Source organism: Lissotriton vulgaris, chromosome 9 (assembly GCF_964263255.1).
Source record: "Lissotriton vulgaris chromosome 9, aLisVul1.2, whole genome shotgun sequence".
NCBI lineage: Eukaryota > Metazoa > Chordata > Amphibia > Caudata > Salamandridae > Lissotriton > Lissotriton vulgaris.
The window spans coordinates 688,873,155-689,449,870 of NC_141697.1; the positions used below are offsets into that span (position 1 = coordinate 688,873,155).

General features: G+C 46.4%; 1 protein-coding gene across 7 annotated transcripts; it reads right to left on the reverse strand.

Moving 5' to 3' along the window:
• Positions 1-60,205: 60,205 nt before the first annotated feature.
• Positions 60,206-449,105, reverse strand: HIF3A (hypoxia inducible factor 3 subunit alpha). 7 transcript variants are annotated; one of them, XM_086938413.1, is made up of 16 exons: positions 449,037-449,105; positions 262,843-262,904; positions 91,352-91,542; positions 89,084-89,229; positions 88,814-88,895; positions 86,098-86,207; positions 85,188-85,399; positions 84,293-84,399; positions 83,987-84,134; positions 82,166-82,353; positions 81,104-81,348; positions 76,488-76,574; positions 75,895-76,286; positions 75,362-75,464; positions 75,136-75,232; positions 60,206-62,652 (listed from the first exon to the last, which is right to left on the reverse strand). In XM_086938413.1, exons 2-16 carry the CDS (start codon positions 262,857-262,859, stop codon positions 62,501-62,503), a joined length of 2,277 nt encoding a protein of 758 aa, XP_086794539.1. In that variant the 5' UTR covers positions 262,860-262,904; positions 449,037-449,105; the 3' UTR covers positions 60,206-62,500. The 7 variants fall into 7 exon arrangements, with proteins under 7 accessions (XP_086794539.1, XP_086794538.1, XP_086794536.1 ...); XM_086938412.1 differs by having other exon boundaries at positions 81,104-81,351; XM_086938410.1 differs by lacking the exons at positions 262,843-262,904; positions 449,037-449,105 and adding an exon at positions 110,307-110,466.
• Between the last annotated feature and the right edge of the window lie 127,611 nt (positions 449,106-576,716).

The window sequence follows — 576,716 nt, forward strand, 5'->3', positions numbered from 1 at the left end:
CATTGACAACAAAATTGCGAACAGAGTTCAGAATTTCATCACCATCACAGCACAATTCCCAGTCATTTTTAGAAATAGCCACTAACCGCTGGTCAAAATCCTCATGGATGACAGCAACTTCACTAGATTCAAAGGAATCATAAGGATCATCGCAACTTGGTAAGGGAGAACGACTTAAATAATCAGCAACTATGTTCTTTTTGCCGGGAATATACTCAACATCATACACATACCCTAAAAGCTTAAGGCTCATTCTTGCAAGTCTTGGAGTGGCTTTTAACATTCCTTCAGAGGTAAGGATTTTCAAAAGGGGTTTATGATCAGTACGTAATGTGAATCTGGTGCCCCAAATAAATTGTCTGAACTTTCCAATACCCCACACAACAGCAAGCATCTCCTTCTCAATGACTGAGAATTTCCCTTCAAGAGTGGTGATGGACCTAGATGCAAAAGCAATTGTGACTTCAAGGCCAATCTCGTTAGACTGTGAAAAGACGGCCCCCAACCCTTTACCACTAGCGTCGGTAGTAATGATGTTGTGTAGAGTGTGATCAAATGCCTGAAGAGGAAATGCATTAACAATCTCTTTCCTTATGTTGTGAAAGTCATTTTGCAGAATGTCGTTCCAAACAAATTCTGATCTCAATTTAAGTAATTGCCTGAGGTTAAATGTTTTGTCAGCAAAATTTTTAACAAATTTTGAATAAAATTCAACCATGCCCAGGAATGACCTAAGGTCGTCCTTACAACAGGGAACAGGAGCATTTTCAATTGCTTCAACCAGCTTCTTTTTTAGAAAAATACCATTTTCACCCACTTCATGTCCTAAATAGGTCAACGAGTTCATCCCAAATTTGCATTTTTTTGGTTCGGCTGTTAGACCATTACATTCAAGTGTTTTTAAAACTGAAAACAATCTATTATCATGGTCGCCTCTAGATTTGCCCATTACAAGTATGTCATCTTGGAAGTAGGTCACGTGTTCCATTCTTTTGAATATCTTATGCATAATTCGTTGAAAAACTGCAGCTGCTGAAGCTAGGCCAAATGGCATTCGTATGAATTGATAACATCCAAAGGGAGTTATGAATGCCGTAAGTTTTTTGCTAGACTCATGTAGGGGAATTTGGTGGTACACTGATACCAAGTCTATAGACGAGAACCACTTGACGCCGCAGCTTTGTGCTAAAAGTTCATCAATCCTGGGAAGAGGAAATTTATCGATTACAATGTTCTTATTTAGGTCTCTTGAATCTATGCATAAGCGGAGACGGCCATCAGGTTTCCTCGCGACGACCAATGGAGCCAACCATTCGGAGCTTTCTATCGGTTCAATGACTCCCTTCTGTTCTAATATATCTAAATCTTTCATGACATCACTCCTGATACTTAAGGGAATGTTCCTTGCTTTGTGGCACAGAGGTTTGGCATCATCTTTCAAAACAATCTTATGAGTAAAGCCAATTAATTTACCAATATCCCCTGAAAAAACTTTTGGAAATTGCAAAGTCAATTTGTCTAAAAACTCCTTGTTATCTTCATCAAGAACTAGGACTTGAACATCATTACTAGCATTTAGGATGATGCCAAGGGCACCTTGATCGATCCAGCCCAGAACGGAAGGACCCACTTCAGCAACATATAATTTGCCTAAACACTTCCGCCCTTGGAATTCAAAAATCTCCTCTACAAACCCAACCATAGGAATTTTTTCGCCAGTAAATGTAACTGGTTTGATGTCAGGTGGGAGTAAATCCTTTTTTAAAACCTGAGCAAATGACTTTTTCCAGATGTCACGTTTGACAATTGTATAAGGAGAGCCTGAGTTAGGTACAATGCTAATTAAAACACCTCCAATCAAGATGTTACAAGTAGGTTTCTTAAGTTTACCCTTAACGTTCAAAGCAGCATTGTCATCTTCTAAAAAGTCAAGAATACAAAAAATGCTATCATCACTAGATGCCTCATCATTTTCCATATCAGGTTCTAAAGAGTCATCAACACACTTTACAACCTTCTTGTCCTTGCCAGACTTGAATTTACACACTTTGGAGAAATGCCCAATTTTGTTACAGAAATTACACTTGGATTTTAGAGCTGGGCATTTTGGGTCATTTGCATAATGACCGTTAAAACCACATCTAAAACAATTTGGAATGCTTTCTTTCTTATGAGATGGACCAGGGTTAGTATTATTTTTATTTGTGAAGGAGGATTTAAAACTGTTCTTCTTTTTGTAACTATTAGTTACTCTACTTACTGTTGCGCTATTATCTTTATCATCATCCTTGAGGGCAACTTTAGCACACCTCTTGGACATTTCTGCCTTCCTAACCATAGCGAAGATTTCATTAAGCGGAGAGTCTCCACTGGTCCAGAGTTTCTCCTGAATAGATGTATTGTTGGAGTGCATGACCAATTGATCTCTAACAAAACTATCATGGAGAGTACCGAACTCACAATTAATGGCCAATTTTTTAAGGGAGGAAACATAATCTTCAACAGATTCTGACTTTCCTTGCTTCCTTTTAAAAAACTCGTACCGGCTTATCCCTACGCAAACTGGAGGGTGGTAATGTACATCCAAATCATCAAGAGCATCAGAAAATACATTATCCTCATTAGCCCTAACTTTTTTCTCCATCTGGTTAAAGATTCTATTACCTTCTGGCCCCAAGCTATGTAGGAGCATTTTCTTTTTCCTCTTTTGAGAAAAAACATCATCTTGTTCTTCTTCAAGGGCTTCTAGATAGTTTAAGAAATATACTTTCCAATCTGACCATTTAATAGAAGGTTCACCTGGTCGAGATAAAAATGGAATAGGAGTATTTAGCCCACCCTGTGATGCCATTGGAGAATTATCAATCAGAAACAACCTGCAAAAATTTTTTTAGTGTAACGTAGGAATATGAAGAATATACAATAAGGTACAATTAAAATAATAAACCAACTCTTAAGGTGTGCATGTCACCGAAATCTTCAATAGACATGCGAAATGGTGTGCATGTCACCGTTGTGGTAAAACACAAGAAATTGTAATATATTCGATGAGAAAAATAATACAAATCGTCGATTGAAAAAATGTCAAAAAAACGAAATTGTATCTTTTTTTTTTTTTAAAGAGTACGAGTACCTTTTCTTTTTTTTTTTTTTTTTTTTTGGCAGACCTTTATTGCACCTTATTCATATACACAGCGGAGTGCCTACAACCCACTGTTGGGGCCGGCCGCAATCGGTGTACCACAGTTATCATACAAGCTTGACATCAAACGCCAGAGGCACAATTGCAGGAGTCTAAAAGTCTCAGCTCACGTAGGCACTCACAGTTAATCCAGATGTATTATTTAAAGCGCACCCATAGATTGCGGTCGCACGCCCCCATGTGATCTCGGTCTAATTTTCAGTTTTTATAAAGAAAGGTAACATCAACAAATCCCACCCCCACCCCCCCCGTTCCATCCTGGTCTCAGAGAGTAGTCCAAGTTTAGGAAGCATGATGTGGCAGGGTGATTAAGACAACGCAAGGCTAACAGCACTACCCAGATAGGGAACATTCACCCTCCTCCCAGAGTCAACCAGATGCCATAGCGAGGATCAGCAACTGTGGACATCACGCCAGGCCCTGCATCCCACTACGTTCTCACTGCCATGATCACCGCCCAGGCATTCACCCCATATACAGGGCTAAACAGTCGTCCCGTCCCAAAAAAACCTCTCAAGCCGTTCCCTCTTCGCAGTCTGATAAAGCAGCAGTCACACTCTCGTCGCTATCAGTGTCTGTTAAAGAAAGCATATAGAGTGTAAACGGAGCCCAGACGTCTCTCGGGCGAGATGCCTCCGGTAATTCGTCATAATAACAGTTCAATTGGTCCCTGGAATAGGCCATATCTTTCAGCCACAGTTGCACCTCAGGCGCTCTCCTAGCCCCCCAGACCATAGCAACCCTCCTTCTGGCTAATTGAAGCGCCAACACCACAAGTCGCCGCGATGGCGCAGCCACCCCAGAGGCTATGCCCAACAGACACAGGCGTACATCCAGCTTTACCTCAGTTGAGGCCATGACAGCGAGCCTTTCAGTCACCTCCTTCCAATAGTCATAGACGCGTGGGCAACCCCAGGCCAGGTGTATAAAGTCAGCGTCCTCAGCTCCGCAGCGGACACATTGAGCAGTAGCCCTGAGCCCATATCGTACCAGTTGAGTCGGCGTATAATACCACTGTTGTAAAAATTTATAATGCAGAAGGCGAAAGTTGCCATTGATCACATACCCTCCGGTCATAGCACAGCATTCATTCCAGTCGTCATCACTCAGCGGTTCCGGGAGACTCCTATCCCATCTTGCTCTAGCTAGGGTCGCCCCTCCACCCTCATCTTCCTGTGCAGCCTTATATAATTTAGAAAGCAATTTAGTTCTGTCCTTGATCGTATAGAGCAACTGCAATGCTCCTAGGGCCAAAGGTTCCTCCGGATATGTTGGGTATAAGTCACGCACAGCAGCACGCAGTCTGACATACACAAAGGTGGACATAGTAGCATTCGTCGAGCGGGTGGTCATCTCCTGAGAGGAGAGGAACGACGCTCCCGGAAATAGGTCCCCCATAGTCTGTAGTCCAGCCTCCCGCAGAGTCTGCAGCCCTCCCGGCTCGCCCGAGACAGAAATATCCGAGTGGTAAAGTAGCGGCATGGCCGGGGCGTATAGTGGCAGTCTGCCAGCCCGTTTACCCAGGGTAGTCCATGCAGTCGCCGTGAGGCGCACGGTATCAATCTCCCCCTTCTCAAACACTGAGTGCTTATTTACTATCATAGCCCTTAGTGGATACGGCAGAACTGCACTCGCCTCCAACGCTACGTGCGGAGTGTACGGCGGAGAGTGTATCCAGTAACTTGCAAACTGTGCCTGTGCGCAAAGATAATAAAGTCTCATATCCGGCAGGGCAAACCCACCAAGAGCGTACGGCTTGGTCAGTACCTCCCAAGTCACTCGCGGCCTCTTGCCGGCCCAGGTGAGAGTTATCAGCAGGGATCGCAGTCTCGCAAAGAAGTGTGATCTTAGCGGGACCGGAATGTTGACAAATAGGTAAAGAAATTTCGGCAACACTACCATTTTAATCAAAGATACGCGATCCGCCAGAGTCAGTGGGAGACGTGTCCATCTCGCCACCTGATCTTCCAGGGTGGAAATGGCAACGCCGTAGTTGGCCCGTATAACTTCTTGGCTATTCCTGTGCACCCAAACGCCCAGGTATCTAATTGACTCCGTTGCCCACTCCAGCGGGAATTCCAATGGCACCTGGTGAGTGACGTCCGTGAGTGGCAGTACCACTGACTTGTCCCAATTTATGGACAGTCCTGAGTACCGGCCGAATTTAATGAACTCTCGAAGTATGCGCTCCAGGTGAATCGCCGGGTCCCTGACATATAGGACCATGTCGTCAGCGTACATTGATACGGCCAACGATCTGAGAGGGAACTTCAGCGCCGCCTCCGCATATCTCTGACGCAACACACAGGCCAACGGTTCCATCATGATGGCAAAAAGCAGGGGCGACAGAGGGCAGCCCTGCCTTGTCCCCCGCTGTATTGGAAAGGGGGCAGAGACGTGACCATTAATCCTAACTCTCGCCGTGGGTGCAGTATACAACAGGGCAATTAGTGACGTGAAGAAGAAAGGCACTCCCATCCGATGCAGAACGGCCAGCATATATTTCCAGGCCACTGAATCAAAAGCCTTGGCGGCGTCAAGCATGACTGCCACCGCGGCCAGGTCTGGCTTAAGGAGATGTAGCACGGCGAACAAGGTCCTCAGGTTGTGAGTGGTGGACCGGAGGGGGATAAACCCCGATTGATCGGGCAATACCATAACCGGGAGGAGGAGACGCAGTCTCGTGGCCAGCACTTTGGCTATTATTTTAACATCAGTGTTTATCAGTGAGAGGGGACGGTATGACTCGCACCTATTTAGAGGCTTTCCGGGTTTAGGGAGCACCACCAATAGTGCCTCCCTCATAGTTTCCGGAAGTCGTCCCCTTTCAAAAGCTTCCTCTAAGACCATGGCCAGCCGCGGAATAAGCAAATCTGCATATGTTTTATAAAATTCGGAAGGCAGGCCATCTGTGCCAGCCGCTTTCCCATTCGGCAGGGCTGCTATCGCGTCCCTGAATTCCGCCTCGGTAACATGATGCATGAGGAATTCCTGTTGACCCCTGGAGAGCCATACCAGCGCCACGTCCTCCAAATACCGCGATTTGTCTGCCTCTTCCGCCGTTTCTCTATGTTCATAGAGTTGCGCATAGTGCCTCGAGAAGCAGGCAAGTATGCCATCCGACGTAGTCACCACAGTCCCCTGATCCTCAATTTCCGATACAGTGCAGTGTCTAGCCCAAGGGTCTCGAATCCTATCAGCCAATCCCTTGCCCGGCCTACCCCCCTCTCCATAATATCTGGCTGTGGCGCGTTTGGATAGAAATTTCACCTCCTGGTCTGCCAAGTCATTATATTCCGTGACCTTTGACCGTACATCCGCCAGCAATGCGCTGTCGGCCCCTTCCTCGAGCCGGCGTTCTAAAGCCAACAATTCCCTTTCTAGCTTGGTCATAGAGTCTCTGATGGACGTGAGGACCCCGGACCGCAACCCGATACATGCACCCCGCACTGAGACCTTAAAGGCCTCCCACACCGTAATCATACTATCGACGGAGCCCACATTGTTCTCGAAGAATTCCTCAATTACCTGCCGCAGACGCTCGCTTAGCACTTGATCCGTTAACACTCCAGGGGAGAGTCGCCAGGTGAATGGGGCAGGAGCATGCGTCGGTATCCGCAGCTTCAGTGCGACAGGGGCATGGTCCGAAAGCGTTCGGGGCAGGTGTTCCGCATTCAGCACCCATCCACTCACATCCCGTGTCATTAACCAATAATCCAATCTCGACCACGTATCGTGCGCTGATGTGTAGCAAGTTCCCTCCCGCCTGCCAGGATTCTGTAAGCGCCAAACATCCAACAGTTGCAGCCCAGTCATACCCTCGCGCACCGCATCCGTCCCTCTCTTTCGGTCACAAGGCCGATCGTGTCTCCTATCTAACTCAGAATCCAATGTGACATTCCAGTCCCCCCCACAGAGGATTGCTGACGATGGCAGGCTATACAGTTTGTTCCAAAGTGCAATGAAAAAATCAGGGTCATCTATATTAGGACCGTAGACATTAAGAAGCGTGATCAACGTGCCACACAGTTTACCCTGCAAAACAATAAATCTACCATCCTGATCCACCTCCTCATGTAGCACCTCAAATGGAACATTTTTTTTGATCAGAATCATTACCCCACGAGCATAGGAAGAGTATGACGTGGCCCACCTCGCTCCCGCCCACTGTTTGCCCACCAATTCGGCCGCTGCCCCCTTGAGGTGCGTCTCCTGTAAAAATGCCACCTGCGCCCCATGTCTATTCAAAAAGGCAAGCATTTGTCTAGTTTTCTGCGGCTTGTTCAGCCCTCGCACATTCCATGTAACACACGTGATAATACCCCCCCTATCCATATCGCCTAAGGTGTAAGTATCCCAGCAGTGCGGTCATCCTCGGTTGCCCCTGCTCTCCAATCCCTCCCCTACCTCCTACCCTCCTAGATATAGCCCCATTGGTGCTTGGGAAGGCCCGGAGCCACCAAGTGCAGCCCCACTCATAGCTCAAAGATGACTCAGTCTCAATCCCCTTGACCAGGAAAAACATCAACAACCCAACTAGTTGCCACAACCCATCCCCCATCCGGCCGCCCACTTCAGCACTCCCAACTTGCCAAAGCCTCCCCGTGCCCCCCCCCCCCTTTGTAACCCCCAACAACGCAAACAGCAACATTTGGGGATCTCCCTAATCTGGAGGCGTAGTGGCACACCACCCTCGCCAGAACTGACGAGAGTGCAGACCATTGCCGTTGACAACAACCCCAACCCCTCCACCCGCCCCCGCGGTCAGAGCATCAGACCCGATGGTATTCACATAGCTGCACATTACACTGGGCGCCCCTGTAAGCGTTCACATTCCAAGAATATCGCCTAAGCCCCAGTGAGGTCCCCTCATCCAGCGCAGCAGCACATATTGCATAACAGACCACATTTAGCTGAGTTTCACTGAAAGAGAGTCCCCGCTACTGCGGGATGGCAGCCACAGCAAAGGCAGGATTCACCATAACGCTCCCCCTCGCGCAACATATATAGCAACAACGTACAGAGTACCAGGGGCTAAAATGCCCGAGCGGCACTTCAGCAATTACTGCAAACATCGCTATAGAGGGAACCCAATGCAATACTCCGCATTTCCCCCATCGACATAGTCAGCAGATCAATGCAGGTCAGTCCTGTTCATCCAGCCGCTCATCATCCCCTTCATGACGTCCAGGCGGTTCTTTAGCACGTTTTGTCAATTTTTTGGCATAGTCCAGAGCTGCCTTGGGCGAGGAGAAGATCTTGTTATCCGATGGAGGCCCAACCCGAAGACGCGCAGGGTACAGCATGGCATAAGCAATGTTCTCCGCCCTCAGCAATTGTTTCACCGACGTGAATTCCTTACGTGCCGTCTGCACTGCCATGGTGAAGTCGGGATAAAACTCCAGTCTGTTACCTTGATAGTCTATGGAGCCCTTCTCCCTGGCGAGCCGTAGAATAGTGTCTCGGTCCCTATAGTTCAGGATCCTTGCCACAATAGGCCTCGGCGGCGCTCCTGGCGGAGGCTTCTTAGCTAGGGACCGATGCGCACGCTCCACAATGAAGACACGGGACAGCTGGTCCGCCCCGAATATGTCGACGATCATGCGCTCCATGAAGTCTTCCATGCGCCCAACATTCGTGGATTCCGGCAGGCCTGTAACGCGAACGTTGTTCCGCCTGGACCTCCCTTCTAACTCCTCATTCTTCGCTTGTATGACCGCCAGCACTCTTTCCATACTGAAGACTTTGGACGAGACCGTGGCCAGACCATCCTCCGTGGCGGAAACTCGCTGTTCTACCTCTCCCATCCGCTTGTTCTGGCGGTCAAATTGTGTTGCCATCTGATCAAGACGATGATTTACAGACTCCATGGTGCCCTCAATAGACTGCAGAGTCTTCTGCATAGCTACCAGCGTGGATTCCAGGTTAGGTGTACCCCCAACAGCCCCACCCTGGTCGGTGTCCGCTGGCGCCTGGGAGGATGAATGCGCAGTCTTTTTTGCGTCAAAGGTAATTTTCGGCTGGTTTCTATCAGGCCTTCCCATGACTGCGACGTGGCTCAGCGCGGTCCGAAACTCAGCTGTGCAGGGCAGTTATCTTAGGTCAGTCTTTCAAAATATGAGCAATGCAGAGTGCAGCCACCGCACGCTGCGGACTATGTCCAGGCCCAGGCCGATGAGCACCCCCAGTCCAGGCCAAGCCGTGTCGTCGCCCCAGCAAGCAAGGCGTGCCAGGCAGTCCTCGAGTAGGCCCACAGTGCAGATATGGGCAGCAGAGCGCAGCGCCCAGGGCGACAGAGAGGCGGCACAGAAAGGCTCCAGGGTCCGTGACCCCTCTAGGACAATGCCAATATCAGGAGAGGCAGCGCTGTCGATGAGCTGATCGCCGGTGTGCTGCCAACAGGTGCCCGGTGGTAGGAGGCCCCAAGATGGCGGACGCCCTACAGGCCCGCCTCACCCAGCGCAGCAGGTCTCCCAGCGCCACATGTGCGGCAACGTAGATTGTCCCTGGCAGCCCATAGTGCAGCTTCGCCGAAGTTTTCGCCCCTCTCAGCCGCTCCGCTCCCCAGCCGACCCTCTCCCCGGCCCCCGCGCGGCACGGGCTTCCGCGGCCTAGCACCACCTCCGCAGCACCGGGCCAGCGTAGCGCCCACGCCCCACTCACCGGGACCAGCAGGGCCAAGTCCAGGCCGTCCAGAGAGCCGCAGCCCGTCCAGGGGTTCCCGTAGTCCGCTCCGCCTCTCCGCCTCCTCAGCCACAACGCGCCGTCACCAGGGCTCCGCTCCCGCAGGCTGGAACAGCAGCAAAGGTCTGGTTCGCAGCGGAGCCTCGGTCCGCGCCCGCCGGAGTCGCCGTCCTCCTCGTCCCGGCCTGGAACCTCTCAGCTCCGGGCGCCCGCAGGATAGCTGCAATCACTTCACAGCTCGCCCTAGTCAGTCACAGAGGGCAGCGGTTCGTGCTCCACCGGGGTGCAGGGCAAAAGCGCCGGGGTATCAGGATAAATGGGCGAATATTGTAAGGTCTAGACGGAGCCTCACGCGAGTGCGGCCATCTCGTCCGGCGCCCTCTAGCGCCCCAAAGAGTACGAGTACCTTGAATGTTTTTTTTTTTTTTTAAAAACGAGTGGAAAATGTTTGAACTGTAACAAGCGCCTTCAAATGCTTCCAACGAGGTGAAATTCCCGAAGCGACAAGTACTTCAAACGCGGTGAATCAACTGCAGCGTTGAACTTGCAACAAAATGGAGGCACGTTGCGTGACCCTGATCACGTAGTGACGAAGGACGTTGTTCACGGCATCCGGTTAGGAGACATTCTAGCTCAGGGAGATGAAGAATGCAGATGAGGTAGTGCAGTCAGCGATGTCACTCGTCTCCCGCTCTGGAATGTTTGATACGTTTAAAGGATGCACAGGTACGAACCGTTATTTAAGCGGGTTTGTTGCTTGGAATACGATGAATTTTAACAAATTTGGTGAAAGGACAACAAAAACCCAATTAGGAGTAATAACGTGAAAAATTTGAAACAGTGCTCCTATAAACATTCAGGAGAGTTAAAACTGGTAGAAGGTCCTTTAAATCGAAGGAAGGTAAAGAGTCAATTTTAAATGTCATAAAATTATGACAAAATTACTCACGTTGCGCGAATGTTCATCGGAGATCTTGAGCTCCGAATTCAGAAACTTTTCTGACGTTTAAAGTCCAAGAAAGGAGTAAGAGATGAAGATTGTCTTTTTTTAAAAAAAAAAATAAATAATAAAATATCGCGTAGGTTCTCAATCTCCCTGCTTGTCAATCATGAGTAGATCCCATCTTCTGTCGCCATATTGTAATGAACGAGGAATCCAAATAAAGTATTAAACATATAAGTTTAATAGAGGACAAGCAGGACAGTCCTTTCCAGTCAGGCCTCTTTCACCAACAGACAGTAACCTAACATTCTGGAGCGTGGATGTGGTGCATCACCTGGAACTATGGTAACAGAGGATGCACCACGAGCACAACGCCACAGGGAGTGAAGAAACATCACAGAACAGCTTGGCACGTACTGCGGGGAAATGAGCTGGTCTCCTTCTCATCCCTCTAGTAACAACGCAATGTGTCACTGCCTCTTTCTCTAAATGTCCCCTGTAGAGCGATTCCTTCCACGCCTGCTCCGTTTACCTGCTGCTGCCGAAGGCCTGTGCTGCAGGCCCAGAGCTGCTTCTGACACAAGGGCACAGGCTGAGCACACCCTAGCAGCGACTGGCGTATGTGTGATGGCTGCAAACGTGGCAGGATCCACGGCAGCCAACTGGACCAGTCCTGCGTTTTCAATTAACAAATTGGTGTATTCTGGGGGACGTAGTCTCGTTTCACTTGAGTCACATGCACATGCACGATTACAAAAACAGTTTATATGCTGAGAACCCCATTTGCTTTTTTACTGGTTTGGTTGAAAGTTAGTTACGAAGATGTGAATTATTTGAACAAATACATCCTTTCCAAAAGGCAGCATGCTAATATTTGCTTCGATGTAAAAAATAAAGTTACATCTTCATAAACACTTAAAAACAAAGATTAATGATTCGTCAGATAGCTATAAAGAAGTTTGTTGTTTTGAAAATAGGGTGTAATGTGTAATTAACTGGACGTCCACGTGTTTTTGAGCGCACAATGTGTGGGGCATGCCGTCGTATACCAATAATCGCAAAGGTCCCGAGTCTGGTGTGGGTGAGTTTCCTAACATGACTGCTCATCATGCATTTGAAGCCACAATGACAGCACCCGCTGAGTCACACACGAGCCGTCTGTGCAGACAATCAACAAAGCATCGACCTCTTGCACAATAAACAACCAGCGCCCCGCAAAGTTGCCCGAATATGCACTCTGCTAACTTTAGTCCAAAAACGTTTTACCCTCTTGTTTCTGCTCTTTGGCACATCACACGCCCACAATACGAATTTTGTTTCCACTGTAGTCTACAAAATTAACCATTTCCGATCTCAAGAACAAACTCACTGCAACATTTTTTTAAAGATATTTGGGTGTGCCCAATTAAAGCAGTGTGTGACCCAGCAGACTCTTTCTGCTCTCAGGGACCAATTGAGGAGTTAACACGTGTCCCACTGGAATGTGCAGGCGAAATGTATCCCGTCGCCGCCTCGTTTGTACCTTGAAAATGCAAAATAAAGTGATTTAAAAAAATGGAAGACTCTGGCCCCTCTTCATAATCTGAAGGGTGCTCCCACATTTTGCGTTGCCCCACTGCATAGGGATGCCATGTCTCTACAAAGTAAGTCAGCCCTACAGAGTGTGAGTTTTAAAACAGCTGTGCGTTCTTGTTTGTTTGTTTGCTTCATGCCAAACCAGACCAAAGGGCTATACAAACTCATTGCTTTTTTGTCATGCATCAAGCATGAAGCTTCCGATTTAAGAAACATGCTGCAGCGCCAGTTTCCGGGCTAGTGCGGATTGAGGAGATGCGGCGTAACGGCCAGAGCTGCCGATTTTGGAAGAGGATGTTTAGGTTCGGAACCCAGCGTCGGCTAAAAGTCCAGTGCTTCTGGAAAAATCACTTAATCGCCCATGCGCAAAAAAACATCTGCACCTGTATAATGTAACCTGGTGCTCAAATAAAGTGGTCTAATGCCTGCAGCCGAGTTCGCGCTACATAAAATGACATAAAATGTTTGCATATGCAAGCTGAAAGGTCTTTCAATTTGATAGGGAATTGCCCAGGATTAAGTGTGTGCATGAGTCCACTGTCCACGTCATTTTTGTGGTGCTGTTTCCCACTAAACCTGTTGGACACACTGTTAACATGAACATTACACTGGGCGGTTTCTTCCTTACTGTGCGGCTCTCGTGTTTACATAGATAACATTTTCACAAGCAAGCAGAGGTAATGATTCCAGTAGAAGTGGTTCTGGTGCATCTAACTAGGAACACGGTAGGGAGGTGTGTGAAGCTGTTTGCGCCTCAAAAACTAACTTACCTTACCGCCGGTCAGCGCCGCATCTTCTTCTGGGACCTTTCACTTTGGCGCCTTCACACTGGAGCGGAAACCCGTCCTCAGCCAGTCCAGCAGGATTGACACAGGGCATGGCTGCTTTCTGCCCGCCTGCCCATTAGGAGAGCGAGATTTCGCTCTTTTAATGGGCATGCGCCAGCCGAGCAGGCACAAGTGCGCTTGCGTAGGCAAGGCCGAAAAATGTGCCTCTGTTCCCACTCATGCGCACCTGTGTGCTGCTGGCTGCAGCCTGCCCCAGACAATGCCGTATGCCTGTCAGTCAACATGACACAGGACCGCCCACCCCCTTCAGACTCTGAAGGGGGTGGGCGGTCCTGTATCATGCTGACTGACAGGCATGATGCATTGTCCCTCCCCTGAGAGTTTACTTTAGATCAGTGCAGTACGCCGAGGGAGCTGCGGGTGCAGGCGGGGGGGCAACGCCCCAACGCCCCCAATGGACGGGCCGCCACTGAAGGGAACCAAGAACCCAAATTCAGGACAGATGTACACTACTCACCAATCAGAGCACCGGAATTTCGAAAGGCAGGCCAAACAACCAACCAAAAGCGCTGGGCATGTTTAAAGCCCATACAATGAATACAGTAGGACTTGCAGACTGCCCATGCGCTGCCTAGGCTCGACCTAAAAAACAGAATATGCTAAAGTCGTGTGTCACCTGAAAATCTTCAGTTTATGTGAAGCACCACTATAGTACTGTTCACTTAAGAGCGGAGGGCTTAAGTTGAAAGAGGCTGCAATTTCAGTTGTTCTAAGAGAGCTCGCAAAGTGGACCATGTCATGCTCGAGTGTCTCACTTAGATCTGTTAATTTCTTTACTTTCTCATTCATAAACAGGGGACTACAAGTACCAGAATGAAATGAGAGAACACCGGACAAAATGACCTTTTCCCCCTGAATCTGGACAATTTTAAAAACCTTAGTTAATATTGTATTTTGTTTGGCGATTTTCTGGGTAGGTTTCCGTTTAATACGTTTAGTTTTTCAGGCCAAACAGTCCATAAATTCCCCAGAGGGTTATCTGATCACTCCCCGGTCACGGTGACACTACTTCTACAATTTCAAAAGCCTTCCTTTAGGTGGCAAATGTCTCCATGGCACCATCGAGACCACGATTACCAAGAGTGTCTGGGCACGCAATCCAAGAGAATCTAGACATAAACGTCGGCTTGGTCTCGTCCAAAGAAACCCTTTTTGGAAGCCTTAAACCCCACAATCCGAGGGGGGCAGATATCAGCTACTGGGCAAATGAAAAACATAAGCGCTCCGCCCAGCGTGCTGAGATGGAGGCTCAGCATACATCTTTAGAGATACGATATATACATAATCCCACTCCCACCCTTCAGTGCAATCTGTCCCTCAAAGAGCAACAGCTGCAACACCTTATGGTTGAGGCGAAAATAATTTGGTTAGCGTCACAACATCGAATATATACCAATTGGGAGACAAATCAAGCAAACTGTTGCGTAGACTGTGCTAATCTGAGCGGTCCCCGGCCACCGCCCCAATCATTCAGGGTATGGATGGTGTCTTACGTACTTCTCCTGCAGAAGTTGTCACAGAATTCACACGTTGTTTCTCTACACTATATACTCAGACGGAACAGTTCTCAGAGGCCCTCATCTCAGTGTTCCTTCGGGATATCCCCCTCCCCCCCCCGCCCGAGATTAACAGACCAGATGAGAGACCAACTTGATGCTCCCATTATCATGGATGACTTAACTGCGGCATTGGCCGCAATGCGTCCGGGGCGGCCCCCGGCCCCAATGGGTTTCCCATGGAGTTCCTTTGCCCATATATGTCCACACTGGGCCAACACCTATTAGAGACAATAAATGATGCCCTCGAATGGCAAATATTAAACAAGACTCGCGGCAGGCAGAGATCATTCCTTTCTAAACGCCTGGTCGACCACCGGAGGACCCATCCTCATACCGTCCTATTTCTCTATTCAATTTTTAATCTAAACTATTGGGAAAAGCACTTGTTGATCACTTGCCGACCTGTTTCCAGGATTTGATCCATCTAGAACAATCTGGCTTTATGCCATGCCAAGCCACTCACCATAACATTCGCCGGGTCCATAATGCCATGCATTTGCCCCAGAGCTGGGCTGCCCCACAGCCATACTCCTCTCTGATATTGATAAGACCTTTGATTCTCTAAGTTGGGAGTATCTCTTCCAGCTTTTGGAGGTGGTTGATTTTGGCCCAAGATTTCTGGCATACATTTGGCTATTATACATGAAAGCAATGGCTTCAGTGCGTGTTGCTGGTCATCGCTCCCCCTTTTTTCTCGTCCGTCGCGGCACAAACCATGTCTTCACTCTTATTTGCCCTGGCGGTGGAGCCCCTGGCAGTATGGGCTCGCCGAGACCCAGTGCTTCAAGGCTTTGAATGGTCGAGGTCACAACCCGACCGCATTGCACTATATGCATCCGACGTCTTATTCTTCATGACCGGTCCATGGATCTCGGGTCCACCTATCCTACAGATCCTCAGAGTTTTCGGTCAGACCACTGAGCTCCATACCAACTCTTCCAAGTCTGTCCTGTTTCCAGTATGTGGTCCTCAGGGTAGAAATACGTGGGCAGATCAGTTAACGCACGCAAAAGAGGTATTCCGATACCTGGGTACATATATGTCTCCCTGTCCGAAGATCGCTTGGACGCGCAACATGAAACCACTTCTTGCCACCCCCCGGGATGAGACAACAATATGGTCATCCCTACCTCTTTCGCTGTATGGGCGATCGGCGATTTTTAAGATGGTATCTCTCCCCAGAGTGCTTTATTGGCTTCAAAAGTTCCCGTATCATATACCGTGCTCATGGTTCGTACAAATAAATGCTGTACATAATAAAAAAATTATAGGGTGGGGGAGCTATTAGAGTAGTGCTACAGACCAGTGTGCAATCTACCTCCTGCGGCAGCATTGCTGCGGCAGACGTGTATTCATACTATGTGGCTTCTCACCTTTTGGTCATTAACGAATGGTGGTACAATACACCTACAGACCCGGCATTTGCTCTAGAACATGCAGCAATGGAGGGTGCCCCCCTTCTCCGGTTACTATACAGTGCACAGAGCCTCGATTCTCTACCCCATGCTAGCAGAATGATGATTCAGCTCCGGTGGTACACTGTTCGGCGGATGGGGTGGCATGGGCGTCTGACTCCGGCAACACCCCTGTGGCATGGTACATACTTACGCCAGGTCGCAACATTAAAGGGTTTCCGCCAGTGGGACCCGATCGGCATATCCACTCTATGGGACGTCATATGGGGCACTACCCTAAAGTCCTTCCAACAGTTGCAGGAGGAATTCCAATGCCGTAAACCCAGTTCTACAAATACCTCCAATTGAGTCATGCTCTTACCCCCATGATTCTTGACTTGGACAGCCTTCCAGAGTTCCAACCCCTAGAGGGTCGCCCCCTCATGAACGATTTGGGTGCCCACAAAATTCAACAGATGTACCAAACAAACAAGTTACTTACCTTCGGTAACGCTTTTTCTGGTGAATACAGTATCTGCCTGTGGATTCCTCACCTTCTAAATATCCCCTCTGCGCCAGAATTCTGGAAATTTTTTGTAGCTCTCTGCGCCGACGAGGTCGTCACAGCGTTATGGTTCCGCACACAGCTCCGCATGACGTCACCGGAGCGTTAAGAAAACCACGTCGGCGTGATGACATCAGTTCCACCCATTTTTTCTGTGCCACCAAGGCAAAAAGGGCAGACCGACATAGAGACAACGTATACATAATATACAGAATGTACACAAATACTCTCAGTATATAAAGAAAGAAGAAAGCGTGCACTTCAACAAGACAATAGTAAATTAACAGAGGTAACAGTCTTGAGTACACATAATACGTCAAAAACTAAAACCTCAGATTTTATGGTATAGAAGGATGGACAACAGGAGGTGGGTCTGTGAGGAATCCACAGGCAGGTACTGTATTCACCGGAAAAAGCGTTACCAAAGGTAAGCATCTTGTTCTTCTGATGGACACATCTGCCTGTGGATTACTCACCTTATGAATAGAATCCCACAACAGTACCTCTCCCGGAGAAGGGTGTCCACCCTTCTAAACCAAAAATTCCTGAAAAACAGAACACGCAAAATGGCCATCCCTCCGCCCTTCGGAATCTAAGCAGTAATGCTTTGCAAAAGTGTGGAGGGGGGCCCAAGTTGCGGCCTTACAGATGTCCAAAACAGGAAGGGGATTGAGGCTTTAAGTGCCGCACCACAAGTCAGGTTCCCAACAGTTACTCAAAGCGAGGGTGCGAATGGTCTGGGATACAACCCCCTAGAACCCAATTTAGAACAAATAAATTTGTTCCATATATCTATTTTCACAAGTTGACCTCGCACACCAAAAGGCTGTATAGCAAACACAATGTTAGTATTCAATCAACATTCATTTTATGACCAGGGTAAAGTCAAACTGTTCTCCCAAGGAATTAGTACAAGTCAATTTTTCTTCGTTTTGTTCTCTTTATTAGTCGAAACACTCGCAGATAAAAAATAGCCAACGCGTTTCGTCCGAAACCGGACTTCTTCAGGGCTTTGCGCAGTGTGTTCCTATATTAATGGTCTCATCCGTCCTGGCCGGTGTACAAATAGTCAGATTTATGGTTAAAAAGTTGGCAGATTCAGTTATACATCCTTTCATATATGGATCCAGTAAGAATTAGCAAGAGATCAAAAGGTAAATGCCTTAAATTCGGCGAGTACGTCGTGTGCGCGTGTGGTCGTCTGGTCTCCCGGTTGTTGGACTATTTGTACACCGGCCAGGACGGATGAGACCATTAATATAGGAACACACTGCGCAAAGCCCTGAAGAAGTCCGGTTTCGGACGAAACGCGTTGGCTATTTTTTATCTGCGAGTGTTTCGACTAATAAAGAGAACAAAACGAAGAAAAATTGACTTGTACTAATTCCTTGGGAGAACAGTTTGACTTTACCCTGGTCATAAAATGAATGTTGATTGAATACTAACATTGTGTTTGCTATACAGCCTTTTGGTGTGCGAGGTCAACTTGTGAAAATAGATGTCCAAAACAGGAACACCTCTAGACAATGCAGAAGTAGACGATTTAGAAGTGGTGGAATGAGCACGAATGCCTACAAGAGGCTCCTTACCAGCCAGGGAGTAGCATATCTTGATGCACGATGATCCATCGTGATAAAGTGCGCTTGTGCACCGCCTTGTCCTTCATTCGACCAGCATATCCAACAAAGAACTGGTCATCCTGACGGAAGTCTCTTGTTCTGTCCAAATAGAAGCTAATCGCCCTCTTGGACCTAAACACAAGTTACTTACCTTTGGTAACGATATATCTCTAAGAAACAGTAGTTAGTATTAGATTCCTTACCTTAGAATATCCCCAGGCATCGTCTCTGGCTCCGCGTCCGTTGTCGGCGTCGTCTGTGCCGGAATGACGTCGTCGGACTACTTAGACGCCGCCCATGCACGCTGATGTCAGTTCTTAGACACAGCTTTTCCGCGCCAGATACGCAGAGCCATGCTAGAACCAACACTGGTGCCAAGAAACTATGGCCCTGAAAGGGGATGACCTTAACCCTAGGTATCAGTTCGCAGAACGGGGAGGATGGGTGGGGCGGTAAGGAATCTAATACTAACTACTGTTTCTTACAGATATATCGTTACCGAAGGTAAGTAACTTGTTCATCTGAAAGAAACAGGTTAGTATTAGATTCCTTACCTTAGAATAGATTCCCCAGCAATACCAACCCCGGTGGTGGGTCTGTGAACCAATGCTTACACCAGAAAGTCCTGGAGGACGGAACGGCCAAAGAAGCCATCCCTCCGGACTTGACTGTCCAGGCAGTAGTGCCTCGCAAAGGCCCACGTAGCCGCCTGGCAAATGCCTTGCAGGGGGACTCCCCGAACCAGTGCAGTAGTAGCCGTCGTGGCCCGAGTGGAATGGGCCCTCAGCCCAACTGGAGGCTCCTTTCTAGCCAAGGAGTAGCACGCCTTGATGCATAAGACGACCCACCGAGAGATGGTCCGCTTATGCACCGTCACTCCCTTCTTCGCACCCACGTAACCAACAAAGAGTTGGTCATCCACCCGGAACTGGCGTGTGCGATCCACATAGAATGAAAGCGCACATTTTGGGTCCAGACAATGGAGCCGCTCTTCATCCTTTGAAGGATGCGGAGGCGGGAAGAAGGAGGGCAAGGTGATGGACTGCCCGATGTGGAAAGCAGAGACTACCTTGGGCAGGAAAGATGATTTTGTACGCAACACCACTTTGTCCGGATGCACAGATAGGAAAGGGGGTTTGCAAGATAGAGTCTGGAGCTCACTCACTCTCCTGGCAGAGGTGATGGCAACCAGGAAGGCTGTCTTCAAGGTGAGAAGATGGAGAGGACAAGAATGAAGGGGCTCAAAGGGAGCGCACTTCAGGAAAGTAAGAACCAGGTTCAAGTCCCACTGAGGCATCACAAAGGGAACAGGTGGAAACGTGTGTGTGATGCCCTTCAGAAAACGAGTTACTATAGGGGACTTGAACAAAGAAGGTTGATCAGGCAGCCTTAGGAAGGCCGAAAGGGCAGAAAGGTAGCCCTTGATAGTGCCCAGAGCAGAGCCCTGCTGGGCAAGAGAAAGAAGGAAGAGAAGAACTTCAGAAAAGGGGGCAGAAAGGGGATCCACAGCCTTTGCTGTGCACCATGCCACAAATTGTTCCACCGGCAGGCGCATACCGACTTTGTGGAGGGACGCCTGGCTGCCAGAATAACATTACAGACTTCAGGAGGCAAGTCAAATGGCCTCAACTGCCACCGCTCAATCTCCAAGCATGGAGGTGGAGACTGGACAGGTTTGGGTCCCCTGCTGCTGCGACAGAAGGTCCTCCTGAAGAGGCAGACGGATTGGGGGACCGACTGACATATTGAGTAGCTTGGGATACCAGAACCTTCGAGCCCAGTCCGGAGCCACAAGGGTGACTTGGGCCCGGTCGCGCCTGATCTTCTTCAGCACTCTGGGCAGAAGTGGTATAGGCGGAAAGGCGTATAACAGACCTCAACTCCACTCGCGACGAAATGCGTCGCCGAGCGAGCGCCGCCTTGGAAATTCCAACGTGCAGAACTGATGACATTGCGCGTTCTCTTCGGTGGCGAATAGATCTAACCAAGGCTCTCCCCACAGCAGAAAGATGCCTTGCGCCACGTCCGAGTTCAGACGCCATTCGTGATCCATCGAGCACAGTCGGCTGGGTTCGTCCGCCCTGGCGTTCAGAGAACCTGCCAGGTGGTGAACCACCAGGGTCACGCCCTGATGTTCCAGCCACTGCCAGAGCTTCAGAGGCTCTTGACAGAGGGTCCAGGACCCCACACCGCCCTGTTTGTTGCAGTACCACATGGCGGTGGTGTTGTCCGTGAACACCTGCACTGCACTCCCTCGGACAGAGGGGAGGAATGCTTTCAGTGCCAGACGAATCGCCCGCAGCTCCAGAAGGTTGATATGGAGCTCGGACTCCCCCGGAGACCAGAGGCCTCTGATCTCCGCCTCTCCCATGTGGCCTCCCCAGCCCTGGAGGGACGCGTCCGTCACAACCACGTGCTCCGGTTGGGGAAGGGAGAGGGATCTGCCGTTGACCCAATCGCAGTCCGTGAGCCACCACTGCAGCTGTCTTGCAGTGCCCTCCGAGATCAGGACATGGTCGGACAGGTTGCCCTGATGCTGGGCCCACTGAAACTTCAGGTCCCACTGCAGAGCCCACATCCGCCACTGGGCGTGATGCACCAGAAGGATGCAGGAAGCCATCAGCCCCAGGAGCCGCAGCTTCAACCTGACCGAAACCCGGGATAAAAGCTGAAAGACCGGAATCAGAGCCTGAATATCCCAGACTCGCTGCTCGGGAGGATAAACCCGAAACTGCACTGAGTCCAGAACAGCTCCGATGAAGAGGAGCTTTTGGGAGTATCACAGGTGTGATTTCGGTTCGTTGATGGAAAATCCCAGCAGGTGCAGGAGATCTGCTGTAATCTGGAGGTGGTTGACGACTGCCTGGGGCGAGCCCGCCTTCAACAGCCAGTCGTCAAGGTAGGGGAAGACTGAAACCCCTAACCTGCGCAAATGAGCTGCGACCACCGCCATCACCTTCGTGAACACCCGTGGGGCGCTTGTAAGGCCAAAGGGGAGCACGGTGAACTCAAAGTGCTCGAGGCCTACCGTGAACCGTAGGTAACGCTGGTGGGCCGGCAGGACGGGGATGTGAAAGTAGGCGTCCTGCAAGTCCAACGCTACCATCCAGTCTTGCGGGTCTAGGGCAGCCAAGACCTGAGCCAAAGTCAACATTTTGAACTTCTCCTTCCAGAGGAAGCCGTTGACGTTCCGTAGGTCCAAGATAGGGCGTAGGCCCCCTTTGCCCTTCTTGGGTACCAGAAAGTAGTGGGAGTAGCAACCACACCCTACTTCTGGCCCAGGAATGCGCTCGATGGCCCCCTTGGCCAAGAGGGCTGTAACTTCCTCCTGTAGAAGTCGCAAGTGGTCCCCTGACACGCAGTGGTACTGCGGTGGCATGGCTGGAGGGGTCGCCTCGAAGGGGAGGGAGTAGCCCCTTTGGAAGATTTGCAGCACCCACCTGTCCGATGTGACGGTGCACCAGTGGAAGAGGTGATGCAGGACACTGCCCACCACTGGCGTCACATCGGCTGGAAAACTCGGGCTAGGAAGGTTTTGAGGCGGGTGCTGCGGGAGCGGTGCGGACTGGCCTCGCCGTTGTCCCCGACCGCCTCCCCGGCTGAAAATTCTGTTGAGGCGGCGTGTGGCTGGCGGCACGTGTGGGGGCGCCCCTTCCTTGGCCACGAAAGGAGCAAAAGGCACCCATTTGCTGACGCGGGCCGAGAGGCCCAAGGACATGGCCGTAGCCCTGGAGTCCTTAAAGCGCTCAAGCGCGTGGTCTGCCTGGTCGCCAAACAGGCGACGGCCATCAAACGGCATGTCCAGAAGAGAAGCCTGGACATCGGCCGAATAATTGGCGCACCGTAACCAGGCGTGGCGTCGAACCGCCACTGTCGTAGCCATCGCTCTGCCTAGTGTATCGGTGGTATCCAGTCCGCACCGGATAGAGTACCGTGCCGCATCTCGACCCTTCACCAGGGCTTGGTAGAGTTTAGCCCTGACCTCCTCAGGGCATTGTGGCAGCACGTCCGCAACCGTGTCCCGCAGGGTGTGGGTGTAGGGGCCCAAGAGGTATGCGGTATTGACTGACCGCAGTCCCAGACTAAGGGACGAGAACACTTTCTTCCCAAATTGTTCAAACCTCTTGGATTCCCTGTCGGGAGGAGCCAACGGGAATGCGGTCTGGGAGTTAGAGGCCTGGATAACCAGACTCTCGGGGTGGGGTGGGTCGACAGGAAGCTGGGGTCACCCGGAGCCGGGCGGTAGCGTCTGGCCACGTTCCTGTCCACAGGCTGTCCTGAGGCGGACTTGGACCAGGTGCCCAGCAGAACGTCACTTAAGGCCTCATTGAACGGCAGCAGAGGCTCGACCGAGCTTGACTGCGGTTTGAGGACCTCGGTGAGGAGATTAGTCCTCACGGCCGCTGAGGGGAGCGTAAGGTTTAAGGCCTTAGCCGCCCGCATCAGCACTAGGCTATAGGCTGCCCCCTCCTCCGTAGCCACGGTAGGAGGGGAGACAAAACCAGTGTCTGGAGAGAGGTCCAATCCACTGGCCTCCCCAAGCTCCTCTGTCCAGTCCGCTTGGTCTTGACACTCCCGGGTCAGAGGGTCCTCAGACCCCTCCCAGTCCTCTTCGTCACCCAATTCCTGGTAGCCAGGATCAACAATTGGGGCCCGTTCGTGGAACTGGATCGTACCTATAGCAGTCTCATACGGCGCCCAACGGGGCCGTGTCGACGGCTGAACGGGAGCGATAGAAGGATTGGGGCCGGAGTCGACCGAAGTCGGCGCCGGTGGTGACACCCTCGGGGGCGGCGCCGGTGAGGTCGCAAGGTCGACCGGCATCAACCCGGATCCGGTCGGGGCCTGCGGTGCCGGGACCTAAGTCGCCGGCGGCGCCAGGGCCAAAGCCACCAGCGGCGGCGGTGCCGGAGCACCCGACCCGCTAGACCCCGGAGCCGGGCCCACTGGGCCCGAAGGCGCCGTGGGGCCCGGTGGAGAAGAGAGCGACCTCATGGCCATGAGGTACTGCTCGATCTCCTCCCGCATTGCATCGTGCTCAGGGACCCGAAGGTGTGGGGCAGGATGCGGCGCCAGCGACTTCAGCGGAGCCGCGTGGGTGGTGCCACCCAAAACCCCGGCCGCGTCGTGCGAGCGTCGGGGGCGGTCGGAGGAGCGATGACGCAGCTCCGACCTCTCATACCTCTTACCTGAGGAAAAACCAGAAGACCGATGCAGACTTCCTGAACTGCGAGGGCTCCGACCCCGCGACCGGTCCCTCGACCTCCCGTGGGACCGGGACCTCGAATGGCGCGGGCCAACTGCCGGAGCTCGAACCGCTTGCAGGACCGCTCCCGCCTAGCCTTCGACGTCAGGGCTCGACAGTCGGAACAGGATTGGTCGTGGTGGTCGAGGCCTAGGCATTGCAGACACCGACGATGGGGGTCGGTATTCGACATCAGTCGACTACACTTCGAGCAGGGCTTGAACCCGGGCATCCCTACCGGCACCTGAAGAGTCGAGAACGACTTGAAGAGGATCAAAAATGATCAAAAAGTTTTAGTCAAAAAGTGACTAAGGGGTAGAGCTTCTCCGGATCTGCGCTAGCTGGCGCGGAAAAAAGAAGAACGGACGTCAGCGCGCATGGGCGGCGTCTAAGTACTCCGACAAGGTCATTCCGGCGCAGACGACGCGGACGACAGACGCAAATCCAGAGACGACGCCTAACGACGTGCAGGGGTATTGCTACGCAAATATTTCCGGATCCAGTCTGACGTCCGGGGTATTCTAAGGTAAGGAATCTAATACTAACTTGTTTCTTTCAGATCTATGAAGTCTCTTCTCCTCCTTGGAAGAGTGAGGGGGAGGATAGAAAGTAGGAAGGGTAATGGACTGACCTAGGTGGATCTATGACAGAATTTCGACAGACAGAATTTCGACCTACACAAATATCGGCGTAATTATATCGATAGCAAAAATATCGACGCCCTATGTACAACATGGTAAGTACCAAAATATCGAAAAAATAATATCGATGTTAAAAATATCGTTGTTAAATATATCGATTTTTTTTATTTAAAATAACATAAAAAATACTGTAAATAATACTTATTAATTACTTAAACATATTTAAATATATGTAATAATGGTAAAAAAAATTATAATACATATTTAATTTAAAAAATAATAATTAAAAATCATATATAATATATACTTACTTAACAATAATTACTATTCCCACTCCAGTGGGTGCAACAGTAGGGAAAACTGACCCTAAACCCTAAAAATACCCCTTTACCCAAAAACCTAAAACTGACCCTAAACCCTAAAAATACCCCTTTACCCAAAAACTGAAAAATGACCCTGAACCCAAAAAATACCCCTTTACCCAAAAACTGAAAACTGACCCTGAACCCTAAAAATACCCCTTTACCCAAAAACTAAAAACTGACCCTGAACCCTAAAAATACCCCTTTACCCAAAAACTGAAAACTGACCCTGAACCCAAAAAATACCCCTTTGCCCAAAAACTGAAAACTGACCCTGAACCCTAAAAATACCCCTTTACCCAAAAACTGAAAACTGACCCTGAACCCTAAAAATACCCCTTTATCCAAAAACTAAAAACTGACCCTGAACCCTAAAAATACCCCTTTACCCAAAAACTGAAAACGGACCCTGAACCCCAAAAATACCCCTTTACCCAAAAACTGAAAACTGACCCTGAACCCTAAAAATACCCCTTTACCCAAAAACTGAAAACTGACCCTTAACCCTAAAAATACCCCTTTACCCAAAAACTGAAAATGACCCTGAACACTAAAAATACCCCTTTACCCAAAAACTGAAAACTGACCCTGAATCCTAAAAATACCCCTTTACCCCAAAAACCAAAACTGACCCAGAACACAAAAAATACCCCTTTACCCAAAAACCCAAAACTGACCCTGAACACTAAAAATACTCCTTTACCCAAAATTAATTAATATTACAATTAAATTACTTCCCACCCTATTCCCCTATAAACCCACAACCCGCTCCAGTAGTAAAACATATAATTTAGTTAAAAATAAACATAAATTATCAATTAATTATTCTATTAATCAATTAAAATAATTCATTGCCAATTAGTATTTAATAGCAAAAAAATAAATCATTAAAAAATAATTATTTAATTACAAATAAATTACTTCCCACTCTATTCCCCTATAAACCCACAACCCGCTCCAGTAGTAAAACATATAATTTAATTAAAAAAATACATAAATTATCAATTAATTAATCAATTAATCAATTAAAATAATTCATTGCCAATTAATATTAAATTGAAAAATAAATTAATCATTGAAAAATAATTATTTAATTACAAATAAATTACTTCCCACCCTATTCCCCTACAAACCCACAACCCGCTCCAGTAGTAAAACATATAATTTACTTAAAAATATACATAAATTATCAATTAATTAATCAATTAATCAATTAAAATAATCCATTGCCAATTAATATTTAATTGCAAAATAAATTAATCATTAAAAATAATTATTTAATTACAAATAAATTACTTCCCACCCTATTCCCCTAAAAACCCACAACCTGCTCTGGTAGTAAATCATATTATTTACTTTATATATTTTTTATTTATAAAAACATATTAAACACATATTATAACAATTAATTTAAATACTTAACTAAAATTTCTAACACATATTAGTAAATCGAAATTACTTACATCGATATAAGTAATTTCGATATTACTTACCTTAGGGTCGATATTTTGGCCATCGATATTCTGGACATCGATATTCTGTCCCATCGATATTAGCAACTCGATATCAGTGTAAGTCGAAATTAAAAAATCGATATTTTGACTGTTTACCGACCTAGGTGGAAGGGTGTCACCACCTTAGGCAGAAAAGCGGCCCTGGTTGTAAGAACCATTCTTTCAGCATATATGGTCAGAAAAGGCAGATTTGAACTCAAAGCCTGAAGTTCACTCGCCCTCCTGGCTGAGGTGATAGCTACCAGGAAGACAGTTTTAAAAGTCAAAAGTCTTAAAGGACAACTATGCATCGATTCGAATGACGAACCCATTAAAAAAGTTAACACCAAATTCAAGTCCCACTGGGGCATAATAAAAGGAGTGGGAGGAAATATGTTTATCAGCCCCTTAATAAATCTTAAGACTATAAGAGACTTAAATAAAGAAGGCTGATCAGGTAAACTCAAAAATGCTGACAAAGCCGCCAAATACCCTTTAACAGTGGCCACAGCAAAACTCTGCTGGGCCAAATGAAGAGAAAAACAAAGAACATCAGATAGATGAGCTTTTAAGGGATCAATAGATTTATCTCCGCACCACTTAAAAAATGTAGACCACCAGTACGAATAGATAGACTTGGTGGAGTGTCCCCTGGCCGATAATAGAACGTCCACCACGTCAGGCAGCAGAGAAAAAGAATTCAAGTTGCCCCGTTTAATCTTCAGGCATGAAGGTGCAGGCTCTGGAGGTGGGGGTTTAGAACTTGCCCCTCCATTTGAGAGAGGAGGTCTGCCCTGAGAGTGAGGCGAGGGTGCGACGAGAGGTGAAGAAGATCAGTGTACCACACCCTTCTTGGGCAATCTGGGGCGATCAATGTAACTTGGGCCCGGTCTTGGCGAATCTTCCTCAGAACCCGAGGAATTAAGGGTATGGGAGGAAATGTGTAAAGCAGTTGTGAGCTCCAACCCAACTGAAACGCATCCCCCAACGATCCCTGCCTCGGAAACTAGAGACCGCAGAATGGCAGGCAGTGCGCTTTCTCGAGAGTGGCAAACAGATCCACCCGAGGAGTTACCCACTTCTGAAAGATGTGTTGATCTACCTCCGGATGAAGCCTCCAATCGTGGTCGGCGGAGAACTGCTGATTGAGACTGTCCGCACGAACCTTCAATACCCCGGCCAGATGATTTGCCATCAGGCAAATCAGATGATCCTGAACCCAGGACCAGAACCGCAATACCTCTCTGCAGAGACGGTACGACCCTACTCCTCCCTGCTTGTTGACGTACCACATCGCCGCAGTGTTGTCAGTCAGGACTTGAACCGACTGACTGCGAAGGGAAGGGAAAAAGGCCTTGAGTGCCAAACGTATCACCCGCAATTCCAAAAGGGTGATGCGAAACAACCTTTCTTCTGGAGACCAAAGACCCTTGATCTCCAGGTCCCCCAGATGTGCTTCCCACCCTAGGGTAGAGGCATCCATTATCACTGTGGCCACTGAAGGAAGAAGATGGAAGACAGATTGCCCTCCACGCTCCACCAAGACAGATCCGCTGCAGCTTCTCTGGAGATCCTCACAGACTGCCTGAGATCTCCGTTGTGCCGATACCACTGCCTGCGGAGACACCACTGGAGCGCCCTCATGTGCCAGCATGCATGGTTGACCAACAGGATGCAGGAAGCGAAAAGACCAAGCAGGCGAAGGACCTTCAGAACTGGAACAACGCTCCATTGTAAAACAAGGGAATCATTTCCTGTATGGCGAGAAATCCTTTGAGGTGAAGGGAATGCTCGGCACACAGTGGTATCCAATACCGCCCCTATGAACAGGTTGCGCTGTGAGCGCACCAGGTGAGACTTGGGTACATTTATTGAAAAACCCAATTTGTACAACAGCTGAATTTTTGTCTGCAGATGACGACAAACTATCTCTGGAGACTGCCTTCAGAAGCCAGTCATCCAGGTATGGGAAAACCGGAATCCCCCACCTTCTGAGATGAGCTGCCACCACTGCCATCACCTTGGTGAAGACTCGAGGTGCAGTAGTAAGACCAAACAGAAGGACCGCAAACTGGTAGTGTTGCGACCCAACTGTGAAACGGAGATACTTCCTGTGCGACTTCAGGATTGGAATGTGGAAATACACATTCTGTAAGTTGATGGACATCATCCAGTCCTCTTGTTGCAGCGCCTGAAGAACCTGCGCTAGGGTGAGCATCTTCAATCTCTCCGGTTTGAGAAACAGATTCTGGACCCAAAACCTGCAAAGATACACAGGAGGCTGGCCAGGATTGGGAGCACGCGGACCGGAAAAGACAGAGGAATAGAGGAAAAGGTGGTGGAGGCAGAGAGCGGCAGAGAGCGGGCCCACAGGACAGAGGTAAGTGGAAAAAAAAGCAAAATTATAATTGAGGGGTTGCAGCAAAGAGTTATTGCCAGAGGGGCTGTAGTGCACCTAGAAAGTGCGGGTAACCGAACAAGTGAAGAAAACTGCCCGGAAAGTCTCTGCTCCCTTGGAAGCAAGCAGAGAAGGAGAATTTAAAAATATGGAATTAGGAAAGAATAAACGTCGTAAAGTATCAAAGAACTCTAAAATTCCAGGAAATCCATGCCATGGAGTAGAGGACATAATAGAACTATACAACAACCTTGAAAGTGTAATAACGACACCTACCGGAAATAAAACATCTGTACTGGGGTCTAGTGCATCCTTAAGTACAATTAAACAGAAGGGGCCGATGACCGCTAAGGCTGCAGGTGTAAAATGCGGCTCTACAGTCTCAAAATCTATTAAAGACTTCTTTGATAAGCATTTTAAAGAAAAGGAGACACCAGAAAGAGAACCAAAGGCGGTGGAGTCCCCAGAAATGATAGAGATCCAGGTATCAGACGCCGATTCCCTGAACCAGACAAACTTCGACATTGCTAATATCCCGATAGTACCTCAGCTGTCTTCCTCCCCACGGCTGTTTCAATCAGTATTAAGCCAAGACTCAAAGGTAAAGGGGGAGGAAGAAAATGACAATCAAAGGGATTTACAACCAGAGAGAGAAGCTGCCGAGGAAGAATTTGGAATTAATGTAAAAGACAGTCTGGAAAATGTAAATAAGGCCCATACTGAGCTATAAGGTCTACCTGTGAATAGTTTGGAGGCGACGGGTACCTCAAGCTCATCAATGCTTGAGGTTATGCTGATGCTCCAGAAAACTTTGCAAGGAATCCTAGAGGTTTCAGGTATGAATAATAAAATTCTAAAAACCCAAAGTAATCAGTTTAATAACATAATTGGGGAATTGATGCAGATTAAAGTCCAAATGCCATCCCTTGTACGAACTGTAGAGAACAAAGCTGACGAGGCGGGAGAAATAACAAGGGCAACAATACCTAAAGAGGAGGAGCCCACTATATATATCTCCCGCTGTCCCATGATTATAAAGAGATAAGGTGAAAGGAGGCGTTGCCTGAAGAGGAGGAAAGGGGAAAAGGTCCAACGGGTCAAACAGGTAGTACAACAGGTGAACAGGAAACAGGTACTCCATGACCTAAGGCCCAGGGACAAGGCAGTGAGGGTAGAAATAGATAAGGTAACCTCTGTAGACACTGATGCAAGCACCCTTGGTCCCCAGGAAAAATCATGTTGGGACCAAGGTAAATGCTTGGCCAAGAATGCAAGGGCCCCTAAGAGGATGCCCAGGGGAAGAAAAGAGGGGTTAGAACCCATATGGGAAATGGAAACGTCCACTGATGCAGAGCCCAGTAACTTATCCCCGGTGAATAATTGTATGAAGGGTGGTAGAGTAGAAAGTAACTTGAAGAGAAGGGATAAAAGTCCAGAGGAAAGCCATAAGTCTTTGCCGGCATCCAGGATCGTGGACACCTGGCTATACTTAGAACCAATGGGTCAGGGAAATGGGAGGAAATGGGGTAAGAAATTAAAGCCCCTTAACCGCTCGCAGTTACTGTTCTCATTTGCTAAATGCCCCAGCTTAAAATATGTCAGTACAGATGACCTAAAAGGGGAAACAACCGTTACATCGCAACTTTTACAACGCACTATTACAACACAACTTTTACAACGCTGGATCCATTACATCGCATGCCTTTACAACGCATGACATTACATAGCGGATGCTATTACAACGCATGCCATTACAACGTAAGTATAGGTAAGTATATAATTTTTTTAAATTTTATATTATTTAATTAATTTAATTAATATTAGTTATAAATAAATATATTAATTTATGTTTTTTTATATTATAAATTAAATATATTAATTTAAGTAATTTTAAAAATAAGTATGAGTATAGGAGTATATGTTTTGGGGTACTGAGGTGTATGTTTTGGGGTGTTTGGGTATTTTTAAGTTACAGGGCAGGGTTTGGGTTTTGGGGTACAGGGGTATTTTTAGGTTTTAGGGCTGGGTTTGGGTTTTGGGGTACAGGGGTATTTTTAGGTTTCAGGGTTGGGTTTGGGTTTTGGGGTACAGGGGTATTTTTAGGTTTTAGGGCTGGGTTTGGGTTTTGGGGTACAGGGGTATTTTTAGGTTTTAGGGCTGGGTTTGGGTTTTGGGGTACAGGGGTATTTTTAGGTTTCAGGGCTGGGTTTGGGTTTTGGGGTACAGGGGTATTTTTAGGTTTCAGGGCTGGGTTTGGGTTTTGGGGTACAGGGGTATTTTTAGGTTTCAGGGTTGGGTTTGGGTTTTGGGGTACAGGGGTATTTTTAGGTTTTAGGGCTGGGTTTGGGTTTTGGGGTACAGGGGTATTTTAGGTTTCAGGGCTGGGTTTGGGTTTTGGGGTACAGGGGTCTTTTTAGGTTTCAGGGCTGGGTTTGGGTTTTGGGGTACAGGGGTATTTTTAGGTTTCAGGGCTGGGTTTGGGTTTTGGGGTACAGGGGTATTTTTAGGTTTTAGGGCTGGGTTTGGGTTTTGGGGTACAGGGGTATTTTTAGGTTTCAGGGCTGGGGTTGGGTTTTGGGGTACAGGTGTATTTTTAGGGTTCAGTTATTTTAAAAAAACGACTTTAAATAAATTAAATTAAATTAAATGATTTAAATTATATTATTTACAATTTTTAAATCAATTAAATTAAATTAATTAAATTAAATTAATTAAAATAAATTAATTACAATTTTAAAATTAATGAAATTAAATTAATGAAATTAAATTAATTAAATTAAATTAATTAAATTAAATTAAATTAATTACAATTTTAAAATTAATTAAATTAATTAAATTAATGAAATTAAATTAATTACAATTTTTTAATTAAATTAAATTAATAGAATTAAATTTATTAATTACAATTTTAAAATTAATGAAATTAAATTAATGAAATTAAATTAATTAAATTAAAGTAATTAAAATAAATTAATTACAATTTTAAAATTAATTAAATTAATTAAATTAAATTAATGAAATTAAATTAATTACAATTTTTTAATTAAATTAAATTAATAGAATTAAATTTATTTAATTAAATTAATTTCAATTTTAAAATTATTTAAATTAAATTAATTAAATGAAATAAATTAAATTAACTTAATTACATTTTTTTTAAAAAGATATACTTACCTATACTTACGTTGTAATGGCATGCGTTGTAATAGCATCTGCTATGTAATGACATGTGTTGTAAAGGCATGCATTGTAATGGATCCTGCGTTGTAAAAATCGCGTTGAAATGGTATGCGATGCAAAATTATGCGTTGTAACGCCATACATCCCCTAAAAGAAGTGGGGTTGTGGTTAATGCTAAAGGTGAAGAAATAACAAAGGTCCTTCTCAACTCAGCTTTGATAAAAGTCGCAATGTAATAAGCGGAAGCTGAGATGTTAAGGGAAGGCATCAGATTAGTAAATAGAGAGGATCTGAAAATGGATAATCAAGGGCACCAATTCCTTAGAAACCATGCAGGGTTGGGAGAACGGCAAATAAAAATGATCTCATCTGGACAAAGTAACAAGGAAGGCCTGGCATTTACAATTATTCCCAAAAAGTTAGGGTGGGGGGGACGAAGATGTCTTGGTCGGGAATAGGTACAGAGAGCTGGCTTACATAGACCAGGAGGAGGAGGGGAATCTGAGTAACATCGATTAGGATACTGGGTCGTCGCACAGCCTGCGCATCTTGTCTTGGAATATTAATGGCTACAAAAGAATACAGCCTCAAGAGACTTTCAAAAATCTCCTCGGGAAAACTGATATTATGTGCCTACAGGAGACATGGCTGTGCGACGAAAATCCCCGTTACGGAAGGTTTTGCTAGTCATATAAAACCTGCAAGAAAGAATCAAATGGGTACGGCATCAGGTGGACAGATGACGTTGGTCTCCACAAGGATAGTGAGAGATATTCTCCATCTCGACTTAACATGTACCTGGGCATTGGGGAGCAGAGTGCTGATCCTAAATAACAACACAAGGGGTGATGGTTTATGTATTATCAATGTGTACATACAGAAAGGGGAAAAACATGAGTATAAAGCAGAGTTGAATCGTTTAAAAAAGGATTGAGAACTTATATGAACTCTACCCAAGAGATGTGATTTTAATTTTAGGGGACTTTACTCATAGATTGAATCCCCTAAAAACTGATGCCTGGAATACCGACTTATTAAAAGCGTATAACAGAGTCTGCAATGTTCATCAGCACCGAGCTCTCAAATCAGGATGTGTAGCTTGGACGGCTGCTGGGGGCCATGGGTTTGGTTTGTGTTAATGGTAGGAAAGAAACCGATCGGCCCGCTAAGCGCACATTTAAAATAGGACAGCAAATGTGCCCGATAGACTAGGTCTTTATTCAGGCCTGGTGTTTCCACCTAACTCAACATTTCGAAATACTCCAGGTAGAGAGCAGCGATCATTTCCCACTATCGATAGAAATGTATGCAAATAAGGTTCCACCAAGACATAAGGTGTTATATGTAGAGGTTGAATATCCCAAGCGACTTACAACCCGGATAAGTGAAGAACACCTAAACAAACTGAAGGACCTTCAGATAGTAGTTGACTTAGGAAATTTAGTAAAGGGGGAGGAGATATCCTGAGGATATGATAAGACAACTTGTAGAATGCCTCAGAATAAACATTAAACGGGGGAAGCATAGCTTGGTAAGGAAACCTTCACTACATGCAATTAATAACCCATGGTTTGATGCAGAATGCAGTAAAGCAAAGGCCACTATTAGAAGGAGGGAAAGAAGCCTTAGGCGTAGCTATAATGAAGTAGCATTTCTAACCCTTAAGAAATTAAGGATAAAATATAAGGCATCAATTAGAGAAAAAAAAAGATCTTTTAAAGAAAACTGCTGGAAGAACGTACTAGTGGCAATTGAAGAAAAAAATGTCAAAGGCTTCTGGAAACTGATACAGGAATGTATGGGGAAAACGGCAGGGTCCATGCAATGTTCTGTCCCAGAGGATAAGTGGGTAATCTATCTTGAGGAGATCTACGGCAATTGGCCAAGGAGGGAGGCGATAGTACCATCTAGTTGGCCAGGAGTTAGGGAAGAAGTAATGGAGCAGTTCTCTCAAGGTCATATTAAAACCGTGATAGCCAACTTAAACTTAACACGAGCTGCTGGCCCAGACAATCTACCCGCCTTTATCGTAAAAACAAATGTAGATTGGTGGGTGGATTTGTTCTCAAAGACGTTCCTAAGAATACTAAAAACAGGAACGTTACCAGATAGCTGGAAAGGGGCCATTATTAGACCCATTCATAAAAAAGGTGATGTAAACTCCCCTAAAAATTATCGCCTGATAAATCTCTTGGATATCGGGGAAAAAGTTCTCTCTAAAATTATTTTGGGTTTGCTAAAAGAATGGGCTGAAGATAATTGTATAGTACCTCATGAACAGAGGGGATTTAAAGAAGGGCATTCAACAGTGGATCATTGCTTTGCCCTCTGGGCGGTAGTGCGGAAGTATATAGAGCAAAAGGGTAACCTGTTTTGTTGCTTCGTAGACTTCCGCAAGACAATCGATCTTGTAAGCAGGGAGCAGCTATGGTCTACCTTGAAAGGCTATAAGATACACACAGACCTGTTAGCCCATATCCATATATCCTGTCTGCTTTATGCAGACGATCTGGTGATCATGGACTAGACGGAGATAGCCCTGCAGAGAAAACTAGATATGTTCCATAAATACTGCTTAAATAAAAAAAACTGGTAGTAAATATGGAAAAGACCAAAATACTATGTTTCGGCAAAAGTAAGACCCGGTTCCCTTGGTATCTAGGTATGGAACTACTTGAGAAGGTAACCGAATATAGATATTTGGGAGTATGGTTCACGAGTAACTTGAATTGGACCACCCATCTGGAAGCATTAAAAATTAGGGCAACACACTGGGCCAGGTCATGTCCGGCGCTACCCTTAAATCGTTTGAGGAACTCCGCACAGAGTTCCAAATGCCTCAGTCCCAGTTCTTCCGTTACTTGCAGCTGCGCCATGCCCTCACCCCGAGCATTGCTAACCTGGACTCCCTACCAGAGTTCAGCCCGGTTGAGGCAAAAGTGTTTATGGGGGATCTGGGAGACAGAAAGGTTTCCCGGATATACCAGACGCTGGTCATTCATTGCTCCTCTACCCTACACTCTCTTCGGGCGGCATGGGAGGTGGACGTTGGCCCTCTCGATGAGGATGCTTGGAGGGAGGCGCTAGAATCCCCACGTGGAACCGCCATTGCTGTCCGGCTCCGACTCATCCAATTTAAATACTTGCATCGGGCCTACTATACTCGTGAACGACTGTGGCGAGCTGGGTTGATAGCATCCCCGGAATGCTTGCGCTGTGGGGCGGTGCCTGGGTCCCTGATACATACTGTGTGATTGTGTGGTCGGTTGTCTGGTTTCTGGAGGGGTGTGTGGAGTTGTCTGTCCGAGGTCCTGGGCTGGGATCTTCCCCGCACCCATCGGCTGGGATTATTGCACGTCATGGATGGTATTGGGGGGAACATATATAAGCGCCATCTGCTGCTCTTGGGGCTTGTTGTTGCCAAGCGGGACTTGGCCCGGGCATGGAGAGCGGTGAGGCCCCCCCCCTGTCTGCGTGGAAAGCTGGGCTGGACTATTTCATGGGCCTGGAAAGGCCGATCTTTGAGGCGAGGGGCTGCCCGCGCAAACACTACAAAATTTGGAAGCGATGGGCCAACTACTGGGGTCTGTCACTGGATCCCCCAGCGGAGCGAGAGGAGGACATTTGATGGCAGAGACATTGCTGGCCCGAAGCTGCGACGCTCCAGTTGCGCTGCACCTACACCTTTTATTGTATTGCTATATGTACACGTGTGGTTGGGGGGTTGGGGGGGGGGGAGTTTGGGGGTTGGGGGGGTCGGGGCTGGGGGGTAGGAGGGGGTTTCTTATACTGAGCCTATTCTTAAGACCTGCTTGAACATTTGCTACCTATGTGATTTATTGTACTGATATTGTCGTGGTGCTCTCCGGTCTTGGAGGTGCCACGTTTTTTTATTGCTCATTTGCTCAATAAAATTGGTTGTGAAAAAAAATTAGGGCAACAGCATCTATAAAGGGCTTAAAAAGATTTAATAGCTTTTATGGAGACTTGTCAGATGGGCCGGTTATAAAGGCCTACCTGGCAATGGTGCCTGCACAATTCCTATATGGATCAGAGGTTCTCCTCCTTAGTGGGAAAAAGATTGGGATAAAGAGGAGGGTATGATCCTGAAAAGCTTGTTCTCGTTGCCAAAATCAGCAATGGTACAAGCCGCAAGACTGGAGATGGGAGTCACTTCCTGGGCAGTTACAACTAGGATGGCACTAATACGGTTTCGGAAGCGTCTGGAGATAGGGGAGCCTCTCAGAAAAGATCACAGTGGTGTAGAGAGGAAATTGCCTCTAGTGAGTTATCTTGGGCAAAAGAAATAAGATTCTCAGTAAAGGAAGCTTATGGGAAGCTAGGAATAGAACTGGACACTCAGTTAGGACACGCCATTATAGGCAAAAAAGAACTACGGTTATTGGGAGCGGATGTGTCCCGCATATGCGATCAAGAGCATCTCCGGCAAAAAATATTGGTGTCCCATATGATCCAAGTATGGTTTTCAGAAGACCATTCCTACTCTTACTTGGACAGGTTGCCGAACCAGCATTTAAGAAGAGAGGTTTTAAAATTGAGAATGGGTATAGATCCCCGTTATGTAAATAGCAGGGTGAAAAATGTCATGATAATTAGTAATGGCAATTGCACCAGTACGTTAGGTTCCCCCTGTGATATTAATCATATTTTATTAGACTGTAGGATGATCCTTGATATACGTAAGGAGATTTTTAGGCCCGATATTCAAAAAATACAGGACTATGAATAGGAAGCAAGCTGCAGATCTCCTGGTGGGAATGATAAATCTGGATATAGCCTGCGCTTTGGGGAAATACATGAGTAGAGTTAGGGGGTTTCTCCAGAGTACAGAGTTATAGGCGTATGTAAATGAGATTCTACTTTAATGTATGTATTATGTTTGGAAGGCCTGGTTATATATGTTTACCCTTGTGATTTTAACAACCTGGGAGGATACTGTTCAATAACAAAGTTGTCTGGGTTATCCTCCGGGAAATGATTGAATTGCAATTTTACAAATTCTCCCTATTTTGTGTTTTTATAAAGTTTTATAAATGTATAGTGTATACTTTTATGGTTGTAACAATCCAAATAAAGTTTTAATGACTGACTGACTGAGAAACAGATTCAAGATTCTGAGGTCCAGGATGGGGCGAAACCTGCCATTCTTCTTGGGAATCAGGAAATACCGGGAGTAGCAACCCTGACCCCTTTCCTGCTCGGAACCACCTCTATCGCATCTTTTTGTAAAAGGGAAAGAACCTCCTTCTGAAGGAGAAGCAAATGAACCTGCGTGCAAAACACTTGGCAAGGAGGAGGGAATTCCCTGAAGGGAAGGGTGTACCCATTTTCCACAAGATCTAGAACCCAAAGGTCCGAAGTTATTAATTTCCAGTCTTGTAGAAAATGGGTAAGCTGGCCTCCCACAGGACCCACATGATCCAGGACGGCGGATCTAGGGCTGCCTTCCTGCATTACCAGAAGGGGGAGGGGAGGTAGAAGAGGAGGAAGAGGGATGTTGTCCAGCTCCATGTAGGCTTTCCAAAAAGCTTGAGCAGTCTGCCTTTACCTCTGTAGGATTTATACAGAGGGTTTTGCTGCTGTTGTTGTTGCTGAGGCTGACGGGAACGAAAGGAAGATTTCCCAAACCACGGTATCTTCTGTAACCATACCTTCTTGACTGAGACTGTAAACCCAGGGATTTTGCTGTGGCTTTACTGTCCTTAAACCTCTGCAACGCCAAGTCAACTTTAATCCCGAAGAGCTTAGAACCATCAAAGGGGAGATCCAAAAGAGCAGCTTGCACATCAGGTGAAAATCCTGAAGATCTTAAGCATGCATGCCTCCTAGTAGCAACAGACGAACCCTTCACCCTTGCCACCGAATCTGTAGTGTCCAGACCCGATTGGATTACTTGGCGAGCAGCCGCCTGAGAGTCCATCAAGACCTCACTAAAATTGTTCCGATCCTCTTCCGATAGCTTAGGGAGAATCTGCTTGGCAGAGTCCATAAGGGCGTGAATATATCTGCCCAACAAACAAGTTTGCGTCGGTGGATTTCAAAGCAATACTGGCTGATGAAAAAACTTTCCTTGCAGACTGCTCAAGCTTTGCCATGACGGCGCCATCAGCATATAAGGCTTAAAGGGGGCCGGAGAATAATGCTGAAGCGCACCCAGATTGAATGCCAAAGGGCCCATGGGACCCGAAGGTGCTCCAGAGGGGCATGTGGCTCTGGTAAAAATACCATACATTGCATTCATGAAGTGCGACGGATCCGAACCCGGCGCCAGGAACAAAGGATACTGCGCCGGATCGGCTTCCTTATGAGGAGTCTTCAGAGACGGATCCGCTGGAGTCATAGGTGGAGCCACAGGAGCAGCAGGAGCAGTAGGAGACTCTTCTTCCACTGGATTCGAAACTCCATCCGAAGCCGGAGAATCAGCCGGCGCTGGAGACTGCGCCGGAGAACCCACAACAGGAGACCGGACAGGCGACGCCTGTGGAGACTTAAAAGGCGAAGGAGATACAAAGTCTCTGACACGGCGTCGAGGAGCTGGAGAAGGCGACTTCAAAGCACGAGACTTGGACGAACGACGTCGAGACCCATGTCTCCTTCTCGTGCCTCCTCTTGGATCCATGCGAAGTAGGTGACCTCGACTTCGATCTTTTACGACCTCTTTTCTCCTTTCTCACCTTGGACATGGAGAGCTTAGCCTCTCTTTCCTTCAGTGCCTTAGGGTTCATCTTCATACAGGATGAACAACCTTTGACGTCGTGATCACTCGAAAGCCACCAAAGGCAGTCATCATGCGGGTCAGTAATAGACATCTGACCTCCGTATTCCTTGCAGGGCTTGAAACCCGACCTCCTAGGAACAGATATAATCGAAAACAGTAACAAGAAAAGTCTTGAAACAAAGTAGCAGTAGAAAGACACGAGAGTCCCAGAAAAACTGTTAGTTGTAGTGCGGAAAAAAGGAACGGACGTCATCACGCCGATGTTGTCTTCTTATGGCTCCGGTGACGTCATGCGGAGCCTCGTGCAGAGCCATGACACTGTGACGACCTCGTTGGCACAGAGAGCTACAAAAGATTCCGTAATGCAGGCGCAGAGGGGATATCCGCCTGGGACGACTCCTGGTGGCCCCCCGCCCTAGGCAGCGCACCCAAACCAACAGACCACGCACGCAACCTGGGCTTCATCCTGGACTCCTCCGTCTCCATGACCAGACAAGTCAACACCGTCTCCTCGTCGTGCTTCAACATCCTGTGCATGCTACGTAAGATCTTCCGGTGGATCCCCTCCGAGACCAGGAACACGGTCACCCAGGCCCTCGTCACCAGCCATCTGGACTACGGCAACTCCCTCTACGCCGGAACCACCGCCAAACTCCAGAAGAGACTCCAGCGGATCCAGAACGCCTCAGCACGACTCATCCTGGACATCCCCCGTTGCAGCCACATCTCCGGACACCTGAGACCTGCACTGGCTCCCGGTCAACAAGAGAATCACCTTCAGTCTCCTCACCCACACACACACAAAGTCCTACACAACCAAGGCCCAGGATACCTCAACAGCCGCCTCAACTTCTACGCTCCCAAACGCCAACTTCGATCGACCGGCCACGCCCTCGCCGCCGTCCCCCGCATCCGAAGAGCCACCACAGGGGGACGGTCCTTCTCCTACCTCGCCGCCAAGACATGGAACTCCCTCCCGACCCACCTCCGCCTGACCCAGGACCACCTCGCCTTCAGGAAGCAACTCAAGACCTGGCTGTTCGAGCAGTAGCGGACCCACCTCCCCTAGCGCCTTGAGACCCTCTGGGTGAGTAGTGCGCTATATAAATGCTTTGATTGATTGATTGATTGATTCATAAGGTGAGGAATCCACAGGCAGATGTATCCATCAGAAACTGACAACACATTCCACTACAACCCTACATTAAGACCAGAAAGGAGTGGCAAGACGATATCCCAGACCTGACAGACGATGACTGGGCTGAGGCTATAGCTAGTTCCCGGGGCGCTGCAGTCTCCTCTAGAAACCGTCTCATTCAATTTAAATATGTCCATCGAATTTATTGCAAGTGCCTCCATCTTTGGAAGATGGCGTTATTGCATCCACCCAGTGCCTACGTTGCGAAAGGGAGGAGGGGTCGTTTTTCCACTCAGTATGGAGCTGCACCGAAATACAGTCCTTAGGGCACAGAGTCTTGACCTGTCTAAAAGAAATGTTGTCCTGGGATCTCCCACACGACCATAGACTGTTCCTACTACATATCACTGACGACAAAGGGGGGAATCGATACAAACAACACAGCTCTTCCTTGCCCTCACTATTGCCAAGCGTGATAATGCTCAACTATGGAAGGGGACTTCCCCACCCCCAACAATAGGGAAATGGCTAAATAAATCAGACGAATGCATGGGTGCGGAGATAAAAGTTTTCCAGGTGCGGGGCTGCCCTCAGAAGCATAGATAAATGTGGTCTTGATGGGCTATGTACCGGGGTATAGACCTCCCCCCCCCCATCCACCCCCCCCTCACTCCTAAACCCCTTGACAAGCGGTCTTCATCGGATGTTCTGCGCCATAACACACTTTATATTGTATTCTTCCTTGTGGCATACACAGATACTTAAACATGCTCTTCAATGCAGGTGGTGTGGAAACGTCTGCGCAAAGGTCCTTTTTGTTGTTGCTACATATGCAAACTGTACACAATGATGTTTCTAAGCTTGGTACTTTGCCATTATCCTGTCTTAAATTGGTTTATGTCGCGCAACAGCCCAAGTGGTACCATAAAAACTCAATAAAATACGTTTTCAAAAAACAATCCATAAACTGTTATCTGTTTTTGGATAGTAAAATACAGAATGTTTTTCTTTTCCTGCATGCATAATCTGCGCTCTAGTCGTGGGGATGATTGCTCTCTTACCTTCCCGGTTTATGTCAGTCTGTCCATTTTGCTTCAAGGTGTTTTTTCCTAGCTTGGTAGTGATATGCTCAGCAAAAAGTGTAACATGCTTTCATAAGGACGGTTTAATTTCCTCATTTTTCAGGAGACAATTTGTCATCTGTGAACTGCATGCTTGTTACTTTCCTTACGTTTTAAGTTCATTTGTTTTTAGAAGCTTTTTTTCTGCAGTCCTTTTGAGGAATACCTTTAGTATTTTGTTACCCTCCGTTGTTTTTAACAGTGTATTTCCAGCCTAGCACTTTACGTGTCACTATGGTTCTCCCAGCAGGGCTTAGATTGTAAAGCATTTCTTACAAAGTGAATGGAGATGCCCATCTCTGAAAATAGGGTGCCAGCAGGCATATGCTAAATTATCTCTGTGGCGTCAATGTGGACAGGGAAACCAAGAGCAGTCCTTGTGGATCGCCATTTGGCCACCCTAAAAATATGGGGTGGCTATGTACACCAGTAAGTAGCGTCATTAATTACACTTTCATAACATTTTGGAGATTTGAGTCTGGAGGAGGTACTGCACAGCCAAATGTCGGTCTCTGAAGAATAAAAGGGTTACTAGCTATCAAAGTGTTGCAATTGATCCTTTCATCTACATAGGACTGTCACTGAAAAGATACCACTTAGGAAGAAAAGAGGTGACAAACTAACAATTTCAGGAGCGGAGCCCCAGATCGACAACAAAGGGCACAGAAGAAAAAGAACAGATGTCAGCATGCCGAGGTAGTGCCTATATATGGCTCCACACCAGGCAAGTGTGCTGTAGATACAGATGATTTGCATAGACAATATAGCAGTATTCTCCCAAAGGGGTGGCTAATCAGTAAATGTTGCAGTTGTCTGAAAAAGTGCCTTTAGCACTGCTTGCCCTACATTGGCTTGTTGGCGTGCTAGTACAGCTACACAATAGTGTTTTAGTAAATGTGGGTGGCGTAGACCATGTTGCTGCTTCACAAATGTCAACTATTGGATTATTACCTAAAAAAGCTATAGATGACCCTATTTTGCGAGTGGAATGCACTCAAGGGAGTATAAAGTTCTTTAAGCTTTTGTGTAGCAAGTATGAATGCACTTAACAATCCATCTTTGAAATGGTATATTTAGAGATAGGATTGTCTTTGTGAAGTGGTGCAAATGAAACAAACAGTTGCTTTGATTTACAAAAATCTTTTGTCCTTACAATGTAGCACAATAAAGCGCTTCTGACGTCAAGTGTATGAAGAGCCCGTTCGGCTATTGAATCAGGTTGAGGAAAGAAAACAAGTAACTCAACTGATTGGTTGATATGAAAAGCAGAAACTACTTTGGGAAGGAATCTGGGATTGGTGCAAAGAACTACCCTATCTCTATGTAGTTGAAAGAATGGTTCTTCTAAGGTTAAAGCCTGTGCTCACCAACTCTCCTTAATAAAGTGATTGCAATGAGGAAGGCAACCTTCCGTGAAAGAAACTGTAAAGTACAATTGTGTAGTGGTTCAAAGGGTGGGCCCATAAGTCTTGTAAGTACAGCATTGAGATTCCATACTGGTGCCGGAGGGATTCTTGGTGGTATTACTCTTTTAAGCCCTCCATGAAAGCTTATATGACAGGAACTTTAAATAAAGATAAATGCTGTCTTTTCTGCAAATATGTAGCTACTGCTACAAGATGCAAACAAATGGATGTGTAAGCTAGCCCACATTGCTGTAAGTGTAGAAGGTAACAGATAATGTTTCTGAACAGAAGCATTTAGGGGAATCATTTTGTTGCTGTTACAGTAGATGACAAATCGTTTTCACTTTGCTGCATAGCAAGCTCTGGTGGTAGGTTTTCTTGCTTCTCTCAGAATAGTCATAGTCTAGTGGCAAATTTAAATATCCAGACTCTATTACTTCAGGAGCCAAACCACTAAGTTGAGCTGTTTTGGGATTTGGATGCTTGATTTCTCCATGGTTCTGAGTGAGAAGACTGGAGGTGAGATGTAGCTTTTGATGTGGAACTACTGACAGCTCTAACAGGGTGGTTTACCATGATTGACGGTCCATGTGGGAGCTACCAAAATCAGTGTGAGTGATGTTTGCCTGAGTTTCCGCACCAGAAACGGAAGGAGTGGGAGAGGCGGAAAAGCGTAGGCAAATATCCCTGACCAATTCATTCACAGGGCATTGGATAGAGGGTGTGGGAACCTGGAGGCAAAGTTTGGGCATTGTGCTTTGTCTACTGTGGCAAACAGATCTATTTGTGGGTATTCCCACTGTTGAAAGAACGAAAGGAGAACTTGGGGAGGAAGTTGCCACAGTGTATTTTTGCTGCCTCGGTCTTCTGAGGAGGTCAGCAGGTGAATTTTGCCCATTTTCAAATTGTCTGAGACAGGCGTGAAAGTTGGAGAGAGTGTGTCCCTCCCTGCAATTGACCCAACCATCTGGGAAACCACCTTGGAGGAATTGAACGCAAAACTTGACCGGTACAACCAAGAACTGCAAGAAGGCAAGATAAGGAAATACGGCAGAGACACTATGGACTACAAATTAAATGAAGTCTACACCTGGGCAGAGATTTATGCTAAAAGACGCTTTACTCCATGGAAAACTATGACTTCGAGCGAAGAAAGTATCACCACTGACCAAGACATCTCTGCATCCAGACAACCGCTGGCTAAAACCGGTTTACCATGATTGACGGGCCATGTGGGAGCTACCAAAATCGTACCGAGTACCTTACGTTTCCGCAAACTTTTAAAGACCCACCTGTTCCCTGCCTAATGCCTCTGTCTTTTGTTATGGTGACTCTCTCTGGGAGAGCGCGGGGATGCCCAAAGGTAACCAGGCGCGATATAAAACTCAGTAATAATAATAATAAATAATTTATCATCTACATCAACCAGTGTGTCTGTCCCTGCTGTAACCACCTCTGCCACAAAAACGAGTGACAACCACCACAGGTTCCTCTTCTTTTTTATCTCAGGCCCTGACGGGAGGGCAACCTCCACCAACGACCGTAGCAGCGTCACAAGGATTAACAAGCGCCCCACAAGGAGAGGGAGAGGGAAAACGATTACGCAATGGGAAAAATCTACCCTCATCATAAACATATCTTTTGAATTATCCAAAAAGCAAATTATGACCTTGAATAAAGGCATGTCTTTTGTACCAACGAACGATACTACATCACTTGAAACAAACATAGCATTTTTCAAGTTTATGCGTAAACTCAGACTGTGCCATTATTTTAAGAATGTTATGGGATGTCAGGACGATTCAGATCAATCATTAGAAGAAGCAAAGTTCAAACCAAAAAGTAAATACATGGCTCCAACATCTCACAAGATTCTTGATTACTTTGAGGATACCGTCAAAAGAGACTTATCCAAAATCAGGTACAAGTCAATGAAGCAATAAAACTTCACGGTCCATGACTACCACACAGTACAATCCATAACTCAGAATGCTCGCATCACCCTCAAACCAGCAGACAAGGGAGGTGCCCTAATTATTATGGACACGGAATACTACAACAAGAAAGTTAATGAACATGTCCAAGATCAACACACCTACCAACTCCTTGACAGTGATGCTATCATCTTTCTACAAACGGCTTTAACCGAACTATTACAAGAAGCGTGTACAGCTGGCATCATCTGAGTCTCAAAAGATGTTTCTCACCACGTACAATCCAAGAAGACCTTCACTCTACATGATACCAAAGATACACAAACACCCTACAGATCCTCCATTCCGTCTAATCGTATCCGGGTGCAGTTCTATTTTTGACCCCATCGGGAAAGATCTAGATTACTTCTTATAAGATTTTGTGCAATCTTGGGGCACCTACATTAAGGACACTACCCATTTCCTGACCAAATTGGATCTCAGGGCGGGGGCAAGATGGCCGCTGACAGTCTGTAGGGAGAGGACGTGCTCCCGGTCGCTCCCCAGCTCCTAATCAGAGAACGACTTAATTGAATGGCGGAATCGGAAAAAAAAACATCGGTGTAACGGGCACATTTACATCGTATGGCGGCAACTGTTGCGGAGGATCTTTTAAGGAAAATAAGGAAAATAAGAACAAGGAGAGAGTCGGCCGATGTGGTTGTTTGTGCAGGCAGTGACGGAGGCACTAACCTTCCCGGCGGCGGACACAGTGCTGACGAGGGCATTGGATAGAGCTCGTCAGCTGATGGTGAAGGCGAGTTCCTGGAGACAGCGGTATCGACAGCTACGGCAGCAGCAGCATTTTCGGCAGCAGAGTTCGGCAGCGCTGTCTGTAACCTGGCGTGCAATGGCGCCAAAAATCTCAAAAGCTTTGCGGGAGGAGAAAGCTGCGTGGAGCGAGTCCGACGCACCGGCAGCTAACCTCCGCACAAAAAAAATGACACGGACCCAGGAGGAGATCGGCGACCCGCAGATTGTCGATTATGGAAGGAGCACAGCAAGAAGTAAGGAGGCTGGCAGCTCTGTGGGAGAGAAACTTAAGAAAAAAGAAAAAAGTAAGGCAATCATGACGAATAAAGGGAATAAGGGAAAGCCAACTGAACAAGGGAACTTGAGGCAGCCGTTGGTGTCAGAGACTTTTTTTCCTGTTTCTGTTAGTAACTCTATGGCGCCTGTTACCACTGTAGCCACAGCTCAAACAGAAACCTCTCAATCAGAAAGTTTACAACCTAAGATCTTAGAACAGGAACGTGAACCCGAACTTGAACCTGAACCTGAACCTGAAACTGTCCCAGATCATGGTGCTTCCACGAAAGGGGTAGACAGCAGCCTGCCGGTATCGTGTGCCTTAATTGAATCTGACAACACGAATACTTTGAATACTTTGAATGAGAAAGCGGCTGCTGTTGGTGACAAGGGCATTGGTAGCATGGAAGAGAGTAGTGCCATACACTACGCTGAGGAAAACATTTTACCTCCTAGAGTGGATGCAGACAATATTCTGAATTTAACAGAGGCACTAACTGAGGCGATAAGGGAGGGAGAAAGTAGCCTCAATATTCATAATTTGCCTGTTTGCAATCTACTCGAAAGTAGTCATTCTGATGTGGGGGGGGGCTGAAAAAGGTGGGAGTAATGGGGGTGGCGACGGCAATGGTGATAATGGTGATAAGGTTGAAAATAACACGAAGGATATGATTAGCAGGGACCCCAAGGCATTGACAACTATAACTGGCTCCCCTAGTGATGAATGTTTTTTCTCTGTTAATGAGGGTGAAGAGGAAGGAGAGGAGGTGGGGGCGGTCGGGGGGGGGTGAGACAGAGGACCCCTCTACTGTAGACTCGGGGAGTGATCAGACATTGTCAGGGTTAGAAACAGGATCTACCTCCACATCAGGCTCGGGAGAGCTCTCTATCCAAGATATAGCTGTAAAACGTAAATCAAAAGTCCTGACTAAAAAAAGGAGAAGAGCAAAAGGGTCTATAAGTCCAGCTGCTATAAACGTTGCAAAACGACTAGATTGGGATTATGCAGCCACATCTCAGTTGTATAAGGAGGGTACTGAAGCCCTAGACGAAACTATGGGCTCTTCACGGATGAATGAGGAGGGGATTAGGCAAGGGCAATCTGAAAATCAGACCCAGACTCATAATCAGTCACATCAACGAAGCCAAGACTCACCTAAGGGGCTTGAAATGATTTTTTCAATGCTTAAACAAATTCAAACTGAGGCGAGGGTAGAGAGTCAGAGAGCGAGACAGGAAAGTAAAAAAATACAAAGCTCCCTTCGGAAAGTAAGTAAGGCATGTACAGAATTGGCAGGGAGGCTCACGGAAGTTGAAGGTAGAACTGGGAATCTGGAAGACGAAATGAAAGGTTGGAAGGAATTTAGACAGGATCAAGAAAAAACTAATAGTGATGTGTTATGGAAGCTCGAAGATTTCGAGAATAGGCAGAGGAGGAATAATGTCAGACTCTTAGGTATTCCGGAAGGAAGAGAAGGAAAAGACGTTAGAGCCTATACAATAGAACTCCTTAAAGGGGCACTCCCAGATATAAAAGGCTGGGACTGGGAGTCAGAGATCCAACGTGCTCACAGATTCCCATTTATACAAAGGAAGGGGGATGGTTCAAGCAAACCTAGAGCAATCTTAATATATGTGGGCAACTATTTGCTGAGAGAAGAGATAATGGCTAAAGCAAGGCCACAGACAAAATGCAGATACCAGGAGGTAGAATTTTTCGCTAGACCAGACTTCTGCCACACAACGGTAGAACGTAGGTGGAGATTGCGGGAATTAATAGCCCCGTTTCAGAGAATTGGTTGTGAGGCATACCTAATGTTTCCTAGCAGGCTTAAGGTGGTAAGAGACGGCCAATTCAAAATCTTCCATTCAGAAGTCAGGGCGGCTGAATTTTTGGCATGGCTTAAAGAAAGGAATTCGCAGAACCATTCACAATCTCAAGCGCACGCCGATAGTGATCTGGTGGTAGATTTACTGGCAAAAGATAGTAGGATTTAGGGTATAGCTTCTGGAAGCAGAAGTAGAGCAGTATAAATATAAGTTTTTTTTGTTGTGCAGAATCTGTAGAAAGGTATCAATAAGTCGCACATGTTTTTTTTTTCTCCGCCAATGTACAGGAGACAACAGGTGCGGGGAGGGTGGGGGGCGCGGGATCCAGACAGACACAGCTGTCACACATAGGTCCTTTGGACCTATTTGCCTGTAGGGGGGTGGGCTAGCTGGGGTGGGGGTCAAGGGTGGGGGGCACAGGGGTGGCAGGGAACACAGAGGAATTCAGAAATGTGGTATGCAGGAAACAGTATGGAACAAGAAGGTTAACAAAATGGAAGAAATATTTGTGATGTATAAAGCCGTGGTAACAAAGTGTGTTAATTTCTTTTTTTTCAAAATGATTAACCCTATGGTTATATTTGTCAAAAACCCAGGATGAGTACTCGTATTATGACATGGAATGTATGTGGCCTTAATGACAGGGTAAAAAGGCAGAAGGCAGCAGCCTTGATTAAAAATCTAAAACTGGACTTTTTAATATTGCAGGAAACCCATATACAGGTATCTGAAATTAGGCTATTAGAGCAGTTAGGACTTACAGTTATAGCCCACTCTAGGCAGGGCACCAGGAATAGGGGGGTTGCTGTGATGGCAAGACAAAGAGACATATGTACTAGAAAAAAATGGGAGGATGTATGGGGCAGGTGGGCTCTAGTAGAGTGTATGGTTGGAGAAACATGGGTCACCTTGGGGTCTATTTATGGATCTACAGGGGACGATCCGGAGATTTTTGAAGAAATTGACATCGAGTTGGCAACTTGGGCACCCTTTATATTGATAGGTGGCGATTTTAACATTAATGGAGCAGGAGGCCTGGGGTGGGGGTTAGGACCCCCAGTTAAATACAAAGGGAGGAAGAAAAGAGTTTTTAAAGCGGTCTCTAATCTAGTTAGGAATAATGGATTACTTGATGTATGGGATACTCTTAACCCAGGACAGGATGGTTATACATACTACTCAGCACCTCATAGATTAAGCGTGAGATTAGATTATTTCTTAATTAGCAGCCAACGCATCGATGGGGCAGAGATTGATAGAATACCAAGACTTTTCTCGGACCATAACCCTCTTATTGTCACCTTGAAGGGTATGAAAGCTGTAAGGAAGGCTTCCGAGTGGACATATGAAAGGGCATTGCTTGTGGAGGATGCATACATCCAACATATGAAGAAATGGATAGTCGAGTTTTTGAATATAAATAGACATACAGCATCGGTTGGGATAGTGTGGGATTGTTTTAAGGCCGGAGTAAGGGGTTTTGCTTTGGGGCTAGAAAAAGGAAAGAGGAAAAAGAAAGAAATGATCGGATAAAGAGGGAGCTGCTGTTGGCAGAGGAGGAACTATCCAATAGAACAGACCAAACTGATAATGGAGATTCAACGGATCCCGCATATTTAAAGCTTGTAAAAATAAGAATGGCAGCAGAAGAAGAAATAGCAGAAAGGGCTGCTAAACAATACACAGTGAACAGAGAGAACTGCTATGAGCTGAGTGAAAGAGTTGGTAAAATGCTAGCGGCCAGAACTAGACAGAAGACATCTTTTGGTGAGATAAAAGCAATAAAAGATACCTCAGGTATGATGGTAACTAATGTGCAAGAAATAAGGGAAGTTTCCAGGAGTTTTTATACGAAGCTTTATTCTGAAAATCAAATAAAAAATCCTGTAGACATAATGGAGTATCTGAACCACTATGAGGGGGGACAGCTGGATGAAACAGAGAAGCAGAGGATAGACGCATTGTTAGAATTAGAGGAAGTAAAAGCAGCTATGAAGAGTTTACCATCAGGAAAGGCTGCCGGCCCAGATAAAATCCCGCTAGAGTTTTATAAGGTGTTCTGGGAGGAGTTAGCAGGAGATATGCTTTACACTCTTAAACAGGCACAGAAGGGATGTTCAATACCAAATACCTGGTCTGAGGCTGAAATTGTGGTCATTCTCAAAAAAGGGAAAACACCGACTGACCCGGGGTCATATAGGCCAATCACTCTCATGAACACGGACACAAAGATTTATTCAAAGGCACTGGCAATTAGATTTGCCAGTGTAATAACACCATTAGTTACTACCACTCAGCATGGTTTTATACCAGGTCGGGGAACTACGCACCATGTAAGGAAATTAATTACCCTTATGGATATGACAGAGGCTAAGGGAGACCCATTTGCGGTTTTACTACTGGACGCTGAAAAAGCTTTCGACTGTGTATCGTGGGTATACCTATGGAACGTTCTGGAAAAATTGGGATTTGGCAGTGGCTTTCTGACAGCGATAAAGACATTATATAGAGATCCGAGTGCAGCAATCAGAATTAATGCGGGGTTTACGGACAAAGTAAAAATTGATAGGGGTACAAGGCAGGGCTGCCCATGCTCCCCGTTGTTGTTTGCTATATATTTAGATCCGTTAATTAGAAAACTGGAGCAAAACAGGCATATCTCCCCAATTGTCACACTCAGGGGGGAGTGTAAGATCCTGGCATACGCTGATGACGTGGCGGTCATAACATCTTCACCCACAGAGGCTATAAGATACGTGGAACAGGAGGCAAAAGAATTTGGGAAAGTGTCTGGGTACTCCTTGAATACCGGAAAAACACAAATTATTAAAAATAATAAGGCTGTATGTCAAGATTCTAGGGTGGCGTTGACTGGAACGTATCTGGGAATAACTATAACTTCAGCTCTAGAAAAAATAGTAGAATTAAATATTGACCCTATTATACAGAAAGTAGGGGGAGAGCTAGACAGACTGAACAATCTCCATCTTACTTTGGTCGGAAGAGTAAATATTATAAAAATGTTAATTATGCCAAAATTTTTGTACCTTTTCCGAACAATTCCCCTATGGTTTGACAATGTCTGGTTTAAAAAGATTGAGAACATGATCAATAAGTTTATATGGTCCAAAGGTAAAACTAGAAGGGCGGCGAGATTCCTGGCACTCCCACGCGAAAGAGGAGGTTGGGCATTACCAGATGTCAGGCTTTATTATTGGGCCGCTGCTCTGCAGTATATGATGGGATTAATAGGGGGTGCCGAAGTAGAAGGAGAGGATCATCTGGGGTCATTAGCAATATACGGTATCTTAATGGGTGAAGAAACCAAAAATATTTTTCTGAAAAACTTTGACACGGCATACTTCAAGAGAACACGCTTTAAGACTATGATGGGAGCTCATAATTTATGGAAGGCTTTTATGAAAAAGTTTGGTTTGGGAAAATTCAACACATATACGAGGATATATGAGAATAAGGCATTTCCGGGAGATATATTTTCTGACTCAATATACAGAGAGTGGTATAGAAAAGGAGTAATAAAATTGGGGGATGTTATGGGGACACAAGGGATGAAACAATTTGGAATAATACAGAAAAAATTTCATTTGCCAAGTAACCATTTCTTTAAATACTTACAAGTAAGAAGTTTCCTACAAAATAAAAGAGGGGGGACGGGAGGATTTGAAAAAAACAATATTCTAGAAATAATAGAGAGTGGAGTAGATTGCACTATTAAAAGGTTTTACGCAGAGCTAAATGAACACAGATCAGATGACATGGCAAAATGGGGGGAAACCTGGTCAATAAAGTTGGGTATAGAACAAGAATGTTTTAAAAACTCATTAGACTTAGGGATAAATATTCTTTGTTCTGCATCACTACAGGCACAGCAATACAAGACTTTGTATTGGCTTTATTATACCCCGGCTAAATTAGCACAATGGGGAGCGACAACCGGTATACATTGCCCTAGGTGTATGAGTGTAAATGCAGATGCTATCCATATGTTTGCAACATGCCCAAGCTCAGTTATACTACTTAAGGAAATAGAAATGTTCCTACAAAGGGCATTAAAACTAGTTGCTAACTTAACACCTGTGACTATTTTACTAGGGGCAGATGATAGTAATGAAGATGAAGCAGGGAAATACTGTATTTTTATTTCTATGGCAGTGTACAGACTATGTATTGCATCTGCATGGCTAGATCAAACGGCACCATCATTTCAGCAATGGCTAGCCAGGTTGCTGGGTATTTATAATTTAGAAAGAGCAATCTACTCTAGAAGGGGGAAAAACTCGAGGAAACTAGGTTTGAAAATATGGGAGGCTATAACGAAATGGAAGGAAGAAGGATGATGTATATAGAACATGTATATAATCTGTACTTTTATATAAATTGTATCTAATTGATAGTAATACCTAGTGTATATATAATGTATATAAAGGATATCATTTTCAATATATAAGGTATAGGATATTGAGCCCATCCCAAAAGCGACTGTTGTATTGTTTTGCTTTGAAGAATAAGGTTTATTATAACTAACTCTTTTTTTCCTTTTTTTTTCTGTTTCTGTCTATGGTATATGGAGATGTATTGTATGATTATTTCATGGTTATGTAATACTGTTTACTTGTTCCACGCCCCCTCTGTGTTCCAGAGGGTGGAAAATATTCAAAATCTTTTAATAAAAAGAATTAAAAAAAAAAAAAGGAATCCATACAAGAGTATTGGAAAGAGGATTGGACATTATGTACTGTAGATGTGACAGCACTATATACATCCATCAACCACCAACAAGGGATGGAAGCCGTGGAATGGGCACTCTTGCAGATGAATCTACCTCAAGAAAAAAGTCTTTCTATTTTAAATCTGTTACATTTTTGTCTAAACAACAGTAATTTTAAGTGGCAAGACCAATTTTTTGGTCAGATGACCGGAACCAGCATGGGATTTTCGGGGGCTCCAGCCTATGCGAATATTTTCATGTCCTTTTTCGAGCATGAACACATTCTCATGAACCACCAATGGAATGAAGGAATAGTAATATTTGGCCGGTATATTGATGACATATTCCTGGTATGGTCCAAAGCTCAGGCAGAGCTGGAATCTCTACTTGTGGATCTCAAAATGAAGAATCCAAGAATCCAGTTTACCCACTCAATAAGTTTCAATTCAGTACATTATTTGGATGTTCTTGTCACCAATAACCGGATTCAGAAAAGACTCATGACTGATATCTACACAAAACCCACTGACAGGAATAATACCTTGATGTATACCAGCTTCCATCGGAAAAGCCTTATCACAAATTTACCCTATTCCCATTTTCTGAGAATCAAAAGAATTTGTGCATCACAAGAAATATATGACAACCAAATACTAGTCCATCGCAGGAGATTTGAAGAGCGTGGTTACCCTCCTGAAGTTTTGAATCAATGCATCGACAGACTTGCTATAGTTGAACGTCAGACACTGTTGACTCCAGTGAGTAAAGTATCAAAAAGTGCATTTACATTTGTCTCTAAATTTTCGACATCTGCTTGTCATATTAAATGCAGCATACTGAAAAGATGGGAAATACTTCAAAGTGAGTCTGACTTTAATGGCATTTTTCAAGAGAGACCAATATTTGCCTACACGAGAGGCCGGAATTTGATGGATATAGTCCGGTCACCCAAGATTATTCAAAATGATTTGGAGTTCAAAGGAACCATGAAATGCCAAAACTGTGTGCACTGCAACAACATAATTACAGGCAAAAACTTAACTCATCCGATGACAGGCAGAACTATCAAGCTCAAACACATATCGGACTGCAATAGTATCAATCTAGTTTACTGTCTCAAATGCCCGTGTGGTAAATTGTATGTGGTCGAGACCGAACGCAAACTTAAGATTAGGCTCACAGAACACAAAAGTAACATCAGGGCTAAGAAGAAAAGCACACCAATAGCCATCCACTGGGAAGAGAATCACCACACCATTGCCCAATTACGTGCACAAATCATTGAAATTGTACCCAAAAAGGAGGGTCAGGATAACTCAGCCAGACTTCTGCAGCGCAAAACATACTGGATAGACTTTTTATGTACAGGGGTCCCCAATGGGCTCAATGATCGAGTAGACTTGGGATGTTTTCTATAGAAGAGGGCTTACCCCACTCAACCATACTGAACACACTGTGACTCGCATATAGTTCCTCACAACACTCATTGTTCCACTCATTTACTCTCTCACATTGATACTCCATCAGTGCCTTCAATCCTTTCATATTCTTTCTCTTTAAACTTGGTTTATAGTCTCTGCATTTTTTGTCTAAAAAACTTTGCAGTAGATAACATGACATTGTACAAGATTTCACGATATGTATTCATGTTTCTAGCAGCAACTATGATGGCACAATGTAAATGACAAATATATCTATGTATAGAAAGTACAGATTTCATGTTTTTTAAATAGGTGAACTGAAAAAAATTCTTGTGCAGTATGATGTATAATATTGATGGATTGGCAGCATCATGTATTAATATTATAAAGAACGTCAGATTCCATTACACGACCACACTTCAGCAAATGTGTTGCACATGTTCGTAATACACGTTAATATACACGCAGTAAATAATCCAAGGTGAAAAAATACGTACAACTAATGTGGCATGTTTATAATTCTCCTTTTCGTATAACGATTTATCCACAGTTTGGTATACACAGTCTCAGCAGTCACCATCGAGCATTTTTTAGACATGCAGTTACGTCTTGGTACCATCTCATATGCCCGTACTGCTGATCATTTTTGTTCGTTATAGGGAGCAATCGAGGCTTGACGTAGTACATGGAATATCAGGTGTACTTGAAAATTAAAGCATCTGGATGGCTATTTTCGACGACATCATTACATTTCGCGTACATGACGCAATGGAAGGATTATTTGCATTCAGTTTCAATAGCATGGATCATGTTACACACATTGATTTTTCTTCGTATTTTTTTGAGCTGAGTTTCTTGTTGAACTTCAGTTCCCATCAGCACCACGACATACGTTCCCCTTAAGGAACTCTTTAAATTCCTGTATGGTATCCTTACGCGAACAGGTGATAGGACCCATCCGACCCACCGTAATCGTAGCATCGGCACCATCAGCCACGAAGGTAATTATTTAGTAGTAGCTATTGCCATGTTAACCGCTTATTGATCTGTTAAACTAGACGCCAATACGTCTTTTCTCTGAGTCTCCTGCACTTGATTATAAATTTTAAGCAATACTCGGTTTAAGACCTGTAGTGTGAGAAGTGTGGCTCAGGGGTTAGAGGCGGCAGACCCGGAAGCTGAGATCGGCCCTGGACCAGGGTTCAATTCCCCGCCTCGGCGGGTCTTGGGCTCAAAAATTCCACGGACTCGACAATTCTCGCTCCGGTGCCTACTCGACTCACGGGTTCACAATCTGCGACTCTGGGCAATAGCTTGCTTAATCTCCACAACGGCCCCTCGCGGTGGGATGCCTGGCTTTCACCTTGTGGATACCCTGCCGAGGTTATCTCACAGGGGAATACCAGGACGGGTTCCCTAAGCAAGCGCTTAGATACCGGGTCGGTGATTTGCGCTATATAAATACACGTACATTTACCTCACTGTTGTTCTTTCTAGAGAACAACCGCCTGTACATTTTCCAACGTTCCGAGCAGCACGGGGATCTCGAAAACTCCTAGACTTCCACGTCTTTGCTCCACATCAAGGAGGTATACCTTTTGCATGTTTTTTAGTAATTGGTATTATCACCGTACAGCTAAACAAGTATCTAAGACCAACTCCATACGTTTTTGTTCTCCCACTCCAGAGGTCCGTTGGGACCACCTATACTGGCGTTTAATCCCGTATTGACGGCTTTGTCCATCGCGCTATTATTGTAGATCCAGTCTGCTTTATCAGCAACATTGTTTCAGGTATGAGGCAACTTCAATCAGTTCATGACGCGAATGTCTTTTAGCAACAGTCAGTCTCTCCCCCCCTTTTCTCAACCACTTTATTCTCTGTCTCCCATAGTTTTCAACAGGCGGAAATATTCGGCACTGCAAGCAGGGTTTACGATTGAAAAGCCGCACACCAGGCAGTTCACCTCAGTCCATAGGTGCGCGATTATTTACGTAAATGTCTGAATACTAAGTTGTGAAATACAGTCCTGTGTATTTGGAATAGGTGAGCTCCCATCACCCATTCTTTTTATCCTGTCACAGTTGTTCATAGTTCACGTTTCCGGCATCGAAATACAGAATACACGTGGTCCAATAACTTCCAACCGCACACAGGTCTTCATTTACACGTCGTGCATTAAAACAGAGGTATGCGCTTTATGCATCTACTATTGTAGCTCGTGTGTATATCGACTAATATGAGGAAAAGGTCACCACAGTTATTACACCACCTCCAGGTTCAATGTTGATTATAATAGATAGGCAACCATACCATTTAAGGTTGGACATTAATGAATACGCTGTACATTTTGGGATGATCATTTCAACCATAACCAGTCAATGCATCCTTATCTCATGGATCATTAGGAATGGAATTGTAATGAGTGTTTCAACATCTGTGAATTAGTTGCATATATATGTGAGGAAGAGTGCTATGTGAGTCTATTTTGATATAAATATTCTATTACTGCATTACAAGAAGATGGTTACTATGATCTGTTTTTTCTTACCCCCCAGTGTCTTAAATAGTACTGCGCTACTTTATAACTTGATATATATGTATATAGTGTACCAATATTCAACGTATTGATCAGTTGTTTGTATATTTCTAGGATTTTTCCCCTGACGAAGGGTACCTTCAGGTCCCGAAATGCATTGGGCACCATGTTCTCAGAAAAATCAGCAGTTTGATTATTGAGCAACTATCAACTATGGTTTTCCATTTAATAAGAAATGTGTAAATAGAACAAGAGTGTCACAAACAACTCCAGTTTGAAAACATAATGATTATTGACTTTTAAGTTAAATATTTGTTATAGACTCACAATAATGTTGCTTGTGTCTCTATGAAATGTCAGATTATAATTTTTTCAGTAAGAATTAAATAATACAACGTGAAATCTTACATTGTTTAGTGTTTTGAACTATTGGTTTAATGACTAATACCATTTTGGAAAAGGGATTCTTTTCCTACAGGAACAGTGCACACTACAAGAAGGTTGTTTCCTTCTTAGTCAATCCTCCCTGTTTTTGTACATAGTGCATCTCTGTCATGTTGTCTTTGCCGACTAGGACAACTTTGCCTGTGAGATGAGACTGAAAAGCATTCAGCGCTAGAAATACTGCTAGAAGCTCTAGATAGTTGATGTAGAGACGCTGGTGTTTATCGTCCTAGAGACCCTGAATTGTGTAATGGATGGAGATGTGCACCCCAACCTGTAGAGAGATGTGTCTGCTGTTAGCACGATCTGAGGAACAGGGTCGATGAAAGGCCACCTTTTTGTGGCTTTCACCACTGTAGAGAGCGATGGGTTCGGCTGTCTACCAACACTAGATCTAATAATTGACTCTGTGATGGATTCCACGGACATGCTAAGCATTCTTGTAGTTGACACGTGTAGTCTTGCATGAGGCACTATTGCAATGCATGGCACCATCATTCCTAGTAGGCACATTAAAGTCCTGGCTGGCAAGGATTGGTCGATTTGGAACTGCAGCAATAGAGTCTGTAAATACTGTAAATTCTGGCTGCATTGGGAGAGGCTAGATCCATGTGAGTGGCTCCTAGATAAGATTGTATCTGTGAGGGATATAGGTGAGACTTTTGCAGGTTGACCGTGAAACCCAATTGGAAGGAATAGGTGTAGCGTGGTCTGTGTGTGTTCTAGAAACTTTTGGTGTGTGCTGGCTTTGATGAGCCAGTCGTCTAGGTACAGGAAGACGTGAATTTGTTGTCCTCCGAGATGAGCGGCCATTACTGCTAGACATTTGATAAACACTCTGGGAGCTGTAGTTACTCTGAATAGGAGTACTTTGAACTGGTAGTGTTAGCCTGCCATCACAAATCTGAGACATTTGCAAAGAGCTGGATGAATGGGACTTTGAAGATATGCATCTTTTAAGTCTAGCATAGACATCAAATCGCCTTGCTGTAGAAGTGAAAGTACTTGTTGAACCTTTACCATATGGTAGTGTTCTCACAGTATGTAGTAGTTTAATACTCTGAGATCCAAAATTGGTCTGAAAGAACCGTCTTTTTTAGGGATTAGAAAATAGAGAGTAATCCCCCCTGAACCTTGGTACTGTAAGTGAACTGGTTCTACAGCTCCTTTCTCTAAGAGAGATTACACCTCTTGTTTGAGTAACTATAAGTGGTCTGACAACAGTTTCTGAGTGCAAGGTGGGATGTTTGGAGAATTGGTGGTAAGCTCCAGGCAATAATCATGTTGGATAATTTCGATCACTTATTTGTCAGTTGTTATGGATTGCCAAATGGGAAGAAATTATAGAGGTCTTCCCCAGACAGGTGTAAAGTGATTGGGGGAAGTGTGGGCAAGTCACTGTTTGATAGGGTTATGCGGGGTGGTGCCTTTACTCCTACCCTTGAAATGGTTTCCTTTATACCCTGCTCTATAGAAACCTCTAGAGGGAGAGAGTTGATTTTGCTTTTGTAAGAGGAAGCATTTGGGTCTGAGGATGTTGTTTGTTTTAGACCCTGCTCTGTGAAAGGAGCGACAAAAGGAGCCTCTATTTGATGGGGACTGGAGCGCTCCTGTGGACTTTGCCACTTGGCTATCTTTTTTCATTTTTTCTAGGGATTGGTCGACTACAGGACCAAATAGGTGTTCTTTGTCAAAGGGGGTGTTTAAAATGAACTGTTGGACTCCAGCTTAAACACCGAAATACTAAGCCACTCATGCCTTCGAAGGAGAATGCTGGTATTGATCTCCTTAGTAGGGTGTCAGCTGCATCTCAAGAACAACTGATTGATGAGTTAGAGAATAGTTCTTCCTCTTCAACCAACTGTTGTGCCTTAGCTTTGTGTTCTTCTGGAAGGTATTGGAGCAGCTTTGGTTTTTGGGTCCCTCTCTTTTTTCTAGAGATATATTGGAGCAGCTGCTCCATTTCACCCTAGTGTGCCCTGTTGTACCTGGCTAGTAGACCCTGTGTGTGTGTGTGTATTGCACCAGTGGTTAGCAGCTTGAACACCCACTCATTTTTCTGATGAATCAATGAGCTTATGATTCTTTGTTTGGGGGAGGTGCGTCACCAGAGGTTTGCGAATTAGCTCTTTTACGAGCATTGGACACTACTAGGGAGTCAAGAGGCGATTGTCCATTGATAAACACAGGATCCGATAGTGAGGGTTTGTATTTTTTATCTACTCTTGGAGTTAAAATACTTGCCTGTAAAGATATCCTCTGCATGCCTCATCATGCCTTTAAGCATAGCGAGTGAATGACTGGACCTGTGTGTAGACTCGAGTGTTTCTAATAAAAAGTCTTCTTCTAAGGACTCTTTATGTAAGGCCACCCCATGATACTCTGCTGCCCTAGCAATGAGTTGTTGATATGTCATATTATCGTTTGGAGGTGATGGGTTTGCAGGATAAAGGTCTGAGTCATTATCTACTGGAGGGTCAATGTGTGATCATTCCATGGGTCTACAGGCAAATGAGTGTCCTCGTCAATATAATTCCCCTCTGGATCTGTATGTGGAGATCCCTGCGGTGTTATATGTAAGGGATCCTCAATTATTAGGTGTGGAGAAAATGGTGGAGGTGGAGAAGGTTGTAGGGCAGATTAAGCAGGGCTAGTAGCCATGTCCTTTTTCAGGGGAATCTTGTAGGCAGGGCCCTCTGAAGGAAGTTTGTGTTTTGATGGTGTTTTAGCAGAAATATGTCCTGTATCAAGATTAATATAAAAACAATTCTGCTTAGGATCTCATTTGGCCTTAAGAATGTCTATAATTGGTCTGGAGGCTCAGGGAGGCTGTCCCTGGATTTCGGCGTTGAAATGGACGTGTCCTTGGGAGTTGAAGGTTTTGACTTGTGTTTTTGTTTCAGAGAGGAGGTTTTCGGTTACAAAGGATGTTTTTGTTTCGAATCGGAAGATTTAGGCTCCGACCTAGATTTGTACTTGGATCCTGATTGTTTCGGATCGGAAGATGATTTTGTTCGACTCGGTCCCGAAACAATGTTTTGGTGCAGACCTTGGCCAGAAGGCAGAGGTGGTGCCGAAGCCTTATGTGCTTTGGAAGAGGTTTTATGGGGAAGGGGGTGTTCGGTACTCGCATCACCATGTCCCCGAGGCACAGCTTCAGACTCCAGATTGATCTCCAGCTCAGAAACCAAGAACGCCTCTTCTTCTTCTGCGGCGGACGCTTTTATCTCCTCTTGCCCTGATTCTTCCCTGAAGATATCCAGAGTATGATGAATGCTTTGACATTGCATTTCTCGTTTTCAAGCTTGACGATCGCTTAGTCTAATCTTGGACCAAAACAATTTACAAGCGTCACAGTCGTCCTCCTTGTGCTCCGGAGAGAGGCAAAAGTTACAAACTTGATGTTGGTCGGTGTGAGGATACTTGGCATGGCACCAAGGACAGAATTGGAATTGAGTCCGTTCCATCGGGAGAAGGCTGGCCCGACGGCCGCCCACAAGGTTTTCGATCGAAGATGGTGAAATTGTTGACCGATTTGAGATGTGTAGAACATGTAAACGCGTACGGAAACATACCGTCGAGGGTACAGTGGATTGTGCACAGAGGGGATCCTGAGGTGTGGTTTCGAACTGGAGAGCAGCAATACACGTCCATAAATCTGACAATGGAGTCGAGGCCCATGCGCACTACCACCAAAAGGAGGAGTCACCTTACCTTGTGACTGGAAAGACTTTTTTGAAGAAAAACAATTGCAAACATCTGGACCCAACACTACATGGCAGGAGTATGCAAAGCATGTATATCTACAGCACACATGCCTCGAACAGAAACGGACATCAGCACACAGGGGTGGTTTCTGAGTCACCTACGGAGTAGAATAAAGTAAATGCAGAGTCCCACGGAGCCACCAGTGTCTCACGGGAGCACTGCTATGAAAACGTCCAGATCTAGTCTGGCACCAGGAAGATATTCTAAAGGTGAGGGATCTAAAATTAGAAATGTTAATCAGAACCCTCCTTTCAGTTGTAAGGGTGTTTTCCAGTGGTTTGAAAGCAAGACCCAAAATACAAAGAACAATTCAAGAGCAGCAATATAGAGTTGTTGGTCTTCAGTCAGTTCATACACACATTTTCTTCTTTAAATAAAGGTTTTTTTATTGCATATTCCATCAGGAGTTCAAATTGGCTGGAACAGAAACTGCCAAACTCAGACAACTGTCAGAACAAACAATTCAGTACATAGATATAATTCACTGGTGGATTAAACACACATAGTGCTGGTTAACAGCATCCCCACTGATGTCTGGCAAAGTACTAGGGGTTGGCTCACCTGAATGGCACCACAATTAACTTTTTTACCTGCCTGAAATCCTGCAGAGCTGTTGAACCCACTGGGCACTGTAGAGTAGCTGTAGCCCAACTGACAGAGCAGAGGTAGAACATACTTCCCTGCAACCCCACAAGTACCCAGTGGTCTTAGTTAACATCTTATAGATGATATAGCTGCCTGGTACACTAGCAAAATACTATCCCACAAGACACACTGTACCCTCTTAGTAGACTACAAAATGTTAGACCCAACTAGCACACAACAGAAATTTAGGACGAGCATGCACCCGCAAAGAGAGCCTGCATGCATCCCCCTGTTACCAAACACATACAACTTGTTTGTCTGGCACTCCACGTGCACATTGGACTATACATTCACTCTAAGTAGACACAATCCTTCCTACCCTCCTACAGGGAATCTACACTTGCCTGGATACCATTAAGTAAAAGATTCTTGCCTGGCACTCTGCAGAGAAGCTACAGAAACTTACATTTCTACAGAGACCCGACAGCCAAATTGCATCCCGCATATATTTTCATACCAATTTACTATTCACATGAGCTGATTATTCTCCTTCACCTGGCATCTCTTAAATGTTTTTCCCCACGAACCTGCCAGCAGTGATGCTGTACACTACCTGGTATGTGACAAAGACATACCCACTATGTCCCAAATACCACACAAAGAAGGCATGGCCCATCTAGCACCCTTCAAATGCCTTGAACCTAAGTTAGTACTCCACAGATGCATTATAAACACCAGACAATCAGGTGTGCTTAATATAGCATGTGCATCTTACAAGTCTTGTACACATCTGGCTGCCCATAGAGATGCTGTACTGGCCTCACACTTTATGGATGTGTTGCATCTGTCTTGCGAAGTAAAGTAACTTGGCCTGGTACCTTACAGAGATGCAGTATCCCCCGTAGGCTCCCAAAGCGGTTTGCCCAGGGCTCCACATTCGTTCTCCATTCTGATGACATCACATGAAGATGCTGAACACATTTTTTCCAGAAAAGACAAATATCTTGGATAACCCAATTAAAGCTGCTGGACCCTGCCATTAAGGAGTTGCACAGCTGTTCTGGACCGCAATGGATTCTGGTTACCCCCATTTCAGTTGTGTGTGTTACGACATACGGCTTAAATAGCTGCCATTTTTTTCATTTGTATAAACAAAGAAAATATTTAGTATGAAAAAAGAAAAATATATATTTAAACTGTTATTTTAACACCAGCCAAGAACAAAGACAGCACTCCTGAACTTGATCCATGGCTCACAGTTTGGGATGTGTGATCAGAGGTAGGAAGGGGGGTTTGTCTTTATGTCAAAATCCTCCGCAGTCTGGAGTGGAGTGAATAGTTGGGGTAGTTAAATCCGTGAGTGAATATGTTTTGCATGCATTTTACAATCCAAGTTTCTGGCAGATTAATATTTTCAGACAAAAACACTCATTGCTTTTTCTCTTGGAAATAACAGTCCCGACACTACGCAATCAGTCTTTGCTTAATGCTGGACCCGGATTTATTGTCTGTGCAACACTGAGCGCAGAATGGCGCTGGAAGAAAGCTCGGTTTAGTGGCACTTGCACTCAATGGTGACAAGCATGATATTCAAGTGCTCAGGAGATGAGGATGCAGCAGACAAGGTGCTCAACTTTGACAAACAAGGCAGAAAGCAGCTGCTCTGGCAGCATGGATTTAGGGGAAAACAGAGGTCTTGCTTAGTCTCAGATTAGTAAAGAGTGCCACAGAGATGGTGATCTAGTCAGGCTTTCCCAATCTCCAGGAGGGAGAGGTAGCAGTAGGCCTGATGACATGGTTGCTAAGAGTACTCCTGCATGGGAGAATGATGCAACTTGTAGGACATATCTCCTTCTTGTAGGTGGAAGATAACAGTTATTGGGACAGATGCCCACCAGGGCTGGTGAGGACAGTCTCTGAAGTGGCCCTCCTGTGGGGTGAGGCTTCTGGCTCCACTGATGGAGTGCTGAGGTATTGCGTTGCAAGTGTCAATGCCTGGCTGCGAGCATTCACTTGGCAGCCTGTGGAGTGAGGTATTTCTTGTTGTGCATGGTGTCAGTGATGCTCATGTCAGGTGGCCTGTCCCAGGTCCCACATAAACTCGTCTTCAGACAGGAAGTGCGCCCCACTTGACTGCAGAGGCTCTTGCTCATCGTCGCTCTGTGCCAGCTCTGACAGTGCAGGATCCTCCGTCACAAACGGGTGAAGGCTGCCGAAAAGAACTGTAAAAGAAATGAAGAGTCTATTAGGTCCACTACGTCAACCAGAACAGTCTGCGCAACTCACGATCATGGCTACAACCCCTAAATGTGAATACGTGTGTGGTAGGTCGCATTTTAACATCCCATGCTTAGCTGTACCAAGTCCAACTTTAGCTGACCTGTAGTTGAGGACTTATGTATGTATTGCTGCAAACTATATATCTCCCTAAACGGTTATTGAAGGATTTCAATACTTGTGTTCCAGATACACCCAAAAGCTAACACACATATTCCGGGCCCACCACAACATTCAGTACCCCTCAAATCCAAACTCTCCTCATTCAGTAACCCACACTATACAAAGTGTCCCCATTACCTAATACACATTACTATGAACTCCCCATTCCGTGCCTACAGTTATGCACAGCCTCCTATTCATTTCGTGAACTAGTTATGCCAAGTCCCACTTTATCCCCCAACTTGGTGAATGTGGTATCCCCCTATCCTTGGTACAAGTTATACCACCCATAATCCCTTGTTTCAATGGTCACAGTCAAAACTTTCTCATTTTTTAGTAAGCTCCAGACAGCTACTGATCAAGTTTCACTCTTTCTTTAATATCCTGAAATAGTATACCAACCTTCCCTCATTCCTAAATCACAGTTATGCTGGAAACCCGATTATCTGTCACTAGTAACAAGAAAACCTAAATTCCTCTCTGAAGAGAATAATATATGGAGGACTGGCTGTATTAAATCATGCAAATATGCCATGAGAGATAGAGTTTGATTGCATTCTTCTAGCTCTCCCTTCCCTAGTGAGAGAGGCTGTATAAATCTGTTTATTCTGTTGCTATTCCTTGGCTTACGATGGAAGGACTTTAATAAAGAAGAAGTACCACCTCCTTCCTATGTGCCACCATATCGTCTAACAACAGTTGGGTTTTTTCAACTCATGGCCCCTCCCCACACTCTGCAGGGGTAATAAATTGCAATTTACACTCTGCACATCTGCATATATATAGCTCACCAATAAAAGCACCTATTGGCTGCCAGCAATTTTGCTATTGCAGGACGAGAGATCTGAATAGCTGGTCACAGCCCAGAAGCAAATGCTTCGCCCACCATTCCAGGAGTCAGAGAGGGACTCTGTTCCCTTGTCCTGAATTCGTTCCAACAAAGTAGTACAAGGAGACTGGGTAGGGACACCTTGACCCCTAGTCTTGGGGTGGGTCCCCTTCCTGAAGAGCCACAGCTGGGTCTCTACCCCCCCGAGCTAAAAACTGAAAGAAGTTCTTTGGGAGCCGCTGCTCCAGCTTGGCACCCATGGTGCCATGGTACAATACAAGCTTCTCGGAGAGTAACTTAACCAATAAATGTGGATTGGGGATCTGTGGCAGGTTGCACACAGAAGCCCTGCAGTCAACATCCCGCTGTACAAGGACAAAAGCTGGCAGAATGTCATAACAAAAAACACAGAAATTCACTGAAATAAACTAAGGTTGAAGTGGTGTTATAATTCGGAGTTGAAATAACACAAAAATACAAGTGAGATCATGAGCAGGGATGCAAGTGATAGCTGGGTCAGTAATCAGTAACTGGTGAATTTGGGTTTTATCGGTTTTAAACATTAGCTTTTATGGTATTTTAACCCCAAACTATATTGTCACTTTAACCTTTGTTTATTTTCCCTGTAAATTCGTGTTTTTGTGTATGCTAAGATCATATTACCATACCTAACTATAATGTCACTATTATACAATGAACTTCTGTTTTTTTTTTTAAATCCTATTCAGCCAATTTTTGGCCATGTGCAACAAGAGGGTGGGTTCAGCACTCAACCCACCATGGATCCCCGACCCAAATTGTATTTGCAAGGGTTTCTTGGATAAGTTGCATGGTGCAGTGATACCCAGGAAGTGAAGCCTAAACACAGGCTCCAAAAAGATCCAGCACTACCCTCTCATGAGGTACCGTGGTACAATAATAAAAAAAGTATAATTTTGTTTTTGTACACTTTTGGACCCTGGGGAGGGGGGCCTTTGGGTCCCACCCAGCCATCTACTCCTCCCCGCCAGAGCCAGGCAGTCAGAATGTCCCTACGCCCTTATACTACTTTATCTAAACAAATTTAGGACACAGGGAAAGAATAACAGCCCCAACATTTATCTCTGGGTTGCACCAGCCAATCAGCTCGCTCGTCCCACTGCAGTAAAATGGATCCCTTAGACCATCAGAGCACCCTATTTGTTTTTAATTTCAATACCATCTGACCAATCGTCCCCTTCCTGAGAAGGTCTTTAAATGCTAACTTTCAAAAACAGCTATAAGGATTTTCACCAAATCACCAAAGTCACACTTGGAGTGAAGTTCTAACTTTCTGTCAAATTTGGTGCAATTCAGATTAGCCGTTTTTTTTGTGGTCCTGCAAGACATTTGCTGGGGGAATTAACATAGCATATCAACATATTGGGACGCTCCCTTTTTTGGGCAACCATTTAATGGGTCACTCCAAAACGTTCCAGGAAGGAGCCGAGGTGCATGGCATCCTTTTGGGAAAGTTTTTAGCAGATTTGTCAAATGGCGACAAAGTTATAAGTACAACAAAAAACCGTCATGGTAACAGTTCAATGAAACATTGATTAGTAACCTTCGACTTCAAACATGAGTTTTGATATGAAACTTTGAACTTCTACAAGAGCACAGGGGCGTCACTAGGGGGGTGCAGACACCATCACATAGGGCGACACCGTGACGCCAGACTGCTAGCGCGCCCCGGCGCCGGCCTGTGACACTTGCTAGAGTTAATGATATTGTTCACTCACTGCTGCTGCCTACAATGTATCTTGATAGCCCTGCTGAAATTCCCGCCCGCAGCGGGAGTCACTCACTACAGCCAGGCCTGACGTCACCTGGCCGAGTGGCAGTCCTGTGCCCATTCAGATACCGTAACGGCAGGCGGGCCAGTCCTCAGCAGTGGTTGCGTACTGGCTGGGGCAGGGAATGTGACCTCACCTCCTGGTTGTGGAGGAAGGTGAGGTCGGATTGGTAGGAATTTAAGCGGGGACTCGACTGGAGATTGGCGTGCTGTGCGCCGGCGGGCAGACTGAGTCACTGTTCTGTCCGCGTCCTGGAGCATGAATTAACTCAGAGTGCAGTGCTGCGCATATTTTACCGGTGTTGGACACAGGCAGCATCACTGAGTCTCAGCAGCATGGCACCTGAGTGGCTTTGGGCGCTGTCAGGTAACCGCCACCCCGAATTGCAAATGGCAGAGTAGGAGCCAGGGGGTCCTGTCGGCATATGCTGGCTAAATGGCATCATGATCTAATTGTTGGTCCGCCGCCCCAGCAACACACATGTCAAATTAGTGCACGTGTCCGATTTTCAATGTCCTGCCTCAGCTTGTCCGGTGTAGTGAGCACGAGCATTGTGGCCCAAGTTGAAGGGAACTTTTGGGTGCCCGCCCTTCTAAGTGGCGCCATGAAGATTGTGCAGACTGTTGTGTAGTACACCAGGCTCACAGGAGGTGGTCCGTAGGACTGGATGATTTATTTTCGCTGCACAGGACGACAAAGAACGGCGCAAGATTTAACTTTAATGCGTCTCTCCTTGCCCGAAGAAATTATTTCAATATTACAGTAAGCTCTTTTATTTAGGGGGATCGGTGCTGTGGAGGTCTCTCTGGCTAGCACAGATGGCAGCCGGGTGAACAGGAGCACGCAAAAATGAAGTGCCACTACCGGCCAGTAAGAATAAAACACTTCTAAGCAAAAACAAGAGCTTCTTGGTAGGCTCCAGCGACGTCTGTTCAGGCACATTCTTTAACTGCTGACTGCTGAGCCCCCTTGGCCCCCATGCCCAATTAACCAAAGAGTCCAGGCCCAAGACGAAACAAAGCGGTGAAGCGCTCAGTATGGAGCATACACTTCCCAGCGCATATTTACCAGCAGCAGTCAGGTGAGTCATTCATGCATTCTGGGTCTACAGACTCTGTACTGTCAAGTTGATCTCTGCAGCATTTGAGTAATACTAAATCGCAACGCCAGTTAGTGCACACCATTCATTTCAGACTGAGCCTGGAAGTTTATTTCTTCACACACAGGACGAATTGTATTTATGTTGTTACTGCGAAAAATTTTCATGCAATTTCCAGCGCAGAATAGCTGTAACCAGAGAGGAACAGAAGTTTGTCCTTCTTGGCTCAGTAGTGGCTAGTTACTTTTATATTATAGGGCTATGAGGACTAGGTCGGTGGGGGGTAACACCATGAGTGAACGCACTGGGTGACACCAACCCTAGTGACGCCGCTGCAAGAGCGTGAACGAAGACGCCAAAAGGCACGAAAAATCACCAATAAACATTACAACTTTTGGTGATTTGATTTTGTAATTGTTTAAGCCACTAAGCAACTCATGGCCATTTGATCGTGCCCATTGGGACTACCACATGGTAGTGGAAGCAACTACACTCCTGTTTCATTGCGGTGTACCCAGACGAAGGGCAGGACAAAGAGGCACGTCTTGAATTGGTTTAAATTTATTAGCTTATTCAAGAGTATGTTTGGAGTGCAACTCGAAAACTTTCAATCAAATGTCTTCATATATGGTTTATGCTGTGCTGCTTTTTTTAATGTACACTACTTCTAAACAATGGTGTTTAACCATAACCAGGACACAAGGGGCTAAATCAGTGTAGTGAAATAAAACCATAGTAAACAGCCAGTGTGACTATGTCCCAGCTGTTTTCTTCTCTTAAGTGATCATATATGGGAATCAATAAGAAGAGACACTCAATGTGTTCAAGTCAGTTCCACTCGATTATGGTAATAGCTAATAATGGGCCACAGTTTATTTCAGTAGCAAAACAAATATATGTTTCCCAAGCTAGTTAAAAGAAATGTACCCCAACAGAACATGCTGGTTAGTTGTAGTAATAAACACACTTATAACATTATTTACTACAGCTCAAAGTTCAAATTTCATATTACCACATTACAGTCAAACTGACATGAGAAACTCACTGTTGACTGCTTCAATGCGATTTTACCTCACTGCATTATTGTAACTCCTTGCATCGCATTCTTAAACTTAATTTAAAAAAATCAAATATCCATGATAAAAACTGCCATGGCATTGGTGGTCGCTAAGCGCCTTCTCACCAAACGATGGAAGGCGCACTATCAGCCACACATATGTGCATGGCGATACTCGCTCTTAGCTTGGGCCAAAGCAGAAGAGCTGGCTATAATATGGGAGGAAACGTTGGGACTGAGGAGGGAGCCCATAGCTGCCCAGTGGGAGGGATTGCACCGGGCCCTGGGACAGACGAGGAGGAATAGCCAGGAGGGACAGTCCATGGAAGGCCGTTGTGAACATACAGCGAGGGTAGGGCAACCAAGCAACGATTAACCCCTTCGATGCTGATGACGAGCTCAGCTCGTCATCAGCCACGGGGGCGTGTGCGGATGATGAGCTGACCTCGTCATCTAACGCGGCTTTTAGAAAAAAGCCGCGTAGCGCGAAAATAACCGCCGCAGCGTTGCGGTTAATAGTAATACCAGGTGCCTGCATGTTTCCCACTTCACGCCCAGGTAGTGCATAGCCGCAGCTAATAAACGGGGGGCGTCTGTCAAGTTGAGGCCATGAGGTGGGATGTCGGGGAGGGGGGGGGGGGGGGGGGGGGGACATGTGAATGACATGGGAAGAGATGGTTGCACGGACATCGGTTAATGCTGCCAAGGTTCGTTTAGTTGTGAATGTTTGACCACAACATCTGTTCAATTGTATTTATTGTAAAATTGAAAAGAGCTCTGGAACACGCACTAACAGGACCATGCAATTTCTGGACTGCACCTTTTTAGGTCAAGCCTGGGAATACGCATCCGAAGGATGCGGTCCAGGTGGAGAACTATAGCTAGCTGACTCGGGGGAATGAAGGACAAGAAACTGCCACGCGCCTCTCTCCGGCTGGATTTCACTGCGTGCGCGCGTCGGCTCCGTCCACATTGGCAGCAAGTCAGCCTAACGCACGTACATGCACACACACACACACACCCACTTACACACACACACACACACACACATAGAGACCCGACCCCCCCCGCCTCGTTACTACTTTCGAAAAGGTAGCCCACCCGCGGCCTGCCCGAGTCATCCCCTGCCCCCGCCGCGTGTGTGAGTGGAAGCGGCGGGGCACAGAGACTAGAGACGGCGTGGGAAGGGGTGACCAGACCCGCAATCAAGAAGAATAACAAGGGGGAGGGAGCGGAGTAGCTAACTGCCTCCCGACCCCCCTCGCAACGTTTGTCTAAGGTCTACTGCAAGCGGAGCCCACCGGCGAGTGCAGCGACCCCCTGCCAGACAATCCGTAGTAAAAGCGGAGCCCACCCGCAACAAGACACGAAGACCCCAGCATCACCCCCCCCCCCGCCCGCACAAGTACTGCTAGACGCCGCCGCGGGCAGGGAGGACAGAGGGAGAAGTAACTGCCGCCCGCACCGCCTCGCGGTGCCCTGAATCGGGCATTGAACACCCTCCAACACACGGCTGAAGCGGAGCCCACCCGCTCAGCATGGAACACACAGCGACCCGGTGTACACACACACACACAAACCCCCCCCCCCGGCAGCGTGTGGACGAAGAAGCTGCTGCAGGGAGGGGGGGAGAATGCACGGAGGACGAACAATGCCTCAGCTGCAGCGCCGGCTCTCCCCCGCCTCGCGGAACGAGTGAAGTCTAGGGCTTCCGCGGGCGGGGAGAGCAACAGCCGACAGGACTGCCTCCAGCGATCTGAGTGACCCCCCCCCCCCCCCCCCGCAGCCCGTGAACATTTGGCCTGCTGCGAGGGGGAGGGAGAAGCCTGCATGCGGCCAGCGCCGCCTTACACACAATGTGCCCGAACAATGAGCCTGTGCCTATGCAACACTGGGAGCAATCGGGTGCCTGTGCCTCTCTGACCCAATAGAAAAATATGCAGAAGGAGAGTGACTCACCGGGTCACAGCAGCAGCTCCAGCCCCCTGTGTGCACTGAGGGACAGACAATAGAGTGCTCAACCAGGGAAGAAAGTATTAAGCAAGGCAGGCTGCTGCCAAAGTGAAGTCTACTGCCACCCAGTGGCCAAAAAATTAAAACCATCTCCCTCCCTCGCCAACCAAAAATAGCACCTTTAATGTCACGTAAATACAACACATATTGCATTACAAAGGCTATAAGTGTCACATTTGCGAAAGTTAAAACTATTGGCATTGTAAACGACAAAGCTATTAAGTTTGCTATTTTAAAAACCAACACATAAATAAAAAATGTGTCATTTACAATACCAATAGCTCAAACTTTCCTAATGCGAGACCTATTGCATTGCAAATGCTTCTTTCCTTTGTGAAGTGGACTGACTGGGAGGGCCAATCTCGACTCTGCACCTGTGAAGGTGTAGTAATGTGTATCCTGTTTAGCACTACAGTTGACTGATATTTATAACATGAATAGACTGAGTACTGTACAGATGGCTCTTAATGTGACACGTTGCCTCTTATGAAAATGTAATGCCAAGTAAAATGAAAATAAAAACAAATTTGAACAATAAAAACTGCCATGGCATAAAACATATTTGCTACTCGTTATCATTGTTTGAGGAAGGTGCATTATGACTCACTATTACTAAGCGTTTCACCTCTAGAGGGTAACTTTGCTTCCCCCACACTCACCAAAGTAGTAAAGAGCATAAAACATAAGTGTGAGTGTATTCACTAAAAAAAGCTAAAAACGGAGTTATGGTTCTAGCTCAAACATGCAAAACCCACCGTGAACAGCCAAAGGCCAGAAAGGCAGCCAACCCCTGCAATAAATAGTCTTTGGCTGTGCGCAGGGAGGTTTCTTTCTAAATTATTTTGCAATTTTTTTATATTTCTTTCATTTTCTGCACAAAACAGTAATTTTTGCGCTTGTCATAAAAGTCTGCTTTTAGATCACAATTTTCACTTAAATAATAATTTTGTATATTTCCACCACAGCATTCTCCTGGGTCAGGCACCTCTAACTGGGCCCACAATGACTGTGGATATTTTTTCTGGCATCACAAAATTAGCTTTCTATAAAATCACAAATTTCATACCGGTGGAAAAACGAAATCTCGATCAGCCAATCACATTTGATAAAATTCAAATGCAATGGACAACATTTGCGATTTTCTAGACCGTGATTTTAAATGGAACAGATGCAAAAGAACCTGTAATCCTCTCAAACTTGAGCTCCAGCTTTTTTAAATGCTCATATCTCCAAAACTACTGAGCAGATTTACACCAAAGCAAAAAAGCACAGAAGTAAACTTGCACTTTCATGCCAAATTTGATGTAAATATGATGAGCGGTTTGCGCTATAGTGAAAGCAAAATTTTCAATGAGACACCTTTGGGTATTTGTGCGCTTTATAAAATGCATAAATAACATAAATGGGAGCTAAAAAGAGGAGGCATACAAGTTCTCCTCCCAGTCCTTCAACAAATGTTCATGTAGGTCATCGAACGTGAGAAAAATTAGAATTCCAAGACCTCTAGGAATTCCTTTAAGTTCTAAATAATTCTGCAAAGTCACTCCGTCCCACCATTTGGAAAGTTCGGATTTTTTAAGTTTCTCTAGTTTCTGAAATTAGAGAAACTTAAAACGAAGACGAAGATTTGTATGTCTCCTCTTTTAACATGATAAATATTCTGATTAAAAATGCTAATAGGAAAGTGGATAAACTGAAGCAACAGATTGCAGACTTAGGAGCTGCTGTACAGTACAGCGATACAGATCGGCATTGATTCTACTTTTATACAGTTATTGTTCTTGGAGCCCCGATGATGTCCGTTGCCGGACGAAACGCATTGGCTGTATTGTGATCTGTATACTTTATGCTTTTGAATCAATATGGAACCTTTGATTTTGATGAAACGCTGTCGCCATCATTTGATTAACTTGACTTCAATAAAGAACTTAGGGAATCAACAATTTTGAACCCGCGAACATTTTTGAATAACACGACCCTTCTTCTGTTGTAATAGTGACTTTCTGGATTGTTTGTGGTCCTAACGGTAGATCCCTTTGGTTGAGCGTACGGACTTTGGGAATTGGTGGACAATTACTAATATATACATTTATTTCTCTGTGCTTATCCTTTCACCTATACCGTTTCTCTTATAATCCATTATACATATAACATACATGCAGATTCAAAGAGTGCAATATGCTATTTATCACCATGGTTGAGTGTGGGGAGGAGCAGTGACTCACAATACGCAATGCCTCGAGTGTGTAACGATGCCCTGCCCCTCCCTCAACAACGGTAGGTATTACATGCAATCTGTGAGGCAGTAAAACATGTTGTTCTCATGCCACTTTTGCTGGACTATGATAATAAACTCGAATTCTAATTTTTAACTCTAGTAATAAATGTGTTAAATAGTACAATTGCTCTAAATAGTATTTATGTTAACTACCATATCATACTACACACACTCACGTAGTTTTCATTTGCTGCTAATCAATATTACGCATCTTCGAGCCTACTGGAACTGTGAGCTTGGAAATTTAAAACCGAACTGTTAGACTAGCTCTCTCATTCTTCAGCTTTCTATTCTTTACTCTACAGGACAGGATGTTAATACATTTTCTTTTTTATCCCACTCTGTCGTGGGTGTTGCGTTATCTTTCCATATGATGCTGATTATATGTAAAGTGCTCTGATATAGGGAGTTATATGCCAATTATATTTTTTCTAACTACTGAACAAATAGAATCTCTTTACTTGCGGTCCTCAGTGAAAAATGACGATCAGAACCATCCTTACACAATCAAAACGGTAGAAAAAAATCTAAACCTAAGGGAGTCTGGTGTTCCTGTGATAATCTTCGTGCACTGATCTCAGACACTGTTGAAGCCAACGAGGTGATTTTACACTTTGGGAGCTTGCCCACAGCCAGCCACAAGATGGCGTAAGAAGGCAAGGAATGCGAGTCGCTCCAAGCTGAAAATGTTCATGGGGAAAAAGGTTTATCTCGCGTGTTTATTTTATTTTGGAGGGAATGTCCCTTGCCAGACTAAGATAAATATGTCACTAAAACACCTAATTTAAAAATAGGTCAGTTAGTATTCAAGCTTTAATGGCATTGAAGCCAGAAACTATAATTGTTTTATTAAGCTTGATTGATTTTGACTCAAATCTCGTACAGACCGCATAGTTAGATGTTTTGTTGCCAGGTTAACAACAGAAGACACAACTGAGGAACCTTTATTGCTATTACACTTTAATCTATAGAACTTATCGATTGAACTTGAAGTTTACATACCTCAGATTTTTTTATTTCAACGTATTCCTGCTTTTAATGGGACTATATCCGTCTCCCATTAATGCAAATTAGAAATAAATCAAAATTGATAAGTAGTATACAGCTTATGTGAGACACCATTACGCACACTACACGTAAAAAAGGATCCCTTCCTTTTGGAGTTTCACCGAAGGAAAAAACCTAGATTTGTAAAAACTTTTACCTAAACACTAATTAAGTGTAAATAAGAAAAATCTATTTGAAAAAGTCCAACACTTAGTAAAAAAATAAATAAATAAAAAAAACACGATATGGGGCATGTACAAAAACTTGACGTGAGACCCGAAAGGGTTTCAAATGAGCGAAAAAGACGGTATGTTGGAAACTTAATAATAGGTGAAAGTGTGCGAAATAGGTTTGTTGATGTCAACGCTGGGCAGGTCTTGAAGGGGTAGAAAGCACATATTTCTACAGGCCGTACTCTTTCCTCAAACCAGCTCTCAGTGCCCCACTATCACTGGCTGTATTTTGCAATAGGCTCAGCATCTCACAGGATGGAAGTGGGCACCCAGATCAGGGAAAGGAGCCCCGGGGACCTTGGGACTTTGCCTTCTCCAGCAGTAGCAGAGGTTGCCTGTTGGTTAAGCCCCTACATGGGACTTCAAAGTAAGATTTTTTGTTATCTCTGTGAGAGAGTTTTCTCCTAAAGACACTGATGGAACAAAACATTTCAGACTTTTTTCAGCGAAATGCACTATAGCATCCTCCCTTTAGATTATCACAGTATGTGAATGCACGTTCTGGAAAATCATGGTTATCTGCAGCTTCTACACTTTCAAACAACAAATTATTGAGTTCATGTTCAACCAGAGCATCGTTGTCTCACTTTTCTAATTCCGGAGTATAATTATTCCTAGCTTCCCCTTAAAGGAGAGTTAATACTGAACAAAACTACAAAATCTGTTCTTCTCCTGTACTAGCTGAAACAAAAGAGGACAAGCGTTCTTTCACCACATTTTTTATCCTGAAATGTCACTGCCTAATAATAATTAACATGGAAGGTGTCTGGGAGTAAAATTCTAGAAGTGAAGGAAGATGCCACCTCAGGTGAAAAATACAGCAATGGTCTCCGGGATATAAGAAAACAATTATGCTCGTCTGAAGAGGTGAGGGCGGAGGGTAACGCGAAGCAGACCCATTAGTTCTTGTGCTGTGAGTGAAGCAACCTACAAAAGACTTCGTCTCCACCCTTCTCAAATGCAGGATGCCGAGTTTGCTAAGGCCCGAGACATAAGCCAACTAGGGCCCACCAGACTCCAGCTCATCTGCATTCTGAATACTTCTGGGACGTGGGAGGACCTTGGGGTGCAAACTCATGTTCTAAATCTTGGCGTCCTTCAGTTTAGCAGGGGGAAGGCGCAATCTGGGTCATATACAGATCGTGTAGCTTCTGCTTAGGTTGCTACCTTCAATTCTCTTACCCTTCTTCCCTCGGCCCTGAAGTGGATTTACACTAGAAGGTTTCCCGGACTTAAATTGCACGACTACTGCTCATGTCACAAACGTCCATTCTCACAGATTTGGCATCATTTTACAGTCTGTGCCTTGCCATTTTTCCCTATGGATTTGCTGAGCCTTCTTTGATTACCCCTCTTTCTTGTTTTTTAGTAGCCATGCAATCCCCGAGCAGCCCATTGCCGTTTGGCTTGAATGGTGCTGTGCTGCTGCCTGTATGTTCGAGTCTCCCTCCCAACTCAACTACCCATAACACAGTTCATCCAGGTAAACCCTTGCCTCTTTCTCTGCTTCTAGCATAAGAGAAACCGCGAAGCCTAACACAGGACTGGTAGAGTACTACATAAACGCCATCTAATTACAATTAGATTTTGAACACCCATCTCTCACACCTCTTTCATCACTGTGCCCTACTACACAAGATAAGAGCACCTCTCCGGTCTTTCATGTTTGACACAAAAACGCTTGCCACATAGGATCACGAGAAATACAACACGCCAATCACACACTCCAGCATGGTGTATCATGCTACCCATCCAGAAATGCTCTTCAGTACCTCTCAACAGGGAATGAAGCGCTCATATAAATGATATAAAACAGTAAAACCACGGAGTGAAAGAAACTTCAGCTCGACAACCCTGGCACCCTCTGATCACTGGCCAGTGATCCTACACTTTACTCACCTAGAGGCTGATCCAGCATAGACAGCCTCCTCTGTGTGACAACCCCCCCTTGGTCGCGCCGTTCCGTGTTGCTTCGGTCAGCACTCTTCAGGGACCCCTGTAATAAAGTCCTGTTAAAAGAAAACTGCTACCTTCCAAACCCTCATCAATACATACACACTGCCACGTTCCACATTTAGCACAAACATCTCACGCTTGCTTTTGGGGTCCTTGATATGAAACTTACCATTCTCTGGACAGACGGGTCCAAGTGGCCACACTGTGACAGACACGGACGCTTAGGGACATCTGCCGCCTGAGATTCCTCTTCCTCGGACTGCTGAAATGCCCTGAGAAACAAAATCAAAGATGGATATTCAGGTTTGAAACCAAACTCACTGGATATAGGCCTGATCGGACTCGAGTAAAGTCACCTCCTGGAAAAGAAAACACTGCTGCCCCCCCCTTCTCCATCCTCCCTATTCGACTCAAGTTTATGATGCAGGAAAACACTAGTGGCGTATGTTACTGATTTACAGTTATATTGGTGACAGACAGATAGATGACCACCAAAATCAATGTGAGAGCCGAACAATTCTCATCAACTCCCACCCGCAAATCCTTTTCCTATCATATCAATTGTGTGACAAGGTTCCTTACATTTTGAAACACAAGGAGCCATAGATTAGTGTTCATACTTTGCTCCACTAAATTCACTCGTCTGACCAACCAGTGTTCGCTCACAAAATATCAAAAGCTGCCCAAAGATGCCATTCTTACCTCTTCCGGTTCTTAAGTTGTGTCCCAGTGTGGCTTCCTTCCCTCCTCTCTTCTGGCACTTCAGTCTCTGTTGAATCCAACACTGCACCTTCTCTGATGTCAAGTGGATACAAATGAACCTCTTCTGTAGACCGAGTTATTCCAGAGGGTACTAAACAAGTCTCACCCTCCCAACCAAAAACGTTCTTTCTAATCTGAAAGTGATTTTGGTTTTGCTGGGTACTGGTAGTAAGTACAACTAAAGAGGCAGATAAGGTGGACTTCTGAACACAGATATCTGGCACTCTGGCATCCTTTGTTTCCCAGAACAGTTGCCCTGCAGAGTTCAGCAGGAAATCTTCGTCCATTGAAATGTACGGGGCCAGCATCTCCAGGTCCAGTGGCTCCAATTCCTGAAACAAACCGGGTTGTCACTCAAAATGTCACCAGTTCAATAGAGAAACAAAGACCCTCACCTCTGACAAGAACTTTGACCTGAGACATCGACCAGACTAACAAAATCCATTGCAACCCAAGTGAAACCTTCAAGTTTTTACGGATATTGCAACTTTTCTTGGTCCTCTAACCAGAAACCGATACCGCCAGACACTCACCTGCAGCGTCTCCTCGCTTGTATCCTCTTTGCCAGAAGCGAAGAATTTCTGAATCTCTTCCATGCCCAGAAGGCGTTTCGTCTGTGGCTGTACATGTGGCAAGAGAGCATGCATTTAGATTTTAATGTCAACAGAGGCAACTTAATAATAATTTAAATAAGAACAAAAAAATCAAATCAGCAATCAGAAGGATCAAGCTTATGGTTTAAACTTGAATTTATATTTTACCCATAATGATAAAGTTTGAAACACCTGCCACACAAGCCTATTTTAGGTCACAGTTCTGTAAAAGTTTATCTCTGCTAACAATCTTTCCGTAGATACTCTAACTGCATAATCCTCACATTGAGAATATCCACAGGCGCCAGACTGGACTTAGAAAATTCAAAGCAGTGTTCCTACGCTCAGGCAGGTGAGGCCGTGCAACTCCGAAACTATGTCGTTCAGCTCCGATCTGAATCAACAAAGTTGCATATAAGTGCCACCCATGCCATACATGGAGCATATTCGTGAATTGAACAAACCAGCGTGCGGATTCCTAGATTGGGATCCTTTTAGATGCAAAAGATTGTACCAAAGAATGGGGAGGTGAGAGGGCTGAGAGGACTTTGTGGGTAGATAAGAGTATCCATTGAAAAGAGCATTACCAAAGGTATGGAACTTGTTCTTTCGATGGCTACTTCCAACTGCAGATTGCTCAGCCTATGAATAGATACCATATATATCAAAGTAGTACCTCCAAAGGTGATGGGTCTGTGGAATGGCTCAGACTATTAAGTCCTGCAGGACCAAAAAGGCAAAATGACCATCTCTACAGACCACACTGTCGAGGCAGCAGTGCTCCTTTTAAGAGTGCACAGATGCCCACATAGCTGTCTCACAGATATTGAGGACATGCACTTGGCGTGCCAACGCAATGATAGCAGCTTTGGCTCCGATGGAGTGAGCCCACAAGCCTTCTGGAGGCTGCTTCTTAGCCAATGCATAGCAGATCTCAATGCAAATGACTAGACATCAAGACGGTCCGTTTCTGCATTGCCTTGCCCTTCATTGCCCCAGAGAACCCCACAAAGATCTGGTAGTCAGTCCCCTCAATGTTCTTTTGCACAATTGATTTAAAAGCCGAGTGTTCTTGGGGTCCAAACAATGAGTCTCTCTTCCTCTTTCAAGATATGAGACAGAGCACAGAAGGTAGGGAGCGTGATGGCTTGTCTGACGTTAAAAGGGTCACCATATTTTGCCGAAATGCCGTTTGAGTTCTGGACACCGGTTTGTCTGGGAAAAGGTAGTATAAAGAGGGTGGACAGAGAGGGCCTCAAGTTCACTCACCTGGCATGCGGATGCTGTCGCAAACAGGAAGACAGTTTTGAAAACTGACAGACGCAACAAACAACTGTGCATTGGTTCGAAAGGGGTACACAGCAGTAAAGTTAGGACTAAATTCAAGTCCCACTGTGGATTACAATGTGTGGTGGTGGAAAACACAACACATTTATAAAAAGTTAGCAACATTTAACTGGTGATTTGAGCAAGGACAGCTGCTCTTGGAAAAAGGACGAAAGAGCTAACCTTTAACTCTGCACACAGCAAGGCCTTGCTTGGACAAAAAAAAAACCACACCTAACAGTTTTACAAGGGGTCTAACTGCTGGGTACCACACTACAAACTCGTACCAGTGCCCTGGTTTACAGATTTTGTTGAAAGGTGCCCAGCAGCTACAATGACAACAACAACCTCAGAGGTGAAATCAAAAGTACTCAACCCCTGACGCTCAGTCTTCACACATGGAGGTGCAGATTGCACAGGCTCGGGTGCAGTACCCAAACAAGCAGAAACAGTTGAATAGTTGAATAGCTTGTCCATTAAAAAAGCCTGGATACACCTAGAGAAGCTCGTGGACGTCATCTTTGTGTAACGTTGAACCACCGCAGTATTTTTAATAGACCTGCCTGGACAATCTGTTGTGTACAGGCACAATCGGATGACAAATTTGGCTGCATTTCAACCATCTTGAATGGTTTGGCCTATGGAAGCCCAAAAATATTATGTAATTGCAGGAAAGATTTCACCCACCATGATTCAAAGACCAGGAGTATAACGTCTAAGGAGTAGACTGGCTGAAGAACATATTCTGCTTCCCAAAGATACCTCCCTTGTTGAGTCCCAATCTTGTTGGAAAAGCATTACGGTTCACTCTACTGGTGGATGCTTGCACCACCAAACGTTTTGGGTTGGATTGGGTCACAAAATCTTGGTGGCCAGGGGCAAGTCCTTCAGAAAGATCTTCAGGAAGATCTGGCTCTGGAATGATTTAGGGAACGTGAGCTGGAACTGCAGTGGGCCTGCACTCTCTACTTGGATTTGGAGTAAGACCTGCAAGAAGCCATCTGGTCGATCGCCATGTAGAGCTGCGTCTCGCAATCTCCGATTGCTTTGAGTTCATCTGGGTGCAGTTGTAGCAGAGCCTTTGAGTCATACAACAAGCATAAGCACCAAAAGCAGACCTTACGGGGATACGCCACAGACAATTTTTTTAAACAGTCCTAACCAGACAAACTTTATGGGCAAGAGGGTCACATCCCTGCACACTGAAAATATTTTTTTAATGAAAAATCTTTTAAAAAATGAAGATAAAAGAGGGGCAGAGCTCTGTATCCAAAGCTGAAGGAGCAGAAAGAAAGGAACTGATGTCAGCAAGTATGGGTGGCGCTTAAATGCGGCTCCGTTCACCACTTCCAGAGCAGAAAAGTCCAAAGTGAACAGGAGTACTGCTTTGAATTTTTCAGATTCAGTATGGCATCTGGGTATATTCATAATGTGAGGAATCAGCTGTTAAAAGTGGCCATCAGAAAGAAGTATTACTCTGCTGACCTGATCTAATTTCTTGTCACGCAGCCCTACCATTATACGTAAAGGAGATAAGCACACATGTGGGAGAATTTCAAACAAAAATATTAACGCAGATTACCTGACAACGAGCAAGCTTGATTGTATTCATCAGGGTTTTCTTACTTTTACTGAATTTGCTACCATCATGTAATTAACATGTTCAACTACATCTAGTTGGGCGTGCTAAAAATATTTAAACACCGACTCTTTTTGTGTCACTGAGAACGCAGTTAATTTTCTACACAGGCTTTCGTACATTCAGCATACACACTAGTCATGCTTTACAATTATTCTTATTTTTTCATGGATGGGTTACCAATTCCTAGAAATGTAGAGCAGTACAGTTCATGTAACTTATACTAAGAGAACAGCAAAGCTGGTTTCTTCTTAGGAAGCCCTTGTTTGCTCAATTCAATTCGCTGAACATACTAGAATGCATCCATAAGTCCCCCTCAACAGCATTATGCTTTAGTAGTCACTCAGTATCATTACAAAGTAAACTTTCAACTATCCCTCATTTCCTCCATGAGGTTATAAAAACTAGAGGCAGGCGAAATTAGGAAAATGTCTCCAACAAAATACTCATATTCACTTAAATGTGCATATTACACTACATTACATCTCGCAACAAAAAAGCGGGTCATTCTTCACTACTTGAGTTTATCAGGACTGCATTTTCTCTTGGAGCCAGAAACCTGCCCACCTCAGTGTCCCATGAGTTCCAAGATCTGATTTAAAAGTGGGTGGCAATTGGTGCTAGTTTATGAGTCATTAAGGTGAATCCCCTTGTTGACTTGTGGTTGGCACAGAATCTGTGGCTGACTTCTCCAGAAAAGTAAAGCAAGAACTTCAAACGTATGTGAACACCCTTAATGCAAAAATACATATGGCTGAATGCACTGGCCTCCATTCAAGTAAATGAGCCATAGAAGGCATCCACAGTTCAAGGTTACGAATCCCAGGGCTTCAGATCAATTTTTGAAAGGACAGTGGGCAAGGTTAAACAGAAGGGGGAGTGGGAAATGAGAGACTGGGGAAAAGGGGGAAGGGGAGATGGAGAAGGACTAAGGAAGTAAAGAAGAGTCACCAAAACAGTATAACAACAAACAGGCAGAAAGATGTAGGGAAAGAGCACAAGGCAGGCAAGAGAGCTGGAGGTGGAGAGAGATGTGCCACTGGAATACAAAGAGAAAGGAGGGGTGGAGAAGTAGAAGCAATGTGTAGGAACAATATAAGGGGCGAGATGATATGGAAAGGGAAGAATAGGGAGGCTTTGGGTATGGAAGGAGAGAAGAGACAAAGGCAAAGGAAATGGTGACTGTGCTGAGTAAATGTGGAGGAGTGAGACAAACAAAGAATCAAAGTAAAAAAATGGAATAATAAAATAAGTACAGTTCAAAGTTTGGGATACGCAAGATTGATGGCAGACCAGGGTTATATCATGTGTGTGCCCAAAAACTCGAACTTAATTCTTCTACTGTTGGTGCTCCCTAATCAGACCTCCCACACGCTCCCTGAGCTTCATAGAACAATCCCCAACAAGCTACTTGCCTCAAGACCCTAATCCTGGCCCAGTCACTCCATCAGTAGTTTACTTCGAAAGCCATCCACTTCCTCACACACCAGTTCACACTTTTCATTCTAACAACCTGCACACCCGTAACTCCATCCCCTGCCCTTTCCCAGGTCCTAGCTGCTCCCTTCCCTCACCACAGACTGGCGTTTACCAGGGGCGTGCTGTCTGAGGTGTTTGCTGGCACAGGCGTTGAGGGCCCCAGGCCATTTGTGTGTTTGCAGGTTTCCTCAGTCAAAAGCTTCTGTGTCACCGAAGGTCCCTTTCTGGGCGGGTCAAAAATAGGCCCCAGGAGCTCCTGGAGGTCTGGGCTGGAGAACTGGCGTGGGTCAGATTCGATGTCCTCATCACTGAGATCCGTAGGGCGAAGGAAAACCAGGAGTTTGTTCTTGCTCAACCCTGCTTGGGAGACAGGCAAGTCTGAGTATAGAGGCCCTTGCTTAAAGTAATATGTTCCTCCTACCCTCTGTTCACCTGACATCTAGGCATATTTCTTTTAACTCTGATATCAACATCTTTTCTGGCTAGTGGCACATAATCTTTACTGGTCTTTAAAATTTGTGCACAAAGAAAGATTCTCATCATCTGATGTTTTATGCTTAGTGCACAGATGTATGACGTTACAACGCATGCTTTTACCACACATGCCTTTACAACGCGGTTTTTACAACGCATGCCTTTACAACGCATAGTGCTTTGGGGCGCTGGATAGTGAATAGTTTAATTTACTATTCCAACTCCAGTCCCCGTGGATTGTAGGGAAGGTGTTGGATAGTAAATTAAACCTATTCCCTATCCTAGAGCGCCCCCCAGCGCAATGCGTTGTAATGGTTTGAGTTGTAAAAGTTGCGTCGTAAAGGCACTGTGTGGTAAAAGTTGCGTTGTAAAGGATGTTTCCCTTGGTGCACCCTTTACACAGTAGTTCTTAACCATTGTACACTTTACTTCCTGTAGATACACATGCCATTATACAACTTTCCTTTCTGTACCATTCTGTAACCACTCTTGCTTTAGGGTCGGTGATACACACACTGCATGTTGATACATGTACCGCCATCTGTGACCCCTCTTTTCAGACTTTGCTTCCCACAGTGACTGATCTTGGAACCATATTTTCCTATTTCATACACTGTAACCACGTCTGAAATAAAAGCCAACTTGTCCACAGAAATGGCTCGACAAGTCAAATAAGGCTTTCACTTCTTTAGCAACTTACCTGACTTGCAGTTGGCCAGGGCCATGATGATCTCTGCACACAATGGCTCCACCTCTCCAGCCTGCCTAGGGTGTATTTCTGTCTCTGGAGTGACTTTGACAAGTTCGAGTGAGCTCACAGGGCTCGGCTGCGAGCGTTTGCCTTCAGTCTGCTCCAATGACAGGATGGTTTCCGCCCCTTGGATGGTGCTGTGGGAAGAAGAAAATATGTCTGTTTTAAAAAGTATAAAGAAAGGGCCCAATCTGGAGGACTATTTCTACAAAAAAAAAAAACGGCGAGGGTAAAAGACCAAAGAGAATACGCTGGATGTGCTATCGAATCAAAATGAGGAAAATGTACTCTGGGTGAGGGAGTCCTTGGAGTGGGGATTCAGAGAAAGAGGCCGAGAGAACGAGCTGGTGATAGTCACTGAGTGAATTCTAAGGAGAAGTCGTTCTCAGCAGTGCTGAAGCAATCAATCTGCAAAGGACTTACAGAGCTTCAAACTTTACCAACCCTCGGGCTCTATCAATAAGAAATAAGTTTTATTAGTACCAGTCTCCATTTCTATTTGTAGATGAACATCCTTAATGCACTTAAGTCCTTAATAAAGCCTCATCCTGCTGCTAACTTCCTTTACTTTTTCATTTTTTGAAAAAAATGTATTTCCCCAGACGGCAAGTGGAATGTGACACAATGGCTGGAGAGAAATGACTTTAGCTGCCTGATCCGTGAAAGGAGATGGGATGGGACAGGAGTAGCCAAGATAATTACACTGAAGGAAAAATAACGAGTGTATCCTGCTCCCATCATAATAACATAACAACAAAGCCGTTCACTATCAAGTTTCTTAAATATTCGACAGGCGCACCAAACGGGTATCAAGGGCCCTAAAATGTAACAGGTTGATGCGGAGTACAGGGGGTGCTAAGCAGCAAGAACTTTATCCCAAGCAAGGTGCTCCGAGCTGGAAGCAAGGGAATCTAAGTAGCAAGAACTTTATCCAAAGCAGGGTAATTTGGGCTGGAAGCCAGGGGATCCAAGCAGCAAGAACGTTATCCGAAGCAGGGTTCTCTGAGCTGGAAGAAAGGAACTCTAAGCAGCAATAACCTTATCCAAAGCAGGGTGCGCTGGGCTGGAAGCAAGGGGATCTAAGAAGCAAAGACTTTATCCCAAGCAGAGTGCTCGGAGCTTGAAGCTAGGGCAGCAAAGCAGCAAGAACATTATCCAAAGCAGGGTGCTCTGAGCTGGAAGCAAGAGGATCTAAGCAGCAAGACCTTTATCTGAAGCAGGTGCTCGGAGATGGAAGCAAGGGGATCTAAGAAGCAAGACCTTTATCTGAAGCAGGTGCTCGGAGATGGAAGCAAGGGGATCTAAGCAGCAAGCAGAGGGAGTCACAGACCAGACCGAAGGGGTGAGCAGCAGGCTCACTGGCAACATGATTCAGCACATATAAAAGCTATTGGGCCATAGCAAATATTTGAAGTACAGAGCACATGGAGCAGGCATACACCAGAATGTAATGTTTGGTTAGTGGCATTTGTTTAGCACTTATTCTGCCACGGGTAGGCCGCTCCCTTAGCTCAGACAGCAGTTTGGGTAGTTGCTCAACATGGTTATGCGATGTCCTTCAGAAACTTGTCGGATTCAGTTTATAATGGTACGGTGTTCCTACTCCTGATTTGAATATGTGGACATCAGGGACACAAAACATATATTAATATGTTATAGCAGTACAGGGCAACAATGCCAGCAACAGTTGGTGAGAAACCCAACAGGAGACCACTGCCTGCAACGTCCAAATGTGGCACCCACACAAGCCATTATCTGAGCCAGACTCACCTAAGCATGGAGTGGAGGCAGACCACGCCTTCGGGCAAGCCGCTCTTTCCAATTCCCACCGTCGTGGCTTGGGTTTGTGCCCAAAAATATCCCCCATTCTTGGCCAGAAATCGGTAGTACGCTGTAACTGCCTGACCTTTGCTCAGTACTGTGGGAAGAGTCCAGAAAAAAACATTAGCAAGGAAACACCTTGGAATGAGAATTCTAAAGTAGCAAAATAGAAAGGGGCAAGATACAGACTAAAAGAAGGAGGACATAAGAAAAGAAAACTGGGCTCCAGACTCACAAAGCAGGTGCCATACTCACAGCTGTGAATGCTTTTCCCAACAGAATCTGAATCCTGTGCGTGAACGTACTCGTAGAGTGTGCCGCCAATTAGATCCTCTGATGAGTATCCAGCAAGTTCTGATATCCTGGGGAGAGAAGTCAGATATCCATATGAGTAACTGCCCGGATCACCCTCTCTCTACCAAGAGTGCAACCAGCCCTGACAGCACGAATGGCCCAATCAGGTTCCAGTGCCTATTATGTCCCAACCAACAATTCCTTAGCCAGCCAACACTGCAACCAACCCGTACATCGTACAATAACCTAACCAGATATAGAGGCTGCAATAGCCCAACAGACTGCACCCACCATATAGCGGAAGCATGCAGTATGTTAACAAGCATCCAGATCATATATTTTTCGGTGAGTCGATAGTAGGAGGCAGTGTTCTGAAACATATCAAACTTAAAGCACTGGTGTCTTTAGTCTTGGAGACCCTGTAAACTGGTAAAACGTCATCATGCAGGACAAGTGCTTCTAAAAAACACACTATGAGCTCTTCACATTCTTACTATATCCCCCTTCAGCTGCGTAATATGAAACGGAACCAGGACTCTTTGAAGCAAGATCTACAACGCCATACCTGGGGTTAAACATGTATCCTGAACACCCTTCCATTCTCAGGCATATATGCCAATATTTTAAACCTGTTAAGTGGAAGATTTTGAAAACAAAATCGGAGGAATGCATTTTTCCCGTTGACTGATTGAAGCAGGGGCAATTTTAGGTGTGAGACAGCTAAAATAAAGCCATTTTTGGCTTCAAAAATCAGTAGTCTGCTGCCTGAATCGGGTCTGTTGGCATGGATGCTTCTGGCGAGATTGTTTTAAGCTTGCGGCGCTCACACACACCTTCACTGGGCCCCCCTGCTCACCTTTCATCGCAGTACGTGAACCTCATGTCGAGTGTGTGACGGCTCTGGAAGGTCCGGCTGTCCAGAGGATACTCTATATGAGACGGGTGTGGAATGGCTTCACACACCAGAACAAGGAACCTCTGTGGAGCCTCTTGTGGCCCTGGACCTGTCCCGGACGCCTCCTGGATGTGAAAACGACTGGTCTTCAAGTGCCCGGAGCACTGCAGGACCTAGGAGAAGGAAAGGGAGAGCGTCACTGGAGTGCAAAGTAACCTAAACCGTGAAAGACTGTAGACACTTACAGAGGACCTATCAAGACAGTGGAATTAGTTACACCTTAGACTTAAGCCCTGCAGCCCCCCCCTCTATGTACTGATTCTAATATGACACTGCTTCCACCCATTCTCTAGGTTAGGCTTAGATTTGCTCTTTGCTGTCACGTATCCTATCATGACTGCATCTATATCTCAGGTGAGACTTACATTTGACCTTTGCTGCACCAAGACCCTTACATAATTCTCCTCACCCGACCCTCAGTGCCTCATAGCCCCATACCATACATCACTTAGATTGCATTTATCTCTTATGGTGTCAAAACCTTACAATGACTCGCTCTTCCCATCATACATTTTCCTTAGCAGAAAAGCCCTGCTCCATTTTCAGGCCAGGATCTGTGTGTGCCAGTTCCCAGACATGATTCATTGCATCCATAACCCAGATTTGTAACTCAGACTTGGCTCTCAATGAGCCACACCCTAGGGTTCAGTCTGCACCAGTATCTGATGCTTAGTAAAAGCCTATTTCTTGCTGTGTGCTCACATGTACCTCACAGCTAGCTATTCCTGTTTATGCCAAAACCCTGTGGCTCTTTCCTCACCCACAACACAGGTTTGGCTTAGCCAGAGCTCTATCGTGACTCGGTCCTCACCTTCCAGCTAGCTGATTTAAGGTGAACTGTTCGGCCTTTACTGACCAACGTGCTCTTCATCCTGAGAGAGAAACAGCACTCAGCACCGAACATCTCCTTCTGCGACAGACCTGTGGTCAAATATAGGTGACATATGAATACAAGTCTCCAACAAGTCAAAAGTGAATTGCAGCACACACACAAAACAAATAAAAAGCATTGGGTAGCAAACATAGCTTTGCATTCAGCGCTGAACAGTCAATGGCAAAGGTGGAATTGTTAAATGGCTCTGTAATTAAGAGCTGAACGGAAGCGGTGACTTGAATCTCCTTCTCTACAAAGCGATGATCCCTCAGAGGTAGGCGAGGGCCTGAAAACCTAGTGCATATGCACATGAAAGAACTAGGAGAAACGGGACCCCTTGTAGGTTTTCTTTCCAAAGACAATAGGAGTGGACCTTGCAAAGAGAAACAATTATTGGATATATATATATTCAATCGCGCTTGCTCCTGCTGCAACTTCCTGCCGGATTCACAAAGAAGACAAGGCAGACCCAATTTGGTGCTTTGATTTTATTTTTCAAACACCACCAAAACCCTCACGACACGTTTCGGCAGATCCCTGCCTTGATCACATGACATATATATATATATATATATATATATTATATATACACACACACACACACACACACAACTACATAAATGTGTGTGTATGTATATATATGAATGTGATCAAGGGCTGCATAGCCCGAAACGAGTCGTCGTGAGGGGTGACAAATAAAGATTTCTTGCCTGAACAAACTTGCTGCAGAGGCCTGAGTTTCCTTCTTCGCCAGGGGCTCATCTGGAAGTGGTGGGAATCGTTTTGAATATATGTATGTGTGTATACATATATATGTGTGGTGTGCGTGCAGAGCATCTCCCAGGATGTACGCAAGATTAACAACTCGCATGGTTTCAGGAGTTGAATCCTAGAAACATTTAGGTCATGTCACTTTTCTTCCACAGGAATGAATTCGACTGAAGTGTCAAACCAGGCACTAATGCTGAGAGTATCAATCATGTGTCTCACTCCTTGACATCATTATAGAACAGGATACATGTGTTCGCATAAACCTCTCCTCGGATGAGTTTGCATGAGACGTGTAAAGCCTGGAGAAGCGGCTGTGCAGTGGCTTGACACCGGTGCCATCTTCATTGGAGAAATAGGCGGAAGCATACAAAGGGTAGGTTTGTTCTAGATGCTCTGAATACCCAAAGGAGACTATGTCAATCTTAAGAATACTCGAGGACTCATGACAGAGGAGTGAACTATCCAAGACCAAAAACCATGACTGATACCTTGGGCAAATTCTTGGGATATTGATCTGATCTTGACATCACTAACCACAAAAGATTAGGAAAGGGGCACTTATTTTTGAGCTGGGATAGATGAAAGGGTTGATAACTTATTCTGTGGAGGTATCCATCACATGGGATTTAAATGTGTCAAGTGGACTTCCTCCATCTTAGAAGGTGTCCATCCTGACTCATGATTGGAAAACACAAAAGGTGTACCTCAGCTCTAGATCCTCAAATAAAAACAATAGAAAAAAACATGTAATCTTCCATTGGCTCGTGCTCCAGTCTCGGCGCACAGATAACTTCCATCACCCAAAGCGCATGGGGGATGAATGCTTTCGCAGCCTGTTGTCTTAGTCTGACAGCAAGCATTGCATACACCCCTCATGACTGTCAAATCAACATGTTCCATAAGGAAAAACTACAGACCTTGAAAACTGTTTTTTTTTTTCAATAACTAACAGCCAAGGAGGAAATCTGTGAAGAAAGAGAAACAATTTGGGCCAGCCTAATTAAACTGGGAGTCTAAAAAGTGACATTTTTAAGTATACTTCTCAGCAAGTTTCCTCCTTTTATCAAGCGTTATTTTAACACACAGACAAATATGTCTTTACTAAAGTTTCAAGTTTCAAGTTGACTAAAGTTGACTTTGTTTTATCTTCAGGGAAGCTGTAAGCACATAATATCTGGCCTGTTTTGAGGTAAATTCAAATGCTATGTAATGTACTGTTCATAAAACTGATTTTGCCTGGTCACATATTGAAGTTAGCAGTCTCCAACTGCAACACAAGATTAAAGTTGTTCTGATTATTCTTGCTTATCTCTTCGGGGGTAACGCCTTTTTGAAAAAATGATATCACTTCCCTAGTCACCAAGTATTATAAGTGTAATACTAGATTACACACTCGATACCCCGTATATTTGTAGAAGCATTGGTTTGAACAACAGATAACATGTCCGTTTTCCTCGACAAACAAAATAATTTAGCATAGTGACAACGGGGCACACCTTTCGATTTTCCAGATTACCTGTACACTACTCAGAATTCAAAATAAGGTCATGGATAACTACCCCAGATAACACCCACCTATATTTACATTAAATGAAGCTAGATCTCAAAGGGGCTCAGGTTGCCTAGAGGTTTTTCAGGCCAAGAGCCATCTTAACAGCATGTGATAGGAGAAAGACAGAATGGGTGGCGACTACAGATGTTATGCCTCTGAAGAGGACAACTGTTGGGGTGCAAGAAAGGAAGTGTGCCAAACCCTCAATAGGGAAAACGCCTGCCAAGCAAAGCTTAAGTGGGTGCGACAGGTATACATCCAGCACGCCACTTTGAGACACATACAACACAGCGGACACACAATTAATGTATTGCTGGTAAAAGCACTCACCCCGCATGCTTAACAGGTCCTGTAGCTCATCTTGGTCACATGGATGGATGAAGTCATAGACACTCTGTCCAATCAGCTCCAGCTGTAGGAGAAACGAGGATGTAGGAGAGGGCATCAGAAATTAAACAATGTCAGGAGCAACCCATATCTGTATATTGCCCTCTGCTCTTTTATATCCTGTGCCCCCGATAACTCTGCTGTAGGATTCTGCAACATACCCCCTGCCCCCAGAGTGTTTTGTTATGCCCCTTACATGCCCTCTTTTCTTACTTGGCCCAGGCCCAGATGCTTGTCCACGTTATCCGAAAGGAAGATCATATCTCCATCCTCACTCAGGACCATAAGAAAACCATCCAAGGATCGCAGTGGACAGCCTTCCATTTGCATATCCATTTCTGTAGTATCGGTCCATTTCACTAGAAAGGGGAGATATGCTGATTAGTAAACACCGACATACACCCGTACCCAGATTTCCATACTCCCAAATTGTCATACTTTCCCAGTCATATTACTTCTCCACCCCAGTACAGCTTCACGTTGCATAAGTCTAACCTGCTGCACAGCAGTTTAAGCCACTTAGAGAGTTGAAGTTGTACCGTCTTATACTAACTAAGGCATAACACTTCACTCCCGTCAGACTATTCGATACATCCACACACACGGGACAAGGCAGTCTAGACTGCTGCAGCTGCAGAGGATAGCATATTCTTCTTTCTTGGACCTATAATCTTTCCACTTCCTCGTCATACTAGCTCCACAAATTAGAACAGGGAGGTCAAGGCTTGTGAAACATTATAAATGACAGCCTGCTTCAGGACCTCTTGTAATATGTCTTCTGGCACTTTCTGTGCAGTTCGTACTTCTTTCGGACTTCTACCTTGAAATGTGCACCATTTTAAGTACTATTCAATTATAAATGGTGCATCTGATATATCGTTTAAGGACTACAATGATCAGATTCCCATAATCACCCAGCAGCACCCGCTTTCGACTGCTAAAAGGCAAGTCGTCCTTGGATTTTAAAAGCAAATGATGCAACAGACGTACTTTCCTTCCAAATCAGGTTTGACAAGTACTCTAAACTCTCCATCCATATTTCAGGGACGGCATGTATTGAAACTTTTCAGCAAAAATCTTGAATTAATTGGAGGAAAACGGAAGGTCAAGTCGACAACTGGTTAAATAGGGATACAGCTTGCTCAAATAGAGGTACAAATCCATTAGCAACAACTGGCGCAGTCAATAAGTCTTGCCATATTAGCTCTGCAATGTTATCCTCCGATTCTGTGCAGCATCGTTAAAAGCTAAATGCTTTTTGCTGATGCTGTGTAGCATTGGCACAAAAAAGGGTGGATAAAAGTAGACGCAGTTGTGGCATTTCCTAGGGGCATGCATTTATGATGACATGTGAATGCATATGTGATGACTTATGCCTACGCAAGCATCACCACGCACCTGGCGAATTACATAGGGGCCATTTTTTTATATACAGATACAAGATGGTCCCACTTTGCTTGGTTAATTAAAAAATGTGATTTTAGTGCTGCAAAAAAGACTTTTCGCAGTGCGGAATGGCACACGTCAACAAAAATGTAAATAAAATGTAAAAAATGCACTGTGACTGTTTTGCGGAGTAATAAAGAAGCGGGTAGTGGGGAAACAATGGGGGTGGGCTGCAGGCGAAGGAGCTAAGTAGGCCCTTAAGGCTGGGTCCTGGGATGTTTCTAAAAAATATAAGTCAGAAAGAGCTGTGGAAAGCAATGGACGAGCTTGAGAAGAGGACTGAAAGAGCAGTACGGAGCGGGGGGGAGCAGTGTTTGGAAGGAAAGCAGTACAAGAGGGTCTCAGAGAGCTAGAAAACATATTTACTCAGAGAACTGAAATAAAATGAAAAAGTAGCTCCCTGAATGGGAACAGTGGAAGGATACAAGTCAGCCATAAAAGTATTGCAAAGAAGGTATAGAGCAGGAATAAACACAAGAGGGGGAAGGAAAACCATCGACTAAACAAGAAGCAAATTACTGACAAAGCCAACCAGTGGGCAGCTTCTAAGCCCACTAAGTTTTTCTTTGGTCCATAAGAGGCTTTTACCTACAGACCGCTAACAGCAGTCTGGGAGGCGAGAACAAAAAACGCTCATTACTTGTGGAAAAAGCTCCTTTCATGCAGCTCAACTCTAAACACGTTCTTTACTGATGTGGCTTGAAGCAGGACAAAGATCAGAAGCGTTAGGAAAAACTCAGCAAGAAGTTCAGCACTGAACAAGCATGGCAGGAGAACTACATAAGATGATTCATATGTTAGTGGTGGACGAGAACCCCAGCATGAGGATTTGAAAATGAACAGACAATGCCCTCAGCTAGAACCTAGATACGTTTGGTCAGGCTCTGGAGTTCACAAAGATATGTCTAATCTGGAGATAAAGATATGTTTAATCTGGAGATGAAGCTAAATCTAATCTGGAGAAGAAGCCCAAACCTTCAAAATACACTATACGGAGAATCAGGAACTTGAACCCAACAGTCTTCCAAAACCTACCTGCTGCAAGAAGCCGCTGCATTTTTAAATGGCTGAGAGCCAGTCTCATGATTGAAGCTTTGTCCAAGTTGGTTCTGATATTGTGGGCCACGGGCAAGGCATGAGCTAGGTCATAGAACACCTCCGTCTCCTGGCCACGGCGGCTTCGAGCAGCATTGCGTGACTTCTCTTTCCGGAGTTCCATTATGGACCTGCAAAGGTCATGGGAAACAATCTGTTAACCACAGAGAAAAAAACGTGCAACAGTTAGCAAACTCCATGTGAGAGGCCTCAGCTCGTTGTGAGCTTACTACTTATGGTAAATGCCCTGCTGCCAATTATACCTACACTACAGGTTTTTTCCTCCAAGCAGCTCCCAGGATAACTGCTCAGATGCATTAAAAACTCACAAACAACGTACTACATCTGCCTTTGTGTCCCCCGACAGGTAATCCACATATTCAGCCAGGTCTGCACCACCTACACTTCCTCAGGGTACAAGACCATCTCCCACAGAAACTGCGATTTCCTTGACAAATGAACTCTGAAACGGGGGAGAAATGTGAGGATCTACACAAATTCCACCCAGACCAAAGTATTTCAGCACAGCATTGGATAGGAGCAGGCAAGGGACGGGCCCTAGGTGGTTGAGAGTGGATTCCAATAGAAACTATTCTCGAGAAAGACTCCATATGGAAAGGGACCAGCTGATACTATCAAACCTTAGATATGACCCCCATCCCAACAGTTATATGGGAAAGTGGGAAGAAGAACTAGAATGGCGTCAGGCCAGAAGAATTGGGAAGGGAATTTATTTGAGGGCAGCAAAAATCTCTTAGTTCTACAAAGTACAAAGAGAACGCATATAAAGTCTCAACCAGGTCGTACTTGACGCCGACCACGCTTAGGGTCACTGACACACAGGAGTAAGCGTCAAATAGGGAGGGAGCGGGGATAATGGTGGTTGTGCTCTGGGGTCCAACCTTATTGGGCATCTCTGTTGCTTCTCGTAATACTTACCACTTGCTCCAATTATAAAATTGTAGGGCCACCCAGAGAGGATAGTAAATCCTATTGTACTATCGGTGGGTAAAACTGATTATGCACTTTGGTGCCCTGGAGGCTGGCCACAGCTCAATGCAACACACCCACCTCCACTGGGTATATGGTGGACTACAAATTTACATATTTATCAATGGAGAAGTTGACCACAATACTAGCAAACAGGAATCATTGGATGGAAAGGACATGTGCGTCATTCAAAACAAAGATTAAGAACCAATTAGGAAGGTGAGAAATGGGAAGGTATGCCCCCTGACATGCTAAGGAAGGGGCAGTTGCACAGGATGTTCGATCTTCCGAATAATTTGAAACAGAAGCTTAAGTGTTTTAGGGGTCTGGGTGGGCCTGTTATGGAGTCATGCAATATTTCCTTCTCTCAGAATGTCCGTACTTGCCCCTCAGCTCGACATAGAAAGTTTTAAGCAACTTTCAAAATGTAAAGACGAATACAGTCTATGTTAGTGATACACAGTATGGCCAGAGGGTCGCTTGCTGCCCTTCGGACCTTCACATGCGACCCCCTGCTAAGACAGCACTAGGCTGCTGCTTACTTGAGAGAGCACTAACATGCAGAAAGATGTTAAATGAACAGGCAAGTGTGCCAAGGTGCGGCAGAAGGATAGCAATTCAGAGACAGCATAACACAGTATTGGCAAATATATGACTGTTCTAGAGACTAGGGGCATAGTGGCTGATTACAATGGCAGCGAACCCGCCACCGGCATGCTGCCAGTGGTGGGTTCACCGCCATCCCAAGGCCAATTGCCGCCCGTCAGATTAGGATGGCCACAAGTCCGACAGAGTCAGCCACAAGTCCGACAGAGGCAATCATTACGATTGCCTGTAGGACCCAGCCCATCCACAGAATGGTGGCAGGGCCTATCAGGCACTATCCGCCACATCAGGATGCTGGATCCCAGCCAGCCTTTCCATGGCGGTGCTGGCGGGGTTGTGCTTTGGGGGTCTGTTACAGTCCCCCCCTTGGACAGGGGCAGTTGGTGTGTGCACTTGGGGGGCACCTATGACATTTCCCTGCACGAGGAAATGTAAACAGTGCTTTTTAACATTGCGGCAGGTGCTGCAGCCAGCAACACCCACTGCAATGTTAAACATGCTGTTTGCGGCTGCCGTGGTAGCGGTCGCATCTTAATTACATTTGCGGGACCCCGGCCTTATAGGCGGGCGGCCCCCATCCCCGGGACGATGGAGGATAGACTGAAGTCCATCCGCCTTCGTAATGACCCTCTTAATGAAGGGGACAGCATGGAATGAAACCCTCAAAATAACTCCATGACTCACAGTCCACGCCACTTACATGCTTTGCTTCCAATACGCCCACTTTAACACCAGTCTCTTAACCAGCCCCCTGCACCCACCTCACCGCAAAGCCCTACTACCACCCAGCTGGCTGCCACGTGGCCCTCAGGCACACTACAGATCATGCTTTGTTGCCCCCACAAAAATGTGAGTTACCATTGTCTAGTGTCAAACCCCTCAAACTTCCAGATTAAAGCCCCTCTTATTTCACTGCCTCTTTTTGAGTAGCACCTTGCTCCTCGGTTTTCAGTGCTTAGTGTTTTGTTTATGATGCTAAATTTAAAAAAAGTGTTAAAAAAAACCTTACAAACGAAACAAGATCAGAATACACTTAAACACAAAACACGTCATTACAGAGTCTTCAAAAACACAAGAGGCAAAGTTGTACGTGTGAACATGTGGGCATCTCCTATGGAACTTGACAGAGTCAGAAAACAACCAAACTTTGCATCCCTCTTCCATTTAAACCAAGGAAAACCTTAGCCTTTGTAATGTATACAGCCATTAAGATGTGGTGGGACAGGATCTAAAGAGGTCTAGACAATTTAAAAGACACCTAAATGGCCTACATTGGGCAATACTTAAAAGAATGGTCATTATGCTTGATAAGCTATGCATGGCAGTAACCACTTTACGTCCAAGTACATGGAGTTTTCTCTTGCTGAGGGTAAATGTAAATCGCGACATGGCGGCCTTGCTTCAGCTTTCTATAAATACCATAGGATTGTTTAACCTTGCTTGTTGCATCGTGTGCATGTGATTAAAACTAAAATAGAGATTCCAACCTACACGTGATCTTCATAACATCACGCTGTAAAAAAAACATGGTCAACCACCAACACAAGTGGTGCAGTCTTGCATAACCTCCATCTGGGTGATCATACCAGGAAATAAGATCTGAACACACAGAAATCCTAGAGTAAAGACCTACCACAGGTCTGGGAGCAGCCGGTTTGCCCTTCATCAATACTGTAGAGTACTGTGCATGGCAAGCATCTCTGCAGCACAAGTTTCTATCCACATTATAGTTATGCAGCAGACTTGGTGAGACCCAAGTGCTTTTGTCTTGTACAAGCAGTGTACACTTGTGTCCACTCACATTCTGATACACGAAAAATCTGCAGAACTGCAACCCCATCTGGAGACCAGCATAACTAGGACAGCTTCACAGCAGGAAGACCTATCTGAGCAGCATTTCACTGAGAGCCCAAGACCATCTCGTGACCACCCCCTACTACGTCACATTTGTAATGTGGGTGACAGGACGAGGGTCAGGCTGGGCCTAGATACCCCAATGTTTTGGATGCAATATTCTAGGCGATCTCTGACTCTGCAGTGTAACTTGAGTGGGGGAGGGGATTGTTTGAACATTAGATTAATATTTAAACAGATTACCTCTGGTCGTCCTGAGCGGTTTGGTGGGAAGTTATAATTCACCCAGCATGGCGCCAAAAGTCTTTGCTGATTGCTTACTCTTACTTTAAATGATTAACATGCCTACAGTTACAAAGTGTTCGAGGTGCGCAAACCAACTAATTAACAGGGCGAGCCAAGGGACTGGCTCAGATCTTCGAGCCTGTGCACCAGCAGAGTCCTGCAAATATAGGTTATGTAAATCATACAAGATCATCCAGTTTAAGCAAAGAAACTACAAATTATCTAGGTTTTTTGGTTTCACTCTGTACAAATCAACCAGTAAATGGGTATCTATTTGTATTTCCTTATGTTAAGGCTTTGGTTTTACCTCATACTGAATTCTTCTGCAGTTTTTAAAATATAGCGCAAACTCGACCGGAAGGTATTGGAGAGTGTTATATGAGCACCAGTTACATAATTTACGTGCACAGGGAGATTAAGACATTTGCCCATAATTACACAAGTGAGCCGACCCGAACTCGATGCGGTTCCCATGTTCCATAGTCGGCAGCTCTTGAACGCCACATCCGGGTAGGGGGATGCAGGAGGCTCATGAAATCTCCGCTTATTATGGGCTCAAGGTTCCAACAGGACCTCGAGTTGAGCCAGACATCAGGCTCAAGCTTTCCATGGCTCGGCCACCTCTAGAAACAATGTGCACTTGGTGTTGCGAGCTATTTCAGCTGTCTGGTCTGTCTTTGTCTAGGAGAGTCAGCTCCAGCTTTATTGCTGGTGACGCCCCGTGCGACAATCATTTTTGGTGCCCACACACCCCAAGACAGCCTCCTAGGATCCTCTCACTACCACCTGGAAAAAGTTCCCCTCACCTGTCCAATTATAAGTTATTACTAAACACAGCACCCCCGCCCCCTCCAGAGGTCAGCCCCCTCCACAGGTCAGCGCCTAGTCCGGTCGCACCATTTGCACTGCCCTAAAGCTGACACTGAGGAGAGTAAAAACCCCTTGAAAACGATGCTGGACGTCACAACGAGGTAACACTTTGCACATAGATCCCTCGAAGCTGCAGTATGTGCCAGATATCTCTTAAAAAGACATGCCGACTGGAGCACCAAGAAACCGAGTATTCAGTGGCAGCATTGGCAGAAACGATGAAACTTATCGGCACAATATAAAAGGCACTGCTTGAGCAGCGCACCGCCTCATTCCTAAGTCCCCACAAAACACCCACCTGGAACAGTGCACGTCACAAAGCAGGTCTTGTCTGGCAGGGCAGTGGTCCCTCCAACAACCATGCATTAATTACCACCACTGCCAGCGGCTGCACTTATGAAGTGCTGAAAGCCGTGTACCAGCAATGCCGAGCAGGCCCTAAGAAAGCAGAAATAAAATGCTGCAGCCCCTGTGGTGGGAGCACAGCTGCATGCAACATTCGAGAAGCACACTCTGGTTGCACTCCATGAAAACCATAACACCAGACCCCATTTATTGAATCTATAAGCTTGAAATAAATGAAACGCCCCTTGACAATATGGTACTTTATTTTCTTTGACCAAAACCCTTCGAGGATGTGTTTTAATTAAGAACCAATGCAGTGAACTTTTTAGGACTCTTCCCCCCTCCACCTCCCGTTTACCCATCTCAAACCTCCTCCTACTGCTATAAGCTCCAAAACAAACCACCACTTTCTAGACCCATCCCTCTTCTATCCCTCCACTATCCTTTTCAATCAAAACTAACAGACTAACAGGTCCACTGCTCAAATTAATTTCATATGTCCCTATATTAATTCCCCACTAATACGGTTTGGGTTCTGGTGTAGAGTGCTATCCGCCGAAAAGCACTTCAACGCCTTTTTCAGGAGTAGCAAGTGCTATATTAATTCAAACTCTTCCCTCTTCTATCCCTCCACTATCCTTTTCCAGGCCGAATAAACTTACATGTGCACCGCCCAAATTCAATATCTCCCTATACTAATTCACCACTAATTCTTATGGGTTCCGGAGTAGCTTGCTACTCGCCAAAAGAACGTCTCGACGCCTCATCAGGGGTAGTAAGCGCTACATAAATGCAATTACAATTACTTAGAGCTGCCAATCGCCCCAGTCACACGGGTAACTTCAAGACAGTAATTTTATATCCAGCAGCACTAACAATGTTGGGAACTGTAGGGCGATCCCTAAATAACAGATTTAACCACAAGTCCCAGCATGCTTAGTGTTGTTTGCTAAACATATAGGACTGTCTGAACATCACCTTCAAGACATGGGGACAATCGACCTCTTCCTCCCCATAGACTTTAATGTGTGACCAGGAAGAAATGGACCCGTGTGTGGCCTTCTGTGGTGAGCTATGCCAAGAAGTGGACCATCTCCTGTTCGGGATTGGAGCATTTTCCTTGCAGGCGGTTGCCTCTGAAATGGAGGTAAGGTTAGGGAAGAGTCAGCCAAATGCCGCTCCGCTGAATAAACCCCACTCATTCCCGGCTGGTACAGTCCGCTTATTCCTCAATACCAGAGCTGCTCGGCTGTGACTTCACCTCCCAGGTGAACAGGATTCCTGCGGTAAGAACATTCCGCTCCGGCCTCGAGGCTTCTCGGGAAGGGAATACCTGGAACTGGCAGTTCATGACGCAGGCAGGAGGCCGCGCCCACACGCCGCGCGGCTGACAGACGAGCCGCTCCTCAGATGTGCTTGCTCAATCACTCCACAGAGCTGCTAGCGCGCGGAGGTGGGGAGATCAAAACCTCTTCGTCCAAATGTCTTTCAAATGGATAGGGTGGGGGAGGCTGGCAGCGGACAGGGTAATGGTAAGGCAGTTAGAAAAGAGAGCAGGGGGACAAGGGTAGGGACAAAGACAGGGGGGGTTGCTAAATGCAAAGAAGAAAACTACATTAAGATACATTTACACAGAAAGGGGGTGGATGGGTTTAATAATTGTAAAAGTTTCACCCACAGGAAATCGCAGTCGGCCCCATTTCAGTCCATTGTTATACTCTCTGTGGAACTCCAAACAGGGAACAGCCTAAGGCAAGTCACACTTGGGATTGAAACAAAAGGAAGTGCCTGTTCTGAACTACCATGCCCGGAGGCCTTTGAACGGAGCACAGGAAACTGAGCCACAGGCCGGTTTCAGTGGTAAGTTGGAGGGCAAGTCCTGTGACATAGCCAGCAGGGACCCAGATCCGGGCATACTCGTCGCAGTTTGCAGAGCAAATCCAATATTCACCCCCAGTCAAGAGAACTGTGTTAAATCCATCCTTCTTTCGGGCACCCTTCCACCCCAGTTTAGACCCAGCCATATGTAGATCAGACGACCTGGTGTCTCATGGGAACAGTCCAGCCCGAAATGCCACACCAGGTCCTCCCTGGACCGGAAAAAAAGCATATTGGGACCGGTTTTGGAGTATCACCCTCATCAGCCAGACTAGCTTGAATCCAGTGACACAGTGATCCCAGAACCCTGTCCATCAATTATTCTTTTTGCATTTGTCACCCAGAGTGGGATGGGGATGCCCAGACATGAGTACAGTGCTTTCCATGCCACTGAAGTCAAGCTAGGCTGGCTGAAGAGGGGTGAAACACCAAAACCGGTCTAGGATGCTTGTTTTCGAGTCCAGGGAGAACCTGGCCTGGCAGTTCTGTGTCTTTGGTGGCCACCCTCCGCACCTGGACCACGGTGACCACCGAAGGCACAGCCCGCACGATGAACACCATCCACTCCGGCACTCCAACCGACCCCTGCCCCCACCACGTCTTCAACAAGGCCGACTCCGCCATCGCACCCCAACTCCGGGACGTCATCAACACCTCCTTCAACCCCGCCACCTTCCCGGAGAGCTGAAAGCATGCCGAGCTCAGCGCCCTACTGAAGAAACCAACAGCGGACCCCACCGACCTCAAAAACTTCCGATCCATCTCGCTCCTCCCTTTTCCCGCCAAAGTCATCGAGAAGATCGTCAACAAACAGCTTGCCGCCTTCCTCAAGTCGAACGGATCCCTCGACCCCTCGCAGTCCGGTTTCAGAGCCAACCACAGCACCGAGACCTCCCTCATCATAGCCACAGGCGACATCCGAGCCCGGCTTGACAACGGGGAAACAGCGGCACTCATCCTCCTGGACCTCTCCGTAGCATTCAACACTGTCTGCCACCGCACCCTAGTCCAACGCCTCAACAACACCGGCATCCAAGAGAAGGCACTGAAGTGGATCATCTCCTTCCTCGCCGGAAGAACACAAAGAGTCCGCCTCCCCCCGTTTTGTTCCAAGGCCACCAAAGTCATCTGTGGAGTCCAGCAAGGATCGTCACTCAGCCCCACCCTCTTCAACATCTACATGAGACCTCTAGCCGCCATCGCACGCCAACACAACCTCAACATCATCTTCTACGCCGACGACACCCAGCTGATCCTCTCCCTCACCAGAGACCCCAACACCGCGAGAACCAGCCTACACGAAGGGATGAAAGACGTCGCCGAGTGGATGAAGAACAGCTGCCTGAAACTGAACTCAGACAAGACGGAAGTCCTCATCCTGGGACCATCACCCTCCGCCTGGAACGACTCCTGGTGGCCCCCAGCCCTGGGCACCGCCCCCAAGCCAACCGACCACGCACGCAACCTGGGCTTCATCCTGGACTCCTCCCTCTCGATGACCAGACAAGTCAACGCCGTATCCTCATCATGCTCTCACACCCTTCACATGCTTCGCAAGATCTTCCGATGGATCCTGACCGAAACCAGGAAGACGGTCACCCAGGCCCTCGTCACCAGCCGACTGGACTACGGAAACACCCTCTACGCCGGAACCACAGCCAAATTACAGAAAAGACTTCAACGCATCCAGATTGCCTCCGCCCGATTCATTCTGGACATCCCCCGAGGCAGCCACATCTCCGGCCACCTGAGGGACCTGCACTGGCTCCCCGTTGACAAGAGGATCACGTTCAGGCTCCTCACCCATGCACACAAGTCTCTCCACGACCTGGGCCCCAAGTACCTCAACGACCGCCTGAGCTTCTACAAGCCCACCCGCCAGCTACTATCTACCAGCCTCGCCCTCGCAACCGTACCACGCATCCGAAGAGCCACCGCCGGAGGCAGATCCTTCTCCTACCTGGCGGCCAAGACATGGAACTTCCTCCCCATCCACCTCCGGCTGACCCAGGACCACCTCGCCTTCAGGAGGCAACTCAAGACCTGGCTGTTCGAGCAGTAGCGGACCCCTTCCCCCAAGCGCCTTGAGACCCTTCTGGGTGAGTAGCGCGCTATACAAATGCTGTGATTGATTGATTGACTGTTCCCATGGGAAAGAGTCAAGACTGATTTACATAAGGCTGGGTTTAAACTGAAATGGCATGGGGAGCAAAAGAACGATGGATTTAGGCCCAGATCTCTGTACTGGTGTGAATGTTTGACATTGTTCAACATTCTGTCCATCATTTGTTCTTTTTACATATGAAATCAACAAATGGCATCGGAATCAAAGCATTCCTTGGAACAGAAGCAACGTACCTTGTTCACGGCGCCATAGGTTCAGCCGGGAACTAAGTGCTCCTTCAGCAAACCCGATTCATACTGAATGCTAAACAAAACAACCCGAAACAAAAAGAAAACAAAACAAGTGTCTGATGCATATCAGCCTACACCTTGATTTTGGAGAGGACAACGACTCCCAAAGTTGGTCATTTTCGGCCGAGTGACACCATGGGTGTGCATGGATGCCGGGGTGTTATCCACAAACTAAGGGGCATATTACCAACGAGTAGCGCTATTTATCGCTAAACTAGGCTTAGCAACGATTTTTTTATCGCCAAGCATCGCTGGAAATTATCGCTGAGATAACGTGCTATTAGCAACGTTTATCTCCAAAGCGATAATTTTTCCGGCGATAGCGTGAATATCGCTGAGAATACAGCGATATTCAGGCATTAGCAACAAATTGCTCTTAGCCATGTTATCCACCTCCCATTGGATAACATGGCTAAGAACTGGTCTGAGCAGGCGTTCATTTTTGGCGATAGCGGGAATATTTATTTCCATCGCTACGCCCGCCTTGCTAATAGGCGATAGCGACTGCTTTCAGTCGCTAACAGGTTGGGTACGCCCACTTTGCATGTTATTAGCGATAAATATCGCTGACATGCAAAGCGGGCCCCAAACCGCTCGCTATCGCCTAAAAGCTGTCGCTAACATCAGTTAGCGACAGCTTGCTAATATAGAGATAGAATTATCGCCGCATAAGGGCCGAAAACGGCCGCTAAACCGACGATAATTGCCTATCGCACCCCTTGGTAATATGCCCCTAAGTGTGCCCGAGGTTCATGAGGTAGGCTTCAATTCTATCAGTGTCCTCTCCTGTGAAATAAAGGCAGAAGCAGAGGGTGGCGCCAAATCCAGGCCGGAGAGCCTGAACGAAAGGACAAATTCTTAGCAGATGCACGGACAGCAAGGGCTGGCAAAGACACTAACGGACGTGAAACTGACACGGAGAGATCACTCAACTGACGAAACCCATGCAAATAATAAAGCATCGCCGGCCAACTGCTACTGGAGAGGTCCCGCCCATTCGGTTCTAGGCCTCTGTGGGCGGAGTTCTTTATTATGAAGGAAAGTGCAGCACCTCAACAGAGGAGCGAGAAGCTCTCTACCCCGTGGCTCAAAATCTTCTTCAGGGCAGGATGATAAAGATTCTCTGTCCAGTCCCAATCTGAACCCAGACCGGTAGTAGACACTGCCTGTCCCTTCTTGGCCCCATAGGGGTTTTAGCACTGGGGAGGAGACGACTTGTATCCCAGCCAAATGAAAAGAACAGCCAGTGCTGGAAGGAAACGTTCGGTGAATTTGTGCCAGTTCCAAGGCACAAGCAGTCCCGGGCAAGTGATAAAGTTTTGTATCGCTTTGTCAATGCCAAAAGCAACAAAAAGTCCATTATGAAAAACTATGTTAAGCATCACGAAATATCACAAATTAGCCGTTACACAAACAGCAAGAGGCCAGATCAGATGAGGCTTTCAACTGTTTTTATTTTTTTATACCGAGGCGTTCATTCTCACATGAGGCTTCATCAAGGCCACCTATCCTTGCAAAACTTTCTGCTACAGACAAGCATTCAAGGCTCTGAAGCCATATTTGGAAACATGTAATATACCAAACAGCATGCAAAAAGCACTGGCAAAACCAATGGATCGTGCCTTTGTAATCTCGGAGTGGTATATAGGAAAAAAGCCACTTGTGCAAAAGCACATTTCTTAAAGCAGAATCAAGTAGGAGCTGCCGAGCCCTCAAAAAACACAACATTAAAAGAACTGGAAGCGGCTGTGGGGGGAGGGGGGGGGGGGGTTCAAGAAACCATGGGAAGTGGGCAGGGGAAGCATTGGGCGAGCTTTAGGCAGTGGGAGGGATTAACTAAAAGAAGTAACACTAGGGTGGAGGTAGGAGCAACACATAGCACATGGGGTGGGAGAATGAACAACAAATGGATAGGCATCAAATATGGTGTGCATGCAAGGGATGGAGCAGCACAAGGGGGAGAGAGCTAGAAAGCATGTGCACTCTCAAAATGTTGAGAAAAAAGTAGTTTCCTAAATGTGAGCAGGGGAAGGATACAAGTCATCCAATCAAAAGGATGGTAAACAGACTACGCTCCAGAGGAGGAACTATTACAAGAAGATGAAGGCAAGCCATTGAACAAGAAGCAAGCACATGCAAGAGATAATAAAGTCAACCAATGGTATGCAATGGGTGGGCTCTTAGCCCACTCTAAATTGTACATAAGGTCCATAAGTGGCTTTGGCTTACAAACAGCTTTGCTAGCCTAAAATGGTTAAAAAAAAACGAAGTGCAGGTACCCTGTACTAGAGTACTGGCTTGGTTCTGAGAAGTGCTGCTACTCTCCATTTAAAAGTATGACATTTCTCGTGAGAAGTGCTGGTACTCTCCCTCTCAGAATAAAAAAGTGATGGTACTACGTACAGGCCCATTTAAAGTATTACTGGCCAAGACCTAAAAATAAAGACTATATGTTTCACCACACCAAATCAAACAGAATCTACCCCTAAACTAATAAGCAGCAGCTGCCTGTTCAATTTCAGAACTTTCCAACTCTAGGAGTGATAGTCAATGTCTACAAAAAAAAAATCAAACCCAGACAGGCCATGGCTGGTTAGGTCTAGCCTAAAGACAGCATTACCCAACTTTCCAGCCTCATGTTCCCCCCCAAAAAAATCATGCTAAAACAGATTGATAATTACATAAGGGGCTTTCAATCAGCCCGCTCCATCCATCAGTCTTTCACATGTTGCTTCTGTCCACCACAGCAATCACCTAGGAGCAGAGGGGCATGCTCACTTCATTCATTGACTGCCTTGCTCTGTGTGTCGGCATTTGGCCTCATAACGCGCACTGCTGCAAGAAAAGGAGCGCATTTCAGGGCCACTGGACAGCTCCTATATTTTTACATGCTTACCATTTTATTTTTCACGTGTCTGCAAAAAAAGTAAAAACAATTACACACTTACCAAGGCCAGACTTACTTATGTTACTTGTTTTTGTGTATGGTACAATTGTGCCATTGTCATTGCCTCGCATTGTGTTGTTTGTCTTGGGAGTGTGACTAGTTGCTTGCAGAATCACCCATGCAACCATGCCAAGCTACCTTTGCATCAGTGCCAGGGCATGTCTCCAGAGCACTGAGTCCTCGTGTAGCCTTTCTTTGCATGCATTATACTGCCCCAGCATCTTCAAACACCTGTCTCTGGAGCCTATGTCACCAGGTCCTAGTACCTGTGCCCCCTCCCATTCCTCAAGTTGTGCATCCACACCTTGTGTGCTCAACGATGAGTAAAAGTCTGTGTTTTCCTGCAGGACCCCGAAAGCTTTAGAGGTATGGGGTTGTGTATCGACATGGGAATCGTCAAAGCTACAGACTCCTGAGAACAAGGGTCAAGTATAGCAGTGGGTATCCAGCTCCAGTGGGGCGAGATGCCATATGTGCTTGTGAGGTACCAAAAGTAATGCAACCCTAGCTCTGAGAGGTAATTTCTGTCTGCAACCTAAAGAGCATCCAACCTCAGGCGACCAGGCAAGTTTGCTATTCCAAGAGCCAATCCAGGCCATGTCTGCAAATTCGGAAGCCAGCTCAACCACCCTGCCCATCCCCCGGGTTCATCATCTCTGCATACACATAAGTCAACCAACTTTAGGAATGAAAATCCATGTCACAAATCCAAAACCAGTCCACCCTAAGAGGTGACTAGCCAGTCTTTACAAATCCAGGATACATCCATCCCAAGTGTGGCGGTACTCGCTGCTTGTGAGAACATAGGAGTTGTCCAGCTCTCAAACCACAGACACACACCAATTTTCTTAGCAATACCTGGTTTGAGAAGGAGGCACAAAAAAAGTCCAGATTCTATGGCTCTATGCTCAAACACCCAGGGCAGATTTATCAAACTTTCTACGCAGCGCAGCAAAGCAATCCACCTTGCTACACTGTGCTGCATGAAAGGGCAGGAATGTGCAGTATTTAACATTATACAGTGCTCTCATGTCCTTACCGTGCGCCAAAGCAGGCACCCTTGCGCCGTGATGCAAGGATGCCTGTGGTGTAGGCAGGATTGTTTTTGTGCACCAAAAACAAACATCAGAGGCCTTTTCCCCTTTTTAAGTTCTAACAACGAGGATAAATAAAGATATTCTTCCTTATTGTTACACCCCTGGGAAGGTGTAGCATTGTGACACATTCCCAGGTTTACCAATGTTTGTAAATCTGGAAATGTGCCAAAACCCATGTGTGAATGCATGGGAACACCCATGCTCTACCCATGGACCGCCGCCCTGGGACAAAGTAGCACAACACACAGATTTGCTCTCTGTTGCTCCAGATTTATCAAGCCATGCAGGTGGCCTTGTGCGGCTTGATAAATCTTACTTTAGTGTTGCGTCACCATTGTGTGGCGCGAGGGCATAGCAACACGTTGATAAATATGCCTCCCCCCGAGGGACGTCCACTCCGGCAGAAGCTGTCCAATAGCGATAGATGTTTGTAGGCTTTGTTTTGTTTTTGTTCAGAAAACGCAAATCAAATAAGTAGTAATGTGATCACGGGACGCAACTGCAAGTGAGCCATTGAGATGGTGGGATATAAAGGGTCCCCAGAATGTTGTATCAGTAATATGGCCAAAGTTATACTGTAAAACTTACTCCTGTATGACACTTCCTACGGGCAGCATTCCACGTGTTGGGAACTGCGCCAAGCTGTTATAGCCGGGCAACAATATATTGCACTGAAGCTTGAAATAGGATGTCTGTACATTGATCCGTACATGCATACTACCAATAAAAATATATTTTTAAAGAAATATATTCCTCCTCCAAAGTCTCTTACCTTGCTAGGTGGGCAGCCACGGAGCCAGGTGAGAGCAGAGCCTAAATTTGCCATCCTAAACCAAGCTGCTATATGCAACTGTGAGGTGGAGGAGGTAGTGGGGTTGGGGTGGAGGACACTAAAATATATTTGCAGATTTTGGGGGAAGTCTCACAAGGATTATAAGGTAACCAGAAAACAAGAGTGCAAAAGGGCCCGTCAAATATGTGAAAGAAAGAGGACAACTAGGACAGGCGCCTCCATGAGAGGCACAGAGTGAACACCTATAAAGCAGTAAGGGTTGCAGTCACTCACAAAAGAGCAGGCTTCTCAGACAGCCCCCACTGAGCATCAAGCCAACCCAAAAGGCGAGTCCAGACTTCATGCATCTTTACAAGGCACAAAAAGGAAAATGCATTAATGTCTTTGATGTTCAGTAACAGTAAGGAGACCTGGAATATGCCAAATGTCATTCTCGAGAATAACTGCATTCAGGAAAGGTGGAGTGTTTTTGCCGATATAGACAAACATGATGTTTTGCTGCTCTTTGCCATGTAAATATTGACACCCTTGAAATTCCTAGGTGAATCTGGTGGCACCTTTCTGCTGGCAGCTTCCTGTATTACATGAAGTGTGTGTCGGCCCTGGCTTAGGGTGACCAGAATTTTAAAGCCAAAAACCGGGACATTTCAAGGAAATAGAAGAAGGACTACAATTTTACTTCAAGCGAGTGGACAGAATGACAGCGTTCCTCAGCGGAGAACTACAGAACAGGCAGTTAGAACATAATAAAAAGAAATTTTTTAAACCCAGTAGCTTGCCTGATAATTAAATTGCTTTCTTGAAACAACTGATAACTTTCCATTCTTTGTAAAACATTAAAAAGCACCTCCTGCTGTTTTCAGTCGTCCCTCTCTAAAAACCGGGACAGAAGCTACATTTCCTGATATCGGCCGGGACAGCTGGTGAAAAAAATCAGGACACTCTGGGCAATTCCGGTTTGCCTGGTCGCCCTACCCTAGCTACACAGAACTACAAAGGAGAAAGCACCTGTTATGGAGATACCCTAACTAGGAAAGCACGCATGACACAGACGGACTCTCTGGAAATGACAGGACTGATTGTTTTACCTTTTCTATTGGTGTCTATCAGGAAAACATTGCCATTTTACTCTTCTGCCAATATCGTACCGTCTAGCCATCTACAGATTGGCTGTACTCCTATTTGGCTCACTTCCAATGTATATTGCTGTTTTGTAGTGTACATCCATCCATTCATTCATCCACCATCTCACACGTTAAAAGAACTGAAGATCAGAACACTAAGAACCTGGCAAGAGGGGCTGCCCTCCATGGTCTACCACTGTCCTCGGGGAAGTAAGTGCTTAATTTGAGCAGGTGCTTTCAGGTGCTCAGCACCGGTACTTCTTTCACAGGGTCAGGGCTACAATTTCTGATCCTGAAGGTGGTGGTCTCAATATTAATTGTTCAAATTTGAAATCAAAAGAACAACATACATTGCATGGTGACTGGCTGGTAAATTTTCATAGACAGGCCAGCATACGCCTGTCCACGTTAGTGATGACCCATTCAAGGAAACTCCCCTACCCTACTGTATATATTTCTTTGGGGATTACCCTTGTTTGTGACACCTTGTATATAGTTTTATTTTTTTAAATATTTTCACCTAGTCACTATAAGCACTTTGTCACATGTGTGAGCACCTGAAAAATATAATTGAAACAAAAAAACGTAAATAAAGTTTTTTATGTGTACGCTACCTTACAAAAAAACTTGCTCCCAGGATTGATTCTAAAATTATAAGTTATACTCTACTCTACTAGGACCTTTTGAGGCCACCCAAAACCATTGTTCTTTCTATAAACACGTTAGTGATGATGGCATCACGCCGATCACATATCGAAAGAAGTCATTGACAAACTATGGCTTCAATTCTATTCCCAGAGTCGGCTGCATCCTGCCAATGCCTGAGCATAAGCCTCCCATTGGATAATTATGGCTGGGGGCTGGCTTATGACGGAGTTGAGGCAAGGAAGCTGCAAGAGCGCATTTGGAACTTGGGAGTAAGGGCTCTTGAGGAAGAATAAATTAAAGTAAGTGTGGACTTTCCACTTGCTGCGTAGCTAGAGTAGCATATCCTGCAGCCTTGCATTGCTGTTCTCCTCAACGTGCTCTATGCGGCTGTGGACCAACACAGCTTTTGGGCGACATGACGTCATCTGTAGAATCGGTGCGCTGCACAGCAGCATGATAATTGCTGAGCGTTTGTGAGTCCAGTAGGCATCACAGCCATACTTATCGGCATTGGCAGCATTACGGCTGGGGACAATCCCTGTGCTGTAGCAGGCAGGGTCACAGCAAGCTGAGCAGTGGATGCCGATGCCGTCGCCATCCCTGGACCTACTAATTACAGGCAGCACTAGCAATGATATCACCTGCTGTGCGCGAGCTGCCGTCTGTTCCGTAATAAACCCAGTCATACCGCACTGATTGATACATGCAAAAAAAACATTTTCATTTGGTGTACATTTTGTTTATGCACTCTGTGTAGGTAAGAAAGTAAAACACGCCATATTCCACTTCTTTAGGAATGACAATAGGAAATCGCAGAGTTCAAAATTGCGGGGACATGTACAGGCTGACGACAGGGGTCACAGGCAGCAGCAGTGTTGTAGATGAGAGAGAGCGCAGGAGTAAAGAGAAGAAAGAAACAACAGGAGAGGAGGGAGATAAGATATAGCTAAGTAGAAGAAAAGGAGAGCAAATCAGATACGAAGAGAAAGCAGCCATGATGTGAAGAAGAGAACATTAAAAGAGAAGATAGAATGAAAGGATGTAGAGGACAGAGGAAAAATAGCAGACAAATTATAAAACTGAGACACAGCTAATCACTGCTAGAAGAGTGATAGTAAAGAGCCAAGATCGAGGGGAGAGAGAGCAGAGCATGGATAAAAGTGAAGAGGAAAAAGGGCAGGGCTAGAATGAATAGAGGGCAAATCAGAAATACAGGGAATATGGTATCACACCAGGTGTGACAAAGATGATAGAAAACAATTAGAGAGGTGAGAGGATAGACTCTTAGAACAAAGACTATGGGGACAGACAACAGATCAAGGTTAGAAGATAGAGACTGAGGCCGTGAGAGTGTTGAAAGTGGAGCTCACCGGAGGAAGAAGTGAGCTGGGGCCTTGTTGGCAAAATTTTCAGCACCTGCACTTCTTTTTTTTTTTTTCACAAATTAAGCACTGCCCGGTGTGCTAGAGAACAGGAGATCCAGAGGGAACTGAGGCACACACACAGGCAGCTCGGGTCAGAGACACACAGACCAGGCAAGAGGCCTCAGCAAGGATGTGGGAAGGTGAACCCCTGGCACGGAAGGAGTCAGGCTCACAGGAAGTAACGCAGTGGTAGCGGGCACCAGAACACAGCCCATGAAGAAGTACTGGTAATCGTTAAATAGGGAAAATAAAGTAATGCTACCAGCATGCGCTGCAGGCCCAACAACCCCTTTGGACTCTGGCATGTACAAAGCTCACATCAGTTACCTCCTCCCCTACCCCAGCGGCAGGTCCATCACCACCTCTTCGCCCTGCTACCCCACATCCTTACTTCCTAGCCTGCGTGCACCATCATTTCCAACCTACTTACCCTTAGAACTGCTACCCTGGCCTCTCTTTAGCCTGGTGACCCCAGGCTTCCTTCTCCTTCCCTCCTGCCACCTCTACTCACTACCCCATGTCTCCCGTCTCAGCGCCCCTCATTCACTGCGACACCCCAGACTGCACTTCAGTTTGCATCCCTAATCTGACCTCAAGCACTGCACCCCTCCCCCCAGAAGCTGCCCTCACACATCTCTACCCAGGGCTTTAAGTGGTATGAAAAACTGGAGGGTCTCTCAAAGGGGCGTGGCCGATGCAGTTAAGGGTGTGGCTTAAAGCGCATAAGCTAAACATCTGTGCTTAGCACAGTGTGCCACCTGACTGGCATTTTGCTGTTTCGGTATTGGAATCTAGATATACAATACAAAAAGTAAGATTACCTACAACAAGCTAGGGTGATTGGCTTTGTCAATGGCTGTTAGTTCAGTTGCAGGAGGATACATAAGCAACAACTATGGCTTTGTTGCATATAATATTGAAAATAGTTCCGTTCTGAAATGATGAGACTAAAAGAACTAAAACGAGTCTCTTTGAAGTTACCTCAAAGGCAGTGATGGGTGGTTCTGCTAGAGTTAAGATATTTTTTTCCCCCTGAGGGTGAGGGCAAAAATGGAGAGCCCGATAGAGACCAATTTCAGCACCTGCTTTTAGAAATGCTGGTGCTGAGCACCGGCAAGACCCGGCCCACTTAAAGCCCTGTCTCTACCACTGCTCGAGAGACTCCCTGACTTGCTTTGGGTTTCCAACGCCACTCTCCTACGACCACTGCCTTCAGTCTTCCCCTGCACCCGGGCCCCAAGGGCCACATTTGCCCATCCTTTTCTTGTTATGGCAGGCTACCCCTTTCCCTGTCCGTCTCTCAGGATCCCATCACTTCTAGTGTCCCCGCTATCACAGGCTCTCGCTGAATGCCTCTGCCCGGGCCCTTATACCAGGGTCCGCGCCCGTACACCTCTTCTTTGTACTTCCCCAATCACCCATAGCCCAGTCACTCCGGCTCCTCCCCTTTTCTGCTGCCAACTCCGGGGGCTTCAACTTTACTCCTACCTCCCACTCTCGCAGTCACTGTAATGTCGACCCCATGGGTCTCTTAACTACATGTCACTTCTCAAGTCTGTGGCATTCTCTTCGCCCCCGTGATATTCGAGCCTCCCTCCTCCTGCCCCCGTGGCTCTCACCTCCTCAGCCTCTTCGGCCTCTGACGCAGCCGCTGCCTCCTCATCAGTGACAGGTAGAGGGCCATGTCCGCCGTGGCACCGCACTTTCTCCAGAGTGGGGAAGCCTTGTTCTGTGCTCCCACTTCAGGCGCACTCCTTCCACTCCCACCCTTCCTCTGTCCCTCCCATCTCTTCGGCTCCTTCCTCTGGTAAGCCCCTCCCCCCTCCCTCTGTCCCACCCTTCCTACCGTCGCACCTCCTTTTTTGTGACTCGTCTCGCGGCCGCGCGGCTCCCCCTCCCGTCGGCTTCGTCCCTCCCCGTCACCGCACCTCCTGGTACATCCCGTCCTGTTCCTGTCCCTGGCCCCCGGCCTGCTGTACCTCTGCGGGCTCTGCCCAGAGGAACAGGCTGTTTTGCCAGTGGGAGTCGGGCTTCCAGAGACAGAGCGAGGCGGGCAGGAAAGGGAGTCCTGTCATAAGGAAGTGAGGCTCTGAGAAACAAAGCCTGTTTTTTTAGAGAAGACGTACTGAAAACACACAAAACTCGAGTTCTTCAATCAGGAGAGAAATGAGTCCTAGTTGAGTCACCCCCGGAGCTGAACATGCCGTACATGCGGCTTCCTCACTGCCCACTGCCCAGACCTTTCTTCTCAGTCTCGGCCTGACTCATGTCTGCTGGACATGCAGTACAGACGCCGGTACCAGTGGCGCAAGGACACCTTAACACCCCCACCCCCTCCGCGCAAGGGATGGTGGGGGTCTTCTGGCAATACCCATACACTCGAGCTGATAAGCTGAGCCCCCACTTAATGTATAGAAGTCTGTCCCCTTTTGCCCTCCCCACACCGCGGTGTCTGTTACACCCCTGAGGTTACCCCCACCGTAAGAGAAAGTGAATAACCAACCTACACTAAACAGGTCTCACAGCCCATTCGGCACAAACGAACGAAACACTAACTGGCTAGTACCAGGTAGACAGGACTGGAATAGCTAACCAGTGGACCTCAATCAGTCTTTCGTACACTAAACAATGTCTTATACTTTGCAACTAGGTTCTGTACAACATATCTAGGCATATTCCCACCTCATCATACCATAACCACGTGCAAGGCTTGCCACTAAAAGCTCGGCCATACACAGATGTGACCAGCGTTTGCACTTCTCCCACGAGGCCTCCCCAAAGCTGGATGGAGATCACCCCCTCGGCTGCACCTACCTAGCCGGTCATCTGACAGTTTTCTTCGTTTCCCCGTTGTGTTTCCTTCCCTCACCCTCCTCCTCCCTCTGTGATTCATTGATTTAATTGATGTAACTATGTAACCTGTAACTCGCTGATACTCATGTAAAGCGCTCTGATACTTCCGGGTCTAGCCATCGCTATATAAAACTTTACAAATAAAATAAAATAAATAAACAAAAATATGCCTCATACCAGGTTTTAATCCGAATTCCTTACCAACTTTTCCTCTCATAATGTACCTTATTATACCCCTCCCACCTCTTCTACCCCTCTAGCAAATCTCCATCACTCTTTCACCATTTTTGAGGTCTCGCCTAAACCGCGAATGTGGTGTGTTGTGAGGCATATTGTTTACAATTCAGTGGGCTTACAACCAGACCACAGCATATTATTAGTGGTTTTCATTTTCACTCTTATTTGCAATCTTTCGATACTCCTGTATGCTCTCCTTCCTTTCTTGTGTTAGCTCCTCACTGAAGCATGAGCAGAGTACATGTGGTCTTTCTCCTCTTTTTAAAACACACAATTTCTTTTTTCATTTTATAAGCGTTTTGGTATTATTCCTGGGAGTGCAATGTACTTTCCTATGTTTAACACAGGCATACAGCAACTTGATTATGCTTTTATCCTATTTCCTAGCTATATTAACACTTAACTTACATCCACAACTGCACTACTATACATCACCCAACCCACCCTTCCCCACAAAATGCTGCTCTACCTCACTCTATGCCAATCCCTTCTACACTACTATACACACCACTGCATACCCCGCTACACCACTCCATTCCACTTATTGCCACTCTACGCCGTTCCTCACAATGACTCTCTACAACCCTCTATGTCATTTCACTCTACACCCCTCTCTCTACTGTTCATCACTCTATGCCATTCCAACCTACACTACTCCCCCCTATGCCTTTCTAATCCAATTTCATCTGTGATACACTACTAAATGTTTAGCCATGCTTGTGTGCATCATAGCTAAAAGACAATGGAAAAGCCAATAGCTCTCCCACAGGTGAGACCTATTGGCTTTGCCAGTGCTAGTTACTGCATTATTTTTACAATTTTATACTGAATGGCCATGGTCTGAAGGCATAAGAATGCTTTACAAGAGAGCAGTTGCCAAACAATCAATCAATACTTTAGAATGATGCTGCATAATTTCTGCATCTCAGTCACTTTGCTCACTGCCCTTGACTCTGTCAACCACTGCACGCTTCAATACACCCTCAACAAGTGACATGGGCATTGATGGCATGGTCCTGAAATGGTTTGCTTTATTCCTCATGAGCAGGTCGCAGAGAGTTAAAATTAATGACCATCTCATCTCAGCGATTATGGTGGGCCAAGAGGTCCACCAAGGGTCCATGCTTGCCCGAATCCCATTCAACCTATACAATGAGCCACTCCGAGTCCTTCTCAAGAAGCCAAGGATCTTCTGCCACCAATATGCAGACAACTCACAGCGGTATCTAAAAGGTCTACTTACCAAGTGATATCTCGCTGCCCACCGCCATCCTAAACTCTGTTCCTGGTTGGATGACCTCTCATCACCTACAGCTAACTCCTTCCAAAACGGAATTGCTCTATATCTCCCCTTTAAAAATATCATCTCTGCTGCAATCCTGGATGGACTCACACAACAGCCTCAGCAATAAACACACCATAATTGGCAGTGCCAAGTCACTAGGAGTCATGCTAGACAAAAGACTCAACCTACATTCTCAAATAAGCACCATGACCAAAAACCCTCTCCTATCAACTACGTCTTCTGTAGGGAATATGCTGTTACATCCCAGAAAAAGTTCTTAAATCTACTGCTTATACACTGGTAATATCCAGAACAGACTACTGTAACTCTCTCCTGACTAGTCTACCCAAAATCAATCTCACCCCCTTGAAATCGATTCTACACTTGGCAGCACGGTTTGTTTAATGGGCCAAAAGAAATTACATCATCATCCTCCGCTGGCTGCCAACTGAAGCGAGGGCCAGCTACAAGACTGCCTGTATCACTCAAAAAGCTCCACATTTCACTCCCCGACACCTGGTGTGAGAAGCTGGCCTGGTATATGATGACCACTAATGCAAGTGGGCACCTTGCACCAGTCCAGACAACCCTTATGGTGATTTAAGAGGTCTTAGACAACCTTAGAAAGTTCTCTAAGTGGTACCTGTGAAGAGCAGCCTTCAGGCTTAGTCCAGGAGTGTAAAGCAGCTTGTTTTACCAGAATGCAATCTTTTTTTTTTGTAAAATTTTTATTTTGCAAGTAACAAAAAGGGAAAGAAAACACATTAAGCTGCACCGGGGCGTCACACATGTTCCCACACAGTGGGAAACGAAGCAATTTAAGACGGTGGTAATGCCACAACGCTAAGAGAGAGATCAGTCAATGAGTCCGAGCACCTATAGAAAAGAAAAACCATAAGAAATGCCATGTAGGAGTCTCGCGAAATCAAATTGTTCCTTCAAGCAGGTCTTCGAGCAATCCCAAGAGCACAAAAATGCACCATCCGCTGAAATTAGGTACCCCGGTTGCAACACTGAAAAAGAAATGAAAAAATACAACTCCCCAACCCCCCCTCCCCTCCCCCCGTGACGGCGACACAATCATACCACATTCATACACCAGGCACACTAAAGTTGGAAGAGATGTAAGGATCTCAATGACGCTGGGCAGACCGCTGAGGGTAGGCCAGTAGATAGGAAGGTTACCAAGGGGCCCCACACGTGCTTAAAGTTCTTGTAATTACCGAGGAAGATGTCCGCCATTCTTTCCAAGCTCAGAAGTCTCCACAGCCTCGCGTGCCAAAGGGAAATCGCCGGAGCCTCCTTCCGTTTCCAAGCCGCCGCCAGCGTAAGCTTGGCTGCTCCCAGGCACAGCCATAGGATTTTCTTATCCGCGCGCGTCTGGTGCTCAAGACCGGGGTCCCGTAGGCCCAGGAGCACAAAGGCTAAGGAGTTCTCAATAGGGTATCGCAGGATATCCTTGATATGGGAAAGAATTTCATCCCAGAACGGCCTGATTATTGGGCAATCCCACCAAATGTGGCGGAAGTCCCCCAGAAGGCCGCAGCCCCTCCAGCACTTGTCTGAGATAGCCGGGTAGATACGATGGAGCCGAGTCGGAACCATATACCACTGTGTGAGAGTTTTTAAGTGAGCCTCCCGTAAGTGGATCGAGTGATTGAATTGGTTCATATCTCTCCACAGCGCTGACCATTCGGTGTCGGCGATATCCCTCCCCACCATCTCCTCCCACTGCTCCATATAACGTGGCCTAGGTGACAACTCAGATTGAAGCAGCAGCTGATATAGGAAGGAGATGGCTCCCTTCATGGAGGACGTCCTTAGCAGAAAAGCCTCAAATTTCGAAGGAGGCCTCGTGGCTGCCTCCAGCACTCCCGGCGACGTGGCCCAATGTAGCAATTGGACATGCCTATATCTAGCAGTTTGCGGCACCTGATAGTCCCGCATGCAATTAGTAAAGGTCAACGGGTCAGACCCGTGAAACAAGTGAAGCAGCGCCTTGCATCCACCTTCCCTCCATGCGTCAAAGGGCCCCTCGGTAAGCGCCGGCGGGAAGGCCGGGTTGAAATGCAAAGGTGTGAACGGAGACGGAAAGGTCGTCCATCGCTCATCGCCAGCCAAGGTGTCCCAAACCTTCAGCGTAGTGCCCGTGGGGGTACTGATATAAGCATTCACGGGGCGATCTTTCTTTGGTTTCCAGGCTAAATCCCAGATGGACCGGCCCGCCACGCTCCGGTCCATATGCAGCCAGTGTTTGTCAGAGAACTGCTGCGACCACTCCACCATGACCCTCAGTTGGGCGGCCTTGTAATAGAGGCGCAGGTCCGGGAGACCCACCCCACCTTCCGACCGGGGTCGGCGTAGAACCGCGAAGGACAGCCGCGCTCGGCCCCCTTGCCAGACAAATTTCAAGACCAGCGTTCTGAGTTGCCGAAAGTAAGCGCTATCCAGCGGAATAGGCAAGGCCTGGAACAGATACAAATACTTGGGGAGAAGGACCATTTTAATCGCATGCACCCTACCCAACCAGGACAGGAATTTAGGTTTCCACCTCTCCAATTCCGCCCGGGTCTTCGCCAGGAGGGGCGGGAAGTTGGCCGCGAACAGCTTACCCACCGTCGGAGTCAGGTGGACTCCCAGATAGACCAGAATGCAACATTATAGTATAGATTAAGTGAAAAGACCCATACAAGGTATTTATAAAAATTTTCACGGGGCCCCTCCTGCTCGGTGGGGACTTCAATTCAGTAGTGGATGTGGAGACCGATCGTTCGCACCCGCCCCTCCCTGATTCCCCGGTCCGCCGTGTGGCCAAAGGCCGTAGGGACTGGCAGACACGGTGGGGTCTGACGGATATTTGGAGAGCACAACACCCCGACGCTAGAGATTACTCCTACTTTTCGGGCCTTCACGAGTTGCACGTTCGGCTGGACGGGTTTCTTGGCTCGACTGAACTGGCTTCAGCGGCCATCCATTCCGAATACTTGACTAGGACCATTTCGGACCATAACCCCCTCCTGCTAGCCCTTCGCTGGTTTCCGGGGGCGCCGGCGGTGCCCACCTGGAAGTTACGCCCTGAGATCCTCGAGGACACTGTATTCAGAGCGGACTTAGGCGATAAGATCGAGGAGTATTTCGCGTCCAACGGGGGCTCTGCGAGCTCGAGAGCACTGGAATGGGACGCTTTTAAGGTGGTGGTGAGGGGTTATTGCATCACCAAGAAGGTAGGTATGAGGCGGGTTATCCTCGATGACTTGGACGTGGCTGATCGGAGGCTTCGTGAGTTGGAACTCCGCCGCCCCGGGCACCCTGAACTCCAGGGACGCACGGCGGAGGCGAAGGAGGCCGTGGCGGCTGAGGTCGAGCGGCTGCGCTGCTTCGACTACAAGGCCTATACGGTTCGGTCCCTTGCAGAAGGGGATAGATCGAGCGCATTGCTGGCATGGCTGGCTAACCCTACGCGCCAGACTTCACTGACGACGTCCATGCGCATGGCGAACGGGACCATGGTGCACACTCAACCGGAGATTTTAGGCTGCTACCGGCACTACTATGACCAGTTATATCGCAGTCGTGCTGCCAAAGACCCTGACCTTCTCGAGGACTATCTAAGGCCCCTAGAACTCCCAGTGGTGGAGCCTGACGTGGCGAAAGCCCTGGGGTCCGATATTGAACTGGGGGAGATCCGCAGCGCCATTAAAAAGATGGCGCGGAATAAGACCCCAGGTCTAGACGGTCTTCCTGTCGAATTTTACGCGGCCTATGCCGACCTCCTGGCTCCGAGACTGGTGATTGTTTATAGAGAGGCGAAGAGGCTTGGCCGACTTCCTGGCTCGATGCGCGAGGCCCTGGTGGTTCCCCTCCTCAAGCCGGGGCGGGACTCAACCGATCCGGCGTCCTACCGGCCCTTATCGATGCTGACGGTCGATTATAAGATTCTGAGCAGCATCTTGGCCTCGAGACTGCTGGGTCACATGGCCTCCCTGGTGCATGTGGACCAGGCTGGGTTCATCCCCAAGCGCAACACGACAATGAACATCCGTAGGTTGTTCCGCTTGCTGGGTGAACCGCTAGTGGATGCTCCGTGCCCGGTGGTCCTCTCGGTGGACTTAGAGAAGGCGTTTGATAGCCTCGAATGGGACTACCTACACACTGTGTTGCGGCGGTTCGGCCTCGGCGAGGGCTTCATCAGGTGGACCGCGGTCTTATATACCTCCGTATCGGCCAGGGCACGGGCGGGTCCGTTAATTTCCTCGCAGTACCCGGTAGAAAGAGGCACGAGACAGGGCTGTTCGTTATTCCCACTTCTCTTCGCGCTGGCGGTGGAGCCCCTCGCATTGCTACTCCGATCGGGGGCGCATTACAATGGTTTCTGGACACCTTCGGGCCCGCACCACGTTTCGTTATATGCCGACGACCTGTTGCTCTTCCTTGAGGACCCAGTCGAGGCCCTACATGGAGCTGAGACGGCGCTCACGGCGTTTGGGGAGGTATCGGGCCTACGAGTGAATTGGGCCAAGACATGCCTTTTCCCGGTTCGCAGAGGCACCCCTAGTCCAGTCCTCAATAGAGAGCTTAGATGGGAACCTGACTGCTTCAGGTACCTGGGAGTGTACATCTATCATGATCCATCTGACCTCCTGGACGGAAACATTACCAGATGCATTCGAGCTCTACGGGGGAATATGGACTTCTGGGCTACGCTACCGCTTTCGTTGGCGGGGCGGGTCGCTCTTCTCAAAATGGTGGCTCTTCCCCGGCTGCTGTACTATTTCCGGGCGCTACCAGTTTGGATCCCGCCAGCCACATTTAGGCTCCTACGGTCGATGATAGTCGGATTCCTCTGGGGCTCGGGCCGCCGTAGAGTGGCCCTTAAGACCCTGATGAGGCCGAAAGCCGAGGGTGGACTCGCGGTGCCGGATTTTGAGAAATACTATCTGGCAGCGCAGCTCCAGACCCTCACCCAGGAGATTGCCAGGGAATTCCGAGGCCCGGAGGACAGGAGAGGTGTAGGGATGGCCAGGCATGTCCTATCCTTCATAGCTCTACGCCAACGTTTGACCTTGCAGGACCTGACGCTGGAGGAAAAGACCATTCGCCAGTGTTGGAACCGGGCTCACGCCCGGGGCCAATTGCGGATACCATATGCGCCTGAAATACCATTGGGGATGTTGACGGCCTTGCCCCATGGCGGTGATTGGTCACGATTGGCGGACTGGGAGGACACGGGTTTGCAGTTGGTGGGGGATCTTTATGAGGCTGGGGTACTCTTGCCCTTTCAGGAGCTCATTGACCGCTTCGAGATTCCCCGCGGAGACTTCCTGTTGCACTCGGCCCTGGTCCGTGCGATCCAGGCGCATTGGAAAGGCGGACAGGAGGAACCTCCTACGTCTCCGGTGTGACAATACGTCATGATGTCTGCGGGCACGGTGAAGGCGGTCACCTGCCTCTACGGTAGATTGATCGATGAAGGGCTGACCCCCCTTACGACCCTGAAGGCCCGCTGGGAGGCAGACATAGGCAAGGAAATCCCGGACGCGACCTGGTCTCAGCTCGTGCGGCGAGCCTGGAAGGGGACGCGCCACGCCCGTTTTCAGTTGGTCCACTATTACATACTCCATCGGGCATACCTGACCCCGGCGAAAATCCAACAGTACTTCGCCACGGGCTCGGCAACCTGCCCCAGATGCCCGGCGCCGGAGGCGGACCTCCTCCATATGTTGTGGGCCTGCCCGGGTTTGTCCTCCTACTGGGTGGAAGTGGAGAAGACCCTGACGGAGGTGACGGGGAGACCCCTATCGGTCGATGCGGCGGTGGGTCTTTTGCATTGGTTTCCACATACCCCCAAAAACAAAATTTCCAGCAAATTTATTGACTTAGGGCTTCTCTTGGCCAAACGAGAGGTGACCAGGAACTGGAAGGCACGAGCTGGTCCGACTGGGAGCAGGTGGCATAGCGAACTCTTGAAGTGGGCGGCGGGAGAAAGCACGCTGAGATACCAACTGGCTGGGAGACAGCGTAACGAAAAAGCACAGGAGGCAGCGCTAGAATGGGAGACACTAGTGCAGGCCCTCAGAGACTATTGCGCCCCCAGCGACTCTGATAGTGAGATTGCAGCGCGCCCTGAGTCCCGATAGGCGATTGCTTTTTCTGTTTCTGATACGCTCATCTTGGGTCCTCTCACGAATCCTATTGCGGCTGCTACCATACACTGATGGCGGGGTTGGGTGGGGGAGGGATTTCTTTGTAATTTAGTGTTTTGTGGGTGTGACTTTTTTCTTTGGGTTTTGGGGCTTGTTTAGAAAAGCAGATGACGGATAGTGGATCATCCGGACCAGCCTTGCTCTCCTGCTGAGCCCCCACTGGATTTTGTCGCCCGACCTTTGGACTGTGGGCTGAATGATTATGTATGAAAACGTGCTGCGGGGGGTGGGCAGGATGCAGTTACTTGATTTCAGTGGATTTCTGATGCTGGTCATATATGTAACAGTTTGCTGATTCCTGCAATAAAAATATATTTCACAAAAAAAAAAAGGTATTTATAAAAATATGCATTTATTATATAATACTCTCCAACGCGTCTAGATATCTCCTACCTGGAGATAAACACAATGCACACAATACTTTGCAAAGAAACACAGTAAATAGCACAGAATACACAGTGGGCCCCAGGGAGGGGACCAAACCATATACTAAGAAAGTGGAATAAGAACCATGACTCGGGTCAAGACAATGTTGAAAGGACGTAGAAGTGCTGGGGACCCAAGGAACCACCCAAGGTGAGCGACTAGGAACCCCACGGAGATAGTGTGCAGTGTGGGAACACGACTGCATGCTCCGTACAACTCTATGTGTAAGGCGCAGTTGGAATTTTAAGGGTGGACCCTGAAAAAACCCCATGGAAGATAGAACGTTGGAGATCCACCCCACCCGTGGTTACCCTAGTACCTATAGTACCTACACCAGGGAAGCCGGGTGCATAGGTGTGAAGTGGTGTCGGAAAACGTAATCGAACTCACATGGATGACTTCAGAAAAGTGCAGCTGCTGACGAAGAAGAAACTATCCGGCAAAATCTGAAGGTGGATTCTAGTTAAGAGGTATCTGCAAGCAGAGGGGACAGAGTCTATGTCACTCAGGAGTGACCAGGAGATCTGGAAGACAAATGCCCACCAATGTCGGAAGTTGCAGGAGAGTTGACGAGGACCTGGACTCTACAGCTGTGAAGACCAGGCGATGCCGAGGAAGACCAGCAGTCATGCACAAGCTACCCCACGTCGGATGTTGAGGGGTCGGTGTCCGGAGTGAGCATCAACAAGCCTTGGCAAATGCAACCAATGCAGAAATCAAAGAAGGTACAACATCGGGACCAGCAAGGTCCAGGGGACCCACCACAAGCAGGGGAGTCTGGGCAGGCTACGAGCAATCAGGGGAGCCCAAAAGAAACCTTCAAATGGACCCACAGGCCAGAGGCACTGGAGTTGCGAGAGGACCTCAAGCAGCTCACCAAAAGATGCAGGCCATGATGCACAATGATGTGGTGTGGCTGAAGATTCTGGTCAGTGGAGGTGCTCGAGGTTGGGGCTACTTTGAGCCCGAAGAGTTTCTTGGAAGGAAGCCAACAAGCTGTTGCAACTGCATGTTGACGCGGTTCACAGGGGTTCGGTTACTGCAATCCCCACGAGGGATACAGGCCTCAAACTTTGTGAGAGGACAGGGCAGGCCTGGGGAGCAGTGGAGAACCACCACCTATGTTGCAGAACCTTACGGAGTCCAGAGAAGCTCAGGATCAGCAGACTTGGCGACTTAGTTGCGGTGCCTGTGAATGCAGGGGAAGGACTCCTTCCCTCCAAGGGAGATTCCTTCAGGTGTCTGATGCCGAAAGGCCTTGGAAGAATCCTGTATGGTGCACAGGCACAGACGATGCAGCAGACTGAAAGGGGGACGAAGTCGAGGCCCAAACGAAGTCCAGAGTACCCAGACGGTAAGAAGAAGAAGTGGTGTCTGATCTGAATCTTATCTCACGATGAATCGAGGGACCCACCCGCAGGTAAGCCCTTAAGTTCCCTAAGGAAACGGTTGGGACGATTCAGGGGAGGGTCTGGCTAGGGGGTAAGTTACTCCTGTGTCCTTTGTCCAGTTTTGTGCCAGAGCATGAGCCAACGGCTCCCAGAGCTGGTTTGAACTGGACTATGCAAGGGGACACAAAATGTGCCCCTCATGCAGACTGAGTGGCGCTGGCAAGCACACCCACCCTGCACCAACATACTAAATCCTGTCTGGGAGGTGATAACACCTCCCTGTGATAGGATGCCTATTGTTCTACCTTTCCCTGCTCGAGCTTGGCTCAGCAGCAGGAGGGCAGAATCGTATCTCTGGTCAGCAGCAACCATTATGTGCTGTCCGGATCAAAAAGGCTGGTACCGGGAGCACGGAGAGCCTATCAGAAGGCTCTGCCAGTGCTTGGAATCATACCTCCCACACCGTTTAAGGTGTGGGGGTATGATTCCAACATGTTTGATACCAAACATGACAGGATTCATTGCAGCCAGTTTTGAGATTGTCATTGCGTAATTATGCGGTGCCCCTCTATATAGTATATGGCTGCTTCACTTACAACCTGGGAGAATGGACTCCGTAGGCTTTAGGGGTGTCCTGCTCATGCAGGGGCACCCTCACACTTAGAACCAAGCACCCTGCCCTCAGGATTGATAAGGCCTGCTATAGGGGTCACTTATAGGTTTTAAGTACAGTGACCCCAGATATAGGAAACCTATGCCCTGTAGGGGCTATCTCACAGGGAAAAGCCAGGACGGATTCCCAAGGCAAGCGCGGAGATACCCCTTCGGGGTCGATTCTGGCGCTATATAATAAACATAATAATAATAATAATAATATCTGTAGTAAGTGGTGCTAGTACCAGCTTACAAAGGCTGCAAGGGCAGGCCTGTAGTTCCATTTTGAATGGTCTCCCGTGGGTGGCATAGTGATGATTCAGCCCATGGGGGACCTCTGGGGTACATATGCCCTGGGTACCTTAGTACCATATACTAGGGACTGATGAGGGTACCCCAGTATCCAATCTGATTTGTACCTAAGTACTGAACATACCAATTTAAGGGAGATTAGCAGGCTCCCAGTCAGACTAGTCAGTAAAAGCTTAACACCAGGCAAAAAGTGGGGGTAACCATAAAAGCAGATCCTACTTTCCTACACCTGGCAAACAAACTCAAGCTTTCAGGTGGCTCCAGACCATCACTAAACGCCCAAGCAATGCTACTTGAACCCCCGTCCTTTAAAAGGAACGACTAATGGCACAATCCTACTTGGGAAGCGCAGCCGGAATCTGGAATTCACTACCTCCAAATCTGCATACAACTACCTCGCTGACAGCTTTCAAAGTGGACCTGAAAGCCTTCTCTTCCAAAGGGATTTTATCTCTAAAACACTGTAAACAATTCTTGGCACAGACCTTTATCCTACCTCAACAGTCTTTCCGATTGTCTACTACTTCCACCTTTTTATGTTTATATACACCTTTTGTACACTCTGCATACTACAACCTTTTTAGAGCCCGTTGACTCTCTTTTATGTAATGATCTACCTTGTATTTTCAACCTTTGTAATTCCTTGTCATCTATCTTAAGCCATCTGTAACTGCCGTGTAACCAAACACTGCTCCTTTAAAGTGCTCTAGCACCTTTGGGTAATTTCCATGTTATATAAATTAGCATAAATACATATCTTAATTCCTGGCCACCACTGTAAGCCATACTCTCTGTCTTCCGTCTACTCGTACCCCAATCTCGCCCTTTACCCCTCCCCAACACATCTGCATCTATTCTGCCTCTCTTCTCTCCTCCATCTGCCCAAAACACCCCCACCTCCCCGACCTCTCTCGGCTCTTGTTCACGGCTGATTCACTTTAAAGACGACGAGCGCATCATTGCGGTTTCGAAACGCGGTCGCAATGTTCTAGCATAATATGTTTCACAACTTCCACAAAATCATTGAAAAGAGAACAGCATTTCTTAGGAAGAGAGCGATCGTGAGCGAATGCTGACCCGCGCCCGCCCCGCCCCGCCCGGAGCAGCCCCCCTTCCCCCAGCGCTGGGCTCTTCAGCTGAAGCATTGTAACCGGCCATTCATCTCGGAAAGAACAACCTGTTCTGTTCAGGAAGCTCGAAGGGTTGCCTCCAGAGGGAACAGGAGCCATTAGCAGGGCTACGATGCAACTCCAATTGAGGCGAGGGGGCGACCTCCATTACATTTTGAGTTCAGATTTTGCAGATACAGGCTGTCAGCAGCGTGGGTCCGCCAGTGCATCGCCGAAGGACCCATGGCAGAAATAAGCTCATAAAGCAGGTTTTTTTTTTAAACCGAACGCTGCAGTGGACAGAAAAGCAATTAGCAAAAGAACAGAACAGAACGAACAATTCCAGGAATACCTGTCTTATCCGCCGGCTGTGCATTTATGGGACACTCCCCGCTGAAAGATTCTTAGAAAAGAGGGTCAAGAGAGCGAGAACAGCAGCGTCTGCACACTAGAAATTGGATTAATGAGACCATGATGGGGGCGGTGAAGAAAAAATAAAAGGCAAAGGAAACGTCAAAAGCTGGGGGAGGAAAGACAGGGAAGGGAGGAAAAGGCAGGCAGATGGAGGGGGTGAAAAAAGGGAAGAAGAGAAAAGCTGAAGGAGCGAATGAAAAGGAACAATGAAGGACGACAAGAGGGGCATAACCAGAATAGAAGGGACGAAGACACGAGAATAGAAAACAGGCATTGTCAAAGTCAAGTTGTCTCGCCTTTAAATGCATTATTCGACCTTTTGGCATTGCCAATGCCATTCAGCAATGACAAAACGAAAAGAAAGAAAAAACAGAAGAGGTGTTGTTGATGTTAAACCACGTAGGAAAAAAAGAAAATAGAGCAAATGACCGAATCAGTGTTGGAGAGTAGGGGGGACCTGCCGGATCCCGGTTCCGACAGCTGTTTCCCAGGGTAACATACTGAATTTGCCGTTGTGTCATTTTCCGACACTGGGACATAATTCGCAAGTGCCCCACGTTGTCCGAATTCTATTCGGAGCAGCAACCTGCAGGCAGCATATGGATATATCTCCAGCTGGGCCCATAACAAAGGCCTCATTTAAAGGGCAGTCAGCCCTTGTTTTGGTCAAGTGTCAACTTAGTTGGCAGCTATCTACAGCCTCCCTACCTCGAGACCATAGGTCCCGACCCCTACGCACATTTTCCAATGGGGTCTACCCAAACTAATATTAACAATTTTTCTCAATAATACCAAAAAATATATTTCACCTTTTTGAACATTTATTTTGACACCATAAATATTCACATTGTATTGTATTGTATTGTATTGTATTTATTATTTGTAACGCGCAACTGTCACCCTACGGGTATCCTGGCGCCCAAACAGGAAGTAGTCAGATGGTACTACAATACACTAGCTGTCAAGACATATAGAACAGCCACCGGATCTATTAGATAAAGTCACGGGGATTAGACTTTGGCGAATAGCCATGTTTTCATGCTCTTTCTGAAACCCAGTAGGGTGCCAATTTGTCTGATGTTCTGGGGAAGCTCGTTCCACAGCCTAGAGGCAGAGATGCAAAAGGCTCTGCCTCCCATCCTCGACCTCCTGATCCTGGTAGTTGCTACCAGGCTCTGGCTAGAGGAGCGCAGGGATCTGGAGGGACTAAACCAGGAGAGCTTTTCCTGTAGAGGGATAGGTCCAGTGTTGTGCAGCGCTCTGTACACAATACATAAGGATTTAAAAACAACTCTACTCCCGATTGGCAGCCAATGTAGATCTCTTAGCGCCAACATAGTGGAGGAACTGCGAGGTCTTTTAAGTGCCAGCTTGGCCGCTATAGACTGGACCCTCTGGAGCCCCTGTAGGATGTATAGGGGGGCCCCTAGATATAAAGAGTTACAATAGTCCAGTCTGGCCAGGATCACACTCCTAACTACTAGTGGCCTGGACTCATCAGGCAGAAGGGGCAAAATCTGTCTGAGTGCTTTCAACAATCCAAAGCAGACACTGATGGTTTTATTGGTCTGAGAGGTCATTTGGAGATCCGCATCAAACAGTACCCCTAGATTGCGCACGGTTTTAACTGGGATACAAGGTTCAGCTCCCGGTGCAAGCCTGATCTCGTAGGAAGGTTGTTGACTCAGTTTGGCTGACGAGCAATAGACAACCTCTGTCTTCCCCTCATTAAACTGAAGGGAGTTTATGGTCAGCCACCTGGAGACCCTGCTCATGCAGTTCTGAAATGTCTCCATGCTCACCGCCTGTCTTCCTTCTAAGGAGAACACCAGTTGTGTATCATCGGGATCAGGGGCTGCAGATAAAGATTAAAGAGAATAGGGCTAATCGAGGAGCCCTGAGGTACTCCTTGACTGACCAGGGACTTGGGAGATGAAAAGGGTGCTAAAGTCACCACCTGTTGTCTACCTGTCAGATAGGATTGTAACCACCTCAGGGCCTTGCCCTTCACGCCCAGTTTTTCCAGCCTACTTAGCAGCACTGCATGGCTAACCGTGTCGAATGCGGCCGACATGTCCAACAGCACCAAGACTGAAGAATTGCCATTGTCGGCTCGCATTCGAAGGGTGTCCAACATGGTTGCCAATGCAGTTTCTGTTCCGTGGCCTGGGCGGAAGCCGAATTGGCCCTTATCCAACAGGCAGTTGTCTTCCAGATATCCTGACAGGGACCTACTAACCACCTTTTCCACAATTTTTATGGGGTAGGGCAGGAGGGATATGGGCCTAAAATGCGCCGGAATCGTAGGGTCCAGCGAAGGCTTTTTAAGCAGGGGAGTAACCACTGCCTGCTTCCATGCATCCGGCACTGTGCCTTCCTCAAGAGATTGGCGACAAATCTGATGCATCCATGCATCTATGATCTTTAAATCATAAACTTTCATTTAAATGTAGTGAAAAACATGTTATAATCTTTTAAAAAAACACAAAAATATATGACAGTCTTCTTCTGTATTTCTTTTCAAGATGCTCTATGCATTTCGGGTCTCACAGGACCCTTCATCAGGAGCAAGTGCCATCTACAAAAATAATGCACAACAATGAGCTTTTTATCACAACTGGAGTAAACAGTATTGCAAATGAACAAACAGTAGAGTTAAAAAAACATGCATTCTGAATGTATTAAAAAAAGAGTGTGTGTAACCCAAATAACCACACCACCGTGATGCCTTAAAAAAAAAAAAAAACTTGCTTACTTGATACTTTCAAAACCACGCCCATGGTACATGAAAAATTCACAATAACCCTGCGTCAACACAACCTCATGCTTAATGGATCACATAGAGCATCTTGAAAAGAAATACAGAAGAAGACTGTCATATATTTTTGTGTTTTTTGAAAAGATTATAACATGTTTTTCACTACATTTAAATGAAAGTTTATGATTTAAAGATCATGTGAATATTTATGGTGTCAAAATAAATGTTCAAAAAGGTGAAATATATTTTTTGGTATTATTGAGAAAAATTGTTAATATTAGTTTGGGTAGACCCCATTGGAAAATGTGCGTAGGGGTCGGGACCTATGGTCTCGAGGTAGGGAGTTTATAGTTTTGACACGGTTCAGACAAACGTGTTACCCTTACAACACGCCAACCAAACAGAAAAAATTAAGTCTAATCAATTCTAACATATCAGCATTAAGCTCAACTGAAGGTAGTGCATCTCTAACTCCTCTATAAAGTTTCTGTTTTTTGTCTAAATACACGAGATAGCACCCAACCATGGCATTTGACGCCATCACCAGCATGACCGATAATAGAGCTAACACATTAGCATATACACTGGAACAAGCTTCAGATATTTATTCACTCATTGGAGAAGTTAAAACATCGAATGTACAAGGAAGCACGGTAATGCAGCAGTTAAAGCAACTGGAGTTCCTGGTCAAAAGAGAATTAAGTCAGAAACTACATGCGAGTACTTTGATCCAGTACCACAGAGCGAAAAGAATACCACGTTGTTTACGAATGGCGATTAAACCCATGTTATACAGATTTCATCTAAACAAAGACTTTATGGAGAAATGGTATTCCATTTTAAACAAGTGCTCTTTAGATCTGATTCTACTTCTGGAAGAAGAATTAGCAAGAGTAATAGAGGAATTAGCTCTTGAAATCAACAAGATTAAACAAAACCTTTCGGAAAGGATGGAACGTACAGACTTCGATAAGGAACTGGAAGAACTACAAATACGACTAGAAAAACATGCCAAAGAAGTTCAAGAAGGGAAACTCCGGAAATACAAAAGGGACACCTTGGACTATAAATTAAATGAGGTGTACACCTGGGCCGAGGTCTACGCTCACAGACGGTCTTATCAAAGAAAGAAGCCATCAGCAAATACTGCTACATCGGAAGAAAGTAGTGTTTCTGACTCTTAAGTTACAGAAACTAGACCAGCAGCAAGAACACAGATGGGAGATAAGACTGGTTCAAAAGAGTCTTCTTCGAAAAAAGGAGAAGGAACAGCCAAATCAAAGGATTTTTTACCCCAGGCTACGGATGCAAGCCAAACACCCAGTTCATCGAAAAACATAGAAAAACCAGAAGAAGTATCCGTAAAAGGACGGCTGAGAAGCCAAAGACCAACTTAGTGGTTAATATTTCCAACACTACACTCGCGGATCAACAAATTAACATTTTAAACAAAGGTCTAAGTTTTGTACCGACTTACGATACGAACAGTCTGGAGATTGAGGTAGCTTTCTATAAATTTATGAGGGTTCTTCGGCTTAAACATTTCTTTAACAATGTGTTTACAGAGCAAACACAAAGACCAGAATCTGAATTTTTAGAATTCAAACCTAAATCTAAGTTCCAAGCCCCAGTATCCCACAAGGTACTGGATGCGTTCGAGAAAACTGTTCTACATGACTTGCATCAATTAAATTTGAACAAAACAAAGAAAAAGAACATGTCATTTCATGAGAAAAGGACTCTACTCAACCTTCAAAATAATGACCAACTGATCATTCAAAAGGCCGACAAGGGTGGAGCCATTGTGGTTATGGAGACAACTTTCTAAATGGCTAAGGTAAATGAACATGTACAAGACACATCAACATATTTACTACTGGAGGAAGATCCCATCAAAGAACTCAAAGCCACCTTGAAAACGATTTTGGATAAAGCCTTTGAAGAAGGAAATATTTCAGCCTCTACACGTCAGTTCCTTACCACAGATCTACCGAGACAACCGAAGCTGTATATGCTTCCTAAGATTCACAAAGATCTTCGAAATCCGCCAATGAGGCCCATCGTCACTGGATGTGGTACCATTTTCGAACCATTAGGTCAATACATAGACACTTTTCTTCAACCGTTCGTCCAAAAATGGCACTCATATGTTAAAGACACGACTGATTTTCTGAACAAAATCGAAGAAATCACATACACTGAAAATCTGTTATGTACTGTAGATGTAAAATCTCTCTACACCTCTATTCCCCATTTGGCAGGAATAGAGGCAGTAGAATGGGCATTACTTCAGCAGAACAACATCAGAGCAGACAAGATCTTCGTATTGGAAATCCTACACTTTTGCTTGTTTCACAGTTATTTTCAGTGGAACAATCAGTTTTTTCTTCAGCAAAAAGGTACTTCGATGGGTTTTTCTGGAGCCCCGGCGTACGCCAACACCTACATGGCTAAATTTGAATTTGACAACATTTTCAATGACCAAGAATGGCAATCATCTACGAAATTATTCTGTAGGTTCATAGACGATATTTTCATAATTTGGACTGGAGAAAAGCCAACCCTAGTAAAGAAACTTCAGCAACTAAACACTTTTGACGACAACATTCAATTTACCTACGATATAAGTGACCGCCAAATATCTTTTCTGGATGTAATGTTAAAAGTAGAAAACAAAAAACTGATTACAACTCTGTACAGAAAAGACACGGATGTCAACAATGCCTTAAAATTTCAAAGCTTTCATCCTCCCAGCCTCAAGAAGAACCTTCCTTTCTCACAATTTATGAGACTTAAGAGAATATGTTCTAACAAAGAAGATTTCGAAAAACAGCTGAACATTCAAGCAAAAAAGTATGAGGAAAGAGGTTACCCAACCGAGATCATTGAACAAGCAAACAAGCGCATTCACGCAATGGAAAGGAAAAATCTACTAATCCAAAAACCTAAAGTCAAAAAAGAAAGGCATGTATTTGTCTCTAAGTTCAATACGAGCACCCAAAAAATCAAGAATATTATCAATCGCCATTGGTTTTTGCTAGAAAAGGAAGCTGATTTCCAAGGTTTATTTGATATCAAACCATTGTTTGCATACACAAGATCCAAGAACCTGAAAGAGATTTTGAAATTTTCTACACACAAAAAAGATCTGTCGATAAGCAGAGGCATGAAAAAATGTATGAATTGCGTTCACTGCAGTAATGTTATCCCTGGAAACACCATATTGCATCCACTATCAGGAAAGGAGATAAAATTACACCACAACTCAGACTGCAACTCTATGAACCTCATATACTACATCAAATGTCCCTGCGGGAAAGTTTATGTAGGAAAGACGGAGAGAAAACTAAAAGTGCGAGTTTCAGAACACAAAAGTACAATACGGAACAAAAATATGAAAAGTAACTTAGCATCTCATTGAACAAATGAGAGACACAATATAGCTCAATTGAGATTTGGAGTGCTTGAACAAGTAGTTCTCCCTGAAGGAGAGGATCGTACCAGATCCCTCCTGCAGAGAGAAGTGTTCTGGATAAAAAAATTGGGTACCCAAGAACCGAATGGTTTAAATGAACGGATAGATCTGTCATGTTTTTTATAAATTCTGCTCATGTCTGTGGTCAACTGCTGATAAGTACACATGCATAACATCTGTATATACTAATCATATGATGTGTTCAGTATTCTGAGTATGCTCACACATTTGTCACATTATTTTATTATTTTTTTGAACAAATTCTTGGGTTTCTTGATTGCTGTTTGGAACCGAGTGGCTATTTGATTAGTTGTTCTCGACAAGTTTAAATCTAGGTATTTGTTTACCACACGAATGGCGGCTGATTCATGGACGGGGGAGTCCTTTTTCATCAGTGTTGTGTTGTTGGTTTTGTTAGTCACAGTATCCTTTTAGAAGTCCTTTGTTAGTGTCTATGAGTAGTACCTGCTGGTCACTACGTCTCGCGAGAGCGGAGTTTGCGGAGTTGAAGGATACATAAATAGAGAGGTCCTAAGTTAGTGTTTATTGCGGAAATCGTAAACAACAGCGTTTGGTGATAGCTGAGTTTTTCGCGGAGTGGCAAAGATTGAAGGAGGTTCTAGCGGAGTTTTATATTGAGTTCCACAACTACACCGGTAAGATTTGGGAGGTTGTAACCATAGGAATCGTTAGTAGGTTGTTGTTTGTTAAGATCGCTTGAGAAAAGGTTGAACTTAGATACCATGTTCTTGTATTGTTGTCTCCAGGGGCTGTCACATGGTCGCGTTCTACGCTTCACAGTAAATTTTGAAACTAGGATCAGGATTGGATACATTTATAGTCGTCTTTTGGTAAGTTGACTTCGAAACGTAGGTTATGGTCACCAGTGATCCACTAAGCATGAGGTTGTGTTGACGCAGGGTTATTGTGAATTTTTCAGGTACCATGGGCGTGGTTTTGAAAGTATCAAGTAAGCAAGTTCGTTGTTTTTTTTGAAGGCATCACAGTGGTGTGGTTATTTGGGTTACACACACTCTTTTTTGAGTACATTCAGAATGCATGTTTTTTAACTCTACTGTTTGTTCATTTGCAATACTGTTTACTCCAGTTGTGATAAAAAGCTCATTGTTGTGCATTATTTTTGTAGATGGCACTTGCTCCTGATGAAGGGTCCTGTGAGACCCGAAATGCATAGAGCATCTTGAAAAGAAATACAGAAGAAGACTGTCATATATTTTTGTGTGTTTTTTGAAAAGATTATAACATATTTTTCACTACATTTAAATGAAAGTTTATGATTTAAAGATCATGTGAATATTTATGGTGTCAAAATAAATGTTCAAAAAGGTGAAATATATTTTTTGGTATTATTGAGAAAAATTGTTAATATTAGTTTGGGTAGACCCCATTGGAAAATGTGCGTAGGGGTCGGGACCTATGGTCTCGAGGTAGGGAGTTTATAGTTTTGACATGGTTCAGACAAACGTGTTACCCTTGCAGCACGCCAACCAAACAGAAAAAAATAAGTCTAATCAATTCTAACATATCAGCATTAAGCTCAACTAAAGGTAGTGCATCTCTAACTCCTCTATAAAGCTATCTACAGCCTAACACCTAGGCCAATGCAATGGAAGGAAACAAAGGCACCCTAGCTTGTTATCACTTCACAAGTAATTAAGAGGAGGTAGGTTTTTGGCTTTGCTCAGCTCCCTATATGAGAGATAGGCCTGCACTCCAAGAATGCAAGATTTATCTGTTTGTATGAGTATTTACACATATCGTGATATGCGTGGTCCCTAATACTTTTTTTAAATGTAATTCTTTTATAGCACTACACATCCCAGTGTGGGGCGTCAGAGCGCTTGATTTCACACATAGAGGAACAATAAATCATGCACATGTTAAATCAATGGACAGGAAATGTCACATAAGGCAATGAAAGTTATAAGGCGAAGGAATCACATATTATCCACACATGTAGTATTAGACCTGTCATCCTAAGGGTGGTCTCCCCCAAACCACTGGCGTAACGAAAATTGAGGGGGCCTCCCTGTAAGGTATGTAGAGGGGCCCCCTCCGGGCTCAATTAGGAGTGCAGTGCCGAGGGGGCCCCCTGGAGCTTCGGGCCCCCCCGCACAGCATGGGCTGCGGGGGCCTGTGTTACGCCCCTGCCCCAAACATTTTGCCTCCTTACCTCTGGTTTTTGCTCATTCTTTTTGGTAGCCTTAGAACTCTGAGCACTTTACCACTGTTGACCAGTGCTAAAGTGAGGGGGCTTCTCCCCTAAACATGATAACATTGGGTAATACACAATTGGCATATTTAGTTTACTTACAAGTCCCCTCCCTGTAAAGTGGTAAACTATAAACCCATGGCTTGTAAATGAAATGCTACTAGTGAGCCTGCAGCTTTGATTGTGCCGCCCACACCAGTAGCATTTAAAACCGGCCCCGGGCCTGCCACTGCAGAGCCTGTGTGTGCAGTTTTACTGACACTTCAACATGGCATTTAAAACCCTTTGCCAAGCCCTAACTCCCCTTTAATTACAGATAAGTCACCCCTGAGGTAGGCCCTAGATAGCCCAAAGTGCGATGTGCTGTGTAAGTAAAAGGTAGAGCATGCACTTTTAAGTTTTGCACGTCCTGGTAGTGAAAAACACATATGTTCATTTTTCACTAAAGTGAGACCTACTCCTCTCATAGATTAACACTGGGAATACCTTAATGCATTTTTAAGTTGCAATTCCTTATCAGAACTGAGTAGGTGGGTCATGTTGTATATCTTTGGAATGGTAATGATAAATCCTCTTTACTGGTAAGGTTGAATTTACCATGACTATTTTAGAAATTACACTTTTGAAAAGTGGACATTTCTCTGCTGTTACTGCTCTGTGTGCCTGCAGCCTATCCTCAATACATGTCTCAGGTGGGTGACAGCTACTCTTTGTTGCTGTCTAGAAGGAATGCACAAACACAGGAAGGTTTGGTGTGTCTGAGTACTCATCGGTATTCTGTGGTTCCACATGAATAGGTAGTGGCCTGACTCCACACAAAAGGCTGATTACCCACCACAGATAGTCTGGACCCAGGGCTGAGGAAGCATGTATACTTGTGCACTTCAAAGACCCTTCTTTGATGTCACCCCTACTTCAAAGGCACATTTGGGTATAAGTACTGGGTCTCTGACCCCACCAAATCAGACACTTCTAGACCTACAACTGTTCTCTGTCAGGAGAACTGCTGTGCTGTATCAAGGACCAACACTCTGCTGAACAGCTGACCTGGAAGGCTGGCTTTTCTGCTGGGCTGCCCTGCTGCCTGTTGTCCTCTAACCATGCTGAGGAGAGCTTGACTCCGCCATGCAACTGAAGTCATCTCCAAGGGCTTGTTGGCTTGCCTACTGTAGCTTGAGACTCGGGATATCAGAGTCTCTAACCCTGCTTCTGTGCCTGGTTCACTGGAGGTGGACCCAGGCACTTGGACCACAGAAACCAAAGCATTTCTAATCTGTGTGTAGCAGAACCGGTGCATTGTCCCTGTTGCAGGAGTAGAGCTGGGCACATCGCACATGAAACCGCTGCATCATGACCAGAACCACCATATCGCCGCCACTGCGTGGAGAAGATAGATGCATCGTCCCTCCAGCATGGATTATTCCGGTGCATTATCTTCAGAACCGTCACACTTGGAACTGGCGCTTCGCTCAATGGACTCTACACATCGCCGCCACTGCATAAAGAAAATCAACACATCATCTTGACTGGGGTCCCGACATTGACGTATCGCTTGTCTTCACCGTGCCTCGCTATGTTGTGACCAGGATCAAGGTACTGGGTTGACTGGCCTGCACTCTATCTCAGTCAGACTGAACTGTTGACTTGCTCCTTTCCAGCACGACCAGATAACTCTCAAAGGCGCTTATTGCTTCTAAGGGCTAGAACTCTTTATTCTTTAAAAATTGATAAGTAAACTTCTTATTAGATTTTTGTAATTGAGGTCTTGATTTAGCTATACAATTATGGCCTTTTTTTCCAAACCTGTGTGGAGTCGTTTTGTGGTATTTTCATTGTGTTACTGTCTGTTGCACAAACACTTTACACATTGCTTCTTTATATAATAAGCCGGACTACTCTGTGCCAATCCACCAGAGGGTGAGCAAAGGTGATCATTTAGTGTGTATGTGGCTTACCCTGATTAGAGTGGTAGTCCCTACTTGGACAGGGTGCATAGCTCTGCAATCAGAGATACAATTTTTAACACTGGTGATCAGCGATGAGGATAGGACTTGTGTTTGTGTAACACTATGTAGAAACTCATTGTACACTACAACTCTATAGTAAGACCAATTCAAGCCTTTTCAATACTCCCAAATTGGCCTTTTTGATTTTTCTGCTAAATTAAGTCTCAATCTAGAGAAAGTAGCACCTGCACCTGAAGCCATTGATTTGGAGCTGGCCCAGTCAGAGTCTTATGCTGTGGTCCAGCTGAAGAGCTTTTGCAAGGAGTTTCAGGTTTCCATGAGAGGCTTCACCCAGAAGGTGTAGTTGCAGAAGGCTTTGAGAGCATGGGCAGTGGCCCGTAATGCTGGTGCAGATGCCCCAGAGGAGGAGGAGTAGGAAATTCCAGATGAAGAGAATGACCCGATTCTGGAGTCTGAGGTGGCTCTGGAACTGCCTGTTGAGGGGGGGGGGCAACAACTTGCCAGGACCAGAAGCAGGTCCCAGAGCAGAGAGCAGAGTCTTTTGCAAGAACCTGTCCTCAGAGGAGCTGGCAGACAGGCAGGAGGAAAGAAAACTAAAGCTGGAGCTTGCCAAAATGAAATTGAAGAAGGAGCAAGCTCTGAAGGAAAGGAGGATGGCTATGGAGGAAATGTATCTAACCCATGAGCTCAAACTCACAGAGGTGGACATAACAGCCCTACAAGTGGGGCCCAGCAGCAGCAATGGTGGTAGCATACCTGCAGTGTCTTCTACAGAAGTAAGAGTCTGGATATCCAAGGATGTGTGCCCAGTTATGTGGTGGGGGATGACCTAGACAAGTGTTTTGTCGCCTATGAGGAGGCTCTAAGAATGCAAAAGGTCCCAGAGGAGTCCTGGAGTGGTAGTTTGTGGAGGTACATGCCTACAGTGGGGAGGGATACAGTTCTCACACTAGAGGTGGGGGACCAGACATTATACACTGCAATGAAGACAACAATAGTCAACAAGTTTGGGCTGACACCTAAGAAATGCCGACAGAGGTTCAGCGCCAGGCACAAGATTACATCACAGAGCTGGGTGGATTTCTTAGACTATGCTAGTAAGACACTGAAGGGCTGGGTAAGGAAGGGGCAGCCAAGAAGATGATTATTAAGGGTTGTACAACTTGATTCTGAAAGAGTACCTGCTTGATCTTTATTTTACAGAGCTGTACCAACACCTGGTTGATAGTAAGCTTTCTGACCTCAGGAAGCTTGCTGAAGAGGCGGACATCTGTGTCAAAGTCAAAGTCAAAGTCAATTTTATTGTATAAAATTATTAAAAATCATTACAAAAATGCATATTGACCATCATAAGACATAAAACACTTTTTAAATTTTTTTTGGGCAATTAAAACGGTTTGTCAAGTGGCAAAGTAAGTGTCAACATTTCAGTTTGGAGGTATAATTCCAAGGTCAGCTTGCTGTAAGAGATTCGGCTTTCATCATAAATTTGACCCCCCTGCAGGCCAACATAGGACATGATCCATCTAGCCATCGAATTAGGGCTTGCCTGCAAGTCCGAATGCTCAATTTGTTAAAAATGTTCTTTAAAAGACGTCTCCTCAGGTCCTTAAGTGCTGGACACACACATAGTAAGTGCGTTAGAGTTTCATTTCGGTATCCACATAGACGACAATGGGGGTCAGTATGACAATTTTTCCAGGCTGGTAGCAAGTCCTTTGAGAACTGTAGACCTAGTCGGTGTTTTATATATCTTTGTTTTAACAAACTGTTAAAGTGGCTTTCTAAGTAGGTCTGTGGTTTTATCCAGGAATATGAATTAATCACAGTCCACCCGTGTCGTCTTTTTGCGATATTCATCTGGTCTTCGAGGTAGGATTCCCATTTTACCGCATTGTTTACAATTTTATCAAAGGTGGATCTATCTGGCTTCATGTCCCAAGTTTCTTCAATTCCTATGCAATTTAGGGACTGAGACAGGTAACCTCCCCAACTGTTTGAAACTTGCTGTTTCTGCTGGGTTTCGATTTCTTTCCAGCACAGATTGTCCAATGAGTTGGCTTCCGACAAAAGTATTTTATGGCATAGTTTCACAAAGGTTCCCATACTGCGAAACTTCTGATTTAGAAGGGCAAATTCTAGGCGGACCTGCGCCCGAGCCGACGAATTTGGCAGGTTTAAGACTGCCTTGTATACTTTTGTTTGTAGGCTGTTTAGCAGCCCTGCTTCTTTGCCACACCAGGTGGTCAATGCGTATGACAAGGTTGGTAAGGTTTGAGCTTTTATTACTTTCAGCAGGTGTGTGTAATTTGGACAACTTAGTTTCTTTTGTAATTGCCGGTATGCATAGATCAAAGACTGTGTTATTGCTTTTAGCTCGGTTTTATGTTCTTTGTTCGTCGGACCTCGCCCCAGTTTCAAACCTAAGTATTTGTATGATGTTTCCTCCTTTATTGGAGAACTATTTGCATACCATTTGAATATTTGCTTTTTTGGATCCACAATGCGAACAACTTTAGTTTTATCTTTATTCAGTTCCAGGCTTTCGTGCTCCAAATAAGTTGTCAAGTTGTTGATCGATCTTTGCAACCCTATCGGTGTTTGGCTCAGAACAACAATATCATCTGCATACTGCAGGAAAGGGATAGGGATTTTTGACATGTGGGGTGGATGGCATTCCCCGATCTCCATGTGGTTGACTATATCTGCCATGTACAGGTTGAATAAACTTGGGGCCAGTACGCAGCCTTGTTTTAGGCCCTGTTGTGTTCTTATTTCGGCCGTTACGCTGCTACCGTCTCCCAGTTTTACTCGAGCCCAGGTGTTGCTGTGCAGGACTATAATAGCCTCCAATAACTTCTTCGGGATACCCCATGATCTTAATTTTTCCCATAGCCGGGCTCTGTTCACTTTGTCAAAGGCTGCTCGCAGGTCTATAAAGCAAGCATACAGTCTTGTTCCCCTTTTTGCAGCTTTTTCTTTCAAGAGCGCCAGGGTTGTCAAGTTTGTCAGAGTACCCGTCCTTGGCCGGAAACCAGTTTGGAACATTGGTATTATGTTCGTATCTTCCATCCAGTCCTGAAGGAGTGATAATAAGCATGATCCATATAGTTTTGCCTCGACATCCATTAGCGATATCAACCTGTAATTCCCTGGCTCGTTGTGGTCACCTTGTTTAAAAATGGGGTGAATTATGCTCCCGGTCCAGGATCTTGGTGGTTTGCTCTGATTGTAGATTGCATTAAAGAGTGGAGTTAAGTATTCTGCCCAAAATTCAGGTGAATATTTAAAGATAGCATTTGGAAGCCCGTTTGGACCCGCCGCACCCTCTTTTTTCAGGCGAATTATCTTATCTTTGAGCTGGGCTGTTGTTACTAGGGTGTCGGTCACGGCATTCGGTAGTTTTTCTGATTTGCTGAGCTGTGAGTGTTCAGGATTGTTCTCGTTTCCACTACCCATCGACTGCTTCAGCTTGTCTCCTAGTGCATTAACTCGTTTTCCTGTCAAGTTTTCTGCATGTTCGCTGTTTCTAATGCATACTTTGCACTCCAATTTACAGTATCTTTTCTTACCTCCCGACCTGTCGCTGAACATCTTTTCGACATGCTGGGTCCATATACTTTCTCCGATACCTGCCTCCTGTTTTAGGGTGTTCCCCCTTGTCAGTTTATTGATAATACCCCAAAATGTTCTGGCATTTTTGTGTTTGCTAGCGATTAGTAGGTTAGTCCACATTTCCTCTTGGTACAGTGTTTTTGCGCTACTCAGCATGATCTTATATTTCTTCCGCATAGCTTTCAATTCCGATTTGTTTGTTTTTTTACCGCTTTTTATCAATAGTGCCTGCTTGCGGACTTCTCGTGCAATTTTTCTTTTTTCTTCCCTCAGGGTAGTTGTGTACCAAGGCTTTTTGCCAGTTTTAAATCTTATTGAATTTTGATCTGTTCGTGGTGGGTTTCTTGTTACTGCTTCACATAGGTGTTCCCATGTTTTTACCAGGTTTTCTTTTACTTCCGGTGTTAAACTAAGCAGTTTATTTTTGAGTTTATCCATTGTTGGTTTTAAATCCTTTCCTCTCCATTTTAGTTTACGTAGGTTGAATTTTTCAGTGTGCTGGATGACGGTGTTTTGTTTTTCCGTCTTAGTAACCATCATTAACATTTTGGTAATTAGAGGGAAGTGGTCACTTTCCACACGTTGCTCCACTGAGAATGCACTCACCGTTGATAACAGGTTGTTACTCAGTAATGTGAAGTCTATTGATGACTTTCGGTTACCGCTTAAGAAGGTTATAGGTATACCACTATCCCCACTGACTTTCTTATTTAGGATAAAAAGGCCCAGTTCTTCAAGAGCTTGCATTGTTTTCTCCTCTTTTGTTAGATTGCTATTAAAATCACCTGATATAATCATGGAGTACGCCTCATGAGTGATTTGCAAAGCCCTGATCAAAGTTAGTAAAGTTATCAGTTTTTCATTTTTCTCCTTCTTTTCCGGATGAACATAAACATTAAGCAATAGAAGATTACAGGAACCTGAACCGGTGACCAACTTTCCCGTGAGTTTTATTACTTGTATCCAGTTTACCATAGAGTCTACTTTTTCCGTATGCCATCTGTGTTGTTGGGTGATGTACGTCGATAGGCCTCCTCTAGGGTGACCAAAGTTAGAAGGTTTTTCGGCGAGGACGTGAAATTCGATATATCCCGGGATGGAGATTTGGCGCAGGTTCCAGGTTTCTTGTAGCAGTATTAAGTCATGTTGATCCAAGAAGTTTGCAGTTTCGTGGTCGTGACACAAGCTGTTGAAACCGTGGACGTTCCAGGAACAGAGGCTGATCGTATGCGGTTTCGCTGCAATGGATTCCACTTGATTATCAACTATTATGTCCAAGAAGATGCCTGGGGGGCTCCAAAAATGGTGCTCAGGGTTCCCATGAAAAGAAAGAGGGGGGAATAAAAAGACAGAGTTCTCTAAAGGCCTCCAAAACAACTCACAGGGAAATAGTTCTTGTTCACATTCCCAATTGGACCACCGGAAGAAAAACGACCCTGACAAGAGTCAGCAGCCCAAGTCCAAAAAGTGATATAAATGCTTTGAGTATGGACACAAGGGGGTTCCTAAGTGCCCAAAAAGAGCACTGGCTGAAAAGTTGTTGGGGTGGCCAATTTAGTGCTGGGGTAGGAGTTTGTCCCAGTTAATGGGGGGTGAGGGGATCTTAGTCAGATTACCCTAGTGTCCCAGGGAGACAGTGAGGGAGTGAGATGGTTCCCAAGATCCACATGCCCTCTAATACTACAACATATAGGCAATGGGTCACCATCAATGAGCAAGGTGTTGAGGCTCTGAGGGATACATGTGCCTGCCTGACTATGGCAATGAGTCAGCTGTTGTCGCCACAGCAGGGAATTCCCAATGCATTCCACCAGGTTTTGGTGGCTGACAGTCACTACCCTGTGGTCCTTGTTCTATTTGGGAGGGTGTTCAGGTCTTCTGAAGGTTGCTGTGAGCCCTGACTTGCCTGTGAACTGTTAGCTTGGTAATAACCTTGAGCAAACTACCTGGAAGGAACTGGAGCTCAGGGTTCATGTGGAGATGTTGAGGTTACCTGACTGGATATGTGCTATGACAAAGCCCCTTGCTGCCCAGTATGGGAGTCAAAAAGTACTGGAGCCTGGAATAATGGCCCAGCCAGCTGCTAAGAAGGGGAAAGGCAGAGGGCATAAGAAACCAGCCCGGAGCGTCTATCCAGTGAGGTGCATGGGGAAACTGCTATGGCTGCTCGGAGCCCACTGAGGAGGGCATTCCGCCCCTTGGTGACCTACCAGAGCTTGCTGGATGGCATGTGGAAGGATGACCCACCAAGGAGGAGTTCTATAGGGCACAGAGGGAGTGCCCAACCCTAAAGAGCATGAGGCATCAGACTAAAGCTCAAGCAGCAGGTGATGCCTCTGGGAGTCATCACATTTACTAGGACAACCTCCTTTACAGTGAACCTAAGGCTCCTGAGCATGGGACAACATCATCCCTGGTGGTTCTCCTAATGCTACATGGTCTTCCTACTAGAGCTGGCTCACGAAAGTCACCTGGCAGGTCACCTGGGCCTAGACATTTGCAAGGTTTCTCCCCCACTTTTATTGGCAGAGGATCAAGACTACCTCAGATGCTTTCTGTAGGACTTGTGTAACCTGCCAAGCCAGTGGAAAGATAGTGTAGAGGCTCAAAGCCACCCTTAATCCCTTGCCTGCAGTTGGCACACCATTGGAGAGAGTGAGCATCAACATTGTTGGGCCTATGGATCCCCAGACTGCTTCAGACAACAGGTTTATCCTGGTTCTGGTGGCTCATGCCACTAGGTATCCAGAGACAATTCCTCTGAGGACAACCGCTTCACCTGCCGTGGCAAAGGCCCAGATGGGGATTTTTACCTGAGTGAGTTTCCCCAAGGAAGTGGTGTGTGACAGGGGCACCAACTTCATGTCTGCTCATATGCAGTCAATGTGGAAGGAGTGTGGGGTAACCTACACGTTCTCCACCCCGTTACCATGCGCAGATTGGCTTATTGACAGTTTCAACAAGACCCTGATGGGCAGGATTAAATGCTTGCTGAGGACCTGAGGAATAAGTGGGACATCCTCTTGCCATGCCTGGTGTTTGCCTACAAGGAGATTCCACAGAAGGGTGTGGGCTTCATGCCCTTTGGGCTTCTGTATGGGCATCCTGTCAGGGAACTGCTGAGTTTGGTGAAAGAGGGATGGGAGCAAGCTCCCAGGAAGATTCCCCAGGATGTACAGAGCTACATGTTGATCTTCAGACAACTTAGAAGTCAATCAGGATGTAATGAAACAATTGTATGACCACAGTGGACTTTCACCCTGGGCAGAAAGATTAGGTTATGGAACCTGTGTAGCCCAGGGCCCCCCAGGACTGTTAGACTGGGACCTTTGGTGAGGTTGAGAGTAAGGGTGTGGCCATCTACCTGGTAGACCTTAAGACCACCTAGGCACCCCCACGGTGTCCTCCTTGTCAATCGCCTCAAACTCCACGATGAGAGGCCAGAGATCACCATGATGTTGGTGACAGATGGAGAAAAGAAAGAGGAGAGTGAACCTCTCCCTGACCTCTTAGACTCCAAGGAGAAAGATGGATCTGTGGAGGAAGTAATCCTGTCCCCCGGTCTCACTCCTGACCAGCAGAGGGGGACTGCCATTGTGTGTTGGGTAGTACGCCTCTGTTTTCCCTCATACCCAGGACTACCCACCTATGTACCAATGATGTGGACACAAAAGACAACCTTCCTGTTAAGAACAAATCTTAAAGGTTGTCTGATAATATGAGGCCCAGCATTATGGAAGAAGTTTTCAAAATGCTGGAGATGGGGGTGACAGAACTCTCCAGTGGCCCCTGGTCCAGTCCTGTGGTTCTGGAACCAAAATCTGCCCCACCAGGCCTCTATAATCCACCTGAACTCAGGTTCTGTGTGGATTATAGAGGGCTAAGGTGAGTCACAAAGACAGATACTCATCCAATCCCTTGACCCGATGAGCTTAATGACAGATTACGATCTGTCCAATATTGAACTACCTTTGATCTTACATAAATACCCTAATCGAAGGAGCAAAGAAGAGATTAGACTTCTCCACTCTAGAGGGCCACTATCATTTTAGAGTGATACCCTATGGACTCAAGAATGACCCTGCCACCTTCCAGAGGTGGGTGAACCAGGTATGGAGGCCTTTAGTTCTGTCTATCTGGAAGACATAGCTGCCTTCAGTAGCCACTGGAAGGACCACCTTCTTCTCCTCCAGGAAGTGCTACAGGCAGGCCTATCAGGGCCAGTAAGTGCCAGAATGGGCAGGAGTCTGTGGTATACTTGGGACACCTGGTGGACAGGGGTAAGGCGCAGCCTCTTCAGGTCAAGATAGAGACTATCATGGCCTAGGAACCCCCAAAACCCAGACTGAGGTCAGAGCATTCTTGGGACTCATTAGATACAAGCAGGAGGTTCCTCAAGGGGTACGGCACCATAGTTGCCCCCTTGACAGAGGTAACTTCTAAGAAGCAGCTCAGAAATGTGATTTGGACAGAGGCATGCCAAACTGCATTTTACTCTTGTAAGCACACCATGTTCACAGCTTCTGTGCTCAAGGCCCATTACTTCCCCAAGGAGTTCATCGTTCAAACGCATGAATCCAACATGTCATAGAGGCAGGAATGTCACAGCCTAAAGAAGGTGGAGTAGACTGACAAGAGTTGGTTGGTGTACCGGCATGTCCAGCCTAGTGATTCTTCAATTTCCCCCACTGAGTTGGATGCCCGTTGAAGTTTTAACATGGCAGCAAGCAACCTACCAGGACTCTCCCTCCCGAAAGGCCCTTGCCACTACATACTTTCCTTAATAGCTGCACTCCCTGGCTGCTATTTGATTATATTCTTCAAATTTGGCCTGGATTTGCTTAAATAGTTGTGCATCTGTACTTTACTTTGTGCTAGGGCCTGCTCCATTGCTCCTCCAAGGTCTGACTCTAGTCTGGAGAGATCGGAACGAACAGCCTACAGGACCCCACTGAATTTAGCCACGCATTTGCCCGTATAGTGACATTGAATGCCTCCCATATAAAGAACTTGCAATCTATGTTCCCTATATTTAGTTCAAAATAATCGTCAATGTCTGCCCGGATTTCTGCTATGAAGGTAGAATCTAGCAGGGTTTTTGGGTGTAGTGTCTCTAGGCCAGGGGTCTTCAAACTGTGGGGCGCGACCCCCAGGGGGGCCGTGGAGCGATGCAAAGGGGGTCGCGCCTTCACAGTGACACTTCTGCCCTGGCCTCCAGGGCTTCAGCCCCCCTCCTCCCCCACCCTGTGTCTCAGCCCGGGCTGCTGCAGTGCAGCTCGCGCTCCTGGGGCCTCGGCTGGGCAGTGTCTGGAGTCTTATCTCCATCCCGAGTTTTTCACAGGTCTTTAAAGACCATTAGCATATTTACATGCCTTTGTTAACTGATTACCAAAGATTAGTTTTTATATGGTTCCAGGGCCCAGGGGGTACTGGAACCATAAAAAAACTAAGCTTTGGTAATCAGTTAACAAAGGCATGTAAATATGCTAATGGTCTTTAAAGACCTGCTGAAGCGTTTGAAGAGCAGTGCCTTTTTTTTTTTTTTAAACACAGAACAGCCACCTTACAAGCAGTGATGGGGAAGGCATAGCGAGGCGCCGAAGCTAAACACGCTCACATTAAACTATGCTTTAGGGGAGATGGAGTTAAATTGACCAGCAGGAAGTGGTGGTGAGGGGATGGCTAGGAGCAGACAAAGAAATGCGATTTCGGGGGATAGTTTTTTAAAGAAGAAATGACTGCATGTATTTCTGCATTCTAAATGAAGATCGAGTTTGGGGTGAAACAAAAGTGCACATGATCTAGGAGTGGAAACTCAGGAAGTGATATCACAGTCTGTTTATGTACCACTACTGCTTGTTGATTGAATCCTGCATTGGAGCCATCCACAGCCTGCATGCGTGGGGGCGAAGTGTTAATAAATGAGTGGCACACATTTACTCCAGCTGTGCGGCGACCGCTGTTATCTGAGAGCTGAAAAGTGCCTCACCTGCATTGGAAATTAAGTTATATCATGATCGCTTTTAAGACGGCAGACACTCATTAAATGTGATCCCCCTGGTCCCCCACTCTGCCTATTCCTTACATTTGTATTTTTACACTTACTGCTGTAGTGTGAGAATGCATTTAATGAAAAGAAATATAAAGTTGGGTTGCCAAAAGAAACATCCCTGCTATGTGTTGTTTAAAGATCCTGAAGAGACCTGCTCTTGACACTAAATTGAGTTATAAATAAAAAAGTATGTATTAATTAGTTATGTGACTTTTCTGTCTTTATTCTCTTTAATTATTAGTCATGGATCATTGAGGCATCCCTAGAACACAATTAAAAGTGCTTTCTATTTATATTTGCTGTTCTAAGTATTCACAGATAAGTGAAAAAAATACAGCTGTAGGTGACTGTTTACTTCTGGGCCATCAAAATAATGAGCTGGTAACCCTAATCATTAGACTGGAAGTTTGTTGCAGGATCAGCACATTCTTTATTTCCTCCACCCTCGAACCCTGATTAATGCCATTATAGCAATAGTTTAACTTAAATCTGAAACCCTACGCTTCAAGTTTCTGGGAATGCACCCTGCTTTTAGACTACTCACTTCCATTCTCGCCTTAACTTTCACGTTCACCCTGCACTCCCAGCGATCACAATACACTCACACTGATCACAATGCACTCACAATGATCGCCATGCACTCACATCATTCACTCGCTCACCCTGCACTCACACCAATCACCATGCACTCACACCAATCACCCGCTCACCCTGCTCTCACAGTGATCACTGCACTAAAAATTTGCTTGCATTGTTCACTCTGTACCTCACCCTGCAGTCACACGAGCACACTTCTTACCCTGCACTCATGTGACACTTCACTCACCTGTCCCCCCCTTACTGCTCAATCTGTAGCTAACTCAAACAAGGCCATCACTACCCATGCAATAATTTGTCCCACTCTGCACTTACCGCTGAACCCAAATTCATATGGTCACCTCACTCACCCTGCAGTCACTCCTTTTACCCTACTCTCACACTGTTGCATTGCTCACCGTGCAGTCACATGGGCACTCTTGTCACCCACACAGTGCAGAAGGTTAAAGTGCCTGGTACAAAGAAGATGTACCATGCACATCACAGAACTGAGTGCGAGTAAACTATGAGTAGCGCTATAAAAAAATGAAATGTTTGTCAGACAGGTGCTATAGAGAGATGAGGTGTATTGTTGGTGAGTGGTAGTGAGGGAATTCATGGAGAAGGTGGAAAGACTGTTGCACCGTATGCTAACAGTGCTTGGACAAGCCCTGGCTGGGAGTGTTAAGCCCCCACCCCCCCGAATTTCGGGTCTAGTGGATACCCTGCTTCTGCTTATTATTTACATTGTAGTGCGCTACTGTTACCAAAAGGTGTCCTGGGGCTAATAACCATCTGCCTGCAATGTGAGAGAGGGATCCGGGGCCGGGAGAGGAGAGAAGAGAGGGATGGAAGGAAGTGGAAGGAAGGGGGTGAGAGGAAAGGGGCATGGGTAAACTGCTTAACTCTGCACAAGACCGCCACGGTTTGAATGCACCCTTGCTGGTCCCGGCCATGGCCAGGTGAGCTTCTAATGTGGCAGCGCGTATTCCTGCGGATTGGGAGGCCCTTCACAGAGGTTGACTAGACATCTTTCTGATGTTAATTGCTGTATTTTGGTTATAAACTGGTACTGGTGGGGTGAAATCTTTCCTCAGTATTACTGTTTAAAAAAATTCTAAATAAAGCAATGCTACCCCAAAATATGCAGCATCACAGAACATTATTTACATTTTCTACTCACACAATTTAGTCAAGCCTGTCGCATAATTTGGTCCTCACCATCCTCATAACCTAGACGTTTAGAAATTTTTGTCAGGAGGGGGTCCTTACGCTTGAAAATGTTGACAGGGGGGTCTCGGCATCCAAAAGTTTGAAGACCTCTGCTCTAGGCTAACTAGTTACGCGACCCCCATCGTATCTTGTTTCATTAAAAAAAGAGAATATTTATAAATTCAGGGCTCGACAAATCCACTCGCCCGCTCGCATTTGCGAGGGAGAATGGATGAGGACGAGCTATTTTTAGGTCCTACTCGCCCTTTCTGGCGAGTAGGAAGTCAAACTAACTTTTGTCCTCTGTCTTTGAAAACAGAGCAAAAGTGACAAGTTAACACGATTTAAAGGCATTTTTATTGCTCACAAGGGGAAAGAGCAATAAAGATGCCTTTAAATCTTGTTATCTTGTCACTTTTGCTCCGTTTTCAGAGACGGAGGTCAAGTGGGTTGCAGTCAGGTCGAGGGGATTTTCCATGTTACTAGACCTGCAGGTCTAGTACCATTTTACGGATTTGTCGAGCCCTGAAATTGTGATGAAGATTTAATAAAAATTATAACGTTTACAATTAACTATTAACTGGTATTGATGAAGTCTTTGTCTATACACATGCTCTGCTCATACTAGATTCAGTCTTTTACATCAAAGAAATATAGGTCGTGAGGAAGCTTATTTGTTTATCATATTTATTGTTATTTCCCCTCTTCTCCCCGACCTCATGCTTTTCTCAGAGGGGGTTTCCTTTTTACATTAATCTAGGCAAAGCCCGACCAGAGCCGTCCAGGCAGGGTCAGGGACAACAGCACCGGTGTGTGGTCTGAAAGTGTATGGGTGAGGAGCATGACCTTCCTCACCCAGGCACTAGTGTCTTTAGATATCAGCTAATAGTTGAGGTGGGACCAACTACTATATACAGAGGAATAGTGTGTTCCCTCTGAAGTAGCTGAGTGTCTTATCCCTTTAAATATCCAATATATCATGAGCGGTAATTATCTCCTTCATATGAGTGCCTGACACTGAACTGCCGGGAAGGTGGGGGGACGTGTGTAATCAGTCCATGCCATCTTGTAGAGTGCAATTAAAGTCACTCCCCATTTAAGTGACTGTGGGTCGGAGGAAAGCATTGGTGGTCAAAGAAGGAGTAGTTTCCTACCTGTAACTCCAGTTCTGTAGTAGGGGTATCTCTGTTATAGTCATAATCTAGTGAATAGTCCCACTCATGTGCGGGGACCCCGGAGCAATCAAAAATAATCTCTTAAGCTGTCTTCTTTGCAGTCCCAATCAGAATCAGGACCAGCTTTTTTCAATTTCCGCATTAAAAATCATAAAAGCACACAAAATAATATAAAATGGCACGTTGTGATTAAAAACAAATATAAATAAATAAGTTAAAAAAACAGCTAAGAATTACAATATAATGGGATCTAGAACAAATAGCTGAATGTGTAGAGGTTCAGCTCAACAGAGCTAGATGACTCAGTGTGCCCAAGGATTACCTACACTGTATCACAGACCAAAAAAACTTGATAGATTAAGTCAGTAGTGATTGCAGAAACAGTAAAGCATGGCAACATTGTTTCAACTTTAACCACATCGCTGCGGCGGCTATTCCGCCGCAGCGCTAAAAGGGCGGGGCGGCCGCATGGCGGCCGCATGCTGGTGACAGAACCGCTCCGTCACCAGCCGCGGTTGGGCTGTGCTCGTGACGGTGTGGTTCCGTCATGGCCCCGCCCACCTAAAAAAAAGCGCTGCGCAGGCGCGAAATCAGCGCCGCGCAGGCGCGGCGGCCGGGCCATGACGGAACCGCTCCGTCATCAGCACAGCCCAACCGCAGCTGATGATGGAGCGGTTCCGTCATCAGCATCGAACCGGTTAAATCTCTTAAAATAGGTAATATGAAATGCTTCCTCAAATCCTTATAAAATATACAGAAGAACAGAATGTACAAAGTTCTTTATTTAGATAGATTATCAGAAGGATATTTAATTAAAGCTTCAGATCAGCCATTTTTTGAGAGAAATGTTATCAGACGGTGAAAAGTTTCAAGTCTGAAATGGGTCATAATAAACCTATGACGACAGTTATGTACAAAATTGAGAAAGGGTTTATATTGTAGGTAACCAAAATAATTTGATTCCTAAAAATTCTGGGTTTTGTAAGTTCTGTAGAGAGTCTATGATCCTTAAAGAAAACATGCCTTTTAAAGGTCCTTCCAACTATTATCCTGTAATGTAGCCAGACATTCAAAGTATTTGGGATGTCCCAGATCCAGACAGGTTTAATATGATGAGGAAAACCCATTAGGTATAATAACCCTCCGTGCAATATTAAATTCTGAATGGCACATAGTAAGTAATCTGTAAAATACATAAGGAACAAATTAGTGGGAGTAACCCCTGGGTTACATACAGACAGCCATCGACTTAACCTTCTCTGCAATGGCGTGGGAGGTTAAGGTAAGTCTGCATACAGGACTGATTGGCGTATGTTTAAATGGAGTGGGTCCCCCACAAACTTTAGCGTGCATGGATCATAGAGCATTATACAGTGATCTCTCATGTGAAGGCGAGATGAGAGAGATCCATGATAGGGCTCCACCAGTGAGGGAGAGCCCCATGCCACATAGACGAGCTACTGAGAATCACCACGGTGTAAGAGAGCAGTTAGATGTCCAGGAATCCCAACGGTACCCATCTCTCTAAGGAAGATTTTTCAGAAAATCCTCTGCTTGCCCTGGCGTCTGGAAGACCAGCTGAGTAACCCAATATGCGATTTGTAGATGTGCTGGATATACCATGGCATAATATAGGTTAGTTTTCAGGAGGTTTTGTTTTGCCTGACATTTCTGCCTGTCTTCCTGCACAGCCAACGTGATATCTGGGAAGAGAGAGATGTGTTTGCCGTCATATTACAGGTCGTGTTTATCTTGGGCTAATCGGAGTGCTGTGTACCGGTCTCTACAGTGGAGCAAATGCACTATGATAGGTCGGGCCGAAGTTCCAGGTAGGGGCCTGGTCATCAGTGATCTATGTGCTTTTTTTGACCATCAGCATTCTAGAGAATGATTCTTCCCCAAAGAGCGCTTGTAGCATACATTTAACATATTCTTCCATCTTTCTGGTGTTGGTAGACTCAGGGACTCCTAGTATTCTGATATTATTATGTCTGGAGCAGGCTTCAAGATCTTCATTTTTGGCTGCTATGATGATGACTTTTTCCATATTTTGTACAGTATCTCCTTTGGTGGCTAGTCAATCTTAAGCAGCAGAAATATTCGGTTCAACTTTAAACCAGCCTGTGATCATGATGCTCAAGTTTAGTTGTCATAGTATGCACATGAGCATTCATAGTGTCCATTTTTCCATCAATGGAGACCAAGCATTTATGCACTGACTGAAGGAGTGTCTTCAGGTCGTCGTCTGTGGCTGCAGTGTTTTGCAAAAGGTCTGGGGTGCTCCTAGTGTCTCCATCAGTCACAGATGACCTGGACCCCTTGCGTTATTCAAAATGCAGCTTTGACTGCTTGCCATAAGCCTTTCCCATAGTGACTGCACCACTGCCTTTACACCCACTGTTATGCATAGTTCTCCCAACTTTGGGGTGATCAAAAAGACCAGGCCCCACCGGCACGTGGTCCACTTCCTATATCCCCCTGCGCTCGGTCCCTTCTCACCTCTGCCACTCAAACCATGGAGGGCATGAGCAGACCGAGCTACAGAACTGACTGCACAAAGGCGATTCACTAGCAGGAGCTTGTCAGGGCACCACACGCGCAAATACCTGCATGAATTGTGGCCTAGTCACTGAAGCTGGGGCCGATGGGTGCAGTCCATAGCAGAAATCAATGCTATATTGGCCAGTTGCCAGCTCACAGAGCATCGGTTAGAAATGGGAGACAGCACAGCAGCTCTTCAATGTGCCGGGGCCTGAGGCGGCAGTCTCAGCTTCTCCTCCCCATTGCCCAATGGCATGTCTAGCATCCACTGGACTGTGCCGTCTGCCTGCCCTTACTCAGCCCAGGCAAGTACAACACACCAGGGATCAGAACGAACAAATTTCAGTGCAGGTGTTCGCATTACCACACTGAAATGCTAATATCACCCATAGTCTAGCCCCTAATGCAAAATGAGGCTCTACTGCAGCTCAGGGGCAGGGGGTGGGGGGCATGGGGGGGGAGAATAAACAAAAAAGTCAGCACACTAGCAGTGCACAGCAGCCTCAGGCTCTAATGTGCCGAGCACAGGTTGAGGTGACTGGTTGCTATGGTGAAGGCCTGCCTGAACCCGGCTAAGTTATTACTTTGTATCACATGTTACTCTTTCTAGAGCACCCAGCCCCATATCCATTGATTTCACAGTTTGATTTTAATTGACAACTTCTTGTTAGTTTTTCTGCCCACTAGTGTCTGTTCACAGCACACATGTTGTACGATCTCCGACCTGAAGCACACTTTAAAAGTGCCAGTAGCAGCCTGATGACTCGGAGAAAGAATCTGAGCATATTTGCAGGACAGAGAACGGTTGCAGTGCCTATCAGGTGCCATTCATGACAGGGTAGGTATCCACTTCAGGCTGCAATTATCAATACCTTCTCTTGTCCCTTCCGCACAGCCTGAAGACACCTTGGTTCAGAATGGCAGTCACTGGGGCAGCACTGTTTTCGTGGCACAGGTGAGTCTACAACTGCCCCTACATAAAACTTTGGAAATGTAATTTTTGACTAAAGCTTTAATTTAAAAAAAACATGGGGAAAAAAATTAACTGAACTTTGCATTTGCTACATTAAGAGGCTTGCTACTTGGCCCAATGGTTGGGTGGATGCTTCTTTAGGCCTTAGAGGTCTGTACTTGCTCTCTAGCCTGCTAAGACAGCTCGGCTTGGAAATGGTTGTCACAAGACAGCCGGCCAAACTGACATGCACACTTTGGAGTGTCTGGCCAGCCACTGTTGCAGTCCTCCATGCTGCCAACCAGCAGCAGAGAAAACGCCCCACATTTCTCTCGGCTCTGGTGCAGGCTGCAGTGCACAAATAAAAGTGGCATTGAAATAATTTCATTGCCAATTTATTTTTAAAAATTTCTGATTGGGTGGGTGGGAGAGGGGTGCGACGCTCCTCCGCCCTTATGTAGAAAAAGCTGCTGATTAAAAGCCATTTTCTAAAATGGGGCCTCGAGGAGCGAGTAAACCCCTGGTTAAAGCTGTATTACCTAATTAGCAGTTGGGTAAAGGTTTTCATTGCATGCACTGGGGGCCATGGCACCCTTGATACGACACTGCTAAGAAGAAGCTTTGAGCAGAAGAACTAAGGAAGGGCGATGATTCGATCTAACAATGGTGTCCATGACTACTCTGCCTGGGAGCTATTGGACCAATAGCCAATCAGCCGTGTGTCCCGGGAAGGCATGTGCCATGAGCTTGGTTCATCCTCTATGATTCGCAGTCAATAGTCCTATCTCCTTGATATACCTCAGTCAAAAAAATTGTCATACAGAGATTTAAATTTTTGAATTATGTTTTTGTATAATTAAAGAAGTAATCAGTTTAGGTATAAATTGCTATTCCCTGCCTAATTTTTCTGGGCCTTTTTTAAAATGGTGGATGTGTTGCAGTGATGATATAATATTTAAGGAACCATGAGACCTATTGACTTCATTTTGGTGTTAAAACATAGGTTTTGGGGGTCAGAATTCTTATACAGAGACAGAAAATAACTCCTCAGAGCAACCATTCCGACATTTTTCAAAATGGTGGCTCTATATTGATGAAAAAGCCTGGAAACAATTAGTAAAAAAATTGCAGAAACCAGTGACTCACAAGAATCCAAGTCGTCTGAGAAAGCAACAACAACCAAACTTAATGCCCATCTAATTAGAAGTCAAATGGCTACCCCCCATCTAGCTCCAACAACTGATCAGAAATCAGAGGATCTTCACTGTGTTATCTGTGGTTTAGCCAGAACAAGGGCCAAAGGAATTGACGAAAGAACAAAGTACACAGTATGTGAGTCTCAAAGGGCAAACATGTTTTTATTTGCAGTTAGTTTCTTTCAAGATCAAGATTCCAGGTGAGTAGCTGATCTAAACAGCAAGGTGAATATATTTGCAGAGGATTTGTATGCCCACCTGAACTGCATGTGGGCATACATTAAAAAATGTTTATACAAGGAGTTCCCAGTAGCAACGAAACCGCCAGTCTTCAGTTAAGTTTACACTATTTGAAAAAGCAAACAAAGTTTTAAAGCCACTCTTGAGTGCTGGCTACCGGTTCACACTCAGTGAGATCCGAGAAATAATGGTCAACAGTGATGAAACTGTACTGATCTGTGTGAAAAGCTGGCCTGGTATATGATGTCCATTACTGTAAGAGGGCATCTTGCACCAATCAAGACAACCCTTATAGTGATTTAAGAGGTCTTAGAAAACCTTAGAATCTCTGTAAGTTGTAGCTGTGGAGAACAGCCTTCAGGCTTAGTCCAGGAGTGTAAAGCAGCGTGTTCTACCAAAATGCAATCTTATAGTATAGATTAAGTGAAAAAGACCCACACAAGGTATTTACAAAAATATGTAATTATTATATAATACTCTCTAACAGGTTTAGATATCTCCTACCCGGAGATAATCACAATGCACACAATACTTTGCAAAGAAACACAGTAAATAGCACAGAATGCACAGTGGGCCCCAGGGAGGGGACCAAACAATATATTAAGAAAGTGGTATAAGAATCACCACTCGGGTCAAGACATAGTCGAGAGGACGTAGAAGTGTTGGGGACCCAAGGAACCATCCAAGGTGAGTAGATAGGGACTCACGGAGAGCGTGTGCAGTGTAGGAACATGACTGCGTGCTCTGTACAACTCTACGGGTAAGTTGCGGTTGGACTTTTAAAGATTAAAGACCCTTTGCAGTGGACCCTGAAGAAACCCTGTGAAAAAGAACCACACAAGGTATTTACAAAAATATGTAATTATTATATAATACTCTCCAACATGTTTAGATATCTCCTACCCAGAGATAATCACAATGCACACAATACTTTGCAAAGAAACACAGTAAATAGCACAGAATACACAGTGGGACCCAGGGAGGGGACCAAACCATATATTAAGGTGAGTAGATCGGGACTCACGGAGAGCGTGTGCAGTGTAGGAACACAACTGCGTGCTCTGTACAACTCTACGGGTAAGTTGCGGTTGGATTTTTAAAGATTAAAGACCCTTTGCAGTGGACCCTGAAGAAACCCTGAAGGAGACAGAAGGCTGGAAGAACCACGATGCGGTCAATATAGTGTCGAGAGGACGTAGAAGTGCTGGGGACCCAAGGAACCACCCAAGGTGAGTAGATAGGGACTCCACAGAGAACGTGTGCAGTGTGGGAACGCAACTGTGTGCTCCGTACAACTCTATGGGTAAGTCGCATTACGATTTTTAAAGATTACGGACCGTTCCCAGTGGACGATGAAGAAATCCAGTGGCAGACAGAAGGTTGGAGAGCCATCACCCCTATGGATACCCTAGTACCCACTTTACCTACACCACGGAAACCGGGTGCATAGGTATGATGTGGTGTCGGAAACCGCCATCAAACCCAATGGAGGACTTCAGGAAAATGCAGCTACAGAAGAAGGAGAAAGTGTCCGGTGGAATCCAAAGGTGGAGTCTAGATCAGAGGTACATGTAAGCAGAGGGGACAGAGTCTATGTCACTCAGGAGAGACCTGAAGACTTTGAAGACAAGTGCCCTCAGATGTCGGATGTTGCAGGATGGATGACGATGACCTTGACTCTGGAACTGTGAGGACCAGGTGACACTGAGGAAGACCAGGAGCCAAGCACAAGCTGTCCCATGTTGGATGTCGATTGCTGTGGGGTCAGTGTATGGCGGAAGCACCAACAATCCTTGGCAAATGAAGCACATGCAGAAGGATGTAGCCTTATGGCTAGAGCAGTCAACCTCGACGCTGGTGTACTGGTTTAGAGTCTCGGCAAAGACGCTCAAGTCAAATCCGTAATTTCTCCGTGCCTAACAAAAATGAATGTGTCCTTCTGTAACAAGTGGGCTCAACCACTCTCGTAAGCTGACGAATATTCCTACTGTTAGCCATCGGTCCCCAAAACGGCAGAAAACCCTTGAAGAAATCACCCAATTCTTGTCCTGCAGTGTCTTCTTGACTAAAGACACCTCTCGTAATTCTCATTTTGTGATAATCTGCAGCAGCTGTAAAAGTGGGGGGTAACAGAAAGGAAACAAAACATGTGCCCGAAAAGTCATGGGGCAATGATGTGTATGCTTTGTCGTAGCAAACAAAATAAGTACCCTTGGCAGCTAAGAACGCTGGGGAAGACTGAGACGGAAACACGTAAGTCTCAGTGCAAACGCTCTTCCCTAACTGAGCTTTCGGATTCTTACCGTTGCCCTGTAGACAATAGTAACCCTTGTGAGGCACTATCCAGATCGGTAGAGGACTTTTTGCACGCTGGTTAATACTCAGACTTACTCCATATCCACTTACGCTCCAACCACTATATGGTTGTCTCTCGTCTTGCGGAATAGTCTCTACTGCATTAGTCCCTTGAATCATATCGACTATGCCTCTAGCTATAGGACTATTCTTCGGATTATCTCTCGGTGAACGTAAGGGGTCAACACTGTGGGCATATATGAACATGGTTCTGTAAGCTCGGATCGAACCATTTAGACTAAAGGGCAAGACCAAATAAGGAATTCCTTTATCGGCTGTATGAGGCATTAAACCACAAATCCAGCAGTTCGTTGTATTAATCACTAATTGGTGCTGATGTAAAAGCTGTATAAAGGAATTATTAGCGAACTCCTTACGTCTAACTACCTCATATTCAGGCAAAGGGTGAAAAGAATGAGAGGAAATAGTAGGTGAAGGTGTAGATTGCACAGTGGAATTAGACGTCTCTTTAAAAACAAATGCTACATACCCAATTATAAGAATTACGATACTCAGTAGTAAAAGTATGCACGGTATCAAAAAACATTTCTTCAACATTATTTTACAAATACGTTCTCTAAAAGTCAGTGTCTGCACAGGTCTCTCCATCTCAAAGAAATCCATCCTAAACTTAAGTTGCTGCCCGCGGTGGTTGGTTGATTCTGCTTGAGAGGCCTCCGCTGAACCCAGGAAGACGGCCTCGGACTAACGGAACCCAAGACCTAGTGTCTCAGGCTTGCACTCCCAAGACTGGTAGCAACCGCGACCCTAGCAGCAAGAACCGGATGGCAGGTCAGAAAAACAAAAATACGTAGATCCTTGGTGGAGAGTTAACCTGCAAACATTAAAAAAAATCAACTTTATTCACTTTATTTGTCCTTAATTCTCGATCTCAAATTGTATCTGTCTCTTCCAGGTAGTTCTTGATCGGTAAACAACAGCCGAGGATCGGTAGTGTCCAACCGCTTCGCAGGAGGTATTGCTGCTTGCAAAAGCCGATCACTCTCCAGTTCTGAATTAGTACCAATCAGACGAGCATCACTGAACGTGACGAATTTCGGGTCAGTTTCTGTTTCTGAATCTGCAAGACCATCTTGAACCACTTATCATATGGTAAAGGTAGGGGTGCCTTCTTCGTGTGGCACCCATGTATCCAGTGTTTCTTTCCACGAACTCGCACCGCAGATCTCGTCGACAAGAGGACTTGATAAGGTCCAGTCCAGCGGGGCTGAGTATTCTTCGTTCTCTGGAATTTCCTAATGAACACCCAGGAACCGGGTTCAATCACGTGTCCTGGATCGTCTGTAACTTGTGGAAGAGAATCGTGAACCTGTTGGCGTAAAACACTCATTTCAGTTGTCATTTCACGCAAGTAATCAAGCAAAACAGGGTACTCAAGGTCGCTAAACTTCGTTGGTCTTGGTACGCCGCAAATATTCGCCGGGCGACCAAACACAACCTCATACGGACTCAAACCCATTCGCAAGTGCACAGTCATTCGGGTGGACAAAAGCTCTAAAGGCAAAGCATCTGGTCATTGTAAACCAGTGCTCTCTTGAATTTTGGCCAACTTTAGCTTCAGAGTGCCATTATAGCACTCAACTAAACCAGCTGATTGGGGATGATTTGCAGCATGAAATTTCTGCCTAATCCCAAGACCTTCACACACGCTCTTCATCACTCGTCCCACAAACTCACTTCCGTTATCACTCCAAATGATTCTCGGCAATCCAAACCTAGGGAAGAATTCCTTTATTAAAACTTTGGCAGTGGACAAGGCAGTATTGTCCTTAAGGAGGTAAGCTTCTACCCATCTAGAAAAAGAGCAAACAACCACCAACACATACTTTAAGTTGTTGCATCTTTCCATATGGATAAAATCTAGCTGCAATGCCTCAAACGGATACGTAGGAGGAACAAAATGACCAGCTGGTGTTGGAGTTCCCTTACCAGGATTATGCATCAAACACACCATGCAATTCTTAACCAAGTTCTCTGCACATTTGGGTATTCCTGCATTCTGCCAAACCGGAGCCAACAACTTGCAAATCCCTTTCACGCTAATATGCGCTAATCCATGTGCCATTGTAACAACTGGAAGCACATACGCATTCGGCAGCAACCATCTTCGATGTTCGGACAAATCAGTCCAACAACCACTCGCATCCAATCTACCCTTATTCTCTCTCCATTCATCCAACTCTTTCTCCGAAGCCTCACTCTGAATAATCTTCACACTCTCAATGGTGTCTTCGCACATGCCTTTCTCTGGAACCCATCTTGCTGGACCCACAACATACATTCGACTTGTTACATTTCTAGCAGTTTCTTTCGCAACCTCATCCGCAAACGCATTACCATGACCAACATCATCTGTAATTTTCTTATGGGCACTACACTTCACAATCGCTATTTGCAAAGGTAGCGTAAGAGATTCAAGAAGCTCATTCACCAGTTGCCCATGCTGGATTTTTGTCCCATGCGATGTCAAAAATCCACGTTCACGCCACAATCGTCCAAAACTATGGACCACTCCAAACACATACTGACTATCAGTATATACATTCACTCTTTTCCCTTTCGCTAACACACATGCTCTCGTAAGTGCTATTAACTCTGCTGCTTGAGCAGAATTATAAGGGATTCGAGCCGCCTCGACAACTGTATGTAAAGTCGTCACGGCATATGCTGCAGTAGTATCACCATTTGGTAATTTAAAACACGAGCCGTCAACCCACAAAGCATCATTGCAATCAGGGAGAGGAGTATCTTTCAGATCAATCCTCCCTTTCGTCTCTTCTTCAGTTCTCAAAAAACAATTGTGTTGCTCTTCACTATCGTCGTCTGTCTCAAGCGAAATTGGCAACAACGTAGCCGGATTAAGGGTATTGCACCTCTTGATGTGCACATGGCTTGCCAACAACGTAAGCTCACACCCTGACAACCGAGCACTAGTCAAGTGCTGTGTCTTCGTCCGATTCAACAAGGTATCCACTGCACGTGGAACCATAACCACTAGTGTATTATCCATAACCAAACCAGCAGATTGTCGAATCAAAACAGCCGCTGCTGCAGTTGCTCTCAAGCAACTTGGCAACGCTCTGGCTACAGGATCTAAAGTCGACGAAAAGTACGCACATGGGCGTTGCTTCTCGCCAAATTGTTGAGTCAAAACCGACAATGCACATTCCTCTCTCTCATGAACATACAATGTGAAAGGCTTGCTATAGTCGGGAGTACCCAACACAGGAGCCGAACACAATGCATCACGTAACTCAGAAAAGCTCTTTTGACATTCGTCAGTCCAAGGAATAGGATTTGGAGTATCCTTAACCATAAGGGCTATCAAAGGTTTCGCTAAAAGAGAAACATTTGGGATCCACTGTCTACAGTACGACGTGATACCAAAAAACGCACGTACTTCTCTCTGTGTCGTAGGGACACTCATTTTCGCAATGGTCTGAATTCTTTCTGGGGTCAGTTTCCTTCCCTCCTTCGATAAGAGGTGACATAGATAGGTAACTTCTTGGCGACAGAATTGTAGTTTGGAAAGAGAGACTTTGTGATGGCATTTAGACAAATGAGACAACAAGGACACAGTGGCATCCTTACATATGTCTTCAGTATCGGCAGCGACTAACAAATCATCTACATACTGGATAAGGGCCGCACCTTCAGGTAAGGCCAACAAGTCAAGTTGTGTCTTCAGGGCTTGACTATATATTGATGGACTCTCGCAATAACCTTGAGGAGCGCGCTTGAAGTGGAAACTTCGTCCTCCTAAAGAGAATCCAAAGATATCTCTACTCTCTATGGCAATCGGGATGCTGAAGAAAGCATTTTTCAAATCAATCACCGAAAACCAGGTAGCAGAAGCCGGAATCAATGTCAATAATGCAGTAATATCAGGTACAACAGGGAATTGCGGAACAACGATCTTATTCACTTCACGGAGATCGATAACAAACCTATATACAGGAGGCTGTGAAGAATCTGTTCTCTTTAGAACAGGCAAAACCGGACTATTACACACGTTACCTCGAGTCTCTTCTATGACACCTTCATCAATCAATTCATAAATGATCGCTAAAAGAGCTCGTTCACCCTCACTTGAAATACGATATTGCGGAATGCGTGGTAACTGAGCATTCGCCTTCAACGTCACAACATATGGAGGAATGTCTAACAGGCCCACATCATTCGGACCCGTAGCCCACAAGGAATCTGGTAGCAAGGACAATTCCGGTGGAAGACAACCTTTCGACACATATATTGGAGAAATCACATTCTCACCTAAAGTAAGTTGTACTCCAGACGGTAAACAATACAAAGTGGCATACAATCTCTTTAACAAGTCAAGGCCTAGCAAGTTCTCATTACAACCTGTTGTCAAAAGAAGGGGTGCTTCAAACCTACGAGGACCAACAGAAAGAGGCAATGGAACAGAAATCGGATTCATAACGGGGGCGCCAGAAAAACCTATAGAAACATTATTTAAGCCAGACAAAGGTGCGTCAGGGAGTTTCGATTGCATAATAGAACTCTTCGTAGCACCAGTGTCTAGCAGAAAAGGTTCTGACACACCTGATGCAATCACTTCCACGTAAGGTCCACTCTGATCTACCGGAACTGAAACAACTCCCCCTCTTTGTCCATGGCTGTCCTAATAATCATTACCTTGCTCACCATCGCCTTCGACATAGTAATCATCTACGTAGTACTGTGTAGATTTACCGGAAGAAGACTGTTGTTGATCAAAACTATTCATTGAATTCTGTGGAGGCAAAGGGGGCGCTTTTTGTCCGCGACCTCTACCACGAGGCACTTGTTGAGCACCTCGACCTCTAACGCCAGGAGCACTATTTGCGCGTTGCAACAAAACCGGACAACTATTCTTGTAATGACCCTCTTCTCTACAATACGCACACTGATTAGGACCATAGGGAATACGCTGTTGCTGAGGAGTCTCGTCTCTTTGCGAGTTCCTCGAAAACTGTTGAGGCTGCTGATAGTCGCGCTGATTATTAACACGAGGTGGATAAGCTTATTGGAGAAGAACTTTCGTCTTCAATTCCTTAGTCTTCTTATCAGCTCTCTCTAACTCATCCTTACGCCTATTCTCGTAGTATTGAGCCGTAGCAAGAATCTGCGCTGAAGTAGAAACGGGCCAGGAACTCTCAGAATCCTTCAACTTAGTACACAACTCGGGAAGAAGATAGTGCACGAACTTATCGACAAACAATCTCTGGCCACCTTCTGTAGCCATATCCTGACCACTATGATCAACGAATGTTTCCTCGAAACGCGAGAAAAAGTCTGAAACAGACTCTTCTTTCTTCTGCTTACAGGCTGACAAATCGTCCCAATTAACACGGACTTCAGGCATTAAAGTCTTCATGAAAGTAATAATCCTACCAGGAAGTTCAGTAATAGCATCTTCAGGCTTAGCACCTCCAACTTGTCTATCATTTGCTGCAGCGAGATTCGCCCACGAATCGCCCAATTCAAGATCATGCTCTGTATGACGAATGACGTTCCAAATGGACTGTGGAACAACGTTCCCAAAAAGCATATCTATATCCTCCAAATTTATGACACACAAACACAGTTTGCGCAAGTTCTTTATAATATCCCGCCGGATTCTTTCGTGGATCTGGTAATGTCTGTTTGAGCGCTAGAACTTCTGCATGTTTCCACGGCACATGTACCCACACACGTTGGAAATGTGCTTGAACCGGTGGAACGACATTCGCATCAGCAGGTCTCCATACTGGAGGAACCTCTTGCATCAGATATTGACGCGCTTGTCTCCTAACTGACGAATCTGGCTCAAACAACCGTTCAATAGGAACATCACTTCGTAGCAGCAGTAACACTGATACCGCTTTCTCAACATCGGATAGACTCACAATCGTTCCTTTTGCAAATTCCGAACGCAATCGGGATAATTCTACAGGAACCCTACCCACTTCATCCATCCATTGTTCATGGAGGAATGCACACAAGTTCAAAAACGTAACGCTGCTTTGGTGCTTCCCATTGTCGGAAGACATCCATAATACCTTCCAGATCATACTGGGACTTATACGTCACCCATCTATGTGTCATGTGGTCTAGAACCACTCGTTCATCTGTATCGGGCAGTTGACTACGCAATTGTCTACGCTCATTCATAGGAGACATACCCATTTGTCCCAAGATAGGAGTTAGGAAATTAGAAAAGGCAGCGGTCATCCGCTGTCTAGGAGAAGGAACAGTCGGAAGGACAAGAGGAGACGAAACAGTAGTAGTCGGATCCATAGTCGGAACAGGCATAGAAACAGCAGTAGTAGCAGAAGGCAAAGCAGGCAACCCTTGAGAAGGCTGCGCATTAGAAGGAACAACCAACGGAGGAGCTGGCTGTAAAGGAATAACAGGAGGCAAAGCAATAGGAGCTTGCACGGCCACAACAGGCTGTGGTGGAGCTGTAGCATTCTGCATATAGGGTGGTGGAGAATTTAGCAAATGCGACATCAAAGGGTCTTTCACAAGATCCTTTTCATCTTTCTGCTCTTTAGCTGGCAAAACTGGGTAACATCTGTCTACCGCTAACTTCCTCACTCTAAGCATCTGCTCACTATCTCTTTCTTCTTCATCATTTTTGTATGCAACGGCGGCTTGCACCATTGACATACCCTTCCTATTCTTCTTTGCTAACTTAATTTCTTTCTGTTTGGCTTCTTTGCGCCAAATGCGGAAAGAGTCGAACATCGCCGGCCGGGCTTTCTTCTTGAACAACTTCACTTCAAGATTCTAAGACTTCTGTCTCAAAACTACCATAACGGGGCCACTGTAGGACACCGTCATTCTTCGTGTGTTTTATCCAAACCTCATTATAACTAATAGGACCTACTCCATGTTTAACGTACAACTCGTATGTAGGAGTTCCGATCGGAGGAACCGGACACGAATCCTCTAACCGGGAATCCCTCATAGTACCACAACTAAACAAATTCCTAAGACTGCTAAAACCAGGCATCTTTCTCACTAGTCTAGCTTCAAACAACAAGGGTAATCTAAAATCGATAAGCTCGTGAATACACGAATCCCTTGGCTTTGGGGCCTGCACGTACCAAATCAAAGCTATCCACTAAAGGATACAAAACAAACTAAGGACTAAGAACTAGGAGACGCTCCCTTTATACTTAACTGAGTTGTCGATGGCGTCACCAGAAGACCCGTCAATCGTCTCGCTCTACAAACGTCTAAGGCTCCAAAACAGGGCGACAGTCAGGGCAGCAGTCCTTCGTAGCCGTCGGGACGCGGGAAGCCTTGCAGCAAAGACCTTCGGAACCACGTCGACATACAGGGGTCGCTGAAGTGGCTGGCCAACCTCTGGAATTTTCTCACAACGCTCCTCACGAACCTCTGGCTTGGACCGGTACCGCTGAAGTCGCCCCATACTAAGGACTAAGAGCTAGGAGACGCTCCCTTTATACTTAACTGAGTTGTTGATGGCGTTACCAGAAGACCCGTCAATCGTCTCGCTCTACAAACGTCTAAGTCTCCAAAACAGGGCGACAGTCAGGGCAGCAGTCCTTCGTAGCCGTCGGGACGCGGGAAGCCTTGCAGCAAAGACCTTCGGAACCACGTCGACATACAGGGGTCGCTGAAGTGGCTGGCCAACCTCTGGAATTTTCTCACGACGCTCCTCATGAACCTCTGGCTTGGACCGGTACCGCTGAAGTCGCCCCATACTAAGGACTAAGAACTAGGAGACGCTCCCTTTATACTTAACTGAGTTGTCGATGGCGTCACCAGAAGACCTGTCAATCGTCTTGCTCTACAAACGTCTAAGGCTCCAAAACAGGGCGACAGTCAGGGCAGCAGTCCTTCGTAGCCGTCGGGACGCGGGAAGCCTTGCAGCAAAGACCTTCGGAACCACTTCGACATACAGGGGTCGCTGAAGTGGCTGGCCAACCTCTGGAATTTTCTCACGACGCTCCTCACGAACCTCTGGCTTGGACCGGTACCGCTGAAGTCGCCCCTTGTTGGGCGCCAAATGAGTACTGGGTTTTCTCGGAACCAATACCAATACAAAAACCCAGCGGTGTCAGGGCAACACCCAAAGACCCCGGATTCCCCTGTCTTGGCAAACAGAGACACTGGATACTTCTCGATGATGTCAAAGACCAAAGTTTAATGGTTGCAACCAGGGACAGAGGTCTACGAAGTACACACGGGTAGTTCGAAAGAGACTGCACCATCTCAATGAACGAAAATCGGTCTTTTATGCCGAAAATTACGCTTCTGGCAACATCACAATTTACATTCAGTGCATACAAAACTAACCAATGAGCAAGTAGCATTTCAAAAAGTAGCGAATCACGACAGTCAAAGTTAATCCCACTTTCCGTTGTCCAGCCCACCACAATCGATCGTACATATACTATTTTCCTGTTCGATCAGGCCGGACAAACCCATCATAAAACCTTCAACCCAGATCGATGAACATGTCGTAAAGGAAAGGCAGAAACAGATGGATAGGAGATAGAGGCGTGGGAACGGTAGGCCATAAAATCAAGGCACGTCCTGCTCTTTGATTTTTATCAGTGCAGCTGCTAACCAAGGAACTGGCTCAGCAGGATTCGCCCCAGGCAAGGAGTCAGTTTGGCCAGGTCAACCAGAAGTCAGCTAAGGCGTACGTGTCAAGGACTCGTTCGGCCACAATCATAGGGCCTATGTTAGGGCAACAATACAAGATGGCTGCCGTTTTACAAAATGGAACCCGAGGGTTCAAACTAAATCCTCAAATGCAGAGTGTTCTCCTATATCGATTCATATGAAAACACTCAGACACGTTAGACTCGTCATTTGCGGTCTGCCAACATCAAGATCGTCTAGTTCCGACAATCTTTACAAATCGGGTTTCGGAACTATCGAACCCAATTCGGGACCACGGAACCACAAAGTCCAGTGAAGCCCAGAGTGCCATGACGGTAGAAGAAGTGGTGGTATCTGATCTGAATCTTGTCCCACAACGAATCTAGGGACCCACCCACAGGTAAGCTGTTAAGTACCCTCCGAAAAGGGTTGAGACAATTCTGGGGACCATCCCAGGGGATCGTCTGGACAGGGGGGAGGTTACTCCTATGTCCTTTGTCCAGTTTTGTGCCAGAGCAGGAACCAACGGCTCGCAGAGCTGGTTTGAACTGGACTATGCATGGGGAAACCAAATGTGCCCCACATGCAGACTGAGTGGTGCAGGCAAGCGCACCCACCCTGCCAAAATACACCAAATCCTGTCTGGGAGATGGTCCCACCTCCGAGTGATAGGATGCCTATTGTTCTGCCTTCCTCTGCTCAAGCTTGGCTCAGCAGCAGGAGGACAGAATCAGGTCTCTGGTTGGGAGCAACCATTTTGTGCTGTCTAGGTCAAGAAGGCTGGTACCTGGAACACTGAAAGACTAAAGGAGTGCTATTGAAGTGCTTGGAATCAACCTCCCACACCGTTTACGGTGTGGGGGTAAGTTTCAAGCATGTGTGATACCAAATATGATAGGATTAGTTGTAGCCAGTTTCGATGTAGCTTTATATAGTATATGGCTGCTTCACTTACAACCCGGGAGAATGGACTCTGTAGGCTGTAGGGATGTCCTGCTCATGTAGGGGCACCCTCACACTTACAACCAAGCACCCTGTCTTCAGGATTGATAAGGCCTGCTATAGGGGTGAAATACGTTTTAAGTGCAGTGACCCCAAATATAGGAAACCTATATCTGTAGTAAGTGGTGCTAGCACCAGCCTTCATTGACTGCAATGGCAGGCCTGTAGTTCCATTTTGAATGGTCTCCCATGGGTGGCATAATGCATGCTTCAGGCCATGGGGCACCTCTGGGGTACCTTAGTACCATATACTATGGACTGATAAGGGTACCCCAGTATCCAATCTTTAATGTACCCAAGCACTGAACATACCAATCGAAGGGAGAAAGCAGATAGACTAGTAAAAAACCAGCATTGCACCAAGCAAAAAGTGGGGGTAACCATGCAGAAGGATCCTACCTTCCTACAATCCATAATAATGAAATTAGGATTTTTCTGGTGACCATGTACAATTACAGAATTTGCTTTTGACAATCCAACAAAAAGAATGGTGTTCTCAGCTGACTAGTCTCCTGAAGTTTTTGCTGCCAAAGTAAGATCACAGGATGCAGAAAAATCAACAAGAACCCTTTTAAGAAAAGTCATGAAAGATTTAGATTTTTGACAAATTTTGTGATGCTCCGCAAATCATGGGAGTCAAAAAGGACACCACTGTTTAATATGAGCAAAGTAAAAGTGTTGCAAACATTGATGATGGCTTTGAAGATATAAGTGAAGAAGTGGAAGACAATCCCATTAACCGACGGGCTTATGCTGTGCAAATGTACTGTCTTTTCCAAATCATGTTTAAAGAATTACATTACAGCAAAAATAAAACTGCTACACATGATGGCTGCCCACTAAATATATGACAAGTACAAAAGTAGAGAACTAATCACTTCAATGAATAGGATTGGTGTACCAACAAGTTATAATGACATAGTACAGAGCAGGAACTTGTTTGCAGCTCATGCTGTAAAATCTTGTGAATCCGACAGCACACCACTTCCAAGACAATTTACCAGGAAAGGATGTACTATTGATAATTCTGATTTTGCAGACAGCTCTTCTTTGTCTGGAACATCCAGCACATATGATAGTATCATGGTGCTTTTCAAAACTACCCATGTAGTAGCTGCTGGAAAACAAGCTGTGTCAGCTGTAGGTATAAACACAGCTGCAAAATTTGAACCCAACTGCCTTGCCAACATGTGCAAAATTACTACAAGCCATCAACACCTCCCAGTCTTACAGAAAGTTTCAAAGTGGATGAGGACATGGATCTTTTTCTACCACATGCTGCAGTCCACAAAGCAGATTTAACTAAATTCATTATATTGCTTATTCGGTGCAGACTGAAGGATGAAGAAACGCCAGTTCCTCTGTGAGCTGGAATTCATGCTTTGATCTCCCTGAATACTGTCCCACTGAAAAAGGTTGGGTTTTGCCAGTAATATCATCTCCAGTCACAAACTACGCAACACTATACACAGCTCTAACTAATTTCCAAAATGTGCGTGCGCAGCTTGAAGACCAGCCTATCCAGCCTATCCTTCCAATTTTCAGCGATTAAGGTTTTTTCCATATTGTAGTTGACATTTTAATGAGCAATCTAGTAGAAATTGAGGATCTTTATCAAATTATGGGTGTTTCCCACATGACAACAGGTGGGTTGCGTAGTGCAGGTATTAACCTTGGTGGATGTGGCATCAGACGATGCACTTAATGAGGATGAAATCATTGGGACCAAAACTGTCCATTCAGCATTGTGTTGAAATGCGTTCTGGAACAAGAATGACACATTCGGTTTTGCATACCTTATCTCAGAAGTGAACAGGGCACCAAGTGCGCTTCATTCAAAAGACATAATGCAAAGCCAGGCAATGTTCAATACACTCAGTTCAAAATCAGAAAACCAAGTTTGTAGAGTTTGTCAAAGAATGTGAAGAAAAAACAGAACTTTGAAATTACTGGGGAAATGTTTTTACACATGACTGCTCTTGTGAAAAACGTGCCACATGCTGATCGGGAAGGTGATTGGGAGCTGCACATAAAGACTGTGGAGTCACTAATTACTGTGTTTCGCGAATCTGATTGCATATACTACCTGAAAAACCATACCTCTATAGAAAATTCATCCAAAGACATTTTGTGGTGAAAGAATGACGGGCAGGTTCAATCCTGTGGCTCCAGATACGTAACTGGACGATCCAGAGATAACAGAAAAGCTGAAAGGGAATTGTTGGTCAGACACATAAAAGTGAATAGGTTGCTCAATGGCAGCTAGCTTACCACAAAGTCCTTTCTATTTGCAATGTTTTCAGAGAGATGACATTCAAAATGAATGGACCATCATGAAACTGTTCCTCACCGCAAACTTGTAGCAAAGAGAGGGGAACGTTTTATTAAACATATTGAGAGCTTTCCTAATTTCATGCAGAAGCAAGGAACCCCTTTGAAATGTGCAACTACACAACTTCTTGACCAAACAATTTGTGGATAAGGAACCCCTTTGAAATGTGCAACTACACAACTTCTTGACCAAACAATTTGTGGATAATGATAAATACACGTCTACTAGATGTCCTGTAACATGGATTGAAAGTATACGCAGAACTAAAGCAGCAGAGATTTGTATTGAAAGAGAAAAAGCGGGTTGTCATAATCACTAAAGCTAAACTTCCATGCTTTAATTGCCATAGTAAGAGTTTTGTCCAACAAGCCACTACACAACAGGTTACAAAAAAACAACTTTCACAAGCACATATAGAGATGGATGCTGCAAAAGAAAGGGGTGTCACATGATCTTCTAACAAACACATTATTTGATGGAGATGCTGCAACCAAACCAGTAAAGCACAAACTTGTACAAGAGTTCGAAAAGAAACTTTCATCTGAAGAATTTCAACTAAAAAAGGTGTCATCATTGAAAACTGCTGCTATTGTGCACTATAATTCACAATTGCGAATGGCCAAGATTTCATCCATGCAAAACTTTGGAGACATCGTTCAGACTGTTCTACAAATATCAAAGTCAGTGAGCACCTCACAAGAACTGCACATTGTCTTTAACAGTTATCTTGAACTATGTTGTGACCGACCAGGGTGACCCAAAATTGGGCCACTTCCTTCAAATATCTGCCAAAGAATGTGTCCAAGAATGTGAGTGAATCAGACGAATGTCTACAATTGTAACAATTGACCTTGCCTACATCAAAATTAGACACCTATACTTCTGCAACTCGATAGATTCTGGCATCAACATCGAACAAGATGAACGTGGAGAAATTAACTCGCCAAAACATTGCTAATGCTTCAGTGAACACTGGACTTTCAATTATTTCAAGCGGAATGATTGCCAATGAGGTGCCTGCAGAGGTATATTCAAAACGTACAGGCCATATTGTTGAAGAACTTAAGAGAAAATTGGTGGAAGCTGACCTTCGTGTTGTGCCACATGTTGAGTGGGCTGTTCAAAATGGTTCCAATCGAGTCATTATACCATCAAATGACACAGATATTATTGTGCTACTTCGATTTGTTACAATGTTCATGAATCAAGAATTGTTAGAGTTATGGAACAGACGAGAAAAGCAATTAATCTGCATGACCCAGAGATTCCCAGTGTTCTTATCAAGGCACATATTATTACGGGTGATGACAGTATGAGCTGAATTGGAACACAGCTTGAAGCTTTAATTGCTGAACATGTGAAGTTAATATAAGGATTTTCTGAGACAGAAGAAGAATCTGACTTTAAAGATGTAGCAAAATACCTTGTGCAGGTGTGCTCCAATTTTGCTCATACTTTCATCGACCGTAATAATATGTGCCTTGATATGTGCTATACATAAAAGGATTAAAAACCATTATTATTTGTTTAATTTCTATAAATGTCTCTTCTTCCTCTATTATAGCTGCCTTTTTGGAAAATGGCAGAAGGGTTGCTCTGAGGAGTTATGCTCGCTCACTATAAGACTACTTGACCCACAAAACCTATGCTTTGACACCAAAATAATGTATATAGGTCTCATGGTTCCTGAAATATTGCATCATCACTACAACACATCCGCCATTTTTAAAAAATATCAGCAATGTCTACCCAAGCTACATTACTTCTCTACTGATCCAAAAACACACATCAAAAATTAAAATCTCTTGACACCAATTTCTTTTTTTCAGGGGGTCGTGATTACAAGACAACAGTTGCTGTACTCCTGCTTCAGGCTCCAGCTGGGCCAGGCATTTCCCTGGATACCCAGTTGGATAGTACACACAGGGTTACCAGTTTCCCCAGCTGCTCTCTAGGAAGCACTCTCATCCCTGGCTTCACCTGACTAACGGGCTTGTGCTGCCTGCCTTGTAAACTTTGCTTTTGTTAGGGACGCCTGCACTGCGGCTGCTGCCCTGCCATGCCTGTCCTGTGCTGCAATGCATGATAACATTTTTTTCAAGATATGAGAGTCAAATAGATTGTCTGGACCCATGTTTATTTTCTTTGTGAGTTGAGGGAACACTTTCTAGGCATGAATTAGGTTTTTCTGTGACCAGATACCTCAAAATGGACTATTAAAATCTGCTGTTTGCTTCCATTTAAAGAAAAACAAAGGACTTGTAGCCCATATAAAATGTGAAGAATGTGTAACTTGCTTTTAGCAATGTGAGCCTTTATCCCCTTATACTCAAAGTTCATTAAAGAGCCCATAAGGCAAGTATTGAAGAATGGAAGACAAGCCTCCAGGAGGGCTGGGGCAAGGTCACTCACATTCCTGACGGACGAGTAGGACCTGGACAAAAACTGTCAAATTCCAGACAGACCTATAAAAGGCTGGTGTGGCTGGAGTGGAGTTAAACATACCCGCATCTACTAATGACAAGTCAGTAGAGCTGATGTAATGCCTGCAACCCCTCTGAAAGGCCATTAGGTCTAGAACTGTCAGTCACATGACATAGACACCCCTCATAACAAGACATGAGTCCGACACCTGCATGGTGCGCATCCTACAGGCAGACAGGATTGAGAAAGAGTTTGTCGCACGTCAGTTGTATCTCTGGAAAGGCCAGTTACATGTCAGGTGGAAATTTGACAACTGAACAGAGCTCAGGCAACGCCATTAACAAGTCAGGCACACCACAGGCAGGTGCATGGGGAGACAGTCATAAGCCAGATGCATGTAGGGCTGCGGCAGAGACAGTTGCATGTCAACTGTCCTGCACACCACATGACTAACTGGCAATTATATTCTACAGGTTCTGCACTCTGGTCAGCTTGAGGAACTTCGGGACTCGTCAGATCTTTTACTGTAAGTATATGACATATTTCTTTCATGTTGCGCAGTCAATAAGACAAAAGTTGCAGGCGGAAACAAAACAATGTAGCAAACTTGCGACAATACATTCAGCTCTCTGTTTCAATCTCTAGCTTTGGGCGTTAGGCAAAATATTGGTGGGTTGAAGCCTCAGCAGCTAACTTTCCAGCCCAACAGTCAAAAGGTAGTAAAATGTCCCTGAATCCAAAAAACCACCACCCAAACAACAAGTGCCCCACCCAACGAGCCTAATGGTGTAGGCAAGGTCCTTTAAGAGTCTTAGAGTACAAGTCAACAGGAAACTTCAGTATGGTCAGCGAATCAGTTTAAGACAATTCAGTGTTTTTAAATAGAGGGCAGAGGTAACAGTCAATCAGAACTCTCCATGAACCTCCCTGGGCACATCAATCTTTGGGTGGGCCATATTTCTAGAAGTGCTAGCCGTGGTCAATATATGCAGGGGGCTGGGGCAACCAGCGTTCCAAAGCACCCACTAACCCCAAGCATTCACCAATTCCCTTTGGGAAGTACGCTCTGGGATTGGGAAGGGGAGGGGTGGGGTGGCATCAACCCATTACCTCAAACGACACCTACGAAAAAGTATACGCTTTAAAGACGTTCAAATATGTTTCTAATAAACAGAATTGGACCTTGTACTGGGATGTGAATGAAAGATGTCCTGTTCCATCTGGAACATAGGGAGAGGGTGATAAGGGGCACCCTAAAGGTACAGGAATGGCTAGGATGATGAAGGATCAAGATACATTTGTACACAATTTTTTTTATAGCTCCATGACTGGACGAGGCTTTGCCTTTGCTCCTCTAGGCCAGCAAGGTTGCAGAGATCTTGTTACTCGTAAAAAGTCTTGGTTCATAGGGGCATCCGGTCAGCTGGGCCTTGCATAGGTCTTTCCAGAATCTAGGCAGCTCCTCAGCAGTATCTTTTTTTCAGGGCAGGCCTGCTCCTCTCATCTCCACATGCAACTGCAGCAAGGCCTCTTCCATCAGTCTAGGCTGTGCCACATAACTTCAACCCAGTTGATAACTGATCATGTATTTGTGCTGGACTGATGCAGGCTCCTATGTTTGCATAAACAATGAAAATAATCCTGCTTCAAGGGCGCTCGTAATTATCCAGCTTTAGTGAGCAATAAATCATGGCCGAGCCAACCAAAATTCCTCCTTTCTCAGAAGTCACAGCCCAAAGTGATTCGTCAAGGTCAAACTACTTTAAACTCGTCAAGCTCTTTTTGTGGATTTTCCTCAGACAAAGTCCAGCATAATGCCCCCTCTAACAAGCAGGTGTGACGCTTTTCAGGGAGTAGCCCACCCCCCTCCCCGGAAGAACATGTAGTTGATCACTTGCAGATATGGAGAAGAACAAACCTGAAAGATAACCAAACATCTTGTGCAGCAGGAACACATCTCAAAAATTAAAAACACAATTTACGCTTGCCTTGTGACCACGTCCCTATGCACATGCCTCACATGAGGATTGGTGAAGGACCTCAATACAATTATTTTGGGACCAGATGGACCTTTATAGACTATGCACCCTGCCTCAGGAGCAGAGATAACAAGTATCTGAGCACCTGGCCTGCAATGAGAGAGCCCCCCCACAGTCAGTCTCTTCATAGACTGGGCCGAGGCAGCAAATGGACACCCTCACTTAGAGTACGTTCATTTTGGGTGAAACTCTCTCAGCAAAAGTAGGATCCAGTGTACTGGAATATCATCGAGTTCACTGGAGGGAAAATAGGACAGGTCAAAAGTAACGTCCAAGATGAAATAAAGAGAAGGAAGGCTTTTCTTGAAAGATGAAGTGTTTATTCCATTAAAACTCCATCCACTACATGGAGTGGCCTCTTAGTTCGGTGATTGAACGGCAACTGGCAGATGCCGTTCGAACCTCGACCAGCGACCAGGCCATGCGTGATCCACATTCAAAGAATTACAACAATGTGGTTCCAATGCATCTTGTGTTGTCCGCGAGATGCATTAAAACATTATTACCAACATTACAACACCTTCCCCCCTACAAAAATGAAACAAGAAAAAGTAATGTTACAAAAGCAAAATGTTAACTAAATCAAACATTTACTAAACAAACAAAATGATCGGAATAAACCCTGGACATAGAGGTCTTAATATCTAATGAAATCTGCAAACCTTTTTGGTGTCTTGATGACACACTCTTGGTTGAGCTACTAATACATGTGATAGGGTCAACCTGGAGTGGGGTATTAGTGTCAACCTGAGATGGAGAAGTTTCTTGAGGTGGGGCCGAACAAACCGAGAATCTCTCCGAATCTAACCAATGCCCCAAATCAAGATCGTCCTCAATCCTTTTTCTTCTATGATACATTATCTCAGCCTGTTTAGGTGACACTTTAACAAGTTGTCTTTTGTTCCACCACCCCTTATTTCCCACAAAAGCAGCTCCTTTACTGACCTTGCACACCTGTTCAGGCATCAAAAGTGTTGACTCTCCTTTCTTTACTTTTACTGGTTTCTTAATAAGAAGTCAGTCCCCAACCAACACGTCCTCACCATTCAAGCGACAGTTCTTGTTAAAATTTTCCTTCTTAAGGGTCTATTTAGAGACCACCCATCAGACACTTCCTTCAAGTTAATTTTGTCATCACCAGACATCTCTCTCAACCACATTGGGAAAAGAAGAGTATGTGCTTCCCTGCCCCTCAATAAAGTAAAACGAAATTCCGGTAGTACAGTGGGGAGACGTATTGTTATTCCACATTTATTGCTTGATAAACTCACTCACATCCAACCCAGATGCTAATGCTGTCTGAATCCCCTCTTTCACAACCTTATTTCCTCTCTCCACTAGACCAATTGATGTGGGAGAGTACCATGCCACTTTTAAATGTTTTATATCTAAATTTCTCATAAACTTACGAATCCTCTCTGAAACAAAGTGTGTGCTGTTATCTGTAACAATAACTTTTGGGGCCCCTTCCAATAAAAATATCTTATTCAAAAATGTGATGGTAGACTCGATATCACGTGATTCTACAAAACTGTAATACATCCATTTTGGAAAGTAATCGACGGCTAGAATGACATATTTCATATCATGATTGAGTACAGAATATGGTCCTGAAAAATCTAGTCCTACTTTTTCCCATGGAGCATTAGGAAACTCAGTTGGGTGTAAGGGTGTCTTCAATGTTCACCAATGTTTATCGGAAAGAAGACACTCAGGACAATTGTCGATTACCTTTTTAACTTGGGTATCCAGGGAGGGCCACCGGTAATGTTGCTTAATCTTCATCCCGGTCTTGGGAGATCCAAGATGCCCAAGATGCGCCTTGCTGATGATCGAACTGCGTAACCCAGCGGGAGGCACTTATCTGTCCCCCCCATTGTACAATACTGTTTTCAACAGATAATTTGTCAGACACCTGAGCAAAAATTCTCAAATCACCATTCAAACATCTAGGGTCAGGCCAGATGTGTGTCATATACTCAATTACCTTCTGTAAAACCAAATCACTCTCACAGGCTGTCTTCCGACCAGCCTCAGATAACACAGAATCATACTCCTGCACAGCGTCCACCACGGCTATGCATTCGATGTTTTCCACCAAAGAATCTTCCTCATCATCCTTGTGCATAAGCAAACTGGACAAACAGTCAGCGCGGAAATGTTTCCCGCGCTGCATATGATTAACAATAAAATTAAATTCTTGAAGTTTCGACACTAGTCTCATGAGCCTGGCAGATATGATGTTGTTGTTCATCTTATTGAAAATATAAACCAAAGGTTTATGATATTTCACTAATTCAAACGTTTGTCCCCAAATATACATTCTAAACTTATGAACAGCCCACACACACGCCAAAGCTTCTCGCTCTATCGTGCTCTATTGCTGTTCAAATTGTTTAAGAGATCTAGATGCAAACGCTACAGTGTGTTCACGGCCATCCACTCTTTGACTCAGTACTTCTCCAAGTCCATAAACACTGGCATCCACAGTTATAAGGGAAACACAGTCATCCCTAAAAGCATGTAATGCTTGAACAGAAACAATCAATTTTTTCACATTACCAAAAACTATATCCAATGAGTTTGTCCATTTAAAACTCTGACCCTTTCTAAGCAAAACTCGTAATGGTTCTACCGCTTGAGCGTAACAAGGTACAAATCTTGCATAATATTCGGCTAAACCGAAGAATGAATGTAATGCATCTTTGTCTGTGGGGGCTTTCCCCTGTAATTTCTTTGGACTTTAGAATACATAGTACAAGTTTTAAAATGGTGTTGTGTTCCTCGAAAGACTTAGCATAGTATGTCATCCAAGTACGCTTGAACTCCCTTAATATCATGAAAAAGCATGTCCATAAGTTTCTGAAACACAGTACCGGCTGATGCAAGGCCAAAAGGTATACGTATACGCCAGAAAGGAGTAACAAATATAGTCAAATCTTGTGACTTGATGGACAAAGCCACCTGGTGGTTGGCTGATCTTAAATCTACTAAAGAGAAGCACTTTGCACCACCTAGATTCGCCTATAACTCATGGATTCGAGGTAGTGGATGACAATCCCCGATTTCGTTTTTAGTAAGGGCGCGCAAGTCCGCACAAAGTCTGATCTCACCAGAGTTCTTGCGCTTGACAACAATGGGAGCCACCCACTGAGATGTTTCCGTAGCTTTGATGATGCCCTGATTACATAAACTTTGTAATGTATGTTTCAGTTCCTCCCTGACACTCAAGAGGACGGAACATACTTTATGTGCTACTGGATGAACATCAGGTACTAATCTAATATGGTGCTCCACTCCTTTAACCAGACCAACCTGTTCGCTAACTACAGGTTTAAATTCAGAAATTATGTCTTTCAATATGTCACCACCCACATTTGGTTTATTACACTCAACATGGCACACAGATAACTCCCCTACTTTGATTGGATTTTCATTGCCTGGAGCTAAATACAGTTTCCACCCGATGTTTTTCACTTTTTCAGCCACATAAATCTTGGTTTCCGTTTCCCTTCCTAAACCTTATACCACGCCTAAGAAATTACCAATCATGTTGATATCCTTCTCGCCGAAAGCTTTAGGGTTAATGTCGGATTGTAATAACTTAACCCTCTTTCCATAAATTATTAAATGTGGTAATGGTAATTGGCGAACCGGAGTCGGCCATAACTTGGAGAGGAACATGATCAATTAAAACGGAACACAAAGGACCCTTTATGGATCCTGAATCTTCCACAGTCTAGAGTTACAATCACATTCCTGAGGGGATTAGCACATGATTCTACATCCGTTTCAATACATTACTGGTTTCCTTGAGTTTCTACAAACCCCTTGAAATGGAGCAATTTTTTTTTACAAAGGACATAACATTTGTTGATAGCGGGACAACCTGGAAAATTCCCCGATATGATTCTTTGAGCCGCATCTGTAAAAAAAAATAGATTGCCTTCCCTGAGGAAATGTTCAGGTTTACTTTTAACATTAACAGCACAAAGAATTCTCTTGATCAACATCAGGAGAAGTCACTATATTGACCCCCGGTTTGGGGTCACCCTGCATGACTTTGCTAAAAATTGCAGAACGTTTAATACTCAAGGCGAATTTTCCGTGATGCGCAGTTGAACACAAAATAGTCTCTGATATAGTTGTCTGCTAAAGGGCCAAAGCCACATGTGGTTGCTAACACCCTGAGAGCCTAGATATATTCTTCTACTTTCTCATCCTCCATTTGTTTCCTTTTGTAAAAGTTATGTCTTTCTAGCATGTTATTGAGCTTGTCAGAAAATTGTTTCTTTAGTTGCGCAAAAGCCTCTAAGTAAACGTTCCATTGGCCAACGCCAGAATGAGATGGTAGATGAGAGATGGGTACAATACTGTCGAAAATCTTCTAGCCAGCTTGACCAAGGGATCCAAATAGTAAGGCAACTTTTCGTGCAGGGGTACAGCCAACAGCATCATAGCCACCAAGTGATTTTCGAAGAGTCTATACTAGTCTGACCAAATGATTGCCGGTCTGCCAGGTTTACTTAAAAAATGGAGGAGATTGTGTTAATTGTTGTGCATTAGCTATGACTGAAATTATATTTAGAAAGAACAGTACAAATCTATAGAACAGCAGAAAGTAGAACAAATTGTCACTGTAGTGCAACACACTAAAAAAGGTCTGTAATCGCTGTTACAACAAGGTGTGTGTGTGACACCGGAGTGTAACACGCTGAGAAAGATCTCTAATCACTATTTAATAAGTTGCAGGAGGTTGTGTACAGTAAATATACTTTAAAACAGCAAAACTTGTAAGATAATTGCCATGTGTGCCACCGAAATGCAAAGGAGTAACTCGCTGACTGGATTTGCAGAAATGCAACACACTGGTAAAATTAAGATAAGATGTAAATATGCTTGGTGATTGGCGTGCGTGTCGCCGAAATACAGAAATGCAACACGCTGTCAGGATTAGTATAAGATATAAATATGCTGGTAATTGGTGTGCGTGTTGCCGAAATGCAGAAATGCAACACGCTGGCAGAATCTGCATAATATATAACGGTTCTCCTGTTTGTGTGCCGAATTTAGCCCAATTCAAAATGGCTGCGCGTAGCGTGATGACGACAGCAGGGAAAAGGCCTGTTGTGTCGACGATGGGACGTGGAATGCGCTTGAAGCTCGAGACCAGGGAGGTCACGATGACGAAGAGCACGAGCGCGTAGGCTCCAGGAGAATGCAGATTTTCAACATTTAGAAATGAGTAGAAAATCATGATTTTAATAAAGGCACGGAGGCTAATATTATGCACTACCTTTTATTACTACTCAGGCAGCAGCAACAAAAAATTAGAATCAGAACACTCAAAACTTCTAGAATACTGAACATGCATATCCTCTTAGAACCTGCAGCCATCTTCCTCTTTTGGGTGTTGCAAACATTAGAAAACAAAAACCAAAGTCTCGGACCAAACAACTCCAAATCTTCTCTTCTTCCTTGACACCAACTCTTCATAACTCCAACTCCATAGAAACATTTCTTCTTTATCCTGAATAAGAAAAAATGTAAATCATTAAACATTGGGCGGGAAATGCGGAGGGATAATATTAGCCTCTGTGCCTTTATTAAAATCATGATTTTCTACTCATTTCTAAATGTTGAACACTAGCTAACACATTTTCCACTGGTTTAAAATAAAATCTCTTAAAAGTTGACTTACAACTCCAATCTGCAGCCTTCATAATCCCACTCAAGCTAAACCCTTTCATATATGCCTTGCTAGCCATAGCCACTCTCACAGAATGAGCTCAAAAAACACTTGTATCTATCCCAGCCTTCAACATCACCTCTTTCACCCATCTACCCAAGGTAGCAGAAGAAACACCCTTAAAAGGTTTCCTTAATGAGATCAGCAACTGAGAACATCCACTAGGTCTCAATCCAAAAGTTCCTTTCTCATATTCTTTCAAACAATAAATAACACATACATTCCTATTCTCTTCAAATTGAGGATAAAAATAGTCCTAGACATAGTCTTAGTCCTCAACTCAAAACAAACTCCTTCCAGCTGAAAAAAACTAGAATCCACCTCCAAAGCCCTAATATCGGATACCCTTCTACAAGACACCAAACGTAACACCATAGCTAATTTCCATGATAAAGAATTCATCTCCAAAGACACATTCTCACCCCAACTATCTATTTCTCTCAAAACCACAGACACGTCCCAAAGAACACCATATATCGACTTAGGAGGTAGAATCATCCTTACACTCTTAACCAATCTCCTTACCAGGACAAGCTGCCCAATCGGAAGACCTGCCACTAAAACATGTCCCGCAGAAATAGCTGACCTGATAACATTCACTGAGTTGTAAGCTAAACCTTTATGAAACAACTCAGACACGAAATTCACCACTTCTACCACAGAAGCTGATATGGGATCCAAATCCCTCTCAAGACACCAACCAGACCATCTTCTCCATGCTGATCTATACATTTTGGTTGTACCCTTAGACCACGATCCTGTGATAAGAGCCTCAGCTTCCTCCGATAATCCATGCACTTTCCAAATTCTCCTGAATTCAGCCATGCAACCAGCCTTAACTGGCCTGTTTCCACTAACTTGTGAACATTCCCCTGTGGATCCAGAATAATCTCTCTCAAATTCGGTAATTACACCGGGTCCTCCATCAAACAATTCCATCATGTCCGGAAACCACACCTGGCATTTCCAGAATGGAGTTATCATTACGATCTCCGCTTTCTCTCTCCTGACCTTCATCAAAGCTCTCTGAATCAAAGAGAACGGGGGAAAAGCATAATTCCTCCTTGCACTCCAATTCTGTAGAAAAGCATCTATTCCCTTCACCTCCGGATCTGGTCTCCAACTGTAAAAATCTTTCACCTGACAATTCAACCTGTCCGCAAACAAATCCACCTGAAAAGGACCCCATCTCAACTCCAAACTCCTGAAAACTTCCTTGTCCAACATCCAATTGCTCACATCCTTCATGTATCTTGAAAACCAGTCCGCTTCTACGTTGCTCAGACCCGGAATATACTGAGCTTGAACCACAATTTCCTTTACCAAGCAAAAATTCCCAAAATCCCTTGCTAGGTTGGCTAGACCTTTCGACCGTGGACCTCCTAACTTGTTTACATATCTTACTGCAGACAGATTGTCCATTTTCAAGAGCACACAACACTTTATCTGATCCTTCATGAAACTCTTCACCGCAAAAGACCCTGCCAGTAACTCCAGACAATTTATGTGCATCTGCGTCTCCTCCTTGGACCACTTCCCTCCTGTTGACACCATTCCGCACTTGGCACCCCAACCTTGAAGACTCTCATCCGAACCGATTTCTATCCCTGGCACTTCTCCAAAAATCGCCCTTCTGTTCCATGCTTCCAAATTCATCATCCACCACTTCAACTCTTCCCTTGAATCCTGATTCAACCATAACCTCTGAGAATATTTTGCTCCTTTCCTCAAGTGAAAACCCTTCAACCTCTGTAATGCTCTGTAATGAAGAGGTGCTGGAAAAATCGCCTGAATCGAGGCAGACAACAGACCCAACAACCGAGCTAACTGTCTCAATGTGATCCACTCCGAAACCATAGCCCTCTTCACCTCCTTCTTGATGGTCTTCACTTTCGTCATTGGCAACTTCAATACACAATCCAATGTCTGAATCTGAAAACCTAAAAACTGTATCTCCTGCTGAGGAACAACACATGATTTCTCCCTCTTCACTACAAACGCCAGATCCTCTATCACTCTGATCGCAAACTCGGTCTGTTCTCTCGCTAGATTCTTCTCCTCTGCCATGATCAAAAAATCGTCCAGGTACACAATCAAATGAATTCCCCGCGATCTCAACCAAGCTGCCACAGAACGCATCACCTTTGCGACACACCAAGGGGCTGATGTCAATCCGAAAGGGAGACTCTTGAATCTCCATAACTTCCCTTTTCACCTGAACTGGAGGAAATCTCTCTGCACATTGGAATTGTTAAATAAGCATCCTTCAAATCTAACCTTGTTAACCAATCTCCCTTTCTTAAGAGATCCCTCAACAAATGGATGCCTTCCATTTTGAAATGAGTGTATACAACCCAATTGTTCAAATCCTTTAAATTTATCACAGGACGCATCTTCTTTTCCTTCTTTTCCACTAAAAATATATTGCTTATGTAACTTCCTCTTACATACCTTGCTTCCTCTATTGCCCCCTCCTCTTCTAGAGCATCTATCTCTTCCATTACCATATCCTCCATCTCCTTTGAGAACCTCAAAATATTTAGAACTCTTTCCTGAACTGGAATCTCTACAAAATCTATCCTGTAACCAACAACAGCTTGCAAGACCCATGGATCTTGAGTAATCTCCTTCCATCTCGAAACAAATAGGGCTAGTCTGCCGCCCAACTTTATTCGGATAGAAGAATGGTCTTGTAAATTCCTTACCTGAGGCCCCTCTTGTTCTCCGCTCAGAGCGCATGCCTCTTCCTCTGCTTCTCTACCTTTGAGGGAAAAAATTCCCCTGTCCTCCTCTTGAACTGTAATAGTTTGATCCAAAACCTGAACCATAGGGCCTGTCTCTTCCGAAATTTCCTCGTGAAATTCCGTGCCCACGGCGGGGGAACCGGCCCCACATTCGCCCAGCCACTCCAAAAACACGCCTGATGTCTTTCTGCGCTTTCTCCAAGGAACTAAAGGTATTGACATACCGGAACATGTCCTTGACAAAGTCATCCCCAAATAACAAACCCTCTGAACGTTCTCCTGGTTCTTTGTCAGCCAGATCCACTAACTTAGGATCAATCTTGAACAAGATAGATTTCCTTCTCTCAATACACAATGCTGTATTCGCATTTCCCAAATGGCAAATTGCCCTCTGAACCCACTGGCGCATATCTGCACATCTATTCCAACATTGTTAGAATGTGCTTCCTCGCACATATCAAAGATTTTGGTTAGAGGACCCAGAATGTCTAAGAGCCTGTCCTGACACCCTTTAAGTCCTTTCTCCAGGCCCCTCCTAGGATCCTTCCCAGTTTTATTTATAAAATTTAGCATCCTTAGATCCAACTCTGGTGTATAAGCTAATTTGCTATCAAGGCTGGGCCTAGGGCACTCACTCCTGATTCTCGTTCTAACTTCCTTTGGTATTTCTCTCCTAATCCAGAAACGAACATAGCAACGTGCTCCACCGGAGCCCACTGTGGTGACAGAGGGTGCTGTATTAAAAGGGGATCAAACATTTCCTCGCCTTGAGTGTCAAAAATCTCGTTCTCCTCTAACTTAATATCCTTTTCCATTAATTTAGACTTTTTAAATGGAATCTCCTCTAAGTCTGAATCCTCCAGACTTGAACTACATGTAATTTTCACATCACCACTTGAACTTGTATCACATGCCACAGTGGTATGTTTGCTCGTACGCGCCTTTTTTGCGCCTCCTCTCGCCTTTATAGCGACCTCTTTGAGAACCTTATGTTCCCTCTCTATCCTTTTTGCATCCAAATGTTTCCTTTTTAGACTCTTTGTGGTACCATGGCTGGAAGTACCAGCAAGAGTATCCACCTCTTCTGTGGTCCAAAAACTCTCATCTTCATTAACCCTTTGTTTCTTTTGAATACTCTTTTCTAAAGTATTCTCAATCTTCTTATCAATGGATGCGGTCATTTCTCCAAACATTTTGTCCATATAGTACTTCATTCTTTCTTCAAAATTCCCCTCTGCACCCTCCATTTCAAATCTTTCACACTTTTTTAAATAATCAAAATTATTTAAATCAATCAATATCAATTTCCTGATAATCAAACTTCTCTAATCGCAAAAACCAAATAAACGACTCAATTACTAATACTTTCCCTCTCTATTCAACAAATGCGACTTCTCTCTGAACCTTTGACCGAAGTCTGACTGAAAAATCGCAAACTGTCTGTCTTGCTTCGTTCTCTTATTGCCCAAGACATGGATTCCAACTTTTCCTCAAGCACTTATTTGCTTATACCAACATGACAAAATGGCCGCCGCACGCTACGTGAGTACGGCGGCCTTTCAAGAGCACAAACCGAGCGTGAACCAGTTCCCGACACGAACGTCACACTGAGGATTTCTGCCTCGCGCCGTAACTACACCATTCCAACTTGCGCGCTTCCTCGCGCCACGAACCAAACATCCAACTGCCAACAGACGGTAATTTCACTCTCCCCATCATTTCTTTTCATTTTAAATGCTTCTTACTCTTTAACAATCCAAGTTACGATCAGAGTTACGACCCTAGCATCACCTGTACTTTTCGATAAACCTTCAATAATTAACTGTCAACTTGACCTTTGTAAAACTCACTCAGTTTGTCTTTCACTACTTCTTAAATCGTTTTTCCCCAGTTAAAACCATTCCTACTTATTCCTAATATTAAAACACATATATTAATTCAATTATTCCTAATAATTTTTTTTAAATTAATTTATGAACTAAATATATTTTCATCCTTTAAAATCGCATTGATTACACAATATTCATAGACATCATTTCTCAATAAACATTTCTACAATTTAACTTGCTTACTGAAGAAAACGACAGGAAAAAAAGTCACTTATCTGTAGCCTGAGCAGCAACAAAAGAGGAAGATGGCTGCAGGTTCGAGGATATGCATGTTCAGTATTCTAGAAGTTTTGAGTGTTCTGATTCTAATTTTTTGTTGCTGCTGCCTGAGTAGTTATAAAAGGTAGTGCATAATATTGGCCTCCGGGCCTTGATGTAAAATAAAGAAATAGGCACACATACCTCTTGGTGTGTTCTTATGTCCTGCAAAGAACACAAGGACCTTAAATTGCCGAAACTGACGGAGATAAAGGAAAGCTTCACGATGGTCGATCCGGAATCTGGATCAGCGAATTTCATGCACAACAACCGGGTAACAATGGCGTGGGTTAGTGGGTGGAGTTGCCAGATGAAATAATGAGCAGGAAGGCTTTTCTTGAAAGAGGAAGTGTTTATTCATTAATACTCCACCCACTACACGGAGCGGCCTCTTAGTCCGGTGATCGAACGGCAACTGGAGGACGCCATTCGTACCCCAACCAGCGACCACTCCATGCACGAGCCACATTCAAAGAATTACAACAATGTGGTTTGAATGCATCTCGCACTGCCCTCTAGATGCATTAAAACATTATTACCAACATTACAACACAGGGCATGGTTGCCCAGCTTCTACAAGCCATGTGTAGAATTTCAGACCAAAAATGAGGCTATGGGAGCAGGACCGTTGACACTGATATTTTAGTAGCTCAGGGTACAGCGCTTTTTATCTAGCATTCTTCAAAGAGGGGTGTACAATTATATAAAGCTGTTAAGTACCCAACTATTCGGGTCATTCGCATCCCTCTGATTGCGAGGTGGGTGTGCCTATTATACACAGTCACAGATTAACACGACTATTAGCTACATAAAGATGCAGGGTATGGGGCTTGTGCCTCAGAGACCCTGTATCTGTCTTTCTGCAGTAAAAGTTACATCTTGACTGGTCTGGTCTGCCCACCAAACGCACATAAGACTTTGGGAATAGCCAGCAGCACCATCCTGAAAGATATCTTGTTCGGGATATTGAATTTGCAGGCGCAAAAAACATGTCCTGTAATGCCCAATCGCATTTGTAGTGCAAAGACCTAGTGATAAGCCAGTGAAAATCCTCCCTGCTCCAGTGACTGCCCACGGACTAAACCTCAACTGCCAGCCATATAATAACCATGTGAAACTAGTATTTTGTAACCATTTTAGGTACTACAAAGAGGACAATGCACTATGAACGGGACTCCCTCGCTGTTCTTTTTGAGCAGGAGCCAAAGTTGCTGTGATCCGTCTGGAACACGAGAGTCTGGCCTGCCATGTAAGGAGGAGCTGTACTTGGCCATGAGACAAGAGGTAAGGCCTGGCTGAAATGCGACCTCTGCAAAGAACTGTGAGAAAGAGGCCGGTTGGGTAATGACACACGACAACCTCACGAAGTGGATCAGCAACTGCGCAGACGAACTCGCCCCACTGAGGACCCCGCCCAGCAGACCCGGCAGCAAGAAGGCCCCATGGTTCACCGACGAACTCAAGAGCTCCAAGAAGAACTGCCGAGCCCTTGAGAAAGCCTGGAGAAGGGAACCAACACCGGACAACATGACCACCCTCAAGCTTGCCACCCGGAAGCACCACCAACTGATCCGCGCCACCAAGAAAACTGCATTCAAGGACCGGCTGGACAACAACGCACACAACTGCAAGGAACTCTTCAACATCGTGAAAGAGCTCTCCAACCCCAACGCCGGAAACAACGACATCACCCCATCGCAAGACCTCTGCAACTCCCTCGCCTCCTACTTCCACAACAAGATCGCGGACATATACAACAGCTTCAGCACTCAACCGACGCACGCCACGACCGAACCACCGCCCCCCACCACCACCCTCCACGCCTGGACTCCGATCAGCACCGAAGACACCGTCCGCATGATGAACTCCATCCACTCCGGATCTCCAACCGACCCCTGCCCTCACCACGTCTTCAACAAGGCCGACGCTGTCATCGCACCCCACCTACGGGACATCATCCACACCTCCTTCGACACCGCCACCTTCCCGGAGAGCTGGAAGCACGCCGAACTCAGCGCCCTACTCAAGAAACCCACAGCGGACCCCACCGAACTCAAGAATTACCGCCCCATCTCGCTCCTCCCGTTTCCAGCCAAAGTCATTGAGAAGACCGTCAACAAACAGCTGGCCGCCTTCCTCGAGACGAATGGATCCATCGACCGCTCACAGTCTGGCTTCCGAGCCAACCACAGCACCGAGACCGCCCTCATCGCTGCCACCGATGACATCCGAGCCCTGATGGACAACGGAGAAACAGCGGCCCTCATCCTCCTAGACCTCTCCGCGGCATTCAACACTGTCTGCCACCGCACCCTAGTGCAGCTCCTCAGTAACGTCGGAATCCAGGAGAAGGCACTGGAATGGATCATCTCCTTCCTCGACGGAAGAACACAGAGAGTCCGTCTACCACCGTACAAGTCAGAGGCCACCGAAGTCATCTGCGGCGTCCCTCAAGGATCCTCGCTGAGCCCCACCCTCTTCAACATCTACATGAGCCCCCTCGCGGCCATCGCACGCCAACACAACCTCAACATCATCTCCTACGCTGACGACACCCAGCTGATCCTCTCCCTGACCAACGACCCCGCCGCCGCCAGAGCCGACCTTCACGAAGGGATGAAAAACGTAGCCGAGTGGATGACGACCAGCCGCCTGAAACTGAACTCAGACAAGACGGAAGTCCTCATCCTGGGCTCCTCGTCCTCCGCCTGGGACGACTCCTGGTGGCCCCCCGCCCTGGGCACCGCACCCAAACCGACAGACCACGCACGCAACCTGGGCTTCATCCTGGACTCCTCCCTCTCCATGACCAGACAAGTCAACGCCGTCTCCTCGTCGTGTTTCAACATCCTGCGCATGCTACGGAAGATCTTCCGGTGGATCCCCACCGAGACCAGGAAGACGGTCACCCAGGCCCTCGTCACCAGCCGACTGGACTACGGCAACACCCTCTACGCCGGAACCACCGCCAAGCTCCAGAAGAGACTCCAGCGGATCCAGAACTCCTCAGCCAGACTCATCCTCGACATCCCACGACACAGCCACATCTCCGGACATCTGAGAAACCTGCATTGACTCCCCGTCAACAAAAGAATCACCTTCCGTCTCCTCACCCACGCACACAAAGCCCTACACGATCAAGGCCCGAGCTACCTCAACAACCGCATCAACTTCTACGCTCCCAAACGCCATCTCCGATCAGCCAGTCACGCCCTCGCCGCCGTCCCCCGCATCCGAAGAACGACAACAGGAGGAAGGTCCTTCTCCTACCTGGCCGCCAAGACCTGGAACTCCCTCCCGACCGACCTGCGCCTGACCCAAGACCACCTCTCCTTCAGGAAGAAGCTCAAGACCTGGCTGTTCGAGCAGTAGCAGCCCCCCCCCCCAAGCGCCTTGAGACCCTCCGGGTAAGTAGTGCGCTCTACAAATGTCTTGATTGATTGATTGACGTCATGTCCACAGAGATAAGCAGGTTTCAATGAGGTTAACCTTTGGAACTTAGGCTAGGGCAAAGCCTCAAACCGGAGAGAAGGGGTGTGAATATAGTGTATAATACAAGCAGGAATACAACAAGACAGGAAGAAATAAAGAACCTAATGAATCCACAAGTTGAAGTAAACAATAAAAAGGTAATGAGATAATCACGACAGAAAGCAAGCACAAATTCACCTGATTTCAAACCACCTACAATGCAAAGTAAAACATTTTGCGAGTCTTTTCAAGGCAGGAATCCCACCTTTCACTTCCAAGGTCTGGTACATCATGTTTGGCCTGTGACCGAGCGTGTCAGGGGCAACACCACCATGTCAACCATGGTTTCAAGTGAACCACCTTTTACATTTAGCAATACCCATAGCAAACATTCCTGAGAAAGAGGTTAACACAACCACTGGTCACTCATGTCCCATGCCCATCAATCAACATGGCAATCCAGAGTTACTGGGAGTTGATATTTTTAGGTAACCACAACCAAGAAGCAGAATATGCCAATTTCCGCTTGGTGTCACTGACTCCACTTGGTGACACGAATTTCTGGGTAGCCATCAATTAAAAAAATCTTGAATTGGACTACCCATTTATTAGCTATATGCCCCTCAGGTCTTTCCAGAACCCAGCTATCAACTGTTGGTCTACCCTTCGCACATCACCCGTGGCACTTCGAACATGAAGTATGCTCAATTCTGATGCCCAGTTAATCTCCTTCAAGATTTAAAGAACTTTATGTGCCAGACACAAACAACTAGTCAATGAGGTTTAGTGCAAAAAAAAAAAACACTTTGATTTAATATGCAGGATCTTTGCCACCCAGAGAACCCACTTTTGAGAAGGGACCATTTCCAGTTGGTATTTGGGTTTCTGATGTGGGAATTTGAGTTTATAATTTTTAACACCACCAAGTCAGGGCAGAACTTGCGGAACCTTTTTTTGTTGCAATTCCTTACCAAGCGTGGAAACGGAAAAGGTCAGACAGACACAGTGTTGAAAAAGTCCTACCTGGCCTTGGTTTCACTGACTGAAATTTCCCTTCGACAGCACTGGGTATCCCTCAAGTTTTCCTAGCCATACATAACACTGCTCAGATACTTCAAAGTTAAAAGTTTGTAATGTCTTTGAAACTTACTGCAACGTATATAATTTAGGGACCTATCTGAAACACAACTAGTGTGAGAACCCTCATTTTAACTGCAGAACGCTTCCCTCTCATAAATAACTTTTATAAGATACAGCTTAGCCTCGACTTTGAACTTTATTGCAAGTGATTATGGTCTTGTACAGTATTAAGTCCAAAATGCATAACATCTCCATCGAGTAAACCTGGATTGTGGACGGTCACCCACGGTGAAACGAGTACACAAACAGAGGTATTGGCGAATCTTGTTGCAGTGCTGCTGTACATAACGGGCTTAAACACGAGTGGTAAATCTAGGGACTAATGACATTTACCGCCCAGTAACCTTCAGCTACCCTGAGACTTGGAGAAAAGACATGTGGTTGGCACTAGGACCCGGGGGACGTGACTCCTCTACCTAAGGATGGTAGAAAAGGAAAGCCATCAGAGGAAGGGGTCGCGGTGTCTCGAGGACCTGGGCAGCTATAAGAAAAGAGAATAGCGAATCTGAAATGGAAGAGGAATAAAGGGAATGAAACAGAACCTCGGCCTCCGCTCTTCTTTTATGAGGTTGTTATAATATTATTAAGCAGTCTCAGCCGGGCTGAAACTACTGTGACATGGAAATGTTCTAATGATATGGTTAACATTCTGCGTTTGAGCGGTTTGGTGTTTTCATTGACACTGTGTTGTAATTGAATGATAGTCTGGTCCACGAGGTATCTTCAAGTGGTTTATTAAGCAAGATGTACAAGGTACAGAAAGAAACTGGACTGTTCCCATGAGGCACAGGGTCAGACTGATTTGCATATGGCCATGTCTGAACTGGGGTGGTGGAGTGAGCTAAAGAATGATGATGGATTAAACCCAGATCAGTTGACTGGGGGTGAGTGCTTGCAATGTTTAACACTCCGTCTATCATCCCCTTTGGTTTTGCACATAAAAGGAACCCCACCAGGAGCTGCCTCCTTGCTGCTCAGCCCATACTCTCAACTGACACCCAACCAGGCATCCCAACACTCTATGACCACATCACACATACTAACATTCTGCAGCACACACATTGGCTGAGCAGCATGGCTGAGAAGCGTGCATAGCACTGAAGCCAGATATAACACATTGCTCCTGTCTGTGACAGTTAGGTGGTTCCTGTCTCTTATCAGTAAAGCTCAACGGAAGTAAGAGAAGTGAAGTGATGTCTCTTCTTTCGTTCACTGTGAGATGTGGTGACGTTTTTGTTATTGTTATGAGTGAGATGTGACGTTTCTTTTTCACAGTTCAGTGCTAGATGAGATGTGGTACAGTGCGAGATGTTTTGATGTCTCCTTGATGTTGATGTCTCTATTATGGTTCAGTGCAAGATGTGATGAAATGTTTCTTTTAATTATTCATTGTAGGTACGAGTGTGGTCTTTCATATACCTATTTATGCATAGTTTCTTATGTATTATTGAATTGCATATTGTTTTCTTTATCTTTAAGTACTTACACATGCATAGTTTCTTATATATTAATGTTTTGATATTTTGCATCACATTTCTTGGTGATATGCCATTGTTTTATTTGCCATATTGTCATGCTTTTTAATTGATTCATTTAATTTGTTTCACAGTGCATTTGCTCCCCGTAAAGAAGGGAGATGTGCTGTACCTGCTGCTCAGCCAGTATGAGTGTGGCGTGGAATGTTGGTGTGGATGGAATGTTGGATGTCTGTGAGTGTCAGTTGGGTATGGGCTGAGCAGAAGGGTGCCTGCTCCTGGTGGGGTTCCACTTTGTAACAACGTAATAAAGAATCTAACTTATCTACGCTTGGAGTCCGGACCTTCATTTGATTACAACGAGAAGCTTTTTGCTACTGTTCATTACAACATTCTTGGCGACGATTTACGGGGTAAGGTGCTGGGGTTGAGGCAGCAAACCATTGTGAAGAACCTATGGAGCGAAGCTGTCTCGGATAGACGGAGAAGCTGTGAAGGGAGGTGGTTAGCGGATGATTAAATAGAGGTCAGGGAACCATATTTCCTGTGAGGTATTGGCTGAATTAACTATGTGTTCGGCTAAGGTACAGGACATTAAATTCACTTAAGGGAGCATGGATGTGCACGTGGAACTAACAGAGAGGTGATAAACAGAATATGAAGGTGGATCCGAAGCAACCTTTTATGAGGTACTGAGTCTGGGTTATCGAGCGTTTTGGCTGGGTAATTCTGGACGTGAAATTAGCACAGAAAGCAGCTCGCGAGTGTGACCTCCTAATGGTGTGACAGAGCGTACCAGGCATGAGGTTGAACCAGCGCATGGTCTTAGTGCGCCCTCAGGAAGTGTGCGACTCAGCTTGAGTTTCCTGCGGGGTTGTGTAAGGCAGAGTTTCATGCTTGAGGATATGCATGTCAACATGGTGACGTGCTTACCTTGTTTCTTAAAGAACCAGTATGTCTACAGTAGCTGTGACACGCAGACTGATTAATTTTAAAAAGAGAAAGTTGGCGCGCTTGTACATGTGTCTTTGGGAGCAAATAAAGGAATATATTTTTGACACAGTATTGATTGGAGGCTGCATATTCATCGCTAGCACCTTAGACTTGTCCAAGCCAGTTTACTGTGATTACCACACTTGTATACACTGCTGATCCAGTAAACTTCTATACAGTGAATAATTAGCACACTGTCTGTGCTCATTTGTCACGTTATACACTTTATCTGGATCTTTGGTGTATTATCATAGCAGGGGCTCCACCCTTCGAATGGGAGGATTAGATGGACTGCTTTGAAAATTATTTGGTAGCGCAAGATGGCATCAGATTCCCAGCTCTGAGAAAAAAAAGCATTGTTGTTAGGGGCACTTGGAAAAGAGGGGCAACACACATTCAAATACCTTCAGGGAACAGGTGAGAAAGAGGAAGATGTGTACAAGGATGCTATCTTGAAGTTACATATTGCTATACGCAGGCATAAATTCTATACACAACCACAACGTGCAACATAAATAATAGATGAGTTTGAGTCCGGATTACGCAAACTGTCTGCAAAGTGTCAGTTCGGACCCAAGCAAGATGAAATGATAAGAGGGCAGTTAATTGTACAGTGCAGCAGCAAGAAAGCACAAGAAGGATTGTGGGCTGCATGCAAACGTACGTTAAAAGAAGCTATTGTCATAGCAATAGTGGTGGAGGAATCGGAGAAATGCATGAGGGAGATGAAGAGTCTCCAAAAAGAGAAAGGATTTGAAGTGGCAACTATGCAGTGTGACCTAGAGGGTGTTAATATAGTACGAAGCAAGACAAATACAGGTGGAGCCAATACCAGACGTGAGTCCCGTGCTCTCCACACCACAGGAGTCAAGCTATCCTGGCTGATGACGGCTGATAGCCAGAAACTGGTCCTAGGATGCTTGATTCCGGTCCAGGGAAGACATGGCTTGGCAGTTCGGGCTGGACTGTTCCCATGAGGCACTGGGTCAAGGCCGATTTGCATACGGCCATGTCTGAATTGGGGTGGTGTGGAGTGCAAAAAAACAATGGATTTAGGCCCAGATCTCTGTACTGGGGTGAATGTATGACATTGTTCTGCATTCTGTCCATCAACTGTTGTTTTTGCATTAATATTTTATGAAGCATGTTTCTTCACTTTAAATTCCTTCAATTGAAACAAATGGCTGTATTTTTCTTTTATAAATATGGCACTGTGTCTACAGGCCACTGGGTGCAAGAAACATACTGCCTGTAAATGTGACACTTTGAAACGGGAGAACATTTAAATGAGCTTTATGGAATCCATATAAACAAAGTTCTTCAATGTAAAGTGTCACATTCACACATAGCAGGTATCTTGCTCCCAGTGACTGGTTAACCCAGTGTCATATTTATATGAAAAATACAGCCATTTTTTTTAAGTGGGAGAAATGTAAAAAGAATTGCTGTATTTTTGTGTAATTCATGTAACGGTGCCACATATGGCAAGGTATGTCCCGTGTCACAAGTACATACAATACAGACTCTCTTTCACCCATACACAAACATATCCCATTCACATGAACACATGTTCACACATCCTCAAAGATCAGGCCAATGGAGTAGCCAGAAATTTAAATACCTCCCACTAACACAATTACAGCAGCCCTGCTTAACTGCAGATCTCTTCGTAAACACCGTCTAGAAATCTTCCATTTACTCGAAGATGATGATATTAACATACTGTTTCTTACGGAAACATGGCTGGATGAATATTCAGACCCCGATGTCATTCAGGCCCTTCCTCCTGGATACTCCCTCTCCAGATTGGACAGGAAGGACGGCAGAGGTGGTGGCATTGCTATTGCTGTTAAAGCCCCTCTAGTTTGTACCCTGTCCCCTATCTCGGTGGACCATAGCGAATCAGGCTCCTTTTCCATTAATACCAGCCCCAACCACTCTATCTCAGGTATTCTTGTTTACCGCCCTCCTGGCAGGTTATATGATTTTACTCCCACTCTCATGGAAGCCTTGACCCATCTAGCACTAAGGAAAAATCGTGTACTAGTGCTAGGAGACTTAAATGTCCATTTTGATGACCCTCATGATAAGGAAGCTATAGACATTACCTCTGAGCTTCTTTCCCTACAACTAGACTTAAAAAATAACGAGCCGTCACACCAACTAGGTCACTTATTGGACCCAGTTTTTGGGAATTGGGAGGGAGTTCAGACCCTACCCCCCCCAACCTATACCATGGTCTGATCATTTTATTGTCCCCATACTACTCCAATTAGCGAGGACCGAGCACCTAAAACAAAACTCTCAACGCTATAAACGAAGGAAATGGAAGAACTTCTCGGCAGATTCATTTAGTAAAATAGTTCAGAATGCAGGGCCTCCTAGAGGGACTGATTGTGAGACAGCATACAAACAACTTTGTCACTGTATCACAAAGGCTCTCGATATTACAGCCCCGATTCGTACCGTAACCAACACCACGAGAACCAAAAAAACCGCTCCCTGGTTTAGTAAGGAGCTTCAGATCCTTAAAACAGCATGTAAAAAGCTCGGAAGAGGATGGCGTCACAATTTCTGTCCTGAAATCAAAGACCAGTATAAAGCAGCGCAAAAAGAGTACAACAAAAAAGTACGCTTATCCAAGGCAGCTCATTATAACAACCGAATCTAGGAGGCGGAAAACTCCTCTAAGGAGCTCTATCAGATTTATAAAGAGATTTCAATAATTGACTCCAATTCCACCTCTCAGAATGATTCTGTGGAAACCTGTAATAAGATTGCTAAATATTTTTCAGGAAAAATTACTAACATCTATGCCAGCTTCTCCAATAACATAAAACCTGGCACCGAATTCATAGAGAGTGAAGACCTTATATGTACTCAAGTATGTCTATGTGCATTCACTGTTCCTCCCGTTGAAACTCTGGCTAAAATGTGCAAAAGCATTAAATCTGGCTCTCCACGAGATCCTGCACCACCTAAAATCATGGCAGAGACCATCTCCGTGTTAGAGCCCCATTTTAGACACATGCTTCAAGTCTCTTTCTCTACTGCCTGTCTACCTACTGATTGGAAACAAGCCATAGTGCTCCCAATTAAAAAAAAGCCTAGTATGAGCCAGGACATACTGGAGAACTTACGCCCAATCTCTTTGCTACCATATCTAGCAAAAGTAGCGGAGAAAGTTGCCAATGTCCAACTCATGGCCCATCTTGAAGCCCAGAATGCTTTCCATAATTCTCAGTCAGGCTTCAGATCGAGCTTCTCTACTGAGACAGCTCTTCTGAGAGCAACTGAAACCTTACGGGAAGGAGCAGATGAGGGCAAGACCATGGCTCTCATCATGCTGGACCTCAGTGCCGCGTTTGACACTGTAGCACATTCCATCCTGCTACAGTGTCTAAACAGAGCGGGGGTCACCAAAAAGGCACTGGGATGGCTGAAAGCCTTTCTGACGAATAGGAGCTTTCAGGTCCAAAGAGGGACTTTCCTCTCGGACAGTATGACGCTAGAACAGGGGGTACCTCAGGGCTCTGCCCTGAGTCCAACCCTGTTCAACTTGTACATGGCACCGCTGGCAGGAGTGGTACAATCGTTCGGCGTAGAGCTTGTCTCCTACGCCGACGATACTCAACTCTTAATCTCCCTGTCTCAAGCCCCCTCCTCCGAGGCTGAAAATTTCAAATCCTGCATGTGCAAGCTTGCTGCATGGATGACGGAACACTTTCTCAAATTAAACGGCACAAAAACGGAGGTTCTAATAATAGGTGGAAATGACACTAAATGGACGAAGGACTGGTGGCCTATCTGTCTAGGTCCCCTACCTACCCCCAATCAGGAAGCAAAAAATTTGGGTGTCTGGATAGACAACAAGCTCTCCTTTGACAGCCATGTCAAAAAAACAGTAGGCAAGTGCTTTGGAGTCATGAAAACCCTCAATCGTACCCTGGATTTGCTTCAGCTGAATTCCAGACGTACCATGACACAGGCACTTATCACTTCCCGAATAGATTATGGGAATGTGTTGCTGCTGGGCACATCAGAAAAAAACATTAAACGACTACAAGTCTTGCAAAACTCAGCAGCTCGCCTAGTACTAAGACTTCCGCGTAGAGCTCCCTCCAGACCTTCCCTGGCCACCCTTCACTGGCTGCCTTTTAGCAAGAGGATACATTTTGAAGCACTCCTCTGGTGCCATAGGATTATCCACCAAAAAGCCCCTTCCTATCTTGCCGATCTGGCAGTACCGTACGAGCCCAATAGATCTCTTAGATCTAAAGGAATGGGCTTGCTAAAAACGTCGCTCTCTAAAAAAGCTAGAATGGGAGGTAGATCCTTTCGCACTCTTGCTGCTAAGAAGTGGAATGCTCTCCCCACGAACATCAGGCAAGAAACAAATGAGTCAACTTTCAAAAAGTTATTGAAAACCCATCTATTTACTCTTTAGATGGAGGCTCTCTGTCTCTCCTCCTAAAAGTACTCTCTCTCCACAGCGCGGGGACACGCCGGGAGGCGTCACCAGGCGCTTTACAAACCCCTATAATAATAATAATAATTTGATCTTTACCTCGAATGCCATCAGGTGAGTGAAAAAATAAGCCGTGCCCAGCCTAGACGAGCTCCTTTCATCCCACCTTCCTTCCATCTCTCCATCTTTTAGGACTTTCATGCATCCATCCAACTACCTATCTTTTCATGTTTCCATCCAACCATCCTTTCACCATTCCATCCTTCATTTTCCATTCAGTCTATTCATGCTTTCATCATTACACTCTTCCATCAATCATTCCTTCCTCCAACTCCCACTTTCAGTCAATCAGCCATCCTCCCAGCCATGCATCCATTCTTCTATTCATCCATCATTTCACCCTCCTTTTATCAGTTCACCCATCCATCCACACTTCCATTTGTCCATCCACTCATAGTTCCAGCCTTTCGTAATTCCAGCCGTTCTTTCACCCACGTTTGCAAATATTGTTTTCAACTACCATTAGTCTTTTCATGCATCTTTTCATGTGTATTGGCCTTCCTTCTTTTTGTATATGCCATTCTTTTCACTCTTCCTTCCAGAGCTCTCACTCACAGTTTGAGTAGCATAGCCAGTAGGCCTTAGAGCAAGGGAAAAAAAATGCCCCGCAACTGGTATTTAATTGTTAAAATTCAGCAACATCAGCATTCAGTGGGCCTATTAAGCCTCTTGACCTCAGTGGGACTGCACCTATGAAAGCTATGGGTCTGCATATTCTTTTCCTCTCTTTCCCTCATCATTTCAACTTTTGGGCCTGTTTTTCTCTGATTGGATTTGCATCCTGCACCTCTGTTTCAGTTCCTTTTCCTTTACACTGTGTTTTTAAGAGCTTTTGTATGCAGAGGTGCTGACAGACAAGGCTCGTAGATAATTATTTGTGAACACCACCCCCGCTTAAGCTTACAGAACTAGTGTCCAAAAGTTGAGTGGCAGCATATGAGTGCAGCCCTGATGAAACTGCTTAGCGCATTATAGCAGTGAAACATGTTGGCACTGGCATTAGGTAATGGTATGCATGAATAGCTACCAGCTTTTTTAATTTAAACAGCACACTATCACCTCCCTATGAATAAAGTTGGTTAAGGGACTTGTGTGCTGTATTTTTAGGCACTCAGTTATATGTGTGTGTTTGTCACCAGCAGATTTTTCTGCTCTCCATTGTTTGTCACATTTTATGTTGTTTGTTTTGGACACCTCTTTTCTTTCTTCTTATTTCTTTTGAGAAGCAAGTGACTACCGATGATGAGACAGGGGCCTGTCTGGAAATTGCATACCAGTTACCCCGTTGGTGGTGTTTCCGTGAGGCGTCTCTTGCTTCTCGCACATTTTTTCTCTATTAAGAGCTTAGTCCAACATTAGGTGTGGACTTTTGCGACCAACTTTTGTTTTGGGTCACTACTTGTGTTGTTCTGTGTTGCTGTCCGGGAGAACAGGTGTGTTTTTTAACGTGGGCGGAGTACAGTGCATCACCTCCTTATAACGTGTATAAGAGAGTGTCTGGGAGCAGGATGTTTTGACCGCCCCTCTTTCTGAGTCACTGATATATCTTTACGCTATTGGATTGGGTCTGTAGTTGAATTACAGATTTAGAGTGGAGGGCGACCCTTTCCTTATTCCCTCTTAGCTCCGAGTTAATGTTTGAATTATTGGAATAGCCCCCAAGGCAAAGATTCTTTTGTGAACCGTACCTCATGGAGAGGCTCTGAAAATTGGCACCAGTTGGGCTCCGGTTCTATCTTCACGGAACAGTGGTACGGCTCTGTTAGTGATACAACTAGCTAATGTGCCCTCCAGTTGAGTTTCTGAAGGTAAGTTGTGCGGGTTTTAGTGCCTCATTAGCACAGGGTATCAAATGTGCCTCTGTAATCATTGGCTGGTTCTGCAATGCTGAAGGAGGATATATCACGAAGCATGTAAGAGGACTGATGGATGAAAGGAAGGGGAAAAAAAATCAGCCTTTAAAAGGAGGATGGAGCTAGTGACGAGACTTAATTGTCTCCTCTTTCCATCACTGAGAAAAGATTATCATCCTTCCTCATCCCCTTGCTTTAAAAACAGACCTGTAGCAGCATAGATTCACCTGTAGTCCAAGGGAAATCAGCTAGTGATAGCATACTAAGTTTAAGACCTCTCCAGTTTGACATGGAGTCTAGATCGCCAAATGAAGAACTAAGATCTGAAACCAACTGGCAACTAACAAGTTTCAATTTAATGCCATCAATGCTGAATGTGCTACTACCTATACAGGCAGTCTACGAGGTATGCTTGAAGCCTTAGTAAAAGTTCAAACAAATGCAGAATCCTAAGCCCGAAGTTCCTTTCCATTCAAATATGGATCGAAAATTACTGGCTCCAGCTAAAAAAAAAAATGATTAACTTATGAAATATTTTTGAGAAACTGCCACCAACACCACCTTTAAAACAACCACTATTTCTTTTTCAGAGATCGCCCACCTCCCACTTTTTACATTTGACAAGGCTGGTAAAAAACACCGAAATGTTTTGAAATTGAGAAGTCTTGTTGTGGAGTAAAATATGGTTATTCAACGACAAGTGAAAAATTTGCTCAAAAGTCCGACTTCCCATAAAGGCCAAGAGCCAGGCTCCTAGTTAACCCTCTTTAGATTAGAGAAGGATTCTGTATAACTGGGTGCTAACACAGCATGCGGGATACACAAGTTTGATAGGGTGTGCACTGGATTAGGGACTACTGTTTCATCATAATAAGAAGCATTTCATTTTTTTTTTTAAATCAGTAAACGCATTTGCTGAGCAACATTTCCTCCGAACTATGCCTGGTCAATACAACCAGTTTACTGACAGTGATGAGACCCGTGTTCATATCCACAGCACAAATGAGAACCCAACCAGCGGTTGCAAAGCGTTGCACTGCAAATAATCCCTTAGTTCCTTCTGCTCCCAACCTATGGTAGTTAAAAGGAGACGGCAAAGCAATGGTTATTTGTCAACTTTCAATTACTCTCTTTCCATTGTGGATGGAGCTGCATGTCTGAGACTACAACTTTAAATCCTAAATCATCTTATTTCAAAGCAAAAGTAAAAACAACGTGCCAGGAATGCAAATCAGGAAAACATCCCCAAGAGCAAATCGATTTCCAGGAAAATATAGCCACCAGGAGTTAAAGATCCGTTGGGTAAAATACCACTTAAAAACTGAAGATACAGATGGATATAAAGCTGAGAAAGATCACAATATTAATTTGTATATTAAAAGAAAAGTGAGGAAAGCACGGAAATTACACCCTTTGAATTGATCTAAAGTATGGCCATTGTTCAAGCAAATCCCACAACTAGATGAATTCGAATCAACAGATCTCAAACTGATTAGTTTTGAAAAAGTCTAGAAGGAAGGAAAGTTACTCCTCTCAGGTCAAATCAGCAGTTCTTAAAGCTTCAAATATTTCCTTAAGTCTGGTTTAAGCAATCATTCCCAGGAGAGATTTCATTAAGTGCAACCAAGTCCACAGAGTTTAAATCTGTCCTCTCAGCTCATAAACTTGGGCGATAGACCACATAATATTCAACACTACATGTAGTAAAAGAAACGCATTCAACAGAGTTTCCAATAACAATATCTTCAAGTTATAGTGAAAAACTGGATTTGACATTTCAAAATGGTTTATAACCAACTGTTTCAGTATAAGAATCAATATGCTGCCTGGTCATGTAATTATACTGATCCAGGTGAATATGTGCCTTTTATTGGTGGTTTATAATAAGGAGGCAGCACTCTTAACCCAAGCCTTGTTTTACTTGGAATAGCCACAGATTTGATCGAGGTGGGTGGGGGAGAGAGAGATTTTTGGGGGATTGGATTGTACAGCAAAATTACATCATGTTATACAGGAGACTTGGTTATGAGAGTGTCGTAACATGCAACGTTGTGTATCTGGTAATAAGCATTCTAAACCAATGTATTGAGGCCATCCATCAAGCGGCCTTCTTAGATTGATTTCAACCAAAGTTGTGAAAAATGTAGACCTAGCACTAACAGAATACCATTGGGTTTTGTGTAATTCATTTATCTTCAGTGAGGTAGTGTGGCTCACTGGTTAGAGGCGGCAGACCCGAGAGCAGAGGACGGCCCGGGACCAGGGTTCGATTCCCGGCGTGGCAGGTTTCTGGACCAGGGTCAGCGGACTCGATAATTCTCTCGCCTCGGTGCCCACTCTGATCAGCGATCACACTCGGCAACTCTGGGCATTAGCTTGCCTCATCTTCACTAACGGGACCGCCGGGGATGCCTGGTCTCACCCTGGAGATACCCATTAAGGGACCATCTCTCAGGGAAGCCAGGAAGGGTTTCGCAGCGGTCGAAGCGCGGAGATACTCCCCCGGGAGTGATTCTAGCGCTATATAAACACGCAAATTAAATTTAAATTTTCTTAGAGTTCAACATGTGTAGTATTGAATCTGATAAAGGTTTATATTCAAATTGCAGTTCATTATTCAGAAGGCATTCTTATGACAACTATGCGAAGGGAGATGGTTAATATTTTGTCAGTTTACCATATTACGGTTCTCATCAGAGCATTTTAATTTGAAGTGTTACCATCTGTCGTTCATCAATTAATGAGCAACATTTTAAAAATGTATATGCAGCTGTTCACTAATTTTTCTAATTGAAATTATTCAAAATTATCTGAACGGATATGCAAATTGAAGGCTAATAATGGAATGGTCCACCTTATTGGACATAGTAAATCAGACTCACTGGCAGGCCAGAGAATTCAGATTAAACATCAGCTGTGCCCAATATATTTGTCCCGTTTGTCCTTCTGGGTTTTTCACTAACTTTAAAATCTTAACATATCAAGGCAGTGACCCCTAGCCATGACAGATGAATCTTGGCATGAGATTTCAAATTACAGCTCAAAGGGTCCTACCAACCAAAGATGAATACCCTTGACGATTGTTCCACAAAACTCAATCAACATACTCTCTAGATATTGGCCTCCCTTCAAAACCTAATGGCTCAAAAAGTCGATTTTCCCTTCAGAGAGAACGAACATGGCTGGTACTCAATGATGAAAGTAGTTGTAACAGATTTACAAGCCTCTCCCAGGGAAAGTACAACACTGCCCAACACTAATTCCATATTCAAAATCAGTCAGTCAAAATGGTGTGATAAAATAGGTCCATCTTTAAAAAGCAAATTTTGTAAAATGCAATACCTGGCACAACGTTATCCTTAAAAGATATCCGCCACAAATTAAAAGTACTTAAGTGGCATTACAAATAGACAACCAGGAAGCAAATATTCTATTTGTGAAAAAAATCAAATGTGGTTTGGTGGACACTAAAATTAATGGTTTTTCAATAGGTGATTGAAACATGTCACTTGCCAATTTCATGGAATAGCACAACAGTAAAAACAATAATATTTAAGAAAGGAGATGCCAGCTGTTCCAGCAAACTACAGGCTAACAACAAACCAAGATATATTAAAGCTAAAGCATACTCATAAATTAAATTCCAGTATCAGGAAGAATGGACCTTCAATCATTATATATTACCTATTGAGCAAGATGGATATTGTGAGGATCATTCCACTGCTAACCACTGTTTTGCACAGGGACATTAGCTTAGACCTCAACTGAACTTAATGGTGATCTAAATCATTATTATTTTAAATCTACCTGCGAGCAGCCTTTGACCTAGTCGGCAGACACTGTCTATGGAGGAAACTGCATTCTTCCAGTTAGGTAGTCAATTGCAGGAGCACTTCAAGATTTGAACTGGTCAAGGTTTGAGAAAGAATTTAAGTCACCTCTAAAGCAGAATTTGTAATGATAATAGCCTACCCCAAAGATGTGCACTACCCTATTCTTATTTGGCTTATATCGGTCAGATTGTTCCTCACAATTAAGAAAATTAGATTCATGCGTGCCTAAAAGGAGTGGGGCACATGTACCTTTTCCAATAAAACTAGATGATCTAGTGTTAATGCACTACACTGTGATTGGGATGCAAAGTAAATTATAGGCACATCAAGACTATTGTAACCTAATCACCTATAAATAAATGTGGACAAATCAAAAATCTTGGCATTCGAGAACAAAACAGCCCAAGTTTTCATTGCACGTTGCTGGCAAAAGAGGAGAGAAGGTGAATCTGCAAATACACTGCTCGATCCTTCTCCAGGAATGTCACCAGGGCAGAACATCTTGATAACATGGAGTTCGAACCGTGACCTCATCTGGGGCAATCCCAAAATTTAATTAAGTATGCGGTGGTTACTATAGGACTCCACTATTGCAGGACTCTACAGGCAAAATACACCTGTTTGCTCTATATGGGGCAGAGCTACCAAACTGCGATCCGTAGTGTGTTTAAAATGCATTTTAAATTTGCTGTTTAATATGATGATCCAAGCGATCATGTGCGAATTAAACTTAATCTCATGGTCAGACTTCTCTGGGGTACGTTTAATTAAATGTGTTTAATGCCTATCTTGCAGGTAGAACCTGACAATTTCTCAATTTTTTTTAAAGAAAGTGGCTTAAGTAAGTGAAAAGAAGTTGGCAAGGCTATTTGTAAAGCAGATAACTCTATTTAAGAGATGCATGTCACACTTGGTAAATGGGTCATGGGATCCGATCCCTTTGAAACAGGTACTGTAGGAGTCTGCTTTACAGATCTTCATCGGAGATGATTTTGAGTATCTTAAAAATAAATATACAATTTCACTGGCATTATCACTAGGGAATGCACTAGAGAACATCAAGTTTTATTCCAGGCTGTCAACGCTGTTTCCCGAGACGTAAATAGGTTTCTGTTTCTCCATATGGCTACAAGAGCACCTTGAAGGAGTGGAAGATGCTCCTGGGAGCAGAAGCTTGGGAGCAGTAGCTGGCTGCTAGTCATCTCAGAGATAGTTCTGGGAAATTGTCAATCAACCACTGTTAAAGTCAACCTTGGAACCTGCTCTGCATCATGTTCCTAAGTATGGACAAATGGTCTGAGGTTTAAGTCTGCCGCCAAGGACCCTAAAACATTAATTTGCTATGACCTGCCAAGTATTTCTTAGATGTGGCGACTAGCTCAGAAAATCATACTCCCTTTTTTCATTTGTATTGTACTGGCTTGACATACTAATTTGCCTAAATACACATTACTTTAAATGAAACTGGTCAATGCCGTTACACAAGGGAGAGGGGGGGAGCAATGTCCAGGTGAGCCGAAGTGGGAACTAATGGGAATACCTTAAGGCTGGTTCTTTCCTTTTTTCCTTGAGGTGGATAAAAGTGAAGCAAGAATAAAATAGATACATCTCTAATACAAGTGACATCACAATATCCAATATTTCTGACACCACACAAAAGATTGAAAACTTGCCAAAATATATTATCTTTACAATTTCACCTAGGAAAGCTGGTACAAAACAGAGCAAGCCGAAACCAGTTACATTTCAAATAATTCCACCACATCTTAGCTTTAATGTGTTGCCTCATGACTTAGTCTTCCTTTCAGACTCTCTGGGCATTGAAGAACAGTAACAGAGCATGTCTGGTTTGGTAAAGAGAGCTGTGTTAAAAAGACAGCAAAGAGTTATTAATTTACATGTCAAGAAGAGAATAGGACCATGGAGAGGTAGGAGAAAGAGCATTGTTATGGGGCTGGCACGAAAGCATATGCCCAGCGGAAAGGCAACAGGAAGGACAAAGGCCTGGAAGAGAGAATGTGCAGCTTGTTGAGATGTTGGAGTGCGACAGTATGATGCTAGGCGTGGATTTTGAAAGAGGGTGAAGTGACAGGAAGGGGAGGGCAAGGAAAACAGACAAAGCAAAAAATAAGGAGTGAGTAGTGGAAGTGGAAAAGACAGAAAAGAGGGGTGAGAAAAAACACGACAGCAGGACGGATTGGGAGGAAACAGACAGGCCTGGGAAGGGTATTTGGTCATGGAAAAGAGGGTAGGGCATGGAGGACAGAAGGAAGGGGCAGGGATACAGAGATACTGAGAGAGTGGGCGGCTTGGGAATGAACAGCAGTATGCCAAAGAAATAGAGGAGATTGGGAATAATAAACTTAAAAGTGGGAGGCAAAATAAAAAGAATGGGACCAAGACTGGAAAAGCCAATCTAAAAGCAGGATGAAGAAAGTGGCCAAAACAATGTGCTGAAGGGGGTGGTGGAAATCGCCAAGAGAATGCAGGGGCCTCAGCAGAGCATAAAGAAAATGAAAGGGACTGGCAAGTGCTACAAGAGAATGAAAGAAATAGAATGAGAGGTTTCAGCAGAAAGGGCCAAGATGAGAAGGAAGCACGAAAGAAACAAGGAGACAGAGTGTAAGGGAGTGTGGATGACAGTGGAAGAGTGAGGGAATGGATGTGGAGGCAAAGACTAGTTGGAGTAATGCTATAGGAATGGAGACTTAAGAAGCTAAAATAAAGGATGGGAGCAGGTCGAGTAATAAGAAAACTATTGACAGGATTTAAAGGGAGGAGTGGAATGGTTGACACTAGATGAGGAGAGGGTGCTCCTGGGCCCATGAGTAGGCAGGTGCACTCCACTTCCCCTTAATACGATGAATAAGTAGATGCGCCCGAGTGAGAGAGGGTTAGCCTATGGTCCCAGAGATGTGAAAGAACCGGTTGGGCTTCAAGATGAGAAGAAGGTGGTGACCCAGATGAGATAATGAGAGTCAGGTAGCAGACAAAGATGATGAGGCTCCAGAAGTGGCGGCCTGCCGAAATGGGAGTGGAGGCTTCGCCCCATTAATGTTTTCCTCCAGGAAAAAAGCAGTTATAGTTTTCACAGACTTTTCCAAACTCAAAAGCAGTGATTCTCAAAATAAAATCAGACACGTTCACTGGCTGGGGAGTGCTGCGCTTACCAATGCTGCACTTGCTCCCTTGCCGGTGCATGCACATGCGCAAATGTGACTTCTGCCTGCAAATATCATCTGATGTGCTGACCATCTCAGCCTGGAGATCTGTGAGGTCATCAGTCTGGCAAAGCCATAGCCCTGTGGACTAACCCCCACGCCCAGAGACAGTGGATGCAAAGCTAGCCAGGGATGCTTCAGCCTCAAGACCTTCTGCGCGAGGGGCTTCACGTCAAACAGGGACTGGGATGACATGGTCCTCACTGGCCGTAGCTTTCCCCACCCTGGGTCAAGCTGGGAAATAGTTGGGCACAGGTTGTATGACATGTGAGCATAGATTATGGGTTTGCTTACGATAAAGTAATGCCAGTTGTACTAAAAAAAAAAAAAAAAAAATGTTGATCGTATCTATGGCAACCAAGGCCTGGGTGCTTCAGGGTATAAGACACCTAACCACCAAAGTGTCAGTTTGTCCTGGCATTCAGCCGAATCCAGGTCACATATGCAACAATATACTACCCAAGCTACACCAACATCCGTATTGTCATGTGGAGGGGCGCATGGATATCTTTACACACACATCACTTTTTTTCACAGCACCCTGTGTCCACATAATCCATAGAAAATCTCAATGAAACCAGAAATAGTCCAATTGGTGTAGCTTGGGTAGTATATTGTTGCACAGGTTGTATGACAGTACATCATCACAAAGTTGACGGCCTCCTGCACAGACTCTTGTTGTCTGCTTCCAACACTGCATTTTCTTTAGACACCAAGGGAAGTGTGCACTGCTGCAGCTGTAGACCAGAGCTCAGACATGCAACCTAGCATTCTGCACAGAGCCCCGTTTTGAATTGATTATGCCAGTCAAAGTCGAGCGACAAGCACAGCAGGCAATTAAAGATATTTAAAATGTCAGTAAACTACTCGAGGCAGTTACACTCCGAATCCTCTCTCCGGCTTGGCTTGAATTGCTGCCTGAATCCGAGTTGGGATCCGGCATATACAGGGCGGCATTTGGGCTGGGATATAGTTAGGAAGGTATGTTGGTTGATGTAGCAAATGAATGACTACTGCTTCCTGGTGAGAAATACATTTGCGAGAACACCTGCAAATTCCCTTTTTACCTGCATAAAGTACTACCAAAACCTTTGTGTTATTACAGTGACATCTTTTAAAGGTAAAGCTATTTTGCCATTGGTATTTACTGCATGTTTAGCCTGACTGCTCAAGTAAGTGTAGCCTTGTCTTCAGGTTGGCTTAGCCAAGGGAGAACATCAGGTTCAGTGAAGTCAGCTGTTCTACTGTACTCCACTGTATGCACCTCAACACCTGCTCGCCCTCTTCCCATGACAAGAGCAAGGCATCTTCTGCTCATTAGCATGTATGTGGAGTTTCAATCTGAACATATACTCCTGCCACTGCATTGAAGAACATGTATAAGAGCGGAGTAAAAACGTATAGAATTTAACATTATGTGCCCCAGTAGTTCGGACTGCAAATCACCGGTCAGTTGGTAGGAATATCACTTAGGATATTCTTGCTGCTCTATCTATCACTCCACTGACCTCATAAGTGTATCCTTGTTATGTCACATATGTGAGTGTAACTTTAAGACGCAACATACATCTCCCCAACGGGAGACACCTAAGTCCTCTGCTGCCAGAAGCGAGATGTGGCAGATGTATTTGATTCAACAAAGGGGGGTGCTGTACTGTTCCTAAAAGGAAGCGAAAGTTAGGTAAAGCTGACGTGACCGAAGGTGTGAGTAGTACACCTTTGGGCATCCATTTTGTTGGATGTATTTGCCTCACACACCCAAAAGGGTGTCATGCTTCATCATTGGCGGTTGCTCCTCGTCGGGGGGCGGTGCAATCCCCGACGATGTATTTGATTAACTGAAGGTCACTGCCAAGGCACAAATTAGATCTGTATGCTCTTCTCCATGAATGTCAGCTGGAGGCTCTGTTTTTGAGTAAAACTTGGCTTGGCCCATGCCAGAAGTAACTCAAGCTCTTCCAATGGGCTATGCTAAAGCTAGATGTGATCGGCTAAACAAAACAGGGGTTGGGGTCGCCAGAATTTATAAGGAAGCTTGCAGTGATGTGCTCATTCCTCTCAATATCCCAGGTTGGAGAGTGTTTACTTTTCTATAGACTTCTCCTAAACGTTTTATTTTTCAGGGGTACTGGCATACCTCCCTCCTGGCCCGATTACCCAGTTTCTACAAGGCTTACCTGATATTTGGGCCGAACAGGTCATACTGAAGGCTAATTTTGCATTCCTGGTTGATCTAAACTTGCACTTTGATGATATTAGTTGCGAGAGGGCAAGGAACCAACGTCAGGATTTATCTGCCATTCAACTTCATCAGTTGGTGAAAGACACAACAAGCATTGGCAATGCCAATAGGTCTCGCATTTGCGAGAGTTACAGCTATTGGCGTTGTAAAGGATAATGCGTTTTATTCTTGTGCTTTAGTTTGGAGTGAGGCTTGTAATGAGTGCCAGAGTGGGAGTGTATTGCAGTGAGTGGTTTAGTGAGTGCTGGAATGGCAGGGCATTGTAGTGAAAATTTTAGTGAGTGCGGGTATTGCAGTGAGGGTTGCAGTGAGTTCTGGAGTGGAAGTGTGTTTCCGTGAGGGCTAGTGAGTGCTGGAGTGGGAGGGTTGTAATGAGTACTTGAGTGGGAGTGTGTCGAAGTGCAGGGGTTAGTGAGTGCTGGAGTGGTATGGCGTTGCAGTGAGGCAGTAGTGGGTACTGGATGGTTAGTGAGTTGTGGTGAGGGCGCAGGTGCGGCCTGACTTGTCCAAAATCGGTTTCACTGGCACCTTGTCGCTCTCAGTAATGTGCACAACAGCTCATGTCAATGCGGCTGATTTGGGGGTGTACTGAACTTTTGCTCTATATTAGCAGTTGCTTTATCATGTTAGTTGCTAGTTAGGTGCATTCAACAAGCTGAAACAACTGAAGGTGAGGCGGTCACAAGGTGCCATACCAGAGATCGAGAAACACAATGGTGATAATGAAAGATAATTCTGTAGGTGTGAATGACTGGGAAATTGGATGTGATGGCGTAAATGAAATCAAGGGGGTGGCGACAAAAAAGGCAACAAGGGAGACAACCATGAGGTCCTGAATGAGCCAGATCGACTGATGGACAGAAGACAGACAGACAGACAGAGATTAGATAGAGAGATCGATACAGTGCTAGAAAGAGACCAGATAAGCAGAGTGAAGGGAAGATGGTATCTATCCCTTTGAAAACACAAAAAAGTTCATATGGCACAGACAGCCTAGACCAGGCATCCCGACCTGAACACTCTGCATTTAGCTGCTAGAAAGGCTCGGGCCAGCGCCCCCATTCCAGTCTGCACTCTATGGATAAGCAGAGGAGCTACGTTTCCACAGGGGGTTTTGTGATGAAGCACCACTGGTTTTCAGAGGGTGGCTACAATAAATTCCACCATTAATGCACACATCTTTATAGTTGTAAAAAAAATATTTCCCTACCGAATCTTGTTAAAACATCCAAAAAGGACTACAGCTTCAAAGATGACAAACAGCAGCAGCTTTACATAAATGTCTCAAAATAGAAAAAAATAAACCAAAATAAATGGGGGTAGGGTCCCTGCCCATAAAACCTTGGCCTACAGAGCAGATCTAAAGCTTGAACATGGCTTTGTGGCGTGTTGGCCTTGGAAACCCTCTAGGGGGAGCTACAGAGTGTAGTAAAGGACATCATTACCTGTAAGTGACAGGGGGCATGTCTACAGCATACAAAGGCGGAGTCTAGTGTGAATCAGTGACTCCTTAGCTGCAGGGAATTGGCAGAGTATGTCCAAGTGGTCTGGTGGTTGGTAGTGAGTCTCACTGAGAGGATGAACTGCTGCATGTGGCGAAAGTGTGGCAGAGTGATGTTCCTTCATGGGGATCTTGGCCCGTGAGGAGCCTCTTCAGGTGTATGGTTTTTGGACAAACTGTTAACCAGGTGCCCGAAGGGCTAGGTCACCGCTACAATACCTTCTCCTCTATCCAGGGGTGAGTGGCCACCTCTACAGATTATACCCCACCCTATTGGTTTGGGACAATATTGACCTTGTGTGCAGGACGGGACTGGTTACATCGCTCGCTAGTGGTTTTTAGGCATGTTCTAAAATGCAGTGACACGTTTTTGCTCACTGGAAGCCATTTGCAAACGTCAAATTGTTACTGAGCAAAAACGTGTCACTGCATTTTAGACCACTCACCCCTGGGGCAGAACCTATATAATTAGGAATTAGCTAGATTAACCCTCTCCTATATATTGGTGTTGCCAATGGCGGATGCCACCATACATGACAGACGCCGCAGTACAGAGGCTACTAGGTGTGGGGAACAAAGGAGTTACACCGGAAGCAATCCAAAATGCTGATTGTAGGGCTGTAAAACCAGGTGTACAGGTGACTCAAATGCACCCACCAAAGCGGGGAACGACGACTCAGCACCATTAACTGGTGTCATCCTGTAGCCAGGCAACAAGCTCCTCCCACCACATCACAGAGCACCTTCTTCTAGTCTGGCACAAATAGGGTGCCTCGAGGAGTGCCAACGTCATCATGTAGCCAGGCTACAGCATCCAAGGCCCTCCCTGTACCCTTCACGTCACACAGAACATCCTTGTTTACCAGTATGGCACAAGCAGTGTAAAACGAGGAGAGCCGCATCCCCTGCAGCTTCCAGGACACGGACACCATGCTGGTAACTCACCGAGGTGGGTGGCAATGGGTTATTTCCTGAAGCAGAAATGAACCCACAGCGCACCCCTGTGCCTTTCAAGCATTTGAAAATGAAGTGCAATGACACTCAACCTGATGCAAAATGTTCTTTGCAGGGATAGTAAAACGGATCACTTGACCTCTGGGGTAAACGGAGATAGATTAGAAAAATATCTACAGTGCCAATCATAGCACAGAGCACATCAGAGCTGCAGATTTCGAAATTTGTTAATCTGGTTCGAGTCCCTACGTGGGCTCAACATCTTGTGATTCTGGGCAAATCATTCAATCGTCTCGTGCCATAAAATATGTAAAATGTGTTTAAAGTAACTGGTGCTCAAGTAATGTACAGTGCTCCAATACCTCGGCCAACATGGCGACTTTATGGAAGGAGGCCCTTGCTGCTTAGTACCGCCCCATCTACCTGGCTGCAGTTACAGCAATGTTGTGTGAATGGCTAAAAACACGCCCTATTCCCCTTAAAAGGAAGTCCAAAACCAAACTAATGCTTTAACAAATGAAGCCAAACTGTTGGTTGACATCCAAAAGTGCAAAAAGGCAAAACAAAAAAAAATTATACAAGCAACAGTGCAGGAGGCACGTGGAATGAGGCCCCCACTGCTTAGTACCACCGCCATCTACCTGGCTGCAATTACAGCGATGGCACGTGAATTCGCGTTTGGTCACTGTAAAAAAAAGGGCTAAAAATCAGCCCAATCCCCCTTAAAAGGAAGCTTAAAACCATACTAATATCTTACCCGAATAAGCCCACTGAAGGCCAAAATCCAAAATTGCAAAAAGGTCTAAAAAAATACATACAGCAGAGTGGGAGTCACAGTGCAGGAGGCAGCACTAACACAACTGTGCCATTAAGAGGAGGTGGGAGTGAGGAATGCTATATTAAAATGTAAGCAGCGCTGGCGCTGAAGCTGAACACAAGCAAACAGTTACAGAGCAGTAAACCAAGAAAAAATAGTCCCCTAAAGAACAGATAAAGATCCATAGCATAATGAGAATGCACTCTCTGCTAAGTGGGAGGAACGGAAGAGAAAATGGTGGGACAAAGAGGCAGGAATGACCACAAGCAAGCAAGTATTTTCAAAGGACACTGACATAGACAACTGAAAAGCAATGACAAGCAATGGGCACAAAGCATATAAAACAGGTTGCTAAGGGACAGCACAAGTGCTGTCTAGGCTCGACCTAAAAAAGGAAATCTTCTTCACCCAATATTTACAAATCTATGAAATAGGAGTACATAACCCCCCTTCTGGTGTTATGATCATGTATATTGTAAATTTCTGCCTTGCTAGGGAAGGGAGGAAGAACTTTCCCTTCCAATCGCAGAGACTAGATCGCTTCTGGTCTAAATTGATCCCTACCAACTAGGAAAACACCTTCCTAAATTCTATCCAAGAATTGAAATAAAGGGTGAAATATCGGAGATAATTTCAATATTCAATGACTGGATCAAGGCCTCGTTAAAAAGGCTCATACCTATGAGGATTCACAAACTGGGCCGATAGGAGGGCGGGCCCCCTGGTTCAATATGCACCTATTAGAACTAAAAAAAAATGAATGTAAAAGGATCAAAAAGAAGCAGAGGGTAAATTTTGATGCAACTAGTAAACTAAATTATAATAAAGCAGTACAAATATATTACTACGCCATAAGGGAAGCGCCATCCACCTACTTTGCCCCTCAGATTGATAATGGCTCGCACTCAGCAAAAGAGCTATTTAAAATAGTTAATTGTTTCATAAATCCCTTTAAAATGCACACTACACCCTCTGACTCCCGCTGTTATAAGCTGACAAAGTATTTTCTAGAAATAGTTAATAACATCAATGTCACCTTAGCAGATAAAGTAGAGCACTGTAAGTCCTTTGATTGGACCCTTCATGCCAGTGTGTTAAATGATGATCTATTTGCCTTTACCCCTGTTGGGAAGTAAGATGAGAAAGGGTTGTTGAAGAGTGAAATCAGGTTCCCCGTTGGACCAGGCCTCTCTTGAAGTACTTATGCAAGGGTAAGTTGTAAACTACCCTGTTTTAGTAGATACTTTTATCTTGTCTCTTCAAAGCAACATGGTGCCGCCTTCTTGGAAAAACGCTTTTGTGAGACCTCTGTTAAAGAAACCTTCACTAGACCCGGCTAGTGGGTATGCTAGTGCCGTAGCATAAATCCATAGGCCAATACCCCTGCAACAGAGTATAAATAAAGAGTTGGAAAAATCTATTAACCAACAGTTGTCATCATTCTTCAAAAACATAGGTTACTTCATTTCACCCATGCAGGTTTCCATCCAGGATGTAGCATGGAGACAGCACTTTTAGCAGTAATGGAAGAGCTGAGAAATTCTTGACCAAGGTGAGTCGGCAGCTGGGATATTATTGGATCTCAGCACAGCTTTTGATACTGTATCACACCTAGTTTTATCACAGGCTAGAGCAGGCTGGAGTGACTAGCCTTGCCTTGAAATGGCTTGCCTTTTTTCTTATTGACAGAAGTTTCCAGCTCTACGAGGAACCTTTTTATTCAGAATCACACGCTCTAAAATGTGGAGTGTCCCAGGGCTCCTCATGAAGTCCTACTTTATTCAATTTGTATGTCCGTCTTCTGGCAGAGACTGTGTATTCACACAGGTTCTCGATTGTGCCATATGCAGATGACACTCAGATTGTCATCTTGCTTACGCCTGACACAGCAGCAGATTCTAACTGGCTGAACTCCTGCTTGAATGAGGTAGCAGAATAGGTGTCAGCCAGTTGTCTAAAGCTTAATGGAGATCAAACGGAGGTATTGGTAGTCTGAAATGACCCTACTTGTTGGTCCTCGTTGAATTGCTCAGACACTCTAGGAGACCATCCTACCCCCAAATCAGCTGTAAAACGTTTGGGACTGAAGGAGCCAAGCACGAGACCAAGATGGCCGCGTAAGACCTCGGTTCCGCCGTCCTCTCTCTCCAGCCCTAACATCCTGCTGGCAATCCTGCTTTGCAGCCCCACTCCCGGAACCAGCAATGGAAGCGACGAACCCGGCTGCTTTCCCGGGTCGTCTGCGATGCTTAAATCCGGAGCTATATCGTCCGGTACTCTGCGACCCCTACATAGTTGAAGCCAGGGGCTCGAGTACTGGGAGAGCCCGACGCCGAGTCGGTAAACATCGGGGTCGCAAACAGGCAGTCACCGGTGCAGCCCCGTAAAAGACCTGAAACTCCCCCGGGGCTGTGACAGGCCCCCCGGAGCTTGTATGGCAAGAAGGGGACGGCGGTGAGACGGGAGCGCCGAGCGACCTGCAGGGGCAGCCCCGTGGAGTGTGAGAGCGGGGCGGCCCGACATATTTAAAAGGCCCAGAGCAGTGGGGGGGGCAGCCTAAGAGTGAGGCGGTGGCCTGTGCATCAGCTGGGGGAACGGAGCATGTCCCTGAGAGTGGGTGATTGGTGGAGCTGGCCCCCTCGAGATCCCTGAGCCTGCCCTGCACCACAATTGTAGAACTGGCAGAGTGAGCAAGTGCTGGGGGGAGAATACCCATTGCCCACACGGTGCGAGGCGCAGCGGTAAAGACACAGACGCCCTGCATTGGAGGGGGGGGGTCCATGAGGAGTGGGCAAAGACCGGCCCCGAAGGCGCATTGAAAGACTGCATTTTGGCTGGCTGCGATAGGTGTGGGGTGCAGCGGGCATTCCTCTGGCGCCTGCGCATAGGTGCAGCCCTCGGCGGATCTCCTGTACTGACGGGGTCTGGTATGCGGAGGGCCCGTCAGATACCGGGACAGCGGATCACCTGAAGCAGAGTGGCCCAGCCACAGCTGGGATTTCTGTGTCTGGCAATGGATACATGAGTTCGGCTGCCAACGTCGTGTACAGAGGTGTGGACACTAAAAACTAGCACTCTGTCCCTTGGGCAATTGAATCACCTATGGCTGTGGGGGCCGCCCCGCCCGTGGGCTGGCTGAGGACCCGTCTATTCCCTTGCAGAAACTCCTGGGAACGCCGCGGTGCAGCGACAGGTGACGGGGTGCCTGTGATACGCGCGGGGAGCCTTGAGACCCCGGCCCCTGTGTGGGAACCTGCGACCAGAGACCGACAGTAAAGAAGAAACAGCCTTGGGATGGCGACAAAGCTGGAAACTGGCAAATCCCTTCCCAGATCTTCCAAGGGGTCCAGAAAGATCCAAACAAATAAACTAGTTCGCTATACCATGCCTAAAGGGTCTCCAGCGGAAATGAAGAGGGCTCCGTCGACGGGGGAAGACGGAACAGTCTCGCCCACTGAACCAACCCTGACAAATCTTATGGCAGCCATAAACTGGGTACAGGCGTCCCTAGGCCAGAAAATGGAAGCTTTGGATAACAAGCTGGACACGGTCACGATTGAGGTGGGATTGATACGAGCGGACCTAACTAAAGCAAGCGAGAAAGTTAAATCACTTGAAATCAAGACAGCCAGTCTAATCGATGATGTGGCGTTGCTGCAGCAGGAGGTAAGAGACCTGAAGACCTCAAGAACCCTCACAGATCGCAAGCTGGATGATTACGAGGGGAGGACCAGACGTAACAACATTCGCATTCTTGGGGTGCCCGAAAAATCAGAGGGCCAAACACCGGATCTGTTTGTCAAAGACATTGTCCTAAATCACCTCATGCCCAAGGGAGTGAGCAACTTCTTCACAGTCGAACGGGCGCACAGGGTGCCGGGGGGGGAGGCCCAGGCCCGGAGCCGCCCTCGCCCAATGATTGCAAGGATCCTGAATTACCAAGACAGAGATGTGATCTTACAGGCGGCGCGAGCAGGGACCCCATTGAGGTTTGAAAACGCAACCCTCTCCTTTTTCCCTGACTTTACTCATTTGGTGCAGAAACAACGACAGAACTTCCTGTCGGGGAAGAAGAAGCTTAGAGACAAGGGTCTTAAGTACGCTATGATGTTCCCAGCCTGCTTGTGGGTGGAACTCACAGGGAAGGCCTGGTTCTTCGATAACCCTGAGGTGGCATCGGACTGGTTGGAGGGTGTACACCCGAGCGAGCCGGAGGATTGAGACAGAGACGGGGCGGTCAAATGACTGGAATAATCATAAAGATGGCCGGGAGATTTAGAATGTCATATCGTGCGGGGGTGGGGGGCAACCATGGTCACTATCCTGCATAGCATCGCTTAATGGTAAAGTACGTTGGATCGCCATGGAATCAAAGAAAAGTCTAGAGAGGCTGGGGAGGGGTGGGCGAGGGGCTCCTGGTCCTCCTTCCCTTTTTCTACCTTTAGTTAGTTTGTAGATTAGTGTTTAGGCGACAGGCACACTGCTAGTTAGGGATGGGTGTCAGCCATACGCAGGGGTGCAGGGAGGGGGGTTGAGAGTGAGGGTTTTTTTTTAATTGGGATTGTATTGTGTGCAATTCTATTTGTTATTCGTCTTTATTTTTTTCACTGCATCTGGTGACGTCGCTAGGTCTGATCTGATTCCTCACCACTACAATGTCGGCTGCTAAACGGAGATCGGGGATAAGTGTGCTTAGTTGGAATGTGAATGGTCTAGGGGATAAAATTAAAAGGGGGATGGTAAGCCAATTGATTAGGAGACACTCCCCAGATGTGGTATTGCTGCAGGAGACACACCTAGCTGGTAATCGTTGCATGGCCCTGCACGAGGGGGTCATAAATTGGTGGCTCATGCCGGTTTCACCACAGGGTCCAGAGGGATGGGTATCTTGGTGAGAAACTCCTTTTTCCTGGCCATCCGGGCCACATGGGCTGATCAGCAAAGGAGGTATATCGGCATATCGGGGTTGTGCGAGGGGAGAACTATTATTTTTATGTCTGTTTATGTTCCACCAGGCCTGCAGACCGACACTTTTCGGGACTTGGGGGCGATTTTCCTAACCCTGCCCGTGGGCTTGCTGGTGATGGGCAGGGATTTCAATGTGGTGATAGATGGTGAGGTAGATAGACACCCAGCCCGAATGCTGAAGCCGTCCCAGAGGTGGCTTCCAGATTTCTTAGAAACGACAGGGCTTGCCGATGGTTGAAGGTTGAAAAACCCAAGTGGGGTACACCACACACACCATCTGCTGCACACCACACCTTATCCTGAATGGACTATGTACTAATACCTGCGGCTCAGACGGCGTCAGTCTGAGAGGTGCGGCACTTGGGTAGGGGGTCTCTGATCACTCGCCGGTTTGGCTCTGGATGGAGGTTGGCCAACCTGACGTAAGTAGAATAGCCCCTATAAATACATGGCACTTTAGAGATCCTGCCACCAAGAAGGAGGTTGTAATGAGCACTGAAAAGTATTTTCATGAAAACCTGGGATCTGTTGACTCAGCACTGACCCCATGGGAGGCTTATAAGACAGTTATTCGCAGGGAGGTTGTATCATTAATCGCGGGAAAAAAGAGGAAGAGTCGGGCCGAGGTGGACGGAGTGGAGGCGGAAGTGACCAAGATGGAGGTTGAGGTGTCGAGGGATGCGCTCCCCGAGAATACATACCAGGTTGAAACTCCTTCAGGATGAATACAGGGGACTGGCTAGGGACAGGGCTACAGCACGCAGACACCCAGAGTAGGATATATGAACAGGGCGACAAAGCCGGTAAACTGATTGCTTGGCTTGAGTGAGTGGAGTGGGTGTCGAGGCTAGTGCCAGAGTTGCAGACAAGCGACTCAGATAGGATAACAGACCCGCAAAGTATAGCAATTGAGTTAGCAGACTATTATCATTAAGTATATACGTCTGCTGGAGCCTATACAGAGACAGACAGCGAGGCCATGATACACGATATTCATAAGCCCACACTTTCGGAAGACGATCGGAACTACTTAGACTCCCCTCTTACAAATGATGAAGTGGCAATGGTCGTTAGAAGTGTACACTCCGGGAAGGCCACGGGCCCAGATGGGATCCCTATTGAGCTGTACAAATTAAGTGCTAACAAGCTTGCTCCGTTCCTTCGTGCCATGTTTGTAGAGAGTAATGATAGGGGGCAGCTTCCTTATGATCAGCAAGTAGCAAACATTGTTGTCATCCACAAAGCGGGAAAACCTAGGGTGCTCTGTTCCTCCTATAGGCCTATTTTGTTATTAAATGCTGAGCCTAAGATACTGGTGAAGCTTCTGGCAACAAGACTAGCTAAAGTCATCACCACTCTGATTCATCCGGACCAATCCGGCTTTATGCCGCCCCGGAATACGGCCCTCAACCTGCGAAGGCTGCACGAGATACTAGGCGGCGCCTCAAAGATACACGAGTTGGTATCATTGGATGCCACTATGGCATTTGATAGGGTGAGTGGCCCACCTATCCGCAGTTTTGGGGAAGATGGGCATTGGCCCGAAGTTTATCAATTGGGTCCGTCTCTTATATGCAGATCCCCTTGTCATGGTTGTAGTGAATAATCGTAAATCAGCGGATTTTTTCCTGGGTAGAGGCAGGAGGCAGGGAAGTCCCCTGGCCCCACTTCTTTTCGCCCTGGCTCTCGAGCTATTGGCGGCATGGGTCCGATGGAACCAATCGGTTAGAGGGCTTTGATGGACCCCGGACAGGGAAGACAAGATCATGCTATATGCGGGTGATATCCTGCTTTACCTCACTACTCCCAGGGAATCTCTGATCTGTTTTCTAGATGTGCTTGCTATATTCAGGAGGTATTCCAGATTTGCAATTAACTGGTCGAAGTCAGTCCTTTTGGTACTTAGTGGTGACCCTCCGGTGGTCCTAGTTCCTGCCCCCTACAAATTGAACCGGTAGGATTCCGATACCTCGGCATCTATGTGACGTTAGACACGAGGTTGAGATACGCCAATAACTTTGGCCCCCGCTGACCAGACTTAGAAACTATGTGTCAAGATGGAAGGCGCTACCGCTCTCCCTTCTGGGTAGGGCGGTGCTCTTCAAGATGATGGCACTTTCCCAATTCCTGTATGCGCTCCAGAATGCAATGGACCCGGTGCCTTTATCCAATTTTCAAGAAATTGAGTCCCTTCAACGGCAGCTTCAATGGGAGGGCAAGCCTCGTATTACCTTCACTAAACTTACTCTCGACTGGTATGATGGGGGATCGGTTTGCCTGATCTACGGAAATACTACTGGGCCTCCCAACTAGTGGCGGTAAACCACGCAGTTTACGGGTCTCCAAGAGACCCTGGATATGCGATGGATCGTGGACAGGTGCCTGGGGGAGACTTCACGAGGGCTTTGAATGCCAGGGCAGGATGATTTTCCCTCGTCGGACCGTCGGCTCACGTAGTGCAGGTGTGGCACGCTGCGACTAGACATCTTAAGTGGGGCGGAAGGCTCACCCTTGTGACCCCATTATGGAACTCGGAGAGACTGGGCAGCCTGTGGAAAACAAAGGGATTCGACAAGTGGGATCTCATCGGGATCTCCCAGATCAAGGATATATGGAGAAAGGACGCAGTTCTTACCTTCAGTGCCCTCCAAGAAAGGTACCATCTACAGGAAAGTGAGCTTTAGCAATACCTTCAAGTTAGGCACGCCCTGCTTGCGCATATTCCCAGAGGTACCGCACTCCTGGACACCTCCCCCCTGGAAGATCAAGTGTTAGATGGATACCTCCCGTAAAAAGACCATTTAGTTAATATGCAAAAAGCTTATTAACAAAATGGGAGACCCACTGGCAGCCATTAGGACACAGTGGGGCGTTGACGGCTTGGAATTAGACGATGAGGATTGGAGGGAGGCAGTCTCCTCCCCAAAGGTAGTGGCCATTCAAATGAGACTTAGGTTGGTCCAATTAAAGATCCTCCATAGGTCATATTTCACGGGCCCCGACTGGTACACATGGGTCGGGCGGAGACTGGGGAGTGCCGGAGGGGTTGCGGAGAGCTTGGAACTTTCATGCTTATTTTGTGGCATTGTGTGGATGTACAGGAATATTGGTTCAAAATTCATGGAAAGATGCGAGAAGTGTTGGGGAAGGAGATTGCACTGGAGGCTCGAAGGTGTGTCTTAAATGTCTGGGAGGCTACGGATTTTAGTGCATACAAGAAGCAGTGGGTGACCCTGGCGTGTAGGATTGCCAAGCGTAACATTGCTCCGTTGTGGGGCACCAGCCAGCCGCCCCAGATCGGGAGGTGGATGTAGGATCTGGACTGGTGTATGTTCAGGGAAAGATCGGTCTACGTCGCTAGGGGCTGTCCTGCGAAGTGGGGGAAGATCTGGGGAGCCTGGAATAGTTATCGAGGGGATATCTGTGCTCCTCCAGTTGTTCGGGACGAAGCAGTAAACATTAGTCCCCATGATCCCTAAAAGTGATTCTGTATGTATTATTTTGTAATACAGTGTTGTTTATATGACGAATGTAGAAGCGATATAGGTCACCTGATGCTTTTTCTTTTGTTGGTTTTGTTAATAAAAAGATTTAAAAAAAAAAAAAGTTTGGGACTATTGATTGATAATAAGCTTACCCTGGTGATACAAGCTAGGATGCTAGCCGCTAACTGCTTTGGTCTATTGAGGACACACAGAAAAACGCTGGTGGAATTGTTACCTTCTTCTCTCTGTGGAGAGTGGTGGTACAGTCATTGGTGTTATCGAGATTGGACTAAGGTAACTCGCTTTACCTTGGAAGCCCTCAGTATGTCGTAAAAAGACTTCAAGTTCTACAAATTGCAGTGGCTTGGATACTGCTGTAGTTACTTAAACAGAATTCTGTGTCTGCTGCATTAGCCTCTTTGTACTGGCTGCCAGTTTCCAAAAGGATACAGTTCGAGTCTCTATGCATGACCCACTGGGTTCTACATAGCAAGGGCCTACAGCTATAACAACCACTGGTTTGTCCCCGCTTCCTCAAGAGAACATAACATTCCCCTGCTTCATGTTTATTAACAGTTCCCAAGATTTAAAAAAATCAAGAAGTGGAGGAAGATCTTTTGCTTGCCTGGTTCCTAAATGATGGAACTACCTGCCTATGGAGTTGAGAAAGACTAAAGATGAGTTAAGCTACAGGAAACAGCTAAACACTTTGGCCCAGATGTAGGTAAATCACATTTACCGATTTTGAAATACCGAATTTTACCGATTCGGTATTTCAAAATCTGTAAATGGGATGTAGGTACCAACATCTGGATTTGTTACCGATTCCGTAAAAATTCGGTATTTACCGATTCGGTAAATACCGAATCGGTATTTGCTATTGAGTCCTATGGGCCTTGAAGCCCATAAGATTCAAATCAAATACCGATTCGGTATTTACCGAATCGGTAAATACCGAATTTGTCAAGGGTGCAGGGGGTGTCACTTTGACACCCTCTAGCACCCCCAAAACGGGCATGTGTGCAATGTGGCACACAGACATGCCCTAGGATGTGCATGTACACAGGAATCGGTATTTTACCATGGATTTATATTCCATGGTAAAATACCGATTCTGAAAGCCATGTGCCAATGGAAAATTGGCTACCCACATTGCATTTTCGGTAATTTTACCGAATCGGTAAATATTACCGAATCGGTAAATTTACCGATTCGGTAATAATAACGATTCGGTAAAATTACCGAATATGTGCCCCTACATCTCCATAGCACTTTACCGAACGGAAACAGCAGAAAATCGGTATTTTCGGCCGATTCCGATCGGTAAAGGGCTACCTACATCTGGCCCCAAGTTGTTTATTTAACTTTGTGAGGATAAGGGTACTGGTATGATAAGCGCTGGGAGGCCCTTCGAGTAGCCATGCTCTTTACAATTGCGAAGAATAGAATATAATGCTTGCCAGCCACTTTTACATTAAACATGTAAGACGGCTATGATATTTCCAAGCTTCTGTTTTCTTTAATAGAAGCTAGCGAAATGTGTGCTGGGAAAAGCCTTTACTCAAGACCAAAGGGGAGGAGCGCAGGACTGATCTCCACACAAGGACCCCAGGCACCAGATTTATGCAAGAGATTTCCTTCTGGAACTGGGGAGAAGCACAGCCTGGCACAGCACTGGACCTGGTGATATGGCTAGACAGTGTAAAAGCATGCTGCACTAAATTAAGGTGAAGTCTGACCATGTTTATTATGTGTTCCTTTGCTCTTTGAATATACTATTTTACAATGTTTCTGATGTGGCAAAAGTGCATAAACAAGTCTTCTGGGTAAGAGCCCATAGGATAATAGATTGGTTGAGAAGGGACGAATTGGAGGAGCCCTACAGCAAAGATGGTGTAGAGGGAACAGGCTCTAGAGAATGGTACGGAATGGGAAAGATTTGCAGAAGCGGCACATTTCAAAGCTCAGACCCTAGAAGGATGAATGTGAGTGAGAACATGGCACTCTGATCCATCTTTACTGGCCCCTTCACTAGCCCCTTTGGGCGCACAACCGAAGATCAGCCGCTTAAAAGGGTATGGTTGAATGGGAGTGCAGAATAATAATGTCCTCCCTTCCCCCATACGATAAGTTAGCTCATAATTACGGGACATCTTAACTTACGTTATGTTATGTTATGTTATGTTATTAAAAATTTATAAAGCGCACGTACGCCCGAGGGCTTCTTGGCGCTGGAAAAATAAAAAAACATAACAAAGGGTGAGTCTGCCGGAAGTGTTATTTCAAGTAAGCTTTTGTGAAGAGGTGAGTCTTGAATGCCTTTCTGAAGGCAAGGAGATCTCTACTCTGTCTGAGGGCTAGTGGCAGGGAATTCCATAAGGTAGCTGCTAAGAAATGGAAGCTGCTGCCGCCTTGTCGTTTTTTCTTAAAGCGAGGAACTTCAAGAAGGTCTTTGTGGGCAGATCTTAGGTTCCGTGAGGGAACATATCTTCCGATCAGCTGTCTGATGAATAGAGGTCCCTTGCAGAGCCTTAAAAATAATGCACCCGGCTTTGAATTCGGCTCTTTGAGCCACGGGTAGCCAGTGCAGGCTCTCTAGGCCTGGTTTAATTGATTCCCACTTGGGTACTTTGCAGATCAGCCTGGCGGCCTGATTCTGCAAGTACTGCAGTCTTCTGAGTTGTCCTACGGGTAGGCCTAGGTATAGGCTGTTTGAGAAGTCGATGTGGGAGAGGACTAAGGCCATGACCACCTGAATTAAGGCAGAGGGAGTGAGGAAGTGGGCGATTTTCCTAATTTTCCTCAGTTGGAAAAATCCAGACGAAACCACGGTTCCAATTTGGGATTTTAGCGAGAGGTCCTCATTGATGGTTATCCCCAGACTTTTTACAGTCAGAGATTTCTTAGGGGGGAGGCCCATATCAGACGGCCAGAAGGTAGGGCTCCAACTGATTTCGCTCTTGCCGGGCAGGATCAACTCAGTTTTCCCTGGGTTTAATTTAAGGTGATTTGAGGACATCCACCTCTGGATTAGAGTCATAGTGGCTTGGAAGTCCTCCACCGCATTTGGGGAGTTGAGAACAAAAACGAGCTGTAAGTCATCTGCATAGTTATATACAGTTACTTTATGCTTTCTCAGGGCAAAAAGAAGGGGCCGCATGTACAAGTTGAATAACAAGGGGGATAGTGAAGAGCCTTGGGGCACCCCACAGAAAGACTTGACTTTGGCGGCAGAAAAGGAGCCTAAGCAGACAGACTGGGTACGTTCGGAGATGAATGATTTCAACCAGGCTAGGGCAGAGTCTCTGAGACCCGCCTGTTCGACACGGTTGACCAGAATGGAATAGTCAACCGTGTCGAATGCAGCAGACAGGTCAAGAAGTACTAGGGCTTGATGAAAGTTGTTGTCAGCGTTGGACCTCAAGGTGTTCTGGACGGCCAATATTACTGCCTCAGTGGAGTGACCAGGCCGGAAACCTGCTTGGTTGGGTTGGAGATATTCCGTTTCCTCCACGAAATTAGAGAGGCAGTTGGTGACATGCGCCTCCAGCATTTTCGATAGGAAGGGCAGCAAGGATATGGGCCGATAGTTCGTGAGGTCCAGCGGGTCGATACCAGGTTTCTTGGTGAGGGGAATCAATAAGGCCTGTTTGAAGCTGCTAGGCACTGTCCCTGAAGTAAGAGAGTCGTGGAGTAAGGGTATCATGCTGTTGGGCATAGCTCGACCAATTTCTTTCATGATTTGGGGGGGGGGGCAGACATCCATAGGTGAGCCTGATTTGACTCTGGACAGTAGTGCCAAGAAAGTTTTCAAGTCGATAAGGGGAAAAGAATGTAAAGTTGAGGGGTTGAAATAGATGTCGTCCACTGGGGCGCAAGCTGGAAGTGTGGAGATGTTCTGCTTAATTGTTAAGATCTTATCGCGGAAAAAGTCATTCAGGGAGTTGCATAGCGCTTGTGTGGGAACTACCGGGGGGGAAGTTCTATCGTCATTGCAAAGATCGTTCACTATCCTGAAAATTTCTTTTGACTTGTTGGAGGAGTTTAGGATTTTGGATGAGTAATAGGTTGTTTTATGGTTTTGTAGAGTTTTTTGATATGTTTTCCTGGCTGAGCAGTATGTGGCCTTGGCCAGTGGGCAGTACTGGGAGCGCCAGGTTCTTTCCTTTTGCCTTACTTCCAGTTTCAGTTTTTTTAGATCAGGTGTAAACCATTTGTGTGCGTCCGGACTCCTAGTGCTTCTGAAATGTGTAGGAGGAGCATAGATGTTAATCGCTGTAGTAAGCCATTCATTGAGCCGGCCATCGGCCTCCTCCACATTAGTGCTGCCAAGGGGAAGGGAGTTACCCAAAAAGTTGAGAAAGGCTGGCATATCCATAGAGGACCATTTCCTAATGGTTTTGCTGGATTGTAGCTTGAAGTGGGTTGTCTTATCTAACTGGAAGGAGAAACTTATGCTGTGGTGATCAGACCAGCAGCAAGGTTTTATGTCTAATGCGGATAGTGACAAGTTCAGAGACCAGATTTGGTCAAGGCTATGGCCCTTCTGGTGAGTCTCAGTGTGGATGTGGTGTGTCAAGTTGAGATCGCAGAAAAGTTCACTCATCTCTGCAGCCTGGGGGTCCAATGATAAGTTGTCAAACCAGAAGTTTAAATCCCCAACCAGAAGTAGTTTAGGATGGTTAGTGACCAATGGTGCCAGTAGCTGAGCTAGAGTGGAAGGGAATGTGGCCATGGTTTGGGGGGGGCGATATAGTAGGACCAATACAAGTGAGCCATTGGGAGTATCTATTTTGGCAACTATGTTTTCAGTATTAGGTAGAGGCAGAGAGGGGAGCTGTCTAAGTTGGAATTTTTTATTGACGATTATAGCTGCTCCTCCCCCAGTTTTTCCGCCTGGGCGGAGTGCTGATAGAATGTAGTAATCTGCAGGTAGGGCAGCTAGAATGTCCGGTAGTGAATCCGGAGTGAGCCAGGTCTCTGTCAGTAGCAGCATGTCAGGCTGTTTGTCCATTAGTAGCAGAAAAATATCTGATTGGTGTTTAATCATGGAGCGGGTATTGAGATATATACACCTGAACGTGTAGGTAGAGCAGGGTGTGGTCGAGCGCATAGAGTACTCAGGAGCAGGGGCATTTGTGAGGATGGCGGGGTTGCCTATGCCTAAGTGAGATATACGTTTCGCCGCGTTATGGGGGACAGGTGGACACGTCGTGGCGGTTGGGCGCAGCGCTAGTAGTTCAGCAGAAGTATAAGTGTAGTAGCCCGCAGGGTCCTTGGCCCCTAGTCCCGGACGCTCGCGGACGAGCGCAGACGAGCTTGCCTTAAGCGCGCCTTCGGCGCGCATTCGTCGCGCCCGCTGCGCTCGTCCGCTGCGCTTCCTACCAAGGCACATAATTTATGCAGAATGATCAAGGCGTTGGAAGGGGCGTGTCCAACCGAGGGGGCGTGTCTGGTGACGCACCTCGCTCTCGGGAAATGGCGGTCAAGGGTAGTGGTGGTCGTTGCAGCGTGAGCCCGCTGTTCTAGGAAGTCTCAGGTAGGTTTTAAAAAGCACAGAATCACACAAATATTTACAAATGCTTAAAATACGCTCTCCCGGCTTTCCGCCTCAGGAGTCCTATGTTAGTGTCAAGCCTCCGAGTCAGCGCGCACTATATAGGCATATGGCGAGGGGGCGTGGCCAACCGAGGGGGCGTGTCTGGTGACGCACCTCGCTCTCGGGAAATGGCGGTCAAGGTTAGTGGTGGTCGTTGCAGCGTGAGCCCGCTGTTCTAGGAAGTCTCAGGTAGGTTTTAAAAAGCACAGAATCACACAAATATTTACAAATGCTTAAAATACGCTCTCCCGGCTTTCCGCCTCAGGAGTCCTATGTTAGTGTCAAGCCTCCGAGTCAGCGCGCACTATATAGGCATATGGCGAGGGGGCGTGGCCAACCGAGGGGGCGTGTCTGGTGACGCACCTCGCTCTCGGGAAATGGCGGTCAAGGGTAGTGGTGGTCGTTGCAGCGTGAGCCCGCTGTTCTAGGAAGTCTCAGGTAGGTTTTAAAAAGCACAGAATCACACAAATATTTACAAATGCTTAAAATACGCTCTCCCGGCTTTCGGCCTCAGGAGTCCTATGTTAGTGTCAAGCCTCCGAGTCAGCGCGCACTATATAGGCATATGGCGAGGGGGCGTGGCCAACCGAGGGGGCGTGTCTGGTGACGCACCTCGCTCTCGGGAAATGGCGGTCAAGGGTAGTGGTGGTCGTTGCAGCGTGAGCCCGCTGTTCTAGGAAGTCTCAGGTAGGTTTTAAAAAGCACAGAATCACACAAATATTTACAAATGCTTAAAATACGCTCTCCCGGCTTTCCGCCTCAGGAGTCCTATGTTAGTGTCAAACCTCCGAGTCAGCGCGCACTATATAGGCATATGGCGAGGGGGCGTGGCCAACCGAGGGGGCGTGTCTGGTGACGCACCTCGCTCTCGGGAAATGGCGGTCAAGGGTAGTGGTGGTCGTTGCAGCGTGAGCCCGCTGTTCTAGGAAGTCTCAGGTAGGTTTTAAAAAGCACAGAATCACACAAATATTTACAAATGCTTAAAATACGCTCCCCCGGCTTTCCGCCTCAGGAGTCCTATGTTAGTGTCAAGCCTCCGAGTCAGCGCGCACTATATAGGCATATGGCGAGGGGGCGTGGCCAACCGAGGGGGCGTGTCTGGTGACGCACCTCGCTCTCGGGAAATGGCGGTCAAGGGTAGTGGTGGTCGTTGCAGCGTGAGCCCGCTGTTCTAGGAAGTCTCAGGTAGGTTTTAAAAAGCACAGAATCACACAAATATTTACAAATGCTTAAAATAGGCTCTCCCGGCTTTCCGCCTCAGGAGTCCTATGTTAGTGTCAAGCCTCCGAGTCAGCGCGCACTATATAGGCATATGGCGAGGGGGCGTGGCCAACCGAGGGGGCGTGTCTGGTGACGCACCTCGCTCTCGGGAAATGGCGGTCAAGGGTAGTGGTGGTCGTTGCAGCGTGAGCCCGCTGTTCTAGGAAGTCTCAGGTAGGTTTTAAAAAGCACAGAATCATACAAATATTTACAAATGCTTAAAATACGCTCTCCCGGCTTTCCGCCTCAGGAGTCCTATGTTAGTGTCAAGCCTCCGAGTCAGCGCGCACTATATAGGCATATGGCGAGGGGGCGTGGCCAACCGAGGGGGCGTGTCTGGTGACGCACCTCGCTCTCGGGAAATGGCGGTCAAGGGTAGTGTTGGTCGTTGCAGCGTGAGCCCGCTGTTCTAGGAAGTCTCAGGTAGGTTTTAAAAAGCACAGAATCACACAAATATTTACAAATGCTTAAAATACGCTCTCCCGGCTTTCCGCCTCAGGAGTCCTATGTTAGTGTCAAGCCTCCGAGTCAGCGCGCACTATATAGGCATATGGCGAGGGGGCGTGGCCAACCGAGGGGGCGTGTCTGGTGACGCACCTCGCTCTCGGGAAATGGCGGTCAAGGGTAGTGGTGGTCGTTGCAGCGTGAGCCCGCTGTTCTAGGAAGTCTCAGGTAGGTTTTAAAAAGCACAGAATCACACAAATATTTACAAATGCTTAAAATACGCTCTCCCGGCTTTCCGCCTCAGGAGTCCTATGTTAGTGTCAAGCCTCCGAGTCAGCGCGCACTATATAGGCATATGGCGAGGGGGCGTGGCCAACCAAGGGGGCGTGTCTGGTGACGCACCTCGCTCTCGGGAAATGGCGGTCAAGGGTAGTGGTGGTCGTTGCAGCGTGAGCCCGCTGTTCTAGGAAGTCTCAGGTAGGTTTTAAAAAGCACAGAATCACACAAATATTTACAAATGCTTAAAATACGCTCTCCCGGCTTTCCGCCTCAGGAGTCCTATGTTAGTGTCAAGCCTCCGAGTCAGCGCGCACTATATAGGCATATGGCGAGGGGGCGTGGCCAACCGAGGGGGCGTGTCTGGTGACGCACCTCGCTCTCGGGAAATGGCGGTCAAGGGTAGTGGTGGTCGTTGCAGCGTGAGCCCGCTGTTCTAGGAAGTCTCAGGTAGGTTTTAAAAAGCACAGAATCACACAAATATTTACAAATGCTTAAAATACGCTCTCCCGGCTTTCCGCCTCAGGAGTCCTATGTTAGTGTCTTACTATCGATATTCTTTCCACCTTCCTACTTGGGATTAGCTGCAGCACGAGGCCGGCAGACACCTAATTGCTTTTTATGAATTAAATTAAATGAGGGCAGAAAATTTTGAATAAAGCAAACCTCTACCATAAGGGGCTCCTGGTCACGCCATGTACCACCAGCACAGTAAAGGCACTTTCACATTTTTAGGTCTCGACCTGGAATTCGCATCCGAAGGATGCGTCCAGGGTCAGAGACTTATAGTTATCGGACACGGGGGAATGAGGACAAGAAACTGTCACGTGCTTTTGAAGGCAGATTTGGGTGCGCGAACGCGCACCTTCCGTCCTGCGCCGTGCACTTCCCTCCCATACTCCCAGCAAGTCAGCCTAACGCGCATGCATGCACACACACGCGCACACGCACTTACACTTACACAGACACAGACACGCAGGCACCCAGACAGGCAACCCCCCCCCACAGTCACACACACGCATACACACAGACTCCAAGACACATACACACACACACGCACGCTCACACACATACACAGCCCGCCGCCGCGCGCGCGCACACACATGCACCCCGCCCTCGCAGCCCAGCAACAAGGCGAAGCCCTACTCACCGGCTTCCTTGGTGCAGCGGCTCTCACCGGCAGCAGGACTCTTCCTCCCTTCTTCGGCACCGGGGCGCAGGCTAGGCTCCTGCCTGCTCCGGTGCTCCAAACAATCGCGGCTCTTCCGTGGGAGGCGGGGTAGGCTCCCGCCCTCCTACTTCCTGTTTCCGGTTGTCCCGCCCGGCCTGCCTGACTTCCTGGTCGCAGGCCGGCGGCGGACTGCAGCACGCGCTTAAGTTCTGTCAACAATCACAGATCCTGCTGTCATGCTTGGCCCCGAGGTTAGTATCAGCCTCATATTTAAGGGCGTGTGGAGAAAATGTTGTGAATTATTAATAGAGGTTAAGAAATTTACATATTGATGCCCTCAGGTTGGTAGTTTAACCTATTGAAGCTTCTCCGGAGGCGCCCCAAAATGTGAGAGTTGGAAGAATCAATTGTTCGTATGCATGGACAGCCGAGACTCAGTTTGAGGATGTTTCTAGATGACTGTGGATTGTATCTTATTAAAGCGCTACGATATGCTTGTTTTAGAAGTCCACATGTTCTGCTTTTGAATTACCTACTTTTTGCTGTCATGTTTGAGCTTGAGTTCTCATCCTGCTACAGAAACGAGAGCTTAGACACTTAAGCAGTGTAAACAGAATGTGGCTGTAGGAGAGTAGGGTCTGCTATCCTATGGTCACCCCAATTTTTGCTTTTTGCTTCACTGGTTTTCGACTTACTGAGGCTGTGGGCCTGCTAATCAGACCCCCAGCCTGCTGTTCTCTCTCTAAATTCATAATACATGTGCTATAGGAACATACCACAATTGGAAATGGACTCCTTGTCAGCCCCTGTACCATGCACTATAGGTGCCCAGGGCATAGGTGCCACCAAGGCCTACCAGGGGCTGAAGCATAGCTTTTGCCACCCCTGGCTGGTTCTCAAATTGACACAACTGGCTGATCACTCAGCTGGGGCAAGTGGGTGTAATCACCCCTTGCTTAGATATAGTATACCTATATCTAAACCTATATCTGGACACATATATAGCCTGTAAGCCACTCCTATGGAAGGCCTCATCAATCCTGGAGGCAGAGTGCGTGGTTTTATGTGAGATGGTGCTCTGGCGTGAGCTGAGCCTGTCTGCAGCTGTCGGGAACAACTCCCTAAGCTGATCCGGGATAATGCCATACCATATACTCTTAAGCGCATTATAATCCTCGCGGTTATATAGCAACTTTGGTTTGGCTTTATCAAAACATGTCGTGTAAGGTGTCATACGAATTGGAATACTATCCCCTCGCCAGTTCTGGCGACGGGGATAGCATTCCACCCTTCTAGAGGGAGAAGACATGTTACTTTACTGAAACGCGGTTGATTTAAAATAAGCCTCAGATCCACAAAATGGATGCACCTGCCACAGACACGGGTCTGACCTCCTGCTGCTGACCGAAACCCGGCAGAGGAGGCCTGGACAAAGAGTTTCCTGTCACAGGGCGGTGTCAAACCACCCCAGACAGGAGATAGTGGATTGGAGTAGGGAGGTTTCAATGAAACCAGACACTGCCTGGGGAGCACAAGGCTGCCCCTTGCAGGATCCGGCCAAACCGGTTCTGGGGCCTCCCAGCCCCTGTCCCAGCGCGGCCAGGATCAAAGGAGAGGGGTGTAACCACCCCCTTCCTGGGTCCCACCCATAGGAGGGGACCTAGCAGGATGTCCAACCCCCTAGATTCGAATAAGAGGGGGAGCAGTCCCAACGGACCTCAGATCATCCTGAAGAAACATAAGAAACGAAATCTGGACCCTTCGACTTTCTACACGACGTGAGAAGACTGAAGAATCTCCCTTGTGGTCAAGGAGTGACCACCCTGTGCAAACAGGCACCATCCAGCCCTCGACCCTTGCTTTGTTGCAGTTCCCGCCGGAACTCGAGCGACAGAGATCGACGAGATCAAACTTGCCTGCCTTCTACCTGCCCGATCCACAGTCCCTGCAGAGCTGAGACCCGTGGAGGCGACCGGAAGCGTGGGGCACGCCATCTTGAAAAGGCCACGAGACGCTGACCGTGCGGCCCACGAGTGACCCTCGAAGCTGTACACCGGGGTTTGAGAAGCCCCAGCCCCGAGCTCCACTTGCACCAAAGCTCACCCCTCCACACTCGCTGAGTGCTGCGTGGGGCCCTTCTGCTTGTGTGCGCTCGACGCGTTGGCCCGGTCACTTGCCAGCTGGCTTGTGGCCCCTGTGCCGACGAACTTTGAAATCCGACTTGCTTTTCTGGTTGCTCCAGATCTGCACCAGCTCCTGTGAAAAGGAGCACCCACTCTGACCCTCCTGGTTCGAGTGATAAGCAATCTCCCGGTTCCGCGTGGATTGCTTTTGCCAAGTGCTGTTTGCTACAATCTTCAAGCCGACGGTGCTGACGGCGAGAGCCTACGTGGGACAGATCGTGACCTGCTCCTGGACGTCGCAGATGCCCCAGAGCCCACGTGACAGCGGAGAGAAGCCTATCGACAACCGCCTGATTGCGCCCGACATTGCCTGGTTCCGTCCTGGTTCCACCCTGGTCACTGCTGAGTGACCCAGACTCTGTCCCCTCTGCTTTCAGGTACTTTTCTACATCGATCCACCCTTGGATCGCACCGGACACTTCTGCTTCACAGCGCCTGCAGCTGCAACAGCTCCAAGCACCCAGAACCTGCGTGACAGAACCCGACGCCACTTCGACCCTGTGCACCCACGGCCTGTGGGTGAGGTAACTTTGCAACGCCGGTGTCTTTACACTGGTACACACCTCTAGGGTCTGTGTCTAAAGTTTTGTGTTCCTAGGTTCAGCGGAAGTATCTTTTTATTCACTTTAACTGACTTTTACGCACCATTGACAGTGCATTGGTGCGCGCCGCACTTTCCGTGCTGCACCCGTCTCCTGTGGGCTACTCCCGACTTCTTCATTGCTTGTCCTGACTGCTCCCAGCGAATCTCTAGGCCCTAGGCCTAACCATTGTTCGTAAAGTGTTACTTATACCACTTTTTTGATATATGGTCTGAGTGGCCACCCGCCCTCATCCATAAACGTGCAACTTTATATGTGTAACAGTGCTTTTGATTTAACGCTTGTGCCCCTTTCCTCATAAAGAGTACTGGGGAGTAATTTAGTAATAAATACATATATTTTTATAATATATACTTGTGTGGTGTCCTTTCATTTGATTACAGGATTGTATGTGGTAAAACAAGCTCGCTTAACACGACCTCTTAAGTTAAGCCTTTAAGGCTGCTTAGTCCATGCTACCACTAGGATAGCTTGTCTACAAGGTTGACTTACAACCTGACATCTTTGGGGTTTGTTTGGACTGATAACCAGTGGTTCCAGAATTGGAAACACTACCTATCAGGCCAACTTCTCACATTGGTGGCAGCGGTGGGATTTGAGCTTGCTGTTTGTTTTACCATTGCAATCTTTATCAAATTGAAAGATCACATCAAGTACCTCTAGGTACATATAAATCAAAGCTTAGCATATTAAGTTCTACTGAACTTAGTAGTTGTAGATTAAAGGGATTAGCACACCCTGACTACAACTCACTAGCAAGGTACAGTAGGAAACCACTTAGTGTAGGTAAGTGCACCACTTACACCTCACTAGCAGTCATGTCTGATACAGGTAGAGCCTCAGGCTCTGCTCCTGTAGAAGTTGATCCTATAGGGACAACATCCAGATATGACAACCTTAGCCACAAAGACCTGAGTGCCTTGTGCACAGCCAGGGGGCTAAAAAAGGGCAGAGGCCCTACCATTCCTTCCCTAATAGCTCTCCTAGAAAAGGATGATCTAGATAAGGTGAGTCAGGCTCCCTTAGATTCAGGTGAAGGGATAAACTCCCCTGAGAATGAGAATCTTCCAGAAGAAGAGGAGGAGGAAGAGGAAGAGGAAGGCTCTGATGTAGACGAGCCTGAAGATCAGGATCAGCAGGGAAACCAGGTACAGGTTGCCAGGCTTAACCAGGCCAACTTGGACCTACATGGGAATGGAGAGGGCCAGCACCACTCCAGATCTCATAACCAAATTCTCCCAGGTAATAGAAGGGAGAGATCTCTGTCAAGGGACTCTCACCTTTCTAGTGCCTCAAGAGAATCTCAAAGAGGAATGACTTCCTCCCAGAGAAAAGAGCATAGGGCCAGGATGAGGGCTGTCCAACTCCAGATAGAGAGGGAGGAGGTAGCTCTGGCTCAAGCTAAACTGACCTTAGCTCAAGCTAAACTTACCTTGGCTAGGGAACAGAAAATAAGTGGCTTAGATGCCACTGGTGGCAGCAAAGTTCCTAAAGAAAAAGACAGGGCCTATGACAATAGAAACCTGACAAAAATTGTGCCCCCCTACAAGGAAGGGGATGATATCCACAAATGGATGACTGCTCTTGAGAGGGCCTGCATGGTACAGCAGGTCCCTGAGGATCAGTGGGCAGCAATTTTATGGTACTCCTTTTCTGAGAAAGGGAGGGACAGGCTCCTCACTGTTAGACCTGAGGATGCCAAAAACTACTCTGTTCTGAAGAGTGCTCTTATTGAAGGGTTTGGCCTAACCACTGAGCAATACAGGTTGTTGTTCAGAGACACCCAAAAAGCACAGACTCAGGACTGGACTGATTTTGTAGATTGTGCCACTAAGGCTCTGGAGGGTTGGCTGCAGGGAAGTAAAGTTTCAGACTATACAGGATTGTACAATCTTATGATGAGAGAACAGATCCTTAATAACTGTCAGAACCAGCTGTTGCATCAATACCTTGTTGACTCTGATTTGACCTCTCCCCAAGAATTGGGAAAGAAGGCAGACAAATGGGTCAGAACAAGGATTAAGCAGAAAAACCAGAACCAAGGTGACCAGAAGAAAACAGACCAGAAGGGTGGGAATCAGAAAGATAAAGAAAAGGACCAGAAGTCTTCAGGCCCCCAAACTAGCAATAAGGAGGGGGGTTCCCAAAATGGAAACAAGAAAAAGAAGAATGATGGCCCAAAGAAACCTTGGTGTAATACCTGCAAATCAGTTTCACACTGGGGCAGTGAATGCACTAAGAAAAATCCAGTCCCCACCACTGCAGCTCCTAAAGCAACTGCACCCCCTAGTACAGTCAGCAGTGGTGGTACACAGCCAAAGGGTTTAGTAGGGTTGACCCTGGGTACTGAGGTGGAATCTGGCCTAGTCAGAATCCCCACACAGGCAGTTCTCCTATATGATGTGGACATATCTTTGCCCACTGCAGTAAGCCCCAGTAACCTGGGCAAATATAGGCAGACTCCCTTAATTAATGAGAAACTGGCTCAGGCCTACAGGGACACTTGTGCCAGTGTCACAATGGTGGCACCTGGCTTTGTGGACCCTGGACAAATTGTACTAGGTGAAAGTTACCTAGTGACCAATGCAAGCAACTCCACTACTTCCCATAGTGTGGCTGTTGTGAACTTCTCCTGGGGAGGGGTAGATGGCCTAAAGAAAGTTGTTGTGAGTGCAGACCTCCCAGTAGACTGTCTGTTAGGCAATGATCTTGAAAGCTCAGTTTGGTCAGAAGTGGAGTACAGGACTCATGCAGAAATGCTAGGGATTTCAGCTCATGTCCTTGCAGTGACAAGGTCTCAGGCTAAGAAGTGCCTTCCTGAACCAGTGGTGGATCTTGAAACAATAGACCAACCACAACCCAAGAGAAGGAGCAAGAGGGTTAAGGCTGTGCCTTCCCACTTGCCCCAGGTTGAGGATCAGGTTTCACAGGAAACTGATTCTGCAGTCCAAGAGGAGACTGTCTCTGAGGAGCTTGAACCTGATCAGGTTGAGTTTCTGGGGACAGGGGGACCCTCAAGGGCAGACCTGGGGCAGGCCCAATTAGATTGCCCTTCACTTGAACCCCTCAGACAGCAAGCTGCTGCTGAGGCTGCAGGGAATGCTCAAGGTACCCATAAAGTGTATTGGGATGAAGGACTCCTTTATTCAGAGGCTAGAGACCCCAAGCCTGGCACAACCAGGAGGTTGGTTATACCTTTGAAGTTTAGGGGCTTCCTTCTTACCTTGGCCCATGATATTCCCCTTGCAGGACACTTAGGCCAGAATAAGACTTGGGACAGGCTTGTTCCACACTTTCACTGGCCTCACATGTCAGAAAATGTCAAGGAGTTTTGTCGCTCCTGTGTCACTTGCCAAGCCAGTGGTAAGTCAGGTGGCACAACAAAGGCCCCCCTGATACCACTACCTGTGGTGGGGGTACCCTTTGAAAGAGTTGGAATAGACATTGTGGGTCCCATGGATCCTCAAACAGCATCTGGGCACAGATTTATACTGGTGGTAGTGGATCATGCCACCAGGTACCCAGAAGCAATTCCCCTGAGGACCACCACAGCTCCTGTGGTGGCAAAAGCCCTTATTGCAGTTTTCTCAAGAGTGGGCTTTCCAAAGGAGGTTCTTTCAGACAGAGGTACTAACTTCATGTCTGGATACTTAAAAGCAATGTGGAAAGAGTGTGGAGTAAACTATAAGTTTACCACACCCTACCATCCACAGTGCAATGGGCTTGTGGAAAGGTTCAACAAGACCCTAAAGGGAATGATAAAAGGGTTACCAGAGAAGCTTAGGCGGAAATGGGACATCCTTTTACCCTGCTTGCTCTTTGCTTACAGAGAGGTCCCACAGAAGGGGGTTGGCTACAGCCCTTTTGAACTTTTGTTTGGCCACCCTGTAAGAGGTCCATTGAGTTTGGTGAAGGAAGGATGGGAGTTACCTCTCAAAAAGCCTAAACTAGACATTGTGGATTATGTACTTGGTCTCCGCTCCAGGATGGCTGAATACATGGAGAGAGCATCCAAAAACCTTGAGGCCAGTCAGGAATTACAGAAAGCCTGGCATGACCAAAAGGCTGTTCTGGTTGAGTACCAGCCAGGGCAGAAGGTGTGGGTGTTGGACCCAGTGGGGCCAGCAGCTCTCCAGGACCAATGGACTGGACCCTACCCTATCATTGAAAAGAAGGGAGAAGTCACCTACCTGGTTGACTTTGGCACCCCTAGGAGCCCCCACAGGGTGCTCCATGTCAATCGTTTGAAAGCATTTGTTGACAGGGAGGACATGAGTCTCCTCATGGCCACAGATGGGGAACAGGAGGAAGAGAGTGACCCTCTCCCAGACCTGCTTTCCCAGAACCCTGATGATGGTTCAGTTGATGGAGTAGCCTTGGCAGGCAGCCTCACTGAGCAGCAACAGGTGGACTGCAGACAGGTGTTGCAGGCCCACAGACAATTGTTTTCACTCACACCCAGTCAGACTAACTGGTGCACCCATGAGGTGGATACTGGTGACAATCTGCCTGTGAAGAATAAGATCTACAGGCAACCTGACCATGTCAGGGATTGTATAAAGGCTGAGGTGCAAAAGATGTTGGAGCTTGGAGTGATTGAGCCATCAGAGAGCCCATGGGCTAGCCCAGTGGTCCTTGTGCCAAAACCTCATACCAAAGATGGGAAGAGAGAAATGAGGTTTTGTGTGGACTACAGAGGTCTCAATGCTGTCACTAGGACAGATGCTCATCCCATTCCAAGAGCAGATGAGCTCATTGATAAATTGGCTTCTGCCAAGTTTCTGAGCACATTTGATTTGACAGCTGGCTACTGGCAAATCAGACTAGCTGAAGAGTCAAAAGCCAAAACAGCATTCTCTACCCCTAGTGGACATTATCAGTTTGTGGTAATGCCCTTTGGTTTGAAGAATGCACCTGCCACTTTCCAAAGGTTGGTGAACCAAGTCCTTGCTGGGTTGGATGACTTTTGCGCAGCATATCTAGATGATATTGCTGTCTTTAGCTCCACCTGGGAGGATCACCTGATCCACCTGAAGAAGGTTCTGGAGGCCCTGCAAAAGGCAGGCCTGACTATCAAGGCTACTAAGTGCCAGATAGGGCAGAGCAAGGTTGTGTACTTGGGCCACCTAGTAGGTGGGGGTCAAGTTCAACCACTGGAGAGCAAGATCCAGACCATACAGGACTGGACTCCTCCAACTACCCAGACACAAGTCAGAGCCTTCTTGGGCCTGACTGGGTATTACAGAAAATTTGTAAAGAACTATGGGTCCATTGTGACACCATTGAATGACTTGACATCCAAGAAGATGCCCAAAAAGGTTCAGTGGACAGTTAGCTGTCAAAAGGCATTTGATGACCTGAAGAAGGCCATGTGCTCTGCACCTATCCTGAAGAGTCCTGACTACTCCAAACAGTTCATTGTACAGACAGATGCTTCTGAGTTGGGGGTGGGAGCTGTGCTTTCACAACTTAATCAAGATGGTCAAGACCAGCCCATTGCTTTTATTAGCAGAAGGCTGACCCCCAGGGAGAAACGTTGGTCAGCTATTGAGAGGGAGGCCTTTGCTGTGGTTTGGGCCCTGAAGAAGTTGAGGCCATACTTGTTTGGTACTCACTTCCTAATTCAGACAGACCATAAGCCCCTCTTGTGGCTAAATCAGATGAAGGGTGAAAATCCCAAACTGCTCAGGTGGTCCATTTCCCTACAGGGGATGGACTTTACAGTGGAGCACCGCCCAGGGACTGACCATGGTAATGCAGATGGTCTCTCCAGGTACTTCCACTTAGAACATGAAGACTTATCTGGTCAAGGTTAAGTTTAATGTCCCTGCGTTTGGGGGGGGGTTATGTAGGAGAGTAGGGTCTGCTATCCTATGGTCACCCCAATTTTTGCTTTTTGCTTCACTGGTTTTCGACTTACTGAGGCTGTGGGCCTGCTAATCAGACCCCCAGCCTGCTGTTCTCTCTCTAAATTCATAATACATGTGCTATAGGAACATACCACAATTGGAAATGGACTCCTTGTCAGCCCCTGTACCATGCACTATAGGTGCCCAGGGCATAGGTGCCACCAAGGCCTACCAGGGGCTGAAGCATAGCTTTTGCCACCCCTGGCTGGTTCTCAAATTGACACAACTGGCTGATCACTCAGCTGGGGCAAGTGGGTGTAATCACCCCTTGCTTAGATATAGTATACCTATATCTAAACCTATATCTGGACACATATATAGCCTGTAAGCCACTCCTATGGAAGGCCTCATCAATCCTGGAGGCAGAGTGCGTGGTTTTATGTGAGATGGTGCTCTGGCGTGAGCTGAGCCTGTCTGCAGCTGTCGGGAACAACTCCCTAAGCTGATCCGGGATAATGCCATACCATATACTCTTAAGCGCATTATAATCCTCGCGGTTATATAGCAACTTTGGTTTGGCTTTATCAAAACATGTCGTGTAAGGTGTCATACGAATTGGAATACTATCCCCTCGCCAGTTCTGGCGACGGGGATAGCATTCCACCCTTCTAGAGGGAGAAGACATGTTACTTTACTGAAACGCGGTTGATTTAAAATAAGCCTCAGATCCACAAAATGGATGCCCCTGCCACAGACACGGGTCTGACCTCCTGCTGCTGACCGAAACCCGGCAGAGGAGGCCTGGACAAAGAGTTTCCTGTCACAGGGCGGTGTCAAACCACCCCAGACAGGAGATAGTGGATTGGAGTAGGGAGGTTTCAATGAAACCAGACACTGCCTGGGGAGCACAAGGCTGCCCCTTGCAGGATCCGGCCAAACCGGTTCTGGGGCCTCCCAGCCCCTGTCCCAGCGCGGCCAGGATCAAAGGAGAGGGGTGTAACCACCCCCTTCCTGGGTCCCACCCATAGGAGGGGACCTAGCAGGATGTCCAACCCCCTAGATTCGAATAAGAGGGGGAGCAGTCCCAACGGACCTCAGATCATCCTGAAGAAACATAAGAAACGAAATCTGGACCCTTCGACTTTCTACACGACGTGAGAAGACTGAAGAATCTCCCTTGTGGTCAAGGAGTGACCACCCTGTGCAAACAGGCACCATCCAGCCCTCGACCCTTGCTTTGTTGCAGTTCCCGCCGGAACTCGAGCGACAGAGATCGACGAGATCAAACTTGCCTGCCTTCTACCTGCCCGATCCACAGTCCCTGCAGAGCTGAGACCCGTGGAGGCGACCGGAAGCGTGGGGCACGCCATCTTGAAAAGGCCACGAGACGCTGACCGTGCGGCCCACGAGTGACCCTCGAAGCTGTACACCGGGGTTTGAGAAGCCCCAGCCCCGAGCTCCACTTGCACCAAAGCTCACCCCTCCACACTCGCTGAGTGCTGCGTGGGGCCCTTCTGCTTGTGTGCGCTCGACGCGTTGGCCCGGTCACTTGCCAGCTGGCTTGTGGCCCCTGTGCCGACGAACTTTGAAATCCGACTTGCTTTTCTGGTTGCTCCAGATCTGCACCAGCTCCTGTGAAAAGGAGCACCCACTCTGACCCTCCTGGTTCGAGTGATAAGCAATCTCCCGGTTCCGCGTGGATTGCTTTTGCCAAGTGCTGTTTGCTACAATCTTCAAGCCGACGGTGCTGACGGCGAGAGCCTACGTGGGACAGATCGTGACCTGCTCCTGGACGTCGCAGATGCCCCAGAGCCCACGTGACAGCGGAGAGAAGCCTATCGACAACCGCCTGATTGCGCCCGACATTGCCTGGTTCCGTCCTGGTTCCACCCTGGTCACTGCTGAGTGACCCAGACTCTGTCCCCTCTGCTTTCAGGTACTTTTCTACATCGATCCACCCTTGGATCGCACCGGACACTTCTGCTTCACAGCGCCTGCAGCTGCAACAGCTCCAAGCACCCAGAACCTGCGTGACAGAACCCGACGCCACTTCGACCCTGTGCACCCACGGCCTGTGGGTGAGGTAACTTTGCAACGCCGGTGTCTTTACACTGGTACACACCTCTAGGGTCTGTGTCTAAAGTTTTGTGTTCCTAGGTTCAGCGGAAGTATCTTTTTATTCACTTTAACTGACTTTTACGCACCATTGACAGTGCATTGGTGCGCGCCGCACTTTCCGTGCTGCACCCGTCTCCTGTGGGCTACTCCCGACTTCTTCATTGCTTGTCCTGACTGCTCCCAGCGAATCTCTAGGCCCTAGGCCTAACCATTGTTCGTAAAGTGTTACTTATACCACTTTTTTGATATATGGTCTGAGTGGCCACCCGCCCTCATCCATAAACGTGCAACTTTATATGTGTAACAGTGCTTTTGATTTAACGCTTGTGCCCCTTTCCTCATAAAGAGTACTGGGGAGTAATTTAGTAATAAATACATATATTTTTATAATATATACTTGTGTGGTGTCCTTTCATTTGATTACAGGATTGTATGTGGTAAAACAAGCTCGCTTAACACGACCTCTTAAGTTAAGCCTTTAAGGCTGCTTAGTCCATGCTACCACTAGGATAGCTTGTCTACAAGGTTGACTTACAACCTGACATCTTTGGGGTTTGTTTGGACTGATAACCAGTGGTTCCAGAATTGGAAACACTACCTATCAGGCCAACTTCTCACAGTGGCTATGTTGTATATTATGTATAAACAAATGCAGTTGTAATAACCACTTGGAGGGAATCTCCAAGCTCTGACAACTGTGAGTGATGTTGCAACCCCAAGTTATGTCATTACTTTTATGTAAAATGCTGGGGCACCCCAGAAGGGGTCCCAGTGAAGAGCTAGATTGTCAAAGCTTTAAAAAAGGACAAGACCTCCCAAATTCTTCTCAGCAAAAAGACTGAGGGTTGGCCCAGGCACAGTAAAAGAGCACCCCCGTTCCCACCCTCAGATTAAATCTAAATGTAAGGTTTCTGTGGGAATAGGACATGGTGTGAGAGGACGAATACCTGGTACTAGCCCAGGCTTGTTGCTGGTTGTCCTCAACTGGTTAGAGCTCCCCACACTGAGACCCCCCTCACACATTTGTGGATGGAGTCACAGAGAGCCTGGGCGGTATCCATCTTGGCAGCAGGTGTGTTCAGGATCTCACACTGATCTCGTATTATTGCGTTCTCTGATACACTGAACATAATTTCACAAAAGTTCTTTAGAAAAGTTTAAGCTATTGCCATTATAAATTACAATAACTTTTATTTAAGTATTAGTTATTTTAAAAAATTAAACGCCATTGTTATTTGTAATATCAATACATCTAAGTCATGTAAATGTAGGAGAGTAGGGTCTGCAATCCTATGATCACACAGATTTTTTTGCTTTTGTTTCACTGGTTTACGACTTTCTCTGGCTGTGGGCCTGCCAATCAGACCCACAGCCCGGCTGTTCTCTTTCTAAATTACGAGATGTACCCTAGGTGCATTTACCAATTGGTACTGGGCCACCTTATCAGACCCTGTAACTCAGGGCATAGGTGTACCCAGGGCCACCAGGGGCTGCAGCATGTATTATGCCACCCCTGGCTGGCCGCCTAAATTTGACACAACTGGCTGCATGACAGCTGGGGCGAAGTCGTGTAATCACCCTTTGCTTTAGGTATAGTAGTTCTATATCTAACCCTACAATGGACACCCGAGTTCCTATCAGTCACTCCTATGGCAGGCCTTGACAATCCTGAAGGCAGAGTGCATGGGCTCGTGTGAACTGTGTTCTGGCACGAGCCGAGCCGGTTGCAGCTTGCGGAGAAAAGACCCAATGGCTGTTCCATGACAACGCGTACCACATCGGTAACTTCGGTGTCGCGTTATCAAGACATGTCGAGTAAGGTGTCATACGAATCGGGGTGCTGCCCTCTCACCAACCCTGGCGACGAGGTTAGCATTCCGCCCTTCTAGAGGGACACGACATGTACGTAACTGTGAACCCCGGTTAAAGTTAACAAAAGCCTCAGCTCCACAAAATGGATGCTGCCACCACAGACACGAGTCTGACCTCCTGCCGCTGGGAGTCCTTCCAGCGAGGAGCGCTTGGACAAAGGGTTTCCTGTCGAGGGCGGTGTTCGCACCGTCCCAGACAGGGTTTGTGTATTCTGGGTAGGTAGGGCTTTTGCGAGAAGGTGACTGCGGAGTGGCACCCCGGTGCTCACTACGCATCTGCCGGTTAGAACCAGTTCCAGGGGCGACAGCCCTGGCCTGGGGAAAGTCCGGCAGGGGAGAGGGGTGTAACTACCCCCCTTCCTGGTCCCACCCTTAGGGCAGGACCTAGTCATGTACCCACCCCTTTCTTTAGGATAAAGGCCGGAGCGGGGACCCTTCCAAATTAGATCATCTTTGAATCAAGAATACTTTCTACGAAAGGACTTCAAGACTCTTCTCAAGATTTCTCCCTTGTGGCTAAGGAGTAGTCACCCTGCATCAGCGGGCACCATCTAAGAACTCTGCGGTTTACTGTAAGTCCTTCCTCAAGGAATCCGACGGCCCAGCTCGACGAGAACCGGCTTCCCTGGCACCTCTGACCTCTACCCACGTCATCAGCCCAGCTGTGATCTGTGGGTGCGACGAGACCTCGAGGGACCGGCCATCATCAGAACCTGCACGCTCTTAAAAACCAGCACGACCATCGAGGTAACTCTCTGGTGAGTGCTCTGGGGTCCGAGAAGCCCCGACCCTGAGCCGCTCCAGCACCGAAGTGCAGTCTCCCAGCATCTCCACGATCTGCGTGGGGCCCTTCTGCTCGCTGCTCAGCACGTTGTCTGGTCACTAGCCGCTGGCTTGTGCCCTTCTGTGACGACATCCGAGAATCATCACTGCCGGTCTGGTTGCTCCAGACTGGCCCTTGCTTCCACCTTTTCGAGAAGCACCCCGGACCCTCCTGGTCCACCCGAGACGCCGACAGCGCCATCCTTCGTGGGACAGCTCGCACCTCCACCGTGGTCGCCGACAACGCCTCCTGGTCCGTGAGACTGCAGAGCCTAGCGTCGCCCACTCACCTGGTCGAGGTGACGGCCAACCGGTGCCTTCCTGGTACCCTCTGACTACTGGCTAGTAGTACGAACTTGGTCCCCTCTGCTTTCAGGTTTCATCAAACTCCGATCCAGGCTTGGATCTCTACGAACTATTCATCACTGGTCGCCGGCCAGCAACTCCTTTTCTTCCGGCTCCTGGCTCGTCAGCGAAGACCCCGACGCCTGTAAGACTTGTGCAGCCGCAGCCCTCGTGGCTAGGTAACTCGGCATTTCGGTGCCTGCATAGCCTCCTTACTCTAGGGTCCCGAGTCCCTCGCTTCCGACTTGCCTTAACCTCTCCGTGTCTTCGGACACTTGTTTAAACATGCACTTGAAGTATTTGCCTAAGAGATTTGGTTTGTGCTTAGTACCCTGTCCTCATAAAGAGTACAGGGCTGTTGTGATTCTTAATAAATATACTGTTTATTTTCATAACACTTGTGTGGTGTCCTTTCACTGGGTGTTCAAGGGGTACATGTGTGGTAAACAGCTAGCTTAACGCGCCCTCTCGAGTCTTTAGCCTTAGACTGCTCGTATCCACGCTACTAGGATAGCTGGTCTATAGGTTGACTTACAACCAAACACCATAAGGGTCGTTGGAACGATACATAGCGGTCGCTAGAATAGCGAACGTTGCATATCGGGCCAACTTCTCACATTGGTGAGCAGCGGTTGGGATTTGAGCTTGCTGTTGTTTTACCACACGTATCCTAAGAATATCTTGTTGAAAGATCGCACAAGTACTGTTAGTACATATAACTAAAGCTTAGAATACTCTGAGTTCTACTGAACCAGCTGTTGTAGCTCCTCAAGGCTTAGCACACCTTGGCTACAACTCTTAGCAAGGGAACAGTAGGAAAACACATAGTGTAGGTAGGTGCATCACTTACACCACACTAGAAACAGTATGTCGGGCCAAGGAGGAAACTCTGAGTCTCCCCTTGTGTCAGTTGACCCTCCACAGGTCATCCCTTCAGGATATACTGTGCTGAGCTTCAAGGAGTTAAGACGACTGTGTCACTCCCGGAAGATTCAGCAGGGGTCTAACCCCACAACGTCCTTTCTGATTGGTCTCTTGGAGACTTATGATGCCAGGAGAGCTGAGAAACTTCGTAGCTCTTCTAATCCAGAAGGAGACATGCCTCCCCTCGAGGGAACCCGGGACGATCCTGACCTCATACACCTCGCAACTGAGAACGAAGATGGCGAGGAGGACGAGGATGAGGATCTCTCAGGGGACGAGGCAGATAAGGGACAGGTAGAAGTCGTCAGACTAACACGGTCCAACTTAAGCAAACACGATAGTGGTACTGGGGAAACCCCGGCGCTACTGTCGGGTCCGCTTAACATGGGGAATGGACGAGCCAGATCTCTGTCAAGAGGCTCTGGCAGATCCCTTCATACCAACGGCTCTCACAACTCTTCTCAAAGAGGGATGACGTCCCCTCAGAGGAGAGTGTACGAAGCGAAGGAAAGAGCAGCTAATCTGAGGATCGAAAGGGAAGAACTTGCCCTGGCCAAGGAAAAGCTTGCTTTTGCTAGAGAGCAACAGTTAAGTGGGGCAGTCCCCACTGGTGGCAGCAAGGTACCTAGTAATAGGGAAAAGAGTTTCGATACGAAGCACCTTGGGAAGATAGTGCCCCCCTTTAAACAAGGGGACGACATCCACAAATGGATTACTGCTTTGGAGAGGGCCTGCACTGTGCAAGGTGTTCCCCAGAGTCAGTGGGCGGCTATCTTGTGGCTCTCCTTTGAAGGTAAAGGAAGAGACAAGCTCCTCACCACAAGGGTGGAGGACGCTAACAATTACCAAGTCTTGAAGAATACACTCGTTGAAGGGTTCGGCCTAACCACTGAGCAGTACAGGGTGCTGTTCAGGGATACCCAGAAAACGCAGTCTCAAGATTGGTCTGATTTTGTCGATTGTGCCACTAAGGCTTTTGAGGGCTGGTTGCTGGGCAGTAAGGTTACTGATTACAAAGGATTGTATAATTTGATGATGAGAGAACAAATTTTAAACAATTGTCAGAACCAGTTGTTGCATCAGCATCTTGTCGACTCGGATCTGACCTCTCCCCAAGAATTGGGACAGAAGGCAGACAAATGGGTTCGTACGAGAGTTAAACAGAACCAGGGCCAGAATCAAGGTGGTCAGAAGAAAGCAGACCAGAAGGGTAAAGATTATAAGGGGGAACAAAATGACCAGAAGTCTTCGACAGGTCCCCAACAACCCAAAGAGGGTGGGGGTCAGGCTCCCCAAAAGAAGAAAGAAGGCCAATCCAAAAGATGGTGCCAGTACTGTAAAAGTAAATCTCACTGGTTTAGTGAGTGCACCAAGAAAGGAGGAGGGCAGACTCCTGCCACTGCAGCCCCTAAGGCACCTGTGCCCCCTAGTACAGTCAGCAGTGGTAGTGCGCCTCCCAAGGGTTTAGTAGGGTTAACCCTGGGTTCTGAGGGGCGTGACAACTTAGTTGGCACACTCACTCAGGCTGTCCTTGTCAGTACAGGGGACGCGGACGTATCCCCTGACGTAAGCCCCAATACTTTGGGCAAATACCGACAGACGCCTTTCATAAATGGAAAGATGGCTCAGGCCTATAGGGACACTTGTGCCAGCGTCACCATGGTGACGCCTAACTTTGTGGACCCTGGACAGATCATGCCAGGTACAGAATTCCTGGTGACCAATGCAAGCAATGTCACTACCAATCACAGTATGGCAATTGTAGCTTTCTCCTGGGGAGGGGTAACTGGCCAAAAGAAGGTTGTAGTTAGTCCAGACCTCCCAGTGGATTGTTTGTTGGGCAATGATTTGGAGTCGTCACAATGGTCAGAAGTGGAGCACCGGACTCACATGGAAATGTTAGGTTTGCCAGCACATGTGTTCGCTGTGACTAGGTCGCAGGTCAGGAAATGCCCCACTGAACAGGTGCTGGATCCTGGAACAACGGACCAGACACCTCCCAAGAAAAAGAGCAGTAGGGTTAAGGCTGCGCCTTCCCCCTTGCCCCAGGTCGAGGATCAAGTCTCAGAGGAGGCTGACCTACAGGAATTGAGGGAAACTGAGCCTAGGGAGTTCGAACTTGATCAAGTTGAATTCTTGGGCTCAGGGGGACCCTCAAGGGAGGACCTGGGGAAGGACCAGTTAGACTGCCCTTCTCTTGAACCCCTCAGACAGCAGGCTGCTGCTGAGGCTGCTGGGAACGCCACAGGTACCCACAAGGTATACTGGGAAGATGGACTCCTGTACACTGAGTCAAGAGACCCCAAGCCTGGCATGACCAGGAGGCTGGTCGTACCCTTGTCTCAGCGTGGTTTCCTACTTACCTTGGCCCACGAGATTCCCTTAGCAGGTCACTTAGGCCAGACGAAAACGTGGGACAGGCTTGTCTCGCACTTTCACTGGCCTCACATGAACGAAGATACCAAGGAGTTTTGCCGCTCCTGTGTCACTTGCCAAGCCAGTGGTAAGTCAGGTGGCACGACAAAGGCCCCCCTTATACCAATGCCTGTGGTGGGGGTGCCCTTTGAACGGGTGGAGATCGACATCGTCGGTCCCATGGAACCACCTACAGCATCAGGGCACAAGTTTATACTGGTGGTAGTGGATCATGCCACCAGGTATCCTGAAGCTATTCCCCTTAGGACCACTACAGCACCTGTTGTGGCAAGAGCCCTAGTTGGAGTGTTCTCCAGAGTGGGCTTCCCTAAGGAGGTCGTCTCCGACAGAGGTGCAAACTTCATGTCGAGCTACTTAACTGCTATGTGGAAGGAATGTGGTGTTAACTACAAGTTCACTACACCCTATCATCCACAATGCAATGGGCTTGTTGAGAGATTCAACAGGACCCTAAAAGGGATGATTCATGGACTACCGGAAAAGCTTCGGCGTAGATGGGACGTCCTGATCCCCTGCCTCTTGTTCGCCTACAGAGAAGTCCCACAGAAGGGGGTTGGCTACAGCCCTTTTGAACTTCTGTACGGGCATCCTGTAAGGGGACCCCTGTGTTTGGTGAAGGAAGGATGGGAGAGACCTCTCAAAAAGCCTGCAGCCAACATAGTGGACTATGTGCTTGGCCTCCGCTCGCGGATGGCTGAGTACATGGAAAAGGCATCTGAAAACCTTAAGGCCAGCCAAGAACTCCAAAAAGCTTGGCATGACCAAAAGGCTGTCTTGACTGTTTACCAGCCCGGACAGAAGGTGTGGGTGTTGGAGCCAGTGGCCCCCGCAGCACTCAAGGACAAATGGTCCGGGCCCTACACCATCCTGGAGAAAAAGGGAGAGGTCACCTACCTGGTCGACCTGGGAACTCCCCGGAGCCCCCACAGGGTGCTTCATGTCAACAGGCTAAAAGCATATGTCGACAGGAAGGACATGAGTTTGCTCATGGCCCTAGATGAGGGACAGGAAGAGGAGAGTGACCCTCTCCCCGACCTGCTCACTCAGAATCCTGACGATGGCTCGGTAGATGGTGTTGTCTTTTGTGGCAGCCTCTCCGAACATCAGCAGAGCGACTGTAAACAGGTTCTTCAGTCGTTCAGGCATATGTTTTCTCTGACACCCAGTCAGACCGATTGGTGCACCCATGAGGTCGACACTGGTGACAGCTTGCCCGTAAAGAGTAAAATCTACAGGCAGCCTGATCACGTTAGAGACTGCATCAAAAGTGAAGTGCAGAAAATGTTGGAGCTGGGAGTCATTGAACCCTCGGATAGCCCTTGGGCTAGTCCCGTAGTTCTAGTGCCGAAACCTCACACCCAGGGTGGTAAGAGAGAGATGAGGTTTTGCGTAGACTACAGGGGTCTCAATGCAGTCACTAAGACTGACGCCCACCCAATACCAAGGGCAGACGAGCTTATCGATAGATTGGCTTCGGCCAACTACCTAAGTACGTTTGACCTGACAGCTGGGTATTGGCAAATCAGATTAGCTGAGGACGCCAAGCCTAAAACCGCATTTTCAACCCCTGGTGGGCATTATCAGTTCGTGGTGATGCCCTTTGGTCTGAAAAATGCACCTGCCACCTTCCAACGGTTGGTGAATCACGTCCTTACTGGGCTGGATGACTTCTGTGCGGCGTATCTTGACGATATCGCTGTCTTTAGCTCCACCTGGGAGGATCACCTGGTCCATCTGCGGAAGACGTTAGAGGCACTGCAAGCAGCAGGTCTCACTATCAAGGCCACCAAGTGCCAGATAGGGCAGACACAGGTTGTATACCTGGGCCACCTTGTAGGTGGAGGCCAGGTTCAGCCACTGGAGAGCAAGATACAGTCAATCAGGGACTGGGCTCCTCCAACCACCCAGACTCAGGTTCGAGCTTTCTTGGGCCTGACTGGTTACTACAGGAAGTTTGTCAGGAACTATGGTTCCATCGTGACACCATTAAATGAACTGACAAGTAAGAAAATGCCAAAAAAGGTTCAGTGGACAGCGAGCTGTCAAAAAGCATTCGATGACCTAAAGCAGGCCATGTGCACGGCGCCTATCCTCAAGAGTCCGGACTACTCCAAACCATTCATTGTCCAAACAGATGCTTCTGAGTTGGGTGTGGGAGCTGTTCTTTCTCAACTGAATTTTGATGGTCAAGACCAGCCCATTGCTTTTATAAGCAGAAGGCTGACCCCTAGAGAGAAGAATTGGTCAGCTATTGAGAGGGAGGCCTTTGCTGTGGTTTGGGCCCTGAAGAAGCTGAGGCCATACTTGTTTGGCACTCACTTCAAGATTCAGACCGACCATAAGCCCCTCTTGTGGCTAAATCAGATGAAGGGTGAAAACCCCAAACTGCTTAGGTGGTCCATTTCCCTACAGGGGATGGACTTCACAGTGGAACATAGACCTGGTACTGATCATGGCAATGCCGATGGGCTCTCCAGATATTTCCACTTAGAACAAGAAGACTCACCTGGTCAAGGTTAGCTAGTTGTTCCGACGTTTGGGGGGGGGGGGGTCATGTAGGAGAGTAGGGTCTGCAATCCTATGATCACCCAGATTTTTTTGCTTTTGTTTCACTGGTTTACGACTTTCTCTGGCTGTGGGCCTGCCAATCAGACCCACAGCCCGGCTGTTCTCTTTCTAAATTACGAGATGTACCCTAGGTGCATTTACCAATTGGTACTGGGCCACCTTATCAGACCCTGTAACTCAGGGCATAGGTGTACCCAGGGCCACCAGGGGCTGCAGCATGTATTATGCCACCCCTGGCTGGCCGCCTAAATTTGACACAACTGGCTGCATGACAGCTGGGGCGAAGTCGTGTAATCACCCTTTGCTTTAGGTATAGTAGTTCTATATCTAACCCTACAATGGACACCCGAGTTCCTATCAGTCACTCCTATGGCAGGCCTTGACAATCCTGAAGGCAGAGTGCATGGGCTCGTGTGAACTGTGTTCTGGCACGAGCCGAGCCGGTTGCAGCTTGCGGAGAAAAGACCCAATGGCTGTTCCATGACAACGCGTACCACATCGGTAACTTCGGTGTCGCGTTATCAAGACATGTCGAGTAAGGTGTCATATGAATCGGGGTGCTGCCCTCTCACCAACCCTGGCGACGAGGTTAGCATTCCGCCCTTCTAGAGGGACACGACATGTACGTAACTGTGAACCCCGGTTAAAGTTAACAAAAGCCTCAGCTCCACAAAATGGATGCTGCCACCACAGACACGAGTCTGACCTCCTGCCGCTGGGAGTCCTTCCAGCGAGGAGCGCTTGGACAAAGGGTTTCCTGTCGAGGGCGGTGTTCGCACCGTCCCAGACAGGGTTTGTGTATTCTGGGTAGGTAGGGCTTTTGCGAGAAGGTGACTGCGGAGTGGCACCCCGGTGCTCACTACGCATCTGCCGGTTAGAACCAGTTCCAGGGGCGACAGCCCTGGCCTGGGGAAAGTCCGGCAGGGGAGAGGGGTGTAACTACCCCCCTTCCTGGTCCCACCCTTAGGGCAGGACCTAGTCATGTACCCACCCCTTTCTTTAGGATAAAGGCCGGAGCGGGGACCCTTCCAAATTAGATCATCTTTGAATCAAGAATACTTTCTACGAAAGGACTTCAAGACTCTTCTCAAGATTTCTCCCTTGTGGCTAAGGAGTAGTCACCCTGCATCAGCGGGCACCATCTAAGAACTCTGCGGTTTACTGTAAGTCCTTCCTCAAGGAATCCGACGGCCCAGCTCGACGAGAACCGGCTTCCCTGGCACCTCTGACCTCTACCCACGTCATCAGCCCAGCTGTGATCTGTGGGTGCGACGAGACCTCGAGGGACCGGCCATCATCAGAACCTGCACGCTCTTAAAAACCAGCACGACCATCGAGGTAACTCTCTGGTGAGTGCTCTGGGGTCCGAGAAGCCCCGACCCTGAGCCGCTCCAGCACCGAAGTGCAGTCTCCCAGCATCTCCACGATCTGCGTGGGGCCCTTCTGCTCGCTGCTCAGCACGTTGTCTGGTCACTAGCCGCTGGCTTGTGCCCTTCTGTGACGACATCCGAGAATCATCACTGCCGGTCTGGTTGCTCCAGACTGGCCCTTGCTTCCACCTTTTCGAGAAGCACCCCGGACCCTCCTGGTCCACCCGAGACGCCGACAGCGCCATCCTTCGTGGGACAGCTCGCACCTCCACCGTGGTCGCCGACAACGCCTCCTGGTCCGTGAGACTGCAGAGCCTAGCGTCGCCCACTCACCTGGTCGAGGTGACGGCCAACCGGTGCCTTCCTGGTACCCTCTGACTACTGGCTAGTAGTACGAACTTGGTCCCCTCTGCTTTCAGGTTTCATCAAACTCCGATCCAGGCTTGGATCTCTACGAACTATTCATCACTGGTCGCCGGCCAGCAACTCCTTTTCTTCCGGCTCCTGGCTCGTCAGCGAAGACCCCGACGCCTGTAAGACTTGTGCAGCCGCAGCCCTCGTGGCTAGGTAACTCGGCATTTCGGTGCCTGCATAGCCTCCTTACTCTAGGGTCCCGAGTCCCTCGCTTCCGACTTGCCTTAACCTCTCCGTGTCTTCGGACACTTGTTTAAACGTGCACTTGAAGTATTTGCCTAAGAGATTTGGTTTGTGCTTAGTACCCTGTCCTCATAAAGAGTACAGGGCTGTTGTGATTCTTAATAAATATACTGTTTATTTTCATAACACTTGTGTGGTGTCCTTTCACTGGGTGTTCAAGGGGTACATGTGTGGTAAACAGCTAGCTTAACGCGCCCTCTCGAGTCTTTAGCCTTAGACTGCTCGTATCCACGCTACTAGGATAGCTGGTCTATAGGTTGACTTACAACCAAACACCATAAGGGTCGTTGGAACGATACATAGCGGTCGCTAGAATAGCGAACGCTGCATATCGGGCCAACTTCTCACAGTAAATACAAAACATATTGCATTACAAATGCTATAGGTATCACATTTGCGAAAGTTATAACTATTGGCATTGTAAATGACAAAGCTATTAATTGAGGTATTTAAAAAAAAACATAAATAAAAACTTTGCCATTTACAATACCAATAGCTCAAACTTTCCTAATGCGAGACCTATTGCATTGCAAATGCTTGTTAAAACAGTCAGTGGGACTCACCATTAAGGATGGGAAGAAAACCTTTCTTGATAACAGGACCTTTGACCTAGATTGTTTGAATAATTTGAAATAGAAATTGAAGGTTCATAAAAATAAGGTAGATGCTGAACAATTGCCTGCATTTATGAATTGGTATAAGGAAGCAAACAAACGCAAATTTGAATACCAAATCTGTGGAGTCTGGAACACTAAATAGGCCACTTTAAAGATAGTTCTGGTGTGTACTCCTACTGCCTTGGCATCTCTCCATCTATTTCCAGAGATAACTGAACTACGAGATAAAACAAGCATTTACAATGCAATGGTCTCGTCCTTGTTAAAGTTAGAGCTATTGGCATTCCTCATGACATTATTTTAGTTTTTAAAAGATATAAATACATGGCATTGTCATTTACAATGCCAATAGCTTTAGCATTTGCACCCCCACACACACACACACACGCACACACACACAGATATACACACACACACACAGTCACACACACACACAGTCACACACACACAGACAGACCTACACACACACACACAGAGCCACACACACACACACAGAGCCACACACACAGAGCCACACACAGAGCCCATCACAAACACAGAGCCCAACACACACACAGAGCCCAACACACACACACACAGAGCCCAACACGCACATACACACAGAGCCCAACACACACACACACAGCCCAACACACACACACACACACACACAAAGAGCCCAACACGCATACACACAGAGACCAACACACACACAGAGCCACACACACACACACACACACAGAGCACAACACACACACACAGCCCAACACACACACACACACAGAGCCCAACACGCACATACACACAGAGACCAACACACACACACACAGAGCCACACACACACACACACAGTCACACACACACAGACAGACCTACACACACACAGAGCCACACACACACACAGAGCCACACACACAGAGCCACACACACAGAGCCACACACACAGAGCCACACACACACACAGAGCCACACACACACACAGAGCCACACACACACAGAGCCCAACATACACACAGAGCCCAACACAAACACAGAGCCCAACACACACAGAGCCCAACACACACACACACACAGAGCCCAACACGCACATACACACAGAGACCAACACACACACACACAGCCCAACACACACACACACAGACCCCAACACACAGCCACACAGAGCCTAACACACAGCCACACAGAGCTCAACACACACACCCAGACAGAGCCCAACACAAACACACACACACTGCATTGCAAGCCTGCAATACATGTGGTCAAGGAGCTTGTTTCCCCCAGTATCTAAGCAACAAATAGAAGGTCATGCAGTTAGGTAACAGGTTTTCTTTCCAAAAAGTGTGGATGGAAACAACACTAATGGTAGTGTCTTCTGAAGTGCTACATGACGCCACTAATCATTCTCTTGAAATATAGGCAATTAAAATTTAGAGCACGTACAGTCCATAGCTTTCTTTACAAAGCGGAAAAAAAACACTATATTGTTTGACTGTATACAAAGGAAATGTAGATTACTGTTGGGCAACTTGCTTGCAGATAGAGTATAAATCCACAAGATTGTTGCTACGTCTGGCATGTTAAGTTAACCCTGTATTCAAAGTAATGTTATTTCAAAGACATTCAACAAAATAAAATAAACACACACACACACACACATACAGAGCCCAACACACACACACAGAGCCCAACGCACACACACACACACACACACAGAGCCCAACACACACACACACACAGAGCCCAACACACACACACACACACAGAGCCCAACACACATACACACACAGAGCCCAACACACACAGAGCGCAACACACACACACACACAAAGGCGTGCAATTCACTTTAGACACAATAAACCGCACCGGCTTCTTCGTATTGGGGGGCGTGTTTTGGAGGGATGACGTCACGGAGAGAAAAGACAGCAACAAACACACCCCTCAATCCGAAAAAGCCGGTGCTCGTACAGACCTTCGACCCCAAAGTCCATTTCAACTATAAACCTCTGAAAGCTGTACAGGCAGAGCTGAAAACCGAAGCCGTGGGGCAGAGGAGCCCGTTTTCAACATGTGCGCACAGGAGACATCGTTACAGCCCAATCTGTCCCTTATCGGTGGACAGTTGTGTCCATCCTACGCAGCACCTGAACACAGAGCGCGGCTAATCCTCATCAGTACACAACCACTCACAGGCAGTACTTTAAGTGGGCCGGTACGGAGTACCGTTGCTTTTTTTATGTTGAGAAGGAGAGTACCTGCACTTCTCACAGGGATCGTAATGCTTTTAATTAGAGAGTACTCGCACTTTTTAAATTTCAAGCACTACTCACAGCTCCATAAATGCACCTGTCCCACAGGTGACGCAGCGACATTAGCTGCGCCGCTCTTCAGGCTGTGTTCACTCACGTAGGGCACTCTTGGGAGACTTGCCCTTCGAGTATTCATCTGGGCAAATAAACGACTCCATACAGCGCAGTCAGCCCCGTGAAGTGGCTGGGACGCACACGCAAAATGCAACCGAAATGGCCCTACTTAGACTTGTCCAATGAAACGGCGAGCTGCCCAATTCAGATTAACAAAATGGTCTACTGCGTTCTACCGGCCTATTCTCGTTGGAACAGTCTCATTTGAGGGTACCAAGAGATGACGATGCTTTAATGTACCCTAATACGTTTGGCAAATAAAAGGCGTGCAATTCACTGTAGACACAATAAACAACCCCAGCTTTTTTGGATTGGGGGCGTGTTTTGGAGGGATGATGTCACGGAGAGAAAAGACAGCAACAAACACGCCCCCAATCCGGAAAAGCCGAGGCTTAAATTGACTGAAAAAACTCTTCTCCAATGGCTGGCCTCTGTTTAGGAAGCCAGCCAATGGAGAAGAGGGGCGGGTTCAAGCCCCCTTCTCTAAGACAGAAGATCTCGCCGGCGAGACTACGTAAGCGCAGCCTACTCAGGCCGAGACCTGAAATTAAGAGGGGAGAGAGAGAGAACCAAGGGAAGTGGGTTTCCCTGTATGTTTTCCAAGTGCCGGCTGGCTATGCTGGGAGTGCACTAACGGGGCAGTGCCAGTAGCACCAATGGCGGGAGGAGTTTCAGGAGGTAATATACAAGTGAGAACTGCGATGTAAGCACCTGATAGTATAACACTAGAAGACTGCGCACGACTTGTGAGACAGGATGCAGACTCCTTTTTGTGGAGCAGTCAAGACCGAGAGCAGGCAGGCAGCGGAGCGTCGCCCCACTGCTTTCTCGCAGTGAGAGAAGCAGAAACATAAAATGGTATTATAAATACCATTTTATGTTTCAGCTTCTCGCACTGCAAAGAAAGCAGAAGGGTTGGTTTAGGGCGGGCAGTCTGCTCTAGGTCAGGGGAGGAGTGTCTTGCCCATTGCTGAGGGTGCTGACTGTTGGGTCGGCCCTCTGAGGGCCGACCAAACTTAGAGGAGTGGAGAGAGGCTGCCTGCTTCCTGTTCAGGAGAGGAGCAGAGACGACGTGGGACCGGGCCAGGTAAGTTAACTTTTTATCTTTTTAATTTTAAATGAAACCTTCCCCTGCGTGACCCCCACCCATGAGTCATGCCGGCCACGACTGACCGAGAGTGCACTCCTTCCCAGCTGGACAGAGGGATCTTCGTGAGCAAAGTCTCACTATTACTAGGGAGAGTTTAAGACAGACCCCTGAACAACTAGCAACAAACAGGATTAATAGAGAGCAAGGGCAGAGGGTTTCCCTTCCTCTAGTGAGGCTGATGATGGACCTTACCTGCCCTAGATAGCCACTTTCCCTTAAGAGACTACTCCGGTCATGAAGTAGAATCACTTAATATTTCCCTGGACCCCATCTTATTTAATGAATATTGAAAAACAGTTCCAACTTTAGAGTGAATACAGATTGAACCCTAAACACAGTGAAGGATGCCTTGTTGAATACAGTTGTGAGTGTGTCCCCAGTGAAGAAGGGTTAGATTAAAATATCAAACTGTATGCAAAATAAAGAAGAATTGTCAGCAGAATATCTAGAAAGGCTGCAAGATGTGTTTGATAGGTATTTGGGCATTCACTCATCTGACAGAAATGGCTCAGGAAGCTGCAGGTGCTGCTTCTGTACAGCGATTGTCACCAAATGAGCAAAATCAACTGACTATTGTATGGGTGGCAAACTAAAACATTGGCTGAATGAATAACTGTTGCAAACCATTATGTTGCGTCACACAAACAAAAGAAAGAATCAGTAGAATCGAATCTGATGACTTTGAAATTACAAAATATGCAACGGAATGTGAAAGGAAGGGGACAGGGAGCCCATTCAAAAGGGGGTTCAAGTACAGAGGCAATGTGGAGGGCAAGCTGGCAGAGGAAACCGAAGAGGCAGGGAGAATCCTTATGAGCGGGATGGTCATGTTTTGCCTGTGGGCAGTTGGGGCTTTGGAAGAGGGAGCATCCTAATGTGGTATCAAATGCACTTCATATTAATGACCCATCCAAATGTAACAATGTTACACAGAATGCATATTATCAATACTAGGAAAGCCAGCGAGAAGCCATCTGTACCCAGCATACCCTGATTCACAAAGATGAGAAAGGTTCCTGTGTCGATTGCAAGATAAACAAAAAAACACCAATTGCATTCTCAATACTGGCACAAGTCACTCTGCTTTGCAAACCTCTGAATTACCTTCACTACCTCTCTTGGCCTTGCCAGTAGACACAATCAGTATTTCAAATCAATGAGTTCCACGCCACATGTCTGATCTCATTGCTATAACTTGTTCACATCACGGACAAACATGCTTTCTTTTAAGGCCGATCTCACCATCTAACCCTTTGGCTTGTGATATTTTGTAGAAGTAAAATTGTATTGTTTTAAGCATGCAAAGTCGCTGGGTAGTTATGTGAAACAATTTGTTAACCTGTTGCTAATACCCCTTAAACATCTAAAGACTTTTCAAAATTGCATTCTAAGGTGTCCATCACATCCACGGTATCCCATGTTTCAATTTATGCCGAGTCACCTCTTGAGCACAAGAGGAACACACTACATTTCACCAGTAGTACAGATTAGCGATGCTTTAGGGACCAATCAACACATTTTTATTATACCCATCACTCCGAATCAGCAGGGAAGAGAGTATTCTTATGAACAAGATAGCAAAAAATGTTCCAACCCCAGGTGAAATGGGTAGACAGCTTGCCTTTACCTTTTTGTTATTCAGGGTCATTTCAAATCAAAGAACTAAGCTGCGTCCCTAAGAAATAGTTATGGGACACCCTATCAGGTTGCCATCAAAAAACACCTGTACCAGCTTCAAAGTTAGACTTTTAACTAAACAGCGATGCAGTTCTCTAGTACTGCACAAAAAGTATTCACTGTCTCTGCAGTTTCAGTTCCCAGGTTAAAGCTTCCTTTACATATTATTGAACTAGGGTCTGACACACCCATCAGCCAGGTGATAGGGCATACGTGAAGTTGCACCAAAAGCAATCCAACCTGCTACTCTGCTGGGGAGGATGGTACCTTGTGGAAGAGGTGTGGCGCAGCGGCCAGGGTGCCCGACTTCGTAACAGAGGGGTTCGATCCCCGGTGCCTGCGGCAGGTTAGCCCAGCACCATGTGACTCTCGGCTACCTAGCTAGCTTAATCTTCCCGACAGTCCCCAGCGCCGGGACACCTCTCCGGAGGTAGCTGTGCGCTTTACAAATGCTGATATTTATCCCCAACCCAGCTGTGAAGTAAGACGTATTATCAATGTGGATCCACTCCTCCCAGAGCAAGCATACTGCATCTGCACAAGCATACTGCCCACCAGTGCCAATCTACAGATCAGCATCGAGGCCTGGGTCCAGTGGCAGACTTGTCCATGCTTCTTCTGCTCATGCAACTGGACTCAATGCAGAAGTAAGCAGCCATAAATTTTCTTCTGCATCCACACGAAGATGCGCCCATCACCTTTCAACGTTACCACCTCTGTTCAAGGTGACTCGCTGTCTTCCATATACTGGATCCCTTTTGGGTCTGGTTTGCTCTTTTTGCTAACTCCTTCACCATCTGGCTTCTTGTGGGATATCTCAAGTCTGTGAAACGAGGAGTTCTTGGAAGGTCAAACTGTATGGCATCTGTCTTAGAAATGAGCCGACGTTCAGTGTAGTGCAACGGGGTGTGCATTTGACTAAGGTACCTCTAAAAAATAAAAATCCCTGACCTGTTCAACCATGGGCTCTGTCTGTCTCAGTGTGCAGGGACCTCTTCAGAATCTACGTACGATCTACATGATTTTTACAATCCCACCACTTACTTCTTGGCCGACTCTACAAAACTTGCATATTCAGAAAGTAGGCAGTTTTGGGAATGTCGAGATTAAAATAACTGGTGTATTTTTGTGAGCTAAACTGAGTGTAATACTGTGGTAGAATTTATACTTCACAATAACACCCACGTTGAACACCATTTCCTTACTGGCATGTTGTTTAATTAATCCAATTAGCAAAAGAAAGAAACCCATTTAATGTGATGAGAAAGCATAACCTCAGATGACCAGAGAATGGGCCGGAGTCCGTAAGGCTGGATTCATGGTTCCTGACATCAGACAGTTGGCAGAACCTCCATTTTAACAATGTTAGAGATGCCCTAGGGACTCTGGCACAAACAGATCTTCTATATTTTGTTTACCAACTATGGTGACTGGCAGGCTACCTAAAAAACATTTTTTTTAAAGAAACACTGTGCCAAAAAAACAGGAGAACCCGAAAATGCCACAGACATCTCTTTAGGCCAGACGTCCAAAAAACCATGCTCTTGCAGAATTGACTGGCCATGGACTATATCTTTTTTAGTAAAAGGGGTGGGGAAGTGTGCGCCAAAGTTGCAGCCGAATGTTGCACACACATTAACTCAGCATCCATGAGCAGATAGATCACATCAAGAATAGTGTTAAGGAATTACACCAAATTAAAAGTAGCTTAAAATGAATAGGAGTGTCATCTGGGCATGGATATCTCCGTTATTTGAAAAATGGAGAATGAAAATTTATGAAACAGTATTAGGAGTAATTGTTGCTGTATTAACCATCTATTTTAAAAAAAAAATTACTGAGCCTTGGCATCATCCATTGTGCTTGCAGAAATAAAGGTGTTGCCCATGGTTATCCACATATTGCTGAAGATTATGTAAATTATGAAGGAAAGAAATATATAACAAAGGTACAATTTCATGCTGAAATGATCATACGGTAGGCAACTGAATTGTGAGTGTTCACCTCAAGTTAAGCAGGGAGAGCTGAAAACATATTTTCACATTTGTGATTGAAATAACATGAAATTGTTCTCTTAACTCCTTAAAGCGGTTGTATGATGGAACGCATTCGTTGCAGCCATACAATTACCACGTATGCGTTACAACAGGAATGCCTGTACCACGCATAACCTTTGACATGCATGTCTGTTAAAGGCCTATGCATGATAAACGTTTTTCTTGACCTTTGCCCTCAGTCTTCAAGCAGGTTCTTGGCGCTCCCCCACCCCAACCCTTTTTAAAATCACCCAACCCCTGTCCGAATACCTAAAAATAGACTACAGCGCAATCCACTCCTGGCCCCCAGTCCTTCAGTGAATACACGGCCACTGCCCTGAACCCTAAATCTGTACCCCGTCGTGACCCCAGTTGCTTTAAAAAATAAAAATAAACAATAAAACGCCACTCCCAGTCTAAAGCCCACAATCCAACCTAAAAACAATCCCCTTACTTTAACAAGACGACGAGGCAACTCTTGTAAGGCGCGGCACAGGTCAAGAGGAAGCGGTAGGATCTCTTCACTCCTCTAACGACGCTGATAGCCTTGACCCTGCAGGTGCCTTTGCCACAGTTACCAGCAAAGGCACTCATCACATACGTTGATGAGAAATGCATGGTGAAGGCTATGCATGGTAACAGTGCATGCGATTTATCGCATGCGTGGTAAAGGCTCTGTGTAGAAACAGCCACATTGTGAAGGCTGTTTCCCCAAAAAGCACTATCAAAGTGTTCCATCAGTGCACACTGACAGGCATTTTAAACAAGCAGCCTTTTTGTATTTTAGTGTTAAACAATGCACATTTAGCCTAACTCTTCGAGTAAGTGTATAGCCTCGTTTTGAAGTTGCATAGCCAACTAAGAACTGCAGATTTGGTTAAATCTGCTTTTCTGCTGTACCCTATTCTACCCACTTCAAGGCCTTTTCACATTCTTCCCATAAGAAGAGCTAGACACCTACTCATAAAGGTGCACTTTAGAAAATGTAAAAAAAAAAGTAGAGTTCAAATATATAGAATTTAGCATAATGTGCTCCAATGGTTCAGACTGTGAAGGGCTGGGCCACTGACATTGTGAATCACGCCCAGAATATTTTTGAATCTTGCTATCTTGTATTAAACATGTGTTCGACATCCATGAGCGTTCCCGAGTGTCCGTTTTATTTCACATTGGGTTGAGGGAGATTTTAGCAGTGAGGCACTAAAAGGCATCAAAGAAGGTGATAAGTAGGGCCTCAAAAGTAATTTGCTTGACAAGCAAGAAGAATGCGGAAAAGAGGTCTGCTCTTAGGTTGGGCTATTTTATTTATAAAGCCTTACAACCTGAGAAATATGTGTGACTTTCTCACAGATTGTCACTAATGTGGACTGCGTTCAACTAGAAGCAAAACAACTTCCAACAGATTTACCCTTCGGACCTAGAAAGCTGGTTTACAATCTACATTTCATGACCACTGCCGTGAGAATTTGTACCTTTTAACAATTTCCTTTTGAAAAGCTCCATCTAAATAAACTCTACCTATTTAGGCCACACTTGATAGCATGTCTAAGCAGCTTGGCCTCTCTCATGTATCTCTACATTTTGTATCATAGGTTACCATTTTGTACTTGTTTTCTTTAGTACAAGACCTTTTGATTTTACTAAAATTGTATGTATAATATATTAGCTTATATGGGCTTTCTCACAGCTTAATTATCCATTGGTCTGTTTTTGTTCATTCACATCTTCTTCTACTCACCACACCCTTGAGCATGGGGCAGTGAGTCTGTCCACTTCAGCCATTGGCTAACTTCACAGTAACAACATTCTGCAGTTTCACAAGAAGCTCATCCACACCATCCACACTTTAAGTGCCAGGGACTACTATCGCAAAGCATGCTTTTTGGGACCCAAAAATATTTTTGCTTTTAGCCCCCGTCTTTTTTTTTTTTTTTAGATTGAGAAGGGCACGAGGGCCTAGAGGATCCCCAACAATAACGGTTTGATAAAAATAACATGACAAAGTAAAGCTAAAGCCCTAACACATCGAAAAACCTGGCAGCCAGTGCCAGACTGTTTGGCTTTGCCATTGTTTGTTTAATTCATACAATCAAATTAACTTTGTAAATTATGTGTTGTGCCTTATCTTTTCCACCATAAAATGTTGCACTTCGCGAGTTCCTCGCTATAGCAATGTGGTAAATAGGTTAAATTCTGCAGCATCTGTCTAGCGCCCAAGTACCACTACTGCGACACCATTGAGTTCAGAAATTGATGAGGTTAAATAAAAAATCCACCTGCCAAGATTTGCCTGTATTTTGAAATCCTAAATTAAGCTGAAGTAAATGTTGGCCCAGAATAGTCACTAGCTAAATCCATGACTGGGCAGTGGGCCTGCATGCCATGTACACTGGATAACTAGGGATTGATTTACGGTCTGTACTGAAGTTGTGTAAACGCTGAGGTTCCAAATGTTAGAGTAGAAGGGGTGTGAACTTATTTAAATACCTGGAAAGAGGCTTTTGTTGAAAGAAGAGGGCAGTGTCCTTGGAACAAAAGCATGAACGAGGCAGAATGTCATAGTAAGACACTTCTGCACCCCATACACTTTTAGTTGGTGTAAAATGCATCAGGTCGTCACCTTCAGAATTGGTTATCTTCCGTCGCACTCTCTTCTTTCTTCCTCTCCTCCACCCTTTTTAGGTCTCATCTGGCGATAGCAGCACATGCGCTGTCTCGCCATGCGAGTACCTTCTGCAATCAATTCTCTCAAAGGCATACATGCACGCGTCGGCATTGACAAAGATGGCTGCTCTCACCATTTGTCCAAAGCAAACCATGCCATCTTGTGCTAAGCTTTCCATTGTCATAGCAACTCTTTGCGTATGATGGCCACACATGTGCGCATGGCGGCGTGCTTTTGCTTTCACGCGTACAGAGGGACGAAGATGGCGTCGGGATATCCACATGCGCGTGCATAGTCCGCGCTGCTCCTTCAGCGAAGCAGCTTCCTTTCCGGCGGCGCTCTCCTGTCCTGGGCGCACTCTGATCTTCTTTGCGGGCGTAGGGAAGCCCCGGTCATTAGAAGATACCGGGCGCTTCCTCAGGATGAGCCTCCCTGTTGCCAGGCAACCCACGACGCTGGGGCCAATCCCAGCGCGGCTTTACCCGTGACGTATGCGGGTGAAGGGAAACAATGCTTCCAGGCCGGCAGCGGTGATTAGGATACACTGACTGATACAAACATCATGTAATCAACCAGCACCTTATATGTGCTTACACATGTAGTCTTTGGAGCCACACATCAATCTTCTAGTTTCTGAGACTTTGGGGAACCAAGTCCAGTGCAGCCCATCTGAAATTCCACTTTAGTTTGCATTCACTAACACAGTAACATATGCAACCAAACAACAACGAATATGCACAGATGAATCTGGTCATTGGGGCTACCCATTGAAAGGGAACTTAAGTGGTGCCACATTTGCACGTTTCATTGACGACAGAGATGGTTGCTTGGAGGTACATCTTGCCATCTAGCGGAATTATACCGCACCAGGGTACAACAACCTCCACCTTCTGCACTTGCCTTGGGGTAAATGGTGGCCATCTACACTGGCTCTCATTTCTATTGAGATGGTCCCAGTTCATTCAAATGGACAGCTCTTTGTCCATCTTCTGTACAGTTGGGTACCCCCACACCCCTGTGATTTTTAATTTACATATGGAACAGCTAGACACGAATATGCAGGTCATATCAAAGTGTCTCCACTCATGATAACAATATCAAACTAAAATCCAACCCACACGAAACACCTCCTCTGGCTGTGTCTGTAAGTTTTAAACTAGACTCCTATCTACCCAAACTAAAACATTCTTCTCCCTGAAGATTTCCTTCTAGCCATCATAGATCTGGGACTTCATCCCTCCTGCGTTTAGATTTGCGCCCACAATACTATCATTCCAACATTGGCTAAAAACATTCCTGATCACGTGTAGTTTCACTGCTCTCCAAATATCTTGGGTGCCTCTCACAAGAGTGTGAAGGACAGTAGTGGGGCATACTTCCCTTCAGAGTGTGGGTAGGCAAGATTGATTTGGATACAGCTATGACTAAATGAGAGACTTTGGCTTGCCTCTTTGATTTGTGGGGATAAGAGACTTCTGGCTAAGTGTGAGTAAGTGTGATGGAAGAGGTGGTACATTCTAACAAAGAAAATGCATGAGAGAGGATAGCTCGTCTTATCTCACGAGTGTGGACAGAAGATGATGCACTGGTGATGATTACAGTCTAGAAGAAAGATTTGGGTCAAAGCAATGAAAATAGTTTAGAGGGGCGAAGACAGCTTGACTGAAGTTGAGAGTATTGATAAGAGAAGTGGAACACAGAGAACGTGTAAGAGAACTTCTCGACTGACAGTGGGATTGTGATGAGAGATGTGGAAATTACTCATGGTGAAAGTGGATGACATTAAGTGGCATTGACAAGTTAGACGTGAGCAAATGAAAGTCAAGAGGAAAGAGGAAAGGTAGATGGGGATCAGCGAGGAGGATTAAAAGAGATATTGTTGATATGTGTATGAAACTCTTTATAGATTTAAGATTTCTGATTTCTAGCGGACTTTTTTTTTGGAAGCCTAGGCTGCCCACACATGAGTGATAGGATTATGCACAATTAGCCCGGCAGCAGCCACTGGACATCGGAGGCTGTACTAGAGAAGCGGTCATTTAGCACAAAAGGAATGTGCACTCAGTTGTCTTCTAGGGAACTTTCTTAATACATAAAGAGTTGCAACAACTTGTGCTTCTCTGCTGTAATATGGTTTCCACATGTGCATGTTTTCCACCTGTTGATCCAAATGAGTGTTCTCTCATTTTCCTGGGGGCATGACCCAAATCAAACGAGGGAACACTTTTGCCCCCACACCTAATCATTTTTACAGACATGGGTGCAGGTGCAAGAGACTGTCGGGAAGTGCCTTAATTATCCACCACAGTATAAACAAGCATTAAAAATGCACTAGGGGGGGAGGAGCTACTCTACAATCCAAGATGGCCGCATAAGCTCCCGGCTCCGCCGACCTCCACCGGTAGCTCGTATATCCTGCCCTTCATCCTTCAAGCACGCCGGACTCCCACACGTATGAAGTGCTCCTGACTCCTGCGGTGCAAACCCGGACCCTCCAACTTACCGGGTGACAAAGTTACGTCGAATTTACTTCTCGGCCTATTCCAGAGCTTCCGCCGGGACCTCGATTTTTGGCCCATCCGGGTTGGATGTGATCAACATCGGCTGTGGGACCAGGGTTGCATCCGGTCTCCCGACCTCGGCCCAATCCTTCTAATTCCAGTTGGCAACTGAGCAATAGGCTTTATTCAAGGACACGGCACAGTGACGCATGTGATATCGGTGACCACGGTCGGGGGTCCTATGCCCGGTGACCCCCTGGGGAGCCCGGGTTGTCGGGCTGGCCCCCGCGAGTGGCGAAATACCGACCCGGCCTGTTATGTGAGCGCTCGCTGTTGTCATCAGCCCCGTGTGTGCCTGGTTCCTGGACGGTGTTTCAGGGATCCAAATCCTGCCTCGTCTCATGCCGGAGGAGATGGGGGAGACTGACGCTACACCATCGCTGAGGTCCGTAATGGCCGCCATTGGGGCGCTCCGCTCTCACTTTGCCGTCCTGTGCCAACGGCTGTCTGTAAAGCTGGAAAACGCACACTTGGAACCAGAAGCGGATAATCCGACAAGTTGTCAGCATGCCTTGGACCCGGTGGATTATTCTCCGCACCATTTAGAGACCCCCGGACGGAGGCCTGTTTTAGCCTATTTTGATGACTCTGGCCTTATGGAAAGTGGACCTGTGATCGTCGTTGGCTTTCCCTGCTCCATTCCTGTTCGACGGAACATTGTTGCTAAAGGTTTTTACCGCCAAGGACAGTTCTTCAGTGACTTTCGGAGAGGTTTGTCTTCCTTCTTCATCATCTATTGTCGAATTTTCGGATGCTGCCATTTTGTCTCCTCTCCTCGATCCGTCGCCATTGTTTTGAACTGTCTTGGACGCTTCGCTTTCTTCGTGATTGCTGTGGCTTGGATGACATGGGCTTTCGTGAAGAACCGAACTGGTCAGGGTTGACTTTGACATCCGGGGTTAGCTTTTCTATCTGTTTTATGCCGGATATGCACTGTGTATACTACTGGGAGGTTTTTATTGGAGCTCTCCCCATGTACGTGTTCAATACTTGCTTTAATAGTCGACATGGAATTTGGGGAGGCTGCTGCTGGTGGAGTGTAATGAGGACCGGGAGTGTGTCTATTGCTCTTCTCCTCCGCTTTCTTTCTTTTCTTTAGGGCAGTTCTGGGGCGACAGGCACGCTGTTAGTGGGGTTGGCCGTAGCCATTACAGGGGTGCAGGGTTGTGGGTGTTGGGGGGGGGGTTTATTATTTTAGTTTGTTTTGTTCTATGGTCTCTTTCTTTTCTCTTTCTCTTAGGTGGGGCTTCCCTTCCTCTTCAGTAGGTTGGCTGTCTCTCTCTATCTCACTTCTTTCTCTATTTGGCGTCTAACTTGCCTATGCCTTACTATCTCTGGAGGGTGGGTTTTCGGGATGATGCTCTAGCTGAATCGCTCGCTATTATACTGATTTTTGCTCCTTGTCTGCCTTAGCGGGCTTAGTATGTTTAAGGCTGTAATGTTCATCACCTGGTTCTGATTACACTGCAGGGTGCGTCCCCCCCCCCCCATCTCTTCTTAATTCTATTCTATGGTGTGACGCCATCGATAGTGCAGCCACTACTGCTTCTTCATAACCAAAAAAATGAAACCTTTGATATCCTTCGCTTCATGGCACATGCAATCATAAGCTATGCTTGTCTTGTTGATATTACGCGGTCGTATACATTTGCATGCCACCTGAATCTATATCCTGAGTTTGCGGCCGGCCCCTGTGGTTGTAGGCCTGCGCTTGTCATGCTTTGATGATTCAATAAAGGTTTTAAAAAAATGCACTAGGTCTCGCCTTTTATTAAGTTAAAGCCATTTGCTTTGCTATACAATACCATTAGAAAAGCAAATGGCTTTAACTTAATAAAAGGCGATACCTATTGCATTTTCAATACTTGTTTAGGTATTGCCTGCCAACGGCACATGTGCTGCCCACAGGGAGGTGTATTGTTTACAATTAAGGTCTATCAGTCCACCTATTGAATGCCATTAATTGGCATAAGTGTTGCTCTTCTTTGCCTCCTCATATTCACTCTGTAGCGCACAGACTAGGCTCAGATTGAGCCAGTTTAATTAGTGCCCATCCGCTACTCGTGCTCTGTTTGGGCTTCTATTTCTTCTTTTTTTGCATTTTTATTATCACTCAACTCGAACCAACTTGAAAGTATTGGAGCCCTTTACATGGGCACCTTTTACATCAAACTTTCAGTTTTTAGACACAGGGAGGTTACGTGATCTGCCTAGAATCACAGGATGTTCAGCCAACTCAGAGACTTGAACCTGGATCCCCAGTTCCGAAGATGGCAGCTCTGGTCATAGAGCCACATCCATCTCCTTCCTCCCTCCCACCCACTACTTCTACATTAGGACTGCTTGCTTCAGGTTAGAAAAAATCAGACTAGTCTAAGAATCATATTTCTGCTGTGTCTTTTCTAATGGACTTTTGCCAGTATCTTGCGCTATGCAGGTGTACAGTGCAGAGTAGTCCACAGTGAGGGATAAAGCACTCAATGAGGATTACGAGATCGTGGATGTATTGCAGTAGGTCTCCTGCGTCTACATCAGGGTACTTATCAAGGGCAGAGATTCCTTTTGGGATTCCCAGGGGATTCAAGTTCTAACAAACTCTCTGAACAGATTCTAGCAATAGCAACACTGAAGCCCATGTTGGCAGCCTCCTGTCGCCTCCACACACCACTCTTGGCAGTTCTCTTTTTTTTCCCTCCATGTCTCTGCTTGGTCTATTAGTTCTTCCTCCACACCTTTCCTTCCTTCCTCCTATTACAAGACAACACAATAGAATCCTTCTCCCACCTCCTCTCTAAACCTCACTGAAGACTGTGTGAGCTTTATGTTTGAATCCTATGGTGATGCACCCGTATTGTGGTGGCAACTGACAAGGTTCTTCAACACGAAGAGGGCCATAGGAGATTTTATGACCTGAAGGGCTTAACTTCCCCAATTAGACAATACTGACCACAAAAAAAGGACCGCTGGGTCTACAATAAATAAAAACCAAAAGAGGAGAAAGACCTAGTACTAATGGAGCGTCCATTTTTAAGGATGGACTCCCTCAGCCTTAAAAAAAATGGCTTTCTTCATCATAGGGTAACCTCCTCACACTGTGGAAACCTAGTCACGGTGTGGACAACCACCCTTTCTCTGAGAGAGAGAGGAGCTCAGGTATGCTTTAGGAGGAGGTGTACTAATTACCTCATATGAGCTGAAGTGCTGTGAGGAAAGCAGAGCAAAAAACTAGCTCCAGGGCCCGCAAAAAACGTTATTAGTGCGTCTTTGGGCCAGGATTAAAAACCAAGCTAGAAGGAATTCAACCTGCCTCTAGGTGAAGTATCAATGGTAAGTCGGCATGTTTCAGCCTAATACCCTCAACCGAGGTGTAGCGGCTTTCTTCAGGACCTATTATTGAAGCTTCTGTATGGTAATGTGCTCCTATAAAGGAAAAATTATAAATGGAAAACACAGGGTGATACAAAACCAGTAGTCTTTGTGGCAGGCAACGCAATTGGAGATCCACTGACAAATTTAACTGAAAAACAATATTCACAACCTCTTCATCGAGTTCACCAAACAATTAAACTTAAGACTACTAGGTCATAAATAAGTTTTAATTTCCCTGACACCACTGTGAGGTCTAGAGATTACGGGGTTTCAGATACCTAGTGACAGCCCTTATATATGTGCTAGGTGCCCACTCACTCCCAAGTATAACATCTTCCTCATATTCCTTCAGAACAATAATGCATGCATTAACAAAAAGGAGGCAATGGCTTACCCGCTGTCGTTGGGCATGTTGCCTCTTTTACCCTGGTGTGGTGCTCAAGGAGTCATCTCATCCTATATTAAGTGGAAGGATAGAAAAAACAAGAATGTTGATTGAGAAGGAGACTCTGGGTATTCCAAAACAAATTCAAAACATTAGGATTGCCAATATGTGCTGATATGCAATATGGTTATCTCTATGCTGGCAGTAAGAAAGGAGAATTGGAAGAGAATATAGATGAATGGTGTCCAAAACTTGGAAGATACCACAGCCGGAGGGCTGAGCTTATTACACATATTGTAAGGAAAACGGGACTTGTATCACAATTTGTCAATCTGAACTGATGAAATTTGCTGATGAAAAAGCATTGGCATGCTGTGTATTGAGGGACCCCGCCTTTAAATGCTAAATCCGTATCATGTGTCTGTTTATTAAAAAGGGAAGAGGAAATCTGAGACGAAGAGAGGCCCTGTGTGCTCTTCTATTGAGCAATAACAAAATATGCAGAGGGTCATAACTAGGCTGAGTAGTAGGAGACTTGCCTGCCTTCCTCATTCTTAGTCCTCTAGACAGTGCTGCAGCTGCTTCTCTGTTCCTAGGGGTAATTCCTCACTCTAAATCCTATAAGCAGTGCGGCAGCTGTGTCTCTACATACATCCAGTGCACTCCAAACCAAAACACATAGATAAAATACACTGTCATTTACAATGCCAATATCTCTGACTCTGACAAATGCGAGACCTATTGCATTGCAAATGCTGGTTTATTTGTGCAGTTTTACATAGAGCAAAACCAGACTAAAGGCATCAGAGTGCTTTACATGAGCACCAGATTACATTACACAAAATCAGATCTTTTTTAGGCATGGGGAGATTAGGGGTTTGCCCAGGATCAAAGGATGTTGAGCTGACACTGGGATTCCGACCTTGTACCCAAGTTCCTAAATTGGCAGCTCAGGCTTTTAGGTTGCATCTAGTCAGTTAGTTTTGGAATCAGTGGCTGCTAGTGATCTTTGAAAGCTGTGAGACATAATACTGCCCAGGAGTTTAACCCATTTCTTTTTTACAAAAACCTGTTTTGCACTGGAAAATTGCCTGAAAGTAAGGCAAAGCAGAGCAAAGCGCTGCTTTGTGTTACTTTAGTTCAAAGGAGCTTTCCATGGGTAGTGTCTGTGAATTACCATGCAATCACCTATGTTTTGTTAAACGTAAAACCTTATCTACTAACAATAGCAGACAGTGTTTTGCATCAAAAAATAAAAACCACTCGAAATCCGATGTTAAAAAAAGAGAAAAGCTTTTATTTCTCCTACCTTTTCCCACTTTGCTTAAGTACTGCACTGAGCAGCACAAATCCAAAGTAGGAAAAGTTTTTAAGTTAGTCAGAGCATAGTATTTTGTATTGGAAGGGCACTCTTCCAGTACAAAACCTATGCTAGACTCACGCAAACCAAGCAACGTCACAAACTAAAATGATGGACGGAGTGTTAAAACTTTTCAAACAATCACCCCCAGTCACACATCTGGGTTTAATCCATTGTTATTTTGCTCGCCACGTCACCCCAGTTATTTGCAGGTCAGTCTTGACCCTGCTCCCCATGGGAACAGTCCAGCCCAAAAGCCTAAACCGCCAAGCCAGGACCTCCTTGGACCAGAAACAAGATTACTGGGACTGGTTTTGAGGTATCACCCCTCATCAGCCAGGCTAACTTGAATCCATTGATGTTGCAGACTCGTGCAAACACCTTCGCACTATGGCATGAAGGTGTGTCCGTGCCGCTCAGCTGCCTAATTGTGTGCCAGCGCTAGGGAGAGAGAGCAGGATAGTGCCATGTCTATTGTGAATATGGTGCTTTCCTGCTCTCTCCCTCACATGCAACGCAGCAATTTTGGCTGCTGCGCTGCGTTTTGTGAAAGGTTTGATAGTCTGGACTTTAATCTCTCTCCCCTCACTCACCCTAATTCACATTTGCTCACTTGAACATTCTTGCTTCCACCCACTGTTACTCACACACAAACATACTTATACTGACTGATTCTCATTATCACTTAGTAACACACCTGCCCACTCTCACTAACTCTGGGTTCTAGTGCAACTGCACCTACTGCACCATTGATAGCTACACCCACAATGTGCTTCCACTCTCTCTCACAACCTCCACTCAATAAGATGTTCTAGCACGCTCATACTCCTTTACTCACTCCCTCGTGCTCACTTTCAATTATTCATGGACACTCCCAAACTCCTGATTCTCACTTTCCCTCTCACTGACACTCTCAAACACTCACTCTTTCCCTTAATCCCCATTCATTCTCAAGCACCCACAAACACATACACAAACGATTAGAGAAATAACAATGTTGTTTTACTTACCTGGCTTACCTAGCTGGCAACTCAGAGCCTCTATGGCAGCAGCAATGCAGGAATCTAGTGCCGGACATGGCAACCAGCAAACCAGGATTCCCAATGAGGAGCCAGTAGGGCAGCAAGGGCAGGATTGTAAAGGGGAATACCCATCTTAATACCTCTCCCAATGTCTTCATTGAAATTATGCGTCAGGCGAGGCCCAAATTATGTGGCAGGGTGGACTAAATTATGAGGCATGAAAAGGCAAATTATGCAGCGTAACGTGGCACATGTGATAGTATCATTTCATTGTTTTGTCATTTTTACACTTAACACTTTCTGGGGAAGTGGTTGCTCCTCAATTGTACCAATTTAACACCTAAATATAGCAATAAGCAGCAGAAAGGTGGCCAGTCAAGCTTTGCAAAAGGCCTTCCTTTATGCAGCAACAGGTCTCTGCGTTTTTAGTGATATTTCTTTTTTTATATATTAAAATCTGGAGATTATGCAGTAGATGATGGACTGATTATGTGGCAAATGCAGCAAAACTAGAATTATGCAGAAAAACGCAGCAGCCTAGAAATCCCATATTTCCAGTGGCCCTGTTGATAGGTCTGGAAGCACAAGCTGGTAAGAAGGTGGGATAGTACTAGGGTTCCTGTCCTAGCTGCACTTTGTGGCTTTTAATAGGCTTCAGGGAAGCACTGATGTGTGTACAACAAAATGGTGTACAGAGTTCCCCCGGGAGAGCTTAAGAAATTTGGCTCAACCTGTAATTCTCTCTCATAATACCTAGACAAAGGATGAAGAAAGGGTCTCAAGTGTGCAGTGTCGACCCATATTCCAGAATGAAAAGGTACCTCACACAGGCTATCAACAGGACCACAACTGTAGCCCCAGTCGATAGTTGTTCAGCCTCATCATCGGTGCCTTGCTCCTTCGGCGGGCTGGCGGTGCAATGCCCGTCGGGCAGCGATGAAAGCTGCACTTTTAGTGGAGATCTTTAATTCTGGGCCAGCGGGTGTGTGCGTGTGAGGGGCCAGTGGGAGTGTAATAGTGAGCGTGGTGGTGAGTTTAAAAGAAGTCAGGGAAGTCCTGTTGGTGGACAATTTATTGGTCAGGCTTCCTGCTTCAGTAAAATGAAAAAGGGGTACTAGGGGGTGGCAAGTAATGGGACCAACCCGTATTCAACCCTTTGTGTGCAAGTAGTGGTCAACATGTTTCACGCCCTAAGGGCGATTCATCAGGACCTGGGTGCTCATAAATTACTTGGTTCCTTAAAAATTAATTAGGACACCAGTATACGACCTGAATTAGTGTCGTATCGTAATGGTTCCACAGAGGGGACTTTCTGGAACTGAAAAAGAAAAGAGAAACAACAGTATAAACACATGTCATGCCTCCTTGGCAGTCAATTGCTAGTGACTTATTTACTGTGTTTATTTGTGTGCATGCTATCCAAAGCATGCGTGCCCAGTGAATGGCTATGTCTAGATAGTAAAAGCAGCAGGTTATTTCTGCGACGGTAAGAGAAAAGATCAGAGTTCACTTAATTCTGATAAGTGCCTGGACGGTGCTCGCACTAAATAGTGGTTGCGTGCTACTTTTGCAGAAAACCATGACATAAAAATAAATGATAACGCCTACATTAGTTGCCCAGGCGTATGTACAATCAGAACCCCCAGAGGCGATACGGTGGTGAGTAACAATGGTCAGCCACCCGTAGGGGGTTCGAATCATTACGCTCTAAATGAGCGAGCCACATAGTGAGAACCGAGGAAAAACGTGGTTTGACACTCTGTAAAGAAAAGTTGAATTGTACGCCAATCAGCGCACTCACCCTTAGTGTTTCTTCCTAGAAACCTCACGGGCCATCCAAGTGGGGTCAACAGCGAGATGAGGGAGCCCTATGGAGGAAGAAGACAGCAAGGCAAGTGCCCAGCGGGGAAGGATATAAAAGCCGATCGAGGTATTGGCTGCAATGCTGCGCGGTCAGTAAACCGTCAAGGAAACCAGCCTCTAACCAGCCCGCCCAGCTCCTTACCTCTAGCGTCGCTGCAGACAAGCTGCTCTGCACCTACCCCTCCCACAGGACAACAAGGTCTGGACAGCCGGCGTGGTTGAACAGACCGCTTCCGGGATTAAGAGAGGGAGGTAGCGCGCGCACATTCAGGGTGTGTCCGTCACGTTGCTAGGCAACGGAAAGCCAAGCTGACAAGGCAGACGGTACGGAAGAAGGACTACACAGCTCGGGCGCATTAGTATGAGCGCCATCTTGGACTGGAGTTGTGTGTGTAACAGTCAAGGGTGCACAGCTCAGGCGCATTTAGTATGAGCGCCATCTTGGACTGGAGTGGAGTGTGTAACAGTCAAGGGTGCAAAGCTTATGGAAATAACAATGGACAAAGGGTCCAGTAATCATGACTATCTGGCGAGAGTCGACCAGGGCACCCCGTCATTTAAACCCAGTGATGTGTGCCCAAACAATCCAATTTTAGCAGATATACTGTGGTGCCCGAGGTAGGTGTAGTATGTCGGCTAAATAAAATGGATTGTGCCTGCATTAGACTGTCATAGTTGAACAACGCCCCTCAGACATCTCACAGTCCACCTCCCAGAAGGTCCTTGGTGCCCCTTGCCCTTTTTTGTTTGGTGGACAGATATATAATATACTGAAGAGGCATATCAGAATGACCCTGTGGATCGACAACACCTGGCACTTCTCTCACCAAAGCTAAGTGCCATAGCAGCATGGTATTACTCTCAGACTGTTCTGCCCTAGCGTGTTCTACCTCATGATCATCCTTACTGTCTCTGCAAGTGGCAGTTGGTGGTTTGAAAACCTTGAGTGAAATGGAAAAGGGTGCCTGCTCCTGATCCAATGTATTGCACAGCATGGGAGCCCCAATGTTTGAACCTGGGGTAGTCAATAGTATTGGAAGGTGATAATAGTTCATATAAGGACAAAAGAGGTCCTATAACAGAGAGAGCTGTTGAATTAAGAAAGAGTTACTCACTTAGCTTATAGTTTATGGCATATAGTATTGAATAAATGCCAGGAGAAGCAACAAAAGACAGATTCTAAATGTACGGAGGGACACAGATGGGCACTGACAGTAAAATATGTATTTCATAAATAATATATCAAATCTTTTTGGAAATAATGCTCATGTGCTTACCAAAAAGTGAAAAAAGCGTGATGGGAGGAGTGAAGGTGACATTTAAAATATACATCGCATTGAAAACATAAACAGAATTTCCTGATGATTAATTTAAATATTAAAGGAGTTTTTGTTGTACAAAAAGGTAGACGGCGTTTTGATCTCAAGGAATTGAGATCATCATCAGGACCAGAATGTGAGCATGTGGAATTGGGTGACCCGCAGTAAGCCGGTAATTGAATTGAAACCAGAAATTTGGTAGGAGTGGCTCATGGAGGGTCACAGGAAGGAATCCAGACCCGAAAGCGCATCTGTGCAATAATTGCCAGGGACCTCCTGGAGCCAATTAATGAAGCTGTATGGGGAGGTAGCGGGAGCTAAAGCAAAATGCTTACTCAGCCGCGGAGGTGGTATCCATAATCACTTAAGTGGTCGGCCGAGACATACCGCGTTGTCGATGTAAAAGCAAATATTAAATTTGGTCCACCGCATTAGTCGGTCGGAGTCGAGAGACATGGTCCACCCGACTCCCCTCTTTCAGAGTCTACCTGTTTTAAAGCTCAAACTTGGTGCTCAGAGATAGTTCATGTGAGAAGTTGGCCTGGTACATGCTGTCCACTAGTTATAGTGCGATACAAAAGGGGGTGGTGATGGACGGAGCATCTGAACCAATCAAACACTCACACCCAGTCAACAGATCTGGGTTTAATCCATCACCGTTCTTTAGCCCACTCTGCCACCCCAGTTCAGACATGGCCATATGCAAATCAGTCTGACCTTGTGCCTCGTGGGAACAGTCCAGTCCGAACTGCCAAGCCATGCCTTCCCTGGACAGGATTCAAGCTTCCTAGGACCGGTTTCTGGCATTACAGCAGTGTTCAGCCAGGCTTGCTTGAATCCAGTGACAAAGTGAGCAAGGGACTCACGTCTTAGCATACCCTGTCAACTTATGGCCAACAAAGCAGTACAAAAAGGGGTGGTGATGGATGGAGCATCTGAACCAATCAAACACTCACACCCAGTGAACAGATTTGGGTTTAATCCATCACCATTCTTTTGCCCACTCTGCCACCCTAGTTCAGACATGGCCATATGCAAATCAGTCTGACCCTGTGCCTCATGAGAACAGTCCATCCTGAACTGCCAAGCCATGCCTTCCCTAGGCCGGATTCAAGCTTCCTAGGACCGGTTTCTGGCATTACAGCCGTCTTCAGCCAGGCTTGCTTGAATCCAGTGGCAAAGTGAGCAAGGGACTCACGTCTGTGCATACCCTGCCAACTTATGGCAAACAAAGCGGTACAAAAGGGGGTGGTGATGGACGGAGCATCTGAACCAATCAAACACTCACACCCAGTCAACAGATCTGGGTTTAATCCATCACCGTTCTTTAGCCCACTCTGCCACCCCAGCTCAGACATGGCCATATGCAAATCAGTCTGACCTTGTGCCTCGTGGGAACAGTCCAGCCCGAACTGCCAAGCCATGCCTTCCCTGGACCGGATTCAAGCTTCCTAGGACCGGTTTCTGGCATTACAGCAGTCTTCAGCCAGGCTTGCTTGAATCCAGTGGAAAAGTGAGCAAGGGACTTACGTCTGAGCATACTCTGCCAACTTATGGCCAACAAAGCGGTACAAAAGGGGGTGGTGATGGACGGAGCATCTGAACCAATCAAACACTCACACCCATTCAACATATCTGGGTTTATTTAGTTATAGTGGGCACCTTGTACTAGTCCAAACAACCCTTATTGATGATTTGATTAAAGGTAACTTTTATTGAAAGCTATCCTAGTGGTAGCTATGGAGAGCAGCCTTCAGGCGAAGTCCCGAAGGAATGTAAAGTAGCTTGGTTAACCAGATTATAACCTCTTGAATGACCAAATGAAAGGAAAACCACACAAGGTATTTATAACATATATGTATTTATTACTAAACACGCTCTACAGACCTCTTTATGAGATTAGAGAGCAAGGCACGCAATATCAAAGCAATAGAACGACAGTAAATAGCACTTTATACAGCGGGCTCCGGGGGGGGGGGGTGAGGGGGGACCAAACCATATATTAAGAAAGTGGTATAACAACCCTGACTTGACTAGACACAGAGCCTAGAGCTCGTACAATCGTTGGGACCCCAAGGAACCACTCAAGGTAGTGACACAGGGGACCCACAGGGGGACACGTGCAGTGTGAGAACACAGCCACAAGCTCCGTACAATCCTATGGGAAAGTTGCGGATGGAATTTTAAAGATTAAGGACACTTAGGAGAGGACTTTGAGCAAACCCTTTTAAACTTCAAATGTTCTAAGGCCAGCACCCATGTGAGCACCGGAGTACTCGTGTTACCTAACCCAGGGAAGCAGGGTGCATAGGTGTCAAATGGTGTCGGGAATATTCGCCGTTTTCAATGGCGTGATGCTGCAAAGTGCTGCTGCTTTGAAGGAGGAAAGTGTCCGGTGTGATCCAAGCCTGGATCGGAGCCGAGAAGAACCTGAAAGCAGAGGAGACAAAGTCTGGGTCACTTGCAAGTGACCAGGGGCTCGGTACACGAATGCCCACCGATGTCGGGTGCCTCAGGTGCGAAGAGGTGAAGCTTGACCTTACAGCCACAGGGACCAGGAGATGTCGACGATGACCAAAGTCCACAGACGAGCTGTCCCATGAAGGATGTTGAGTTCTGGGGGGTCGATGTCTGGATTGGAGACCAACAAGCCTTGGCAACAGCAACCCACACGGTTGTCTGATGTCTGAGTGGGTGATCCAGTGGTTGTATGGATTAAGAAGTGCATCTGCAAAGGGCTGTATGGGTGAGTTAGTGTGTCTATGGGGTTTTGGTGAGTGGATAAATGTCTCAGTGGTATATCTGTGAGTAACCACATATGTTTTAAGGCAGTAGATGTGAGTGTGGGTGTATATTAATGACTATACATGAGAGTAAGTTATTTTAAGAGTGGGTGTATAAATAAGTATATGCTTCTATCAGTGATTGTATAAGACAGTAAATATGTGATAGTATCTGTATATATAAGTGATGTGGTGTGTCTAAAAATAACGAAGTTGGTGTGTATAACTGTATACATGACTAAATAGATATATGATTGATTCTTTGCATGACTGACTAGGTGTGCGAGTAACTCCATGAATCAGTGGCGGAGTGTGACTGGATGTATAGATGTATGAGTGCATATTATAGTCCTGTATTGATGAGTAACTACAAGTATAAGTGACTGGAATTGTGTGCGTAGACCTAAGAAATAGTGAGGGCTATGTAGTGTATGGCATTCTTCTGTGTATGATTTCAAAAATAGTAGTCAGCATTTTAGAATGGGCGTATCAAAGGTTTACATTAGAGCATCAGAATGTCACGTGCATGATGTCATGAGTGATGTCATTTGAGAGGTCATCAGTGATGTCACTGACCATGTCTTGAGCGATGTAATATGTGACATCATCAGCAGTGCATTGTGGGCGCGCAAGTTATAGTTAGCTCAACTAACTAGAACAGGCGAATTTCTCTGGTTTTATATGAGTCAAATGTTCAACTAACTATAACTTCCCTGAAACCCATGTTTTTTTAGTGAATTTCTAAGGTTTTTTAAATGCCAACTCCTAACTAGAACATGCCTAAAACCTATGGTTTTTTATATATATATATTATATATACATCCAACAAAGAGTTTGCCTGTGGAAGAGAGGACCACACTCTGATGAGTATCAGTAAAGCTTCATTTAATTGACCGGAGGCAAATCACAACAGAATAGTGCATCGCCTGGAAATCAAATGTCCACCCAACACGTTTCGTGCCTTGTAAGCTCTTCTTCATGGGGTAATGGGCGGACGCTTAGTGAAGGCAGCAGCCGTTTTACAACACTTGTTTTCAAGTGAAAGTGTTCGGCCCCCATGGGCGTGGCCACCCGCGTGGCCCGATGGTATTCGTTGTGTTGTTCTCTTCCTCAAGTGAGCTGATGCTTAATACCACTGCAAAAAATTTAATCCCAAGTGGGTTAGCGTTAACAGTTCTGCCACGGGAATGCCGCTTACTCCAGTCCATCGCTCTCTACCTTTGCTATGCTAAAGCATCCTGTGGCGCTTCAGCAGGACTGCGCTTGGCGCAAAGGGGTACCTCTCGCGGCTCAGGCGGGGCCGCCATGTATCCAAAAAAGAGTTTGCCTGTGGAAGAGAGGACCACACTTGGGTGAGTATCAGTAAAGCTTCATTTAATTGACCAGGGGCAAATCACAACAGCATAGTGCATCGCCTGGAAATCAAAAACGTCCTCCCAACGCGTTTCGTGCCTTGTAAGCACTTCTTCATGGGGTAATGGGCTGACGATTTGTGAAGGAACAGCCGTTTCACAACACTCGTTTACTAGTGAAAGTGTTCCGCCCCCATGGGCGCGGCCACCCGCGTGGCCCGATGGTATTTGTAGTGTTGTTCTCTTCCTCAAGTTAGTTGCTGCTTAATACCACTGCAAAAAATGAAATCCCAAGTGGGTTAGCGATAACAGTTCTGCCACAGGAATGTAGCTTACTCCAGTCTATCGCTCTCTCCCTTCCCTATACTAAAGCATTGTGTGGCGCTTCAGCGAGACTGCGCATGGCGCAGCGGGGTCTCTCACGGCTCAGGCGGGCCGCCATGTATCCAACAAAGAGTTTGCCTGTGGAAGTTTGTCACGTGCATGATGTCATGTGTGATGTCATTTGAGAGGTCATCAGTGATGTCACTGACCGTGTCATGAGTGATGTAATATGTGCCATCCTCAGCAGTGCATTGCGGGCGCGCAAGTTATAATTAGCTCAACTAACTAGAACAGGCGAATTTCTCTGGTTTTATATGAGTCAAATGTTCAACTAACTATAACATCCCTCAAAACCCATGTTTTTTTTGTGAATTTCTAAGGTTTTTTAAATGCTAATTCCTAACTATAACGTGCCTAAAACCTGTTTTATATATGATCAAGGCAGGGATCTGCCGAAACGCGTCGTGAGGACTGGTGAAAATAAACTAAAACTGCACCGAGATGGGTCTGCCTCGTTTTCTTTTCTAACCCTGCTGGAGTTGGTGGCTGGAGCGAGCAACATTGGAGAGAGAGATATATATATATATATATATATATATATATATATATATATATATATATATATATATATATATATTAATATATATTACAGTCTTTTCATCCGTGAATCCACTCACACAGGAAAGATGAAGTGCGGATCCAAAGTTCTTCGTGCCAGGTATTTTTTATTTTTCAATCACCCTGCATTGCCGCCATATATATATATATACATATATATTTACGCAACTCTTCAAGTCAACAGCATCCAAAGACAAGAAGGCAGACCCAGGTATGGTGCAGATAACGGGTTTATTCAGAGAACGCCCGCACCACCGCGATAACGCGTTTCAGCCTCCTCCGAGGCCTTGATCACATGACTAGTTTCAGAAGCAGTTTTTCAATTTTAAAGTGACAGTGCAATTAGCATACGTGGAAAGTGCATAATAGACATAGAAGTTACACAATGAGCTTGTATAATGAACCCAATGCTGTTCAGCCTGTATATAATAATACATAAGTGCAAAAATCCGAAATGAATATTAATGTATCATAAATATTTAAAATATTCAAAATATTTAAAATATTTAAAATGTGTAAAATATTTAAAATCAGCATGGCAACCTAAATGAATACATGTTTAAAGAAGTTTTGTTATTGTAGACAATCTAAAAAAGTCTCAGTATAAAATTGTTATTAAATGAATCATACAACAATATATACTTGATCTTCTTGTTAATTAGCGGACAATATCTATCCTACTAAAGAATCTGTCATAAAACCACATAGATGACCCAATGGTACATCTGATCATGCTGACTCCATTTCTACCTGAAAAGCTGGATTGCACACTGGCTATGACAATACTATCTCATAGGTTCAAGAAAGATCCTGCCCAAGTGGGCCAATAATCATGTGTAACATTTAAAAGTGCAAAGTGCTAGTGCATAATAAAAATTGTGCTCTAACCATTTTTGAATTACAGCCGTAAATCCAAAACATAAAATCAGAAGAAAAATAAATGTTCTTTACATTTAAATTCAATAGATTCGCGGCTGATGCCAGCTAAAAGGTACTGGGTGAGGGAACAGTATAGTAGGTGAAAAAATCCTCACTGATGTTGAGACCATGTGGTGTTTTACAATTGAGCTCCAAGATGTATTTGGTTTCCAGTTTTCTAAGGAGGTACTCATGATTGCCATCCCTTTTAAGAGGCAAGACGGTATCCACAGCAAAGTATTTCAAATGTTTTAAGTTGCTGTTGTGGTGTTCCTGGAAATGTCTTGCCACTGGATAAGTGGCATCCTTGTTAGTGAATGCCCTCATGTGCTGGAGTACCCGTTTGTGGACCTGCAGCTTAGTGCTCCCCACATAGAGCAGGCCACACGGGCACTCCAGTACATATACTGCAAACTCTGTTTTGCAGTTTAGGGCCTTGGTAATTGCAACAGGTCTAGGTTTGAAGTGAGTGGTGTATGTTTTTGTATTCACTCCCCGTTTGCAGGCTTTGCAAGTCACACACTTGTAAAAGCCTGTCCTGCTGCTGAGCCAATTTTTAGTCACTGTCTTCTCGGGGCTAATCTTTACCAAATCAATGATCATAGAGCGTGCTTTCCTCTAGGAAATGCTTGGAGTTGCTGTCAAACACCTTCCTAATACAGGATCATTAAGTACCAATGGCCAGTTTTTATTGACACTTTTGCAGAGGGTTTTATGTTGACGATTAAATGTTAACACTAGTCTGGTTGGTTCTGCTGTCGATTCATTATTTGGATTTACATTAGGTGTTTTGGACATTGGGTGTCGCTGAGCGCCGTAACCTGTTCGCCTTCTCAATTGCTGTCTGAACTACACCTTCCAGATACCCCCTCACCAGGAACCTCTCCCTGCTCTCCCTCTGGGCTGGACTACAGTCCAGGTCCATACTACAGATGTATAAACAGCACCACAACAATAATGCTAAGGCAAACTTTATATTGATTGAACAGAACTGTGTGTTGTAAGCTTTCTGAAAACCTATGGGAAAAAAATTGTCTGATGTTAGACCAGTTGGTGAGAATCAATTGTTAATATCCTTTGTGAAACCATATAAAGCAATAACTAAAGCCACTATCTCTAGATGGGTAAGAACAATTATGTTAGAAGCTGGAGTAATTTATGTTTACAACAAGGGGTGGTGAGGGACAGAGTCTCTGAATTAAGCAGAAAGCTCTCACCCAGTCAAGAGATCAGGGCTAGATCAAACACCGTTTTTTAGCTCACTGCACCATCCCAGTTTCAGAACCTGGCTGTATGCAAATTAGTCTGTTCCTGTCCCAGTGCATGAAGGGAACAGGGCAAACCAAACTACAAAAGCCAATTCTTACACTGGGAAGGAAACAAGCTACCGGGGACCGGTTTCTGGCATTTCAGCCGTCTTCGGCCCGGTTTGCTTGAATCCTGATGGTGCAATGAGCAAGGGTCTCACATCTGAGAATACCCTTCCACGCTTAGGGTGGACAAAAATATTTACAACATGGGGTGGTGAGGGACAGAGTCTCTGAATTAAGCAGAAAGCTCTCACCCAGTCAAGAGATCAGGGCTAGATCCAACACCGTTTTTTAGCTCACTGCACCATCCCAGTTTGGACGAAACGCGTTGGCTACTTTGTGAAGATTGAAAATAAAGAAAGAAAAGAATACATAATGGCTTACTGATATATTTTTTGACCTCTCTGATATTGCTCAATGAACATTTTATGGTGTGCCGAACTATTTCTTTGAATTGTGTACAGTGCCTCGGCACTGATTCTGGAGGCCTAGGGGTATATGGCTTCAGGTTCTTGGCACCCCCAGATATAACGTGACCAAGATTCATTAGATTGAGTGCAGTTAAGTGTCTCACCCTATACCCTGTTCTAGTGTTATAAAATCCCAGTTTCAGAACCTGGCTGTATGCAAATTAGTCTGTTCCTGTCCCAGTGCCTTTTCGGAGTAATTTATGTGGCACTCTGTCCGGCAATAGTTTCATCCGTTGTAGCTGGAAACAACAATGTTGGTGAAATCTGCATATTTTGGATAGTATGTGGCAAATGTAGTAAATCCATAATTATGCTGTAAACTCTGCAGCCACAGAGCAACAAATCCAATGACCTAGCCATTGTCTACTGTTTTATCAAGAATGTATTTGTGACAAGTAAACAAACCCTCAAAGTTTTAATTCAATGCCCATTGTTAGCTGCACTTTGAATAAAACAGTTTGTAATATAAAAATAGATTGCTATCTCAGACTTCCGATATCTACAAGGCAGTAGATATCACCAGAACCCCCCAATGGTAATATTGGACCAGATTACAGTTACCCATTAGGCATGTTTTGTATGTACTTACCTTTAAAACACTGTGTATTTGCTGATAGATAAACTTCCACCCTAAACAAAGACAACTATTTTAGATGCTACCTATGTATAAAACAATTATCAAATCATTTTCATTCAGTCCACTCACTAGACAGCATGAGGAATGCAGCCTTATGGCTATGTTAAAACATCAAAATTGTTGTGAGACCCTCAACAGTGTTGTTCCACCTAAGCCAAGTCTCCCGTTGGCGTACTTGGCCACTGATCATTACATCATAGGGTCTTTTCGACCACCAGGGAGGATAGTCCTTGAATCGGAGACCATATGTTATCCACCATGTGAGGAAAAAAGTTTAAAAAAATACCTCCTACCTTTAGAAAGGACACATTTTATTACGAAGATCAAAGGTAGTGGTATGATTAAAAAATTAAAAAGTAAAATTTAATCATTTTAAATGGGACACTTTCCTTTGAACTATTGACATTTTTTTCTTCTTTTTTGTCACATGGGACTCTGTCCAGTCCTTAGTTTCTGTTTTTGAAGGTCTTCATAGGTCTGGGCAAAGGTGTGTCCTTTGTGTTGCCCTCCTGTCTCAATACAACGTTTCTACTCCTTTTGATTTTACATATTCATTTAAGGGAAGTTGAGTGGAACTTTAACTTCTCCCTCCTTCTTTTGATTCTTAAGATGTGTTAAAAGAACATGAGCTTTCACACAGAGTGGTGAAACCGAAAGTTTTTTATAAAAATTAAGTTCTAGTACATCAACTAAGGAAGGAGATGTGGTCTAGTGGCTAAGCTATCGCTCTGAGAATCTTGATTTGAACCCAGTTTGGCACGGACTGAAAATTATGCAGTTCTGGGAAATCATTTAATCACGATGTGCCTAAAATTTCAATGTGTGATACACTAATTTAAGTAACAGAAAGCTAGAAGCTACCACTTGATGAATACAATCATGCATCATTTTGTATCACCGCCCAAAAGGGGCAACACTCTATTGCTCTCAGACTAAGTTCATGCTACTGAAATAGCAACACATGCAAGCTTTTACATTGTAAACAGGCACCTAGATTATTATTCTCTGTGAATACCACTTCCTTTAGAGCAGTTGGTGAGCCCATCTCAATTTGTGACAGTAATATAGAAGGTCCCACAACTTTATCCTGAATGATTACTCAGACGTAAAGTCTACTTCTCAGTGTCTGTGGGAGCACTTTATTGGGCACACTGGAAGATTCATACGCCAAAATCTTCTTGTTCCCTGGAAGCATGTTATCATTATGCAGTTCATACTATTTTTAATCAGAAAATACATTTTTCCAGTAAGTCTTCAGTGCTTTCTTTTCTGACATGCACAGGACTCGCTTGGTATCAACCATCTTGCAGACATCCGATGCTCGCAGGTCTGGTGGACACTAAACTCCAGCAGTGCTTGTTGTCTGAGGTGAATGCATTGGCAAAGACAAAAGATCAGGATTTAATGTGCCACTACAGGAAAGAACAGGCATGGACATATGCCTTTCCATGCATTAGCACGTTCAAGCCAGACCTATTGGCCTTCCAAATGTGTATTTAAATACTGTGTCGGACCCCAGTGTGTGAAATGATCGCTCCACCAACAATGTTTAGTACTAGCCCCCTCGAAGTTCAAGCCTAGTTGCCATACAATGCCTCTCCACTCCACCAAAGCTAATAGAGCTGACCTAGGCGAGACCTGTTAGCCTGGCCAATGCTTGATTTTTCGCTCTCTATGCCAAAGCAAGACATGCTCTCAGGTAAAAATAAATTGTCTTTCTCTTCATCTCCGTCAGTTAGTCACACTCAGAGCTGGTCCCAGACATAACTTCTCACACTAAATACAAAACTTCAGTGGGTAATTAAATGTAAAAGTATTTTCAAATTCAGCCCCTTCAGAAAATATTTACATTCCAGATACAATTTCTTGCCTGGAGTGAAATGTTTGTGCATTTTGACTCATAGCTGTACTATATAATGTTTAATAAAGCATTCTAAACTTAAAAAACATACAATTTCTGTAATATCTATCTAGAGACATAAAAAGAAGGCACTTTTTCTTGCTGTGTAATTACCATTCTGCAAGAGCCTTTAGGTCAGGGTAATCTAAACTTTCCCATGAGTCAGTGTGATGTCTCTATATGAAGGAAAGTAATTGGGGTGATTTCTGCCATTTCAGTTGAGAACTAACAGAACTCATACCTTTTGTGTTGCAGTAAAGTTCTCAAATATTTTGAGAATTCTTGTAGAAAGGCTGGAAAATGCACTGTTTTGCACCATTTATTAAAACAATTTCAAGAATGAAAAACACGTCACCACACCATTTTCTAACTTTTACCAATAGTCAATGGATCCTGTCAAGGAGGTGTTAGTGGGTAAGCAAGAGGGAAAGGGGTATGCAGCAAAGCTTCCTGGGTCCATGCGTTAATAACTTAGAAATCCCAATTTTGTTCCCATTGCATGCAATTACCTGTTGCTTTTAAATCATAAGCGAACATAGGCGGGAATAAAAGTATCAGAATTAAATGAAAAAACTGAACTTGGTGATTAACTCACTCAGGGAGCCGAAATATTTAAGAACATTGGGAGGGGAAGGGTCCAGGTGAGAAAAGAAGGCCCAGATGACGAGTGTTATCAACAAGTATACAGGTGGGCTAGCCGCTGAGGGCTTGAGCCCAGCTCAACCATGAAGCTTGGCTCTGGCTCAGCTCGAGGTCTTATTAAAACCTCGAGCTTATATTGAGCTGAGCTTTCATGTGGCTTCTGTCTGTCACCCTCACTGTACCCATGATGTGATGTTCCAACTTTGGAACTGGGTAACAAGGTTGTATGTAGTCTCTGCGTCAGCTTAACATCCTATGATTCTGAGCCAATCACTTATTCTCTTTGTGCATATAAAAATAAATCATGTGGCCTTGTGTAATGTAACTAGTGCTCATGTAAAGTGCCCTAATACCTTCACGGTCAAGTTCGCCCTATGTAAAAATTGCAGAAAAATGCACAAAGAGTTAAGAACAAAACACATACATAAGGATAGACTAATAGATACCCATTGAGTGACCGATTTGTACAAATTGAAACCAGAAAACATTAATAAATCACAGCTTTCCCACTTAAATTGCGTGGTTTTATTTCACAAAACTTTTTTTTCGTTATTGCATATAAAAGCACTGTCAAATATTTGAGTTCAGAATACCAGTTGTACAAAGCCATTAGTGCTTGCTTTAATAGACTAGAATGTCGGTCTATAATAATCTGGGCCAAGTACAGGGTTTACATGACTGTCTTGTACCGAGGCCGCGCCCTACTGACGGAAGGTGCGGCTGTTACCCGGACGTGCCGACGGGCAGGTGTGGTGAGTGTGAGGTGGGCGGAGACTGGCTGAGGCCGTGCAGCTGGGCTGCTGCGAGCTGTGCGGTCAGGGAGCAGGGAGCCGGGAGCCGGGAGCCGATTGAGGTCCGGATCGGGGGCTCCAGCAGAGCGGCGGTGGTGTGCCGGTAAGTCGGCTAATTGCGTGTGGGAGGGAGTAAGGGTGTGGAGAGGCGCCCCGCCACTGCTGTGGTAGGGCTGGGCTGGATAACCGGCAGTAGGAGCTGCTAACAAACGCGATACAAGCCCTCCCCCTCTGCCCTGAACCGCACGCACGTCGCATAGAGCCACTGCTGCCTGCTGCTGAGAGATCCCCAACCCTGTACATCCTGTACAGCCACCCAGGTACCTCCCAGGTCTCTCTTGTGTTGCTCCTGAGTTACTCCAGAAGGCCGCCCGGCGAGCAAGCTTCCCCTGTGGCGCCCTGTGTCGGTTTTCCCGCGCAACCTCACCTACTGGCCTGGCTGTCGGCCGTGTGAGGTATCTGGCCGCCCTTTTCAGCTCTGGGGCTGCTCCCCACGCCGTCCTTCCCCCCCCCCCCCCCCCGAGCCTGCCCAGTGACAGCCAGCCAAGCTGCGAGCCCAGCAAGCTCAGGACACTAACAAGCCGAGTCGGCCTGACACACACCAACTTCCCATCTGTGTTCAGACTCCGAGCCCAGTCTTGAGCCCAGTCTTGAGGTGTGCGGCTTGGCGGGCGGCCGTGGGTTAGGCGGAAGGGGCTGGTTAGGGAGCAAAGGGCGTGGGGGTGCCACATCCAAAGGTACCTTAAGCGCAGACAAAGCACCTGAGCGCGCCCAGTGAAGGGCCACAGTGCCACTTAAATAGCTACCCATCATCTAGCTGGGCAGCCACCGAAGATCAGATCAATCAAAACGGAAGATAGTGGAGAACAGATGCGGAGAACATAAAGGAACAAAAAGGAAGGGAGCAAAAAGGAAAGGAATACTGCACTACCAAGCATAGCGGACCCAGACGGAGAGATCTGTACCGGTTGAACTGGCAGTACCCTCAGACTGAACACATTGACCAGACCCGCCAGAGCTCCAAGGCTATTAAATCCCTTCCAACTCCTCAACAGCAGAGCCATTGCATAGCTATCGGAGACTTAAGGCTATAGCAACCCCCTTTTATGGACTATTTTGGACTACTTTTAGGCTCTTATCAGCCTTGGTAGCTTACCCTACCTCCATTTAATTGAGGCAATGAGATCGGGGAAGGTAAGAAGGACCACAGCGGCACCCAAACGGAGGATTACAAAACAACCGGCACCCAAAGAGAAACCCCATCCGGGTAGCCATTCAACCCTCCTGGGTCCCGAGGAAATAGTGACAGCGGTAAAAGCTTCTCCAACCAGCTGCTGCCACTCAAGTCAGAAAGGCAAGAGCTCGGACATGCCAAAAACCAGGAAGCACTCAAACCTGTTGTCCTACTTTAAGAAAACACCACCCACGTTGGATACGCATCCACAGTCCCAGCCCCAGGACGCAGCAAGGCTTGATGCTCCGGACCAACCGGCCGAAATAAGCGTGCCTCCTCCACAACTGTTATCCCCATTACAGTGGTCAATGAAATCCAAAAAGTCTGTCCAACCCCCGGGAGTGTATATCTTTGGATCAACTTTCAACGATTCTATCTCGGCTTGGCCAGGGGATGTAAGCCCTAAACAAAACCCCGCAGTCATTTTTCAACCACAGTTGCAATTAGGACAGCAACTTTTATCCGCTGGAACAGACAAGCAAGGAGTATGCCCGCTCCAGTCCTCCCCGGTGGACCTGCAACCTAACCCAAGTTCCTTTTCAGATCACAAACCGAGATCAGAGTCCCCTGCACTTACCTCTCAACAAGAGCACGCCCCGTCAAATGAACCTACAATGGTCCCCCACTGCCAATCAACTCTTGCACAAATTCATGTGCAAAATCCACATGTGCGCAATATCACTCTCCAAACGTCCCATTCACCCCAAGTCATAAACACATTAAATCAGCTCCCGGTCACGCTAAGTCCCCAGCGCATAGACAACGTCGTGTCAAGTCCTCAGCACTCTGTATTCTCACCACCAGCAGCAAAAATATCATCCCCTCGAGAAACAGCCAAGAAAACCGATCCGAACAACCAGCTCTTAGAGGATCTGTCATTCTTTTTCAAAAACACCCAAAACTCCCCCAATCATACGCCAAATATTAACTCTAACAAAGAAGACCTAACAGTAACCGGAGTCTGGCCACAACTCCTCCTAACGTTTCAACAAACAGTTAATGCACTAAATTATCATTCGGACAAACTGGACGTGCAGGTCGACCTTTTGAATACTCTAGCCCTGTTCACGGCAGGGATAGATAACAAACTCGACAAATTGAACAACTTAATATTAGGAGCACAAGCCTCGACCAAGCTCGTACAGTCTGTCTGCTGTTGCTCCCCAATCATTGACTCACTTTCTTCGCTTCCAGACTTTCTATCCAGTGTCATAAAGGAAGTTAAGTCGTTGAAGGGGGGTAACTCATCCACAAATTCTGGTCTGCAACAGCAAAGACCATCGGTAACGGACCAAGCCTCTACTAACCCATGGTCCATTACTAATAAAGGCTTAAAGCCAAGTGGTGGCACAGAACCAAGCACAAACCAGCTAAACGATCAGCCAAAAAGCGGACACCTCCAACCAGCAACAACGGGTTCTGACCGAACTGAAGTGACGAGTGAAAACGCCGGGGCTTCCACCGGACACACAACCTGCATGGATAACCCTGTGACCAGGTTAATGGCCAGCCCAGTGGCCTTGGTACCCTCCAAATCAGAAGCATTGTCAGCCCCCCCGCCACCATGCAGCAAGAGAGAGCGCAAACGACAGCGCAAACATAGAAACAAAACAAGAGCCAAAGCAAATGCCGCACACCAGGACTTCTTTCCCCTCTTTGCGAAGGCAATTGATAAGAAAGCCATAAGTGAGACGGATGTCCCACCAACTTTAACAAGTCCCAGTGCCCCCAAATTAAAAGGGGATTCACCAGCAAGCGCCACCCAGCCATCCTTGGGGGGTATCCAAGATCTTACCGAACCAGCTAGGGGAGCAGCAACCGAAGAATCAAGCATAGCTGTGGAAAATCTAATGACCAAAACTGTTGAGCCAAGCCCAATAGGGCCCACAGTTACTTTAATAAAATCTAACCCAATGTCAGTCACAACCCCTCCACGCTTGGACACTGTAAAAACAAGAATGAATCTCACAAAAACAATTTACATCCAAAAAACAACTGTGCACAAAACCAGTCATCCTTCATTGAAGGTTCCTAATTGCCCAATGCAACAGGTGCAGAAAACAGACGCAGGCCTGTCTACTAATAAAATCAACAAGTCGGCCCCAAGCATACCCAAAGAAGAGAATAAAAATGATTCCTCACTCTTTCACATCCTACTGGCACCAGAATATAAATCAAGGGGTCGACAAGATATCCTCAACAGATCTAACATAATAAAACTCGTGGAAGGCATCCCAGGGTTCGCAGGCCTGGCATCGGAGGACATAGAATCTATCGAATTTCTCCCACCAAGAGGCACCCAACCGTCCGAGGTAACGCTAGTGTCACTCAAGTCGGCCAGCTGGGCAGGAGTCTTTTTGAACCACAAGACCACCCTTCGGGACTGGGGCATCAGAGTGTATCCATATTCCACTCCAGGTTACCCCACCTCCCTACTAATCCAGCCGACACCTACTCGAAATGCTGGTACTACCAGACCAGCGCCCTATCTCAGACCGTATTCGATCTTAAAAAACGCGGCAGGATCCGAGGAACTATATAATATTCCCCCAACGGTGGTCTCCAACGTCGACACAAGTCTAGGCTGGGAATGGCTTCCAGCAATCCTGTCAACCAAAAGCTCAGATTGACCCTCTGAAGTAGAGCTTTCTGCCGATAACTACAAACCCCAAGCAATGCCAATTCCACCAGTAGTTCCATCTACAACCGCTCCAATTCCAGAAGCTGATCCAATTTTTCTTATATGTTCTTGGAACATTAGCGGCCTCCACCAGAAAATTACGCACCCTGACACTTTTTCTTTCCTATGCGAACATGCCGTAATAGCCCTACAGGAAACCTGGGCTACAGAAGGATTTCCTGTCATTGGCTATATTGAATTATGGAAACCCGCACTCAGGGACAGCCGCTACGGCCATGCCAAAGGTGGCCTTTCAATATACATATCAAATAACCTAAAAGGCCCAATCTCACGACTAAGTATCAAGGAAGACTGGCTACTCGGGGTTAAAATTAACTTGTGGCGAAAACAGCGCCCACTTCTTCTTTTTAATGTATATATCAACCCCAATACACGTACAAAAAAAGATCACCTGGCACGCCTAACGGAAATAATGAGCGACATAGCTGCGGAACACCCCGACTCAGACTGCATTGTCACGGGGGATTTTAACACCAACTTATTCCAGGGGGACTTAGCAGACACCAACGGGCCCTTCTTATTCCCCATTACTGAGGCCTTGACACAAATCAAACCAACCAATCAAGCCTATTGCGGTCTGGGTGAGATCTGTGTGATGAAACTCTACAGCGCCGGCTACCTGGTAATGAATGGCAGGTCTTCGGGGGATATCCCCCCGAATTGGTCCTGGTCTAACGGTAGCAAACACTCTTATCTGGATTACACCATCTGTAACGCGGACCTGCTTCATTGTCTGACCAGCTTCTGTATCCTTCCATGTTCTGAAAGTGACCACAGACCCCAGGTCATATCCCTTAACACAAACACAGTGAAGCACAAACCCGCACCCTCAGCGTGTCTGGGAACATATACGGAAAATCTTTAAGCGCCTTAAGTGGAGCGATGATATCAGCCCAATTATCCTACAGGTATGCATGGAACGTATAAAAGGTGGAAACGATCAAGACATCTCCCCTATCGTAATATGGACAACGCTGTGCTCCCATCTGACCAACTGTTTTCCAGTAATACAGCAGGCCCGAAGGACAACTCAGCCTCACAATTTCAAACTTTCATTACAGTCAAAGATACTTAAGAAAGCCAGGAATAAGGCCCTGCGGTCACTTGCAAAAAATCCTGGGAACAGCGAATGTTTAAATCTCTATCAAGCTGCCCAAAAGTCATTTAGGTTGGCGACCTTCAAAGACAAACAGAACCACGAAAATCAATTTTGGTGCAAACTGGTGTGGGAGAGTAAGAGCAAAAACCCAAGAAAGTTCTGGGCCCTAATAAACCACACCAATCCGAGCACCACCAGCTTCGGATCAGCAAATATCCAAGAGTCTGAATGGGCATCATTCCTCACAGACCATTTCAGTTCCCCAGAACATCTAGGACCCATAGGATGTGGTCCGTTGAGAGAGACCGTGATCGGGGCCAGCACCCAGCGGAACACACCCATTGAGCCATCAAGCTCACTCAATATGGATCTTCAGGTGTCCCAAGACAGAGTAGCGACGGTTGTGACTAAAGCAAGATCAGATGGAGCACCGGGCCCAAATGGCCTGCCACAGAACCTTTTCAAATCTGATGTAGCTTTTTGGTCAGGAACTCTAACAAACCTTTTCAACTACGCCCTGAGAACCGCAACCATCCCAGACTCATGGCGGGGTGCAATAATACATCCAATTTATAAATCAGGATCTCGCGCTGCCCCTAACAACTACAGACTCATAGCTCTTTTGGACATTGAGGCTAAGCACTATGCAGGCCTCCTCTTGGAGGACCTGAAGCATTGGGCAACGGAACACAACCGGATTCCGATGAATCAAACGGGGTTCGTTGCCAACTCAGGGACTATGACCAATCTCCTAGCAGTGTCAACCATCGTCGACAAAGCACTCTTAACATCCAGGACAGTGCTATGCTGCTTTGTCGATTTCAAAGCAGCATTTGATAGGGTTCCTAGGGCGGCTCTATGGGAAAAGCTAAGGAAGTGGGGGATCCCTGACAAACTACTGGAGGCCATGATTCAACTTCACTCTCGTACCTGGGTACGAGTGAAGTTAGGGTCCGGCACGCATCTCTCCCGGAAAATTATGACAACGAGAGGTGTAAAACAGGGATGCGTGCTGGCCCCCCTTCTCTTTAATCTGTTTATAGCAGATCTGTCACAGACCCTGGAGGAAACTAATAGTCATCCTCCAAAGGTGGGCGGCACGGCACTCAGTAATCTGTTATATGCCGATGACCTAGTTCTTTTCAGCCTCACCAAGGTCGGGCTGCAAAGGCTCCTTGACACACTGCTTCGCTACACAATAGCGAATCAATTAGAAGTCAATCTAAAGAAAACCCAAGTAGTCCCCTTTGGGAAGAAACGACATGTCTGCGGTGGGTGGACTTTCAACAACATAAGCCTCGCGATTGGTCAATCGTATAAATATCTTGGTGTCCACCTGGATTCAAGGGGCAACCTTTTAAAACAGCGCCATGAGATTGCAGTTAAAGCCACGACTCTTGCAGTATCTTTAACCAAGCTTTCGAAAAACCTCTCAGGTCCAACCCTTTCGCCCCTCCTGGAAGTCCTGAGAGCGAAAATCGGCCCCACCCTATCATACGGGATAGAGTCATTCAAGGGTAAATTGAATACGGCCCTAAACCAACATACCACCAAAATCTATAAAAAGGTCCTCCAGTTGCCAACTTCTGCATCTGCTGCACAGATAAGACTGGAGATGGGGCTACCAAACTATGAGGTTTTCAATATTGGTGCATACCTAAACTTGTGTCACAAGCTGAGGCAGGCTAACCCAGGCTCACTAGAATCTCTAGTCTGGCTGGAAATCTCCCAGAAAAATCCAGGTGGAACGTTTGGTCGCCTTTTTAAGGACTACATTCAACAAATGTCAGCAGATGACCTATGGGCTCTTAACCCCAGTCAGACAGCGTTTAAAATCGCCATCAAAAAATGTGTAAGAATGAGATCACTCATCACAGACAAAGCACTCTTCTCAAAACGCAGCCATTCTTGGGCCCTTGTATATTCTTACAGTCGGCTACTCCCCGCCGCTTACTTTTCCTGCACATATCCACTGTATCTAAAACGCACCCTTATAGCCATTAGAATGGGTGATTGGCGTTTTCTGCAAGATTTACCTCCTTGGAGACGGACAGTGGAAGATCTAACCTGCAGAGGGTGCGGTAAAACAGCCGAAACATTGCTACACGTGGTTTGCCTTTGCCCAGCCTTTAACCTCCAACGCAGGTGCAAACTAAAAGCCGAATGGAATAGGTTGGGCGCCTAAACCTGCAGGCAAGCCATCATTGTGGCTCTGAACCCTGAAAACACTGACTTGAATATCAGACTTACAAAGTTCATCCAGCAAGCATATCGTAATTTTAACTTAAAGAGGTCCTGCTAAATCCTCCCTCTTATTTCCTTTTTCCTTTTTATTACTTAATGATCCTTACGATACATCCCAAATTTCTAGGGGGATGAAACGAAAAGAATATGAGTAGTACCCCTAGGAGAATTGGGTCGTTTTTTAGTTGTTTGATATCCAATTCAGTGAGAGTAAAGAAAATGGGGTGAAGTTCCCTGTATATTAGATTTTAACTTTTGTATTATTTTTTCTTCTGGTTTTTATCCTTTATAAAAAAAAAAAATAAAAAAAAAAAAAAAGTTTTTTTATGGACCTAGGAGGCTGAGGATGCGGAAGACCCCTATTTTTATCATGCCTGGCTAATTGACTGTCTTGTTGTTTTTATTTTTAATAAGTTGTATACAACGTGAACTATGTAATCCTCTTTTAAAGATATCTGTGTTATATCTAAATAAAGAATTTCTACCATCATGACTGTCTTGCCTCTTAGTTCACTCATGGTTAATGTTTAAAATCCATTGCTTTCAAAAAGTATTAATGTCAAAACTTTCATGTGTGAAAGAAATACACTTTTTTTAATTCTGAAGATACTTTATACCAAATCGGTAATGTTTGTTGCATGATTTACAGAGCAAAGATTTTCAGCGCTCGGCTCCTGCACGGGATCTAAGAGCCGAGCATACCTTTGGCTCGGCTCCACCCTTGGCTCGGCTCTCGCCTATTAAATTGTTGGCTCGCCTACCACTATAAAAACAATTAAAACAGGAGGTGGACCTTTTAAGTCAAAGACCAATGTTAGGAGGAAGCAAAGTCGGGGAGGAGGGAGCATGTCGGGCCAAAGAATCGATGGCGCAATCCTCAGGCAATGCAGTGAGAATCTGGATCACCACCACCTCTACCCAGACCTCCCAATTGACCTCAAATCCTCTTCCAAAGACACTTCCAGAACTAATACACGCCCTTTCAAGTCTTGCAAGGAAGTTCTTTCACTATTGTAAATGTTGTATTCTATGCCTGTACAAGTGTCATCCCAGTGTGTTTTTATTAAAGTGACGGTCATCTATTGCTGTTTTATACCTCTTGTATTTAATTTGCTTTTGTATCATGTACATTTATAACATTCTCCTCGTGTGACTGGTCCTATTGTGAAGAGCTCTGACACCTTTGGGTAAAGTCCGCGCTACATAAAAATGCATAAAGAAAGAAAGAAAGAACAGGGATGTGCTGTAAGCCAAGGCGAGAACTGGGGACAAGAGGCGATGTAGGTGGGCGAAGTAGAGAAAGGCAGGGAGACAGTAGGGGAAAAGGAGGAGAGCGGAACTCAAACCAAGGATCGGCACGTGGCCAAAGGGGCAGAAGGCAGCAATCCAGGTCCCAAAAACAGGAACGCGGGAGGGGTAATAAGAAGAGAAGATGCGCGAGGGAAAAGGAGGGCAGGAGCAGAAGCAAGAATGTGTAGGAAATTACAAAAAAATTAACATAAGGGTAAGAAATCCAGATCGTTGGGGCAAGAGTGGGCGAGAAGAGTAAAACGCGGCGGCTTTCAGGGAAGATTCGTGGAACAAATCGAGTGAAAGAAGAGAAATCGAGAAGGTACAAAGTAGGAACCGCAAAGACATGGGGGGTGGGGAGGGTGCGTTTGAGGAGTTGGAAGGATCAGGGAGACTGTAATTCGGTGGGTGTGGGGCGGTTAGAAATGGTGTTTAAAAGCTAGGCGCTCTGAATGCTGTTGGCGTTCATTGTTTCCACTCCCCCTGTACAGCGCGCGCGCACACACACACACACATTCGCTTTCTGTGTTCAGAGGAAGGGCCTCCGAGCTCAGAACATCCTGTTCTAACCACTTGTTTATCTGTCTGTGAGAACAGAGCGACTCCCTGCAGCGTGTGCCAGGCGCAGACAAAGAGCCGACTCGACACAGACAACACACGTGCACTGCCCCCACGGGGCCCTGCGCTGCCACGTGTGTGGGGGGACTGAGCTACCAGTGCCACTGTCCACTAACCAAGCAAGAAATCGCCCTTTCACCAAAGAGACTGAGTTGCCATAATGTGCTCCGCCCGTCAGACGTGCAGTTAGTTTCCCAGCTCCATTCCCCAGTAGCTCACACAGTCCATGTTTCCCATGTTTTTTTTCCCCTTTGATTTCTGAAATTGCATTTTTTTATGGAATAAACTTCACAACAAATCCTAGAATGCAAAGAAAATTGACTGGATGGGTTACTGATGCGTGGCTGTGAAACCTTGACAGCTCTTGATACTGCGTACTGCCTACTACTTCCCCCTCACCAAGATAAAGAGGTGCGCGCCCCCCTCCAACACACACACAACCACCCATCCCCCCACCCCCCCCCCGCAGAGGGACTGCTACGGTGGGGTGGATACATGTCCTGCCCAAAAGAGAACTGAACTATTCCAAGAGAGGCACATTTACTTTCCACGACAAGTACTGAGCATCAAAAGTAACTACCAGAGAGAGAAACAGAGCAAGTCCCTTTCGTGCACAATTAACCATGAGGACTCAGTAACATAATGGACCCCCCCCCCCCCTTCACTTGACCTTCAAGGATGGTGGTTATAGGACTGTGTCAAGCCCCTGCGTCTCTCTCCCCTCACAGGATACATAAATATTATGCCTTTGCTTATATCTTTATGCACCCTCATGTCCTGCGATGTTATGCAATCTTTCTTTTCCTTTGTGTATCTAAAGCGCTCTGGTATCTACAGGTCTAGCTGGCGCTACATAAATCTGTATAAATAAAATTAGTTAACCCCCCCACACACGGTGTACTGCCCAACATATGGGACGACCTCTCAAAGTAAACATCAGTACCCCTCACCAAAGAGACTGACCTGCCCCAGACACTGTAGCACTTCCTGCTGGGACTGAACTACCCTATTAAGAACGTATTTAGTTTTCACGCATACATTAAACCTGGTGTTTTGCCTGACAGGCGCATGCCCTGCCCATCTGAGGTTTGAGTGCATTATCTTCCTCGTGATGGACATATGGTCTTTCATTAGCGGGAGTGAAGCACAAGGGACTTAGCAAAGCCAGTAATGGCGCTTGTACTTTTCTCCACATGGATTGTGCCAGCCTCGACACAATGTGCAGAGGGTTTAAGAAACTTCAAGGAGGAGGCACAGTCTCCGGACCGCACGAGTACCTTAAGTGTCCCTCCCCAACACACACAAATAGTTCACTGCCCAAAAGAGTGTCCGAGCTACCATCTAAACTGCTCCTCAAAGGGGCTGAAATATGTCAATCAGATACTGCCCACGACTTGAGCGAAGACATCTCTCCTAGCCACATAATGCCTTGATTACTTACTGGTAATCTTAATTACTCCGAGTATAGTCTTCCTCGCCACATGACTAACAAAGTGAGCTTCAGCTCCACACCAGAACCCTCAAAAGCAAAAAGTTAGCCTCCCATGCCTCCCATCCCTTCCCAAGATGGCCGACCCATTACCACTTGACCCCTATAAGAGGCGGGCCGGCCCAACCCATCAGCCTGAAACTACCAAGCATAAACATTCAGCCGATAGCCAGACAGGGAGGGAGGGATGGGAACTCATGTGGCGAGGAAGACTATAATCGGAGTAATGAAGATTACCAGTAAGTAATCGGGGCATTACCTCCTCTTTAGTCTTCCTCGCCACATGACTAAGTGAGAACATACCAAAGCCAAGCGGCTTCATGGAAACTCACAAGAAACCAACGGAGCAGAATGGGACCCCCACGGAAAAGGACAAACCAAACAGGCCAGACGAGCGGCAGGACCACCCAAGAGAGGCAACCACGAGCCAGAAGAACCCGCCCGGGACTGGATGACAACGGAAGGGCCGAAAACCCGGACCCCCGAGGCACATAGTGCCGTCAGAAAAAGCGGCCCCAGGAAAGACCGAAGGAGGACAGGGAATGCACAGCACTAGACCGCAAAGAGCCAAAAGCAACAGCAACAGACCCAGAAGAGAAAGCAGCAACCCACCAAGACAGCCCAACGGACAGCCAAAAGTGAGAGGGGGGGCAAGAGCCCATGACAGAGAGGGCAACCCCAACACAGCGACCAACAAAAAAGCCACCGAAGCAAGAGAGACACAGTCTGACAAACACAACACTGCAAGGGAGGCCAACACAAAGGGACCCCCGGAAAGGATCGGGACTACGAGAGAACAGAGGCAGGCACAAGGTAAAAAAGACCCAGGAAGGAGCCGGAAACGACACCGAAGAGACCCAGCCACCAAGGGAACCCAACCAGCCAACTGAAAAAGGCGGAAGGCCCAGAGGCCCACCCACGGAGGCCGAAGGGCGAAGGGACCAGGGCAAGCCACCAGAAAGGAAGGGAACGGCCAGTAAAAGAAACCAGAGGTGCCTACCTCCGTACATGAGGAAAAATAACCATCGAACACCTGGAATCAAACACTCAACGCCGAGGAGAAGAGTAAAAGACCACAACCATTAGGCCACTAGGACTCACCCAGAGAACCCCAAGCAGAAGAAAAAACACAGAGCCCGAAGGAAGGGACACGCAGCGTGGCGGGCCGAGACCGCCGTCCCAGGAACGCCCCCACAGGATGGAAGCGAGTCGACAAAGCGAGCACCCAGGAGAAACAGGGCAAAACAAGCCCACGCCACGTCAACACTCCGAGAGAGCCACCGAGCCAACAGGCCCCGGAACCCCAAAACCAGGCCACAGTGACACAAACCCACACCCAGGACCGACCCAGACGAAAATGGTGATCCGACAGGAACCAGAGGGAACACAGGGGCAAGGCCACAGGCAGCAACCCACCAAAGGTGAGAAAGACAGAAAAAACGGGTGGAACAAGCCAGAGAAAGTCAACACCCCCAGGGATAAAACCCGAGCCGGAAGGACCCAGTACCTCCACGGGGTAAAAGAAGAACAGGATCCAAACAGCACAAGGAGCGTTGGGCCCGACCGGGGAAGAGAACTGGGAAAACCAGCAGCTTTGGACAATCACCAGCACAGCGTGAACCGAACGCCCAAGGGGTAATAAAACACAGAGGCAGGACACGAAACCCCAGAACCAAGGGGGCCAGAGTCCACAGAGGCCCAACACGGACCACTGAGGAAAACCCAGACCCAAGATCCGCAGGAGCAGAAAAAGGAAGAACCCAGGCGAGCCCCACCAACAGGACAAACAACCCGGCCAGGCCCACAAGCCCAGTCGCGAAGCAGGGAGCCCGGACAAGAAGGCAAGAAAAACCAGCACCGGGGATACAAACAGGAAGAGAGTGACCACGGCAAGCCCGCAAACCCACAGGGAACGAGGCAGAGCACAAACCGCCCAGGAGAGCAACAAGAAGCCCCCCCGAGGCAGGGCCAAAAACAAGCCAGGAAGCGGTCAACAGAAGGCAGACAAGGAACCGCCAACAGACCCAGCACAGACCTAAGCACGCCCCATAGGCGGAGAGGCCGCCAACACCCGGGAAGGGGAGCCAAAGAGCACCGGGACCAACCAGGCAGGGAGAACCCCCAACGGACAGACCAGGCAAGTACCGCCAGTCACCCAGGTACAAGGAGCCAAAAACCCACCCTACGGAAACCAGTGCGAACAACTCAGACAAGAATAGCAGGGGGCTACACAAAACCAGACGAAGGGGGACAGCCACCCAAGGCAGGAGATCAATCTCAAGAAGGGAGGAGACTGAAGAAAGGACCCCAGCTCGCCCATGCAGCCAACCGAGACCATGGCGACGAAGAAAACCACCATGAAGGTGAGGAAAGACGGATCCAACTACCGAAGAGGCCCAAAGGGAGGACCCCGTAGGACCAAGGGAAGATCCCAAGGAGGAGCCAGGCAGACAGCCCGAGGCCCCCGCAGAGAACCGCCCGCAGCAAGGGATCAGACCCATTCAGCCAGGAACACTGGGAACCAGTGTCAAGGAGAGCACAGAAGACGGATAGAAAGCAGAACAAGTCATGCACTCATCCCAGGACAAGAGAACTGGGTCTAAACCACCGTACACATATGCACTCCATGCCTATCCAGTGAGGAAGAGCAAAACACCACCAGGGAACACAATACGTGCACGGGAGCGTGTGGGGAATAACACATCGCACACCACAGGCAAACCGGCAACCCCAGAGCCCTCAGGAGGCAGCTGAATCGAACACGCCCCATCAGCACCCGCTGAGTACGTGAACCACACACGAGGAAAAGGGCGCAAGGGACGCCCGGGGAGCAACGGAGCAGGAGGAGGAGGAGAAACCACCGCCAAGGCCCATGGCAGAAAAGCTAGACTGCAACAACAGGAGCAGGAGCCAAGAGCCAAAAGCCAACCTGGAGACCACAGAAGCAGCCCGAGAAGAAAGAACCGGAGCAAACAGAGGACCGCCCACAGCAGGCATGCAAGCACCCACAGCCCCCGGAAACTTTTAAAGCACACGTTCACCCAGAAGGGTATCTTGGCGTTGAATAACATATGTTTATTGTTACCCAACTCAATGTTACTCATTTTATCAACCTCAGAAGGATCAAAGGTTGAGTGGACTCCCCAGGATCTGAACCTGTGACCACGAAGTTGAACACAGGCAGCTAGAGTGGATTCATTAGTCCACTAAGCCACCAGACCCAGCATCCAAGAAGGACCGACCAGGAACAATCGTGGAGGGCACATAAATGGCAAAAAACACAGCCCCACAAGAGGAACTGAGAACCACCATGTCGACAGCACCAGGCAATCCCAGGCGGAACCCCATCCAGGCACTAGCCTGACCATGCCAAACGGCTGAAAACAGATGAAAATAGGTGCACACAGCGAGAACGGACACCCAGAAGGAAACTGGGTACCGAAGAACACAGCAACCCAAAGACCCATCATCATCATCAACACCTAATCGGCAGGAACTGACCCCTGGCCTTTGAGGGCTGGACAGACCAAAGAAAAAAACGCTGAGTGGTGCCAAGAGAAAAACACCAGACTCCAAGAACACAAGCCTCCACAGCGGAGCACTGGGAGAAAACAAGAAGGGCACAGAGACACAGAACGTTGAGGGCTGGAACCGGGAATGGAAACCAGCCACCCAGCGACAAGGAAGCCCAACGCAGACAAAATAAAAAGAAGCGTAAATTATGCATCAGTTTAAGAAGTGTAAATATAGACTAGTTGTGAGTGTTTGATTGATTCAGATGCTCCGTCCATCACCACCCCCTTTTGTACCGCTTTTGGCCGCCGTAAGTGTGGCAAGGTATGCTCAGACGTGAGTCCCTTGCTCACTTTGCCACTGGATTCAAGCAAGCCGGGCTGAAGACGGCTGGAATGCCAGAAACCGGTCCTCAGACGCTTGTTTCCGGTCCAGGGAAGACATGGCTTGGCAGTTCGGGTTGGACTGTTCCCATGTAGCACAGGGTCAGACTGATTTGCATATAGCCATGTCTGAACTGGGGTGGCAGAGTGGGCTAAAGAACGGTGATGGATTAAACCCAGATCTTTTGACTGGGTGTGAGTGTTTGATTGATTCAGATGCTCCGTCCATCACCACCCCCTTTTGTACCGCCAAGAGAAAAACACCAGACTCCAAGAACACAGGCCTCCACTGCGGAGCACTGGGAGAAAAAAAGAAGGGCACAGAGACACAGAACGTTGAGGGCTGGAACCGGGAATGGAAACCAGCCACTCAGCGACAAGGAAGCCCAACGCAGACAAAATAAAAAGAAGCGTAAATTATGCATCAGTTCAAGAAGTGTAAATATAGAAATATACCACATCGTTTGAAAAATAACCACCCGGGGACACGGTCACAGCAGAGGCAAGACCCGAACCCAGGCCTGTGAGAGCTGGCACCATCAAAGGCAAAACATTTCCCGCTGAGCTATAGCTCCTTCAAATGAGTGAGGCACTGCCACTGTAAACGAGTGCCGGAACCGGGAATGGAAACCAGTCACTCAGCGACAAGAATGCCCAAAGCAGACATAATACAAAGAAAAGTAAAATATGCATCAATTCAATATGTGCAAATTTCGAAATAAACACACCGTATGAAAAATAACCACCCAGGGACACGGCACAGCATAGGCGGGACCCGAACCCTGGGCAGTGAGAGCTGGTGCCACCAAAGGCAAGACAATGCCCGTTGAGCCATAGCTCCTTCAAATGAGCGAGGCACTGCCACTGTAAACGAGTGCAGGAACCGTAACTGGAAACCAGTCACTCAGCGACCGGGACGCCCAACGAAGAGAATAAAAAAAGAAACGTAAACATGTATGAATAGAAAATGCGCAAATAATGCAACAAATACATTGTTCGAAAAATAACCACCCGGGGACGCGGTCACAGCATAGGCAGGACTTGCCACTGTAAACGAGTGTAGCGGACCACACCCGACCACCAGCCCCAACAGCGCGAACCAGACCCGAAGTAAACAAACCGCACCAGTGGGAAGGAAAGGAATTGAGGAAGGAACACAGAACACTCAACAAATTAAGTGATCCCGCTATTCAGCACAGGGCCACTACGACCCAAAAATAATGCAAACGTGGGGCCTCTGTACACCACCACAGCAGAAGCAGTAAAGAAGGCAATCCGGCTGCCAGAGCCTGAAGCCAGGGGGAGCTAGACCCCGCCCTCGGAGGACGACCAGTGAGGCCCGCAGCTAACGGCCGAACCCAGGAGGAGAAGCTAACAGCCCGACCCCATCTCACGGAGACATAGGGAAACTGCACCACACGTGCCGCATACCCCCGCGAAAACTCCTGAGCAGACCCCGGAGTGCCGAGGAATGCACCTGCCCCGGCACCCGAACGTAAGATGAGGAGACAGGGACAGGGGGGCGCGGCTGCAAAAATGAAGGAGCTCCGCCGCCAACAGGCGCATACAGGCAACCAAATGTCCGGCTGCTGGGTACCAAGCCGAGCAGGCAGCACCCCGGACCACCACACAGGTAATCGAGACAGGCCGAGGGGAACAATAGAAGCCAGGGAGACAGGAAATGCAGGGAAGGGTATCCACAAGGCCCAAGAGTCAACAAACGCCCACCCGGAGAAGACCGGAGATGAGCACACCCCGCCAGACATCTCCACTTGGAGCAGGACCCAAACAACAAAGCCCGCTCAAGCAGGGCAGAAAGCAAAAAAATGGAGGGGGCGCAGGGCAGAAATCCTAAAAGCCTGCAAACACTAGGAGCCCGCTAGAGCAGAGCCTTGAACCCAAAGGGATAGTGCGAGGGCCAGAAGGCGGGGGAACTAGAGAGTAAGCCCGCTGGAGCAGGGCCTCCCCCCCCCCCCCCCCCCCCCCCAAGGGCACCGGGACCTGCTGGAGCAGGACCTCAGCCCAACTTACCTGAACAGACGCTCTGGAGAATCTGCAGTGCAGAACTAAAAAAACAGGCTGATGGGTTGGGCCGGCCCACCTCTTATAGGGGTCAGGTGGTAATGGGTCGGCCATCTTGGGAAGGGATGGGAGGCATGGGAGGCTGACTTTTGGCTTTGAACGGTTCTGGTGTGGAGCTGAAGCTCACTTTGTTAGTCATGTGGCGAGGAAGACTAACGAGGAGGTAATACAATTTCTATCCGAGAGGACTGCCCTGTGTGGTCACTGAGCTCAGACAGGCATTGTACTGTGGACTTAACTATTCCAGAGTGGACACTTTACTTGTCCTCACGGTAACGGAGCTACTCTGAATGGCCTCACAAACGTTTTTCCAACTTTATACGGTCCTACACTGGCTAGGCCTGAAATCACTGTGAAATGTACGTCATAGACAATGAACCCGAACCTGTTAAAGGAACCCTACTTTTCACAGCTGCTTTTGTCTATGCCCGATCAAAAGTAACATCGAACAGATGTGACCGCTAAATGCACAACTTTTCTGAAGGGCTTCCTGTTCTGCATTTGACCCGCTTGGCCCTCCTGTAATTAGTCTGATGAACGCACCAACAGTCATTTTCGATATCCAATTACCACAGCATCATGCTTCCCGTGAAACTCCCCAGGGAAATGCATCTGTGCTCTGGGTGGACTGGTTCCTTCTGTTCTGTACGGCTCGGCCTGGACACCCACGCTAAGAAGCTTTCTTTGTTAACCCTAACTGCAGCAAGAATGAAATATGGACCCCACGGCACTTTCTTTTTATTATGATGCAAAATGGCGCTGACTCGCAGGGACGATTCATTTGACACAGGGGGGGGGGGGGGGGCAATATAGATGTACACAGACACAGAGCGTGGCCGAAGAGCACCCACTGGATCGCAACTAGGAAATTGGTGCCTCATTACATGTAGTGTTAGAAGGAAATGTCCACAGCTCATGCCCGCCCCCTCCTGAGAGATGGAGAATGGCAGATGCGTATCTGCAAGTTGCTATCAGTTTCCACTGATTCACAATCCTGGGTAATCGGTTCCGGCCCGATGTTTCTTCTTTCAGCCTCAGAAACATTATTTGGTCTTCACCGAGGTCCTTACAGCACTGGTGGGCCTAAGATGTGGGTGGATTCAGGTGGCATGCATCTAATTTAACTAGTGACAGTTGCACACCTCTGCAGGGAGCAGTCTCCAAGGGAGAACACCAGTACACAAGTTGCTGTAATAATATAATTTTCTAAAGAACTGGGAGAAATCACACCTGGCACCACCGTAGGGCTTTCAAAACAACAAAGCCATTTAGATTAGGCTTAGCTAGATTCAGTAGGCCTGCCTGCAAAGTGTGAGTTGAAGCAGCTAGGGATAGCATAGGCAAGTTGGGATATGGTTGGCACTTAAGCCGGACGTCACATTGTCTTTTCATTGAGCTGTGAGCCACAGTTCATAAAGGTAGCCTAGGCAGACAAGATCTGTTTTTCTCCAGTTGCTCATTTGATGCCAAATCCAGTACCTTGGTGCTCTTAGAGGTCAAACGTAACATTGGCCTGAGGTGGTTTCCATTCAGTATGTAAGAGGTGGTGCCTCTGATCCTTCTGGGCCTATTAGTCTTGATAAATGCCACCAGAATGGGTTGATGCTGAAACACTACAGTCATGGTTGGAACATTACTGCAAGAAAGTACAAAGAGTCCAAACGGAAGGAGCTAGGGGCTATTTTGAGAGAATTCTGGGAATTTGTAATTACCGGACATGTGTTCCTGGTACACACAACACCATGGCGAAGACGCAGAAAAATTATCTGTCTGGTACCCACTGCAGGGCACTTTAAAGTCTAGCAATAGAAATCAGACCCAGGGTAGAAGTAAAAGGGTTTTCTCTCTCTCCTCGCAATTATTTTACACAGTGTGGCAATTCGCTCATAGAATTTCTCATACCCGGACTTCAGATTACCCTCAAATATATATATTTTTTAACTCTGCATATGGTTCGGTGTGCTAAAACTCTTGGTTTGGAATGGAAGGTGGATGCCCTGCCTATCTAGAAAGCCTACTTTACACTTGTATTTCAATTTGGCTACTTCCATAGCTGTTTCAGAGGTTAAGAAGTGGCCGTCAAGGTCTTGTTGGATACATTGTTTTGGGCCTGTATGACTTACTTACCCTTCTCAGGAGAAAAAGGACTATGGAGTAATCGGTGCTAACAGAGTTTTCAAGTCAGTTGAAAATTATAATATGCTGATCAAAAACTGCTGGGCTAGTTTTGTTACCACAGCTCGAGAGGTTCTTACTTCTGCAGGTGTGTTTTGTCTACAGGAGATTTCAGCAGCAGGGCCGGCTTTAGTACAATGTTTGTTGGCGCCGCCCCCTCTCGACCACCTCGTCACGGATTCCCTCAATACCACCATTTGACAGTGCCCTCCCAAGTCTCCATAACCACTGTCTCTTAGATTAATTTGGTTTTATAGCACCCCTCATACCAGTTTAGGGTCTCAGAATAATTTACATCCCGCATATGTTGCACGGAGATAATCATGCTTGCGTAAATTATTGTATAGGAAATGTTACCCAAGACCGAGGACCACAATGTGTAGGAGTCACATGTCATTCATATTGGTAGGCAGTATCATTGAAAAGTCCTTGGTCTGGAAAAGTACAAATTAAGAATTTTTAATGTAACATCACTGTTAAGGGTTTTCTTTAACGATAAGAATTGATTTCTACCCAAAGGAAACCTTTTTTGCAATATTAGGATAAGGAAAGACTAGGCAAAAAACATGTAGCTGTAATATATTTCTTGCAGTTTGCATGAGCTCTTTGATGGAAGTTAATAGCTCACTGCTCTATATTAGTATTTTAACTTTTAAACTGCAAGCAACAAAGGGATCTTGCTGACAAAAGCGTTGACCTACCTGGCCTATTTGTAGTGTATGCAGAATGGACACGTTCTTTGCAGCAGGCATATTAGCCTTCTTCGCTATGATGAGTTAAAAGTTTCACCAGACAAAGCTCCAGTTTTTCTCCAGGAACAACATTAATCACCGTAGTTATCGTGACAATTGCTGGGACAAGGAACGTGGCATCTGGACCTCTTAAAACAATAAACATGGTGCCCCCACCGTCAGGGCCCGCTGCGGTGGCACCGATCGCACCGCCCTAGAGCCGGCCCTGTTCAGCAGCTCAGAAGTCTCACCATCGCCACTGGGCATTCTTCCCGAAAGGGGGTACTAGTAGAAATCTTAGTTCATGGAATGAATTGAGGAAGGACACAGCATTCAGCTCTTCAGGAGGGATTCAGAAGAGCCTGCAGTGTCCACTCCCTTACAGTGCAACAATATGCGCCTCAAACGCTGGTGAAGCCTGGAAGTTGTGTATCCTTTGCTCTTCGTCAAGTTGGCTTTGATCAAAGCTGTTATTAGCCGCTAAATGTTTGTGGGATCCCGACTCAAGTATTCCTCCCAGCATCAAGATTTCTCCACACTACTCCTTTTAGATCTGCTACAAACTCGGAACAAGAGCTAGAGGTAAATCCCCAAAGGAAGTGAAGATCAACTCCTTAGCTATGGGCATAGCCCTTGACATACCGGACTAGGGCAGCAGGATTTTAACACTGACAGTTCTATTTTAATAATGGATCTGCTTAGTCGGGTCTGTGTTGTTGGTCACTTAACTTTATCCTGAATAAGCTGTGATATGTGTAGTTATATTCCATCTACAGACGTTTAAAAAAATATATATATTTTTACAGAGTTTTATATAGCGCAAACTTGATTCGAATCGGGCATCAGAGCGCTTAACATAGCACCAGTTGCATTACATGAGGACACATTAATTTTTTTGTTAGGCACTGGGAGATTAAGTGATTTGCCCAGAATCACAGGATGTTCAGCGTCATTGCCGAGATTCGAACCCAGTTCCCCAGATTCGAGGTTAACGCCCTAGGTGTTAGACCAACTCCTCTTCCCCATGAACGTTCCTGAAGTAATGCATGAGAAGTCAACTCATGGGGTGCCCTTATCCTGAATGGAGGTTCGGGTGTTTCCAATGTGGCTATTTGTAGAGGTGCCTACTGGGAAGTTCCACCTGCCATCATCGTATATTACTGTATTAAGCCTTTGTTCATACCACACAAAACAAATGAACGAACAGAGACATCTTAATTATAATACAACACTAACACTTGCATTTAGTTAATAAAGCTACATTTTCTTTAAAAACAGCAAGCACAATAGCCACAGAATATTATTGTAGCAATAAATAGAATCTAATGTATTATGCCCAGCTCACTACTTGCTAGTGGAAGTAGATATGCAGCTGAATTCTCAGAGCAAGGTGTGGCCTGTTGTCCAGCAGAATTAAGTAGTTCATCTTTAATAAATCCATGTGTTACTACAACTTGGCTGTTAAAATAGATTTCTGGTCTGGGTGTTCCTGTCACAGCAAGTAAAGTTTGGGTATGTCCTCAATTACCAAATAAAGGTATGAAGAAGTGGTTGGTCCCATGAGGGAATGCTTTGATTACGTAAGTGTGACCTTCATTACTTTTAGGTTCATCTTTCTTTTAACATTGCAAGCATGGGTTCTAAGAGGAAATATTTCGGAACTAGATTTCAGAAGTAACTAAATTTGCTTCAGTACCCTTGAGCGCGATACAGAGGAATTTTAATTTGGTCTATGACTTCACAAGGAGGTAGCAGAGAGCTAGTTCCGTATGGTCAATTTTCCTGCGATTCATGCAAAGTATAGAGATGCATGAGTTTGTAGTATCTGCAATCTGGGCTTTTCAAGGGTAGCTTTTAAAACTACATTACAGTAGTCGTTATCCCATCACTAGGTTCCATTTCAGCTCAATAATTTGCATTAGCAGATTGTGTCTGACAATAGCAGGGCTTGTAGCATCAGGACTATGCTTTACACATTATTTTCATTCAATAAATGTCATATCTTAGAAATAATTCATGGTAGGCCCTTGAACAGCTAGGTCCAACATCGCAATGTCAAGTTACCCAACTCTCAAGCAGGGTACACATAAGTTACCTGATTTGGAAATTATAGCGCTGCTCCCGCATGAATCGCTGGTAAGTACACCAAATCTAAATATTATGTATCAAAAGTTATTTTTACAATTTTTCCTGGTAGTTCTGATTACCCATGTGTAACACCCCTTGATGTGCAGCACAATACTTCAGTGCCTTTTACAGTTCAAAAAGAAATGCATAAGATTGGAAGTTGAATAGATCGCGAACCAATAGAAAAGTGATCCAATTCTGGTTTTTCTTACTACTTTATAGTTCCACTACAATTGATGAACATAACAGTTCTTACACTTTTCACTTTGGAGTTGAAGCATTCACTTTTATGTTTTACAATTTCACTTGATACTAACTATTTGATAGCTTTCCGCCCCACTCCTGTTTGGGATGAGAAGAGTCTAAACGGCAATCATTAATACTCAAATAAATTTCTCTTCTTCCACGTAAAATGTGTAAAACAAGAAAAATAACTTTGAGCCCGCCGTCAGCATTGCAGAATGCCAGGCTGTCAGTTACCTGCACAGCTGGTCTTTATTAGAAGTCTAGCATCTCTTTTCCACCACCCACCACTTCTTGTCTCATTAGCTCACTCTTGTAGGTTCGTTTTCAACCTTAATTCTCCATTTGTCACCGTTTTGCCGTTTTTCTCACCTTCCATCTTTCTCAACTATTTTCTCTCAACCTCCACTGATTAAAAATATATCCAGTTTTGGCCAAATACAGGGGAATTGTCTTGGATCCAGTTTGCTCTGCCGATTCACTTCTTGAGGAGGAAATTCGGGGTTATAGAGATGCAACACAAGGGAATGATGTATGTGACTAACACTAAATCTGTTGAGGGCCATACATGATGTCATATGGTACCCGGGTGGGATTGACTGTGCAAGTTAATTTGTTTTTGTTTCTGGGTGTACTCTTTCCAACATCCTGTGGGTATTTCTCGGCCCGAGCAGCAATGCATCTTTGTTTTAACCCAATACAATATGTTCCTTTTGTTTCATTTTTCTTTAGGTGGAGGGAAGATTTGAGGTGTGGTAATGGAGGTTGGGAACATGAATTGTTTGAATTACAATGTCAAGACCCAAGTACTAAACAGATAATATTTAATCTCTATGAAGAAACCCTGGCATGTTCCTGTCCATAAACAAATGCACCTTTGGTCATATGTGTAAACCTAGTGAAGGCACAATACATCCCTAAAATCACTTGCAAACTCCCTCACACCCCAAAATACTATAAGCATTGGCAAAGTCAACATGTTTGGCTTTAATGTATCAACGCACATAAACACAGTGTTAGAAATGGGGTTTCTGGTTGGTTAGGGTACACACCTAAACCAGGCAGAACCCACTAATCTAGTCAGGGTAAGAAAGTTACACACCAAAGATAACCTGTGCTCACCCTCTTGCAGCTTGGCACAGAGCAATCAGGTATATCATCAGAGGCAATGAGTAAAGCATTTGCACAACACACTTACACCAATGACACAATTAATTCACCACAAAGGAAACTCCACACAGGATTATATAAAATATATTGTACATAACAGACCAAAACAACATGAATCAATAATTACCTTCCAAATTATACAATTTTCAAGTTATTACTGTATTACTGTAAATGCATAAGGGACACAACGATATACAAATCATGAATACTGTGCATATTATGCAAAGACGAAGATAGTACTTGTTATCCGGACAGCGTAAGAATCAAACCGACAAACAGAACATCAGGGCAAGAAATGCAGCAGGTAGGTTAGAGTCATGACACAGGCCTCAAAATATCACCAGTAATGCAGAAATTACATAATACCACCAGAAACATCTGCAACAAGCCCCTGTGGGCATGGAAACCCCTGTGCCCCCTTAACAGAAGTTACGGTAATCTTTGGGAGCCCTGGTGCAATGATTTTAGGTCGGCATACAACGTTGGCCACAGGAGCACCTGTGCGCCTACTACGAGTGCTATGGTAATTTCAGCAGGTTTCTAGATCCACAATACGGGGCTTCTGTTGAGGCTCCGCGCAGTATGAAGTATCACAGAACAAGGGCCCCACAGAGCAAGCGTCCTCAGGTATGGCCTACAAGTAAGGGGGGGGGAGGGGTGGAGATACTCCGATGTCAACAATAGAGTCTCCACGTCGTCTCAGCAATGCGCTGTTGTGAAACTACCCTCCTGAGTCAACACGCGCTGCTGGTGCTGCGCGATACATTAGAGGGACACGCCCGTCCCTAAAAACTGCAGCAGCACTTTGGTAACCTTTACGAACTGTGGGTTGGGATCAGGCAGAGACCCCACACTGACAGGACTGTGGTAGGCACCAACAGGAGAGATCCTCTCCCAGCATGGCGGCTACCTCATGGAAGGATGCCCAACTGGGTGGTTTACGACAGCTGGTTAGGATATCCTGAAGGGGATAGTTTGTGCTACTGAACGGCACTGCTCCCCACCAGCTTGTCCATCGCAGTCCCCTCAGCTGTGGGCCGTACTACAGACAGAGGCCCTGCTGGCAAAGTGCTCATCATGTGCTGGAGAAGCAAAACATGAAGCGCTCATCACACACTCGTTTTAGGCACAAAATGATATGAAAAATAAAGTGCTCACCACGTGCTGGTTTTGAGCAAGATGCAAACGAAAAGGGAGAATCTTTCTGGAGGCTCATAAAAGCCAGGCTTCCAAAGCAACGAGGGTGGGGGGAAGCAGCCAATCAGCCCTGGAGAACACTGGGAGCACTCGGGCAGTAGGCAGGCCAGCATATAGTCACTTTGCAGATTGGCACTCTCTTCAGCAGCTTAGCAGGCAGCAGGTTAGCACAACAGAGCAAGTAGCCCAAATGGTGGTTCCTCCTGGCAGCACAGCAGTCCTCTGGTGCAGTACATAGAGCCAGCAAGGTCTGGTTACAAGTCCGACGCAGTGTCTAAAATCATGGGGTCAGAGCCCCTGTACTTACACTTAAAATTGTCTGTGGTCAAGGGGTGACTTTACAGGAACCCTTTCAGGTGCACAATAATCCCCTTTAAACCCAGCCCTGGCTACAGACTTCAGTAGGGGGCAATTAAGCCATTTGTGTGAGGGCAAGACACAGCCTATACAAATGTAAACTGTGAACGTCCCTCTCTCGCCCAGCCCAGGAAGACCACCAGTATGCAGATGAATGCAGGTATATAACCCTGCCACACCCAACCCTTTCTGTTGATGACTGTCTGGAAAATATGCACAAAGTGTAGCTGTTACCCAGGCCCAGACATGGATTGTAATCAGGCTGCAAAGAACCAAGGGACAGATTTATCAAAGGGTTTTGCCCATTCTGTGTCTATGGGGAAATGTGTTGATACATATGGCCCCAAGAGTAATAAGCACAGAGAAATGCTCACTTTCTAAAAGTGTCATGTCTACAATAGTAATGTAAAATGCAACAATACCAGTAATCAGGATTTATCACCATCATTCTAAACATGGCAAAGCTGCTCCTTTCAGATCAGGAATTACCACAAACATTTATACGGTAATGCCCAATGCTAGACTATGAGAGGAGTGAGTCTCACAGTAGTGAGAAACTAAATAGGCTGTTTGTCAATACCAGAATATACCACCCATGTAATAAAGGCACATGTCCTTCCTTTTACTTACAAAGCACCCTGGTTATAGGGCTACATGGGGCCTACCTTAGGAGTGACATGTGTAATAAACGGGTAGTTTTACACTTGGCAATTACTTTTAATTGCCAAGTTAATGTAGCAGTAACTGCACATGCAGGCCCTGCAGTGGTAGGACTGAGAAAGGTTCCAAAAGTTACTTCTGGGGTTGGCATAAGCATTGCTGCAGGCCCACTAGTACCACTTAATTTGCAGACCCTACGTATATGGGATACCACTGTGCAAGGGACTTACATGTGAACAAAAATATGCCAAGCAGATGTAAACCAATCATACCATGTTTTAGAAGGAGAGCACATGCACTTTATTACTGGTTAGCAGTGATAACGTGCCCAGAGCCCTAAAGCCGACAAAAAGGTCAGAAAAATAGAAGGCAGAAAGCAACAAGTTTGTGGCTAACCCTGCAAAAAAGGTCGGGTCCAAAACACAGGCATTCATAAATGCAGTTTACATACATTGCATTCACAAATGCTGTTTATCACCTATGTGTCCTCATGCCGCAGGAAGGCAATACCTGTAATGTGTCTGTAGCCAGAAGCTGAATCAATACTGAAAACAAGAATCACTGAAGCAGGCCGTGAGAAAGGAAGCATACACACTTTGGCATGATGGCATGAACAGTTGACAAATAAAGCACACCACGTCACCCAGCCTGATTACTGGTCGGTGAGTCGCCTAAAGGAAGAAGATAGATAACTTCTTTCTGTGGAGAAAAGTACCCCAGCCCCTTTAAAATAAGGAAATGAGAAATCATTCCAAACAAGAAAGGAGTTTGAAGAATTTAAAAAATCTGGCAAAAAAGTCCCGATTACGTCAAGATACGAGTCCTGAGGAAGACCTTAAAAAAAATACAGTCCCTCTCTGCATGGTGAACATGTTTCTAAGTAGACATCTACTACTCAGGATCACATTTTTTTGCAGGGTTTTATATAGTGCAAATTGGAAATACGCTGAAAATTGAATAAGCTCTTTATAATTGTACTTTAGATCTCTTACACCAGTGGGTCATGGTTAGAGACAATGGGCTAGTAACTCAAACAAGCATTGGCAAAGCCAATAGGTCCAGCACTGTGGCTGCCAATGCAGATATGTTGGCTTTGCCGATGCTTCGCAGCATCAGCAGAAAAAGACCATTGAAAAGTATGATATTTACATGTGAATGCATCATCATCTATATGCACACATGCAACATGATGCTACTGCAGCCCAGTGTGAAGATGCATAGGGGTTTGCATGTAGGATGGTGCAGCCGTGATTTTTTTTAGTTACGTTTTCAAGATGGGCACACACTTTAGTGCTAAACTTCAGCCCAGCAGCAAAGTGCAGCTTTGGGACCACACAAAAATAACACATGCTGATGGATGGGGCAGGTGAGCAATGGAAGAGCAGGTGATGAAGAAATGAATGTGGGGTAGGAGACGCCTTGAGGGAGCAACAGGTTTAAAAAAAATCAAAATGCGCTAAGAAGGGTGGGTGACCAATGAAGAAGCATGTGGGGGAGCAAAGGAGGAATTTGAGGCGTGCTGAGAAGTAAGTACATAATAAAATAAAAATACATTTAAAAAAGAAGACAGAGGGAGATGTGGGGAAGCGTGGATGAGCTGGGGAGCAAGACAGAGCACAATGGAGAAGGGACTATTTGACGTACACAAAGAAGAAAACAATGAAATGCATGCACTCCCTTTGAGAGTAGGAGTCCCATGAATGTGAGCAATGGAAGGATACAAATCCTCCAATCAAAAGAAGCTATGTGGAGGACAAACACAAGAAGAGAAAGCAAAGCCATTGAATAAGAAGCAAGCAAATGACATTGAAATATAAGCCAACCAGTGGTAAGCAACAGACTGGCCTAAAGCTTACTAAGTATTGTTTTTGTACACAAAAGATCTCCCATAACAGACAGCTAAAAACTGCATATCCGCTTGCTACAGGCAAGACCTGAAAACAAAAGGATTTCCTGCTCAGAACTCTACAGTCTGCATGTATATGCACACTGGTAATGATAATGTGTAATAATTAACTGTATTATTTAAAAGAATTGTGGCTGTGTTGGGGTAGAGTACAGGTGGGCGAGCCACTGAATTCTCGAGCCTGGCTCGAGCCAGAAACTAGTACAGCATTCACGTGGCTTCTGCATGCCACCCGTGCTGTAACATCAAGCACCAAGAATTAAAAACAAAGCATTGCACTTTGATATCAAATGAGTGTGCGAAAGATAATCATTATGGGCCAGATGTATCAAAGGGTTTTACCCATTCTGTGTCTATGGGAAAATGTGTTCATACATATGGCCCCTAGTGGCTTAATTGCACAATGTAAAACAAGAAACCCTGGGATCAATCCTGGCTTACCTTCTTGGGCAAAGTGTGTTATCCTAGGCAAATATTTTATTTCACAGAGGCTACTTTTTTCTTCATAACAACAAATGAGAGCACCTTCAAATAGGTGCATTCTAGATGTGCACTGTACAAAAAACTCGTGTTTGACATACTAGACTATAATGTTTCTCCATCTATAATAAAAACGTAAGCCACATATAGGAGGACCACATTAAACTAGCGTGCCTCTTGGTTTACTAATGGCACTGAGGTCATGGCAAGGGAGCAGAAAAGTTCCTAAATGTATGCTTGAAGACTATAGCATTTAATACATACTTCAACACAGTGATATAATCTAATGTACTAAAAAGGTGAACTGCTTAAGCATGTTAGCGACATACACTTTTTGAATTTTGAAGGAACTATACATTTTTACATGCGGTTTGTAACACGATTTACATCCCAAACATTTTCATAGTTCAGCTCCTGCTCGGGGTCGTAGAGCCAAAACACACCCTTAGCTCGACTCTGGCTGGGTTCTCGCTGATAATCTGTTTATCTGTTGGCTCGCCCACCTCTACAGTAACATATTAAAACGGATTGAAAATAATAGCCTTCGACACCAGAGTCAAGTCCAGGTGATATGCTGTTAATAATTTAAAAAGACTTCACGACCAACTGAAGGCACTGCATTTCTCCTATCACATTAAAGCCTACCCTTTACCAGTGCTTTCAGTACAGAACGCATAAAGGAGATAAAGAATGTTTTGCCACAACAACGTGATGAACGAGTGCACTTTTCGAAGTAAAATAGTCCCTCGTGCATTTCAATGGAAGCTCTTCCTAGAAGGCTAAATGATACACTCAACAGCATTAGGTGGCATATTTGAAGTCATATAGATGAAGCCAAGGTGGTCTGTGTGTATTTTTAAAGCACTGATAACAATACACCAAAGACGGCTTCGCTGTCAGATAGATCTAAAAGTAAGGGTGGTGACCAGCCCTATATGTTCTTGCAAATCTGTTCTGTTGTGAAACGTTTCCAACTCCATAGCCCCCATGAGTAGCTTAGCAGCACCAGAGGCAAAGGTCTAGAAATTGTGCATGTGTCACAGCGCAAGCAATGATAACGCCCTCCAAGGTAATACAATGCAGCATCAATCAAGGGTCTATGAACCCCTGGGGCTGCTGGGCTCGTAGCCACAGCACCTGCTGCACCACTAGAAGCTACGCCCGACAGGAGGATGCCATGTTAGGAATGCATTTTTTTGTCTTTGTGAAAATGGAGACAAAACCAGTAGCGGACGATGTCTCGATAGAGTGTTTAGGCGGGGTGGGGTGAACGGACGAATGACGAGTCAAAGAAAAACAAAAAAACATACCTGCCGCATCACATTCCTCTCCACTGCAGGCACAGGCTCCAAGAGTCCAGTGCGACCAATCCTTATGCTGCTTTAATGCTACTGACAGCATGAGAGCAGCGTCAGGATTGGCCTGAGCGCCCTCGATTTGTGCTGCCAGTTAAGCTGGGAGCCTGTGCCTGCTCTCTCCAACCCGGCAACACAGCTCTGGTTGGAGAGAGCTTGGTTGGAGAGAGCTTCAGTGCGCAAGCCTGTTTGGCCATCCTGAGATGGGCAGCCAACTGTCATGCACACTGATAATAGTGCAAAACACTCCCCCTAGTGCTGGTCATCCCCTTGGCCCCTCCCCCAGTTTAGGCTCCCAGAGCAAAAATAAAACAATAATAAACAACGGTTTATCATCGTTTTTCATTTTTTGGGCTGCTGGTGGGGGCTGCGGGGGTCGAACCATAGCAGAAGAGCCGCCGCTGGTCAAAACGCCGTATTTCAACAATCATTCAAGTATCTGCGGAGTTAAATAGAAGTAATAAAATGCCTCCTTTCACAATCGTATTCTGGACACTAGCTGATCCTTTTAAAAACTACAAGAGTGAAGTCTATAAACAAGCATCGGCAAAGCCAATAGAGCACGCAAGAGCTATTGGCTTTTCCAATGTTTTTAGCCATGTTGTACACCAACGTGTGTGATGTTCAGCATGGCTAAAGGTTAGTGGCGTAGAGGAGAGTGTCGCACAGTGGAATAGCAAAGAGTGGAGTAGAGAGTCGTAGACTGGAGTGGCACGGAGCGTCGTGTATTGGAGTGGCGCACAGTGGAGTGGCATGACAGAGTGCATTGGCATAGAGTGTTACAGAGTAAAGTGGCATGGAGTGCAGCGGCGTAGAGTTCAGCGGCGTAAAATGCAGCATTGTAGAATTCAATGGCATAGATTATAGTGTTGCATAGGGGAGTGCAGTGGGGCAGAGTAGAGTGGCATAGAGTGCAGTGTAGAGTGGCATAGAGTAAATGCTACATAGTGCAGTGTGGCACAGTGGAGTGATGCAGAGTGCAGTGGCATAGAGCGCAGTATTGCAGAGTAGAGTGTCGTAGAGTGCAGTGGCACATAGTAGAGTTGTGTTGAGTAGAATGCATTGGCAGAGTGGCCTGGCGTTAAGGAGAGTGGACTGGTGTAGAGTGCATAGGCGTGGAGTGTTGCAGAGTAAAGTGGTGTAGAGTGCAGCAACATAGAATTCAGTAGTGTGCAATGCAGCATCGTAGAATGCAGTGGTGTAGATTAGAGTGGTCCATAGTAGAGTGCAGTGGCGTATAGTATGGTGGCGTATAGTATGGTGGTGTAGGGTACGTGGTGCAGAATAGAGAGCGTAGAGTGGAATGGCAGATAGCGCATTGGCATAGAGTGGTGCAGAGTGCCCTGGCATGAAGTCCAGTGGCATAGAATGGAAGGATGAAGAGTAGAGTGCTGTAGAGTGCATTGGCATAAAGTGCAGTATTGCAGAGTAGAGTGCCATAGAGTGCATTGGCGCAGAGTGCAGTGGCATCCAGTAGAGTCAAGTGGCATAGAGTAGAGTGGTGCAGAGTGGAGTGCATTAGCATACAGTGGCTTGGCGTACAGTAGAGCGAACTGATGTAGAGTGCATTAACGTAGAGTGTTGCAGAGTAAAGTGGCGTAGAGTGCAGCAGCATAGAATTCAGTAGTGTACAATGCAGCATTGTAGAATGCAGTGTCATACATTAAAGTGGGGTATAGTAGAGTGCAGTGGAGCAGAGTGCACGGTGCAGAGTAGAGTGGCATAGCATACAGTGGCATGGCGTACAGTAGAGCGAACTGATGTAGAGTGCATTAACGTAGAGTGTTGCAGAGTAAAGTGGCGTAGAGTGCAGCAGTATAGAATTCAGTAGTGTACAATGCAGCATTGTAGAATGCAGTGTCATACATTAAAGTGGGGTATAGTAGAGTGCAGTGGAGCAGAGTGCACAGTGCAGAGTAGAGTGGCATAGCATGAAGTGGCATGGAGTATGGTGGCACAGAGTATGGTGGTGCAGGTTAGAGAGCGTAGAGTGTAGTGGCAGATAGTGCATTGGCTTAGGGCCAGATGCATCAAAGGGTTTTGCCCATTCTGTGTCTATGGGAAAATGTGTTCATGCATATGGCCCATAGAGTGGTGCAGAATATAGTGGCATGGAGTGCAGTGGCATAGAGTGGATTGATACAGAGTAGAGTGGCGTAGAGTGCATTGGCATTGAATCCAGCAGTGCAGAGTAGAGTTTTGTAGAGTTAAGTGGCATAGAGTGCAGTGGCGCAGAGTGGCATGGAGAGCAGCGGCGTAGAGTTTAGTGGTGCAGAGTAGAGTGCTGTGGCGTAGAGTGCAGTGGAGAATAGTGGAGGAGAGTGCAGTGAGAGTGTAGTGGCACAGAGTAGATTGTTTCAGAGCAGAGTGGTGCAGGGTAGAGTGCATAGCGTAGCTGAGTGGCGTAGAGTGTAATGGCGTACAGTAAAGTGGTGTAGAGAGCAGTGGCATAGAGAGCATTGCCATTGAGTAGAGTGATGCAGAGTAGAGAGGCGTAGATTAGTGTAAAGTGGAATGGTGCAAAAGTACAGTGCAGTGGTGTGCAATGGTGCAGAGTACAATTGAGTGGTGTAAAATGGAGTATGTATGGTGTGGTAGCGCACTGCCATTACAGACAACACATTTTCAATTGAAATGACTATTACATTTGCACAGACATACAGATTTACTAATAAAACTATACAGTTCACAAATACTTGCATAGTTCATGTACTTGTGTGCTAGGAAAAAAAAACATTTCCTATCCCCAATATCCAGCAAGACTGTCACATAAATCCAAATGTGACAAGATCAGAATAAGATTTACAGCCCTGCTTACAGAAAGGAGAACTTGTAGAAGAATACAAGGAGAGGCAAAGTGAAAAGGCTTTAGTCCTTGGGAGGGACACAATGTACCATAACAGCCTAAAACAAATAAAGTTAGCAAATAAAAAGCCAGAAAATGTGAGCAACAAAGCCCATGGTAACAATGGGCCGAATGCATTCCCAGGGAAGCTTTCTGAATGTCCCCAAGACTGCTTTAGTAAAGGAGTCTGGTACGCTTCGCCCTAAAAACGGACCGAGCATGTCCGATGGTGCTTTCACTCATTGACATTGACCCTACACGGTTCTTAAAATGAGCCCAATGGGTAAACGCACCTACGCCAGGTATCTGCACACTCTTCGAAGGTCACATATTTACAACCAAGCGAGTCCTCTCGTGAACTCTGTAAAAGGAGCAGCATCGTCGGTTAATGACACAGGTGATCAACCGTGACAGGCAACCTGGTTACTACAGGGCACTCTATGTGTGTGTACCGATTATAATTATTGTGTTCTGAGCTTGATTAGCATAATGAGCACACGATGGTGAGATGCATTAAGGGACGCTGTATGGACGCCTTGTGCGTCACAGCGTGGCTTCTGTGTATGATGAAAGGTGCTGAAGGTTGTTTGTTCGGTATGTCCTACCTCTTGTTCCTGCGGACTAATTAATTCAAAATGACAACGGGGATAGACGGATTACAGGTGCCTCGGGTCCTGGGCGGTACCACGGCTAGACCTGTCATCGCATACGAAATACAAACAGTGCACTCCTGGCTCTGCACAAGCCGTGCAGGCATGGGTTAACTTTGACGACATTCAGCAACAGGTGACACATGCTTGTTAAATAGCACGCGCATGATCCTGGGGGCCCGAGGGGAAAGCATAATCCCAGCCACGGCGAATTCTTTGCCACAATTGCCCGGGCACCGGGACGCTGAGCTCCAGGCGGCGCCATTTCCAACAACACGAAGGGCCTGGGCATTCTGGGCCGCGCTGGTTTTGTATAAACAGACTCAACACCAAACAACCCTCCTCGCAAGTGACTCAGGGGACGAAATGTTCTCGGACATAAGGATGTGCTCTATTTTGGTGTCAGGGAGAATTTCTTCACGTGGTTTCATTTTCGTCGAGAACTCAACGATAGGAACAAACATTCTAAAAAAAGTTTCAAAAGGGGATATTGTGAAAACTATGCACCGTTTGAAAATGGATGGCGACAAAATGCGAACGGAGGAGTGTAGTAGTTACACTAAAGTTTCACTGCAGGGATGGCCTCACACAGGTGGCATAACTCTCCCACGGGAGCCCTGGGCAATTCAGAATTGCCCATGGTGCGTTCCAACATGCAGGATTCTCCCCTGCTAGGGCACACAACTGCCCGACAAAGACTTTGGGGCAGATTTATGCGCATCCCCAGGGATGCGCCAGTTAACGTGCGCCACAGCTCCGCCACCCATGGTGCGCCTCATTTATAATGCGGCGCACCATGGTGCAAAAACGGCACAGATGCGTGAAGCATCTGTGCCGGAAATGTGGCGCATTGCTGGAGTTGCGTCGCAAGCGCAACGCAGCTCCAGCAAGGCTCGGGGGTACACCATCTGCACAATGCTGCGTCAAGACCTACGCCTGCTTCAAGCAGGCGCAGGGTTTTGACGCAGCATTGCCCTGAAAGTGACTGAGTGAAATCTCATAGATTTCACTCAGCCACTTTCAGGAGGCGTTCCTGCGCAGGAACGCCCCCCCCCCTGCGCAGGAACGCCTCCTTATGGCGCAGTGCTTTACAACGTGACGTATCTCCTAGATGCGTCACGTTGTAAATAGGGAGCATTGTTTGCGCCGCAGTTGCGTCAAATAAATGGACGCAATTGCGGCGCAAAGAGGCGCAACGGCCTCATAAATCTGCCCCTTTGTGCATTAGGCTACAGAGAAAGTTTGTTCCATGGAGTACCCGAGTACCAGTAGGCGATACAACCCGTAAGGTGCCCCACGCTGTTGAATGCCAGTTGGACTACGGTGCCACTGAGGCCCAGGGCGTTCTATCTACAGCATGGGTACTCACAAACTTTCTCTCAGGGGCCAAATTTACAGTGTGGTTTGTGTCCGAGGGCCGCACCGGTGGGGGCGGGGTCAGTGGGGGAGGGGGTGGGGCTAGAGCAACAAAAAAAACTGTGACCATGAGGTTGATCACAGGTCCCTGCAGCGGACGCATTCGTCCACTGAGCCACCAGACCCGGTATACACACATCTCTCTCTCTCTCGTTCTTTCTCTGTCTCTCTCTCTCTCCGTCTCCCTCCCTCCCTCTCTCTCTCCCTCTCCCTCTCTCTCTACCTCTCTCTCCCTCTGTCTCACTCACTCGGACTGTCTCACTCTCTCTCTGTCGCCCTCTCCCTCTCTGTTTCCCTCTCCCTGTTTCCCTCTTCCTCTCTCTGTTTCCCTCTCCCTCTCTCTGTTTCCCTCTCCCTCACTCTGTTTACCTTTCCCTCACTCGGTTTACCTTTCCCTCACTCTCCTTCCCTCTCCCTCACTCTGAGGTCTCCCTCCCTAGCTCTGTCTCCCTCCTTTGCTCTCCCTCGCTCTCCCTCTGTCTGCCTCTATCTCCCTCCCTCCCTCGCTCCCCCTCTGTCTGCCTCTGTCTCCCTCCCTCGCTCTCCCTCTGTCTGCCTCTGTCTCCCTCCCTCCCTCGCTCTCCCTCGCTCTGCCTCTGTCTCCCTCCCTCGCTCTGCCTCGGTCTCCCTCCCTCGCTCTGCCTCGCTCTCCCTCGCTCGCTCTCCCTCGCTCCCCCTCTCTCTGCCTCTGTCCCCCTCCCTCGCTCTTCCTCGCTCTCCCTCCCTCACTCTCCCTCGCTCTGCCTCTGTCTCCCTTCCTCGCTCTCCCTCGCTCTGTCTCTGTCTCCCTCCCTCTCCCTCGCTCTGCCTCCCTCCCTCGCTCTCCCTCCTCCCTCTGTCTGCCTGTCTGCCTCTGTCTGCCTCCCTCGCTCTCCGTCTGTCTGACTCTGTCTCCCTCCCTTTCTTTCCCTCTACCTCCCTCCCTCTTACTCTGTCACCCTCTTCATTTTACCCTGCCTGTGTGTGCCCGGGCTGAGACAGCTTCCGGGCACACACACACACAGCTGCATCTCAGCACTTCACTTTAAAAGACCATTCACATTTTAAAAGACCATTCACATTTTAATGAGGCGTTGTTCACCTCTTAGCGCCCCTGCAGCCCCACTCTGACTATGGCAGGAATCGCCCGGCCCCCACAGAGCAGCAGAGTCTCTGAGTCGCGCTGCCGGGGTATTTGCTGACACTCTTCCCAAATTTTTTTTTAAAACACGGGTACGATGTATGCACGGTCCGCGGGCCTCCAGGGAAGGCTTGCCGGGCCACTGGAGGCCCGCAGGCTGTACTAGGAGTACCCGTGATCTACAGCATGGGTACTCGCAAAAATCTTTCCGGGGGCCAAAAAGTTAGGTCTTTGGAATGACGGAGGGCCTCAATGATGGTCAGGGGGAAAACGGGGGGTATAAAGTGGGTGTAAAGGAAGCCTAGCATGTCCAACTAGTGGCTGAACTGAATTTCACAATGAGGAACGAGAAGACCTGGGATGAATCCCCGCGCCGGCTTCCCCACTTGACCATATTGTGTGATCCTGGGCAACTACTTTATTTCAATTTCCCTCCTTTTTCTTCATTATTACACATAAGAGGACCTCCAAATACATGCCTTCAGGATGTGTGCAGTACAAAACTTTCTCCTGTATTTGGATTTAATCACTAATGGCATTCTTGTGGGGGGGAGGAGGGGGGAGGACGACAACCGTATCTAAATTCATGTTTGAAAATTATCACTTTAAAAAAATTACTCATGAATGCACTGCTAAAATCTGATTTACTAAGGTAAAACGGTTCTGCAAGTTAATTAAAAGCACTTTTTGAATTCTGAAGAGCCAATCATATTTCTACATGTTTGCGGTCTTTAAAAATGGAGGTGTTCCTAAAGTTATGAGGTGCAGTACACACTAGTTACTTCCTTTCTTTAACTGTAATTAACCTTTAAAAAAAATATTGCTTTTTATTTAACATTTTCGTACTATTTGTGTTGAGTCGAGTAAAAAGCAGTTCAGTGCTGCTGTTCCCCAGAGGGCCGCGTGTAAAGGTCAGGAGGGCTGCATGCGGCTCCTGGGCCGTCCCTGGAGTATCACTGATCTACAGCAACCCGAACACCTCTCGAACATATTCCAGGGAGCCCTATTCCCTCAGAAGTAGCAAGCCCAAACCTGTGCCCTGTTCAACACGTAGTATTGGTCAGTAATATTTTTGAATGGAAGGTATGTGGCCCAAGCCCTCGACATGGGCTACTGTCTAACGGTGGCACCAGAATACTCCCCTGTGCTGCAAAAGCCACATATTTCTCCCACATCGGTCCTGGGCCCTCAGGGGCTTTATTCGACCTGGGCTCAGCTACAATGATACAGCGTGCTAGGCAGTGCTTAGTTTCTAAAAGAATATATTATATTTTATATATATATATATATATATATATATATATATATATATATATATATATATACATACATATATATATATACACATATATCATATATTCACTGAAAAAAACATAGGTTTCAGCCACTTTATAGTTAGGAATTAGCATTTAAAAAACCTTGCAAATTCACTGAAAAAACCATAGGTTTCACATATGTTATAGTTAGCTGGAGATTTCACTCATACAAAACAATTGAAATTCCCCCGTTATAGTTAGTTCAGCTAACTATAACTCGCGCACCCGCAATGCACTGCTGATGACATCACATACTACATCACTCATGACATGGTCAGTGACATCACTCATGTCATCACTGATGACATCTTCTGGCCCTGGGGACCCCATCCCCTGGGGCCTGGCCTTCCTCGTTGGGGGACGTGGGGGGGTCCCCAAGCCCCCCACGGTCCCTGCCGGCTCCCCGCATCCTGTGGGAGCCGGAATTGCTTTTCTGCATGGGGAGCAGCTAACATGCTGCTCCCCATGCAGAAAAGCATTCGGCTTTGATTTATGTAAGAGAGAGCAGGCTTCCTGCTCTCTTTCAAAAATCAAAGAAGTTTGCTGTGGGCGCCCCGGGACACTGCAGGAGCCGGCCCTTGGGGGTGGTGGTCCCCAGGGCCATCGAGGGCTCCAGGAGGGGGTCCGCGCGGCCCCGCTCCCAACATCTCAAAGCCCTGGGGGGAGGGGTGGTCCCCGGGACTTGGGGTCCGTCACGGACCCCCCTTATTTTACATATTTAGGCCCCGGGGAGGTGGCGGTCCCCAAGGTGTGTGGGGGGGCTTGAGCCCCCCCACACAGTTTTATATACTTTTTTTATTTAAAAAAATGAAGCCCCGGGGTGCCTTAGAGGCCCCCCCATCATTGTCTTTGCCCCGGGGGGTGGCGGTCCCCGGGGCTGCGGGGGGCCGTGTGCCCCCCGCTAGCCTAATTACTTTGCCCGGGGGGTGGCGGTCCCCGGGGCAGTGTGGGAGGGCTCTCCCACACTTTTTAAAAAATATGCCCCCAGGATTTGGTCCCCCGGGGGCTAATTTAAAAAAAAGCAGACCGGGTTTATTTATTTTTTACACGTGGTACGCGTATGTACGCGTACCCCGCGATTGGGCCTTGGGGGTCCTTGTGGGACGCTCTGAGCAGGCCTAGGGTGTCAGGGTGCCTAGGGTGACAGACAGTTGACATCCAATCAGCATGCAGCTCGTGCTCGGGAAGGTACGCGTATTGTACAGAGTACAGTACAGAGTACGGTAAGCTCCTATAGATATACTTATGATTTTACTTCTGATTTTCTAAGGAACTACTGAACAGATTTACACCATTTAACAAAAAGCTTGACCTGCCAACCGAACTCTACCTTTTTGCCAGATTTGGTGTAATTCCGTTCAGCCGTTCAGGCTGTAGCCCTGGCTAAAGGTCCTATGAAAAATTGCATGGGGCAAACACGTTTTGGGGCCCCCTTTTTTCTCGGCCCCTGCTTCACAAATCACCCCCAAACTTTCAGGGAAGGAGCCGAGCGGGCCAGGCCATTTTCTTGGAAAAAAATTGCGTAGATTCGTGCACCGGCGCCAAAGTTATTCCAAATAGAATGTTGCGGATTTCCTATGGAAACTAGGTCCTAACTATAACTACCTACTGGCGACCGCCAGTAGGATATATATATATACATATATATATATATATATATATATACACATATACATATATACATATACATATATATATATACATATACATATATATATACATATACATATATATATACATATACATATACATATATATATATATATATATACATATATATATATATATATATATATATATATATATATATATATTACATCCTACTGGCGGTCGCCAGTAGGTAGTCATAGTTAGGACCTAGTTTCCATAGGAAATCCGCAACAATCTATTTGGAATAACTTTGGCGCCGGTGGACGAATCTACGCAAATTTCTCCAAGAAAATGGAGAAATTATATATATATATATATATATATATATATATATATATATATATATATATATATATTACCTACTGGCAGTCGCCAGTAGGTATATATAGTTAGGATTTTTTCCCTATGGCATTTTTGAAAATTCTATGTCTAATAACTTTGGCGTTTGTGGACGGAATCGGCTGAAATTTTCAGGAAAATGGCACATTTTGTTTCTGAGCAGCTCCTGGAAATTTGGGGGGGGGTCGTCAAGGGGGGGCCGAGAAAAAAGGGGGGTCCCAAAACTCGTTTTTCCCATGTTAATTTCCATAGGGCGGTTGGACTCACTTTTAGCCCGAACGGCTGAATGGATTTTCACGAAACTTGGCAAAATTGTAGGGACTGTTAGCCCGATGTGCCTTTGCTAGGTCTCAATATATGTGCTCCAGTAGTTTTTGAGAAATTAACGTTCAAAACAAGATATATATCTGTAACAGCGCTCCGGGCAGCGATCCGGTCCGCTTACTTTTCGCGAAACGGAACTTTGCGCGCAGAAAGCTGATCGGCTCTCCGGTGTCTGTCAACATTCTAAACAGTCCGGAGCGGCCGCCATCTTATCTCTCGGTAGGATCGAGAGAGAAGAAGAGGTGAAAAACGAAGGGGGAATTTATTGAAAGGGGGCAAGGTATACCCCTCTTGACCCCCTAGGAATGTTGTTGGGGTTATTAAAGGGTCCCGTGGGGAAAATTAAAAAAAAATGATTTTTCACGGTAGAAGCGCTTCACGGGCCGCGAACTGGGCCGCAAACTGGTGGCGAAACGGGAATTCGCCATTTTGTGCTTCGTTTTAATTGTTTAGAGACAAAAATTATCGCCGCACATCGGCCACAATGCATGAATATCGCTGAAAAGTCAGCGATATTCATGCATTATCCAGCAAATGCTCTTAGCCATGTTATCCACCTTCCATTGGATAACATGGCTAAAAACTGCTCTGTGCGTGAGCTTTTTTTTTTTTTTTTTGCTGCGTGACGTTTGTTAACGTTCGATTCGATGGAAATCAGGAAGTGTTGACCACCATTTTGTCACTGCGAGTAAATATTTTGTTATAAATGAATCCTTATTGATAAACATTGTCTGCGCCATCTTGCGTTTTTGTCCAATGCCACAATTTTGTCGTGCACAGCAGCCATTTTAGATGCCTTGACCAGGGCCACTCTCTGCACGCCGCCGATCCTCAGCATGGCTCCCCACCCTCGCAAGCATCTCCCCCACGCACTGGTCACCCCCGCTCTTTCTCTCATGCATGGGCCATATACTTCTTCCCATCTGCGCTGCTCTTCTCTGAGAATCACACCCTGTGCCCGCCCGACACCTCCCTTTCACCCTATTCACTACCGCACCCTCTGACACTCCTCTTCCTCTGTGTCCGATTGTCCAGGCCGGACCTAGGCTATCACCTAGCCCTGCGGATGTAGTTTATGGCCCCAGCTGTAGAGTATCCAGACATGCCAACCTTCCCGATTCAGGCGTGAGACTACTGATTTCAGTGCTAGTCTCCCGCCTCCCGATTCCTGCAAGCAAAAACCCGGGGGCATATTACCAACAACTAGCAATAATTTTTGTCTCTAACTTGTTTAGAGACAAAAATTATCGCCGCACATCGGCGAATTTTATCGCACATAAACCTCGCTATTAGCAAGGTTTATCGCAAATGCGATAAAAAACGGCCGCAATGCATGAATATCGTTGAAAAGTCAGCGATATTCATGCATTATCCAGCAAATGCTCTTAGCCATGTTATCCACTTCCCATTGGATAACATGGCTAAAACTGCTCAGGGCAGGTGTTAGGTTTTGGAGATATTCGCGCTTAGCGCGAATATCTCCAAAAGTTGGTAATAGGAGATAGCGATGGTTAGGGACTGTTTCCAGTCGCTAAAATCTTGGCACGCCCACTTTGCATGTCATTAGTGATAAATATCACTGATATGCAAAGCGGGGCCCAAGATGGTCGCTATCTCCTTTTAGCTGTCACTAACTGGTGTTAGCGACAGCTTGGTAATAGGGAGATAATTTTATCTCTTTTTTTTTGGCTTTTAAAGCCAAAAAAGCGGAAATAACCCCCCTTGATAATATGCCCCATGATTTCTCGGGGGTTTCAGCTGACAGGGCGTGGTATTGTGTTACGTGCTAATTCTTCCAGGAAACGTCAGAGTGTCGATGCAGGGGTTCTAGAAGGGGTGATAAACCATTTAAGCCTCATGAACAAGCGCATGGTCTTTTAAAGATTTATGAAGTACTCGGGGCGGCGGTGTGTGTGTGCCCTCTTTCAGGAGCGGGTGGGGGGGGGCACTGCCAGCAACTTGCCAGGCCAGGTAGTGTTCAACACGTGCATCACCCTTTCTCTGCCTGCTATTGCGCTCCATGCTTCGGAAAGGTAAGAAAAAGAACGTGCATTTGAGTTTGAAATGTCCGATCTTGTAGCAGTACACTTGCAAAGCCCACACATGACAATAATCCGATTCAAGGCCCCATTCACCCGATTTTTTAAACATATATAGCACTCCAACAAAGTTAGATTTTAAAACTTTATTAACATTTAACTATAATGAACGGAACAAAAACTGTAAAAACATTTAAACATTTTTCACCCAAAAAAGCAACAATGGTCAGAAGCTGTCTTTTGTGCGAATAGTCCCAAGGCAGCACAACGTGCAGAGTTCTGGACGGCACCCGGGTGATGTCGCCTGGGTGCCGCACTGGTTTTGGTATCCTACAATGCTGCTCCGAAAATTGGCGTGGGGCGTCCCGGGTGGTGCGGGGGGAGGCCTCGTCAGTAGCGGTCTGTTGTGCGAATAGTCCCAAGGCAGCAGAACGCGCTGAGATGTTGATGGCACCCAGGTGATGTCCAGTAAACGGCCGCACTGGTTTTGGTATCCTACAATGCTGCTCCGAAAATTTGCGTGCGGCGGCCCGGGGGGGGGGGGGGGCGCGTGGGGGAGGCGGCGTGAACGGGCCTCCCCAGGTGGCGGCCATCCAGCTGAGTTGCGCCCGCTCTTGCGGCTACAGCGTCTCGCTCACCATGTTGTTGAGTTGCTCCCACTCTTGCAGTGCAGCGATAGGCACCTGCCACATGACTCTTAAAATGGCGGACGGCTCTTCGGTTATGGGCCTGGTCCACTGAAATGGCCCTGGGACACCTTGGAACTCGGACGCTTGCCTGCTAGGGCTTGGGCTCCATTCTCGAAAAGCGTCCCCTCAGCCGTGAAGATTCTACAAAAGTCTTGGGGGCCCCCGACTCCCGCAGGCTTCCGGTGGGGAGCGGCTGCCATGATTGCTTGCGGAATGACCACGACGGAGCCACGAGATGGTGGTGCTCTCATGCTGACGCCAGCTTCAGTCTGAATGATCCAGAAACAAGGTGGGGCTTACATCGTTTGGGAAAAAAAAATGTTCTAAACCAATGAAAAGTGTTATTTTTAGGTCATATGACCAAGCCTTCCATCTTTAGGAAACCAAAAGTAAAATGATCCAATGAAAAGTTTTATAAACAAGTCACATGACCTGTTATGCGGCATAGGGCTACAAAAAGCGTAGAAAATCCGTTGGCACGTGAGGCGGCGTCAGTAGCGGACCGATGTGCGAATAGGCCGAAGGCAGCACAACGCGCTGAGATCCGGATGGCACCGAGGTGGTGTCAAGCAAATTGCCGCACTGGTGTGGCCATCCTACAATGCTGCGCCGAAAGACGGCGTGTCCAGCTGAGTTCCGGTCACTCTTGCGGTACAGTGAGTCGAACGTGCCGAGATCCGGATGGCACCGAGGTGGTGTCCAGCAAATTGTCGCACTGGTGTGGCCATCCTACAATGCTGCGCCGAAAGACGGCGTGTTCAGCTGAGTTCCGGTCACTCTTCTGGCACAGTGACTCGAACGCGCCGAGATCCGGATGGCACCGAGGTGGTGTCCAGCAAGTTGCCGCACTGGTGTGGCCATCCTACAATGCTGCGCCGAAAGTCGGCGTGGGGTGCCCCGTTGGCTTATGAGGTGATGTCAGTAGTGGACCGATGTGTGAATAGGTCGGAACCAGCACAAGGCGCCAAGATCCGAATGGCAAGTCCTGGATGTTGAGTGCCTCAGTTGAGATTTCTGAGCAGTGTTTGTAAGACTGTCTGAAGCTTATGTGCACCTGCTGCAGCTTCACTATTGCCCTGGTGTGGCCAAAGGTCGCACATGACATAGGCGGCCGGCTCCCGAGGTCCGGCGGAACTTTTTTCCTTTTCCTTTCTGCTTCTTTTCCTACAATCTGTTTCATCTGAAGACACGACCAGGTCCCTGAATGTGTGCAGGGGGACGCTATTGATTGAATGAAAATGGCGGCTTGACACAAAGCTGACTCAAGCGTTGCTGTTGATGCTATACAGACAAAAATTGGTTTTCAGTTTGTACATTCTTCAGGATTTTTTTTTCTATCCAAGTCTGATTGACAGTTTGTAGAAAAATGGCTTCAGATTTTCCACATACTACTCTTCAACATTCTTCCTAAATGTAACAATGTGAAACTCACTAGGAGAACGGCTGTTTCTGTTTCCTTTCAAAATGCTGCCAACAATATTTTCTGAATGGAAGACACCATCTTGTAGCATAAAGGGCCGAAAGGGGTTCTGGTCTGGCCGATGGTTGGTGGAGACATTTTGACTATATCTTGGACCTGCCCGGCCTCGCACAAAATGGCGCCGGTATAAATGGGACTCGTAACTCCTTGCCCGCAAATGTATATCTAGAAAATGTTATTGTAAGTGGCCCTGTCGTATTTTAATTACAAAATGTACGTCCACCGATTCCGCAACTGTTAGACACCTTTGTTCTTGCAACCTAATGGCCCGCTCGTTACGTTCCTCTACAGTGTAAATGTCTCCTCATCATATACGATTTCAGTTTGCTCCGTGGCCGGCCCACGTGGTTATAGGCTCGTATTTGTATACTGATATTTTCACAATAAAGGTTTTTAAAACAAAACACGGTAGTAGTATTTACATTGGTAAAGTTTTTACTTTTAGTCACTGTTTTCGAATCAGTAAAAGGCAAGTGAAATAAAGCAGTCCAATTACATGACGGATAAAAGGTATAATATGTAGGAACGCAGTAAAGATAAATGGTCAAGGGCAGTTGTGTTTTTCATTTCTGCAACATAAAGTGATCGATAAGAATCTGATAATCAGGCGTATCGGCGACTAAGACAGCAGGCCGAGTCTCTTTTACTCAACGGCTCCGTCATGGAACGAAGAAACGCCCTTTTTCTCGAAAAAGGAATATATTTTACTTGCAGGACAGTTGTAAATTTTCCGGGAAAGTACATTAGCCTGGAATATTAAAACATATATGTTTTACAAAAAATAATGTTCGAAAACAATAAAAAGCGTAATTTTTAGGTCATATGACCAAGCTTTTCATCATTAAAATAACAAAAGCAAAATGAACCAATGAAAAGTTTTATTAACAAGTCACATGACCTGTTATGCTTACGTTACGCGCTGCGCGCCGCGCCTCGGATCACTTCCGGGTGCGCTAACGCGGCGTGTCATATAACGCATTACGCGACAACGTAGGTCAAGAATATAGTCAAAATGTCTCCACCAACCAGCGTTCGGAACACAACCCCTTTCAGCAGTCCAAAAAGTTCTGTTAAATGACAACAGAGGGGACAGGCAAGAAGAACCATCAGTCAAAGAGGGGAGGGCAAGTTCTTCTCTTCCGGGTCATGTTGGGGCGCTACCGGAACTGATCGAATTGGTAGTCTAAAGTGTTTCTGGATGTTTCAGACTAAAGCTGGCGTCAGCATGAGAGCACTACCATCTCGTAGCTCCGTCGTGGCCATTCCACGAGCAATCATGGCAGCCGCTCCCCACCAGAAGCCTGCTGGAGTCGGAGGCCCCCAAGACTTTTGTAGAATCTTCACGGCTGAGGGGACGCTTTCGAGAATGGGACCCAAGCCCTATCAGGGAAGCGTCCGAGTTCAAAGGTGTCCCAGGGCCATTTTAGTGGACCAGGTCCAAAACCGAAGAGCCGGCCGCCATTTTGAGAGTCCTGTGGCAGCCGCCTATCGCTGCACCGCAAGAGCGGGAGCAACTCAACTACATGATGAGCGAGACGCTGTAGTCGCAAGAGCGGGCGGTAAACAGCAGAATGGCGGAAGAGGCACAGTGTAGCAAAAGCGGGCGGAATGGCAACTGAAACGGTAAAGGGGCGCCCCACTACAGCGTGTCTTCAGGTCAAACGGATTGTGGGACAAGGTCCAGAATTGAAGAGTCATCAAAAGGCAAAAAGTTCCGCCGGACCCCGGGAGCCGGCCGCTTATGTCGGGGGCGATCTCAGGCTACACCAGTGCTATAAGACTTGGGGAGGGTGTCGGAGCCAAGCGTCTTCTCCGAGTCCATGGCCATCACACCGCCCCTCAGGGGCCTCCGTCAAGCTGTTTAGGAAGGTAACATATCACATTGTTTTCTAATGCAGTCAGGTCCACAAACGACACTCACTTACTTTGAGAATAGTGAAGCTGCAGTAGGTGGAAATAAGCTTCAGACAGTGTTACAAGCACTGCTCAGAACTCTTAACTATGGCACCCAACATCCAGAACTTATGCCATTTGAGAATGGCAGTGATATTGAAGCAACTCAGGGACCAAAACCATTAACGAACTTTCACGTATGAAAAACTTACTTGGGGAGGGGGCAGGAGCGAAGCGCCCCCTCCCAGTCCGCGCCACCACACCGTATGTTGAAAATCTGAAGCCATCGTTCTACAAAGTCAACCAACCTTGGATTGAAAAATCTAGAAAAATGTACAAACTGAAAACCAGTTTTGGTCTGCATAGCATCAGTAGCAACGCTTGCTATCAGAGTGCATGAGTTTCATGCTCGATCGATTGAGCTAGCCGGATCGGGCAATAAAAAGTATAAAATAGTTATGTAAATAGTTATTTAATAAAATGTTTTACCCTGTTTCTTTGCTGGTGTGTTGTCTATATTTTTAATATTTGCATAGGGTTTGTCGTTATTTTGGGCGGGGTGGGTGAAGGAGTCGAGCTGTCTTGCAGCCCTCATGGTGTGGAGCTCAGTTCATCTCACTATTTTCGTATTTCTCATGAAGGGTTGTTCCTAATATTTCTATTTTAGCGAGGTCAAAAAGAGATCCAATTAGTGGCCTACTGATTTTGCTCGATTACTTTTTTACACGATTTTTCACTATCTGCAAAGACTAAACAGAGTATTGCGACTTTGTGCTTGTTTGTACATAGAGAATGATCCAAAGAGAACCAATTCTAAAACAGTAAATGCTTGGATAACAATCAATCAAATGGAGAGACAAGCAGGCACGACGGATTACAACGGGGGCAAAGGCCTGCGTTAACTACCGTTCACTATCTGCAAAGAGAGAGTACTACTAAGAGAAAAGAGGGGAGGGGGGCAGCGTTCAAAGCACATCAGCGTGCATAAATACGAAAATGTTTTTATCTATCACGTACTTGACATTTTAAAGCTTTTCATATTTGCTATTAAAAAACCAATGAAATTCACAGAAAAAACCATAGGTTATAGTGGATATATAGTTAGGAATTTGCATTTACAAAACCTTGAAAATTCAATGAAAAAACCATTGGTTTTAGGCCATATATAGTTAGGGATTTGCATTTACAAAACCTTTTTTTACTCGCATAAAACCATTGAAATTCCATATATAGTTATAAGCGCTAACTATATATCGCGCACCCGCAATCCACTGCTGATGATGTCACATATTACATCATTCATGACATGGTTAGTGACATCACTGATGACATCACTGATGACATCTCAAATGACTTCACTGATGACATCACTGAAAAAATCTCATTTGACATGACTGATAACATCACTGATGATATCATTCATGTGATAATACCATGAACCTCTTCAGACTCTAATATAACCTTAGATACAATCAGTGTAAACAGACAGTCACAGACTGTCACTCATCCATGGAGTTACTCACACACCTAGTCAGTTATGCCAAAAATCAATCACACCTCCATTTTCTCAACTATACAGTTATACACACCTTACTTATTCAAACATATACTAACACATATTTACTTTACTCTCTTATACAATCCCTGATACAAGTTCACAATGATCCATACAGCCACTCACACATTCACTGGCTCTTATGCACAGTTATTTATATATGTCAACTCTCACATGTACTGTGTTTTACATATGTACTTACTTTGACATGTAGCACTGAGATATCCATTCATTCACCAATACACTCATGCACACAGTCAACCGCCCATACAGCTGTTTCCACATGCACTTTTGAACCCATACATCTAGTGAATCAACTGCTCACACATCTATGCACAGAGTCATACACCTCCCAGCCACCCACACACACACTCAGTCTCCCATACAAATACTTGGGCAACCAATCAATAACCCATATAGTTACTCATATAGCTACTGATCAACACATGCAGCAGTTTACAGAACAACAGACATAATGATGCACAAATTAAGACAGTTTAGTCACTAACCCATGCACTCAGTGAGACACATTTAATCACTCACTCATACAGTCAGACATGCACCTACTAAATCCTTCATCCAGACACTTATACATCCACTCATTCTTCAATATGTAAGACATATTTTTACTTTACAGAAACATACAGTCACTGGATGTTGTCATCAGTGATGTCATCAGTGATGTCATTTGAGATGTCATCAGTGATGTCACTAACCATGTCATGAATGATGTAATATGTGACATCATCAGCAGTGGATTGCGGGTGCGCGATATATAGTTAGCGCTTATAACTATATATGGAATTTCAATGGTTTTATGCGAGTAAAAAAAGGTTTTGTAAATGCAAATCCCTAACTATATATGGCCTAAAACCAATGGTTTTTTCATTGAATTTTCAAGGTTTTGTAAATGCAAATTCCTAACTATATATCCACTATAACCTATGGTTTTTTCTGTGAATATATATATATATATATATATATATATATATATATATATATGATTATCCCAAGCACAACGCGTTACGAGAGTCAAGCTCCCTTGTTCATGATGTTTAACTACCATTTTTACACGGTTAAAATATACACTGCAGTGGTAATGGGAAGTGATGAAGGACACAAAAGTTAGGGTATTCCGTTTCACTCTGTCGAGGGTAGGGGCCTTTTTGGAACGTGTTAATTATAACAACATTCAATTATCTACATAAACCCAAGTCTTTTTGAAAACCATTTCAAAAGAATACATATGTAATTCTTTAACATTTCACAAAATGCAAGTGCATATAATTTAAAGTGTCAATTTCTCGTTTTTAAAAAAATTATACCCTACTACGAAATGACCCTATTAATTACTGGTCTCAGAAAGTTTCTAAAGTGCTAGTGCAAAAATAGAAATCTAAATCATGCAAACCTAATTAATTCATAATTGGCCGGGGGAAGGAATATTATATATATATATATATATATATATATATATATATCTATCTCCTACTGGCGATAGCCAGTAGGTATATATAGTTAGGACCTAGTTACCATAGGAAATGCAGAACATTCCATTGGGAATAACTTTGGCGCCGATTGAGGGATCTGCCTGTAATTTTCCTTAAACTTGCCTCGTTGCGCTCCGCTCCTTCCCTGAAAGTTTCGGCGGGAATTCGTCAAGCGGGGGCCGAGAAAAAAGGGGGGGGTCCCAAAACATGTTTTCCCCATGTTAATTTCCATAGGGACATTCTGACAAGGCTACAGCTCGAACGGCTGAACGGAATGACACCAGATTTGGCAAAATGGTAGGGACTGGTATGGAACAGTGCCTTTTGTATGTTTGGTGTAAATCCCTCCAGTAGTTTTTGAGAAAGTTGAATGTGAAATTGAGTCCAATGCAATTTTCCATACGACCTTTAGACACAGCTACAGCCCGAACAGCTGAATGGAATTACTGCAAACTTGGCAAAATGGTAGAGCCTGGTATGCAGAAGTTCCTTTTGTATAGTTGGTGAAAATCCCTCCAGTAATTGTTGAGAAAATCAAGTTTTTTCAAATTATATATCTATGGGCGGGACACGGTGCGCGCACGGGCATGCTCCGTCCTTGCACTGTTCTTGCACGTGCGCGGACCTTTAGCGTGCGCAGGCGGAATTCTGATTGGCTGTTGGACGTCTGTCAACATTCCAGTCAGTCGAAATGAGGAAGTGTTGTCCGCCATCTTGTTTTTGTGGCAGATGATAGTGGTTGTAAACAGAAGTGAAATAGTTGACAAGGAGGCAGGGTAGAGATTCCTGAGCCCCCTAGGTTTTGTCATGGGGTCTGTAAAGGACCCCGAAAGGTTGACATTTTTTTTTTTTTTAAATGGCGGGGTCCGCGCACCGTGCGCGGACCGCAGCTCAAAAAGACAAAAAAGAAATACATTAAAATAACAAGTTTCAGTGTTTAGATGTTGGTTGAGTGCAACATTGAGTGATGACTCTTTCACCTTTGGGTTTAGGTAGGTGTTTTGTGGAGAGTTTGTATGGTAATTGGTAGAGAGCATTGGGGGTAGGTTGAACATTATGTGAGTTAGAAAGTGTTGATACTTTGAACCAATTAAAATGTTACTTTGGTTTTGATTTTGTGTGTGATGAAATGTGATTGGCTTGGTATGTGAATATGTATGAGAAATGGGAGGGAAACTCAGTCATTTCGAGATTTTAGTGTTTGAGGTATACTTCTGTGGTGTGAGATTGAGACAGATTTTACTGTACAACAGTTTTCTAGAAGGTGAGTTGTTAATTTGTAAGGAGAACTCTGTTGTTCACTTTAAGTTAATAGGAAAAATGTTTTCTGTTAGTTATTTAATGCTTTTCTGTTATACTTATGGATTGAGTAGGGCAACATCAGATGCAATGCTTTATATTTCTAATTCTTGCTTGATACTATACACTGTCCAGGGAAACACGGCCATTTTGTGACTATAGTGTCTGAGGTACTTTTGTGTGGAATTTTTGGTGTTCACTTTCTGGTGTGTGTTTTACACAGTAGTTACTCTTCTTATAGAAGAATTTAATAGTTTTTCTCTGCCCTATCTCACTGTTACCCTGCAACATCTCCCTGTTTTTCTCTTTCTTTTAATAGTACACTAACTTCATTAATGGCTGAAAATGAAGAGTTACGTTACGTTAACGTTACGTTACGTTAAAAGCATTTTTACCGCGCACGTTCACCAAGCGGTTTCATGGCGCTCCTGACAAAACGGAAACTTGGGCGGAGGGTTTACTCAAATGCTGAGTGAAACAGAAGGGTTTTTAGCAGTCTGCGAAAGCAATCGTAGCTGGGGCAGAGACGAAGTGCTGTTGGGAGGGAGTTCCAAGTGGTGGGGGCCATGGCAGAGAAACTCAGACCTCCATGCTTTTTCCGTCTAGTTTTGGGAACAACAAGTAAATTAAGAGATGCTGAGCGGAGATCTCTGTGGGGAACATAACGTGTCAGGCAAGAGGAGATAAAGGCAGGGGCTCGATCTGATAAGGCTTTGAAGATGGTACATCCAAGCTTGAAAGTGCAGCGTTTGGTAACAGGGAGCCAATGGAGGCTACGCAGAAGGGGGGTGACGTGCTGATGTTTCGGCTGGTGGAAGATCAGGCGGGCTGCCTGGTTCTGCACCAGTTGTAGCCTGTGGAAATGGAATGCTGGAATCCCGACATACAGAGTGTTAGCATAGTCGAGTCTGGAGGTAATAAGAGCTAGGATGACTAGAATCAGGGCATCTCTGGTGAGGAACCTGCTGATTTTACGGATCCTCCTTAGATGGAAAAAACAGGATGAGGTGACTGCGTTGATTTGTGGCCTCATAGAGAGGTCATCAGAGATGACCACCCCCAGACTCTTCACAGTGCTAACAGGAGTAGGTTGCGCCCCTAGTGATGAAGGCCAGAAGGTGGAATTCCACGGATTAGTGGGACCCCCCACCAGTACAAGCTCTGTTTTAGTGGGGTTCAGTTTCAATTGGCTATGAAACATCCACTCTGCAATGTCAATACATGGTAGACTGAAAATTAGAACGGGAGGAGGGAAGAGAGTCAATGGGAAAGATTAACTGAAGATCGTCCGCATAGTTGAAAATAGTGACCGGGGTATTACGGAGGGAAGCTAAAAGGGGCTGTTAGTACAAATTAAACAGTAAGGGTGATAGCGCAGAGCCCTGAGGGACCCCGCAGGTTAAAGTCGAGTAGGGTGCAGAGAAAGTAGACAGGTGCACCGCCTGAGTCCGGTGGTCCAGGAAGGATCTGAGCCAATCGAGGGCCACCCCCTGGATGCCGGCATTGTTGACACGGTCGATCAAAATAGTGTGATCGACCGTGTCAAAGGCTGCCGACAGGTCCAGGAGGACAAGGGCCTGTGAGATGTTTTTATCGGCACCTTTCCTAAGGGCATCCATGACGGCCACTATGACCGCCTCGGTGGAATAGAGGGGTCTAAAGCCCGCTTGTTGGGCATCCAGGAGTCATTTGACATCGATATCACAGCAACGTTTATTCATCCTATAGATGAACCAAATCATGAAGAATATGAAGGAGATTTTTTGGATGAAACACTGGACATGAAATTAATGGAGTGTGTAGACATTGTTGAGTTGGATGAATCATTTAAAGACACTTTGATGGATGAAATTTCTGATGAAGAAATGCTCCAAGTTCTTTTAGATTTTGAAAATTCTGATAAATACATTTTAATTTATTAATGAAACATTTGTTTTAATTTTTATACTTATTTAAATGTAATTTATGAGGTAGTAGCAAAGTGATACAATTTTGTGTCCTTCGTGACCTGCATCCTTTCTTTCACTGACAGTCTCTGATTCACTAGTTTACAACATAAGTAAGTTTATAGAATAGCAAGTGTGTTTTAACAGAGTAGGAACTCATGACCTCCAACGCCAATTCTGACCACACATTGAGAAAGGAAGGAATCATGTGAACAAATCGGTTTCTGCTTTCCTGAAAGACTACAGTATAGATTCAATATACCATAATAACTTGCATTACAACCTTCAAGGTATCTACAGAGGAGACGGAGTCCATTTCCATTTAGTTTTATTTAAAAAAATAAAAAAAATTCCAATAGGTCCGCGCACCGTGAGTGCTCGGTGAATGCACAGTGCGCGAACCCTTTCGCCGCCATTTTGTGGTTTCAGAAGAGAGTGAAAAATATAACTTAAAAACATGGGAAGGGGTAGGGTAGAGTGTCCCTGACCCCTTAGTTCTTCTCAGGGGGTTCTTCAAGGACTCCTAAGGTTAAAAATAATGTTATTTTTTTAAAAATACAAGAAAACACGATAGGTCCACGCACGGGGAGTGCTCGGTGCGCGTACCTCAATAAAAATTAATAAATAAAATTAAGTTAAAAATCATATTTGAGTGTTTACATGTTAGTTGGCTCTAAAAAGAGCCGTTGTGTTCATTGTGTTTTTTTGGGCACCTACAAGTAAGTACCAATGCAGAGTCTGATGTTACAGAGAAAGACTTTGTTCCCTTCATTGGTGAAATGTACACCATCTGTCCTATAGATGCCTCGCATGTTGTAACGCAAGTTGTTGTGGTATATACAACCCATTCCATAGTCTCTCATGTATGCAGAAACAGATTTATTTACATGTTTCCTTGCTTTCTCAATCTGCGGACAAAATTGATTGGACCAATTCCATTTTTGCCTTTGGCTTATATTGGAATAGATAAAGGCAATTTGAGGAAAAAGTGACATCAATTGTCCAAAGATGTCCTTCAATATCATTTCCAGACCAACCCCAGTCAAAGTGCATAAGTCATTTCCACCACAGTGCACAATTATGAGGTCAGGATGTGGGAGATGCATGAAGGATTTCACCAATGGTATCAATTGGTGACATCTCAATCCTCTCTGGCCAATCCATAAAATATCCACATTTGGTAAATCAATTCCTCTGTTTATTGCATACCTTTTAGACCAGAATACAAAGCGGTGTCCTAAAAACCATACTGAAAGCATGTTCAAGGCAGATCTGGTTGTACTCAGATGAGGGCTGTAAATGAAATGGCAGTTGGAAAGCTTGCATTTTGAAAAAAAAAGAGGAGGTCATTCATTGCACTTGAAGCTTATGAAGTGATAGGTGCTTTCTGAAAATGCAAAAGAGCATATTAGGGTGCATAGTTTTGTTTTTTAAAAGAAGCAATTCTAATGGTTTAGAAAAGGTAATTGAAAGGAACATTTCACATGATTAGCTGTTATATTGAAAGCTCTAACAACCTTGATGGATTCATTTGCAACATAGTATGATGAACTTTTAAACTCTGTTCTTCCTTAGGTGGGAGTTACCATGGTAACAGGTTGAATGAGCAGTAGGGGGATGGGTGAATATTATGTGAGTTTGAAAGTGTGGAAATGTAGAACCAATTGAAATGTTAGTTTAGTTTTGAAATAGTGTGGGAAGACATTTCATTAGCTATGAGCTGAAATAAGTGAGAAGAATGAGTGGGAAACTGCCATTTCTGTTTCCAGTGTCTGAGCTGCAGTTCAGGGATTGTGCTTAAGAAAATTTGGTGTGTGTTTCACACTGTTCTACATTTTCAAAAGCGATTTTAAAGGTGAGTAATATAGAGAGAGTGCTGTTTGCAGTATTTGGAAGCATAACAAGCATATTGGGCTTCATTACTGTTGTATTCTGAAAATGAGTCAGGTTTCTGCTTTGTAGTGAAGTCCTCATTTAAATGGGTTGTGCTCTGTCTGTAAAATGATTTACCATGCTAAATGTTTTTTGATAAAATGTGTGGCTTAAAGATTTTTGACAAGGATCACAGTTAGTGTCTGTCTGAATTACGGAATTATATTTTCACTTTTTTCCATAATGTTAACTGAATGGTGAAAATGAGAAATGACATTTTGAAATGAGTTAGGTTTCAGCAATGTATTGTAGTGCATATTGAAATGGGCTGTGTTCTGTGTCTAAATCGATTTACCATGTTAAATGATTTTTGCTGAAATGTGTGGCTATAATATTTTTCACAAGGGTCACACTGTGTGTGTATGTGAAATAAGGAATTATATTTTCATATTTTTCCATAATGTTAGCTGTGTGTGCTAACAATTTGTATCTTTTAACTTACAGGGTAGACTTCTTTTTAAAGTGTTTATCACGCTTGAATTCAATGCTGGTATAGAGATAGTGTAATGGTTTCATTAGACTTGTAAATATGCTCCTTTTTTACAAGCGCCTTGCGCAACCTTTAACATGGGGGAAGCAGTGAATGTATGGAGAGGGATAGGAATAGCAGATAGAAAACCTTATGAAATGGTGTGGGAGATGCATAAAGGATTTCACTAATGGCATCAATTGAGATGGAATATAAGATTAAGAGGGCATATTTACAAGCCTTGCATCATTAAATTTTTCAGTTCTGGCTGAATGTTCACCACCATTGAAGATGGCATTGGTGGTACTCTGGTTCTTGCAGTAGATGTACTAGGAGAAGAGTCCAGCTCCTGACATCTTTGCACCACAGCTCTATTCCTATTGTTGGGTGTATATTTTTTACATGGCGTTCCATGCTGAGGGTTCAGAATGAATATTTCTTATTAGGATTTCCTCTAGATAACACTGTGTCACAGATCTTGCAGGTGACCAGTGGTGCATTAACTTTTTTCTGATGTTCTGGAAAGCTGAAAAACGTCCAGACTAGAAAAATTGTGTGGCTTCTCTGAAAGCCAAAGAAGAATGATGAACATGGGAGGGGTCTTTCAAGAATTAGAGTAAGAATTATTATAAACCAATAAAATCTTTTGTTATAAGGTCACATGGTTGGATGTAAGTTTACGGAGTGTTTACGGAGCGTTTACGGAGTGCTCACGTAAGCTTATGTTGCGTTTACGTTTTTTTACGGAGCGCTTACGTCATCTTATGATGTTCTTATGTGGTACGCACCCTCGTGACATTTATAATTGTTTACATAAAGTTATATATGTTGTTTAAAAGTTTAAAATAAACATGTTCTTTATTATCTCAGTTGATATGTTCCTTTATATTGGATAATGATTATGTGGATATAATGATTTAGCACCCTCGTGAGATTTATATTTGTTTTTAATAAAGTTATATATGTTGTTTTAAAGTTTAAAATAAACATGTTCTTTATTAGTCCGGGTAATATGTTCCTTTATATTGTGCAATGAATACGTAGATATAACGATTTAAAGTTTATAAAACTTTCAGAGGTAAATAATAAATTCCTGTGTACATGCACATCTGTGCATGTACATTTGTGCCATGTTGCACACATACATGTCGTAAGACCATGTATGTGTGTGACATGGCACACAAGTCAGAATCAGGGATGCAACAGGCTGTCAAAGTGACAACCTGTGTCCCTTGTCAATTCAGCAATTTTATTGATTCGGTATTTACTGATTCGGTAATTGCCATTGATTCCTATTGGCCTCAAGACTTATAGGAATCAATGGCTATTACCAAATCGGTAAATACCGATTCGGTAAAATGACTGAATTATACAGATTTTGTAATTTCAAAAGAGAAATTACCTACATCCAAATTACCTACTCTTAAATATTGAAGTGGTATGATTTGGTATTTATGAGTAGGTAAATCGAGATTACGTACATTTGGCCTATTGAGTTGTAACATTTATATATATGTTACATTTCAGTGCTTTGGAAGTAGTACAATATACTATAGGTAAACACCTTATAGGTTTATGCTGTACCACATCCTTATAGTTTTGCACTTTGACATTCAGTATGACAAACTTTTACATACAAACATACAAATGTAGTTCTTTTCTTAACCAATAGAGGTAGTTGTAAAAAGAACTGTTTGGTACGCACCCTTACAAGATTTGTAATTGCTTAAATAAAGTTATATATGTTTTTTAAAAGCTGCTTAAATAAAGTTATATATGTTGTTTAAAAGTTGCTTAAATAAAGTTATATATGTTGTTTAAAAATTAAAATAAACATGTTCTTTATTATCCCAGATAATGTGTACTTTTATATTGTACAATGAATATGTAGATATAACGATAAAACATTTGGGGGTAAAAAATGAATTGCTGTGTACATGCACATCTGTGCATGTACATTTGTGCCATGTGGCATACATACATGTCGTAAGACCATGTATGTGTGTGACATTGCACACAAGTCAGAATCAGGGATGCAACAGGCTGTCAAAGTGACAACCTGTCCCCTTTGACAATTCGGTAATTTTACCGAATCGGTATTTACTGATTCAGTAATTGTCATTGATTCCTATTGGCCTCAAGACCCATAGGAATCAATGGCAATTACCGAATTGGTAAATACCGATTTGGTAAAATGACGGAATTAAACAGATTCGGTAATGTTAAAAGACAAATTACCTACATCCCATTTACTTAGTCTTAAATATTGAAGTGGTATGATTTGGGACGCGATGTTTGTAGGCATTTACTGGCCGGTAACGGCTGAATTTGGCTGTTGCTGACCGGTAAATGCCTTTTCCTATGTAGGAGGCATTTATTTACAGATTTGGTATTTTTACCGACTCTGTATTTACCGAATCGGTAAATACAGACTCGGTAAAAATACCAAATCTGTCAATTCTAATGTAGGTAGTACTGTTGACAGTGCTAGAGGCGTCTAAGAATTCGTTATTTACCACCCAATACAATTGGGTGATAAATAAGGAATTCCTGTGTACATGCACATCTGTGCATGTACACCTGTGCCATGTGGCACACATACATGCCCTAAGGGCATGTATGTGTGTCACATTGCACACAAGCCAAAAACAGGGGTGCTACAGGGTGTCAAAGTGATACCCTGTTCCCCCTGGCAGGATTCGGTATTTACTGATTCGGTAATTACCGAATCGATATTTGCCATTGATTCCTACGGTCTTCAAAGTACATAGGAATCAATGGCAAATACAGATTCGGTAATTATCGAATAGGTAATTACCGAATTTTACCGAATCGGTAATTAATTTGGTAAAAATACCTACATCCCAATTGCCAGTTCTTAAATACCGAATTGGTATGATTCATTATTTAAGAAGTGGTAATCTGGGATTAGCTATATCGGGTCCTCGGTATTTATGAGTAGGTAAATCGAGATTACGTACATCTGGCCCATTGATTTGTAACATATTTATATACGTATGTTACATTTCAGTGCTTTGGAAGTAGTACAGTATACTATAGGTAAACACCTTATAGGCTTATGCTGTACCACATCCTTATAGTTTTGCACTTTGACATTCACTATGACAAACTTTTACATGCAAACATAGAAATTTAGTTCTTTCTTTAACCAGTAGAGGTAGTTCTGTACATGTACTAGGAGAAGAGTCCTCCTCCTGATATCTTTGCACCACAGCTCTACTCCAATTGTTGGGGTGTATATTTTTTACACGGCGTTCCATGCTGTGGGTTCCAAATGAATATTTCTTATTTGGATTTCCTCTTGATAACACTGTGTCACAGATCTTGCAGGTGACCAGAGGTGCATTTACCTACCTTTTGATGTTCTGGAAAGCTGACAAATTTCCAGACTATGGACTCCTTCTTCTTACTTGGGTGAGGGTCCTCATCAACAAATTCTTCATTAGAAGAATGGTCAGAGTCTGGATGTTCAGCCATTTGGAAGTATTTTTCTGTAGCTAGGAGCTGTAGAAAAAAGGTGTTGCTTCTCTGAAAGCCAAAGAAGAATGATGAATATGGGAGGGGTCTTTAACAATTGGAGTAGGAAGTATTATAAACCAATTAAATCTTTTGTTTTGAGGTCACATGGTTGGACGTAAGCTTACGGAGCGCTTACGTTGCGTTTACGGAGCGCTTACGTAAGCTTACGTTGCGTTTACGCTCTATTTACGGAGCGCTGACGTCATCTTACGATGCGTTTACATATTACGCACCGTCGCAAGATTTATAATTGCCTAAAGTTATATATGGTCTTTAAAATTTTAAACATGTTCTTTATCATCCCAGATAATGTGTACCTTTATATTGTGCAATAAATACGTAGATATAACGATTTAAAGTTTATAAAACTTTCGGGGGTAAGAGCTCGAAGCTTTCACGGTGCGCGGACGGAGCTCTTACGCGAGATTTGTTATTACTTTAAAAAGTAATATACTGTTGTTAAAAGTTTAAAAAAAACATTTTCTACATTAAAGCAGATATTGTCTACCTTTAAAATCTACGTTAAAAACGTAGATATGTTTTAGAAATTTTAAAAATTTGTCGGGGTAAGAGCTCAGAGCATTTACGGTGCGTGTGCCCTGTAATCATATTAAAAAAAAAACCTTGAAAATAATAATTATATATATATTATATTAAATATATATATTCACTGAATAAACCATAGGTTTCAAGCCTTACATATAGTTAGGTATTAGCATTTAAAAAACCTTGCAAATTCACAAAAAAAAACATCGGTTTCAGGTCATATATAGTTAGGTATTAGCATTTAAAAAACCTTGAAAATTCACTGAAAAAACCATAGGTTTCAGGTCATATATAGTTAGGAATTAGCATTTAAAAAACCATTGAAATTGCTCCTATATAGTTAGTTGTACTAACTGTATTTCGCGCACCCGCAATCCACTGCTGATGATGTCACATATTACATCATTCATGACATGGTCAGTGACATCACTGATGACATCACTGATGACATCTCAAATGACATCACTGATGCTGATCACTATGTCTGTGACCAACAATAGACACGTTTACAGTTAATGTTGCATGAAACAATCTCTAAAAATATCTAAAAATCCTACCAAGGAAATTCAACAACTCATAACTCAGGTTACTAATCATGGCCTTGCACTTGGGTTCCTCAGTCGCAATGAATATCAGTTCCTGAACAAAAAGAATCCTAGAATACCGGTAATTTACACCTTACCGAAAATCCATAAGGACACTACATGGCCCCCAGGATGGCCAATAGTATCTGGTTGTGGCTCGGTTTTAGAGCCCCTCGGTCTATTTGTTAACTACTTTATTAAGGACTTTGTGCCTGTCACTGAATGTTACATTCGTGACAGCATGCATATGATTAAAATAATTGAAGATCTTCCATATGACCCCACATCCGGAGTACTTTGTACTCTGGATGTGGAGTCATTGTATACCAACATTCCTCACATTGACTCTATTTTGGTCATTCAAGAAGTTCTTGACGGACGACCGAGGCCGCATCAAGTTCCCACCCTTTTTATTTTACAGTTACTTGAAATTTGTTTAACAACATTTTTTTTCTGCTTTGATGATCAATACTAAGGCCAGATTAAGGGCACTTCGATGGGCGCAATTTTCGCCCCAAATCTGGCGATTCTTTATATGGATCACCTTGAATGTGGCCGTATTTTGACTTCGACTAACCCCTTCCATAGTGGCATTGCCCTATGGAAGAGGTATATCGATGACATTTTTTTGATTTGGCAAGAATCAGAAATCCTCCTAGCACAATTTTTAAATTGGCTTAACAGCAACTGTAGTGGACTTACATACACCTTATCCACCAGCCATGTATCCATTCCCTTCTTGGACCTTAACATTCAGTACCATGAAGGTCGTCTTATTACAGGATTGTATCGCAAACCCATGGAGCGTAACACTCTACTAAGTTATCAGAGCCATCACCCCCGTGCCTTACATGACTCCCTTCCATATTCACAGTTCCTGCGGTTACGCAGGAACTGTTATATGAAAGAGGACTATTTTCGTGAGGCTAAACATCTTAGCTCGAAACTAAAAACTAGGAGCTATCTACACAGGCTCATTCGGAGCTCATTGAAAAGAGCTTGGTATTGCCCAAGGGATATCTTATTTGAGCCGAAAGCGAAGATCACTGAGAATCGACTTGTATGTGTGACCACCTTTTGCCCAGCATCGAATCTCATTACTAAAAGTGTTAAGAAACACTGGCCTGTTGTAAATGCTGGAGTACTTGCTGTAGACAGACCCTTGTTTGCCTTCAAAAAATCAAAAAATATTAAAGACCATCTAGTGAGGGCTGCTTTACCTTCCACCAAAAACATTGACACCTTGGACGATCTATGGGGCCTCCCTCGGGTAACTGGTCATGTTAAATGTGGGAATTGCTCTATGTGTAACACCACCATTGAGGGCAAAGAATTCAGCTATGAGGATGCAAAGTTTACACGTAGATACCTCACTAACTGTAACAGCGTGAATGTTATTTATGCTATTCTGTGTCCATGCTCTAAGATCTATATAGGTCAGACTACCCATAAAGTACGACTAAGGATGTGCCAACACAGAAGTCGCATACGCTGCAAGACACCCAACGCACCGCTGGTTGATCCTTTCGGTGCACTGGCTCACACAGAACTGGATTTTCAATGGACTGTGATTACTCAAATCAAGATACCTCCAAGAGGGGCCAATGTACAACAGCTTCTGAATAAAGAAGAGCTCCACTGGATACTTAAAACCAAGAGTATTCAGAATTGGCTCAACCGGGCCGAAGACTGGACCCCACTACTATGAACTGTGTAATGAACTCCTGATGTGGTTTGCAAGCTTATAATATGATTAAGTTGATAATGTTTGTTCTGTTCATGTGATTCTTCGTACTATTGCTCAAATGATTCATTGCACTAGGTTCCCTTACAATTATGTAATCCTTAATTATAGCCGTTTTGTTGCCTATTGTCCCCCATTCCTGCAGAACCAGATAGTCTGGGTTTATTGAACGAACCACACTGCTATGATTTTAATATGTGCAGCGATAATTCCCCTGCGAACAACCCTTGTGGCAAAAAGGTACTCGGGTTGTTGCCCATGTTGTTGTCATGGTTACTCTTCGTACAGTCAACTGCGAGTGCGGTTTCACTAGCCCTTGTAAATAATATTATTGTCTATCTACACAGTGTTTTTGAAAATTATGATAATTCGGCCCTCACATTCAGGGCATGTTATTGCTATAGATTCGAACAAATGATGCCGATTATTGTTTTCGAGCTACTTAATATGGCCCGCTTAAACTCATACGCGATTGGTGGCATTGGCTCACATGACTGGGTTACACACTTTCTGACTGTTCCAAGATGGTTGCTCCGTGGTGGTCTATGATTGGTCTAATTCGGACCACATGACCGCGCGAGAGCTACTTCCTGGTTTTGGGTAATTGTCCCTGTAGGGCGATTCCACCCTTAGACGCGGATCGTATTGTCGGCCCGTCCTTGTTGTATCCAGGTAAGAGCACACAATTCAGGTTCCTGAATAGTTCTCTATATGACCTTTTCCCATTAATTACCGCGTGTTGTGGAGGAGTAATATAGCGTTTTTCTTTACAGCCAATCTTCTCACTACAGAGGCTGTATTGTTGCCTAATTGGTAAGCTGGTTTAATTTAAATATCAGCTAGTGAGTGGTTCACTCCCTTTGCCCATGATTTTAATTTATTCACTTTCCGATTCAGGTAGTTCCTAAACACTCAGGCTAGTGACATCTGCGCCATCCTTGCAGGTATAATTAATCCCCTCTCGTTTGCGATGAGGTGAGGTGACGGGCTCTTAAACATCCTTCACTTTATGCACTTGATCCATAGCTATACTCCCCTATAACACCTTGCGCTTAATATGGGCCATACTCACGACGTTAGAGGTCTGCACATAAGGGGTACGCTATGGGTTATCAATGTCTATGTATCCTCATACTCACGACGATAGAGGTCTGCACGAAAGAGTTATGGTACATTTTATTAAATGCTTATGAATCCTCAATTACACTTGTATGGGTTTGTTTCTAACGGGGATAACCGTTGCAACACTTAAGAGGCTATATTTTATGTGTATGTACAGTTTTTCTTAAAAATGCCCTAATCTATGGAAATTGTTTGTCTTTTTCTCTCCCTTCTTAATCTCTTGTCTGTTATATGGTTTGGCAATTATTGTCCCAAGTAGGGGTTGAGAAAGTTAATTTTGACTTTTTTACAACTTTTCAAAAGTAGAAGGCATATATTTAATGTCCTAAGGATGAACCTGTATTAACCCATAGGTTCGAAACGTTGTTGACTGTGTCACACTATATGCAGATGAAATGTATTAATTGATGCCAGCAATAGTGTGCATGTACTATCGTCTGACTGTGAATTAACTAGACAGACTGTTGAGTTGCCTTGTCTGTCTTTTTCCCTAGTGTGTCAGTTGACATCGGCTGGTGTCCTGCTGTTAACACTTTTTACATTTCTGAAAATTGCTTACTAAAAATAAATCTGGCTGGCTGGACAAAGAATATAGTGTCTATCTAGCCTATATTTATTTACTTGATAACCTTCCTTTGTCTAGGGACCACTGTCCTGTTTATACATGAAAAATTACAACTTGGTAATCAAATAACCTGTTAGATATAATAATGCATGTACACAATACCTATTTCTGTAACAAGTCAATAGACAAGTTAATAGACCACCATGAAACAAGCGCCACACTATGTAATCGATTCCATGATATTTATTTTAGAACAAATCAAAAATTGCATTTGCAATGACCATAGGTTGCGCGCAAAAGGAGAGGTGAAAGGATAAGAGAATAGTGGTGTTGGGTAGTGAGAGTTTGAATCAAAGAGTAAAGAGTAGACAATTCAATATATTTATAAATACTGATAACAAAGACCAGTTACAGCAAGCCTGTCCATAAAGGATTTACAAGTAATCTGTAAATTTCAGTATGCATTTAATGCAGATTCCAAAGGTATAAGGTAAGTTGTAGGTACAGGTCTTGATCAATAGGAGAGCGTCGACATTTCGACTCGACTTGTGCAGTGAGGGATTCAAACCTTTGCTGCGAGCCTTCATCAGGACTAACTATGATGGAAATGTTGAGTTAGATGGAGGGCTTATATGTGTGTGGTCAAGTAAAATAGGTCAAGTAATGGAAGATCTACTGACCTAGAACTGGAGCCAAGCCTGGCTGCACAGGTATGATTTCATAAACGTGCCGAAATGCTCAAAGTCGCCAAGGTACGAATGTTCTGGTGTGCTGCAATTACATCACCAGGTATATATTTCTTCAAGGATCAGAGAAACTGCCCCTTTCTGAAAAGTACATAAAATCAGGGGATTCAGTTACCACCCAAACAATTCTATGTCACAAGGGGCTAGTGAACTGCTTGATGAAGAGTCATACATGGTAAAGTATATTAATTAAATGGATGTGTATAAACAATATTTACAATTGAGAGCAAAAAGGATTACCCTCCCCGGAATCTCAAATTGGAAGGAATTATGGCAAGGTATAGTCATTTAAAGGATTGTGTATAATATATAAACCAAGGGCCAAAAAGATTACCCTCCCTGGAATATAAAGGTAAATCAATTCACCCTACTAGGATGCGGTGCAATACAATTGTATATACACTATTTACACACGAGGCCGAAATGGCCCCGCTCCCCGGAGTCTCAAATCAGAAAATGATTCACCCTAAAGGGATGTGATAACCCGCTCGATTAATGTGGGCACTCAAGCGTCCCATCGCGTATAGATACATGGAAAACGCAAGGTACATGCGGAGCCCCGTTTCACAATACCTTAGTCAGGAGGCCTCTGCTGCTCACACGGGATGCTGGCAAGAACTGGAAGTCCTGTCGGCCCGGTAATTGAAGCCTGCAAAGACGCGTGCGTAACGTGCATGCTGCCGTCTGGCGGGGAAGTTAAGCCCGGAGGCTATGATCATTAATCAGACAAAAGAAAAGGAAAATCGGGGCGCGAACATTTCTTTACGTTGCCATGACACTGGAATAGTATGAATGTAGTGTGACATTTCCCTTACATGATTAAACAATGTATTAATTCAACAGCGCATCGTGTCAGTCTTTGGATGTAACAATAGGCAATGGAATCCCTATACATTTGAATGCTGTGTTAATACATAGATGAGCAAAAATACATATTTACATGTTAAAGAACAGCGTGAATCTACATACATATAGACACTGTGTCAATGCATCGGTAAGCAATACTACATAATTACATGTTGAGAAACAGGGTGAATCTATTTACATTTGCAAAAAACAGGTGGTAGTGTTCCCAAAGGGAAACGTCCGCACACACTCTACAAAACAGTCTTAATATTTCTATATTTGGTACACATCAGGTAGTCTATGTCTTATAAGGAAAGTAATCGTTAAGAGGGTGCTACAGAAACTCAGGGCACCTACCACCTAAAGGTGCCGTTAGTGCACACTAAAAAGTGTGACACATACATTCAAACAAAATTTTGAGAAACTATTGACAGCACTCCTGTAGGCAAATAATGCTAACAGTTAGGGCATAAATTATAAGCCCTCAGTATATCAAACTCTACTAGTTATAGAGTATTCAGAAAAGAAACAGATGACAAGGTTGTGTTCAATAGAAATTGTCGACACAAGGGGTTTCAAAATATAGTCCACTTATTTCGTTTTCTTCAATCTTTATTATTTCAATTTCCATAAAAACAGATATTCCCAGCAAAAAATAGAGATCACCAACACGTGTTTCGTCCTACACAAGGACTTTTTCAAGGCATAAGTATGGCGACCTGAAATTTGTGTGTAGCATCAAGTTTGAGCAGAACCAACCGTAGTTTAGAAATGAAGCTTAGTATCCAGGGTGTATAAGTTGCAGGGTGAAAGATGGAATCTATTTACATGTGCACTATTAAAAACACATTAACACAAAATTGTATTTACATAATTACATGTAGAGAACTGTGAATGTAAGGGGATTCACATTACACGTGCACTGTATTAAGTTCATTCTACTACCGACTAAGCAAGGATCACACATTAGCCAATCTGTGTCTTCTAGTATGCCTATTTTTCAAAGGTGCAGATTAGCAGCTTGGCGAGCAATTTAATCACATTCATTCAAACCTTTCAATATAGTGTTAAAGGTATGGATCCATTTACATTCTCGGTAGTTAAGGTTGTGGCTAGTACACCCTCCCGGGTGGTTGACGTGTACCTTTTCGATAACCCACCATCTCAAGCTTTCTGCAGTGTGGCCAAATTGCGTAAAATGCTCAACTAATGGAGCTCCCTGTGTTGTGCATCTGATTTTCTACAATGTTGCAAAGTTCGACACTTGACCTTTTGGGTTGTCTGGCCTATGTACAAAAAAAAATCGAAGGTTACTGGATGGTGTATATAACTCCAGAGGAGTTACAGTTAGTGTTTTCTTTGTGGGTATGGGTGTAGTCATTATGTGTAAATGATTGGATTTCGCTCGTTAATGGGCATGCCTTGCAGCTCCCACATTTGTAGTGGCCCACAATAGGAGGCATGTTCCACAAGCGGGTCTGGATATTCACTCTTCTTGAGGGGAGTAAAGATTTAACTAATGTGTTCCTAAGGCTTTTAGCTTTGCGGAACGCATGCATCGGTGGTTCCGGCATATTCAAGTCATCAGCAATCATATGCCAGTGTTTATTGATTGTATTTTTGATCTGATTACTTTTGGTGCAAAAAGTCGTGACAGACGTGGGTCTGTTCTTTGAAATGTTCTCCTTCTCTCTAGGAGTTTAAAGGGATTCCCTATGGTTGTACCATGCTCTTTTTTGTGCCTTTTTGAGTAGCCTGATCGGGAGATTGCAGCTAACCTGTGCCCAACGCGTAGACGCTGGGAAGCCATCGGGCAGAGCCGTGAGGTGAACGGCAGTAAAACCTTGCAGCGGGGAGCGCCGGGAGATTCCCGGGGACTACAGCTTCCAGCAGCCTCTGGGGCGGCGCGCCCGTGACGCGTGGAGAGCGCCCGGAGGCGCTTCAAAGGCAGACACCGGCCTCTCGCCCCGCGAGTCGCGCGCAGGAGAAGCCCGGGACAAGGGCGGGGCCGTCTGTGGCCGTCAGAGGCCGGAGCGGGCGCACCGCTCTAACATCACGAACTAAGGTACATTATTCACCCTTGACCCTCTCATTTTTGCTGATGAACTGTGGAACATTGATACTATTGTTTCGCATACGCGCTGGGAGCGCCTACATATTGACTTTACTGTATTGAGCTGCTTTTTCTCTGCATCGTGTGTGGCCCACTGCATCCTTGGCATCAACTATTCAACTACTTATTGATTCGCCAGAATAGAATTGCCATCTGACTGCATTCTGGGGTTGGGTTATTACACCAATATCTAACTTTAATATGTCTCCAAGGGGTAGCCGCAGTAGAACTGCAGCCAGGGGAGGCTCAGTGACTGGCCCTATAGACAACTTTATAATCAGGGCCAATGATGCCATAGACCAGGGTATTTTACTTTTGGAACGCAGGGTCTCACAAGACCTACTTCAAGCTAAACGTTCATCCCTTGGACTTATCGCATCTGCCGCCACACCCAACCAGGCCATGTCCAGCAACATCAGACCCCTAATTGATGTTCGCGCAGATATACATTCTATTCCAAATGAGGTAAATCTATCTGCCTCAATACCACTGATAGACTCCGATACAGATATAAGCATGGACCGGGAGAAAACGCCTGATCTGGAGAAAATGCCTTAATCCTACCCTAGAAGTAACATCAGTAGATAGCACAAGGCAATTAAGAGGTAGAAGGGAGGGTGCTATCCAGAAACAAAGATCACATGCATCAAAGTCCTGTATTCCCAAGGTTAGGAAACAAGGGTTGACCAAAAGAAAGACTAGGAAAGGTGCCAACTCTTGCCTAAGTACGAGAAGGACAAAGGAGACTATCGAGGAAGAAGATAGCGAGGAACACCAAGGGGGGATGCAAGATAAGGATGGCAAACTTGATGTCAATACTGCAAATGATCACATGCTAGAAAGACTGGGTGTGCTACTCAGCATTTATCTGTCCCCTATAGAAAGTAGGTTCACCCGCATAGAAAAGCTACCAGCCGAACTAAGTACTCCCATTAAGTACTTATCTAGAGAAGGCGCCCCTAATGGTACATCAATTAAATCAAGCTCTACCAAGCCTGCTGGCACCAAACCAAGCAATCCCCAAGCGCCAACTACTAACACAGTACATAGGCCGCCGCAGGTTCCAGTCAATGGGACTATTACTGATCAGCTAGCTCTGAACCCCAATATTACTAAAGTAGCCTCAGATCTAAGGAAGGATCAAAATACTAAACAGCCGAAGGGGATCCCTATGACTCAATCTCATAACCCTTCGATTAGTTTACCCATGGCCCAACCTCCCCAAAAAACTACAAGTCAGGTTCCCTCACGTATTAACTTACCACCAGAGTGTTGGGCATACGTATTGGTCCTAGTTAACGTTTCGAAATTAAGGAAGGATCAAGAAGAAACCCCTATATCGCTTAAAAACAAAACTCTACACTGGTTGATTGTAAATTGTAATTTTCCTATAGAAGAGGCAAGGGAGATCAACCACACTCAAAGAGTGGGCTGGATAGGCCCACTGAGGAAAAAGTTTGAGGGTGACTGTGTAACAATAAGTTTTAAAAATCCCCAATGGGCGGAGAAAACACTTGCTAGCGCCCCATTACCCTCACCATGGGAATTTAATACTACTCTCCTTCCACTAGGCTATTTTTATAGACATCTGATATCTCCCAAACAAAATATGGTAAATAATTTTACCATCCAACAGCAGGATTTGAACTTTGGAGCTAGGATTAAATCGCCGCTTTTTTCTCAAAACCAAGATTTTAATTACCCAAATGGACATCCATGGCAACATCAGGCCCCAATGCCAGTACCTCCTCAATATCCTATGCATTATCCGCAATTCCCAACAATGCCCCAGCACGATTATAGAGAAAGGCCCTACCCAGTTACTACCTCAAATTTTTTCAAACCAATAACTGATGCTAGGCCATTGTTTAACATCCCTACTCATAATCGGTTCGAATACTTCTCCAACTTAGATGAGCAGGACTGACTGGACAAAATGGCTAAAAGTAATACCATTACCCAAGTTACAAATAATAGCCATGTGGACCAGCCAGTATTAACTGAAGAACGCCCAGTCCTGAATACTATTGCAAACAACCCGACCACTAACAGTACATTATCTGTTGCTGTTAACACCATCAAGAATAAAACGGGGAGTATCGGGGGCAAGCCCAGTAAGTGTCAAAGTACCCATGGCTTATCAATTCTCAGCTGGAATGTGGCAGGACTGGAATCTAAGCTTCTGGACCCCGCATGGGCTGAGATAATTGACGACATGGATATTCTTATGTTCCAAGAAACATGGGCTGTAGGGAATTTATACATTGAGGGCTACCACTGCTTCAGCATAACATCACCCAAACCTAGTTTTGGTAGAGCAGTGGGTGGCTTGTTCATTGGGATTAAGATCCTGACAGGTGGATCAATTAAAGAACTGCCTAGCGATAATCCCAATATCCAAATCCTAGAATTCAAGCTAAAGTCAAAGACCACGATTTATTTAATTATTTTTTACAATAATGATTTTTATCATGTACCGAATAAGAACTTTTTGGCATTATCAAAAGTCTTAAATAAATTGGAATGTTTTTTATTATCAGATACAGAATCAGGAATTCTAATAGGGGGCAATTTCAATGCTAAAATAATAAAGAGATACGGGCCTGAGAACGGGACCTACCAAGATCAAGCAGAACGCAGGGGTACTGAATTGTCTAATATATTAATTGAATTAGACCTCGCTGACGCTATGAGAGTAGGGTACAGCCCTAGTTCCCCTTACGCCCCCACGTTTATAAGCAGGGTCAGTAGCTCCATCATTGATTATATATTTATGACACCTCTGCTAATAGACTGTATAGTAAAAACTTCTGTGGTGGGGACATCTTTCAGTGATCATAATCCATTAACTGTAATTTTGAATCTCGCACCGAGCCCTATTTTTATGAATTTAAATGGTGCAAGGTACATCACACCATCAATTGATGGTCTACGATTAAAATGGAGGGGAGTGGACTGTGGGGCAATTTTAGACAAAGTACAAACGACACATCCACAGCTGATTGAGTCTTGTCTATCCTCAAGTAGTAATTACGATAAGATAATCGCTGATTTCGAAGTACTATGCTCCACTATAAAAACGTTTTTGTCTGTCCCACTACCCAAGGAAGGCAAAGAGTCAAGGTGGTTTGACTCACCGTGTTCCTTGGCAAACAGGGAGTTAAGAAAGGCACTTTCTGCTAAACCTAGGTGCAAAGTGACCATTCAAGCAGCCAGGAAACATTATAAAGCTGAAATATCTGAAAGAAAGGCTAATCTGCTATCTGAACAGTGGCAATTACTGGTGACTAGTGCTAATTTGGGTGGCAGCGGCCCTTTTTGGGCCGCCGTTAGAAAAACGAGAGAAATGGGCAAGAAGCTTAACCAAATCAGTTGTAATATTACAAGCGATGTATGGGAGACTCATTTCTCAAACATTTATGCAGCACCACTAGAGGAACACTGTATTTCTAATTCAGGACGATTGTGTGGTTTACAGATCGAAGATGAAAACAGTCAAGCGAAACCGCTTGCCCTCTACGCACTGTTGCGATTCCAACATTGGAAGTTGCTTAATACATGAATCTAAATATGACACACATTTGCCATACTATGTATAAAGACACTTCAAACTTTTTTACTTTTCAAGTTTATATTTTTACAGACACATTATATGTATCAAGCATAATATGCATTTGGTATAGGTAAATACCGTAAATTCATGATTTTTTCGAAAGAAATATATAAAACATTAATGTTTACATCACATCATGATAAAGGTAATTATCAACCAAGTTTTCCCTGCCCATTGCATTTCGGGCCACCTGGCCCTTCGTCAGGGGCGGTACCTGAAAACACAAAGCAATAAGGTTCTGTCACTTAAATGCATTGGGTACTTCAACTGCAAAGTTCATAGAATGCCACAAAATACGTTTTTACTGACAACAAACTTTTTTTTTTTTTTCCTTGAAAATTCCTATTGAATCAAACAACCTCTTAATTAATCGGATTATGGATTTCTCGCACTCACTTGTATGAATGGGAAGGACAAATGATGTAAATGAACAACTGAATTGGACTGGGCCAGTGTAAAAAACTTGATCCGTCGCTCTGGGGAAGAGACGTACAACCTCAATCATATGGTCAACACAATTTAAATGGATGAGATACGAAAGCTAGGCGGCACTGACAAACACCACGACTTACTGGAAAGACGTCAACACTACTGCGTGATGCAATCCTTACGTGCGAGACGTAGCTAACCCTTAGCTGATGATCACAAACGCACTCTCGCCTCTATCGTCAATAACGGAGAACGCACCTGTAATAGTCCATCAAGAAAAAAAGAAACGAAACAGCTGACTTAGATGAGCCGTTATATCCAAGTACAGGGCTAATATAACGAGTCTCTAGCACACATGTTTACATGCTCCTAAGATCACACACAACAAAAAAAATGAATATAAACGTGGAGCACACCTCATCAATGTAGCGAAATGCAATGACGGTCGACGTGTTCACGAGGTAACTGTCCCAAACCGATGTGCCGAAAAAACTGTAAACAACCACAAAAACAGCAACATTAATCTATCTGAACATTGTCTTTCAAAAGACTACTGGGCCATATCTCAATTGTTAATACCTTGTGCTGCTCAAGGCGATAACTCCAATACTACGATCCTCCCTCTCTCTCTCCTCGTAATCACGAGTGTCCGGTACACGAGTAGATAAGAACGCCGAGCTAGGTGCGACGGCCTATTTCAATGACGTGGGAAGAAAAATAAAAAACGGACTTGTGACATGAAAAGGGTCGCGTAAAGGCAAAACGGAGGCGCCATGTTTGTGTGGTGAAATGTTGGAGTGAATTGCTAATGGATATGGATACAAGTTAACACTGACAGTGAAAATGAACAATAAAAAATTATAATACTTTGTCATACAGAGAAATCCATCATATCATATTGCGAACAAAGATAATAATGACAGCGGTCCACCAGCGTACTCGTCTGTGCAATTATCAGAGGAAGCAGATTAAATCAACTCGATCATTGATCCCTTTGGGATCTTGTGTCTCCAGTTTTCTTATCCAGTGTATTTCTCTCTGCAATAAAGTTTTGGTGAGGCTCTTTACGGGTGATGGGATGACCACTTCAAGTATCTGGAATTTTATTTGGGCAATTGTAGGTCTGTTTTTGTCCCAGTGTACTGCAAAACTGCTGTTGATGTTTTTGTTACGAATAGTACTTTTGTGTTCTGATATCCGTATTTTAATTTTTCTTTCTGTTTTGCCCACATACAACAATCCGCAAGGACATTTGATGGCATATATCACATTCATGGAGTTGCAGTCTGCGTTAATCCTGGTAGGAATGGTTTCTCCAGTATGTGGGTGTTTCACTGTATCAGATACTATCACGTTGTTGCAATGTACGCAGTTTTGGCACTTTTTCATTCCTTTGTAGTTCCCTAGAGTTTTCATAGGATTGGATTTCAGTAGTTCATTGATGTTGCGAGACCTTTTGTAAGCAAAGATGGGTTTGTTGATGAACAGTTCTTTGAAGTCAGTCTCATTGCTAAGCAGTTCCCAATGGCGATTGATACTCTTTTTTTATCTCTTGTGAACTGGTGGAATATTTTGAAACAAATACCTGGCGTTGTTGTTGTTGTTTAGTTTTTTTGAGGAACAAAGTTTCCCTGGCTAGTTTTTCAGTTTTTTCTTTAGCTGTTTCCAATACTGTAATTGGGTACTTTTTCGATACATACTTGGTGAAAATGGTGGTAAGATTGGTCTGTAGAGTCTCCTCCTGAGAGCAAATTCTTTTCGCTCTTAGCATCAAAGAATAAGGCAGATTGTCAATGAGGTTCTTTGAATGAAAACTGTTGTATGCAAGAGCTGTGTTCTTGTCTGTTGCCTTGTGGTATACCTCAGTGTCAAGAGTGTCATCTCTCAGTTTCACTAGTACATCCAAAAATGGAATGACTTTCTTGTTGATATTGTGCATGAATTGGATATTCTCATCATGTGAGTTCAACTCAGATATCTTTTGTTTCAACAACATTTTGGAATTTTGCCAGATTAGAAAGATGTCGTCTATATAACGGCAATTAAGAACTATGTTGTCAGTCCAATCACTGTCAGTTGTCAAGAATTGATCTTCAAACCTTGCCATATATGTATTAGCGTAGGCTGGGGCCCCAGAAAAGCCCATTGAGGTACCCTTATTCTGTAGATAGTAAACATTGTTCCATGTAAAATAGCTATGGTGAAGACTGAAATGCAAAAGTTCTAATAAGAAAACTTTGTTGACAGGTAAGTTCTCTTGTTTTAGCAGAGCCCTTTCCACTGCCTCTATTCCTGCGGAGTGCGGAATAGAGGTGTATAGGGCTTTGACATCCAAAGTACATAGCAACATTCCTGGTTTTACAGCAACTTTCATGAGTTTGTGTAGAAAGTGTGTTGTGTCTTTTGTATAAGAATACCATGACTGAACAAAAGGTTGCAAGAACTGATCAATAAATTGTCCCAGAGGCTCGAAGATGGTGCCACACCCGGTGACTATGGGGCGAAATGGTGGGTTGGAAAGATTTTTATGGACTTTAGGTAGCATGTAAAATCCTGGCTGCTTTGGAAATGGAACTGTGAGAAATTGTCGTGTTTTGGTGTTTATCCATTTCATATTTTCAGCTGCATCCAATATTTTGTCTAATGTTTCCTTTAATTCCTTAATAGGATCATGTTCCAATTTTAGATACGTGTAGACGTCAGATATATGCTCATTGACTTTGGACTCATAAAATGTCCGATCCATCACAACAATGGCGCCACCCTTGTCAGCTTGCTGAATATGTATCCTGGGATTTTCTGAAAGGTCTTTTAAATGTATCCCTCTCATATTTGGAAAGATTCCGGTGGCATTTTTTATTAGTGTTGATCTGTTTCAGGTCATTTAGTACAAGATTTTCAAATGCATCCAAAATCTTGTGAGATGTTGGTGCCTGGAAAGTGGATTTGGGTCTAAACTCCAAATACTCCAGTGGATCTAACTCTGTTCCTTGGTCTGGAAGATTGGAAAAAAAGTATCTCAAACGTAAAATTCTCATAAATTTGAAAAAGTCAATTTCGATCTCAAGCGGATTTGTTTGATAAGTTGGCACAAAGTTCAATCCTTTGTTGAGAACTTTTGTTTGTTGAATTGTCAAATTGTGTGTTGAGATGTTTATCACTAGGTTAGTCGGGTACTCCTCAGGTTGGGTTTTGTTACTTCCTTTACCTCTCCTAGTTTTCCTTTGGCTTTTCCAGGTGGTTGGGTGGTCTCCGCGTCCTGGGTGGAAAAAGACGTTTTAGAGGAGGCGGCTCCTTCAGTAATCGTTGTGTCTGATGCACCTGATGCTGTTGTAACCACCGTTGGAGGTGCCCTGTTAGCATTAGTATCACCCTCTGAAGCTACACTCTCTTGGGAGGACGTATTAGGGGTTCGTTTTATAAAGGTTCTCCTCTGGGCGTACACCTCCGCCCACGTGTACACTTCGTTCAGCTTGTAATCGAGTGTATCTCGCTTGTATTTCCTGAGTTTACCCTCCTGAATCTCTTTGGAGTGTTTCTCCATTCTAGCATTCATTTCCTCCAAAAATTTTGACCAATCTTCTGAGTCCATTCTAGTTTGTAAGTCTGATTCAATAAGTGCAATTTCATCAGTGATTTCCTTGATAACTACTGCAAGTTCCTCTAATAGTAATAGAATCCAGTCTAAGGAACATTTGTTAAGCACTGCATACCAGCGGTCCATAAAATCTTTCTTCATGTGAAAACGGAAAAGCATAGGTTTGATGGGCATTCTTAAGCCTCTTGGAATTCTCTTTGCGCGATGATATTGCAAAAGTGTGGACGCATGGAGGCGCTGGTTCAATTGTCTTTTTGTCAGGAACTCAAGTTGTTTAAGTTGTTGTGACAAGCTACTCCCCTGCACATTGAAGGACCTAACATCATGGATCAGGGAATAGATTTCTGAGGCTTGTTCATTGGTGTACGCTAAAATGTTAGCTCGATTGTCCGTAAGACTAGTTATGGCATCAAACGACATTATCGGAAGTGGCTGCTCAATCCCTGTGGACAGGGTACAAAACAACAATTAGTGATGGGAGAGGCACTCCTTTAGTATTCACAAATCAATACTCAATACAGATCGAAGCTCACAAAGTTAAAATAGCCATAAAAGAGAGTCTGGGAAATAAGGCGCCCGGTCCCGATGGCCTTCCAATAGACATTATCAAGCATAACGCTGACTTATGGACACCCATACTTCTTAATGTTTTTAACAGCCTTCCAACAGCAGCTATGCCGGCCACATGGGCAACTAGTATTATCGTCCCAATTTACAAAAAGGGAGATAGGTCAGAACCAGCTAATTATCGCCCAATCTCCCTTTTGGACAATACTTTAAAAATTTTGCGACGTATAATCTATAATAGACTACTTGAATGGGCGGAAGATACAGACTTCCTGGACCCTTGTCAGATGGGATTCCGGAGCGGGGTAGGAACAGTGGAGCAATGTTTGAACCTGAAATTAATAATTGATAAGTACAGCATTGCTAAATCATCCCCTACCTACCTCGCTTTTATGGATCTCTCATCTGCTTTTGACTTGGTGAATAGATCCAAACTCTGGTCAATTTTATCACACAATGGCCTTGATGACACCCTTGTGAGCTTCCTTGCCTACCTACATACCGACTTGAAAGCACGAGTACGAATCGGGACGGGCGGAGAAGTCTCAGGAGCCATTGGTATAGGTAGAGGGGTGAGACAGGGGTGCGTTCTAGCACCCCTGTTGTTCATCATCTATATCAATGGTTTATCTAACTGCCTGAAAAAAGCCACAACAGATATTTCAATAATTTCAGGGAAACCTTTACCAGTGCTTTGATATGCAGACGATGCAGTGATTATTGCCCGCACACCAAATGCTCTTCGTCTGCTTGTACATACTTTTGTTACTTTTATGGAGGGTCTGGATTTAAGGGTCAATTTAAAAAAATCTTTTATTATGTCCTGCGGTCCTGGCAAAAGGAAACTCAACACCATACAGATAGGCACAGATAAATTAGAATCTGTTCCTACATTTCCTTATTTAGGGTTGGTTCTCGCTGCGAACGGCTCGTGGAGTGGGCATTTAGCCCACGCCACGAGCAAGTTCTCGAAAGCCACCAATTCTGTTTTGAGTCTTCCGCGCCCAAAGAAAATCGGTGCCACTAAGGCTATTTTAAAGATCTTTAAATTACAGTGCTCACCTGTTGCCTCATATGGAGCTGAGGTCTGGGGGTCGGGAAGCAGTCATTGTATACAACTAGAGGAAAGTCGCTTTGTAGAAAAATGTTGGGCGTCTCGATCTCATCCTCTGATTTTATTTGCCATAGTGAATTGAACCTTCCGTATATAAGTGATTTTATCAGAGCCAGACCAGCACTTTTTTGGATCAGAGTCTGGAGGAATAATGCGGCCGTCCTCACACAAAACATCATAAAGGACTGTTTAAACTGTGATCATGGAATGGCTATTCCATGGCTCCTAGAAGTTTCTAAATCTCTTATTGCAGTGGATAGAGGTAATTTGTTTACTGATCCTATGTCAATTGAAACCAAGGATAAACTTGAAATCAAAAATGCACTGTATGCACTTTATAACACTGAAAGGATAGGAAGAGAATTGCAGAAATCAAGTGTTGCAAAATACGTAGGGTACGAACTGTGTAGACAACCCCTCCCGATTTATCTGTCCCTTCCTATGACTAGTTGGGAGAGATCACTTTTGATTCGCTTAAGGGCGGGTACAGTAAAATTTTTGTTGTCTTTCCCCTTGGGGTATCGCCACAGTGCCGACTTTGATCCATGCCCCTGTGGCGGTGTTAGCACACAAGATGATTTGTACTTCCTTTTCTTTTGTACATTTTATCTTAGATTTATCAAATGGCTCTTAACTCCGTATTTTAAGAAATACAGACCACCCTCACTTAAAGAATCGTATAGTATGTTAGTTTCCCTGGATACTGATGAATTAATTTTTCGCAGCAGCACTTTAAGACTGGCTATACGAGTGCGTAAAACGATGGAAAATCCCTGAAAATAGAAACCCGTTTCATTGGAGCTTATTGCACTTTACTGTAATTGTATGGAACTCTATATCTCTGCACTATTTTGTAATTGTATGAACCCTATATCATGAAATATTTTTATAATGCTTTTTTCTTTTTGCATGTTTGTATATTTTAATGAATTGCTGTTTTTATTGCGGTACTTTCATGAATTTTACGAAATTCGAATAAAGGTCTTTTGAACTTGAACTATATAGAACTTGAAATATATATATATATATATATATATATATATATATATATTCACTGAAAAAACCATAGGTTATAGACCATATATAGTTAGGAATTCGCATTTACAAAACCTTATTTTACTCACACAAAACCATTGAAATTCCATATATAGTTAGTTGCACTAACTATATATCGCGCACCCGCAATCCACTGCTGATGGTGTCACATATTACATCATTCATGACATGGTCAGTGACATCACTGATGACATCACTGATGACATCTCAAATGACATCACTGATGACATCACTGATGACAACATCCAGTGACTGTATGTTTCTGTAAAGTTAAAATATGTCTTACATATTGAAGAATGAGTGGATGTATAAGTGTCTGGATGAAGGATTTAGTAGGTGCATGACTGACTGTATGAGTGAGTGATTAAATGTGTCTCACTGAGTGCATGGGTTAGTGACTAAACTGTCTTAATTTGTGCATCATTATGTCTGTTGTCCTGTAAACTGTTGCATGTGTTGATAAGTAGCTATATGAGTAACTATATGGGTTATTGATTGGTTGCCCAAGTATTTGTATGGGAGACTGAGTGTGTGTGGGGGTGGCTGGGAGGTGTATGACTCTGTGCATAGATGTGTGAGCAGTTGATTCACTAGATGTATGGTTTCAAAAGTGCATGTGGAAACAGCTGTATGGGCGGTTGACTGTGTGCATGAGTGTATTGGTGAGGGAATGGATATCTCAGTGCTACATGTCAAAGTAAGTACATATGTAAAACACAGTACATGTGAGAGTTGACATATATAAATAACTGTGCATAAGAGCCAGTGAATGTGTGAGTGGCTGTATGGATCATTGTGAACTTGTATCAGGGATTGTACAAGAGAGTAAATATGTGTTAGTATATGTTTGAATAAGTAAAGTTTGTATAACTGTATAGTTGAGGAAATGGAGGTGTGATTGATTCTTTGCATGACTGACTAGGTGTGTGAGTAACTCCACGGATGAGTGACAGTCTGTGAGTGTCTGTTTACACTGATTGTATCTAAGGTTATATTAGAGTCTGAAGAGGTTCATCGTATTATCACATGAATGATATCATCAGTGATGTGATCAGTAATGTCATTTGAGATGTCATCAGTGATGTCATCAGTGATGTCACTGACCATGTCATGAATGATGTAATATGTGACATCATCAGCAGTGGATTGCGGGTGCGCGATATATAGTTAGTGCAACTAACTATATATGGAATTTCAATGGTTTTGTGTGAGTAAAATAAGGTTTTGTAAATGCGAATTCCTAACTGTATATGGTCTATAACCTATGGTTTTTTCAGTGAATTTTCAAGGTTTTGTAAATGCTAATTCCTAACTATATATGGTCTATAACCTATGGTTTTTTCAGTGAATTTTCAAGGTTTTGTAAATGCTAATTCCTAACTATATATGGTCTATAGCCTATGGTTTTTTCAGTGAATATATATATATACATACATATATAAACATATATCATCTGTATATCTATATAAATACAAACATAAATGCATGCATACATATACTTATATGCATACAGATGCATGTTATTTACATAAAAGATGAAAAAACACTAATAAAAGCAAAGCTAAAAAGCCACCTCATAACAAACAGAATGGCTTTAACTGAAACGAGGGCGAGATCTATTGCATTTTCAATGCTTGTTTACTTTGGTTCCATCAAGAAGGCATTCAGATGTGTCACACATTTGCCATAAATTCTGAATGTTAGCACTCTAGTTGCACATTAGTTCACTGTAGTAAAGCTACTGCTCACCAGGGACGTCTGCTGCTGGTATTCAAAGTGCATGTTTCAGTCTGCATGTCAGAATTTTTTTAATGAAATAGAAGAGGATTTGAGAAGTCACTCAAAATGATCCCTAATTTTTCTTTCTGAAGGACTAATCCTACTTTCTATGGCAAAATTAGCCCCCTCATGTTGTTCCTTTTTAAATTGAGTGTTTTCAGACTTACCACTTCATTCCAATCAAGATGGCTTCTGGTGTGCCATACTTTTGTCATAAGTAAGACTGTTAGCGCTCTAGTTGTTCTTTAGAACACTCTGGGACATTCTGTCATTGGGCTATACTTGGGGTACATCTGGGTGATATTTGGGCTACATTTAGGCTCTTTTGTCTCTGGTGGCCATCTTGGGAGACTGTATGTCAGAATTTTTTAATGAAATTGAAGAGGGTTTGAGAAGTCACTCAAAATGTGCCCTAATTTTTCTTTCTGCAGCACTAATCATAATTCATATGGCAAAATATACCCCCTCATTTTGTTCCTTTTTAAATTAAATGTTTTAAGAGTTACCACTTTATTCCAATCAAGATGGCTTCAGGTGTGCCATACCTTTGTAATAAGTAGGACTGTTAGCGCTCTAGTTGTTCTTTAGAACACCCTGGGACATTCTGTCATTGGGCTATACTTGGGCTACATCTGGGTGATATTTGGGCTACATTTGGGCTCTTTTGTCTCTGGTGGCCATTTTGGGAGACTGCATGTCAGAATGTTTTAATGAAATAGAAAAGGATTTGAGAAGTCACTCAAAATGTGCCCTAATTTTTCATTCTGCAGCACTAATCATACTTTCTATGGCAAAATATACCCTCTCATGTTGTATCTTTTTAAATTAAATGTTTTAAGAGTTACCACTTTATTCCAATCAAGATGGCTTTAGGTGTGCCATACCTTTGTAATAAGTAGGACTGTTAGCGCTCTAGTTGTTCTTTAGAACACTCTAGGAGGCTGCAGTAGAACACAAAGGAATCAACTGACAGTCTCTGTCCTTGTTGGATGTACATGTTTTACTGAGAATGTCAGACTTCATTTTCACATGACTGAGAAAAATAATGTGAATTTACAGAAAATATGCTTTCAGTTTAGCTTATAGATCCCCTTCCAAACCACTGTGGGAAAATCATGAGATATTAGTTTTCTTTCAAACAATATTCATGATATCACAGCAGAAGGTTTTTTCACATGGTAAAATCACCTTAGAACCCACCACAATTCCTAAAACGAGTATGGTACCATCAACACATGATTTATAATGTAACTAAAGTCCTAAAACCCTCTATTAACTACAATGCTTTTTAATGAGGTGCTATCATGTATATTGGTCCCAAGATGGCTGCCAACACTTCTTGGATGAAGTGCTGACAGCCAATCAGATCAGATGTGTGGTTAGGCTCCGCCCAGATATATATCTTTTTTTGAACCTAAATTACTCAAAATCCACTGGAGCACATATATTGAGACCTAGCAAAGGCACATCGGGCTAACAGTCCCTACAATTTTGCCAAGTTTCGTGCAAATCCATTCAGCCGTTCGAGCTAAAAGTGAGGCCAACCGCCCTATGGAAATTAACATGGGAAAAACGCGTTTTGGGACCCTCCTTTTTTCTCGGCCCCCCCTTGATGAAACCCCCCCAAATTGTCAGGGGCTGCTCAGAAACAAAATGTTCCATTTTCCTGAAAATTTCAGCCAATTCCGTCCACAAACGCCAAAGTTATTAGACATAGAATTTTCAAAAATCCCATAGAGAAAAAATCCTAACTATATATACCTACTGGCGACCGCCAGTAGGTAATATATATATATATATATATATATATATATATATATATATATATATATATATATATATATATATATATATATATATATATATCTATATCTCCAGGGCCTTTATTATGAGGCCACTGGTAGTCAAGTCAGAATGTACTGAGTTAGACTCAAGTTCAGTCAGTAAATGCCCAAAGTTCAACTGTGCTCATTTTCAAAATCTAACCGCTCGTTGGGGCTGGCAGGATTCAATGGGCAGTTGGCAAGTCTCTTTGTGTATGGCAGAGCCATACGTAGGTCATGTCCAGCAAAGTGCCGGCCCAGCCCTCTGTCACAATTTGCAGCACAGGTCTATGATCTGGTCAGCAAAGCTCTGATTGCGGCAGTTAATCTGTAGAGCTGCTTCCTCTAAACCAGTGGCGGTCAGTAATTTTGACAAGGAGAAGAGGCGGGCAGGCCACACATATACACTCTCTCACACCCATGCATTCAGAATGCACATGCACACACCCATTCACAACACTCACAACAAATGTATACATTTATACAAGCACACACGCACGCACCAAACATTCAAATAGAGAAGCGTGCTTGTTCTGCAGCTCTGGGAGAGGAAAGCTTCAGAGGTCCCAAGAAGTCAGTGACTGCTGCCTTCCTTTATAGGCTGACCCTAGGTCAGCCAATAAGGGGCAGCCGTCCCACACTCATCACAAAGTGGAATGGGTTCAGTGAGAGTTGCTGACCCCACCCCATTCTGTGACGAGGTGTCACTGACTGACACTCGGCCCGGGGCACTTCAGGGCTTAAAGCTGAAGCACCAAGGTCCGAGGCAATCATGGTGCTCCTCTTTGTCACAAGGGGAGGGCCTTGAGGCACTTTTGTCAGGCTGAGGAGGTCACGCCCACAGAGCTGTGAAATCCTCAGCCTAGCAAAGTTCAGCTCAAGCAGCCCGAAGCCTTCACATTTAGTGCATGTCTAGCTTCCGGCTGCCTGACTTCAACAAGAACAATGTCTGCCTGGTTGACCTTTGCTCAGTCTGACAGACACTGTTCCTCTCGGGAAAAAGGTGAGAGGCTGCCTTGCTCACATGGACAAGCTGCGGTTGCTTTGAACAGGTAATGCCCGCTTCCAGGTGGGCATCAGTAGTCAGTTGTTTGGGTGGGCATATGGTAATCAGGCACATGCATGCCAAGTGTAACCCCCTGGGAGGCAGGCCCAAGCAACCTATCACGTCACTATTAATCAGGTTGACTCCAGCCACTTTCACACCTCTGGAACTCTGGCAGATGCAACCAGATAGGGTCGACATGGAGCACAGTGGCGCGGTTTAGAACAGGAACTGAATAAGAGACTAAGAGAGCCTTTGACCACCAGCCTCCTTCGTAAATCGTTCTCAAGCACAACGCTTCTTCCCAGACATCATGCAGCCATCAGGGAAGTTCTGGGCCTCATCCGCCCTGGACAGTGCTCCTCCTGAAGGGGAAGGCAAACTCCTTACCTCAGCTGACATGCAGGCTCCTAGGCGCTTTAGGCAGGTTCACAGCTTTTCCAGCACAAGGTCTAAACTTCAGGTCCGCTCATCTTTGGGATACTGGATGTCAGGCAGACACTGGCCCTGGTTGAACTGCAGTCCTATGAGAACCGCTGAAAGCATTCCCTTTCTTGGTCATAAGGACTTGGAACTGGAACATAGAGAGGTGGTTTGGATCAATCTATTAAACGTAACTTCTAGACAGAGGTTATGAAGAAACTGTCTTAAACTGTAGAACTAGTTTGAGGTGGCTCTCTTTTCAATTGTCATCTTCAGGTTGTTTTCCAGACACAACATTTGATTAGGGTGAAGCTTTTTTTCAGCTGGAATGGAGGCGTCTTCAACCTGGAACAACCACAATAGAGGCACAAAGAGGTGTGAGTTGTCTTCATCTGGCTGACATCAGCAAAACTGAAGGAGTTATCATAAAAGGACAAAGGGGAAGGCTTCACTTGCAGAGTTTCTCATCTTACAAAGCACAGTCTGCAGTCCCACCCGCACAGCTATCATCAACAGAATGGTACCCTCATGGAGACTAATCATCAGCTCCTTGTTAACTAAAATATTCTTCTCTCGTTTTAGTGTACTAGTCTCCTCCCTCCAGATACAGGAATGCCAGCAATAAACTTCCATTGTCTGGGAACACAGTCCTCACCTTCCATCTTTTGCTAAGCCATGCCAGGATAATCCAAAATTGATGGTAATGACTTCAATTACTCTAGCTCACCCACACACCATACATGTGCTCCACTCACTACACATACAGGATGTCAGTTAAGTCCGAGGTACACATATAGGAGGTGGACTTCAATAGGCCTCAAACCAAGTGATCCAGATTACAAAAAAAAAAAAGGTCTGGTCTCCCTATAGAAGTCTCCTAACTGCAGCATGCTGGAACTACCCCTCTATGTGCTATACCCAAGACTGTGACACTAGTTCACTGTCAGTACTGAGAGCACACTTGGTGCGCCTCTCCAGATCAGAGTACAGTCCAGGACCTCTCATCTCCAAGGATAATCATAGGCCCCTGCACACATGCTGATTAGCAGGACGCCGGGGCCAAACTAGAAAGTCAGGACACCAGCTCTACACGCAGTTGAGAGCTTAGGGCTGGGGACCACACCTTTATGCCATGTGTGAAATATTGTTTGGGGATGAAGTCACCTTGGTTGTCGATGGTCCTTGGGGGCCAACAAGCCCTTCTGTTACCTCCACTAAGTCCAACACAGTGGGTTTGCTGAGTGGTCTTTGGCGGCCACACCCTATTTCTTCACCACTCTTCAAATGTGCCTCCTGGCGCACTACTGGTTGGGGGATGAAGTCCACTCTACTCCTGCGGGTCCTTGGCGGACAACTCCCTTTACCAAGAAGGTAAGCATTTTTTTTAAACAACATAATTATCATGTTATTAAAAAAAAGATTATTTTAGGGACAGGTAGTGAAAAAGTCTGGTAATTGACTTTAGGGTTCAGGGGTAAATAAAAGTGAAGGGAGGGGAGGGTGACGATGTTTGCAGGGTGGGTGTGAGGTGGAGAAAGGTGAGGAGGACAGTTCAGGGATAGGTAGAGGTAAAGGGAAGCAAGAATGACTTGAGGTTGCAGGGGTGGGTAGAGGTAAAGGGAGGTGAGGGTGACATGAGGGTTCAGGGGACGGGTAAAGGGACGTGAGGGAGGCTTGAAGTTTCAAGGGTGGGTAGAGGTGACTTAATTTGATGCCATGATATGGTAGAGCCTCTCATTGTACCTTATGGTATAACCTGTCATTTTATAGTATAGAATGGCCTGTTAGTGTTGGATATGGAATGGTTTGGTATGGTCTGTTCTTGTATAGTATGGTAGGATATAGTATACTGTCATTGTATTGTATGGTGTAGTATGGCATGGTATTGAATAGTAGGACATGTTATAGTTTATTATAGCATTTTATGGCATGTTATTGTACAGTATGGTATGTCATGGCCTAATATTGTATACTATATCATGATAGAAGTATGGCATGTTATTGAGGCGTACAACCTATGAACTGCTAACAGCACGCATGCATACATACATATGTATGTAGGCAAGCGCTAATATCAACAGCTGGGACAATTTAAAAAATATGCAATCTACATTGGCTTTCCCAAATTAAGAAGGAAGGCGAAATTACACAGAAGGCGACCAAAACAAGGAGGAGTCATAAAATAAGGTACCTTTAGTGAATGCTGCAACATGCAGCATTGTTCAAATTAAATAAATTGTGTTGTTATGCAGCTCAGGCAAGACTGGCTGGAAAAAAAGAAGCTTACTAGAAGGCAAAGTTTTGAAAACTCTGGAAAGCAAATAATGAGCGAGGGGAGCTACGAGGCAAAGACAAAAAAACAAAAAAACATGAAGGGCCATAAATACAGCTAAAAAACAAGATTGAGAGGCATAGGATAGTGTAAAAAAAAAAATACATACAAACAATACACACTCTGATTGGAAGAACTCTAATGAAAACAAGCATTGGCATAGCCAATAGGTCTCGCCTTTGGGTCCTTATAAGTGTTCAGTTGAGGCTGGAGGCCATGCGAGTGTCTCACAGCGCCCATCTGTGGATCATAAAGGGGTTAAGAATACATGCTCATCCACTCATTGACCTCTCTCCAGATCGCACACAAGAATGGTCATGTGGCCCAACTGGAATTGTGATACTATGCGAAAGAGGTACACAGCAGCTGAAAAACTGACACTGAAAAAATAGAATAAAATTAAGTGCGGACAGGTGAGTGAGCAGATGTGGTGTGTGGGGACGGTGAGGTGAAGGAGATAAAAGGAAGTACATGCAGGAGAGGGTGAAAAGAGGGGGCTGAAGAAGAAATAGAGGAGGTGTGAGCTATGCAAATGGAGCATTTCTCATAGATGTGGGGTGTAGACAGGGCTACAAGTGGCTCGGGTCCTTCTGTGTCTCTAACACAGTAGTGAATTAAAACGGGTCTCGGATCCTGTATTTATGTCCTTAACTGTCAATGCAAATTGGCGCTGCTCACAGATCTGGGTAGGAAGCGATTCTACTAGGAGGTCCCCAGTCCGGCAAGCTGAAAACCGGGTGTGGCTCTCACCATTGTGAAGCTAAACTGTCCTGATCCTAGTAAAATGGAGGCCCTTATGCCCCTCCTGCTCCGGACAAGCGGCATTGTATGCCCCAGTAACACCTTACCTGGATCATGTTGTTTGGGGTGTGAGTAGCAGTGCTTGAGTCGGGAGCCATCACTGGGCCTGTACTGAAGCGCTGCCCCGATCCCCCTTGAGAAGTACACACCAGCAGAGAGGACCACCACAGTCCATGGCAACGCGACTCTGTCTGACGAGGAAGCAGGTTCGATCCGCTTCCCCCAGCAACAGCGTGATATGCTGCAGTTTGGAATGCTGTTGTTGCCACGTTAAGTGGAGTCGTAAGGCAGCAGCCGTCAGCGGCCTTAAAGTAGCACCGATCTTGCGCTCAATGTTTCTGCGAAGAGGGGAACGTGTATGGCATTTGACAATTAAGATATTGGCAACAAAAAAAATACATAAAAAGCACTTAGTTGTTCCTTGGAGCTCAGATAGCGCTCTATCTATATGTATGTACGTGTGTGAAATATATCACAACCCTAGCTATAAATAGATAGATCGCTGTACAAGTGGTGGGGGGGGGCGTTAGGCTACAGAATAAAAGAGGCATGTTGGGGGAGGCAGGCAGTGTTGAGACTTACAGGCAGGATCGAGCAGCAAGAAAAGTGCGCAGAGCTAGGATGACCAGATTAAAAACGAGTGAGCATGGCAGCGCGGCGAACGCACTAATTAAAAACAGATGGTGACATGACCCGAACAGATGGCGCCCCTGCTCCTAACTGCAAGCCGTAAGCGGTGGGCGGATACATTTCTTTGGAAAGGTGGGACATGTACCCGCCTTTGCCCATTTGCATGCTGTCTTTTTAGAAAGACGCACGCAAAGCCCAATAGAAAAAATGCTAAAAAAAACAAAAAAGAAACACGCACAAGCGTGGGAAAAGTCTAGAGTGATTCCAAGAGGTCGTTTTCCTAGAGCAGCGCATGCGCGCTGCGCTAGGCTCCACCTAAAAATTAATAAGTACTGGGTTCATGCTGCAGGGAAGAAAACAATCATGAAGACAAAATGAAGCCAACACGCGCAGACATGAGCTCACCAATGAAGAGGAGGAAAATAAGAGGGGCCATAAAGCCAATCAATTGTAAGTAATAGGCGGGCTGAAATCCTCTTTAGAGTTTTTTTGTTTTTGTTTTAAGAAGCAATAGATTTTCATAAGCAAGAGTGCATGCTCGCTGTCTTAGGCGAGTCCTAAAAAGACATTACTGGTAGCCCATTACACAGTAGCTCATTTCCACTTTGTCGTTAAAAACACAGCACTGTGTACAGCATGTTGCTCTTCTTGGCCACTGCCTGAATGGAGCCCCCCCTTAGATTAATTCAGCCCCCCTGACCAGGTTGAAGACCTCTCATTTAGAACTTTCAATCCTAATCAGTTGGATCTTAGCTGCTAAAATAAACTCTGATCTTGTTGGAGATACTTGTATTTGACTTTCCAGGAACAGCTTATCAGCATTGCTGGCCACCACTGTTAGTTGATTTCTATAGTACCATGAAACAGTTTCTTCATAGTTAAAGGTACTCCAAGTTTCTGTAAACCTATTACTGTGGACGTCTTACACTTCAAATAAAAAAAATGTGGTACACTGTCTTTGGATATTTCAATTTGTTTATATGGCCCAGCTAGATTCCAGGAACATTTAATGCATGTAATTGCTCCAGTGATACTGCTATCCTCAAATATCCCAGGGACCAAGACTTATCTATTTAAAGAAGCAAACAAGCTCAGTAAAATCTCGAGCATGTTTTTTTTTTCTGAGATGAAGGCACGATTGAGCACTACTCTCTCAAAGAACAGTGTTCATTGGTGCCAGATTGCAATATTCTCTCCAGAGGTCCCGTTCAATTAGAGATTGTTATCCTATGGAAGGACCAGAGGCAATACGTATGCACATTCCTTTCTGTTTTAATGAACAGCAGCCAAAAATAAGTTAAAAGCACCAAATCAGTATTAAAAAAAACAAACGCCACAGCTTGGTGTAAAGGACAACATATCAAAAGGGTCAGTTCAGAACAATAACCAATCACATTACATTATTTCCAACAAGTGCCCATTTTCGGTACTCCCTCTTTATTGCTGCTCAGAACCCATAAATAATCATTACTAGTATTGTTACTCATGCTGTATGCTGAAATTATTTCACTTTTACAGCACACTGTCTACTAAGCAGTGCTGTGTGGACAGCTGTCTGTCCACAGCTTACCATTATCTTGACCCTGGCAACTGGGCTGTTCCTTATTGTGGGCTTCAGCATGTTTAGTGCGCTCTCAGGTCGGATCCACATCCAAATGTACAACTTTGTGTCGGCTCCAGGACTCCGAGCATTTTTCTTGGGACTCTGGCCCCAGTCTTGCCGCTGCCTTCCCTTTCAGCCCTATTGAGGGAGCTTAATTCTTGGTGCTATTGGTAGTTAGCAAGTAACCCTACGAATTCTCAGGGTGTAACTTTGGGAACTTGATGCTGATGTTAACTGAGATACTCCTTCATTTGAACATATCACATGCATGGAACCCCTATGATGGCTCCAGTAGACCCCATTCAGGAGATGGGCATGTACTGCATTTCTGGCCATAACAAGGTACTCTTGGATCAAGCAAATAACATAGGTACCAAAACAAAAAGAATCAAGCTTGACTTTACTATGCCGCTTGAGCCAAGACTAAGACGATCATTGTTACTTCCTTCTTTTCCCTCACTCCACTTCTCACTCTCTTCAGAAATCTCCTTTCCTTATGAATTGCTTTTTTGCAGGACAGATGCCACCTGGCCTCATAGGCATACAACCCTTCCATGGGGGGAGGGGGGGTTATTTAAAAAATCTAACCACACCAGTGGCTATGAAGAAGACCTGTCAATTGATCCTATGTTAAGCTTAAGACGAACTTTGAGGTGGACATGAATTTGGTCCTCTCAGATGAAGATCAAGCTAGAACTTGGCAGCTGGGATCCAAAACAAAAACAAGAGATGAGGAGTTCACAAGCGAGGAGGTAACATCATCTAGATAGCACTCCCCTTGTACCCTTTTAAGAAACACCTTTTACCTTGAGGAGAAGGTCATACCCAGTCTACGGATTAGATCCATTCGTTAAGATGGAAGTCTATGTGCAAGCACGGCTGTGCAATGTTTTCCCTAAAGAGGTGAGGGATCACCTGAGGGAAGAACTTCCCAGACTAACTCTTGAGGGCCAGCAGGAAGCAGACGCACCAGACATGAGGACATTTATAGATCAACAGATCTAGTCTCTTCCACAAAAGCACTCAATTCAGACAGGCTCCATTCATTCAAAGGGTATCCACAGCAATATGTTCCTGAATGTCAAAAAAGATGGTAATCAGCCAATAGAACCGGAATGCCTGGATTTTATAATGGGCATTTCAAAATGGAGGGCACATAAGAAGGGAGGCCATCTACCTCCTCGCGGACTTGCTAAGAATGGAGACTTCACAGTACATCTAGACCTGAAGGATGAGGATTCTTGATCCCTATTTTAAACCCTCTTTGCCAATTTCTCCAGTTCCAATAGAGGTCTTTCACTTACTAATTCTTTGCTTTACCTTTTGGCTACCATCAGGACTGATTAAACCAATGATAGAATTCTTAAGAGCAAGGGGGTCACGTCTGTCTATTTACTTAAACAACTTGCGTCTCATGGTCCAAGACACAACGATCTTACTTCAGCATCTGGTGATGAAAATGAACATCTTGGAAAATCTAGTTTTTTTCCATCAACCAGGAAAAGTCAAACACTGCCCCCTCCAAATACATGTAATTCTTGGGCTTCTTACGACACTCAAAATCTGCTATTTTCTCTTCCCAGATCAAAATATAAATACACCGAATTGGGGAATAGCATTATTCAGGGGAGAGACAGAGTCTCCCTTCGCTGGAAAGCTAGACCTGTCAGCCTATAAGATGCTTCTAGGCAATTTTTCCAGCCCCTATGGAAAATGAAAAGCGTTCACATTTGCATGGGCTTTCCTATGAGAGTTGATCCAGCTGAACTGGTAAATCTGTCAAGTACTTAAATGGTGCCTGTCACACATGAAAGCATGGAACCGCAGTCATTTTCGGTCTTATTCCCCACATGGTAATCAAGTTGATTGCCAGTCACAACGGTTAGAGAACAAGATGTGGAGAGGAGACCACAGAGGGCAGATGGTCTTGGAAAGTGTTTCATTTTCATATAAAATGTCTGGAGCTCTTGGCTGAATAATTTGGAATCCAGTCTCTGGCTCCTCAAACCTCCAATTTTTGCACTCTCCAGAGGATGGGCAACGTCCAGTTGCTCAATACATCAATTGCTTAGGAGGTACAAAAATCACAAATATTAGCTGAGATAGCCAAAGACTTTGGCACTTCTGCCTGTCTCATAAAAGTGCGGTGATGGCGCCTCATCAACGGGCAAGGAGAACAAGGTGGCAGATCAGAACTCACTGTACTTCAAGCATTCCAGGGACAGGAAGATGATCGTACTGTTTTTGGAACTAATGCAGGAGGGACTTATTTGTGGCTCACCTTACTTTTTAGCTCTCAATATATTTAGCTCGAGACTACATGGTTTGGCATTAACAACAGCTGCACCGTTATAGTAATGGATTGGATTGAAATATTAAATGCACAAAACGTGACAAGGGGTACACTTTCAAATAGTATAACCTCTTGCAATTACTCAGGGTATAAAAAAACAAACGGGGGAGTGAAAGAGAGTATTGGATTTGTTCTCCCTATCCGTATATGCATAAATAATAGGAATCCAACTGTGAAAAGAGAGTGTTCCCTACAGTGGTGGTGAGCACACAATGTGTGTAAAATACCCCTCACACACCAAAAGGACCCTTGGTGTCATGCTTCATCATTGGGGTCTTCGCACCCCTCTACGGGATGCGGCGTGCTGTGACCTACGGCCACGCGGGAGCACTTACTTTTGTATCTATGTGTGGTGCATGTGAGGGTTTAAAAAAAATGTATAATGTGCGTGAGTGGTGGAGTTAAGTGATTGATAGTGAAAATTAAAAAGGACCTGGCTCGTGGGGTAAACAAAAAAGAATTTTTAATGGGCCCCCGGGCTGGTACTACTAAAAACGTGAAGTTGGAGGTATTTATGCAATATAATGTGCATTACCTCCTGTGTGCTTCAACATGTTTTGGAGTGTGAACTCCTTCTCAGGACAGGGTGCACAAATCCCCCACCCTACTCGCGTATCTCTACAAAAAATGTTTTAAATCATATTTATAGAAAAGTGCAATGTACTGCAGGCTAAATGTACCTACAACATGAAAGTCGATGGTTTCTGCCACTTGCAAAACCTGGAAAGGAAAGAACAGTAGTCTGGTGATCCGATCCCCATAGTTTGGAAGGTACAGTGACCTGTAAAAAATATATAATATATAGTGTGGGCTGCTATCACTAGACACGTGGTGTCATACTATTCGTGAAGTGCCCTGTAAAAAAGTACCACATACAAGACATACATACAAAAAGCATAAAACACACGCTCTGTTTGTTAAAGATAATTCAGTTGCTGTGTCATAATTATATCTGAGGTTTTGATCTGATAATCTGGTTAGTTCATACCTATTTAGAGTATCTGGAACGCCTCATGAGCCTCTTAACGTAGGGGTTTACCGTGCCAAGCTGCTACCTGTAAAAAATATGCATTTTCAAAATCCCAATTACTCACATTGTTGCTGGTAGACCTCCTTGGTTTGTGCTGTTACCATACTCACGACCTGGAGGAGAGATTTGCTCCTTCTTGCCCCGTACGCGGCTCCGCTGTGAGTGCGGTGTCTGTACGTGGGCCTCTCCCTTTTATTTGTTGGTTAATTGGCAGGGTAAATTCCCGGAAATAAAAGCCAGCCCATATTTGGGTATTCCGGTTTTTGGCTGTGAAAGCGCTATATTTTTGGGCCCGCGCTGGAACGAGACGCTGCTCTCTTTCCGGCGCACGTGTCAGTGCGAGGTGCTACTTCCTAGCGCATGCGTTCACAGACCCGTTAGGATGCTGTTTGGATTGGAGAGGGCGCATGCGCAGTTAATACAATCACAGAACTTGCTTCTTGGTAAAGTAGGTCTTTCCGGTGCACGTGTCAGTGCGAAGCGCTTCTTATTAGCGTGTGCGTTTACCGACCCATTAGGATCTGTTTCGAATGCTGTTTTTGGTTGAAGAGTGCGCATGCCCAGTTAAAACAATCACAGAACTTGCTTCTTGGTAAAGCAGGTCTTGATGGGAAAGGAAATATAGAATATAATATAAAGAATGATTGTGTTCTCAAAAAGGAGTCTGGTCTACTAGCGTATGTGTAGATTAGATACAATAACTAATGCTCGTGTCTCAGAGAGCACTTGGCCATTTCACCAAGTCTTTGACTGTGAGTGATTTAATTATGCAAGAGGCGTATCAATTCAGTTGGCCCCAAGGGATATCATCGTTGAGGCCTATGAAATGTGTGCCAAGGCAGAACACCCAGCGCTGTTCTTTTTCGAGAAGGCCATTCTCGCTCTGCAGTTGTTCTGTCACCATCCAGTTTAGATCATTAACACAGTGTCCAGCCTCTAAAAAATGGATAGCCATTTTTGTGGTGCTTTTTTTGGCAACGTACGTTGCTTTTGTGTTTACTTAATCTGGTTTTTACTGCTCGTGTGGTCATGCCTATATATTCTAGGCCACATGGACAGGTGATCATGTAAACTACCTTTCTGCTGTTGCAATTAGTCAGTTTTCGTTGGTCCCACTTGGTTCCATTCCTGAATGTCAACTGCTTACTTTTTTTTGTCAGATGGCAACTACTGCAGTTGCCACATGGAAAGTGCCCTTGCATTCCATGTAGGGATGGTGGGGCTTGGTTATTTTTCTTGGGACGTGTGTGGACACTGATGTCCTTGAGATTACGCTCTCGCCCCTTCGAAGGCCTCAGCAGTAACAAACCTGGTCCCAGTGTGGAAGACTGGGACGAACGACCAAATCTAAGACGAACCCAAATCAAGGCAGCCCTGCACGGGTTATTAATGACAGAATACTGAAGGCATAAAATAGCCCCTCAAGGATTAATTGTAAAAAAATGAACCTTTCATCTTTCAGACAGATATGCAGTTTAAAAAAGAATAGTTACTGATCTTGTGGCACTGCACACATGACTGGTTAGTATTGATAGTCAAGACTGCCACCAGGATCGCTCAGGAATTAAAAGTGGATATACAAAAAATAGAAGTTCAACTGAAAACACATCAAACACCAGCCGCCCTGAAAAAAAAGATTAGAAGAATTAAATCAACAAATGACGGAATTTGAGCTAACTCCGAAACAAAGTAAATTCAATAAGCTCAAAAAAGATAAAGACCGCTTCACACCCGAGGGGGCATATCCCAACACAAAAGACGGGTATCTTGCGAAAAACAACATGAGCGACACTAATAGTGATGGCTCAGACTGTGGTTCCTCTGGATCTAACTCCAGTGGTTACCAAAGATACAAACAATCAAGGGGTGGTCAGAGACAACAAAGACAACAGTAACCAAGGCAGAGGGGTTGGAGGGGATACCAGGGACAACCCCAATATCAACAATTCATGGGACCACCCCCTTTTGCACAATACCCATATGGTCCATTACAAATGGGAAAGAATTACCCACAATGGGCCCCCGATTTTGATAGAGATTTTTACAATCCTCTGCCTTTTTTAGGGTCCCGCACAGGACCACGAAGAGGCAGGAACAGAAAAGGGAACACAGTGATGTGGCAGGACACGGATCAGCAAGACCCCAGAGTGAGCACCAGGAGCATGACGGGCACCCTTACCAACCAAGCATCAACCAGCAAGAGGGAGACCTAGTGGTTAATATTTCTCAATATGAACTCACGGAAATCCAGAGATCAGTGCTGAATAAGGGCCTGGGTTTTGTCCCGACAAATAAACTAGATACCTTTAAACTGCATGTTGAAATGCAGGACTTCCTGAGAAAAATCAAATTGCAGGTCTACTTTAAGGACATGTAAACAACAAAGGTACCAGAGGGTCTCAAGAAGTGTGCCCAGAGGAAGAGAGAAGCCAAATCATCCCTGACCTCTACAGAGATGCGTCACAGAGGGCTCTCAACAGGATGAGGAAAATACCCATCAGTCACCAAACGGATCCGCCCTTCATCATTTGGGATTTTATCCGTACCACCCGTCTGAGAAGATCGGTGCCACATTCAGAGGTCAACCCGGTGGTAAGGGGGTCCCTCAACAATTACCGGCAAAGTCATTGTGGTATACCTCTCGAGACGGCCAGGACGCCGGCCCTGGAGTACCGACGGAGAGAGCGGTGCTTCATCTTCCCCTGAGCCGCTGCCAGGTGGGGTGAGGTCAGCCTACCTTACAGATCTAGTGATCATCACAGATTGTAAGAGGCACCCGGAGCAATCAGGTGACCATATGCACTTGCTATTTGTTTTCCAGGTGTTAGTTTTCACTTCACTCATTCCACATGGTGCAGTAGTTGTACTCATATTCTTGGTCCTGATGAATGCAAGGACGCAGTAGTCCCTTATTTGCAGAAACTAGTCGACCACGCCCACCCTAGGCGGTCTACATAATTAGACAGCCCTAGGTAACCTTTTTTAATATTGGTCAGTTAGGCACACAGAGAATAAAGTTTGTTTTGTGCTCTTCCTGAACCAATTTTAATACACCCCTTTCTTGGTTTCTTCACTTCCACACACTTCCCAACACTGCACACCCCAGTCACATCTTTGGCCACTCACAACATCGAGAGGTATACCACAATGACTTTGCCGGTAATTGTTGAGGGACCCCCTTACCACCGGGTTGACCTCTGAATGTGGCACCGATCTTCTCAGACGGGTGGTACGGATAAAATCCCAAATGATGAAGGGCGGATCCGTTTGGTGACTGATGGGTATTTTCCTCATCCTGTTGAGAGCCCTCTGTGACGCATCTCTGTAGAGGTCAGGGATGGTTTGGCTTCTCTCTTCCTCTGGGCACACCTCTTGAGACCCTCTGGTACCTTTGTTGTTTACATGTTTCGGTGGGGAGAGTATCCAGAGCATGGTCTTTAAACTTCCCCTAGGTCCCCCCTACCATAGTTTTTTGCTTCTTTAAGGACAGACAAGTCACTGAGGCCACAGACACAGGACTTAGACCAAAGTCCACTTTCACCCCCCCTGATGCATTGCTACCAATAGAAATCCAAACGTTTGAAAAAGCAGTGATGAGTGAGCTTGGCAAGCTGAACCCATCTAACAAAGAAGTTTTTAATAACACTAGCCGGTTGGAACAAGAAGCGATCAAGACTCTGGCCGCAACCAAAAAGATCACAATAAAACCTGCTGATAAAGGGGGAGCAATTGTGGTCCAGGCAACAACGGCCTATGAGCAAGAATGCTCAAGATTACTGTCAGATTGAAGGAATTACACAATCCTACGAGAGGACCCCACTGAGTCCCTTCGCATCACTATTAGGGGAATGGTGGAGGAAGCACTAGCACATGACTGGCTAACAAAAAAAGAGGCAGAATTCCTAATCCAGAAAGCACCAAGGATCCCGTATTTTTATTGCATTCCAAAAATACACAAAAACCTAGAAAAAAACACCAGGGAGACCTATTGCCTCTGGTATGGGGTCCATTTTGGAACCTCTGTCATAATTTGCCGACGCTTTCCTCCGCCCTCTGGTACAAGCAACAGACACTTATCTGAAAGACACCAAGGCAGTTCTTCAACTGCTTAAGGACCTGCCTTTTGACCCAAGCTCCCAAATACTGCTCAGTCTCGACGTGGAGAGCTTATACACCAGCTTGCCCCACGGAGAGACCCTGGCCATAATGGAAGAAGTTTTATACACAACTCCCTGGAAATACCAAACACCAAAGGGAGTAGAGCTTGAATGCATATCTACAGCACTAACAAAAAACTTCTTTAAATATAATACCACGATCTACCTTTAAAGCCACGGGACCAGCATGGGCAGTACTTTTGCCCCAAGTCTAGCTGGGTTGTATGTCCATCACCTAGAGAACTAGTTTAGAAAGTTTATAGCTAGAGGAAGGATGTCAACCAAATCTATTAATGAGAATACCTCTCTATGTGATATATAAATCTATTCAAAGGGCACCCTATGCCAGCAATGTGTACACATGAAGATAAATAGTAAGAAAAATAGCGTGATATATTTAATTATTTATTTTTTGTATATAGTTCATATTTCATTTCTCATTACAAAAATTGAAGATGCATATATGATACAAATTGATCATTCCAAAGAATTAATTTCGACAGTCAGCATAAATATATACAAATCCACATGATAGACGAAGCGTTTATTCAGGAAGTGCGGCAGATGTTACAACGCGCGTTTCGGCATACACGCCTTCATCAGGTAGCCGTCTATTGCACAATATAGCTTATTCTGGATATCAATAATGATGTACTGTTGCTTCAAGTGTGTCTCCTACATGACTTTGGATATGCGCAGAAGTGCTCCAATTTAGATATGCGCAGAAGTGCTCGATGGTGAGAATATCTCAGAGAATGGAACCATCGGAATCACACTAGTGTTGGTGGACCGTACCATACGTGATCTATATATAGATAAAATTCTCCTCAGTCTGGGGATGCGGGTGAGCGATGACGTCTCAATACGGGATATATAGGAAAAGCAACTGTAATAAACCAGAACTAATTTCCTGGACGGATGTAATTGAAAGCCAAAATCGGCTCTCGGTCCCCACGAAGTACCACGTATGGGTAGGAAACGGATAGGAAAAATCCTCCAGCCCAGAATGAGACGAAAGAATTCTCCTGAAAATCGGAGAAACCGATGCAAAAATCCTCTCGCCAGGACGTCACAGGTTAAGGGTCAGCTCTGCTACTAACGGTCATCACCTAGAGAACACCAAGATTCTCAACGTGACCAACCCATATAGAGACCACATATGTACCTGGAAGAGGTACATAGATGGCGTTTTAGTCATCTGGCAAGGAGATCTACTGGCAGTAGGCAGCTTCATAAAATGGTTGAACACACAAAACACTACCTAAAATTCACCAGTTCGGTCTCCAAAGACGCTTTGGTTTTTCTAGATTTGAATATTTACCAGGAGGGTGGCACATTAAAAACAACTACACATTTCAAGACAACGGCTAGAAATTGCCTCCTGAGGTTTGATAGTTTCCACCCTCGACACCTCCGTGAAAATCTACCCTATGGCCAATTCCTGCGCCTACAGAGAAACTGTACAGATGTAGCAATGTTCAAATCACAGGCCACAGACTTGAAAACCAAGACTGGATTATCAATTTGGCGATGAAAAGAGCAAGAAACAATAACAGGGAGGCCCTCCTTGAGGAAAAGGTCCAAACCCAGACTGAACAAAGAAGACCCATCTGTGTGACCACATACAGCTCACACTCAAATGAGGTATCCAAAATTGTTAACAAGCACTGGCGCATACTGACATGCGGAGATCTGACCCTGGAGAAACCCATGTTTGTACATAGACGAAGGGCGTAATCTCAATGACATCCTTGTCCACACACGTCCCAAGAAAAATCACCAAGCCCCACCATCCCTACATGGAATACAAGGGCACTTTCCATGTGGCAACTGCAGTAGTTGCCATCCGACAAAAAAAGTAAGCAGTTGACATTCAGGAATGGAACCAAGTGGGACCAACGAAAACTGACTAATTGCAACAGCAGAAATGTAGTTTACATGATCACCTGTCCATGTGGCCTAGAATATACAGGCATGACCACACGAACAGTAAAAACACGATTAAGAGAACACAAAAGCAACGTACGCTGCGAAAAAAGCACCACAAAAATGCCTATCCATTTTTTAGAGGCTGGACACTGTGTTAATGATCTCAACTGGACGGTGATAGAACAACTGCAGAGCGAGAATGGCCTTCTCGAAAAAGAACAGCGCTGGGTGTTCCGCCTTGGCACACATGTCCTAGTCCTCAACGATGATATCCCATGGGGCCAACTGAATTGATACACCTCTTGCATAATTAAATCACACACAGACAAAGACCTGGTGAAATAGCCAAGTGCTCTCTGAGACACGAGCATTAGTTATTGTATCTAATCTACACATACGCTAGTAGACCAGACTCCTTTTTGAGAACACAATCATTCTTTATATTATATTCTATATTTCCTTTCCCATCAAGACCTGCTTTACCAAGAAGCAAGTTCTGTGATTGTTTTAACTGGGCATGCACACTCTTCAACCAAAAACAGCATTCGAAACAGATCCTAATGGGTCGGTAAACGCACACGCTAATAAGAAGCGCTTCGCACTGACACGTGCGCCGGAAAGACCTGCTTTACCAAGAAGCAAGTTCTGTGATTGTATTAACTGCGCATGCGCCCTCTCCAATCCAAACAGCATCCTAACGGGTCTGTGAACGCATGCGCTAGGAAGTAGCACCACGCACTGACACGTGCGCCGGAAAGAGAGCAGCGTCTCGTTCCAGCGCGGGCCCAAAAAGATAGCGCTTTCACAGCCAAAAACCGGAATACCCAAATATGGGCTGGCTTTTATTTCCGGGAATTTACCCTGCCAATTAACCAACAAATAAAAGGGAGAGGCCCAGGTACAGACACCGCACTCACAGCGCAGCCGCGTACGGGGCAAGAAGGAGCGAATCTCTCCTCCAGATCGTGAATATGGTAACAGCCCAAACCAAGGGGGTCTACCAGCAACGATGTGAGTAATTGGGATTCTGAAAATGCGTATTTCTTACAGGTAGCAGCTTGGCACAATAAACCCCTACGTTAAAAGGCTCATGAGGCATTCCAGATGGTCTAAATAAGTATGAACTAACCAGATTATCAGATCAAAACCCCTGATATAATGACACAGGAACTGAATTATCTTTAACAAATAGAGCGTGTGTTTTATGTTTTTTGTATGTACGTCTTGTATGTGGTACTTTTTTACAGGGCACTTAACGAATAAATAGTATGACACCACGTGTCTAGTGATAGCAGCCCACACTATATATTATTATATATTTTTTACAGGTCACTGTACCTTCAAAACTATGGGGATCGGATCACCAGACTACTGTCCTTTCCTTTCCAGGTTTTGCAAGTGGCAGAAACCATAGACTTTCATGTTGTAGGTACATTTAGCCTGCAGTACATTGCACTTTTCTATAAATATCATTTAAAAAATTTTTGGTAGAGATACGTGAGTAGGGTAGGGGATTTGTGCACCCCGTCCTGGGAAGGCGTTCACACTCCGGAACATGTCGACGCTCCCAGACGCACACAGGAGGTAATGCACATTATATTGCATAAATACCTCCAATTTCACGTTTTTAGTAGTACCAGCCCGGGAACCCATTAAAAATTCTTTTTTGTGTACCCCACGAGCCAGGTCCTTTTTAATTTTCACTATCACTACCTTAACTCCACCACTCACGCACATTATAAAAACATTTTTGTTTTTAAAAACCCTCACATGCACCACACATAGATACAAAAGTAAATGCTCCCACGTAGCCGTAGGTCGCAGCACGCCGCATCCCGTAGAGGGTTGCGAAGACCCCAACGATGAAGCATGACACCAAGGGTCCTTTTGGTGTGTGAGGGGTATTTTACACACACTGAGTGCTCCCCACCACTGTAGGGAACACTCTATTTTCACAGTTGGATTCCTATTGTTTATGCAATTACTCAGGGTAGTAATCTAAACTAGTGCTTAATTTGAGCCTGTGGTTGACGGTGCTCGGCACCAGCACGTAATTGTCAACACCTGCACTTATTAGTTCAATATACATTAAAAACAACGAATGCCTTTAACCCAAGCCATTTATATAGCCTTAGGGGCCCGAACAGTCTTAATTGTCACACTTGTTGCATTGTGATAGTTGGCAATTGAGTAGGTACTGTAAATAGCAGTGGTAATTGGTGGTGCTAGCAGCGATGGTTTCCTGGCCAGGTCCCAGGCACTTATTTTTGTACAAATCACTGAGTTAAACTATTTACAAATCAATCTATTATCACTTTGTGCGTGATTGGTTGGATTGAATTATGCCCCCCCCCACCCCCTTTTCCTTGATGCTATGGGGCACTTTTAAGGCCCGAAAGCAGTCAGCAGAGATGGTCTTAATGGCCCTCTGGAGGACTCAAGCATGGTTCCAGGTTCTTTGGGAGTTGACTTGTATGATGCAATGATATAGAACACCTAATTAATCAATGCACAGCTGTAGCACAGAATTGCATAATTTTGTTTCCATATAACTACAATGTAAGCAGAGGAAACATATTACTACATCACAATATCCCCCTACAGTTGATTAACATCTTGACATCTTGATAAGTCCACCACTAATTCCATATCTTGCGGTATTTGTATCTCAGAGGCATACTTGTTCCACCCCTTTGGCACAATAGTCCATGCCACACATCCATTCTACCGTGGAGGGTGCAGCTTCTGATCGCCAGTGGAAGGCAATAGCATGTTCGGCTATCAAAAAACCCAAAGCAATGAAAAGCCTTGTACATCTTGTTCCCCTACTCATCCATCAGACCCATTAGTGTCATTTTAGGGTAAGGAGTTATATGTATGGCAGTTACCTTTGATATTACCGTGTGCTCATCTTGCCAGTAGGTGTGTATCACGGTGTGAAAAAAGGTACAACAGCTGTGTCCACAGAGCAAACAGCAAGGATCCTCCCCTGCATCCATATTGTGCAATCTAGTAGGATGGTAGTCCACTCAACAGAAATATTGCAGTTGTATCAGTCTAGACTGCAAGGGCCCGGGAAGCCATCTTCGCCTCAGTCCAATCATCGTCTAACTGACCCACATCCTGCGTCTACTTATCTCTGAGTTTCTGGAGGATATCCGTGTATTAAGCATCAATGAACGGCAGAGTTGCAATATCTCTTTATGTTCCAATGTATCAAGTGTCAAGTGGGCCTCTAATGTGTTTTATTCCAGATTGCATCCCTTCCTTGTGTATGGACTTCCAATGTGTGACGCATTTGGAGGTATCTGTATAACTGCATCTGATAATTGTTGCAAGTTTCTACCATATGTCCCCTAATTTGGAGATTCCTATATTATCCCAGCAATGCAAATCACGAAGGGCTGCTGCATTTCGGAGCCACATTCCCCACCGAAGCGGGATCTTCCCTGTTGGGACCCCCTTCCCCCGCATCCCTTGAGTGCTCAATGCCAACAAGCAAGGGACGTTTGTTGTGTGTGGTAACTTTCAACGTCTATAGGTGCAATAAAATAAATCAAGGACCCCAAATGTTCAATACATTCCAGCTCTGATTCTACCAACAGATCGTCCTGGTCTGCAAATAGCCAGTCATTTATAGGTATAATTTAGCTAGCCAGATAGTACAATTGGACATCCACCAGGCCCAGCCCACCATCACGAGGCGACATGGCACACCTGCAAAAGGCAATATGGGCGTGACCACCATCCGCAATAGAAAGTAGTTCATGGAGGACTGCAGGGACTGAAACACAGCATCTGCTAACACCTGTGGGAAGTTGTGTAGCATGTAAAGTAGTTGAGAAAGTGAAATCATTTTGAAAAGTACACCCCTACAGGCCACAGTGAGTGGCAGATGTCTCCACTCTATATGTCTGTAGCACAAGTCATCAGAGGTTCCACGTTTAGTTCCCAAGCATTTTAGTGGGCGAAGGCGATTTGCATACCCAAATATTTAAAGTGCCTGTTTGCCTCCCACAGAGTGGAAACTTGTGTTATATCAGAATGGTCTCCTGTTAACGCCATACAAGGCGTTAACTCCCAGTAAACAAACAGTCCAGAGGTATCTCCATATATATCTAAGATACGCATCAGTCTGGGCAGTGAATGTTCAGGGCTTTGAAAGAACAGGAAAATGTTGTCTGCATATAGTGAGATTCTTCAAGTTGTGGTTGGAGGTCTGTACCCCTTAATCCTGATATGATTTCCGGAATAATAATTTCCAAGAGTTATGTCTCATTAGGCAGAGGTTGCCATTTTTTTATTATTTACTTTCAACATTGATAATATATGCAAAAAGCAACAACAGCTGACACGTGTTTTGCCCGGCAGCCGGTTGGCCGAGGTCTTTTTCAAGGCCGATATGTGCGAAACCCCCCAGAAATAAGTGGTAAATGGGAAAACAAACAAAAATATCAAATGGTTACAGAAGGGCATAATAAACCGAAAACAAGTGAACACAAATGTGGTGAATAAAATAAGTAAAAAGGATGTGAGGAAGACAGTGAAAATAGGAACAACAAGTGATGAGAAAAACAAGATAAACCGAAGAGGAGGGAAAGAAAGGAGGGAAAAAGAAGAAAAAAAAGTGAAAATATCAAATGTTAAAATGTGATCAGCAATCACACAAAAATGTAGCATAGTTAATTCCATATAAATGTCACATCGCGAATGCCATTATACCAAAGTAGCGTCATGAGTTACCTGGTATGCAATTTCTTTAAATCACAAGTTAAAGGAAAGAGACACATACAAATATATGAATATGCTGTACATCAACAGGCTGTTCTCCCAATAGCATGTGCAACGATAGTCATCGTGTGTATGTATTAAAAGTTGCCAAACAAATTTCAACGAAGATGAATAATGTACTACCCACACACGTGTATACATCTATGTACTGTATATGCTTGAAGGGAAAATTAAAAACGCTTACAGAGGTTTCAGATATATGGTCCTAAAGACTGAAAATAAGAAAAGCATAATGGAGATCAGTTTTAGATGAGAAGGGGAACATACAAATTAGTAGCGTAGATGAGCTAAACTGTGCCTCTGGACTGAAAGTGCCTCGATGGCATAACCAGGCAAATTTGAAAGCAATTTAAATAGAAAACGTGCGGTGTGCCAGAATAAGGTCTGTGGGGCGATGTATAAACTTGGAGGAAAGCAGAAAAGGGCTAGGCAAAAACAAAAAGTTGGAAAAGGCTCAGATGGTCAAAAAGGACTGTAATGATTACATAATTAGCTAGTGTCCCGAGGGTCATGTGCACGAGTGAGCTGATTAGGGTAGGCATCCAGGAATAGAGGATAGTGGAGGGCACTAAATAAACCTAACGAGTTAGATCTCCCATGATCATGTGTGTGCGCTGGGCTTTAAGTGGAGGGGGTCTGAGCTCCCCCAGTTTTTGGGGGGGGGCCTCGAAAGGGGGTTCTATTTTCGGGACTCAAAGGTCCAGGGTAGGGTGACCAGAGTCCCGGTTTTGGTTTGGTGTTACTAGTGTGGGTAACATTCCTTGATAGGGAAATACTGCCAATTTAGTTTCTCACTATTGAAAGGCTATCTTGCCCATAGGATAACATGGGGAATGCTGTGTTACATGTTTACCTGCATATCTTCCCATAACAGCAAGTTAGACATATGGAATCTGGTATCCCTGAATTCAGAATGTAATAATACATTCTTTAATGAAGATGCTACATGATATCTTGATTGCAGTATGTTCAGATGGAGCAGCAGTAATGTTTGGCAAAAAAGGAGTAGTAGCATTGCCGAAATCAGAATTTCAAAATCTTTTACTGACAGGGCATTGTTTGGCTCAAAGACTAGAACTTGCTGTCGCAGATACAGTTGATGAGGTTGCCGGGGTCAATCACTTCAAGATTTTCATGAACTCATTGTATGTCACATACAGCATGTCACCAAAAAAAACAGAGAGAGCTAAATCTGGACACCAGCGAGCTTTGTGTACAGCTTCAGAAGAGGGAAAATGCTTGATACTTGATGGGTAGCATCCAGTTACAGATCTGTGAAAGCTGTTTGGAACTGCTTGCCTGCCTTGTGCAAACATTTTGAGAATGCTTCTAAAGACCCATCCAGACCCATAAGAGACCGGAGTAAGTAATAAGGACTCTTGAAGAAGCTTACATCCTATTCTTTTATCAGAGATTTGGGGGTAATGTGTGATGCACTTCAAGAGCTCAAAGACTTATCACTCTCCTTACAGAAAAGGGACCTTACAATTGTTAATGCCCACAGACTTTTGGTTAGTCAAGTATGTATATTTAGAGCAATGAAGGACTCACCAGGGGAGTTTGCTTCTGCGGCTCAGAGAGCAGTTGACGAGGGTAAATCAAGAATGTTACTCTTTTCCATGGTAGAAGTAACTCTGTTGCCCTTAATCCAAATCAGTTTTACCAAAGTCTGTCTGTAAATATCAATAAAAGATGTACCCCGGATTCTGAGAAAGAACTTATAACTATCTTCAGTGTGCTAGAGCATACTGAAGCTAGCTATAAGTTATTTCTTCTGGTGATGAATGCATTTTTTTATGGTGAAACAGAGATTCAGAAACTGTGTTCTGAGTTTCAGCTGCCAGCAAGAGATACTATCCAAGCTCTTAGAATTGTCAAAGATTTTGGTGGAAAGAAAACCCATGAAGTATTAAAAAAGTTAGTAGTTTGCATGGAAACCCTGCCAGCAAGTAATGCGGATTGCGAGAGAGGTTTCAGAAAATGAACTTCATTGCTAGTCCAACAAGGGCCTCTCTTCTTGTAGAGACCATTTCTTCATGCTTATGGGTAAAACTCAATGGTCCTCCATTTGAAACATTTGACGCAAAGCTGTATGTAAAGAGTTGGCTGGCAAAAGGTAGAAGGTCTGCTGAAGAAAATTGTTGTGAGAAACCCCAACAAAATAGACACAGTGAATATCTTCAAGGGTTTTGGGAAATCCTACAAAAGATTTCTAAGTAATGTAAATAATGTTTACATGTTTTTTTAGAGTGTTTGGTGTTCTATGGCTCATACTTGGTATACTTTTTTGCCTATTTTATTATCTTTTGCTGGATGCGACTTCATGATTTTCTTAAGCACACCATGCTAGTTATCTTGATTTAGCCACGCCCCTACTCTGATAGGCCACACCCCTTAATGAAATTTACCACGCCCTTTTAGAACACCACCAGATTTTTTTACCCACTTAAAGCCCTGTGTGCACGATAGCTACTGCGGCTTCAGGTTAACAGACGGATATAAAGGTCACGTTCTGAAACAAACTAGGTTTAAAAAAAAAAATACAAGCGAGTGCTATGTGTAACTGAAAAAGGATCATTCAGGGCCTACAACTTACTTAATTGTGTGGTACATGCGACGTGGTCTCTGCGGTCCTGGGAATAAAATGAGTTCATGGGCGGTCCGCGCTGTAATTGATGAACTCGAACCGGATGCGAGAGACGTCTGGTGTCATCCGAGTAGAACCAGCCAAAGGGCCATGGAAGAGCTACTACATGTCAGGCCGGTAAGATAATGTAATAAAGGAAAATATTGAAGGAAATACTTTTTGGCATGTTTAGAGGAAACCCTCAAATTAAACAAAAGCAGTAAATAAAAAAATGAGAATTGTAATCAGAAGAATGAGCTCATCAACAAATAATGTCAAAAGGACATAGAAGAGTTACTGTATGTCAGACCAGTAAAATAATATGATGAAGAAAAATATATAGGCATGGTCAGAGAAAAACCTTTAAATTGGGCAAAACCTGAAAATAGAAAAACAGGAATTTTTTAACAGATGAGGGAACTCATCACATTAAATGTAATTGTTGAGTCATAATTAAGAAACATGGTGCTTTTACTCATCTGGTGGCAAAGTGTCCCTGATTCAAGAAGGGGGGGGGGAGCCTTCTTGGCAAACCTGAAAATAACCGAAGGAAAAGGACAGAAACCATATGTGATTGTCTTGAGGCCCTATGGAGTTGCCATATCAGAGATGTGATCAGAACAAGTGAAATGCTTAGCTCCCATACACTAGGAAGGGAAATATGGTTCATCCTCTATATTACCATTAAGGTCTGGTTAAAGTGTCACATGCTAGATCTCAATTATGAGTGACTTTCACAGAGTAACAAGGTGATAGGCTAATAAAGTATGTTACATGCACTAGTACAGGGGAAAAGATCCTTCAATAGAGCCAGTAATGCATTTGGGCGTCTTTGTTCAGTCCTTGTTCCACTGTGTTCATGCGTAAGATGTATTTGCTCTCTTTCTGTCTCAGGACAAGTTCGCATTTGTCACTACTTGATGAAGGTTTCACCTGTTCCAGTCCAAAGAATTTGAAGTTGATTTGATGTGGGTGGTATTCATGATAATGTTCTGTCAGTGGGGGCCCACTTCGGTTGTATTGATGTTCCAATAGTGTTCTAAGTTCCTGGTTTTGAGGGGTCGAATAGTACTACCTACATATGCTTTATTGCATGGGCAAGTTATGACAGATTACATAGGTGGGATTGCAATTGATCTAGTCTTTGATCTTGTAGACATTCAGTTGGTTGTACTTGAATTCCAATTGTTTGTTGATCCCCAGTTTGCGTGCTTTACAATCGTGGCAAGTGTAGAAGCCACAGGTTTAGTCAGGAAATAAGGTCTCTGCAGTTTCCACTTGTCCACAAATTCAGATCTACACAGGATTTGTTTCAGGTTTTTAGCTCTCCTAAAACCCGTTTGGGGAAAGTTTTCCATGTGGTCCATTAATGATGCATTATTCTTTAGGAGGTACCAATGTTTTCTTAAGATTTTCCAGATGTGATGGTGACCATTATGGAAATCAGTCAGAAATCTGATTTTGTTGGGCTTATCTGTCTTGGTAAAGTTTTTTGGTTGGAGTAGATTATTCAGAGAAAGGGTTCCACAGTCATTGGCAGTTTTCACCAGTAGATCTCTGGGGTACCCACGTTGTGTCAGTCTATCAGTTAGGTTTAGCAATTTCTCTCTGTAGGTGTTCAAATCACTGCAATTCCTTCTCATCCGTTTGAATTCACCTTTGGGGATGTTTTGTATAGTTTTCAGCGGATGACCGCTATCTGGTCTAAGGATGGAGTTGGCCAATATTGATTTGCGGAAGGCTTTGGTTTGTAGTTTTTTATCTTCCACGTAAATTGAAATCTCCAAAAAGTAAAATAAAATCTCCGATGTAGAGGTGTTGGATGTGGTCTGGATAGTCCACCTATTGACATAGATTTTTTGAAGAAATTCCTTGAGGGTTGTCTATGTGCTCTGCCAAATGCACAGAATATCGTCGATGTAACGTCCCCAGTATAGTATATGGAGACTATAGTCAGAGAAAGTATCATCCAACAGCCAATACTTTTCAACTAGCCCCATAACAATGCATGCGTATGGTGGAACAAATTTGGCTCACATTGCACTTCCCTGTAGCTGTAAGTCGTACTTGGAGTTAAAAGAAAATACATTTGTTTGTAAGACAAAAGTGCAGCATCTCCAAGATCATCTGGTTTGATTCCATGTAGTGAACAGGTTTGGTGGCCAGTGCTTTCTGAACAGCTTTCATTCCATCCTCATGGCGAATTGAGGTATAAAGGCTCACTACATCAATAGTAGTCACTAAGCAATCTTTATCCCATGGGATGGTGTTCAATTTGAGTAGGATGTCTTTTGTGTTCTGTATAGTGAGATTATATCTTCCCTGCGTGAGCCTTAAGAGAAGCCGCTGATCTACACATCCAGCCATATTTATTTAGCCAGAGGCACAATATGCAGTGCAAACAAAAGGGAGCAGACATGGTATCCATCTTGTGCCTCTCTGGATAGGTAAGGGGGTGTATTGATTGCAGTTAACCCTGACTACCGCCCATAGGTCCTTATATAAGACCCACAATTACCTTTGGAAGCATGAACCGAAATCCGTCAGGGTCAACAATCAAAATAGAAAAGATCACGTACGGAGTTAAATCTTTTCGAAATCAATCAGGACAACAGCCTTTCTCTAGGTAGAATTCTAGGGGTGATCCAATGCAATGATTAAATGCCGCAGGCAATGGCGTGTACTACAGCCCAGTATAAAGCAGTTTTGGTCCCGATGTATCAGTGTATGTATGATCTTGGCCAACCTGTTGGCCAGGACTTAAGCCAAAAGTTTAGCCTCTAAATTAATCAAAGAAATCGGACTGTGGGATAAACAGTGCGCTGGTAGTTGTCCCGCTTCAAGATAACAGAGATCATCGCACCCTATAGCTCAAAAGTCAAATTTCCTGCTTTGGAGGCCTCCTCAAAAAAATATAAATAAAAAGTGAGGGGCCAAGAGCGAAGCGTGTTTTTAAAGAATTCAAGACAGAAGCTGTTTGGACAAGGGCTCTTTCCAGAGGGCATAACGCTGATTGATTCAAGGATTTCCTCCCTTAGGAAGGGCTCATCCAGCTGCAGACTTTCCAAACAGGAGACACGCAAGATCTATAAATCCTTAATATGGTTCGGGGTTCCTGCTAGTGAGGGATTTGCCTGATACAGTGAATGGTAATAGTCAGCGAAACCCTAGACCGCCTGTTCGTCCTCAACCCATTTTGAGGGCACTATTCGTAGTTCTAAGTCTCTGTTCGCCAGCCAGTATAAGAGCTTCCATGCTTTATCTCCCGATTCATATATTCTATATTGCATGCCTACACAGCAGTAGCAAGTAGCTTTTGCTCTAGGGTAAGGCAGAGTAAGTCCAGCTGTCGTTGCACCAACATGTCAAACTTGTGTGTTTGTTGTCGATCTATGTCAACAATGGCTCCCTCCAGTGTGTAGATTTTTTTCCGAGCCTCGAACTGATAAGATATGGCTTGACTCAGGATAAAAGTTTTGAAGGCCTCCCAAAGTGTGACCATGGATTCAATCTATCCTCTCGTGAGCTTAAAGTAGTCTGCAATATGATAGTAAAGGTGTTCCAAGAACTGATTCTCCTAGAGATGCCATATGTTCAATTTCCATGTTCTACCACGTGGTCATCCCAGTCGGCTGACTGTTAACTGTACTGGAACATGGTCTGTGAGAACATGGGGTAAAATACATGCACGTGCCACTGTACCAATGTTGGCAGCAGGAAGTAATACATAAGGAGTTCTATGCGAGGACTGGTGTGGGACGGAGTAATATGTAAATTTACTCTCGGTTGGGATTAGTGTCTGCCAGACATTTCTTAAGCCTAGCAAATTAAACCACTTGGGAAGAGGGTACATTGGGCCGCTGGGCTTCTGGTGTCACTACCAGGGTGCATGACCATTAAAGTCACCCCCCGCCCCTTCAGTCAGCCCTACAGGGGTCTTCAACAGTACCTCAGAAAGTGCTGTTGATGTGGGATCCAGGAGTGTTGGTGGGACATAGACACCTGCAAACACCCAGTGGGAGTCCCCCATTGTGCATTCCACAAAAGCATATTGCTTCTTGTTGTCCGTGTGTACTTGTGCGGCCTGCCATGGAATGAGTTTGTGTATGAGGATTGCTGTGCCCCAGGAATGTCTTGTATAGCTTGAAAGGTAGACCAATGTGTAGCCAAGAATAGATATTTTGTGCCTAATAATTGGGTTTTCTGTAAGAGAACTACCTGTGAGGCATGTTGCTGGAGATGTTAATGAACTGCTCTCCCATTTATCTTTTCGTTAAGGACATTAATGTTCAGAGAAAGCAGCGATAAAGTATCCTTCAACATCACCATGTAATAGCCCCACCAGATAATATCAGTGTAGGGGTTGGTTGTGCGCTGCTGTGTATGTATAGATGTGTTGGGACGGAAAACTACCTTGCATGGTAAGAGACCTTTACCCTTGACCTGAGTGCCCAACTGTACTGTTATTTGGATCCCCAATGCAGATTGTCTGTCGTCGGCGAACAAGAATTATGCGTGTTGGGGGCGTGGCTTCGAGGGCGAAGATGGCGGACGCGGCTCTGTAGAGCTCCTGCCGGCCCGATCTTTATCCGCTAACTTATCCTGGCCCTACCTCCTCTTCCCCCATCTCATCTAGTGCAGTAGTTTGCTGGAGTCCGGCGGATCCCAGTGGTATGCTTCTTTGAGCTCCGGACGCCCGCTGGCGTGACCATCGAGGGCCGTCCATCCTGGGCCTACTTGCCGCGTGGCGAGCCGGGGCCTCGATTTCTTGCCTGCCCGCTGGGGCGCCCTGAGGCCGGCCGGGCATCATCCATCTTAGCCCGCGCCGTCGGGGCGGAGTTACTGGAGCTGAGGACTGGGGCTCGTGACCGTGCACTGTGGAGTGGGGTCATGGCACGTCGATGGTGTGGGCCAGAAGTGTACCCTGATCAACCCGCCCTGACTCGTGGGGCTGCGGCGTGTCCGGAGACGGAGGACGGGGTGGCGCCGGTCCAGCGATCCAGCGTTGAGCCCTCGCCTGGTGGTCCCGGCGCCTTGGTGGTAAAGGGGCCCCCCACTCCAGGGTCTGCACCATCTCCCGGCGAAGTGGGGCGAGCTACACCCGCGGTCATCCCGCCTGCTGCTTGCTTCTGTGAGGTGACCCATAGCGGATACTTTCCACCGGACTGCCCCACCGGCGGCCATGACGAGAGGCAGAGGCGGCCTAACCGCGGCCACAACGGGACCCATCGACAAGTTCACCGGCCCAGGGAATGGTGCTGGGGCGGCCGGAGGGAGTCAGACGACAGGCCCTGACAATGCAGCACTGCTCACGGCCATCACGCAATCCCGTGACATGTTGGACGCGAAGATCGGCGCGGTGGGCGCCGACGTGATGTTGCTGCGCCAAGACCTCCGCAATGCGGTAGCTCGCATCACAGAGACAGAATCCAGGGTCACGACGGTGGAGGGCGATGTAGATGCCCTGAAGAAGAGGGTCGCCGACCTGGAACAGACGCAGCGGGGCCTAGCGCACCGGGTGGAGGACGCTGAAGGGCAGGCACGGCGAAATAACCTACGCTTTGTGGGCTTTCCGGAGGGATGCGAGAAGGGGCCTATGGACGTGTTCCTTTCCCGGTGGCTGGAGAGCTGGCTGCCCCCAGACGTCCTGTCAAGCTGTTTTGTGGTGGAACGAGCCCACCGGGCCCTGACACAGAAGCCTCCGGCTGGGGAGCGGCCTCGCCCGATCATAGCCCGGATCCTGAACTACCACGATAGAGATGTCATCCTTCGGGAGGCGAGGCTCAAGGACACCCTACTGTTCGATAATTGCAAAATTATGATCTTCCCGGACTATACAAAGTTGGTTCAACAGCAGCGGCACTCCTTTCTGGCGGCCAAGGCTAGGCTCCGGGGCCTCAAACTCCAATACTCGTTGCTGTATCCGGCCCGCCTCCGTGTCATTTATAACTCGAGGACCCACTTCTTCGACACCCCGGAGGCTGTCTTTGCCTGGACTGACGAGGCGGTTCGGCTTCGCCCACATGTTCAGCTGGGGCTCCACTCCGGCTCTTCCCGCGGTTCATCTCAGGAGCGGGGCGATCAACGGGCCAAGGGGAAGCGGCACCGCAAGTCCCGATCGAGGTGGAGATCCCTGTCTCGGGACCCTCTTTTGGGGGACACACAGCCAGAGACGGATCATTCTGGCGGGGGGTCGTGACTCCTATCCATTGTCCCTTGACATCCACATCTCTGTTGGGGCCACCTGCTGCGACGGCGGATTGCTGCACGACGGTCCGGTCCGGGTCTGGTGCAGTATTACCTGGCCTTTACAGGCTTAGCTGGGACTCCTGTGGACAAATGCACTGTATTTTGCGATGTTATTGCTGATGCTTATTGATGGGGGGGAGGGTGGGGCACGTTTTGTGGGCTGCCTCCTCCTGTTGGGGTTGGGGAGGTTTTTGGGTGTGTGCTCGGTGGGTACTGAGGGGTTAAGTGGGATCCATTGGCATGCCTAGCTTCTGGTGCTCTGTTTTGTGCCTGAACTACCGTATGCCGCAACAGGTACTTCATTGTTTCTTGAGGTATTGGGGTGGGGATGGGGGGTCTGGGATGGTTTGGTGGCGTGTTGGGGGGGTTGGCATTGTGGGGGATAGGGGTATTGGGGTACTGTTTGTTGGGGTGCACGTGATCTTTCTGACCTATGCTACTGTGGGGTTTGGGGCCTGGGCCGGGGGCCGGGGAGTGTGGGGTTGGATGAATCGTGATGATGGCTGACGTCCCTCGCTTGGCGCCTACTGGCGCCTCTATGCATATTCTTAGCTGGAATGTCCGGGGTCTCTTGGATAAGATAAAACGGGGGGCTGTACTTCGCTGGGCCAAAAGGGATCTTGCTGATGTGCTCATGCTCCAGGAAACACACATGCTAGGTACGAAGGCCCCCAGTCTCCAGCGCTTTGGCTTCCACCAGGTGTTCCATGCCGGGTTTACCAGGGGTTCCAGGGGGGTGGCCATTCTTATCCATAGGCGCCTGGCGTACACTCACGACCGTCAATGGCTCGACCCCCAGGGGCGCTTTGTGTTTATCCAACGGAAAGTTGGTGCGCAGCCTGTGGTGTTTGGGTGTGTGTATGCCCCCCCCCCCCTCTCCTGCAATGGGCCTTGGCTGAGCGGTTATTTGCTTTATGGGCTGAACTCCCTGATTCCTTGGCGGTGATTGGCGGCGATTGGAACGATGTTGTGAATGTGGCTGTGGACCGGCAGCGGAGGCTTGGGGTGGCACCTGTCCCCCCTCCTACGCGGTTGGGCGCTATGTTGGATGTGCTGGGGTGGGCAGATGTATGGAGGCATCTACATGCAGAGCGCCGCGAGTACACATACGTCTCTGCGGTTCATGGCTCCCTTTCGCGCCTAGACTATGTCTTCGTCCCGAGGGCCTACCTTGCCAGAGTGAAGGGGGCGGCAATACGGCCTCGCGGGCTCTCCGACCATTCCCCGGTGGCGGTCCAGATAGACCTGCATAGACCGCGCCAGCCCTTCCGGTGGCGGATGTCCACGTGGCATCTGCAGCGACCTGACTATTCCCAGCATCTTCGTGGCGCTATTGCCCAGTACTGGCAGGATAATCTCGATGTGGGGGTGGACGCGGTGACTGTCTGGGAAGCCATGAAACCGACACTGCGGGGTATTGATCTGGCTTGGTGCGCGTCGGCTCGCCGGGCTCGGCTGGAGGGCATAGCCGCCGCGGCGGAGCGGGTGGAAGACCTGGAGGCTCGCCACAGAGATGCGGCGGATGACACCACCCTACGACAGCTCCTGCAGGCGCAGCAAACACACTCGTCGGTCTTGTTAAATGAAGCTCGTCAGGCGTGGCTGGCCACCCGTAGCCGGGTATATCAGTGGGGCGACAAATCATGTAAGATGCTCCATCGGCTCTGTCAACAAACCCTGCAGCCCCTTACGCTCCCAGGCCTCGTGGATGCTGCGGGCGTGGCTATTACGGACCCGGCCACCCTTGCTGCGAGCTTTGCGCACTATTATAGGTGTCAATATGCCTCCCGGGAAACTCTTGCCCCTGCTGCCATCGCAGACTATCTTACATCGGTCCCCCTGGCTGCTGTGTCTGATGAGGTGCGTGATGCTCTCGATCTCCCCCTGACAGCTGAGGAACTTGGAGACGCACTGGGTCAGTTGAATGTGGGCAAAGCACCTGGACCAAGCGGCTTCCCTAGTGAATTCTATAGAAAATTCCATCTGCAGCTCGGGCCGCATTACCTGCGCGCATTGGAGATGGCGCGCGAGCAGGACCGCCTCCCACCGGACTGGCGGCATGCCGAGATCGTTGTGTTCCAGAAGCCGGGAAGGCCCCCAGACCGTCATGACTCCTACCGGCCTATCTCCCTTATTAACTTTGAGGCCAAGCTTTTGGCCAAAGCGCTCGCGAATCGCCTGCTTCCCCACGTCACTGCTCTTGTTCATCCTGATCAGGCTGGCTTTATGCCACGCCGGGCGACGCGGCACAACATACGGCGGGCGCAGGCAGCGATTGATGCTATCGGTGCTTCAGAGGATCAGGCGGCGTTGTTGCTGGCCGACATTGACTGCGCCTTCGATTCAGTCAGCTGGACCTTCCTCTTCACCCTTCTGCCGCTGCTGAACCTCGGCCCGGTCTTCATCTCATACGTTCGCTTGCTCTACACGGAGGTTACTGCTTCGGTGCGGATCTCGGGGGCGGCCTCGGCACGATTCCCGGTGACCCGGGGCACACGTCAGGGGTGCCCGCTTTCCCCCTATCTGTTTGCGCTGGCCATGGAGCCGCTAGCTGCCAGGGTCCGCACTGATGCGCTGTATCGGGGCTTCGTCTGGAGCGTGGACCACATGGACCGCATCGCCTTATATGCGGACGATGTGCTGTTCTTTATGACAGACCTTCGAAATACGGGCCCTCGAGTTCTGGAGTTGATGCAGGGCTTTGGCCAAGCGTCGGGACTCTTTCTTAACCCGCGCAAGTCGACTCTTTGGGTGCTGGGAGGTGGTGCGGTGGACTTTCCATGGGCTGCGTCCCTTCGGATAGCAGTGGAGGGAGTGAAATACCTGGGAGTTTTCCTCTCTGCCTTGCCCACGGAGGCGTGGGGCCGGAACATTCAACCGGTATGGGACCGGGTCCAGCTGGACATCAAAACGTGGACGCGTATGCCTCTTAACATTTACGGTCGGTCGGCCATTTTCAAAATGGTGGCCTTACCCCGTCTCCTTTACCAGCTGCAGAATCACCCCTACCCGATTGATCCGCAGTGGTTTCGCAGTGTTGATTCGGTGCTGGGCAGGTTCTTGTGGGCTGGAGGTGCCTCCAGAGTGGCGCTCCGTACCTGCTTCCTCTCTACTTACTGCGGCGGCTTGGCTACCGCGGATATGCTGTCCTACTATCAGGCCTCCCATCTCCTGGTGCTCAATGAGTGGTGGTATGGGGACCGCTGTGACCCGGCCTATGCCCTAGAGCACTATCTGATGGGCGACGCCTCCCTTCACACACTGCTGTATTCGGCCAAGAGGAGACGGTTGCTCCCGCGTGTTACCCAGACAGTGTTTGCTGTCTGGCGGAGGGCCCTGCACCGCATGGGATGGTGGGGTAAACTTACGGCGGAGACTCCGCTGGCGTAATGGCCTGCTGCCGGCGCTGGCGTCGCTGCAGGGCTTCGACGGCTGGGACGCAATAGGGGTTTCGTCCTTGGGGCATGTCCTCTCCGGCACCACTCTTAAATCCTTTCAGGAACTCAGCACTGAGTTTGGCATGCCCAGGTCCCAGTTCTTTCGCTACCTCCAATTTCGCCACGCTCTTACTCCTAGCCTGGTAGGGCTGGAGCAGCTCCCGGACTTCAGTCCCATAGAGGCAAAGCTGTTTATGGGTGACTTGAGTGACAAAAAAGTCTCCCAGATCTACCGCTCCTTGGTTACACACTGCTCCTCCTCGCTCGCGACACTGAAGGCCTTATGGGAGGCCGATGTTGGCCCCTTGGACGAAGACGACTGGCGCGAGGCCCTTGAATCCCCCCGGGGGACTGCCATTGCAGTCCGCCTCCGCTTTATTCAATTCAAATATCTGCATCGTGCCTATTTCACGAGGGAGCGTCTGTGGCGGGCGGGTCTGATTGCATCCCCGGAATGCCTGAGGTGTGGTTCGGAGAGGAGCACCCTCCTTCATACTGTGTGGTCTTGTGAGCGGTTGACTCGGTTTTGGGCCGGGGTTTGGGATTGCCTGTACGAGGTGCTGGGGTGGGATCTGCCCCGTACGCCTAGGTTGGGCCTTCTGCACGTTTTAGAAAATATTGGGGGCAACATCTACAAGCGCCACCTGTTACTGCTGGGGCTGGTGGTGGCAAAGAGGGACCTGGCGCAGGCCTGGAAGAGCGAGCGAGCCCCTCCTCTCAGTGCCTGGAAGGCGGGCCTGGACTTCACCATGGGACTGGAACAGCCGGTTTTCGAGGCTCGGGGATGTCCCCGCAAGCATTTCAAAATATGGAAACGGTGGGCGGACTATAGGGGCTTGCCCCTCGACCCTCCTATGGACATGGACGATGCATTGCCTCAAGATGTGGACCCTGCACCCTAGGCCGTTGGCCGGCTCCACCTATGTACATCTTCTCTTATGGTTGACTTACGATCACGTGCACAGGGTTAGGGTGGGATAAGGGGTGGGCGGTAGATGGGATTGGGGGGAGTTTTTGGGGTAGTTGGGTGGGATTGTTTCCTTTGTTTCTTCTTTTTGGAATTTCGCTACATACGTGGGGGTTCGATGCTATGCCATTAATGTGCCTTTCATGCTCACTGTTGACAGTCTCCTCCTGATTGTGGAGGACTGTGCTTACACTTGATTGAACCTCTAATAAAAATGGTTTTAAAAAGAATTATGCGTGTTTGCCATGATATTGGCATGTCTCATGGATTGTGGTATTGTTTAACCAGGAGGGGTGCCCAAATCGCGGTCCTCATAGTTGTGGAACACTACATTCTTCACCAGGAGTAAGCCAGCACATGTGCTGTAGTGGCAGCATACTGTGTAGTGAGCCATAGTTGTGAACAGGACAGCCGTATTATATCACACTGGTAACCAAGGAGGAGATGCCGCCCTGGCCATACCTAAACTGAATGCCCCCTCAATTAAAAAACATGTTCTGCAGTGACCACACAAATGACGGTTTTGCACCATTGCACATAAGGTCCAGGTGTGCAATGGCAGGACAGACTCTGACCAGAATAGGGCTTTCAGGTTCACCAGGGGTCTAGTAAAAGCAGAATCAATAACATATTGTTATCCCTTGATCTATGGAATTTGTTGGTGGATTTCTGGGTTACTAATTGTTTCGAGCGCGATCACAACCCATTTCACCTCACCCTTAAAGAAGGGCTGTTTGAGATTTTGCACCAGAACTGGCTACCTGTAAATGTAAATGTAGGTGTATTTACATAGCGCAACCTGTCACCCAAAGGGCATGCTGGCGCTTGCTTAGGGAACCCGTCCTGGTATTCCCCTGGGAGAGGCCCCGGCAGGGTGTCCACAGGGTGAAAGCCAGGCATCCCGCCGCGAGGGGCCGTCGTGGAGATTAAGCAAGCTATTGCCCAGAGTTGCAGAGTGAGACCCCGTGAGTTGAGTAGGCACCGGAGCGAGAATTGTCGAGGCCGTGGAATTTTGAGCCCGAGACCCGCCGAGGCGGGGAATCGAACCCTGGTCCACGGTCGATCCCAGCTTCCGGGTCTGCAGCCTCTAACCACTGAGCCACACTTCTCCACCTGGGGATGTAAATGTTGGGAACTCCAGGAGGGCTCACAAGTGGCCAAAAATCTACTACTGCCCTACGCGGTTCTCACACATTTATAACCTTTTCATTACAGTTCTTTCTTCCTAAGGGGATGCAAACGTAATTGACATTTCCATCTCTACCTTTCTTGGCCATTCCTTGGCTCTTTAAGTCCGCCTCTTTCAAATAGAGGTGGGAACTGGCATACACAAGAGCTATCTCTGTGTTCGCACCCTGGTTTTTCAAGGGCTGTAAAAAGGCCAAAACACATTTGTTAACTGCCATTAAGACTTTAAGCCCTGTGTAGATTCGTGAGGGAAGGAGTGTGTGCCAAAAGGGGGTAGAGGCCAGCAAAACTGGTTGGATTTTCTAGAAGCTTCTAAAAGGAAGGAGGTTTCCTCCTTTTGGTATATAATGAATTGCTCATTATAGTGCCGAAGCCCGAACTACAACAGTCCATCTTATCCAACCACAGACCTGGGCCCAACACTTTGGAAATCTCTATTCTATGCCTCCCCTAGCTCAGCTGCCTTCTAGCACTGATTTGCACTTGCAGTGGAATGTTGATTCTGTGGGGTTGGATCCTAGCATCTTTTTTTAGATAACACCAAGGAAGAGATTCTGACCAAGAAAAGAAATCGGATTAGATCTTGTCCCTGGCGACTTGATGAAGATCTGAGCCTCGTACATTAATATCCTGTCTAAATCCATCATGAAAGGTGCTTCCCTTCCTAGATTCATTGAGAGGACAGGTGATCATCACAATTTTCCAAAAGGGTGTCAGATCAGACCCAAGTAATTATAGGCCTATTAGCTTGATTGACATCTTACAGAAGGAGTTTTGCCACCAGATTGTAGCCAAATTTCAAGTGTGTGCTACCAACTTTATTATATTCTCCCCATTCGAGGCACAGCTCAGATACGATTTGGGAACAGTGGATAAAATATTCAGATTCTTGTTGATACTCTGGAAGTATATCTAGATTCTGAAGGACAATCTCTATGATGCCGTCATTGACCCCAGAGCAGCCTCTGATCTGGTTCCTAAAACTGGTCTATGGGACTCCAAGGGTCAATGCGAATCCTACCAACCTTGGTAGGGATCGTAGTGAGGCTGCATGAGAACAACTATGCCCAAGTGCAATGGGGGAAGGACGGGGTGCTACCGCAGATGATTTTTACACGGAGGTGCAGCAAGGTTGCGTCCTTGCACCATCGATGTTCTACCTGAACATTAATGATGCGTTCAACTACATCATGATTCTATCAACAACTCCCCTAAACTTAGTGGTGTTTCCATACCCAGCCTGTTTGCAGATGATATGATTCTTCTCCCAAGAAACTCTTAGGATACAGAATCTCCTAAACAAATTTCAAGAATTCTGTAATCACATTGGGCTTGAGATTAAGGTAATTAAAATCAAATTTAGGACCTTAAGGCTGCACAGATCCTTCTGTAGAAACTTGACATTGGGGACTGCAGTACTTGAGTAAGTCAAGCACTTCGATTACCTTGGTATTTGGGATGGCAGCTCTGTGTAACGGTTTTCTCATATTGAAAAGTCCAGGGCAATCTTACTATATAAATCAGTCGCTACTGGAAGGATGCAAAAGGATTCCATCCAGAGGGCAGTATCCCCAGCAGTGGAGGTTTACAAAGTCGCTGTCCAGTCAGATGCACTTTATGGGGCAGAGGTTTGGGGTACAAGTCATCTGGACTCCCTCACTGAAAAACACTTTATTAAGGTCTCTACTATCCCTCCCCAATCTATGCCACTTGTCCCCTTGTACATCCACCTAGGTTTAAAGCGGATTGGTGACCTGGCCGTTCTGAGACCTTTGGAATACTGGGTTAGGATATGGCCATGCCCAGAGCTTGAACCATACAGGCAAGGCCTTTGTGAACTCATCCTATTGGATAGCAGTACTGACTTGTATTCCTTGGTTTGTGCAGCATTTGAAGTCCTATCCATGGTGCCAGGAAAGACCAGATGACGGTAGTTAATGGACACTATCAATTTTGTTTTCAAAACTGTCATCATTGGCTCGGCAGCTGGACTTAACAGGTGGTGGCTCACACGCTTCAATGTGTGGATAAGACGGTTGGCCTTTATGATAAGGTGCTTTAAGTGGGTGGCCTGTTTTGCCCTCTCCAAGAGCCAGACCCCAAGGTAGTTATAGGCTGTAGCAGTTCCAATTTGCAGGACTCCCAGTTGCATGTGAACTTGCCTTTTATGTGGACATTTTCAAAATACTACTACCTTGGTTTTGCTCTGATTGACCTGTAGGTAGTCCTCCTGGTGGTAACGATAAGAGTGAATCGAGGGCTTTCTGGAGGCCCACCCTGGTATAGTCTAATATTGCAGTGTCTTCGGCATATTCCAAGCTGGGGAGTCACACCCAACTAGCCTTGGAGCAACTAGGCTGGTGCCTTGTAGGGCGGCCTCCAAATCTGCAGTAGAGATTAAAAAGGAGGGGGGCCAAAACGTAGCCCTGTTTGAGCCCATGGTTTGTGGCGAGTCTTAAGGTTAATGGGCTAGGGCTTGTTTTGACCTGATCCCATGTCCACTGATATAAAGATGTAATTGCCTTCAGTAGTTCATGGGAGAGATTCCCTCATGTGGTCAATTTCCCTTGTAGTCTACCGCGGTCCACCCTATCAAAAGCGGTGCTGTAGTCTATAAAATAGTAGAACATGGGCGGGTGCTTCTTCTTGACCGCTTGTGTAGATAGATATGCCTAGGTTGTCCATGATTGAGCAGTGTGACCTAAATCCAGACTGGAAAAGCAGGAGGATTCCTTTTTCTTTTACCCAGGACTGTGGCTCCTCCAAGAGGACTATGGTGTAAGCCTTTGCTTTCTATATCAAGAAGAGCAACAAGCCTGTAGTTTGCTGGGTTGGACCGGTCGTCTTTTTTTGTGGATAGGTAAGAGTAAGTAGTCTCTCCAACAACTGCGTTGTTGCAGTGACAAAAGCGCGATTCAAAAAAGGGGTTAATATTGATGCTCAAAAAACCTGTGCTGATTTAAATCCTGGGGCGGAAATCTCGTTTTGTCCTGGTGCTCCATCTTTACTCATTTTATTGAAGATCTCTATTACTTTGCCGTCAGCGATTGAAGTGCCTTGGGAGGTGAAATAGACAGTTCCCAAGCGACTCATTGAGGTGGCCCCTTATCTGATGAACCGGTTGAATACAGATGTTTGACATACCTTCTCTAGGTGTGTTCGGCAACCCCGTTTTCCATAGTCATTCCTAGGTTCTCAAGCGGATTGAGGTGCCTCCACAGCATGGAGTGGTTCTTATACTTCATCAGAGAAAAAAAACTTTAAGCCATTCCGTTTCGATGTGCTCCCTTTTACTCTCCCATACTTTTTTGTTGTAGGCTGAGCTCAGAGCAGTAATAGATTGCCCGTCAATTAATTTGACACCACTTTTCTTGGCATCCAAGGCCCTGCAAAGAGCGCTTTTGCAGTTGATTAAGTCCTTAGGATGGCAGGGAACATGTGATGTCATTGGGAGGCTATTACTCTGGTTCTTATGTTGCTTGCCACTATAATACCAGAGCTTTGCACCTCAGCCAAATTGGCGGTGGCCGAAACCAGGAAGTAACTTGGCAACCGCCATCGTATTAGAGCACCCGGACTTAATTTGGCTGACCTGTGGCATTATGCAGGGCATGTATGTGTAGCTGATATGCGGGACACCATTGTTACTTCTCAGCACATGTGAAAGCTATGCGGTTATATTTTAGATATTTATGATTTTTTTTATTTTGTACACTAACAAAGTGCATTCATGAATTTTACTGGTATACTTTAAGGTTTTAATTGTTTACATAGTCTGTGATTTCAACCAAATACAATTATTACTATACTGCTATATGCATGAACTGTACCTCTAGACATGGCAGACCACTTTAGGTTTTTGTCTATCTATGGTCTGTGCTGTTGCATTCGCTGTACTGTTTTTTGCGAAGCTAATGTACTGTGTTTAATTTGTTTTATTCTGCTACTTTATTAGCCTATGACCAAAGTAAAGTATTTCTACTGATGACCAGGACCCTTATACCCCAAGTCTCTGGAGCGAGGCATACACGCTTACTTCCCTTTATAAATGCCCAGCTGTTATGTGCTTAATTCACCCCGGTACTACATTAGGTAGATGTGGAGGGGCGTATTGAATGGAAAGGTGCTGAGTGCACGTGTGTTCGCAGGAAGTACACTACACGAGCTATGAAGTGTGGTACACTGAGTATATGCTAAATGTGAGTATGCTGACAGTGTGCATTTTTAAAATAGCACACTCTGGTACAATACAGAAAGGCTACAGTGCTAAAAAGCGTGCACAGACTGAACGAGTTTGCTGCATATAATTATTCTAGTGATGGCATATTACAGGAGGAGAACAGAGCTTTGCATTAAGTGTGCTGTGGAGGTACACTGAGTGCAAGTGTGCACAGATAGGCCCGTAGCCAGTGTGAGAATTTATTCGAGGACCCCATGTGCCAGGAGGGGACACTATAGACTGAGATGAGGAGCAAGGGTTGTGTCGAGGGTGTCGAGGGTGCCAGGTCTACATGACCTCGTGGTGGGTTCTCCAGTGTGCCAGAATGGAGGCCACAGTGAACATTAACACCAGGTCAGCGTGACCGGACTTGTGAATGCCGTGGCAGCGACCCAAAATGTCAGGTGGGGCCACCGGAGACTCCAAGGCCAATGATTTGGGCCGTCAGCCAGGATCGTGAAACTGCTCCTGTAACCAAGGAGGGCTTGGCCAACATACAGTAAATTGCACTGAAGGAAGCCCGAGGAGGAGCAAAGAGACCAACTGCCTTTCGAAGGGAAGTGTGACTTATTGTGCGAACACTGAAGCGGGGGCAACCCCAATCGCTAGAAACAGCCAGTAGCGTGGCTCGAAGGAGAGAGCATGCGCCTGCCGTCTGATGCCATTTGTGACCATGCGCAGCTTGACTTTGCCAATCCAGCGCGGATCTTTGTTGCACTACTGAGAGCTTAGCTTCCATACTGCCAGAGCAGATCAGCTATGAACTGGGTCTTTGGGACCCAGGGGGGACATACTGCGATTGGTGCTGCGACCAAGAGACTCTTGTGACTCAACTTTCTTAATGAGTCAGGGGAGCACTCAAGTATGGATGAATTGTTTACATTCCCTGGATGTGGCCATCAGTGAATGGGGAATAACATCAAACCCGTTGCACCAAAGTTAGTGGGACAGGGAGTGACCTGACAACTACTACAGCCCAAACCTCAAGGGGGATTGTGGTATTCCTTTTAAATGTTGTTTACCTTCGCATGTGTGCAGTTAGAATTAAAATTGTCGGAACGGAAGACTTCTGCATATCTCTGGAAAGCATACTTCCCCTGCTTATGCTGAACTCCAAGCAAGTCACTTAGAAGTTACTGTATGGTTTCTAGATCCTTACCTCAGTGATCTCACCGACCTCCGCGCTTGCCTTAGCGGTCAGTTGTGGTCCCAGACCGGTCTACGATTATGAAAAGGAGACCCTACACATAGTCCATCAGAGAAAGCCATTTACTGCCTGTGGTTTAAAGACAACAGAAGCGGTTTGCTCACTGAGTCTCTGCACAACCCTGGATGGGGGTTAATTTGAGGACGTTTTCTCTGTGACGGATGGATTATGCTACAAAGTAGTTTGCCAGTTTAACAAGAAGCAGCAGCATCGGCCAGAGTACCAGCTGTTCTTGTGAGGCTTGTGGAATTGGCACTCTGTACAAGGGAATTGCAGACAGCTGCTCAAGATAAGGAAGCTTGCAGCACATCAACAGAGGCAGAGAGAGAGAGATGGGGAAGCTTGATCCCAGTCCTTGAAGGTTAGAGCAATTTGCCCAGACTCCTCTCCTGTGCTGTGTGAGCCAGTGTGGAACTTCAAATTACACTCTGTAGCTGGTAAATGGAGTCCAGTGGTACAGGCCTCCACTTTTCTTTTTGTGGCATCTGGGGGTATCAGGGTGTACTAGCACTCTAGTCAGCCACTACCCTTATACAGCTAGCCAGTGGCTACTGGACTAGTGGGACTCCCGTAAACTGTGCCATGACATCAGGTTCCTGTGATCAGATCCCTGATGCCACTAGACCGGTGTCCTCACTTAGGCTGGGAGGACACTTCTGTTGCTTTGGGTGGGGGGTTAAGGGATGATCAAGAACATTTGACTTCACATCAAAAGCTGAAACTACCTCATTTCAATACAAGGACTGGTATCATGGATCTAGCGAAGGAGAGCAACCCTGTGCAGCATGATCTGTAATATGAAATGCTAATTATGTATCTACATGTTAAATGTGGTTTTATATTGCTTACCGTCTAAGCTCTATAATACTGTTAGGGGTCAGAACTCTGGCCCAGAGGGTTGTAGAGACATCTGGTTTTCACTGTTTATCATAGTTTTATGTGCAGTTTTAAAAAAAATCTTTTTATTGAATTTTCGGAACACAAACATGGTATACTTGTAGCCGTACACAGGTCTCATTTGCCAACATCAATTAGTATATATGTCATTAGGCAGCTGTAGATATTTACAAGCTTTCACCAAAATAATCAGCGCTGTGTGGGAGTCTGTCCCCATACAAATATGAGGGGAGCCTTTCGGCACAACATAATCATTAAAATTCTAAGATGCACATACAATATCAAAGTGGACAGTGGGGTGGCCTAGACAAGGATGACAAGAACCAGAGACATATAAATTCGCAACCCACCATGCACTAGGGGTCAGCCTCCCATTTCCACAATCAGAGAGAAATATCACAACATGGATAACGCAAGTAAGCAATCACAATTTCTCATGCAGTGGACACAACGCCGTCACTCCCCCGGGGACCTGTTTGAGTATGAGAGAGCAAGTAGTAATGCAATGCGGCCCATATATCTCTAGGTCTGGAGGTTACAGGTAGCAACTCCTCAAAAGTCTCAAGCTGCTCTTGACAATAGATTAAGTCATCAATCCATACCTTGAATTTGGGTGCCTTTCCTCTGCCCCATCTACATGCCACCCTTCTCTTTGCCAGCAATAGTGCCAAAGCCACAAATTTGCGGTGTTACGCTTGTATCGGCTCGGTGTATCCCAGCAGTGCAAGTGTTAGTGACAGCTCTGTATGGGTATCTATCATTGTAGAGAGTGCAGTAAAAACGTGCCACCAGTACAACTGTACCACACCACATCCCCATGCAAGATGTAAAAAATCCGCCCCAGGTGCTCGGCAGCGATCACATGTGTCTGTATCCCTTAATTTGTACCTGTGCATACGAGCAGGAGTGTAGTACAGCCTGTGAAGGAACTTGCAGTGAATTAATCTAAGTCTGCTACTTGCCGATACCCGCTCTGTCTGCTGTGAACAGAATTCCCACTGCCTATCCGTCAGCTCTATACACAGCTCCTCGTTCCATTTTTTCCTAGCTGGTGCGACTACCTCATCTCCCTGTTCATGAATTGTCCTATAAATTACTGACACAAGACGTCTGGGTTTCGCGCCCTGGAGCACCAGCTGAAGCGGTGCGAGGATCTGGGGATCTGCAGGGAAGTTTGGGGTAATAGAGCAAAATCCCTGTCGGAGGCGAATATACAAAAAGGTGTCGAGTGGCGATTGCGGTATGCCCTGAGATATGTGTGCCAGTGTGCGAAACCTCCCCTCGTGGTACAAGTCCCCCCATGTCCTAATCTTCGTGCGTTCTAAAAATTTGTGAAAGAGAACCTCCTGTAAGAGGGGTAAGTTCAGATGGTACACCAGCGGCAAGAGTGGGGAGTAAAGCATGGGTACATCCGATCTTTTACTAAAGTGTGCCCAAGCAGCAACCGTGCAAGTCACCGTTGTTGGTGTCTCAGCTCTGCTAGGGAGTGGCGGGTACAGCGCACCGTCTATGGGAACCGGTAGTGCAAGCAGGTGTTCCGCAGCCACTTGCGGCAAATATCGTGGTTGGTGTACCCAAAAATAGGCATAATGCGCTTGCGCACTGTAATAATATAATTCAAAGTTGGGGATGCCAAACCCTCCTTGGGAGTACGGCCTAATGAGGACATTCCACTGGAGTCTCGAGCTCTTCCACCCCCCCCGCCCCCCCATACCAAACATATTAGTTCGGATCGCAGCTGTTTAAAAAAATAAGCCCCTGGATGATACGGGATAGTTAGAAATAGGTATAGTAGTTGAGGTAATATTATCATTTTAATCAGAGACGCACGTCCCGCCATGGATAGGGGAAGTGTGATCCAGCGTGAGACATTATCTGTGTTGCGGACCAACGTAGTCCCGTAATTAAGACGCATGAGTTTGTCCCTATTTCGTGTAATATGAATACCAAGGTATTTTAGTTCATCCTCACACCATGCCAGCGGATAATCCAGTGGAAATCGACCAGTCGCCTCAGTAAGAGGGAAAACGCAAGACTTACTCCAGTTTATTTCGACACCCAAGAGTCTACCAAAGACTATGAACTCCCGAAGGACTGGGTTCAGATTCTGCTGGGGATCCCGGATATAGAGCGTAATATCATCAGTGTAAAGAGATACCAATATCTGTCGCAGATTACACCGCAGTGCTCTGTCTTTGTAATGTTGTCGCAGTTTTTCCGCAAGCGGTTCAACTGCTATCGCGAAAAGTAAAGGCAACAGGGGGCAGCCTGCCTCGTGCCTCTCGTGACTGAGAAAGTCTGGGAGATCTTACCATTAATGGTCACCCTCGACACTGGCGAGCAGTATAACAGTTTAATCCAAGAAGATGAGACATTATTCAGGACCGTGAAAAAGGTTCTCAGGTTGTGGGACGTTGCTCTCCCTGGTACAAAGCTCGACTGGTCGGGTAGAATTAAGGTTTCCATAAGGAGATTGACTCGCGTGGCTATGAGTTTAGCGAGGATTTTTACATCGCAATTAAGTAGCGAGAGGGGTTGTAAGAATCAAAGTGCTGTGCCGGCTTTCCCGGTTTTAGGAGGGAAGTGATGAGGGCCTCTCTCATGGAGGGAGGGAGATGTCCCACGTCCAGCGCGTCCTCATATACTTCCCGCAAGATGGGGGCCATCAAGTCTATGTAAATTTTATAAAATTCTACCGGTATGCCATCCGTCCCGGTGGCCATACCGGACTGCATATGCATGATTGCCTCCAGCACTTCTTCTAATTCAAACGGGGTGCTCAAAAAACGCTGTTGTACATCGCTCAACCACCCCAAGGAAATATCTCCCAGGTACGTATCTAGGTACAGCGCGCCCGACCGTGTGGTTGTGTAGAATTTAGTATAGTGCGCTGTAAAGGCATTCAATATGTTAGCTGTGTCTATGTACACCAGCCCATCTAGGCCTGTCAATTCCAGTACCACGTTGGAACCTCGGTGTGTCTAATTGTTTCAGCCAGTGCCTTTCCCAGTCTCTCACCCTCTCCGCAGCGGCGGGCCTTCCAGTATTTCCCACGAAAGTGCAACTCTCTATGGGACACATCTGTGCAAACTGAGAACTTTTCCCAAATTTTAGACTGAATGGTCTGATCTGGCGCAAGAACCAGCGACATCTCAAAGGACTTGAACTCAGTTTCAAGTGTCTGCAAAGGGTGCATAATGTCCTTAAGAACACCAGCCCCTTTCGAAATACAATAGCCCCTCAAGGTGACCTTAAACACCTCCCAAATAGTTTCTACCTTGGCAACTGAATCCTTCTTTCGGGCAAAGAAATCTAAAATCTTGGAACACAGAGTCTAGTAATATGGTAGGCTGCAATCTCCAACCAGGCCGTGCTGGACCAAGATCTGCCTAAGATAGGGTAAGCTTTACAGGCATGTGGTCTGAATAGGTCCTGGCCAAATGTTGCACCTTAGATATCATAGGGCACAAGGTCGCTGACAGGAATATATAATCTAAGCGCGCCCAAGATGCCGTATGTGCAGTAAAGTGGGTACCTTCCAGATCAGAAGGATGCAAATGCCTCCAGGCATCTATCAGATTATACTCTGTAAGTGTGGTGTGCAACACATTACGCGCACTAGTGTAATGATGGGGGGAAGGGTGCGACCTATTAATGTTCGGGTTACATGCCACGTTGAAGTCACCGCCCCATATAATGTGTTTGGACCAAATGTCTACACTAGCAGCCCACAGGTCCGTGTAAAATTGGGGGTCATCTGTATTCGGTCCATAGCAGCATGCCAATGTGACCGAGTCATGTCCCAGTCGTCCCCCAGGCCAGACAATATCTCCCCTTTGTATCGCAGCGTGTACCAGCTAAAGTGAACGGAGTGCGCCTCTTGATAAGGATAGCAGTGCCTCTCGCATAGGACGAAAAGGAGGAGAATACCCTGTGTTCTGCCCATTTACAAGCAAATGTATTAGTATGCTATGGGCTGATGATGTGCTAGATTATACTCTGTAAGTGTGGTGTGCAACACATTACGCGCACTAGTGTAATGATGGGGGGAAGGGTGCGACCTATTAATGTTCGGGTTACATGCCACGTTGAAGTCACCGCCCCATATAATGTGTTTGGACCAAATGTCTACACTAGCAGCCCACAGGTCCGTGTAAAATTGGGGGTCATCTGTATTCGGTCCATAGCAGCATGCCAATGTGACCGAGTCATGTCCCAGTCGTCCCCCAGGCCAGACAATATCTCCCCTTTGTATCGCAGCGTGTACCAGCTAAAGTGAACGGAGTGCGCCTCTTGATAAGGATAGCAGTGCCTCTCGCATAGGACGAAAAGGAGGAGAATACCCTGTGTTCTGCCCATTTACAAGCAAATGTATTAGTATGCTATGGGCTGATGTGCGTTTCTTGCAGAAACGCCACATGGGCCTGATGCCTGTCCAGGTAGGCCAATACTTGACGCTTCTTGCGTGGGTCCCCCAACCCCCGAACATTCCACGTAACAATATTCAGGTCAGCCCCAGACTCAGAAGGCATAAATCACAAGGTTTACCATTCCCGTAATTTTCCAAGTGATAGCGACTGCCAGTCCTCAGATGTGCCTCATCTATAGCGTCAGTGACCTTACAATGTACGCGCCATCCCCACCACAATATGAATCCACAGCAACCCATAAAGATAAAACAATCATTTTGCATGACATCCACGTGTACGCTACATCCAACACCCAGAACCAAACTCCCAACATATGCTTGAATATTGAGATTCAGCGACATATCTGCCTACCCATGAATGCGACCAAATCTTGTATGGTCCCCTCACCCACCACCCCATCTCACCCTTCAACCGAAACAACCCACACCCAGTTCCCCCCGGCCACGCATCCTCCCACTGAAGCAACCCAATCTTGCCAGAATACTCTACCGTCCCTCCCTTCCAGCACACCAACAAAAACAGCACCACCATCCAGGTGGCATGATCCAGCACAGGGGAATACCCTTTGGGGGTAAACACCAGTCAGCTACACAGCCACCCCACCTCCATAGGCCCACCTTGGACATACCCTATGGGCACTTATCGGGGGGAGTGGGGAGTGGGGGAGTGGGACCAGGAATACATTACCACTGGGACAACCGGTACAGTCCTGGACATCATGCCAATTGATTGTCTGTGGATCTCCGCCGCACACGGAGTCTCCCGTGGTTGATAATAAGTGTCCGGCCATTTCCGGTGAGCGTAACATGCTACTGTTCCTCATCAACTTCCTGTACGTCATCGTGTTGCGCAGCCCTTCGTCCTCCACCATCGCGGTGAGTTCTCTTCACTGTTCGAAGAAAGTCTTCAACATGCTGAGGGTTTGTAAAGAAACGCTGCTTTCCCTGATGCTTTACCCTAAGTTTCGCAGGATACAGTAATGCATAGTCAATCTGTGCAGCACAGAGGTTTTTCTTCACTTCAATAAACTTGCGCCTCTCCTCCTGGACAATCGGAGTGAAGTCTGGATAAATCGAGAATGAGACTCCATCGTAAGACAGGTTCTGTTTCGTTCTTGCGGCGCGCAGGGCTACATATCGGTCGCGATAATTTAGTAATCTCGCGATAATGGGCCTTGGCTGGCTCGCAGGTGGCGGTCTCGGGCCGAGGGATCTGTGTGCTCGCTCCACAATAATTGCGTGGAGAAGGCGCCTGAGCCGATTGCAGTCAAAAGTAGTTTCTCCACGTATTCCTCCATTCGCCCAGTGTTCGTGGACTCCGGCACACCAGTTACGTGAATATTATTGCGTCGACTGCGGGCCTCTAAATCCTCATTCTTCGCTGCAATCACTCGTAGGAGCTTGTCCATCCTGGCTAGCTGCGTCGTGTGGCCAGCAGTGGTATCGTCATTCTCCGAGATGCGCCTCTCAGTGTCCTTAATGCGCTCTTCATGCACATCCAATTTGTGCGGTATGGAGTCCATCCTGGAAGACACCCGGTCTACCCTATCTACCAACCTAGCGAACCCTTGCCGCATCTCCTGGAGTATTTGCTGCATCTCCATATCCTTAAAGGGTGCACTGCCGCCTGGCATATCCGCCTTGCTCGCCTCGCCGTCTTCTAAATGAGGCCATGTCGATTTTTTTGCCGAGTCAAAATTGAGCTTGGGCTGCAGAATGTCCGGTTTGCCCATGATGCCGCCGACAGAGGGACCTTCGGGTACGCCGCCGATCCGCCCGTACAGGCCGTCCACAGGATCTGCAGTGCTGTGCCACCGTCTTGTACTGAACCAGTGTTAACAAGACTCTGACTCCGAGGAGCTTTCAAAACCGCCTGGCCTCCGAGTCCACGGGCTCACCCCTGTATCTTCTGCTGTCAAGATGCACTGTGCTAAGGCATCTGCCCAACAATAGCAGTATCTGGCGCCCAGTCTGATAACACCAGAATTAAAAGAAGTGACCGGGGAGGTTTCAATGCTCTTCACCGCTGCCGCGCCGTCCCAAACCTCTCAGGCGCTCTCATCAAAACACTTCTAGCCTCTACTGTGCAGCATGCGCACCAACAATGTCCAGTGCGGGGGCCCACCTCATTGCAAATCGCAGGGCAACTCAAGGGAGCTGCCTGTCGTAAGTACAGTGCCAGGCCTGTTCTGCCACAGTCAATTATTTCAGCAGATGGCGGAGGGGCGGAATTCCTAACTCATACCTTCCTCTTAGTGCCCCATCGTCTGGCCGTGCAGGAAATCACCGTCTTGCTACCGGTGCAGGTGGGACACAATACCGGTGCAGCCCCGCTCGGCCCTCCAACAGTGCGTGCCTCCTTGGGATCTGGTTCCCGCCCGTGCTGGAGTCACACACCGCACACCTCCAGTGAGACCGGGCTCCTCGCACCATGCAGCCCGGCAGCCGCAGTCCGGTCCACTTCAAACGCCCAGGGTTCCCGGGAATCGGCAGGTTCGCGCCCATCTCCTCTCCGCGGCCTAGGGCCTCGTGTTAAGCCGCGGTCTGTCCTGGTTACTCCTGCCGCGGGCACCACTCCTCCAGGCTACGGTGATATCGCCGGTCAGATCTTCTCCGAGGCAGCGCTGGCATGTGCAGGGCCCAATCGGCCCAGGAATTCCGCCGATGCTTGCAGGTAGTGTGACCTACACAGCGGCCCCCATTTAGCCACTTATTGCTCCGGTTTTTAAGGATAAGTTAAGGATTTTTTATCCGGGCAGCCGGAGCCTCACATGAGTGCGGCCATTCGGCTTGTGCGCCCTCTAGCACCCCCTACTTTTATGTGTAGTTTATTTCTCTTGCGTGTACTAAAGTACTTTTCTTTTATAAAAAAGTAAAGCACTGACTGGACATTGATTTTATCTGATTTTATCAGCTGGTAGTACGGTGTGCACTGTATTCTGAATGTCTAACCCCACCTCACCTACTTGAGTAAGGCTTGGACTGCTCAGTTACACTACCCTGAGAGAGTCAAGTGCTGGAGAGGAGTACTTGGTTAACCAGTTTTGGGTCCACTAGTACTGAGTCACCAGGACACCAGCCCCCACGCTCCTCGTGTCTCCTGAGCCTTCCTTACCTGCCTCCTGCTGCTGTGCCTGCCTGCCTGCTCGCCTACGCCGTCAGCCTCGACAACAAGCACCCCAGCCGTCGCAGGGCCGCCCGCCAAGCCCGCACTCGCTTTCCCGCCGCTGCAAGCCTGCGGCCCCGGCCCCCGCCAGCCGATTGGCTCACACTCTCCCGCCTCCCAGCGAACCCTCCCTCCCGGCTCCCTTCTTAAGGGGACCCCCGACTCCTTCTCGGGAGCGACCACTGCGCCTTCACCGGCCTGGTCGCCCCCACGCTCCTCGTGTCTCCTGAGCCTTCCTTACCTGCCTCTGTGCCTGCCTGCCTGCTCGCCTACGCCGTCAGCCTCGACAACAAGCACCCCAGCCGCCGCAGGGCCGCCCGCCAAGCCCGCACTCGCTTTCCCGCCACTGCAAGCCTGCGGCCCCGGCCCCCGCCAGCCGATTGGCTCACAGTCTCCCGCCTCCCAGCGAACCCTCCCTCCCGGCTCCCTTCTTCAGAGGACCCCCGACTCCTTCTCGGGAGCGACCACTGCGCCTTCACCGGCCTGGTCGCCCCCACACTCCTCGTGTCTCCTGAGCCTTCCTTACCTGCCTCCTGCTGCTGTGCCTGCCTGCCTGCTCGCCTACGCCGTCAGCCTCGACAACAAGCGCCCCAGCCGCCGCAGGGCCGCCCGCCAAGCCCGCACTCCCTTTCCCGCCGCTGCCGCCTGCGGCCCCGCCCCCCGCCAGCCGATTGGCTCACACGCTCCCGCCTCCCAGCGAACCCTCCCTCCCGGCTCCCTTCTTATGACGCCCCCAGAGCGACCACGCAGCGGACGCGCGCAGCGGGAGCACCGACTGAGTGCCGAAGGTGCGCCAAAGGTAAGCCCGTCTGCGCCTGGACCACGCCCAGTGCCAGGACCCCTGGCTCCTGCAGACACCAGCCCACCCGCCGGACCTACGACGCCACTGAACTCTACGCACTCAACGCCGGTAGAATCCCGGGCTGCCATCGAGCCACCCCGAGACGCACCCACGGACCCTTCTACTGCCACTCCTGCAAGTTCACCTGCATCCGGACCTGCACCACACCAGCACCGACCAAGCCAAACTCCAGCAGCAACCACCTCAAGTGCATCCTGATCAACACCCGCTCCATCCACAGACACGCCGTCGAGCTCTGGAACCTGCTCGACACCACAGCCCCAGACGTCGCCTTCCTCACGGAAACCTGGATGTACGCCTCCTCAGCGCCCGACATCGCCATCGCCATCCCGGACGGCTACAAGATCATCCGGAGGGACCACGTCAACCAAACAGGAGGAGGCATCGCCATCGTCCACAGGAACTCCATCCGCATCACGACCAACACCGACGACAACCACGCACCAGCCGAACACCTGCACTTCCAGATCCACATCAACCCCAAGACCACCCTCAGAGGCACCCTCATCTACAGACCCCCGGGACCATGCACACAACTCTGCGAAGACATCGCCGACTTCATCAGCCCGCACGCCCTCCCCTCCGCTGACTACATCCTCCTCGGGGACCTCAACTTCCACCTGGAGAACAACAACGACCGCAACACCACCACCCTGCTGGACAACCTCGCCAACCTCGGTCTCAAGCAGCTAGTGACCACCCCCACCCACTACGCCGGACACCCCCTCGACCCCGTGTTCTCATCCAGCGAGGACATCGGCTTCAGCTACACCACCGGACTCCACTGGACGGACCACAGCTGCGTCCACTTCAGCTTCAGAAGGACCACGATCCACCACCACCAGCAACAGGTTGCACGCAGAAGTTGGAACAAGATCACAGCCGACCAGCTTGCGACCTCCCTGAGCTTGAACCCTCCCACCAACGCAACGAACCCAAGCCAGGCGGCCACCAACCTCGCGAAGTGGGTCAGCAACTGCGCAGACGACCTCGCCCCTCTGAAGACACCGTCCAGCAGACCCGGCAGCAAAAAAGCCCCATGGGTCACCGACGAACTGAAGAGCTCTAATAAGAACTGCCGAGCCCTCGAGAAAGCCTGGCGCAAATACCCTACACCGAACAACATGACTGCCCTCAAGCTCGCCACCCGGAAACACCACCAACTGATCCACGCCACCAAGAAAACTGCATTTAAGGAACGATTGGACAACAACGCCCACAACAGCAAGGAACTCTTCAACATCGTCAAAGAGCTCTCCAACCCCAACGCCGGAAACAACGACATCACCCCTTCGCAAGACCTCTGCAACTCCCTCGCCTCCTACTTCCACAACAAGATCGCGGACATACACAACAGCTTCAGCTCTCAACCGACGCACGCCACGACTGAGCCACCGCCCCCCACCACCACCCTCCGCGCCTGGACCCCGATCAGCACCGAAGTCACCATCCACACGATGAACTCCATCCACTTCGGATCTCCGACCGACCCCTGCCCTCACCACATCTTCAACAAGGCCAACGCAGTCATCGCACCCCACCTGCGGGACATCATCAACACCTCCTTCGACACCGCTTCCTTCCCGGAGAGCTGGAAGCACGCCAAACTCAGCGCTCTACTAAAGAAGCAATCAGCCGACCCCACCGACCTCAAGAACTACCGCCCCATCTCGCTGCTCCAGTTTCCTGCAAAAGTCATCGAGAAGACCGTCAACAAGCAGCTGGTCACCTTCCTCGAGACGAACGGATCCCTCGACCCCTCGCAGTCTGGCTTCCGGGCCAACCACAGCACCGAGACCGCCCTGATCGCAGCTACCGATGACATCCGAGCCCTGCTCGACAACGGAGAAACAGCGGCCCTCATCCTCCTAGACCTCTCCGCGGCCTTCGACACTGTCTGCCACCGCACCCTAGTGCAGCGCCTCAGCAACGTCGGAATCCAGGAGAAGGCACTGGAATGGATCACCTCGTTCCTAGCCGGAAGGACACAGAGAGTCCACCTCCCCCCGTTCAGATCAGAAGCCACCAAAGTCATCTGCGGCGTTCCTCAAGGCTCCTCGCTCAGCCCAACCCTCTTCAACGCCTACATGAGCCCCCTCGCAGCCATCACATGCCAACACAACCTCAACATCATCTCCTACGCCGACGACACCCAGCTGATCCTCTCCCTCACCAACGACCCCGCCACCGCCAGAGCCAACCTACACGAAGGGATGACAGACGTAGCAAAGTGGATGATGAGCAGCCGCCTGAAACTGAACTCGGACAAGACGGAAGTCCTCATCCTGGGATCTTCACCCTCCGCCTGTGACGACTCCTGGTGGCCCCCCGCCCTGGGCAGCGCACCCAAACCGACAGACCACGCACGCAACCTGGGCTTCATCCTGGACTCCTCCCTCTCAATGACCAGACAAGTCAACGCCGTCTCCTCGTCATGCTTCAACATCCTGCGCATGCTACGTTAGATTTTCTGCTGGATCCCCACCGAGACCAGGGAGACGCTCACCCAGGCCCTCATCATCAGCCGTCTGGACTACGGCAACTCCCTCTACGCCGGAACCACCGCCAAACTCGAGAAGAGACTCCAGCGGATTCAGAAAGCCTCGGCACGACTCATCCTGGACATCCCCCGTCGCAGCCACATCTCCGGACACCTGAGAGATCTGCACTGGCTCCCGGTCAACAAGAGAATCACCTTCCGTCTCCTCACCCACGCACACAAGGTCCTACACAACCAAGGCCCAGGATACCTCAACAGCCGCCTCAACTTCTACGCTCCCACGCGCCAACTTCGATCGACCGGCCACGCCTTCGCTGCCGTCCCCCGCATCCGAAGAGCCACCACAGGAGGAAGGTCCTTCTCCTACCTGGCCGCCAAGACCTGGAACTCCCACCCGACCCACCTCCGCCTGACCCAGGACCACCTCGCCTTCAGGAAGCAGCTCAAGACCTGGCTGTTCGAGCAGTAGCGGACCCCCCCCCCCCTCCCCTCCCCCCTCCTCAGCACCTTGAGACCCTCCAGGTGAGTAGTGCGCTATATAAATGTTGTGATTGATTGATTGATTGATTGCCCAGCGGGGATCACTCCATTTGATGCAATTGGAGCGCAGTACCCCCCCCCCCCCTACCCTGAATGCCCTGAGAGCTGTGTCTAACAAAAATACTTCTTGTTACATAAAAACAAGTATCTGACAGGACATTACTTGATTGTTTGCACTGCTTGCGCGTTGAGTTATGAGTCGTGTTCACTGATCTGTATCAGCGATTCCTTATCAATGGAGTCTTGACTGCTCATCTGACACTATCTAACAGAGTCTGGTGCAGAAGAGGTGCTTGGCCCAGTTGAGCGGGATACATAGGAGGTCAGGCCCCAGGACATGGGAGCAAAAGGTCTCAGCCACTGGGGTTGGGCACAAAAATTCCTGCTTACCCATGGGCCATTAAAAGGGGTTCTGGCAATATGTTACTGAAACAAAACTAGAAAAAATACTAAAGATACCGCCCAACACACTACACTTCATAACATGAAATATCTGTCTTCCTTGCTCAACTCCTAAACCATGATCAATGAGAAAGATAGCCTGAAGAGGAAGCAGCCTGGCACACCTAGATGAAAAATACTATCAACAGCCGGCCTATCATTGGATAATGATCAAAATGTCATGTGCCCCGGGGATCCTGTACTGATCTCTCATCCCCATTTGCAGGTAACCACTCGCATGCAGCAAAGGATCTCCACACAGTCCAAAACAAGAATTGTATGTAAAAGGGAGGGGAGAGAGAGTTCAGGGAAGCCCTCAGTCATGGAACCCCTGCCACCATTGTCCCCTCTGACATTGTTCAGCAATTTTTCTCTGGAAGGTTCCATGTTCTTGGAGTCAGACCATAGGCCTCAAGGTCTCCTGCCGTCACCACCACCCGAGCATCCAGACCACAAGCCAGTCCCACACATCCTGCTAGTGTTAAAATAAATGCATTTTGTGTTCCTGAATTATTTTCAGCTTTCTTGGAAATAGAGGTGTGTATATAAATTGCATAGCTTCCTCTTTGAAGGTGAGGCAGGATCATCGTTGCTGCTGGACGGACCTGTGTCGTATAGTCCAGGTATATGTGAACCATCGCCACAGTGTGAAATAGGTTCAGTAGGAGTAGGGACTGGTATGGCATCTCGGTTGACATGGTTAATGGAGAGTGCTATCATTGGCCATGGGGGGGGGGCTGCTGAGTGGTGAGGGGTTTAGCCGTGGGAAGCTCTTAGGTGTGCAGCCCTCCACTCTCTCCACTATCCCCACAAAGCAGAGGTTGTTTTTGTGAGCAGCCCTCCGTGTCTTCTGCCCACCATTCCAGACACTCAGTCATCTCCTTTAGGTGGGTCAACTCAGCTTGCCTGTATCAAATAATTTGGGGCCCTGGTGGGGTCTCGAAAAGGGTGGAGAGGTCCACACTGAGGAGGTGGGAAGGGATACATCCTCCCTATGTATAACTGGTTTAACGAATAGATATCCCTCCTGGAACCAAGAAGGTTCCTAATAATAAAGAAGAAAGTAGGGGAAGAAACAATGATAAAGGAGGGGATTTTCTAAAGTGAAGAAGAACACCTGACAGAGTCTACACCTCGCTGATCAGCAAGGTGTAGACTCTGTCAGGTGTTCTTCTTCACTTTAGAACATCCCAATCTTTATCATTGATTGTTTCTTCCTCTACTCTCTCCTTTGTTACTAGGAACCTTCTTGGTTCCAGGAGGGATATCAACTCCGCTTGCATCATATGAATAGCATCTTCCACCATGGATAAACTATCTTCTGTCTCCCTGAACCTATTTGCCACCTTAAGTCTTGACACAGGAGGCCCACTTAGACCGCCACATCCTCTATCTGGCCTCACATAGTGGACGGATGTCGCAGATGGCCTGGAGGATCTTCTTGGGTATGATCGCCCCACGGATGTTCCAGGATTCTCTGGGTGCTGCAGGTCAGCTGTCGACATGGTATATTTATATATTTATCTATAACGTTGGTCCGTTGGGGCAAAGATGCGGCTTGTGTTATACCCATTGGTTCCAGTCCCAGCAAGAAATTTGCAGCATGCAGTTGCAGGGGTGCGGGGAGGAAGGTTATATTTAGAGTTTTGCCAACTGAGTCATGGGGAGGGGCGGGCTGGGATATTTGCAGTTAGTTATCCATTCTCATGCTCTCCCCTCAGGACCCCCAGAGAAAGCATGGTTCTTTTGAGCAGTCCTAGGTGGTGCCCTAGTTTCCAGTAATGGGTCTCCATGTGGGCTGCCGTCTTGTGTGGCCAACAGCCACATTGAGCTTTAGTTTGAGACAGTGAGCTGGGAAGCCAACCAGCAGTGGGGGGGGGGGTGGGGGGGGCGGAAGGGCAAAGACGAGGTCCATGAGGACCGCTGTCTGTATGGCAGCCCTATCACACTTTAGGCCATTGGCAGCACACAGTCTCCAACCGCAGGATCTTCGCGTCAGGGCAGTTGTGCCTGCTCACCCTGTCTTGGTGCTCCAACTCCCAGGGAGGGCATTCCAGTTGCAAGGTCAGCACAGCTTGTGGCTGACCACTCCCTTCGCAACCACCTCCGGCTATTATTTCGGGCCAGCAGGGAGCCCGGGTAGTGTCGAGAGACAGTTACTTGCTCTGGCTAGATGAAGCAGCACTGCGCCAGCAAGGATTATGAGGATGGCACTGTGTGGTCAAAGCTCCTTTAAGATGCATCTGGCTCTGCCCCCCTCCAGAGTTTGGTACTTGTAACTTTCTTATGGCCGTCGTTCAACACAAAGGTACAGGAAGGCATTATGAGAAGCATATTCCTTTCAGAGAGGCACTACAACTCATTTTATTTCAATGAACTCTTTATGACAATTCAGAATATCAGAATAGAATACCATACCTCAAGGCAAGAGAATGCAGGTGGGTTGATACATATTTTATGGAGCAGGGTGCATTTTATTTTATGCTGGGAGCTAGATAACTCAAATGGATCACACACACTGCTGGGTGCCACATAAATGAGAAGAGTGATATAGCAATACTAATTTGGAATGGTATTTATATAACGCTTACTATGCCTGACAAAATCCATCCAAAACAGATTAGTGGTGGATTCCTATTTTTAATCTGTAGTAACACATTTTAAAACCACTTAGTAAAGGCCGGAAAAGAGAGCCCTAAAATTCACGAGAAATCCCTGTCTTACAATATGCAGTTAATGGTCTTATTGCCAGAATAGCTAATGGCTTTCATTCCCTGTTAGATGCTTTTAATACTTTTATGGACAACGTAGGACTAAAAACGAATTGACCAAGTAATGAAATACGGCCCAAAATTGTCCGGGACCAGAAAGTCTTTACTAGGTGGTGAAGAAGTGGAAAGCACCCCTACTTCATGTACCTGGGTGTCTGCATGATATTGATTTTAACTAGAAGTTCTAATTTAATGTAAGAGTCTTGCAATTCCAAAGGGCAATTGACACAGTTTTTAGATTCGCAGTAAGGCTGGAACATAAACCCATAAGTGAACTGCCATGTATTTTCAAAAGTAAAAGTTTATCTGTTGTAACATTTGGGGGGGGGGGGGGGGATTTGGGACGCACAAACTGTAAATCTCTCCAGAATGTACAGAATACGTGTATAAGAAGACTTCTGGCTGCCCTCCACTCCAACATCATTTTGGAACGATGAGGTAGGGCTAAACTATCTGGAGGATAACATCAAATTATAATCCCTCTTATAGTGGCAGCGAATTTGAAAAAACTCAGAAGCCCAATTCTGTAGCTCAATGTTGCTAGATTGTATGAATCTGGATAATTTCCTAGATATCCCTTGGATCAAATTTGTCAAAAAAAGCTTTGAAAGTTCGTGCAGCCTAGTTTTTTGTAATCACAATCCAGCATCCCCTCAATGCATATAAAAGATATTTTTTATCAACCGGTGTAAAGGCACGGCCCAGGGATAGCTGTGAAGAGAGGGGACTCCTTTTATGGGCTCCACTCCCCCCCCCTTCCCCCAGCACTTTACTTACAGTTTATTGCAGATGAAAGACATAAGTTCTTACCCACAAGGGTCCGTATTAAAGCTATACACTTCTTGGTAACCTTTCCCACCAAAGGCACCTGGCAGGGCCGGCTCTAGGCATGTGCAAGCTGTGCACCTGCACAGGGCCACCAAACCCCAGGGGCCACCACGCCAATATATATCCTTAATATATTAATCCTCTGAGGATGGATACATATTTGCGTGGTGGCCCCTGGCAGGGATTTGGCGGCCTCTGGCTCTGTTCCACTTCCAAACTCCCTGACCCCCTCCCCTCTTTACTGGCCTGCGTGCTCCGCCCCGCCCGGACCCCCTCATCCGGGCCCCCTACCTACGCTCCCTGCCCAGGGCCACCATGAGCCTAGAGCCGGCCCTGCACCTGGTTTTCATATCTTCCTCACTTGTTATTGTGAAATCCCCACCGAACAAAGCACTCCACACTTTACTTTATTCTGCACATTTTTGTTACCCCAAAAAAGGCAGTTTCTGCGCCCCATATTGCGTGCTCTGGATTTTAGATCTGACACAGCTGCCTTTTCTTAACTCTAGTGTCTGGGATATGAAGCTGTCATTATTGCTTTCTTGCACTGCATCTTAAATTCTCTAAGATTACGATCTAAATACTGAAATTAATAGTGCATTTAGCTGCTACTACACTATTTAATGGATTTTTCTGATTTTATTGAAGGTTTTAGAACCTATTTGTATAATTTCTTTTTCTCGACCTTTTAATCATGTATCAATCATTGTGCATTTCTTTTATGATGGGACTTTAATGGCTCGGTAGAGTCGAATAAAGAATTTTGACGGACTAGTGGTGGATTAGCATAGGGAAATAAAAGTTGTTAATTTGAGTGGTGGACATGTTGGTCTGCTAGTTGGATTGAATAGGATAGAGAGGGAAGGGTCTAGAAAGCATTATTTGGGAGATCAAGTAGTAAAAGGAGATTTGGGATGAGTTAAATAAGGGATAGAGGATGTTGATATGAAGTGCACGATAAATGAATGTATGAGGTTACAACGCATACATTCACAACGCATACCATTACAACGAAACTTTTACAATGCAGTATCCATTACAACGCATGCCATTACAACGCATGCCATTACAGCGCAGATGCTATTACAACGCATGCCATTACAACGTAAGTATGGGTAAGTATTTTTTTTTATTTTAATTAGTGAGAATGTAATAGTAGTGTAAATAGTGGATAGTGTAGAGGTTAAAATTACTATTCAAACTCCAGGGGGGTGTAATAGTAGGGTAAGTGTTGGATAGTGTAGGGGTTAAAATTACTATTCTAACTCCAGTGGTGTAATAGTAGGGTAAGTGTTGGATAGTGTAGGGGTTAAAATTAAATTAAAAACTTACCCATACTTACGTTGTAATGGCATGCGTTGTAATAGCATCTGCGTTGTAATGGCATGCGTTGTAATGGATCCTGCGTTGTAATGGATCCTGCGTTGTAAAAGTTTTGTTGTAATGGTAGTGCGTTGTGAAAGTTGCTTTGTAATGGCTGTTTCCCCGAAAAATAGTTTAATATGTTGTAGGTAAAGCAAAGCTTTAAGTTCCTTTCTGAACTGTTGGAAGGAAAGTCCTAGATTTGTGAGGATGCTCTCCAAAATTGGATGCATAAACAGAGCCTTTTTTTTTTTGGTCTTGCCTGCACCAGTGCATGCGCTCTTATTTTCAAGACTTATTTGTGTGCAACATGGGGTTTGCAGCCTGCCCATTGCTTGCCATTTGTATGTATGCTTCTTTGTCCCTCTTATTTGCTGTTTTGTAATTGGGCAGTATGTACCGGCATCGCCTTCTCTTCTTCTTTAGCTGGAGAATGGGCCAAGTACCGATTGCTTCGCTAATCGTGGTACTATTTTTATTTATTCTTTGTGTGGCTTCATCCCCTCTCACCTCCCCCAGGCCAGTCCTTAAAAGCATAATGATGCAGCCAGTACTGGCTGCGTTGTATTTTTTAACAGTCCTGTTCCCTTCTACCTGTTGTTCGTGTTGCCCCTTCTCTCCCAACCCCAACAGGGAAACAAGCATTTACAATGCAATGGTCTCGGCATCATTAAAGGTATAGCTATTGGCATTGCTCATGACATTTCTCTTTTTTTTTTAAATCATAAATAAATGGCATTGTAATTTACAATGCCAACAGCTTACTCGTTAAATTAATGGCACTGTTGCTCACATATGCTGGTTTTGTTTTTACGTAGATCTCGAGCAGTGAAGGCGAACCAAGAACAGGTGGGTCGGTTAACCGTAATTCGAAGAATATTCCATATGCCATTCTAATACAAAAATTGGCATCTCTGCTAATCCATATTTTGCTTTAAATGGGTTGTTTACTACTTATATTTATAAAGCAGATACACGTGAAGGCGTCAGGGTCCCGTTAATTTAGAGCTGCATTTAATAAAATTTGGCAGTGTTCCATGCGTGCCTCTGGGGCAATATATGGTACGAATGCGTAATACAGATATTTGGTGTGTGTGCCCGCTCTGCGCACAAAGAAAGTCCGACACTTTACCACTGTACATGGCCTTGCAGTGTATCGAGGGCTCCAGTGGCATACATCCACAATAGATGAGAAATCCGAGCCCGAACGTGTTGTGAAGGACCACGGAGCAACTAAGCATCAAAGGGCAATAAGAAATCATCACGTGTGACAACTGACAACACCATTTTTAAGATTCTACTTGGCTGGAAATCTGCAGCTGATCAAAATGATGTCATGTTTGTGACTCACATCCATAATTCGCCGATATGACGTCATGGATGTAAATTGCAGGTTGCCAACCCACTGATGCTTGTGAAATAACACCGACCAATCAGGTGATAACAAGAATGTTGGTAACATATAAAGCCCACTGCCACCGGTTGAAAGAACTACGTTCCAACACGAACAGGGTTTAGGCTGGCGAGGCGAAAACACAGCACCTGGTCGCCTTCTCTGTCGTGAGCAGAACCCGACTCTGTTGCTGTCCACAGCCTCGCTCCCTGCTTGCTTCTTGGGTTCAGGGTAGGTGAGTCCCTGAAACACTTGGTTCCCAGCAGTAAGATACCCTGTCAGATGTAAACACCTGCAGCAGTCGGCCATCTTGGATCTTCGCCCTAATGTTCCACTCAGAAACATTCCTATGTGGTGCACGGCCCTGCTGTCATATTTATAGTTAAGATGAATACAGGTAAACACAAGCATTTGCAATGCAATAGCTCTCGCATTATTAAAGTTTGAGCTATTGGTGTTGCATTATTTAGCCATGCCAAAAGCTCATACTTAAATAATGCAAGGCCTATTGCATTACAAATGCTTGTTTTAAGGGTGGTAAAACTGCTTTTTTTTGGTTAGTAATGAACACTTCGTAGAAAATGCTAGAAAGATTAAAATCGTACGGTACATACACTTTGACATATGTACCTGACATTCTTAGAGAGCGTGCTCAGACTCACTCCCCATAAAGACCTACTTGAAAAAATTCATAAAAATTGCCTTCGCATCTCAAATGCCCACTCCCTATTCTGCTGAGAGAACAACTGAAACTGGCAGCCTGCTGCTAGGGTACAATTGTGGCCCTTTGACCTCCAACTGCCAGAAGACATCTTGAGTGGTTAATTGTCCTTTGTCAGGCATTGTGCCAAGCAAACGAGAAGGGAATACAGTAGCCCTGCCGCAGCCCCCTGCGGCCTGCTGTTCCACACTCTTAAGTGCGCTAGAGGCATGTGTCCCTGTGCTGGCAGACTGCAGTTGAGCAGTCAGGAGGTGTGCCAGCACCGGTATTGGACAAGGTTCTGGTTCGGTTATGGCTGCTAGAACCGGAATGCAGCTGCTTGGTTTCTACCCTATTCCAGTATTGCTTGTGAAGCTTTGTCTTCCTCCCACTTCGGTGTAGCTATATGCATGGTTCTGCAGCATGCTCTGTACGAAGGAAAAGCACACACTCTCACACACACACTCTGAATGTAGCTTGTGCATCCTGCAAGTGGAACAAGCCTCCTTTATTTTTTATTTTTAAAGAATATATGTCTATTGGCAGATGTAGTGAGCATCACCTGGAGGTGAAAACAGTAATACATATTGGCAACACCATTCACTGCATTAGTTTGTCAGTAGTCATGCAAAATCCAAGCAATGATCTACTAAATAGTGCTCTATACACAGGTTACAAAGTGTCCCAACGATAGTTACTGTGCGAGCTAAGCCGTCGTTTAAAACAAGATTCAAAGCAGTAAAAGCCTGTACAAAAAGAACGGTGGCATCGGATAGGTATGGAACTTTAAGGGTACAATAAACAACCAAACTAATACAGGGATCGCTCAATTCTATTAATTCAGGAAAAGTACAAATATCACAAGCACCTACCTCTCAGTGCCCTCACTGCGTTGCGAAACTTCTGGATGCCGGCCAGGAAGAGAGCAGTGACCGGTGTGCGGCGGGGACGCTGGCGCCGTGAGCGTGCGCGCGACTTAATCCGCGCCTGGCCAGCACTTGTCGCTCCCTCTCCCATTAGGATTGCTGGGCGCGTGCCCAGCTCTTGTCTCCTTTTGTCGGCTTTGGCTGCTGACATGATCACAATAGTTCTCTGCCGAGAACGCGCTTCGCGCGTCTCTAGGCCGAGACCTAATAAAAAAAATTGTAATTTACAATACCAATAGCTCAAACTTTCCTAATGCGAGACCTACTGCATTGCAAAAGCTTGTTAAAATGGTGACACTCCCCCGGTTTTTCTATGTCTTAGAAAACACCCCGTTTACCATTCCACCGACCTACTTCAAAGCAATAGCGGCTGAAGTCTCCAGTCTGCTATGGGGAATAAGCCAGCGTGCACTGCACAAGACCAGTTGGTGCAGAGCTGGTATGATGGAGGGATAGCCAATATACAATTATATTATTGGGCAGCCCACCTGAAAATAATCGATCAGTGGTACATGCCCCCAAGACAAACCCAGCGTTTCAAGCAGATAGGCAAGGGCTGGGAGAAGAAGGTATACGGTCGGCACTATATAACAAAAATAGACCCCCCCTCCTTGATTGGGCCAACAGCACATACGGTTAACATATGGTACCCTGCGCATGTCAGATTAAAATTGAAAGGGGTTATCACGCAGATGACACCACTCTGGAACACACAGCAACTTGGGCGTCTTAGAAATAGTAAGGGGTTCAGTAAATGGGACGCGATAGACATCTCCAGGTGATCTCTGGAAAAAGGGCGAGGTGGTCACATTTGAACACCTGAGGGCCCCAATATGAACTGGCACCGACGGAGGTGTTTAGGTACATGCAAATCAGACATGCACTACAGGCAGTTTTACCACCCGGCACTAACATACCAGAAACACTCCTCTGGAGGATAGGTTATTGTCTGAATATATGCACAAGCGGGCCAGCTCCTTCACCTATCGTAAATGAGTTAACAATTTGCCGGACCCAATGCTAACACTTAAACAAAAATGGTCCGTGGACTTGGACTTGGGAGACTTCGACGGTGTAGAATGGCAGGAGACATTGTCGTCCCCACGTGAAGTTGACATATCTTCACGGTTAAGACTAGTGCAACTCAAGGTACTTCATTGCATATATAACACAAGACTGACCCTCGTGCTATGCCCGGTGTGTGACCGCTATATGTTGTGTTTTTTCTTCGAAAATAAAAAGATTTCTTTTAAAATTTTAAAAAAGACTGACCCTCCACAAAATAGAGAAGGCTCCCCATCAGTTCTGCCTCAGAAATTGTGGAGAGGAGGGCACTTTCTATCACACCATATGGCAATACCCACAGGTTGCAGCTCATTGGGTTAAGATAATGAAAACCATATCCCAAACAGTAGAGATATCATTGGTACCAGACCCAAAACGATGTCTGCTAAATGTGTGAGAGCCGAATGATCTTACCCACCCAGCGCAGGATTGGGTGACGTTAGGAATGATATTTGCTAAAAGCAATATTGCTAAAATGTGGGGTTTTGGAGAGTCACCTACACTCCGGGACTGGGGCAAGACATGGATGAGGCCATGGTGGCGGAGAAGGCGGTCTTTATACACCGAGGAAGTCCACGAAAATGGGAAAAAGTGTGGGGAGCGTGGAACAAATTTAGAGGTAATATCTGTGACCCACCTACGCTGGAGACGGACGATGTATCCGAATAAGGGGAGGGGAGAACGGAGTGGAAATAACAGAATGTCAGCTGAGATGTTTATGTTGCAACAGGTATTGTTGATATATGCAATGTCGCCAAACTTTGAAGCTATGACTACTGCCTTATATGTATGTCATGTGATTATATTATGCCCTGAATTTAGTGATAATAAAAAAGTTTTTTTTTTAAATAATACAATAGTAAAAATATCAATCAATGGGTATAATCCAGTACCTAAATCACTAAAATGAATAAATTAAGACTCAATTACTTCCATAAATGTATAAAAGGTTGGAGCTTCGTATGTGCATCTTGCTGGACAAGTAAAGTGCAAATGCTTTATTAGTGCAAAAAATGCTTAGTACAGTACAAGTTTAGGAGTAAAGTGCAGATGCTGTGATAAAAACTCGATACATCTCAATACTTGTCAACAGACGCTACTCAAAGTTTTCTACTGTTTTTCATCAAATGTGGGTGGATATAAAATGCTAATGCAACGAAGTGCATATATAGATTAAAGCAAACAATATATAAAATATAGTGGTCTCTATTTTTCTTTTTAAATCCATGCCTTTTTTTTCCCCTCAGTAATTTGACAGCGAACAGATATCTACTAATGCTAAAAACGATTTTCTGCGATGTATCGCTTTTCAATATTCTAGTTGCGTCAGTACAAAAACGAACCCCCAAATTACAGCACAACGGTTTAATCCATACAGGAGTTTAAAAAAAAACACAAGGGAAGTACTAGATGACAGGACTTTGTATAAAATCAGATCCTTACAAAATGTTATATAACATAACCAGTTGCCACTATCCAGGAGTGCAAGCACAGGCAATACATTTTAAAATTATCCTTCTCTTAAAAGTTACAAAAGAATGGCCTAGTGCAACAATTAGGCCCTCAATTGGAACAATGGCTCGTCAAAAGGTAGCTATCGTGGCCAAACACAAAAGACTAACTTGCCAACATTGGTACCGCTCCAAACATGCACTAGCATCATTTGCGCAAACACATTTGGACTGCAAGATCCCGGCTGCCTGGAGATACCTGGCGACTGGGTATATCACCAGCTTGATGTGTCTGTTTGCAGAATCCTAGCAGCCACAAGGTAGCTCCTAACACACAGAGTCCTACACAGTGGCAGTAGCCATCTCTGACCCTGCAAAATGTATGCTGGGCAGAAGAATAAGAAATGGGGTCCCTTTCACGCCGGGCATTCATTACCCTAGTATTTCGCATTTGCCCACTTCGCACTGAAGGCCATAATAGGTAGGGACTTGTATCTAAATTACAGTAACACTTTCCTGGCTAAGTGGAGGAGTAATCTCATTGATCGTGCTCTCAGAACTAGAGCTGAACTGAAACACCAAGAAGTTAAGGGTCAAGGTATCCCACTGCTACCAATGGCTTCTCCATGTAAGCCCAGCCAATAATTACCATATTGGAACCGGGGGTGAGATCCTCTGGTACAGCCAAAAAACTTTCCAAACCCAGATTCCTGCATGTGGACCTGATGTACTTGAAGCAGGGTTTAGGCTGAATATCGGGTTGGGCTAATTGATCATTAAGGGGAATTCTACAGATTCCTAGTGCGGATGAGGTCCAAATCTTTGCAGCACTTAAGACTTTTGTGACCCCCACCTTCACGAGGTGCCCAGTATTTCCTGCACGCACTCTGTGTGCGCCTGCCTCTCCTGTATGTGCACCCTGCCTGCAACATTTACACAACCAGTATGTCTGGCTTGTAACTTAAAAGTGCAATTGGACATTCTATATATGCAGTCCCCACCCACCTTGAATAAATACAACAACCTTTTACGAGCAATGGGTTCCTTCACAACAGAAGGCATCTTGTGAAATAGACACGAAATACAAGGTTCTATCAAGCTCATGACTATTTCATTTTTTATGAAAATGCAGCATATCCGCATGCAAATATAAACAACTGCGCTTGAGAGCAAGTAAGACCCTACCCTCGCGCGCAAACAACAGTCACATGAGTCTTACATGGCAAGATGGATCACGATTGATGGAGTAATACGAGGGTCAAGAAAACTCATGGGAAATGGAGTTACGTTTGCTGTTTACGTTGATTGGCTGCTGTGCTTTATGAAGTAAAAGAAAGAGAAGCAATAATCCGAAGCCTCCGGTCCTGAATTAACATTTTTTTTTTTGGGAACCTTTATTAGTATTACAAGCATTTACAAGTATGGGCCTACAACCATCCCGGCCGGCCGCTAATCAGAGCAGGAGTACAGCAAGCCATATGGAAAGTTATAGCAGATCGAAAGCCGGGGTCATAGAAATACCAGGACATAACTTGTGATCAGACGTACAGGTTTGAAATCAGGATTTGAAAGGTTCATTTTCAAATAGGGAACTGAAAAAGAGTGCCGTACAGTCATACATGGTCCTACAATACTGCGCGCATATCAGGATATCCACAAATAGTACAGATACGAATGAAGTATCGGGGGTAAGATACACAAATCAGGAGAAATGCAGGCACAAACCCGGTACGTAGCAAGTCCAAACCCCACCCCTCAAAACAGAAGATACTGCAGGGATCATGAACGACGACGACACTTAAAAGAGAAAAATGACTAAAGGGCCATAGAAACAAATACCGAACAAACACCATCCCCCCTACCCCCCACCCTGCACTCCAGCAGAAGGCCATGGCCTACCCCCCCCCAGCAGCGTGCCTGTCGCCCTATTGGAGACCCGAAATATAGAAAGAGAGAGAGGAAGAAAAAAAAGTATAAGCGGAGGAGGGCCCTCGGACTCGCCGCCCGACCCCGCCCTTCACCCCTACACCCAGGAAAATCCCAGAAGCAAAGTAGAATATCAATGGAGAACATCAAGCCCCGGCCACAACAGCAATGGAATCCCGGTCAAACATGCCCAATGCACCTACAGTCAACAATAAGGCCACCAGACTCTGAACCATATCACCCCTGGCCTTGTCTAGCAATGGTACCGCCAGATGTCCACTTGTCAATTGGTATACAGAGCAGCCTGGAGGGTCCGAACGATCCGGGCGGGTCAGGCCAGAGCGTAGCCACAGAAAAGTACAGCAACCCAAACCCATCAGAGTATATACAGCGAAAATCCGGTAGTGTCGATGTTGACCCCGGGAGCTTCCCAAAGTCCATACACAGTAGTACCATCCAAGAAAGGAGAGTCACACAGTCCGGCAAGCACCACGACATTGCCGGGGTAGTCTAATAAGGAAAACAGTGTTGTTTCCCCAGCCGCCAATTGAACATGTGCCCTGAAGAGACACTCACGTGTACAACCATGTCGGCCAGAGCGGTCACAGGAACCGGGTCTTTCGGCGACTCCCGGTACCTAGGCGGAGCTGGGACTCTTCCCGTGGACATAGTTGCGGGCACGTCGGCACTCCCTTGGGATCGAACTAGGGACGGCGAGACAGCAATGGCGGCCATTCTTCTACCCAGGTCCCGAGCATTACAGATCAGGGTCTTGTGCAAAATCGTTAGGGCAGCCAATACGTCCTTGGATGTGGGCTCTTGTGTACGCCGCCAGCATCCCGACCCCATCCGTATGGCAGCCGTCCGACCTGGACATGGTCCGTAGAGGAGGACGCCAGCCGCCATCTTAGTCAGTTCGGCCTCGTCCCTCTTCACCTCGCCTCAGGGGCCAGTCCCCAATTCAGGGCGCTACGGGATGCACAACCGGGACTCAAAACTGTGAGGCGGGCTCCCCGGGGGAGAGTCACCAAAAGGCTAAACAAAATCCCTGCCGCTCCCCGGGAGCCGCCCGCCTATTTCGGGGGCAATCCTTGGTTATGCCCGGGCAGAGAGATTGGGGAGGGGGCCAGGAGTCATGCACCCCCTCCGACCCTGCTTCGCCACGCAGCCCCTCAAGGCTCACCGCTAAGTGGACCGGGCCGTCACTGCCATCGGCGGCCCTTCAAGTCAACGGCACCCTCCGACCGTCTCCTCACCGCCACCAGCGGCCGTTATTGTTGCAGTCGCGGCCGGCTGCACGTCTAAATCAACGCCCCGGTCTCAACACCACGGGGGCCGCAGAGCAGTCGGGGACAGTTCTCCGGGTCTGCCGCACGTAGGAGTCTCAGGAGCAGACGGTAAGTGATTGTTGGACAGGCCTCGTGAAGGGCTCGCTCCCTCCCTGCATGACAGAGCCTGGACACCGGCTCTCCCGGTGCCACCAGAAGAACAACCCCGACGACCCACAGAAGCAACCCGCAACCCGTCCCCTACGGGACGCCTGTTCCCGGACATCTCTGTATCACTGGCCCGGGCCACCGCCAGCACCATTGCCCGGCCCAGCCACCATCTTGGACACTGCACCACGAGGCCGCGTGGCCTCAGCTCGACCCCAACCCTGGGCCTGGCCAGGCCCCGACATCCCGGCACCACCATCCACCCAGGAGGTGAACGGACCACTTGGCAGGTCAATAGGAGAGAGGAGTGTCGATGGCTCTCCCCCGCCAGGTGCCGATCGCCCCCAGCCTCCCCGGGCGCTGGCTCCACCCCCCTGCTGGGTGTCTGGACTCCCTCATCCCGGACCTCCCGACCTCCAAGAGCGAGGGTCCGGACATCAAAGGGGGCCAGACCTATAACTGGGGCAGCTCCAGAGCAGGAAGGCAGTTGTATCCTGGAGTCGAGAGACACCTAGAAGAACTCATCCTTGACGGACTGCTGGCGCTGCCGCAGCCCTGCCTTGTAAACCATCGTCCTGCCTGCTGGCGCTGCCGCTGTATTCTGCAACCTTCCTCCTCGTCGGAGCCTGCTGGCGCTGCCGCGGCCCTCTGCAACCTACATCGTCCTCGGGACCTGCTGGCGCTGCCGCGGCCCTCTGCAACCTACATCGTCCTTGGGACCTGCTGGCGCTGCCGCGGCCCTCTGCAACCTACATCATCGTCGGGACCTGCTGGCGCTGCCGCGGCCCTCCTCAAGTGAGACTTGTCATCCGAGCCTGCTGGCGCTGCCGCGGCCCGACCTTCCAGAACTCCGAGCTCGAGGATTGTGAGCTATCCATCATACCACCTCAATACCAGATTGGTATCAAGACTGTCCCGCTACCCCCTTTCCCTTCCAGAGACTAGAATTGAGAGGACCCTCGTGTCCCGATCTCACTGTACCGTGATACTTTGCTTCAAGAACTGCATATAAAAAGCGTTAACCTTATCCTTGTGTGGTGTCCATCTGTGGGGGGGAAGTTACTGGTCTGTACGATCGCTGGAGACGGCCCTCCCCGGAGGCCTCTCCCCTTGTCCTCGGCCGACCCTCCATGTCCCCGTCTAACATTGGTGGCAGCGGTGGGATCCGAACCGACGCGTAATCGTACAGAGAGTAACTCACCCCACGACTCAACCACAATGACAACAAAGGAGAGCGGATCCGCAGAGAAATTCCAGATGGAGAAACTAGAAGAGTACAACCATCGAGAGCTAAAGCAATTTTGCATGGAACTAGGCATTGCTACCACCGGGCTGAGCACGAAAGAGGACTTCAAACACGCCCTAGAATCTTGGGCAGAAACGGGTGCGGCTGTACCCCGGAACCAAAACCGCGAGGCACCAGAAACAAACACCACTCCGACGGAAGAAAGGAGAGCGGGTCTCTCCCTGGAAGAGATCCAAGAACGAGAGAAAAGCAGACTCCATGAATTGGAGTTGGCACGGCTCCGGTTGGACGGAGAGCTGAAACTGGCGGAACAAAAGATAAACTTAGAACAATTACGGCTCCGAGAGGAGCGGGAAGAGAAACAAAGGCAGAGAGAACTCGAAGAGAAAAAACTGGCATACGAACACGAGCGCAAGCTAGCAGAAATAGAAATGCGGAAACAGAATAAAGATCTAGGGGTGCCCGAGCGCCCGCACACCCCGGGCACTACCGAACCAAAGGTCCACATCCCCAAGGATGTCGTCAGAGAATATTATCGGAACGACGACATACAGCAGTGGTTCAAGGCCTACGAGATCGCCATGACCTCCCACCGGATTGATCGAAGTGACTGGGGAGCCGGGCTATGGGGGAGGTTCGTCAATGAAGGCCACGATGCCCTGCTACAGCTCCCGGACCATCAGATGACCTCCTATGACCACATGAAGGCCGCCCTCCTCACTCGATACGGACTCACGCCCGAGATGTACCGCCAGAGATTCCGCGACTGCAAACGGATCCCGGGTACAACTTGGGTAGAGTATGTGAACAATTTCAGCCGAGCCTTCGAGGGGTGGATCAAGGGCAGCCACGTAACCACCTACGAGCAACTCTTTAACCTCATGGTGTGGGAGCACCTCTCCAACAATTGCTTCGTCGAGCTCAGGCAGCACCTTCTCGACAGTAAATTGACTGAACCTCGGCAGCTCGCCGCTGAAGCTGACCGATGGGAAAGCACTCGAGTGGCCCGGAGTGGGCCAAGTGAACAAAACAGAAACAACCGAGGTCTCCATCGCCCCCGAGGAGGAGGAGGAGGCCAGGGCCGGGGCAGAGATGCCGTCCCGGCAGCTCCCGCCAGCAACACCCCGCCCCCGGCCGGTCGGGGAAACCCCCCGATGCGCCCAGGGTTCCGAGCCAACGTTACTTGCCACCGGTGCCAGCGAATCGGACACTATGCCAGCGACCCGAGCTGCCCGAAGAACCAGACTCCCGTTCCCCGCCAGGTCGCTGCCGCCGCGCTAGGAGAGGAGCAAACCTCCGAAGAGTATGAATAGTACGAGCAGGAACAGCCCGAGTGGGAACCTGCCGCCATGATCCTGGCCTGCCTGGGGGAAAGAGACATGATCCCGCGGGCTCCCCTACCCGCCAACACCAGAAAATACAGCCAGTGGGTGAACATAAATGGGCGCAAGGCCGAAGCCCTGCGCGACACCGGGGCCAGTGTGACGGCGGTCCGCTGTCACCTGGTGACCCCGTAACAAATCCTGCCAAACGTTCTTTGCCCCGTCCGATCAGCCGACAATTCAGAGAGCTTGTGTCGGATGGCCTGCGTCCCCTTCGAATGGGGAGGAGTGTCCGGTATGCTAAAAGTGACTGTCCGCGATGATGCCCCAGTGGACTGCCTCCTGGGAAACGACCTCGGGAGTTCCCCGTGGGCGGCCGTTGAGAGAAGAGAGCACCTGGGGATGTTGGGCCTCCCGGACTGGGCGTGCGTAACAACCCGGTCCATGGCCGCCCGTGCCATCCCCAGACCCGAAGAACCCGAATGGCCAGCACCTCCTCCCCCGATCACCCCAGAGGAAGACACCCTCAGTACTGATCCCCCAGAGCAAACCCAAGAAGGGCCCACTCCGCTCCAAGATCTTCCAGAAATGGCTCAGTGGCGTCAAGAGGGTGGACCCACCCAGGAACAATTCCGGCAGGAGCAGAAGACCTGTCCCTCCCTCGAGGGACTCCGACAGCAAGCACTCGCCCAGAGCGCGGGAGACACCGCAGGGGCCCACTGGATCTATTGGGACAATGACCTACTATACAGCGAGCAAAGAATTGCAGAATTGGGGGCCAGTCGGGTGCTGGTGGTGCCCCTCCGCTTCAGAGACTTCCTTTTGAACTTGGCACACGATGTACCCCTTGCTGGGCACTTGGGGCAAGACAAAATGTATAACCGCCTGGTTACCCACTTTTACTGGCCCAAAATGCGAAATGACGTCTCCAACCACTGCTGGGCATGCCCCACCTGCCAGGCCAGCGGGAAGAGCGGCCGAAAAATCAAAGCACCCTTGCAACCATTCCCCGTCGTAACCACCCCGTTCGAACGGGTGGGAATAGACATTGTGGGGCCCCTGGACCCCCGAACAGCACAAGGGCATCGATTCATCCTGGTCCTGGTGGACCACGCCACCCGCTATCCCGAGGCCATTCCTCTTCGGACTGTAACAGCACCAGTGGTAGGCCGAGCCCTAATGGGGATCTTCTCCCGAGTAAGATTCCCCCGGGAAGTCGTCAGCGACAGAGGCACGAACTTTATCTCCAAATATATGAAATCTTTTTGGCAGCAGTGCGGGGTTACATACCGGTTCACGACCCCCTATCACCCGCAAGGAAACGGACTGGTCGAACGGTTTAACCGCACTCTCAAGGGGATGATCATGGGGCTGGAGGAACCCCTACGTCGCCAGTGGGACGTGCTGCTCCCGTGCCTCCTCTTCGCCTACCGAGAAGTCCCCCAGAAATCCCTCGGTTTCAGCCCCTTCGAGCTCCTGTACGGACACCCTGTCCGGGGGCCCCTTAGCCTGGTCAAAGAAGAATGGGAAATGACCCCCCAGAAGACCCCTCCGGACGTGTATAAGTACCTCCTGACCCTCCGCAACCAGACCCGGCGATTCAGGGAACTCGCTAAAGCCAATCTCGAGGCCAGTCAGGAGGACATGAAGAAATGGTACGATCAACATGCCTCCTCCATCGAATTCGAGCCTGGTCAACAAGTATGGGTAATGTCTCCCATCGAGCCTTGTGCCTTGCAGGACAAATGGACAGGACCCTTCAAGGTGGTCGAGCGCAAGGGCCCTGTCACCTATCTAATCGACATGGAGTCCCCCGGAACCCCCTCCGGGTCCTTCACGCCAACAGACTCAAACCACACTTCGTACGCTCGGAGCTCAGCCTACTGATGGCCACAGATAGTGGGGCAGAGGAAGACTCCGAGCCCCTCCCTGACCTACTGAGGACCCGTGAGAAAGATGGCTCGGTGGACGGGGTCCGACTCTCCGATGCCCTGACCCCGGAGCAGTGCCAAGACTGTTGGGCCCTCCTGCTGCAATTTGCAAACCTGTTCTCCCTCACCCCCGGGGTCACCCCCTGGTGCCTTCACGACGTGGACACTGGGGACAGTCCCCCTATCCGACACCGGGCGTACCGAGTGCCAGATCGGGTGCGCGCCTGCATCCAAGACGAAGTCTCCAAAATGCTCACACTCGGAGTCATCGAGCCATCCGACAGCCCCTGGGCCAGCCCAGTCGTGCTGGTCCCCAAAGCTGCTGCCCCGGGCACCACCCCCGAGCTCCGATTCTACGTCGACTATCGGAGCCTGAACGCTGTCACCCGAACCGACGCTCACCCCATTCCCCGAGCAGATGAACTGGTTGACCGCATGGGGGCTGCCCGCTACCTCAGCATCTTCGATCTGACAGCGGGCTACTGGCAGATCGGCCTCACCCCCAGAGCCCAAGAACGATCCGCTTTCTCTACCCCGGATGGTCACTACCATTTCAAAGTGATGCCATTCGGCATGAAAAACGCCCCCGCCACTTTCCAGCGACTTGTGAACCAGGTATTGGCGGGCCTCGAAGAGATCAGCGCCGCCTACCTGGACGATATCGCTGTGTACAGCCGCCACTGGACAGACCACCTTCACCACCTCCGAGAAGTCCTGCACGCCCTCCAACAGGCCGGCCTCACCATCAAGGCCAGCAAGTGCCAAATTGGCCAGGGGTCGGTGACCTACCTCGGGCACCAAGTGGGGAGCGGTCTGGTGGCCCCTCTCCAGCTCAAGATCGCTGCCATCCAGTCCTGGCAGCCACCCGTCACCCAAACCGAGGTCCGAGCCTTCTTGGGGCTCACCGGATACTACAGGCGGTTTGTGAAGGACTATGGCAGCATTGTGGGGCCCCTCACGGAACTCACATCCAAGAAACACCCCAAAACCATCAACTGGACCCCGGACTGTCAAGCGGCCTTCGAGAAACTGAAGGCCGCCATGTGCACCGCCCCTGTGCTCCAGGCCCCCGACTACAGCCGTGAGTTCATCGTCCAGACGGATGCCTCAGACCATGGCATTGGGGCAGTCCTCTCCCAACTAAACCCCGAGGGAGTCGACCAGCCAGTGGCCTTCATCAGCCGACGCCTGCTGGCCCGAGAACGGCACTGGAGCACCATCGAACGGGAGGCCTTTGCAGTAGTGTGGGCCCTCAAGAAGCTCCGGCCCTACCTCTTCGGTACCCACTTCCGGGTACAAACAGATCATCGACCCCTGCAATGGTTGATGCAGATGCGGGGGGAGAATCCCAAACTGTTGCGATGGTCCATCTCCCTGCAGGAGATGGACTTCACTGTGGAAAATCGTCCAGGCCAGGACCACGCCAACGCGGACGGCCTGTCACGCTTTTTCCGCCTCGACGAGGAGAGTCCCCAAGAGGATGGGTGACTCTCCCCGCCTTCAGCTTGGGGGGACGCATGTTGGACAGGCCTCGTGAAGGGCTCGCTCCCTCCCCGCATGACAGAGCCTGGACACCGGCTCTCCCGGTGCCACCAGAAGAACAACCCCGACGACCCACAGAAGCAACCCGCAACCCGTCCCCTACGGGATGCCTGCTCACGGACAGCTCTGTATCACTGGCCCGGGCCACCGCCAGCACCATTGCCCGGCCCAGCCGCCATCTTGGACACTGCACCACGAGGCCGCGTGGCCTCAGCTCGACCCCAACCCTGGGCCTGGCCAGGCCCCGACATCCAGGCACCACCATCCACCCAGGAGGTGAACGGACCACTTGGCAGGTCAATGGGAGAGAGGAGTGTCGATGGCTCTCCCCCGCCAAGTGCCGATCGCCCCCAGCCTCCCCGGGCGCTGGCTCCACCCCCCTGCTGGGTGTCTGGACTCCCTCATCCCGGACCTCCCGACCTCCAAGAGCGAGGGTCCGGACATCAAAGGGGGCCAGACCTATAACTGGGGCAGCTCCAGAGCAGGAAGGCAGTTGTATCCTGGAGTCGAGAGACACCTAGAAGAACTCATCCTTGACGGACTGCTGGCGCTGCCGCAGCCCTGCCTTGTGAACCATCGTCCTGCCTGCTGGCGCTGCCGCGGCATTCTGCAACCTTCCTCCTCGTCGGAGCCTGCTGGCGCTGCCGCGGCCCTCTGCAACCTACATCGTCCTCGGGACCTGCTGGCACTGCCGCGGCCCTCTGCAACCTACATCGTCCTTGGGACCTGCTGGCGCTGCCGCGGCCCTCTGCAACCTACATCGTCCTCAGGACCTGCTGGCGCTGCCGCGGCCCTCTGCAACCTACATCGTCCTTGGGACCTGCTGGCGCTGCCGCGGCCCTCTGCAACCTACATCGTCCTTGGGACCTGCTGGCGCTGCCGCGGCCCTCTGCAACCTACATCGTCCTTGGGACCTGCTGGCGCTGCCGCGGCCCTCTGCAACCTACATCATCGTCGGGACCTGCTGGCGCAGCCGCGGCCCTCCTCAAGTGAGACTTGTCATCCGAGCCTGCTGGCGCTGCCGCGGCCCGACCTTCCAGAACTCCGAGCTCGAGGATTGTGAGCTATCCATCATACCACCTCAATACCAGATCGGTATCAAGACTGTCCCGCTACCCCCTTTCCCTTCCAGAGACTAGAATTGAGAGGACCCTCGTGTCCCGATCTCACTGTACCGTGATACTTTGCTTCAAGAACTGCATATAAAAAGCGTTAACCTTATCCTTGTGTGGTGTCCATCTGTGGGGGGGAAGTTACTTGTCTGTACGATCGCTGGAGACGGCCCTCCCCGGAGGCCTCTCCCCTTGTCCTCGGCCGACCCTCCAGGTCCCCGTCTAACAGTGATCGTTCTCCTTCTCCTATTTAAATACGCCTTCGTAGCTCAGGATAAGTGCCAGGATGTATGTGTGGGGCGAAAGGGCTCACGGAGCCGAGAGACTATGCGGCCATTTCGGATGCCTGCTTGGCTCCTCCCCCAATTAACATTTATTTTAAGCAAAATCTCCGACCCCGCGATCAAAGGTCCATACTCGGAGAGCAGTGCAGTACTTTTATGTTAGCGGCCGAAATGTGTTTCAGTTTCATTTCTATCAGTGTAACACAGCAAATGACGCAAATAACTGGAAGGTAGAGCCCCAACTGTTTTCAGGTTGAAGATACAAATAAACGATTTACCATAAGGCTTGTGATGTACAGCAAACACATTCTTCATGGTAATGACGTGGAGGCACATAATGGCAGATCGTAGGTAAACTGTTCATGGTACGGGGTTAGCGTGAATTAGACTCCGAAGGGTTACTTGCTAACAGCCTTCAAGGCCCTGCGGATTAGTTATTTCTTCACAATGGAAAAGGCGTTTGCTCTGCCTCTCCATTTAGACTTGTGGAGCCGGAGAGGCACCCTAAAATCCACAAAGAAAAACAAGCACAATGTCCCTTGAAACAAGCTGTGAGCGTGCACGCCCCCGAACTTCCGGTTTCGGGATGTGCACGCTCACGGCTTCTCGTGAGGTGGGAGCGGTGGCAGCAGGAGTGGCGGCAGGTGGCAGCAGAAGTCATGGCAGCAGAAGTAGGGAGTGGCGGCTGAGGCCGCTGATGCGGTAAGTGGGGATTGGGGGGGCTTGGCACGTGTGTGTGTGCGTGTGTGTGTCTGCTTGTGTGTGTCTGCTTGTGTGTGTCTGGCGTGTGTGTGTGCGTGCGTGCCTTCGGCCGGTCTGCTAAGCGCGTCCACAAAGCCTCGTCGGCTCGTGCACCGCTCTATCTCCCTTGAGGAGCAACTCGGCTGCAATAAGTCTCGAAGCCGAGACCTAAAAAGTGCTATGATGAAGGCAGCGCTGGTCACGCTAAAGCATTTTTTAAACTTTTTTTCCTCCAACGTTTAACCATGCTGCACAACAGCGGTGCTGCTGTATAACTTAGCTAAAATATATTGGCAAAGCTAATAGCTTTCGCATGGATGAGACCTATTAGATTTGTCAATGCGTATTTAAACAGAGGATTTTGGACTTTTAGTGTAACTAGAGGCTAGGTCCATGACTTTCTGGTGATGACCAGAGATGGTCTGTTTGTTAACAATGTAGTTAGGCTTCATTTGATTACCGTATAAATAATAATAAGTGTAATTCACTGAGCCTGGGCAAGATACAGTCCGATTTCATCTGGCTGTCAATCAGACATGCAGCACCATGTAAAATGGCATTGAAGGTGCTAAAATGGTGTTATGTAGGCCAGCAAGTATTGTGTTAGCATCACTGAATGGGGATATGGACAGTGCCTGGATGGTCAACACTAGCCAGGAGTTATGGCTTCCTTGTGCGAAAAACGTTAAACTGCTACCAAGCTGGTGGCTTTTAAAAAAGATATGGGAGTAAATGAGGAATCCTTGTCAAGGAGTATAATGGGTGAGAAGCGTGCAAAACTCGCTCAAGACCAGGTCCCTATCCATGAGGTAACTTGGAGTTCTGACGCACAGCCATGGAGAACAACTAGCTCCTTCTTGGTGTGATTTAACTAGGTTGGTGAGGTGCACCTCTGTACAGCACTGAACAATAAGGGACACTGCTGGAGAAATATTAGGTGGGGGAGGGTGGGGTTCGCTTGCCTGCGATTCGAGGGAAGCCTTCTGTGCCCAAATTGTTGCAGTCTCAAGGCTGCAACTTGGGTGCAACCCTGACTAACAGGCCTGGATCAAGTAGTTCCAATCATTTTAGTGTCAGTGATCTTTCTAAAACGTTGTCTACTAACATTTCTTAGCCTCTCCCACTCCCTACTTCTTCGCAGTCTTGTCCATTTTTGCCTTTCACAACTAACCTTGCCTCTTTTGCTCTAACCAGGTGCCCAAAGTTGGTGACCAGTAACTCATTATTGCTCTCTGTCCATATGGCTGGAGTGTTTAGAAGAAGATCATTTTTATAACCAAGGCTCCTCTTAATCTTTCAGCTGATTTCTCCTTTCCTCTCTCCTGGTCCTTCTGTTCCATCTCTCCTGCCCCTCAGCTCTTTGAGGCAGCCTCAGGGATGTATTAAGCACTTGACACGTTACCAACATATCTCGAGGTGCTGTACAGCCGCGGCATACCTAAGGTACTAGCTGTTCTGAAGGTCTTCATACTGCTTTTACATTTTTCTAGAAAGCTATCTAATGTAAAGAATTCTAATATAGAATTCCATTAATGTCAACTCCTGCCACCCACAGCTGAAAAGGGGACGGTGGTAAGACTGCCATTTTGGTAAACCTTTGAATAAGATTGCCTTGAGGCAAATTAATTTCCTCTCCCAAATAGATCTTTGTACCGCCAAAGACACAACTGCGTGTGATCCAGTGACATCCAAATCAAACACTACTTTTCCCCAGCAACTGATGTCCTTCATCATTGCAGAGTTGGTCCTGTCTTCAAAGGCCAGCTATGAGCCGGTCAACCAGAGCTTTTCAGTTACTTAAAATTCCTAACCAGATTGTTGAAGGCTCAGATGTACCATGCTCTGGCACAATTAGACTTTAATGTATAATGGTCCCTGAAACCACAACTCTCAGGGGAGCCAAGATAGAGTGATTTACCTTCCTTAACCGAGAAAGTGAATTCTAAGAATACTTCTCACCAGCTCTTCTACTGGAGGTTATAAAAAAAAAAGTCATTGCCCTTGAATTACGTGCAGGTCTTTGGCCCTGTGTGTCGTTCTTACCCAAAGAAGAATGTATAATCCCTTTCAACAGAGACCCGGTGAGCTGTCCCAGAACACCAAACAATAGTACTGCTTTCTTATGACCAAGCTGGCGCCAGTTCTGGAGCACTCAATTGCCAATGTGTCCTGGACAGCCCGACGGCCAGCGAACTGTAAAGGAAATCTACCAAGTTACACTAAAAAGCGCGCACCACCATCGTTTTAATTAATCTCAACCATGATTAACTACACAGGAGCTTAAATGAAAATTCGGAACAGTGTGTGAGGTGGGAGTCACTGGTAATCCTCAGGAGGCGAATGTATACCGAACCGACACGACTTCGCCAAAAATATAAGGGGTGTAGGGAGTCCAGTGCATGGACTGAATGATGGCGGGGGGGGGGGGGGGGGGGGCGGGGGGGGCATAACCCCCGTTAGTGAGGGTTTTTAGTTATTTCGAGGACGTTTTGTGAGTAACTTGCATTTTTCCCATATGTAACTGTTCATTGGGGATGTGGTTATAAATAATCTAGATTGTTGGAAAATTCCGTGCTGTGAGCAAGGGACGATTTCGCTGATTAAGTAACCACAAAAGAAAAATCAAACCTGGGCCCGGGGTTGTTTGTCCCACGCCCGAAGCAGTTATGTGCAAGGCAGACAGACAGGCGAACAACATATACAATGTTCATAGAAAGCAGCTGTAGAACAGGGAGGCGGGTAAGTGGGGCAGGGGAGGATCGAAGCCTGTGTTCAGCTCTCTCCCATGCGAGCTATTTTGAGAAGAGAACACGGGCTGATGATTGGATAATCGCCTGCGTGTTATTGGAGGAAGCGCTGCTGAGGTCAGAGCCGAGCTTTATTTTATTCCGGGAGGCTGAAGGAATGTCCCGAGTGGGAGGAGAGGCTTTGATGAGGAAAGCGTAGGCTTAGGAGATGCTTTCGGGGATTGACTCGGCAGGGAACGAAATACCAAGCATGGAGTAAACGAGGGATGTTTAAAATCAGAGCGAGGGGCGCTGAATGGGAAACGGAGGGGGGGGGGGGGGGGGGGTCTGCAGATGAGCACTTTCTGAAAAGGGTGAATGGGGCGGGGGATACTTACTGAAGGGCAGAGAGAAGATAATGATTATGGGGACTGGATGAGGGAATTGATGATGCAGATGTACTGAAAGAGGAAGGAGCAATGTAAACATATACTGCTCTCACCAACTAGGGCAATGTCTCATGTACTGTGGAAACGCAGCATGTTCTGGACAACAGACCATAATTTGGGACACACCGTCACCGTTCAACATCTGCATGTATACATTTAGCCGAAGAACGGCTTTGGGGAACCCTTCCTAATGTATGCCATGGATATTTAAAGCCGCATTTGATTGGATCAGAGAAAGGAAGTGTTCCCAAATCCAGTGCCCATCCTCTGCCTTCCGAGTCAATGCAGACCCTTACGCTAGGCGGAGCAGACCTTTTGACGTTCCCTCGCCTACACATACAAGCCTACCCTGACCACAGCAATGAGGGCAACAAAAATTGTAATAAAGTCAACATGTCCTTCACAGCCCCAGGCGAAATCTAGTTGAAGCGTGGCAACATACAACAGTCAATGTTCTGCTAGGTCTTCCCACTGCTCCATGCTCATAGTAAGGTAGACATAGCCAGTGTCCTTGTGTTGCTACGTTTGAGCTTCTGTACCATGTTCTATATCTGGTTCACTACACAATTCAAAAACAAGATGTAAAAACAGCAAAATCACTTAGGCAAGCTAATCTCCAGAAACACAAACACTAAAACTATGCACAAACACACAGTAAGGTGCACCAAATAGCATCTGTAAACAGAAACAAAAGTCCAAAAGCAGTAGGTTTCTGATTTGTCAACCAGTCTTCTTTTTATTTTGAACGTGGTTTCAAAAAGTTCTTTATATAATCACTCAAACAGCAAACACGTTGCGTCCAAGACTGGACTTATTCAGGGCAAAGTGCAACGTTACCAATGTCACACTCAATTCAATTCATGAAGCTTTATTCGGTACAAGTGAATGACCATAAAAGCACAGGCAAAAAATATACAGTAATTCATAAGGAGTACTTAAAAGTAATGTCACACTCATATTTGCCAATCATCTAATTCCGAGAATTCCAAAATATAATAAACACAGGGGTATTGATCAAACCCCAAATGCGGCTCCAGAATCAGTACGCAAAGCAGCAAAGTAGCGGACAAGTACCGGCTGCTTTCTGGTCCATACTCGTCCGCCTTTATCTAAGATTGGTTGACAAATCGGAAACCTACTGCTTTTGGACTTTTGTTTACAGATGCTATTTGGTGCACCTTACTGTGTGTTTATGTTTGTATGATTTTTTTTGGACCACACCTCGACAGCAGGTGTTGATATTGTGTGCATTTTCTATGTACATATCTTCCTTGAAAACTTGGGGATATACAGAAATAGGTGCGTTTTGCATATGGGGTCGGCTGTCACATATATGTTTTGATTGCTAAAACTAGGCACCTCATTGCTTCAAATAGAATTGACAATTACATTTTAAACTCTTTATGTTGCCCACAAATCCTATTGGTGTAAATGATTGGGTCACATGCATGAACTTGCACTCCAATATACTCTAGGCATCTACTTACTATTTCAGTCTCGTGAAAAAAAGGAATAGCGTGAAACAATAGGAATAATTCAGCCATGTGAATACAGATGCATTACCCCCTAAACACTGATAGTCATCAGTTAACACAAAATAATCAGATTATTTTTTACTTTAAAAAAATATACACAAAAGTACATTTTAAAGCTGAAGAGAAAAAAATATATAAGGCACCAGTCTAGGCCACATATATTTTACACAAAGATAAGGTACAAACATAAGTGTGCTTCTTTCAACAAACTTAAAGGAAGTGTCATTGGGTGCTGTAAGACGCTGTAATTTTCACTGGGGCTGAGCTACTGGGGCTGACCTTCTGGACTCGCTGCTCTCACTTCCGCGGCCAGGCTTGGCTCCGCCCCCCTGTTTCTGCTGGCTGTTTGTTCACACTGTCGACCGGCCGGGCTTGGCTCCGCCGGTCGGCTTGCTGGTTGCCTACAAGCCCCAGGATCCTTAGGGGCAGGACGACGAATCTCCACGTGCCAGGAGGCGAATAAAGACACGCTAGGGGCAGAGTTCCCCGGTGCTGTAAGACGCTGTAATTTTCACTGGGGCTGACCTTCTGGACTCGCTGCTCTCTCTTCCGCGGTCGGGCTTGGCTCCGCCCCCCTGTTCCTGCTGGCTGTTTGTTCACACTGTCGACCGGCCGGGCTTGGCTCCGCCGGTCGGCTTGCTGGTTGCCTACAAGACCCAGGATCCTTAGGGGCAGGACGCCGAATCTCCACGCACCAGGAGGCGCATAAAGACACACTCGATCCCTCGTCCCGCGAGGACAAGTGCGGGACACGGCGGGCTAAGCCCGGGCAAAGGGCGGGCCGTCTGTGGCCGAAGGAGGCCAGGCTGGCCCACCCCCCTAAGATCGCAATTGCTATTGTAGAGACTGGAGTTATAGGCGAACGAGACGTTTTCGGATCCTTAAGGTCTGAGCACATTCATATTGAGAATAATTTTTAATTGTCATTCGATATATCACAATTAAGTGCTGTCTCTCATACCATGCCGACCCAAACAGATAAAGGGGGAAATCTCTTTCCTAAGCACATAGGAGGTAGCCTCATGGGGACTTTAGATAACTACAGCAGATGCACTAGACCGGGAGATAGTAGATGTGGAAAAACGGCTCTCACTAGAAATATTTTCAAAACTATCTTCTCTGGGTCCTATTAAGAGCTGTATAACCCCTGAGAACCGTTTAAACCAACGCCTTAGTGACCTGGGTTTGCCCAACATAAGTATAGGGTCGGATACACAAAGTGATATCATCTTGGGGAGTAGTATACTGGACGCACAAAATGGCAACATCAATGAGGAAAATGTGCCCTGTAAGACACCATCTACAAAAACACTGGTGTGCCCTAGTACCGAAACGTTACCATGCACCACGAAAAATGGGAAACGAAAGCGGGGAAGGGTTGAGCAGAAAGGCAAACAGGCAAAGGTCCCCAAATTAACAACCAAGATGGGTAAAGGGGTAGGCATACATAAACAGAGAGAGGTGGTCTCTTCTGCTCAGAATAGGAGCGCACCCCTTCTCTAGATAAACGGCCAACCACAACAAATGAAACATCTTTCACCGAAGGTACAAGGATAGTAAGGGATGATCGGACGGGCGGAACAGCTGTAAAGTCCCTAATGTTACCTCTCATCGAGAGACTGAAAATGATTAGCACAAGTATTGATAAACTGCAACAGGTTACAGCTGACAATACGCAACTACTACACTCTTTAGTGGATATTAATAAGACGGGAGGACATGCTATACATCTAGGCAAACGGCCCAACGTTAAAACAACCCCCGCACCTATTCCCACTAATCCTGCAACACCATCAGAAAAAAGAATTTCCACTAATAATGACAATAGTTCACCTGTCATTAAGGACAGTTGTCAGAGCACGGAGGGTAGCTGTAGCACTGTGAGGATTTCCCAAATACACCAGGTTGAGGGCGTCCAACCAGCCACAATGACAAACAGACACATACAGACCAAAATGCCAGTTCAAGGGGTGGGCAACTGCATGTTTCTAGATCTTCCCCCCCAAAGCACTCTCATAGTGATCGTTCTGGGAAATGTTCCCCTCTCCGTCAAGGAGAAAGAGAGGACTTTTCCCAGATTAAAAATAAGGTCACACAATGGCTCTCTCGAAACACTGCAGGAAGCAATAGGGTAGCACATAATATAATTATGGCTCGTCGAGTAGCCTGGGTGGGTCACTCCAGGAAAACCAGGAAAGGAGACTACATTGTAGTAAACTTTAACAGCCCAGTCCCAGTTGAGATGATACTTAGGGAGGCAGAGGGTGGTCCCCTGCAGGGGGGGCAGGGAATAGAAATACTGCCCTTTAGATTCTTTTATAGACCTGGGCTGCAGGGTGTTCCCAGCCACTATACCAATAGAAATAGGATGCCGGTTAACAATCAGGTTTTTCCTAGAAGGATAGAAGGGTGGGAGACAATTCCCTCGAGATCCAATGCATCCCAGATGATGAGAGGGGGATCAGGTTATCTGTCGGATATAGAGGTTACAAACACATTTAACGCCCTATCGGGTCTTAATGACTGTGACTGACTGGGGGGAAAGTCTCTTAGTTACCCCCGTCACGACGATCCTTATACCTCCCCTGTATATGCTTCCGAACTGGCAAGTCCAGAGAGTAATTCTAATAACTTTACCTCTGGCATTCCTTCTAGGTTCCCCTCACAAGATACCTCTTACACCTTCCCTGTATATCCTCCAACACTGGTTAGCCTAGAGAGCGATTCTAATAACTTTACCTCTGGCACCCCCACTGATACTGCACTGTTAGCAGTCAAAGGACCTTGCAGGGTAACCCACCCCAGTCCAACCCAACCTGTTCTATCTAGACAGCCTGTCAGGGTGTTACGAGAGGCCAATCAGGAATTCAACATTCTTTCCTGGAATATTGCCGGGCTGTCGGGAAAGGTTCAAGACCCCTTATGGGTGCAGTATGTAAGCACATATTCCATTACCTGTCTTCAAGAAACATGAGTCACCAATAGTAACCCGTCTTTGGTGGGTTACAAATCATTCTATGTTCCTGCGAAAAGCTCAAATAGTGGCTGTGCGTCAGGAGGATTAGTTATCTTTACCTCCCTGGCACTAAGATGTAGCGTCAGGGCTTTTTCCTCAGGCAATGGAAACATCCAGGCCATTATCCTGGGGAAAAAAGAAAGCAGCCTGTGCGTGATAAATTTTTATAACGCAACCAACCAGGGCGAGGGCTGTAGGATTACAGAACTACAAAACTTCATAACACAATGTCACAGTCCAACCAGAAGGAACCTGCTAATAGCAGGTGACTTCAATGTACATCCATGAGGTGACCCTCTGCTAAATACTTTATCGACTATGGGCTGCCAGCAGATAACGGGGTTTCACTTTGAGCATACAAAACAGGGAAATGAGTTGAACCATATCTTAGACGAGCAAGATCTCCTGTTCACTATGAGTATTGCACCACCGTTATCAATACAAAAGGATCCCACGTTTAAGGGTAGAAGTCCAGGGAGTTTCATAGATTTTATCCTAGTTTCCAGAGATATTATGAGTCTCCTTTTGGCCTTCTGTATAACACCAAGCGTATATAGTGATCACAACCCAGTCTGCATCTTACTAGGAGGAAATCTTATGAAGCAAAGGGAACAAATTGTGGGAAGTAACACGTTGCAACCAGTAAATGGAGGACGACGTATTAAATGGAACAAGGTTACCCCGCCCGATTACCTTAAGAGCTTACAAATAGACTGTGCCACTGAACTGTCAATCTGCACTAGTACAGAACCACGGGGTGAAGGAGTCCTTAAAGCCTTTGATAGCATAGCTGTTCATGTAGGAAAGATGCTACAGGCCCCTAGGGGGAAACCCATATCTGGATACCCCAAATGGTTCTGTCATAACTGCTCTAATCATCCAGAAAACTAAAAAAGGCCCTCAAAATAAATCCCCGGAACAGATGAAGGATCCGTACACTCCGTTTTACCTACAAAAGTGTACTGGCCAATAGGAAAAAGGAATTGAAAAATGATCTCTGGAGGAACTCTTGGATCCCGCCACCCTGGGTAGTTCCTCCAGATTCTGGACCACAATTAATCGTTCACCCTTATTAATGATAGGGACGAACGAGGTGGGATCAAATATCACGGAGGATGAGTGGGTATCCCATTTTGCTACAATCTTCAAAGACACCGTGCCATGCCCTGACCTACCAATAGCGGAGACGGTAGCGGCTCCTACGACATTTTCAGTTGCGGAAATAACAGAGGGAATTAGTAATCTCTCGAACAAGAAGGCCCCCGGCCCAGATGGTATTCCCCCTGACCTATTTAAATTTAGTCCCCCATTCTGGGCCCCAATTTTGACAATAGTGGGAAATGCCGCAGCAGAAAAGGGTTTCCCATCGTCATGGGGTCTTTCAACAATTGTACCGGTGTTTAAAAAGGGAGATCGAAACAGCACCCTAAATTATAGGCCCATCTCCTTGATTGACTCCATTGTAAAAGTCCTAGGGGGTGTCATACTTAAAAGGCTAAACTCCTGGGCAGAGGAGAAGCAGATAATTTCAGACGCCCAGTATAGGTTCCGGACTGGGCACTCGACTGTGGCGCAATGCCTAAATCATAATTTGATATTGGGCAAATACACTCTCGCACGATCCGGGACTATCTACATGGCTTTCATGGACCTTTCCTCGGCTTTTGACTACGTCAACCAAGGAAAGTTGTGGCAGTCCATGGAGGCCATGGGGGTAGAGCAAAAACTGGTGAACTTTTTGAAAGATCTTCATAGAGACACAAGGGCCAATGTAAGATACACAATGGATCTCAAGGTAACAAGGAATTTTAGAACCAGTCGGGGGGTCAGGCAGGGGTGCATCCTGGCACCCTTTCTTTTTAATCTTTATATTAACGACCTTGAAGAGACATTGGTGGACACAGGGGTGGACTACCCTTATGTGGGCCGTCGAGGATTGCCCGTCTTGCTTTATGCTGACGACACCGTCCTGCTAGCCTGTACCCCGAAAGGGCTTCAAACTTTACTTGACACATTCCACTGATATGGCCAGCCGCGACCTATCCATAAACAATACAAAATCTTACGTGATGCAGATGGGGAAATAAGCGAAGAAAAAGCACCTTTTCAGAGTTAATGGCAGCACGGTGCCTATGTGTAATACTTTCTCCTATCTCAGTGTCTATTTTGATCACCATCTGAACTGGGCTCCACTCCTGAACAAAAAGAGGGGAGAAGTTACAAGGGCTACCGCCGCACCATTTGATTTTGCTGGGAGAATGGGCAATAGACCTGTGGGAGCCATGCTGAAGGTCTATCGCGCAAAAAGAATTGCGATAGCGTCCTATGGAAGCGAGGGCTACTGTAACCTTGAGGAACTACAGGTGGTTGAAAATAATTTTTTAAAACAGCTCTTGTGTGTCCCACAGGGGACATCGAACATGTCTGCACATGAAGAGACTGGCCAGCCTTTTATTAGCGACACCCTGTCCTTGCGACCTCTTATATTCTGGCTACAATGTTGGCTCAATAATCAACTTGGTTTAACGCACAGTCTCTTGAAAGAGTCAATGAGCCTAGACTGTATGACAAGCGTTTCCTATTAACCAGGTTTAGGTTTAATTTGTTTCACATTTTAATAGCAGTGCCAAGGGGAAGTCACAGAGGAACAGTGCTACAACCCTGCGGCTGCGACAGTTTGTCTCCGCAGGATTTGTTGCATTTCATGTTTTATTGTAAATATTATGAATTCCCAAGAGCTTTTTATCTTAAACCTATTTTAAAGAGAACGCTCTTTGTACAAGCACGCCCCGCTCTCCTTTACCTCCAACTGCTAAAATTAGATTGTATACCCCATGTGGTTGGCTTTTTAAAAAGTGCAATGAATTACAGAAAATGTCTGGATGTATAGAACTGTATGATGCATTTTAAAATATGGAACTGATGAATTTTCTTTTTAACGCCAGGATATACCGGTTTTAACCAATACATATTTTAACATGTTCTCCTTTTTTTTAAAAAAAAAACTGAGATTTATCTTGTATTGTGAACTTTTATGGTTTTGTGTAAAAAACCGAATAAAGTACTTTTGAATGAATAAACACAGGGGTATTGATCAAACCCCAAATGCTGCTCCAGAATCAGTACGCAAAGCAGCAAAGTAGCGGACAAGTACCGGCTGCTTTCTGGTCCATACTCGTCCGCCTCTTATCTAAGATTGGTTGACAATTCGGAAACCTACTGCTTTTGAACTTTTGTTTACAGATGCTATTTGGTGCACCTTACTGTGTGTTTATGTTTGTATGATTTTTTTTGGACCACACCTAGACAGCAGGTGTTGATATTGTGTGCATATTCTATGTACATCTCTTCTTTGAAAACTTGAGGATATACAGAAATAGGTGCGTTTTGCATATGGGGTCGGCTGTCACATATATGTTTTGATTGCTAAAACTAGACACCTCATTGCTTCAAATAGAATTGACAATTACATTTTAAACTCTTTATGTTGCCCACAAATCCTATTGGAGTAAGTGATTGGGTCACATGCATGAACTTGCACTCCAATATACTCTAGGCATCTACTTACTATTCCAGTCTTGTGAAAAAAGGAAAAGCGTAAAACAATAGGAATAATTCAGCCATGTGAATACAGATGCATTACCCCCTAAACACTGATAGTCATCAGTTAACACAAAATAATCAGATTATTTTTTACTTAAAAAATATATACATAAAAGTACATTTTAAAGCTGAAGAGAAAAAAATATATAAGGCACCAGTCTAGGACACATATATTTTACACAAAGCTAAGGTAAAAACATAAGTGTGCTTCTTTCAACAAACTTAAAGGAAGTGTCATTGCATTGTTATGCCGTCATGTATGTGCCAATCCTGCAATGTATACAAAGTAAAAATACAAATAATAAGTGTGCTCTATTCAACAACCGTCATCAGAGCCAATACTGCATTCTGAACAGAAACTTTCGCAATGGCCGGGAAACCTATTAAACCAAGTTGCTGGGCCATTTCAAACCAAAAAAAAAAATACTTTTTTTTTTTTAAACTTACGTATGATAAAAAACTCGCAAAATGTTGGTAAAAACATGCAGACCGGGTAGTTTTGGTACGGATACTCCTATACCGCCCCTTCCCTACTTGCTACTTGTTAACCGATTGGCGTGGACGGTAGTACTCTGTTACATCTGCATGCGTAAATATCTGCAATGGATTCTGAAAAATCAGAATCTTTGAATATTCTGCTACATTTTACTTTTTTTTTGCACATTCACGTTCAACTAAGACGGGCAAACAAGTTTGTGAATTGGTGCCTTGAGTGAGAATAAATTTCAAACATAGAGGGACAGGTACAGATCAAAAGAGAAGGCCGGTTTATATTTGATTGTATAAGTTTTACATAGCATGGACTACATCCCCCACGACCGAGGCCTTCACAAGATGAGGAAGGTTATACATATAATCATTATAAATCATACAAAGATATGATGCGAGTACATAAACAATCAGATTTATTAATACAAAGAGCATATAACTTCTTAAATGCATAATCATCAGTATCTTGTCACATGGGGGTTGAAAATATGAAACTCTTTGTTAGCTTAACATTTCAGACCACTTTCTGCATATAGAAAATGAATTATTATAGAGCAAAAGAACACCCCTACCAAGAGCAAACACTAAAGCTCAGCGCCTTGTTTGCACGTTCCACCGAGAAAGAGCATAAGAAACAGTGGTATCTTAAACATCTGTTGAAGTACAAACACCACATCTGGCGCATACCATTATTTTACTTTGTCAAGCGCTGATAGACATATCAATACCATACTTTCTACCTATCACATCTACCCTTCTTATTCCCAGGTCGGCTTTAGGGCAGTGCGACTGGTGCGGCCGCACTGGGCGCTGACCTGTGAAGGGGGTGCTGTGACCTCAGTGGGGCGCTGTGCTTGGCAATATCTTATGATAGGAGAGAGGAGGGGCACTTTTGCACATGGTAGTGAAAGAATCTAAAGTGGCGGTCATGGGGGCGCCAAAAGAGATTGTCGTACCAGGCGCCACCAGCCTTAAAGCCGACCCTGTTTTATTCCTACGGGCAGCTTTTTGCTACAACTCTATGCATAGGTCTAACCACTTTTAATCCACCTCTTGGTGGCCATTCCACCTGTATCCCAAGAAGCAACATGCCTCCTTCCTCATTTCTGAGATATGGTGCTGTATTTGTAAAGTGCGCTATCTTGCCAACTACACCCCCACCTCCACCCCAGGTGTACCAACTCCCCTAGTCTTCCTGGATGAAACAGCTACCCATGTTTTTTTTCCATGAGTGGTCACTTATTTACCCTCCCATATGCCTGTTCACCGTTCCCTTTTGCCTCAGCTGTCCTGTACCCCCTCCCTCCCCCTACTATTCATAGCTTCTTCCCTGAGCTGCACCTCCAGGCCAGCACTTTCTCCAATTCAAAATGACTACTATTCACCCCTTCCTAAAAATCCTTTTGGAATTTCAAAATACAAATATTCCAGGACTAGTATTTGAAGAGTAAATAAACCTCTTGGGGTAAAAGTTGCTCTTTCCCCAAATATTCTAGGACTGGAGTTTAAATAGTAAATTTAACCTCCCAGTATCTGCCACGCCCACTGCTGCCCGGAGGGCTCTGTTTGGTCAAGAAGTCTTCCTGAGGGTTGTCTATACCTAACCCCGCCCCCAGCAGCTATCTATCTTCTCTCCCAGAAAGAAGTGACACCCCCACTTTACCATTAGTATGTGCTTCGTTTCCTGGAAATCCCTTCAGCTTTCCCTCTGGTAGTCAAGTACTTTATCACCATAACTAGCCCCGTCTTTGGTGCAGCAATCGGCACTTAGTATATACTACTCCAAACCTCAAACGCGTGTCCTTTGACTGTAGCATCCACCGCCCTCACAACAATAGTGATTTCCTATCCACCCTCTTTCTCTTCCATGGCCCAATCCGTCCGAGCCCCCGCTTCCTATTTGTTCACTGTCCTCCCGTAAGCTCACCTTGACCCAGGCTCCCCGACTTTCTTCTCCATCGTTTCTCCTGTTCTGAAGTCCAGCAACGCTGTCCCCGCCCCCTCTACGTACGTCAACACCCCCCTTCAGCCCACGCACACTCCGCTGACAGCTAGTCGAGTTTGGAGTGATTTCGCCACGCCCATCTGGAAAACCGCCAGTCCGCTGCCAAGCGGCGGCTGATTGATGTGATAAGGAGGTAGAGCTCGCTTTTATCTTGCGTTTTATTGGTTGTGACAGGGGCACGGTAAATAAAGCTAAGGGGACTCTTATTCTGTTTGTTCCGTGGACGGTATAATGGTTGTGCTGGGTTAGCGCCCGCAATTGTTTACTTTGACTAGCTCTGCTGAAGGTGCAGTTGTGCGTTTCGAGACATGAATGCAGGCGAATTTAATCAAACACTGCCATGAATGCAGGCGAATTTAATCAAACACTGGATTTTGCACGATCTTGAAATAGGGTGCGATGGCTCCCCAAAAAGTTGTTTATTATTGTAGTTTTGTATTGCGCGGACATGACGTAAGCGCTGTGCATACTAACGAAATACATTAGAATTGCAAACATTTTTTGGGCACGGGGAGATTAAGAAATTTGCCTACAGTGGCTAAATGTTGAGCCAAGGCCTGAAACTCTAATCTGGATCCCCAATCCTAAAGTCAGAAGGACTGTAATGTTTGGGTGAGCAGCGGACAACTGGAAAGTCTGCCCCCCCCCCCCCCCCCCCCCCTCCACCGAACAAATTGGGAGGGTGGTGCAGTCCAAGACTGTCATGGCCCTGATCCAGCGCTCCTACTAAAATTATGCATAAATGATGTCACTATCTACCACCAAACTTACCAATCAATACCAGGCCCATTAAATAACAGAGCAGCTGAATCATGAGGCGAATGGATCTGATATGTTGTTTAAACTATCTACAATAAACAAGACCAGCGTGTCATTTTAAAAGTTTATTCAAACATATTCAAGAAAACCTAGGTTTTGGAACTTTATTAAGCAAGCTTTTTAAAAAGTCCTAAAGTTTTATTCAGCATTTATAAAGAGAGCTTAATTCAAGAAAATATTATTCATTAGCAGAAATAAGTGAAAAAGAGCATTTCCAAATCCTAACTAATTCTCTGACTCTACCCTCATCGCCTGAAAACAAAGTCTTTTAAAGTCACCTTTCCTTACGGGTATTCATCGAACAGCAGAACACGTCCCTCTGGAATCAAGAAGCGTAAGCCAAAAATCTGCTCCTAGAGCCTATTCTTATACCCTAAAACTATGGCTAAACTAACTAATTTCACATAAAATCAGCTGAATTCTGGCTCCCCATTGGCTGAACCACCTCACGCCACAGTAAATTGTGACATCTACCACCTCAAGTCCAGGCTTTTACACAAAGCCATTTGTTCATGCACAGAGTCCTGGCAGCACTTCCTTAGGCTGCTACATTTTGTAGCAAAGATTGTTCATGTAGTGCACAAAAATGCCGCGACTCACATCCTGGCCTTGAGCCTGTCCGTTCTGAGCTTCTCGTGGCACATTAGCAAACCTCTCCACAGAGTGCCTTTTGCAGTTCTTTTCAAACACTTTTCGCAATAAAAGTTCATAGGCTTCTCATCTTTTTCAAAATAAGTTTTTCTCGTGTGGTGGCTTTTTCATCAGCAGGCCTCTTTTCAGAAAACATCAATTTTCTGCGCCACTTTTGCTTGCGTCACTGCGCCACTTTTAGCTTGCGTCCCTTTTTCAGAAAACTATTATTTAAACAAACACAAAACAATAATTAATTCAGGAAATGAAAGTCATTCTGTTTCCAAACTTCATAGCTAATGTTAACCCATTAGTATAAGTCACCTAGCAGAAGCACACAGAAAAGCAGCACATTTAAAATCTACCATTCTTCATAATGTCCAGCAGGATTCTTCATATATCTGAAAAAGATAAACAGACACAACATAGATAAACAGACACAACATAGACAAAAGCACATATGAAATGAGCACATGCCATTAATTAATCAGCCGCATTAATGTTGACAAAGTCAATAGGACAGACAAAACAACATAAGTTATTTATTAAAACATACTTGCAGTTGCAACATAAAAGCACATAATGTTAATCCCGTGTATTGGTGAATGCAATCTTACTCTAGGTTGGTTTAGGAAAAACAAATCATGCAAAAACTCATTAATATTATTATTATTATTTTTTTTAAATTTTTGGTAAACCTTTATTGTACATATAGCAGATACAATCATGGGCATATAAAGCAATAAAACCATAAGCATGTAGCATTACGTCCCCCAATTGCCCCAATGTAGCTCAGGAAAATGTCTGTATCAAAACGATACCAGGATGGATGAGGTTTCTTTTTTTCTTTTTTGGGATTCTAATGAATACAGGATCGATAGCAAGCAGTCAATTTCAGGTTCTACAGCTGGCCCACAAATTGTACGAAGGCAACTAACTGAACAATTAAAGTGGGAGTAAGGGGCAGAGTAAACAATACTGGGTAGCCATCAGCACAGTCACTATACAGGACAAACCATTGCCCCACCCCACAAAAACTGAGTACGCCATAGAATCCCCATAAAATAAGACAGAAAAGAATAAAGAAAAAGGGCCATAGAACCAGAGAGGAAACAAGAAGATAGACAGAAACCAACCCCAACCCCCCACCCCGCACCCATGCAGAAGGCCATGGCCTATCCCCCCAGCAGTGTGCCCGTCGCCCTAATAGGAGACCCGAAATATAGTTAGATAAGAAGTGAAAAAGGAAAGAAAATGGAGGAGGAAAAGACAATTAGTGTACGGGCTCCCAGCCGCCCACCCTCCGACCCTCAAACCGATAAAGAACCAACATTCGAATCAGTCAATGTCCCGCCTGTCCCTCATAGTCCCCAGCCGTGCAAGCAACAGCAATCAAGAAAACATCCTCAACCTTGCCCCATGCGATCAAGTGCGTCAACGGAGTCCAGCTGTCCAGCCGCCATCTTAGATGGAGTGGGCGAACAGGATGGCCATAATAGGATAGTGAGCTGCCCACCAAAATCAGCCAAGACCAATGATGTGTGTTCAAAGACGATGTGAGAAGGATCGACGCACAACAGTAATCCCCCAAAGCCAGTGGACCGGTCCGGTAGTATCAGATCCAGAAAAGGAGGGGGAGTCACACCATCAGACCACAAATGAGTTGCCGGACATGGCGTCCGGAGACGATTCTCCAACCACTGTACAAATCCACGAACACCGGACCCTTTCCCGACTACAGCAGTCAGCAGCATGATAGTCTCGAGATCCTGGTCCTCCGACGCCCCCATATACACCTAGGCAGTACACCGCGGTCGGGTGCAGGGTATGGCGCAGTGTCTCGCACTTGAGAGCAATCACGGTCAGCCGAGCACACAGCGGGAGCGATAGCATCCAGTCGACTCCCCAGGTCCTGGGCACTACAATCCAGGGCAGCCCGCAACGCACCTAGAGCGACCAGAACCTCACTGATCCCCGACGGTGCCCCCCAAAAAAAGGGTCCAGCATTCCTCCTCACTCGAGGCTCACTGGCAGGTAGTAACTCTGGAGACCAACCGTTATCCTCCCATGCGCCCAACTGAACTCCCCGCTGACACTCTCCAAAGTACAATCGGGTCGGGAGCACAGGGGCAGCAGACTCCATACCGCCACTACTTGCAGTGTTGATGCGATCTCGGCAATCACCTGGACCCACAGTCGCGAACCGGAGCCCGCAGTGCCAAGCGCTGAGTGCGCGATGCTCAAAATGGCTCCCACAGCAGTGCAGGGAAAGATGAAAGAAATGTCCGGGCAGTTCACGAGCGGGGAAGAGATACAATGTAATTCCACAGATCTGCGATGCCTCTCAGGCGTGCAAGACCGCTGGGTATGCTGGATTGCTGCAGCAGGGAAGCGCAGTGCGGCAACCTCTCTCCGGCCGGCCGACTCCTCCCCGTCTTCGAAGGCCGTTGTTGTTGTAGCAGGGGCTGGCCGTCCCTCACGCACAAAGACCCGGTCTCATAGCCATTAAGGGCCGGGGAAGAAGCGAGGACGTTTCGCAATCGTTACCGCTGGAAAGAAGCCGGGGAACACGCCAAAGAGATCAGAATCGCTTCTCCGTCCCAAAGACTCGGCTCGAGTGCAGGATAAATTGCAGGATATAGAAGCAAAGTGAGAAGGTCAGCGGAGCCGAGAGCCTAAGCGGCAATTGCGGTTGCAGGCTTGGCTCCTCCCCCCAAAAACTCATTAATATTATTAATCAAGTTATGGAAATTAACATCACGAGCCAGAATAAAATTATTTCTGAAGCTCGCTCCATCAACTCCCTCATCTGGTGATTTAAAAATCACCAAACAACACCCAAAAAATTAGAACATTTTATCTATTGAACATATTTCAGGCTTACTCAGGATTAGTATTTAACCTCTGATTTCATCTATATTTCTGCAACTCTTAGTTCTACAACCTTCTGATTCTATTTCCTTTTCCCTTACTTTATTCAGCTAAGTTAGATCCTTTCCACCTTTGAATCCCCAACCCCCAATGAATTTATAGGTAACTAAGTTTTAAATTGCATAACTACATTTTGAATTGCACCAACAAAACAAATATCAATCTGAGTAGTATAAAACAAAACAAAAACAAAAACTTAAATTGTTGAATTTTTTTTGGAAAAATTAGTATATAGTTTAGTATATAGTATACACCTCCTCTTTTTTTTTTTTTCAAATTCTAAAACATGTTTTCTTCGGCCTTGCGTCTTACATAAAAGTGTTTCCAGCTAACACAATTTCTTCGACCTTGTGTCACCTAACACAATTTCTTCAGCCTTATACTAAAAACATACCTCAACTCAAAGAAAGCTAAATCTAATCATTGTCACCATTTTCTTCCAAGTCCACCTGACTGCTACTGCGCTCCTCTGGAGACTTGTACTTATGATTGGGCTTTAAGAGTCTTTTGCTTTTCCTGGTAATCATTTCAATTTTCTTTCCAGCTTGCTCTTTTTTATCTGAATTACTCTTCTGACTTGACACTTCATTGACTTGTTCTTTCAATGTATTCATGGATTTGAACTTCAAATCTTCTTTAGGTCAGACATCACCTTTTCTCAAGAGTTTCTTCTTAGGCTTGATTTCAATATATTCAGCTTTCCAAGCCCTTCCTCTGAATTTTCTTATTTCAGACTCTTCATCACTGTCATCTGACTCAGTTTCAGAGATTTCAATACTGTATTTAGGAACTTCTTTACTCGGCAGCTTCACTCCGTTAAGAACAACATCTCTGTAGCTGGTACTTGGCTATTCGTCCTCTTCTTCCGGAATTGCTTCCAGCTTCCCAGTTCCAGAATTTCTGTTCCTGCTTTCAGAGCTTCCAATCTGCTTTTCAATACTCTCCTGATCTTGAATCTCTTCAGTCTCGGACTCTTTTTCTGCTTCTTTTTCTAGCAGATCATCATCATTTTCTGAATCTAGAATCACAATCTCTAGATCTTTTTCATTTAATGTTTTATTCACATTGACATCATCATCCAGATGTCGACCACCTTGTCGGTCTTCAAGATCTGGATTTTCTTCAGAACTTTCCTCTTCAGAGTCTGAATCATCTGTGGTATCTTCTTCATTTTGATTTTCTGGCTGTGGTACAGGCTGTGGTACACGCAAAGTATGACTGATATGTATCCACCTTTTCATACCTTTGCACTTTACAATATTTGTTGTGACTAATATCACCGTTCTTGCCTTTTGCCTCCTGGGTACTAAACAGTTTCTCCTCCGATGAACCTTTGTTCTGACCCAGTCTCCTGGCAATAGATCATGAGCCTGGCTCCTTTTCGTTTGCAAACACATCTGTTCCCAAATGATGGAATACAGAAATTGTATCATTCTTTCTTGTTGGAAAAGCTTCTACCCATTTTGAAAATAAACAAATGATGACTTGCACATATCTCAATTTTTTATGTTGGGGCATTTCAAAAAGATCTATTTGAATACTTGTAAATGAACCACCCTCCCGGCCTATGGTTCCCAAACTCTCAATTGGACCATGGTACATCCGTGCCATGTCAGCAATCATGCAATTGGGCATAACAGGTCTGTCATCTTTGTAAAACCAAATTTCATCTTCCTCTTGCTGTCTGAAACTTTCTTTGCGCCATGTGTTTTTCTCCTCATCATGTAATTGTTTTAATTCTTGCCATGACTGAATTGCAAAGATTAGTATGAGGATGCTTGAAACATGTTCATTGAATTTTTCCCCATTGATTGCAACCCTCTCCTGAGCACAGAACATAGCAATGGTACCTGCGTACTCAATGCCTTTTGAGACATAATCATTTTTCTCTCCATTTGCAGCACATTTTATCACTGCTATTTTGTCAAGAAACTCAATTTCTTTGTTGAAGTCTGGCATGCCCTGAACAGGAGCTTCACTCAAACTCTTTTTAAATTGCTCAATGGCTTCAAGCTCAATTTCTGTCAGGACAATTCGGTCTCTTATATCTGCTTTTGTCAGTCTTTGCAATGGCCTCATAATTACTGAGAAACCACTAATCCATTGGCAACAGTAACTAACCATGCCTAGGAGCATGCTTACCTCTTTTTGTGTCTTTGGGGATTCCATTGCCTGAATCATTTTAATTCCCTCAATAGTTACCTGACTGGGAATTCTCTCTTGGAACCTGAAAGCAAAAATTATATAAGGATCTCTACTTGTTTGGGCACAATAGAACAACAAGGGATAACTATCTTGTTAACCTTTCTCAGGTCCTGTATTATTCTGTACGTTTCATCTGGCTTTCTAATACCCATATCTGGTGAGTTACAAAGACTGTTCTCAATCTCTTTTAGGACACCCTGCTTAACGAATGTTTCAATAACAGGAATTGTTTCTGGCTTCATCTTGTACTGTGGAACATTAGGAAATGAGTTTCCCTGCTTGTTTGTAACTTTAACTGGATCAGGTCTGTCTTCCTGGTCTCCACTGAATCCTGTATCTGTATTGTACTTCTGCTCATTAACATAATTTAGAAATGGCAGCGGATGTATCTCATTCTGCTGAATCACCTCCTGTCGCTGTATTTGTAGCTGTTTATTCAGCAGCTGTTGCTGCTCATTTATCTCATTCTGCATCTGTGGATTTTTACACTCTCCTACAAAAGCTAAAGTCACTTTTTCTTTCTCTTTTTTCTTCGTCCATTTTGTTTTCCATTTATTCAGACTACCCCTTTTTCTCAAAGTCCAAATTAAATCTTTTACATGGGCAGGGGCAATCCTACCTGTATTGTTCAAGCCGTCAATGTCCTCATCATCCTGATATGTTTTTAATCTGTCTGTACTGATTGTATCATTTATCAATTCTTCTTAATCACTTTTTAATTTTGCAACATCCAGTAATTTGTACTCATCAGGCTGTGTCAGGTCAATCAGATCAACGTCAGAGTCCTCACTAGCTGAAGCTAAAGTCATCACTCTCTCTTGCTGAGTTGGAATCATTACTAGCTCATTTTCAGGAACATTAGAATAAAGTTTTTCAGCAAACTTTAGAATTTCACAATTCAATGGGACCGTTAAAGCTGTGGGACTAGTTTCATCTTTTTTAAGCACTGAGAGATCAAGTCCAATTACCACAGGAACTGTCACTGCTTCCATGTTTCTGGTTAACTGCTCAATTAAATCATTTGTAGAATTTAAATGATCAGGAATATTAATTCCAGAAGAACTAGGCATCTCATCATACCTTTCTGTTATGACGCCTTGAGAAGGGGTCTGGGCTGAGTCTCCATTAATCTGAACTGGGACTCTTGGCGTTACATTAATCTCCTCTGGGGGTCTGCTTGAATTTCTGTCCTGATCTCTATTTACAACATAATTTTTACAATAATTGTTAGAACTGGCTATTTCTGGTAGGCTAAGGCTGACGCCAAAGCCAGGCAGAAACCACCATTCTAGTCAGGGCAAGGAAGTCACACGCCAAGATAACCTCTGCTCACCCCCTTGGTAGCTTGGCTCAAGCAGTAAGGCTAAACTCGGAGGCAATGTGTAAAGCATTTGCGCCAGCGCACAACAGCAACAACATACTAGGCACACCACAAAAGAGACTCCACACAAGGTTATTATAAAAATAACTTTTGTATTGTAAAAACATATCAGATAGAGTCACACATATACATTGTGCCAACTGGCACGGGCAATATTCACAGGGATTATGTACACAAGACAGGGCCACATGGGCGCCTGTCAGAATCAGATATAGTACTTCTAGATAAAATGTAGAATATAAAATCACTTCTAGAATAAAGAATAAATATAACATAAAATAATAATCAAAGATAACAACCAGTAACCACTGGTAACAGGAACCAGGACCTTACTAGGACCACCTGTACTAAAAAGAACAACCACCTAAGTATCACACAGCATTTAGGGGTCTAAGAAAGAATACATTACTCATGATGCAATAAACCTACATTCAGAGGAGTAGAAAAGACAACCACCTAAGTATCACTCAGCGTTTAGGGGTCTAGGAAAAGAACACATTACCCATGATGCAATAACCTACATTCAGAGGAGTAATAAAGAGAAACACATGATGCCATAAACATTCAGAGGTGTTAAGAATAGAGCACATGATGCAATAAAATACATTCAGGGGTGCAGCACAAGAAGACACATGATGACTAAACATTCAGGGGTGCAGCGCATGGAAAGAAAGACACATGATGCAGTAACACATTCAGAGGTGCATAATAAATCAATAGCGCAAAAAGTCACATTAGCAATAACTATTAAAAAGCATAGAAATCACATTGCGCCAACACTACATAAGCCACTACCTGTGGCAGTCCCTAGGCCAACTGGCCTTGTGGGGCTAAGATGCCCTGGGTCCAAATGTCAGGGCGCGCTGCCAAGCAGCGCCAGTCACAAGTACAAAAGCCTAAACGTGGCAGCTGCCCACAAAGTGCTGGGCAACTGGGATCAAAAAGCTGTGGCAGGGCTCTCAGTAGCCCCTAGAACAAATCTGCGCCACCCGAGCCACACAGGCTCTAACTACTGGGCACTCAGCGTTGGAGCCTCTCAGGGCTCTAAATACAATGGTGCCCCCATGAGCCTCTCCCGGGCTCTCTATCGCGTTGGGGCGGCCCACTGGCAAACGGGACCGCCCTGACTCTCTCTTCACAGTGGACTCTAACCTCTCAAAATGCCCCCAGAGCCTCTCAGGGCTCTAAATACAACATTAGGTGGGGAGCCTCTCCGGGCTCCGTGCACGTTGGGGCGACCCACTGCCAACCGGGGCCACCCTTGAAGCCTTAATGGCTTCCTACTGGTACTAGGCGCGACGTTGGGGCGGCCCACTGCCATCTGGGGCCGCCCTTGAAGCCCTCGTGGCTTCTCCGCATCGAGCGCGAGCTCGCGCTACTGCGGGGGGGGGGGGCGGACACCGACAATGTGTCCCGGCGCCCCTCCCCTGCTCTGCCCCACTCACCGTCGGTCAGGCGCTCGCCGGTTCTCCTCTCCTCTCCGCGGCGGGAGCAGGCACCGACAATGTGCCTCGCGCCCCCTCCGCTACCGCTCCGCTCCTCCAGGGCTCCCTTAGCAATGGGAGCCCTGCACCGACGCCACCAGCCGCCATCTCCTGGGCGCCTTTCTCCCGCCTCCCAGGCTGCGGGGCGGGACTTCCGGCCGGCCGCGAAGGGATTGGCCGGCCGGCCAGGTACTTCCGGGTCGCCGCGGGCAGCACGGCGGCCCTTTCCTCAGACAGGCAGGCGCAGGCACAGTTTCCCGAGGAGTGGGCTCCCTCGTGGAAAATAAATAATATCGCGGCAAGGTCCCTGGCAGGGTAGGCACCTGCCAGAGGACAATAAATCCAAAATAAGCGAGGTGGGCACTCGCAGGATCGATAATCCACATACGGGCAACATCGCAGGGTAGGCACCTGCCAAGTCTCAGGCATCGGGCGTGAGACGCTAAAAACGCCCGTAATATTGCAAGGAGCGCTCTCAAGGCGCTAGGGGCATAGACAAGCCCACAGGAACACCCCCTGCATCAAGAAGGGTCCCAGCATCACAGATTAAGGTCTCCAGGGCAGAAAAAAGTCCAGAAAAAGTCCTCAAAGATGCAGCCAGGCAGGGGGACAGCCAGGAAGAGTCCCCCAGCAGTCCATAAGATGTCCAGGAGCTGGGCAGGGCCCAGGGATTCCCCTGAGCCCCAGCAGCAGCATGCCCCTGACAGATTCAAGTTAGAAACAAGAACCAATTGGAAGGGAACACAGCCCCTTCTTATACCCAGAAAAGTCTTTGAAGTCTTTTGAAGCAGGCAGTGTGAGAACCAGCTAGACTGGTTTAGAGGGAAGTCCTGTCAGTATCAGGGACAGAGGTGACAGTCGCCCAGCGGGAGGTGGAGCCAGCTTTGTAGTCACACAGGAACAGCCCTTCACTATCAGGTGCTAATCTCCCACTTCCTTGGCAGCAGATGCTGCCTTTCATCCATGGGCTGACTCAGACAACCTCCTGGGCTCTCCAGCCCCTGTCATCCTCAATCCAGACAGTCAATCCACAAGCAGGCCCAGGCACTCTGGGCCAGGCTCACCAGCCAATCACACGCCAGCAACAACTTACACAAATATGCCAACTTCCAAAAGTAGTACTTCTAGACTAGGCACAGTCATGCCGCATACATCATTTTGCAGCATTCATTCTCACGAGTTCATACATACCAAACTCGCCCCTGCACTCCCCACACATCAGGAACTACCATGGGCATACATATTCCCCATTCATTCCTATGGGAGGGCAGGTCACTCACCACTCATTCACAGAGAGCTCAAGCACTTTATACTGTACCACAGTATGCTTATTATTCGCCTGTATATTCATTAATTTACTTTCACATGTACCAACAAACTTTTTAACCCTTTTAAATACATTTTTCATTTTCTGATAGCAGAAAAACGTTTCTTCTTCTTTGGATAATAATTATCCATGATTTAAAATACTTACCTTTATTAAAATTGACCACAACAAATAAACAGAACTTCCTGCTTAAATTAATATATTTTTTAATTTACCTGCATTCACATTTTTATTGAGGCAGGAAAATGTGCTTTGCGAAAAGCAGCGATAAAAATATTTAGACTGGCAGGAGTAGAAACACCTACAATTGACTGGGTGTTTAAAAATGCTTATTTGTACACACACAAAATATCAGCTGTGGGGAAGACTCAGTAATGTTTTTTTTTATTTAATAGAACCACCTGAAAACAGAATTTAAGAACTGGCCACACCTCAATCAAATCACACTTCTGCTATACAAATCAACTACTGTGAACAGACAATCAACACGTTCTAACTCAACACTCAAGATAAATTCTCTGCACCACTCAGCACAGTCAACCAGCCACCAATTGTTATTTTATTCAAATAAATTTAGAGGAGTACATCTGTTCATAACAATATGATCTATTTACAGCTGTCAGCTCAAACACAGCGCGCGATCACCTAGAGCAGAGCACGACCCTTCTAATGCATTTCTTTTAACACCTCTTACAATGCTGAATTGCTACTACGCTGCTGTTAATCATATGCAGCTTTGTGTAACACTGTCGGCTACAATACATATCAGCTATGACACGTGTCTCTTTTTTAATCAAAAGCGCAGCCAGAAAGAATACCAAAGCCACAAATGTAAATAACTATTCCGTAGTGGCAACATGCCTCAGCCAATCACAGCACTATTGGCGATGCTTCAGCCAATCACAGCACGGCTTTCACGATGCCCCAGCCAATCAGAGCGCAGCTTTCGCGATGTTCAGCCAATCAAAGCGCGGCTGTAGGGTGTACTGCTGCTGCTGCAGTCTCTCTCCCCACGCGCTCAGCCCCTCGTTTCAAAATGTAATCCCAACACAGCGCGCAACTCACCACAGATATCAGCTGTAACACACTTCGTTTTTAAACATTAGCGCAGCTAAAAGGAAACCAAAACGGGGACATTTGTCATTGAAAATAACTCGGCAGCTCCAGCCAATCACAGCGTGACTTTGCTGTGACACTACGAGAGCCACAACGAATCACAGCGCAGCTCTGCTGTGACGCTGCGGCACCCTGGCCAATGAGAGCGCGGCGGCTGTGACGTAGACAGCCGCTGCAGCTGGCAGCTCTCCCCCTACGCTTCTCACTCTGTAAACGGCCCCTCCCTTCAGAATTTTCGACTCTGGCGCACACAGCCGCTGCTGTTTTCAGTTCCCCGCGTTCAGCCCCTGTGACACACGCGTTATTTATTATTTGCGTGGCTGCATTAAAGCGAGGACATTTTAATGTTATTAAATAATTTGACAGATAGTGGTAACGTGCATCGGCCAAATATTGCACGACCACTTCTAACTCAATGGAACACTCTCAGCAAATCACAGCACTGCTTTGCTGTGATGCCCCAGGCGCCTTAACCAATCAGAGCGCGGCGGCTATGACTACACAGCCGCTGCAGCTCGAAGCTCTCCCTCCTTGTGCTCACTCATCAAACAGCCCCTCCCTTACAATTTTCGATCGGGACCCTTAAAATGCTTATAAAATAGCGCAGAGTTCTTTAAAATACTTTTAAATGGCACAGACTTTACCCGAAGGCTCCAAAGTGGTTTAAAATTACATTTGGGACATTTTAGTAACTACACAAAACAAACCATTTGCCTGCTTCCCTAAAAAGGATAGTAACTTCTCAAACACACAGATTTTCTCTCATTCACTTGAAATAGACGACGCTACTTCTTCTGAATACTTTCACTACATTTACACATACATTCATACAAAGGAAATCCCTATTCATGTATACTTGTTTTCTTCCTCAGGACTTTAACCTCAGAAATAAACCTCTTTCGCCAGTAAGAAAACAACACTCATCTCTTCCTTAGGACTCTAACCTTAGGAAAGAAACAACGCTTACCCTTCTTCTTTAGGACTCCAACCTTAGAAGAAAAATAACGCTTACCCTTCACACAAGCTTGGATAAATCCTATTACTCTTTTCACAGAGAGTTTTAAAACAGGCTCACCAGGTCCCTATACTCAATGCTACGATTTCATAGACAATCCTCACTATCATACATACAATTTACTCAACACACCTAGAACCCTAAACTTGTGTTGTACGTCCACAACACGTGATATGCGGCGATATCACCTTTTGAAGCAGAACAAATGCACTGTGTAACTTTTCTAGTCACACTACTCTTGCCATGGCAAACCAGGAATTTTTCACACTGCTGGAAAAACCCTAACAACTACATATAACAATCTGACAAAATCAAAAACTCAACAATCAACATATGTTAAACATTGATCCTATGTATATACCAACATATATGTATCATGTATGTAGCATGTATGTCAAAAACAACATATAACCGTACGAATGCTACCAAAAACTGATCCAGCGCTCCTACTAAAATTATGCATAAATGATGTCACTATCTACCACCAAACTTACCAATCAATACCAGGCCCATTAAATAACAGAGCAGCTGAATAATGAGGCGAATGGATCTGATATGTTGTTTAAACTATCTACAATAAACAAGACCAGCTTGTCATTTTAAAAGTTTATTCAAACATATTCAAGAAAACCTAGGTTTTGGAACTTTATTAAGCAAGCTTTTTAAAAAGTCACAAGAAAGTTTTATTCAGCATTTATAAAGAGAGCTTAATTCAAGACAATATTATTCATTAGCAGAAATAAGTGAAAAAGAGCATTTCCAAATCCTAACTAATTCTCTGTCTCTTCCCTCATCGCCTGAAAACAAAGTCTTTTAAAGTCACCTTTCCTTACGTGTATTCATCGAACAGCAGAACACGTCCCTCTGGAATCAAGAAGCGTAAGCCAAAAATCTGCTCCTAGAGCCTATTCTTATACCCTAAAACTATGGCTAAACTAACTAATTTCACATAAAATCAGCTGTATTCTGGCTCCCCATTGGCTGAACCACCAATTGTGACATCTACCACCTCAAGTCCAGGCTTTTACACAAAGCCATTTGTTCATGCACAGAGTCCTGGCAGCACTTCCTTAGGCTGCTACATTTTGTAGCAAAGATTGTTCATGTAGTGCACAAAAATGCAGCGACTCACATCCTGGCCTTGAGCCTGTCCATTCTGAGCTTCTCGTGGCACATTAGCAAACCTCTCCACAGAGTTCCTTTTGCAGTTCTTTTCAAAAACTTTTCGCAATAAAAGTCCATAGGCTTCTCATCTTTTTCAAGATAAGTTTTTCTCGTGTGGTGGCTTTTTCATCAGCAGGCCTCTTTTCAGAAAACATCAATTTTCTGCGCCACTTTTGCTTGCGTCACTGCGCCACTTTTAGCTTGCGTCACTTTTTCAGAAAACTATTATTTAAACAAACACAAAACAATAATTAATTCAGGAAATGAAAGTCATTCTGTTTCCAACCGTCATAGCTAATGTTAACCCATTAGTATAAGTCACCTAGCAGAAGCACACAGAAAAGCAGCACATTTAAAATCTACCATTCTTCATAATGTCCAGCAGGATTCTTCATATATCTGAAAAAGATAAACAGATAAACAGACACAACATAGATAAACAGACACAACATAGACAAAAGCACATATGAAATGAGCACATGCCATTAATTAATCAGCCGCATTAATGTTGACAAAGTCAATAGGACAGACAAAACAACATAAGTTATTTATTAAAACATACTTGCAGTTGCAACATAAAAGCACATAATGTTAATCCCGTGTATTGGTGAATGCAATCTTACTCTAGGTTGGTTTAGGAAAAACAAATCATGCAAAAACTCATTAATATTATTAATCAAGTTATGGAAATTAACATCACAAGCCAGAATAAAATTATTTCTGAAGCTCGCTCCATCAGCCCAAAACTATATAAGGGGTGTCGTTGGGCTACCTGCTGCCATTTTAGGTTCAGGTTACCTGGTGGCGGGGAGATAGTTGTGGCTTTTTCCCTTTGTCAATTACTGTTAGCGATTGTGAGAGTAGAAAGGTGCTTCGAGCACTGGGGTGGGCCGGGCGGTATTGCAGGTGCTTGCCCCAGCTTCTCCTTGAGAGGGTTGTGGGTGGGATGTAGTGTGGGCCTGGCAGGGTGCTTTTCTTACTACCGACAACTGCCTTGACCGCCATAAGCAGTGCAGGCAAAACACTTCCTGCGACTCCTCCACACAGCTTTTGTGTGTATTGGGCCACAGGCCTCTGACGAAGTGGGCTGCATTGGAAGAGCAGCCTGCGAAGTCTGACACCACAAAGAGCATACGACAGGCAATTTTGCGAATGACATCTGAGGAGCTGCTCGCCTCGATCACCACACGCAGCAAAGGAAAGCAGGCTGGGTCAGCTTAGCCGCCCGTGAGGCTAGTTGAGGTGAGGGCAGGTCAAACAGGAAGGCAAAATAACCTCCCCGAGCACACCAATTAAACAATACATTTCAATGTGTATCAATTTATACTTCTTCTGTAAGAATCAATTTTCTTCATTCATTACAGTAGTTTGATCCATGTGTCAAAAGCATTAAAGGTAGTATATTCATCCAACAAAAAATCAGTCCTTTAGCAGCCAGTCCTTTAGCAGCCAACAAAATCTCTTAGTCATATCCTCCAAATTATTCTCAAAATCCTTCTGAACTGAACAATTCCTTCTAGCCCTCAACATTTCGCCATATGGTACGGCGTTAATTTCCCTCCTGGGATGACAACTTTCGGCATGTAATAATGCATTGCAACTGGTCTCTTTACGATACATTTTACTACACAGTCTCCCTTCATTTACAAATAGCTCCACATCCAAGAATTTAATACGATTTCTATCATAATGTGTTGTAAAGCTCAAATTTAAATCATTGTTATTCAGATAGCCAAAGAAATCCTCTAGTTCCCTATTTGTTCCAGTTCAAATCAGGAGACAGTCGTCAATAAACCATCTCCAATAGTAGATATTATCAATCCATTTACTGCCCCTTGGGCCCCTGATCCACTCCGCCTCAAACAAACCCATAAACCGGTTGGCAAAAGACGGAGCAAATCTGGAACCCATCGCAGTACCAAGTCGTTGCCTGCACCATTTATTATCAAACAGAAAAACATTGTTTGGTAAAACTATATTTGTTATTTCTAAAAGCATCCTTGTATGATCATAATATTCTGCCGGTTTCTTATTCAGGAAAGTCTCTAATGCCTGCAATCCCAAATCATGATGAATATTAGTATATAGTGATACAACATCTAATGTTACCAAAGTCATTCCTGTAGCCCATGATATATCACTCATGATATTTAAAACATGCTTTGTATCCTGTATATAGGAAGGTAAATTCTGAACATAGGGTCGCAGGAATGTATCTATAAATTGTGAGAGTCTTTCTGTGGGTCCCCCTATACCCGAAATTATTGGTCTCCCTGTTGGCCTCTTCCTATTTTTGTGGATTTGTACGTACAGGGGGATCTTGGGCAATCAACTAGTAAATAAACATACTGATCATGATCAAGCAGGGTTTGGTCATACAACTCCTTAAGATTCTTGTTTTTTTTTTTATTTCAAGTCGTTTTTATTGAAATAGAAAGACAAAAGGAAAAACAGTACAATAATTCTTCCAGTACACAAAATGTTCGATTCATCTATTGATAAACACATACAGAAAATGAAATTAATATAAAATAAATCAACTCTTGCTTGCATAATCATAACATACATACAGACATAACTCTCAGTGCGTAGGTGTGGTGGAGTGGGCTCTAATGGATGACAGCAAGTGTACTCACAGGTGACATAGGCCGTTGCAACAGGATCGCCTGGATTGCATCAAGGCGGCTCATAATGAAATGAGGATGCATCTAGCGATTTCCACAGCTTCCTATTGGATGGTTTCTACGAAGCTGCTTGTAACGCTGGATTATTAGCACCTCTCAGAAATGATAACCACTCCTGCCAAATTTTAAAGTTTACCTCTTTCGCGCTTTTCCATTTGCAAAGAACCACTTTGCACGCTAGTGTCAGCATTAAGTCCAAAAGCAGGCGGTCTTGGTCATTTGATAACTGTGGGTCAAGTGCTCCTAGAAGTACATATACAAAGTCCTGTACAGGTCGTATCTTGAATACGTATTGAATGCAGTCAAATATTTCCCCCCAATATACACGTAAAGAGGGACAATTGAAAAGCATGTGCGCAAGGTCGCCTGAGCCTGACTGGCAGTTCCAGCAGGTAGGCGAATCCCTTAATTTACACTTGAAGAGCTTATCTGGAGTCCAAAAAGCCCTGTTTATTAGCATGTACTTTGTTTGAAATAGGATAGGTGAGACTTTATGGGTAAGGGACGTCTTATGAATCATCTCCCAGTCAAATTCTATGCCTGTTAAATTCGGCTCAGCTTCCCATTTCAATTCGACCTTTCTGTGAGTCTTCCTGGGCAAGGGCAGTAAAAGTTTATACACCTTAGAGACGAAGTGACCTGCGTGAACAAGACGTGGAAGATGAGCTACTAACCATGGTGTGTATGGAGAGAAGTTACGTGCCGTTAATACCGCTTTGATTTTCAAGAAGTCATAAAAATCCATCGGTGTGAGATCATGCCTCTGTTGCAGAGTCGAGAATGGGAGTGGATTTTTCTCATCGTATAAGTCCCTTGCCATGTTGATGCCCCTCTCGGACCATGACTTCCAGAAGAGTCCACCACCATTAATCTTTAAATATGGGTTTCTCCAGAGTGACATAAAAGAGGACTTAGCGAATGTTAGCTTAGTTCTATGTGTCTGATCTAGTCTGAGCAGAGCCCGTCTAGTGTTCAGCAGTATGTATTTGGAGTGTGGCAAATGCGATAGGTCCATAGTGAGGAGGGTTTCAAGTGGGGCATGGTTCATTAGTGACTCCTCAATATTGATCCAAATGGGTGTGTAGCTTGGTGATCTAATTAACCATTGGGCTCCCTGTTTGCAGAGAAAGGCTGTTTGATAATTCCTGAACGAAGGAAGACCCAGGCCTCCTTTGTCTTTGGCCAATTGCAATTTCTTTAGTGATACCCTGGCCTTCTTCCCACGCCACAGGAAATTACCAAACAGCTGGTCTACCTTGGTGATAAAGTTGTTCGAGAATGTCATAGGAAGCGTGCTAGCCAGGTCGTTAACCAATGGAGTAGACATCATTTTGAGCGTCTCTGCCCTACCCCACCAGGAGAGAAATTTTGGAGACCAGCTTTCGAGCAATGTGGATATCTTCTTTAGAGTCAGTTCCTCGTTTATTTTCAGGGTGGAGATCAAATCTTTGTCAAAGTCTAACCCCAGGTATTTAAAACACTTAGGCTGCCAAGTAAGGCCGGAGTCCCCAATGATTCCCTTATCACCAATATTGTTCAGAAGTTTAACCTCCGTCTTGTCTTTATTGAGTTTATACCCAGAGACCTTGGAAAAGTCATCAATGTCAGACAAGAGCGCAGGTATTGCCTCATCGGCTTTCTCTGACACAACAAGCACATCATCTGCATATGCCGTTAATTTAACTGTGCAATCCCCAAAAGGGATGCCTACAATGTTAGGGTTGTTTCTTATATGGTATAAGAATGGCTCGATCGCTAGTAAGAACAATGATGGAGACAGGGGGCATCCCTGTCTCGTGCCCTGCTTTAGACAAAAGGAGGAAGAAAAGGATCCGCCGGCTCTCACTCTCGCTGACGGGCAGCAGTATAGGGACATCACTAGTCTAGTAAATGTTTCCCCTAAGTTAAACTTATGGAGGACTACTCTAAGGAAGGACCAATCAACTTTGTCAAAAGCTTTTTCAGCGTCCAGTGTTATTGCTGCCGTGGGTGTACCTAACAACTTCGCCTTTTCTAAAACATGAGCCAGAATCCTTGTATTATCACTGGACAACCTATTTTTAAGGAAACCTGCTTGAGATGGGTGGACTAACTGGGGGAGAACCTTCTGGTGACGGGCGGACAATATCATAGCCAGGATCTTGCAGTCTATATTGATCAGTGAGATAGGTCTATAGTTTTTCGGGAGCGACGGGTCTTTCCCCTCTTTAGGAAGCACTGCAATTATTGCTTCTGCCATTGTGCCTCTAACCTCACCTGTGTCATTTATTTCTTGAAATAGATGTTGAAGGGGCTCTATCAGGAGGGAGGGGAAAGTTTTGTAGAATTTAGCCGTGAAGCCGTCCGGGCCTGGTGCTTTCCCTGATTTCAGACTTTTAATTGCATTCCCTATTTCTAGAGCACTAATCGGACCATTAAGATTAGTCTGGTCCTCAGCAGAAAGTCGTGGAAGATCACATTCATCTAGGTAACCCTTAATCCTATCTTCCTCCACCGTTTTATTCTTAGCATAAAGGTCCTCATAGAATGCCCTAAACACCTCTGTTATCTTGTCTGGGTCCGAGTGTGAGGAGCCTACGGTATCTTTAATGACACTGATCGAATTCTTTTTGATTTTAAACTTCAAGTATGAGGCTAGGCTTTTACCAGCTTTATTAGAGTCGCAGATCCTGAACCTCCTTCTATTATCAAGCCAAACTCCCGCTCTTTCGCTGACTATTTTATTGTATTCGTATTTTTTATTCGCCAGGGCATGAAGTGACATATCATCTCTGTCTTTCAAATGTTTACTTTCTAGGTTTACAATTTCACTTTCTAGGGACTCCAGCTTTGTGTTATAATTTTTGTTCATTGCTGATCTGATTTTAATACAGACCCCCCTTATGTTGCTTTTCAAGGCCTCCCATCTAATGAGATCAGATGTATCCCCTTCTTTGTTAACCTGCAGATAAGAGGAAATCTCCTCTTGTATTGTGGTCCGATGTTGTTCATTACTTAGAATTTCGTCATTTAGGCGCCAAGACGTCTGACGAGAAGAGGGTTTGACATTGGCTATGGATAAGGAGATGCAAGAATGATCAGACATTACTCGGGGTTCTATGGTAGTGGACTCAATTCTAGGGACGCCGTTCTGTGATATGAGGATATAATCGATTCGGGAGTACGAGTCATGTGGTGCGGAATAAAAAGTGTAATCCCTCCCTATAGGATTTTGAAGCCTCCACGCATCCACTAAGTGAAAACGTTGACTTAAATTGATAAAGGCTTTATGTGATTTATTTGATTTGAAGGGACAGTGGGAGTCTCTATCTAGCGTTGCATCCAAGGGGAGATTAAAGTCTCCAGCCAGTATGTGGACAGCATTATCCGGGATGTTTCCAATATGCTTGTTAAGGACCTCCCAAAAATTAAGATCGCTAGTGTTAGGAGCATAAATATTTGTGACGTAAAACTCTGTGTTGTCCTTACCCAACTTGCCCGTGACCCATCTCCCATCATCACTCGCTTCAGAGGACAGAAGCTCAATCCTAGATTTCCTCGCCAAAGAATCAAGACACCATTCTTTTTGTGCACAGCTTCTGCACCCACAACCTCGTTATAAAACTTGTTCCTCATATGGTAGAACTGTTTAGACTCAAGTTTCGTCTCTTGCAGCAAGACAATATCACCTCTAAATCTCCGTATGTAGTCTAAGATCTTCTGTCTCTTAACAGGTTGGTTCATTCCTTTAACATTAAGAGATAACATCTTCAGTTTATCTACGTTACATGCCCCTAACGGAGTACTAATAATTCTATGTGACATCAATGGAATGAACTATCATATTAGAGTCATATATCACACAAGGCATTAGCAGTAGTATGACAGAGAGACAAAATTCCACGGGATCAATAAGGCTCATATAAGTGATTGTACAATAGCAGAGCTCACGACCTCCCCTACCACCAAGCATTAAGACAGTAATCAATATGCAAGCACAAGGAAACAAAATCAAAAAACATAGAACATACATCCCTACCCAGAAACCCCACAACCCCCCACCCTCCCCACCCCACCTGTACTTAGTAGGCATGGTGACTGGAGAGAGATTGCAGTGCATCCTCCCCGTGCGTGTACACGTTTGAACAAGTTTGGAACAAATCAATTTCCACATCGTACCTGTGGATTGCCGCTAACTAGGGTGGATCTATGACAGAATTTCGACAGACAGAATTTCGACCTACACAAATATCGGCGTAATTATATCGATAGCAAAAATATCGACGCCCTATGTACAACATGGTAAGTACCAAAATATCGAAAAAATAATATCGATGTTAAAAATATCATTGTTAAATATATCGATTTTTTTAATTTAAAATAACATAAAAAATACTGTAAATAATACTTATTAATTACTTAAACATATTTAAATATATGTAATAATGGTAAAAAAATTAATAATGCATATTTAATTTAAAAAAAAAATAATTAAAAATCATATATAATATATACTTACTTAACAATAATTACTATTCCCACTCCAGTGGGTGCAACAGTAGGGAAAACTGACCCTGAACCCTAAAAATACCCCTTTACCCAAAAACATAAAACTGACCCTGAACCCTAAAAATACCCCTTTACCCAAAAACTGAAAACTGACCCTGCACCCAAAAAATACCCCTTTACCCAAAAACTGAAAACTGACCCTGAACCCTAAAAATACCCCTTTACCCAAAAACTAAAAACTGACCCCGAACCCTAAAAATACCCCTTTACCCAAAAACTGAAAACTGACCCTGAACCCAAAAAATACCCCTTTACCCAAAAACTGAAAACTGACCCTGAACCCTAAAAATACCCCTTTACCCAAAAACTGAAAACTGACCCTGAACCCTAAAAATACCCCTTTACCCAAAAACTAAAAACTGACCCTGAACCCTAAAAATACCCCTTTACCCAAAAACTGAAAACTGACCCTGAACCCCAAAAATACCCCTTTACCCAAAAACTGAAAACTGACCCTGAACCCTAAAAATACCCCTTTACCCAAAAACTGAAAACTGACCCTGAATCCTAAATACCCATTTACCCCAAAAACCAAAACTGACCCAGAACACTAAAAATACCCCTTTACCCAAAAACCCAAAACTGACCCTGAACACTAAAAATACTCCTTTACCCAAAATTAATAAATATTACAATTAAATTACTTCCCACCCTATTCCCCTATAAACCCACAACCCGCTCCAGTAGTAAAACATATAATTTAGTTAAAAATAAACATAAATTATCAATTAATTATTCTATTAATCAATTAAAATAATTCATTGCCAATTAATATTTAATAGCAAAATAAATAAATAATTAAAAAAAAATTATTTAATTACAAATAAATTACTTCCCACCCTATTCCCCTATAAACCCACAACCCGCTCCAGTAGTAAAACATATAATTTAATTAAAAAAATACATAAATTATCAATTAATTAATCAATTAATCAATTAAAATAATTCATTGCCAATTAATATTGAATTGAAAAATAAATTAATCAATGAAAAATAATTATTTAATTACAAACAAATTACTTCCCACCCTATTCCCCTACAAACCCACAACCCGCTCCAGTAGTAAAACATATAATTTAATAAAAAAAATACATAAATTATCAATTAATTAATCAATTAATCAATTTAAATAATTCATTGCCAATTAATATTTAATTGCAAAATAAATTAATCATCAAAAAATAATTATTTAATTACAAATAAATTACTTCCCACCCTATTCCCCTAAAAACCCACAACCCGCTCTGGTAGTAAAACATATTATTTACTTTTATATATTTTTTATTTATAAAAACATATTAAACACATATTATAACAATTAATGTAATTACAAATAAATTACTTCCCACCCTATTCCCCTATAAACCCACAACCCGCTCCAGTAGTAAAACATATAATTTATTTAAAAAAATACATAAATTATCAATTAATTAATCAATTAATCAATTAAAATAATTCATTGCCAATTAATATTTAATTGCAAAATAAATTAATCATTAAAAAATAATTATTTAATTACAAATAAATTACTTCCCACCCTATTCCCCTAAAAACCCACAGCCCGCTCTGGTAGTAAAACATATTATTTACTTTTATATATTTTTTATTTATAAAAACATATTAAACACATATTATAACAATTAATTTAAATACTTAACTAACATTTTTAACACATATTAGTAAATCGAAATTACTTACATCGATATATATGCTATCGATATAAGTAATTTCGATATTACTTACCTTAGGGTCGATATTCTGGCCATCGATATTCTGGACATCGATATTCTGTCCCATCGATATTAGCAACTCGATATAAGTGTAAGTCGAAATTAAAAAATCGATATTTTGACTGTTTACCAACTAGGGTAACCTGGGTGAACAGCGGTCTAGGGACCATAACTAAGGACTTCTTGAGAAGAGGCATGTACATCATACCATAGTTCCTGTTGATCTTAAGGTAACTGATTAAAACAACAGCAATATCAACAGACACAGTCCCTCGGAGTACGTATGGCAATCGTAGCAACTATTGGACAGATATCCAGTATCAGATGAACATTATATTAACATGCAATGGTAGAGCATACTCCTTAACCAATGGAACAAAATCAATTGCAAACCTTACAGTCGTTATTATGCCAGCAGGCATTGTAGGACTTTCTCCTTATCTATTGAAACAATACCAATTGCAACCATCACAAAAGTCTTAAAAGTGTAATATAACATAGGAAAAGTTTAGAGGCTCAGAGCCCCTCCCTGTAGAGGAAAAAAGGAGTACATATAGGAATTGCATTGAAGACGTGGATGAGGACCATTCACTTGTAACCTGAGGCCGAAGGCTGGCCTGCTGAGCCCTCAGTGTTGCTCGTTTCCATATCCAGGTCGTCCGGACCATCTAACATACGCTTCAGTTTCAATGGATCTGAAAAGATGTGTGGAGAGCCTTGGATAATCACACGATATTTTGCTGGGCCCATGAAGCCATACTGGAAACCTCTCTTCTTCAACATTGGTCGCAGTGCTAAGAACGCTTTCCTAACATCAACTGTCTCCTTGCTAAAATCCTGTGATATGTAGATTTTAGATGACTTCCACAGGATATGGTTGTTTTTCCGCATAAAGCTGAGAATTTGCTCTACTTGTTGGTAGCGTAATGGTTTACACACAATGGCTCTAGGGCCTTTTTGATTCTTACTTATCCTGCCTGGCACTCTATGCGCTCTGTCAAATTCCAACGGATGGACAAAGGTCATGTTAGTAGCTTGGGTGAGCCATGATTCAAGGAAAGCCACACAGCTCCCCTGTTGATCCTCCGAACCTTCCGGAATACCAAAAATTCGTAGGTTCCCCCTTCTGTTCCTGTCTTCCCACTCTGCGAGTTTCCGTGTCGTTTGGTCTGCCGCTATGCACAGACGTTTAATGGCTTCACATGACTTGACTTCCCTATCCTTCGTATTGTTAACAACGATGTTGCCACCTTTGTCTGCCATACGTATTGTCAAGTCATGATTATTAGTCAGTTCTTTTACAGCCAGTCTTTCTTTCCTCGTTAGGTTATCACTTCGTCCACCAAGATTCTTTTTCATCCCCCTCTCTATAACCAGATCCAAATCATAATTGACAGCTTTATAAAAAGCATCTATAGTGTTGCCTGCTGCAAGTTGGGGGGTCCACTTGGATTTAATTTTAAGTCCACTACTCGTACTAAGGTTACAACTAACCTCTAATTCTTCCAATAATTTGGATACAGTTACTGGGTCTTTCTCATTTTCAGTTAGTGGCAACAGTAATTGCGTATCGTACACATCCTGTATTGTTAAACTACTAGCAAGCAATTTTGCGTTATTATGTTTTAATCTCACGTTAGTGTTTGCAATTTTTTTTCGTTTTAACAATCTAACGAATTTATACACATCAATCTTACTCATGTACAAATCTGCAGTTGTCGTTGGACAAAAGCCTAATCCTTTCTTAAGTACTGAAAACATATCCTGAGACAATTCAAACGAAGACAGATTTATAATTTCAATCTCATTGGTGGACAACATGTGTTCAGTATTCAATTCTTCCACGATCTTGTTCTCATTCCCATTCTTGCTTTTTGCTCTTCCTTTCCCTCTTGACCCTCTCCTTATCTTTGTAAGCCTATTTACAGATTTCTGACTCCTGTTTCTTGGTTCCCAATCCTCATAAAATGTACCCCCTCTAAAAAACTGCTCTCAATGTTTACATTCATAGGTATGTCTCCTGTTTCCTCATTCTCACTACTAGACACATTACTGGACGAAGCAACGTTAAAGAGCTCTCCAACCCCAGCGCCTGCAACAACGACATCACACCCTCGCAAGACCTCTGCGACTCTCTCGCCTCATTCTTCCACCGCAAGATCACCGACATACACAACAGCTTGGGCGCTTCAACCGCGATGACCACGCACCCCACCACCGAACCGGCACCCACCACCACCACCCTCTGCACCTGGACCCCGGTCAGCACCGAAGACACAGCCGGCCTGATGAACACCATCCACTCCGGCTCCCCCACGACCCCTGTCCACACCACGTCTTCAACAAAGTTGCCTCCATCATCGCACCCCATCTCCGACTCGTCATCAACAGCTCCTTCGCATCCCCCACATTCCCGGAAAGCTGGAATCATGCCAAACTGAGCGCCCTCCTGAAGAAACCCACCGCAGACTTCAAGAACTTTCACCCCATCTCGCTCCTCCCCTTCCCAGCCAAAGTCATTGAGAAGACCGTCAACAGACAACTCTCGGAGGCGCTTGGACGCCTTGGACGCCTCCGCTTGGACGCCTCCGGGCAACAATTCGCGCTCTATAAATTCACATCCTATCCTATCCTATCCTATCCGCCTTCCTCGAGACCAACGGATCCCTTGACCCCTCACAGTCCGGCTTCCGGGCCAACCACAGCACCGAGACCGCCCTCATCGCAGCCACCGACGACATCAGATCCCTGCTCGACAACGAGGAAACTGCTGCACTCATCTTCCTGGACCTCTCAGCAGCCTTCGACACCGTATGCCACCACACCCTGACACAGCGCCTCAGCAACACCGGAATCCAAGGAGCGGCCCTGAAATGGATCATCTCGTTCCTCACCGGAAGAACCCAGAGAGTCCGCCTCCCCCCGTTCCGATCCGCGGCCTCCGAAGTCATCTGCAGAGTCCCGCAAGGATCCTCGCTCGGCCCCACCCTCTTCAACATCTACATGAGCCCCCTCGCAGCCATCGCTCGCCAACACAACCTCAACATCATCTCCTACACCGACGACACCCAGCTGATCCTCTCCCTCACCAACGACCCTGCCACCACCAAAGCCAACCTCCAGGAAGGAATGAAAGACGTCGCAGAATGGATGAAAACCAGCCGCCCTAAACTGAACTCAGACAAAACGTAAGTCCTCATCCTAGGACCATCTCCCTCTGCCTGGGACAACTCCTGGTGGCCCCCTGCCCTGGGCACCGCACCCAAACCAACAGACCACACACACAACCTAGGCTTCATCCTGGACTCTTCCCTCACGATGACCAAGCAAGTAAACACCGTCTCGTCTTCCTGTTTAAACACCCTGCGCATGCTCCGAAAGATCTTCCGGTGGATCCCCACTGAAATGAGGAAGACGGTCACCCAGGCCCTCGTCACCAGGCATCTGGACTACGGGAACACCCTCTACGCGGGAACTACAACCAAACTCCAGAAGAGACTCCAGCGCATCCAGAACGACTCAGCTCGACTCATCCTGAACATCCCTCGGTGCAGCCACATCTCTACCCACCTGAAAGACCTGCACTGGCTCCCAGTCGACAAGAGGATCACGTTCAGACTCCTCACCCACGCACACAAGGCTCTCCACGACACAGGCCTGAAGTACCTCAACAGCCGCCTCACTTTCTACACTCCCACCCGCCAGCTCCGATCCGCCAGCCTCGCCCTCGCCTCCGTCCCTCGAATCCGGAAATCCACCGTCGGAGGAAGATCCTTCTCCTACCTGGCGGTCAAGACATGGAACTCCCTCCCCACTCACCTACGGACGACCCTGGACCATCTCTCCTCCAGGAAACAACTCAAGACCTGGCTGTTCGAGCAGTAGCGAGCCCCCCCCCCCCCCCCCAGCGCCTTGATACCCTCACGGCTGAGTAGCGCACTATACACATTGTTGATTGATTGATTAATGTCACTAGTAGATGGGGCATTCTCTCTAAGTTTAGTAACCAGATCCCTAGGATCCGTGGGAGAAGGAACTAACTAATAGCTCTAGGAATGTGATGAAGTTTTGAATACCTTACAAGTTGAAATTAAGAGGAGGAAAGCAAGGAAATTAAAGAGCAATGAGAATGATTACAAGACAGGACGCATATTTGCCTTTGCGAAACGGTTTGATCATTTAATGAATAAGGATCTAGATACGAAACGTAGAGAGGATGCCCCATCTACTAGTGACATTAATACTTCGTCCAGTAATGTGTCTAGCAGTGAGAATGAAGAAACAGGAGACATACCTATGAATGTAAACATTGAGAACAGTTTTTTAGAGGAGGTCCGTTGTATGAGGATTGGGAACCGAGAAACAGGAGTCAGAAATCGGGAAATAGGCTTACAAAGACAAAAAGAGGGTCAAGAGGGAAAGGAAGAGCAAAAAGCAAGAATGGGAATGAGAACACGATCATGGAAGAATTGAATACTGAACACATGTTGTCCACCAATGACATTGAAATTAAAAATCTCTCTTCGTTTGAATTGTCTCAGGATATGTTTTCAGTACTTAAGAAAGGATTAGGCTTTTGTCCAATGACAACTTCGGATTGGTACATGACTAAGATTGATGTGTATAAATTTATTAGATTGTTAAAACAATTTTTTTTTTGGGGCAAACACTACCGTGAGATTAAAACATGTTACCACGAAATTGCATGCTAGTAGTTTAACAATACAGGATGTGTACGATACGCAAATACTTTTGTCACTAACTGAAAATGAGGAAGACCCTGTAATTATATCCAAATTATTGGAAGACTTAGAGGTTAGTCGTAACCTTAGTACGAGTACTGGACTTAAAATTAAATCCAAGTGGACCCCCAACTTGCAGCATGCAACACTATAGATGCTTTCTATAAAGCTGTCAATTATGATTTGGATCTGGTTATAGAGAGGGGGATGAAAAAGAATCTTGGTGGACAAAGTGATAACCTAACGAGGAAAGAAAGACTGGCTGTAAAAGAACTGACTAATAATCATGACTTGACAATACGTATGGCAGAAAGGGTGGTAACATCGTTTTTATGAATATGAAGGACTATAATGACGAAATCCTCAACCAACTTTATAATGAAAAGTATTATGAACACTTAACCCGCAATCCTCTTGAAGATTAGAAAACTATGATCAACAAGAATCTTAAGAAGTGGTATGACCAAACCCTACTTGATCATGATGAGTATGTTTATTTACTAGTTGATTTCCCAAGATCACCCTGTATGTACAGTGTAGCTAAAATCCACAAAAATAGGAAGAGGCCACCAGGGAGACCAATGATATCGGGTATAGGGGGACCCACAGAAAGACTCTCACAATTTATAGATACATTCCTGAGACGCTATGTTCAGAATTTACCTTCCTATATACAGGATACAAAGCATGTTTTAAATATCATGAGTGATATATCATGGGCAATGTGAGAAGTTAGCCTCGCATATGATGTCCACTATTCCAGTGGGCACCTTGCACCAGTCTAAACAACCCTTATTGATGGTGGTTGTAAAGTCAACCTAATAGACAAGCTATCCTAGTGGTTGCATGGACCAGCAGTCGTAGGCTAAAACTTCAGAGAGCATGTAAAGCAAGCTGTTTTACCAAGTATAATCCCTTGAGTACCAAATGAAAGGACACCACAGAAGGTATACATCAAATATATATGTATTTATTACTAACACAACCCCTCTGAACTCTTTATGAGGTCAGAGATCGAAATACATTACAAGTTCCTCATTAAGCATACTATAAGTTGCACAAATACAGTTCTGCCCTAGGGGCCTCACAAACCATATACTAAGTAAGTGGTATAAGAACCACTTCAGGAATAGGGAATAGGCCTAGGGCCTAGGGAATCGCTGGGGCTACACTAGACAACCAAAGGTTAGGAAGTAGGAGACCCACGGGAGACTCATGCAGTGTCTAAACACAGTCGCGAGTTACCATTGACTTATAATGGAGAACGTAGAAGTTACAAAGTTACTGAATAAGGACACTTCCGGATGGACTACGGTAAAACCCCTTTAAGCTAGGACACTTCGAGAGTCACCACCCACAGGAGCACCAAAGTACTTGAGTTACTTCACCCAGGGAAGCCGGGTGCATAGGTGTTTTTTCGTGTCGGGTTTCGTCGATGTTTCTTATGGAGATCTGCAAAGAAGTGCTGCAGGCGACCAGAGGAAAAGTGTCCGGGTGGATCCAAGGGTGGATCATAGACGAGAAGAACCTGAAAGCAGAGGGGACAGAGTCTGGGTCACTAGCCAGTGCCCAGGAAGGAACCAGGCAATGTCGAGTTGATTCAGGTGACGAGGAGAAGCTTGTCTCTGCAGCCACGAGGACCAGGAGGCGTGGACGATGACCAGGAGCTGGATTCGAGGTGTCCCACAAAGGATCTAGGTGACTGCGGTGTCGGTATCCGGACTGGACCCAACAAGCCTTGGTAACCGCAACCCACGCAGAAAGTGAAGATTGGCTTCGAGTCAGACCAGCAAGGTCTGGGGGGCTTCTCCTTTGGAGGGAAGCTGGAGCAAGCCTGGAACAACCAGGAAAGCAGTTTAGTTTCAAAGTTTCATCTTCAGAGGGCTCACTAGCCAATGGGCTAGCAACCGGTAAGACGCGTCGAACTGAAATGCAGGAGCAGGCCCCACACGGCACTCGTGGAGTGTGGAGAACTGAGCGTGGGTGCAAATGGTGCTCCAGTCTGGGGCTTCTCAAACCCCAATGCACAACTTCGAGGGTGCCTTGGTAGTTGCACTGTTAGCAAAATGCAGGATGTCCAGGGTGTCCGGTCCCACGTCTCTCGTGTCCGCCACGGGTCTCAGCTTTGCTGTGGATGTGGATCGGAGTCGGAGAAGTCTGGAAGTCCAGTTCCTGAGTAGCTGAGTCTTCGGGTTCCGGCAGGAGCGTTGACAAAGCAAACCAGCAAGTTACTGGTGGTGCCTGTTTGCACAGGTTCGTCACTCCTTGACCACAATGGAGATGTCTTCAGTCTTCTAGTCGATATAGAACGTCGAAGGTCCAAGAGTTCGTATCAAAGTTTCTTCCAGGATTAATCTAAAGTCTCTAGACACAGCTCCTTTCTTTATACTGATTTTAGGGGCTGGATTACCTGCTAGGTCCCTCCTATGGGTGGACCCTGAGAAGGGGGTGGTTACACCCTGCACCAATACACCCAAGCCTCCCTTGCTGGAGTTTCCCCCAGCTGCAGGAGGTCAGACTTGTGTCTGTGGCAGCAGAATCCATTTTGTGATGCTGAGGCTCTGTTTAACTTTAACCGGGTAAAGCAGTAACTACATGTCTTCTCCCTCTAGAAGGGTGGAATGCTACCCCCGCCACCAGGACTGGTGTGTGTGTGTGGGGGGGTAGTATTCCAAAGTGTTTGACACCTTACACAACATGTTTTGATACAGCCAAAACAAAGTTATCATTGTTATAATGCACTTAAGAGTATATGGTATGGCTGTATCATAGAACAGCTATAAGGAGATGGTTCTGAAAGCTGCAGAAGGGCTCAGCTCATGCTAGAGCACCCTCTCGCATAAAACCAAGCACTCTGCCTTCAGGATTGTCAAGGCCTGCCATAGGAATGACTTATAGGTATAAATGTGTCTATATATAAGGGTAAATGTAGGTATACTATATCTAAGTAAGGGGTGATTACACCACCTTACCCAAGCTGAGTGATCAGCCTGTGGTGTCAGTTTGGATGGCCAGCCAGGGGTGGCATAATACATGCTGCAGCACCTGGTAGGCCTTGGATGCACCTATGCCCTGGGTACCTATGGTACATTATACAGCGACTCATAAAGGTGACCCAACTCCAAATTAGGTATGTACCTAAAGTACATGGTATGAATTTAGAGAGAGAACAGCTGGGCTGTGGGTCTGATTAGCAGGCCCACAGCCACATTAAAGTCGAAAAACCAGAGTATCACAGCAAAAAGTCGGGGTGACCATAGGAAGCAGACCCTACTCTCCTACAGGCAACAGGAAGAACTTTGGTAACATTACATGTTGTATCACTATATACTAACATTCATCACCATTTGCAATTGCAGGCATTAGAGACTTTCCTGAATAAGAGACCGGCAGAATATTATGTCATACAAGGATGCTTTTAGAAATGACAAATATAGTTTTACAAAACAATGTTTTTCTGCTTGATAATAAATGGTACAGGCAACGTCTTGGTACTGCATTGGGTTCCAGATTCGATCCGTCTTTTGCCAACCTTTTTATGGGTTGGTTTGAGGTGGAGTGGATCTGGGGCCCTAGGGGCAGTAAATGGATTGATAACATCCACAATTGGGGACGGTTTATTGACGACTGTCTCCTGATTTGAACTGGAACTAATAGTGAACTAGAGGATTTCTTTGGCTATCTGAATAACAATGATTTAAATGTGAGCCTTACAACACATTATGACAGTAATCGTTCTTGGATGTGGAGCTATTTGTAAATGAAGGGAGACTGTGTAGTAAAATGTATCGTAAACAGTCCAGTTGTAATGAATTATTACATGCCGAAAGTTGTCATCCTAGGAGCCAAATTAACGCCATACCATATGGCGAAATGTTGAGGGCTAGAAGGAATTGTTCAATTCAGAAGTAATTTCAGGCACATGCATCAATCTCGGCATTTGCGATTCCTTAATTGCGATTTTTAAGGAATCGCAATTAAGGAATCGTAAATGCCTATGCATCAAGAAATCGCTAAATAAATTGCGATTCCTTAGAATTCCTTATTTGCGATTAGCATTTTGCGAATCGCAATTAAGGAATCCCTTCCCATTCATTCCTATGGGCCTAGAGGCCCATAGGAATGAATGGGAAGACAATCTCAATTTGCGAATTGCAATTAGCTAATCGCAAATTGAGATTGCGATTTCAAGGGTGCAGGGGTGTCCAAAGGACACCCTGTTGCACCCCTGAAATCAAACAATCCACATATGTTGTGTACACACATGCCCTAAGGGCATGTGTGTGCACAACATGAAAGTTAAAAATATGAACAAAATTGCATATTTCTAACTTTTCGCAAAATTACCATGAGGTCCAACCTCATGGTAATTTTTTCTCTCTAATTGCAAAATCACAATTTTTTTAAGTTTCATGCATTGCTTTTAAGGAATCGCAAAATTGCGATTCCTTAAAAGCAATCGCACTTTAAAAAATCGCTAAAATAGCGATTTTTTCACTTTTAGGTTGATGCATCCCAAATAGTGATTTGGGAATCGCAAACGGCCGAATTTTGCGATTCGCACCGTTTGCGATTCCTAAATCGCTTGATGCATGTGCCTGTTTGAGAATAATTTGGAGGATATGACTAAGAGATTTTGTTGGCTGTTAAAGGACTGATTTTTTGTTGGATGAATATACTACATTGAATGGTTTTGACACACGGATCAGACTGCTGTACTGAATGAAGAAAATTGATTCTTACAGAAGAAGTATAAATTGATGGACATTGAAATTTATTATTTAATTGGTGTGCTCGGGGAGGTTATTTTGTCTTCCATGTTATCTGCATATGAAGGTTGAGGTGGAGTTGTAAGGTGACCAACTCTTCTTCCCTTTAGAGCACCAACATTGACTAATTCCTTCTTGATACTGGACCCAGATATTCAGTAGAGCGCCCTTTTGTGTACCTGGTTACCTGACATCCATTTAGTATCAAACAGAAAGGCGGCGAGCGGCATTGTCTTGCTACTTGAAAGTGTAGCGGGAAGGGCGCACCAGGAGAAAGGTTTTTAGAGATTCCATTGAGAGTGGGCAAGCCTAGGAGGGCGATATTAATGGAGGCAGGAATTTGTAGGCAATGAGAGGCCTCGAGAGGCTCATTCACTAATTGCTAGTGCTATGCCTAGGTGAAAGAGGCTGCAGTTTGGTTCAGGGCAGATTCAAAGGGATTTCGGACCCCAAGAATTGCATTCCTATTGGGTGGGCTCTGAAAGGGCAGACCCCCTGTGGGAGGTGAGTAACATTGAGGAAGGAAGGAGGGACTTCGTTTTTCAGTTGGATGCTTACATGAGTTAAGGGGGGGCATTGCAGAAGACCCCCAGGTGTGCTTGGATGCTAGGGAGCAGTGGAGGAGGTAGGGGTGATGCAGCGCTACTCCGTAAACCATATCACCTTTCCCTGAAGTACTAAATCATACATCTACTCATCAGTGGGGCCCATAACACTGCGAGTTACTCAACAAAACACTTCCATCCTACTTCATGGAGTAGTGAGATTCAAAGGAGGGCTGCTGTATCATAGCGGAGTGTCTAAATTAAAACTAAATATTTATACTATTTACACCTGCAGTTTAGATAAGTTTTACCATGGTTTTTATCAACACGACTTTTTATTCAGACACACCACCATTATGGTCAATGTCTCTGCTAGTAAAAAAATCAGACGTAGGAAAATACAAGACCCGCTTAATTCTCCATTTATCTAATTTTCATTATAAGCAAAATTTAGCATGTCTAACAGTTTATTCGCTTTATTTATTTTCTTTATTCAAAATTTTACTTTAAAGAAGAAAGTTTTATCTCAAACATTTATATTCATTTTATTTCAGAAATTCAGAAATCGACATTGTTATTTAGAGTTCAGAACACAAATATTAGCAAACGACAGATAGTTCCCAAAATTCACTTTCTCCTAACTTTCCTAACTAATAACCTCATCTAAAGCTCAGTTCTCACTCAAAGAAATAAAACATTTATTCAAGAATCTTACATCTCAGGAAATTCAGCATACCAACAGCATCTCAGGAGGAAATCGAAAGAGAGCTTATTTCTTAAGGAAAATCATGACTTTTTATACCTTTTTCACTCACCTTATCTATCTACAAAATTAACTGTCAGTACAAGCTCAAGTTCTGATTAGACAATTTGAGGGTGGATGAGCATCACCTCATCATTCTAATATTCAATTTCCGTGGCATCAGCTGAATTTTAGAGTCCTTTGTTTGAGAAAGTCTTTGGCCTAGTCACATCCTCGACTAGCTACTACTGGATCCTTTCCCACGATCAGTAACTCAAATGTTCATTCTTTTGGCAGTCACCAGAACTTCCAGGGCAAGTCGTCCTTGAACTGCTCTTGTTCAATCACAGGCAGCTCACATTCAATCTCGGCTTTGGGCTGCGCATGCTCAGTTTATCTTCCACTCACAGTTAGTAAAGCAGCCATCTTTTACTAGGCCTCACGGGGCAGAACGGGAACTATCATAGAAACAAACACAAATAAATGTTAATTATTGAAAAATAGGCCTTCTGTTTACCTCCCCTCATACTAAGGTCTCCCCATTAGTTGTTACCTAGCAAAATAAGCAACACATATGCGTGATATACTCACTTATCTCAATGTTTTTGCCACAAAACACATAAACAGAAAGCACATTTATGCAGCTTTTGATTAATTTAAAGCTTTGCATTAATAAACTATATGACGACATTACTGAATTAGTCAGCTATAGTTCTCCATGCAAGCAGGTTAGTATTCCCATGTGTATTTGTGTGTGCATTCTATACTACGTTGATTAGTCTTTCCAAACCACACAATTAATAAAGGTTACAGTTATGAGGAAATGACTTCACGAGGGGTATATAAAAAAATGTTTCTCCACCTCGCTCCATCAACTCCCTCCTTTGGTGATCTTATCACCAAATATCTCCCAAAATTTTGCAAATTTTATCCAAACATGTTTCAAGTTCTTCAGATTAGTATGATTTATACTCAAGTATCTTCTTCTCTGGTTTCTTTAAAGACCTTTTCTTGAAATTCCTCCATCTCTATATCACAGTTTTCTCTTTCTCTTTCTCGTTTTTCTTGAATTGCTTTCTTTATTGACTTTCTAACATTCCTTCTTTTTCTATATATGCAACCTAATCTTAACATCAAAAACACTAATACTATTATTGTTACTGGGATTAGTATCTTAACTATAATTGAACTACCTATTTCTTGAAACCAACTTTTAACTGCTGGAGAACTTTTACCAAGTCGTTCAAGAACACCGTCCACCTCCAGTGGTTTAATTTCCTTATGCAATTCTGTAAGGTTTCTAATGTACTTTTCAATATTTTGACTTTTGTCTGGAATGTAGGTACAACAGCGCTGTAACTTCAAAATTCCAAATACTCCTCCTTCTTTTGCCAATATTATATCAAGAGCAAGACGATTCTGCATCACCATAGCTCTCATAGCAATCATTTCAGTATTTACCTTTAAGAATCCACCTGCTGTGTCTGTTGACAAACGATCTACTATCGTTGACAATATTCGAATTCGGTTTGCATTAAAAGATATTCCCACTGCTGGTATCAGTGCTCCAAAAATATTGCCTATTATTTCTATTACACTCTCCCTTTTTCTACGACTTAAAGGTTTACCTATCTCATGTATTCCATTAGTACCTCTATCTACATGAAAAATTTTAGGAAAGATCAGAACCACGTAGCATGTTCCATACCAGTGGTCCGGTAATCTATCGTAAGCTTTGTTCCCACATATAAAGTATATACCAGGGAAAACTTAATCTTTTCCACCTTTAAATCCCCAACCCCCTATGATTCTATAGGTGTCTTTACATTAACTCGCTCCCACAAAATAATTGTCATACACAGTGTTGTCTCTTCTAATACAGAATTTTCCTAACAATGGAGTGTCTGTATTTATGGCCACGTTCACGTTTCTATCATCAAGATTTTCATCTTCAAATGTCCAATATTTAGATTTCTCATGTTTCCCTTTTTCACTACGTTTATAAGCAATTCTTCTCTCTTTAACTATTTCTAAAAAGACTTTTTTTTTTTTTGGTGCAAAACATTTATTGAGCATTGTCAGAATTACACAGCGTCGTGCCAACAACCCGGAGGCTGGCCGCTATCAATGCATAGCTACAGGACGAGCAGTGACATAAGAATAACATTGCGAATATTGTCGCGCACATAAGTATCATCAAAGTGACAAGTACAGCGTCAACATAGCTAAATCAATGTGTCTTGCATTTTTTATTATTTTTTGGTCAACATTAACATGTGCAGTATCTCGGTGAGCCTAGGGAGGGGGGGGGGTGCGCAAGCCAGGCGTTAGACCAGTCACAACAGGCAGTGCGAGGCGTGCAGTCCGCACAGCCGTGAATTCACAAAAGCAGAAATAGTGTGTCCCATCACCTGAGGTAGACAGATGAATCTCTGCATATTAGGCATAAGGCCGAGAGTCGCCAGGGTAGTATCGTGGGAGTATGAGCAGTCCACAGGCATTGTAAAAATGGGGGGGGGGGGGGGGGACCAAGAAACAACACAGCAATGTCTCATCATCTCAACATCAATCGCTTTCATCCTCCGGGGGGTCAGTTATTAAATAACATTGCAATGGGGCCCAAATGTCAGTAGGCCTGGAAGTAGGTGGCAGCAGTTCGGAATAGGTATGCAATTGTTCTTGACAATACACCATGTCGCTCATCCAATCCTTGAACTTGGGTGCCCTTCCCCTCCCCCACCTACAGGCCACCCTGCGTTTAGCCAGAAGCATAGCCAGTGCCACATATTTGCGTTGAGCCGCCTGGAGAGGCTCAACATACCCCAGTAGAGCTACCAATGGGGACGGGTCCATCGTCATGTGTATCATCTTGGATAGGGCCTGAAAAACCTGGATCCAGTAGCGGCTCACCTCAGTACAACCCCACGCAAGGTGAAGGAAATCAGCCCCAGGAGCCCCACACCTGTCGCATGTGTCTGTAGACCTCAGCTGGAATCTGTGTAGGCGCGCCGTTGTGTGGTACAGTCTGTGTAGGAATTTATAGTGAATTATTCTATAACGGCTGTTAGAGGATATGCGCTCGGTCTGTTGCAAGCAGAATTCCCACTGCCTGTCAGTAAGGGTCGTGCCCAGATCCTGCTCCCATTTGCCCCTGGCAGGAAGAGCAGCGTAAGTCATGTTGGCACGGACAGATTTATAGAGTGTGGACACCAGTTTATTGGGATTGTCGTGTAGCAGTAGGTTCTGTAGGGGAAGAAGCTCTCGGGGTTCGTGTGGGAAATTAGGTGTGAGGGCCTGCAGCCCGTGCCGGAGCCTGATATAGTAAAACAGATCCAGAGGTGTCGGTTGTATGCCCTCATATAGCTGGTCCTTGGTACGATAGGTGCCATTACGATACAAGTCTCACCATGTAGTGAGATAAATTTTTTTAAGCAATTTGTGAAAGCCAGCTTCCTGTAGGAGTGGAAGCTGTGGGTGGTAGGTCAGTGGCAACAGTGGAGCATATAGGAAGTGCAGATCGAGTCTCAAAGTGATGCAATTCTACGCCGTCACAGTACTAGATACCGTGTTAGGTGTCTTATCTCTACCTTCAATCCGGGAGTAAAATGCACCGTCAATGGGGGTCGGGTGGGCCAACCAGTGTTCAGCCGCCAGTTGGGGCATGTATCTCTGCTGACGAACCCAGAAGTATGCATAGTGGGCCTGAGCAGTCCGATAATAAAGTTTGAAATCCGGAACACCAAAACCACCCTGCGAGTATGGTCTGACAAGGACTTCCCACTTGAGCCTGGGCGCCTTTCCACCCCACACCAGCCGGAGCAGTTCCGAGCGCAGCAACCGAAAAAAATAGGGTCCGGGATGAAACGGTATGTTCAGAAAGAGATACAAAAGCTGAGGGAGTATTACCATTTTGACTAGTGAGGCCCTTCCGGCCATGGAAAGGGGAAGTGTGATCCATCTGGAGATATTGTCACTTATCTTATCCATCACCGTGCCATAATTAGCACAAATCAATGCCTCTCTATCTTTTTCCACATGTATGCCCAGGTACTTAAAATCGCCCTCACTCCAAGCTAGCGGGAACTCCAACGGAAACTGACGTGTCGAGGCAGTAAGCGGGAAAATGCATGACTTATTCCAGTTAATTTGGACGCCCGAGAGGGCGCCGAACCGTATAAATTCTCTGAGTATGGGATGTAGGTTGTCGCCTGGGTGGCGCACATAAAGCGTAATATCATCGGCATACATAGAGATGAGTATCTGCCTCTGAAAACAGCGTAGTGCACTATCTCGATAATGTTGATGTAGTTTAGCAGCTAGGGGTTCCGTGGCTATAGCAAATAGGAGTGGGGATAGGGGGCAGCCCTGCCTAGTCCCCCTGGAGACAGGAAATTCCGGAGACAGTTTCCCATTAACAAGTACTCTGGCTACTGGGCGTGTGTATAATAGTCGAATCCAGGAGATAAAGATAAGCGGGAAGCCCATTCGCTCAAGAACTTTGAACACATAATCCCACTCGAGCGAGTCAAACGCCTTGGTGGCGTCTAAAAAAATGGCTGCCATTGGGAGGTCCTCGTGGACTGAGTCATAGACCGAGAAAAAGGTACGGAGATTGTGCGACGTCGCCCTACCAGGGACCAATCCGGCCTGGTCAGGAAGTACCAGAACGGGCAGCAGGAGGCTAATGCGCGCTGCAATCAACTTGGCGAGTATTTTCACGTTGCAATTTAACAAGGATAAAGGTCTATAGGAGTCGCAGCTAGTAGCGGGTTTCCCTGGCTTGAGTAGGGACGTAATAAGGGCAATTCTCATGGAGGCAGGGAGGTGGCCCACCTCCAGCGCATCTTCATAGACTTCACGCAGTACTGGCGCCATGAAGTCAATAAACGTTTTGTAAAATTCAATAGGGATGCCATCCAACCCGGTGGCTTTACCTGATTTCATATGCATGATAGCCTCTCTGACCTCATCTAGTTCAAACGGGGCGCTTAAAAAGGCTCTCTGTGCATCGCTCAGCCACCCCAAGGACACATCTGCCAAATAGTCGTCCAGTGTAAGTTCACTAGTCCTGGTAGAGGAGTACAGCGTACCATAGTGCCGCACAAACTCATTCAGGATTTGCGTGGTGTCTCTGAAGACCAGCCCGTCAGCAGTCTCCAATTCCAGTACAACGGTCGGCTGTTGGATCTTTCGCCGACTCAACCCACAACCACGGAAGCGAGGATGGCCCCACTCCTCTGCCTCTGCTCGGAACGCCACACGCAAGTTAGTACAGCGTGACCGCGAACCGGGAAAAGGGAGAAGGTAGGAAAAAGTAAAACAAAGAAAGAGTAAAGCCAATGCTCTCTCTATGTTACCGCACTGCAGACCCTCTTCAGTAGCGTAGGGAAAGGTCTTCTAACCTGCAGTCACAAGAGAAAAGAAACACAGAAAAGAAATAACACATTAACACCTGGCCCAGTGTTTCTTCAACTGAATCCTTGTTCTCACACCATATACATGCCCAACACACCCCAGTCCCCTCCTTACTTGTGTAACATAGCAGGATGGTCCCAAGGAGAGCGAAAGTCTATTGGCTGTACAAGTACCAATACCTCGAATTTACTCTTTGTTTAGGAAACGGGGAAAAAGTCATACTTCTGACAAAAAACCCCAGGAAAAACGAGAAGTGCAGACCAATGCACTTATGTATCCAAAAACAAATCAAAAGAACTGTGGCCACAGACTAGACACGCTTTTCGAAAGTCGCGCTAAAAACTACACTAGATCTCGGGTACTCAAAACCCAGAAAAAGCATCCCGCGGTTCCCTCGGCGGCGAGGTAAACCCTTGAACACAATCACGATTCGTCTCAATCCAAAAAAACAGTAGTTCTCGAGCTTTGCAACTCGGACGCTCCTCTTACTCTTCCGCTGGTTCTTACTCGCTCGGGAAGATGACCGGAGTTGTGCCCATCCGGGCGGCTGACACAAAGCCTCGTGCAGCAGAACTCCACCTCCAGCCAGGTCGCGTCGTGAAGACGAGAAGTCCCACAGGTTCCCAAGATTAATCCAAAACTATGAATCACAATCCAGACGCTTGAAAAACGCCAACAAGGTCAGAAACCAAGCACAGAGCCCAAGTGCTGGCGTCCTAAATCCATGGAGGGAAAAGGGGCGGGGTTACCAAAAACAAGGACACAGAGAAAGGACACCACAGGGAAACAGAAAAAAGAGAAAAGACTAGACACGAGAGGAAAGAACTGACTAATCCCTAACATCGGCGAGCGCATGAGTTTAACCGTTGTCGCCAAGGCCTTCCCAGGTCTCTCACCCTCCCCAGGTCTCTCACCCTCCCCATATCGTCTGGCCACCCAGTACTTGTTTCTGAACTTCACCTCCCGAGCAGCCTACTCAGAGTACTCCGACAGCTTCTCCCGTATGTCAGCGAGGGTTGAATTCTCAGGGTTCGCTCTGAGGCTTTCCTCCGCCCTCCGTAGGTCAGACTCCAGAGTGCGTAATCTATTCAGTATGCTCTTGAGTACCCCCGAGCCTTTCGAAATACAGAGACCTCGGAGCGTGGCCTTAAAGGCGTCCCATATGGTCTCAACGTCTTGGACAGAGTCTTTATTGCGTTTAAAGAAATCCAAACATTCCTCCCGGAGTTCCTCCTGGAACTCCGTGTCTAACAGTATAGAGGGTTGCATACGCCACGCCGTTATCGGGGGCCCCAGTTCAGAGCGGTTCAAAGTGATAAAGACGGGGGAGTGGTCGGAATATGTTCTGGAGAGGTGTGACGCGTGAACCAGTGTCGTATAGAGGTGTGAGGTCAGGAGTATATAGTCCAGTCGTGCCCATGATCTAGCCTGCGCTGTGAAATGTGTACCTTCCCCCCTTGCCCCACAGTGGGAACGCCAGGCGTCTATAAGATTATTACCGGCAATAGTCGCTCTAAGGACCTCTCGCCCGTTAGTATAATGGTGGGGGGCGGGGTGTGATCTATCCAGGGGAGGGTGCAAGGTTGTGTTGAAATCTCCTCCCCATATGAGGTGTTGCGGTCCCGTCTCCACTATCGCCGCCCATAAATCAGTAAAGTACTGTGGATCATCTATGTTAGGCCCATAACAACACGCAAGCGTCACTGCCATACGCCCCAGCCTACCCCACAGTAAGCAATACCTTCCCTGAGGGTCAGCCTTGGAGCCAGCCAGATGGAAAGGCGTAGTCTTCTTAATCAGAATGGCCGTACCCCGCGCATATGAGGAGTAATTAGAGAAGATTGTGTATGAAGCCCATCTACGTCCAAAGGAGTTCGATCTATGGGGCGCAAAGTGCGTTTCCTGCAGGAAAGCAATGTGAACTTTGTGGCGATCAAGGTAACTCAATACTTGTCTCCTTTTCCTATGATCCCCCAGCCCTCTCACATTCCAAGTAATCACATTCAAGCGTGAGTCCCCCATGTATATTCTTGTACATATGTATGCAGGATCAATGTGTTTAGCACGGCGTAGCTACCATCAGCTATTAACAGGCCACCGCCAAGTCGCACCCGCCCGGTGACACCTAGAGGGAGCAGGAGTCTCAACACTGAGGGAGCACCCTCACCACTTGCGTCCTGTCCCAGCCACGGACAGTGCACACCATTCACATCTGGCTTACCCATCTCCCGGAAACAACCAAGTCGCCCCCCATAGAGGCGGAGCAGCGAGTTCACAATACCTAATGCACATGTTATAAACTGAACCCCAACAGTTCCCCCAACTCGACCCCCCTCCCGTCTCCCCCAAAGAGTCCCAACAAAAGGACAAGACCTGTAGAAAGAAAAACATTCCTTAGCATCCATCCAAGTAGGACGAATCTACCTGGCTCCACTAAAGGGAGCCATATTCTGCCAGCTGCATTCCCACCTCGCCAGGCCGCCAGTCCACCATCCCCCACCCACTGAAGCTTCCCCAACTCGCCAGTACCCCAGACCCACCCCCCACCCATATACCAATCAAAACAAATAAATAGCCAACAGAAAAAACAAGAGTCAATGTTCTTGGGGAACACCCAGTAGGGGTCATCCGAGGTGCACAGTCTACCACCCCCAGTCCTCCCACTCCGTGCAAGTCCACCCTCAGCGTCTCTATCTGGAGTAGAGAGGGAGTAAGGGGGTGGGGGCCTGGCATACATTACCACCTGCAGTCCAGCACCCGTCCATGGCGCCCCAGGAGTCAGTCGTAGCCACTGCATAGAAGGATAGCACCCGTTATGCAGTGAGTTAGTGAAGGCGATCCAGTAGACTGCGGGATCAAAAACAACACAAAGCCATCCGTCGATTATTCGGAACCAGATGCATGTAGGTCTTCAGCTTCCGCAGGTCGTCTACCTCGTTTAGGCAAAGTTTTAATGTAGTCCTCAACTTGCTGGGGGTTGAGAAAGAAGTGTTGTGTGCCCTGGTGGGTGACTCGTAGTTTGGCCGGGTACAAGAGGGCATAATCAATGTTCAGGTCCCGGAGTTTTCTCTTGACCACAAGGAACTTCCGCCGTTGCTCTTGAACCACCGGGGTAAAGTCTGGGTATATGGAGAAGGACACTCCATCATACATGAGGTTTTGGTTTGCCCGGGCTGCTCGTAGCGCCGCATCGCGGTCTCGGTAGTTGAGTAAGCGGGCAATTATGGGTCGTGGCGGGGCGCCAGGTTTGGGCTGGGGTCCAAGGGAGCGATGAGCGCGTTCCACAATAAATTGGCTCGAAAGAGCCTCCGCTCCCACTGCTGCTGTAAGTAGCTTCTCAATGTACAGCTCCATCTTCCCCATGTTGGTCGATTCTGGAATGCCCGTGACGCGAATGTTATTCCGCCGACTCCTCGCTTCCAACTCCTCATTTTTGGCGGCAATCACCCTTAACACATTGTCCATTCTAGCAAGTTGTGAGTTATGCGCCGCCGTGGTGTCGTCGTTCTCAGATATTCGGCGCTCCACCTCCGTTATGCGCTCTTCGTGTACATCCATCTTCTGGACTATGCCGTCCATTCTAGCAGAAAGTCTATCCACTTTGTCAACCACCGTTGCAAAGCCCTGGCGCATCTCTTGCAGCATGGTGGCGATATCTGGGGCCGGAGGGGCTGACGTTGAGGCCTCTGTGGCCGGGCTCCGGGGCTGCACAGTGTCCCCCGTGTGTCGTGTCGCCTTTTTCTGCGTCGCGGGTTCAAACTGCAGCTTGGGCTGGCGATTGTCCGGCTTCCCCATGTCGGCAATGGGAAAGAAAGAGCTGCCGCGTCTCAGTGCTATCCCCACCTCAGCTGGAGAGGAGTGAGTTGAGGAATAACGCCCTCCCTCGACTCGGCGTGGTTCAGTGGTGCCCCTGCCCCGCACGTGACGCTAGGCAGAGGGGAAAGCGTGGCGGGTGTCTTCAGTGGCGACCTACTGTGAGGTGGAGTGCAGCCACGGGCGTGTGATTGTATCCTGGTTCCAGGCGCCTGAGTTGAGCGTGCCGCCGTAAGCGCTATAGCACCAGACAAAACGTAGTGCCTCGAGACTTCAACCAGGAGCACCAAGCTGGAGGAGCCTTCCGCCGGTCTGGATTCGTGGCAAGAATAGGCTATGCAGTCTGTGTGCAGCAAGGAGGCGATCGAGCCGTTACAAGCCCAGGGCGCACTGCAGGTATGGGACGGCAGTCCAATATGGCGCTAGAAGAGCACGCCTGTCGCAACAGCAGAGGTGCGGTTGTCGGGGCGAAACAGCGTCAGCACTGCACCACCTCTATCCCGGCGTCGCACGCAGCACTTGCCTTGTGGTTCACCTCGGCCGCTTCTCGGACGGTGTGCCGAGTCCGCTCCTGTCACCAGGACTGGCTGTGCCGCCCGACCCAGCTCGGCCGGCCTGCTTGCCTCGTGGTGAGCCTCGGGCTCGCATAGTCCCAGGAGCCGAGTACAGGCTCCACAGCGGCAGGACACACGTCGGCAACTTCGGAGCCCAAGGGGGTAGAGCCCTCAAACTTGCACCGAGTGTGAGGTGGCACTTGCTGCCCCTCCGTGGGGATTTTCGGGCAGGTGGGAGCAGGGGAAAGAGGATCAATGTTGGATTTTCATGCCAGGCTGCTGGAGCCTCACGAAGGTGCGGCCATTCAGCTCGTGCGCCCTCTAGCGCCCCCCCTATTTCTAAAAATACTTTCTTCTCAATTCTCATTTTACATGTCAAGTTATTTTTGAACGCATACTCGTGGCTCAATTCATCCATTTCCAAAAAGAATTCCCCCATTACTTTAGCAGGCTTTACTTTATTCATGGCATTAATTACTTTCAATTGTGCAAATACATCATCTGAATTCGAATAATAGTACTCTAGTATTCCAGTTTTGATAAAACAGACTTGCAATCACACTACACGTGACACCATATGTAAGTGGAAGATGGTGGTACGTCACCCCTTCTGAAACAGATGCAGGTAATTTTACACATACATAACAGTCACTAGCATCCATTGTTCTAACATATTCAGACAACAATCTTGAAAATGTATTTTTGGTGTAGTCACTAATTGACCTATCTTGATGTATTTCTGGACTATATACATGTTGTTTATTAGACTTTGATTCAACATTTTGTTCATTTGAACTCACATTATGTTTTAACTTCACTAAGTTATCCTGGAAAGGAATGACAATAGCTAAAATTATCCATATCAATATTAATAGTCCTGTACATTTTAAACACATTCTGCACCATTTTCTAAAAATAGAACATTTCGTTTTCTGCTCATTGTTAGTAATTTTTTTTTCCAACGATCGGCTTTTACAATTCTCTTACACCTTTGTCATCTTTAGGCTTTCACCTTTCACTTACAATATTCTCCTTATATCAGGATTTCAGGTTTTGTCTTCACTTTATATCTTTGATCAATCATCACTTTTCTTTGTGATTCAGTTCTTTACTCACTTTTCCCAATTGACTTTGGGCAGTATAAGTTCTCTTGGCTACTGTTTACTTCTTCAATCGGAGGCAAAACAACGTATGACCATTCAGGTGACTTGTATTTCTGATTTGGTCTTTTCACTCTTAACAACTTCTATTATTTTCCCCAATGACTCGTTTTGACTGGTTATTTCATTTACTTGATCTTCTGGCTTTCTTGCTTTGTTAACCAGTTTAGATCTCAGTCCATCATTCTCTTTAGGCCAATTATCTCCATTACAAATTCTTTTTGTCCTAGGCTCCGTGGTGTTATGTTCCACTCTCCAAGCCCTTTTTAGGTCTCGCCTGTCGATGCGCATGCGCATCGAGCTTGCGAGACTTTGGGGGCTTATCCACTCTTGAACCAACTTGCAAGGAATCGTGGCGATTCCTTGCAGTGCCCGTGACTTTTAAGCTCAATGCGCATGCGCATTGAGCTTAAAAGCGCGTGCACATCAGTTCCCTCATCCGCACGTCGCATTTCTCCTCCCCAGCTCCCCTCCCCAGCTCCGCCCCCTCACTTCTTGATTGCACGGCCGCTAGGCCGTGCCTCCCCTACTCTCCTCCCCCCTCCTCCTCCTACTCTGCCTGCCGTGTCGCACCTCTCCCCTCTCCCCGCTCCGCCCCCTGCACACTGGCCTGAATTGTACCGAAGACTGGACCTCGTATGCCCTCAATCCATATTGTGGACCCCTTGGCTCCAGTTCCCTCAAGAGGGCCGCCGCAGACGCTCTGCATGCACCTTTGGTCTGTCCATATATTGTTTCATGGGTAAGTATCAGGGACCCCCTGTTAAGGATCTAGCTCCTGGGTCAGGGAAACAACAATTTTTGAAAAGGTATAAACCCAGGCAGACTTTAGCTACAAGAACCTGGCTTAATCACAACACATTATAATAACAACATATGATAAACACACAAGAAATTATAAAAATCAGAAAAAATCAACAGACTGTTATGATATCAAAAATACATTTTAATTTCGGTTTGTTTTTAAAAAAAAAAAAATTCGATCTGATAGAAAATATGTAATTAGACAAATGATACATTGATTAGGAATGACATTTCTAATACACTTCTAAAATACAAAGAGATAAAAAGTTAATTTCTAAAATTGTTTTTCCGAAAAAATCTTTTGTTAGACTTGGGCTGTGTCAACGCGTTTCGACAAATCTTTTGTCTTCATCAGGACTTTAGAATATGCAGCCACTTTTTTCCAAAAAAAGAGAAAGATAATTGTAGTGACTTTCCACTGTAGTGTTTTGTTGAGGACTGAAACAGTGTTTTTTTTCCCCTCTATGCTCTGGGGTGAGCGGAAGACACTGCCTGAAAAAGCAATAGACGCTGCGTACTTTTTACTTCTTTGACACAAGGTCGGTCTCTTTTATTCTTCAACAACAGAACGGTACACTCAATTGTTTACAAGGGAAGTGTTCCTCATTTAAAGGACGCTGTTATCTCAAAAAAAGTGCATGATGGAGGGCTCTGGTCTTTCAAGTACGCTTGGACAGTTCTACCCGCTCTTTGTGTCTAGCGATTATCGATGGTCTATAATCAGAACCACATTCAATATCCGGAAAGTTAAAAACATCCTTTTTGATTCAGTTTGGTATCGCGACGGAAGGTGGAGCCGTTTGCATGTTTTTGTAGCTCTCAGAGGTTTACTCACTGCCGTTCTTCCATATAGGTGTCGATTTAATTGGTCAAGGGTGCCTAGGATAGTGCGACCTTGGCTCGAAATCGATTTCTAGAAGCAACAGCGCCGTACGACTCCTTCCGTCAGGGGTTCAAGAGAAAAGTAGAAGATCATATATTGTTTCATTACACTCCCAACCCAAAATGGCCGACACTTTCTGCCGCGCGCCCATTGGTCATTTGCTTCCATGTGACCGCGAGCGGCTTTCTTATTATGACAACACATTGCTGAGGGCGTATCGTGAAGATCTCTCACGCCTAGCAAGGACCCCCATTGCGGACCTGCAATTCTTCCTGTGGGGTAAGCCCTTATAGATGCGCGACATATTCGAGGCTCCAGACATGCTTTATTTATTTGAACCCGCCTTCAATTTTTATGTGTCAATTGTTTATGTGCACTTTCCCTTCCCGCAGATTATCCATCAAGGGCACTGTTCCCGCTGGTAAGCTCGTTTATTAGAGCACCCTTTTTCACTGCACACTCGGTAATTGATACCCCAGTTCACTCTCCCCTCTCTCCCCACAGACGTCTTCAATATTCCCCTTGGCCCCACCTCGTGGTAAGTTTTTTCCGCAATAATGGCAGCCCCTTTTTTGGGCAATATGACCGTAATTAACTGTCTAATTCCTTTCCCCTTAGACACTTGTTATACTTTGCATACAGCGCTGAACTCCTCTCAGCTTCATTCCACCGGTAAGCCTCTCTCACGGTCCCTTACTCCTGCACTCCTTTAGAGTCCTTCACTTATGGCTAGCAATGTTGCATTCCAAATGCTATAGGTGTCACATTCGCAAAAGTTATAACTATTGGCATTGTAAATGACAAAGCTATCAATTTAGCTATTTTAAAAACCAACAAATAAATAAAATATTTGTCATTTACAAGACCAATAGCTCCAACTTTTCTTATGCGAGACCTATTGCATTTCCAATGCTTGTTCTTGAAAGCTTTCTCAATGGAGTTTCATCTCCACTGTCGTCAGTTTCACTTTCAGTCTCTTTGACCGTTTTCATTTATGACAAACTTTATAATGTCTTTTTCTTTTTCAAAATCAGTTTTCTCTTTTGACAGTTCTTTCATTCTGTTAGGAACATCTCCATAGCTGGTACTTGGAATCTGATGCTTGTCGTGAGTTATTTCCTCTTTTCTAGTGTCAGGATTTTGGTTCCTGCTTTCAGAGCTTTCAGACTGTTCTTCAGTATATTCTTGATCACCAGTTTTGTTTTCACATTGCTCAGTGTCCTTACTAGTGTAAGTCTCTACCAAATCTAGAATTCGGTATTTCGACAATTTCTCCTTCTCCTTCAGACGCATAGCTAGCATCTGATACTTCCAGATGTCGACGTTCCTGTCGAGCTTCAGTATCTGGATTGGTATACACCTGTTACAATGCATTTGTTACAACGCACTACTGTTACAACGCGACTTTTACAACGCATACCATTACAACGCATTGCGCTGGGGGGCGCTCTAGGATAGGGAATAAGTATAATTTACTATCCAACACCTTCCCTAGGGTCCACGGGGACTGGAGTTAGAATAGTAAATTATACTTACCACTATCCAGCACCTCAAAGCGCTATGCGTTGTAATGGTATGCGTTGTAATGGTCGCGTTTTAACAGTAGGTAGTTGTAATGGTATGCGTGGTAACATGGTACATCCTCTGGATTTCTCTCTGGTTCACCTTCAGAATCAGAATCAGTTGTGCTTTAACCTTCCTCTTTTGGATTCTCAGGTTCAGGCACATGAATGGTGTGGCTTGCATGCACCCATCTCTTTACTCCGGCACATTTAACTGCAGTGGTGCAGACCAATATGACCTGGCTCGGTCTCTGCCAGCGAGGCACCAAACAGTTTCTTCTACGATGTACCTTTATCCTAACCCAATCTCCAGGAACTAGATCATGAGCTGGATGTTTCTCTTTCGTGTTTGATTCAGTTCCCACCTGATGGAACACAGAAGTCCCCACGTCAGACAGGTTTTTGCACTAATTCAGTATGATGTCATCATTAATAGTTAACAGTTTATCAACTGGCACATATGCTTGTCTCATCACTCTGCCCATTAAAATCTCATGTGGACTTAATCCAGTCTTTTTGTCAGGAATACTCCTTAAGGTCATCAAAACAAGTGGTAAGGCGTCTGGCCATTTCAGTCCTGTTGCCAAACACATTTTTGCAATTCTGTTTTTTATTGTCCCATTTACTTGTTCGACTACCCCTGAAGCCTCAGGTCTGTAAGCACAATGCAGTTTCTGGCGGATGTCCAGGGCTTTACAGATCATTTGCCTAAGTTCATTTTGGAAGTACGTTCCACGATCAGTTTCGATCGTTACTGGAAATCCAAACCTTGGGATGATTTCACGTAAAAGCAACTTTGCCACAGTTAGTCCATCCTTCCTCCTCATGGGGAAAGCCTCCACCCATCGAGAGAACAGACAAATGATCACTAAAACATACCTGAGCCTGTTACAAGGTGGAAGTTCTATGAAATCCAACTGCATTCTTGTAAATGGACCTCCCTCCCGGCCTATGGTTCCCAGACTCACAATTGTTTTTCTGTTTGGATTTAACTGCTGACACACCAGACATCTCTGGCACAAGCTTTCAGCAATCATCCTGAACTTGGGATTGTACCACGTCTGCCTAAATAGACAAAGCATGGCATCTCTTCCAACATGAGCTTGACCATGATACATTCAGGCCGTATTTGAGATCATGCTATCGGGCATTACTGGTCTTTCATCTTTGTAAACCCAAATTTCAACTTCCTCTCTTTGTCTACATCCTGCTTTTAACCAGACATTTTTCTCTTCTTCATCAGCTTCTTCCTGCATTTGCCTCACTTCCTGCCAAGTCTCAACTACTGTGGTTAGCATTAAAGGACTTGAAACATGTCCTTCTTTTCTGTCCCGATTTGTGGATGCAAGATTTTTGGCACAATATTTTACAATGGAATTTACATACCTGTTACCTCAAGTTATGTAGTCATCTCCCTTTTTATGAGCTGCGCATTTAACTACTGCAATCTTATCAGGCAATTGTATTACGTCAATCAACATTCTCACAAATTCAGCGTTACGTATGGGGGATCCTGCAGAAGTTAAATAACCTCTTTGGGACCACAGTTGTCCGTAGTCATGGACAACCCCAAATCCATACTGACTATCAGTCACTATGGTAACCTTAATTTCCTTTCCCAGTTCACATGTTCGAATCAAAGCAATCAATTCTGCTATTTGAGCAGAACGAATTCCTTTCAGACAAGATGCTTCTAGTACATATGACACTGTGCAAACTGCAAATGCAGCACTCAAAACACCTTCATTTGTTCTCACACACGAACCATCAACAAACATTACATAATCTGATTCAGGCAATGGCTCATCTCTGATGTCTGGTCTTGGTTTGGTACAGTATTCAAGAACATCTAGGCATTTGTGATCAACCTCATTTCTTACTTCAGGTTCCATGGTATCAGACAATAGCGTAGAAAGATTGATATTTACACATCTAGAGATTGTCACATTTTCTGCTCCCAGAATTACTTTCTCGTATTTGGTCATATGTTATTGGTAAGGTACTGGGTCTTTGTCCTAGTGAGGAGAATCTCCACAGAATGAGCTACATTTACCCTCACAGGAAATCCCATCACTATTCCTTTACTTTGTTCTAGACTTACGCTTGTAGCTGCTACTGCTTTTAGACAACCTGTCAAGGCCTTTGCAACTGGGTCCAATACAGCTGAGAAATATGCAATTGGCTTTCTCAGTTTTCCATGTCTTTGAATTAGCACTGACAATGCGCATCCTTCTCGTTCACTGCAATACAGTTCAAACTCTTTTTCATAGTCAGACATCCCTAAAGCTGGTGCTTCGCATAAGTTCGTTTTTAACTGTTCAAATGCTTCCATCTCAGTCTTGGTTAATACTATAGGGTCTCTGATATCTGCTCTGGTTAATCTCTGTATTGGTTTTGCTATCAATGAAAATCTACTAATCCATTGTCTACAGTAACCTACCATTCCCAGGAACATTCTTACTTGTCTTTGAGTCTTTGGTGGCTGCATTCCCTGTATCATTTTGATTCTTTCTGCAGTGACTTGTCTAATTCCTTTGGCAATCTTATGCCCTTAGTATTGCACTTCTTTCTGACAAAATTGTAATTTTGATGGAGACACTTTAGGTCCCTCCTCTGCCAAATGATTCAATAATGCAACAGTATCTGTTACACATGCATCTTTTGTCCTCAATGCCACTAGGAGATCGTCAGTGTACTGAACCACAACAGACTCTCCAGGCATGCTCAGACTTTTTAGTGATTTCTTTAGCAACTGATTAAAGATAGATGGACTCTCAGTATACCCTTGAGGAATTCGGCAACATGCCAAAATATGATCTCCGAACCGAAACGCAAATATTGTCTGGCTTTCGGGGTGCAATTGAACAGTAAAGAACGCATTACACAGATCAATCACAGTGTACCATTCTACATCATGCTGAATTTGATATAAAATCACTGCTGGATTTGGTACAATTGGACAACATGGGACAACGATTTTATTAACCTTTCTAAGGTCCTGTACAATCCTAAATGTTCCTTTTAGCTTTTTCAATCCCATTATCGGTGAATTACAAGGACTACTTTCTATCTCTCTCAGTATGCCTTGCTCAATCATTTTGTTTATCACTGGAGTTCCTCCCTCAATTATTTCTGCTGTCATTTTGTATTGGGGAATGTTCGGGTAACTCACACCTTCTTTTATAGAGACTTTTACAGTATCTACGTCTTTCATTAATCCAATATCTTCTCCTGTGAAATCCCACACCTTCTCTTTCACTACCCTTTTCAATTCATCAGGTATCTGTTGGACAGGCCACATGAAGGGCCGCTCTCCCCCGGCCCAACCAGGCCTGAGCCCAGTCCCGCAAGTACCACACACCACCATTGCACGTCCTCCGTCCCCTCAGGGACCCCTGCCCTCGAGCCTGCCGACCTCGAGGGTCCGATCCACTGCCGGCCCACGCGCCCAGCCTGGGGCGCCATCTTGGACACTCCACCACGAGGCCGCCTGGCCCCCGATCGACCTCAACCCTGGGCCTGGCCCGGCCTCAGACATTCCGGCACCACCCTCCACCCAGGAGGTGAGCGGGCTACTTGGCAAGTCCATGGGAGAAAGAGGTGCCAATGGCTCTCCCCCACCAAGTGCCGCTCGCCCATCGCCTCCCCGGGCGCTGGCTCCACCCCCCTGCTGGGTGTCTGGACTCCCCCATCCCGGACCTCCCGACCTCCAAGTGCGAGGGTCCGGACATCAAAGCACGCCAGCCCTATAACTGGGGCAGCTCCAGAGCAGGAAGGCAGTTGTATCTTGGAGTCGAGAGACGTAAAGAGGAACTCATCCTGGACGGACTACTGGCGCTGCCATAGCTCTGTCCTGTGCACCATCGTCCTGCCTGTTGGCGCTGCCACAGCCGTCGTAACCTTCATCCTTCATCGTCGTCGGGATCTGCTGGCGTGGCCGCGGACCGTTGTAACCGTCATCTTCCACCGGGACCTGCAGGCTCCGCCGCGGACCGTCGTCCTTCCTTCATCCATCTCGGGACCTGCTTGGCTCCTCCACGGCCCGATCATCTAGAACGCCGAGCTCGAGGATTGAGAGCTATTTTGTACTCATTGGTAACTAAGACTGTCCCGCTACCCCTTTCCTAAACCAGAGACTAGAACCGAGGGGACCCCTGAGTCCAGACCTCCTTGTATCCATCCTCGTAACCTAAGAATTGCCTATAAAGTCTCGTTAACCTTCAACCTTGTGTGGTGTCCGTCTGTGGGGGGGAAGTTACTTATCTGTACAGTCGTTGGAGACGGCTCTCCCTGGAGACCTCTCCCCGTAACCTCGGCCGACCCTCCCGGTCCGTCTAACATTGGTGGCCAGCGGCGCGATCCGAATCACCGCATAAACGTACAGAGAGTAGCTCACCCCACGACGAAGTCACAATGACCACGAAAGAGAGCGGATCAACCGAGAAATTCCAAATGGAGAAATTGGAGGAGTACAACCATCGTGAACTTAAACAATTCTGCATCGAACTGGGTATCGCTACCACCGGACTGAGTACCAAGGACGATTTTAAGCATGCCCTAGAATCTTGGGCAGAAACCGGGGCTGCCGGAACCCCTGATCAAAGCACCGTAGAAAAAACGACCACGGCCCCGGAAGGGCAAAGAACGGGTCTCTCGCAAGGCGAGATCCAGGAAAGAGAAAGGACCCGACTACACGAACTAGAAATGGCCCGGCTTAAAATGGACGTTGAACTTAAGTTGGCCGAACAAAAAATCAACTTAGAGCACCTGCGTCTCCGAGAAGAAAGAGAGGAGAAACAGAGACAAAGGGAGCTCGAGGAAAAAAAACTAGTGTACGAACACGAACGAAACCTAGCCGAGATCAACCTACGCAAGCAGAATAAAGAAGCAGGGGTACCCGAGCGACCCCCCACCTCAGGGGCCACAGACAAAAAGGTACACATCCCCAAGGATGTTGTCCGAGAATACTTCAGAGAGGACGACATCCAGCAATGGTTTAAAGCCTATGAAATCGCTATGACTGCACACCGGATCGATAAAAGCGACTGGGGAGCCGGTCTCTGGGGAAGATTCCTCAATGAGGGCCGCGACACCCTACTACAGCTTCCGGACCACCAGATGACCTCCTACGACCATATGAAAGCGGCCCTCCTCACCCGCTATGGTCTCACACCCGAGATGTACCGTCAGAGGTTCCGAGACTGCACCCGCATCCCGGGTACAACTTGGGTGGACTATGTAACATACTTTAGCCGAGCCTTCGAGGGCTGGATCCGAGGAAGCAGCGTCACGACCTACGAGCAACTATTTAACCTAATGGTATGGGAGCATCTGTCGAACAATTGCTTCATTGAACTCCGCCAACACCTCCTCGACAGCAAGTTAACGGATCCCCGGCAGCTCGCAGCCGAAGCTGACCGGTGGGAGATCACCAGAGTGGGCCGGAATGGGTCCTACGAACAGAACCGGAACAACAATGGTCAGCACCGACCCAGAGGAGGAGGAGGGGGCCAAGGGCGAGGAAGAGACAACGCCCCGGTCGCCCCCGCTACCAACACCACCCCCCCGGCCAACCGGGGCAGCACCCCAGCGCGACCGGGGTACAGAGCCAATGTCACGTGTCACCGATGTCAACGAGTCGGCCACTATGCGAACGACCCAAACTGCCCGCAGTACCAGAGCCCAAGACCCCGCCAAGTGGCCGCTGCAGCCCTAGGGGAAGAACAGATCTCCGAGGAACAGGAAGAGTACGAACAAGAGCATCAAGAGTGGGAGCCAGCCGCCATGACTCTAGCCTGCTTAGGGGGGAAAGACATGGTCCCGCGGGTCCCCCTACCCGCTAACACCCAGAAGTACAGCCAATGGGTGAGCATCAATGGACACCAGGCCGAAGCCCTTCGTGACACCGGGGCCAGTGTAACAGCCGTCCGCTGTCACCTGGTGGCCCCAGAACAGTATCTACCGAACATTCTCTGCCCTGTACGATCAGCCGATAACTCGGAGAGCCTGTGTCGGATGGCCTGCGTCCCCTTCGAATGGGGGGGGGTCTCCGGCATGTTGAAAGTGACGGTCCGAGACGATGCCCCCGTAGACTGCCTCCTGGGCAATGACCTGGAAAGCTCTCCGTGGGCCGCCGTGGAGCGAAAGGAACACCTGGGGATGTTGGGCGTCCCAGACTGGGCGTGCGTCACCACCCGTTCCATGGCCGCCCGTGCCAACCACCAGCCAGAAGAACCCGAATGGCCGGCGCCACCGCCTTCGGTCGCCCCGGCCGAAAACACCGACCGTACCATTCCCGCCGAACCAGCTCAACCTACCGACCTCGCTAACCTCGACCAGTGGCCTCAAGAAGGGGGACCCACGCAAGAACAATTTCGCAAAGAACAGAAGACCTGTCCCTCCCTCGAGGGACTCCGCCAGCAAGCGCTCGCCCAAAGCGCAGGGGATACCCCCGGAACTCATTGGGTCTACTGGGACAATGATCTGCTGTACAGCGAGCAAAGAATCGCCGAGCTGGGGAGCAACCGAGTACTAGTGGTACCCCTCCGTTTCAGAGACTTCCTGTTAAACCTGGCCCACGATGTCCCCCTGGCAGGACATCTGGGACAAGATAAAACCTACAGTCGCCTAGTGACCCACTTCTTCTGGCCCAAAATGAGAAACGATGTGCACCAGCATTGCCGATCTTGCCCCACGTGCCAAGCCAGTGGGAAGAGCGGCCGCAAACTAAAGGCTCCCCTGCAACCTTTTCCCGTGGTCACTACCCCGTTTGAGAGAGTCGGAATAGACATTGTGGGGCCCTTGGACCCACGCACAAAACAAGGCCATCGATTCATCCTGGTGCTAGTGGACCACGCCACCCGCTACCCTGAGGCTGTTCCTCTGCGAACTGTGACAGCCCCGGTGGTCGGCCGGGCCCTGATGGGGATCTTCTCCCGTGTGGGCTTCCCCCGAGAAGTCGTCAGCGACAGAGGCACGAACTTTATTTCCAAATACATGAAGTCCCTCTGGCAACAGTGCGGGGTCACCTACAGATTCACAACCCCCTATCACCCTCAAGGGAACGGACTCGTTGAGCGGTTCAACCACACGCTAAAGGGAATGATCGGGGGGTTGGAAGAGCCCCTCCGTCGCCAGTGGGATGTGCTGCTGCCGTGCCTCCTCTTCGCATATCGAGAAGTCCCCCAGAAATCCCTGGGCTTCAGCCCATTTGAACTGCTATATGGACACCCAGTGCGAGGGCCGCTCAGTCTCGTCAAAGAAGGCTGGGAGATGCCTCCGCTAAAGAACCCTCCAGATGTCTTCCGGTACCTCCTCACCCTCCGCAACCAGACCCGGCGGTTCCGAGAACTAGCGAAGGCCAACCTAGAGGCCAGTCAAGAGGACATGAAAAAATGGTATGACCAGAATGCCTCATCCATTGAATTCGAACCTGGCCAACAGGTATGGGTGATGTCCCCCACTGAGCCATGCGCCCTGCAAGACAAATGGACGGGGCCCTTCAAAGTAATAGAGCGCAAGGGTCCTGCCACTTATCTCATCGACATGGAATCCTCCCGGAACCCTCTCCGGGTCCTCCACGCTAACAGACTAAAGCCCCACTTTGTGCGAACAGAGCTCAGCCTCCTGATGGCCACAGACACTGGGGTTGAAGAAGACTCCGAGCCTCTCCCTGACCTCCTACGGACTCAAGAGCAAGACGGCTCCGTGGATGGGGTCCGGCTCTCAGAGGCCCTCACCAGAGAACAACGCCAGGAGTGTCAAGCCCTCCTATCACAGTTCGCCAGCCTGTTCTCCCTCACCCCGGGTGTCACTTCCTGGTGTGTGCACGATGTGGATACCGGGGACAGCCCCCCTATCCGCCACCGGGCCTACCGCGTGCCAGACCGGGTACGGGCCTGCATCCAGGAAGAAATAGCCAAGATGCTCACGATCGGGGTCATCGAGCCCTCAGACAGTCCCTGGGCCAGCCCTGTCGTACTGGTCCCCAAAGCAGCTGCCCCCGGCACCACACCCGAACTCCGGTTCTGCGTCGACTACCGGGGCTTGAATGCGGTCACCAGAACAGACGCGCACCCCATCCCCCAGGCAGATGAACTAGTCGACCGAATGGGAGCTGCCCGCTACCTCAGCATCTTCGACTTGACAGCAGGCTATTGGCAGATCGGCCTCACACCCCGGGCGCAAGAACGTTCTGCCTTCTCCACCCCCGATGGCCATTACCATTTCACGGTCATGCCCTTCGGCATGAAGAATGCCCCAGCAACATTCCAACGGCTCGTCAATCAGGTCCTGGCGGGGCTCGAAGGATTCAGCGCCGCCTACCTAGACGACATCGCTGTATACAGCCACCATTGGACCGAGCACCTCCACCACCTCCGAGCAGTGCTGCAAGCCCTTCAGCGAGCTGGCCTCACGATCAAGGCCAGCAAGTGTCAAATTGGGCAAGGGTCTGTAACCTACCTCGGACACCAGGTGGGAAGCGGCCTAGTGGCCCCGCTACAGCTGAAAATTGCCGCCATCCAGGCCTGGCAGCCCCCCATCACCCAAACCGAGGTACGAGCCTTCCTGGGCCTCACGGGCTACTACCGAAGGTTCGTAAAAGACTATGGTACCATAGTGGGGCCCCTCACAGAACTCACGTCAAAGAACCAGCCCAAGAAAGTCACCTGGACCCCAGAGTGTCAAACTGCATTTGAACAATTAAAGGCCGCCATGTGTTCCGCCCCTGTGCTCCAGGCCCCAGACTACAGCCGGGAGTTCGTCGTCCAGACGGACGCCTCCGACCAGGGCATTGGGGCAGTCCTGTCTCAAGTGAACACCGAAGGCCTTGATCAACCGGTGGCCTTCATCAGCCGGAGACTCCTACCACGGGAGCAACGCTGGAGCACCATAGAGAGGGAAGCCTTCGCTGTGGTATGGGCCCTCAAGAAGCTCCGGCCCTACCTTTTCGGCACCCACTTCCGGGTGCAGACCGATCACCGACCCCTGCAATGGCTGATGCATATGCGGGGGGAGAACCCAAAGTTGCTACGCTGGTCCATCTCCTTGCAAGGTATGGACTTCACAGTCGAACACCGGCCTGGGCCAGATCACGCCAACGCGGATGGCCTGTCCCGGTTTTTCCGCCTCGACGAGGAGAGTCCCCAAGAGGATGGGTAACTCTCCCCGCCTTCAGCTGGGGGGGACGCATGTTGGACAGGCCACATGAAGGGCCGCTCTCCCCCGGCCCAACCAGGCCTGAGCCCAGTCCCGCAAGTACCACACACCACCATTGCACGTCCTCCGTCCCCTCAGGGACCCCTGCCCTCGAGCCTGCCGACCTCGAGGGTCCGATCCACTGCCGGCCCACGCGCCCAGCCTGGGGCGCCATCTTGGACACTCCACCACGAGGCCGCCTGGCCCCCGATCGACCTCAACCCTGGGCCTGGCCCGGCCTCAGACATTCCGGCACCACCCTCCACCCAGGAGGTGAGCGGGCTACTTGGCAAGTCCATGGGAGAAAGAGGTGCCAATGGCTCTCCCCCACCAAGTGCCGCTCGCCCATCGCCTCCCCGGGCGCTGGCTCCACCCCCCTGCTGGGTGTCTGGACTCCCCCATCCCGGACCTCCCGACCTCCAAGTGCGAGGGTCCGGACATCAAAGCACGCCAGCCCTATAACTGGGGCAGCTCCAGAGCAGGAAGGCAGTTGTATCTTGGAGTCGAGAGACGTAAAGAGGAACTCATCCTGGACGGACTACTGGCGCTGCCATAGCTCTGTCCTGTGCACCATCGTCCTGCCTGTTGGCGCTGCCACAGCCGTCGTAACCTTCATCCTTCATCGTCGTCGGGATCTGCTGGCGTGGCCGCGGACCGTTGTAACCGTCATCTTCCACCGGGACCTGCAGGCTCCGCCGCGGACCGTCGTCCTTCCTTCATCCATCTCGGGACCTGCTTGGCTCCTCCACGGCCCGATCATCTAGAACGCCGAGCTCGAGGATTGAGAGCTATTTTGTACTCATTGGTAACTAAGACTGTCCCGCTACCCCTTTCCTAAACCAGAGACTAGAACCGAGGGGACCCCTGAGTCCAGACCTCCTTGTATCCATCCTCGTAACCTAAGAATTGCCTATAAAGTCTCGTTAACCTTCAACCTTGTGTGGTGTCCGTCTGTGGGGGGGAAGTTACTTATCTGTACAGTCGTTGGAGACGGCTCTCCCTGGAGACCTCTCCCCGTAACCTCGGCCGACCCTCCCGGTCCGTCTAACAGTATCTTTTCTCGATCAAACCCAGGAAACAACTTATTTTCCTCTGCCTCAATCATTAGCATGGTCATTTTATACAAACTATCTTCATCTGGGGTTTGCAGTTCTATGCCATCCGGTGAACAATATATAGCACAGTTCATTTTCCACAAAATGTCTCATCCTAACAGATTTACGGGGCTACTATCACACACCACAAATCGATGCATGTCTTTGAAACTTCCAATCTCTATTTCAACTGGTTGTGTTAAGGAGGTTTTAATCTGTCTATTAGCTACACCTACAACTTGGATGCTCTCTCCCGAGAGAGGAAGATTTTGGACTTCCACTAATCTAACAGTAGAACGGGTAGCACCAGTGTCCACTAGGAAGGTTATTTCTACATCATTCACCTTTCCGTTCACAAATGGATCAGACTGATCTACCTCAAGAGTGGCTCCAAGCACACACTCCTCTCCCTCTCTCAGGCACCGTCAGAAGCTTTCATCCAACTCACTCTCGCCTTCCTCTTGTAACCAATACTGGGGACTCACATTCACTCTGGGCGATCGGTTTACCTGCTCGCCTCCGCAGAATCCTGTCTCTGCACTGTATCTCTGTTGATTTACACTGTGTGGAAGTGGCGGTTGTGGCACCTGATTTTGCTGAGTAACTATCTGCTGCTGTTGCGGTTGCTGTTGAATTAACTCATGCTGCACCTGTGGATTCAATGATGTATTTTCGGGATTAACTCTTGGTGGATACTTACACTCTTTCTTCCAGTGCCCTATCCTCCCGCATTTATGACAAGGAAACTTTTTCTTGATGTCTTCTGTACTTCCCACCAATTTTGTTTTGTTGAAATTTCCCTTAAAGTTTTCTTGACTTGCATCAGTATTTCTATTCTCCCATTGTGCCACTTGGTGTTCTGCTACCTTCACTTGTGCCCACATAGCTTTTTCCTTTAGCTTCTTTTGTTTAGCTTCAATTTCATCACTACAATACTTTGCCTGTCTCAATACTTTATCCACTGTACTCAACTGCCATCCTATTAAACTATGCCTGATCATATCTCCAATTTCTGGTCTTAACCAATATACACATCGATACACAAAATGACTCATGTCTTTCTCGCTCAGCTCCTCATATCCACTATATTGTTTAAACACCAACAACAGTCTTTCATAAATTGCATGTACAGATTCTTTCGATTCCTGTATAGTTCTGTCTAATTTAATCCAATCTGTTTCTTTTGGTGGAATTTTATTCTTCAAAAACACTATTACTTGTTCGTACTTTCGCATTACTTCAGGTGACGGAGCACCTGTTACTTTGTCTCATGGATATTCCTCCTTTGGCCAATTTACAGTTATCTGGCACTCAGTCCACAGATCTGCTGGTACAACTATGTCAAATAATCCATCCAGATCAACCCATAGTACTTTTGAAACTTTCACAAATCGATCTACTTGTCGATACCATTCTACTGGTTTTTCTCTTAATCTGGAGAAATCATTTGTAAAAGATAATATATCCCGTCTACTCTAGGGAACATGCAAGTAACCTCCTCCAGGTATTTCTCTCATAGGGAATTCATTTGCTACTGTCTCTTTTTCTCTCACAGGGAACGCTAATGTAGATTTATCACTAGCTTCTTCTTTCTTCTTTGCCGGTTTTATTCTCCACTTATTTACATCTCCCCATCTCCTTAGTAGTACAATTAACTCTTTTATTTGGGTTAACCTTCCTACAGTATTCATATTTTCAATGTCTTTTTCTGAAAAGTCTACTCTGTAGGATTTCTGCAATGTTTTATTCTTTGCGAATTCTACTTCAATTTCATTCGCTAATCCTTCCAATTGATCATGTACAGACTTCGCTTTCCATGTTATACTCTTACACATAAACATGAGTTCATCATCTTGGTATGCTTTTAATCTGTCTGATCCAATTGTTCCAATAATTAGTTCTTCCATATCAATTTTTAATCTTGCCACATCTAATACTTTAGGGTCATTTTCTTTTAATTTCAATGTTTTAAGCCAATCACTTAATTCTTGTTCTGATGGTCCTACAGGAATTTGTGTTAAATCTATTTTCTCAATGCTCTTTTCAGGTGTAGCAGAGTCAGATTCTGCTCCGGTTGCATATTTATAGGGTAAACTCTGATTAAAAGTTAAGTCAGGAGGGTTTACGTTACTTGCTCTCTTCATTTCTGACAAATCTGGATAAATATTTTCTTTTACCTTTTGCAAGCTTTGCTGCAAAGGGATTGTCAAACTTGGCTCTTTTATTCTTTGGTTTTCAAACACTGGGATTACTGGTCCTATCGTTACTGGGACTGTTACTGCTTCTATGTTTTTTGTAAGCTCTTGTACCTTTTCTGTCAATTCATTTGTAGATCGTATAAATTCAGCAGTACTTGTTTGTTCTTCAACTCGTTTTCCTACTCTATTTACACTTCCTCTTTCGTTATTTTGTTTGGGAGTACCGGTAAGTCTTGTTTCTGTCATTGAGGCATTTGGGTTATATCTCCTTTCTACTCTCTCTGGTATATCTCTAAAATTTGAAAATTGCCTTGGGGTTTCATTAATTCTATCTTCTACTGGTGGAGCATTAGGTGTGGCCCATAAAGAACCTGGTTGATATGGTGGCGGTCTCCTATTTAATATTTCTTCCAGTACAGCATCCTCTGATTTACCATCACCATAACTTTCTTTCGCTGTTTCCACATTTTTCCTCTTCTCTGTACATTTCCGCCCTTCATATTCATCCACTAATCTGACTGGATACATCCCATCACACATGTCAGATTTCTCCATTTGCGCATTCTACTCTCATGTGTCTCTCCCCATAATCCACGCAATCTACCCTTTGGTCTAATATATCTTCCCGACCTCTCTCTCTCCATTTCATGCATCTCATCCTCCCACTCAACTAGGGCTTCAAATTGAGTCGGTCTCGGTCTTGGTTCAAGCTTCATCATCCTTTCTCTCAAATTTCGCAAAACTGCCATATTAAAAGATCCTATTCTGGGAAAGCTAACGCACCATTATTCCTGGTATACCTTGCCTAATTCTCTAGCCAACACACATGTATGGTGACCATATTTTGACAACATATAGGAAGCAGGCGTCTTCTGCGGAGGAAGTAATTTTCCCTCTCTTGTTACTATCGCCTTGTCCTTTACAAATACATTTTTCAATTTCTTAAACCATGAAGGTTTTTCCTTTTTTTCTGTGTAATAGTAATCCATTTTCTGTAAATTCCCTGTCTTTCAAAAGATTGCGTACTCCTCTAATGCTGTTCCGTAACACCAACCTATCACAACGCGGTTTGCACTAGCGTACCAATTAGAACAAGATACGTCTCCTTAGTGCTTAAACAATAGTTTTGCTGCTTTCCTTGATGCACCAATCAGCTCTTACTCTGTCTTGGTCACGAGGACCAATCCCTGCGCAACACTTTTGACGTCAGTTCCTGCTCCGGCTTCTGCAGCTTCGACTGATCCCTCCTTTACAAGGTTTATCGAGAAGCCGTATTTACAAGATATACAACTGAATCGGTTAGTAACTTACACAAAACAACTCCGTTCGTCTGTTTCGCTAAATAAAGTGATAGAATTTTCTCAATCACACAAGTATTCTGTATTTTCAGTAGACAGCGCTTACCTCTTCTCTATCACAGAATTTTTACACTCGCCGATAAAGCAGCGGTTACCTCTACCTTTACCCTTCTCACAAGCTAGGGCTAAGCTCTATTACTCTCCCAGCAGTAAATTTTAAATCAGGATACGCAATGATCCCTGTACTTGAAAGCCAAGATTTTATAGGCTGGACTTGCTATGCATTTATCCTTTCACATGTACAGTCCCTAACTTGTGATGTGCGACGACACCACTTGTGATATACGACGATACCACTGTAGTATACGACGATACTACTTTTTGAAACAGACTATGCGATGTGCGACTTCACTTGCCACACTTCCTCTGCCTGCAGACAGAGGCACCAGCTTCATGCAATGCTCGGAAGCCTTTTCTGGACTACATATAACGTAATACGAACTCAACAGATGTTAGTCATAATTCTGTACATCAAAACCCTAATATAACACTTTATACATAATCCTAGCTAATTCTATAGCAAGCAATGCTCTGCTACCAAGCTTATTACTGATGCAGTGCTACTCCTGAAATATTTTCTAAAACGATATCACCTTTTCCTGAAGTACTAAATCATACATCTACTCATCAGTGGGGCCCATAACACTGCGAGTTACTCACAAAACACTTCCATCCAACTTCATGGATCGGTGAGATTCAAAGGAGAGCTGCTGTATCATAGCGGAGTGTCTAAATTAAAACTAAATATTTATACTATTCACACCTGCAGTTTAGATAAGTTTTACCATGGTTTTTATCAACATGGATCTGCTAGTAAAAAAATCAGGCGTAGGAAAATACAAGACCAGCTTAATTCTCCATTTATCTAATTTTTATTAAAAGCAAAATTTAGCATGTCTAACAGTTTATTCGCTTTATTTATTTTCTTTATTCAAAATTTTACTTTAAAGAAGAAAGTTTTATCTCAAACAATTATATTCATTTTATTTCAGAAATTCAGAAATCAACATTGTTATTTAGACATCAGAACACAAATATTAGCAAAAGACAGATAGTTCCCAAAATTAATTTTCTCCTAACTTTCCTAACTAATAACCTCATCTAAAGATCAGTTCTCACTCAAAGAAATAAAACATTTATTCAAGAATCTTACATCTCAGGAAAATCAACATACCGACAGCATCTCAGGAGGAAATCGAAAGAGAGCTTATTTCTTAAGGAAAATCATGACTTTTTATACCTTTTTCACTAGCCTTATCTATCTACAAAAGTAACTGTCACTACAAACTCAAGTTCTGATTGGACAATTTGAGGGTGGATGAGCATCACCTCATCGTTCTTATATTCAATTTCCGTAGCATCAGCTGAATTTTAAAGAGTCCTTTGTTTGAGAAAGTCTTTGGCCTAATCACATACTCGACTAGCTACTACTGGATCCTTTCCCAAGATCTGTAACTTAAATGTTCATTCTTTTGGCAGTCATCAGGACTTCCAGGGCAAGTCGTCCTTGAACTGCTTTCGTTCAGGCACAGGCAGCTCACATTCAATCTCGGCTTTGGGCTGCGCATACTCAGTTTATGTTCCATTCACCGTTAATAAAGCAGCCATCTTTTACTAGGCCTCACGGGCCAGAACGGGAACTATCATAGAAACAAACACAAATAAATGTGAATTATTGAAATATAGCCCTTCTGTTTACCTCCCCTCATATTAAGGTCTCCCCATTCGTTGTTACCTAGCAAAATAAGCAACACATATGCGTGATATACTCACTTATCTCCATGTTTTTGCCACAAAACCCATAAACAGAAAGCACATTTATGCCGCTTTGGATTAATTTAAAGCTTTGCATTAATAAACAACATGACGACATTACTGAATTAGTCAGTTATAGTTCTCCATGCAAGCAGGTTAGTATTCCCACGTGTATTTGTGTGTGCATTCTATACTATGTTGATTAGTCTTTCCAAACCACACAATTAATAAAGGTTACAGTTATGAGGAAATGACTTTACGAGGGGTATACAAAATGTTGTTTCTCCACCTCGCTCCATCAGGGGCTTTGGAAGATGGGGCGAGGTTGTAGCAGAAAGACATATGGTACAGAGAGATGGCATGGCTGGGGCAGTAAAGGGCCCTGCGTCAGTGCTAGTTGCAGCTATGTTAGAGTGGAGCGGAGAAGAGAACGACAGGGATGCCGAAGTATTAGATGAGGCGGTGTATTGTGGGAAGCTTTCGGAAGGGGTTGCCCGGTGGTCTGGTGGTGTGGCGGAGTTGCCATGGCAGGTGCCTGACCCAAGCACAACAGTCCTGACCTCTACCTTACAGGTACCAGAGCAACGCAGAGGATCGGACTCGGTAACGCTGGGGGCGGCTCAACAGCACAGAGGGGAAGAGTTGATTGGGACCTGTGTGGTTTGTCTGACATCGTCAAGGGACCCCTTCGTAGCTGACAGAAGAAGGTCTGGGATGGCCTTGTCGTTCCCATCGGCCAGAAGGTCTTAGACGGCTTCTGGCGCATTCAACACAATGGATAAGTGCGGAGCGATGGTAGAGCGGCATGGAGGGGTTATTTCAGCACCGCTGGACGCCGTACGTCACCCTCCAACTCCCCTTAATGTTTTGGTTCTCAGACATGACGTGGATGCGTGTCCCAGCTGGGGCAGAAAGGAGGACCCGCTGGGGGTCACAATGTTGGATTATGATGTTGAAGGCGAAGTGCGGGATGAGGAAGCTGGGAATGTTGCGGGGGTGGAGGCGCAACTAACATTTTGTCCATTGTATTGCAGGCCTAGGTGGAATGGCCAAATAAAGCCTTGGAGGTGAAAGCAGTACTACGGGCACTGTCCTTGGACCGAGGTAAGGATTGGCCCCTTAGTAGGGAGCAAATAATGGTGTTCATGGGTGTTGTTTTAGGAGACCTGCCGGGGTGACACCGGAGCGGCTGCTTAAAGGGAAGTACATTATTGACATTGGTGTGGGCATTGAAAGAGGACATGCAGACGCAAAAGGGGACCAAGGTCCCTCAGAACAAAATGGTGGAAGTAGCAGTGAGGTGACAGTTATTGAGGATGGGCAGTAGGAAAGGAAGAAAAGAAGGATGGGCTGGAGAGCAAAGAGCTTAAGATAAAGAGGTTTCCAGATATAGGAATGACAGAGCCGTTAGGGGCTCACCTCATGTTGGCCACAAAGGAGCGAATCTTGAAAGGAGAATATGTGGAAATGCTAAACTACTCCATATGGAAGTGCACTCTATAGAGGATTCGAAGGAGGAGGAATATGAGCTTGCAAAGGGGCCAAAAGTGCCCCTGACGATTGAGAATTGGACCGTGACATTTTTAATCAATGCCAGAGTTTACTGTAAGAAACATTCAGAGTGTTGCATTACCATTTTTAAATACATGAATGTGACACGGAGAGCCCAAATTGTGTGTGCGGAGGGGCAATATGACCAGGAATTTAGGGCATGCTTAGCATGGCACCCAGAGGCAATCTTGGGGGAATTGGATTTGAATCCTTGGCAGCACACCATGGGTGCAGCAAACCTGGGTAAGACTATTTTTACAGCAAGTGGTCTGCTAATACTTTACCAGCCCTTTCAGGGTCCCCCCCACCCGAGGGTGGTGGGTGTTGCAGCCAAAAGCCAGATGGGATCAGGGGCACATGCTGGGATTTTAAGGGATGTGCGTTTGTGAATACTGTACGTTTCACCACAAGAGCTCCATGTGTGGAGGCCGTCGCCCCCTCACCAGTTCCTTTGGAACAGGTAGTACCTATCAGGGACAAAGCACAATTCAATGGCAGTAGCACAGGCTGGACAGGGGTCACATCAGCAATTTTCTGGCAACCTGGAGAGGTAGAGGCGCACAGGGCATCTTGTGCAAAAAGCTCAGATGCCGGTTATACTTAACAGATTAGAGTACTGGTTGGGTTTTTACGGGCACACAGTAGAGGCGTAATCGCTGCAGGATGGTTTTAAATGGGGTGTCTGGTTCGGGTCCAAGGGTCCTCGGGTGCGACAGTGGGCTGATAACTTAAAGTCAGCAAAAGATTACAAAAAAGTGGTACAAGACAAGTTAGATCAGGACATTTCTGAAGTCAGGATGGCCAATGGAGGAGCTGATTGTCTTCCCAATATGAGTGGTTCCCATAAAAGAAACAGTGTCAGTTAAGACTACTTCTGCACTTGTCCTGGCAAACAGGTGGGTCAGTGAACAATTTCATTGCTGGAGGATGTGGTCTGGTGTCATACTCCTCAGTGTGCGTGGCCATTTCACTAGTGGTGATGGCGGGCCCAGGAGTACCGATGGCAAAATGTGACGTGAAGTCAACTTTTCGGCTGCTTCAGGTACATTCTGATATTTGTCAGCTTTTGGGCATACAATATGAAGGATATTGGTACATGGATAAATCCTTACTAATGGGGTGCTCAATTTCATGTGCTTTGTTTGAGGGCTTCAGCTAATTTCTGCAGTGGATGTTTACATGGCATACATGCCATAAACTGGTAACTCATTACCTGAATGATTTATTCTTTGTTGGGGCAACTGGCTCCAAAGACGGCCAGGCACTGCAGGTAAGCTTCTAAAAGCTCATGGATGATGTAACGGTGCTACTGGCACCAGAAAAACTGTGGGGTCCTCTACCAATGCTAATATTTTTGGTCATCGCAATTGATTCGGTTCGCATGGAGGCACGGTTGCCCAAACAAAAAATAACGAAAAGAAGCTAAGCTTGTTAATGTGCATGCTAGCAAGAGAAAAGGTGAAGGTGGGGGAAGTTCAAGTGCTGCTAGGCCACTTAACCTTGGTATGCAGGGTGGTGAGGTCAGGCAGGACTTCCTCTAGGTCGGTTCCGGCTTGCACTGTCTGGCCTCTCTCTACCTCATCATCATGCTCGGCTCACTGTGGAGGTGAAGGAGGATCTTCAAATGCAGTGTTTCTTCTTACAGTTGTTCAATGGGATTCCGTTAGTGCGGCACGATGACTTGCAATGAGATGTGCAAATCTTTTCAGAAGCAGCAGGTGGTCTGGGGTTTAGCTTATATTGGCAGGGCAGGTGGAACTCTGAGCCAAGGCCGAAACAATGAAGGAATGGTGGTAGAAGCATCGCCTTTCTGGAACTGTTTCTGCTGGTGGTCGGAGTGATTTTGTGAGGAGCAGAGTTAGCACACAAAAGGGTGCTGTTCCAAGTGGACAACATGTCAGTTGTAGAGGTGGTGAATAGGCAGTCTTCAGGGACTCTAGGGTTATGAAACTGCTGTGTTATTTCATTTTGGGCTGCCTGCAACATGATATTTCCCTCAGAGCGCAACATGTGCCTGGCGTGGACAGTGTTACATATATAGGAGTCCCAGTTGGAACAAAGTCTGGTACATAAAGAAAAACACTTTTGAAAAAATCAAAAAATTCAGTACTGTATTTGCAGAGAGATGTTTTTAATTCACATCCTCGGTTGTAGATTGGTTACATATACATTTCTCAAAACAGTACAGGTGTACTTGATTGCCCAAAGAGAGGCAAGGTGAAAGAGGCACAGGGGGGAAGGTAGTGAAGGTAGTGCGGGTATAGACAAGTTGCAAAAGGAATTGTGGGTGGTCATTCATACATTTTGAAAATGATACCACAGAGGCATATTCACATTGCCAATCAAGTAATTACTCTCAGCATTCATATTCCTATACCAACAAATTAACACAACCAAAAATGAGCTGTTGTTATTGGCTAGGTAACAGTAGTGTTATGGCGTGGACAGTGACATTGCTGATGCTTTGTCTCATTCAAAGTGGGGGAGATTCCGTGGGTTAGCCAAGGATGCTGACAGAGACCCTACACACCTGCCAGAAAATGTGTAGTTAGTAGGCAACGCTGGATGGTACAACTGGTGGTAGGAATGCTTACAGTCAGGCGCGGTTGGAGTTTTTAGCATCACGGACAAGGGGTTGGTTGTGGGCTACGAATGTGATTCTATTTCTTTTGGACTTAATAGAGTAGGGCGGATGTCGACTTGGGACCGTGCCCAGCCCGAGGGAAGCACCCACCCAGACCCGGGCTCAGGAAAGGGGCCATGGGAAGTGGTGATATGCTCTTCAACTGTGGAAACTAAAAAGGGAGACACAACTACCAATGAGAAACTCAGACAGCGCCCCGTAGGCGGCCAAAAATAAACTGGTGGGAGATGTGATCTACTTGTCAACTGTGGGTGTTACAATCATGAGAAAATTGGCAGGAATTGTCGTGTAGTTCCTAAAAATACATAGGTGCTGTGTGTTTGTTGGACAACATAAACTAAGGTATTGGATGTCTAGACTGATTCCGGACACCCCCACAGGATATGTCAGCTTATAGACAAGCTAGCTCACGGTGCCAACATAAGCCCCCTAACTTTACCAAGAGCGAATCGTTTCTGGCAACTATAAAACAGGACAACCCTTAACCCTTCAGGGATGGTAGAAACAGTGCAATACATTTTGCTCAGTCAATCGTGCTTACTTAGTCTCAGAGAGATACACAGAATAAACGTTGCAGTCTTTTTCAATAAGCATTTATTGAACCAGCATCATTCTAGTATAAAACATGTTTGCTGCGACTATTATTAGAGCAAATGGAAAAGATTACAAGCGCCAACAGAGTAAATAGGAGGTAGAATTCTACCATGGTGCTAAAACAGTGAATATATGCAGGCATATAAACAAGACAGTAATCAAGCGTACTCCTACAATGCAGACCTAGCATGTATGTGGTATTAAAGCCAAGAATCCTCTAGGAAAGGGCCAAAGCTGTTACCTGATGGGAGAAAATGAAGAACCCCATCTGGGTCACGAGTTGGACACCCCGCAAGGGATTTCAGACCTCTGCGTGTTGAAGCTTCAGCATGCAGGGACCTCATTGTCTTGTGTCAGCGTGGAAGCGTCTCCTCTGGTTACCTACTGAAGTTGCAGTTCTTTTATACCGCAAAGATAGCCTTGGGGTTCCTACCACAATGGATATGTTGTGAGTAAAATTATGTAAAGGAGGCAAAATCAATAACTGCAATTATGTAAAGTAGCTCTGTCACCCTAGGATGAAAGATAGCGATTACTTTTGTACAGAGTATGTTAATCCAGTTATGTACATCATGTGCAGGGGATTTTACTTAGAATCCTCATGCATAACAAATTAGGCTAGTTTCAAGGAAATCAATCAACATTTATTCTGCACATAACTTGGTAAAAGGTCAGTGATAGAAACGTTATGCAGAGCAAGGTTGTACAAATGTAAGTAAAAGGTTGCTTTGCTAATTAGGCCTACGTTGGGAACATAAAGAATCACATTTATGGGGAAGTTGTTCTGGGGGCATGGTTTATCAGCAGGTGAACTGGGCACAAGATACTTGAATGCTGAGCGCAGGAGAAGGGGTGTGTGGACAGATCAGGAGGCTGTTAACATGAAATTGGCGTGAAAAGGTTTTATGGCAGTTGCCAGAGGTGTGCATGGTTGTGTCGGAGGCATGCCTGTTCTCAGTCCTTAAGTCATGGATGTTCTTTGACACTTTGAAGGTGTCAGATTTGCTGGGTGGTAGGGTGGGGGAGGAGTGCTGTGGAAGATGTGTCATGGAGGGATAAGGCACAGGAAACTTGGCTTAGTAGCTCAAAAACAGATCAAAGAGCACAGGTGTGTAACAGATTCTGGCATGGTTTTTCGTCACAGGTCTGGGTCCAGCAGCCACACGGTGTCAGTTGCTATCTATGTTTCGTAAGGCAGTTGGCCGTTTAGGTATCCCCGGGGGATTATGGAACCTACTCTTTCTGAATTAGCATGGCCTTGGAGGTGGGTAATAGAGTATGGGGGCGCAAATGCATTACACATTTGGTGCTCTGGTCCTCTGAGTGTTATAGGTGCTATGTGCAAGTTTTGGGGATGATGGAAGTGCACCAGGGTGGGCTGTGTGAAATGTTTACTGCTGTTTTTCTTTCATTCCATATTCAGTGGCAGGTCCAGCGTCAGAGGATGTGGCCATTTGGGTGGTGGGACTCTCCTTCAAGTGGGCGGAAATACAAGCATGTCAAAGGGGTTTTGGGGTCATTTTAGATTTTGATATGGATCGGTTTCCCATCACTTCGGAAGGAAAAGGGGGTATTCATTGGAGGGAATTATTTCAGCGTTTGAATGGGATGATGGTGGGCAGTAGGTGCCCAGATGTATTGATTATCCGCTTGGGGGAGAATGATCTCGTGAGGAAGAAGGGTATAGTTCTGATGAGGAATATGAAAAAGGACATGTTGCACATCAAGGCGAATAGGTTTGGTTGCTTTGTTTTATGGACTGAGTTCATGCCGTGAAGGATATAGAAGGGGTCGTGCTAGCCTGTGGTATTTCCAGTGCACACGGGAAGGTGAATTGGGACATGTCCCGTTATTGCAGGGAGTCTGTATTTTGCTGCGTCCGCCATTCAGTTATTACCTTTGAGGCCAGCAAATTCTTTAGGGGGACAGAATGTATTTATCGCACATCAGGATGAATGTATATTTGTTGGAGCTGAGGGAGGTTTTGTCAAGGACCCTTAACATTAGGAGCCTTAGGGCCATTCTCGACGGACACGCTGTTGGGGGGAGGGGTGGGGGGAATGAAAGTTAGGAGCTTCAATTTGTTCTGGGTGGCGGTGCCCTGGAGAAACTTCCAGGAGTTGTCAGAGGTTTGGTTGGCGTTGCCAGTTGTTGAACCATGTGCAAAGGGAGGGTAGGCTGGGAGTTCAAGGTTCATTTTAGGACGTTTGGTTCCTTACAGGTTAATTCAGGCAGTCAAGGCTGTACAAGAAATATAAAGTTGGAAATGTTGAAATTCATGACAATTAAGTGAGATAGCTATGTGGTGGGCATGTGGGAGGCATAGGGGTGGGGGCTGTGTTAGCTCACTTGAATGTATAGTTAGGTTTAGTTTTGTAAGCTGGTTTGCCAGGAAAAGTTGTGATGTGCATGTGTTTCAATAAAGCAGCCTTTTGCAAACAAAGTGGTCAGTCTTTGTGCCTCTCCCCTCTCTCTATCATGAGAGGTTTGTGGGGCAGCCGACTACTGGGAGGTCTGCCCCCCACCCCCGTCGAATGGGGACGGTGTTGCAGTCCAAGACTGCCATTTTCTGTTGGGCTACTTGTGTAGTCCAATATAGCCCCCAACTATATAAAGGTGGTAGTTTGGCTCCCTGCCACCATTTAAGGTTCAGGTGACTGGTGCCAGAGAGTTAGTAGTGGCTTTTTCCCCTCTCGCCCATCCCTTTATCTCTAGTTTTGGGGTGTGCGATCCAGAGATTCCATATATTCGGGCCTGTTGTTGAGACAGGGGTACAAGTGTTATGATGTGTACCCTGTTGTGTGGAACAGATGGCTAACGGGCCCTGAAAAGTTTTGCAGAACTGTCAGAAGTTTGGCTGGCATTGCCAGTTGTTGAACCATCATGTGCAAAGGGAGAGTAGGCAGGTAGTTCAAGGTTCCTTTTAGGACGTTTGGTTGCTCACAGGCTAATACAGGCAGTCAAAGGCAGTATGGAAAAATGTCGGAGGGATGGTCGGAAGCAGAAGCGAGGAGGCCGTATAGGGTGAAAGCTGAGACTTTTATTAAAGATAAAATTATACTTTGGGAAAAAAGAATAGTCCAGGCAAATAAAAATGTGGGTGGTTGAAGGCTTGTCTGCTGGCACCAGGTCACTGTAGAAGACTTCTTCCGCCTTTAGGGGAACTTGATGGTTGCTCACCCCCTGTGGGTTGGTCCGGAAACCTATTATGGGTTTCCACTGCTGTGCTGGGCAGGAAACCTATTACGGGCTTCCACTGCTGGGCTGGGCAGAAAACTATTACGGGTTTCCACTGCTGGGCTGGGATCCTGGAGTAGGCTCAAAATAAAAGAAATCAGCGGTCAGAATTTGTTGTCAGTTGTTTTAGGTTACCATCACCAAAAACCATGTGAGAGGGAGAGGTTTGGAAGTGTGAAACCGACACTTAAATCGTCATAGAGGTTCATTGGGTATGGAAAGTATTAGGTCGGGTAAATATAGTGAGGATTGTTTTTAGTTCTAGGCTTGTTGGCAAAAAGGAGGGCGTGCACAGGATTTTAACCAAGTGGTCATATAGTAAGGTTGTGCTAGTGCTACCCATTCTTCCCGGTTTACCACACCACCCGTATCCTTCCCACCCCCTCCCTAAGCCCGTTCGCCCGCCACATATCGCAAAGAGCCACAATTCTCCTGTGTTGTGGCGGTTTGTACATCTTCCGGCATTCACCACTCTTCAGACCACGCCTCGGGGCTCTCCTCTTCGAATTCTTCCTTTCCGGCGTCAATGTTGCTCTCCTGCAGCTCCTGGGTCCCTCCGCAATCTTCTTCCGGGTTCTCTTTCGCTGACGCCCTTCTGTGTCATTGTCTTCCCTTTTCTGCCACTCCTGACCTCCTACTGTGTCTCCTGATTGGTCACCGAAGTTGCCTGTCCCTCCTCTCAGCCAGACTGCCTCCGAGTTACTTCTGACGTGAGGAGGGGAGAGTCAGCCATTAGCTGGTCCGGGTGTCTCATACTCTTCATTAAGGTAAGGAGTCCACTCCGTGTTTTGTGGGATATTACCATTACTAATGGGAAAGTGCCCGGTGTCTTCCTCACAGAAATATAAAGTTGGAAATGTTGAAACATACTGCAATTAAATCAGGTAGGTGCAGCGTAAGCATATGGGTGGCACCGTAGGGGTGGGGGTGGTGGTGGGGGCATTGGCTAGTTCACTTGGATGTATAGTTAGGTTTTAGTTTTGTAAGGCGGTTTTGCCAGGAAAAGTTGTGATGTGCACCTGTTTCAACAAAGGAGCATTTTTTACACAACAAAGTGGTCTGTCTTTGTGCTGCGTCCCTCTCTCCCAAGCTCCAGCTTTCCAAAATCTTCACAGCTGATTAATGTAAGTGGTCCTTCCATTGACCAAGGCAAGCCCTTTTTGCACCCGTCTGTGGCCTATTTTCATCGAGTGCAATGAGCCCTGGTCCTCCCACCCCTGGGACCCACCGTTCTTTTAACTCCAGCTGCCTCTTACTGACATAACGTTCTTCTTTGCTGCCTGCAAGTTCTTTTGTACTCTCCCATGCCCACTATGATGTGTGTAGCTTCAGGGGGGTATTTGGGGTGTTACACCCCGCAAAACAATGTATTCTATGGCAAATAGTTTGGTAGAGGTGCTTTTAGTCTGTTTGGTGAGGTGTCTGTCAGATTTCGCTCTAGATTTTTACATAGGCACACAGACACAACACACATAAACCCTCTCTTTCTTGTCGCTGACTTAAAACTTGGTTAGTTTGAAAATAATTGTGGTTTAAGTAACCCTAACAATCTGCACTACTCCCTCTTTCCACTGCCGCTTAAGCCAATACATTTTAAGCCTGCGTAAATGTTGGGAAATCTGAAGCTCACCCCCCCATTCTTACTGACCAAGCTACGACCTTGTCCATTACTCACCACTTCTGCACAGACGTGCATGCAACACCCCACCCTCTCACATGGACCAGCCATCAAACACACAACACTTCGCACAACATGGCACACTCTAATGCTTGCTCCTCAACACCCGCTTTCTCACCAAACACACTACGGAGATTTGGGACATGCTCCATGTCTAAGCCACGGACTTGACGTTTCTCGCGAAACATGGCTGAACCAAGCATCAGCATCTGACATCTCAGGCATCTATCTCTACTACAAGATCGACAGTGAGCACAAGCAAGGAGGCGGAGTTGTCATCATCTTTAAGGATGCCATTAGCTGCACCACCTCCAAGGACACATGTACCAGCAACACGGAACATCTGATGTTTAAACTTTACTTCACAGCCAACTTCACCTTGTGTGGAACCCTTATCTACAGACCTCTAGGACCATGCTCCCACTGCGCCAACACCATATCGGAATTTGTCGCTCCCCTCATCTTCCACCTGAAAGACCGTGCTGGCCCAAAGTCAACACGCTAGTGGAGTGGCATCATGTGGAGTATGCATGGTGTGGTAGTGCACTGCCATTACATCAACACATTTTCAATTGAAAAGACCATTACATATGCACCGAAATATGGTTTTACTGCACACAAATGATAATGTGTGCAAATGTCATCACCTAGCCTATTGATGTGTTTTGATCGTATTCAAATATTTGTTTCCACTACACTTGAGAATTACAAAAAAAGTGCTTTATTTGTACAAATTCTGAAATATCCTGAAACATCAGCGCAGTTCATTTTTTTGTGTGCTAGAAAAAACATACTAAACCCTCTACTCTTATATGGGTACTCAGCATGATTATCACAGACATTCGCTCACTTTGAAGTCACAGAAAGGAAAATAAAAAACAAGCTCCCTGGAAGAGAAAGCCTGGCATCTGCCCTCTGTCTTTGAATGTACAGCGAATGTGATAAGACAAGAACATGATTTAAAGGCCTGTTTACAGAAAGCAAATTTGTGGAAGAATACAGTAAACGCGGTTTGGGCAACTGGAGGGATGAACTCAATCTGGACAGCCTAAAACAAATAAATCCAGCAAATAGAAAGCTGGTACATATGAGCTACAAACCACAAAGCCACTGGTAAGCAACAGACAGAATGTATTCCTAGGTCAACTTTCTGAAAGTCCCCAAGATAAAATGACAGTGATACAGAGACAAGCGGCTGGAAGGTCTGAAGGCCGTAGGCCGAAAATGTCATTTTGCTGATTTTATAGAGTACCTGGACTCTCATTGAATCAACTAGTTAAGACAATATCTTTTTATTCATGTTTTAAAATGCGCTCTGGTCAGCTTAAAGTCTTTGCAGAGTGCACTATGCAAGGAAAACATCAAAATAATATGGAATTCAATTAAAAACTGCACAACTCTGCCTATTTGTCATATAGTTACATCTTAGTCGCCGTTTATCAGCTCTTCGTTATCAATAAACTTAATTTCTTTTTGATTTCAAGTAACATACACACAAATAAGGAGTTACTTTTAAAGCAACAGGTTCTTGGGCCCCAAACATAGCACAACGCAGGGAGAAGTTTTCACAGGCGGTTGGTTCATTATTTAGTCTTCCATCACCACCAGGTTGACAGGCTTTTGGGCCCACTGATCAAGATTTACACCTCTCATTGTGTCCCAGTGGCTTCTTATGGGGCGGTTATCTTGGACATAGGCGAGTGTGTGGCCATTGAAACAGAGCAAACCAGAGAGCATCCTTTACCACAACGTTTTCACAACCAAAAGCAATTACAACTCATTTTTTACATTGTAATTACTTCTACCACTCAAGTCTTTAACAAGCAAGTGTTTACAACGTATGTGGTAAGTAGTTTATATATTTTAAAGGGTAATTAAAAAGGTTTTTTTGGAGTGTCTCCCCCCAAAATATAAAATGTTAAAATATTAGCTAACCTGTAAACGACATAAATGTAATTTGTTGTATTAATATTAATGTGTAACTATTTAACAGTAGGTGGCAGTGCTAGACTGTGACTGGATGTTATACTAATCAATCAATCAATCAATCAATCATGGCATTTGTATAGCGTGCTACTCACCCGGAAAGGTCTCAAGGCGCTGGGGGGATGGTCCGTTTATTGCTCGAAAAGCCAGGTCTTGAGTTGCTTTCTAAAGGAGAGGTGGCCCTGGGTTCGCCGGAGGTGGATTGGGAGGGAGTTCCATGTCTTGGCTGCCAGGTAGGAGAAGGATCTTCCTCCGACGGTGGCTCTGCGGATGCGTGGAACGGCGGCGAGGGCGAGGCTGGCCGACCGTAGTTGGCGGGTGGGCGTGTAGAAGGTTAGGCGGTTGTTGAGGTACTTGGGGCCCAGGTCGTGGAGAGCCTTGTGTGCGTAGGTGAGGAGTCTGAACGTGATCCTCTTGCTGACAGGGAGCCAGTGCAAGTCTCTCAGGTGGCCGGAGATGTGGCTGTGTCGGGGGATGTCCAGGACGAGTCGTGCGGAGGTGTTCTGGATGTGTTGGAGTCTTTTCTGAAGTTTGGCTGTGGTTCCGGCATAGAGGGTGTTTCCGTAGTCCAGTCGGCTGGTGACGAGTGCCTGAGTGACCGTCTTCCTCGTTTTGGTGGGGATCCATCTGAAGATCTTTCGGAGCATGCGCAGGGTGTTGAAGCACGATGATGATACGGCGTTGACTTATCTGGTCATCGAGAGGGAGGAGTCCAGGATGAAGCCCAGGTTGCGTGCTTGGTCCCTTGGCTTGGGAGTGGTGCCCAGGGCAGGGGGCCACCAGGAGTCATCCCAGGCGGAGGGCGTTGACCCCAGGATGAGGACTTCTGTCTTGTCTGAGTTCAGTTTCAGGCGGCTGTTCTTCATCCACTCGGCGACGTCTTTCATCCCTTCGTGCAGGATGGTTCTGGCGGTGGCGGGGTCGTTGGTGAGGGAGAGGATCAGCTGGGTGTCGTCGGCATAGGAGATGATGTTGAGGTTGTGTTTGCGTGTGATGGCTGCGAGGGGGCTCATGTAGACGTTGAAGAGGGTGGGGCTGAGCGAGGATCCCTGTGGTACGCCGCAGATGACTTCGGTGGCCTCGGATCTGAACGGGGGGAGGCGGACTCTCTGGGTTCTTCCGGCGAGGAACAAGATGATCCACTCCAGTGCCTTCTCTTGGATTCCGATGTTGCTGAGGTGCTGCACTAGGGTGCGGTGGCAGACCATGTCGAACTCTGCGGAGAGGTCCAGGAGGATGAGGGCCGCTGTTTCTCCGTTGTCGAGCAGGAATCTGATGTTGTCAGTGGCTGCAATGAGGGTGGTCTCGGGCTGTGGTTGGCTCGGAAGCCGGACTGTGAGTGGTCGAGGGATCCGTTCGTCTCGAGGAAGGCGGCAAGCTGTCTGTTGACGGTCTTCTCGATGACTTTTGCAGGAAAAGGGAGGAGCGAGATGGGGCGGAAGTTCTTGAGGTCGGTGGGGTCCGCTGTAACCTAACAGTAAGCGTGGTAAAAATATGCGTGGAAGTAGATTGTGTGGTGAAGGTATGTGAAATGTGAGTGAATGTGAACTCCTGGTAGTGGTATGTGTTGTGAAATATGCATAGTAAAAACGTGTGTGGTGAATGAATGTGTGGTGATGATGTCATACAACCGAGGAAAACTGCTTCTGTAGGAAGATACTGTGCGCCCCCAGCTCAACACTTAGGGGTTGATTAGGATGGCGGACGGAAACGCGTTCCGTCCGCCATGGTCGCGGGAAAAATACTCCCGACCGCTCTGCGGATAATCCGCGGTAGCGATTAGGATATAACTGACAGCAAACACTGACCGCGGCGGACGGATCACATCAAACACCGACCGCGGTGGATTGATCACATGAAAGACCGCCACAGGCGGACGGTACAACATAAATTCCCTACGCCCCAGACGCAAACACCGGGGAAACAGGGCCAACCGCCGCACGACCTGCGGAGTGTCCGGCCGCACGATTAGGATAACCCCACAATCCCTACGGAACTCACCAGCTCCCACGACCGCCGCAGAATCATCGAAAAACAGAGCATGACTGTGGAAGGACCAAACGAACATCACCCCTGCCGTCAAACCGATTCAAAAATGGCAGACGGAAGTAAATAGAAAACAAACAAAACAGGACACCCACCCACCTGAAACACCCACCACCAAAAACTACACGCCCCAAGCCCCCCCAACACAAACAAGAGCACCCAAGTCACCACACCCACAGAACACCTGACTGCCAATAACCATTGGGACACAATAACCACACAGAGTATAAAAGGAATCCCTCCCATTACCACAATCCTTTGCATCACAGCACAGCTGGAAGAAAGAGGCAGAATAGCACAAACAGCAGACACACACAAACACACATACAACCTGCACACCAGCACACCCACCACACAAACCCCCACAACACCATCCCTACATACCACACACCTGCACACCCCACCCCACACCACCCACACCAAGCACATCACACACCATGGCACCCAAGAAAAACCCCAAGTTCACAGACACTGAGTTGAAGGTCATGGTGGATGAAATCATCCGTGTCGAACCACATCTATTCGGCAACCTAGTCCAGCAGACCACCTTGGCTACCAAAACCAACACGTGGAACAGGATAGTGACCAGAGTGAATGCTTCAGGCACCGTGCCACGCACCAAACATGGGAACCAGAGGCGGTGGCACGACCTCAAGGCAAGGGTGAAAGGCATCAGGGCCAAGAACCACCTGCGGGCACACCACACTGGCGGCGGCACTCCCCCGGAGCTCATACCATTTGCCGAATGGGAGGAGAAGGTGCTGGGCATACTGCACCCTGAGAGCCTGGAAGGAATAGAAGAGGGACTTGAGGCTGGTAAGTACAAACCAATGACCACTATCACACAGCACTACAACTCCCAACAGGCTCCCATGTCTTCATGGAGTGTGGGGGTGGGTGGGGGAGGGTGTGGGGGTAGGTCCAGCACTACAACTCCCAACAGGCCCCCATGTTCACAGCGAGGGTAGGGGTGGGTGGGGGAATAGGTCCAGCACTACAACTCCCAACAGGCCCCCATGTTCACAGGGAGGGCGGGGAAGGGTGGGGGGCGGGAGTTGCTCCAGCACTACAACTCCCAACAGGCGCCCATGTTCACAGGGAGGGTGGGGAAGGGTGGGGGGGGGACAGGCCCAGCACTACAACTCCCAACAGGCCCCCATGTCTACAGGGAGGGTGGGGGGGTTGGTCCAGCACGACATCTCCCAACAGGCCCCCATGTCTACAGGGGGGTGGGGGGGGGATTGGTCCAGCACTACAACTCCCAACAGGCCCCCATGTCTACATGGAGGGGGGGTAGGTCCAGCACTACAACTCCCAACAGGCCCCCATGTTCACAGGGAGGGTGGGAGGTAGATCCAGCACTACAACTCCCAACAGGCCCCCACGTCTACAGGGAGGGTGGGGGTGGGTGGGGGGGTTGGTCCAGCACTACAACTCCCAACAGGCCCCCATGTCTACAGGGAGGGTGGGGGGTTGGTCCAGCACAACAACTCTCAACAGGCCCCCATGTCTACAGGGAGGGTGGGGGGGTTGGTCCAGCACTACAACTCCCAACAGGCCCCCATGTCTACAGGGAGGGGGGGTAAGTCCAGCACTACAAATCCCAACAGGCCCCCATGTTCACAGGGAGGGTGGGGGGTAGGTCCAGCACTACAACTCCCAACAGGCCCCCACGTCTACAGGGAGGGTGGGGGTGGGTGGGGGGGTTGGTCCAGCACTACAACTCCCAACAGGCCCCCATGTCTACAGGGAGGGTGGGGGGGGTTGGTCCAGCACAACAACTCCCAACATGCCCCCATGTCTAAAGGGAGGGTGGGGGGGTTGGTCCAGCACTACAACTCCCAACAGGCCCCCATGCCTACAGGGAGGGGGGGGTAGGTCCAGCACTACAACTCCCAACAGGCCCCCATGTTCACAGGGAGGGTTGGGGGGTAGGTCCAGCACTACAACTCCCAACAGGCCCCCATGACTACAGGGAGGGTGGGGAAGGGTGGGGGGGTAGGTCCAGCACTACAACTCCAACAGGCCCCCACGTCTACAGGGAGAGTGGGGGTGGGTGGGGTGCTTGGTCCAGCACTACAACTCCCGCCAGGCCCCCATGTTCACAGGGAGGGTGGGGGGGGGGGGGTAGGTCCAGCACTACAACTCCCAACAGGCCCCCACGTCTACAGGGAGGGTGGGGATGGGTGGGGGGGTTGGTCCAGCACTACAACTCCCAACAGGCCCCCATGTTCACAGGGAGGGTGGGGGGGGGTAGGTCTAGCACTACAACTCCCAACAGGCCCCCATGTTCGCAGGGAGGGTGGTGGTGGGTAGGGGTCCAGCACTACAACTCCCAACAGGTCCCCATGTTCACAGGGAGAGTGGTGGTGGGAGTGGGTCCAGCACTACAACTCCCAACAGGCCCCCATGTTCACAGGGAGGGTGGTGGTGGGTGTGGGTCCAGCACTACAATTCCCAACAGGCCCCCATGTTCACAGGGAGGGTGGTGGTGGGTATGGGTCCAGCACTACAACTACCAACAGGCCCCCATGTCCCATCCCAGAGCTAGATGGAGTCCGCCTACCGTGTGCTGACCACTGCATCTCCCTCTTCAAACTTACATGTAGGTAGCCATCTTCACATGGTCACCATCCAATAGCAGGACAGGCCCACACATATCTAAGTATTGTCTCCCCACCTCCACACCACCATAATGCCCAGTACTGTGTAACACACCAATTTGATGACACCAACAACCATGTCCTCACTCCCTACAAAATAGAAATGTAACAACAACAAACCTGTCATGTCCACCGCATTGATTTCTATATTCTTGTCCCTCAGGTGACCGAGACTTGACAGGAGAAACTAGCAACCGCAGCACCAGTCGCCCCCTCACACCCTGGACTCTCAGGTGATGATCCCGTGGACACCTCGGGTGCGGAGAACGATGCGGGCCCAACTACACTCCCAGGGCCATCAGGCTCCCAGGACATCCCTGCCTCCACCACCTTGAACACTAGACCAACAGCAACTACTGCCAGTGTGACCTGTGCAGCTACCACCACCACCACCACTCCTGCCACTGCCATCCTGCCTGACCCATCGGACGATGATGGACCATCAACATCACAGGCTAGCAGGGAGAGTAGATGGGTAAGGACACAGGTGACGGCACAGGCCACAAACAGGAGTGCAGCTGTAAGGCGAGGCCGTGAACAACACCCAGCCCATCCTGGGACAGAGACACTGGATGCCATTGCCAGAGTGGAAGCCTCCTACGAGCGGTCGCAGGCACAGGCCGATCGTGCACACCAAGACTCCATAGACACCTGCCAGCTGTTGCGGTCCGTGGACACCCGATTGGGACAAATTGTTGACATCATGGGGCAGCAAACAGCTCTTGAGGGAGTGGTTATCCCTTACCACACCACCTCCCCCTCCCCCAAGTGGCCTGCGGGACAGGGCACCAACACCACCTCCCCCTCCCCCAAGTGGCCAGCGGGACAGGGCACCAACACCACCGCCACCATCACCTGAGGCCACTGACAGGGAGGTGGTCCCAGAACAACCTGCCCCTACAGCTGGCACCGCTCTGGCTCCAAGACGGAGGGGCCGCCCGATGCTGGATCCAGCTGACAGCAGTGTCAATGCACCATCCACCCACTCATAGAGGGGCCGCCACTAACTTCATCCTTCCTTGAGCCCGGCATTCACTCTGCGAACTATCTTGCACCACAATGCCAAGCATTGGCACATGTCTGTTGGACTAGGTGTACATCACACAATGTGGTGTCCCCACAGTGTTTTTATCTGACATGACCTTCAACTCTCACTTCCCCACCAACACCTATTTGTAAATATGAACAAACAGTAATCCACACCCTTTAAATAAACACCATGTAAACACTCAATGCTGTGTGACCTCCATGTTTCAATCAAAGGTTCGTCTTAGTACTTGTCATTACCAGGTGCAGGTATCAATGTACTTGAGAATCATGTCTCTGTGGGAGTGACATAGGGATAATGAGAGAACAACAAGCACAGGTCAGGAAACTGAATCAAAACCATCACACCACACCATACAGCAACATCCCACAAACCACACTCATCACAAATTAAGCGGATCACAGGACACACATCAGGGAGCTTTGGACGTACACCATCTCCCACACCCATTTGCAAACAGAACATACCAGAACAGGCACCATCCACACACCACATCCACACATCACCAGCGAACATACATCACGCTTTGAACACCAGCACAAGAGGTAGTTACTCACATTCAAGTAAAGTATTGAGCAATGAGCTGACACCTCTGGTCCACACCTGCTTCCTCCCCACTCTCCTCATCACTGGACATGGGTGGTATGGGAGGCGGAGCAACCTGTTGGTCTGCAGGGTCCATGATCAGTGCAATGTTATTGCGTAAGGCCAGGTTGTGGAGCATGCAGCAGGCAACCACGATTTTGCATACTTTGTATGGCAGGCCCCCCCCGGTTTTATCAAGGCAGCGAAACCTAGACTTCAGCAGTCCAAATGTACGTTCCACAACCTAACGTGTCCTCCCATGGGCCTCATTGTAGAGTATTTCTCCTGGGGCAGTTGGATTCCGTAGGGGGCTCAGCAGCCACGGTCGGTTTGGGTACCCAGAGTCGCCTAGGTGGGGGGATGACAGACACATACATTATTACCAGGATTGGTGGGAACAGCATGGCACACATACCACACAGTAGTCAACACAGCACATGCACCTACAAGCCACGCTCATTCTTGACGCAAATTAGCCATCAGTTGGGGGACAATGCTGCTCCGCAGGATGTGGGTGTCATGTGCGGACCCTGGAAATCTTGCACACACATGGGAGATGATGTTGTCAGCCAGGCACACCACTTGCACATTTATAGAGTGGTAGTGCTTCCTGTTACGATAGACGGCTTCACGTGCCTGGGGTGGAATCAGACCAATATGTTGTGCCGCCATCATCTTTGCTGTGGGTGTAATTGCTCCTGGATATGGCCTGCATGGCTGCAAATGAGGTGACAATTGGCCTACAAGGTCCTGCAACCTCCGTCTGTTTAGCCGGAATTTGCGGATTAACTCCTCTTCAACCATGTCCTCCAGCACAGTCTATTGTGGATGCACATTTGGAGCCCTCCTGTGTGGGAGTAGATGGGAGCAGATGTCAATTGACCAACAACGCACAGCTGGGCCACACCATCACATCTTGACCAACACAATACAAATTATACATGTTGCAGACAATGATTGTATGTGTGACGTGACCAAAATATAAGGCACTACAGCTGACTACACACACAATGTGCACCAACAAAAAACATCCGGTGTGCAAAAATGTTGAATGTTACGTGCAGACATGTTGAAAGAACGGCCAACATAACATGACTGATTGCCCAAGTGTGGAGAACACACAACACGAACATGGACCACACTCTCCTTGTCATCATGCACCCATGACCCCACCTACAATGCTCTGCATCCTCACATGACAGGCATGGGCATACAACATGCGACACACAGACGCATACCCAGTATGCATGTATACCACCATCAATGCGACTTGCACACACAAACCACACACTCACGACAGCTTCTGGATGTGGGTACACAGCCGTGATGTACTGTGTAGGTGTGTACCAATAGAAACGTGTGACCTCAAAACCAAGACGTAAACACATAGCCATGCACATCTGACGCAACTTGGGCTCACATCACTGGCCTATGTTCAACACTCGCAAGGTCAATAGTATGGCCACACATATAAACAATGGACATAACTGATACACGTGTACATGGGCCATTGACATGACAATGATTACTGAAGTATTCCGGACATGTCCTGACACACATGTACAACTATGAACATTACATGTGTGCGGAGACATGCATTGTGTGTACACACGACATCCGGGTACGCCTTCCCCCAACACATAAGATGATCCTTGATACTGCAATAGTGCATTACATTTGCTGAGTTGACAAGGACCATCACGGTCACACACCACAAACCGCATGTGCGCACTACCGCGACGGTGCATCATTTGAAAATCATTACTCACTGGCATCGCAATGGCAGAGCACACATTCCGTGTGGGCGGGGCAGGCTAACACATACATTTGAATGGACAAGTCGAAATGCCAGTTGGTATTCCCCCTTACAGTCACATAGCAGCACCCACCGCAGACCCCCGGGCCTGGCCGCTCACCCACCGCTGGGTGCGGGCAGTGGTTGACCGCTGTGTGCAGGCGGTGGCTGACCGTCCTGTGTAGTGATATCAGCCTGGCATGGTTGCCCCTGGCAGCTCACCCACCGCCGGGTGCGGGCGGTGGGTGACCACCAGGTGTGGGTGACCACGGGGTGCGGGCGGTGGGTGACCACCGGGTGCGGGTGGTGGGTGACTGCAGGGTGGGGGCGGTGGGTGACCGCAGGGTGGGGGCGGTGGGTGACCGCCCTGTGTAGGGATATCAGCCTGGCATTGTTGCCCCTGGCTGCTCACCCACCGCCGGGTTCGGGCTGTGGTTGACCACCGTGTGCAGTTGGTGGTTGACCTCCGTGTGCAGGTGGTGAGTGACATCGGGGTGCGGGCGGTGGGTGACCACCCTGTGTAGTGATATCAGCCTGGCATGGTTGCCCCTGGCCGCTCACCCACCGCCGGGTGCAGGCGGTGGGTGGCTGCCGGGTGCGGGCGGTGGGTGACCGCGGGGTGCGGGCGGTGGGTGACTGCGGGGTGTGGGTGGTGGGTGATGGCGGGGTGCGGGCGGTGGGTGACTGTGGGGTGTGGGCAGTGGGTGACCGCGGGGTGCGGGCGGTGCATGACCGCCTTGTGTAGTGTTATCAGCCTGGCATGGTTGCCCGTGGCCGCTCAGCCACCGCCGGGTGCAGGCGGTGGGTGACCGCCGGGTGCAGGCGGTGGGTGACCGCAGAATTGTAATTCTATATTTTCTGACTAAATCCATTTTTTTATGTATTTGATTATTTGTGTTTCAATTTCAATAAACTTTATTTTGCTGAATAAAACCATAAATGTGCACAGTGCAGAAACAAACAATGCATGTTAAAACAAACAGTGAGGAATCAAAATGTTTGAAATTGTCACAAAGCACCCTAAGGGACTAAGGCTACTTCCTGCTAAGAGCAAATAAAACCACTGAACATCAAAACCCCCTAAAACCTCCTACAAGGAATTGAAATAAAAACGGTTCATCATGCCGTGTAAGGAACCAAAAGCTAGCAGAATTTATTTATAGGCCAAAGGACATACTGATGTGGTAAAATAAATGTGTTAAAAGCACACAAACAGTGCTTGTCAGTAAAATAACATTAAAGGCAGCGCATGGAGCGGAGAGAACTACTTAGTCAAGGTGCGTGAAGCACCTCGAACAGACCTCAGCACGCAGAGATGAGCTAACATAGAGAAGTGCTGACGTGATGGAATAAATTGGTTAAAAACATATAATCAGTGCGTGTCAGTAAAATCACACTACACTCAAAGCAGCAAGCAGCATCGGGGCAATTGCGGTAGAAATCATTATTATTTAGGGTGCATCAGGCGCGCAACGCCTGGGCTCAAAGTGCTTCAGCAACCCAACCATTCTTTGCATAAGCCAGCCAGGGTATTGACAGGCCTTAATCAAATGCTAAGAAGTCACTGATTACATCCTTTGTAAGGACAACTTCCTCCGTTTTCCACATAGACAAGCCAAAGCACGCGAGGGCGGGGGGGGGGGGGGGTGTGCAGGGGCGGAATTTGTCAATCATATATCATAGGCCCAACTCATTGTGGTGGATTAAGGGGGTCATTAGGATGGCGGACGGAAGGACATCCGCCGGCATGAAGTAGGCGGAAAATGCCTTTTTTCAGTCCGCCAGCCGCAGCCAGTCCGTCCGCCACATTAGGATGGGAAGCACTGTCAAATTTACGGACGCCGCGGAAGAACAAGCACCGCCGAGGAAATACAGCCGGCCCCGCGGCAGATGTAAACAACCGGAGACACCGCCGTACGGAATGGCGTCTCCGACCATCCACATAATTATGATATCGGATAAGACACAGCAAATCGCAGCGGAAAAACCACCAGCCTGAACACGACGGATTCACCACAGCGGAGAGGCAAAACATTGCAGAGAGATACCCACCACAGGCAGATCTCCGTCATGGACCCTGCTCTGAACGCATTTCTGATCCTCTTCGTGCTCCACCACCACCAAGTCATGGACCGTCGCCGACGACGACGCAGGTACGCAAACACAACAATCGCTGCCGGAAGGGGAGTACCTGCCGGGGCTGTGACGTGGGGAGGGGGGAGGTGCATGTTGGGGAAACAGCATTTACGATACCACCAATATATCAAGTCAACGGAGACAACCAGGAATGACAAACAGAAACCACTACACACAAATACATTGATTTTATTGCACATATTAGTAAATAACTCCTAGAGTAAGCAGGAGCATGGGCACTGGATACAACAGAAAAGGTACATCTGAGGTAGCACATGAGAGGGCACAATGCAGCATCCTAACAGCAACAGGGCAGTGTTCGTAACAGAGCAGGTACATCAGAGGCAGCACATGAGAGGGCACAATGCAGCATCCTAACAGCAACAGGGCAGTGTACATAACAGAGCAGGTACATCTGAGGCAGCACATGAGAGGGGCACAGAGCATCAACAGTCCATGGCAAGGCACAGAGCAGGTACATCAGAGGCAGCACATGAGAGGGCACAATGCAGCATCCTAACACCAAAAAGGGCAGTGTTCGCAACAGAGCAGGTACATCAGAGGCAGCACATGAGAGGACATAATGCAGCATCCTAACAGCAACAGGGCAGTGTTCACAACAGAGCAGCTACATCAGAGGCAGCACATGAGAGGGGCCAAGTGCCTCAACAGTCCATGGCACACAGCAGGGACATCAGTGGCAGCACATGAGAGGGGCCAAGTGCATCAACAGTCCATGGCACACAGCAGGGACATCAGTGGCAGCACATGAGAGGGGCCAAGTGCATCAACAGTCCATGGCACACAGCAGGGACACCAGTGGCAGCACATGAGAGGTGCCAAGTGCATCAACAGTCCATGGCAAGGCACAGAGCAGGTACATCAGAGGCAGCACATGAGAGGGCACAATGCAGCATCCTAACAGCAACAGGGCAGTGTTCGTAACAAGCAGGTACATCAGAGGCAGCACATGAGAGGGCATAATGCAGCATCCTAACAGCAACAGGGCAGTGTTCACAACAGAGCAGCTACATCAGAGGCAGCACATGAGAGGGGCCAAGTGCCTCAACAGTCCATGACACACAGCAGGGACATCAGTGGCAGCACATGAGGGGGGCCAGATGCATCAACAGTCCATGGCACACAGCAGGGACATCAGTGGCAGCACATGAGAGGGGCCAAGTGCATCAACAGTCCATGGCACACAGCAGGGACACCAGTGGCAGCACATGAGAGGTGCCAAGTACATCAACAGTCCATGGCAAGGCACAGAGCAGGTACACCAGAGGCAGCACATGAGAGGGCACAATGCAGCATCATAACAGCAACAGGCCAGTGTTTGTAACAGAGCAGGTACATCTGAGGCAGCACATGAGAGGGGATAAGTGCATCAACAGTCCATGGCAAAGAACAGGTACATCTGATGCAGCACATGAGAGGGGCACAGAGCATCAACAGTCCATGGCAAAGAACAGGTACGTCTGAGGCAGCACATGAGAGGGGCACAGGTTATCAACAGTCCATGGCAAAGAACAGGTACATCTGATGCAGCACATGAGAGGGGCACAGAGCATCAACAGTCCATGGCAAAGAACAGGTACATCTGAGGCAGCACATGAGAGGCCACAATGCAGCATCCTAACAGCAACAGGGCAGTGTTCATGTCAGAGCAGCTACATCAGAGGCAGCACATGAGAGGGGTTAAGTGCCTCAACAGTCCAAGGCACACAGCAGGGACATCAGTGGCAGCACATGAGAGGGGCCAAGTGCATCAACAGTCCATGGCACACAGCAGGGACACCAGTGGCAGCACATGAGAGGTGCAAAGTGCATCAACAGTCCATGGCACACAGCAGGGACACCAGTGGCAGCACATGAGAAGGGCCAAGTGCATCAACAGTCCATAGCAAGGCACAGAGCAGGTACATCAGAGGCAGCACACGAGAGGGCACAATGCAGCATCATAACAGCAACAGGCCAGTGTTCGTAACAGAGCAGGTACATCTGAGGCAGCACATGAGAGGGGCCAAGTGCATCAACAGTCCATGGCACACGGCAGGGACATCAGAGGCAGCACATGAGAGGCCACAATGCAGCATCCTAACAGCAACAGGGCAGTGTTCATAACAGAGCAGCTACATCAGAGACAGCACAAGGACGTGTGTCAAGCGGCCCGTCCCATGGACATTAATAATGCAAGAGTGGTTACAATGGACTATCTACACACCAAGTACAATGACATGTGAGTGATGGGAACTACACCTCACAGCACAGAATCTGGTGGACTGCTCGACCTAGTAGCCTCGGACACAGTGGCAGGATCTGATACCGGATTGGGAGACACAGCCATAGCTCTAGTGACTGACACATGAGCCATAGACCCAGACACACTGCCAGCACCAAAAACAGGAGTGTGGGACACAGCCACAGCTCTAGTGACTGACACATGACCCATAGACCCAGACACACTGCCAGCACCAGATACAGGAGTGTGAGACACATCCACAGCTGTAGTGACTGACACATGAGCCATAGACCCAGACGCACTGCCAGCACAAGAAACAGGAGTGTGGGACACAGCCACAGATGTAGTAACTGACACATGAGCCATAGACCCAGACACACTGCCAGCACCAGATACAGGAATTGTGAGACACAGCCACAGCTCTAGTGACTGACACATGAGCCATAGACCCAGACACACTGCCAGGACATGACCGTGCACAGTGACCAACAAATACCATGCCAGCATCTGAGACATGAGAGTGGCGAACACACACATTGGTAGTACCTGAAACAGGAGAGAGCACAACTGACACAGTGCTACTACATGAGGCATGACAGCGAACAACAGACACAGTGCCACTATCTGACACATGAGAGTGAACTGCAGATGACACACTAGGACCACTGAAATGATGATCCACAGGGCTGTATGGGCCAGGAGTCAGGGTGGCTCTGGGAGCTGGGGACAGCTGTACTTGAGCGACATCGGGGTGGGCAGGTGTCACGGGTGTGTGTCTCTGTTTATTTGGGATATGGAAGGGCACCCTGGACATGACTGGACTGGTAAGTGGTGTGGCCTCATCATGAATATCACCCATCAAAGGTGGATCATGTGCTGGTGGGGGTCTGCTCTCTGGGGACTTGCTGGACCCTGCTTGACGTTTGCTGTGGCCCTGCCTTCTGCCCTCTGCCCTCTGCATCATGTGTAATGGGTGATGCAACAACAGTGTACTCCTTCCTCTGCTTCTGCGGGGTGTGGATGGGAGTAGAGGTATGGGGGGACTCCACCGCTGACACATGTGTTTTACGTTCCTTCTCCAACATCAGCCTCAGGGCATGCAGGGGTGATGTATGCCTGTCCTTGATGGAGCTCGTGTCCATGGGAGAACCCTTGGCCCTGGGAGGTACCTTGCCTGTAGGATGTGTCCTGTCTCTGGAATGTGCCTGATCCGTGGGCGGTGCCCTGTTCCTGGGAGTTGGTTTGTCCTTTGTAGTGTCCCGGTCCATTGTAGTGTCCCTTTCCTTTGCAGTGTCCTTGCCCTTGGGAGTGTCCCTGGCCTTGGGAGGTGCCCTTTCCTTTGCAGTGTCCTTGTCCTTTGCAGTGTCCCTGGCCTTGGGAGGTGCCCTTTCCTTTGCAGTTTACTTGTCCTTGGGAGTGTCCCTGGCCTTGGGAGGGGTCCTTTCCTTTGCAGTGTCCTTGTCTTTTGCAGTGTCCTTGGCCTTGAGAGGTGCCCTTGCCTTTGGAGTACCTTTGAAGTACCTTTGGAGGGGGATGCCTGTGTTACATGTGAATCCCTGTCCCCCAACACCCCTTGAGTATCCTGTGTGTCAACTCCAGGGTAGCTGATGTTGTGGTCTGTGAAAGATTTCCCTGTCCTAGGGGATGGTGTCTGTGCCCTCTGTGCCCTGCCTTGCTGCCTGTGGCTGCTTCTAGTGCAATATCCCGAAAATGAGGCCTGCTCTGAAATGTCACTCTCCACTGAGACATCAAGTGGTGTGGATGGGGAACTGAAGTAGAACCTTGTCTCTGCGACTTTTGAATGGCTGTAGACACTGTGTTGGATAACGACTGAACTGTTCTGTGGAGACCAGCAACATCGCCATGCATCCCCTCCATGAATGCTACCACCTGCCCCAACTTCCTATCAGAGTCTAGGAATGCATTGATCATGTTGGTCTGCCCTACACACAGCTGTCGCAGCAGATCAACCGCCTCAGCACAAAGGGCACTTTGTGTCACAGGGGCAGGGGCAGTGGTACCTGCATCAAAGGCCACTCTGCTCCCACTACTCTGGCGAGCACGAGCAGTACTTGTTGCAGTTGGTGGCAGTGTTGGCCCTGTGTGCTGTGTACCGACTGAAGGTGTAGATTGCCCACTCCCTGTGTCTACCAACAGTGCGGACTCACCAACACTGTCTGAAGATGAGGACGAAGGTGTCTCCACATGTGAGTCCTCAGGGACAGTCCTGTCCCCCTCTCCGGGGCTTCTCTCTCCAGTCTCAGTGTGCGTGTGTGTTATTTCGGATTCTGATGCATTCCCACCACTGAGCTCTGTCGTTTGTGGGTCAGTGGCCTCGGCCAAAGGTGAAAGAGAGAAAAGAGGTATACGTACGTGCCACACTCACGTACTGAAAATTGCAAAACCAAAACACCTTGACTGGTGACCAACATGTAGCCCCCACCCTGCACAAGAACCACCCCTACCAGACATCATCATGTCAAAGAACCGGGGGTGCCTGTGAAACATGTACATCTAACAGGGCAAGTGCATGAAGACCACCACACATGTGTTGCCATGAGAACACAGACCTCAAGGGCATGTTCTGGGACCCTGCACTACAATGCCACTGGTATGTCCACCTGGCTGACATGAATGCCAACGCACACTTTGATAAAGACACCAACATGCTATTGCATACGCGGCGATCCAGGCTGCGAACGTGTTGTTGGTTGGGAAATTGCTCAACATTTTAATTCTCTCGCTGCTGACTCTAATTGCATGCCTGAATAACATTACTGAAATAGGAATATGTACTTTGTGTAAGTTTTGCTTCGCTGATTTTAATAGCACAATTCTTTTTAAAACTTGAAACTGACACGCCGTCATTTAAATATTCCTGCTTCTCCTACCTGCATTTCATTTGCCTCGTGGTCCCGGTCCGCCCCGGCTCTGTGCCGTTTGTTGCGGAGGGCCAGCTCGAGGAGCGCTACTTCCTGGCAGCTACCACACTTCCGCCCTGCACCGGAAACCCGCAGGTTAGCGGTCTAGCGCTGCCGAGCATCTTCTCTACATAACTCCCGCTTCTAGCCCCAAGGCCATTGACATACGCGGCGATCCAGGCTGCGAACGTGTTGTTGGTTGGGAAATTGCTCAACATTTTAATTCTCTCGCTGCTGACTCTAATTGCATGCCTGAATAACATTACTGAAATAGGAATATGTACTTTGTGTAAGTTTTGCTTCGCTGATTTTAATAGCACAATTCTTTTTAAAACTTGAAACTGACACGCCGTCATTTAAATATTCCTGCTTCTCCTACCTGCATTTCATTTGCCTCGTGGTCCCGTTCCGCCCCGGCTCTGTGCCGTTTGTTGCGGAGGGCCAGCTCGAGGAGCGCTACTTCCTGGCAGCTACCACACTTCCGCCCTGCACCGGAAACCCGCAGGTTAGCGGTCTAGCGCTGCCGAGCATCTTCTCTACATAACTCCCGCTTCTAGCCCCAAGGCCATTGACATACGCGGCGATCCAGGCTGCGAACGTGTTGTTGGTTGGGAAATTGCTCAACATTTTAATTCTCTCGCTGCTGACTCTAATTGCATGCCTGAATAACATTACTGAAATAGGAATATGTACTTTGTGTAAGTTTTGCTTCGCTGATTTTAATAGCACAATTCTTTTTAAAACTTGAAACTGACACGCCGTCATTTAAATATTCCTGCTTCTCCTACCTGCATTTCATTTGCCTCGTGGTCCCGGTCCGCCCCGGCTCTGTACCGTTTGTTGCGGAGGGCCAGCTCGAGGAGCGCTACTTCCTGGCAGCTACCACACTTCCGCCCTGCACCGGAAACCCGCAGGTTAGCGGTCTAGCGCTCCCTCACCTCCACTACTTAATGGCGGTATGGAGGAAGCGCAGCGGACGAGCGCAGCGGGAGCGCCGACTTCGCGCCGAAGTCGCGCATAAGTCAAGCCCGTCTGCGCCCGTCCGCGGCCGACCAGGCCCAGGGCCATATCATAATGCCCAACCCCACTCTTACTCCTCCGCCGAGCTCCTGAGTCTTATGTCCTCTGGACCCATTCCCGCCCGCACTGTCAGAGCGGCTCAGGCATGTGGCATTTTTATACCTTCTGACTACTCGCCACTTGTTTCATGTCACGATCCGTCTCCCTCTGTCCCACAGATCTCCTCTTCTTTGTCAATTATCTACCTCAACACCCGTTCCCTCGTCCGCCATCAGCTCGAGATCTTCCAACTTCTACATCAGAGCTCCATCGACATTCTTCTCCTAGCGGAAACATGGATCACTGAAGATTCAGCCCCCGATATTCTCGCTGCACTCCCTATGGGATATTACATCTTGCACGCCAATCGGCCCGCTGGGAAGGCCGGTGGCGGAGTGGCGGCTATCATCCGCTCGGAGCATATCTTCTCTGATATTACGCTGACCCCTATTCCTAAAACTGAATACCTGGCACTACAATTTTCCTCCCCTAAATCATCTTTCGTTTGTGTCCTGGCATATAGACCCCCCGATTCTATGCCCACCTTCCCCCAATTATTCAGCGATGCTATCGCTCAATTAGCAATTAACCATGCCAACATCATGGTGATTGGAGACTTTAATTACTGGCCAGGCGATGCCCATGAAAGCCAATCATCGGTGGACTTCACAGACTTCCTAATAGGAATGAATCTTTCCCAATGCATCCACACCCCCACCCATCAAAAAGGTCATATCCTTGACCAACTCTGGACATCTAATCTAGATATCTCACTTCCTTCAGTTTTCCCTTGCTCCTGGTCTGACCATTATTTCATCTCCTTTCACCTACATCTGCATACTCTGTGTCCGCCTCTCTGCACAAAAAACATCATGGCTCGCAACTGGAAAAGGGCCAATCTACCTGAGTTTCATGATTCCCTAGCCTCAACCGCACCCACGTCTCTGACCTCACTAGAGAATCAGGCGGTTAAACTCGAGGACTGGCTGCGTCAGGCTAGTGATAAAGCTGCCCCTCTTAAAAGAATCAATGCAAAACGCCCCCACGACGCACAACGTTGGTTTACGGACCAACTCAAAGCAGAAAAATTAACCCTCCGGCAAACTGAACGCCGCTGGCGGCGTCATTACGACCCACAGCTCAAAATCATATATAACGCAACTCTTAAATCTTATAAACAATCTATCCTGGCTGCCAAGACGGCATATTTTTCACAAAAAATCTTGGACTCTAACAATAAAACGAAAGACATTTTCTCTATCGTGAATGAGCTCTCCCGGCCAGATAGAGTCTCTCCCCAACCCCAGCCGACTCAAACCCTCTGTGACTCACTTAACTCTTACTTCATAGAGAAAATCACCACAATAAAAAACAATATTCCGACTCCGGCATCTCCTACTCCTCTTCCTCTTCCCCCCACTAATACCAGTATCCTGACTGAGTTCCCACCTATATCCCAACAAGAGTTTGTCTCTCTCCTTCATAAAGTCAGATCGGGATCCCCCAACGACTGCTGTCCCCCGCAGATCTTGAAAGACGCCTTTCTTGCATGCCCAGGCCCCCCTTTAGCTTTACTAAACAACTCCCTCGCTACCGGAATGGTTCCATCTTTTTTCAAACAAGCTGCAGTTTTACCCATATTAAAGAAACCCAATGCAGACCCATCTATTCTCAGCAATTACAGGCCCATCTCCCTCCTTCCCTACCTAGGAAAGATCTTGGAGACCTACGTTACCCGCTGCCTGAGCTCTTTTATAGAGAAATCTTTCTTCTTAGATCCTCAACAAGCGGGTTTCAGACCCCTCCACTCCACCGAGGCGGTCATAGTAGCAGTCATGGACACTCTCAGGAAGGGCGCTGACAAAAACATCCATCAAGCCCTCGTCCTTTTGGATCTTTCAGCGGCGTTCGACACGGTCGATCACACCATCTTGATCGACCGTGTCCACAACGCCGGCATCCAGGGATTAGCCCTCGACTGGCTCAGATCTTTCCTGCACCAACGCTCTCAGTCCGTTCACCTTTCCACCTTCTCTGCACCCTACATTTCTCTTCCCTGTGGTGTTCCTCAGGGCTCTGCACTCTCCCCTCTTCTTTTTAATTTGTACCTCCAACCCCTGTTAGCCTCCCTCCACAACTCCCCGGTCACAATCTTTAACTATGCGGACGATCTCCAGTTAATTTTTCCTATAGATTCCCTCCCCTCCTCCCGCTTGAATTTCCAGGCCACTATGCTGACCATTGCGGAGTGGATGTACCACAGTCACTTAAAGTTGAACCCTACCAAAACTGAGCTCGTTTTGGTAGGAGGCCCAAACCATCCTTGGAATTCCACCTTTTGGCCAACATCTCTGGGGACTGCTCCCACACCTGTGAGCTCAGTCAAAAGCCTGGGGGTGATCATTTCAGAAGATCTATCCATGAGACCGCAAATCAACGCGGTCACCTCTGCTTGCTTTTTCCACCTCAGGCGGATCCGCAAGATCAGCAGATTTCTCACCAAAGAAGCCCTGACCCAAGTTGTTATTGTGCTTATCACCTCCAGGCTTGATTATGCCAACACTCTCTATGCAGGAATCCCTGCATGTCACCTCCACCGACTGCAGCTGGTGCAAAATCAGGCCGCCCGCCTGATCTTCCGCCAGCCCAAACATCAGCACGTCACTCCCCTCCTCCGTAGTTTACATTGGCTCCCTCTTTCTAAACGCTGCACCTTCAAACTGGCATGCACAACTTATAAGGCCCTCTCGGATGCAGCCCCTGCGTTCATCTCTTCGGCCCTATCCCGTCACCTCCCTTCTAGAGCCCTTCGCTCAGCAGCACAAAATCTCCTTGTTGTTCCCAAATTTAAAAGAAAGAAGCATGGCGGCCTGAGCTTCTCTGTCCTGGCTCCTTCCACCTGGAACTCCATGCCACTTTCCCTCCGCCTCTGCCAAAATTATGACTGTTTTCGCAGACTGCTGAAAACGCTGCTTTTCCAATCCGCATATGTATAACCCTCTCACTCTGGATCACGTTATCTGTCAATGAGCGCCAAGAAACCTACGGTGATAGAGCGCGTTATAAATAATTTTAACGTAACGTAACGTAACGTAACGTATGCAGCACAACATACACAACGGATGTCACTACTGCGTCTGAGCATCAATACATGCATGCACTCACAAGTCACAAACACATTCAGTGTGCTTACCACTAGTTTGCTGCTGATCCCCTCTCAACCGGGCGGACAGGTCAGGATGCGTCACTGCAATGATACGGAGCATCAGAGGGGTCATGGTGCGTCGTGCAAGCCGGGATGAACGTGGAATCTGCCCCAGTGTTATTTCCGCCACATTCTTGCTGAGCCTGGAGATGTCGTCCCAGCGCTTGTGGCAGTGTGTATGTCGCCTATTGCACACCCCCACTGCCCGTACATCACGTGCTATGGTCCTTCACACGGCCATGCGAAGGTGCAGCTTGACCTACCATGATGGGAGACAAAAGGGGAAAGTCAGTGGACATTTGGCCATTCACACAGATAGGAGCAACACGTATCCTTTAGCAGCCATGCACAGTACAGCACATGTTAAGGGCCCACAGCACACCACCAAGATTGCAGAAGCCAGGAGTCAGTGACCACCTCATGCACAGCAACATGTCCCCCACTGAACTTACCACCTGTCCGGGGGCACCGTAGAGCGGGTCATAGTGGCGGAACACACCGTCCACAAGGACATCCAGCTCCGCTGCGGTGAAGGGACGAGACCGGATCCCTCGCACTCTCGACATGGCAGGGTCCCGGACTGTGGCACAACAGCAGCAGTTGGTGGATTGGTCAGCAGCAGCATGTAGAGGTGATGGGTGCAGGCAGCAGTTGGTGGATTGGTCAGCAGCAGCAGGTAGAGGTGATGGGTGCAGGCAGCAGTGGCTGGAAGTAGTGGATGTGTGCTTCAGAGATTCACACATATATAGGGCCCTGAGCTGATATCAGTGGCACATGTCTGCAGCAATTGGTTTTCCCGGGCTGCCTCTTTCAAAAAGAGCCAATGACTGGCCCTGCTGTGGCGGTGCACGGCTTCCGCTATTTTTTTAATTCGCTTACGCGCCCTGCGTTACCTGTTTCCATTGGCTACATGTGCACAGACTGTCACGGTCACACACCGGCAACCGCATGTGCGCGCTACCGCGAGTGTGCATCAATTGAAATTCAACAGTCACTGGCGTCGCAATGGCGGAGCACGCATTCCGCAGGGGCGCGGCAGGCTAACACATACATTTGAATGTGCAAGTGGGAATGGCAGTTGGTACACCCCCTTACAGTCACATTGCAGCACCCACCGCAGACCGCCGGGCCTGGCCGCTCAACCACCGCTGGGTGCTGATGGTTGTTGACCGCCGTGTGCAGGTGGTGGTTGACCCCGTGTACAGGCGGTGGGTGACCGCCCTGTGTAGTGGTATCAGCCTGGCATGGGTGCCCCTGGCCGCTCACCCACCGCCGTGTGCAGGCATCACATCGGCAATTTTCTGGCAACCTGGGGAGGTAGAGGGAATCTGGTGCAAAAAGCTCTTACTCCGGTTATACTTAACAGGTTAGATTACTGGTTGTTTTTTTACGGGCTCACAGTAGAGGCGTAGTTGCTGCAGGATGGTTTTAAATGGGGTTTCTCGTTAGGGTGAGGGTCCTTGGGTGCGACAGTGGTCTGATACCTTAAGGTCAGCAAAAGATTACAAAAAAGTGGAACAAGAGAAGTTAGATAAGGACATTTCTGAAGTCAGGATGGCCAATGGAGGAGCTGATTGTCTCCCCAATATGAGTGGTTCCCAAAAAGGAACAGGGTCAGTTTAGACTGCTTTTGCACTTGTCCTGGCAAGAAGGTGGGTCGGTGAACAATTACATTGCTGGAGGATGTTGACTTGGTGTCATACTCCTCGGTGTGTGTTGCCATTTCACTAGTGGTGATGGCGGGCCCAGGTGCACCGATGGCAAAATGTGACGTGAAGTCAACTCTTTTGCTGCTTCAGGTACATCCTGATATTTTTCAGATTTTGGGTATACAATATGAAGAATATTGGTACATGGATAAATCCTTACCAATGGGGTGATCAATTTCATGTGCTTTGTTTGAGGGCTTCAGCTAATTTCTACAGTGGCTGTTTACATGGCATGCGGGCCATAAACTGGTTACTCGCTACCTGAATGATTTCTTCATTGTTGGGGCAACTGGCTCCACAGACTGCCAGGCACTGCAGGTAAGCTTCTAAGAGCTCATGGGTGACTTAACTGTGCTACTGGCTCCAGAAAAATGGTGGGGCCCTCTAACAGTGTTATTATTCTTGGTCATCGCAATTGATTCAGTTTGCATGGAGGCACGGTTGCTCCAAAAAAATAACGAAAATAACCTAAGCTTGTTAATGTGCATGCTAGCAAGAGGAAAGGTGAAGGTGAGGGAATTTCAGGTGCTTCTAGGCCATTTAACCTTTGTATGCAGGGTGGTGAGGTCAGGCAGGACTTTCTCTAGGAGGTTGGGGTTTGCACTGTCTGGCCTCTCTCTACCACATCATCATTCTCGGCTCACTGTGGGTGTGAAGGAGGATCTTCGAATGCAGTGTTTCTTCCTACAGTCATTCAATGGAATTCCGTTAGTGCGGTATGATGACTTGCAATGAGATGTACAAATCTTTTTAGACGCAGCAGGTGGTCTGGGGTTTGGCTTATATTGGCAGTACAGGTGGTACCCTGAGCCAAGGCCAAAACAATAGAGGAATTGTGGCAGAAGCATCGCCTTTCTGGAACTGTTTCTGCTGGTGGTCGGAGTGACATTGTGGGGAGCAGAGTGAGCACACAAAAGGGGGCTGTTCCAAGAGGACAACATGTCAGTTGTAGAGGTGGTGAATAGGCAATCTTCAGGGACTCTAAGGTTATGAAACTGCTGTGTTTTTTCATTTTGGGCTTCCTGCGACATGATTTTTCCCTCAGAGCGCAATATGTGCCAGGCGTGGACAATGACATTGCTGATGTTTTGTCTCATTCAAAGTGGGGGAGATTCCGTGGGTTGGCCAAGGATGCTGACAGAGAACCTACACCCCTGCCAGAAAATGTGTGGTTGGTAGGCAACGCTGGATGGTACAACTGGTAGTAGGAATGCTTACAGTCAGGCATGGTTGGAATTTTTAGCATCAGGGACGCAGGGACTGGGGTAAAGTTGGTTGCGGGCTACGAATGTGATTCTGTTTCTTTTGGACTTAATAGAGTAGGGCTTGTTGGGTGTTACAATCATAGGAAAATTGGCAGGAATTGTCGTGTAGTTCCTAAAAATACATAGGAGCTGTGTGTTTTTTGGACAACATAAACAAAGGTATTTTTATGTCTAGACTGATTCCGGACACCCCCACAGGATATGTCAGCCTATAGACAAGCTAGCTCACAGTGCCACCGTAAGCCCCCTAACTTTACCAAGAGCGAATAGTTTCTGGCAACCATCAAACAGGACAACCCTTGACCCTTCAGGGATAGTGGACACAGTACAGTACATTTTGCTCAGTCAATCGTGCTTACTTCGTCTCAGGGAGGTACACAGAATAAACGGTGTAGTCTTTTTCAATAAGCATTTATTGAACCAGCATCATTCTAGTATTAAACATGTTTGCTGCGCCAATCATTAGAGCAAATGTAAAAGATTACAAGCGCCAACAGAGTAAAGAGGAGGAAGTCTACCATGGTACTAAAACAGTGAATATATGTAGGCATATAAACAAGGCAGAAATCAAGCGTGCTCCTACGATGCAGACCTAGCATGTATTTGGGTTTAAAGCCAAGGATCCCCTTGGAAAGGCCCAACACTATTACGTGATGGGAGAGAAGGAAGAACCCCATCTGGGTCACGAGTTGGACGCCCCGCAAGGGATGTCGGACCTCTGCGAGTTGAAGGGTCTTGTGTCAGCGTGAAAGTGTCTCCTCTGGTTACCTACTGAAGTTGCAGTTCTTTTATACCACAAAGATAGCCTTGGGGTTCCTACCACAATCGATATGTTGTGAGTACAATTATGTAAATGAGGCAAAATCAATAATTGCAATTATGTAAAGTAGCTCTGTCACCCTAGGATGAAGGATAGTGATTACTTGTATGTTAATCCAGTTATGTACATCATGTGCAGGGGATTTTACTTGGAATCCTCATGCATAACAAATGAGGTTAGTTTCAAAGAAACCAATCCACATTTATTCTGCACATAACTTGGTAAAAGGTCAGTGATAGAAATGTTATGCAGAGGAAGGTAGTACAAATGTAGGTAAAAGGTTGCTTTGCTAATTAGGCCTAAGTTGGTGATCGTAAAGAATCCTATTTATGGGGAAATTGTTCTGGGGGCATGGTTCATCAGTAGGTGAACTGGGCACAGGATGCTGGAATGTTGAGCGCAGTAGAAAGGGTGTGCGGACAGATCAGGAGGCTGTTAACATGAAATTGGCTTGACAAGGTTTTTACAGCATTTGCCAGAGGTGTGCATGGTTGTGTTGGAGGCATGCCTGTTCTCAGTCCTTAAGTCATGGATGTTCTTTGAAGCTTTGAGGGTGTCAGACTTGCTGGGTGGTAGGGTGGGGGAGGAGGGCTGTGGGAAGATGTGTCACGGAGGGATAAGGCACAGAAAATTTGGCTTAGTAGCCCAAAAACAGATCAAAGAGTGTAGGTGTGGAACAGATTCTGGCATGGTTTTTCATCACAGGTCTGGGTCCAGAGCCACAGGGTGTCAGTTGCTATCTATGTTTCGTAAGACAGTTGGCCGTTTAGGCATCCCCGGGGTATTATGGAACCTACTCTTTCTGAATTGGCATAGGTTCGGAGTAGGGGGAATAGAGTATGGGGACGCGAATGTATTACACATTTATTTTTAAGCCTTTATTAGGAGCCAAAGCAGTAAAACAGCACACAGCTTCTCGCCTACAACCTGAGACATCAGGCCGGCAGCCATAAAGAAGGGAAGTCAAAGGCAGGCACATACTTGAAACGGCATGGCAGTATAGTTAGACACAGCATGTCGCCTACAACCCCGTAGGGCCGGCCGCGATATAAATGAGGCACAGTCAGGTAAGGCATATATCATAGCAGTGGGAGAAGGCACACCGTATACAAGAAGAATGTAAATGGGGCTTCTTTTATCATTTTTTCAAAAACCAAACTGGGAACAATCCCACCCATAATGTACCACCATATCTTGTATGTGGATCAGAGAATTTGGAGGTGAGGCACCATAGAGTACTGCTGAATAGTAGGTGCGACCTGCGCCAGTATAAGTGTGGTCCGCACCAGGGAAATGCTTCTGGCTAACACGGGATAGGAGGGGAAGAGGGGGGGGAAAGGGAAGGGTACGAGGGAGCGGGGAGTGGGGGGGGAGAGGGGAGACATCATATGGTTAAGTCTGTGAGGTCAGTAGAGTGCCGGGGTCATGTGAATAATGCTATGTGTGATATCCTGGTGACGCGAGTATCGGGACGCAGAGCTGGTAGAGGCCGGGCAGCGGGAGTGGGCAAGGAGTATATGAGGACTATCCATGATTAGGAGGCAGGGGAGTATCGTAGGTCAGGGAGCCTGAGGGCACAGAGTGCAGGCAGGCCCGTCCACAGGATAGCAACCTGGGGAGGGAGGGAGGAAGGGAGGAAGGTGAGAGGGCGGCATGGGAGTAGGGCGGTCTGGGCAAGGACCAGGCAAGGGACAGAGGAGAAGGAGAGAGTGCTTCAGGTATCAGGATGGTCCTCGCTCTGGTGTCGGAGTAGATAGGCAGTGAGGGGCCCCCATATGTCCTTGGGACGTGACTTGTGTGGTAAGAGTTCGGCGTAATTGTGGAGGTGATCTTGCCAGGTAGACATCGTATTGAGCCAGACCTTGAATTTGGGAGCACGGCTTCTGCCCCATCTACATGCAACATGGCGTTTGGCCAACAGAAGGCCCAGCGCAAATTTTATTTTATGTGCTTTCAATGCCAGGACCGCATGCCCCAACAAGGCGGTCTTGGGGCAGGGGTCCAAATCGACCGCAACCATATCAGATAAAGCTCTAAAAATGGCATGCCAATATTCCGCTACTGCAGGGCAGGTCCACGCCAGATGGAAGAAGTCAGCCCCTCCCACCCCGCAACGGAGGCAGCGGTCATTATCACGCAGGCCAAGCCGGAATAATTTGGAAGGAGTGAAGTAAGTGCGGAGCAAGAATTTAGAGTGAATTAACCGTAAACGAGTATTACCGGTCACTGCGGTGGTATGCGAGCAGCTTTCCACCCACTGATCGTCAGAGAGCGGTGTGTCAAGGTCACCGTCCCATTCCCCGCGAACCTTGAGCAAGGGAGGCGATGGGGCAGGCTGGGCATGTTTATAAAGCAAGGACACCATGTGTTTAGGGGTGTCAATTTGTAAGAGCGAGTGCAAGGGGGGCAGGGTGTCCGGCTCATCAGGAAAGTTCAGAATGACTGCCCTGACATTCTGCCTTAATCGGACATAAAGGAGCGTGTGCATGACCGTGGGGGTGGTCTCCCCAAAGAACTGTGCCGAGGAACGGAACTGCCCCTGGAGGAAGAGATCTCCCCAGGTGTGGATCGCCAGTTTCTTAAGGAGTTTGCGCCCTATCTCGTCGCAGGTTACTGTCAATCTGGGGTCGTGTGCTAAAGGCATACATGGTGAGTATAAAAAGGTGACCTCCATGTGAGCCGCAATTCGGCGCCAAGCCTGGACAGTGCAGTCAACTGTAGTGGGGTCGCGGTCTGAGACTCTCGATTCGGTATAAAGATACCCTGATGGTTGTATAGGGCGCATATAACCATCTTCTACCGCCAGATGGGCCATGAAGGGAGGGGGATGTAGCCAGTACGCCACAAAGTGGGCCTGGGCACAATCATAATATCGCTGAAAGTTAGGGACATCGAACCCACCCTGATGATAGGGTAACATTAGCGTCTTTAAACTGATGCTAGCTTGTTTGCCACCCCATATCAGTCTCGACAGTTGGGAATTGAGGGCACGAAAGAAGTGGGAGCCCGGGCTATAAGGTATGTTGGTGAAAAGGTAGAGCAACTTGGGGAGAAGGACCATTTTTATAAGGGAAATGCGCCCTGCCATCGAAAGCGGGAGATGGATCCATTTGGTAATGTTGTCAGTTAATTTGTCAAGTACGGTGCCATAGTTAGCCCTGATGAGGGTCTCGCGATTGCGGGACACGACCACACCGAGGAACTTGATTTCCTCGGAATCCCATATCAGGGGATAGTCCAGGGGAAATTGCACGGTCTTATCTGTTAAGGGGAAGAGGGCAGACTTTGCCCAATTGATTTGAATTCCCGAAATAGCACCGAAATTAGTGATTTCGCATAGCAGGGGGTTGAGGTTGTCTTGTGGCTTGTGGACATATAGAGTTATATCGTCAGCATATAACGCTACTAGGAGCTTCCGCTCTGGGTATATAAGAGAGCGGTGGTTATGATGCTTTCGGAGTTTGGCGGCTCAATGGCTATCTCGAAAAGGACGGGGGAAAGGGGGCACCCTTGTCTGGTGCCTCTGTGGATGGGAAAGGGAGCAGATCTAGCCCCATTAAGGAGGACAGAAGCACACAGCTCACCATAAAGCAGCTTAATCCAGTCCAGGAAGCTGTAAGGGATCCCCATGTGTTCAAGGTGGGCAAATAGATAATCCCACTCAAGAGAATCAAATGCCTTAGTGGCGTCAAGAAACACAGCCGCAGCCTCGCACCTTGGATTAATATCTTGTAGTACAGCCTGGAGGGTACGTAGGTTATGGGAGGTCGCCCTATTGGGGACGAAACCCGCCTGGTCAGGGAGGACCAGGCATTCCATCAACTGGTTGAGGTGGGACGACAGTACTTTCGCTAGGATTTTGACATCTGTATTAAGTAGAGAGAGGGGTCTATAGGAGTCACAGTGCTCCGGTGGCTTGCCCGGTTTCAAGAGGGACGTGATGAGGGCTTCGCACATAGACGCGGGTAGGAGACCGCCTTCAAGGGAAGCATAGTAAACCTGCTGAAGTATAGGGGCAAGGATATGAATATATGCTTTGTAGAAGTCGACCGGTAGGCCATCAGATCCTGGCGACTTGCCCGACTTCATGGATATGATGGCGTCCTTAATTTCATCCACTTCGAGTATATGGTGGAGAAATTTTTGTTGGGACGGGCCAAGCCAGGCAATAGCTGTGTCGTCCAAGTAGGGACGCAGGTCAATAGGGACCGATCTGTGAGAGGTGTAGAGAGTGGAATAGTGATTGGTAAGAATACGGAGTTGTTCATGCAAATCCTGTTGTGAGGTTTGGTGCTCATCCAGCAGGGTGGTGACATAGCCATTGTACCTAGGGGGGCGGACAGCGGAGGCAAGCGCCCTCCCGGGCCTATCCCCCTCGCCAAAGACACGCGCCGTTCGTTGTTTGCCAAGGAATCTGCACTCCCTATCCGCCGCCTCGGCATACTCATTCAGTTTTTCATGAAGGAGAGCGTTAGAAAAATGGTCCCGGGACTCGCGCGTACTAATGTGCTCCAGCTCCGTCAGTTCGAATTCTAGTTTGCAAAGCTCACCTCGCAGGGATTTGAGGACTCCACCCCCTTTAGAAATACACCACCTGCGGACGGTGACCTTGAAGGCCTCCCAGACCACAGTGAGGTCCGACACCGACCCTACATTCCGGTCAAAAAAGTCTTGGATGTCTTGTTCAAGGTCCGCCCTGAAGGCAGAGTCAGCAAGATGTGAGGGATTGAGGCGCCAGCTCAGATACGGGGAGGTCTCAATGGGGATGCGCAGTGATATTAGGACCGGGGAATGGTCGGAGAATGTCCTAGAAAGGTGTATGTCTTTGATTAACCAGGGAGAGAGGCCTGCCGATGGGAAAACGTAGTCTAATCGCGCCCATGTGGAATGTACTGCAGAGTGATGAGTGCCCTGTTTGAGGAACGGGTGTAAGTGTCGCCAGGAATCGATGAGGGAATGTTCAGTAAGCAAGGAAGATAGGACGCGCTGAGTATGAGAGTAGTGTACAGCCTGAGGGTGAGAACGGTCCATGCTCGGCGTAACCACGGCATTGAAGTCCCCGCCAAGTATCACATGGCCTAAGCCCAGGGTTTGGATTTTACCCCATAATGTGAGCAACGATGAAGTGTCATCGACATTGGGGCCATAGTAGCATGCAAAGAGGATCGTGTGTGTGTGTAGTGTCCCCCAAACCATGCAGTATCTTCCACCAGGGTCCGCCTCAGTCCCGACAGGCACAAACTGTATACCCCGTCTAACCAAGATCGTAACACCGCTGGCGTAATTAGAGTAGGAAGAAAAAACCCTGCAGGAAGCCCATCTAGATGCGAAGAGGGAGGTGCTATCTGACAATAAATGTGTTTCCTGGAGCATAGCAATTGAAATACCCTGCCGAGGTACCCTAAGGTTTGCCTCTTCTTTCTGGGGTTTTTCAGCCCCCTAATATTCCACGATACCAGCTGGAATTGGTGCGCTGGTGGCATACTCTCTACGTCACCCATTCATACAGAAGTAGCATCTTGTAGCATGAAATCACACAGTTTAGGACCAAAGCATACTCAACTCTGAACGTAGCAAAAGTGCCTCGCAGATACCCCCCCGCGTTCCACCCAGGAACATCCAATCCAGTATGTCTAGATCAGCAGCAATGAAATGAAAAACTTTCCCACCCACACCGGCAACCCTAACTGGCTGGTAATTCAGCCCCCACCCAGCATCCCAAAACCCAAACCAATTACACCCTAAACAGAGTAGAACACAAATGCCACTTCCCAGGAGGGAAGAGGTTCTCAGGGGTTCGTCCATTCGGGGGACCGGAACTAGGGGCCCCAGACGTACCGAACCACCTCCTTACTTACACCCACAGACCACAGGTAAACCTATCGTCTAACGTGGGACGGAGGTAGGTGACCGAGCGCGTGCATGAGTCTCAGACAGTTAGGCCCCATGATGATCTAGCGCCCAGAACAAAGCATACAAAAACAGGTGCGTCACAAGCGATATTCAGCGCACTGCTTGCAAAAAAGGGGACAGTACCACCTCAATGTCTCTCAATCCTGTTGCGACAGTGGTGATTGCGACCTAGATCTGCGCAGAACTGCATCATCGCCACCCCGCTCCCTCCTGCAGCTCTTAAGGAAGTCCTCTACCTGATGGGGATTTTGAAAGAGGTGATGTTTACCCTGGAATGTCACTTTCAATCTGGAGGGGTAGAGCATAGCATAGGAGATCTCCTGCACCTGGAGCTTCTTTTTGACCGTTGTGAATTTGCGCCTGGCCTCCTGGACGGTAGAGGTGAAATCTTGAACGATGGAGAGGGTAGTATTGCAGTAGTTCACAGTTCGCACCTCCCTCGCCCGTTTTAACACCGAGTCTCTGTCTCTATAATTCAGGAAGCGCACAATTATGGGGTGCGGTTGAGCTCCGGGAGGCGGGCGGGCCGCCAGGGATCTGTGGGCGCCCTCAATTATGAAGTGCGACGAGAAGGATACTTTCCCAAATAGTTCAACGAGCATGTTCTCCACGAAGGTCTCCATTTTACCAGTGTTGGTGGTCTCCGCAAGGCCTAGGATTCAGACATTGTTGTGCCGAGACCTCGCTTCCAAGTCCTCGTTCTTATCTGCGATGAGCTTGAGCAGCCTGTCCATTTGAGTGACCTGTTTGCCTGTTGAGGTGGCGCCGTCCTCCAGGACAGAGATTCTATCCTCCGTTTCCTTGATGCGGGTGTCATGTTGCTCAAGCTTGGTGACAACGCTGTCCATGCATGCGTTAATGTTGTCTATCTTGGCGTCGATCGTAGAGAGGCTTTGCTTCAGACCCAGCAGCAGCGCCTTCCAGTCCTCATCCGGAGGCGCCTGGGAGATAGGACCACCATCGGGCTCCGGCATCGGTTTAGGAGTCTTTTTGGTTTCGAAAGGAATTTTGGACTGCTGACATCATTGCTGCCCATGACTCCTCTGGGTGTCCGCGATGGTGGAGGAGGAGTGGACGCCAGGTCGCGAAGAAGCTCACGGTGGGAGCTGAGAAAGGTCCCCTTAGGCCGTGTCCGCGCTAATAGAGGTGGAAAGCTGAGCAAGGAGGCCCCAGGTAGTCCGCCAGGTGGTCCCACGGAGGGAAGGCGGCAAGGAGTTCAGCCCCGGAGGAATGGCAGCACCGCTGACCGAAGTCCCAAGTAGTGCCACAGTCTGGGCAGGTCTCACGGCAGGTCAGACCAGTGTCCTTGTACTGGGAGTGGAGGAATAGGCAGTCGAGCAGTAGGTAGTGCAGCAATGGTAGAGGGGGGATGGGAGGTGCGGACCGAGGAGCCCGCCGCCCATGGTAGAATGCCAGGGTGTAGATGGAGCTGTATGTTCCGTTGTTTCCTCTGGAGTGCAGCAGGTATGGCAAGCCAGGTAAGGAGGGGGGAACCACTCCGGAGCCAAATATGTCGTGCAGAAGAGTCAGGATCTGCACAACGACCCCGCAGCAGCGAGGCCCGGAGCGGCCTCGTCACGGCCCGGGAGCGGGCGCCAATTGCACAGGCAGTGTGATCAATCTGGCCCCCCGATGAATGCCGCGGATGGCAGGCAGCCACAGGTGTGGTCAGTCTGTGCCTCAGGGGGGGGGGAAGGGGGGGAGGAGTCCGGAGAGGTTGTTGCCGCAATGTCACCGCTCCAGGCCGCCCAAGCCCCGCGGGAGCCGGCCCAAGATGGCGGAGGGTCCGGGCGCCAAATGCGCAGCACGACTCTGTAGGGCTCAGCAGTGGCGGCGGGGGAGGGGGCCAGACGGTTGGCAGCAGACGAAGCCCGAAGGCAGCAGGCAGCCCTCAACTGAAGGATTGTTGCCCCCCTGGGCGTTGAAGCAGTCCTCGAGCGGGCCAGAGCCCCGCCACGGGCCAGACCCTCAGGCGGCGCCGGCAGGGCCGCAAAGCACTGGACTATCCTGGCCAAGCAAGGCCGATCAGGAGGACCGCTGCAGCAGCACCGCCGGCCGCCTAAGTACAAACAGGCAGCCGATCTCGCCCAGGACCAGGCTTTCCGGGTAAATCAGGTATCGCTGTGATCAGCACGATGAAAGGCAGATGTAGGGGCTATGTAGAAGCGGATTAAATAAGACAGGATCCCTGTAGGATGGGTTGAAGCGCTTGGTCATTCGGGAGCCTCACATCAGTGCGGCCATCTTGGTCTGGCGCCACCTAGCGCCCCCGAATGTATTACACATTTGGTTCTCTGGTCCTCTGAGTGTTATAGGTGCAATGTGAAAGTCTTGGGGATGATGGAAGTGCACCAGGGTGGGCTGTGTGAAATGTTTACTGTTGTTTTTCTTTCATTCCATGTTCAGTGGCAGGTCCAGCGTCAGAGGACGTGGCCATTTGGGTGGTGGGACTCTCTTTCGTCAAGTGGGCGGAAATACAAGCATGTCAAAGGGGTTTTGGGGTCATTTTAGATTTTGATATGGATCTGTTTCCCATCACTTGGGAAGGAAAAGGGGGTATTCGTTGGAGGGAATTATTTCAGCGTTTGAATGGGATGATGCTGGGCAGTAGGTGCCCAGATGTATTGATTATCCGCTTAGGGGAGAATGATCTTGTGAGGAAGAAGGGCATAGTTCTGGTGATGGATATGAAAAAGGACTTGTTGCACATCAAAGGGAATAGGTTTGGTTGCTTTGTTTTATGGACTGAGTTCATGCCATGAAGGATATGGAAGGGGTCGTGCTAGCCTGGGCTATTTTCTTGGCACGCGGGAAGGTGAATTGGGACATGTCCCGTTATTGCAGGGAGTCTGTATTTTGCTGCATCCGTCATTCAGTTATTACATTTGAGGCCAGCAAATTCTTTAGGGGGACGGAATGTATTTATCCCACATCAGTATGAATGTATATTTGTTGGAGCTGAGGGAAATTTTGTCCAGGACCCTTAACATTAGGAGCCGAAGGGCCATTCTAGACGGACACGCTGTGGGGTGGAGGGGTGGGGGGGAATAAAAGTTAGTAGCTTCACTTTGTTTTTGGGTGGCGGGTCCCTGGAAAAATTTCCAGGATTTGTCAGAAGTTTGGTTGGCGTTGCCAGTTGTTGAACCATGTGCAAAAGGAGGGTAGGCTGTGAGTTCAAGGTTCATTTTAGAACGTTTGGTTGCTCACAGGCTAATAAGGGCAGTCAAAGGCAGTATGGGAAATATAAAGTTGGAAATGTTGAAATATACTGCAATTAAATCAGATAGCTGCGGCGTGGGCATATGAGTGGCACCGTAAGGGTGGGGGTGGTGGTGGGGTCATTGGTTAGTTCACTTGGATCTATAGTTAGGTTTTAGTTTTGTAAGGCGGTTTTGCCAGGAAAAGTTGTGATGTGCACCTGTTTCACAAAGCAGCATTTTTTTACACAACAAAGTGGTCGGTCTTTCTGCTGCATCCCTCTCTCCCAAGCTCTAGCTTTCCAAAATCTTCACAGCTGATTAGTGTAAGTGGTCCTTCCATTGACCAAGGCAAGCCCTTTTTGCACCCATCTGTGGCCTATTTTCATTGAGTGCAATGAGCCCTGGTCCTCGCAACCCTGGGACCCACCATTCTTTCAACTTCAGCTGCCGCTCACTGACATAACGTTCTTTGTTGCCGCCTGCAAGTTCTTTTGTACTCTCCTATGCCCACTATGATGTGTGTGGCTTCAGGGGGGTATTTGGGGTGTTACACCCCGCAAAACAATGTATTCTATGGCAAATAGTTTGGTAGAGGTGCTTTTAGTCTGGTTCGGTGGGGTGTCTGTCAGATTTCGTTCTAGATTTTTACATAGGCACACAGACACAACACACATAAAACCTCTCTTTCTTGTTGCTGACTTAAAACTTGGTTAGTTTGCAAACAATTGAGGTTTAAGTAACCCTAACAATCCGCACTACTCCCTCTTTCCACTGCCTCTTCAGCCAATACATTATAGCGTGTGTGAATGTTGGGAAATCTGAAGCTCACCCCCCCAATCTTACTGACCAAGCTACGACCTTGTCCATTACTCACCACTTCTTCACCGACGTACATGCAAAACCCCAACCTCTCACATGGGCCAGCCATCAAACACACGACACTTCGCACAACATGGCACACTCTAACGCTTGCTCCTCAGCACCCTCTTACTCACTGTGGGAAGTGGGGTTGGGGAAATGAGAGTCGCCACGACTTGAAGTCTAGGTTTAACCGTTTTATTCGGTTTGACAGTACTTATTAGGTCTCAGGGGTGTAAGTTACACAATGTCCAGCAAGGCACACAACACAATCTTGAGCTCTCTCCTCTGGCGAACTTCCGGGGTCTTTGGTTCCCGTCTTTGCTTTACCAGGGGTGGTCGCTGGTCTGGACGGAAACTCGGGAAAAGGAAAAGAGACAGCCGCGTTACTGGTTGGGGCCGATATGTAACGAGTGGGAGGGGGGCAGGGAAGTGAGGGATCACAAGGATACTACCACCATCTATTACAGCCTTTTTAGTGTAGGCGAACAGCAGTGCACGACGATAGTGACCACCCTCAGGCTACCCCGTTCCACCCCGTGATTTAAACAATCCCCGAAAACGCCCTCGTACCTTGTGGAGCCACACTTCTCCCCTGAAAGTGTGGCAGGGCGGCTTGTGGTAACGTTGGCCTCCTGTCTTGTTGAGTCTCTGTTCCAGGGGTCCCAGTAGCGGTTCTTCGGCACTTCCTTCTTCTTCGTCCTTGGCGTTCTCCTCGTGCGTCGGCTGGTGTCCGAGAGGTTCCGCGCCGACAGTCCGAGACGGGGCTTCCTTAAACGCCCCCGGCTCGTCTGATTGGATAGCTGCAGATGACGTTCATTCACCTGATTGGTCGACTGTTGGAGATGCCGGGGAACACACCCCCAGCGTCACGGAAGGCAGATGCAGTGACGGGGTCAGCGAAGGTAGAGCCGGGGAAACCCAGGAAACGTCCAAAGGATCCTGCGGACGGGGTGGAAAGGAAGAAATGTTAGCAGGTATACCCCGTCCGTCCGAGTCAGGGAGCTCATCCAAGTCAGGGAGCTCGACTTCGTGACACATCCCACCGCCAGTATTGACCGGATCGGGGTGAATCGGATAACGGGAAAGAAAGTCAACATTCCCCTGCAAAGAACCCTTCCGGTGACGGACCTCAATCTGGAAAGGCTTCAGAGCCAAGAACCAACGCAGGGTTCGGTCATTGTTCCCTTTGTTACGTTGGAGCCAGGTCAAAGGAGCATGGTCCATATACAACACAAACGGCCTCCCTTCGAGATAGTACCTCAGCTTTTCCACTCCCCAAAGGACAGCCAGGCATTCCTTTTCAATCGTAGAATACGCCTGCTCCCTAGGAAACAGCTTTCGGCTGATAAAGAGCACAGGCCTCTCAGCCCCTTTGTCATCCTCCTGGGAAAGAACTGCTCCAATACCAACCCCTGAGGCGTCCGTCTGGAGAATGAACGGTTTAAGGAAATCAGGGGAAATGAGAACAGAGGAAGAAGTCAGAGCGTCCTTCAAAGCCTGGAAGGCAGAAGTGTGAACGACAGAGGGGGTGGGAAGTGAAGCAGACTTAACGTTTTTACCGAGGAGGTCAGTGAGAGGACCGGCCAGACTCGCAAACTGAGCAATAAACCGGCGGTAATAACCCACCAGCCCCAAGAAGGCCCTGAGCTCTTTTTTCATAGAGGGGTAGGGTAACGCCTTGATGGCTTCGAGTTTTTCGGTCTGGGGTTTAATCTGACCGTCCCCTAGAAGGTAACCCAGATACTTGACCTGTTGAAAAGCAAATCGAGATTTTTTTGCATTGATGTGTAGATTGGCATCCTTCAAGCTAGACAGTATGTTCCCAAGGTGTATCAAATGGTCGTCCCATGTCTTGCTAAACACTACAATGTCGTCTAAATAAGGCGACGCATAGTGCAAGTGAGGTGTCAGTAGCGTATCTATGACTCTCTGAAACATTGCTGGTGCCCCATGCAACCCAAAGGGAAGTACCGTAAAGTGGTAATGACCAGAAGGGGTGGAGAAGGCCGTTTTTTCCATATCTTTAGGTGCACGGGGTATCTGCCAATATCCCTTGGTGAGGTCTATGGTGGTGATGTACCGGGCCTCACCAAGGCGTTTTAGGAGTTCATCGACCCTAGGTAAGGGGTATGCGTCTTGTTTAGACACCCGATTAACGGCCCTGAAGTCTATACAAAAGCGGATGCTACCATCAGGCTTCGGTACCAACACCACCGGTGAGCACCAGTTACTGTGGGAAGGGACTATGATCCCGGATTTTAACATGCTGTCTACCTCGGCCTGGAATGCCAAGCGTCTTGCCTCTGGGATTCGGTAGGGTTTTTGCTTTACAACTGTATTTGGAAGAACCTGCTAAGTGTGTACGGCCCGGTTGATCCGAGAAGACTTCTGTATGAGACAAAAGTAAGTCTTTAACTTCTTTTTGTTGTGTAGCAGACAGATCAGGATTTATAGGGGCATCACTGACTGTATGGTTTGTATCGGATACAGAAGACACTACATTAATTGTCTGTGGGGGCTTTCCTAACCATTTTTTAAGTATGTTGATATGATACATTTGGGTTTTGCCTCTTCCTAACTGTACTAAGTATGTAGTGCGTCCTATTTTCCTCAAAATTTTGAAGGGTCCTTGCCACTCCTTCTTCATTTTATGTGTAGAGGAGGGTAATAAAATCAGAACCCAATCGCCGACATCCAATACCCTCCATTTCGTACCACGATCATAAAGGGGTTTCTGTTTGGTTTGGGCTATGGCTAAATGGTCGTGGGTAAGCGTTCTGAGTTTATGTAATCTGGTCTGCAGCTGCCGGGTATAGTCCAAAAGGGCCTCAGCTTCCTGTGCTCCCTCAGTCTCCCAACTGTCTTTAGTTATTTCAAGAAGTGTTCTAGGGGGTCTCCCAAACAACAACTCAAAAGGAGAGGTCCCTAGACTAGACTGTTTCTGACTACGGAGTACAAAGAGGGCCAGAGGTAGTAACTGGTCCCAGTTCTTCCCATCACCAGACAACAACTTTTTTAACGTTAGCTTAAGGGAGCCGTTGTATTGCTCAACCAACTCGTCTGTCTGGGGGTGATACACAGATGTCTTAATGTGTTTGATGTTCAATTGTACGCACACCTGTTGCATCAAACGGGAGACAAATGGGGTGCCCTGATCGGTAACAATCTCCCGTGGAAAACCCATACGAGAGAAAACCTCCACTAATCTCTGGGCTATCGCTGCTGAAGTAGCTGCCTTAAGAGGAAAAGCCTCAGGATATCGTGTGGCATAATCAACCAACACAAGGGCGTACTGGTGTCCTCGTGAGGATTTCGGCAAAGGGCCGATTAAGTCCATACCAATATGATCAAATGGGACCCCTATAATAGGCATGGGTACCAAAGGGACAGGAGGAGGAGTGTAGGGGTTCAGTTTCTGGCATATTCTACACTCCTGACAATATTTTTGGACTTGGGCGTAAATTCCTGGCCAAAAGAAATGTCGCAATATGGACTGTCCCGTTTTTTCCACCCCAGAGTGACCAGCTAACAGTTGAGCATGTCCAAAAAACAATATCTGGTCACGAAAGTCATTCGGGACCAGTAGTTGGGGCTCGGCGTCAGCTTTAGCGAGTCTATCGAGTAGGCCATTTTTCTCAATGAAAGTGGGATAACTTTTGGTGGACGGATCCTGTCCGTTTCGTGCAACCTGCCATGCATTGGTGAGACTTGCATCATTTAATTGGGCAGTCCTGAAATGGGTGTCCCTGGCCTAGGGTTCTGCTGCTAACAAGGTGTCACGGGGAAGGGACAAGTGGTGGAGAGTATCTAACAACAGAGTATTAAAGGAAGGATTATCTGTCCCTATGATTATGGGTTCTGGCAGACCAGACATAACCTCTACAATGACTTCCATGCCTTTCCCTGAGGGTGTGTACAACGTGACTCTAGCTACAGGATACTCCTTGACGTCCCCATGGACATAACAAATGCTGACCTGTTTCCCCGGAATGAGAGAGCTTTGATCTACCAGCTCTTCTCTTATAACTGAGTGTTTACAGCCGGAATCCAACAATGCTCTTATACTGGTACCGTTCAGAGAAACTCGTACATAGAAAGTGGTTCCCGTTTCTTGGGCATACAGGATGGACCTGGGAGCATAGCTCACGTCCATGGGTTCGTCTTCTTTTTCTTTCTTTTTCCTACAGAATCGTGCAATATCAATCAATCAATCAATCATGGCATTTATATCGCGCACTACTCACCCGGAAGGGTCTCAAGGCGCGTGGGGAGGGGGGGTCTGCTACTGCTCGAACAGCCAGGTCTTGAGCTGTTTCCTGAAGGCAAGGTGGTCCTGGGTCAGCCGCAGGTGGACGGGAAGGGAGTTCCATGTCTTAGCCGCTAGGTAGGAGAAGGATCTTCCTCCGGCGGTGGCTCTCTGGATGCGAGGCACGACGGACGGCGAGGTTCGCCGATCGCAGCTGGCGGGTGGGGTGTAGAAGGTCAGGCGGTCGTTGAGGTACCTAGGGCCCAGGTCGTGGAGGGATTTGTGTGCGTGGGTGAGGAGTCTGAACGTGATCCTCTTGTTGACAGGGAGCCAGTGTAGGTCTCTCAGGTGGCCCGAGATGTGGCTGCGTCGGGGGACGTCCAGGATGAGTCGGGCGGAGGCGTTCTGGATGCGCTGGAGTCTCTTCTGAAGGTTGGCTGTTGTTCCGGCGTAGAGGGTGTTTCCATAGTCCAGTCTGATGGTGATGAGGGCCTGGGTGACCGTCTTCCTTGTCTCGGTCGGAATCCATTGGAAGATCTTGTGGAGCATGCAGAGTGTGTGGAAGCAAGAGGAGGAGACGGCGTTGACTTGTCTGGTCATCAATAGGGAGGAGTCCAGGATGACGCCCAAGTTGCATGCGTGGTCCGTTGGCTTGGGTGCGGCGCCTAGGGCTGGGGGCCACCAGGAGTCGTCCCATGCGGAGGGCGATGGTCCCAGGATGAGGACTTTTGTCTTGTCCGTGTTCAACTTTAGGCGGCTGTTGTTCATCCATTCGGCGACGTCTTTCATCCCTTCGTGGAGGCTCGCTTTGGCGGTGTCGGGGTTTTTGGTGAGGGAGAGAATCAGCTGGGTGTCATCGGCGTAGGAAATGATGTTCAGGTTGTGATTGCGAGCGATGACAGCTAGTGGTTTCATGTAGATGTTGAAGAGAGTGGGGCTGAGTGAAGATCCTTGCGGGACGCCGCAGATGACTTCGGTGGCCTACGAGCGGAACGGCGGGAGGCGTACTCTCTGTGTTCTTCCGGAGAGGTATGAGGAGATCCAGTCCAGGGCCTTCCCCTGGATGCCGGTGTCGTTGAGGCGTTGGACTAGGGTGTGGTGGCAAACAGTATCGAATGCAGCGGAGAGGTCTAGGAGGATGAGTGCCGCTGTTTCACCGTTGTCGAGCAAGGCTCAGATGTCGTCAGTGGCTGCGATGAGGGCGGTCTCGGTGCTGTGATTGGCTCTGAATCCGGACTGCGATGGGTCGAGGGATCCGTTCGTCTCGAGGAAGGCGGCCACTCTCCGCAGTCATAATATTGGGGTCCAGAGTTTGGCAGTTCAGGTCGTTGGAACCGCACCCTTGGTGGTTCTGGCACTGGCTTTTGGAATTTGTTTCGGGTTTGAGAGGTGGTAAAGTCTTAGTAGGTTTAACAGGTTCCCTCACATAGGGCTTACCCTGAGCCCGGGCGTAACAAGTCGCCGTTTCTATGGCATGCTCCAATGTTAAGCCTGCATGTTGTTTAAGCCACCTCTGAGTGCTATGGGGAAAGGCTTCGATGAACTTTTCAAGATACACTTTGTTCATAATGGCCATCGATGTTACCTTCATGGGGTTTTAGCCATAAGTCAGCAGATTCCTTTAACTTGAAAAACAAAGTCTTGGGTAAATCCCCGGGAGACCCTTTTTCTTGACGGAACCGAAGTCGATGTGTTTCCTTGTCTACTCCCAACCTATCGAGGATATACTGTTTCACCACTGCATAAGCAGTGGTACCATCTCAGTTTACTGTCTGATACGCGGCCTGGGCCTCACCAACCAACAAAGGCGCCAAATAGAAAGGCCACCTGTCCCCAGGCCAGGAACTGGCTCTCGCAGCTCTCTCAAAATTCAAAAAGAAAGCAAGGGGGTCCTCTCCTGGACTAAATTTCTGTAGAGGAACAACTGTGCCTGGGGGTGGGGCTGTAGCCCTTCCTTGACCTAACACGGTCATTAATTGTGTTTGTCCTTCTGCCAGTTTTAGTATGTTATCTGACTGGCTCTGGATGGCTTGGGAAAAGGCAGTCCGGTCTGCTTCCATTTGGGTTAATATGGTTTCCATTCTGTATCGGATGGCGTGGTTCCCTGAAGGATCCGAGTCACTGCACCACTTGTGGGAAGTGGGGTTGGGGAAATGAGAGTCCCCACGACTTGAAGTCTAGGTTTAAACGTTTTATTCGGTTTGACAGTACTTATTAGGTCTCAGGGGTGTAAGTTACACAATGTACAGCAAGGCACACAAAACAATCTTGAGCTCCCTCCTCTGGCGAACTTCCGGGGTCTTCGGTTCCCGTCTTTGCTTTACCAGGGGTGGTCGCTGGTCCGGACGGAAGCTTGGGAAAAGGAAAAGAGACTGCCACGTTAGTGGCTGGGGCCGATATGTAACGAGTGGGAGGGGGCAGGGAAGTGAGGGATCACCAGGATACTACCACCATCTATAGCAGCCTTTTTAGTGTAGGTGAACAGCAGTGCACGGCGATAGTGACCACCCTCAGGCTACCCCGTTCCACCCTGTGATTTAAACAATCCCCCAAAACGCCCTCGTACCTTGTGGAGCCACACTTCTCCCCTGGAAGTGTGGCAGGGCGGCTCGTGGTAACGTTGGCCTCCTGTCTTGTTGAGTCTCTGTTCCAGGGGTCCCAGTAGCGGTTCTTCGGCACTTCCTTCTTCTTCGTCCTTGGCGTTCTCCTCGTGCGTCGGCTGGTGTCCGAGAGGTTCCGCGCCGACAGTCCGAGACGGGGCTTCCTTAAACGCCCCCGGCTCGTCCGATTGGATAGCTGCAGATGACGTTCGTTCACCTGATTGGTCGACTGTTGGAGATGCCGGGGAACACACCCCCAGCGTCACGGAAGGCAGATGCAGTGACAGGGTCAACGAAGGTAGAGCCGGGAAAACCCAGGAAACGTCCAAAGGATCCTGCGGACGGGGTGGAAAGGAAAAAATGTTAGCAGGTACACCCTGTCCGTCTGAGTCAGGGAGTTCATCCAAGTCAGGGAGCTCGACTTCGTGACACTCACCAAACACACCACGGAGATTTGGGACATGCTCCATGTCCAAGCCAAGGACTTGAAGTTTCTCGCAGACATATGGCTGAACCAGGCATCAGCACCTGACGTCTCAGGCGTCTATCTCTATTACAAGATTGACAGTGAGCACAAGCAAGGAGGCGGAGTTGTCATCATCTTTAAGTATGCCATTAGCTGCACCACCTCCAAGGACACATGTACCAGCAACATGGAACATCTGATGTTTAAACTTTACATCACAGCCAACTTCACCTTGTGTGGAACCCTTATCTACAGACCTCTAGGACCATGCTCCCACTTCGCCAACACCATAACGGAATTTGCTGCTCCCCTCATCTTCCACCTGAAAGACTGTGCTGGCCCAAAGTCAACACGCTAGTGGAGTGGCATCATGTGGAGTATGCATGGTGTGGTAGTGCAATGCCATTACATCAACACATTTTCAATTGAAATGACCATTACATATGCACCGAAATATGGTTTTACTGCACACAAATGATAATGTGTGCAAATGTCATCACCTAGCCCATTGATGTGTTTTGATCGTATTCAAATATTTTTTTCCACCACACTTGAGAACTACACAAAAAAAGGGTTTATTTGTACTGACAAGCATTCATTATATGTTTTTAACCAATTTATTCTATCACGTCAGCACTGCACTTCTTTATGTTAGCTCATCTCTGCGTGCTGAGGTCTGTTTGAGGTGCTTCACGCACCTTGACTAAGTAGTTCTCTCCGCAAATGGCTCAATGCCGCTGCCTTTAATGCGATTTTACTGACACGCACTGTTTGTGTGCTTTTAACAAATTTATTTTACCACGTCAGTATGTCTCTTGGCCTATAAATAAATTCTGCCAGCTTTTGGTTCCTCAGACGGGATGACAAACCGTTTTTATCTCAATTCCTTTTAGGAGTTTTTAGGGGTTTTTCATGTTGAGTGGTTTTGTTTGCTCTTAGCGGATTTGCCTTAGTCCCTTAGGGTGCTTTGTGACAATTTCAAACACTTTGATTCCTCACTGTTTGTTTTAACCGCATGCGCGCTAGCGCAATTCTGCTCCTGTGCTGAGTTTTTTAAAACCGCACTTTACGTGACGAGCTGGGCTCGTCATCAGCGTGCGAGGAGGCTACGCCATGACGAGCCCAGCTCGTCATCAGCGTGGAAGGGGTTAAATGCATTGTTTGTTTCTGCACTGTGAACTATTATGGTTTTATTGAGCAAAATAAAGTTATTGAAACACAAATAATCAAATACATTCAAAAATAGATTTAGTCAGAAAATATAGAATTACAATTCTACAATGGGATAAAAAATACTTGCAAAAGCAAATACAATCACAGAATCACTCCGAATTTACATTATTCAGTTTCATTACCAGCCCCTAGTCTCTGGCAAACCTAGTAATCATCAACTAACATTTTGATGTTAAGCAGGACTCTCCGAGTCTCTCTCTAATGTCTATGGCATGCCAAATGTAGATACATCAGCAACACAGAAATCGTATATCAGTAGCTGTCGTAAAAAAACTAAGTAGGCCTACTTGTCTAAAGTGATATTTTTGCAACAATGATTTTATAAAACACGATCTCGGATTATCATAAAACCTGCAAAAAAAACATAACGCGCGTCATTCATTGCTTTGAGGTACCATAGCATGGACAATTTACTAGCTGTCTTGACCAATCATGCTGCATTTGAAAAGTCTCTAATCGATGGACTCAATGACATCTTATTCGAATTAATACAAATCTATTGGGGGTTTGGCGCGTGAGCCAAGTAGGGTTGTAAAGCTTCAGTGGGCTGTAAGTTGACTCCTTCGTCCAGACCTATGCCAGAGGAGAAAAGGATGGAGCCTTATGAGATCTTTTAAGTATTTTACATCCACTCCTTTATGGTTAATGTATGAGGAACAGCTGACAGAGACTGAGAGCAATCATCGAAAGCAAGCGTTTTCAATACTCTAAAATGTATTGTGGTTTACATATCCGCAAATATCAGTCCCATGGGTGCCCATTGCAAGACACTTAAATTGATAATTCAAGAAAAAGGGGTGACCCTGTGTCCCTCAGAACCTGGGTAATTAATGAATAATATAAGAATGGTTCTGTCGGGTGAGAAACATGACTGATTCAGATTACTGTTATTGTGCTAGAAAAGAAGAACCCCCTATTAGACAACACAATTTATGGAACCTCGCAATTAATGAAAAAAGGCCCAGCGTCTTATGCGTGTATTTTTGTATTTATCAGAATTGGATTCATTCAATAAATATTTCAAACAATTCATACAACGACTGTCAGAGTGAATATAAAGTGCAAAAATAGTGACAATAGTGAATAGTGGTCACATAGTGAAGTAATATGTGCATTGAAGAGTCAAAATCTGTACAATAAATCTATACATATATACACAATTCTCTTTCCTTTGTTAGAGGCCATGTACTGATGAGTGTCTAGAGATCCACAAAATTTCTTTAAGTTTGTGCGGAATCCTAAAGGTAATAGGCCTTTGCAGGATGTCGACGTTTCGACCCTTCTGCGCCTATGTCTGAGGTCGCGGCGGGAGTTTATCAAGACAGGGACGGGTTGCACGACAGTCCAGAGTGTAACAGGTCGCGGTAAATCGCCTGTTAGGATGGGGCACACATTGGCCTTGTAATCCGCTTCCTAGTATTGGAGGGATTGTATCACCGGCACGTAGTTCCTTGGATACGCTGCCATCTGCTAGCTAATCGGGCTCTGTCTGTCAGTGACTTTGTTTGGGAGTGAAGTCACTGACAGACAGAGCCCGATTAGCGAGCAGATGGCAGATTATCCAAGGAACTACGTGCCAGGTTAGAGTACTGGTTGTTTTTTTACGGGCTCACAGTAGAGGCGTAGTTGCTGTAGTATGGTTTTAAATGGGGTTTCTCGTTAGGGTCGAGGGTCCTTGGGTGCGACAGTGGTCTGATACCTTAAGGTCAGCAAAAGATTACAAAAAAGTGGTACAAGAGAAGTTAGATAAGGACATTTTTGAAGTCAGGATGGCCAATGGAGGAGCTGATTGTCTCCCCAATATGAGTGGTTCCCAAAAAGGAACAGGGTCAGTTTATACTGCTTTTGCACTTGTCCTGGCAAGAAGGTGGGTCGGTGAACAATTACATTGCTGGAGGATGTTGACTTGGTGTCATACTCCTCGGTGTGCGTTGCCATTTCACTAGTGGTGATGGCGGGCCCAGGTGCACCGATGGCAAAATGTGACGTGAAGTCAACTCTTTTGCTGCTTCAGGTACATCCTGATATATTTCAGATTTTGGGCATACAATATGAAGAATATTGGTACATGGATAAATCCTTAGCAATGGGGTGATCAATTTCATGTGCTTTGTTTGAGGGCTTCAGCTAATTTCTACAGTGGCTGTTTACATGGCATGCGGGCCATAAACTGGTTACTCGCTACCTGAATGATTTCTTCATTGTTGGGGCAACTGGCTCCACAGACTGCCAGGCACTGCAGGTAAGCTTCTAAGAGCTCATGGGTGACTTAACTGTGCTACTGGGTCCAGAAAAATGGTGGGGCCCTCTAACAGTGTTATTATTCTTGGTCATCGCAATTGGTTCAGTTTGCATGGAGGCACGGTTGCTCCAAAAAAATAACGAAAATAACCTAAGCTTGTTAATGTGCATGCTAGCAAGAAGAAAGGTGAAGGTGAGGGAATTTCAGGTGCTTCTAGGCCATTTAACCTTTGTATGCAGGGTGGTGAGGTCAGGCAGGACTTTCTCTAGGAGGTTGGGGTTTGCACTGTCTGGCCTCTCTCTACCACATCATCATTCTCGGCTCACTGTGGGGGTGAAGGAGGATCTTCGAATGCAGTGTTTCTTCCTACAGTCGTTCAATGGAATTCCGTTAGTGCGGTATGATGACTTGCAATGAGATGGTACAAATCTTTTTAGACGCAGCAGGTGGTCTGGGGTTTGGCTTATATTGGCAGTGCAGGTGGTACCCTGAGCCAAGGCCAAAACAATAGAGGAATGGTGGCAGAAGCATCGCCTTTCTGGAACTGTTTCTGCTGGTGGTCGGAGTGACACTGTGGGGAGCAGAGTTAGCACACAAAAGGGGGCTGTTCCAAGAGGACAACATGTCAGTTGTAGAGGTGGTGAATAGGCAATCTTCAGGGACTCTAAGGTTATGAAACTGCTGTGTTTTTTCATTTTGGGCTTCCTGCAACATGATTTTTCCCTCAGAGCGCAATATGTGCCAGGCGTGGACAATGACATTGCTGATGTTTTGTCTCATTCAAAGTGGGGGAGATTCCGTGGGTTGGCCAAGGATGCTGACAGAGAACCTACACCCCTGCCAGAAAATTTGTGGTTGGTAGGCAACGCTGGATGGTACAACTGGTAGTAGGAATGCTTACAGTCAGGCATGGTTGGAGTTTTTAGCTTCAGGGACGCAGGGACTGGGGTAAAGTTGGTTGCGGGCTACGAATGTGATTCTGTTTCTTTTGGACTTAATAGAGTAGGGCTTGTTGGGTGTTACAATCATAGGAAAATTGGCAGGAATTGTCGTATAGTTCCTAATAATACATAGGAGCTGTGTGTTTTTTGGACAACATAAACTAAGGTATTTTTATGTCTAGACTGACTCCGGACACCCCCACAGGATATGTCAGCCTATAGACAAGCTAGCTCACGGTGCCACCGAACGCCCCCTAACTTTACCAAGAGCGAATAGTTTCTGGCAACCATCAAACAGGACAACCCTTGACCCTTCAGGGATAGTGGACACAGTACAGTACATTTTGCTCAGTCAATCGTGCTTACTTCGTCTCAGGGAGGTACACAGAATAAACGTTGTAGTCTTTTTCAATAAGCATTTATTGAACCAGCATCATTCTAGTATTAAACATGTTTGCTGCGCCAATCATTAGAGCAAATGTAAAAGATTACAAGCGCCAACAGAGTAAAGAGGAGGAAGTCTACCATGGTACTAAAACAGTGAATATATCTAGGCATATAAACAAGGCATAAATCAAGCGTGCTCTTACGATGCAGACCTAGCATGTATGTGGGTTTAAAGGCAAGGATCTCCTAGGAAAGGCCCAACAATATTACCTGATGGGAGAGAAGTAAGAACCATATCTGGGTCACGAGTTGGACGCCCCGCAAGGGATGTCGGACCTCTGCGTGTTGAAGCTTCAGCATGCAGGGACCTCAGTGTCTTGTGTCAGCGTGAAAGTGTCTCCTCTGGTTACCTACTGAAGTTGCAGTTCTTTTATACCACAAAGATAGCCTTGGGGTTCCTACCACAATCGATATGTTGTGAGTACAATTATGTAAATGAGGCAAAATCAATAATTGCAATTATGTAAAGTAGCTCTGTCACCCTAGGGTGAAAGATAGCGATTACTTTTGTATAGAGTATGTTAATCCAGTTATGTACATCATGTGCAGGGGATTTTACTTGGAATCCTCATGCATAACAAATGAGGTTAGTTTCAAAGAAACCAATCCACATTTATTCTGCACATAACTTGGTAAAAGGTCAGTGATAGAAACGTTATGCAGAGGAAGGTAGTACAAATGTAGGTAAAAGGTTGCTTTGCTAATTAGGCCTAAGTTGGTGATCGTAAAGAATCCTATTTATGGGGAAATTGTTCTGGGGGCATGGTTCATCAGTAGGTGAACTGGGCACAGGATGCTGGAATGTTGAGCGCAGGAAAAAGGGTGTGCGGACAGATCAGGAGGCTGTTAACATGAAATTGGCTTGACAAGGTTTTTACAGCATTTGCCAGAGGTGTGCATGGTTGTGTTGGAGGCATGCCTGTTCTCAGTCCTTAAGTCATGGATGTTCTTTGACGCTTTGAGGGTGTCAGACTTGCTGGGTGGTAGGGTGGGGGAGGAGTGCTGTGGGAAGATGTGTCACGGATAAGGCACAGAAAATTTGGCTTAGTAGCCCAAAAACAGATCAAAGAGTGTAGGTGTGGAACAGATTCTGGCATGGTTTTTCATCACAGGTCTGGGTCCAGAGCCACAGGGTGTCAGTTGCTGTCTATGTTTCGTAAGACAGTTGGCCGTTTAGGCATCCCCGGGGTATTATGGAACCTACTCTTTCTGAATTGGCATAGGTTCGGAGTAGGGGGAATAGAGTATGGGGACGCGAATGTATTACACATTTTTTTTTAAGCCTTTATTAAGAGCCAAAGCAGTAAAACAGCACACAGCTTCTCGCCTACAACCTGAGACATCAGGCCGGCAGCCATAAAGAAAGGAAGTCAAAGGCAGGCACATACTTGAAACGGCATGGCAGTATAGTTAGACACAGCATGTCGCCTACAACCCCGTAGGGCCGGCCGCGATATAAATGAGGCACAGTCAGGTAAGGCATATATCATAGCAGTGGGAGAAGGCAATGTAAATGGGGCTTCTTTTATCATTTTTTCAAAAACCAAACTGGGAACAATCCCACCCATAATGTACCACCATATCTTGTATGTGGATCAGAGAATTTGGAGTGAGGCACCATAGAGTACTGCTGAATAGTAGGGGCGACCTGCGCCAGTATAAGTGTGGTCCACACCAGGGAAATGCTTCTGGCTAACACGGGATAGGGGGGGAAGAGGGGGGGGAAAGGGAAGGGTACGAGGGAGGGGGGAGTGGGGGGGGGGAGGGAGACATCATATGGTTAAGTCTGTGAGGTCAGTAGAGTGCCGGGGTCATGTGAGTAATGCTATGTGTGATATGCTGGTGACGCGAGTATCAGGACGCAGAGCTGGTAGAGGCCGGGTAGCGGGAGTGGGCAAGGAGTATATGAGGACTATCCATGATTAGGAGGCAGGGGAGTATCGTAGGTCAGGGAGCCTGAGGGCACAGAGTGCAGGCAGGCCCGTCCACAGGATAGCAACCTGGGGAGGGAGGGAGGAAGGGAGGAAGGGGAGAGGGCGGCATGGGAGTAGGGCGGGACAGAGGAGAAGGAGAGAGTGCTTCAGGTATCAGGATGGTCCTCACTCTGGTGTCGGAGTAGATAGGCAGTGAGGGGCCCCCATATGTCCTTGGGATGTGACTTGTGTGGTAAGAGTTCGGCGTAATTGTGGAGGTGATCTTGCCAGGTAGACATCGTATTGAGCCAGACCTTGAATTTGGGAGCACGGCCTCTGCCCCATCTACATGCAACATGGCATTTGGCCAACAGAAGGCCCAGCGCAAATTTTATTTTATGTGCTTTGAATGCCGGGACCGCGTGCCCCAACAAGGCGGTCTTGGGACAGGGGTCCAAATCGACCCCAACCATATCAGATAAAGCTCTAAAAATGGCTTGCCAATATTCCACTACTGCAGGGCAGGTCCACGCCAGATGGAAGAAGTCAGCCCCTCCCACCCCGCAACGGAGGCAGCGGTCATTATCACGGAGGCCAAGCCGGAATAATTTGGAAGGAGTGAAGTAAGTGCGGTGCAAGAATTTAAAGTGAATTAACCGTAAACGAGTATTACCGGTCACTGCGGTGGTATGCGAGCAGCTTTCCACCCACTGATCGTCAGAGAGCGGTGTGTCAAGGTCACCGCCCCATCCTCCGCAAACCTTGAGCGAGGGAGGCGATGGGGCAGGCTGGGCATTTTTTTAAAGCAAGGACACCACGTGTTTAGGGGTGTCAGTTTGTAAGAGCGAGTGCAAGGGGGGCAGGGTGTCCGTCTCGTCAGGAAAGTTCGGAATGACTGCCCTGACATTCTGCCTTAATCGGACATAAAGGAACGTATGCATGACCGTGGGGTGGTCTCCCCAAAGAACTGTGCCGAGGAACGGAACTGCCCCTGGAGGAAGAGATCTCCCCAGGTGTGGATCGCCAGTTTCTTAAGGAGTTTGCGCCCTCGCAGGTTACTGTCAATCTGGGGTCGTGTGCTAAAGGCATACATGGTGAGTATAAAAAGGTGACCTCCATGTGAGCCGCAATTCGGCGCCAGGCCTGGACAGTGCAGTCAACTGTAGTGGGGTCGCGGTCTGAGACTCTCGATTCGGTATAAAGATACCCTGATGGTTGTATAGGGCGCATATAACCATCTTCTACCGCCAGATGGGCCATGAAGGGAGGGGGATGTAGCCAGTACGCCACAAAGTGGGCCTGGGCACAATCATAATATCGCTGAAAGTTAGGGACATCGAACCCACCCTGATGATAGGGTAACATTAGCGTCTTTAAACTGATGCTAGCTTGTTTGCCACCCCCTATCAGTCTCGGCAGTTGAGAATTGAGGGCACGAAAGAAGTGGGAGCCCGGGCTATAAGGTATGTTGGTGAAAAGGTAGAGCAACTTGGGGAGAACAACCATTTTTATAAGGGAAATGCGCTCTGCCATCGAAAGCGGGAGATGGATCCATTTGGTAATGTTGTCAGTTAATTTGTCAAGTACGGTGCCATAGTTAGCCCTGATGAGGGTCTCGCGATTGCGGGACACGACCACACCGAGGAACTTGATTTCCTCGGAATCCCATATCAGGGGATAGTCCAGGGGAAATTGCACGGTCTTATCTGTTAAGGGGAAGAGGGCAGACTTTGCCCAATTGATTTGAATTCCCGAAATAGCACCGAAATTAGTGATTTTGCGTAGCAGGGGGTTGAGGTTGTCTTGTGGCTTGTCGACATATAGAGTTATATCGTCAGCATATAACGCTACTAGGAGCTTCCGCTCTGGGTATATAAGAGAGCGGTGGTTATGATGCTTTCGGAGTTTGGCAGCTAGCGGCTCAATGGCTATCTCGAAAAGGACGGGGGAAAGGGGGCACCCTTGTCTGGTGCCTCTGTGGATGGGAAAGGGAGCAGATCTAGCCCCATTAAGGAGGACAGAAGCACACGGCTCACCATAAAGCAGCTTAATCCAGTCCAGGAAGCTGTAAGGGATCCCCATGTGTTCAAGGTGGGCAAATAGATAATCCCACTCAAGAGAATCAAATGCCTTAGTGGCGTCAAGAAACACAGCCGCAGCCTCGCACCTTAGATTAATATCTTGTAGTACAGCCTGGAGGGTACGTAGGTTATGGGAGGTCGCCCTATTGGGGACGAAACCCGCCTGGTCAGGGAGGACCAGGCGTTCCATCAACTGGTTGAGGTGGGACGACAGTACTTTCGCTAGGATTTTGACTTCTGTATTAAGTAGAGAGAGGGGTCTATAGGAGTCACAGTGCTCCGGTGGCTTGCCCGGTTTCAAGAGGGACGTGATGAGGGCTTCGCGCATAGACGCGGGTAGGAGACCGCCTTCAAGGGAAGCATAGTAAACCTGCTGAAGTATAGGGGCAAGGATATGAATATATGCTTTGTAGAAGTCGACCGGTAGGCCATCAGATCAAGGCGATTTGCGCGACTTCATGGATATGATGGCGTCCTTAATTTCATCCACTTCGAGTATATGGTGGAGAAATTTTTGTTGGGACGGGCCAAGCCAGGCAATGGCTGTGTCGTCCAAGTAGGGACGTAGGTCAATAGGGACCGATCTGTGAGAGGTGTAGAGAGTGGAATAGTGATTGGTAAGAATACGGAGTTGTTCATGTAAATCCTGTTGTGAGGTTTGGTGCTCATCCAGCAGGGTGGTGACATAGCCATTGTACCTAGGGGGCGTACAGCGGAGGCAAGTGCCCTCCCGGGCCTATCTCACTTGCCATAGACACGCGCCGTGTGTTGTTTGCCAAGGAATTTGCACTCCCTATCCGCCGCCTCGGCATACTCATTCAGTTTTTCATGAAGGAGAGCGTTAGAAGAATGGTCCCGGGACTCGCGCGTACTAATGTGCTCCAGCTCCCTCAGTTCGAATTCTAGTTTGCGAAGCTCACCTCGCAGGGATTTGAGAACTCCACCCCCTTTAGAGATACACCACCTGCGGACGGTGACCTTAAAAGCCTCCCAGACCACGGTGAGGTCCGACACCGACCCTACATTCCGGTCAAAAAAGTCTTGGATGTCTTGTTCAAGGTCCGCCCTGAGGGCAGAGTCAGCAAGATGTGAGGGATTGAGGCGCCAGCTCAGATACGGGGAGATCTCAATGGGGATGCGCAGTGATATTAGGACCGGGGAATGGTCGGAGAATGTCCTAGAAAGGTGTATGGCTTTGATTAACAAGGGAGAGAGGCCTGCCGATAGGAACACGTAGTCTAATCGCGCCCATGTGGAATGTACTGCAGAGTGATGAGTGCCCTGTTTGAGGGACGGGTGTAAGTGTCGCCAGGAATCGATGAGGGAATGTTCAGTAAGCAAGGAAGATAGGACGCGCTGAGTATGAGAGTAGTGTACTGTCTGAGGGTGAGAACGGTCCATACTCGGCCTAACCACGGCATTGAAGTCCCCGCCAAGTATCACATGGCCTACGCCCAGGGTTTGGATTTTACCCCATAATGTGAGCAACGATGAAGTGTCATCGACATTGGGGCCATAGTAGCATGCAAAGAGGATCGTGTGTGATTGTAGTGTCCCCCAAACCATGCAGTATCTTCCACCAGGGTCCGCCTCCGTCCCGACAGGCACAAACTGCATACCCCGTCGAACCAAGATCGTAACACCCCTGGCGTATTTAGAGTAGGAAGAAAAAACCCTGCAGGAAGCCCATCTAGATGCAAAGAGGGAGGTGCTATCTGACAATGAATGTGTTTCCTGGAGCATAGCAATTGAAATACCCTGCCGAGGTACCCTAAGTTTTGCCTCTTCTTTCTGGGGTTGTTCATCCCCCTTATATTCCACGATACCAGCTGGAATTGGTGCGCTGGTGGCATACTCTCTACGTCTCCCATTCATACAGAGGTAGCATCTTGTAGCATGAAATCACACAGTTTAGGACCATAGCATACTCAACTCTGAACATAGCAAAAGTGCCTCGCAGATACCCCCCCCGCGTTCCACCCAGGAACATCCAATCCAGTATGTCTAGATCAGCAGCAATGAAACGGAAAACTTTCCCACCCACACCGGCAACCCCAACTGTCCGGGAATTGAGCCCCCACCCAGCATCCCAAAACCCAAACCAATTACACCCTAAACAGAGTAGAACACAAATGCTAATGTGCTCCAGCTCCCTCAGTTCGGATTCGAGTTTGCGAAGCTCACCTCGCAGGGATTTGAGGACTCCACCCCCTTTAGAGATACACCACCTGCGGACGGTGACCTTGAAGGCCTCCCAGACCACGTTGAGGTCCGACACCGACCCTACATTCCGGTCAAAAAAGTCTTGGATGTCTTGTTCAAGGTCCGCCCTGAAGGCAGAGTCAGCAAGATGTGAGGGATTGAGGCGCCAGCTCAGATACGGGGAGGTCTCAATGGGGATGTGCAGTGATATTAGGACCGGGGAATTGTCGGAGAATGTCCTAGAAAGGTGTATGGCTTTGATTAACCAGGGAGAGAGGCCTTCCGATAGGAACACGTAGTCTAATCGCGCCCATGTGGAATGTACTGCAGAGTGATGAGTGCCCTGTTTGAGGGACGGGTGTAAGTGTCGCCAGGAATCGATGAGGGAATGTTCAGTAAGCAAGGAAGATAGGACGCTCTGAGTATGAGAGTAGTGTACTGTCT

Bases quoted from the DNA above. Each gene is read 5' to 3' on its own strand.
- HIF3A (XM_086938409.1), bottom strand. From the start codon at position 110,371: ATGGCCCTCTACCTGTCACTGATGAGGAGGCAGCGGCTGCGTCAGAGG. The intron at 85,400-86,097 runs GTGAGGACCGAG...TCCTTCTCCTAG, and splicing joins TTAAATCAGCTAGCTGGAAG to GTCCTGCAGTGCTCCGGGCA. The intron at 76,575-81,103 runs GTAAACGCCAGT...CCACATGTACAG, and splicing joins CCTCAGACAGCACGCCCCTG to CCACAGACGAAACGCCTTCT.